Genomic DNA, 510,482 nt, shown 5'->3' with positions numbered 1-510,482 from the left:
GGGCTTCATAAATCACCAGGAGAAGCGAGCGGCTCAGAGACAGTTGTCTGCGTGAGCAAGCAGGGGGCAGCTGCTTATCCCCACCTTTCGGACTCAGTCTTACGCTCCCACTGCCATCGAGGAGTCTCACTGGGAGTGGATTTTCCCTGCTGTTTTATGGAGGATTGTTTTATTTATGGAGGCATTTCAGCAAGAGAAAAAATGTATGGGGGGAGTTCACGACCACCGGTGACTATCCCAAGTGCAGAGGTGCCACATACATTTTCTTTCTGATCAGAGAAAAATGTATGTGTGCTAAGGAAAGAATGACAATCATTATTTCCCTATTTTCAAGAAAAAAGGATGAGATGTCTGATTCACTGGACAATCCTGCAGGCGAAGTCAGATATTCATGTCCAGAAACTGACTATGCCAGCAGCTGGCTCTGTTGCTATGACCTGGGAAGTAAGAGGTGGAAGGTAAAGGGTGAAGGAGATGTGAGTTTTGCAGCTGAGTGAAGGCAATGCCTTTTTGCTCCTGGTGCAGAGCGCCGGAATCAGGGCGTTGCTGAAGCTCAGTTTGCCAGACTCATCTGTGCATCCTTGGATGGCAGAAAGTCCCTCCATCCAGTGGCCCCATTACTGAATCTTCTTATGTCAGAGTTGATGTATTAGAGGAGTTTACAGCTTGCGACACTGCTCTTGGAAATTGGAATTTAGGGGTGAACCTGTAAGTGGTCTCAAGGCACTTGTCAGATTTGAGTGCTTTTTGGCATGATTTATGCAAAAGGCTCCTTTCTGATACTTACAGACGCCAAACATTTCATCTTGCAGAAAACATGCTTGCAATAGCTAGGGTGAGTTTATGCCTGCTCTTTAAAGCGACCATTCTGGGGTAATAAGATGGGCTGCAAACCCAGTAAGAAACCTTTTTATAAGACTTGCCATTGGTTCAAATGGTTTCTACAATGATTTCTCCTTCCTTCCAGCATCCAAGCTGTTCTGACAGGCAACACTGATCCCATCCTACCCATCTGGAGGAATGCATTACACCACTTCTTACTCCAAACCCTTCCTTGAGACTAACTGAAGTTGCATTTCAAGTTGTCAAGTTGTCAACCTTCCTCTGTTTCTGTCATTTGGCCAGCTGGGTCTCCACGAGAGATTGTTACTACAAGGCTATTCAGGATTTCTCTGGACAGAGAGCAAATACAGACTGAAAAATTGAGACAGGAAAACAGGGGTACACTCATCTTCTGAAGACATCAATCACTGTGAACTCTCCCAGGCTACTCCAAGAGGCTTGGGATTCCCTTGCCAGAGATGAGTCACAAATAAATTACCAACGGCCCACAGAGAACAAAAGATTTGGCTAGCAACTGCAAGAGGATGGGTGCTCTCCAAGAATTAGTGGAAGTCTTGCTAACGCACATCTCTCGATGGATGGTGGAGCCTGATCTGCCTTCCTAGTTCTCATGAACAGCAGGAAATAAAAATGAAAATATATCAAAATTCACTATGTGGTGAGTTCTTCCTAGGACTTCTTGGCAGGTGGACTCTGATGCTTGATCTCACCAGGAAACATAGAAAGATTTCCATCTGAAACTGAAGTAGTGCTCCTCCCAACTTGAATGCATCAGCAAAAACAACCAATATTGAGCTTGGCTGGTACTGTGTACGGAGAAGAATTTCAACACATTAGAGTTAGCATTGCAACAGCAGCTAACTGAAATCTAACCATTTCCTCTATGGAATGTCAATATTATCCAATAAGGAAGATTCTTTCATGTTTTGATGGAATTATGCCATACGAAATTAAAAAAAAAAAATAAGAAAGAAAAAGAAAGGAAGAAAGAAAGAGGGGAAGAGAGGGAGAGAGGAAGGAAGGAAGGAAGGAAGGAAGGAAGGAAGGAAGGAAGGAAGGAAGGAAGGAAGGAAGGAAGGAAGGAAGGAAGGAAGGAAGGAAGGAAGGAAGGAAGGAAGGAAGGAAGGAAGGAAGGAAGAAGAGTGAAAAAAAAGAGAAAGAAAGAAATGAGAGAATGAGTAAAAGTAAGGGAGAAGGGAAGAGAGGAGGAAAGAAAGAAAGAAAGAAAGAAAGAAAGAAAGAAAGGAAGAGAGGAGGAAAGAAAGAAAGAAAGAAAGAAAGAAAGAAAGAAAGAAAGAAAGAAAGAAAGAAAGAAAGAAAGAAAGAAAGAAAGAAAGAAAGAAAGAAAGAAAGAGAGAAAGAGAAAGAAAAGTAAGAATTTGTTGCACGTGTTTAGGGTTAATGTAGAGGGCAAAACATAACACTGCGTGCATCCACATTGTTTCAGTCTATGAGTATGTCTGATTCTAATAGATGATAATGGATCAAATCCATTTTTTATTGTTTTTGTGAAAAACTGATCCTATTGCTCTGAACCTAATCACAAGGTGGAAGAAAATATATGTGAGACTACTAGTTTGACAACCTGCTTTTTTTTAAAAAAGGAGCCTTACTCTTTTCTCCTATCTTATGGTGGCCAACCGAATCTAAAGACTCAGAAGATTGCCTTTGTCCTATTATGTGCGTATTTTTCCATGAAAAGAAACTTCCCCTAACTTCAAACCTATCAAATGTGTAGCATCTGAAGGATGCTTCTTTAGGAGCCAGGCCAAAAAGTCAATAAAAATTTAATTATTTCTGTCGCATATGGGAGCACTTACAAGACTGAAAATGTGATACTGTGTATTGGTATCAGGAGGAAAACTGCAACTTAACTTTCATATTTTTCAGTCAAGACTGTATCCTCACCTCCCTATATATACTATAATTCCCCCCCCCCCCCCCCCCCAACAAACAAACAACAAACCAAACCAAACAAACAAACAAACAAAAAACAAAAAAAACTGGAGTAAACCCGAAGGTAACATCAGCTGCTGAAACTGCAATTAATCCTGGCAGTGTTTCTAAATCTAACATATAAACAGGTCAGTGACCAGGGAGTGATTACCTGTACCCTGCTTAGTAGTGCAGTGCTGAACTTCTGCAGGAAATAACATGTGTTTATCATTTATTTATACAGTCAACAGGAAAAAGAATATTTGTATTGATAAAATTCTTTCTGCCTGAAATGAGTTATCTTCTTTTGTACATTTTTGGGAAGAATGCAAAAAAATCCCAAACATTTTCCTGAAGCAACAGAAGGGAAATCCCAAATTCTGAAGTTAAAAATAACTCCAATATATCACTCATTAGTAATGTCAAGGAATGCTCTTTGTAAGGCCTGCTGTAATAGGATCAGCTCTGTGGGAGTCCTTCAATTCTTTTCATGGCATAATGGAGCAGGCTGCTACTGAGCTATTTTAGCATATCCCAAATTAGGTGTTAGATAAAGGAAAACTGAATCTTCTAGATGAAGGACACTGACATGGAATTGCCTGAGAAGACCTTTCTGTTACTGTTACATGTGGTTCCTTTAGCTGGACTTGCTGTCAGTCCATCTTGGCAGTAACAAAATGTGAGGTCACTCTTTCAGATAATACATTCCAGAATGAGCTGAAATAAAGCCACACATTCATGCCATCACTTAATTATTTCAATTAAGAAGAATAAGATACCTAAACCAATATACGTGTAAATTATACCCTATTTGTTTAAGTAACCCAAACATACCTATCCTTTCAGGCAATCTGTCTTTCTCCAACTCCTTGGACAGTCTCAACAACAAACTACTTGCCAATGTTTTCTCTGGGATGACTTTTTCATCCCTTTTTATGTGGAATAAAACTCTCCTGCCTTCCTTTTATCCTCTATCCCAGCACAAAACGACCCTTGAAGCAAAGTTCTAAAAAATATTTTTGAAGCATAGGCAGATTTATGTTGGTTGAGAATATATATACTTTTTTTGTCCAAACACACCTCTTGCTTCTAGCATTGATAAGTCCGTTATATCAGGCCCTCAGCAGTGTCTACATGGAGAGGACATTGGCAACTGTCTGAATATGAGGCAACAGCTTTCTATTCCATGGAGACTTTTACAATTATAGGTAGGGCAAGTAGAACATTTTGGCTTTACAGGGCCTCTGTTAGTCTCTAAAGTACAAAGAATGAGCTTTATTATTATTATTAATTTGGCCATGTAATATTTAACCCTTCCTTTCTCTGCACCGAAATTTGTCAGACAGGAGAACGTAGCTTGAAGTATTTATTGATTTAAATTTGCTATATTTTACCTAACTCGTGCATAACTTCACCATTGCTGAGTAAAGTAAGCATGCCAGATAAATGCCAATATCATCATTATACTTTGCATAAGGTTATGCATGCTTGTCTTATAAAAGCAAACTTTTAACATCAGCCAGGAATCATCCAGTCCAAATTTTCATGGTCTGTACTTCTTGCAGAAGATTAGCTATTTCATAGGAATTAGCAATACTTGCCCATCTTAAAGGATGATTAGATGTTTATTTCATTGATCTCTAGATATTCTAAGAATATCTAAATGCAGGGTGAAATAAATATATTAATATCTGCAAGAAATGGAAGACTTTTGACAAAGCAAAAACAGTTTCCACTCTAAGAAAAAGGATTCACAAGCTAGAATGAGATTCATGGAGTGAGTTCTATAGCATATGCTGCCAGTAATAATACGTCTTCCAGTCATAGCATAGAGTGAGTAATTTTTGCAAACTGTGATGTAGCAAGAGAAACTGCGACTTCTTTACCCTCTTTCCAGCAAAAGTAGAAGTATATAGTCAGTCTGATTTGGTCAGCAACATTGGAGCTAATTGTCCATGAAATTAATTTTAAATTAACTGTTAATTTTTAATTAATTTAGTCATTGCTCTTGGGAAATCTTCAGTAATTCAATGAAGTAATATTTTTGTAACTTCTACAGTGGACATTTTGCAAACTCATAGATATAGCACATTTTCCTTTTCTAATGCAGGCTGTAGATCTCACAGCTGTATTAACAGAAGAATGTCTCTCTCAGAAACTGTGGCTGAGAGATATGAGATGGTGTTTATTTGATATTCCATGCATGCTTTTTTTTTTTTTAATGTTTAAAACTTCTTCCCACCACTACTTTTAGGGTAAAAAACGATTGAATTGTGAAAAGATAGATCGTGATCTTAAGTGAATGTGCAGTTTTCTTAAATGCTTATGCACTGCACAGCTTTATTTAATAAGCTCCAAATGAAAGCTTCAGAGAACAGTGCAATCTCTTCCTTCGTTTGGTTTTGGTCCTGTGACAACCCTGGTGCATTTGCTTCTCCTGAGCATCAGGCAAGGTAAACTATTCCAGCATAAAGTTTCTCTTTCCCAAGTCAGAATAAAACAATTGGTTTTGGAAATCTGCTTTGTGAGTGATGCAACCAGATTTTTAAAGTGGTGCTGAGAACAAAGCTGGTATGAACAATTCTCAATATATCTGGCTGTCAGTACTGCCAAAGATCTCGCCTCCTGAAAACAATCTTGTTTTCTCAACACTTACTCTTCTTACTCAAATGTTCACAAGTAAGGAAATAGAGACTTTGCTATTTCCAACAAAATAAGCTCTTCCCTGGGGCTATGATAGTTTCTTTTCATTGCACCACCATGGTTTCATTGCACAAGCCTGGCTTTGAGATGTGGGTAGGAGGTCTGCCAAGGCCACCTGTCCCAAGTCAGCTTGCCGAGCCCTGGGGATGTGCAGAGAAATGACCAGCTGTCTGGGGAGGGGGCACAGAACAGATGGCAGTGAGCATATCACTGCTATAGGAGGGGCTCCACAGGTCTCGTAATCCTCATGTCTACGTGGTCTTCTGTCTCAGAAGGGTTTTAGGCTGACCCATACCAGTGTGTTCAAGTCCTATGAACAATGCAGCTACTAAAGGAAACTGGTCTGGGATTATGAAGCTAGCTGTTGTTCAGCCAAAGGCTGAACTCCTAAGCTTTGTGGATTTTATCTGACATTATCAGTGCACTCCTGACAACAGTCAACCTCATTAACATTTCTACTGCAATTTTAGGAGTCAACTCACCTCTCCTTCCCCTCCGTGGGAAAGGCTAAGTAAAAATAATCAACTACTAGTGGAAACAAAACATTTTTGACGCAGTATTTTTCTTCACTGCTTGCCAGTTTACAGACTTCTCATAACTGAAGATACGTTTATTACTCAGTCTTACGGGATGCTTATAAGGGAGTGGGGACATTGTTTCAAAGTGTTTGCTCATACTGCTAACTAACAGTAGACAAAAGGCTTTTTGTACTGATAGACAGAGGTGATGGGTACAAGTTGTGTTTATTTGCTACAAAGCTTCATAAATGTATTAATCATCAGCTCTGTACTGAACCCTTTTTTTTTTCTTTCTTTTTTCCCCTGTATGTAACATCAAAAGGGAGGTTTAAAGCTCCATAGCATTTTCTCAAGAACTCTATTCTTGACTATTTCTGTTTCTTGTTTTGTTTCGTGGTCACTAACCGCAGGAGAAATTTGTCTTTTTTACATATGCTGGAAATAATTTACTACCCTTAGAAATATTAAACCACAAAAAAAACCCTCTACATTAAAGTAACATTAAGGGTCTGTCTAAAACCCACAAAAAGCCAGGAAATTGAGAGTTAAAGCTGAAACTCTGATCTTATACTCCAGTCTTAATTTACCTCATAGGGTATAGGTACAGCTGGTGTCTCCAATGAGGAAGTGAATGTTGCATGGAGGAGTACTAGAGATTTCTGTAGCACCTAAATGCAACAGCCTGAGCGAAATATAACTTTGCAAAGGGTAAATTCAAGACCCCTTTTTATACTCAGGTTAGTTTAGTAGGATGAATGGACACATGAAGTCTCTCCACAGCCACTGCTAAACTTACTTCTATAGCTTTTTGGCTAACTTTTCTTCTTTAGCCTGCCCAAAACACCCATAGTTAGGGAGTTCTCCTAGACTTACAGACAGCCTGTTAGCTGAATGATGAGCACTCTGCACTACTACAGTTTACCTAGTAGCTCACAAGAAGATCTCAGAAATCAATGGATTGGTTTTGTTGTTGCCCCGTATGTTCTGTACTAGTTTCACCAAAATTTGTGAATTTCTCAAGCCCCAACACTCTAGAAGAACTACCCACTCAAAAATGCAATAGAATTGTCTGGACTGAAAAATCATGAAAGAAAAGGGTATTGAAAATATATAACACTCCTATGCTTTCATCCAGAAATAAGAGCAATTATCACACCATAGAATCAGAGTAATAGAATCATTTGAGCTGGAAGGGACTTTTAAAGCTCATCTAGTCCAACTCCCCTGCAATGAACAGGGACACATACAGCTAGAACAGGTTGCTCAAAGCCCTGTCCAGCTTGACCTTGTCTGTCTCCAGGGATGGGGCATCCACCACCCCTCTGAGCAAGAGCCATAAACAACAAGATCAGGGTCTGGGAGATAGTTGGAATGACATGCTACGAATTCATATCTGAATACTACCCTTGTTTTTTCTCACCAGGTGAGCGCCAATGGCATCCCATAGAAAGTGGGTAAAAGTGTACCAAGTCATACATTTAGGCATGTCCTTAGCTTTCTAGTTGGACAAAAGATTATTTATATATATATATATATATATATATATATATAACTCCACACCATTTCTGAGAAATCTTCAGTTTCCCAAGGGATTTTGTTTTTATTACAATCTGATCTGCCTTCTGGAATGTCCTGAAACAAGAGTCTGTAGAAACAGACAGTAGGTTCAAAAGAGAGTTAGGCAAATCATGGACAGTATATCAATAAATAGAAACCCAGGGAGTGGTATACCTCTCAGATCTCTGATGCAACAACTGTGTGTGCTGAAGAAGTATAAAGCAAATGGATGCCAGATTCATAGTTTTGTTGTCTCTGACATAAAACGTGGGCTGGATGGACCACTGCTCTTACCCAATAGGGTTTTACTTATGTTCTTATTATTCATTTGCTCAAAAACATGAGAAATGAATAATTTCATGCTTAACTCTTATTTATTTCTCTAATTTAATACATGAAAGGTCTTTTCTGCTTGATAGATGAAGCCTCTAGAAAATCGTTGAGTAAGAACTGTTGAGCATTGTTCTGCCTCAGGAGCTACGCCAGGAGGAAAAGAGCAAATGATCTGTACTTCTCTTATTCTGCTGAAGAAACACTTTCTTACTCAATCTACTTCTCATTTAGATCTAGGTACATCACAGTCCTGGTCCACAACAGCTTTTTTTTCTTCTTTACTAGCAAACAGATAAGGGGAGGAAGGGAGAGACAGTGGAGGTTTCTTCTCTTTCTTTGCCAGTAAGTCAGAAGAAAACTGAATCAGGAATCATAATCTGGACCCACTATGGAGTACTTTGAATATGTGTCTCTGAAAAACAACTTTATTCAAGATTAAAATCACCATTTCACTGTATAGTTCAGATCATCTGAAGATGAAGAAATGGTTGTAGGAATCTTGATAAAGTACCAGATTGTAGCCACCCTTTCTTTTCTGAGTTACAGAGAATAAAGTCTCATGTATGTAGAAGGCTGTTTCTAAGAAATACTGGAAAGGAAATATCAATATATAGCCAATGGAGACTCATTCTTCTTTTCAGTATCAACAAAGGCTATATCTAGATATTTAGGATTATAATCAGTTAACTCAGTGGCAAATGTTACGCTTTGAACACAACCTAGACCAGTGGGATATTATAGTGTTAATAATCTATCCATGGTCTATTTTGCAGTGAAGGAGAATTCTATTAATCAAGTGAGAAGTGTTGTAGAATTGATAGAGATCTAAGAATTAATAATGAAAATTCCAATCTTTTACAGCATTTATCTTGAATAGTTTATTTGTCATTACCCTTCACCAGCTCATCTGTGACAATCAAGTTGCTTGCAACCTTTTCATCATAGCAATGCAAAATTGCCAGATGTTGGACAGTAATTCTTAGCCTCATGCCTGCAGACTGCAGCTCTTAATAGAAGTCACCAGGACTGAGAAGATTTAGTTGCTGAGATCAGATGATGCTGGTACATAGAATTTAGCCAAACTGGAAACAATTGTAATACCCTATGCTGTCAATGACAATATTTCCATGCTCTCTCAAAGTAGAAGGCTGTTCGCTATTAAGGTAAAGGTATTTATATTTCTAATGTGAGGCTCATACTTTTTGCTACACACTGATAATGCAGAGTATGGTCTTACTAGTGCTTGACTTGTTCTCTTGGCATTATTTTCTGCTTTTTTTTTTTTTTTTTTTTTTTTTTTTTTTAAGGCTTTCAAGGGGCAATAATCCTAAATACCTCGCATGGAAACGATAAACTGCTTGTTGTGACTTTTCTTTGAACAAGTTCTCCTGCAGAGTATCATATTTAAGTAAATTGCCATCAAGTATAGCAAGCAACACAATCATTCACATTCAAACAGAACCTTTTGATCATATTCTACAATGCAATCAAGAAACACATGAGAATTCAAGTATGTACCGACCTCATTCAGTACTCACTAGGTGAGAGAGAAAGGAGGATTAATTGTGGATATCAACTAATTGGCTGATTCATCAGAATGTACAAATTTATATTGGTTATATGTAATACTGTTTATAATCATGAGAGGTTCATGTTCACAGTGTTCTGCAAATGTATGGTTACTCACAGCTGAAATATTGTTACCATTATTTCACCCCTCCCCTCTCCCCATTTTTTATCTACAAGGCACATTAAGATCACAATTGGGAATTGTTAATTGATAGGTTAATTGGAGAAACTTATAGACTCTATTGAATGTCAGACAATAATTTAACTTGTGGATTCAAGCAGGGCAACAGATGTGGAGGTGGAACCTCTCAAGGAATGCGTACAACGACAGAGAATTATCTCTGCCCTTATTTAAATTACAAATGGAACAACAATACAAAAAGGAAGTGAGATCTGACACTGTTTGATAATTGGCTGAAATAAAAAGATGCACCTTAGAAATCAAATGTTTGAGACAATATTTATTCTGAATTCAAATAAAAACTCTTAAGAGACTGCAGCTTTAACCTTGACTATTGTTAGCACCGTTCATATACAAGTAATTTTGTACACTCCTTCATCTCATCTTCTTCAGGTGCATTCTTTGAACTTTCCTGTAAGATAATTCTTTACTTCCTTTTAATTCTGATCTCCAAACTGCCTTTCTTCAGGGTTGATTTTTGTAAATAAACCAATTATTTTTTTCTTTCCTTTTATTTTTCTCTCAGTGTGTGGGAAGAACAATTGTGTCTCTATGATTACACAACTCTATTTTTCCTACTTCGTGCTTAGCATTTCCAGTTTACAAGCTATAGACGAAATTGTGAACTAGCAGGAGTCATTAGCAGGTCTCACACTGACTCCCAGAACTGGCAGTTTACTCAGGGCAGCAAGAAGCACTGAAATATTACATATGTGCTCTATCTTTTCCTTACTCTTGGTAGTAAGGAATGTTCCCAGTTTGGGAACATTGTGCTCTGAGCTTCCTCCTTCAGGGGATCCTTCAATGGGTATTGAAATACAGCTGCAAAGAAAACCACTCTTCTAAGAATCCTGGGCTGAAATACATCATCTTTTGAAATCTGCTGGAATTAGCATAACATAGCACTAGCTATGATTTAGTGAAGTTCCTTGCTAAATACATATCCACCATCTCTTTCTTCACTAGTTTTTTGCTTGTTCATGAACTTGCTCTGTTTAAGACTGCTCAAAGTGGAATATGCCTGGAGGGATAATAATCGTTGTCTGAAAACACCACAGACTTCATTTGCCACTTCCCTCTCTTGTTGAGGGAAGGAGGAATTGAGGTGGAATGATCCTCCCCTACTAGCCTGGCTCTTGTTTTCCATCCCTAAATGAGATTGGCCACACTAAGTCTGGGCATAAAAGAGGACAACTTCACAAAAGTGGTTCCAGGACTCCCTTCTAGCAATACATAATCAGCTCTAGCTGTGGGCATTACAACGGCTCTGCTTTAAAGAACCCGTATATAATCATTTTTTAGGATGACTGTGCATTCCTTTAACCACTGGGGAGTGAGAAGCATGTTGCAGAAAAATTGTCCATTTTTACAGTAGCTCATTTTATTATGTTTGATATGAGCATTTTTTTGGCGGGGAAGGAATACAGGGGACTATATTCAGGTTGCAGTCAGTCAGACAGTCCTAGCTGATACATCAGGTACAGATTTTCCTTCAGTTAGTTTTTGTTCACTTCTCCTTATCATACTCCTTTTACTCTCCATCCTCTCTCAACTGTACTTGGAAAAGGTCAAATACAACTTAAAAAAAAAATAATAGAGCAAAAACATGCAAGTAAATCAACTCTAATTTACAGCAATGAGACTATATACACCAGTTGTGCTGGTACATTTTAGGGAGCATTAACCCCTGAGGAAAAAGAGGAAGAACAGTTGCCTACAGGGCCAAGAACAGCTGTAGTAGCACACATTTCTAGCCTCCAGTTCAATAGGTTATAGAAGGTGCATCACAGCTACACTCGCACTCCCACTTTTTGTTTTTTTTTATTTTTTACTCCCACTAACTTCATGGGGAGCAGGAGCTGATCCTTGAATGATGCTAAATTCATATTAAACCCCGTTCTTGAACAGATGATCAAACTGTTTTCTTGGAAATAAATGCTATCAGATTTTATCTGAGATTTTAAACTGAATTTCTATAGATGAAAATTTGTGAGTCTGAAGAACAGCATGTTTCACATCATGTATGTATATATGACAGCTTAAGGAAAGGAGGACATAACTGTTGTGCATCCTATTGGGTGGCAAAGAAGGAAAAAGTTTAGGTCGTTCTGTTATCTAACAGAATTTTAAATGTTGTTGACCCTGTTGTGTGCTTGGCTCACACTTCTACAAATACATTAGATTTTAAGATTGGATACATTTAAAATTTTATACACATTTCCTTGGTTATGATTAGAAATATTTACTAATTTTTGGTTAAACATTTTGTTCCTCCTCTCCAACTAGAATATATATATGTACACATATATTATTAATTACTATTACATTTTTAGAACTTGAAGAAATCAAATCTCTATCTCCATTTTTCAGTCATGATGCAAAAATTTGTTTATTTCTTCTGAACTGAATGTAAGATCAGTTATGAATAGTCTACGTATTCTGCTCCTGTTAATGGTGAACATTCCAAATCCTTTGTGGTCTTGCTGCCTATATTTCCTTATGGATCAGAAAACCAAATAGGCATCAAAGGAATATTTATAAAACACCGGAACTGAATGTGTCTAATACATTCAAGAGTCCTTAAAATTGTGAACAGAATTCTTCTGCAGGAAAGAACTTTAAAGATTTAAACTGCCTTTAAATAGTCAACCATGAGACAGATGTCCAGAGACAATAAAAAATCTGTGGAATTAAGAAAAGGTGAATATCTTTGAATGTGAACCTTGAAGTACCTCTTCTCCAGAGACAAGAAATAACCTTGACCCTACTTTTTAAAAGTGGGATGAATGCAGCTTCTTGTATGCAGATGCTCTTTATATGCACAATTAGCACTCTTTGTGTTGATGTGACGGTCTGTAACACTGGCATTAGTCTCATGGTCTATAGAGGACAAAACTTTCCAGATACTTTAGGGCCAGGGTGCATTTTAAAGCAGGACAGGAGGCTGCTGAAAATACTAGAAAGATCTGGTGCCTCACTTTCTCCAGCCTGCCTGGGAAAGTGTTAAACGTCCCAGGATGCCAAGTATTAGACTTCTGTCTTAGATCTTACTTTTCTAAGCATTTCAGGTTCTGTGATGTTTCCCCAAAGAGTAGAACTAACTGGGGTAAAGCCTTGGATATTCTGCAGAGACAACTTTCAGTTGTCTGGACCTATACGAAACGAACGTCAAGAAATGAATGAAGTTTCTCAACTTTTCTTACTTTCCTTTGGTTGGTTTCACTTAGTTTTGTGAATGTCTTTCCTGAAGAGTTTTATTTGCATTACTGTAGCTAAAATCCTGCCACATTTTGATTACTTACCCTATTCTGAATCTCTGTAAGCATTCAGGATATCAATAAAACCTGCCCAAATATACCTAATTTAGAACATAGAGAATAACCAATCTTTCAATAAAAAAGATGGCTAGGACACAAAAGAATCTACTCATTCTAATGGATGTATGATATTCCCTGACCCTCACACCGCTAACTTCGGGTGTCTGCCACACACCTAGGATGCTTTTCCTCCACTGCTCATCCAAGAATAATATGCAATATCCTACCACTGTTGAGTGGAAGATGACAATAAATGTTTTCTTCCTGCAGTCCCCTTCTCCCTGCATCCTCTATCCTAGCTTCAGAGACAGGTGGAGGCAAAGAAATAATGACTAAAATACACAGAATGCATGAGACAGCAGAAATAGGCAACACTTTACTGAGCATGGCTCCAGAACTCATTTGAGATGGAATATGTAGAATGTTCTAAATAGCCAGAGGGAACAGAGGTCTTCATTTCCCTACACTGCATAAACAGAAGAGGAATAAGAAGGATACATGCCTCAAAAGTAAGAGGAGCAAGAGCCCTCGACGATACACTTGAACAGAGCAGACAGTGACAGAGTTTAAAAATTCTGAGTAAGGCAGTGCCCTTAGGAAGGAAAGAACCTCACAAATCCCCTATTCGTTAGCTATTGAAACTTGGCATCCTTCAAGGTTTTTCTCACACACCTTTCAGCTTTAATCCTCCCTGTACTACCTGCCACAGCTCCTCTTCATGTCTCATTCATCCTGCTCTCTTCTATTTTTTGCTGCAAGCCTTCCTTTAATTTCCTGATTTGAAGAGGAGAACATAAATATTGTTTTCCTTTCATCCTATGAATTTTTGCTGGGTTTAGATTGTTCTACCATTGCAATTAATGTTGTCTTTTGTTCAGACTTCTTCTAGCTCTCAAATAGATTCAAATGTGTGGGAACAGTAAGCAGAGTGTATTAACTATCCCTCTGAGATTCACAAGACCTATGGATGCTGGAAACTTCAGTCTGTGGTTTACTTTGTGTAGTCACAAGGTAAGATCCTCAACTCAATTTGTAGTGGGAAGCAGTTTTTTGTTTGTTTGTTTGTTTGTTTGTTTGCTTTTTCTGAAATCATTTTTATTTGTTTCCCCCAGGAATCTGCAGGATCAAGGGGCTAAATGAAATAAGCAATGTAATCTAAGCTGTTTTCAGGGCAGTCAGTGAGACTCTCTTCCCTTACTCAAGTCAGAGTAAGAAGAAATGGATCCTATCTTAAAATTCTTTGAGTTCACACAAGATTTCACAGTGTTCAGAGATGGATATAAAAACTTGAAGAAAAATAGAAATAATTTCTTAACTCTGAAACACTGCTGTAATATCCCTAGTCAATGTACTACACTGTTACCTTTGTGGTACAGAAAATTTTTTGGAGATGGAGGTAAAAGCCAAGCACACACTGAGAAGTTCACTTTTTATATTTTTTTTCTAAATCTGGAGCATCACTGGTGGTCAGCTGTGATATCATATATAAATCCACTGCATATAAAACTGAGAAAAGATTTTCAATATTATTTTCAGCAAAAGTGGTGACAGAAAACATTATGAATGCAATAAATAAAAAGAGGGAAATGCAAGCTTACACAGCAAGGCAGATTTACATTTTCCACAGTTCTTTGCCAGCTAACAAAAGTATATCTTTGACTCTGAGGTCCACTTTTATTGAAAGTTGCTGCAGGAACCTCACTCATGCATCTGGAGAAATTTGGAGGATACAATAACCTTCTCCTCCTCCTTGATATTAGAGATGCTAGAAACATTCCGGAGACTCTTCTCAAGAAAATTACTCTCTCAAATGAAGCAGATGTTGAAAAGGAACCATTTTACTTGGCAGCTAATATCCTTATAGTCCTTTCTAGAAAATCTGGATCCAACTGATAAATAATTAACTTTATATTATTTTTATCATATTATTTTATTAATCACTCAGTAGGATTATAGGTTTGTAAATCTTCATGTTTTTCTACCAAGTTAGTATGCTTTGATGAATACTTTTCTGTTTATTTTTAAGAAGTAAAAATCCTGATTAAAATTCCATTCCTTTCTCTCTTTAAAGTTCTTATCTCCAACCCTTCTCAAGTGCCTTTCTCCTTGGTATGCTCACAGTTGCTTTTACTGCTTTAACCTCCTCTCACTACTTTATATACATACTCACAGAAAAATGTTGAATTTTTCTTTGACCTTTAAAATCACTCTCCTGCTATTTCCCAAAAGATGTTTATCATCTTCAAAACAGGCTAGGTAAGAAGGATCATGGCCTCATCCTGCAGGGGATCCATCAATGGAAGACAACTGTGTTTTCTGAAAAAGTATGTATCTCCCACCCCAACTTGTGAGGAGCACCAACAGAAACCTGGAAACAGAGATGAGACCAAAATAAATGATGCTGATGAAGTTAAATAGGATCACAATTACTACTGCTGATTGCTGCCCACCTTGACATCACCTAACTGGTGTGAAGGAGGGTAGTCAGAAACTGAAACAGATGGCCCAACAGCTGAGCTCTATCTCTGTTCCATAGCAAGTAACAGTGTGATGAAGCAGCTGTCAGGACCTAACACCTAAATGTGACCTATGCATACATGCGTTTAAGAGTGCTGAAAACATCTCACAACTTTTCTTTCTGAAGTCCTGCTGGAGAAACTAGTGCTTTTCTAATCAGCCAAGGGATGTAACCTTCTGTGAGATCCCACCCCAAAATGCTTCAATTTGGCCTGTGTCATGAGTCTGGAGACTCTGTGTTGTGCGCCAGAGCAGAGAAGGCTTTGATCCGTTGCTTGCATGGGAAGAATTTGAATGTATTAAACTCTTAGTGGAAATGAAGTTTTCTTGGACCAGCCTGAAGGTTTGCTGGGCATAGCTTTTTCCCATGGGATTTTCTCTGATGTGAACCAGAACCATTTCAGCTCCGGCTCTAATGTACATTTCACTTCCTTCTGCACTTCAACTTTTACCACAATCACTTTCTTAGGCCCTAAAACTGTGTCTGTATTCCTGCTCACTGACCCATGGAGCAGTCTCACTGCATGGAGTATCCTTGAGGAAGAGCAGATCATACTCTTGTCCTGTGAGATACTTCTAATATGAGAAAACTTTAAATACCAATATCAAAGCTCTGTTGGGTGGCTTTGTAAGACACCAGTGTGCTTTTACATTCTTACTGCTAGAAGAGTTCATGCCAACCCTCTGTGTTGTTGTCAGATGCAATGTCCCAGCAAAAATCACTTCTTTCCATACAGTAAAACACAGAAGAAATATGCAGAATAGTTTCATATGAGTGGAAGAACTACAGTATAGAAACAACAAACTAGGACAGAAACACTTCACTGCTTTTTGTAGATGTCTTATATTAGAAAGCAAACACATGAGATGGACTCCAGAGATTGTGGCCAACTTTGAAACTTTTTTTTTTAATTGTTATTTAGCTTTAATCTTTTTAAGAAGAACCTTGGCTATTTTTGGTTTCTTCCCTTTGAAGGGACTTGATGGACCTCCAGGGATTCTTCTAAAAGTACAAAAAGTATCAGAATAGCTAAATTAAGACAACATCCACTACTGCGAAGTGGAAACACCAGGACAAAAGATTATCTCAACTTATGTAATAAGTAAATATCTTTCTAGTTAGATATAAGAATTTTTCTAAAGCTCTTTAACTTGTATTTGCAGCTAATCTCTGATTTGAGAAGAAATCTAAGATATTTTTTCCCTGGTACCAAGGAGAGTAAAAAAATTTGAGATGTCTTTGTCAAAGTTTAACCTCACAAAAAAAAAAAAAATTTCAGTATTTTCAGAGTCACTGGGGGATGTTGGAAGTGGGGGAGGAAGAATTTGGAAAGAAGAAAAAACTGTTTTTGGCTCTTAGGTTTCCCTGCGATTTAGATGAAAACAAAATCTTAGCTATTTTTCTGTATAACACAAAAATTATTTCTTCCTTTTAACACATTGCACACATACCAAGCTGCTTAGAAGGTGTATGAAGGGAGTATAGACAGTGAAGAGAGGTCAAGAAAACATCTAAAGGGATGAAAGTTGTCAAATGAACAAATTGCACATATTTTCCTCTATATGATGTGTGCATAGGCTAAGAAACCAAGAAAAGAAATAAAATTTTCCAGCATGTTTTGTTCCTCATATCTGGCTTCAAAGCCAGATTCAAGTGTTGGCCAAAGAAAGTACATAAATTCTGGGGCCTGTTCAATGGGAGTTAGTGATCCTTTTCAAATTCATAACTCCAACAGAAAACCATCAGTCATGAATGCACTCCATTTGGTAAAATGCATTATTTCCAACTCTAGTGAAGGAAACAAACAAACAAAAAACTCAGAGTCATGTTGTCACATGTTGTACCAATATGTGTAGATAAAACTATAGCAGAAGTGAAACAAACAGCAGTTCCATAGCTAAGGGGGGGTAACACACTAAGGTTATCTTAATTTGAGTCATTGCTTGGCTAGTGGCTCTTCATGGATTTGCATAAGTAAATTTAAAATATTCTGTTATATTTATTTTGGAAACCTACACTGAGCAAGATGAATTTTTCCAAAAGAAGTGAATTTGGGGAACTATTGTTTTCATCAGATAAAGTTTTTCTTGGCTAAACCAATGTAACACAGTAATCATGGTCACAGAGACTCCCACTGCCTAACCTGGTTAACACCATTGCTGCTGTATTTATTTAATTTAATTATTATTCCTACACTATGGAATTTTCATTAATGCTAGCAGAGAGAAAAATCACCTCTCACTGCCAGGGTCAACAGTCATTTCAAAGGACTTGGTCAGCTTCTGTGAATTAACGTTTGGCACACACTTAGGAGCGTTGTCTTTCTGCAGTTATCCTCACATTTCTGTAGAAATTTTTCTATAGAAATTTTCTTCTAAAACATCCTAGTACTTGAGGATATCACTCACATTGGAAACAAACCTGAAACTGAAAGGTTTAAAGAGGTGTGTGAAATAAAATTTAGTCAAATATGTCATGAAGATGGACCAAAAGTTAGCTATAGGAAAGGATATGAAGAATTCACAAGTCTCTCCATCCAGCTCACACATGTTTGAGGAACATAAATGCCTTAGTGATTTTGGAATGTTTCACTTCATGGAATAAATGGATTACAGACTGAATTAAGAAACAAAACGTTGAAGTGTGAAGTCACAGCCCTTGTGCTGATTTCTACTTGCTGAGAAGTCCACAGGGGCCATAAGCTTGCCATTCTTCACACCTGCCTGCTTTTGAACAGCCTCATGCATACTCGGTGGCATGCTGGACCATCAGGAGCACTTGGGTGAAGTAATCTCTTAATGGTCTAGATGTATCGTGTTCATCTGTTGGCTGAAGACTAATACAAAAAGCCAGACTCTCCCAAGGCTGATGCGTGCAGTTACTGAAGTCTAACTTCAGGGAGGCCAGGATTTGCTCTGGAGGAAAATGATCTTCAAAGCTTTCAGAGCTAAAATATTATATACAACTGAGAATCAGCCTCCCTAGTGATTCAGTTCCATGACAGTACATATATTCATAGCTGTGGTATGTACAGAGCTGGAGACAGACATATATGGAACACTATGGCACTCTAGGCTCATGTAAATTGGCATTTGGATGGGTAGCTAACCTAAACATAGCACGGCAATTTGGCAGATATACATCTAATCTAATTTATCTCGAAGTACAATACTACTTTGTGAAGTGAGTTCACTAAAGTAGTATCTTCTGATTCAACAAGCCCATTCTCTGTGGGTACTTGGTGGCTTAGCGGCTTACTTTAAGTACTAAAGTTCATTTTTATCTATCACACTCTTGACAGTCCTGTACTCTGAGAAAGATGATTCCATAGAAGTAGCACTCTGGGAAAAACCCTGAAACTCAGTAAATTCCAGATAAATTCTCAAGTGATCAGAATCTCCTCCACATGCATTGTTACCTCTGCAGGTTTCATTCCTTATGTGAAAACTGAGCTATTGCTTCTTATGAAAGATTTGTATATAGGAGAAAAAATGGTTAAGAACAAGAAACGTAATAAATTACACATATAAATTGCTCCTGCTCACTTCAATGATAGTTTTCCTTTAAGAAACTACTCCTCAGCAGGAATAAAATTATAACAGTTCAGCCTTTGGATAAAATACCTATTGAGCTGCATTCTGCTCAGCTCCGAGCAGAATTTTTAATTTAAAAATGCTGAAAGGAACAGAAAATGATGCTCTGTAATTCATAAATGTGTTTGCTACAAGTGACAGTGGTAAATATTTTCTAAGCCAAACTGAACTTTAAAAGCAACGAGCAGTACCGAAGACTGTGCATAACATAGACTGGTTCAATAATCAGAAAGGAAAAAGAAAATAATCTTCTTTTTAAAACAGAGACTATTTTCTGGAACGTCTCTGTGAATTGCCATTCCCTAAACTCTTCCCCCTGACATCATAGTACACTCCCCATTTTTATCTTTATTTTACATTTTCAAAACAGTTTCAAAGTGATTTCATTTGAGAAATAACATCTGACCAAACATACAGTGGCTGAAGTCTGCTGTTCAATATTTGCTTCAAAAAACTACTGAAGCTATCCAAAATACATTCTGGGGCAAAAAGGTGCACAAAAATATTAGCAAGAAAAAGCACAAATCTGGCTGGTGTGGGAATATTTTGTCATAAAGAGCACATGATAATTAGATCAGATAAAGAAAGCAGAGAGAAATCTCAGCCAATAATCATGCTAATACTGAAACTGCACTTCTGATGCAAGCAATAGTATGACAGAAACAGCAACAGAGAAATACAAGTATAGAAATATCAACAGCACTGTTGTTCAGCCAGATCTGTTACACTCCCATGGAGACTCATGTTTCACATGCTACTGATTCCTTTCCTACACACACTAAAAATGCTCACATACTACACACAAAGAGAAAATCAAGCACCTTCAGAAATAAGTCTGGCTTATTAGCATGTCAGTGAGAGCCATCCCAAGCAGTGGGGTATTGTTTCAATGATAAATTCCTGTGGTAGAGAGAGGCATCCTCAGAGCTAGGACATTTAAACTCTGAATCCTTAGGAGGTGTTAGTTGACAGTAATAACTAGAAAATTATTTCTATTTCAGTAGGTTTTGGTCAGGCTGCCCACATACTACATAAATGAACATTAATTCTAACTAAAATGTGTCTCCTTTAAAATCTATCTTCAAGTAAGGAATACCATGCAAGTTAAAGGGTCATATGGGTAGGAACTTCTTAAAATACACCCAAGAGCTAAGGGGGTTGTGTTTGTCATGGTGAAGCACGCCAGTACTGCACAGAACTGAAGAGATGATTGGATGCTGTGCCGTGCCAGTATTGCAGAAGGCAGCAGTGTGTGATTACACTCCCTTTTCAGATGCTTTTGTTCTGGTGTTTTCTTGGCTTACCTTATCTCTGTGATGTCACATACCTTTTTGAGGATCAGTTTGTATAGCTACTTTCCTCCTGACCCTTTTCATTGAATATGCTAATTTTTGAGGCAATTCTCTTTCCTCCTTAGCAGTAATTAAATAAACTCTCTACCCAAGGTTGAGCAAACTGTAAATTGAGAGAGAAAATTATCTGTGTCTTCTGCAAAACTAGGAATGGTAGCAATGGACAAGTCTGGCCCAATAGAAACAGATTTTGTATTCACACTCTTTTTACCATTTTCTTCATTTTAATTGTCTTAGAAAATATTTGTTTATCTCATTTTCTGGAACACATTAAAGAAGAATAAAAGCAAGAAAAAAAAATAGCTTCTGATCAGTTTAAGTTGATAGGTATTTCTTCTACCTGCTGATTTTTTGAAGATAAAAATACACACAGATCTCTTCAACTTATACCCACAGGCCTGCTTATTGCTTACAACCTATTCTCCCCTTGTATTAACTGTTATTTATACCAAGGCTTTGAAGGGAAAATGTAACTTTTCACTCATAGATCTTCTATCATCATCAGTATGGTGGACTAGGAATAAAGCATTCCACATTCTGGGTTGTTGGAGGAATAATTTTGGAGCAGCTTATGTAGTCATCCAGAGTGAAAGAAGAAATAGAGTCACAAACAAGTCAAAAAACAGGGCAGATCTCCTAGTCTTAATGGGTGGTAGTAGGAGGTGAAAGGAAGTAAAAGTGTTTTAGTTTATTGCAAGAAGAACTTTTCATATTAAACTGGAATGAAGACATGTACCAAACTGAAGCTGCAGGAACGTACATTCAGAATAAATTCTCATGAAAACCAAAACACAAACTCACTGAAGTCAATGGCAACATTCCCACTGACTTCAATGGGAGCAGGACTAATTAACATTAGTTACTAAGTAGCTAAATTTATTTAAATACAGATATAATAATCTCGCATATGTGGTGGCATCTCATCCGGTAATAATAAGAGCTAACTTTGGTATTTCCATTCTAGCAAAAGTACTAGACAGTCTACATAGCTCAAAACGTGCTTAAGTCATTAAAAAATGAGGATACCACACCCAGTTTATAAAGCACAGATTTTTAGTGAAGCCACCCTTGAAGTAACTCAGACTGATTTTCAGGGAGAGCACTGGTTGCTAGAAAGCCCAGATGTGAATTTAGAAGTGTTTTTGTTGCAAAATATATAGTATTTGAGAGCCTAAATACAACAGCTTGTCATTGTCAATTTCACACACAACTTGATTGCTGCTGGCTTTGAAAGATGCTTATGAACAATAGGAAAAGATTTACAGCTTTCAGTGAGGGATTTTGTTAAGATTTAAAGCTGCACTCAGTATCCCTATAAGGATGAACAACCTAGTCCCTCTCTTTTCTGACAGGCATTAGTGACAGTATGCGCCCAAACTTTCAGTTTTGACATATAAGTAGCCTAGTGGTGAATGACTCAAAGTGTTGACATGACAAAGAGTGCATAAAAGGGGATCTAGATTTGTTGGAGAATTGGGTGATAAGTAAATATAAAATTCAAGTAAAGAAAACGTCAGGTTCTGCACCTGGAATGAAGTAATGTTGGACAGACTGGGGGATAAGTGGCAGGAGAACTGATCAGCAAAAAGGGATCTGAAAGTGTTGGTGACAGCTGGCTCAGATTAAGCCAGAAGAGTGCTCTGGCAGCCAAAAGGACAAACTGCATTTTGGAATGCATTAAATACAGCAGAGTTGATCAAAAGAGATGATTATTTAGTAATAATGTATAATCATATTGAATATTATGTGCAGTTCTGGGCTCCATACTATGAAAAGGATATTAAGGTTCTTCAAAGCACATGTCCAAAGGAGGGTAACGATACTGGTAGCAGGGCTGAAAAGTACGTCCTATGAGGAGAGACTGAGGACACTTACATTGTTCTGTCTGGAGAAAAGGAGACCTCAATTATTTTCTGCAGCTGAGGAAGGGAAGCAGAGATGGAGGTGCTGAGCTCTTGTCCCTCATAAGCAATGATAAAACATGAGGGAAAGACACAAAGCCACTCTCAGGGAGGTTCAGAGTGGACATTAAGAAATACTTCCTTACTGTATGAGTGGTCAAACACTGGAACAATCTTCTTAGAGAAGGCATGGATGCCTCTTGACTGTCAGTGTTCAAGAGGTATTTAGATAATGTTTTTGCATTTGTTAGCTCTGAAGCAGTCTGGCATTTGGACTAGACGAACACTGAAAGCCCCTTCCAACAATCTATTCTGTTCTATCCTATCCTACTCTATCACAGTGTATTTTATTCTAAAGTTCTACACATAGAAAAGAACTTGGAAAAGTGGTCTTGTGCTACTGCTTCTTGAAAGGATGTTTAGAACTTCCTTGCACCCTGTGGAAGCCTCTCCGTTCTGGGTTTCAGGGTATTTTTTTCAGAAAGCTTTTAAATTTCTCATGCATTTCCCCAGTCAAAGTATAGATTAAAGTAATTTCAGTACTGCAATTTGAGGGATGCCATAACATTAAATTACACCCACTTAAATAATTACAACTCTTTAGCTACAAATGATAAAATAAACGTATCATGTTTAGTGTGTGTACTTCACATGCAGTCATACCAAAGTTTACATGTACAGCCTTTCCCAAAGCAGCAGAGAGAAAAAAAGCCCTTCTGGAAATCTTTACCATTACGTTAACATATTTGAATGTGGGAAACAATAATTCAAACGAGGCAAAGGTTATAGTAGAAAAATAAATGAAATCAAATGGGAATAAAAGCCATAGCTAAAAGGACAAGTTTCAATCAGTATGCTTTGTTCTCATTCTTAACCTCAATTAATTGTTGAGAAGAACATGAATGTTAAATTATATCCTCCGTTGGCTTTCTGGACCTCTCTTTGCATACTAGTCCTCCCAGGGCACGTGCAACAAACACAAATTTATTTTTAGTATCTTGATTTGAATGAGTTATAATACACACAGATAAGGGAGAAGAAGATGCCGAAATGGGATAAACAAGCAAAATAATTCTGAGGACAAAACAGACAAATGCTAAAACAAGGAGGGAAGATTTCTTCACATTTTATTATTTAGCACAAGGAAAGCAAATTATATTTCTAGTCTGGTAAGCGCTAACCAAAATGTCAGCAGGAATCCCACCTGTTGTTATTTCAATCCACAGTATAGGGAGCATTTTTTCCCGGCTGTTGTTGCCTCAGAAGCCCTGGCTGGTCTGCCTAGCTTGCTGCTGCTCACACCTTGTGAGTTCAAGCTTGCTCAGAGGCTGGTTACGTGCATCCTCACAAATAAGTCTCCTGTTCTCACCTGACTGCTTTACGGAACGCATTTCAAAATATTTTGGAAAAGAAAAGAGAACTCTGGATTAGTAATTGTTAGGTCCTTTAAGGTAGTTCACTGTTCTTGCATATAGGCATATTAGGAATGCATTGCAATCCAAACGCAACACTGAATTTGGATCTGAATTCCAATCAGACTAAAATCTAGTCATTTACATAAATATTAATATGCGATTGGTTTCAGGGATAGAACTTCTCTGCTGAAACTTAGGAGTAAAACTTGAGTCCACTTCCTCAGAACTGTCTTTTACTTTGAGCCTTCCAGTTTGGAGCGACACTCTGGTTTAGGAAACACACACCCAGGCCACTGACCAAAATCTATACTGTCCACAATACCCATTCTGTTAGATTTTCTCTTACTATGCCTCCAGGACTAGGCCATGTCAAAACTAAGCTGGAGAGATGTGCTTCTGCTTTTTCTCCCATGATTATATCCATAATGCTTTGGGAAAATCACAACTCTGTTCCTTGGCTGGAGGGGGATGATAACCCAAAGTGGCTGCGAGGAATCTGAACCCAGGGACAAAGAGAGCAGCTCCTCTTCATATCTAAAGTATGTACTACTTAAATGTTCATAATGAGAGTGCAAGAAGGCATGGCTGTGTAACCCAGTGTTTAGACACTGCCTTGGGATTCTGAGGTGCACTCTCACAGCATGCAGGGTATGGCTATGAACAGCAGCTGTGAATCTGACAGCACCACCAGATGTAGCCAGCAGCTGACAGGGCAATAGGAGATATATTCCATTCTGGGAATAACCACATGGTCATGTTTCCAAACATGAAACAATATCAATAACAACAAAGGTTAAATATTTCCCTTTGTTTCTCTCTCCCAAGGTTTTCTTCTTGTGAGATTGATCAAGAAAAGATACAGTAATTTGTTCTGGGGAAGAATGAAAGCAGGATTTGAAAAATTGGCATTTCCCATCTCCTGAATTCTGTCCAGATCTGTCTCATGCCTCAGTGATTGGGACTCTCTGTGGAAATGGGAATGACTGGACAAGGGAAAAAAATTGATGTATCTCTCAGATCAGACAGGCTGGGGATGAGAAAGTCTAAAATTACCAGAAGCACAAATACCAAGAAAAACTGTGGAGTCCTCAAATGGTAGGCCTACAGGGCAGAGAAAGAACATCATCACAAAAGCCTCCCTCTTGGCAGAGCATGAACAAGATCATGTCCTCTGAAAATGCCTACCCTGAGATCACAATGGAACTCAGTAGAGAGGAGCCAGAGAATTCAGCAAAAGGACTTATCAGCCAACAGGACTTGGGCACTGGTTGCTCACAGCAATAAGGAGCAGCCTAGTAGCAGCTTTGGGAATAGCAACAGCCCCTGTCCGCTAGAAGAAGGCAACTATAGCATCACCTACTGACCATCTCAAAGAAAACGATGTAAATTCTTATGGCATAATTCATGTACATTGTTAAAAATGGTAGCACTGCCTTATAAAATATCTACGTTTTACAACAGAATTCAGTGTCTTTTGTCTGATGCACTGTCCTCAGTGCATTTCACAGAGCCCTCCTTTACTTTGCTGAATACTGAGTAACAGGGTGGTCCTTACTCTTTTGTGACTGGTAGACTAAGGAGCAGTGTATAACCAAGATGTTGTAATCGTAATATAATCAAGAGAGTAAGGCAAAGCAGACAACGATAACAAAAAGAGAATAAGTAGAAGAGCTTACCCTTTGGCTGAGCTCACCAGAAGACACCAAAAGAGGGGATCTCCAGAAGAGATCCTTCCCCTCTGGTAGCCAGCTCTTAAATAGGTCTAGGAGGGATGCAGCCAGGCTCCACCCCTTCCAGCAGCACAGGTGAATTGCCTTCACCTGTGCTCCTCTGGCTGACTCATGGCTCACCTCAGGTGATCAATCAGAGGTTCAGGCCCTGACTCAGCAGTTCCCATACAAGCAGGGAGTGTTCATCACAAAATTTATGAATTCTAGTGCTAGCAAAGAGACATTGCTCCTTTATTTTAAAAGCTGGTCTGATTCTGTTTCTACAGGTAGCATTCCGAAATAATCACAGTAAAATAGTTATATTTTCAGGGTTGTAACTTCAGTCAGACTAAATCCATATTAAATATTGTAAAAAGGTATTTTGTATTTGTGTGGTTATATAGGCACAGCCAGATCTCCTGATTATTTGTTCCTAATATAATCTGGGAACATAGTCAGTATATACAGATATTATAGGTATGAACTCAATTAAAAGCAGAAGCAAAAGCCCAAGGAAATGAACAACAGCATCAGGAAAGAAAACATTATCGCTTATCTCAAATATCACTGCTATTCCTGTCAGTCTAGCATCCCTCATGTGCACATTAAACTTGGTCAAAAAGCCTGCAAAGCAAATTAATGTTGTATTGCAGCACTCCTGACAGCATCCCAGTTAACCCAGCTCAGCTTGCTGTGGGGCTATGTGACTCTTCATGCACTAGTTACATATATGATTTCTATAGGATAGAGAAAAAATTGCAGTTCCAATGTGATCACTGAGTCTCTTCTTCATCACCTTTGTGTGACCTAGTGCTCTCCCCTTAGTAAAAGTTGTGCCATTTGTGAATTAAATCATGGAATCACTCACCATATGGTATAGTCTCTCCTTGCAGCATATTCTCCTTGCAGCTTTAAGAGATAAGTCCCATTTTTCTTTGAACTCCTTTCCTAAAGGCATACATGACACGAGAAAATGGAAGATCTTCTACAATCAGGATAATTTTTCCTATATTGTGACCTTGCTTCTTCATTCTTTTTGAATGAAGGACAGGCACAAGAAAATGGAGCTCAGCAGGCACTGCCTGCTGTGATCTCACTTTAAACTTTCCTTCAAGTTACTCAGATACCACCTGGTGCTGGTATCATGGTTCATGATTTACTCTACGGTGCACCTGAAGTTTTTTTCTCGCCCTTTCCTGTTTATCCCTGAGATTCATAGCATGTGAGGCTGGGCTTAGATCTTCTGTAGGCTTGCATAGCACTCTCTCCAGCAGTTTCTTATTCTTTGAGGGGACTACCCATGTCCTAGAGCTTTTGAATCGTGTTCTGCTGTGAAGGCCCCAGTCAGCCAAACGGTGTTCATTACTTATTATGCTTGATATACACATGTATTTGCCTCTAACTTCATGCCTGCCTGTAGTCAAAGCATGTATTTTGAGTTTAGCACCTCACTTTCTAAAAGAGCTTTATAGGAAGTCATACTGCAAGGTTATAGCCTAAAAAAGGTAATGCCGTGACCTGTATCACACTGCATCCTTCATGAATTAAAAAGTAGTTAGATAGCTGTACACAGGAGGCTTAAACAAAATAAGTCTTAAAAAGTCCCTAATGTTACTCAAAGAAATTCTAAGTAGGCAGGTAATGGAAGTAATTTTGAGAACTAACAAAATGAGTTAGGACTTTGCTTTACATTCATTTGTGCACACAACCTGTGCCTGTTCTGATTGTCCATTTATTGATCTCCTAAGGTTACAATGGGACATATGTCTTTGGTAATAAGAATCATGACCCTGGGATAACCTCCAAAATCCTCTGAAACTTCAATAGCTTCAGTTGTTATCTCCTGCACGAGTGCAGTATTTATTAATATTTTTGTGTTTGCTGTTACCTTCAAATCACAACATTTTACACATTTAGCATGATAAAAAGAAAGGTCTAGTTTCTATGCCTGGATCTCTACACAACACAAACTGTTCTGTTTTGTAAAAGGTCATTGAAAAACAAAGAGCAAGTAAAAAACACACACACACAGAAAAAAACCCAAAAACAGAAGTAAACTACAGGATATGATTCATAAAAATCCCACGTCTCCTCTATATGCTCATAGTCTTCCATGAAAAAATAAAGTTTTTGTTCTGTAGCGATGTTCCAGTAAGTAATACACATGCCAGAGAACAAGCAAACTCAAACAATGAGCTAAAATTAGGGAGGCGGATTCAGCAGCTGAAGTCACACACACACACTTACTTTATAGTGTGAAGGCATCTGGAAGAAATATAGTCACATGGACTGCCCGGGTGCTGGTGTTAGGACTACAGCTCAGAAGACTCCTCTCTCAGCTACAAGATTTTTATGGGTGCTCAAACAACTCTTTTAATCCTGCCTGTGAAAAGAAGAAAAACTTTGCCTCCTTTGGTGGCTGTTGTGAGCATGAAATTCTGGGTGAATATAAGGGACTGGGTTTTTGTGATGAATGCCACTGAAAAAAAGACCTCTACAATCTGTTCAGTTTTTGAAAAGTACTAAATAAAGGTAATTCAGCTTGGCCATTTTGCTGTTCAGAATAAGTTTACTTACTACTGAAATGGAAGAGAGAAATAGCTGGCATGCAGTAGCACCATTCGTCAACACCTCAATATTAATAAAAATAGTACATTTTCCTGCATAAAATGATATCTTTTCCACACCTAAAAAACAAGTCTATTCAGTGAAATAGATGTTAACCACTATCAGTCCTCTCTAAATCTTTTCAGCTCAATCAGTAAAACATTTATTTTCCAATGAGTGATATGGTTAACCACATCAAGAAACAGCAAGATCTGCATAAGAGCCTGGGGAAATTCGGCTTGCAGCTAATATTCTTGCTTCCATATTGGGCCAAAGAAAGAGTTATGTACCTCCTACACAGGAGGAAATAATGAATAAATAATTGCCCAGATGTGGCTGCCACTACAAAGAGCATTCTGAAAGCCTTCTGACACAACATCAGATTGATATTCCTATTGCAGATACCTGCTCTAATGAGGACGTTGACACTGTAGACCAATGTAACATTTCTTCAGTATCTGATATTCCTGGAAATTCCAAAGATTTCATTGCAAGGTAATGTTCTACTCTGATGATATTGTGAAATATTAAACTGCACATTGTAAAGGATAACTAGGGTCCACGTACTCATTTTTAAAGCTTTTTTTATTTTATGTTTACAGATGGTGTTACAGCTGTTCTTAAGCAAGATACTCAACTTTTAGTACAAACCCAAATTTTCACTGCAGGCAGTGTCTTGGAGGGAAATGGAACTAGTTCCTTCTGGCTTAGATGCCAGATGCAAATTTGCTCTATGTCAGATATAGCAAGAGAAAATATACATCATTCATATTCATGTATAACGATTTTTAAGAGAGGATGAGAGGCAGCTGAGATGGAGAGAAATTCAGTACAGAACAAGTTTGAGTTTTGTATCTTAAGGACTGGTTGTTATTTTTCCTGCCATATGGTAGCTAGAACGGGGAATCATCTAACTTAACACTGCTCATGGACTACATTAACTATAACCAGACTGAAATAACTATAGATGTTCCAGAAAGTTGTTCAAGTAATCGTAACACAGAGAAAAATGTTATACCTTTACTGGTTGTGCTAGCCAGAACATCCAAAGTTGGAGAGCAGAATTTAAGTAAAATGAAAGATGAGAAAAACGGAGAAAAAATTTATACAGATAAACCCAGCTCTGTTTATACCTTTCATTACTAGAGTCCAGAGTCAGGTAGAACTGCATGTGGTTTGAGACTCAGTGTACTTGTCAAAGATAAAATGAGGTACTGTGAATACAGAAAGTGAACCTGCACTGAGTTGAAGGAACATAAATATTTGTAATGCATATTTTTGCTATGATTGATTGATTGATGGATATATGTTTTGATAAATTTAGTGCAGAATAATATTTAGTTAGATTAGACAATCAAAGAAAAAATATATTGAAATAATATAATGATCTCAAAATGTTGTTGCTTGTAAGTATACCACAAAATAAGTAATTTGGGCTCTTATCAGCAATGCTCTAATAACCCATTAATATAGTAGTCATAATGGGCTGGGTATTTTTCAATGATACGTGGGTAGAGAAGCCAAACCCAAAGAAGTATACAGTCTAAGAGCAGTATATAAGCTCAAGTTTGTAAAAATTCTGGACCCATACCCTTACTCAGTTTCTAATAACGTATAGAACTTCATTTGGGGTTTTCACAGAACCTGCTCCTTTTTATAGGCAAGCCTGGAGAAGGAAATAACAGGAATCCCGAAACTCTTTATTTTCCAATAACCCAAGAGGCTTGTATGAATAAGGTATTGTACCTCAGGTACCATGGTAGCAAAAAGAAAAAATAAAAGCCTTCTTTGTTAAAAAAAGTAGTATCTCAGTAGAATTCAGAATCCATAATTTTGACATAATCCTCCTCTCATTTAAAAGGGAAAAGGCAGAAATAAAGAATGTCCATATGCATCCCACTTTTATGACGGTGTTTAGCCTTTCTGACAAGGAACTTCCCAAATCTTGCTACTTCTTTTAGAGCTGCCAGTGGAAAGAAAGACTTTGCACAGGGAGGAGGATCTCCAGGGGAAGAAGTGAAAAAGAATGAGAGAAAGAATTTGCAAGAATTCACTCCCACCCACCTACATAAGATTCCTAGAAGTATTGTTAGCCCAAAGGTTTCCAAAAACTCACTCTGGTTCTTAAAGACAGGGTTTCTTATGTGCAGGTTGATATTATAGCAGAAATGGTGTCCATCTGAAACCTCTCACAAGGTTGGAATGTTAGAAGTAGTCCCAGGAGAGGGAGTTTAATGTACAAAATGCAGGTGTGGCAGCCAGAAAGACATGATGAATACAATTTATCACAGGGCTCTGCAATTTATCACAGTGGTATCACAGGAAACAATCAAAGCAGAGGAGCAGATAGATAGGCTGGATAGATTAAGCTCCCTTGGACATGCAACTTCTTTGAAAAATGCCACGGAAATTGCGTGCTACAAGTCCAAATTTTCAAACAGTTATTTTAGTGACTGGAATAGGGAGAAGACTTTCTGGGGTTGGGGTCCTCTTCCCCAGAAAGGAAAAAAATGTGTTATTCTGAAGAATGAACTGGAGCTAAAACAATTGGATGCTGTTTTGCTTTGTTCTGGTTTTAATCCACCTTTGAAGCCACTCTGGATATGTGCCAGAAAGCTGGGATTTGCATGTGCAAACCCAATACCTGTACTTCCAGCCACCTTCCTGCCTGCTTGATTTGCAGACTTGGGTGCATGACGTGCCATGCACAGGAGTGATTCCAGGGGCCCAAACCACTGTACTGCTTTTGATGCTCTGCATGTGTTCAAAGCATGTGCACGGTGAGGACAGCTTTTCCTTACTCTCTGCTTTTGCGGAGTGCCTTTCTAAAACAAGCTCTGTTGCGTCCATGTAACAAGTCTTGGTTTTACAGCAGCAGGGCTGGCGTGATACCATGGTCCACAGTGCTGCTGCAGCGATACTCCCCACCTCCCACAAAGTAGGGGCCTTATGGCTTTTGAAACAGCACACGTACTATTTAAATTGCTTCACTGGGAGGAGAATTATGTGTTCTGCAATGCCTCAGGACAATGAGCCAAAGGAACTATAGAATATGAGCTTGGTGTTAAAGCTATAGCACTGCAAAGCTCTGCTTTGTGTGGGTTTTAGCCTGCCATGTAACATTACTTTTACATTAACATTTGTGGTTCCTTTTTTATGCACACCAGCTTCCCCATGCTCCGCCCTCTGTAATTTAACAGTCAGATTCCTATGATCCAACCAGGGTGGCATGTTCAAAGCTCCACTTCTTTTCAGAGCTGATTAAAACAAGAAAAAAGCTGAGTATCATACAAACTTACTTCAAATAGCCTTTATTCACACTAGGACAAGACTAGAGCCAAAGAATTTTACAAAACACAAAACAAAAGGAGTTTTTACAACTCAGTTGAGAACTATTTCACACCAATCCAAGGCTCATATATATGTAATCAACAAATTTTTGGAGCACAGTATTACTTAACATTACTCATTGGATACTTTCAGATACAAAAATGTATCAGGAATAATAACAACAATCCACAGGTTCCTCTTACTCTGACAGAAATATATTAATATCAACCTTTACAAATTTTACCATTTGGATTGGTCCCACTGATACTTTATTCCTTAGAATCTCATCTGCCTGGAAAGACAAATTACAGATAAACTTTTAGTGCTCTGAGAAAAGGACTGTTTTTTATCATAGAAACAGATAGCTACAACAATTTTCAAAGAAAAAAAATAAATGGACATTTCAGCTGTGCATCCCTAGATGGAAGGCTTGGTGTTGTAAAATCCCACAGCAGTAAGTTTGGGTTGAAAATTCAGTTATGAATTCACTAGGTATTGCTTTATGCTTTCCTACTGCATCCTAACAGAATATTAAGCCAATCCATAAATATAAAATAACGGTAAATTAAGCAACAGGAAACAAGTGTATGAACTTGTTCACATAAGACATGATGTTTACACCGTTCTGAAGCCTGCTGAAGTCAGCAGGTAAATATCCATTGGTGCCAGTGCTCTTTCAGACAGATTTTTTCTAGAGGAACAACAAGGACTTCGTTTCAGAAATGGGGATGTGTGGCAGAGTTCAGATTCGTACCTGAACTTGGTTGTAGTTTGGTTGTGGTTGCGCAAAGCAAAGATTTCTTCACAAGCTATCTCCCAGCTCCTATCCACAGCCCGTTACAGAAGAAGCTCAGTGGCCTTTGAATAAAGGCATCCTACAGCTCTGACATTGCAAACATTCCTTCGGCCATTTGGACATACCAACAGCAAGGGGATGATGTGTGGATATTTTAACACAGAATCACTCTCACTGCACAGTAACAATGCCATCAGTTTCATACTCCATTTGCCTCTTGACCATCCATCCACACAGGAGCACGTATTCCTCATAAACTGCAGACCAAATCACAGTGTGCTAATTAACATCCTACCAAGAGTGTCTTAGATTACACAGAACAGTTTATACTTTGCTCTAAGCTCTTCTAATATACAGAAGCACAGAGCATGGCACTAGAGTACAGTAAAAGATAGTAGATGGGAGTTATAATTAATAATTGCTGGAATGTCCTCCTTGGTCTTTGCTCTCTGTGGTGTGTTACTTGCTAAAGACTAAAACTGAGCTAGTAACAAGATGTCATGGGACAAAAAACCTTTTGGATCAAGTGAAGATATTACATTGTTAAAATCAAAATGGGTCCCTTTTGAGGTTAGAGAGGAATGCAAGTTTCACAATTTCTTTTTTTAACAATCAGCAGACAGCCAGCTAAATCATTCTCATAAAATACCACTCCAGTTTGGATCTGTCACAAAAATGAAACATTTAATTGCTGCTAGGAGTGACAAGGATAAGTTATTCACATTCCCACACCAAGGGCAGGAGAATCTGCCAGGGAAGATGGGCCTCTTTTCTCTGGTTCTCATGTGCTATGAAGGCAAATTCAATTAAAGGGAAAAACTGAAGCAACACAACAATATAAATATTAAACTATAATTTAAAATCCAAATTCTTCCAGATTTTGGATGAAAAGTAAGTAGCAGAGGCTTGGTTTAAGAGAAATTCTCTCCTAGCAGGTTCCCCCTGCTTCATGCACATATTCTGTTTTACTTCCATATGGAGTCTGTAAAAAAAATGTACAATAGTTCACAAAGCTCTATTGTGACCTTTTAAAATAAAACAACCATGTGCCGTTACACTCTTGGAAAGGCTACTACTGAAAAAAAAGTATGGATATCCCCTCTTGTCATTCCTGCTATGAAATGTTTGCGAGGGGCAAAACCACAGTGTCTTCTTCTGGGCAACAGTCTGGGTTGTTGTTATTTAGGACTAAGTCTGTGTAGGGAAGTTCATGTCTGCATATGAGTGGGTGTGTTCATGGGACAGGGCATTTCCCAAAGGGCAAGCACTCACTGAGCACCTCCTTGCCTCTGCAAATTAATCGTAGTTGGTTGTCTCACAGCCATCAGTGCCTTTGGAAATGTTCCCTCTAATTCTTCATCCCAGACACATTGCCCCGAAAGTGTCCTGCTGTCTGTCTACACAAATTAAGCAGTCTCTACATTCTTGTTCTCTACAGGACCTCTGGTGTTGGCTGCAGCAAAACCTTTCTAATATTTAATCTCCAGTTATGAATCTCAGCTTTTCAGGGAGACTTCATTTAGACGAGACACCAAATTAAACATCATATACTGAAGAGACAGACTTTTTTTGCCACTTTCTTACATCTGGCAGGTTGTTGACTTTTTGCAAGTAAAGAAATATTCAACTTTGTTTACATAACAGCAATTTGTATTTTCTATTTATGTTGTGATATTTAAGATTATTTCATCATTTTATTTTCCTCAAATTCTCTTGCCTGAAATAAAGTGCTTATTTTTTACTGAAAGTAAAATTAAGAAGGAACATAAGAAAGAGACTAATGCTGTCATCTTTACTCTGGCCACATTTCTATGAACTTTGATTTTTTGCTAGGAATTTTGCCTGAAGAAGGATAATATAATGAAATAGCTCATTGCTGCAGATTATATTAAAGCCAAATGAGGGCACAGAAAGCTCCTACAAACAAAGCCAAAAAATGAAGAGCAAGAGATAGGCTTAGCAGTTCTGAAATTAACTGCCCAGGTAAAAACATTAAGCTGAATATATATATTTTTTCTCGATATCCTAAGTTGTACAATCTTTTAGTTTTCAGATTCTAATATGAATTTAATAACCTAACAGTATACAACATGTCTCAGTCAGCTCAACACACAGTCTTCAACACTGAGGGGAGAGTATAGAATGGAGTAGCACATCAATACTTGCTGCTGTAGCATTTCTGACTCAACAGATTGCTGACTTAGGAAAATCATGATCCAAAGCTGGAATACAGCCTCTGAACCCTCATACAGCAAGGCAAGGCTTTGCTGCAGGACATCCTGCAGTTCCCATGCCACCAGCACCACCAGAGGGTCACTCTGGCTCTGAGGGCTCTTTGCCATCTCTTCAGCTTCCCCTCCTCACTGGACAAAGGAATCATTATTTACCCCATCAGCTCATTTTTTAGAAGCAGTCTAAACTAAGATGTTGACATTTTGGCGGCCAGCTAGAAATATCTGGAATTTATTTTTCAGAGATGTCAATCTCCTTCACCTAAGCAGAGGTCCATGGCAGACAGGGGACTGTGACATTTCTTCGGAAATCCTAAGCCTCTGGATTTGAATATTACAAGCAGAGAAACAGGCAATTTGTACACCTTTTTGAAACCCAGGAAATCTGTTTTTTAATCCAGCTAAAACTCTGCTTTTTTAAGATTGTCAGTATGAATATTTCCCTGGAAATAAGACAAAAAGAACTGGGAAATATTATAACTGTAATCCATAGGGAGCTATTGATGGTAATAAAAACTACTGTGAGAAGAAAACAGCAGCAAGTGAAACTGCCCCCTTGGAAAGCCCAGGTCTGCTTGGAAGGAAGTGTTGATATTTACCATAAGCCTCGATCATTTCCCAGAGGGCTGCACGGTGCCTTGTAATGACATAATCAAAAAGAAATGGTGTTCTCAAAAAAACAAAAAAACAAAAAAACAAAAAAACCACCCAAAAAACCAAAAAACAACCCACCAAAGGAACACACATACACTCACACACAAAAAGCCCCACAGGTCCTGATTCATCTCCCACTGAAATCAAAGAGGATTTTGTTATTGCCTTCAGTGAGAACAGAGTTCTGGACACAATCTGTGTGCAGTTTATTTGCACATTTGCTTATCCAAATGATCCTGACTTTAGCCAATAGCACGTCTAGTTGTCTGTCAAGTAGTATGCCTGTATAAATGCATAAGTGTGAGTTTATAATGTGGTTTAATTCAAATTACTCTGGCATTTTAAAAGCTTTTTCAGCTACAAAGGACAGCTTTATCTGATTTCCACTCCAGAATATAGACTTTAATTGGTAAAGTTTGTGAATCGCATTTCAAACTGCAATTCATATTCCATTTCATGTAAGCTGAGGGCTCAAATGGATTTTGCATTTGTGGGGTTAATTCTAGAATGATCTTACTATGCATTCAATTAAAATTTTGCAGACATCATTTCAAAATGTGAAAAGCTTTACAAATTAGCCAACTCATCAGCTTGGCCCTTAGTTTCCTTGAAGAGAAACTTCTTTGAAGACCACAAGAAAACTGCAGTAAGTGGCAAGTAAGATTGCCATCACGTCTGCTAAAAAAACAGGGTGAACCCTGATTGCTTTAGTCATATGAACAGTCCCTTCAGAAGCCCAAAATCAAGCAAGGTGGCTTGCAGCAGGAGTTAATTTAGCCCGCTAGGTCCCTCTGTATTACTAAAATGAGCAAGATTTTGGCTTGTAAATGGTGGGTAGAATTTTATTTAACTTTCTTAGGGGCATATATCCACTTTAGAGTAAGCCTTTTGGAATAAAAGTTTACTTCGCATTATAGGAAATGACATTCCTTTTTTAGATTTCCCTTTTCAAAGCATGCCTTGGATTTCTAACTTGTAGCAGAAAGCTTTTGTATAAGTAATAAAAGTCTTTAAAATTAAAATGCTAATCGTAAACAAACCCAAATGCATGAAAGATATAGTTCAACTGCATAACAAAAGAGAATTATATAATTCTATTTGAATGAAATCTTTCATCTTTGATTTACAGGTTCGAGTCTGACTGTAAGTGAAACCATATTGTTCCATATCTTTCATATCATGGCCTTCACCAGAATCTTGTTTTAATTAAGGTTTCTTTCAGATTTCAGAATAAAAAGCATGACAGTCTTCACTTATGGCTTTAATATATCCTTTGAGTTTGAAAATGTATAAAAATGAACATCATTTGCTTTCAAAAGCCAAGCGAGCTGTCACATACTGCAAGCAAAATACTTCAAGGTATCTCCCAGGGTTCATTAGGTGAGAAAGTTGTAAACAAAATAAAAGTTGCTGTAGCACAATTTTGTTCATTTGAAATCATCTAACACACATGCCCTATCTCTTTCTCTAGCAGTAAGGCAACACGTGTAACAGTTTAAGCGTTCATTATCAGCTAAAGGCACGACTCTATGTTACGTTTGCAAACATGGAATTAAATAGCTAATGTCACATCGCAGGGAAGTCTTGCTGCACTTTGGGGATCTAACGTAAAACCAAAACCCTTTGAAACTCCTTAAGCAGTGTCAGCTCTCTCAGTGCAGGACTACATAAAAGAATCAGTTTGTATTCACAAGACAACCTGTAAAAAAACACCCCCAACAAACTCCACAGAAACACCTGAGCTTCAAATGAGCTGCACGCAGTTGCTTCAGATCGCTGTTCTTAGAGCCAGGATGCAGAAACATTTCAGAATAAAATGAAAACACATTTGGAAAGCCATCTATTTTTCAGAGACTACTTGATCTCTGCTGCACATCTGGTGAGAGCTACTGTCAACTATGGCGGGTACAGCACTCTTTTAAAGACAGAAGATCACTCATTTTAGGGAATCGTGAATGTGTTTTTATGATAGAAAAGGTTACATGAAATGGGGAGAGATGGCCAGGGGAAGGGAAAATAAAATGAAGCACCACCAAGCACAGTACTTTGGGGGGATTTATAGTACAATAAGAAGTGCTTTCCCTGTAACTAAAATCCCTCATTTCAGTTTACACACCTTTCTCTTGTTCTGCTAAGAACTCATTACAGGGGTTTAAAAAACGGCACATAAAATAAAGGTTTTTTTTTTTTTCTTTTCATTTTTTCATTACAGGAGCAAAGAAAACAATTTCTATTAACAGTTTAACACAGTATGAAAAAAATCACCCAGTAAAAAGTGTCAGAAAGTGATTCATGGAGTTTACCAAGTATTTTGCTGGCTGTTGCAACTCATATCTATAATCTATCGTGTAGAATTTTGTAATACTCTATTTCACAATCGATGGTGGTGAGCGGGTCGAACAGCATATAAAAAGCATGCTCTAGGCTCTTTCTCCCAAGCCTGTTTTACTGTAACTCTACAATTGTAGCGGTTACATTTAAGGAATCTTTAGGGCCCTTTCAAGTCCATCCAAAGAACAAGTGAAGCTGCTATTCAGAACTTTGTGCCCAGTGTTTATGTTCCATCTGATCCATGCCACCCAAGCAGCAGACAAGACATGTCTGAGGGTGCTTTGGGGGGATACACAATGATGTCACCCACAGGAAATATCAAGGAGGACTTGGCACTTCACAAGGCTGGCTCTTCTTCCATGGGCTCGCCAGCAGCTCTGTAAAAATAAACAGGCAATCAGAATACAGCATAAGAGTACACAATGACATTGTAGATTTTCATGCATAATCAAAGCTGATTTTTCAGCTCTCTCTCGTGTTTATTTGTGTTATTCAGTTATCCATAAATAGAGTTTCTTTCCTAGGAAGTATAAACAAATGTCAAGTGGAAAAACATTTTAGATCCAAGCAATCACTGAAAACATTCCTGTTTATATTAAAATATGTCAGAATATTTTATAACTTTTTCTCCAGAAATGTACATGCTTTGTGTCAACAGAATCAAATCATTTCATGAAAAAAATAGCCGTGATACTTCTATTTTACAAGCTCTTGTGACTGGAAATACATGCATTTGTTTTTCCCAAGTGAGCCCATACCATTACAAAACCCCAGTTTACCAGGAGCCAAGCAATCAGCAACATTTCTTGCAAAGTTTTTCCTCAATCCTTTGAGTTTTAATTCTGTGCTTTCATAAATGCATTGGCTGCTGCCTGCCTGCCTGCAACTTATGAGACCAAATTCTGAACTTGTCTAGCAGTCTTAGAGAGAGTATCCATTAATAATATCTCATCAGATTCTAAGTGCAACTTTTGTTTGAAACTTCCTGGGAAATATCCAACTTAAGCAAGATAAAGTCTTTAAAACATCTAGTAAGTAACAAATGGAGATAAATGCTGAGCTGGTGCACTGTGTCATAGCTTCTCATATCTAACTGTTTCTGAGCATTATGCTGCTAATTGTAAAATGGGGAACTTCAGAGACCATGGTGAGAACTCACTGTTGAAGGATGTAAGAATTTAGAAACAGACCATTTTTCATCAGTCTGGCTGAACACAGCCTAAAGAGTGAGTTTAAGACCTCCAAGAATTGCTTGAAATGAAGGGGGGCAAAAAGTAAATACAAATTAATAAATAGAACAGACATTTACCAGTTAAATCTGATAAGCTCACATAAAGATTGGCTTCAGTAAAAACCCCTCAGAAAATACAAGATCATGGGATCTCATGGAAAAAAAAAAAGTAATTAATGGGGGCTTGCATGGGCTTTGGTAGTTTATTTAGCAAGGAAGCCAGAGAATTTTGAATTAATCTGGAATTTATTAAAGTTTTTGTCAACAAAAAAACCCAGCAATGTCTCTTTAAAAGATTTTATGCAGGTCATTCCTTTATGATTTGAAATTATTATAGCTAGTATGTTAAAAAAATAAGTCAGATGAATAATATATGAAAAAGTAGACATTTTTCAGACTAATTGTTTTCCAAAGGGTTTGTGAACCCAAAAGATTATCCATCTATAAATCTCGAATCTGCTACTCCTCGCCATACAGTGGAGGATTTTTAATGTGAGCAATAAAAAAATGACCAAGATCATCACTATATTTTTATCCTTCCTTGCATTCTCCTGACTTGTGGTTTGGATGGCACAGACGAAATAGAGGTGGGATGGAGCCCAGCCTTCTAGTGAAGTATGGCATAGGAACATGTGCTGTGGGGAGACTCCACACTGCTGCTGTCTGTTGCCCTCATGCTAACCACATGGTCCCACTTTTTCCAGCAGAAGACCTGCTTCCCCTGTAGAATAATGCAAAAGTGCAGCAAGCCCTGTTAAACACCCAGGACCTGACAAGAGTTGCTGAGAAAAGAGCAATTTGAAAGCAGGTAGCAGTTAATATTTTAGATTCTGCTGTGCATGAATGAATGAATGAATGTATGAATGAATGAACAAATGAATGAGAAGAAAGCTTTCAGTAGATTTTAACTGGTGACTGGCAGAACAGGAAAGAGTGGAGCTCTGGAAAATTTCTGCAATTGGAAGTGGGAGCTTTTGTTATTTATAAGGAGCTAGGGAAGGAGTATGTGCAAGTCTACTTACATGTATTTGGCTTCTGATTCTGACATTCTCATGAATATCTCACAACCTTGAGACAATTGTGTTTAAACATTTAGCCCTGGGTAATTTTTCATTGATGAGGGCACTTCTGAAAACCAGGACTGACCTCATGCACTGTGCTCTAATAAACTCCTGTGTACTCCAAGAATATCCCAGTTGTCCTCAACAGCCAGAGCCTAAGCCCCAGTAGAAATATTTACATTCAAGTGCAAGACTCAAGGCCCTTTTTGGAAGTGGAGAAGAGGTTCAGATGTCCTGGCAAATCCAGCTGCTATCTCCCAGAGTGAGTATTCTCAGCCTTCTTCAGTCTGCTTTGATAATTTGTGTGTGTGCTTTTACTTCAGTTTATTAGCACAAGAGAAGTCACTGGATCTATCCAATGACTTGTCAGTAGAAACATACATGTTTACAGGACAACAGCTTAGGCTAGAGTTTTGTGAGAGATCAAGTAAAGTTTTCAGGCTCTTAGTACAGAAAGAAAAACATTGAAATCACATATGTTTGAGAGATGAATCAATGTGTACCCCTTCAGCTTAAATACAAAGTTCTCCCCGTGAAATTGAGGGAGCAGAGTCCGACAGGCCAAATTTATGTTACCTCAATTATGTCACTCTTAGTTGCACTAGTTCACTTAGTCTTCCTGTAGCTAGCAAGAAGTTGGCATAAAAAAATAAAACAGGAAAACAAAACAAAACAACCTAATCCATATTGTATGCTCTAATTCCTCAGAAATGTAACAGTGAGGTTGGATCTGATCCAGGCTGATTTGCACAGTTGGCAGATCCAAAATGGCACACATTAGGACTGTAATGAATGAAGAACCACGACTGTGATCTTTTGTAAACCTACACTGAAACTGCAGGTTTCTAGGAGCAGAGCTCTCTTGCATTCATTCTAATTATTTGAATGTACCATGAAGAGTGCTTGCCTACAAGATATCTATCTGCAGCTCACACTCTGGCAGAAGGAAATGGTCTCTGTGCAGTTATTGCTAAATGAAATGATCATATTAAAACAAATGAAGTCAATGAGACAGAGTTCTTCCATGTGGATAAAATCTGGCAAGACTTGAGACACTTTGAGTGCTATTGCTCTGTGGTAGTTCTGAGTAAATGGCAACCATATTATTTAATGAGAATTCTATTTAAAATAGATCAGATCTACACTTTAAAGAAAGCCAGTATAAGAATCTAGATGTGTTCTGTAAGTCATAAAAAAATTCTCTTACCTTAATTTATAAATTAGAATTTCAGAGATTCCTCAAAGATTCCTACACCATCACACGTAAACAAACAAAAAAAACCAAAAAAAATCAAGATAAGTCTCCAAGTCCCCAGAATTGCTGAAATTGCTGAACAAAAGATAGATTTTCTGATGGGGTATGGTTGTTTTATGCCATAATCTGTTTCTAATTTAACTCAGCTGTCTCAGGGAAGAGCATCGTAATTGAAAAGTGATCCTCTGGTAGCAAAGAATGGGGGAAAGGAGGTATGTTTCTATACCTTGAAGATGATTTGGCGAGTGCTTGAAGACATCATATTAAAGATCCCAAGTAAGTGTATATCCTAGTAAAAAATGGTCTCTATGGATCAAAGGAAAAGAGCCATGATAAAAAAGGCTTTGCAATTTAAGAGCCAACCAAGGTAAAAACATGTGAACTCCCAAAAGAGGATGTCGTGTCCAAATAAGGCAAATAAAATAGAAACTCTGGCAAGTTCAATGTAAACCCACAAAATGGGCAAAGGAGAATCTGAAGACTAACATGTTAAAGGCATAAAAACTAATAATGAAAAGATCTTTCAAATACATCAGAAGAAATGATCAAAGCATAAGAGGAACATCAAGAAAGGTAGATCACAAGAGCAAAATGAACTATTTATATCTCTGTTAACTAGAGAAGTGTCAGGTAGATTTTATTATTTGCAGATGAACTGTCTTAAACTGAATCAGCACAAGAACGAGCTGGTATATTAAACACTGCCAAATTGCTAAGAGCAGATTAAATTTGTCCACTGAGTTCTTAGGGAATGCAATCATGATGTTTCTAAATAAATAACTGTAGAGTACATTCTACTGGTTAAATCAGCATCCATGCCAGAGGTAAGAAATGCTGTCCTCCTTAGGGAGACTATAGGAGATACAGTATGTCTGCACTGGGGGGGGGGGGGGGGGGGGGGGGGGGAGAGATTGATAGCAACTATAATAAATCATAGAATTAGTAGGCATTTAGATAATAGTAATTTGGCTAAGAGTTAAGCCTTAACTGTTGCAGGGAAGTCAAACCTTACAAATTTATTACAAATTTCTGAAGGAACTGAAGGAAGAGGGATCAAGTGATACCCATGTACAAAGAAGGTCTTCCAATGATTTTATGCAAATGCTCTGAGGAACTTAGTTTATGAGAGAAGTCCCTGCCATAGATTAAAAATCCATCTCAAGGAGGAAATGGGTAATAACACTGGTGAATTTTCACCATAGAGAGTTGTTCCACAGCATTTCAAGACTTGGCAACGTACCAGTACGTTTAAGTGATAACATTTGTTGATGATGCAAAATTACTGATACTAGATAGTTCTAAAGCCCATAGTGCCAATTCTGAATGGAAAAGAAGGTAAACAGATGCAAAATAATACACAAAGCAGAGCGAGGACAGCTTTAATTGTTTATATACTGTGATGGCAATTACTGAGAACTTAGAATTAATGAGAGTAGAAGAGAGAAACAAAAGCAGCAAAAAATGCCCATCATTAATCTACTGTATATATCCATAGTGTGCTCAACATCTGGTGTCCTGAATTCTATTCTTAGTCCTTGTTCTTAAAAAGTACTACAAGAATTACAAAAAGGGGCAAGAAGAATAATCTGAAGTAAGATTTCTTTTTAATTCCAGGAAAAATAAAAGGTCTTGAGACAGTTAAAATATTTAAAACCAGAAATGTAGCAGAGAACGTGAGTAGGAAAAAAAATGCTTTCATTTCTAAATGCTCTAAACTGCGCCTGATGAAGCTGTGGGATTCACTGCATGAACATCAAAACTGTAAATTAGTTCAAAACTAGCTTTGAAAAATTTGTACTTGGATAAATATCCTGGAGGCTTTCACACAGATGGGTCACATACAGCCGTTGAGATTACAGATGATCAGGGAAAGTCTTGCTCTCAACTCCTCTGTTCCCTGTCCTTTCCTTCAGGCACTAGCCACCAGGTGGGTAAAATAAGGCTGCAGCTTCTCTGACTCCTGAGCCTGGCTTTGAGTTCAGATGCAATGGGGTATGGTCAGTAGGTGCAAGTTCTTCAGAAGTTTTTCTGGATGCTCATACAGTGAAATTCTGAGCAAAGCTCTATGAGCCAATGCACAGGCAGAGAATGTGACCCTAGTTGGTGGCTAGATGTACCTTCCAATCTAAGCAGTTCCACTGCTATAAAATACATTGCAATATGACTGAAAATGCAACCGACAGCTCAGAAACACTAAGGGAAATACCCAAAACTGATGCTTCATTTTCATTTCCATTTGAGTAAAATCTACGCTCAGCTGAATGAGGGCCATAAAGTTAAATCCTGATAAATGTCATTCTCAAGATTTACTCTTTGCTGCAAAAGTTGTAAGTGCTGGAGACTTCTCCCCACACCCATTTATTTTTCCATTTTAAGACAAGATATACAGAAGCTCCAGTATATCGTGGACAGCACTGTGCTGAGTATTTTCATAGCAAGGCTTCTGAAACAGATGTCTGGCCAAAGCAAAATTCTAATCAGCTAAATCTGTATCTCGCTTAGGGAATAAGCAGTTATCTATACACAAAAGTTATGGCAGTTGGAAATGCTTTATAGGGCATGCTGGTTCCTTTAATTGCGTCTGCATTTAAATCTGTGTTAGCATCATGCATGTTTTCTTTCCTATCCACAAAGTCTTTTTTTCTATATCTGTTCTCTCATGAAGGCTATAATCAAGTTTCAATTGAATCTGAAAGTGCAGAGTTGTGTTTGGTTAAATAAAACACCAAAAGCATAGCAGCTTTCACCATTTTCTTCATTTAGTCTCAGAGAAAATCAAATAAAAAAAAAATAATCTGCACTGTCACTTGAAGAAAAGAAGGAAGGAGAGAAGAAAGAAAGAGAAATACTTAATGCAGGCCTTAGCCAGGAGCATTTTATCCTTTATTCATCAGTGGTAAGTGAGTCAGATACGAGTTGGCCAGGAAAAGAGCTGCTTTACCCAAAATCTGAGTTTAAAACGAGTCATCTCACTCCAAACACCAACATATCCTCCAACATAACTGGCAAGAGTTTCCCACAAAGAGACTTTTGCTGCCACTCTCTTCATCTGCAGGCCTGGCCATCCAGAGCTGAAGTCAACAGGATGTCTATCATCAACTATGTGAAACAAGACCGGAATTATCAGCTTGGCAGAACATAGTGGTAATTAAGAGAAAGTAAACAGACTCCTGGCAGAATGAAGGAACCCTTCAGGCTTCCCTGTCAGCCATGACACTTTCTGTTCTGATCCTGCTCTGCCAGCCACTAACAATTTTCCCCCAGAAATACTCAGTGGAAAGGTCTTCAGACGGTGGCTGCAATCCACAATGGGGAAGAATGATGCAGAGAACATAAGAGCCCAGAGGGCTCTTCAAGTTCCTGCAGCTCTGTCATTTCTCATAGAGGGAGGTTGGAGAAGGAGCAAAGTATACTTGGTCTTTAATTATAATAAATGGAACAAATGTGATAAAATTGTAATTCATCACTGTGTTACACCAGCTTGTGTTCTTATACGCCTATGAATAGAATTATATGTTTTTGTTAAGTGAATTGAGTTATACTGGCATAAAACCAATGTGTGCAATATCAAATCAATCCCTGCATTCATAATCCCATGCAGAACTTTCATTCATGCTCAAAGTGCAGCTAGGTCCTCTCTGCAGCCCAGAAAACTGTGTCTGCATCTCTGAAATCAAATCTTCAAGGTTACCCTTTTTCATTCCATATTCATCTTTACATTCAGTAGGGAGAAAGCCAAGAAAACAACATCCTGAAGCCTCAGAAAAAGTAGCTGTCAATTTTGTTCCAGTGAGATGATGCTTATGGTGTCCTGTTGCTCCCTGATGGCAAGCTGGCTTTGGGTGACTTCTTTGTAGGTTACAAATGTGGAAACATAATCAGGGATGTATGCTTGTAAGGATTTATTTGCGCTGCTGAAAAACTTCAACAGCACCAAGGATATTTCAAACAAAGCCATTTTTCCACAGAACAATTCATCACAAAGGCTTCACCCCTATAAGAGCCCAGGACTGATGAAGTGTAATGAATCTGGCAGCCACATGAATTCCACTTGTGTACATTTCAGCACATCCGTTTTTTTTCCCACTTTCTCAGCTCTGCTCTGAGACGCTGTTTTCAGAATGGGAGGAAACTGCCACAGGTTATCAGTAGTTAGGCAATAAATACAATAATTAAGTCAAAGGGTTACTTTACTCAAGTCTTGTAAGATCAGTGATTGCTCTTGACAGCCGTAGATTTAAGTGAGTGGAGGATCATAACAAATACAGTTCTTGATTATTCTAAGCAATACAAAAATACACAAAATTAACCACGCCCTTTTTCATACAACTTAAGAATTTGCTGTGTTTGGCTGAATTAGTTCCAACCCTTTAATTAAAATTGCTTATATTTCAGAGCTCTGCATACACAAACAGGATCCCCAGCTTTCTTTCCTTGGCTAACAGAAACATCTCGTGACAGTCACAAATCTACATGACAAACCTTATTATTCCTTAGCTGATCACTGATTAATGCTCTCACAGATATAAAATTTGTCTCCTGTTCATCACTGGATTCTTCCTGAGTTTTTATGGATTCATTTGTAATAATCCACACCCAACAATAGATGTAGCATCCTTAAAACACAGTTGCAATAAGAAAGGCGACTAAGTAAACACCACAAACTTTACTGACTAGCTATGTCCCCAGTGTGTTCCTTTGAGCCACATCTGCAAATCTCTTGACAGATGAATGCTGTCACAGTAGTGGGAGATGTCCACTTCCAAATGCTCCAATAGGTTTGAGCTGATTCCGTGTTGCTCCCCACGGGTTCTCCCAGATGCCCATCAGACAAGTTTGGAATAAAATTCCCATGCAGACAGCAAGAACCAAACTAAACAAATAGCTGCCATGGCACAGGAGTCACAAGCCCTTTTGGCTCCAGTCCAACCACAGCTCTAGTCTGCTTCCATCTCCCTCCTTCCTCTCCTGCTATGCAGTTCCATTCTACAATGTGCAGGGAGCTGGTGAGTCTCCTTATAAGGCTTTTTTTTCTACTTTACTTCTCTTTCCTTTTTCCTCCGATGGAAACTGAACTGCTCCCTGCATTCTGGGTCTTCATCTGTTGGAGAAGGCCAGAAAAGTTTGTCCTCCAAAAGAGTAAATAGGAAACACCAAGAACTTCTGCAGAGGCTCTTCAAAACTCTGATGTCCCTTTGAACAAATACTGCTTTGTAACATAGTGCTCAGAAGCTTTTTTTCTTTTTTTTTTTTTTTTATCTTTAACTGGCAGAAAACTAGTAACATTTACTGTGTCATTTTCTCAGGCTGCGAAAATGAAAGCAATGTTCATTAACCTAAAAAAGCAGCTGGCAAGCTGGAAAAAGACAGCATTCTCTTTTTAGCCGGTACCTTCAGAACAGCAGGCAGAAAATGTTGGCCCTTGTCCTGGCCAGGATTGTTTTAAGTTTTATGCTGGCACTGTTCCATTGCTTCCAGGGAAGTAACTTTTAATGCCTATCTAATATCATTTAATAATGATTTAAGTCCGTCCTTATTACATTTATCTGAGCATAAGTTAGATGCCTTCCTAGAAAGTTAAAGCTAACCCAGTTTTGAATTTCTTCCAATGTGAAGAATACTGTTGATTATACTTGATCATGTCCATTTTATTCACACAGACAGTATAAATAGTGCACTTTTTATATAGTAAAGAGCTTTTAACATGGGGATGAAACAAAGTTGTTGTACTCTCATGAACCTTAGTAAAGAGATACGCGCACCAAAACATTTGTTAGCATAGAATACCTTTGTGTTTCCATCAGCCAAGTAGGAAGATCTTAAATTGAAGGAGGAAAAATTCCAGGTAGCTCAGTTAGCAGACAATCTGGAAACAACTCAGTCTAGCTGTCTTCTGCATCTCATGTGACTGGAGTGCAAAATCCTCGCTCTCTGCAATAATTGCATGGGCTTACCTGCTGCTTTCCTGAGGAAAGCACTGCTCAACATCCACTGAAAGGGAGGCCATAGCAGACACCGTTTCTGTCTCCTCCCTCTCTCGTTTCTGAGACTCAGCCAGAGCACAATCCACTGGCACAGAGTATGGCTCCACTGACTTCCAGTACTTGCCTAAGGAAAACACACATCATAATTTATGGGAATCTCAGCTAGCACGGTGGTACAAGCATAGTAATCACTTAGTTCAATGCCGAGTGATTATAATTTAAAATCACTGCAGTGTTAGCAGTGCAATTGAAGTATGTTTCTGAACCTACGAATGCCAAGTTGGAAAGTGCTTTCATTCCAAGGGCTGTGTCACACCCTTCCCCAGAAGGTAATAAATTGGAGGAGTAACATGCAGCCTAATGAACTCATGCTGTCAGACAAGCTATTGGCTTTATCTACCCAAGGTAAAGGGAGTTCAGGGCAGGGTTAATACCTAAATATTGCTTTGATATTGAAGATTGTTGATGCATACACAACAAATAGGACAAGAAAAATGAGCATGGTTGTATAAAGTGCTCACACAGCACAGTCTCAAAAAGGAAAATGTTAGAAATGCCAGCTTGGACTGAATCGATTCTGCCAGAACAATCAGGTTTGTTAGTCCTGGATGTTCTTTCTCCTCCAACCTCAGGGCGTATACTAGAACAATAATTTATTTAAAACTTTCATATACGAACTGGCTGCTGCTGGAAAGCTGCCAGATATCATAAGGAGTGGTTTCTAGTTTGCTGTGTAAAAAGGCAGCAGTGGATTAAAACCATGAGTAAACTCTGCTCTCAGACTACAACAGAAGATACAGTAAGGAGCTTCTCAACTGGCATCAACAAAGTTGGCAGGTGACATCACTGTCACAAAACTGGTCTGCTGCTGCACAGCTGTTAAGAAACAGAGGTCGATCAGTGGTAACCAGGTGGACAAGAAAGAATTTACATATGCATTTCTTACAGCTCAGTAATCCACACTTCACTCACTAATTTCCAGGTGGATGACACCTGGAAATGAGGAGCTTTGGGGAGGCTGGAAACTCCCATCAGTGCTTACTCAGTGTTTAGCAGAAGGCTTCCAGCAGCTGCTGCAGAGGTTGGGGCAGGGTACTTATCTGGGAATTAGAGGGAGGATTTCAGCAGCTGTGAAAGAGAGGGGATCAAGAAGAGGACTTTTCCAAGGGTTAAAAGGAGAGTTTTGGCAGCTGGGCAGTGGATTGAGGCAAGGTGCTTATCCGGAGGGTGGCCAGAGGCTCTGACACCTGGAGGCTGGGCTGGTGGTCATGGCTGGCTGGCTGGCCATGCTGCACACAGGCCAACTCACAACTCCCTCATGGATAGCACAGCTCTCCACACTACTTCAGGCTTCTCAAAAGATGAACTTTTTACTCCAGTGTGAAAGCAGCTGTCAATAAAACCTGAAAATGTCTTTATTCAAAAGTATCACTGCAAGATGAAAGCCCAAGCCAATCTGCAAGAACAACCAGCGAGCGTGGCCAGAGTGTTTCTTTGAACTCTAATAGTGTGCACATTTGAGTAGTTAGCAGAATCTTTAAATAACGGGGACCTTCTGGGGATAAAATGTAAAGTGTATTAAGTATCCTACAAAGTTGAGATTAAGTGTTAGAAGGTTGGCTTTGCTCCAGAAGCATGAAAGACACAGCTAAAAAGTTATGTACATAACGGTAGGCTCAATGATTGGAGCCTGGCAAATTTTATAAAAACAAGACAAAAATATTCTCTATTATTACTGTACTCAGAGACCAAATTCTCTGTTCATTAAAAAATATACTAAAAGCAAACAAAAAAAGTTATATGGGCATTCCACAGCATTCTCACAGATCATATGCGCAAAAGTCAGTCTTTGCAATATACACCCAATTCAAACCCTATAATTTACGAGCTAAATGTTCACAGAGTGGGTGGGGTTTTCGTTGCAGAAACAGATGTGCAAGAAAATCAAATCTGTTGGCATGGGAATAATACCTCCTCTTGCCTATAAAAGAAATGAACCCGTGTTCACTGCTGGAGTTTTCAAGGGCTCTTATTCATAAAATAAAATATTAGTAACTAGCTACCACTGCGTTGCTCTCCTGCAGCAACAATAAAACAGCATCAGTGAGGACTGCTCCATTGCATTCGTTCATTCACACACAGGTTCATACACCAGCCGCCCCCTGAATCTGGCCTTTCTTGTAACACCAAAACTCAGGGCCAAGTCAGGCATATTATCGGGCTCTTTGTGCCCATTTAACTGCCCTCCATTCCCAAGCGATCAGTGATATTTCTTGTTTCCCTATATTGAGCAATGTAATATAGAGGGGGTTTCAGCATTAGAGGGGCAGCAGAGCCCCTGGTAAGCAGGTGTCAGCATCTATGCTGCTGTGGAGGGTCTTGGAGAAGGGGAGTACACAGAAGCCCATTGTGGTTCATGGGAAGAAATTTTAAAGGAATCCCATTTAGGAATAACATCCAGGTAGTAGCAGGTACCTTGTGTGGAATTTTCTGGTGCTGATGAAAAAGCAACGGTAGATTTTTCTTTAAAATTACAAAGCTTACAAGCAGCTGTAGTAAGCAGAAAAATCTTTGCGTGCTTCTTTTATTAAACCACAACTCATATATATTCTGCACTAAGCATATATGGGGCTTGAGTATGTTCAATCCAAAAGAACTGCAGGCAAAGTCTTGCAAAATAGGCAAGCATAGCATGCATTTGCAAAGGAGCTTTCTTAAGAACTCTAGATATGCTGTAGATCGACAACTGGGTGAACTTAAAGCATCTGACCCAAACCTTAAAAATGCCATTTCTGCTGTGCTATATTGAAATGTGAATTTCTGCTGGTTCTGTTACACTCATTGAATATATTGCAGAGAACAGGGAAAAGAATGGAGCATGTTTCTGGTTTCATTCATACAAAACTTGAAGAGGAATCACTGCTTGCAAGAAGGAACAATGAAACCAACTCAGTCTTCTAGGTATGCTGTGGCTTTCAACATGCATATATGCTTAAGTCTCTCTCAAAGATTTGTAGGGGCACTGATTATTACCAGGAAATAATAAAAATGAATGATTCTGTCACTGCTAAAATCATTTGTAATTGCCTTTCATCAATAGGGTTGGACATGCGGTACTACGGTTTGCTTGAAAAATCCAGTTTGGAGATAATATTAAAGCTAGTGAACAGGACTGTTTAGAAATACTATATTACATGGGTGTGGGAATTACCATTTCCAACTATGTTACATTTCCAATAGGGCTTTAGATCACTGTCACACACACACACACACACATACAAAAAAAAAAAAAAAAAAAAAAAAAAAAGTTTATATAAATTCTGTTCCAGTTACAAAAGAATATATTTTGAGGTGCTCCTCCACAATTTTTCAGTGTAATTTTTTTAATTACATATCCTGCATGAATCTTCACTAACCTCCCTCAATATTCTTTTCCTTCCTTCAAGCACGTTTGTTTCTAATACTTGGTCTCTCTCAAAAAATGATGGATACATAACTTCTCAGGCAATAGGTGGAAAAAAAATCCCACATAAACAGCACTGTGTACAACTCCAAATCCTGAGCAGTCTGGCAGTTCATTGGACTGCCATGACTGAACTGGGTCTGCTCAAACCGAAGTTTGCTCTGAATAATCAGAATTAAGTCACTCTGCAGAGCTTTGGCTTGTGTTTTGAGATACACATCATATCTTTTAGGAAGAAGATTTTCTTCCTAAAAGACCATCATTTGTGTATAAGTATTGTTAGTAAGACACTTAGACACCATGTTTCTCTAGATCTAGTATTATTTTTTCCCCATTCATTCTATTTTTGTTGTTTGTTTCAGATTCATTTTTCATTAAATATATGTTCTTATTCCTAACAGAAATAGATGCTCTTTCCAGCTGTTCATAAGCTTTCTAGGTCTCTGTGTGTGGCTTTCTGTTCCTATTATCATTTGAAAATCAATATGATCTTGTGTAGGATGTGAATTTTCTTAACTTACAGGGAATTTTAAGAAAAACACGAATTCATGAGCTACTCTGAGAGATACCATTTAGCAAAAATGTCATACTGGAATTTATCAAATACAGATGATTTAATTGGAGCCTGTACATATTATGAGTGACTGCTAGATATGAAGGATTATAAATTATAAAGGATTATGAATTATAAACCCACAATGAATTTCACAGTCTCTTTACAACTAAATTTACATTTAGAAGTACTACATTATCAATGAATAATGCATGGTGTCCCCATCAAGAGCTGCATTTATTTTATAGAGATGACTCCCACTTACTTGTGATTAACCTAACATGAATCAAAACATTTGTTATCCATTTGTTATTGTTAAGGAGCCAGCAAACAGTAGAAGTCAGGAAGCTTCTGCAGCCTTGGTAAAATGGCAGAAAGCAGATTAGAGAAATTAAGGGAGTTCTGTTCAGAAGGATTAAGGTAACTGATGGCAAAGTGAAAAATTTTCCCTGAGGTCAGAGCAGTGCCCCAAAGCATCTGGTTAGTAAAGAGCAAGGCACAGAACTGAAGCAATCAAGTACTGTTTGAATCAGAAATAAAACAAAATCGCAATATATTTGCCAGCACTGTTCCAGAGATCATTGTCCATTTTGAGCTTCTAAATTTCATTTCAAATTCTGCCACGTACTGAAGTGAGTAACTTGAAAAGGGCTGCACAAACAAAATCTGAAAGGTCTGTTTGCTTGAGCTGTGATTTATGCGTCTGTTCCTGTCCCTCACTGACAAACATCTATTTCGTTTAACCTGCTCTGGAATGGGGAGATTTGGGAAAATGTAGAAATTGGAAAGCTCTAAATAATTTAAATGGTTTAATGCATCACGTATAAATACATAGCAGAAACAAAGACATGCCAAAGCAACAAAAACAAAGCGTGTGTGTGTATATATATATATGTAGATACATACAAACTAGATACAGCATGTGGGTTTGTACATACAAAACTTGTCTTCTCTTTTCTGTGAAACAATTGTTTAATGTCTGTGACATTAATTAATAACAAAAAACACCCAAACCCAACAACCCAATCTGAGAAACATACTTTGAATTTCAGTGGTCTTTTTTAAAGAAGCTATTGCATTCATATTGGGGATTTGGTGTACAATATCTTCCGGGAGAGGCTCCAGCTGCAAGAATAGAATAGAATAATATAAATTTTCAATAAGAAGCAGGGAAGCAAAACAAACTGAAACAAACTAATCCTCAGGAAAACCTTAGCCCAGGAACTGGTTAACATTTTGCTGGTTAGAGTTCTAAAAGTATAGCCATGATTTTGTTTTCTGTTTTCAGCCATGTAATTGAATTCCAAGGGGCTTTTCTATTGGCTGCAAGACTAATCTATGGAGTCTCTGAAGCAGGTGCATGTCTGTGTATTATTCATTAAAAAAAATGCTAGTTATTTGTGTAATTTTTGTAGGTTCCTCGCAAACCAAATTCCACTGCGTCTGTATATGCAGCTGGGTACTCCAAACAAAACCTTGCTGAAGCCACACTGAAACCAAAGTGTGCACTCCATTATCTTTATTTTTCTAGTGTTATTAAATCTAACCATCTTATACACTTTAAGATTTATATGGGAAATCCATGAAACAGCTACTTTTATTAGCTTTGAATTACTTTCAAATAAAGAAGTAGGTGAAAAATTATTGTGCAGACCAGCAGTACAAGTTCTCTAAGCACACTTGTTTTACAGACAACTTAATTTTAATCAGTCAATTTTAATTGTGCATTCTTCGGGTGGAGCTGCATCATAATAAATTAGCAGAAGGATGTGTTCAATTTCTGCAAGTAATTTCTTTCCTGCAATGAATACGAGTTACCCTTTACCACTTCTCATTGAGGAAAATTAGGTACCTAAATACCTTAAAAAAACTAATCCCTGGATACTTTTGACATATATTCAACCTTTTAAAACCAATTTGCCATAACAGTGCCCCACTCATTTCAAATCCCCATTTATAATCTGGAGATAACAGTATTTTTCTGTTTCACAGTGATACTTCACTGCACGGAACATACAGTACTTTTCTTCTTTTCATAGGACTTACATTAATCCTAATTTGGATTTCAGAGTTGTGAAGAATAGACATGTGATAGTAGTTAACATCAGAAATTACTATATCCTGACAATTCATAAGGATAACAACCAAGTGAGAACTACTTGTATTTTGATTTTTTTTTTTTTTTTTTGTCCACGCATTTTCTCCTAGAAAAGGGTAAACATAATTAGGACTATGCGTCCCTCCTTGTTCTGTAACAACTACATTTTCCTTGAACTGTGCTTAGAGACCATTCTGCTTCCTCATGCAGGCTGGCTTAGTCTGGCCTTGGAGGCGTGCTTCCTGCAGAGCCAGGAAGGAGAAGCCCCATCATGGTGAACAAGAGCCATATCAGAACCAACCTCTCTTCTTTAAAGCTAAGTAAGTTCAACCATCATTGATGGGAGACATCTGTGCTGCAGACAGAACTCCTTTATTAAGCATGCCTGGGCCTGCTTTAAACTAGGTCAAGTGTAGCCCACCCAAGTAGCTTCCTTGTGAAGTGAGTACTTCAGTAGCCATCACATATTGTTCCTGGGGTTGCTACTGCCGCATTGCTACCCACCAACTAGATAAAATCAGCTTTGACCCAAGCACACAAAGTGGGAAGCAAATGCAATGTAGACATCCCCTTAACAATGCTATTTTAAGGAAGTTCAACTACAAATTCCAGAAATTCTGGGAACCTACCTGTAAGATCAACCCTGAACGTCTGCCAGTAATAAAGACACTGTAAATAACTCCAGTGGTTAGGTGTCTTGATAGCTAAATGGAATAAGGCTGTTTGTGTCATTGTTTCCTTAGAATACCATGCGGGATTGCAGCTGGAAGATTTCCTTGTGGCTAGAAACAATAGTACTATGTTTTGTTTTCAAATAGAATAAATCACTCCATTCTGTGCAGTGAGCATGTATTCAGAAAAGTTCTGGTAGAACCTGAGTTGGCCCCAGTCCTTCTCAGTTACTGGAGAGGCCAGGCAGTAGAGGAAGATTGTTGCTATATAATATGTATCACGGATTAGAACCAAGAAAGCAATAACAATAAAAATCAGATTTACAGAAATATTTGCAATTCCTAAATCACAACTACTTCACAATATCCCTAGTTTACCCTGTTTGGTTATTTGAAGGTTCCTGGCGGAAAACTGCATTTATGAAAATGCCCAGCAGCAGCTCAAGCTTCACTGTTTTTAGAACATTATTTTCTTAATAATCTATAAATTGGGTTATGTAAGCAGATAGCACTTGCTTTTATCACTTGTTATCTTCTTTTTAAAGCAATCTATCATTTGGCCTAGAAAAAGACAAAGTTTTGAAGTTCCATTTGGTCATACTGGGTGCAGGAACACAGAAGAGTTGATGACAAATTTAAGGTTCTGTTTTGAAAATTTCATAATTTATGACCAATTAACTCCCTGAATAGTTAATAGCTCCAGGCTATAATTGTAAAAATATCGTTGAAGTACGAAATTGCCAGAATGTAAGATTTGAAACCTCTGTCTTATTTCCTTTTTGAGTACCCTGAGTTTCTTCACGCAGAACTCTTACACAAGACAGCAAGATCTAGATAACAACTAGAAAATATATCTTGCTACAGGAGAATGCTTTGTTATCTTCTTCACAGATTTTTTTAGGACACAAAACTTTGCCTCCATTTTTCCTAATATATCAATGAAATTTCTATTCATTAGTACAAAAGTAGAACATAGAAAATATTTGAACACCTAGACATATCAGACAAATATTAAAAATGGAAGATGGATTTCCAGAAGATAAAATATACTGATGAATCACTTAGCAGAAGATAAAAGGGTCAGATGTCCAACAATTATTATTCCAATTACTATTACATTTGGTAGTTCAACTAACAGATGACTAACTAACTAACTTAGTAACTAAGTGATGTGAATGTAATAATTTTCTCTGATCATTTCTTTAACTCCCCTTTCCACAACGCTTTCGTGTCGTATTCAAAACACACCCTCTGCTCCAGAGCTGTTCTATCTTCCTAACCGTTAGGGGTAAGCAGACAGAACTTGAATCTTCTTCCATATCAGGGAAATCTTAAGAGGTTCCAAAATAAGTTTATTATACTGTATATCCTATTCAGTTTAAATGCAATGCTGTTAAAAAACACTGTAGAAATAAAGCCAGTGGCTTAATGCAGATATTTCTATAGACTTTGAAATGATATGGTCTGCATTCAACAGACCAGATTCTGTTGGCAGCTATCCACTGGTTGGATACAACTGTAAAGACATAGAGGAAAATATCAGCAGTTAGACCCAATGGTGAATAAAAGAAGTTACTCTACACCTGGCATATATGGCACCACCATCTTCCTTCCTACACTTGTTGGCATTGAGATCATGTACTTTTTAATCTGGAGGCTAACAGAATGGAAGCTGAAAAGAGAGCTGGAAATACATATGTTGTCAGGAAAGACAACAGAGAAAAACAGCTTAAGTCAGTACAGAAATAACCAAATCGCTGGAGAGACAGTTTGGACCAGACACAGAGGGTCAAATTTTCAAAGTTTTTACATGGCTGAATTTGGCTTTTGTGCCCAAAGTAGCAGATGAAAGTAGAAACTGTATTAACTAATCATTTTCAAAGTAGGAAAAACAATGTAAATGAACAAAAGTCACTTGGGTTGCTAAAGTGTGCCAGAGACATATCAGCAAATGTCTGAAGAAGGAATTACAGATGGAAATTTCACATGCCCAGAAGGTGATCTGCAAAGATCCTTGGGAATGTGAGGAGAATCTGAAACTGCAGCAGTTTGTACAGAGCTGGAATATCCAGCAATATCTGCAATGTCTTAGTCCTGTCATGTTTTAGAGCATATAGGTTCGTTTCAGAGAAGACTGTTGCAGAGTACAGTTTAAAATAACTGACAAGTGAGGAAACTGCAAGGAAATGGTAAGGAGCATGGAGAGTCCTCACAAACACAGAGGAAGGGGAGAAGGCAGACAGGCTCCTCAGAGACACTGAGGCTGCAGAGGGAAGTGCTACAATCTCCATTTCCCAAGTTTACTGTACAAGAAGCATTCCAGCACCAAGACTGGGCTTTGTTATTCTTGCCATGATTACAGAGAACCAATCTCAAGGATCTAGTAGGTCCTCTATGTTCTTTTATTAATACTATTCTCAAAGTTTTGGAACCTTCTGATTTCATATATAAGCATTCAAGGTAAGTAATTTTGTGATCCATGGTTATAGTGCTGTACATAAATGACAGTCTTCACAAGGAAATAAATTCAAAAGCTCGAAGCATCATTAGTAGCTACCAGTCCCTAAAAAATAACGCCTTGCCTTGGAAATACGTAACTGCCAATTCAGAATATTCTGTCGCCTTGTCCAAACAGCATTGCCCATTTTCTGGACTTTGATGCCACCATGTTAATCTCTGGCATGCACGTTGCTCCATTTTCCTCTTTCTTCTAATGTTCTATTTGTGAGTCAGTTCCTGGTCTCTGTGCTTATGCAAGTAGCAGTTGACAGGTGCTAATTATTTTCTAGTATTAGAATAAAATTAACATTAAGGATGTAAGATCATGACCAAGTTTACCATGCAAGTTAAAACTGATCTCAGACTATATTCACTTACATTAATATTTCCTTTTTGAAGAGAGAAATGCTTACCTGTTCTGGCAAATAACCCTTTTTAACACAGCCCAGGCTCTCTTGGCAGAGTTTGTTGCCTAGCTGGCAAGCAGCTCCAGATTCACTCTGAATTCCATAAAGGAGAAAATGCCAACTTTTCATCATTGGCAGGAAAGATCCAGAGTACAAATTTCCACTTAAATTACCATCCCCTTCTAAATGCCAACTCAACAGATTGCAAGAAAGAAGCACATACTTCACACTATAGAAGAAAATTGTCTGGTATAAGACTTTAAGCATGCTTGGGAGCCAACCAATCACAATGTTTTGTCAAATTCTGTTTCAGACTGATATCCAAGCCAAAAGAATATTTAGTAGAAGATGTTAAATTTAGTCACTCAAAAATGTTTTTGCACTTGAGGCCAAATTCTGCCTTGGACGCCACAATCAATGAGAGTAGACATACATCCTCTGTGTGTCTTTGTTGCAGGGTCCTGCTGGGCAGAGCACACTCTGGACTGCACTTTTCCATTTCCTCTCTGCAAAGGAGAACATGACCCCATCTGTGACCAATTATCACTTGTTACAGACTACGGAAAAACTGCTGTACCATGTAGAGCTAAAAGACAAAACCTGTAGATAGATCAGAAGGACCACAATATTAGACTGACCTCTGAGTCCCACAGAAATATCCCACCTGGGTTTTTGACATCAGATGAGATGAGGGAAGAACTAAATCCTTAGTTTTTAACCCAAAGAGTTTTGCACTTGGAGGACTCCTTCCTCATTCTCTCTGGTTGCTGAGGAATTCCCCAGTTTAATGTAGTTGTTGTGGAAATGAGCTGCAGGTTTCAGGACACCAAGCTTAAGAATCGCTTATCCCTGACGGCTTTTTAAATGGAAGTAATGCCTCCTCAAAGTGATATGGAGGAAAGAAACCAGAACCTGTCTTTCATATAGGGAATAGCCTTTCCACCTGGCACCAAAAGGACTAGGGGAATATCTGGACAGTGAATTCAATTTTCACACACTTCCTGGGATAAAATATATATATTAGCACTTAATAAATTTCATAGCTGAAAAGATATACACATATATATTAAGGATATGTATTTGAAATAATATAACCTATCCATGAAAAGCTGCAGTATTGTTTAAAGATTGTCTTAATAAATGAGAGAACTGAATTTTAATTACAACACTGCATCTCATAAATATATAGCCTTAAAAGCAATGTCTCCTTTCTAATTTTCAGTATTCAGGAATTCAGTATTTCCTTTGTTTTGAAAGATGCTCATTTAATGGACATGTTCTTAAATCATGTTTCAAATTCTCAGGGACATTTTAAAGCAATGTATGTTCAGCCTGTCTTTTACCTTCCAAGGAATTCCATGTTTTCAAGGGAATCCAACTGGTTAATCTCTTCTCACCTCTTGGGAAGATTTCCTTCCAAGAAGACAACTCACACAGCTCCTAACTAGCTCTGAAAATAGTTAAAGTGGTTTTTTTCAAAGTAATCTCACCTGAGATCACCAGGACTTAATTTTTTAAAAGTATTTTTTTATGTAAAGCCCTCTACTAATAAATTCATTTTAACAAGTTTTTTCCTTTCCTCTATCATTTCTGTTTTGGTTTTCTAATTATTTATAGGGGCATTTAGTTGCCTAAACACAACTAAACCACATATAACCTTTTCCAGTACAGGGTGTTCTGCCTGATGTCTAGCTGCCGATCATAAAAGGCATAGGTCTCCTCTAAGTTCTGTGTTATTTCTATGAGTCCTATCAGATGTCCTGCATAACCTACAGTATCTAAAGGTACTAGGCACATCTGCTTAAGAAATATTAGGTTTAGAAATAATAAATCATCAATATAAGTATGTCCAATCAGAAGAAAAAAAGACAACAATAATCCCATTAACTATCTGTTGAATTTTGAAACTGCTATTCAGAAGTGCTTCTGGTGTGAAGTTCAGAAGTTCTCACCACACAGACATGGGGCTGATAGCTCATTTGAATTCTGAGGTCTTCCAAGAAAAAGAGACCTTTTAATAGGTTTTTTGGTTAGTCTTCAAAATCAACAATTATGTGCAAGATTTTCCTGTGCCATATTCAAATTTAAAAAAGATCAACATGATACTGTATTCTTTTTCTAGTGACTTGCATTTGTTAAGAGATGCATAAGAAGTTATCTTGATAAACAGATTACTATCCTACAGGTTACATACAACTAAGAAAAGTATGTCCAATTTGAGTGTCAAAATATTTTCCTTCTTGGTACTTATGGTCAAATTAGGAAAATAAGGGCTTGTTTGTAAGTTTAATTTTATGTTTACAAATCAAATCAGATCTTCATGAAAGTAGGAAGTTGCTGCTGTTAGTTTTACAATTTTTTTTTTTTTTTTTTGTATATGTGTGTGTGTACGTGTGTATATATGTTATTCTATGGTGGTATTCTGCTGGTAATAGAACATATGAAATGGTGAATTTCTGTATTGACAAGTCCTGGCCAAAACCTAAAAAAGCAAAGAAGAAGTTTTCAAAAACCCTGCAAAATGTTTATGAATTCTAATCCTCAGCATATGAATAAGTACATCTGACAAACTGCAGAATACCTTGCAAAGGCCCTTCTCAACCTTTTTAATTCAAGCTCAATTACATGTGTAGTATTTGGAAACCGAAGTTCATCTTGCCAAAGTTTTTAAACTAGGATTACACTACATACCATGATTTTTAAAAGTGAAGGGCAGACAATAAGTTATAATTACCCTGTTAATCACCTGTGAAGAGTTGTATGCAGGAAAGAATGTATCCTCAAATTACAGTGATTGGTTATTTGAAGAAAAGCATTTTTTTCTGTCCTTGGCTGAGTACAGCTTGCTGTGCAAGTTCATGAATAATATGCTGAAATCAAGCAATGTGTATGCTATGGGCCATGTGGTATAGATTTCCATAAATCTATAGATGTCAACGGACGTGCTGACTTCTAACTGCTAACTCAGTATCAGACTTCCTCATTAGTGTCTGCTCCTCGGCAACACCTTTACTTATTCTTTTAAGTAAGGATCAATATCTTATGCTAGTGTTAGTAATGACATCCACTCTGGAGTATTTTTGTCTTAGCAACCACAGCATATTTTCTCTTTGAAATTCTGCTGCAACAGACCATTCAATGAATTTCCCTGAGGACACATCTGTGAGTAACAGCACATGAGAATAATGCTTATTGCATGAGATGTTTCAAGTTATTAAGGATCATGCTCTTTTATAAGTGTATAATTAATGGTTGCGTGGTTATGTTTTTCTTCAATCTATTACAATTTTTTTTTACTTGAAATTTGCTTTGCAGTATTTTTCAACCAGATAGATTCATAACTTATCTAATTTCCCAGGCCTAGTTTACTCTAAAAGAAAATGGAAGAAATCTTCAATTCCAATACACTTATCCTATTCTTTTTTCTGATAGTCAGTGTTCTATCTATAATGTCTGGCCTGTGAAAGCAGAAATGGTAGCTGGGTGTGATATAGTGTTGAAACAAAACAAAGCACTTTTCATAAATGGGTAGCACCACCAAATGGTCATAACTGGATAGAGGGACACAGATATTCACAAAAGGAATATGCATCATAACATTAGAACTGTGTCATTAGCATTAGTCTCATAATGATCCAAATTTCAGGGAATGGGTTTAAAAGAGCTATGAAAAGCCACTGATGCCATGATGTCATCTTATATTATTACAAGTAAAGTCACAACAGGGAATAGGAAATCAGAGTGCCCTGGTAGAGCGCCTCATAGGAAAACCAAAGCTGCATTCACTAAGATTTTAAAATGCCTCAATCTTGGTTTGCAATCCTTCCAACAGTTAAATAAATAAGTAAATAAGAAACACTGAGCTGAGCATCCATTTAAACAGTATATATCACAAAACTGGGAAACACTTATTTTGGGACTTGTCAAACATAACAGAAGACAAAACCCAGACGAAAGCTTAATTTTTTTTTTTTTTGAGCGTGTCTACTTCTGTACATTTCTGAAAATACTTTTGAGAAAGTTATCTTTGTATTCATTCTACATATAATGTAAAAAATAATAAGCATAAAACTATCTTTCTTGATGAGTCATAATAATAAAAGGTTAGAAGGAACAGTTGGAAAAGCCTTCCATCCAATTTCCATCAGAAGACACATTACTTCATTTTATTCTCATAGGTATGAAGACTTGAAGTACAAGGAAATTAGCAGACCAGCTTTCAGTTTAGAACTAATACATTTGTTTGGATAAATTATTTAGCCATTGCTGTTTCTTTTGAGGAAAAATGGTAATACACTGAACTTTATAATGAGATCTCACAAAGTTCAGTTTCTGGTAAAAATTTTTCTTAAATGTTTTCTTCTGTAAATTCTGCAAGCTTACTGTCCTTCTCATCATATTTATAGAAGAAAAGATATTTTCCAGTGGACAATAGAACCTATTTTCATAAATGAGTGTTTATGTATTCATATCTCCGTAGTCTGACAGTCCATTTTGAAAAGATTTTTCATAATTTATAAAGTATTTTACAAATCTTGGACACTCCATTTAAACTGCATACAGACAGATCAAACTGAATCTTCATTTTTAACTTAAAAAATAATAACAAGTTTTTTTGAAATCTTGGTTACATTCTTATTAATGCTTTTATATGTCAAGAACCTTTGAAATTTATAGTTCTATATGCTAGTAAAGATGAAATGTCAAAATATTAAAAAAAAAAAAAAAAAAAAGTGCCATTGCAATATTCAACCCCTAAGATTACCAGGTACATTGCAATAGCCACTGTTTTCCCCCAAAAAATTGGTTAGAAGCTCTGATCTTTCTAGATGATACCAATGGCTACCAGTGACATGAAGCCTGGTATTCAGCACAGCAATACCAAATGCAATTTTGAAGTGTAAAATCTTACCTGGAACTGAGAATAATTTAGGTAAACATTAAATGATTTATATAACCATATTATTTAAAAATATTTATTTAAGCAAAGCATGCTTTTGGTTTATCTGAGATGTACTCTGAAACATTCAAATTGCATGTCTTTTAAATCCAATCAAAATAGGTCTGCTCTACAGTTGCTAAAAGAAAAGATAATATTTTCAGCAAACTCAGATCATTCTCTCCAACTATGATTTATGTTTTACCTCATTTCCTAAAAGGGCATTTATACAGGCTTCAGATGCATCACAGATGGCAGTAAGGTCATGTCCTCCCTCCAGTGCCAGCACAACACGTCCGTCCGCTAGCTTCAGCAATTGCTTGGTTAGGTGACCAAAACCTAGTATTCAAACACAGTGCAAATAATTAAAGCAGAACAAATATTACTGACATATTTCACATTTGCTGAGTAAGGCTACATGGAGTATGGGATATATTTATTTCAGTATCTTGTTTCTGTCTACAGCCCACACCAGATGCTTTGGAGTTAGGTATACAGAATTTTGCATGAGGCAGATGTGAGATAATGTTCACCATGCTGATCCTCAGTAGCTGGATACTAGCTGAAACATGAGATTTTCCTCTCATTAACAGATATCACCCTTGATTCTCCCCATTTGCACAACAATGTAAAATACACCCGTGTTATTTAGAAATGATCACTCATGGCACTGATAAGATATATAACATTTATAGTTAGACTATGATACTAAAATTAAAAGTTGTGCTTTTCAAACAAGATGAAATTTTTGTTTAGGGATCTCTTCTTCCTTTGTATTTGGACTTTGAGCCTAATATACAGCCAGGGATAGAAAAATGGTGGAAACATGTCACATCTTATCACCATTTTGAAGTACTTTTGGAAGCAGAAATAACATTGAATCACTTTCTTTGATTCAAGATTTTGGTATAAGCTGAAACTACCCAGAATGTTTTAGAATCTCTACCAGTACTGCTTGCTCCTGACTTATAATGTTCTAAGTAATTCTGCTTCATAATAAAAAAATGTGATACACTTTTTATGGTGATCTATAATTACATAAATACTAAAACATTTCAACTGTTATTCACATAATGTGTTGAATTTTTAATGACAAAAAATTCATGAAAAATATTAATTGGGAGAGAAGAGACATTTTAAATTTTGTGGTAGTTTCCCAGGACAGCTGTTGTTTTGATTAATCTCCTTTATGTGGGTAATGATAAGAATAGCTTTGAAACTACAGAAGTTATGTACTCCTTACATATTGTTCTTAACTTTTCTACTTAATCTGGTTCAGTTGCTCTACTGTTGGTCATCCTTACTTATTTCAGCGCATTTCATAGTCTTAAATAAAGCATTTAAATAGCACCTGTGGAAGGCTCAATAAAGGTAGGAAAAGCAAAATTTTTAATGCATTCTGGTGGAAAATGTCACCGAAAGTACAAAAATAAATACGGAAATTACAAGTATGTTATCTAAAGAAATTTTGCAAGACAGGTTTAATACTTGATCTGGCAAGCAAGAAAACATACAATTAGTTCTGAAGAAAAGAATAAGGAGATCTACTTGACACTTAATCTATAGATCACAGAACACTTGAGTTGAAATATTGTTTCCTTAATCCACTCCTCAATCTTCTATGCCCTTATATACCCTATATACCTTCTATAAGAACTGCAGTTTGTATTCTAGCAAAGTTACTACACTGTGGTTCAAATTACATACTGAGTTGAAAAACAAATAAAATCTTAACTCTCATTTAAACTCAACCTTTCCTCATGAAAAATAAAATGAAAACCTCTCTACAAAAGGCTGAATTTAGACAGGATAATAAAAGTGAAGGAAGGAGAGGAATGAGGATAACCTTTGATCTTTAGCCAATTTCTACTTTCTTTTACCTACAGGATTTATTTCTGTCTGCATGTTATACATATGATCTTCAGATTCATAAGAAGAGAGTTCCAGCAGCATAAAGTGAGTCTTACATACAGCATTTAAGGAAATGAAGAAGAATGAACAAGCACAGACTCCTCACATCCACAAACACTACAACTCACTCCTAGGCTCTGTGATGAAACTCAACAGTGCATTTACAACACCATTATCCTTCACATTACAGAACTTCTATGAAGAAAAAAAAGGACTTCCTTATTTTTTCCACACATTTTGAAAAAGTTGTATGAGTGCAACCACACCACAATTACTTGGACTATGTGTGGCAAAAAAATGCAAAGATTGTCTCAACGCCTTTTTCTTCTACTAGGCAACCGTATGTAATATATTTTGTAGACATCACAATGTTAGTTTGTCTGCTTGTTTTTTCTAGTATTGTTACAGTAATAATTACTGGCTGAATTGGTATCCATGCAATGAGCCATACAGAAAGTATCTTTCCCATCAGAGATCAAAGTAAGAAAATAAAGTATTGCCAAATTAAACCAACATGATGAGATCCTTCCTTTAGTGTAATTACCACAAGACAGTAAAGGTAAGTTGCTGGGAAAGAAAGAAATAACTTTAGCCAATAATTTTGCCTGAAACTGAATGAGTTATGGAAATTCTTAACAAAAAAACTTGGATCCTGTGTCACTGTAGCAACCTAGAAAAGATATTAACTTCCTCAAGGAAATCCCCTGGAGCGCAGAAGTAACAAAATGGAAAGAAAGGAATCCCAGTCAAGTAATGGTTTTAAGATGGACTATAGTTCATGCCAAATAATTAAGGAAAACAAGAAGAAAATAGTAACAAGCACCATGAAAAGAATCAGTCATCTCCCCTGATGTAAGGAGATCAAGCACATATTTGACATCCCACTGATCAACTCCAAGGCGAGAAAGGAGTCAGATAAACATTCTGAATCCTGGATCTTCCTATTTAAATGAATTTCTAGAAATGGTCAACAGCAGTTCTTGACCCTTCCACTGTGCCAGCTCACACAGGGGTTAGCTGCAATGCTGACCTTAACACACTATTTCACTTAGGTTAAAATATATTGTAAAACTATGCTTTTGTACTGATGCATGAGAATTATAGATTATTGGCATTTTATTAAAAAAAAAAAAAAAAGAAAAAGCAGAAAATATACAGTTATAAAAGGGAAAGCCATCTACATCAGTTCTTGAGTTCCAATTCAGGCTGCAGTGCTTATCTGCTCTTTGAGGTTGCAATGTGTTGGTGCAACTGTCTTTGAGTCATTTACACCATAAGTCTCCGACTGAATGACAGACATACATCACTCAGGACTTGAAAGAACTCTAGGAGTATCCATGACTATTTATGCCCATGAGAATGAGTACAGATGTTATGTATTATTAAAAAATAAATAAATAGTATTTCCAACGATTCAATTAGTCAGTTAGTGAGAAAAGATCATACATACAGACATTTTTTCAGAAGTTATTGTAAATGTGCTCAGTGAAATTTTACTTCAGAGAAATAGTACATTTAAGGTAATTCTCATACAATGCACTAGAAAGCTGTGAGCATGATTTTGTGCCAACAATTATTTTCAGATATATTTTTTACAATTTAAATAATATTGGCTTGCTTTGATTCTAGTAAAGGCAGTGATAATCCCCTGGTTGGTACAAGTAACATTAAAACTCCACTAGGTATTTCTGGAAACCTTATATGTTACCTGATTTGCTTTTTGCTGAAAATAAAATGTTGTGGATGAACAACTGTACTTTTAATAAAAAAATGAAGAACAGATTAAAACTAAAATTATTATAAGCTGCTATCTAAATATGAAGAGCACAAAATGCTGCTTGATCCTCTTGGAACTATGTAGTTGTGAGTACTATATGCAGAAGAACAAAAAGCCAAAAATATCATTTCACAAAGAAATTTTCTAATGCCTCAAAATTATGATAGCATATGAGAAATAACACTTTTGGTTTTCTTTCTGATTTTCTATTTACCAATATTATACAACTTTCAAAGAGTCAGATCTGTAAACACTTGCTGTTCACTCTTCATCTTGCACCCTGGATTCCATTAATTGTGCCAGCAGGCAACATTGAAAATGTGATTACAAACTGCATCAGTCTTGTAATATATTGTATACAAGTTATTATGAATAGTCATAAATTCAGGATAGCATAACTAAAGTATTTTGCTGCAGATTGAAAACTATGAATTTTACTTTCTAGTGGACAACTTGAACTTCTGTATTATTGGGCACTGTTATCCATTAGAAAATTACACAGTGTATAAGCTGTTATCTGCTGACCTTTAAAGCAAAAAAATAAACTTTTAAAACAAAAGCATAACACATATTAGTTAATTATACCCTTACCCCTCCTCCAATGTTATTTCTGGAGGAAATACAGCATTCAGCCTTGTGTTTGAATGTGTCCTATTGTGGCAAGGCAGAGAGAGAAAATTAATACTGTATTATATTAATGAACAAGCTGCCAGGCTGTTATTGAAGGACACAGTGTGCTGTTCACTTGAATTACCATTTAATTAAATAAGTCAGTTTTGAGTGGACTGTCTGATGTCTCAGTGTAACAGCAAGAGTCCTGTTTTTGTTGGATTTTTTTTGCGGCTTTGTTTTTGTTTTTGCTTTTGCTTTTGTAACAGACAACCTCCCCATGTGTTCCTTCTAGTTCTGCCAAACAGTGAAGAATGACACTGGTGACACTTCTGCCCCACTTAATCAAAGTGGCTGGAGCAGCTAGACTCTACCTAGACTTACTGAAAACCATGAAAAAAGTGTTAAAACCTACTACAAGAGAACCAGAAGGTATGTCAGTTTTCTATTTTTGTTTCTGAAGCACGTCTACTCTGACAACCTAAAACAAAAAGTGGTAATGAGTACATAAAATGCACTTAGTCCAGGCCAGTCCCCTTCAATGGAGTCATCAAACAACTCTGGTGTGTGCTATAGCTAGATGAAGAAAAGCTTACAAGTTAGACTTTGTGCGTGCAGCCTCACATTTTGAGAGACAGACATTTGAGAAGGAAGACAACTAGTGAATGTGATCCTTTTCACATCCTTTCCCCAGTAACCAGGGAAAGAGACCATATGGGAGGAGTCCACTCCCACTCAACTCTCCTTGTTTTCATAAACAATCACACACGCAACTCCGTTTACCCACCAGTGAGTGTGCAAACGCCCACTTAATGAGGACTAACTTGCCTCAGAAGAAGACAGAGCCCTTCCATCTCCCTGCCTTCACATAAGGAGAGCAGATGTCTCCCGCACAGCCCATACGCGTGACAGCAGTCTGAGCAGAGTAGAACCACGGTACTGTTAGAAGAACCAGGACACGTCAACAGCCAAAAGCTCTGTGCTTGTGGTGAAAGCCTCAGTGAGGCTCCTGCTGCAGCAAGGCCCCAGCAGCTCTTTTGGTTGCAGTGTCAGAAAAGTTATAATCCGACCCTAAATTATAGGCAGAGTTCTGGTGAACTCCTCTGGCTATTCAGAGCAGACTGGAGAGGAATACACCCAAAACACAAAAACTCCACAGTCTCTGTTCTGGACCTCCAAGCATGTATTTAACTATTATTTACCATCTAATCATGTCATTGCTCTCTAATTTACTTGAGAATGTGTTTTCCTCTCATTAAAACTGTTGCAATGATCGCTGCCAAAAGCCTACCCACCAGTGTTCTGCGCTCCTTCCCTGTGGTTCCTTCATGACTATTTGATTAATTTTCATTGATATTCTTCCAACAATAGCATCTAAAATTAACTGGGTCAGTTTTTACATAACTTCCTGAGTCATCAGGCTACGTGTCCTAAATAAATACATCCATACAGGAGTCAAATGATAATTTACCCTTCCAGCACTGGCAGGAGTTAGAACATCTTGCAAAGCTTGTCTTCTACGATAAGAAAACATGTTTTATTCTCAGATCTCAATTCAATACCTTTTATTCAATCAAAACCTCATTTGGATTATGTCTGAGTCTTGACTCTGTTGGCAGGATATGGCCCCAAGCGAGAGGAAATGCCAGATACGTACATTCTTATGAAAAACACTTTCCAAATGGCTGATATTTGGAATGCTAGTGCTAAGGTACCTGAATTTAAATGGCAAAGACCTGGCCTCCAGGCATTAGCAGCTGATTTCTTGCTTTTAATACCAGAGAAGGAAGCTCAATAACACTTCAAATTACATGTCTCAACCAGCCATTTAATTTAGATTAAATTAGACAGTAATTGTACGTTAAACAAATACCAATGGTCCCAGAAACACATTTTTTATGGATTAACAATTTATGTAATAGATGTTTTTATTGCAAGCCTGTTAGTTCTACAGTAATAAGGTTTTCATAATTAGCTGCTCTTGAGCTGCTACGCTGAACATAACTTATTAAATCTCTATTAAATACTTAAGGATACATAGGATGTTTCTCCAAGGGCCAAGTAATGCAAATTTTTCTCACTACAGGAAAAAGTTAGATTGCCAGTGCTCAGTAGGATGGTCTGGGCACCCATGTCTCCAAGTGGGTTACATAGTCCATTGTATTTGCTTAGTCTTCCAAGAAGGGAAGGAGGTATTTGTATACCTCTACCATACAATAGCAGCACTGACCATGTGATAAAATGTTCCTCAGAGAAAGCATTTGGAGGAAGATGCTCCTCCTGAATTCTTCTCCCAGCTTATTTGTATTAAAAAAATGAAAATATTTATTTTATACTTTTTATTATCAAGTAACAGGGATTCAGCATCCTCCAGGAAAGGTCATAGTGGTGTATAAAATAATGACTATGTTTTCAGACTTGTTGCAGTGTTGTCATGTGGATTCAGAGGGAAAAAATTCAACAACAGATTTCAGCTGCCAGAGTCAAAACAGGAGATTTTGAATATTCCAAAAACTGGCTGGATGTTTTTAGGTCTGTTCATACTAGGCATTTGCACTAATTCTTCCTTTATTCCATTTTCCTCATATATTTGTCATCTCTACCCTGTCTCACACCTGGCCCGTGTAATAATTTCTTCAGTGTTCTACCGCCCTCCCCCTTTTTTCATTTTGACAGCAAATCCTCAACTCAGTAAAGCTGGACAGGAAGCAAGATTATCCATCCCACAAAGTTTTCAATGTTTTTTCCAGGAACAGGAAAGAAAGCAGAAGCCAAGAGGGAAAATACAGAATACAGAACTGTAGACAACAAGGTGGCATGTCAGAACCTCAGCTTCAGATCTCAGAATCAGGCTGTTGCTTCATGCAGAAGGTGGGAGTCCCCTTCTTTGTGCAGTTTGGAAGTTCTTTATTCTTCTCTGAAACTATATTAAATATCCCTCAGAAGGTATTGTATATGGATAGCCTAAACAGACTGACAACTACAATTTTAAAATCTATCCCCCATACTGTGAAATCCGCTAAGCTGATAGTGTAACTGGTAGCACTGATATCATGACCATTTCTTCCAAATCTGATCAAGTTGCCCATCTTTCTGATATACAACATCTGTATCTGATGTTACTGATTTTACTGAAATTACTGATGATTATATCTCTAAACCTGAGTCCAGACTCAGTAAGAAATTGGCTTGAAAACATGACATATGATCAAAACATAAATAATTCAAAGTATGAGGAATTTGTTTCTAATCCACCATGGAATGAAAATCAGATATTACTATTGCCTATCCAATTAGACCAGTATGTTTGATTAAGTTTTGGGGAAGATAATTATAATGCTACTGCCTATAAATCAGTGCTATGTTTTAAAAATATATGGGGCAACACTTCTGCTGTTATAAATGAATATAGCTGAAATGTTGGCCCAGTGTTATGACTAAAAACAATCAGATGGAAATATCTAGCTTTCTATTTTTTTTAACTGATGAAAAGTCAAGTCAGTTAATTTTGAATTGATCCAAGAGACTTACACAAAGGATCTGGTTTAAAGTCCACCACTCAGAAGCTGTGAGCTGACTGCCATTATCTGAAGATGGTCTAAAAATTCTGCCAAGAAAAGCAGCATGGATTAAGATGTCTTTCCAACATACACAGTTTCTCTGAGTCTACAAATTAAGGCTCTCACTTCATTTGCAGTCATTTACTGATCCTGTCACATCAACACAGCACATTAAATTAAAGGTTAGTTGCTTGGCCAGTGTTAATCAGCATATACCATTATCTAAAGATCTGGCCTCCAGATGTGGATCATTCATCATTTCAAGATGAGGAATATTGATACAGTAAGTATATCAAGGATGAGTTCTTGTACATAAATAGACTTGATTTCCTGACTGGTTCAGCATCAAATCTCCTAGTGAACACAATGCTAGTATCAGAGGTCTAGTGCCTCTCAGGATTTGGATCACATTGTTTAATAAACATAATTTTATAATATCAGGAGGAAATAAGGCAGATCATTACTAAGGGATTACTGTACACCTCGAGTAGTTACTTTCCCTCTGGCCTTGTGCCTGTTAACCCCACCTGACATATGCTATAATCACCAAGAAATGCACTGCCTGTCACCACTTATTGAAAAGGTAATGTGTAAAACTCACTGAAGGAAATAGTATCGAAACTAGGTTTGAGTTCTGACTTCTTACAGCCTTCTGATTAATTGCAATTTCCAAACAAAATAAATAGAACAACTTTCTATTATGCCATTCTATTACAAGGACATGTAAGAATAAAGGATGTAACTTCAACCCATTTACAACAGACCTTCTGTTCCTTTTCATACTAATAGAAGGACACACAGATGCCTTGAAATAGCAGGTAAAAGCCCACAGGGTAAAAAAAAAAAAAGCATAGCTAGTATTTGGATGACATATGTGGCTCCACATAGCCTCCTTCCTGAATGGAAAAGTTATGTCAGATCCTGATCTCACATGCTATAAGACAGCAGACTTCACAAGAGCTGTAAGCCATAATCTACTAGGAGCACAAAACATAAACAAAAACAAAAAACATGGCACAGAATTATACGAGCCTCAAGTGGAGGCAGGACATTTTGATGCACAGAAGGTGAAAATATTTAGAGAATATTTTTATTTGTTGCTTCTCAGAATGAAGTATGTGACTCATACTCATCACAGATATGAAATATTTTTAAAGCATGAGAGTGAAAATGTTCCTTTTTTTTTAAAAAAAAAAGAAAGATATATATATATTGTAAATCTTAGGGCCAAATTCATATGTTGGGTGAACAAGATGGCTCCATGTACAATTAAGCATGTATTCTGGAGCAATATTTATAGAAATAGGAGTGATATCCTAGTTTCCCAGAAAACTTTCCTGCTACATACATGTATGAGAATAGAATCCTTTCTTAGAATCCCAGTCCTTCCAGCCTTAAAAAACTTCTCAGAAAAAGCCTTTCTGTGAGCTTCTGCAGATGAGCAGTGATCTACAAATTACTGCTTGAGAAACAATGCTCCAGAAACTCTCATGGAATTCTTCCCTCTGTGTTTGTATACTGATTCTTCAAGAAACTTCCAAACAATGAAATAAGCATGCAGGTACGTCCTCACAAACCATAAGGGAAGAGTGATTTCAGGCAGCTAAGCAGTCAGGGAGTACTAGTTTCTGGATTTTTGTAGAATCACTCGGGAATGAACCGATTCTGTAGAATCTATCTCTCCTGTTACCATAGCATGACAGCAGCACCAAGGGAAGCTGGCAGACCTTATCTCCATTGAACAACAGAGACATCGAGACAAACAATGGCATTTCTATGGAGTGCTCTGAGAGAAACCCAGTTAAATTATGTCAAGGTAATTTGAGGACTCCAGATGTTGTTGCAGCTGCATTATCAAAGTCATCTTTGCCACTCTTAAAAATGGGAAGTTCAAAGCAGGGCAAAAATCATTCAGTCAGTGTTAACAGACTGTTTCTAGAGCAAAACTGGAATTTTTTTCTTGAAGGCAAATAATATTTTGGCTTTTCTGAATGGAGACACTGAAATTCCACTACCAAATAGCTACTGTTTCTCTCAGCAGATTTTTAACTACTGCAAGTGAAATAACCTGCTGTCAGAACCCGAAGATCCCTAGTGGCACTAGAAACTTAGCAAACAACATATATCAATCTGCAACATCAGGATTGTATTTGTTCTTCCTTCTGACAAAGCTGAAAAGCCACACCAGCTGAAAGCTTGGGAAAAGTTATCCAAACATCACAGAACAGCAACTTAAAAACTTCTGTCAACAGAGGTGTTTGCTTCTCTACAGGTAAATAAAGATCTACAAGAAAAAATGTCAGAATTGGAAGAGCTCTTCTCATCCAATGTAACAGTCAGCAATTCATCAGAGAAGGATGCACTTTTTAATTGTCCTTGGTTTTGACCAAACTGCTGATTTCATTTCCTTAAATAAATGGTCATGAATCAAAATTCTAGTATCTTCCCAATGTTCTAGCCTGAATTATATAGCTGGTCATTACATTGGAGTGAATTTAGAGTGAATTAATTAATTCACAGTAACTATATCAGAGAAAGAAAAAGAGAAAACAAGAGAGACATGGAAGAAAATGATAAGAGTGTTTGCTAAGTCAGTAAAAAAGTCTATTATTAAATAAGACAAGTACTTTTTTGTGACTAAAAGAAAATATGGGCATATAAGTGAAACTACTAGATGTCTGAGTGGATGAACAAGAACAAAAACAAAATTGTATGTGAAAATTAAAGTGATCAAGGATTTAGATTTTCTTATAACCATCTGCAATTATCAGAAATTAAGAAAGAAAAAAAAAAAAAGAAAAAAGAGAGAGAATAGAGAAAGCTTACGTCTTCATATCTGCAAAGAATGCAGAACATTTCTGAATTCATCTCCAGAGATATACTTTCACATCCTTCAGACACAGAGGAAGATGAGGCAGTCCCACAGCTACTATTATCATGGAAATGATTCAGGTTTTGTCAGCAGCAATCTCTGAATTGCTCACTGACAAGCTACCTACTCAGTCAAGGTCTGGACATAGGCAGATGGCAGTGAATTGTAAATAAATTGTGTTCCACAAGACATTCTTGTATTTGTAGACAAAGGTGCTACTGATAACTCCCAAACCAAATAAGGTGAAGACATATTTAAATAAGTATGTATCTGATTACAAGCTAGTCTGTCATGGGGCAATCACATTTTTTGCCTTTTCAGACATAATGTCACATAGTCTCAGAAAAGAAACTTGAAGTAATCCAGTGACTATAATTAATTTATACCTTAGAAACTGGGAGCTGTATTTGGCCAACTATGTGTAAACATGATCTTGTTTTAAACACTGTAAAATAAGTTTAGAACTTGTGAATAAAATACACAATAAAGCTTAAATGTGTGCGTGGAGTTCCTCATTTTATCACTCTGAACAGAGATTGCATGTGTTTCCTGATATCACCTGGACTCAAAGAGTGTTACCCTTCTAACTTCTTAGCTACTTTTGTGTCATCCTAGACTATGAGTTACTCTAGTGGATCATCATGAATAAATTCCAACTCAAACTGCCTTTTTATATACATAAGTCACTCCTATTTTTTCTATGGAAACTACAACAAATTCAAAAAGCACAATAACACTGCTTGAGAGAGAAAATTCTCAGCTACAAAATACTACTTTTCAATGTAGCCACCACCATTAGCTGAGCATTTTTACCAATGATGAACAAATTCTTGCATGCCATGCTTGTAAAAAGCTGCATCAGTGGAAAAGAGTCGTTGTTTCACAGCTGCTATGATAAGATTGTTGCTTGGAAAATGTTGTCCATGCAGTCCATCTTCCATCAGCACAGATACATGGAAGTCAGAAGGTGTCATATTCAGTGGGAGAGACTATACAGTGGGTGTGGTAGGACAAGATTGGCAAGGTACTTCACAATCTTCAAATTGTTATGGGTCCTGATGTTACCATGTTGCTAGGAAAAGACTGTCTTCTTCTCTGGCCCAACTCTGGCAGTTTGAGCTCAGCAAGTATTGTGATGTAGTGGTCAGAGTTAGCAGTTTGTTCATGTTCCAGGGAGTTCAGAAATATCACACCTTTCTTACCCCAAAAGACAGTGCACATCATTTTATCCACTGAGGACTGTCTTGAACTTTTTCTTCAGTGTCAGAACTTTTCTTCATTCACATGTTGGCACTCCATGGTCTGCTGTTTTGGCTGAGTGGTGAACAACACATCTCGTCATTGGAAATGATGTAGTCCAGGAAACCAACATCTTCAAATTCATACTGGTTCAATAGATTCTGACGGATGTGTATGCAGGGTTCTTTGTTTTCCTCTGTGAGCATTTGTGGGACCCACCTGGTGCAAACTTTGCAATATTCCAAAGTTGCCATTATTTTTTCCAACATAGTGAAGCCAATTTTCAGCTCTGTATACAGTCCCTTGGTCATAATCTGTCAATTCACATGAGCAGATTGTGACGCTCTTCATTTTGTGGTGCAACTGCAGTTGCACAGCTGTCCAGAACATGGCTTGTCTTTCATTTCACTGCCACCACTGCTGAAACATACCACCCATCACTTCACTATGCTCACATCCACTGTTTGATTCCATAAGCATTCAGCAACCATTGATGAATGTCAGTGGGTGCCATTTTTTTTCCACATGGAGGAATTCATTTCCACACCTTTGCTTCATACGCTCTTCCACGTCGGATACCATTCTGTCAGACTGCCCCTCTGTTACCATCTGTTTCATGGTAACAAAATGTCACAGAATATTGGTGGAAGGTTCAACATCTACTGCCATATCACCAACATCTGCCACTGACATTGTGGGCCACTATAATAAAATAGGGGACGTTACTTTCGGAGCAGCCCTCGTCTATATGAGTCCTTACTGGCAAGGAAAAGCGTAGCTTCTGTGCCTTCCCAGATGGTGTGTGACTGTCTCAGCGCTAGCATGCACCTCACCCAGCCTGGAACAGCTCAAAGACAGCCTGAAAGGCTTTTGTTTTCTTTCCTTCATGCACATTGTAAACTCAAGCTGTAAAAGTTATACATTTATAGTAACACTTACAAGGACTTAGTTCTCAGCTACAAATAGAAAACATAGCAGAGGAAAAGTGCTTGCAGGTACAGAAGGAAAGAACTCATTTCCAAATCTAAGATGAGTTCTAATGGCAGTGGTTATTAACAAAACATTTCTCTAGCACTAAAATGCATACAATTCCACATGTGAGCTACACATTGTCTTACTCAGTGTGTAGTAAAAAGCTAAACGTACACATAGTGGGGCTGAAAAGTTGTGAGTGAGCAGGTGTGTGGTGATAGACAGAGAAGGATGTCAAAAATTTGTTTTATTTTTCATTCTGTCCTGTTTCAGTTGCCCATGAAGCAGGCAGGAGCAGTCCCCGTGATTCTTTAAGACCAGGATGATTTTATTTCTTGCATATGCTGCTGTGGGTCTTCCTCTATCCTCACCTGTCTGGAAACAGTCTGGAGAAATTTATTTCTGTGTGACTATTAACTGTTTTTTAGGACTACTACATTAGCACTGTCTGAATTGCCAACAGTGTTTTTTTTGTTGTTGTAATTTGAAATGCACCACCAATAAAGAATTGTCTCAGCAGTTGATTTTCCATCTTGGACAAACAGAAAAAGAAATTTTTTAAATAAACACAAATCTAGAGCTTGATAGTGCTATTTTTTTTTTTTTTTTGCATCAATTCCCTTCCAGAGTAGTGCTTCTGTTGTTTAAGCTTGTTATGTTGTTTTTTGTTTGTTTGTTTGTTTGTTTTTCTAGAAGAAGCCAAAAGGGGAAAATGATGCACACAAGAAAAGTAGGGGAAAATCTATTTCCTCTATTTTGTTGCTTGCATCATTTGTTTTCCATTGTTTTGGGGTTTTTCTTGCTTATTTGTTTTTTAGAATTAGACAGAAACTTTGAAGTTAGTGAACGTTTGTTGCTGATTTTGTATTATAGTCTGAATCTGGCCCTCATAATGAGGAAAGCAAAGGTCTAGGATAGTAGATGTTCACTTAATTAACAAACCTATCTTAAAGCATATGCAAAAGGGGTCTGTTGTGCAAGCAATCATAAATCTCACTTGAGCAATTGACCTTACAACCCAAATAATGTTCCTTTGTGCACCATTTTTATATGCAATTCCTAGATTTACTGTGGCAAAGAAAAAGTGTGTAAACAATTTCACCTGAGCCTAAATTGAGTAATTTGTTCATCCAGCAGCTGGATGAAGCTTTGTGCCAAACTGGTAAACCTCTTCTGGAAAGAGCCTCTTTCAGTGTGTCAGATTAAAAAATAATTCTTGATGCATTTTCACATGCTGCTGATATCTTGATTAAGAATTAAATGAGGAAAATGGAATAGAGAAGTTTTAGCAGTTCACTGGTCATCAGAGAATATAATACAAAAACGTAATTACACTTTGTCTCACTAAGGGTATTCCCTTTCCAGTCATCAAAGGATTGCTGCAAATAAAAAGTTCTGAGAACTTCTCCAAAAGGCAGAAAAGAAAATAAAGGCAACATAAATGTAAATTCTACTTCCTCCTTCACCAATTACCCAAATAATTCACATTTTCTTTTACTATCAACAAAAATTCAGGTCATATCTTAGTAACACAGAGCACACACCATTTCTGTAAGTGTGTTCTTGGTGATATCTATACTGAAACAATGACAAATCCCTTGGCCAGATTAAAAATTGCAAAGTCTTTATTACAGAATTTACAAAAATGAAAAAATGTTACCTATATAAAAACTATGAAAATCTCAAGGCAACCAACTCCAAATAAGTTGGCAAACTCTGAAGTCCAGTTGTAGGAGAGGCAAGTTTAGCACACAGTAAATATCCAAAGACCTGCAACTGACCCTGAAATATTGTTCAAATCTCCCTTAGGCTGAGAGGCATTTTTTTGCTGTCCATTTTTGGTACTCTGAGTCTACTTCTATGGGCTCCACAGCTATCTGAGGGATCTGCGCTATCAATTCAGGCACCAAGTTTAGATGGTTACATTTAGGATGGTGCTAAGGCCTTTCAAAAAGGCCCCAAATGTCTTAAATTCACTAGGAAGTTCACCCTGCTCTTTTATTATATGCAAATAAGGTCAATATGCATTATTAGAACTTATTAAAGTACCTGCTATCTTAATGTGAAATTGAACTTTTATATACAACTGAGTAGGAATAGTTAAGACAAAATGAAAAACAATAAACAAGCAGATCTCTCGATCACACCAACATCCAGGAATCTTTGTAAAGGACTGCCATTCATTGAGAAAATAAATCAAAGTCCATGATTATCTCTTAACTGAAAATAAAAAGAAACAGGAATGAATGAGTTTTAAAAGAAAGAAAGAAAAAAAAAGTTCACTAAAAAGAACAGCATTGCATTTGTATTTACCTGAGCCACTTGCCCCTTTTGCAACCTGATAAAACAAACGAGTGAATACAAATCAAAATGACTTGGCAGAACATCAAATGGCCATTGTAAAAGCAAATGCCAGAGGAAAAGGGATACCACAAAGGCCCCAGTCCTGCAATATTTTGAGGGCAGTTTTAACTGGTCTACACTGGCCAGACACTTTTGGAGTCAGACATGCCATAACGGAGGGAAAACAAAAGGATCAGGTCAAACAGCAGTAAAATAAAGTGGAATTCTAACTTGACCTGTTAAAAGTTCATACTTGGAAAAGAGAAAACTAAAAAATTGGCAGGCTTTCTTTTTTTTTTTTTCAAGAGAATCTATTCATTCTTCAGTCATCTCTGAGATAAAACAGGAAGACTATTCTTTCAAACCAGACACACAGCTTTGTTTTCATCGATTTACCCTGATTGTCAAGGAGCATTCCAGAAAACAGTAGATAAGCTGAAAATTTATGCAGTTCATATTCACTATCAAACAAATGACTGCTAAGTTTCATTTTCCCCCTTGCATCTGACAAAACTGCAAGACAGCCAAATACAGGTGTTCACTATATCCAGATGAAAATATTTTGTTTTCCTTTCTTTTTAATACAATATTTTGTCATTTAGTCTGCTGAAAGCATTATGGTTGGTAAAGTAAGATCAAGCAATAATTCTAAATTTTTAAATCCTTAAAAGCAATTTTTTGAGAAATATGGGAGTTTAGACAGCACATTTATTTAGTTTTAATTTTTGTGCCGTAATACATCAGGACTGAAGTCCTGATTTAGAACATATGCAGCTTGCCTTTGAAGTCCTGGCTGCTTTTTTAACAATGGCAAAGAAGATATAAAGAAATTAAACAGCACAAAAAAAAAAAAAAAAAAAAAAAATCATAAAATAGGGCTCTTGTGCTCTTGATTTATATATATTTTTTATGTTTGTTTAAAAAAAAAAAGCCTTTACTCTCAATAATCTATCATGTGAAGCTTTGCTCTGACATACTTTTATTCATCTAACCTTTTTCTTCTGTGTTGACCTTTCTTTTCTCCTTCCACTAAGTCTCTCAGTGTTGCTTTCTAATTGTGGACACTTTCAGTAGCAAAAACTAGTTTATTGGATTTTTTCTGAAAAATGAAAGAATATAAAATGCAAAGAGGATTCACAAAACTGAGATTTTTGAATGAAAACAATACGTATTCTAAAAAAAATATGGTTCCCACATGAAACAGTTTAATTCTGCTAGTGCTTATTGGACCTCCTCTTCCTTGCTGAGCATGTGCACTGGTATTTGTGGTCATTTTGGTTATGTTACGCAACAGTGACATTTTCCAATGCAGTGCATGAAAGCTGATAGTTGTCATTTCTCATTTTTTGTCCAATGTCTTTTAATGAATATAAGCCGGTTCCATATTTATTTATCCTGTGGCCAGCTTTTTCCTGTTTTTCTCTGCCTTTCAACTCTAAGACAAAACTGTTGAAGCAACAACAGAACACCACAACTGACTCCATACATTTTCCCCTTCTTAGATTCTTCAATTCTCTGAAAATTGTTGCATACGAGAGCAAGCTAAACATACTGGTATCACATGCTGCTGAGACCAGTGTCAATTGCACCCTGTTTTGAAACATACTGAAAGTAGAAAATTGATCTTCTAGAAAGATCAAGGCCTGAAAGTGTCCAGATGTTTAAAGCAGAACAGAAAAAGCATAATTCTTTATTGTCAGCCGAAAAACATACATAGCATGTGTGTGTAGAATATGTGATGGGCATTTATGATAGCTGAGGGGGTTGGAGAAGCAAGGGTTGACTTTGTCTGAGATGTTGCAGGAAGGTTAACAGATACATACTGAGGATTTGCTGGGGACATCCTCACGCTATTTCTTTCTTCCTTTACTATCACTGTCCTGTATCTACTTGACTTAAAACAACACTCATTCTACAATACTTTTTACTATTAATTGAAACAATGACTGAGCTGCACGTGAGGAGAAAATATTTTTAGTACAGCATTTTGCTCATGGATCTGTGCAGAGTAACAGAATCATTAAGACCTCTTACAAGCAAAACAGACATCCTGGGTTTACGTAAAAACAGTTTTTTCCAAAGAAGTGCACTGGTTAGCTCATAGCAAGACACTTCCCAGTGTCTTAGTTTCACAGCATCTCTCTTAAAAGCTGCTATTAAGATCATACGTTGAATTTTGACTGAAAAGAGAGGATCCTGCAGTTTATCCTATCTTTATTGAATTTTAGTACCAATTTTAGTAACTCAGCTTATGTTAACAGAATGCTTGATTATGGTTTCATCTAATTTCATACTTAACTCATTAACTTCACTCCATTTGAAGCAAATAATGCTTCAAAAGTCCTTTGACTTCAACATTCATCAGGGCCTTTGTACTCTTAATTTTAGCCAACGATAGGTTAGCTGCCTTGCCTCTGTAACTCCTCCAGGGTAACGACTGTACACTGGGGAGAAGAGAAGCTTCCTAGGAAGGTCTGTTGCAACAATTTTCAGTAAAGTTGAATTGTTCTTTAGAACTAAAAACTGCATTGATTGTCATGGACAAATTAGACTAGTAAAACGTATAGTGCTCAGAAAGCTAAGCTTTGTTTTTATTTATGATTCTGAAGGACTGTTTACATCAAGTAAAACTCAGTTTCATGTACAAAAAGTACTATGAATAGTGTGTGTTGTGTTCCTTGGTTCCTCTGTTAATACCTAACTAAAAATTGCTCTTGCTATAGATTTTGTAGTTTTCAAAGCTCTGCTTTCATTTTTTTTTATTTGAACAAGTTATAACACTAATGTAATAATGTAATATTAGTGTATTAATTACATAATCACTAGAAAATTAATGCACTAAATATAGTAATACTATAAAAATATATTTACAATAATCATTCATAGCTCAAGCCATAATGGATATTTTTATTCAGAAATCATAGAAATGATCCAGAAATTCTGGTTGTTCTACTTATAACATGGAAGAAGTCATTAGCACAGCAATAATCATTTTAGCTTGAAAGCCTATTCATCTATGAATACTTTTTAGAATATATCTAGATTCATAAACTTTTAAATTATGTATATGCAGATAGAGGATTTGTATGCCAAATGTGTTCCATTACTGCTAGTAATAATCCCTCAAAGTACAGTCCTCCTTCTGACACTAAATATTTGTTACCCTATCAACCCACTTCGCACCTTGCTTTGGCTAAGGTATAAATCATCAGGTCTTTTAAATGCTGCTCTGTACTTCGCTCACTCTCTTTGAGTGTTTTTATTCCACTGTCCTTTTCCCTTGAGTATATTGGTACTTTGCTAATAGCATGACAAAAAGATGCTAAATGGTATGTGTTTTCCAGGGTGGTTTTTAGAAAAAGAAAAAAAAAAAAAGAAAAAAAAGAAAAAAAAAGAAAGAAGAGGAATTTGGCCATTTGTCCAAGTGCTTTAGAAGTTAAACCACTTGGTCAAAAAAATGACTCCAGCTAGGAAGTCTGACAGTCAGTCTTGCCATCCTTACATCTGCAATTCCCCACGCTTAAATATAAGAATATGACCAGGAATGAACTTGCTGCTTTCAAGCCCTTTATTTCAGATTAGGAGTTGACTTATCTTCTAAAGCAGAGCCAACTAGTTTGGCATCAGTTTTCTTAAAATTAAGGAAACATTCAGAATAAACCAATGTATTTCCTAGATACACTGTGTCTTTCCCTACAGTTTTATTAAATTAAATACAGATAGGTACAGAGGAAGGACAGTACTAGCCAATGGACTAAATTTAGTTGCTGAGTGAAGATGACAAGAATGATGGCTAGATATTGAAGAAAAAAGCCCAGCTTCCTCAAGATAGAATGTTTGAGATCTGTTTAACAGTCTCTAAAAACTATAATAATCAGTAGTCAACTAAACCAAAACAGTGCTATTAAAAATACTGGGCTTAGATGTAACAATTTCAGATGTATATGTACACCATGCTAGAGATGGTTATACAAGAAAAGCAATTATGCTACAAGTACCCTAGGTAAAAGATACTGAGTTCCATTGAAATCAATTATAAAATTTTCACTGAGTGTAACGGAAGAAAATTAGACTAAGTTTTGAAAATTTTATAACAACGGAGAAAATTAGCAGCATTTTTATCTTCCTTTCTTTTTTCTACCATGACAGGAAGATTGCAATCAGGAAACTTTTTATGTTCTAAATTTTCCTCTCCTCTTTTTTTTTTTTCTTTTTTTTTTTTTTTTCCCATTCTCATCTTTATTACATCTAAGATAAAGTGCCAAATTTGACCAGGCAGATTTAATTCCCCATTCTTTTTTAAAAGCACCATGTAAAAACTTATCTTCATTAAGTGCCACTGGGAGTCCAGTGCCACATAACTAATGGGTGACTGCAGTAGCTTCATGTTCATGTGATGCTTTAAGTTCAAAGGGGACAAAGACATCCTGTTTGGTGTTTTGTTTCACTCAAGCTATTAAAACTGCTGAGACCCCCCTTAAGTGTTTTTAAAGTAATCATCTTAGTTCTCCATCAACAGCCTAAGCCACTATGAAAAACAGTGCTAGTTTAGATAATTTTCAAATTTGTAACATCATTTGGAAAAAAAAAAAGACAACAATCCTCAAGGAAATGGAAAGACCAAAATTCATCATGGATGTAACCATTTCAGATCTACTACTTTTTTTCCATATCCCTTCAACATCTCGGCTTTGTAATTCTGTTCAACTTTTGTGACCTCAGTGTTTTCCCTCAAAAGGTATGCTGGGAAATTCCTAGAAGCGTGCACTGTGTGTGGGAATATGTACACCCAAAAAAGGTCAGAAAGAAATAATTATACAGGTCAGTACATATACACAGTCTTCATGTGTTTTCTACAAAGTTACAATGCAGTTGACACCACTAGAAAAACAAGCTTTTTTTCACAAGTTCATATAAACATCACAGTTTTTATGATAACTCCTTTGATGTGGTGTACCTGCTAATTAAATTACAAGTTTTGAAATAACATCTTATCACTTGATCAATAAATTTTCCTTACTCTTTTTCCCAGGGCTTGATGAAGGTTTGAGAAGGTTACTTGTGCGACTGTTTGGCTGAATGAAAATCAGTTTAAACAGCACTTTATTCAACTTGCCAGTTACTTCTGTGGGGCTAAGATGCTTTGAAAGACATAGAGATGCTACAGTTCTTCAAGCTGATTTAAAAAAAAATCTTGAAAATTCCTGGTACACAGAGTACATGTTCAAATGTGATTACAAGGTAAAGCTGTTCCTCTAATACAGCTCCTATAGGAACTATAAAAAATGATTTCTTACCTGGAGTGAACTATAACTTTAAGCTGAATAAAGGGACACTGAAGATATTGGCCTTTTCAATAGAAATAAAATAGATAAAATAACAATTGGATTTTCTTTGTTACAAGTTGTTTTCTTTTTGCAAAAAACGAACAAACAAACAATCAAAAAAAACAAACCATGAATGAAACAAAAACTAATGCTCATTTTTCCAAGGCTTTTGAAGATCATCAAAACTAAGAAAAAAATCCCTATTTAAAATATACTAGTAAAGGATTTCTATTTAATTTTAAAATTGAGCACTGTCACAACCTACAAATATTCAGCAAATAAACTGTAAGCTGTACAGAACTCAACCACTGCTTAATAGCAGGAAAAAATGTAAATGAATCTACACAATATGCTTAAATTGCAATCAGAGATGAAAACACAAATTACAGAGAAATACACGTAAACATTTACCTTTTCATACAGCCCAAACACCTTGGAATTCACCTCCAATGTAAACAATCACATAGAAAAATAATTCTGAACTTATCATTTTTAAAACCCAGAAGTTTTACTGAATTATGAATTTTATTACTACATGTGTTTTGCTTTCTTTGGTTGCTGTTTTAAGAATGTTCACCTATCTCATCTGGGCACAAAACAGATTTGGAAAGTGGCTCTCACAACTAAACTGCACTTGAATAGATGCATTATCAGATACTGAAAAAAATCTTGGTTGTTATATAGCTAAAGAACCAGTATTTCTTTTACTAGCTTTTCCTTTACAGATTGGACTTTAATGAAAAGGGATGAAGCTGTGGATCAAAGGAAACAGAAATATTTAACTCGTGATGACAATTACTGCCATAAACAGAAACTTGGAAGTAGATACATTTTGATTAACTAGCAATATTTTGTTGTTCTGGATACGTAATTATTTTTAGTCTTCTCTTCCAAACTGAAAAATCAGGTCAGAGATCAGTCCCTTGGGCTATTTTATTGTATATTTAATAATACTCAATGATAGGAAAAAAAAAAAAAAAAAAAAAAAAAGAGGAAGATTCTTAAGGAAATAAATTACTACTAAATGCATTTCAAAGGGATTTATTTTACAGCAGAATTATTTTTTTTCTTTCCAAGATAATTCTAAAAAGCTTCCAGAAGTATCTAAATGATTTAAATTATGGACTTCTGACTTTAATTTGCATTTGAAGATATTTTTGCATGCGCCTTTGCACTATGTTAGTGCTTACAGTACAAGGGCTATCCCTGTAAACATTTACTATTTTAGTAAATTTTAATCAGGTTGACAGAGTGGTCAAAATTTGCATTTTCTTAGTGCACAAGCATTAGTAACTTGCAGCATCTGATTGCAGATTTCATAGTATTAAGTGTTTGGGTTATTGGTATTAGAATCATGAGACTGCAAGGGCATGAATGTTCTGTTGATAAATAAATGACTGGCAGGAAATAACTCAAAAATATGAAGTGCATTAAGGGAGCGGCCCAGGCCAGAAATAACTGAGTAGCATTTAAATGATTTAATGATAGCATTTAATGATACTCTATTTGGGTAATCTGTTAAGGTGTAAGCACCTTCTGAGCTGCTGCATGATATGTAACTTATTAAAACTACAGCCACAAGTTGATGTTTCAAGTTTAGTCTCATAGCCAAGCTTTCATTTCCCCTTAGTCACAAATAATGATCCTCTTTAATCATATTTCTTTTCTTCAAGTCAGTATCTTGACCTTCACTTTTTATATTTAATTTTATGCATTTACTTGATTAAAAAGAAAAACACAACATTAACTAAGGTTGGGGGGGTCAAAGCTAAAAATACCACAAAAATCTCTTCAAATCAGTGAATATTTGCTGATGCTGATGTTAGTCAGACCTGAAGTGTACTTGCTACTGGGACAGCGTGAAAAAGATGAGTTTGCAGACTGAAAAACAGATGGCCCCCTATCACCCCATGGGGCTAAACACACAAGAGCAAACTTCAGAGACGCCTTACCTTTACTCTGTCTGTCCCTATCAGGAGAGACTGTTATATTAAGGGTTATTGCCTCTCTAGCTCTCCCTGCGATTATCTTTTGAAGTCCATGGCCAAGAGGCCAGTGTGAGAATATCACCCCAGATAAGAGGTGTTTGCTCTGTGAAATATTCAGGACAGGAATCCATGGACCTCATGATAGTTCAGCAGGGAACCACAAACTCCAGCTAATATCTTCTAATCCCCTGTTGGTTTGAGAACTACCCACCATAAAAAGCATAACTGGCTGTTTATTTGTGCAGGCAAGAGATAACATCTTAAAGTTACAGTCTGCCTTAAGTAGTAGGGATGTGAAACCCAAAGAAATGAAACATCCAAGCTCATAATCAAAATTGTGTGTGCTCCCTTTTCTGCCTAATGAGATGTAAACATTTTGGCTAGTGTCTCTTTTGGAAGATATTAATCAAATATATTGGTTAGAAATCACAAAGTATAGTCCAGTCTGCAAATTACGTCTTCTTTTATAGCATTCTGAAGCTGTGAACAATATGTTAAAAATTTTCCCATGGCGCAACCAAGTAAATACTTGTGGCGCATTTCTATTTATTACAGAGAATAGTTAAATTCTAAGACATAAATCATGCTCTTCTACTAAAGGATTTACAAATTCCCAAAGACAAGCCTAATTCCCAATGCAACGATGCTATAAAAGATCAGACACTTTGTTATGGAGAAATCCACATTTGGAGATGTCTTTCAACAATTTCTCTCAGGACCCAATCCTGCAAAAAGCACATGCAAGTTGCTGAGCACTGAGTCAACCTCCATTAGTTTCAAAATAGCCCTAAAACCTTATATTTAATTTGTTGTTTTTAAATTGTAATTTAAGAAGTTAAATACTGCTTAAGCAAAAAAATAAAAGAAAAAAAAAAACTTTTACCTCCTGTTTCTTCTATGAAATGACAGCCTTTTGGTTTCAATTAAAAAAAGATTTCATCTGTTTAAGTTTCAAAATTGAGAGAAAACGTAACAAATTTTACTTCTATTGTACCCCTCACATCAGCTATTGCCTTTAGCCATACATTCTTTCATGCACTACTGTAGCATGAAAGAAAAAAAAAATGAGAGGTACGTGAAGAGATAAGGGAAGGTGACTGAAAAGCGAAAATAATTCTCAATGGTTCTGTAGATGTTTTTTTGTCCCATTGCAATCTATCCTCTTCCCTGCCCTTAGAAACCGCCTTAAATCAAGAAACTGGCACCTGATGCATTCTGCAGATGTATCAGCACTGTATATCTGGAACATAGTATACAGGTGGTTTTTCACTTGCACCACTTAGTTAACTATCCAGCAGGCACATCTTCTATTTGTGGGGCAGAGTGGGAATGGAAAATGGAAATATCTCCTGGCTGGTTTACAGAAGGAAAGGCTAAGTGAAAGAGCAGGCCATCAGCATTGATTCCTTAATGTTTTTAATTGTTCTCAGTTCTTTCTTAGGTAGTTCCTTTCTGAAAGGCTTACTAATTAACAGATAACGATTGAAAACACTGGGCAATAGCAAAAGAATCTTGAAGATATGCTTTGAAGATGACTGGCCTGAAGTTTGAAGCCGAGGATTTCTCTGGCTTCTCCAAATGAGGTGACATGTTCACTGATCCAATTCTATTTCTTTTGGTTGAAATTCATAGTTCAAACTATTGATACATGCTTAGTTGACCACATGTGAAGAATTCCTCAGTCTTAGTATTGTCAATTCAGCATTTTTATTTCTTTTTCTGTATTTCTCCAAGATTAATCCCTTATATGAACAGAAATCTAAAAAAAAAAAAAAAAAAAAAAAAAAAAAAAAAAAAAAAAAACAGAAACAAACAAACCTTACCCTCTTATATATTCACCACTGTGATTTACTATTCCGTGTTCTAGAGAGGATACTAAATTCATACAGTAAATCCTCATCTCTTCTAAATTTCCACAGGAACTAAAAGATTTTCATCCTCACAGAGCATAATTCTTAGAATTTTCTAAGTTTTTGCTTTTTTGCCCTTGTAAATGTAGTATAAATTTCAATAACATATGTAATCCTGAGCTCGCCAGCAGAGAATTTACTGAAATTTGCAGTACAAGATCAAACTTTGAGTACAAATAAAGGAGTAAATGCAGCACAATCTGATTTGTGAGGCTGAGCAATACAATGACAATATCTAAGACATATGAAATCAATACTAGGGAGTAAGAGGAAAAAAAAACTAACACAAACTGCTTTCCTTTTTCTCCCCCAAAATACAGTGAAAATAATTATGACTGAGGTTATGTCACCAATGAACATGTCATATATTTTAATGACTATTGCAATGTACAAGGAAATTTTCTGATATGAATCAGAGATTCCTCCATGGAAAACGTTATAACTGATCATTTCCCTATATCCACCTTTAAAGCTTTTAGCTGAGTCAACGACTCAAAATCTATCCTGCTGGATAACTATCTTATCTCCAGTTCTGCAAAGATAACCAAATTACGTTAACCAATCAAATATCTGAACCCAGAAGGATTCATTTGAGAAGGCAGCTGTGGCAACTGAGTTAATTTAACAGCTTTCGCAGCAAAAGGTATCATACCTTATCTTTTCCTTCCTCTACTGTCCTTGATCCCCTTCCATAGTTCTGGCTTACATTGCTCCCTCCATAAGCCAATTCACTTTAATAACCCCACAGAAATCCGTTCATTTATTTGGCTGATAAAGTTTTCTGTTAGGTTGATGAGTTAATTTGCATATGTTTACAGAGATATCTGACAAGTATCTGTGCCTATGGGAGATAAGTAATGGACAGTTCAGAAGGGAAAGAGGCATGTGACCCTACTTTTCTACAGCTGTGATCAGCACTTTGAAGCACTTAGTGCCAGCCTTTTCAGGATCATAGCTTCTTGTTCTAACAGTTGAATCAAAAAATACTTTCTTGCTTTTGAAGAGGAAAAAATGAGATGGCATCATAAAAGCCTGCAATCCTATCTTTAGCGACTTGAACTGTCTTTAAACAGCTACCAAATCAAAGCCACTATTCTGTTCAGTCAGTTGTCAATTTGCATGGACTTTTTTCTCCTTTAACATTTATATACTACATTAGCCGCTGTTGTCTCAGTCGGGACTCGTTTTCAGAGAGCCAAGTGTCAGGGAAGCCCTTCATACCAGAGATTCAACATCAGACGAGCGTGCAGTTCCTCCCCAAAGACGTTAACATTTATCCTATCCTAAATAACTCACAACTCTGAGTCCAACAGTGCAGTAGTTACAAAATTATTTGGGGACTGATTTAGAAATTAAGTGTTTCAGGGAAAATTACAATATACATTTACCATATAGAATCACCATTTATATTCAGACTGCTTGCAGCATAGAGATATTCAGAATAGCTATGTAGAATGTTTTAGAAATAGTGAGGTTTGTATACAAGAAACCTTTTTTCAGAAATATATCTTAAATACTTTAGACCCAGATCATTTCTGTTTGAATTTGGGATGTGCAGTTTTAGCCCTTTCTTTTGGTTTATTTCTAATATATGCATTGCACACCAAACATAATGAGAAGCTGAACAGAATTCCAATGCACAGTGGAACAATAGGGAAGATCCAAGAAAACACTTGTCATTAAACAGAAACTTTGCAAAGTCAAGCTTCTGATGTCAGAGTGTACCACAGCATACCTATTTTTAAGGACATTGTAAGGAGTCTATTTGTAAGTCTCATTTAAAGTATTCAGTGAGGACAATGCACATTGCTAGATCGTTTATTACAGAGATCAATTACCTCGTTATTTTAACTGAACACATTACTCCTGAACTGCCTGTCACCAGATGCTAGGTTGCTTTTACAGAGTTGTATGCCACATTGAGAGACCTTGTTATCAAAAATCATTACTCTTTCCCTTTGGGAAGCTGGAACAGAAATGTGAAGGGCAAAGCAGAAACCAAAAAGAGATACCCAAATTTAACCTGATTGCTCCTACTTATATTCTGAGAAGCACTGGCTCATGCCATAAGAGGATATTGCCCAACAGAAGACTTGAATTCCATGTGTAACTCAGGAACTCTTTTTATGCATTAAGTTCCACGACTGAAGGTGATGCATACCTTAGAAATAATTTGATGTTCAAAACATTGTTTCCTCTTCTGTGACTGATCAGATGGATTGCATTATGCTAACAGTGAAGTCCTCTATGCTCTGCCTGATGAGGAAGTCATGAGAAGGGACATTTGTTCATAGCTTTAGTGTTCTTTTGAATTGGTCCCACTTGACCGAAGTGTATAGCAGCATTATGTAGCTTTTGATAAATTAAGGGAGTTATTGTACTTTGCTTAAAGTCTTTGTAAGTTACAAATCAGCTCAGTCAGTTACATTCTAGACACTGCATCTACCTTGTATCATGAATTTGGCACAATACTAGACAGGTATGATTTATATCACGAATGCCTGCAGCAGTATCTTTTCCTAGTGCTAATTGCTGATCTTATTTTGCACTCTGGTGTCAAATAGCATCTTTAGACTAAGAGTAAAACAACAGGAAAACTCCAGTAAATCATTATTGCCCTTAACAAACATAAGTACCCTGAAAAATTCTTAAGTCTTGCCTGACACTTCTCTATTTATTTTATTCTTTTTACTGAATAGTTACCATTTAATGAGCAATTGGGCAGAATATTTACTTAATCAGTAAAGTGATAGCAGGGACTTTAATGCAGACATTATTCTTAGGGCTGCTTTATAAAACAAAGAGAAAGTACTTCACCTCAGGATAATATTACAGGGAGAACCTCTACAGTCAGCAGGGCAAAATTTGAAAGCAGTGCTTTCACAGGATCTAACTACCTCCAAACTTATGATCTGACCTGGAAGCTCTTTCTCAGACCCATACACCTCGCAGCGCTCAACTGGCACAACAATACAGTGCATTTTATCAGAGGTTGTAAGTAATTATAAAATAAAACACAAAATATATCATTCCTATATTTAGTACCTCCTCCAAAGGCTCAGAAGGACAAGATGGAAGAGCAGATTCTTATTCTTCAGGCACCTCCTTACTATTGTAAGTACAAAACCACTTCATCCCCTTTATTTCTTTGCCCTTTTTCTTATGTTTTATTGTCAGCACAATTTTTAATACTCAAGTACAAAAAAAAAAAAAAGAACTTTATACAGCTATGTTTTTACAGTATGTAACATATTGTACTGATACCTGTTATTTTATTAAAAATATAACTCAGTTCTGGTAATAAATAAATAATATAATAAGAAATAAGAAATAAGAAATAAGAAATATTAGGTCAGGAACTAAGGAAAGGTTTCCTCTTAGTTGATTATAGTTAACAGTGAAATTAAAGCACATTTATAGTACCTAGTCCAAACAAAGGCATCTGAATAACATCAATAGTTACTCTGGATATGAGAGCTGTGAAGAAGAGAGCTCTGCTGCTGCACACATCTGCACAACGGAGCTTGGGGAACCAGTGTAACCAAGCAACATGGAGGCAGCTGTGGCACCAAAAGTGCACTTGGCAATAAACCACTTTTTTCCTTTGTTTCAGTTAATTAAGTTGAGCTTGAGTCATAAGACAGGGTCACAGAAAGCAAAATCTGAGGTAAGTGGCTTGAATATCTTTGGCAACATGATCCAGGCCTATCATAATTTAAAGAAGCTCCTGAGCAGGATTTGGCTCCTATCACTGTCCAAGACCTTGGGTCAGCAGGACCAGCGTATGCCTCGCTTTCTTTGCTTTGCTTCCTCACGTTAGACTTTGTGCAGCTGTGGTATCCTTAAGGACATAGGCAGTTTGTTACCAAGGATATCTTCATCATAAAAAAGGTTTATTTGGAAAACAACTCCTTTTCAGACAATGTCCCCTTTTTGGGGAAGACCTTATTCTGGGAAAAGGGATTTTTCATTCAGAAATACACAATTTTCAGCTAATCTAAGTGGTCTAATAAAAGGTATTGTTTATAGAGCTAGTTTTCTTTTTTTCTTACTGAGATATTAGAAATGTAGCTGATACCAAATGTTTAAAAGCTTCCTGGCACCAGTAAGTTACATACTATGCTACTCTTAAGTATTTGAAGCCCATGTTTTTCTTAACAGATTATAAAATCCATCACTACATTTATGCACATAGATCAAGTTTATGTTTCAAGTTGTGTATGCATAATGCTGCCTTTCAAATGGATAAGGGATAAAAAGAAGCAACCAAAAGAAAACGTGCCTGTGAAATCCTCAAAGTTAGGGTTTAAATGAGTGCTTTAGTTTATGCTTATTCTCACTTCCACATTGCAGCAGACAGGTAAATGTTATTTAAATGAGTTTAGCGAGAACCTTTTTCTTCAGAAAAATCAACAAAGAAGGATTGCAAAGGCAGCTGGAAAAAAACATTTACTTGTGGAAAATAACTTAAAATGTGCAGAAAGGAAGGAAAGATTCGACTCCCCCAGTCTCTTTTAAAGATCTTTTTTCCCCAGTGGAAAAAACCTTTAGTGATTTAGTTACTTAATGAGACTAGAGATAAATTAAGTGAGTTATCTTTTAGCTCTGCTATTATCATTGATCTTAGCTGGCTTTTTTCCATGCTATTTTCTACTAGAGGAGCTGAAGGTCATCACACTGTGAGAAATCTTCCCTTGCCCATCAAATGCATTCATTAGAATCAGCTGCAAAAATATGCATTTGTTGCTGATATATTTAATAGTCAGAAATGGTAGCTGTTCAGTAAATCAGATCATACATCAGTATAGGAAAAAATTAAAATATTAGTTTAAAACAGTTTATAGTGTACACATTTCAAACTGCACAGATTAAGTAGACCAAATTTTTCTTTACATAATGGCCTGCTATACAGTTACTCCAAGGCTGTAGTTGATCTCATGTGTTATTTTCATCCTCTGGCTTTTACTTTATTACTTGGAAATGCTGATTGGTAAATACTTTTTAATTTTTTAGCTGTTACTGAAGACAGAACATAATTTCTATCAAAAATCCAGTGTCTCTCTACCTGTCTAACAAAGTTAGTAAATTTGATGTCAGTATCTCCCTATTTTTCATGTGTGAAATTTGTATTGGGACATCAGGAATCAGAAAATCCAAGGTATTAAGTGCATGGAAAATGCTGAAGATTGAATAATTGAATACTGGAGTTGGTCTAGATGGCCCTCAGAGGTCCCTTCCACCTCTAAGGATTCTATGATTTAAGAATTATTTTCAGATGAATCTTTACATTTACTTGCTTCTGCATAATTTTTAATTCTTACAGAGAAATATTTAAAAAATTGCATAAAAACCTATTTGTAGCTTTTAATATGGAGGTTTCTTTGGAGTTTAAATGACCTTTTTAAAATAAACTTCATTTTTCTACATACCACATATAGTATGTTATGTTCTACAAAGGCATGGAGGAATGCAGAGAATTTTGTTTTGGGGAAATAATAAATTCCTTTGGCTCTGTACAAAAGGCTTTATTCATCTCTCAGGTATATGATCATTTGAATCTCTCTTGGTGTTTCCCTTAACTTAAACAAGACTCACCTACTTTTTTCTACGTACAGACATATGTACCACTTATGGATGTGCAGCATATTAAAGATGTATTGTGACTCAGTTTCTAAAATGTTGGGGTGATAGTTCATGAATGAATTGAAATTAGCATTAATTCAAACATTGAACACTTTATTGTCATGTGAAATTCAGTCTATTCTAAGAAGAAAATATGAACGTTACTGCAATTTATATGAAAGTTGCTCAAACTTATGTGAGAACATCCCATCTTCAGGAATAATGTATGCCAGAGTATCCTGCTGGAGTATCATGGATACTTAAAGGATACTTAACATGCCATCTCCTGTGCTAAGTCCAAATAACTATTCAATGCTCATGAAATTGTGCGTCTGATGATGAATTATAGTTCAGATTTTTTTTTTTTTAAAGTAGGTAAATCTTTGAGCAATTTTTAACATCCATCTTACTAAAAATTGTAGTGCACAGAAAAGTGGTGCTCAAAAGTGCATACTACTCAAATATACTATGCTTTTCTTCTTGAATGGAGCCATTGCATTAAGATTAAAAACTGTTTAAAATCTCTGTACATCTTATTTGCAGTCAAAGGGGTATTACTGTTCCAACCCAGCTGTAATCTAGCACCTATGTGAGTATGTGCAGGAGGATCTTGCACTGCTCTATGCACATATTCACTTTCCACAGCATATCACCATGAATAGACATCCTCACTCTTCACCTACTTGTTGTGCATGACATTCAGAGAAACCTCTAGGTTGCACAGTTTAAATGCAAGCAAAAATGTTTGTGCCTGTTCCCTGGTCCTCCTGAAGTAGATACCAACTTCATTCAATGTATATAACAAAATACATAACAAGACCAAGAGGTCAGAAGGACAAAACTCCTCTGAGCTGAAGCCCATTTGTGTAGCATGCTAAACGACATTAGTTCTTATTACTCCAGACTTTTCACAAAGCATTTTGGATTAGCAACAGGGATCAATAGTTAATAACTAATTTAATGTTAATATGGTATGTCTTGAGATATGGCAAAGAAAATTATTCACAGTACTGTATCGGAAAATTTTGCATTGCTTCATGGGAGTACCTCTCTGCATAGCAAAGTCATACTGCACATTACTGTACAAGCATTATTACATTATCCAGCCATGCTCAGTGTCTCAGGTTCAGATCATTTCAGCCACAGTATTCAGTAAAGCTTGTGACTTGACTTTGGAGTACTATGTATGAGACATATCAGATAGACCTGTATTAAAACTGTATTGAACACACTTCTTTGAGGTATGAAATGGACATCCAAATATTGAGACCCAACAGAGCAGTCTTTTAGAAAAATTTGGCCTTCATGAGCACTGATGTAATTCAGAATTAGTGCCATCAAGCTGAAGAGATTACAATAACAAAACAGCAATATGAGATTGGATCTAGGCCTCCAATGCTTAAAATCTCCAGTATACATTTAAAAAGAAATAAGTATTTGGAAAATGGGGCCTATTGAAAAGCATGAAACCTCTAAAATGTTATTTGAATGCCAGAAAAGTAATACTTTAAAAAGCCAAGACAGAAACGCCAAAAGGAACAGAAAGGAGCAAGCCAGAAATGCTAACATGTTCATTTCTATCTCATCCGTGAGCTGGGTGAGGTCCTGCAGTGCCACAGTATTGCTGAGCACAGATGAACAGAATCCTCGCCCTCCACTGCACCTCTGTCATGTCACAGAATAGACATACGAATGTAACCTGGACTTCAAGTAAAGATTCTATTCAGAAAAAGTACTAACTCAAAAAAGTGCATCCTGAGATTATACCTACATTTAGCTGTGACTTTATAGCCACCCAGTGGAGGGTCGTGGCCTTCCACGGCATCAAATCCTGCTGATACCAGGACAATCTCTGGATCAAACTCATTGGCAGCTGGCATGATCACAGTCCTGTAGAGAGAAAAGAACAACTGGTTAAAAATTAAAAGAACTTCCATCTCCATGCTATACATTGCCACAACCTCAAGAATCCAACGTAGGATTTTGTGCATCAAAAACATTCTCTTTTAGTTAAGCCAATCATTGCCATCACCAAACAAAATCTGATGCGTCATATCATTTGATTCTTTTTTCTCTTCTACAGCTTAGGGTGGAAAAAAGGCAGGTACATGTGAAAGACTCTAACATTACACATACATCTGTGCCTGTTTTACCCTGCTGCCTATAAAAAGCTGCCTCTTCCAGGGAAGTGACTAATGGTTTACAGAGAGTGCTCAAAGCCTGAGTGGAAACCCGGACTGCTCCAGTTAGTGAGAACTTGGTGTAAATTTGAACTATAAATTTCTTTTGGGAAAATGTTTGCTTTCCAAACTTTTTTCTTCTTAACATTTTTAAATGTTTGTCGAGGTGGGGGGTGACTCTAGCAAAGGAAAAACATGAAATTCCCTTAATCAAATCCAGATTATGTTGTCAAGCCTTTCCAAGGTCAAGCATAACAGGAATGTGACAACCACAAACCAGTGACAGCAACCCCTGCTGGTGTCAGGAAGATAATTCAGCCCCTCTCAGTCACAAAGATTCCACTATTTTTAACCCCTTCCTTGACAAACTTCAGGAGGCATTTTCTTTGTCTTAGCTTTCCTCCAAATCCAAAGCACTGAAGCTGTGCTGAGGGAGAAGATATAGCCTTACACTCTGCCTTTGGAAATGCCTTTTTACATGCTGACATTCTGAAGGGAAGGCAAATGGGCAGCTTTTGCACCTATTGTGACAGGCTTTGAGCTTGTAATGTCTGTGTTAATTCAGAAAAGAAAAATAATGACTTCTCCTTCTGAAACTTATTAAGCCAAGGAAATCCCAATCAGTATACACAGTTCAAAATTTATAAATGAATTTTGCATCTGTGTCACATTATGTGTATTAGTTAAGATATTTATTTAAAAAACCTTAGGCCAAAGTTAATGCTGTTCTGCTGAAAAGGTTTTTTTGTGAAAGAAGCATTTTAGTAGTTTTCTTTGTTTTCAGTTCAGTTGTTGATCCATATTTTATGATTTTCTTCTGTTCTGATTTCCTCAAAGTTATTTTTAATACTAGGAAAGTGTTACTTTTACTTGTTGGCCAGAGGAAAGCAGAATTCAGAATAAATAAAAAGCTGTTACCAGGTCATACAGCACTTCAGTGAATTGTTTTGTATTAGAAAATAAATGTTAGGCCATTTCATTTTCCTGGCGATTTCAGTGAGCCCATAACTATGAATTTTCACAGGCCAAATGACACAAAACACATCACATATTAGTAGGTCTGTGCTGAAGTATGGATTCTGGCAACAGGTGTTACACTCCCAGAAGGACTCAGACCAATCTGAGAGAATAACAGTAAAGAAAAGTATTCTAAAAAGTGTAACCTAAGTAAAAACAAACAAACAAAAAACTATTTGATTCACAGAACATGAAAGGAAATATGATAGCAGTCCATGAATATATAAGTGCTTGCTGCAAGAGGAAAGAAAAAAACCTGTCCTGTATTTCTAGTATGGTTAGGATATGAAGACATAACAGCAGGAAAGCTGTAACTCAGACACGGGAAAAACCTTTCAAATATCAAGAGCAGATAATCTTCTCAAACTGTTTAAGAAGATTTAAACTGATATCTCTGAAGTTTTCAATAACAGGTAAGAGTAATATGTATTATGCCTGCTATAGGTTCAAACTCATATGGCCTTGAGGCAGGAGGTCGGATTACATCTCTTCTAGGTATTTTATTCTATATTTATATGCAACACACAGAGTACATTGCTTTAGATACTACAGTGACTAAACATTTCTGCAGGTCAAACTCCACATAGCTAGGGAGCAACATCAGGAAAAAGATCTCCCATGTAACCACATCTTATCTTTCTGTGTACGTACCTTCTGATACTCTAATTATATGTTCAGTGTCTGAAGCAACACATTCCCAAACTTCCCTAATTCTGAAACACATGTGGCACAAATCCTGATTACTGATGGGGACTATGGCTGATATGCAAACTTTACCTATCCCTATAGCATCATATATCTTACGTAGTGAAAGAAGAAGAGACCTTGTGGAAAACTTCCCTATCTGCAGCCATTTTATCTTTTGCCCTCCTACTCTTCATTCACATTTTGTCAAATTCAAGTCAGACCCTCTTTTTTCTTCTCTACGTCAAATAAAGTGGCAGCACAATGGGTACAGCACAGACAATGCTCATTAGTGTCTGAGGATGTAGCATGTTCAAAGCCAAAAGCAACTCTGGAAGCTCAGGTAACAGAGCACTAACTTAACAAGCTAAAGCAGAATGAGATTTTGGAGAGCTGAGTCATTTGCAATGTTGGGAAAACCTACAACACATCTACCACATTTTAAGGTCTTACTCTGAAGTACGAAGATGTCAGCATATTTTTCTAATTACTTGGGCTAAACAAATTAAACCATAGTTTCATTTTTTGCAAGCAACAAAAATATTTTAGTCAGTTTTCTGTCAAGACAAGATAATTTTTTGTTAGATAGATCTGTGACAAGGAAACTGCAAGATATGCTGGATAACACTAGCAAAATTATTAACTACTGAAAGCAAAGTCTTCCAGCACAAAGCACCAGGCTATTATCATAGTTATTAACAACATATTTAACAGTATTAAATATGTTGATAAACCTGCGCAGAAAGGAAATATAGTGATCTCAGTGATAGAACGGAGAAAGATTTAAGGATAATAATGAGAGGTGGCACATATAATTATTTATGTTACTACTTTCAGTATTAACCTCAGTTTACGTAACAAAATAAGACCTGAGAGGATTTTTTGTGCAATAAATAAAATCTTTTTTAAAATACACAGAAGTGTATGCTTAATTTCACCGGAAAAATAGCACCCTACTTTTGCTATAATACTCTTCCTCTTACAAATATGAGAAGAATTTACTACTGCTTTTCTGAAAACTACATACTAGAAGAGAATCACAGAGTCACCAAGGTTGGAAAAGATCTCCAAGATCATCTAGTCCAACTGTTCATCTCACCTCTGTGCCTCATAAGACTGGTGTTGTCACTTGTGTCTCTTCTATTCTCCATAACACTGAGGGATTTGGAATGCCAGAGCCTATCCAGATTATACATTTTTCTTGATTTTATATTGAACATAAAATCCAAGCACTTTTTCTTGAAGAAAAAAAAGATGATATAGAAAATTTAATCTGTTTCAAGCTTCAGTAGCAAGTGGGACTCTTTAAAACACCCCAAAATGTTTGCGACCTTTGTCACAGCAAACAGGATTGTTATTTGACCTCTTAAAAAGATGACAGCACTAAGTCCCTCAATTGCAGAGAGGACCAGATGGACATCTAGTCCCTAAATTTCTGCTCAAGTCTTCCTCTACACTAGCTAGCAGGCATTCAAGGTTTTTCATCTTTGGAATAATTACTTGAGATTTCTGCCTAGAAGAGAAGGGTAATGTTTGGGCAACATCACAGCATTTTGTTTTGGAATTTGTGTAGGTAGAATCTCTCTAACCTTTGAGAAGTTCTTCTTTATGGCATGTGTAAATTCTTGCACAAATGTGATAGATACTTTCCTATCCTATGAAGTGCCATAGGAAATCACAAGTTAAATGCATAAGTATTTAAATATGGACCGAATTTCACAAGGATAGAGGTAAAATCCTTTGGCATTTGCCATCTCTCAGCCTTCTGCCCCTTCATTACTCCTGAATAGCTGTCCTTGGAAAATCATTTTGAGGCTATCAATTGTTAAAAAATAGAAGACTACACTACACAGTGGACTCCTTTTCTTAACTTCAAAGCAACATGAAATTCATTTCTTCTCATGAAGATTTTTACCTCAGAAAAGTGAATATGATTAAACAGACAGGACACTGACACTTCTCTGCCTCTTGGGAATAGAGAATTATGAGTCTGCATCTTGCTCCTTTTCCATATAGGCTTTGGAGGGCACAGAAAAACGCTTAAAGCTGTTATCGTGCATCAAATGCCTTCTCGGGAGCTCAATAATCATAGCATTTATTTTTTTTTAATTGCTCAAGGAGAGAATCATCCGAATTAGATCATGGCAAAAAAAGCTCCTTAGAAAAAAAACAAACACAAAAAGCCATAGAACTAGTATTGTTCATACACTAATAGATGTTAATATTAACCTTCCCAAATTCCTCAGACCAGCCCTATGCTCAGAAGTCAGACTGCAGCTGGCAGGATTTGTTATGGTGTGAAGGGTCAAAACTCTGCTCATCAGAAATCCTTGCCAAGGGTACATAGCTATTCTGTACTCAGACCTAGGTAGAAACAATTATCTCATCCACAGCAGAAGCAAGAAATATGACTTGGCTTCTGGCCATAGGTCACCAGACAGGTACAGACTGAGGAATGGCAGGCTGTCAGCTTCTTGGTAGAAGCAGCCAGGCTGCAGGGGTTATCAGCAAACAGAAGTTAATGCTAGGATCCTCCTCCAAAGCAAGTAGTTTTTGTTAGAAAATAAGTGAATTTTTTCTTCCACTATGACTCACACTCTCCTCTACTCTCTTCTCCAAAGAAAATAGAGCACATAAAAGAGATATTTATTTTCTTGATCCTGAATCATATAGAAGCTTAAATATTTGGTATACTGTATTCACCTAATGATGACAGCAGAGTTACAGGGGCATCTTGCTTAGCTGACTGTTTCTTTCTTTTCTGTCACATTTTCATTAATAAACATGTCAAATTTGCAAAGCCTGAGCAGCTGCACTACAGAAGTTATTTATCCGTTCTAAACCTTGCAGATACAATGAAACTGTGTCCTCCAGCTCCAGGTAGCGCAGGTCCTCCTTTAAGCCTGACAGCACAGGCAACAGAGCATGTGCCTGAGAAACTGAAAAGATTCCTTTTTCTCCTACTAAAGAGATTTCCCCAAGGAATTAATACGTTCCATTTGGGTAGCCTGCTGTCCGTGGAGAAGCCAAGGGATGGTTTCCAGTTGGGTGTAGTTTCAGAGAAAACATCAAGCATGTGACCCTCCCCTCCCCACCAATATGAACATCAGATGCAAGACATTAAAGAGATTCTACCAAGGGACTCTGTTTACTTGATCTTGTTCCTTTTATCCTTCCATTCTATTTTTGTACGTTTACAGCACATGGTTAAGATGCTCCTAAACATTTGTTCTCCCAGAAGAGACTGCAGAAAAATACCCAGCCCAAAAATGACTTTTCAAGTACTACTGCAAAGAGCTGGAAATCTCCAAAGAAAGTTAAGTCGATGCAAATAGATACAATTCTTTTGCTGCGTTGGTAATTTAAAAAGGAAGCAAGCAAGAAAACCAGCCCAGGACAGCAATTTATATAACTGAGAAAGAAAATCCACAATGCTCTAAAACTGCACACTGGAATTGCGTAGTAAATTATTGGTTCTTTCCCTAAAATCCACGGTGTTTTCATCCAATTACCTCAAAGTACTTTCAGAACATTAAAAAATAGGATGGCCCAAAACTTTAGCCAGTATAAATCAGTGAGGCTGTTCCAGATTGCACAGTCCTTTAAAGCAAGCATTTCTTGTATCCCCTTCTCAAGTGGGTCAGCTAGAACTACGAGCTGGTAAAAGACTTGAATGAATTAGTTAGTAGTCCTTGGAAAAACTCAGACAGAAAAGGCAGAACTCTCTAAGTCCACTACTTTAACTACTGGCAAATGCTATGAAAGCACTCATCATGTTATATTAGATCTATATGATGAATAAAATATATACATAAAGTGATTGTAGAGTGGACGCTTTGCCATCAAATGGAGATCAAGTTTTTTGTCTGAAAAAAATTTAGACCTATGTGAAGTATTTAAGTTTCTTATCCTGCAAATAAAATGTAGTTCCAAACAATCACTACATTGTCTTACCTTAAAACTTCACAGTTTTACGTATTCTGTAGAACGTACTCTGATATGAGTAGATCAGAAAGAATTTAAAAGATCGCCCTGATAGGTTATGTGGAACTTATGGTATCTATTATTTTTATGTGTTGTTTGCACACATGTTTTAATGTAACACAATATCAAGAAATGGCAGTCCTCACAGAAAGCTACACAGTGTTTCTGTGTAACTATTGGAGATTCTTTTCTCCATCTGTAATATTGAATTTATAGTAGTGTATCTTCCTAAAATTTTGGCTGAACTTTTTAACATTTCTTTATGCCTGTCCTGCTGTCAGCCCAAGTTCATTGAGATCATAGCTGAAAACTTGCCCCCTAAATTCCTTTCTTGCTGCTATCCGATCTCTAGTTGTGTTCTGGACTTACCCTCCAAGGCACGTCAAATTTCCTCAGATTTTCTCCATCTTAGTTTCATCTTTTATATATTTCATATCTTTATAGACTTCCATATCTTTTCTTTTATTCTTATAAGTTTTCCTTTTATACCTTTTTACTATTTTATTCCTTCACTACTTTCTATAAGCACAGTTCTCAGTATAAACATTCTCATCCTCACTACTATTTATAGTTGCTTGATTTGCTTTCTGGGGATGCAAAATATCTTTGTACAATTAACAAACGTACAGTTAAAATAGTGGTATGGCATTTTAGGATAGCATTTTACAGGTTTATAATTTGAAAGTTAATTGCGGTGGAAAGAGACAAAAATGACACATTCACCTGTGTCCTAGGCTTACAATAGAAAATTCCAGAAGGAGGGATCTCCAACTAAAGAACCTTCCCCCGTGGCAGTCAGCCCTTAAATGAGGTCTAGGAGAGGTGCAGCCAGACTCCACCCCTTCCAGTCACACAGGTGAATTACCTTCACCCGTGCTTCCATGGTTGACTCAGTCCTCGCCTCAGGTGATCAATCAGTGGTTCAAGCTGTGACTCAACAGTTCCCATACAATCTTTTTTCTTTTATTTGTCAAGGGGCAAAAGTTACCACATCAATACAAAACATGGACACATATAATACATGCTCATTACAGGGGAATTTGTGCATAGCGTTTAATTTAATCACATGCTAAAGTATTTAAAGGGTCAAGGTCTTCCAGGAATTCCCCCAATTTAGAAATTTCAAATGTTAGAATTTTAGGAGTATCTAGGTGTCACTGAACGAATGGAAAGTTTCTGAAACACTGGTGAATTTATTTTTGGCTATTGAAGATAATATCAGAGAGCAAGATTACTATTTGTAGGTTCCTCAAAAAAAAAAAAAAAAAGAAAAAAAAATTAGGTTGGCATTCTGCATGCAAGAGTCCTAAATTGTATTACAACAGGAATTGCAATACTTTAGTCTGCTGATCTTCCTTTCTTTTTTTTAAATTTTTATTTAGAAGGAGCAGTTTCAGTATAATTACAAGGGCTCTTCCATGTTTGATCTATAGTATTCTTAAGTCAGTGTCTTTGAACTAATATAAAAAGAATCCAAATAAGAAACAAGTAAACAAGGAAACAAGTAAAAAACAAGAAAAGCATGAGGAAAATACTACTTCTTGTATTGGGGAATTCTCTTAAAAGTATTGCCAAACAAAATTATTCTTCTTCTAGACACACTGGAAAATGCACATACAAGCACACAGTATGTACGTTCATATCCACATTGATAACAGAGTAAAATCCAAACTTCAGAGGTGTTAGGTAAAGAGAGTGGCTAAATTGAGAAAAGTTTGTTCTAAAGCTCTGTGCCTAAGTCTCCCTAAATTATTATATGTTGAAAGGAGAGGTTTCCTTGGAAGGATCAAATTCTTCCAGCTGTCTAGTATGCAAATATAAAATGTTATATGGGCTTATAGGCCAAGACAGCACATGCAGAATATCTATTTATGGAACATTTTTACTCAGAAAAGTGACTGAATAAGAAATTTAGAGTCTTATTTGTGGAAATATTTGTCAAATAATGAAAAAGCTTACTATTTTTTAACTTATATTTCTTTTTTTAGATCACGGATAAAGCTACTTGCTAGAATGCCATCTTGTGCAACATAAATCAAACATATTTAACATATTCTAGCTGGTGGTTAAAAGACTAATGCGGCTTTGAGAAGCTATGCAACTGAAGATCACGCTTGAGAAAAGAGCAATACAGACTTCATTTACAAAGACAAAGCTTCAATATATAACGTAGCATGACTTTAAAAATATCACCAAAGCTGGAAAAATAAAATGTAACTATGGAATCCCACCATATAAATTCAGTAATTTCTCTACTAAAGCCATTCTAACAGATATGGAAAGTTGTAATAACATATGTCTACATACTGTCAAATTTTACTTTCAGGCAATATTTAAGGCAGTGTTTAGCTTTCATGATGTAACAGGTTTCTATCAGAAGAGACAATTTGGTGTCCTTTTGTTTTTACTTCATTCTTTCAAAAGGAAAGTTGATCTTCAGAATTTTTTCTGCCAGGAAGTTAATAATCCCATTTGAGAGTATTTTTAGTTCTCTGTTTTAAAATTAGTATGTCTGTAGCACTGAGCTTAGAAAACAGTACATTTCTATCAAGATTGAGAATGCTACAGTGTATGCTTTTTACTATAACAAAATATTGTTTTCAACTTTCTGATAAGTCTCTTCTTTCAACAGCATTTTATGATGAAAATCAGTGGACTCAGCCTAAAACTTTAACAAAATAATACTACTTATAGTGCTTCCAGTAAATCTTATTACATAGAAAAAAGATCCTTCCAAAGAAGAAAAAAACATTAAAATACTGGAAATAGCTACATTCAGACGTAAAAACTTGCCACAGTTTGTTGGATGTATAGAGTTCACAAACTAAATGGTAGCATGGTGTCCTCTCTTAGCAATTTACCGTGTTCCCAAAAAAGCTTATTAACTGGAGCATATTTTTCAGTGTCTTTTTAGAGTAGATAACAAATCCAAATTCCTTAGCCATCTAAAAACAGCACAAGAGGAACTTGTAGAATTTATTTTACTTACACTACTTAGGAAATGGTGAAATTGGGGAAAACAAGGAAAATATAGTATTCTAAGTAAATTAAAAAGCATAAGAGTTTTCATGAATCTGAGAAGAGAGCTCTGAAGTACTCACTTTTTCTATAGTTTTCATACTTTTTCTACCTGAACTTTTGGACTATTGCTCATGCTACAGATCAGCTTGCAGTGTCAGCAGTGCACTTTATGGCATTATTGTCATAGTACAAAAGTTTAAGACAGTTTTCAACTTGTGTAAAAGTGAGATGTGGGGAGAAACAGTGGGGTAAATCTAATACAGCATGCCTGGAGATATATAATAGAGGAATGACATATTTTTCATGGGATCAGTAATGCAAGTAGATAAAAGACACAAATCCCTTAGAAGAAATACTTTTACCACAACATTTTCTACATTTCTGGAAAGAGCAGTTTGCCCAGAAGTATTAAAGTTCTCTCTCCTTTTAAATGTAAAGATAACAAACATTTTCTAGAAATCATTACTCATCAAGATCAAAGCCATTTGTCAAAGCATAATCTTTTTGCATGCTGCATTCATAACATGGTTGTGGATACAAAGATGTACCCACATAATGTTGAATTCATCTTTTACTCAGAGGTGTCTATGTATTCTCTCTTTCATGTGTGCTCTTGCATCATCTTGTATTTCTTCTGTATATTCATTGCTATTTCTAATGTTATTTTCTGCATGTGTGGTTTACATAGAAATTTCAAAATTTTCTGGACAGCCACTATTTTTATATATTACATTGTCACTATTGAACTAATAATACTCAGATAATAGCTCATATGTCTAATCTGATTTTTTAGCTTGTCAGAGGTATTGTTTCAAACATACACAGATATATGTTACTTTCTCTTGTTTTTTCCTGATCAGCAACAGACACTAGTAGAAAAGAAACATATGGACATTTTCTTACACCCAAACCAAATTAGGAAGTGTCTCTGGACTAAAGCAGAAAGACAGTGAAGTAACAGACAGCAATAGCATCCAGCATTTCCATATTGATAACTAAAGATCTACTTGTCTCAGCTTGCAAGAACTTTGACACTGAAAATTAGGACCACATTAGCCCATCCCCTTACTCCAGTCTATATTTAAACAGACCAGCTGGACTTCATTCTGACAGCCAAAATCACAGCACCCTTTATATACCAAGGCTTTATATGATACAGAAGCATCAAGTCTTCTCACTTTCCCAAAGATGAATAACAGTTAATGGAACTCACAGTGATATAATTTTAAGAGATTTAGAGGAAATATTTACAGGTAATGTGAGGTAAATAAGAAGGGAACTTTTCTATATTCTTATATATGTATTATATTTACATTCCTATCATTTCCCTCAACTCCCCTCTCCCAAACACGCATACAAAATTGAAAGAAGGTATTTGTGGGAAAAGGGGACATTGCATCTAAAGCAATAATTCCTATGTACCACACAGTGTCAGAAACTACAACTTTTTCTGGTGCAGTTTCAGCTACAGTTTGGTTAGAAATGTGATCTAATGTTGGCTCTGGGCAGTTTGGAGGAATATTATCCTAACCTATATTGTTCTATCTCCTCTCTTCCCTTACTAACAACAACAACAAAAGATAAGTAAGTGTCTATGCTTAAGTATTAACTGAAGTGAATGCAATTAGAAAATCTTAACTCACAAAACCATCCCTGTCCAGGGAGTACCATTAGGTAGGATGGTATTTTAAAATATGAAATACTCTCTTGCAAAAGTTACACCAAAAACGTTAGAAGTGAAGTTAAAGAAAGGAGGAAACTGAGACTTAGGGAAATAGGAAGCCAAGAATGGCACAATGAGGACAAAGGGAACACTGATTCATATTTTGGTAAAATGAAAAATAAATAGTTGTTTATACTGAAATTCAAATGGAAATCTTTCATATAGAAAATAACTTGAAATAGTAAGGAAGCAGTGGCATAAATAGGTAGCTTGATAAAATAAGAAAGTAGCAAAGGAATCTATGTTAATCCAATATCTGAAACAGAAGATTTCATGGTTAAGAGATACAGTGCCAGCTTCAGGAAAAGTTCCAAAAAAGGAAAACAAGGATCAATATGTAAATTCTGGTAAACAAAAATGCTTTCCTGAACACACCTGGAAGAAGAAGGAAAAAAAGGGGAATATCTTAACTACTGAATAAATATATCACAGCTTCAAGTAGGAAAGAGTAGTGAGTAGTAAAGCACTTGGAATCTCAGACTGAGACACAAAACATGAAGATATATCATGATATATTTTACTTAAGCTTCTATTGACTTCAAGGAACCAACAATTCTCCTAATAGACTCTATCTGACATCTGCAAAAGAAATGTGGTATGCCTCGTGGTCCTCCATCAATCATACCTCTTTCAGTGATGCACGTGGAGGAAGCCCTTTATTTGTGCCAGGCAGTTCACAGCAGAAAGGCAATTCCACTCACCCTGAGAGAGTCATACTGATATAATACGAATCCATTTGCCAATACAATCACTTACACCAACCCTTCATGTTGCCAGGACCCCTGAGGAAGGTCAGAGGAAAAATCAAGATGAAGTTTGGGTTTTAGCAGAAGAGCATCTAAGTATTACATTTTGATGGGTTTTTTTGCCTTTCCCCCATGAACTTACGTCTCTGCATTTCTGCTTCAATACTGAACTACTCACACCTCTTTTAATCATTTTTTTATTCTATTTGGGGTGATAAATTGGAGAGTCTATTCAACAGCATGAAACAAAAAAGACTTTTTCTACCATATGTTACAGTAATAAAACAGAAAGCTGTTTCCCATTATTGGCTGGTCCATCCTCATGTAGTCAGTTGCCTTGGAAACTGAGATTGATTATAATTTCAAGAAAATGTAAGAATGAATTGAATCACCTAGTTCCTTTTTTCAATGTCTGTCTCAATTTACAATGTTGAAACTAGTAACAAAAACATCCCTAAGTATAGTTTTCACTTATACCTTTATTTTTGTTGCACTTATGTCTTGGAGTGACAGACAAAATAATATAACTTAGATTGGATGTATCAGAAAACAACAGGAAAATTTCAGAAAATATTGTAATAAATGTAAGTTAAAAGTACATTCAAACATACTTCATATTAAACAAATAAAATTAGAACCCTTTGGAATTTTGATGTATGGATAATACAATATCTAGTTATCATATAATCTAAATTTTTCATTTTGTCCAAAAATTTGAACTTTTCTTGAAGCCAAAATGTATTTGATAAAACATTCATTTTCCAAGTATTCAACAACCCCCCTTAGAAGTTCATATTCATTTATCTCCTAAGGATTCAACTTTCAATCAGCACTAGCATGCTTACTGAAAAAAAAGAGTTACTATTTATTTAGGAAATCCCTTTGTCATTTTGAATTCCTTATATAAAATTACCAACAGAACTTGTAAAATGCACAAATTACTAGTTTTAAAGCAACATTTTTTTCATCTTTGTGTTATCTTTGGATTATCAACAGTCCCAAAAACACTGAAAAGTTTTTTTTTTGCTGCTTGAGTTCTTCTCCCATTTGCCAACCTATATTTAAAAACAAGTAATTTTAAACCAGCTGAGAAATTTGGCACTGTGTTCCCATCTACTCTTTGTTAAAATTACTCTTCCAACATAAAATTGCCAAACCTGTCAAATGGAGCTGTGCAATTACAGTGATTAGGAGGAAGTTTTTATCATTGCTAATAAATGGGAGGTGATCCAATAGGTTTTTAAGTTGTGGCCTCTTCAAGAAAGGTTAGAAGACTGTTGGCACCTAAATAAAGAGAAATTGTCAGCCCTTCAGCAGGAACTGGTAAAGAAAAAGAATATATTAAAATCTGTAATTTTTATATTATATTTTCTGCAAGATAGTTCAGACTCCGGACAAAAAAAAAAAAGAAGCCTAGGTTAGTATAATGCTAAGTTCAGTTAGAAAATGTCTAAATTGTTATATAAATATCTAAATTGTTCTTCATTTTGCAGTTCTAATTTCAACACCTTCTGACTTTTGTAAATGAATAAAAAAATAAATTTCTAGAATTTTGTATTTTTCTTCTCATTTACTTGTCTTTTTTTTAATTCCTAAATCAACTCAATAAACTTGACAGACATTGCCTAAAAAAAGGGCATTTTTGACATTATTTATCCAGTATGACTTCAAAAAGACATTGCAGTAGCAAAATTTCAAATTTGTCATAGCCTTCAAAAAAAATAAAAGTTCGTAAATTCTTTATTTTACTTCTGTTTTAGCAAAAAATATGAGAGTTTGTATTGTGAATCTTGATATTTAACTCCAATCTCAAGCAACAATTGGTGTCCTGATAGCAGAAATACTGGTAACCTGTCAGTCCAAGTGAAACCCGCAGTCAGGAAGGAAACAGTTATCTTTGAGGAGTTCTGACTGTGGAATGAGGAAGGGTCAAGTCCTGCTTGCCATGATGAAAAACAAGCCAACTTTCACACCACCTAATTGCACTGCTTCCTTCACCAAAAAAGCAATGATAGAGATGAGGAGTATCAAAGAGCAAAGAGGACTGAAAAGTAAGCTAATCCTGCCAAGACTGATGTTTTCATATTCCCTCTGGCTCTTCTCCATTCTCTTTAAATTTCATTGAATCACCAAAGGAGAACTTTGACCTGGTCATGAAATAAAAATAAAACTAAAAAATCAGCGACTAAACCAACAAAGGAGAAGTACTCTTCAGCTTGCAATCTAAGAAGCACTCCTTTTAGCAGGATTGCTCACTGCTGGCATACACAGCTCAAGAATGGCTTAAAGATGTTCAGAAACTCCTGCAGTTCCAAAATATTAAAATACTAGAATTCATGTACAAACCATACAGACAAAAATCACTTAAATTTGAAAAGGGCATATGTTTTTTCATCAGCTATAGGGTACATGTGCATCTTCCATTTTGGCTCCATTTCTAACTGCAAGCGAAGCCAAATCCTCATACATAGTTGCTACAGAGTTGTGCTCTTTAACTGTTCAAAAATTATCCTCCAGTAAGTTGAAATATTCCATTCAATTTTTTAAAAAATTCCATTATCTATATGAATGCAACAAATGATTTATTATTAAGGGATCACAGAATAACTATTAGATAAGGGTAAAGTGAGAAAAAACGGTGTTCCAGGACATATGTATACAACTGTAAGTTCCACTGATGTTATCTCTGTGATCAATTTTAGGTTCTATACAACATAAAAGGAAATACGTACGAGCAAAGATTAGACCTCTGGTAGGGTGAAATTTGGCTTGTGTAAACGTAAATGTTTTGATGTTTGTTTCAATCTTTCTATTCAATGTCTGAGTACTATCAGAATATCCTGTAAAAGAATCTCTAATTCCAGGATGAAAAGAGTTTTACCTTAATCCTTTTAAAATCCTACTAAAGATTTGGTTTATTCTGAAGTCGGACTGAGAGTATAGGTTTCTTTTCTTATTTTATTCAGACAAGTTCCACCATGTCTTGAGCAAATCATTATAGTCTTGTCTTTCACACTTCATTGGCTTTTTGGTTTCCATCTGTTTTCTCTCATCTTTTCCTCCTATGTCTCATCTACATTCTCTTTCTACTCTGTTTTCTCTCATCTACTTGCTCATTACTATTAGACCAGCACTCTGTTTCGCCATTTACTTCCCAATTATCTCACTGAGGTGGAAAATGAATGAGACCTAAAAGCTCCACTCTGATAGACACCGGGGACTTTCTGAAGAATTGAACTTCTTTTATTTATTTATTTCTAAGGTGGTCCTTCACTGACCTAAGCACATTACTTTTCTGAATGTTGTCTAAGGTACAGTGTATTCTTAGTGTATTGTTATTACCTGTACACAGGTAAGCAGAATATCACAGTACATCACTAATTTCTGAAGGGAAGGTGTGAATGATTTATTGCTGCAAATTATTGTATCTGTTGAACAAAATTCATTGTGATGTTAATATACTCAATTTAATAAAGCTGCAGTGATACAGAGGTTGCTCCAAAAGTAATGCCTCACATTTCATTCCATGGAAACTACAACAGATACAAAGAACAAAATAGCACTAGTTGACAGAGAAAATTCTCAGCTACAAAACACTATTTTTTCAGCACAAGCACTGCCACTAGGTATGCATTTTCACCAACAATGAAGAGCTTGCATGCTGTGCTCGTAAAACCCACAGTTCTACAGCTGCTGAAACATCACTGTCTCCACTACAGAAATGCACCACCCACTGCTTCATTGTGCTCTTATTCACTGTTTGGTCTCCATAAATGTCCAGCAAGAATTGATGAATGTCAGTGTGTGCAATTTTTTTTCTGCATAGAGAAATTCAGTAACACACCTTTACTTCATACACACTTCCACGTCACATTCCATTCTGCCAGTCTGCCCCTCTGCTGCCATCTGTCAAACAGCAACAAAATGTAATGAAACACTGGTGGAAGGTACAACCTGTACTGCCATACCACCTACATCTACCTCCATTATTGTGACCAAGATAATAACATAGGAGGGATTACTTTTGGAGCAGCCCTTGTAGAAGCAAAAGTATGATTCTCACAAAAGGAAAAAAGACATTAATTTAAAATATTCTAGGATCAGGATCTAAATACCCATATTATTCACTGAAAATTGCTCAGCATAGCAGGATTAATTCTCTGCCTGCTGTGAACATATAATCAACCCATTGATTATTAGAATTAATCAATAATCCTTAAATTGTATTCAATAAGAAACTTCCTGCAAGAGTCAACTGAAACTTTTTTCTTTCTTAGTAAAGAACAGTTTTTCACAAATGCTCAAAAAAGTACAGTAAAGCACTGAACTTGCAGAAGCATGAGTGTGTACTTTCTCACGCACTCCTGGGGCTTTCAGAAGTTTCTCATATTTGCGCACTTTTCCTTGTGATCCCTTCAGCACAGTCCACCGTGAAAGACATCCAGAGTTGCAATGAGAAAGGAACTTTGACAAGGTCATCACCTCAGCATCTGGTCCATCATTTAAAGGGTACACAGGTGCATAATTCACAGGATTACCTACACATTTCTCTGTCTCAGACTTGGGAATACTGGCTGGACACTTAACTATCGTTTTTGGTGTTCAGTTGTGCTGCGTCCCTTTTCCTTAAGACAGTTCCCATTTTCAGGAAATGCACCTCTTACAAATAAGCATTCCTTAAGTTGGAAAGCCCTACTTATTGTATGAGACTTAGCATCTGTTGTGGTGCTAGCAGAGAACTGCATCACTTGAGGCTTTTATTCCTCAAACTCTGCCTGTCTTGTGCTGTCCAAAGGCCCATTTTCAAGCACTGGTGGGACAAACAGTAGATTCTTGCCCTTCCTTGTATCAGTGAATGAAAATTCACTGACGCAATCACTGCAAACTAGCATCCTATGGAGAAAACTTCTGGAAATCCCTTTGAGACTTCTACAACTTGTAGGACATACAAATGGGTTTAGAGAGGAAGCTTGTATGCTGTATCAATTACAGAATCTCTCTGGTTGTGGAAACTGTCAGAAACGGGAGAAAGAATTATCCTACTGCTTACAGCAATGCATTCTCTACTGAATAGAGAAACGGGTAAACGAGAGCAAAAATTGGCTAACTTGGATTTTAAGAAATAGTACTAGTAGTGTTGTTCCACACTCTGTGGCATACTGTACTCTAATTTTTAAAGCTAATATATAGCCCTAAAAGAGTAACAGTTGCTACTGAAATCAGCCCCTTTTACATTCAGAGATGCTCTATTTTGAAGGCTGGCACCTGTGCCACAGCCAAAGTAGTATTTATCTTGCAGTAAAATGCTGGAGTCATGAACTGAGTGATTCGGAACTGCTCTACTTATAAACAGATATTCAGGATAGCATTTTTGGAAGACAGCCACCAGAGTGTACTCTATTATAGAATAAATCAAACTGAAAAGATGCTCTCTGTCAAGCTGGAGATACTTCTAGAAAAGATCAATTGCAGAAACCATCACATTTATGTGACTATTTTTAAGCTTGTGTCACTGACAAAAGTATTTCATACACACTGTAAGATCCCAGGTGAGTTCCTCTAACATTTCGCACAGATCACAATACCACTGACTCTTAAATCTAGTGGAGAGGTCTCATTTTTTATAGTACAATGAAGTACAATTAAAGTATGATCTTCCTCTGACAGGTCTGAAATGATCTCCATCTCAGCTCCTTAGGGAATGTGTTGAAATTTAGCTATTTAAAAGATCTCTAGCCAACATTTCAACTGCTCCAAACACTCATAAATATTATCAGCTCTGAATTTCTGGAAAGGGTTACTGCTGAGAGGTAGTCTCTTTAGGAGTATATAGTACAACCTGACTAAAGTACAACCTCATCCATGACTATTATTATCATGCTTTTAGGTCTAAATGCAGCCAACAGTGTTGGCTATGGAAGGTGCAATACAAGGATATAACAAAAAATGTACAGCCGAAGTGGCAAACCTCCCACTTCATCAATAAATTGAAGTGGATAACCTTGTCTAGGGATATGACTGTACTGCGCACTGCTGCATGAAGCAAAGACATCTGTGCTAGATTTAAAATGAGACAGCTGGGATACCAAAAAACTTTTTGCCATAGAGGCACTGTTTCATACAGTCTGTTACATTCCCAACAAAAGGAAATTTATCTCAGTGCACAGTATTACCCTGAAACTTGGAGACAGATATGAACTAGTTACAGGGTATTTGTTTACATTTTGGCACAGTGTAGTAAAGGAAAAACCAATTAGCACGTGTAGTCCATGAGAATTACAGCTGCAGGCATTCCATGGGTAGCTTGAAGCTGGATTGAGCACATCTACTCCTCCTTTGCAGGTATGGAAGCGTAGGCATACTGCAAGACACTACCTTAGGACAACATCTTTAACTAGACTGGGATGAAATCCCAGTTAATTGAATTTTCCTAGAAGAATGTCCATAATCATAACCTATAATAGAGATTGATTTAACCAGGAATGGCACCCAAATGCAAATGTAGGGTTCTAAATGTGAGCTAAGGATCTACACTTTCACTATATTTCATGGAGACAGAGTATTCATCTCAGTTACCCGTGCAGAGGTATTCAGCAGCTTTTGGGATACACAGGAATCCTTCTTGGCCACCTGCTGACAATGTGAAAAGGAACAGATCTCACAGAAATCCTGTGCCAGAGCTGTCTGCCATAACAGTAAACATCAGTTCCTTGAACACCTCTCACATGGTACTGGACATGTGTTTTCAAAGCTGAATCAAGGTCCTAGTGAGTAGACATTGAAGACTAGAAAATTATTCAAATAAGCAGTGTATATCACTGCTTAAATGTAAGTACACAGCTCCCTCAGTTTAGCTGACTGAATCACTGTGGGTATTTGGGCATCTTGCTCATATGGAGATGCCAACATTGTAGATAAATGGTTGCATGTCTGATCTTGGCAACAAAATCCTCTCTGTTTGCATGCCAGCTTTTATTTGTAACGTAAAGTGAAGTAAGAAGCCATGAATCACAACTGCATTGATACTATTGAGTAAATCAAAAGCTCCTGCAGATAAATCATTTTAAGAACCTTTCCATTGATGCTATTCTCCAGCCAGTCTTGAGGTACTGGTGCAGACAAGGACAGACAGCAGAGGAGCTCAACCTTCTTCTTCCAAGTATAAAGTCATGCCTTTTCATATTCAAAGTAGAAAGGACATAAGGAAGTGAATCACAATTGGATAATCAAATTTTTCAACTAAGATCTCAAAATCTGAGACTGCCTCCCACATATTACTTTAAGGTACTAGTACAAATTGTTTCTACACAGCAGGCAGAATGTTCTGTTTCTTCTTAATGACTTGTACACTGCTGATTTTTCAGTGCAAAAATTATAGTCCAAACTGGGCAGCTAATATTATAATAGTTTATACCAATAATTATCTGAATTTTACAAAGATAACACATGGACAAGACAAGACTTAGCACTTTGTTTATTTCACAATTCTTGCATAACCTAACGTGGCATAAATAGTATGGAACTACAATTATACAATAGTTTCCATTAAATAAAAATGGCTTGGTTTTTAAGTATCAAAGGCACGAAATATTAGTCACTTTTAAAGATGACTAAGAGAAGTTTGATTGCAAATTCAAAACAATGGTATATGTTATAGTTAAAATAGAATTTTATTTCTGCTAAAAATATTTTAAGCTCAATTATAAATAGAATGCAAAGCGAAGGCTTTTAAATCTTTAAAGAAACATTAAATTTGTGTGTATGTTCCTGTGTTTTATTACAACACTATCAATCACCATAGTTATTTTGGAATACTGTACATATGAAGTAAATTAAAGCACCAGAGGCATTAGGAGAAAAAAATACAAGTAAAAGCACTCCCTTTCTTTTCATAATCCTAAATCTGACCTTGCTAACAAGCAGGTGCAAGACTTCACACTACAACTAAGAAGGATAAAGAAGTACGATATCCTCATTTTTCTTCTAATTGTCATTTTCTCAAATCATATTAAGCCCCATTTGTTTTATATGATATTCACAACGATCTCCTTTTATTCTTTTCAAGTTTATTGTGGTCACAGAAATAAAAGTACAATCCTTTGATCTCCCACATCACACACAAGTAATCTAAGAGAATATAGTATATACCATGATATGAGAAATGGATCCCAGCTGAATTCCTCAGCCAAAGAATTACATACCTATTGTGATCCTCTACAAAAGTCCTCTGCAGTTAACTATTCTCACTATTGTTAGTGATTACAGTAATGAAATGTCACAGTCAAAATCCACAGGTATATACTAGTTAGGTAATATCCTTATTAACTCTTCCATTGTTTGCTACCAGTGCAACTAACGGTTTGCATGAAAGCAATCTAGGATAACGTAAATACATAAACCATCAGCATCCAGTTAAATCTTTTTAGTGTCAGTTATCTTCCAGTTACCTTCTTATTATCAGAGAATTAAAAAAAATAACGTTATGAACAACAAAATACAGTGCTGCTGGAACATGTAATGATCACTTCATCTAAAAGTAACTTATTGAACCCTACTAGATCAAGTCACCTCTTCACGCTTTCTAAAATGACACATAGAAAGAATAATGAAAAGGAAAATTAAAATCTATTTTAAGAAAATGGCAATAGATTTACAAAATAATGATATTTAACAATCTTTTTTTTTTCTAAACCCTATTTTAAAAATGCAGAAATTTCACAGAACTAGTGAAAACAGTGGGGCCAAAGATGTAGTCTTGGCTCAGCCAGTGAATTGCTGTGTGGTCTCTATAGTATTTTGGAAATACATAACACAACACTATTACATCAGATAATGGATACTTTATGAATACTTTTCTTAGGATTTCTTATTTATTTTTGAATTGCATATTTACAAATGATTGTAACTAAACCAAAAGATGCAAACATGGCCCTCAGCTCTATATTAAAAATACACTTTTTAGTAATGAACATTCTACCACTTTAAAAACATTGTTGGAAGCAGTAAGAATAAGTGGCTTAGGCATCCAGGGAATTCTTTCCTGCAATAAAATGCTTCCTCAGTCACTATCCCCTGCATGACTTACAGCAAACACCCAAGCTTAACTGTATAATGTTTGCAGACAGATGTGCAAAGGTCAGATTAAATCACGAGTAGATTTCATATTCTTATTCCCTTTTTTTTTTTTTTAAGACATCATTAGCCATATGCGTAAGGCATGAATTAAATCACTAATAGATTATGTAGTCCCAATTCTCCCAGTCAATAAATCTTTTCCAAAATACCGTAATATCTTTATATCACTTTATATGCTCCCCTAAATCCCATTATTTCCACAAAATGTGGGAAATGTAGTTGAAAGTACACTCAGACACAGACTTACACCTATACCTTCTCAGTGGCACATCATTGCCCTGCTTCTTCCATTAAAAAAAAATCTTGATTTCTCAAAACAGCAAATTTTCTACATAGTTTTGTTAAGAGTTTCAGATAGCAAACTGTCTCTTAAGAAGCACAGTATCAAGAAGGAAGTTTTCATTTTTGATTTAGTTATTAAAAATGAGAGCAAACAAATTCTACAGTTAAATAAAGAGCAGAACATCTATCAATCTGGAAATATTGTTCACAGGAACTCTCACACTATGACACCTACACTACTATTTTCTCTCGAAACAACCATTTATATTAGAAGGGAAATCATTGTTTTCTGATAATTGCAATGAATTATGATTATTTCAAAAGGTATTTTGTCTTAGCCTAGTGCTAATAAAATGTGTGTCAATATACATATAACTAGCTCCCTGTGATGCTAGCTATGGGTTTAACAGGTAAAATTTCACAAAATATTGATAAAAAAACTAAAACCCACTGCTTTTCTTTAAAGTGTATAACCAATTCACCATTCTACTAACATAAAATGTGTTAAAATGACAGGGCATATGAAAGAGAAGAAAAACAAGAAACCTTCAGGCTTCTTAAATAGGAATCCTTTGTTTAAAAAATCTTCTGGCATACAGACGAAAAATGTGCATTATAGCACAGATATTATTCATAAAATAACATAAGGTGGAACTATCTCAAATTATAGCAGTCTTCTTTGTGAAACTGCTGTCTTAAGGAAAGGGCAGTATACTCTGCAGAAAGCATCTCTGTGACATTTCTAATTTTAATGAAGACACGTTCAAGCTATTAAGAAAAGCAGGACTATTAGCTTCTTAAAAACAACAACAATAAAAAAAAACACAGCACCACAAACAAGCAAAAAAAAAAAACAAAGCAACAAAGGAAATGAAAAGGAGACAGAAATGAAACTGATTTTTTTGGTCTTTTCTGATTTTCCTCCCAAGCTCATGGAAATACAGTTTGTGCATCTTGATCTGAACTTCACAGACTGATTCCCACCAGCAAGTAATATTCATCAGTATTTCTTTTATTATATATTAGTATTGGTAATACGGGATCAGGTGCAAACTGGGCAGTTAGTCTTGGGAGGCCCAATCCTGCAAACATTAATGCACATGTGTAGCTGCGCTGAGATTAGTAGCCCAACTGGTTAGGGAGCATGGAATTAATACATAAAAACATTCAGCCACATGCTAAGCATTTGTGGGATCTGTCCTAGGTTTCCCAACGGCAGAACTTCCTAGGAACTTCCGTGGTCTCAGACACTGACTCCTTACACCCAACAGACATCTCTTCCACTACAGTGTCCAGATCTGAAAATTCATTCATGCACATGGGTTCACCCAGTTTCTTTTTTTTCCAGCAGCACCACCAGCTGGAGCAGCTAAAGAGAGATTAGGACCAAACTCTGAAAGTAATTATCATGAAGAGAATAACTTAGAACTAACATTGCTAAAATACCTCAACTGTTGCTTGCCATTACAGTATTTCACAGGCGCCCTTCTATTTTTGCAGAGCACATTACAAGTTACCCTCAAGATATCAGGCTAGTTGCAAGGAGTAAGTTCTGTAGGGTGTCAGGTCTGCAAACACACTGTAGGGGTTTCCTCACTTATTCCCACTTCAAAGAAGCATTAAGAACAATTTCTCTTTATTACAGATTTTAACTAGATTCCTTTCCTCTGTGATGATTAATTAGGCGTTTGTTAAAATTTGCCTTCTTTTCCACCTCTAAGAATAAATGTCCCCTCCTGCTAATCAGACACAAACAAAATGTTTTGAAAAGTAATCACTTGCTAAAAAAAATGGAAATTGGGCTTCTGTGTTTTGAGGAATGTACACACATAGCACAGTGAAATTTAACACGGGTAAATGATCTGACTACCTCAAAGTGAAGTTTTTGCCTTCCTACAGTGGCCTTTCACCCTGCCCTTTCCTCCAATCTGAGGAGAGCTGATGTTGATGGAACATATAATGGCTCCTTTCCTGTGTAGTAAAGTCAGCAATAAAGCTCAGTAATTAAGGTGACCGGGGAGGCCCAGCCCAGCAGGCTAGTGGTGTGGCGAACACTTTCAGAACTTCAAACAATATCAAAGTCACTGAAAAATGGGCCTAGTTCAGGACTGGTTTGAATTAAGCCTCACTTCCACACGCACTTTTCAAATCCAAGCTCAAACAAGAAAGCCAAGGCCTTCTGGATTTCATTAGAGCCAATTATCTTATCTGTTTCATCTCAGGCCTGACCCTAAGGCTGGCAAACAGCTATTCAGTGCGTTTGTGTGGTTGTTTGAGAAAGCCTTCAGCCAGCCAATAGCCTGAGGAACTGCTAATTAAAACACAGTTGCCCCCTGCCTCTAGTGATTAAATATTTTCAAGCTTTTGTAAATAATTTTTCCATTCTTTGCCCCAAGCCTCAGAGGTCCAATACATGCAGTAATTTATTTAGTTTGTTAAAGAATAGTGCTGGAAATAAAACTATAATAGAAAGTCAGGAACGTCTTATATCTCGCTTAAACTCTGTAAGTGACATTCTACATTCTAGCCTTAATAATCTTGTTGTATTTGAAGTGTTGCAGTGTACAACAGCCTCTACATTTTGTTGATAATCATCATGTTTCCCCAGATGTCAACAAGATAGACATACTTATGGGCTCAATGAGATCATGGACACCGCAGCAGTGATACTGAGCAATATGTGTGTTCTTGAGCTAAACAAACAGGAGGAGGATCACACTTCCAAAGCCTGTTTGGAGGACTGAATCCTACCAGTACCATATCCATATGTCTCACTGAAACAAGAACAATTCCAGAATAAAGGACCACATTACATTGTTCTACATAAAATCGGTTCATTCACAAGGAAAGCAAAGAACTGCATATCTTTCTTCTGGTCTAGAGGTCTCAATCCCTCCATCTCCCCCTTTCAAGTCCTAGGAAGACACCCTCTCTATATCAGATCTGAGGACTTGAAGGGATAATGTCAGCCACCAGCTTGCATGACCCCCTGTGCCATATTCAGCCAATGTCCCCAGTGCTGGGTGCGTGTACCTCTCATGCAATGCGATACAGATTGCAGACAGCCTACCTCCCCTCTTATTTCTACCAATCAAAAACATCTCCCAAATCAATCTTTTAACTCTATAAATCTTACTATTATTCTTAATAATAACATACATTATACTGGAACTACTGTTGTGCGCAGTAACCTCATTGTATTAGACTGCAAATAAAGAACAAAAAGATGACTCCTGTGTAAGTGGCTCCTGACTATACATCCTGGAGAACTCAGCAGTGTACAAACTCAGCTACTGTTTGCATATAGGAAATATAGCACTGTTTCAGAGGAAAGGAAGGCTGAGATTCTAATCTGAAGAAGGTCTAGAGCAGAACTGTAGGACAGACAGCAATCTGTAAACTCAGTGGTTTTGAAGCAGAGATGGAGAAAGGAGAGGGTGACAGAGAGCTTAATAGTACTTCTATTTTTCAGTGAAACATGATTGTATCATCAGTGACAATACCCTCTTATGAGAGGAATTCAAATTTAAATAGATGAATAAGGGAAGAGAAAATAGGTGGGTGATAAATTGTAATTTTCAGATCCAGAGGGAACCTGTTTTCATAGAAAGCTGATCACAAATGGAGTGAAGCAGATGTTAACAAAGCATGGGGATTGAGAAGTCACTGTCACATAGGAATTGAAGCACTTGCAGAGGTTTAACAGTAGTTTATTACTCTGTAAACTTCTTAATTGGTAATAGGGAGGCACTCTCCTGTCAGATTAATAATGCATGATGAAATGTGTAACTTTTTCATGACATATATCTTTTTACTAAAATAGAATCATTTCATATGTGTGGATCCCTAATATTTTGCAGAGGGCAACCTTTTTCAGAGCATGGAAAAGAAAAAAACTTTTCAAATAGCTTGACAGTAAAGGCATTAACTTCTGATGTGATAAGGTCAGGTTCAAGTCCCTGGTTTGTAAGAACGAGGCAAGAAAAATTGTTCTTAATAATTCAGGGATGAGTTTTTTTCACTTAGAGTTTTTTGCTTCCTAGAGTGATATCCTCACCATGAGGCTAGATATGAACACAGTCATGAAAGGGTTTGAAACACACACTTAGCTGTTTTCTTGGAAGTTTTCAAATTGTTTTGCTTTTGTTCCAGTGTAAAAGAAAATTGCATGTCAAAACCATGGACAGTTGCTACTTACTGGAACTGCTGTCTTTAGTCAGCTCTACTCAGTATTTCACACCACACCCAGCAGAGGAGAAAGAAAGTAGCAAAGACCAGTGGATTTATTGATGGGGAAAAAAGGACCAAATAAGTTTCCTTTTTCTTTCAGTCCCCTATTTTATATTATCTGACACGAATGTACACTGTAGCATGACACAGAAAAAATACTAAACTGTTTCCCCAGCTATGCCTTCCCCAAGGCATAACTATTTTCAGCCCAGTCATAATGAATGCACTGTAATCTTTTTGGTTTAATTTTTTGTGAATTTTTAATACCTTTAGAATTTTAGTAATTTTATTTTGACACCCAATATACTATGACTAGAAAGACAGTGGTAAATGAGTCAGACAAACTTTAAAAGCTTTGTTTGTTTCAGGCCATGATAAATCATGAGTGTTTGCATATAATTTGAAAGATTTAATTACTCAGTCATGCTAAGTGTAGTCAAATTATCTAGGACCAGATCCTGTCACATTTATTGGTGAACAGCCTTTGGTTTCACAAACTTTCTATGATGACTCTTGCAAGAATTTACTGTTGAATATAAGCAACATTACATAATAGCCATTAATTAATTAATGCTGGTGTGCAGAGCAGACCCTGGAAGACCTAAAGTTAAGTATTTTTGATCACAAGACAAAGGCTTAACTTTCCTTTAAAAAAAAAAAAGAAATACAAACACATGCCAAACATGGTTACTTACTCCATGAATGAGATTTTTTTCTTATACTACTTGTAGGAGTTTGAAGTCTGATAGATTCCCTCACTCTGAGTAACAATCTACTCTTCACGAAGCTGTATTGATTTAATGGCATTACTGGTGGCTCAAGCAGTGCTAATACCACATAATCATGAGTCATAGGCCTCCCTGAACTTTTTCATTAGATATCTATTTTTAAGATATATGTGTTTTCGTAGTTTTAAACATCTCTTTTGCAAGATTAAGAACTCACTTAAAAAAGTAATAACATACTCAGAATTGGGGCTCCAGCAACAAACAGTAACATGAAACCCCATAAGATCTTGCAGCACTGAGCAGTGCTACTCAGCATAACTCAGGATTTCAAAATTTGTGTCTTGCTAGATTTTTCTATTTTACTGGCACTTTACATGCTAGAGTATGTGTTCTTGTTTTTTTTTTTTTATTATTATTATTATGAAAAAGACTTGCTCTTTAATTTAATTTCTTTACAAGCAAAGAGTAGCATAGGCACACAAAATCATTAGACATTAAAAATATATCCAAGGAGTTACTGATGCAAAAGTATGTGAACATCTATAAGCACAGACATGCCCCAGAGGTATCTACACAATCTTATACAGACACACCAAGTGTGTGAGCATGCACACAACCTCACAATCCAATTTATGTTTGAAAGAAGGAAAATAAAAACTCTGGTTTCTTTTTCTTGAAGAACTAAAAGAATAGTGGAGGTCTCATTAGCTAAGCTGGCTAAAGAAGACATGAATAACAACTGTGTAGCTGAAAGGCCTCTGTTTCTGCTGTTCTTGTAACAACACTTCTGTCTGATTCTGGATAATGGGCTTTTAATAAAAATACCCACCAAAGGAAAACAATTAAACAATACATAAAGCACCAGGGTGCAATCTAGTGGTTCTGTTATAGTCTGGAGCTGTTCCAGCAGAGAACATGTGGATATTTTTTACAGGCTATAGTGTAGTTCTCGAAAGTTATTATAAACCAACAAAATTTAAACTGAGGCTGGACATCTACACAATCACTCAGTGTTGCTGAGTGATTAGGACTTCTAATTCAGACCTAAGACTGATCTCTATTTCAAATACCACAGATATTTTGACTGTTAGAGTAAAAATATCTTCTCTCCCAGCTTTTTAATTTATTCCAGGATGTTTTTAGTGGTATTTCTCATCTTTTCATCAAAATATTTGACAATTCTTTATCCATGCACTTTTATTCTTTCATCTTTCTAACTTGACAAAAATTGGGAAACTTTTCTACTGCAGAAGAGATCAGGTACTTTTTGGCACTTTTAAACTACAGACCATGCACAGCTTAGGTTTTAATCAAAAAGTTTTTAACCTGAACCACATAAACCTGACACATTCCATATTTTATTATCCTTTCTCCTCCACCCCCTTTTCTGCCATGTCAATAAAGCTGTGCATCTGTAGAAAAGTAAGTTGGCACTAATTAATTTATGTAACAAAAGGTTTCATTTCTCTAGTTCCAGTGCATGAAAGGAGCATCACACGTAGTTTTTAAAATCCTGGTACAGTAGAGGTGAAAATGTAGAGGAGTTTGGTGAGAAGAAGTTAGATTTTCCAAATAAAAATAAAGAAGGAGGAAGAACAAAGGTTTGCAGGATATAAACAGTGCTGCCAGGATTAGTTTGCTGGTGAACTCTGAAGTATAACAAAATGTTGAAAAGCTGTTTATGCTTGAGTTTCAAGTGTTTTTAACTCTGCTTATCAATATCCTAAAGGAGACTTTCTCTATCAGTGCTAACCCTAGTACTAATACTACCAATACCACTACCAAAACCAATACCAATACTAATAAATACTAATAGAATACTAATCTGCATGCTCAGAACTTTTGTCAAGATAAAGATAACATTAAAATTTATCATTATACCCAAAAAAAGTCACAATGAAAAGCTTTTCCAATGCCACTGATCCATAGACTACTGGATATTTACACATGGAACTAATGTTCTAAGCAGATTTTTAAAATAATATTCCAAAAATCTTCAACCTTTTCCCAAATTCTTCAAATGGAACTGCTCAGGAAAAAGAAAACTGCCTTTTTTTTTTTTTTTTTGGTGTTTCATGCACCTTTCTTTGAATACTGCTCAGACATTTTATGTGACAGAATGGAAAAGAAAGTCCTCTGATTGATATACCCATCTTATAACAACATTTGGTAGAAGCTGACAAACTCAGAAATTTACAATTGACTGTAACTCTAACTTACAGCTCTGCAGAATGCTGTGGATGATAGCAAACTATCTACATACAGATACCATTACATACAATTTCTAGAACTTCCATAACTGTGTTCTATTCAACTATATTTTTCTGCATAAAGCTGTACTATACACATGAGAATGCAGGATTATGGTAAATTAGCACTTTTCATAACATCCATCTTCATTTGGGTAAATCATTACTTGCCTCTTGCAGATACGGCTGAGATTCTGCCTTCTTCTTTATGAAGTGTTGAACCTACTGCTGTCCACAAATAGACTAAAGATAACAATTTCTGGGGTAATTCTTGCCAGCTATTATAAAATATTGAGAAATAAAATTTTTATTTCCATTAGTTAATACAAACATGGCATTTTGCTAGTCTGAGCTGATTGCCAATGGAATTCTCTGATAACACAGTAGATTAAGGTTCTGAAGATCTTGGGTCTTTATAACTTCTGTTTTTTTTGTGACTCATGAGGCTGAGCAGCTAATTTATCTTTTTTGTTTCCTTTCCCACATTTTGTGTTTTTATCTCTTTTCACTACAAGTTCTAGAAAGAGAAACTGAATCTTAACATAGGCTTTAGACCATAATATAACCTTATCAGCAGTCTCTGGACATTGTAGTCATAGAAATGGCAGCATTAAGATATGAATATTTAGAATTATTGTCTCAAAATTGTTCTTAGTGGAATTCATTAAAATTTATAACAATATACCACTGTTCAATGAGTTACTATACATAAAGCTAGGTACCACTAGGAAAAATGTTGATTTTTAACTCCCACATTCTTTTGTTTTATTTATCAGAAATGAGAGTTCCTGTTCAGAGAACTAGAATATATTGCAGAGGGGGATGTAAAATAAAGCCATAATAATATTCAAAATAATATAAATCGATGGTTCGCCCTCATGTGGTACATTAAGCTTACTTCTAGAGTATAGAAGAGATGAGCAATTGCAATCATAAAAAACTAGATACATTTCTAAATAAAGAGAGATCGAAAACACAAGAAATGCTGACTTTTCAGAGAAGAGAAATAAGAAAGAATGTGAGGGGAATCCAAACATGTTTAAAATGATAGATGTGCATAGGCAAGAGCATACATTTCATCTACTCACATAGTACACAAACACATGTATTTTTAATGAAACTGGAAAACCAGAGATTTAAGATAAAAAAGGAATTTTTCTTTTCAGACACACATACATAAGACCAGGAAAGTCAATACCAAAAGATTAAGTGAATACAGAATCTTAACACATACAAAAGTGATTAAAGTTGTTATATCCAGTTCTGTGGCAAACAGAACTTTATAAAAGCAGATTTATGGGAAAATTGAAGTAATGTATACAAATATCTACTATCTGTACTTACATGAAACAGTATAGATAAAACACGCTAATATTCCTTTGAGTTTCCTTTTGGAGTGTATATATGAATTTGTGACTTTAACAGTAAGAAAAAAAATCAACAAAAAACAAAAATAGTATATGTTCAGAACAGAGTTAGTAAGGAGAATATATTTGAGAAAGAACAAAAATGTATTTACAATGTTTTTCACAATAAATATCAAAATAGAACATCACCAGATCAGGAAATACAAAACTAACACCCAAAAAAAGGTCATTATACATCCATGTAATTTCTGAAATAATTTTAATTATGCCCTGTAAGATTATAAGACTGAAACGAACATTTCTAAATACTTTTTATCAGGGGTTAGACCACAGTGATTTTTAAACATATTTACTTTCTACCAAAATAATTTATCTGACAGGAAGTGAAGATTTTCTGTATGCCCTTATTTTCCTTCATTTCTAGACTTCAACATAATTGGTTTCAAACGTGATTTTGATTTTGAATTCTCTTTTTTTAAAGAAATAATTATTTTGAAATACTTATAAATTTTGTGTTGTATTTACAATTAAACCTCCTCCTTAGTGTCACTTATGCCTTTTAAATTTGCTCACTGTATTAAATTAAAATCATACACATGACTGCCAATAATCAACCTCAAATATAATATTGTCATGAGCTATTTCTAAAGATTCCAAGAAACACACACACACATTTCATTTTATATAAGCTTTTATGACCAGGTTCACTGATATGCTGTGGCTGTTTTACGCTACTCTCGAGTAGAGCAAAACAGCCAGAGCATACTGGCTGGTTAAACTAAATTTACAACTCCTTTGTTGAATAAAAGCAGTACAAAGCAGTTGGAAGGCACACTCAGTTTCCTTCTGTCTCTTGCTTTTTCTTCACCCTTCTCAGCTCTCACATTTGTTTCCATTTCCTCCAGCATCTGCTAGATTTTGCTCTACACAAACAGATTTCTTCTGTCATCTGTAAACTCTGAGTGCATACATGCACATGCATGTGTGTACAACACAGACCTTCTGCCTCCTTTACTGAAAGCATATGGTATAACATGTAGCTTAAGAAAGCAATTATTTGAACATTAATATCTGAACATCCCTCTTGTTTTTTTCTATAGCTGCTGGCAGAAGAGTGTGGATTACACTCTCATAAAGTGAAGTGTAGAATCATCATCTCAATAAACAGCAACAATCTTGTATGTTTTCAAAGAGATTAAAACAAAATTCACTTAAATAGATGGAATTAAATGATGAAACATAACTCTCTAGAGCCAAAGGCCTTGAAAATATTGATAAGAAGCTGTTCATTTTTATTATCATAAGGAAAAAGAAGACATGAATATCCTTCAGGAAAAAAACATTCTTTTCAAGGAATTCTGAAGATAAAACAGTTGCTTCACTATGCTAAATATCAAACAAGACTTTTCTGGCAAAATTAAATAATGCACTTCTATTTGATTCTACAGAAACTTCTGCCTCTTACATTTTCTACTACCTTCTCATAGTTAACAAGAGTAAATACATTTTCTTATTAGAAACTGAACATAAATGAAATGAAATCCAACTTTATAAATAAAATCTTTAACACATCTAAAACCATTTAAATTTGAATTTACACACACACAAAAAAAGTTAGTTTAAAAGCACAAGAAGAACTCTCCATGTAGCACAGACAACTAAATGGCAGACTCAAACCAGTGTCCAGTTTCCTACTAGTGTCCCACAGAAGCCACCATATTTTGTTGAAGTAATTACTCTGTGATGTGGTTCTAACTCATCTTCAACTGTCTTGAATTTTTATACAACAATTGTTGTTTTTTTTTCCCCCAAAATGCAGAAATATTTTCTAGGATAGTTTGGAGGAAGACATTGAAGTGAAATCTCATTAAGTAACAACAGGATTTAATTCGAATAGATCTATCTAGTCATTTTTGCAGCTGAAAATTACAAATACTCAGCTACATGTATTTACTACATGTATTTATGTGTGTGCGTGTGTATAAATGCTCATACAGTTCAAGAAGTATATTCCTTAAGAAAAATTCCTGATGTCTAATACATCACATATAGAGCAATACCTCAGCAAATCTTTACAATACTCAATAAAGAAGTAATGAGTTATCTAGTATCATGGTTGCAGAAACTTCAAATAAGTGCTTAGTGCAATTCTAGGAAGATACAAGGATTCTGCTGGTTAGAAAGCAAAAGCTATGTGGACCTTCTTGGAAGCTCAGTTCCTAAGGACTCAAATAATTAAGCTTCCAAGTTGCTGGAAACCAGGAAGCCTCAACTGCTCGCTCTCCAGTTCAGCTCCGTCTGCCTGCAAACTTCCTGACATCTTCAATATGATGGAAAGGACCTCAGACAGCACACTGTCCTGCCTCTGCTAGGGACTTAATCTTGTATAAGTTTTCTGCCTGCTGGGGAGTTAATATGAAGAGATAACCACTCAATTTTGTCTCTTCATTTTCCTCTTCTCAAAAATGAGGATACCCAATGCTTTCCCCATCTCTTTGTTAAGAACATCTACATAATTCTGTCTCTAAAATAAATTTATTTAAAAAAATAACACGCTCATTTTCCTAACTACAAATTTCACTATATACTTCCATATAAATTGACCTGTTGCAGCTCCTGAACAGTTGACTTGCTGGCTTGTTTACTAGGCCTCATATTGGTTTTCTCCCAGACTCTACCTTCCATTCTGTCTATGGCATAAGATTGCACTGTGGAGTTCTCATTCCTGACTATAGTCTTGTAATTCTGTCCTGGCCAAATTCATAATGCATGTTACACCATCTATGGTATTTTGGATAATAGAAGGAATAGATTCTGTTTGAAAGATTGACTCATCATTAGTAATTGTAAATTTACCTATCACTACAAGCAAACCCAGAGAAAATGGGTATCTGGTTTATCTTGCATAATTTATAGTTATTTGTATTCATGCTACAAATTTCTTTTCTTCACTGATGCCATAATAGTCATAAAAAATCCATATCAAAAGCATTACAGATGGTACAAAGACCATCTTTGCTGAAAAGGAGCTTAGGACATAAGGAAACACTTCCTGTTGTTCAAGTACTTTTGGAAAAATGGAAGCATGGCAGCATGTATTGTAATTAGTCAACAGCATATATTTCTAGAAAAAAATTAAAAATAGCAGTTGACTATTTAACAATAAGCTCTTGCCCACATTAATTGGAATACTAATTGTGCATCTAAAATTATTTAAGTTTGAAATTATTTATAATAATTATTACTTATTATTATTAAAATTTAAAATATATTAAATTTTCCAACCATCAGCAATTCTTTAAAGGATAACTTTATTCTTACATTGAATTTATTTGCTTTTAAAAAGTATAATTAAGCACTTGTTTTAGTGGTATGCCTGCAAATGATTAGTCATTGTGTAGAAGTCTACATGTATTTTATTCTTCTGAATAGTGCTATTTTGCAAGGCAAAACATTTGCAGATTGAAATTCCTTTTAACTCTGAAGCAGACTAAAATGCTTAACAGTAGTATGAGCTGCTTCAAACTGCTCATAAGTGTGCCTTTTACTAGAACTGCAATGAATGTTTGAAAAGATTTTTAAAACCCAAGTATTTATTGTCAGGACAGAAGGGATTCCAGTTACAGTTGTAGTCATTTGTATGAGTCTTCTTAGACCATCATTCTCCACAGCGCTAACGTGGTCACATTACCTATATCATTATTGGCTTATGTTGCATCCAGACCAAGAAATCTGGGGTGATCATATCAGACATTAATATCAGATATTAATATCAGTTATTTGAACCATGTAGTCTTCTCAATTCCATAAAATCCCAACAAAGAATAATACACTGAAAGACAACAAAGATCTTGGAAAGAGCTTGAGGCAATGTTGAGGTATATAGGATTTTAAATTTGCCACTTTTTTTTTTTTTTTAAGTGCAGGCAAATGCTGTAAATAAAACTCATAAAGATTTTTTACCCACAATGATTGTGTGACACTGTGAATGTGCTGGGCCATTTCTGTGTCTGGGACTTTCAATTCAGGTATGCTGTTTATCAGATCCTTGGCATATTATTTTGTGGACAACACAGGAGTACTTCAGAAAATAAAGCAAAAGTGTGTTTTATACTTTTTGTGATGTATTTTGTAAAGAACAGAACTCAATCTACATAAGGCAAATGCATTTCTTCAAACTAAAATTCTTGGATGTGATCCGATATGGAAGTTGTCTCACTGGCTTTCCAGCCTGTCAGCTTTCACTAATTGAAATCTCTTGTCAGACATGTATCATTTATCCAATTATGAGAAGTGAGTGCTCACTAAACCCTTCCACTGAACTGATGAACAATGAAGGGAAATGATGTGTGTAAAACAGGACTACTGAAAGTCTAACAGAGCATGTTTGAAAGTTGTTCTATCTCCTCCAGTCCCATGAAAAAGACTAATGATGAATCACCTATGAGAGAATTAAATTTCATTTATAATGAGCTATTGAAAGCAAAGAGAAACATAGTGTGCAACATCTCCTACAACTCTTATTGAGATTTTCACTTTTAAGTAACGAGCTTTCCACTGGAATTCACAGAAAATACCAGTTGGGCAAGTTTGTGAGCATCACATGAGCATCATGATGAAAATTTTAATCTAACGAGGATCACTGGGCTTGGACCATACTTAGTAATGCTTTATACATGCTATACTTCCACATGACCATAATCAATATGAACAGTATTTTTCTTGTGTCTGGTATCACTGCTTACGTTTAAATTTTGTAGATAGAGAAGTTAGGAAGCTCAAAGTCATTTTAATGGCATAATATGATAATAAAATAGATGAGTGATCAAATCATTAGACCTTTATTTTTATTATTCTACGTGAGTGACCACTACAACTGAACAACCCATTTATTAATTTTACTAAGATTTCACACACTAGGTTATAGGTATTAAAACAATTTCACCATAGGTTTCACCATTCTCCTGTTTTTTTTAAATTATAGTCATTCATGTGTTTATGTTGTACCACCAGGTTTCAAACTGTAAAAGAAAAAGATACTGACCTGAATGCTGTGAGATATTCAACATCTCCCATGGGAGGATCCAAACCACCTGTCCAAGCAATATTTATATTAAAACCTTCACCTGGGCCACTTCCAACCTGAAAAAATAGGAAGAAAATGCCAAAAAAGAAGTAAAAAGGAGGAAAAGAAAGGAGGGAAAGAGAGGGAAAGGAGGCTGGAAAAAAAAAATCTGGTGTGCTTCAGAAACAAACATCAAACAAAACATCAGATCAGCCAGCCTTATTTGACAAGGACTGCTCTGGGTTATGCACTTGTTCTTCACTAGCCCCTGCTCCCAGTGGACAATTTGGTAATCTGGTGTAATTTTAAGAACCAGAGAAGGACAAGAAAATTAGGGGTAATCATGCAACGCAATTACCTGAAAGATACAAATAAAAATGGGGCTCCAAAGAAATAAACCTAACCTCATTTGGGGCTCCACTGCCAGGGAAGAAGTTGCCTTCATCATAGCGATGGAGGGAAACATACAGGATGCTGGGGTCAGCATAAAAAGCCTGCTGTGTACCGTTGCCATGGTGAACATCCTAAAGGAGAAAGAAAACAGATGACAAATGTAATAACGTCCAACTCAGTGTAGAGAGCTCAGTTCTGCTTTCTTTTACCCCCTCTCTCTCTGTTTCTCTCCTTCACCCTTCTTTTGTCTTTCCTTTTCCCCCTCCCTTCACCACCCCATACTTCCTGAACTTTCAGGCAAATTACTCTTTAATGCACTCATTTTTTAAACTGGCTTCTAAAAATCAGGAAACCATAGCGAGCATGCCCTGGAGACTCCAGATGAGCAGTCATTGAGAAATCCCAGTCCTTTTGTACAATTAGATATTTATACACCAGCTCTTTGTACTCCTTGCCTCAGTGATGGAATCTAGCATCCTGTTTTATGGAGGAATTTTATGACTTATTAACTGCCAACAGTTCATAACCCCTCAGGCTTAATTAACTAGCCTCATTGGCCTCTGAAGAAAGACTAATGTTTAAACTACAAACTAGTATTTTGCAGAAGGATCCATGGTTTACAGAGCTTTTTCACAATTCTTGACAGAACACTAAACATAAGTGTATTCATTGATTTGCCAAGTTCCACTATTGAGGTCAAGGGCTCTGCGACCAGCTGAGTAAATTGGCTTTCTTAAAACATTCAGTTCAGTTAGCAGTCCCTCAGCAGTTAGATCCACATCAAAAGAGATGCCAGATGCAGAAAGGACTTCATACTTCACTTTTACAAAATCATGACGGCAACAGTTGAAGACATAGGAATATGATCTCATTAGCTATTAAATTATCTGGCCGATAGGATGGTGCCTTCCACAATCAAGGAGTGACCTTGGCCAGTGTTCATACTTCGAACATTATAGAATGTCAGACAAAAATTCTGTCATTAAATAAAATACCAGAAAAAAATTCTGGCTGCGTATCTGTATACTAAAGAATCATAATATGGAATTTTCATATTTTTATTTTTTTTTTTCCACAGTTATACTATCATAACGTACATTCAGAAATGCAAAATTTTACACTAAACTTTTTTCTAAACTCTTGGGATTTTTAAGAAGCTGAAAAATTATATATATATTGTTCATTCTCTACCTTTAGTTAATCCATTTAAAATTTCTGACAAAGACAGAAAGGTTTGAAACAAATTAAGTATCAGAGAAACAACAGTCACATTTTCTCTAGGATGCCTGGACTTCAGAAAGAGTCAAGTCTAAACAGTCAAGAGCACAGCAAAAATTGTTAATTGCTTGTTCTCTTTGTCAGCTGATGTAGCTGACAGTTCTCACACATTGCTCAAGGTTCTCTGCATAGACTGAGTCTCATCCATACTGCATTAATCTTGACTTGGTCAGCTGTAGAACTTACTGGGATTAACATTGTGATGACTAGCTTTTCTCTCTTTTGAAAGTACTTGGGAAAAAACAAAAAAAAAAACAAAAAAAAAAAACCATGAGGATAAAGTCACAGCAAAACTGCGTGTTTGGGGTACAAGGCAGCACACATTGGTGTGATGGTGTTGGAGGATAGAAGGCAATCAGAATAGTATTAGCAGGCAAATGAAGTCAAATGTGGGTTGTAGCCAGAAACACATCCAGTTTTCATCTGGGACAGAATTAATTGGTCTATTCCAAAACAGACCCAGATCTTGCTAGCATATAAATGGGTATGGATGATATTAGGACCGGGAATCCAATAAGAATCTGAGGAACAGTGGTGGCAATATAGATATTTCTGCAGACATCATGCTTAAAAATGTGGGAGTACTTCATTTTGCGATTTTAATTAATCCTTTTCCAAGCATACTTAGAATATATTCTTGCTATAATACTTTTCAAACAAGAAAACAAATTAAATGGGCAGACAGAGCTTTAATATTACTATTAAAATCTCAGGGCTAGCTTTTTAGTCTAAACTTTAATTTCACTTAATTTTAATAAACTTTAAGTTCTCAAGAGCAGCAACTTCTCAGTTTAGACAATGAAATGCCTTGTTTAAGACCATGGATGTTATCGCGTAGGAAACATGTTCAAATTCTGCCCTTAGTAGATCAAAGGAGTTAGGATACATAGGTCAGTTCAAAAATTAAGATTTAGTCAAAAGATGAAATAAGGAAAGAAAACATGACAGAGAGACCTTTTATTTTTGTGTAGAAAAGAAATAAAGATTAAAAAATTTAAATTTAAGAATTTCTGTATGAACATATAGTGACCATGAAGACTATAGCCCATTTTTAACTAGAATTCTGTTTAATATGTCAGACTAAACATTACTTTTTAACACTTAAATTGTAATAACATGCATAGCTGCCAACCAGCATGGGGTCCTGATGTGCTAAGTCACTATCAAAATATAATCTCAAAGGTCAATTTCAAATCTAATATTTGCAACTCAATTATTTCTTTCAGATGCCCAAATTTTGTTGGTGAACATAGACATCATCATAAATGTTATTCAATCATTCAGTTTGGATTGAGAATTATCCATAGTTCTTATGTATATAAGAAGTTTTCCTTCTGAATTTTTGTGCATCATTGCAGTGACCACGGAGCAGGCTAGGATTGGGACTGCATCTGCTCCATGAATGAAGTAATCTGTATCAGCCATATATTTCTCTGCTTTCACCAGCTGAGATACTCTGGCCAATGGAATAGGGGCAGAGAGAGGCTGAACATTCCCTATCCACTTTTCTGCGTAAGCATAAGAAACCTCACAGGTAATCATTTGCACAGGTAATGATTTGCACATTTAACCTTCCTTTCCAAAACTGAAGTGGAATTCCTAAGTTCTTACTGGTTGCATAGGTCAAATTGAACTGATTTCTTTTCTTGACTATGTGAACATAACACTTACAGTAAAAACAAAACAAAACAAAAACAAGCAGAGAAACATTAACAAAATTCAAACTTTGAGTATTTCTTTTTTTAATATCAGTAATAAACACAGCTCATTTTTAGATAGCATTTTTAGCAGTAAAACTCAGTGAACTGTAAGATTCAAGTCAGCAAATGGATACAGTATAGTGAATTTTTTTTTTTTAAAACAAATATTGGTTTCTTGTAGGTTTTAAATATATTCCTAAGTGATAGTAGAATGATGATACATATTTTAAAAAGCATCCTAAGAATATCAAAATTACCCATATATTTACTTTACAATTCTTTTTTCCTCTTGCTACTCTTTCTCTCACACTGCCCTCTCTGGCTCTCTTCAGCAACCAGTATGGATGTTAACTGAACTAAAGTTCTAGATGGCTAGGCCACGACTTCACAATAAGATTTAATTAAGAGTGCAGATATGAACAAGATTTAGGCTATTAAGCGCTGCACTTCAAAAACCCTTTAACATATTTTGTCTTTAAATCTTTTATCACCTGCAAAAATTAATTAAGTGCAGATGTAACAGGTTAGGTTTTGATGCCAAGGTTCATTTCCTGTCTATGCTTTGTCAGACACCCTATTACACCTCCTCATGAACTATAAGAAAACAAAAATGGTGCTCATAAATCAGCATTCAACTTTCCTTGGGCTGTGCATTGGGCTGATCTTTTCAGTGCAAGGCAGAACTCCAATTCATTATTCATGAAAATAATATAGACAACATGCCAAATGTCATCTGCATTTAAATAATCCATTTGTTAAAACTATTAAGCATTGTGGAAGAATGCCTCCTATTAGAATACAAGACTAATCCTATGAAGTGGATTTTTAATCACATAGCCTTCCTTAAGGGAACCATCAAAAGCTGGCAAACATGAATTGCAAACTTCTTAGAAGGAATGACCTGTTGATTTGTTTAATTTGTTTAATGATATTGAACATACACAACAAGTTGAATCACTGCTAGCTGGGAGAAATGGCCAATTTTGTTACCAAAGCAACAGCATTCCTCAAAGCACATCAGACTATTTAAAATTTGTATTCTGTAGGGAGAAGTAAACTTGGGTTCTGTAGGGTTATTTTAACAGTGGAAGTATCAATTCATTTAAGGACCATAAAAGTTGCCCTGATCTGTGCCTTCTTCTCATTAAATTGCAGTTAACACCATTAAATTGAAACATAGATGTTTATGGTTTCAGTACTGCCATCCTGGCTTTAATGAGTTCCCAAAAATCAGAGGAAATGCACACCTTTATTACATGTAGGTATTAAAAGCAGGAAAGTCTGACAAATACAAATTCATTATCTTTTATCTACACGTGCAGAAAATGTGATGCTTGTCAAGAATACATACCAGATCTACAATCAATATCTTGCCTATATTTAGCTTGTCTCTCAAGTATTTGGCAGTAATTGCAATCGAATTAAAAAAGCAGAACCCCCTGTGGAATAGAGAAGAACAGAAATAAGAAAGCAAATCAGTCAGGAAAACTGCTATAAATAATGCTCAGAGCATTTTTAAAAAATGCTATATGATCTCTGAGGCCATAAATCTGCTTCTGGGAGTACCTAGAAAGCATTTTCAGTCATCTGCTAACAATTACAGATCTACAGAGACATGCACAACACAGGTGATTGCCAGTAACCTTAGTGCTCCAAGATGGGCAATATTCCCTGGTACTTACATGGCTGTTGATTCTTCAGCATGATGGCCTGGGGGCCTTACAACAGCAAAACCATTCTGTAAGAACAAGATAGGTTTTCAATTATCAGCTTAAAAAAAAAAAAAAAAAAAAAAAAAAAGCGTTTGACTCAGTGCAAAACAGGGCAGCAGACAGACTGGACTGAAATCTATTAGAGGCTCTTGAGCACTTTTTTCTATTCAATAACACTTTCACAGTAGTGCCAGAAATAATATGTTTGAGAATAGTGGTATATAAACTTATATAAATATGCACACAAGCACACACATACACACACACAAACATGACCTAGAGAGCAGGAAAAGGCAGGATCAGAAAGGTGTTGTTATCAAAGCTGCTGCCTAGAATTCAGATTTAAAAGGAAGCAAAGATAAACAATCTACTCTTGATATAAATTTGTATAATCTTACATTGCTCTAGATTGAGACTCTTTAAACTGAAAGTAGAATAGAAGTATGTATTTTAAAAGATTATTCATTGTTGACCCTACATTCCATATGGACAAAAATGATACATTCAGGCTCACACACATGCAACTCCTATCAGTAGAAAAAGAACAGCCATGAACATCCCATATTTCTGCATTGTATAAATTAAACTTGAGAACCTGCCAGGCTAACAAGTTTAACACTTCAAGTCAATTTCTAACACACAGTCTGAAATTGCAGAAAAACTTTCACAGATGGCAACACTAGGAACAGTGATGAAGGAATTTTTTGCCACTATAGCCACGTTAGATTAACGGGAGGATTTATCTCATCAAATTTCTCTTACAACGGACTCAAGAGTAACACCTTCAACAGATTTACTCTTTATTTCAACCTCCTCCAAATAGCTGGTCTCTCCTATTCACATATATATTTGACATCAAAATAGTTACAATTAACACATATACCAAAATAAAAAGCTAAAATCTGCACGTGATTGTACCAGCCAAACTTGTATTTTCAAATAGTCTCATGCAAATGCTATATGTGTGCTGAAGACTACAAGTCTGAACGCTACATTTTCAGGTAGGAAGGAATGGAAAGGACGGAATATTTCTGTATTCTAATCATCAGTATTATAATAGGACAGTTAGATATACTCAAGCAAGTTAAGTGTCAGTGTTTCAGTCTGTACTCATATGAAATGAATATAATTTCTGAACTTTCACTCACACAAGAGTACGTGTGAGTATCTGCACAATTATCTACCTATGTGACTTCACTGGCACTGCTTTATAAAAAGTTACTAACATGCTATCATTTCATTAATCTAAGCAGCCAGTTGCAAAGTTTTGCACAGCCTTGGCCAAACTTCTATCAGACTACAGCAAACTTAAACTACGGTGAAAACACAAGACATATGTAAAGAGTGGTTCTGCTGGTCACCACTGAACGAATCTGCAGGATTTTATGTCATGCCTTAGTTTGAATTAGATGTCCTCACTTCAAGAAGAAAAAGGCAAAGAAACTAAAGACAGAATAAATGTATATGTTCATATTTAGGCAAGCATTCCTGGAGGATAAATTGCCTATAGATCAAACACAGCATCAATAAAAAAGGCATAATGGATTGCATTAGTCTTCAGAATCAAACCAGCTTTATGCTCTTGGATAAAGCACTGATACCTCGATTGCTTCTTTGAATTTCCTTTTCACACAAAATATGACTTAGAGAATAATTCTATAAATAAATTTCTTCTAGGTTTATGGAAAGACAAAGTACATTTATGCAAGGTATGTACAGATGAATACAGGAAAGGGGCATTTCTGGAAAGAAAGCATCATGCTACCTGTATTTTGTTTTCTCAGTATTTGAGAGTTTGAAAAAAAAAATCCACACCAGGATTAAAGCTGCCCACAGCTCATTATTTGTAAGCTTATCAGCACTCCCAAGAGATCAATATAACTAAGATGATTATCTCTGGCAGGATTTCTTAGGGGAATATACAGAAAGAAAAAAAAATTACCCTTCTCCTTTTAACATGACAGTTACACTACAGGCTTCTCATTACTGTTTCCTTATTTTGACAAGATTGTTTGGAAATATTGTTTTGTTGTAGATAGCTAATTTTCTGCAATCAGATCTCTAGTTAGCTATCCCAGTTCTCCATAAACACCCAAGATATTTCCATTACTGTTGTGACCATTTATATGATGTTTTCTTGTGGCTTTTGTTATTTATTTATATAATATTGCTATAAGTTCAGTATTCACAAGAGAACAATATCTTATTGATATAGCACATAAAGTAATGAAAGTCTAACAAACACTGAGAACTAGTCAACACACAGTAACAGAATCTTTCAAGTAATTGTTGAAACACTTTGTTCCTTCTTTTTTCAAGCTGTTCATGAATTCATTATGTATTAGCACAGCAGAACATTAATTCATTTAGTTGGGCAATATTTAAATACCAGACAGTGAGATCAGGACAGTAGATGGAAAGACAAAAATTTGCTTTAAATATAGAAAGATGAACACAGAGGAGTATGTTGAAAATGAAGCCAATACACGAGTTCAAAGCATTTTTGTATAAAGCCTTATGTATAACAGGATACAGACACCTTTATAGGTAGACAGAACAATTAAATAGACTGATATAAACGTTAGAAACAGAATTCATGTCTATGTCATTATATACTTACCCTTAGTAAAATCTGAGGATAAAGAGTAAAGCCTAAACAGACACATGCCAAAATCTGTACATATTTGAAGAAGGAACAAAAGGAATCCTGTTGAAATTCAGTTTACATAGAAGACCTATTGCAGATAGACCAACTTAGATAAATCTTAAAAAAATCCTGAGAAAAAGTACTGCTCTTTCCCCACTGTCTTTTGTGACAGAGAGGTAGATGGATGTCTATTTTCCAATGGATAGAAGTATACATCCCCATATTTCAGCCTTGTTTCCTTTAGTGGTGCAGTTGTTTCTTTCCCGGATGGTGCTGTGTTAGAAATTTTCACTACATCATGCTTGGGTATCTACTATATCAATGCCTGAACCTTTCCCACATTAGTATTCAAAACATCACCACAACACAGTAGGTTACTTCAGAGTTTGAGACTTACCATCTACAGCAAAGTTCTTTCGGTATTTCTATGACAAAAGGAGATAGAAGTAAAGCTAGGGATCTTTTTCCCTGGGGCAACACACAGTGACTGTGTGGGCACTCTTCCCCTGTCTGGAAAGAGAGATCTTGGTCTGCCCAAATTCCAAGTGCACCAAAAGCCACCAACCAGGTTGGTAGTCTAGGCACTGCTGAAAAGCAGTACATACCAGCTCCAGCCTTATACTACTTTGGCCAGATGACCTCCAGAGGCATTTCCAGTCTCAATCATTGTGTGATTATCCTTAGCATTTCCCAGCCATGTACCTGTACAAGAAGCTGTCAGGAGAATAGGCAAGTGTAGTCCCTAGGGATGAGAAATTTCTTAGCAGAACATTGTTCCATACACTAGTTGACTGCAATTATATATGTTAAGGACAGCTTTCTCAGGAACCTCTGTTTATTTCATACAGAGATCAGATAACTAACTCAGAACAACACTAAAAGCTCTACATCCAAAATCAGATGTCAGAATCTCTTATTTTTACAAGTCTCAGTCCCTTAAAATACCTATCCCTTAGGTCTTAAAATTAACAGTGCTCAAAAATGGCATTCTTAGATATTCACTTGTTTTTAATGGAAAATTTTTATTTTTGCTATGCTCTATACATGGGGATTCTGTATTAACTAGGAAGTGATTTGGAATTTATCAGATGCAGATAAGCATTTGAGGAACAGGGAAGGAGTTTTCATTAGCTGATGATACGCATTTCCACGCAGAAGAATTTTTTTTCCTTCTAATCAGCAAATCATACCTTCTGCAGCAGGATTAACTGATGCCTTAAATTATCACTAAAGAAGATTATATTTTCCTGTTCTCTTTGCATTCACAAAAAAGCTCTTAATACAGTGAACAAACCTTCTTGAAAGATCACTATGAAATTACCACTCTCCTCACATAAAAAGCCAGAGAGGCCATCAGAGTGGAGCAAAGCTACTTGCCTTAAATATATTCTCACAGCAGCTCAGCAACAGAAAAAAGCAGAGGCAGATGAACCCTTCAGATCGTACCTCCACTGAGGGCCTGTCAATTGCCATATGCCCAGATCCAATGTCAGTGCACAAGAGATTTACAGATGCTCCTGGTCTTCTGATGCAGACCTAAGAGATGACTCCGTCCAAATGCTGGGCAGCACTGCCCTTTTGGATGATACTTCAAGGTCATCTGAGCTGCATTGGTAGTGGGAATTAGCAAGCAGGGGAAACCTACTCTGCATTACACAAGCTCTGTGCCTTACAGCTTCCTCCTGCAAAGGTTTCATAGCTTTAAGCACGGCTGTCCCTGGGTCTACAGGAAGCTGATGGGCAGTATTGCTGCTTTTGTATTTGTACAACTCCAGAATTCATGGAAATTCAGTAAATGGAATACGAGGAAAAGCTTTCCCAGGTAAAAGGTACACAGATGCTGTAGAACAAAATAAAAGCTGAATGCATTTTGATGTTTACTGCTTGCATACTGCCCAGTGTCCACAGTGTTTTTCAGGTATGCACAAAGACAGGATGTGGTTTTCAGGGACATGATTTAGCAGTGGGTTGTAAGGGCTAGGGTAGTATGGTTACGTTGAGGTTGGGACTTGATGATCTTAAGGTCTTTGCCAACCTGAGCAATTCTGTGATTCTGTACAGGTTAGGTTTTAGAATCAGGAGCAAATGACTGAAATTAACAGTTCATTTCTTTGTAGAAACTGGTTTAGTTATTATACATAAATGTATCCACTTCTCCTGTCAGAATTAGCATGCCTTATGTTTTTATATATATATATAAATATAAATAAATATAAAATTATATATTTTATATATATATAAAAACATAAGTCATGCTAATAAGGCATGCTAATATATTATATATATATATATATATATATATATAATATATAAAAACATAAGGCAATGCCTATATATATATATATATATGTATATATATATAGATAGATAGATAGATATAGTTACTGTAAAGCTAGAAGAAATCCTATTTCTCTAAATTTAAAAGGTGCTCCATGGAGTATACTTTACAAAGTGCAAACCCCGAACTGGCCTTAGTGCCATCTTTAACCTTGTTTCTGCTTCTGACTCAGTTAACTCCTAGAATAACAAACATCAGGCCTGCTTTCAGTCACAGCTGACAACAAAGAACCTCTTCAAGTGCTACCCTGAAGATGGTAACCATATTCTTACCAGGTTACTTCTGCTGTAACAAGACCCCAAACTACACCGTCCAGCAGGGAGAGTAAGAATAAGGGTGGTGAAAGAATGAGGCAATCCTCAGGTACCTCTTTAGGACAATTTTACAAGGTATTCATACTGCCAGAGCAGGAGCAAGTATCTGACCCTGGGGGTCTACGAATGCAGTGAACAAGAACCCGTGATTTAGCAGAGCAGCGTTAGCAGTATGTGTATTTGCCAAGAAAACAATAATGGACATAAGGGAATACCATTTTGTCTTGCAGAGGAAGCTAGTAGAAATCATGAACACAAAAATGAACGTTAAACAAAGAGTTCCCTGTCTGCATTTTTGAAGGTCCAAGAGAATAGTATTGGAGAATATACATGAAAAGCTAGTGCTCACAGACTAACATGTATGCAACTGTGACAGCCTCTTAAGCCAAAGCTAATGCTAACCACACTGGGAAAGGCAGACAAACATTTTTAAAAACAGAGTGGTCAGGGAGATAGGCTGCACACCACATATAACAAAAGTTGTACTGCTATATGAAATAATAATAGTCATTCAGACATAAATATAGCCATAATTGCTGGGAGATGGTTCCATATAACTTTGTAGCTCTGTAACTTGCAAAATCAAAGAAATAAAGTACTTTCTAAAAGACTTTATTGGTGGTTTTGACATCTTTTATCAATCATACCTCTAACATTAGCAAAATAAAACATTTACTATTTATTAGACATCAGACATTGTTAATAATATTGAGCCTAGGCAGCATGTAAAAAAAGCTTTCCTTTTGTGGCTGCTACACATTATTCATAAAGTCAGAGAGAGAGTGCTACAGGGCAGAGGGTGTGACAAGGAGATAGAAATGAAGGTAGGGCAGAGCCTGTATAAGGAGAGTTATCCTTGGGCTGCCTGAGCACAAGGCATTTCCCAGGAAAGGAGATTTCCTTAGGTAACCAGTAGAGTTATGTGGCATTTGTTGTTGTTCCAGGAGGCAGGGAAGATTTGCTGGCCTGAAATATTATGGGAGGAAGCACATTGTACGACCAGGAAGACATTTGTTTTCAGCCCATTCTGCTTGTTTTGTCTTTAGAATTTTTGTTCTAATAAATGCTGCACAGTTTCAAAAAAAGAATGATTATTTTTATCTAAATACTTTCAAGAGTAGAAAATTAAGAGTTGGGGGCAGCTGTACTAAAGTTGTCTTGCTTATTCACTAGATCAGCACAATTTTAGAATGATTTATCCAAAGCCTTATGGGACAAAGGCCTTGAAAAAGCACATTTGGAATTTCAGGTTCAATTTAGTTATCTGGGAATGACTCAGCAGATGACAGAAGAATCTCAGTAGCCAAACACATGATATTTATTTTGGTATTGATTCAACCTGATGTATCAGAACAAACCATCCCAGGAATATATCATATTATGGTTTGGAGGAAACTCATTTCAACTGCTTTCATTCTGTTAAATGATCCCTGACTACCAACAGGGCAACTCTATACATGGCTTGCTCTTCTATGCACACATATATGATAAGGAGGAGAAAGGGAGAAAGAGATTAATGGAAGCTGATGCCTTTCAAGGGGTTTGAACTACAGTGAAAAGAACCCCAACTCTGTTTAGGTAAGTTGTTGAACACCCTCCAAATTAGATGAACAAAACATTGCAGTTCTAAGAAGAGAAAATAGGCCTGGTACTTGCAGAAAATTCATAATACTTGCCTTGACTATAAGTTTGACTCATATGTGAATGCCCAGTGAATCCCTCAGTTGTTCTGTATACTTTCATAATTGATTTTGTAGTCTGCACACTCAACAAATACACAAATGACAGAGTGGCATGGTTAGGCTGATATTTTACAGGTTCTATAACTAGAAAAATTATTGCGATGAAAAGAAACAATCAAAAATAAATTAAATACTCACCTGTGTCCTAGGCACACAGGAGAGGAGAAGAAAAAAAAAAAAAAAAAAACCCTCCAAAGGGAGCAATCTCCAGAAAGAGAGCCTTTCCTAGTGGCAGTCAGCTCTTACATGGGTCTAGGAGAGGCGCAGCCAGGCTCCACCTTTCCGGTCACACAGCTGAATTGCCTTCACCTGTGCTCCCAGGGCTGACTCAGTGCTTGCCTGAGGTGATCAATCAGCAGTTCATGCTGTGATTCAACAATCCCCATATAGTAGTCTCACTCTTTTTCTTAGCTACACATCAGCAGAGACTGTGGAGTAAGCAAGGAAAAGTCCTTTCTTTCCTCAAATGGACTTTAAATGTCTTACACCAGTCAATACAGAGCAGTTTATGTTTGTTACTTTCTATAATCTTGGTTGAGAGGATGTTTCTCTCCAATATTGTAAGCCCTCCCTTTTTGTTTATTTAAATTTGACTGCATATGTATATCTACAAAATAAAATACTACTTCATTTTTATTTTAGGAAATTCTTATTAGTCTTCTAAAATATAGATAGCTAGATAGATAGATAGATACATCTAGCTGTAACAAACATTTGAGCTGCTTATACACAACTACACTGACAAATTTGACAGTTCTTACATCAAAACAGCAATTTTTAAATGAACTAATCAGTTTCTCGTTCCTGAGGCTGCTTTACTCGGACTCTGTACATGCTAGAAATTTTTACTCTAAGGTTGCCCAGTTTTGCCATGGCTGTTTCAGAGGAAGGCATTCATGTTGGCTCTCATTCTACAGTGCAGTGAGCAGAGAGATAATCCACTGCCTCTTCTGCTGCTGTTTGAAGCGTTGCCCTGTGCTAAGTTCCTGCTGTGCATTTTAAGTCTGATGTTGTGAACTGCAGGAGTGCTTCTCAGGGAACTCTGGGATTTCAGAACAAGTCTGTGTATCCTGTCTCATAATTTACTTTTCTTCTTAAGATGACAAAAAACTGACAGCGCGCCATCTGATAACAATCCATGGCAATAAACTTCCAGGGAAAAACTAACAGCACATTTCTCTGCTGCTGTCATCTTGCTGCTTACATGCTGCAGAGCTGTTACAGTTTACACACAATACTAGAAGGCATTTTTTGTCATCCAAAGATTCTGAAGATGTGTCAGATCTTTGCAGATTCCCATCGCAGCTTAATCCTCCCACTTAATGTTCCAGAAGGATGCCTCACATGCATATTTGCTGAATGAATGTGTACAGAAGCAGTCTCTTCACTTACTTCCCCTCAGATCTTCACAAGTATGCTAAAGAATTGGCATTTTCCTTGTACTAGAAATAGATGATCTGTGCAATATATGTATCTAGACAAAAAAATAGCAGCAAGGTGGAAAAGTAACATTTAAAGTTATCCTAGAAATATATTAGAACATCTGTGGAGCCAAAGTTTCACAGCTAACTAAAATTTCAACCTGGACACCATGTAGAAAGTTCCAGAATACACTGAAAAAAAATCCTTAATGCAATTTGCCATATGATGACAAATTAGTATTAAACTTAAAGTATTTATTTAGAAATTGTTGCAACTCCAGTAGCAACCAAGGTCTTGCAGTGGGTGCTGTTTGATTTGTTTCAGCTGTCCCTCACACAGATAAGAGGGACAGAGCATTCATACTGTGGAAAGACACCACAAAGGCACAGAGATAAGCAGTAAAGATTCTGCACCAGTCCTGCTTATGCCAACTACATCTTGGGCACATCTTTTAATTTTAATCAAAACTTGCTGTATATCATCTTAAATACTGTCATATGCCCTACAGTCACAAACTGTAAAAATTGGCTAAAAATTTTCATTAGTGCCATTGAGGGAGAATAATTTGCTATGAGCTGTGTTTTGGATGCAAATGAGTTAAGAAAGTTTAACGGGGATGAGATCCCTATAATCAAAGAAGGTACATAACAAGATCCCATACTGATATACCCCCTCCTGAAGGGATCTGAGATTTCAGTATTTAAATGGGTTTGGTGCAGCACCTGGCTAATGATTTTAGTATCTGAATAGAAAAGTTTAATAATTGTTTGATTGGATCAGGGATATATCACTGTGTTTCAACTGAATGCTCTTTTACATACATATATATTCTATTTATAAATACACATAAACATATGTGACCCTCATCTGATAAGTAGCTAATATATTTTGACTGAAATGAGACATGTAGAGGAAGCAAATTCCCAAGTTTCATTACATATTGGAGTTTTAAAAAATCATTGTATAATGCTAATTCTAAAATATTTATTTGTATCTTGTCTTGGGAAACAGGACTGAATCCATTAGTGTTTAAACTGGAAAGAATACAATCAGTTTCATTAAGGAGACATGTTAGCTCCAACAATGTTTATTGGGGCAAGACTATTCGGGCTGCATATGGTGTACCTTTAAATGGGGCTGTTAAAATACCAAATAAAATGTCAAAGTCCGTCAGGTCTGGAACTTTTATAAATTGTTTAGACTGGGGTTAATTTGGATTTCGTACATCATTCTTTGCAGATCGTACAGAAAGGAGATAGGGACAAGGAGGCAGCCTGAAAGAACAACGAAGGGCAGTCAGCATGGAGCTGCCACACGGAAGGTGTATTCTGGATCATTACTCTCCTGGTCAACAGCATCCCTCTTCCCCCACAACCTGCTCACACACTGATTGCCTCCCCCCACTCTGGGTGGTATCCTGATGTCATGCATGTGACTAAGTCATATTTAAAACAAATCACTTCAAAAGGCAGATCCACAGCAAATTGTCAGCTACATGCACACAAAAAGTAACTTCAGCTTGGGCTGTAGAACCCCGCACTCAGAAGAGAACAACGTTATTTGAGAGCATCAAGGGTAAATAGATCCTGGTGAGTCCCACCAGCATCTTCAAGTAGCCACTGGGTCTGCCACACCTTGGTGGCCATCCTCTCCATTCTCTTCCCGTGGCCCAGCAGAGCGGAGCAGGCAAACAAGGTCTGTCTTCAGCCCCCTGCCCTCCCTGCCTCCCACCCACCGCGTGGCCCGGACCTCACCTTCAGCTCCCTGGAGGCCACGCGGGCTGCCAGCTCGATGACGCAGCCCACTGCCATGCGTGCCGCCCCGGCCGAGTGCAGTTCGTTCCAAACGGTGTCACTGTCCACCTGAGCAAACAGCCAGCCCCAAGAGGAGGGCAGAGGAGAGAGGGAGAGGGAGAGGGAGAAGGAGAGCAAGAGAGAAAACAAACCCATGAGGGAGGGCTGGCAGCGTGACAGCCTATGTACAATAACATCAGTCTTCCATCCGGGCCAGTTGAAAGGCCTTCTGGACATGGCTTTGCTTATGCTTTTTCTCTGCACGGGCTTCTCCAATGGAAACACATTCCTGTCATGCCTCGCTGCCATTCCCTGTTTAGATTTCTTATTACAAACAGTGTTATGCTGGCCGGGTCTGGTCCTGCTCATCAGCCAGCAGATGCCCTGTGCTGAGTCCTCCCTCATGCTGGAGGGGACAGGGCTGCTGGTAAGAGACATGGCATCCCACTGCAATGGGCACCGCCATCCCAAAAAAGGGTGCCACCAGAAACTGGCTGGCGGCCTGGATCATTATGTGGTTTTAAAAGAAGCAGTAAGATCTCTCATCTTTCTGACCCAGGTAGGCATCATTTTTAAATGATTGAAATAACTGCTTATTAATTTTGCTAGTTATTCTTCCCATGGACAAAAAAATAAAATGGAATTCAAATGATATATTTCAAGTTCTGATGGATGGCTGAGTTTTGACTGAAAGGTTATAGGTCTCACTTAATAACAGTAAGTGTTGGTTAAAGCAGAAAAAATTCTCACTCATGCACACATGCTAAATAAGAAAGTGTCATTGTAAAACTTTACATGAATATTATGTAAAGATAAAACACTATAAAGATATTTCAAATACAAAATACAAAGAAAATCTTGTAAATACAGCTAAGCAGCTCTGCTCTGCAGCTTCAACGAGAGTCCCAACATTTTACTTATTAAATCTATTTTTAGTAACTATTGATATGCTAAATGAAATGTTGCATATCCTTTCTACGATATTATGCCAAGCTGACGTGATGGTGTGAAACAGTCTGAAAAAATTATCTAAAGAGGCAGCCAGACTTCCTTGATGCTCCATGAGAAGTGCATTTGGTTGTATCACACTGCACAAATTTATCATGAAAAGAAAAATGTTTAGGGATAGACAAAATATTGTGGCAGATGCTATTTGGACAACTTCCAATTACACTGAGACGTTTTCAGTTTGAACCATCAGCTTCTGTTCCTAATTTCCTTAAAAAGAAATATAGGAAAAGAAAAAAAAAAAAGGGGGGGAAATAAAAGAAGAAATTAAGAGCTTGAAAATGGATACAACTGTTCCTCAACTGTGGAGGTTCTGAGAAATTCTCTGATTAGTCATTTGAAACAGAAAGTAGTTTGATCTTCTCTATACTTGCCAAATGTTTTCACCATTACTGTTACAACAGTATTATATTTCAAGTGACTAAAACAATTTTATTTTTCAGTTTACTGGACCTGAGTTTTCTGTAATTTTGATCAATTTTGTGTGCACGCGCAGAACTAATGAAAATAGTTCCTGTTCACAGTAGGCCTGAATAAAAAGCATGGGCTTTATGCATTGCGAAGTTCAGAGTAACAATAATAAGAGCACATTATGTTCTCAACCGAGAATCTCAAAACATTGCACAATTAAGCATCATTAGCTTGATATCTGTTGATTTATTACGTTTGTTGTTATTAGAGTAAGGCAGGAATCAGTAGGTAACTCAGGAAAGTACAGCAAGAAATAAAGAAATCAAATAGTAAAAAAAATCATGCCATATTTAGAATTAGGTAGAACTCCAGGTTTTCTCTCTGATACTTTAAAGCAATTGTGAAATCAATTTTTATTTTTAAAACAAATAAGGAAATAAATAAGTAGAGGTCATTGGTTAAATCGATTTAATCAATCCATAATAAAGTTTGAAAAATACAGTGCAGTACTTTAAAATAAAGAAATATCAACAAGAGGTCTGGGAAGGAGTATTGTCTTGCCATTTTTATGGTTAACAAATTAAGGATAACATGAAGGAGTGGCTGACGAAAATGATTCAGTGGCAGTTGCTAGGTAAACCAGGGCACGAGCAAGAGCCTGCATCCTCAAAGGGACTATGATTCATTTCCAGGAAGGCCGATTAAGTTAAAAATGTAACCACAGCTTGAGAGTACCCACCCTTCAAGACAGTTGTCTGCTCTGACATGAGACGGCAATTTCTCCAACCTCTGAACACAGAGTATTGGCTGAGATATGGCATTTATCATGTTCTGCTTTCAGCTGAGTGTGAGGAGACTGAGCCAGGACAGTAAGGCCAAATATCTTCCACTGCACAATTTTGCTCAGACTATTGGAATCACTGCTAATTGTACCTGGACTGGATGGGCAACCAAAAAAAAACAAAAAACAGAATTTCCTGAGGAATTTTCAAAAATGACCACTTGAATGTGCACAGGAAATTTAGGATACTTTAGCTGATCTCTTGGGCGTGATGCATATAACAAAATGTAAACTTTCAAAGCCAAGCTATGAAGCTGCATATCTTAGTACAGGGTTATAATATTATAAGTTAAGTAACATACCGACATGAATATAACTAGACTGAAAATGTATATTATTATAAGCTTGGATGTCATATTCTGTTTCATGTTCATGCAAAATTCAGATTTCTGGATTGGAATGGATTTCTGAGGAGCATACTGTAAAGAACAGCTTATTTAAAAGTTCAGAAGAGCTTTCATCCTACAGCCAACACTTCAGCTGTCATGACTGGAAAATACCATCCCACTCCATTTTGCATCTCCATTAGTGCTACGTATTGCCTCAGATATTTCAGGAGCTTAAATAGAGATTTCCTTTTAACACCATTCAGTGTTTACTTTGTAACTTACTATTGAAATACAGTGATATACGTGGCCAACCCATTAAAATTACAGCTACTATCTGGCCTAATTGTCAAGCTGTATATGAAATATAGCTATGCAAAATCCGTCTAGACATGCCTTTCTTTATTCATGTGAGTTGAAATAATTGCATCTCATATGAGGAAAGGATATCAGATTAGTGATAGACCAGGTTTATCTAAAAGTCTATCTTGCTGCAAAATATGCATGACAAATGTGATTTTTCTAAATCACAATCTATTAAAAAATCAGATGAAATTCAATAGACACTTATTTTTGTTTTCTAAGTGCTTTGGTGTAGCCTAAGAATTTCGTAAAATATCTATCTCACTTTTGATTCTATGTTTTAGATATTGAAATAAAATGCAGAAAATTCAGCAATCGTGGCTTAATTCTAACAGAGAAACTAAACATTTTTTTCTGCTTAATTACATGGATTATTTTACGTTAAGAATCCTTTTAAAAATTAACAGGACAGGAAAATACTCTTAACATTGGGCCAAAATGAAAAAGAATGTTTTTTCAAAGCATCACATTGCCAGAAGAAAAGAATGAACAGGCCATACATTGTGTTATCAAAAACTCCATCACTACTGCAGCTCTTCCAATATGTATTGGGCATGATATCAGCAAGAGCCAGAAAACACAAGCCCTGTCTGAACACTAAACTTTTAAACACACATATGGGTTTACTTCACTCTTGGTTTCCTGAATGAGCAGTGCAGGGTGTAGGCTTTTTCAAGCACATCTAGTATAGCTCAATCATTGGCATGTGTAGCAAAGTTAATACTCTGTAAAGCTACAGATGATAGAAATTAAGCTACCTGTCCCTGAAGTGGATATGGAGGCATTAAAGAGGAAGTGAATGACTTAAGTGAAAAGAAATGTAGGTAACTTTTCCTGACTGAATGCAACTTGTGTTTCAAGCACAGTGTGCAGAAAATTTCCATCTCTCAAAATAAATAAATAAATAAATTAAAAAAAAATAAAAATAAAAATAAAATAACCAACCAAACAAAAAAACACCAAACTCTCCTAAAAACAAACAAACAAAAAAACCCAGCTAATTATGAATGTTTGAATGTTTTCTGCAAGAAGTATCAGTATGATAAATTGAAAACTGAAAACAATCTAAGAAACACCCAAGATGTTGAAGCAGGTAGAAAGCTTGCTCTGTGCTAGAATGTTTCATATTAAAACAGACTGACTGTAAAGTTTGGAAGTTACAACTCCTTACACACTGTTCACATTGTGTGAAGATGAAGAGGAAGGACATCAAAATACTTCTGAGGGAGCACACATAAGAACCTTTTAGAAATCCCCATACTGGCTAAAATTTGAAATGTTACACATCTTGCTATTTCTTTTATCTGGAACTTTAGAGAGGCAAAAAAACGTGGCATTAACAATTATACAACAGTCTTATAAATGTCTTTTGTTTTACCTGTCTTTTCCCCTGCTAGAAAAACTGCATTCCTCATTCTCTGTTTTAGTTGTTCTTCTTCCAGAAACCCCTCAGGATCAGTTTAATGGTCACTGCATCACAGTTCTGCTGACCAAGTTTGCTGATGACAGTCTGACAAACCCTGCAATTTTTCATGCCACGTCTTATTCATCTGTGAGAGTTATTTTTTTCTTTAAATAACTGACAGTAAACTCTGACTGTATCTTAAATACATCTTCTCTGATAACCAAGTGGTAATAGAATAAGCCAAAGCTATAACTCTGAGATAGATTCTGACACAGAATCTGAGAGATTGATTTCTCTATCACACACAATTTGTGATTTAACTCAAATACAGATTCCACAACGAAATTCTGATTTCATACCAAAAAGGAATTTAAAAATACATCTCTCACCATGTCCTCTATTCTCTGCACAGCTGTTGCTATTGTAGAAATGAAAACAAGTCCTCCAAGAGTTACCACATGTCCTTAGCAGAGATACACTCCTTATTCTCTAAAAATGGTTCAAAAATGCAGTCTGTCATCTACCTGCTTACTAAACTGTGACCAGTGAGAGCGGTGACTTTGTGCTACATGTACAGTGTCCTGCATAAAATAGGTAAAAAGCAGCACTTCTTCACAGTAGTTAAAAATGATTGCTTCTGTTTTCTTTAAAGAGTAGAAGTTGGGCTCAAATATTCTTAGATGGAATTTAATTCAATATGTATTTCTGTTGAAATATTTCGAGAGGAATATGGAAAAACTACTACTTAAAAAATGCTGTCCTTTGATATAAAAGGTTATAAAATAGGGAAGTAAATAAAATCCATGCAGATAATAACATTGTAGCTATTTAAATGAACTGGTTAAACCCTCTGAGAGAATAATATGGGAGACCCAGAACTATTCAGAGATACCAAAATTGAATAAAACCTGTGTATTGGAGAGCAAATTCATTTGTTTTCATTTTAAAAGAATTCATTCTCACAGTGTTTCACTCACGCCAGAGCAAACATGTTTCCATCTCTGATTTTTTAAATTTCTCTGGCATGAAAATAGAAATGAAATATTTTCCTAAAGTGTTGCAACCTCTTAAGTTTGTGTGTGGCATTTTACTCTTACTGCCAGCAGAGTCTGATGTTCTTGGAAAGATCCGATGCCACTGAATGCCAGCACATAAGCTTGGAACACTTTGCTTGTGACCATGAGAAGTGCAGCTTCCCAGGAGCCACACTCATAGCTCTCACTTCCCTCTCCTACTGATGTAGTAGTGCTCATTCATCACCTCTGTGATTTCCACTAAGAAGCAAAAGGTCCTCGATATGCTTCTCAGCTGCTGTTTCATCTCACCATGACTAAAGAAGCGAAGGTGTGCACATCATCTCCAAGGAATGATCTCTAATGAATGGCCTGTCAGCCACATCTCTCAGTAAGGAACAAAGAAGAAAAATTTTGTATGGCTGACGCCTCTTCCATAAATCCCACTTACAGGAACAGTGGGCTACTTTAGGAAAAATATGTACTGAGAGCTTCCTTTATTTTTACTGTTACTTCACAGCTGTATCATAGACTTGTTCTGTCAAAAGCTTTTCTAACTGCTTTAATCAAAACTGCTTGCCATAGAGAGTACTCAGGATATCAATTTTTCTCACTTTCTTGTCTCGTGATTTAAAAACAAATTGTGGAGGGGATGCAATCTTTAGACCATGCTGGTATGAATAGTTCATAGGATCTTCACAAACCATTGCTTGGAAAAAAAGGTGGAATTCATTTAGTTTGCATTGGCCTTTCTGCTATGTTTGAGTAATTCAGTAGAAGAATTTATCAGCAATAATATTCATGGAAAGTGACTTTTAAAAAGAATTTTAGAGGCTATTAAATCTGACCTCAAACCCTCTCTCAAGAAAAAGAAATGCTGAGTGTACCTGTACCTACTATATATACTATATATTGGATATATAGGATTTTCAAGTTTTACCTGCCAACAGTGATCTAATTTATAATGGTAACTATGTAAACTTATATATATAACCATATAAACTTATAAATCAAAACCCAATCTCTGAAAATACTAGCAAAACTTTTCTAAGCAGAAATTAAAAATTGAATTCCTTGGCTATTGGCATGGTTATTGATGGTGGTGCTTAGGCACAGTTAAAATACATGCACCACTCCTATTTCCGTACAACAATTCATCAGAATGTTTGCAAAAAGTCAAATAAATGTGTGATATTTGTATGAAAAATTTAATCCTTTGTATTCAAAATGAGAATAATAATGGAGATAAGCCAAACTAAAGCTAGAATACAATGATCTCTTCTGACAAAATAGTCTGATTTGGTCAGCCTCCTAAACCTCTGAAGCATTCAGAATCTCTGGTTCACACAGCACACATTAAAAACCCACAAAGATTTTAAAATCTTAGTGAAATGGTAATGTGTGGATCATTGGTAGGGGGACTGAAGGGAGGATAGCATGGATTAGATGTGGATTAGAACTTCTTTTTAGAAAAAGCTCATAAATAAAACACTTAGGTCCAGATTCAAGTCTCAGATACGTGGCATATATCACCAGATGCTTGTAAAAATGTTACGGCACTTACAGACCTAGCCCTGAGTACTCAATTAATTTAACTTGACATTCGTTTTAGTTTTTAATGGATTAGTGTGTGAAAATGATTGTGCAATTGCCATCTTATGTTTGATCTTGCAGTTTCCAGGGGGTTCGTGGGCAAATAGATAAAACAATGTATGACCATTTGTAATCAAATGTATACAATTACAGAAATATGTGCCAAATTCAAGCTTTATTTAAAAAAAACAAAAACAAAAACAAAACAACAACAAAAAAAAACTGGCCTGAGCACATTTAAGCAGTATATGATATTTCAGCTTTCTTCTTGGACATAGATTATCTTTCTGTCAAAGGACACCATGGAGCTCTGTTAGAACCTGATGATTATTCAGACAAGTAGCACGTGAACATTTCTTCTACAGAGAGCTTTTCTGTCTGTCTCGAGAGCTAAATCCTATCAATAAACACATTGTGCACTTTTTAAAGGCAAATGTGAATGATGTTTTATTTACCAAATTTCCAGCAAGTCTATGTGTACATGATTAACTCTGGAGAGATTGATTTTATATATTATATTGAATATAATGCTATTTCACTGTGTACACTTAACATACACATATAGATATGTACATACAAATAAGCTTAGCAAATTAGAGGGTTTTTGTTTTTGTTTTTTGGTTTTTGTTTTTGTTTGTTTTTTTTTTGGCATAATGCTGGCTTTGGCAACAGCAATTTTTAGGAAATGAACAAAATTAGATAAGATCTTTGAAGAATTGACCTGATGATAGTTCATTAGCTTCACATTGTTTTTCTTTGTTCTATGTTGTGTGCTATGTTCTATGTTTGTTTAAATTGAATCTGGTCTACTATCAAGGAAAAGTGATCTGTTAAAAAAAAATAACAACAACTAAGGAACCAAATCTTGTGCTTGACAAGATCAGCTTCAGTGCCAGAGTTGGCAGATTACCACTTCTGAGCTTCCACCCTTCCTTGCTGAAAGTTAAAGCCGATTGGGACATTTCTAAAATAGACGTGCCTGCAGCAATGTCAGAGAACTGTGTCTCTCAGTTGAACAGTTCCACCTCTCACTAATCTAAGCATTAAGTTCTGTGGCACAGGGCCATCTCTGTGCCACGAAAGGACGAAAATAGGACAAAGTCTGATTAAATTGTTTCCTTTAGTTATGGGCACCATATTGATATTCTAAATTCTGCCTATCCTCTCTGACAGAGATACTGATGCATATTCCAGATGAGCAGATTAAGTCTCTGCACTTCACTAACAAAAGAATATCTAATTATTTCCTCTTCTGATTAGTTCAGATCATGTTTATCCTTTTTTCTCTAGAAGTAATGTGTCTAAAATTAAAAACTTAGTTGCTTAACATCCCTGTCAATTGAAAGAATTGAGTTCCTCCAGCTAGTTCTTCACTTCTTAGGTAAACTGAGTCCTGCTCTAGTGTCATTCATGGTTTTCTAGTGGGTACGTATGTAAGCAAGGATGGACAGGCTGTTATTTTGAGGGCTTCAGTAATTTGTCTGAAATTATGTATATGTAGCCAAACTAGTGACCCTTCACAATCACATCTTAATATTCTCAATTGAAGTAAGTGGTTGTTATGAATTGTCAGAATTGACAGTGGATGTGCCACCTTAAAAAAAATGCCAGCAGAGCAGCCACGAGTACACTACACACTATTGCCCTGTCCTGTGGCCAGCCTAAATTCGTTTCTCTGGAACAGCAGTGGGTCACTCAGTACCCTGAATGCTCTGAGACGACAAACCTCCGGCCCTCATTGTATTTCCATACCAACTTGCACTGCACTTTGAAACTTGGGGTGGCATAAGGATGGCCTTTGTCCCTACATACTTTGATGTATTCTGCAGAAAACATCACACAATCAAAACTGTGTAACTTTGAGTCCAAGGAAACAGACTTATTTTTGGTTGATATCATAACGGGAATATGCCTATTTTGGTACAATCTGGGATACAGGCGAAGAACACACATTAATTGTAACATATATGTGGAGGTGATGTTTAATTTGAGTGCACAAACCATAGCGAGTCTTATTTTATTAAAGCCAGTTTTGGGTATGGATCTGAGGAGAAAACCTCAAATCACCCTGAAGTTAAAATATACAAAAAAGAGAGACAACACTACCACAAATACTTTCTTAATTTCTGTTTTGTGGTACCATGGTAATAGCACTAGGTTGATATAGTTAATACCTATGAGATGAATGAAAAGTTATAACATTTAAAGGCTGAGAAATCTTCCTGCACAGGCTGGAGAGATAGAAGGAAGAATGAGGAGAAGAAGAGAACAATTTGTTCCCTGGTTGACTTATTAAAGTTGTGCACTATTGAGGTCTTGCCTTCCTTCTTTCATTTCTTCCTGTGTAGTCAGGACAAAAAGCAGTACTCTACAACTACTGCAGCAAGGAATAACAGGAAGAAAATCACAGAATCACAGAATGGCCAGGGTTGGAAGGGACCTCAGGAATCACGAATCTCCAACCCCCCTGCCACAGGCAGGGCCACCTAACTCCCCATTTAATACTACACCAGGCTGCCCAGTGCCCCATCCAATCTGGCCTTGAACGCCTTCAGAGACAGGGCATCCACAACTTCTCTGGGCAAGCTGTTCCAGCACCTCACCAGTCTCATAGTAAAGAACTTCCCCCTGACATCCAACCTAAATCTTCCTTCCCTCAACTTAAAACCATTTCCCCTTGTCCTGCTATTATCTACCATTTCAAAGAATTGATTCCCCTCCTGTTTGTAGGCTCCCTTTAGGTATTGAAAGACTGCAATGAGGTCACCCCACAGCCTTCTTTTCTCCAGGCTGAACAAGCCCAGCTCCCTCAGCCTGTCTTCGTAGCGGAGGTGCTCCAGCCCCCTTTGTGGCCCTCCTCTGGACTCTCTCCAACAACTCTCTTTCTTTCATGTACTGGGGGCGCCAGACCTGGACACAGTACTCCAGATGGGGCCTCATAAGAGCAGAGCAGAGGGGCACAATCACCTCCCTGTCCCTTTTGGCCACCCCAAAATCAACATACATCATATTTAGAGAGATACTATGAATATTTTGTAGAATTTGGAAAAGAGAAGAGAGGTTTCATAGTTTTAAATTTCTTTTCTTAATAGTTACAGGCCAAATTATTTCCTAGTATGCAATAATTGACCTGTACTCCAGAAATGAAACAAGACCAGCTTATCCTAGCAGAAAACCTCTCCTCTTTTACTACAACAACATCAAAATTAAAGGAAATGCAATGGACTTTCTTAATATGTACAAGCCATTCTTAGCCACTCAGATAGCTCAGTATTTAGCTCATGAACAACACTGCTAAGCCTACTAAAGATTTATTCTGTAAAAGTGTAATTTATTACAGGGTGGTATTCTTCCCCATCTCCTCCTCTTGCAATTTAAAAATCTGACTTTACACATTACAGGTTTGGAGCAGTGTCTTTGAGGGGGAGGAGGGGGAGGATTGGACAACTGCCCAATTTCATATGATAAAAGTGAAATTCTCTTCTGTCTGCAGAGTAATCCCCAGGGAACAACGTATGAAACCCAAACTTAAATAAAATCATATCCTGTTTGCAAACATCATATTCCCTTTGCTACTCAGTAATCTGGACCCATAAACCCCAGCACAGCTTGAGAGCCCATTCCTCATCTAAACAAATGCCATAAGCCCCTTTATACTTTTACAACCATGTCAGAAAATAATATTGACTGCCAATAGTGATGTGATTGGAGTTGCCTCCTCTGAGCTGTAAAAGAAGCAGTCTGTTATCAATTTCTCTAAATGCATCAAGGGAATTATGGGTCGGTTCAGTTCCAAGTTATAAATGACAATTCAAAAGCCGCAGAAGTGTTTGAAGCTGGGAGCCGATGATGACATTATCATAAAAGACCGCTCTTCTTTGCTTTTGTGGGTTTTTTTTGCCGATCAACTAGGCAAAAAAATATGGCTGAGAAATGACTTCAAGATTTCTTCACACAGCAGCAGGTCAAACAGGCAGGAAAACAACCACTATTTTTAGTGACAGACTAAGGCAGAGATGAAACTTGCTCCCATTAAAAGTAGATTTCTGCTTCTTTTTTTGTCATTTTCGCAGCAGAAGACTAGGAATTGCAATAGATGGATGCACTGACCAAATGATCAGTTATATCTCTAGTGGCTGTTCACAGAAGAAAAATTATGACATTTTCTGATAATTTGCAGGACCAGAAAGTAATTTGTGATTGTTCTCCCCATTTGGCCATTTCACCTGCAATTTACCCACCTCCTGGAAACCTTTCCACATTCCAAACCTCTGACAAGCTACAAGAAAAATCTGTTATTATTAGAAACGTTGGCTGTAGAGCTAATAGTGTCTCTTTAGTGCAAGGAATCACACTGCCCAGTATTAGAACTCTTTAATAACAATTAAGCCTGTTGCAGTGTTGAAACTGAAAAAAAAAAAAAAAAAAACAGAATAAAAAACATTACTGCAAAAAGGAAGTCTCATACTTCAGCAGACGTGTTGCTAACTTTAGATAGTTCTCAGATGAAAAATGAACTGTCATTGAAAGAAAACCTGTTATGGGTAAATTTAGGAGGTCAGATATAGACTTCCTTTTTTCTATATATATTAGATCTGTTCACTTTTGCTGTCAGTATAAGTTATCTTTGGATTCTTGGATAGGGAGATATTTATTAGTTGTTCTGTCTCTTATTTGTACTTTTCTTTCCTTCTTCAGAAATCCTGGCATATACCAAGTAAAATTCAACAGTGACTCCAACGTCACTATCACTTGAAAATATATTCATAGAGGTGAAAATTCTTTACTGAATCAGTAGCTTTAAATGTATCAATGCAAACAATTCAGAATTGCAATGGAATAGCACTCCAAAATATCAGAACTTTTTTTTGGAAAAAAATCAAAATTCTTGATAAAGTTTTATTTTTCTGCAATTGCAAAATCCAAAAAAAAAAAAAAAAAAAAAAAAAAAAAAAGAGGATTCATCATCTTGGCAGCAATTTATTAGTGCTATTAGAACAGATAAAGATGACAACAAAATCAACAATATAGTGGAATTTAGGGTTGAAGAGGTTAGTTGCACCTTTAAGTCCTTTCAGGACAAGGCAAGCCATCCAAGTTCATGCCAATAATCTTTATTGCCCATTGGCTCATTATGCCTACGATGCCTATGAAGTCTTAAATTCTAATTCTTATTCCAAGAATAGTTCACATTTTGTCAACGTGATTCTTTCATGTGAAATATATAAGCTTTGTGAAAGAGGTGCTAGGACTTCACTTTATTAATGTATGATAGATAGATTATATACTTAGGCACATGGCCTTTGCTCCCTCCTGTGCTCTGTCTTATTGGCTCAGTGCTCCTTTCAACAGTGGTGCAGGTTTAGTGTGCTGTGAGGGTCCCCACCCAGAAACAATTTATGATCTCCTCAGTAATAACAACATTCCTTAAGAGATGGGAACTCTGATATTAAATACAACCTGGCAGGGAAGAGAAATAATCCTAGATGGGAACATCTCCTGTCTGAGTAGTTTAACCACACATCTATGTAATAATAGAAAGGCTGACTAATAAGAGTCAGCAAGGTTCCCATATCTCTGTGGGAGAATCAAGAGAATCAAGAGAATCAAGAGAATCAAGAGAAAGCTATAAAGTATTCTGCAAGACCTAAGGTCTTTTTCTTTTTTTTTTTTTTTTAATAGCCTTTCTCACTGTCTTATTTAGTAAACAAATAAACAAGCAAGGAAAAAAAAAACAACAAACACAGAAGATAAGAAAAAAATTAAATGATTCTATGCCTCCTCACAGTCTTTGCATGAACTATGGCTTTCATGCTGATTACTGCTTCATAACCCTCAACTAAGTTGAAAACCATTAAATAACAATGTTTCTTCTTTCTCTCTACCATCTTTTTTGAATGTAAATGTAGGAATTGCTTTCCAGGCAGTTTGAAGCAGCTCCCTTTCCCAGAGCTCATCTTAACCAACAGACAGCTAAATATCACTGAAAGAGAGCTCCTAATCTGATTATTTACCTTGAAAAAGGTCACAACCCATTTCTTTAAGAGGCCCACAGTAAGGCTGACAATAATAATACATAGAAAGGGAAACCAACTAGAAAAATATAAATAAAGGATCTATTTCTACAATAGCTTCTTTAATCCATTTTCCATGATTCTAAATCAGAAATAAAGCAAAGAGACTCAAAAAAGTACAGATAAATTTAAGTGTTTAAAGAGCTAATTTATGCTGAGCATTACTATCTTGTGTTTTCCTTACAGTGGGCAACACACTTTCATTACTAAAAGGATTTCAAAGGATTTCAAACTCCATTTCTATTTATGATATTTTAGTACTAACTCACCCATGTCTCAATAACATGTTTCGTGGAAAAATCTTTTATAGCTTTATTTTCAAAGCATACCCCAGTCCAACTGACTTTCCAAAGCCCTCAAAAAGAACTGTCAAGAAATTTTGCACCAGCTTTTCCTTGCTCAGAAGTCTCAATAAAATTCTTTCATAACATCATTCATCTCCTGTTTAATCCTCTCTAAACATCTTGATTACTGCAGTAACTGTGAAAAAATACCTTGATGACAATTAATTTCACCTTTTTTATAGATAAATTTGTGTACACAAGCATGTGTGCATGCATCTGTGTACACAGAAATGCACAGAGGCGCATGTGTACATGCATGTCTGCATGACTTCATGTAATGTTAGGTGATCCATACAAAGGAATGATCTCCAATTTTCAAGTATAGCAAGTTGCTAATCACCAAGTGCCAGATTTTGATTAGAATCTTTAGAAAGCCTAAATCCGCAATAAAGGAGTTTGATTGGGATCCTTTCATTCTCTGTAACTCACAGTACCTCAAACATTACTAAATACTGAAAACTCAAATGGAATTATTATTGTTGGGAGTTAACATCTTACAACATGTATTTTATTTGTCGAGTATCTCATTAATAAAAAAAAAAAAAAAAGAAACTATAAACAAGATTACTATGTCATGGAACTTATCCTTTGTGAAGGATAAAAGTAAATAAAATATTAGAAATTTGTATTGGAAGTTGAGGTATATCTCTGATTTCATTCCAGAGATTGTGGTTTTACTGAGAAAGAGCAAAAACATCCAAAAACCTAAAGCGTATAGTGTCACTCAGACAGCCCATCCATACATAATAATATCAGCATTTTGATTTCACTGACATTAGTAAATAATGCACCGAGCTGAACTAGATATGTGGAAAACTGCTGTGTAGGGGAAAAAAGAATGAAAGTGGGGGGAAAAAAAAAGAAAATTCATGGAACACCTGTACATGAAAAAGGATTTATCCTGCTATTATCTTCCCATGAATTTAGTATGAGCATGACACCAAGATCAGTAGAAATTCTCCATTCTAAATGCTTTCAATAATTTGGATTAATTGTTTGCCTACTGTTTCAACACATTATTATCTATAAATTTTTGCCCATTGAATACTAATACTCAACGCCTGTATTTCAGAATGAATTTGTTCTGGTAATCCGGTACTTTTTGTTTCTGCTCTCTGAGCAATGCAGAGCTATATTTACTTTTCAGCAATACATGAAGCAGCTTCATCAAATTTCATTTTGCTAGAAGAAATTGCACACGTTACTTTTCACAAAAATAGATCACACGCGAAAAAAAAAAATACACTTCCACAAAACATGTTCCTATCTGTTTCATATGCTGATAGCAATATATTTTACTCATGTCTTTGAAAATAGTAAGATAATGTCCAAGAATTCCTCTTTAGATTTATCAACCTCTTGTGACTTTGAATTGTTAGTAAAACAGTGCTGTGGAATCTATGAATTAATACATTTGTCATGTGCTGTCCTCTCTTGAAAGAAACAACAAAACATCTACTTACCCCAAGTCCTCCACAAGGCAGCAAGGAAAAGAGTTTTTGAGACACGTTTCCTATATATTGAAAAAAAAAAAAAAAGAAACAGTAAGTATCAATTATCAAAAAATCAGTTGAGTACTGGATCAGCAACCTCTACTGTAATTCACATTTCTGAATTTAAGCATCACAAAATGAAAATAAAGAACTCGATTAATACCTCAAAAGCAAATGAGCCATGGGACATTTAAATTACTTTTTTTTGCAACAGTGACAAATCCTAAGATTGGTAAGCAAGGGTTTCTAATGAGTGTATAGGTAATGAACTCAACTTCGCAGAAAATCACTCTGAACTAGGGCTAGTAGTCAACCTGGTATCTTTAGCTGCTGAAAAGATAAGCAGCTTGCCTATGCTACTCATCTCAGCTTATTACACAGCCTGTGGAGTGAGGTAGGCATCTCTCCCCAGCCTGGATGATTGTTGAGATGAATCGTACTTTAGAAGTGCCTGTTTCTTTTCACTGACAACAGAGGGAACGTCATTAAGCTTCACATGCAACTGATGACTATTTCTTAACTTCAGCTCTCCAAAAAGTTTATCCTTCGAAAACTGCTGTCTTCATCTTCTTAGCTATTCAGAAGTGGGTCTCATTTTTTTATATCCCATTAATGAATATTTTGTTATTTTTATTTTTATGTTTTAATATTTTAGAACATAACATGAAATATCTTTTTCATTATTTATGTCAGTAATACTCAGTGTATACATTCTACCAAAGGGAACATAATAGGTTTTAGAATCTAATTTCTAGCTTATTATGCTTTATAGATAATGTGATAAAGTTAATAATTATAATCACTTTTTATTTGTTCACATTTTCTTTTTTTGAACCACTAAACTCATTGTTTCTCTTGATAAGGACGATCTCAAAAAAGAATCTCAGGACTTGACTCCGTTCTTATTCAAGTATGTAATCTGATCCTAAGGCAGCTGTGGAAGAGAACGCAGACTTTTCTTCTGCCATATCACAGAACTGGTTTTGTGGCTTTGCCATATGGAGGAAGCGTTAGGCAGTGAATCACTCAAGTTACCAAGAGGAGCCACCCATTGTTATGGAAGGGGCAAACACTGCAGTTACTCATGTTTAGCAGGTGCCAATGAAATGTATAAAGACAATTATAAGCCATCATCTTTGAAGTATGGGAGACCAGACTGAAAGGTCTGAGATGAAGAAAGTGCTTTATGCTTTGAGTAAAATCCAAGATGCATTTTTAACAGAGTAGAGGCCTTTGATCAGTTTGCACAGTGTGCTAGAGAAGCGAAACAAAACCTCCTGTGGAGCTACCAGGGAAATGCAGGTGCAGCGGCTATGCAAAGTTCTCGTACTGCGAGTCCTAATGGCCTCAGACACACAAGGAAATGTTTACTGACAAAGACTGTCAGAGCTGAGGTATGGAAGGATTTTCCAGATTTCTTGCTAAGCAGATCCAGGGACCAATGTGAGCAGCAGTTTTTCACTTCTTGCTATGGGGAAGATCAAAAAGTCTTGAGCAGCTAACTAAAAAATTAGTGCTGTTAAAGTGACAGATGTTAATAGAAACACAGACTGAAATTCGAGATAAAAGGAGGTGTTTTTAGAATATTGAATGATTAGACTTTTTCTTAAATTCCATTGCATAAGAGAGAACAGATGAATTCTCATTTATCTCCATGCAGCAGGGCACATTGTACATGGTAAACACTATTAAAAACAACAAACACAAAGGGGAAACAGAAAAGCAGATGGTGAGGAAAGACACTAAAATCAATCAACGGATAGCATTAAATCAGAGAAAAACAATCATAAAGCCTTTTCAGTTCATCAAGAAATTTGCCAGGATACTAACTTCTTATTGCACAAGAGCAAAAAAGCCGAAGATGATAGAATTTTCAAAATAAGAAAAGCATCAAGAATTCATTAAAAGAACGTCGGGAAGATCTGCAGTAAGACAGAGAGAGGGAGAGACCATCACTTGGCTATCCTCTAAGAAAGAAAGGAGCTCACAACACTTGTCTGAAAATGAAAACCCTGAAGATGAATAGTGAGAACTGTGCTTGGAGTTGTTGCCTCAGCTGAATTTGATAAATAGTTGATATTTCCCAGTGTCACCCTTTCTTACTTAGGATACATCCAGCATAAAACAATAATAGAAAGAAGATATTGAGATACTTCAGTAGGTGAGGACAACTCCAAAAATAATATCTCTTCTTTTAGTATGTTGGCCACAGCATCAGAGGCAAATAGTGGTGCTATGGCACTAAGAAGATGAACCTTTCTACCAATGTTCTGTTACGTGTTGTTGCTCTGTGACAGATGGCAGCAGAGGGGCGGTCTGATAAAATGGCATCTGACTTAGAAAAGGGAATGAAGCAAAGGTGTGGAACTCAATTCCTCTGTGCTCAAAAAAAACATCACCTACTGACATTCTCCTATCCTCCTGAACATTTGTGGAGAGCAAACTGTGGAGGTGAGCACAGAGAGGTGGTGAATTTCAGCAGAGGTGACAGAGATGTGAAAAACAAGCCATGTTCTGGATGGCCATGCAGGCTTTGATGAGCATGGCATGCAAGGTCTTGCACATCACTGGAAGAAAATGCATAGCTAACAGTGATGAATATGTTGAAGAATAGTGTTTTGTAGCTGAGAATTCACTCTATCCAGTAGTTTTAGTGTGGTCTTTGTATCTGTTGTAGTTTTCATCAAAATAAATAGAAAGCATTGCTTTCAGAGTGACATGTAAAAGACAAATGGCTTTGTATCATGTCAGTATTTGCAGTCACAAGCAAATCACTTTACAAGAAAGATCTAGAGAAGATTCACCACAAAAATTCATAGGTAGAGCTAGAAATATTGTACTCAAAAATGTCAACCCATGAAGGTAGTAGGAGCTGGTTATTCAAACTGGGTGGCCAAGCAGGAAGCCCCTATAGAAGCCAAGAATACCACTTTTGAGATTTGCTATTCAGAGTCTGAATGAGAGTCTGATGAGCAAGAAAAATGATGGGAAAACGCTCCCTTTCTGGAAAAACAAAAACAAAAACACACACACACAAACACACACAAAGAAAAAACAAAACAAAAAAGCCACCACCCCCACCAACAAAAAAAAATCCACTAACAATGCGTCTACTTGTTAAAAGGCACCATTTAATAAAGAGCAATGTCAGTTTGAGGAATCTACTTGCTTCCAGAGTCATCCTTTAAGAACGAAGACATTTTTTCTAAGGAAGTAATTGCAATTGCAGAGATGCTCTATAAACGCATCTCTTAGCTGTACTTTAAATATTGCCTCGCTGTCAGGGATGTGTTGACAGGGTATTTCCCACTTTTAAAAACTTGTGATCATAGGAAACTTGATTTTTAGAAACACTTTATTAATTATGGTTGAGGAGGTAAAAAGCAATCAAACTGTTCTGCCCTTGAGGTCATTCAGAGAGGTATGAAAGATTGTATTCTGTCACATGAAACCATAATGTGATGTGACACACAGTCTCCATATTAGTTTCATTCACATCAAGAAGATGTAATGCAACATAACATGTTGTTTAACACACCACAGTGAAATATGATCAGTTAAAAGCTAAACTGCATGATAGTGTAAAAATTGAAGCAATCATTTGCAATAGCTGCTTTGGCAACCCCTGATTTGGAGAAATAAAGCCAGGAGTTCAAGACAGTTTATACTCTGAAAGCATGAAGAATATGTGAACAATATCTATGTGCACAATTCTCACTGACTTCAGTAGTTCACAGCTGTTTTACTTCACAGCCTTCCAGAACAGAGAGTTTTCCTTAACAGAGAAATCAGCACTTATTGACAAGTAGCACATTTCTAGTTCTAGTCATTCAATATATTTTGTTCCTTCAGGTGTTTTTTTTCTATTTACAAGAGACAGAAACTTCATGTGAGCAAGAAAAGACCTTAAGAAAATGCAAGTGTCCTCTTCTGAGCAGGGACAGGGAACAAATGTTTTTCTGAGGCTTAAAAGAAGAACGAAGTGTGACTCTGTCTTTTTTAGTGTGCAGAGGAGTAAGGGAAGGAAAACAAAACCCTTTTCATTAGAATGCAAAACCATAATCTGATGGAACAATTGCTGTAGGAAAAAAAATTCACTTTACTTGAAATGGGAAAGTTATGAGATGGTGTTGTTATTGATGACATTTTTGATGAGAAACATTTCCTTTAGATTTTTCTCCTTCACTACACATCATTTTGAATATTTGTACCATACCAAGATGTTAATTTTAATGTCAGCATTGTTTAGGTTCAACCACACTGAAATGGGGACAATGGGAGATGGAAGTCACACTGCATTTTGGAAAAATGTAAAAGAAAAGTAAGTTATTTTATATAGGAGAATGAAAGCTTAAATGGTTATAGTTTCCAGCCAAAAAACCAGGCACATGCAAAAGCATGTAGGAAGGGTGTATAATTGACCATTGTCTTCGTAAAAGGCCTTGCAAGAAGCAGCAAGAAAACATCCTACAGAGACAGAAAAGGGTATTCAGCAAAAGATACACTCAGGATATATGCTATGAGTGTGATCTCGATATAAACTCAGAGTAAATGTTTTGGACTGAGTGCCAGATGACAAAGGCAAAGAGTGTTGAGCAAAGAACTGTGAACAAATAAATGGATTTTGAGATTCAGTAAACAGAGCCTTCTGCATTCTGTATACATAGGTAGAAACACAGCAAGAGTACCTGGGTTCATTATTTTTTTTCCTCCATAACTGAAACTACACTACTACTGCATCCCATATAACAGTCCAAAATGGGAACAAGACTTCATATAAATGTATGTTATATTAAATAATGTAAAAATTAAAATGACATGAATTAAAATAAAAAAAAACTAAATGAAACGCTTGACTCTATCAAAATGGAACATTTTGACAATGTTGATGAACCCAAATCAAAATGTTTCCAATTCTTCATTTTGCAGGTATTTAGTGCTTATTTGTTTGTTTGTTTGTTTGTTTTTAGTGGGGATTTCCTACCTTAAAAATTCTAGCTTCTGATAATCTATCATGTTGTAATTATTTTTTAGCTTTGATCTTGTTTTGTCAAACATGTATAAACTTAGATGTTACTGCGATCAGTATATTTCTCCTATCTACATTTATGGCTCACTGAAGCCACAGTTCACCTTATGGAAGGAACTCTTTCCAAAGCAAAATAATTGCTATGTATTAATAAAACTAGAACAGCAATTTCTTGACGGCTAATGTTGTGGTTTTTTGGTTTAGTTTTATTACATTTAGGCAAATCTCCACATTTTAGGATATATGTATTAAAAATAGCAGAGAATGTGTTTCATCTTGTGTGCAAGGATAAAAAAGGCAGGATTTCATTCACAGATTATTTGCAAAATGCTCTATTTGTGTTTCCTTTCACATCATTGTAGCAGGTGTGAGAAGAGGCTCTGTTTCTTGCACTTGTCATGACAGTGCCCAGTTTAACCTTACTTCTCTACTATGAAAGCTTATGATGAGCATTCCCTGTTCCTGAAGTTATTTTATAAGAAAATCTTGACAGTTTTATGGCATTCTGTATATTCATAGGTCCATTTAATATTTTAATAAGTCTATTCCCCATTCTTCAGAAATATATGATATTCTGCATAATGGGAAGGCATTAAAATAAAGTTCATAGCACTTCATAACAAGACTCAGGCATGGTATCTGCACTTAGCATGGCTGAAGTCATTGAAATAAAGCAAATGAGAACAGCAAACAAGCAGTTCTGACAAGCAAGTGTATCTTAAACTCTCATTTTCAAAGCAGAGAACACAAGGAGATTGAAGACCATGTTCAAAATTGCCATCGATCTCTGATGGAGAACAAATTACAATAAAGGGTTAATGTTTTGACAATTTTGAAGCAAATGAGAAGAAACTTCTCTTTGTGCTTTCCAGCCTGCGCATTCTGCTAATCTATATTTGGCTTCCATTGTGACATTCTCCTTCCACATAGCAATGCATTTGGAAAAAGTGAATTTTTGTCACACTGCTTGCCAAGTATTTTAAACTGACACCAGCTATGACTAATGACAGTGCTGGAATGTGCTGTTCTCAGTAGAATAGAGGCCTGTACAGACCTAGGAGTTTCCTGGGGTCCAGCTTCTGTCTGTTCAGGGGGCTGGTGCCATACAGCAGTGAATGATGTTCAGAGTGAACCAGCTGTATTTCCTCCAGACTGGCTTTTCGACCTCGAATTCGCTGAAAGAAAACAGCAGAGGCCTACAATATTCCACTGACAATATTTAGGAAAAAAAAAAGAAAAAAGAAAAAAGTAAAGGTTTGAAATAACATTTAGTATGATTAATAATGGGTTGAAATTGTGTCATGCAGGAATGTGACACTGATTTGTTTATTAAAGTAATGCTATATGAAAAACAAATGCTTGTGTGGTTTATCACAAATGCTTAAGTTGTAGCAGAGTTAATAAAGGATTTCAAATACAAGAGAAAGAAAAGATCCTGACTCTTCTATATATTATTTTAAGAAATACAAACCAAAACAGAAGATATTTCTTAAATCAGACAGTTGACTAGAAAATGTCTTGTTTAAAGAACAAAACCTTATTCACACCTGTAAGCTGCAGATGTGTTCTGAATGCAGATTTATGTTTTTTTGTAATTACTGCAATTTATGCTGCTGGGAGAACATGATCACTTTGAAGACGGCCAGGGAGAGGAAGAAAATTAGCATTTACATTCTTAAGTAAAAATATTTCTCTGTATTTTTATTTTTAGAATGTATGTTTGATTTCTAAGGGTCATTTTTCTTGTTGCAGATACTGACCCGCTTACTTACTTTTGTTTTTATAAGTGAGACTTGTCTCTTTAACTGTTTCACCAGCTTGCAGTCTCCTCATTTAACAGTGTTAAAAAAAAAAAGGGTGGGACTATTTTTGTAAACCAATTGCGCACATTTAATCACTTTAAAAAAAGGGAGAAAAAGTAAGGCTAATTCTTTTTATTCGGTAGATCTGTTCCTTGTATGTATATGGAGTTACAGCCTGTCATAAAAATATTTACTTATCTGCCAGTGCAAGTGCCTTTGCAAACAACAACATGAAGCAGATTTTGTTCAGATTCAGGCGTAATAAACAGCACTGTCAACAAAGTTCTGGTCCCAAGATCATCTTTCCTGTTGATATTGGATAACAAAAAAGAGAAAGCAGACTATTTTTAAGGTCTTAGTCTCTGTTTGAAGAGCTGGTCATTTTGAACCAATGGGCAAAACCTGTCACAATCTAGAATGTGGATCTTTCTGACTGTCAAGGCCTACAAATAAATAGGTAAAGAAGTTACCTAAACAGACCATCTTATTTTTACTAGACTGATCAACCTTTTACAGAAATATTGCTCGCATCAATTTTTTTACAGGTTAAGCTGTCATTATATCCATCATACACTCATGCGTATCAGGAAGTACAAACATCTTTACTAGGAGAAGAAAGCAGTATTATAAACATTAAAGAAAGCACAGTAAGGAAGAAAGGAGTTGCCCAGGGACAGACAGAGGAATCATGCCCTGTTTATATAGAGTTAAGCAGCAGCAACTTTTTCTGACAAAGGAGGAAAAGTGCCCTAAATTTGGATGTAGATAACTGTGGAACAAGCTTCCATGCAGGGTTATAGTGGGAGCCCTATTCCTTGTAGTGTTAAAAGCTTGTCTGGACACAGCAGTGGAAAAAACATTTTAGGGAATGATCCAGGAACTAAATGACTTAATAAACTTTTTTCATCTCCAATTTATTCAGGCCTCTCCCAGTCTCATATGAGACTTTGTAGCAATGTATTCACATCCTCTGAACACACAGTTGCACAATCAAAATCATCACATTATGTTACTTCATGGAATCAGTGCACTCCGCAATAGTTCTTCTGAGTCAGATGAAGTCTTTTGCTTCACAAGTGAGGTGACTGGTAATATTTATTTATTCATCCATTTTCATTCAGTTCTGTCTTTCTAATAAGCTGCTTCAAAATCTGTATGCCCAGTTCCTCACAATAAAATAAGAAAGGAAGGCTGGTTTCTAGAACAACTGAAACAAATGTGAAAGAAAAGTAAAGTGGTATTTTGCAAAAGTCACATCAAAGAACCTTGAGGAAAATACTCACTGTCTGGTCATATATTTTCTGCAAGTTACACAAAAGCTCTGTAAGATACGTTTAAGACAGTTAATTGTCTGGGTCTTTTTAAAGTGCTCTTAAATGCCATATCACTCTAACTATAAAGAGACCCACAGCCACCCGTTATTCTTGTAGCATGGAGCTGCATGGTGTCGTATGGTTCTGCACTAACAGAGTAGGGTCTGGTAGTGACGTCTCCAAAATGAATTAGAGTAGAGAAGTATTTTGCTGAGGAGCTACCTATTATCCAATATTGACAGATTTTCTAGGAAGAAACAGATTGTGCAGAAATGGGCTCAGTGAAGAAATCAAACAGCACGAAACAGCCCTTTCCCAGCTACATATAACATGCATTTGTATAACTTTAGATGTACACTTTTATACTTGTCATTTTTATTTTATATCCTTCTTCATTTTCAGTGCCCGTGCTGTTATCAAAAGCTTAAAGTGTACCAAAAAGCAGAAAATAGGCATAAAAAAGCAACTGAAAAAGGTGTAATAGCACAGAACTTGTGGAACATATTTCATTTGGGGGAAGCTGAAAGGACTTCACTAGTCACACAACAGTAGCACAGGGCAACTCATCCTTTTCTAACATACGTGACAATTTGTGTGCTTTCTCCCCTGCCATACGCAGTTCCGTCATCAATGGAGACTTTTGCACATATCAGGTGGGCAAAAATGCACCTGAGTGCTGCAAAAGAACATTCCAGAAACAGAAAGTTATTTTCCCCAGAACAGGAAAATGCTTTTACCTCCCACAGAATTTAAGGTAAAAAGGACTGTCCAATCTGGTTTTGAGTTTAAAATGTACCATTAAAGTTTCACACAAATGACCTCTATTAACCTAGAGATTTTGGTTAGCCCTTCAGCAAAATGAACTCTTGCACAGCCAGAGATTCACAAAGACAAAGGTGACACCACTTGTTTCTCTCTGCTGAACTAACAGGAATTGTTGACTTAGCTTAAGCAATATTTCTCGCTCAGGTCTCTCAGTATGTGTCCATTGCCTCTACTGCAGCTATTCATATGGATATAGAATTTCTGTGAAATTTTCCCAGGCTATCCATTTTATAAACAAGGTCTTCAGACAAGGGCTTATTTTTCAGGAAATTCTCATCACTGTTCAATTCTCTCATATTTAAAAAGAAAAAACATACAGATAATACAGGTATTTTGCCAGTCAGTACATCTCTTTCTCTCCTTTTTGTGGGAACTCCAGTTGTATCTCTGACATTCGTGCATCTGTAGAGAGATGCAGTTATTATCTTCACGTGTTTTGATCTCCCAGTGCCTAGTCTGAATATGTTTTAAACAGTAGAGTTTGGCTCTTAAAGTGTCTTTATGGACTTTTCCTGGATTATTTATTCATTAATGGTAAGTTGAGGTTCAGAGGATATGATTTTTTTGAATATATTTTGATCATGTGATCTGGAAGAAACAATGGTTTTTAAAACCTTACATTCTTTCATGCTCTCCCTTTCAGTGCATGAGATACAGACAGCAGGAGGGGTAATGCCTACCATTACAGAAAACTAGCCAAACCAAGATCAAATTCCAGGTTGAAAAGGAAAATGTTCTGAACCACAGTCCCTACAGGAAGAAGAGGTGGGAGCATAAAGTGAGACCCTGTCTACATTCTTCTTTTCTTCTCCAAAAGCATACTGATCCGGGTAGTCCAGTGTCAGTCATTTGTGCATAAATTAAGGCCCCACAGGAGTTATGTAAATACTTCCTCTTCATAAAACAAGTGGAATGCAGACATCACTACCAAAACATTCAACCTTTCTTTTGTCCCAAAGGTAGGGCAGCTATGCATTACTCTTTATGAAGAGAAAATTGCATGACTTCAAGCACCATTCTGTCAGACTGTCCATCTGATGCTATCTGTCACACAGCCACAAAATGCAATGAAATACTGGCAGGAAAGTTCAGCTTCTACTGCCATACCACCAACATCTGCCTCTGATGCTTGGTACAACATAATGAAATAGGAGGCATTATTTTTGAAGTGCTAGGAAGAAGTGCTAGGAAACATTCACAGGCAGAGGAACACAATCCTATGTACTGCTATGTGTTAATGGGGTCCTTCACACCATTTTGGTTGAGCAGCAATGGGCACTATCCTAAAAAAATCCCAAACATGGCTTGGGCATCGACATAGGCATAAGAGTACACTCCTGGTAATGTGAATATGGGCTTTCCAATTCCATTTGGCCATAGTAGTGGAGAACAAATCCAGCCATACTTCATTTTGTAGTGCAGATACAGCTTCAAATACTCCAGTCAAATCTTCTTGTGATTTTACCAAGTTATATTTTATATAATCTATCTACGAGGACAATATGAGTGATTAATTTGCCCAGATTCATCTTTTGACTGTAATAAGCTGTCAGCCAGGTATGTCTGATTTCACATGTATTGATGGCAGGGGCTGTTTTTTCCCTGATAGAAGTAATACGGATGATACAGACATGGATTGCTCATTTATCTAAAGGTTCTTGCTAAATTAACAAAATATGGAGGTCCCCTTGACACTCTCCTCTGGCTAAGGATGCACATGTTGGAAGTGCAGAGATCTGAGCCACCCCTGACTGAGCTAGTTTTGATCCTGGAGCTCCTCGTCAGACAAAGAACAATACTGCAGTCTACCTGAACAATCCTTCAGAATCGGTGCGCCAGGCATTGTTCTTGGCAAAACTAGACCAGTGACCTTCCCTTACCCCAAACTCCTTCTGAAACTCATACAAAACATATATTGAGAAATTACATTAAGAAATACTAATGTCCATGAGGAGACATTCAGAAGTCAGTAAAGGAGACAGTGGAGTGCAAGTGTTGCTTTGGCTCTGCATTTTCAACGTGGTATATTCTAGAATGCAGCTTAACTGTAGTAATGCATTACTTCTTGAATAATGCAACTGCCTCTCTGTTGGTGATATGAGTCAGATATTTGTCTGAATGACTTTCCGAAAGAATCAAATTAACACGGAAGCAAATCATTTCAATTTTTCTGTATTTTAAAAGTGGATTTAAAGTCGAATTTGTCGTTGAGTAAATGCTAGAGAATTCAGTGAAGCAAAGAACAAATTGCACCATCAGATATAATCCTGTCTTTAGCTATGTAAGAGGATCAAGATAAACATCAGATCAATGCATGAGCTTCACACCAACATTCCTCAAAGTTTTATAACCAGTTTGCATTTTGATAATTCATTTCACATTCCAGTTTCATTTCTATGTACACAGTGGGAGTCAAAATAAGCTGAATGTCATTCAGCATGTGGATTTACTTCCTTTCTTCTCATTCAGGATTTTGGAAGACTCACTAGGTTGCATTTCAATTTTTGAAATGGCAGAAACCTTACAGAGAAACCTTACAGGGTGTATTGAACTGCATGCACTTCAGAATTATATTATTTCACCAATTAACAACTTTTCCAGAGCTACACAATTGGTTCTAGCAACATCTATTTATTGCTGAATAAAATAACACAAGGTGGCATGTTGCACTTTAAGAAGGCTGCTCCAAAAGTAATGCCTCCTATTTTATTATGTTGGTTCATGATGTTAGAGGCAGATGTTAGTCTTAGAGTAGCAGAGGTTGAACCTTCTCAGAAATATTCCAGTACATTTTATTACTGCATGACAGATAGTATAGAGGAACAATTTAACAGAATGGTGTATGACACGGATATGTGTATGAAGCAAAGTTGTGGAAGTGAATTCCTCCATGAGAAAAAAGATGGCATCCATTGACATTCACTGGTGTTTCCTGAAAGTTTATAGAGACCAAATAGTGGATATGAGCACAGTGAGGCAGTGGGTGGTGCATTTTAGCACTGGTAACAGTGACAGTGGGTCACCTTCGCTGGTGCAGATTTTTATGAGAGTTGCATGCAGGCTCCTGTTCACTGCCGGCAAAAATGCACAGCTAATGGCGAGGGCTATGTTGAAAAAAGTGTTTTGTAGCTGAAAATTTGGTCCAAATAGTGTTATTGTGGCCTTTTTATCTATTCTAGTTTCTACAGAAATAAATATGAAGCATTACTTTAAGAGTGACCCACATACTTACTTGCCCTCTCTTGACTTTTCTGTATGAGTCTGGAATCAATAAGGTATTTAGGCCTTCATTTAGTAAAGCATTCAACGGGGTGTTTAACTTACTTCTTAAGTATGTGATCCCATCAATGAAACCACTTATTTGATATTTGGCCTTAAGAACCTTGCTGAAAGAAAGTCTTTAAAATTTAAAAAATGATCCAAACTAAAAACAAAACAAACAAAAACAAACAAATAAACAAAAAAAACCAAACAAACAAACAAAAAAAACCCACGAAACCATTACCCTGTTAGAGTGCTGCCATCTAGTTAGATGAGTGTATACAACAAATCCATTTCCAGTGCCTGCAATATCTCACTGTCCAGTATGCTAGGCTACATGCAGAAAAATTACTAAAAAAAATAATAATAATAATAAAAAAAGGCTCTGTTGTACAAGTTCTTTTGCCTTTGTGAAAACCTAAATATATACTGAAATTAACTGACTGAGTCCCAACAATCCAGGGATCCTGCAAAACATAAAGCAGACTTGTTGAACTTTGTTGACTTATGCTGCAGTGCAGTAAGCACCTTCAGTTGTCACTGGCTTCTGCAGAAGTTGACAGTGCTGTACAACTCGTGGGAAGCAGTGAGTGGCAGGAAAAGCTGTTTTTCAGTAGCCCAGGTGATATGGGAATCTGAGAGCTCATATTTTATTTAAGCATGATATTTTAATATGTGATTTTGAAATGGAATAAAGCTCCACTGTTGCTTTGATATTATTTTCTGCAATATTTATTATATTGCACTTGTATGTATTGATTTTCGACTTGGTACCCATCATACTTCAGGCAAATGTGAATGCTTATGAAAACAGACTATAGCCTGAAATAAGACAAGGTGAAACATGCTTATGAAGTGATAGAAACTACATTTTAACAAGCAGTGCTCTGTACTACTTCAGAACAAAAAAAAAAACCTGTTAGCTGCTTGAAGAAATTAAAAGGTGCTCTACTGAAAGGTCTGTGTTTGTGGTTTGATTGTATCTTGCTAAATTCCTATATCAAGGTGAAGAACACAGGTGTAGCTGGATTTTATGTTCTGATGTATGCAGATAATGATATACATTGTGCAAAATTTTTGTTTTACACTTGGAAAGTGTGCTTTACCGAAATGCATTATTTTAATATAGTCAATTAAATCTAAATAATTCCTGTGTCAATTCACTCTATTCTTACAGAAGTAAGATAGATTTTGGATTTAACAAATATGCTGTTCACCTGAAAAAAAAGTCATGTATCTGGTCTTTATTTTTTATTACCTCACACTTGTTTAGCAGCCCAGTTTCTTGCAGCCTTGACCAGATGCTTTGGATCCTTCCAGCATGCTCAGGGTGATTAGCGTAGTTGCCACACATACACTGGTGCTTCAGCATCAGGCTGTCATACACAACACCTTCAGTGCAAAGACAACATAAAAAGAAACAGAGAGTAAAACAAATGCAGTCTCGTGTCATGTGTACTGTTGCATAATTGGATGTTATTTACCAGTAGAAGAAAGATGAAAATTCTGGATCTTTAAGTCCTCTTTTATTTCAAAGACTGAATTTTGACTTAGATCTACATCTTGTTATACCAAGAAAGTTAAAAAAAGATGCTCAAAAATTACACTAAAACATAAAAGTCAAAAAGAGAAAAAATGGAGTGGTGTCTTGTTATATCTTTTATGAATAGAAAAAATCGTGTTACTCTTTATCTCCTTTTCTTTAAGAGGTTGGTTAACCTCTGTATAACAAGAAAATGTTATATATTCATGACGGTCTAAGAAAAATCATTCAGAAAAGTCTTTTAAAATAAATTTAGTGATGAAAATGACCCTCTGTGTTCATGCTACTTAACTGATACAATGTATTAGTCCAGATCTCAAAGTACATCAGACGGAAATTTCAGAGCCGCAGCAGTGGCAGCCGGAGCCCTTTTTCTGTTCCATCCATTGCTCAATTAGGAGCAAATCCTATTGTTATACCACAGTGCAAGGTTTGTTTGGAATTTTCTATACTCGTTTCTCCCAGGAGAGAACAACCTTATAACACAGAGATATAAATATCACATTGCTCTGTAGCTGTGCACTTGAAGGGAGAGAGAAGTTCTAAAAACTAGGCTAAGGACTAAAGAAATCTTCAGTTTGCAAGGCTCTTAAACCAAGTTTGAGAACTGAAATATAATTTTATTTATTTACTCATTGTTTGCATATCCCACAGAAATGTCTGGAATCAGAAATATTTTTCTTACCCCTGTCAACCATTTTTATTTCAGAAACATTTTCTTCCTCTTATGTTTGAAAAGAACTCAAATTGACAACTTCTCCAAGCTGCAAAACTTTGTATTCAAAACCTCCTTCTATGCCAATAGAAGTATGCTATGCCAACACAGTTCTGGGGGAATTGTGTTAGCCTGCTACTGAAGAGTCAACCAGTGAAGAAAATACAATATTAATTATTGTATACATTAATATTAATGTACAGATTCAAGAACATGCTCAGTACCACCCCTATTTGGCAAAGAAGTTGAATGGATGTTAAGTGTTTAAAAACCCTGCTGAATGGGAATCTGTAACTTGGCTAATGCAAAGTTAAGGTTTTGAGATGATTCAGTTAGAAGCCAAATTTTTTAAATTATACTGCTCTAGGTAGGCTGACATATATGCCATATTACTTATCTCATGCCCTTTAGATCCAATACTTAGGGATCATGCTATTTAAGTCAAAATGAAGTTATGACAATTGTGTTTAGCACAAGGAGAACACAAAAATAATACCTACATGTAGCATGACTAGTTTTATGCTAAAAGATGATCCAACATGCAAAACAATACAATAGCAATAAATTCTAGTACAGATTTTTCAGCTTGTTTTCTTTAAAAGAAAAAAAAATGAACCAGGGAATCTGGAACAAATAAACTAATGCAGCTTAAAATCTTTGCTGGTATTGCCAAAAAAAGTTAATAATTTCCTTTCTCTGCAGTTATTTGCACTGCACAGTTTATAAATTTTGAAGCTCTATCATCAGCTCTTATAAGTTATTTGAAATAGCAAGTATGCATGCAAATAGATGCATGCTCGCATACTCATCTTTCCTTATCTTGGCGCCCAGAGTTTTAACTTCTAAAGTGTGTCGCACACCCAGACTGTAGAACTATTCAGTGGTCATTATACTGCTAGTTAAGAAAACATTCCCTTCCATCCCTCTGCCCAAGTGGGAAGGTAAATGGATGTGCAATAGGATTTTCAAAGCACTTGGCCAAAGTAGGCACTGACACCCAATGGACTTCAGTGAACATAAATGCTTCTAATTACTAACAAAAATAGTTTAGCAGTTGAAAGAATCACTTGTCTGCCTTTCTTTCAGCAATCATTTTATTCTGAGTATTCTGTACAAGCTTAGAGTTGCATAGTCCAAACTGATAAGAGACCAAGATAGAGATATATAGCTAGAGACAGAGTTACGTAGACAACAGAATATAAATATAAATGTAATCTTGATGTGCGTGAATTATTTTGTCCAATCAAATTTCAGTTTGGTCAAGTCAGCACTAAATGGCAAAAAACTTTTCAATAGTCAGTTATTGACACTAAAGAGTGCAAAAATTTATTTATAAACAGGGTTAACTTAAGAAAAGACTGAGATATGTTTTCATTTATTCCAAGCATCTAAATCAATTTAGGATGCGCAAGTAATTCAGATATGTTGCTGCTGGCTGTAGAGCACATGTGCTTGGTACAATAGATGTAGTAGAGTTTACTGCTAAAAATAGCCTGTAGGATTTCCCTAACAGGATTCAGCCAATAATCTCCCCACCCCCACAGAAGGAAAAGAGAGAAAGACAACTGTTTTCAATTGCAGACGGCTGTGAAATATTTATAAAAGATGGTTATTCTGTCTCTCCAGAACAAATGTCTACAGAGCCAGATTGCGCTCTCAGATTCCTTGTGTAAAGCTGAGCAGCTCCACTGAGACTGGTGGATTTATTCTGGATTTACACCAATATTACTGAGGTCAGAATGTGTCCCTGATGACAGTCTGAAATGGTGGCAACACGGAGCCATAGAATAATAGAAGACACCAGACAAAAGAAACTGAATTTGCATTAAGTCAGAAAAAGCAAAATCTCCCCACTATGGCTCCCTAATACTCATTCTTTTCTAAAATTCTTTATTTGGATCAACTTTAAATAACATTTTGAACAAAGGGGGGGAGATCAAGAGACTTAAAAATTGTTATCTAACAGCATGCTTTGAAGATGGTGAAATGTTCTGGAAAACAGCAGTAACAATGAGAAAACCCTGAAGAAATTAGTAACAAATAAAGCTGTGCTATGAAATATGATATCACACCATACCTCCAGAAGATTTGCAGACTTTTGAACAGGACACTGAAGCATATATGCAGTGAGCTTCCTTTTGTTGTCTTCTGTGAGTCTTTTAGAATGAGTTTACGATGTCTTGGGAACTCTATGAACCACATCAAGACAAGCAGTGGCCTGCCCTAATAATACTGTCTCTGCACAGCTGCCGTTTTGAGAAACTCATGGTAAGTGAATTAGCAGATTTCCTTCCATAAAGTCCAAATGTTTCTCACCCAACAAGTGAAATTCTTACATTAACTATATTTAAAATAAAAATTATCTTTTTCATCTCTGAATGCCACTTTGCTTCCACTCACTCACTTGCAGTGTTTTAAGGATGTCTCTTTATATATATATATATATATATATTTTTTTTTTCTAAGTGTATCATTGTTGCCTCAAGAAATACAAGCTTTTGGAGTATGACAAATTTTGATAACTATTGTGAACGAATTAGTACCTCTGGCAAAAGCCTGAATAAACAGTATATCTAAGTACTCGCTTCCCATTTCTTATGCAGAGAATAAGTGAAACTTGCTTATAAGCATATTGTAATATTACGCTGGGATTCAAACTTCTAAAAAGAAGCTAGTTTACCCAGAAGAAATTTTTGTCATCATTTTCTTCCCTTCACTGATGATTCTGAGTGTTCAAATCCCTCGATTTTGGAAAGCCTAGACCACACTGGTAGGAGATTCTCCCTTCATTATTGGACTGTCCAGATCTGACCAGAAAACTTTCTATTGTAGAGACTCCACATAACTGCTAGAGGATACCTGAGTTGAAGTCAGTATTACCTTCCAGTCAGAGTTGCAACTTTGCTTTTTCTATAGGGGAATGAACCTTGTAGTGTAGTCTGACTTGTCAAATGAAGACATGGAAAATTATTCTGCAGCTTTCCTACTTACTGGAGATTTTTCTTCAACTTATTGATGGCCTCTTTACAAAACAAGCAACAAGAACATGGAGAAAAAAGCCAGAGGATAGGGAAATGAAAGAAAAAGCTATAAATGACATAAAGACACAAAAAATGCACCTGTTACTATATAGCCAGAGCCAGTCAATGATAATAATGTACGACTGTGTGAATATTAACCTCGTGATTTATCAGCTGCACTGGTTGACTTGAAGCCAGCACAGCACCGTAAAACCAAGGAACAGTAAGGCTAAAACTGAATGTATTGCTGCAGGAGGTATTCAAGGCATTTAAATCTGTTGATCCTACATGAACAAACGCATTTGCCCTGCCTATTAGAAGTAGTCTTTAGGGAATCCTACCAGTTGTGTAGACATGCTGGCTGGGCTGGTCCACGGCTGGGTGAGGTAATGTGGAATCAGTGGGGGAAGATGGAGTCCTGGACACCAGCCGATGTTTATCTAATCCCGCCATGCCAACTGTAGCCATCTGAGCCTGGTAGATTTGCAACTGGTGGACACGCTGATGCGCCAGGAACTCCTGTTGCCAAGAAAACAGCACAGTAGAAAGAAACGTGAGATGGGATCAAGTAAGACACTGAGGGAAACATGTCAACAAATTAAGTTCATTAGGTCAGGGCTGTAATAAACAGTGTGGAGAAAAAAAGAAAAAGGCTCCTAAGACCTAGTCAATAAATCCATTCAACAGATGTTTTCACACTGACAGTGTGGGCTGCTGACTTAGCTGGAGAGGAGGTGATGGCAGGCAACCTGTCAGTTCTCCCTGACAGCTTCACATGCAGAGAGTTACAAAAGACCAAAGTTTCTCTAATATCTTGAATACATAACATAGTGTTAGAACATGCACTTTATGATCCTATACAAATAAATTAAAATCACATCTTCCCATAGCACTGAAAGCAAAGAGCAGTGTCCTTATTACTCAGTATCAAATTTGCTAAGCAACTATGAGTTCCCAGAGCTGTCTGGAAAACAGTAATAATTTGAACATCCATTTTCACAAATCACTTAGAAATTCAGAGATTGTTACATGAGATCCCACTTTGGGACCATCCTTTTTTTTTTGTCTACTGCTGGCAGTAGGCAGTGACAAAGACTTTAAAGAAAGATAGGCAAGAGTGAAAGATCGAGACAGAGTAGAAAAGTAAATTTCATCTTCTATCTTGCTTATCAACAGATGACAACTTTTGCTAGCACAACAAAGGCCAAAGCCATGGCCCTGCTGAAGTCAATAAGAACCTTGGTGTTCAATCACTCCACAGATCACGATTGTTTCCCCATTTGCCCATTTCTTTTTTTCTTCTATTTTTTGTTTTTGTGCATCTAATTCAAATTCTCAACTGAGAGTGAATTCAAGAAAGAGATTTCAAAACCACTTTGCCATACAAATTCAGTTGAAATTCACACTTGCATCTTAGAATTACAGACTTTATTTATTCTCATCCAGGTCTGGTATATATTGATAGATAGATCTATCTGTAAAGGTATAGATTGCTTTTTTTTTTCTTCTCTTCAAACTAGCATTGCTGAATGCTGCAAGTCAAGGCAGCAGATTTCTGTAGAAAACCAGGCAGGAGTAGTCCTGGCCCAGGTGCAGAAAGAATCCATAGCTTGTGGGAAATTAGAATGTCTGCCTTGCATGCAAGAAGGGAGGCCTTTATGAGAACGAGTGTACATTAGTAACATCTGAAATGAGGACAAATGCTTTAAAAAGTCAGCCTCAAAACCCACATTAATATCCAAGGTCACCACTTCAGTGAAAAGATGTAAGGTCATGAGAAGGGTAAATCACCTGAGACCTTGTCATAAATGACTAAATAAAGAAGAAAATATGAGTAGGCAGAAGAGACTTTACAAGAAGTTTCTTGGTTTGAGGTCATGAACCATTTCCCAATCTTTAAATACAGACCCAAGCTTTTTTTTTTTTTTTTTTTTTTTTAATGTATGAAGACAGGATGGCAGGATGGTGTTATACATTTCAACATTTCAGGAAATATCTGGAAGCATCTAAACAGGTCTATGTATTCCCTTTCCTTATAAGCATAACAAAACATTTAGGAATTCTTCCCTGAAATACCCAAGTGCCTTATTTTCTTTACTTAGTTTCACTAATGATTTTAATTGTGATAAATCTTCAGAGGGGATTAATTTTGTTCTCTGTGGTATGCACATCTTTGTGACCTTTGTTGAGGGTGCGCGTGACTGGAAAGCAGAAGAAAAGAATGCATGGACATTATTGTGTTAAATATTTTCCCAAAGGAGAACAGAAGTAGATAAATTCCTTTATGAGTATTTAGCATTACTGTTTACAGCGTTGATTGAGTGCTCAGTAGTGAAGGCACAAGCGGTACTTTGCTGTCTGTGGCAAAAGTACTCCCTACTCTCCAGGATCAACTGGTTGGTGAATCTGCGTTCTGGCAGTTTGCATTTAACGGTTTATCTAGTTCAGGTTTTATCCAAGGTTTTTGGCTAACTTCCCGATTAGGTTACATTTTACAGACAGCAGGCATTTATGCAGCACGTAATTTTTTTTTCCAGCAATCTGTATATTTATGCTGTGAATGTCTGTGATATTCTGTGTCACGTAGACAAGTGGATTAATACGAAGAGTAATGTGGATAATCAACATGCTTATCTGGTTCCCCTAAAACCCACCTGGCCTCTGGAAGGGATTAGTGCAACACAATGAATTCATCTTCAGGTTTTATGTGCTACAGCACTGCAAACACATGTCCATCTCCCCAGTAATATGACAAAAGTGCTATTTACACATCTGCAGGGTTAGTGATTTGTGCAAATATATTTGGAACATTTCTTAGGTAACCTGAGCCTTGTCTGCCCAGCATGGAGCCTGCTAGTTCCAGGTGTCCAAGATTAGTTCATTAATAGAGGCAAGCAATTAGGGTCTTGGCTGGAGCAAACCTGGGGCCATTCCTCACCTTCCCAAGAAACCAGCTCAGGCCTTCAGTAATTATCTTCGGGGGAGATTTTTAGAATCAGTATCTAAAGAGAAAATGACTATTTTGGATGTGTGGGATCTAAATATTGTTCTTCTTTTCATATTGCTGTAGGGATTATTGTTTAAGGTGAGCTGGAAGAAATCTGGGTTGGTGTGAATCCTCTTTATGTGTAGATACGACTTCTACGTTCTAGTATTTAATGATACAAATATTGAGAAGATTTGAATGAATGTTCTTGTTTTAACTGCCTATGAGAACTGGCGTCTTGCAAGTATATATATGGTTGGATCATTATGTGGTCTGTGTTTTAATACCCTTCAATTTAAAGAAGGAAAAAAAAAAAGTGGGATTCACTGATAACTTTTCTTGCTGGTCTGTTATTGAATTCAATTTGATACACTTGTATTTAACTTAATTATTCTAGAATTTCTACGCCTATATCATAATCCTAAGTATGGATATCCACATGTTTCTTGTCAGGGCTGGCTCTTTTCTTTTATTCTTTATGATACAGAACTTTCCTCTTCAAAACTTCAAAATTTACAATTCCCAATATCAAGTTTAATGCTTATAGTTTCCCATGTATTTGTAGCCAGCCTTACAGCTGTCTGTTCTTATACCTATAATGCATTCTGCTAAACTATACAATGTGTACTGTCAAGGAAATGTTAAAGATCATTCAAATGTTAGCCATCCTCTGCCATTCCTTTCCAATTCTGCGGGAGCTGGATGCATCCAAGGCATTGATATTTAGGCTGACCTGTGACTGCACCCACACAGACAGCCTCTAATTCATGTAAAGCTGAGCTCTGTGTGCTGCAAGATGCCCACAGTGGCAGCTTGTGGCTCAAACCAAAACATCATCACCCAAAGACTGATTCTTGAAGAAGTCCTGGGCACTTAGGAACTTCTCATGTGATTCACATGTAAGTTGTTGACAGAAATCATGGATTTTATGACAGTATTAATAGGATTAAACTATTACTTCCAGAAGTGAAGGAAAAAATGAAGAACACAAAGAATTCCTAAGGAAGCAGTATCAAGACGAGTTCTAGGTTAACAGAAATTGAAGCTCTTTTGATGGGGTAATTCTGTAAATACTGTTCTGCCTGCTCTCCTCAAATGAAACTGTGAGCAGTTGTGTTCAAGAGCTGAGGAAAAAATGGGTCATAAAATATTCTGAAAATATTTGTACATGTAAACTAGAAAGTGCAGAAATTATTTATTTCTATTTTGGTAGTCTAGATTCATAGAGATGTCCCTAAATATGAAGATGTTGAGGTCTTCTTTTAAATTGTTCTATCACTTACAGAAAACACGTGACCAAGAAACCCTACCAATGCTATTTTTGACAAAGCCGCATGTAAAGCCACAAACTTTAATAGTCTTTCAATAAAAGTGAAAAAAAAAAATCAGTATTATTATCTGAAATATATAGCCAACCACAAATTCAGTCAGCATTTCCATGAAAAAAAAAAAAAATAGCAAGTACAGACACTGACACACACATTGAAAATAAATAAATGAATTTAGGGCAAGTAGAAGAGTAGACAGGAAGAAATGGTGCAGAAGATAGTGTTGAGGCATCTGGATATATTAGTTCAGAAATTATCAAGGCTTTCACTGCAACAGAAAACTCAATTCTGTAGTCCAAAGAACTCTGTATTGACTACAAAATAATGAAACAGTGATGAAGTGCTATTAACTGAGTGTTGGGTGAGATACAGAACACCAGCATGAAGTCTGTATCCTGGATCTGCCTGGTGTCCTGGGCAGAAAAGGCCTGCCTTGGGCAACAGGTTGCTGCATACAGAAGAAACAACCCTATGGCTCATCTGCCTTCCTGAAGACTGTAAAAAGACTTATTTCAGCTGCTGCCAGGGTTGGGCTTAGTACATGGTGGCCATACAGCAGTGACTGCTTAGGGCATGATTGCCACGCAAAATGGCTTTGTTTTCCACCTCTGCAGAGTTATCTGCCCCTCAGTTGACATGCCACCCTTATAGGACAGGGGCATCTTTGTGCTGGCAAAGCAGATCGTTAAAATGGCAACGTTTTACCTTGTAGTTAAAGAGGAGGGGAAGAATGACTACTACTGATGGAGTGACAAAAAGGTGCTTCTGTATTGAGTCATATGCAGGGATGCATTCCTTGCCTTGAGTTATGTGACAAAACACATGGGCTAGGGCTGGGATCACAGCCAGGTTGTAGGATAGCAGCAGGGTCAGGAGCTCTACCTCTTACCCTTACTGCTGCTCTAGAAGGTAGATGGACTGCTGATCTGTGGTTTCAAAGAGAAATGGTCAAGTTTATGTCCTTATATAGGGAATTTCCAAAAAACTAAGCATCTGTATAAGTGAGGAATCAAAGTGACCACATGGACTGACAGACCTTCACTTACAATGGTGAAGTCACTACAGTGAAATATGTGTGATTCAGAGATGAGAGAGTGATACGAAATTTTGTCTGGGACTGGCAACAAGGTGGGCGCTGAAGACTGCTTCCCACCTTCTGCTGGTGGGAAATTCCAAAGGCCCAGATGAACTTCTGTTTTTTCTCTTGGTTCCCACTCCTGTGAGATCTGCCTTCCCCACTCCTGACATTGGCAGCTACTTGACTTCTGTCACTTCCGCTAAAGTGCTGACTCTGCCGTGTGTGCAGCACACATCCAAAGTAAATGCAGCACCTCCTAAAAAACTTGCACTCCTGGCTGAATTGTTTCTTCCCTTTTTGAATCTCCCAGAGATTTAAAATAAATACATAAATAATTGGGGTGTACAATGAAGGGGAGAAAGGAGTCTTCAGAATATCTCGCACCTTTCTTTCTTTTTTTCTTTTTTTTAAAAAAATCTCTTAGAAGATTCTTGTTACGTTATACTGCAATTACTTTACTATAAATAGCACAAGGCTTTCCCAAAATCATTTGGTACTTTGCATAAAAGAATGCAGAAGAGAACAGAAATAAATAACAATAGCAAAATATAGTCGCACACATCTTGCCCTAAATTTCAGTATTATCAATTGTTTGTTTATTTTTACACTGATGTGAAGAATAAATTGGCTTTATAATCTTAGTTCATGATTGTGTTACAACCATCCAGTTCTAGTGGCTTTCTAATAGTCATTCTGTTAAACTGCCAGCTGACAAAAATTAATTAATGAGAAAACATCTATCCAAACTGTTTCCAAATCTCTTCAGCATTACCAGCAAATGAACTTGGTGTTACTTTATGCAGATCATTTCACTTACTTCAGTTTTTCTGCTTTTCATTGGAACCATTTTTCTTAGCAGACCGTATGGTTTCTTTTTAAGTGAAATATCATTAGTTTGGCCTTCACAGAGAGAAATTGTTGCCTCCAGGCTAAATTCAGCAGCAGCCCTGCTGAGGATCTGTGTTTTCTACATTCTTATGCACCGGTTTTATAGGCAACTCTGCTGACTACAGGATTTACTGTAGAATAAATGGAAATTACTTTGGTCTAATATAACGAAAAAGCTTTGGAAAACCCTGCCCTTCATTATACAATCCATACACACTAATATGTTGATGTCTGTGTATATCACATCTGCATTTGAAGCCCCCTGTAGATTCCTTCTTTCTTGCATGGATGTATATCAGGTCAGAAAGTGATGTATCAACAGATGATGTAGTCAGCAAATAGAGGGAGAGCCATGGTGTTTTGTTCCCTCTCCATAGATCATCTCCTTAAATGCATCTAATGGAAAAACTCCAACAGGCATTTGTACTGACACTGCCCACGCCACAGATCTTCTGTACAATCCATCCATTTCTGCTGTCACTTGAGTGACAGCAGAGCTGTAACCTGATGAATACCAGGTTCCAGACTTCTGCGGGAGGATTTCTGCCTCTCTGAAGAGTTCAGAGAAAGAGATTACCAAACCTCACACCTTTCTTCAGTATGGTTAAAATATCTTTCTCCAACATGTTTGTAGAAACAACTACAGAGTTTCTTGAAAACATACACGAATTTGCAAATATCCTGAAGCATTTCAAAAATATTTTTATCTCTGCAATGCTTAGCTCATCGCCTCTTCAATTTTTGGCAGACAGAGTAATTTTGATATATAGTTAGACAGTGGCATAATTAAAGCTTTACAAAATGCAGGATTTGAATATAGGAAGGATGCTGGAGATGAAATAAGAGAAACTATAACAAAGTAATTTTTTCAGCTCTGTTTACTTAAAGGAGTATATTTATTCTGTAAATATAAAAAGCATTGTGTAAATGTCTATTTCTGCAATCACCAGGTACAGCTTGCTATGCTTTTATTTATATATATAGTAAGATCAACTTACAAGTAAATTGAAGAAAATCATCTTGAACACCTAAAGATTACTTCTAAATGTTTCTTGAAACCACTTTGCCACTAAATGCTTCTCAGTACTGGTTTTGTTGCTTTTAACAAGGATGAGAACTGCCAGAATGGGCAATTTGAAAATGAAGCAGAAACCTTTATGTTTGCTGATTTAAGAACAACCAGAGGATTAAAAAGAAATGTGGAACATAATATGTGCTAACACAGCATTAATTCTATAATGCAGACTACAGAATAAATTCTCCAATTTCTCATTCTTTCAGAAAATCTTGGCCCTCAAGTTTCAGAAAAACCATAATGCTTATTAAATTTCATGGGAATGATTATTTAATTTATTTGAACTTTAAGCTTGCTTTATCACAATTTACTTCAAGGATGTCCCATCTGTAAAAGAACTTAGGGGTTACACTGCTATCATAAGGAGATGTGTAGAGGACTGAATGGGATTAAAAAGGAGGAGAGCAGGGTAGTAATATTACAGAATTGAAAGGACCAAACATCCTAAGGTCCAATCTCTTATCTCGTTACACCATCATCTTTGTGCCAGTGCTCTCCATTTTCTTTATGGTTTTTAAAATTTGAAAACTATTTTGCTTGTATGTCTTCCACAGCCTTTTCTTTGCATTTATTCTTTTTCTACCAAAAGTGATCTTGTATGAACTTGAGTTTGTAGAATCCTCAGCTATCATAAGATGTTAGAAAACTGCAAGAGGTAGAAACCATGAGACTAAAAAGAAGACTAACTAGAGAAGAAAAATGAGGGGAGTAAGAATATTTGTCCCGGTGCAGCACTTCTGGGAGGGGGTTCATTGATTTGATCATGCTACAAAATAATCTCACCACTGTGTTAGCCAACATGATATTTTTCTCCAGTAAGAAGTCCTAAGCATAGAGAATTGAGTTGCAGGAAAATATTTCTGCATGCTAAAAGGAACAGAGGACCACACCCTGGTGTATACTAATCTGAGCCCTGTCACTCCTTAATCAGATCTCCTTCCTTTCTGAGACAAGAGAAAGCACAACAGAATAGATATATTTATTAATGTTCAGAACTGCCTAAATATGAAAGTCACTTTCTGCATTAAAAAATGGCTAATTTTTCAGGAGATGTCTGCTTATTTCTCAGAAGTACTATATCAGGTTTAAAGGCCAGCTAAGATAGCATTACTACAATTAGTAGTAGTAGATCAGCTCCATTGATGATTCAGTCCCTAAAGCCACACCCCCAAGCATGGCCCACAGCACCTCTTGCAGGGTGTCCGCATGACAGGTTGTGTTGGAGTCTGAGCAGGAAGAGCACAAGCAGACAGAAGTAGTAGATGGGCTAGCTGGGAAGATCAAATCCAGCATCTAGTGAGCTGTTTTGGTACAGCCAGAGAGCAGAGGGTTTCTACTAGTTCTAAAAAAGAACCTGACAGTGCAGAAGGTAATCTCCACTACTAAGTCAGAGTTATGTGAGTACATATACTCTTTTTTGGGGCTAGGTTGGCTTATTTATACAGATCTAAGTCTAGATAAAGAGAATTCAAGAAATTTATTCTGGGTTTTCATTGGGATATCTGAGAGAAAGGTTTTGCACTTCAATAGAAGCTTCTTAAAACAATGTCCACAAAGAGAAACAGTCATCTTGCAACCACATAATGCTTAGAATAAAATGTACTGGAAAACATTGCACACAATCAATACCCACAGCTTTAACTGCATCAAGTGAAACCTGGGAAGGGGAAGAGGGGGAATCTGGGAAACCAGTCAAAGCAAAATGTTAATTCTAATTGTTGTATTTAGTTGGCCTTGTCTTATGACAAGTTTGTTATTATGCAGATTTCCTACCTGCCACTTTCCATGGGAGGATTTTGCAAAGTGAAGTTATGCAGGCAATTCCCCTGCTTCTTACCTCTTTATTCCTAATTATGTTGGTCCTGTGTTCACTCAAGATAACATTATAGCTGTCCCCAAATACTTCAGATTTGGGGCCTCTGACAAATGAAATCATTTAGTGCCTGGAAATGTTTGTGCTGCAAGACTGTAGCTACTAATATGCTGAAAATAAAGCTGTACTTCCCTATTACCTGCCAATGGTTTATTCGTTTTTAAATCTTTTTGCTGGAATTTCTTAAGGTTTTTGGGTTTTTTTTTATAATCTTCAGATAGACATATAATGTAATGGCACACAAAATGCACTTTTTTCTTTTGGAATATATATGCTGTTACACTTGCATTTTCCTTACTCAGAAGATCTTTCTCTGTAATAATTTTTGTGCAAATACCTATAAATACATTCCTTGCATGATGCAATCCTGTTAAATGCTATCATGAAATTAATTTGTAATTTGCCTGCTATAAAGAGAGAATTTTATATGTGGGGAAACCAAGGCGTAGGAAAACTGTGAGTTATGAAACCAATTGAACTAGGATTAGATATCCCATTTTCCTAGTCCTTCCTGTAGCTATTACATCTGTAGTAACTGCATTACACCAATAATAATCTCAACTTCTGGTTGTTTTAATGGAGAAATAATGCAGGACTGTGGTTTTCAGTGTTTCTTCTTACAGCAGATAGCAGTGGAGGTAGAGTCAGAATTGTTTTGTGCTTGATTTGGAAAAGAGTAAGAGAAAAGTCAGAGCAATGAAAATTATAAAATATTACAGTTATAAGGCACTACAAGGTGACACATTGGAGAACTCCTGCTCCATATCTTTAAGGTAGAATTAAAAGGTTTCTGAACGGACTGGATGAGTGGAGGAAGGCTGATCACCTCTTTTACTCACATAGAAGCTTTTTGGCAAAGGACTCCTGGAAACTTCTAATCTGTTGAGTTTTGAGGGTCACTGCAGTCCTCAGCACATCCAGCCCTTTTCTTTCCAGCCTCTGGAAGGATTGAAGATATTCAGGAGGAAAGGCCATTTGTAATACCTGTAAATTCAACACACTTTTTCCTTACGAAAACTGTTAGATGAAGTTACATGAGCTAGTAGGGCTAAACTCTTTGAAATCAAAGTTTTGCCTCATATTCAATGATTGCTCACAGCAAGATTTATGTTTTACAGTCAAAATAACATACTGTCACTTGAAGATGAAGGTTGCACAAACTGACATCCAGAGGTCCCTTCCAGCCTAAACTATTCTATTATTTCACGTGGGATGAAGAGAAACCTGTGTTAATTCATGACTGACATCTATCAGAGGTTTGAAGGTACTGAGATTCTAGGACTGTTGAAAGTCTTTGCCCACAAGAAATGAAGAACTTCTGACACAGGAGCTAATTGTTGGATTCCTCTCAGCTTATATTAGGCATTCACATCACTGGCATCTATTTTTACCTTCAGGACTCTGGCCAAAGGACGGGAAACAAGCTATGAGTCTTCTTGTTGTAGGCAATGTGTTGAATGAACCATTCTCTAAAGCACAAGTTTTTTCTATGGGTTAAGGATAAAGCTTGAGATGACCATTGCACACATTTAATGCCTAAACCTGAACTGCGTCACCTAATCTTTACAATTTAATAGAACAAAGGGAGTGAGAAGTTCTGAGCTAGGGATCATGGCTGACTCCCTCTGGCTTCGTAAACTTTGTGTGCATGGTGCGTGTCCCCCCCTTAAGGGAAAAAGTGGTCAGAAGAGATTCTCCTTTCCATTTAATAAAGGGTTGCAGAGCCATACTGCTGGGAGAGAGGCACTGGAGGGTGAAAGCCCTGAGCAAAGTTTGGATCAAGTCGAGGATTTGTATCTCTGATGATGTTTTGTTTGCATTCTTTGAATTAAAATTTAATTTAAATAATTCAAATACAACATTCCGCAGAAATGGATTATGTCTTAATCTTCTCTCTTAAAAGACAAAGCAGGATTTTGAAATTTTATCTGTTATTGATCAGCTATATGAGCTTATAGCAGTCTTCTAACCTGAGACTTTGTGTCACCTTACATCATCTGGCTTTATCTATCCCAACTACAAAGTTTTCAAGCAGTTTTTCCTTTGCAACATGAGGGTTCAGTGCTCAGCACTAAGAGTGCCTGACTGCAGTTGTGGAGCTAAGGCCATAATACACTTGAAGTGTGTAAAGAACGTCCTGAAAATAAAAAATTCTCTTCTCCCCTAGAAAAGATAAAAAAAAAAGGAATAATAAAATGAAAAATATGTATATATGAGTTTCATTTAGGTTGTTTTATTGTGTGTATAGTGAGAAAAAGAATCCAGCTTTAATAGAGACAAATCATGCAAGCTAAATATCTTAGAATTTGGATCCAAACACTGACTGGCATGGCCTAGAAATGGTCAGAGCAACACAAGTGTAATTTTTGGACATTCATACAGAAGGTCCTGCTCCCTAGCTCTCCCTGCAATGATTATTTCTTTAAGAATTTTTGAACTTAGGACTTCACCTTTATTGTAACGCTAAGGCATCTGAACCTGTGGTTATTGTGGAAGGTTCTTGTTTACTGCTATATTCCACTATCTAATAGTACATACCCCCTTTATTTGCTGACTTAAAATAGCTGCAGTAATTAATTGCTGTGGAGTCACAATGTTTGTGGTAGCGTGATGGTGGGACAGAATCAGCTGAGAAAGCAGAGCTGACTGCGCACCAGTGGCAGCACCCACCCACCACTGCCCACAATAACCTTTTTGGGAAAAGTCACTTCCATCAGTCAGGCCACTACAGGGCACTGGCCGCAAGGCAGCAAAACACTGCTTGGAATAATTCTTTGCAGATGCCAGGAACCGGAAGTTTCAGGGAGAAAAATGAAAGCCATTCATTCTTCCAGTGACACAAGCCTTTGATACCAGAAAGTCATTTGGACAGAGAGCTCCAAGGTCAGGAAGGCACGTAAAGATTGGTGATTAGAGAAATATAATATCAGCAAAGTGTGGCAAGCTATTAAAAGAAACTGTAGCTTTTATGATTGAGCCGCTGGAGCTTCCCCAGGGCTATTTGTATTAGATATTGAGTTAAGCATAACTTACTTAGTCTCAGCATTCCAGAAAACATTTTGATGTCAGCTACTGAAAGAAAGTAAACACAAGGAGGAGGAAACAGTACTGATCCCAAACAGATAAAAATATTGTAATTTAATTTTGTGAACCCATGCATGGTGAAGCATTAAGAAGGAGGAATCTTTATAAGGTTGACTTAACTTAAAAGACTTGGTTGATAGAGGTGTTTAATCACTGTGCAGCCACAGGAGGGAGAGAGGAGAAACAGATGATTTATCACCTTGAGTATATGCTACACCCTGAAAAACCATGAACACAGTTTTCTGTAGATATTTTCGTCTAGAGCACATTTTGTGCACATGTGTGATTCTCGTCTAGCACTGTTGGCTTGTGTGTATGTTAGACCAAACTATTTGCTTATCTGGGCTGTTTGCCCAGTGGATGTTCTGAAGGCTGGTGACAGGGATTTGCCTGCAATTCTGAGCAACTCCCAGGAGTCTTGGAACTGTGATTCAGGAATGGCTGTGTGGCTCTGGATTGTTGATCGCTAAGTGAAGACTTCATCATCTAAGCTAGAGGCTGACTATCAACACAGATCTTATCTCATAACTCAGACACTCCAGTGCAGGAGTCGCATTTGTTTACTTTTGTAAGAAAAAGCCAATAAATCCATCAAGGAATTCTGCTTGCAAGTTCTCTATTCTCTCAGAATACCACTGCAGACCTAAAGAAATCACAGGTATAAATATAAGGTCAGGTGTGGTTTTCTTCGATTGCCAGAAACTACTGTTTATTTAAGAGTAGGGAAGTGGGAGAGCTTAAACCTCAAAGTCAAGTACAGCTAAACCTCCTAGCACACAGGGGAGAAACCCTGAGAACAGCTCCTTGGACAGAGGGTTGTTTTTCATGCTCTTTTTACTGTGCTTCAGTTATTAGATTTTTAAGATGTTCTTAGGTGTGGAGTATAACACATGTAGACTTAAGTAGTGCAAAAAAAAAAAAAAAAAAAATCAAGGAACATAGCAGAATTAGTGTAATGCTACATCTATTACTGTAGGTATTATCTGTCCAGAAACAATTTTTACTGCCTGCTATCGTGATCTGAATGGAGATATTAATATCACTTCATTTTGGGGGTTTCTCTTAACATAATTACAATTTACTGTCCTCATATTGTTACTAAACTAAAGCTTCTCTCTCAAATAGTAAAATTCTATGTTTCCATGCTCAGAATTGGAAAATTTTTAGCATAAGATGAAAAAAACTTCATTTCCCTTCTCTCCTTGATCTATATCATTTTCCCAATGTTCTCAATGCAAGAGTTATTCAGTACTACAGACATATCCTAGCTCTACATGTTACATATTAATGACTGGTTGTCCCAGACAGAGGATCATATTCCATTTAGAGTTAAAAATATTATGACTGCCAGTTAGCAAACACACCATGAAGGACTTAGCAACTAAGAATTTCTTCACATCTTCTTCTCCTTTAAACATATTAGTTAATGCGAAGATTTGCCATGGATTTTTCTTTTTTTATCTTGAAGGTTTTATATTCTTCTCCTAATTCTTCACATATTTAATAAGATGATTCCTTACTATAAACTCCCTCCCTTGTGATTTGAGAACTTTATTGCATTTTCAGATTGACTTTAAGAACTGAGTCAGTCTCAGGAATATAACTACTACATTTTGTGTGTAGTGTAGACAAATTTGAAACTAAGGAAAACTGAAATAAGAAGGAAGGAGATTTGTTTTGTTGGGGCCGTTGACAGCATGTCTTGAAGAGATTAATTCACAGCCCATGAAAAAGAAAGCAGAAAGGAGCTTTCCCCTCAAGCTAGACAGAAAAATACATAAATTTATAAGCAAAATTCATATTAGGCTATGACTATAGCTCCAAACAGAGCCAAATCAATTTGAGAAGAACATAGGAAATGCATTACTGCATCAGACCAGCCCATTGTGATGAATACTCTCTAAGACCACGGCAACAGGAGATGCTATTTAATGACAGCTTCCCAATTTTTTGCTTTGTAGATGTTAGAGAAGCATCCCTTCCTCTTTACTATCTGTTTATGACACCCATTACATTATACTTATATGGTATATTATATTATATCATTTTGTACTATGATCTCCTCAGTCTCCTGTGGCAGCTGATTCCAGAAGTTCACTACTTATGGTGCAAAGGAAAACTCTTGTCTGTTTTAAGCTAAGCTCCTTGTAATTTCAGAAAAAACTCCCACATCTGATGTTGCAGGATCTGAAAAAAAAACAATTCTTCACACCCTTTTGTGATGCCTTCATAATTTTGTAAACATCTCTCTAAAGCTAGATATTCTGTAGGAGAATTAGAGAAGATTACCCAGGAGAGTTTGTGCAATTATTAACCTTCCACAAACTACTTTTCCAACAAAGCTGCTTTAATTGATGTTTGTGCTGCAGTCAGGCTGGTGGGTTACCTGCTGAGTGGGGTGAGGACAGCTTCCTCCTAGTCCCAGCATGCCCCACATCTGCCCCCTGCTCTTGGGGCCAAAGAGAGCCTGGCAGCCAGTCAGGGAAATCTCATTATGTAGGTGGTATTCACTAAGGGAGTATTTGTGAGATTCATTTTAGTTTTATTTAAATGTTCTGGTTTCTACTGCCATGGACTTGCATGTATAAGAGCCACATTTACTTGATAGAGCTTTCCAAATGTTTTCTCTACATCTCTACACTCCAAACTCTAAATTCTTTCCTCCCTTCTCTTCATTTTGTTCTGATTATACTCATATAAGAGAGGATGATGCCTCCTTACACAAGCAATTGGTATGTTTGCACTTGTGCTTGCAAGCCCTATGCAATACAATTTGTAAGTATAATACAATACAGTAAGAGGAAAAAAAAACAAAATCCAAGATGGAGACAGGATCAAAGCTAGAGATTCAAAATTCATATTATGCAATACTAAATATATTGCAACTTTTTCTTTCTAATATTTTCAAGTAGGAAATAAATCTCTTTTCTGTTGAAAGATAGTTCTGCCTTTGAAGATAAAATAGCATTTACATAAATAGCAATGTCTTCTTTAATGTAGCTTTCATTATCTCCTACGTTCCCCCTTTCTCTTAAAGCCCAAGTGACTGATGTCAAGATCAAGGGAGTCAATCAATGTAGATACACTCCAGGACCCAGATAGGGCATAAATCACCCTTACTCCTAACCACAGTAGACACCCAACTGAAGGACAGAAGTTTACATATTCGTGATCCTTGTGGGGGAGGCTGAATTTCCCAGCCACTTACCTCATGAGAACCCCTCATTCATTAACCAATTGGGGTGCTTAGTATCAGTTATCAAATAGGCTAATCAAAGTTTGAGAGAAACCAGTTCCTGACCACTTCTTGCCCTCTGAGCACTCCAGGACCACATCCCACCCCTGGACTTTTATCTAATTAAAGTTAAAGAGGGGAAAATTAATCTGAGGAAGAAAATGAGATAACAGCCACCATAGCAGACCATCCCTGAGCCTAGTTTGGCTTTCATCTATTGCTACCTGACAATTAACTCTTCAGTGACACAGGAACCCCATTTTATGAGAGCAGGATCTGTCCCCTCACACTGTGATGGGCGCTGCTTTTTCATCATCAGTATTCCCTACTCCGCATTGCAGCTCCTCCTACATGCAGGGGCGTGGGTGCACTGGAAGGGTGAACCTTTATTCTTCTCTCAGGCCTGACTTAGTGCTGTTTTCACTTGCAGAATACAAAAGTGAAAACTATAATTTATTACAGTACTAGCAATTCAAGATGTTTTGCTTGGATCCTGCGCTTGCAATTGGTTACCAACATTCCAGCCTTTCTTGCTTTTGTTGGCTATTAGTTTATAACCCTCAATTTCATTCTTTAAATCTGTGTTCAAAAAGACATTTCACAACACAGGGTTGTTTTTTTGTTTGGTGTTTTTTTTTGTTCCCCCTCCACACCCCCCCCTCCCCCCAGAATAGAAGTGGAGTGTCAGTTTGAAAATTCACTGCAATGTTTTGGACTACTTGTACTCCAGCTTGGTGCTCTTTTGTTCTAATTTCTTAGCAACTTTTCTTAAGTTATCCAACTGTAAAATTCCTGAAGCCCAAAGGATCTTCCTTTACAACTGCTTGAATTTTTCAGCAGCTGAAACTTTTGTACTGTGAATATCAGAGATGAGTTGACTCCAGTAACATAGCAGCTGTTAGCAAAACTGCAGATGAAGAGACTTGCATTTTATGGGATACCTGGAAATCCTGGATAGGGACAATACATGATGCCACAGGAGGTGACAGCAAGCCCCAACATCACCCGCAGGGCACCACGCAGCATATGCAGGGCAGCCCCACCACATCACCTCCTATGGCACTACAGGCTTTGCTGTGCTGAGGGAAGAACAGCTCTCAGCGTTCTTCCTCAAAACACTCTCATGGTTTCAAGGCTGCCTTTGTATTTCCAGCATCTCTAGCAGGAAACATTGGATTATAAAGGCTGTGGGACAGGCACATATGGCCAAAATTAGAAGTGGTGAGGAAATCCCACTTACAGTCTACACTGTGCTGTAACTTGCACCTTGAGGCACTCAAGGTGGGTGTGTAAAAGTAGTCCCACTTGGACTCCTGTAGAGAGAATAAGAACTGGTTTAAGTTATGACATGTTTACATCACTTTGAAATGTGTCACTGTTACTGGCTGGTTTTGGGGTGTCATTAAATACCTTACACAACTAACTTTAATATTGTCAGTATGCAGTTCCTTAGCACTCAATAATGGGAATTCTGCAGCATGCTTAATTACTTGCAAATGGAAGTCGTAAAAGATAATAGGGTTCAAACCTTTTCATTTAAATCAAAAAGAAGACCCAAGCAAGCTTTTCTGTACTGATCTCTTTCATTCTTTGGGAAAATTTCTGTCCATATCAACATCTAAATTAATATCTAGCCTTTCCTTTAGCTACCTGAACTACCGTTTAGAACTACAACCTTTGCCTGCTTGGTTATGGGAAGGACACTGGTAGGACTTTTAAAGATAAGTGAGGCAACGAAAATGAGATTCAGTAATCTTCCTGTATTCTGAGGTATTTTACAACAGGGTGGGAAGCTTTCGCCTCCTCCATGACCCCACTGAGTGCAGCAGCAGTGAGGTGCCTGCAGAGCCCTCCTGCCCTCCAGTGCCAGTGTAGAGAGTCCGCAAGGACCCAGTTAGACTCAGGTATCAATTAATACCAGCTGCTTTGACTTGCAATGTGCCCACAACATACTAGGAACTGGAAAAATCCATAATCAGGAAATACGCTAGAGAGAATAACTCTACACTGGTAGGGGAATAGGCTGCAAACTGTAACAGGTCTTTTCAATCTCTAATTTCTACATATTTCATTTATATGGGGCACTGAAATCTTAAATTGTAGCAAGCTTTGGTCACTATCCACAAGAGACAGATTTGATCCAATGACCCAAAGGCGAAAGGTTCTGTGTTTGATTAGCAAACCCCTACCAGTGCAGTCCCTCTTGGAGGTACTTGCATCAATAACTAAGTAACACCAACCTTTACAAGCTGTACGGTAGCATTTTCATTCTCCTGATTCTGATTCATTACATGAGCAGAGGGAAATTCAAGCTTGCGTTAGAGATAAATATCAACATCTTGTTGTTAGATATTTAGGAGTAGAATTATTTTTGAAAGAGGGGGAGAAGGAAATCAGTGGATTATGACTGATCTGTGGTTTAGGTGTGTCTGAACAGCACTGCCCTAGCAGAACATATCAGGCACTACTCCACTGCTTTTCCCACCCTCTCCTGTGAATGGTTGCAGTAGAAAATTTTTTTCTCCTCCTTGCCGGCAATTTTACATCTTCTACTATATTACCCATATTACCCACTGGAATGTCCTTTGGAATTCCACCAAGCATCAAGAAGTTAAGAGGGGCCTGATCTTGATACCAGTGAAACTTGTAAGCAAGACAAAAGCATTTCTGCATGTACTGTTTGCTCATGTACAAAAATGTGTACAGTCTAAGATGACACTCTCTCCAGGTTCTATTAACAGTAAATATATGGAAATAAGCAAAAATTAATCACGTAAAATAGTAGTTGGAGGTCAGTATTCATATTGCAGGAGGTCTTGCTGTACTTTTTTTTTTCCCCTTTATTTCCTTTACCTGCAAGCCAAACACCACTAAGCCAGAAACCACCAAGCAGCACAGTCTCATAGTAACAAGATATTAATAGGCCATGGAAAAATCAACATATAATTTCATATTCTGGTACTTACTAGAGTCCCTGTATTTTTTGTAGTTCTGACCTAACAGTAACACAAGAAAAGGCGGTGGAATGACATACAAAAATATTTTGTGTATTTATTTTAATTTGTAATATATTTAAAACATGGATAGAAATTTCTTGTACGATTTGTGAGCTCCTTTTTGTTCTGGTTTGTGCATACATAAATACACAGCAATTTTCATTAGATATCAGAGAGCACACCTGCATTTAACTTGCATTGATCTATAAAGAAATCACACACATATATACAGGCAAGCAGGCATTGTTAGAATGGATACCTAAGCACATCAGTGGTTTTACTTCAACCTTAAGGTATGTTCATACACACTGCAATAGCCAGTGACCCGAACTGAATTGAAGCATGCTTAGTGTCTAACTGGTCCTTCTTTATTTCTGCATGCTCTGATGTTCTCTACCACAGGTTTTACTGTTGACCCTTCTTGTGCAGGTTCCCTTTGGCATCAGAGATCACCACATTTCCTATTGCCTTTGACATCTCCTCATCCTCACACACAGCACAGGACATTTTAAATGACAGTCTCTTTATGCCACAGTGCCAAATCCAGCAACAATAAATTAATTTACTGGTTAGAAACTGGACAAGAGCCCAATGAGTTTTCTCACCCTCTCTCCTTCTGGCAGCAGTATGCAGGCAGGTTAACAAGTTTCCAAGCAGTGTCAGCCACTACCTCTGAAGCTTGTACAGATCTGAAAGGCTCTTCACTGATCTCAGGAATGTTACAATAGCAGGAAAAAAAAATAAGTAAAAAAAAAAACAACAGTACAGACATAGCTACTCCAGAAACTTGCCTTCTAGCAACAAAAAGCAGGCTGGATTCAGCAAGCAGGATTTCTAGGATAAGATGCTACAAATAAAAGACCATTCTCACTGGCAAGCCAAGTGCTGTACTATGGGCAAAGGTAAAGTTTTTGGTCAGAGTAGAAATGTCAGAACGTTCGAAGAATTCTGGGAATTTGAAGGTATGCTGAGGAGCCTGAGGAAATGCTAAGGCTGGCAGGGCTGAACTGCAAGCTTGCTCTGAGGACTCCTTGGATCTTAAGGATGCTTTGCTCTTGTTTGTGTTCTGATCCCAAGATGAGATTAGACACTTGGGAAAACACTGTGTTAATCTACTCCACAGTGATTCAAGCTGATCACCAGCCCGCAGTGAAGTCCTGCTGAAAAGTTTTAAAGCTAGGCAACAATATAGGAAGCAGAGCCAAACCAACAGTGTTATTTCTAAGGCTCGGGGCTCTGTTCCAAAACTACTGTCTCGTCTACTCCTACAGCTTAGTCTTCAAAAGAGATCCGTTTAATACTAAAAATTACCACAATTTGGGGTCAATAATTTTTATTTTTATTTTTTTTCAAGTGATAAACCACAAAGTCCCCATGAATTGATGTACTTCATGTTACCATGGAGTTTGTCATCATTTTTTCCATCCACACAAGTACTTTGTTCTGTTCTCTCCTTGAAACTTGGAGGATTTGGGCTTCTCCCTCTCTCAAGATAGTTATCATTGGCCAGTGCATCAAACAACTTCTAGTGAACTCCAGCCACAGAACAAACACACCACCTACCAAACCAAAGGCACCCTATACAAATCACAGACACACTTGGCAGCCAGCTCCCCTCATACCATTATACCCAGAGCAAACTATAAATCTTTTGCCTTAGACAAAAGTTGTTACCTCACGAGTGTAAAAACTAGCTATTACAACAATTTTAGTAAAACGATCAGCTGCTAGAAAGGCATTGTGCTGTAGGTGTAAATCATTTCACTAGGTTCATTTCATACAGGTCTATTTTTTTATTTTTCCCAATTCAAGTGCTTCCTTCTATCAAGTTTGAAGTCATTTCTTTCTTGTACTCCTATCTGCTGCTCACTTTTTCCTCAGTGTTTGGCCTATATTTTTTCCTCATTCTCTTTCTTTGTTTTGTTTGTCTTTAAGAGTGTTTTCCTTTTGCCTGTGTGGTCTCCTTGTGAGCTCAGAAATGTGTATTTCCATTTGCAGGAATTATCACCATACGTGACTCTATGTCAAGAAGAATATCACCTTAGCTGCCTTTGCTAAAATGTAGATTTGAAAACAAAAGAGAAAATTCTTACCTCTGAATCTCAAAATATCACCAAGTTGTCTTAGGACTTTGCTTAACCCCAACTGGTTTTGTTTTCAGAATACATTAAAAGGAATTCCTGATGCTACAGAAGGTGTGGGGAAGTAATAACTCCTAACAACTCCTCAGTGGAAACTGCCTGAAGAGCTACACATGGGAGGGTACTTTTTGTTGCTTTTCCTTATTGGAAAAAGGATAAATGCTTTGAAACATTGTTTTGAATTATTCATTGGAATTTAGCGTAGGCTGTAAGAGGGTAGGTAGTTGTAGTAGAATAACTACAAATCCTGTGTTATTACAAAAACAAAAGTTTTAAGAAGGCAGTTAAAATGATAATCCAAACACACTGATTTTAGAATCTATTCATGGAGCTTTCACAGCAGTTGTCAAAAGGTGCACGTTTGTCCCAGGTAGGCATGAAGGCAGCTTCATACCAACAGCTCTGTCTGGCTGTCTGTTCCTTCAGTCATGCTTTGCACTACTACTAAGTGTGCGTAGCAGGTATGACCAAGCTGCATTCCTCCTAAAGCTCCACAGACCAGAGGAAGAGAGAAGACTAGCTCTGAAAGATAGCATTTTTTTTTTTTGTCACTGTATTTTTAGGTCCTTATCTCAGAAGGAGAGAACAAAGGTGATTTTCTTCTTTTCTTCTTCCCCCTCCCTCCCCCTTTTCTTTCCCCTCAAAAGCAATGCATAAGGATGCACAGTATGATTCTACATTGGTTACTCCAGAAGTAATGCCTCCTATTTATTCCTGTAGAAACTACAACAGTTGCCAAGAGCACAGTAATACTATTTGATAGAGAAAATTCCCAGCTACATAACACTGTCTGTCAGTATAGTCATCACCATTACCTGTGTATTTTCAGCTGCGATGAACAAGAGCCTGCATTCCATGATCATAAAAAGCTATACTAGTAGATGTGAACCACTGTTTCACAGCTGCTGTGACAGCATCATTGCTAAGAAAATGTTGCCCATGCAGGTCCACATTCATCAAACCAAAGAGATGGAAGTCAGAAGATGCAAAATCCATGCTACATGATGGGTATAACAAGACAGTCCTGCCAAGACTGGCAATGTGCTCCATGGTCTTCAAACTGGTATGGGGCCTGGTGATACTGTGCCGTCAGTCAGTCAGCATTACAATGTAGTGGTCAGAGTTTGTGGTTTGTATGGGTTCCAGCAAATCCAGAAAGATCACCTCTTATCCCAAAAAGGCAGTACACATCGCTTTACCCACTGAGGTCTGTGTCTTGAACTTTTTCTTCAGTGGGGCACTCACATGTCACCACTCCAAGGACTGCTGTTTTGACTCCAGCTTATAGTGGTGACACCACATGTGGTTACCACTAATTATACAATCCAGGAAACCATCACCTTCAGCCTTGTAGTGGTTCTGTAGGTCAGACAGCCTTGAAACAGAGGTTCTTTCTGTTCCTGTGTGAGAATTTGCAGGATCCACTTGGTTCAAACTTTGACATTCTAAAGGAGTCACTGTAATTACCAACGCGTTGAAATTGATAGTCAGCTCAGTGCACAGTTCCCTAGTAATTATCTTTGAATTTGTGTGGATGAGCTGATTGAGACACTCTCCATTTTGTGGTTTGACAGATACGGATGGCAGAATGTGGCTTGTCTATCATGTCACTGTTATCACTGCTGAAATGCACACCCACCATTTCACTGTGCTCACATTCACTGTTTGGTCTATATAAACATTTAGCAAGTGGAAATTAATGTCAAGGAGTGCAATTTTTTTCTGCATGAAGGAATTCAATGACACATCTTTGGCTCATACACACTCCCACAGCAGGTGCCATTGTGTCAGACTGCCCCTCTGCTGCCATCTGTCAGATGGCAAGAACATGTAATGGAATTTTAGTGGAAATGTTCAAACTCTATTACCATAAGACCAACATCCACCTCTGATGTTATGGGCCAACATAATGAAATAGGAGGCATTATTTTTGGAGCATCCTTGTTTAATAACACTTCGCAGAGAACAGAGATAAGGGTAGTATATGTAGCAACAGGATATATTTATTTCAATGTGTTATGGACTTTGGATTGAAAATACGCTGCTTTCTTGTCTTGCCTGCTTTTGTATGCTCCAGCTAAACTTCCTGGAGCTCATGCTTAGACACAAACGACAGAGCTTGCTCCTTTCCTAAACAGTTTTCAGAGAAAGCTAAGAGTATATTACTGACAAATTTTAGAAACCACAGGAAACCAACATAAAAGCAGCAATTTGCATAAATGTTCTGTCTAAAATGAAATACAAGAACACAAGATTGTTAGAGGAAATAGAAATTAAGTAATTCTGTAATTGCAAAAAAAGTAATTATACTTGTTAAAATTAATTACAAGACTGTATTGTGATACAGAAGGAAAATCTCTGGCTAACGTGTTATTTCCCAGTCTCTCTCTTGTTTTATATTGGAAATAAGATGTATTTTCTTTTCAGATCCCTTATCCTCAATAAATTAATCTGGTCAAACAGCACATGCACAGGGATAAAACTATACCTTTGATTTTGATTGTGCTGCTAATGGTTGCAATTTAAGTAGTCTTGATTCCAAACATGTTCCTGGGGACTTGGACACCTTAAACTGCTAAGAAATTCTCAGTTCTTACACGGACTCAGCTAAATTACTGACTGCAAATAGATAAACACGTCTCTTTTTGTTGACAAATGATGACTCAGAAGCATAATTTTTCAGATATGGTACATATATCTGGTGTATCATCGCACTTTTATAAGAACTATGGACTTAACACTTTTGTAAGCTGGAAGAATGAGTTCTGAATGGAACAGATTTTACACGTGTAATGCTGTAACGCTATAAAGTGACAGAAAGCACAGCAATAATAACAGAGCGTCCCAATCCTAAACTGCAGCGAGTGAGAACAAGCCAAAATGCAGCAACAACTATGGACAAAGAAACACAGGAAAGCAGGAAAACTGCTTAACTTTCAGAAACCCTCAGACAGGCAGGGATTTCCAAAAAGGGGCCTCCACTGCCAGCCCTTAAATGAGGTCTGGGAAGGGGTGGATCCTGGCTCCACCCCTTCTGGTCAATCAGAAGCAATATTGCATGCACCTGAGCTCCCCTGCGTTGGCCCTACATTCGCACCAGGTGCTTAATCACTAGTTCAGGCCATGACTCAGTATTTCTGCTATAACAGATTCCAAATGATTCCAGTAATTCCCAAATATTCAATAGTACTACAGGAAACATTAGCTACACTGTCACACAAATACAACAGAACTATCATAATTAAGGAAATTCTTGAAATCTTACAAATCAACAGTTGAATCTGCATCTCGGAGCAAAACCCAATACAACAAAAATAGCTTACTAGCAAAAGTACCCTGCTTCCTGCATATATACAGCATTGATTTCATATTTCAAAACTGCAAAGCTTTATCAATATTTTAGTCACAGCTCTTTGAAGAAAACAGAAAAAATAAAACTAAAATAATATGTCATAGTAGAATGTGAAACTTAAACAGATTGATGATGGCAACACATCCCATGATGGCAAGGAGTCTCATTGCTTTGCTTTCAGATTCCCTACAAAAGGAGCACAGAAGTAATGTGACAGAAAATGAGGATTTTCTTAATCCGTAGTATCACAGTCACTGGGGATCAAGATTTAAACCGATGCCTGAAATGCCATAATGTGATGGAAAGTACAACAGTAATAGCAGAGTGGCACAATCCCAGGATGCAGCAAGCGAAAACAAACCAAAGAACAAGTCATCTCTGCAGCTATAGAAACAAAAGAAGAAAAACCGCTTACCTTTAGAAGACCTCACGTAGGCAAAGATCTCCAGCAAGATACCCTTGCCTCCAGGGCCAACCTTCAAATGAGGTCTGCAAAAGGGTAGATCCTGGCTCCAGCCCTTCCAGTCACTCAGAAGCATTGCATGCACCTGAACTCCTCTGGATTGGCCCAGCCTTTCCACCAGGTGCTCAATCACTGGTTCAAGCTGTGACTCGCATTTCTGCTAGAGTGCCCAATGACAAAGATTTTTTTCCAGTTTACTAAACCAAAGGATAATCATTTTTCTTTTGTCTGCGTGTAGTACCTTATGGCACTACTAGGAGACAGGCAGATTTTAAAGCTGTTTTACTATGGCTGTATAAGATGCTCCTTCAATGAAGTATACCACAAACAGTATGTGTTACACTTATAGCATGCATATTGTAAATCATTCAGATGAATCATAACAGAGCAAGATGCCTGTTGACATAGATGAAAATGAAAGTACATCTGAAGGTGCTCTTTCTCCAACTGCATATCCTCACATCCCTGCGCATGATACTATATTTAGCTGCATAAATGTAGCTTTGGAAGATCTGTTTTTCAAGTAGTTTGGACCTTCTGGATTCTGAAAATCAGGCTTTCAGAAATGTGGGACTCTTTCCACACATCCTTCTGGAAAGTTCATTGTTCCTAATTTAAAAACCACAGCAGCAGCAGCAGCAGCAGCCACCTCATGGTTATGTATGACCATGCTTCTGTGTCTTTCTCCCTCTCCTCACAGTTTGTCATTTTTGGACTTGAATAGCACAGCCTGCTTTTTCCTAACTCCTCTCATGTTTTTTGTCTATGCTGTCTTTCCAGGATCACACACTACAGATGCCAACATCTCAGCCCTGTTTTCAGGGTGCTGGGGGTGGTAGGCAGGGAGGAGAGGCAAGGGGAATGTTCTCCACAAACTCCAACCTATTCAGTTTTTCTTGGAGTTCCTTCGGTTTCTTCTAAGTAGAGCTATCATCAGCTTGCTAAGTTACAGCACCCTAAAGGCTTGCATTGTGAGCTATAATTCAATTTTTTGTCTGTATATCATGCAAAGAAACATGCAAAGATCTGCCTGAACGAAATAGAAGGTCCATCAAAATATAGAAAGATGAAGGCAATTCCTGTACAATGTTTCTTTTTTATGTTCTTTTGAGAAGGGTGAAAATATATATGAACTGGTACAGAAGATCACAGCGTATGCTCGCACCTGTTCAGTAAGTGGGAAGTAGTGTCATCTAGTGGTTAACTCAAAGCTAAGTGGGAGCTGTAATTCAGTATATATACATTCTTCTATACTTCTATACATTCTTGTACTGTGTAACTTAAAGAAATCTTTTTTTCTTCGTGTCTCATTGATTCATCAAGAAAAAAGGAAAAAAGTAAAGCTGTGTATTTCTGATATTTCAGAAATATATAAGCTCTGCCATATCCTGTTCAGAAGGGCACTTTCCTTTCTTTTGTATCCTATCCCATCCCATACAACATATTCCTCTGAATGTCCAGACCATTCATAGACTTCATATAGAAGGGTGAATACATGCACTGCTGAAACTTACAGAAACTGAGTTAATTCAGCCTTCAAAAATGTAAGAACAGACTAGTCTTTTTACATATAATAATTCTTTATGAGTTGGAACTCAGTTCTATTCAAAGCTGGTTCTGATTCTTCCTTCTTACAATATGACTGCTAGAATTCATGTCCTCATGGAGTCTTAAGTACTCCTTAGTGCTGCTTGTGAGCTCAGGAAAACAAGGACTTGAGCACTCACAGCTGAAGGAAATGGTGGTGTTAAGCACGTACTTAAAGCTAAGTATGTGATTAATTTCTCTCTTCTCTCCAGATTTGGGGTTCATAACATGAACAGAGTACTGTAATCTGACTGTCTGCTTTTGATTTTGTTGTTTTTTTTTTCTTTTTGTCAAAAGACTTAAAGCTCTAATTTACAGCTATGTCTTAAATAAAAATCACTATAGGGTGTTAACATAAAAGCTAACTTGTACCTCAGTGCAATGTTATTGGCATGATTAGTTGCTATGGAATTTAAATGAGAGCTTCATCCATTACCATTTCATCTACTAAAATAAAACAAACTCAAATCTACCGAAACAGGCGAATGAAGGGCTAACCGTATTAGAATGAAGCAATTATAAACAGGACTTTTCCAGCTGCCCTTGCTAACAGGCAACTCTAAAATAACAGCAATGTATGTCTTAGGTTTCTAATTCTAAAGCCAATTTCTGACCAGAAGGCTTGAGTATTCTTTTTCATCTAATAAGGCCTGAAAGTGACAGTTCTTCGTCATACTTTTCAGCTCACCAAGGCCAAAATGTCATCTTCCCTTGTAAAACAAAAAATCAAAGCCAAATGGTTAAATGCAAAGTTTTGGTTAAACAAACAGTCAGTATTTCAGTGGTTTTATCTGTAGACTGCAGAGCAACTAAACAAAGCCAAGATATTGTCCATCTCTTTGACAGACAAAGAGCCTCAGAGGTCCAGAATGACATGCCCGGGGCTGGCACGTGATTAGAGTAATTAAATTAAATAGCAGGAAACATGTTTTCCATATGCCATTGCCCGGCCACACACAAACTGTAACAGTAAATCTTTTATATTGCATTGGTTCAAGGAAATGTATAGCCATCTTAAAAATGCACGATGCCCACAAAAATAAAGAGAATGTAGTAGCACACTCAACTGGCTCCCTGGCTTTAGTCATAGGCCTGAAATGCTGAACAAGTTCATTCCTTATTTATTTATTTGTAAAGGTGCAGCTCAAAATGCCCTGAGCATGTGAACATTCAGGAAGCATTACTGGGCTTACACTGGTGGCTAGTGCTGCTGCTCTGATTCAGAGGAAAAAAAAACAACATTCTCCCCATAAAGTTAAGAGAATCATGTTGGTTATGTTATGATGTGAGGTTTTAATATGCTTCTCCCAAGCTTTTGCAATAATCAGGCTCTCCAAATCTGTATCCAAAAAGGAATTTTTTTGAGTTCTGTTTTCCACAGCAATATGATTTCAAATTACTTTGTTTTCATGGGTGGTTCTTAAGAAAGTTAGTGTGTTTATCCATGTCATAATACAGTCAGAATTGCCAGTCAGCAACATCATCTGTCATCCCTGAATTTACTTGTTGCTGCCCCATTAAGATCAGCTAGAACTTATTCATCTCTTTCTGATTCATCTTTCAGCGGTTGATAATGCCAAATGAAATCATTGTTTTGTTTTGTTTTGTTTTGCTTTTTTTAATTATTTTGCACAATAAGGACAAGGTTGCAAATCAGTTTGGAAGGAACAATTAATCAGTGATGTCTCTGACTAAACATCTAGTCCTTGAGATTTTTAGGAGATGACACACAGGAGCGTTTAATATAAATAGAAAATTCTGTAAACTGTGAAATACTCTTTAATATAAACAGAATTACGAATTTAGGGAAAAGTATTTCAGAGCATAAAAAAAATTCTCCTTGAAATTAAACTACAGAAAAATGTATCTGGAAGCTTTTGGTCTAATAGGTAGTGGATAATTTCATAATCATTTTAGATATTTCATCTTCACTTCATCTATTTCCTTAACCCAGAATGCTCAGATAAAAAACAACAGAAACTTCAGTGCTCCTGATTTCAATTCACTGAAGTATTAAGTTTAATAACTAATAATAATACAATGTAATTGAAATAAAGTCTTCCAGGTGGAAAAATAAATGTAAATTTATGTTTTAAAAGTATGTAACAAAGATGATAACAAAGAGAATTGATGCTCTTGTCTCAGTCTTTACTTATTAAAATATTTCTCAAGCTATTGAAAGAAAATTCAAGATATAATAGGTATGGACAATAATCATGGAATTACAGAATTACAGAAATGGCCTGGGTTGAAAAGGACCGCAATCATCTAGTTTCAACCCCCATGCTATGTGCACAGTTGCCAACCACTAGACCAGGCTGCCTAGAGCCACATTCAGCCTGGAATAAGGAATTGAAACTTTTGTTCTTATATTCCTTTGAATACTTTCTTTAATAACTAATCTCCATTATTTGATCTGAAAATCCTGTGTTTCACCTCAGTGTTACACAATGTGTAACATTGAGAGGAATGTGAAAATTGACAAATTGTGTTTGCAGTAGCAATAATTGGGAGGTTCAAAAAAGGTTGAATTTCAAGTTAAATTGTTTTGTCTGACCTACCTATAAACCTACAAAATAGGTTAAAAAGAACAGTTAAAAGGCAGAGCAGTTAATCCCTTGTTACAGTGTTGTCTTCTGAGGACAAAAAGCTAGAGAAAGTTCTCTGAATAACCTACGCAGCAAATAAAAGCCTTTAGCCTCTGGCTGGTACCAGTATTCAGTGCTGGCATTCATTTTGCTGTCGGAAACACCAACAGAAACAGATTTGAAGTTCTCTGTACAAAGTCAATACCTTAAGAAAACTAAAATTCATGCAGAATGACAAAAGATCTGCACAAATGCAAATGGTGAGAACAAAAAAGTTCTAAAAAGACTGGAAAGGAAGATATGAAGAGATGGTCTGTTAAGCTTGGGAACCTTTCATACCCTAAGGCAAGCTATCTAAGAGGATTACAACCCTGAAGAACCCTGGTTATCACCTGTGCAGTGAGGTGGCTGAGTGGCAGAACCATGCTCTCTGATGATGTGTAGTGACTCTTAAACTTGTATTGTCAGTAGAAGAAAGCAATCTTAGGAACAACTATTCTCTGACTGCCTCTGTTCAGAGGGGATAGCATTTCCCAGCAGCACTTTACCCCCATATCTGCTAACTACCAACTGAAAATATCACAGTACCCTTCTTGATGGGTGCAAAAGGAAAAGACTAACTAACAAAAGCACTGGAGACTGATGCTCCACTATATTCTTTATGGAGAACTCAAGCAAAGCCTTCATAATCCCATAGTGTTGCTGCATTCTCATAACTGTAACTTTCACTTTTTTTTTCTTTTTTTTTTTTTTTTTTCCTCCAGAGGAAATACAGGCAATTTGAAGAGAAATACCTCCTCAGACTCCTGGATTCAAAGGTCACAGGCCAGACCATGAAAGGAGGCAGATTATGAACTGCTTTCTGCGTTAGAGCACCTATGTCTCAAAGGCGTTCAGGCTGAACTGCTCTTCCAGGACATTAACCAACAGAGCTTTATTAAGACTTAGCCAGCAGTGTACTGAGGAGCACATTTATTCATTTGTGTATTTTCAGAGAAGGAAACGAGGAAAACCTGCATGCGTGCACTTGCCTGGCTGTCAGAGAGAGCAACATTCAGAAGTCAAACATAAAGCATTTAAAGAAGCAGCTTCCCAAGACCACATAATCCACTTCAATAACAATAATAATAATAATAAACCCATTCTGTATGATACAGGAAATGATAAATTGCCCATTGGTATGAAAGTAACATCAACTGACTGTCAAAATGTGAAGCGATAATTACTGGGACCTAGACTTACAGCCTTTTGATTCATGTTAGTTATGTACCCCTAATTAAGTAATTTTGCTTCACATTGCCTCAGTGGTCTTCTTACATGCTGCTTTTGCTGACAAAAGGGAGCAGTAACAGAAGTAGCAAATTGCTATATTGTAAGTATTAGAAGAAGGAAAAGTGTGAAAAATGTTGAATCAAAAAATATAAGCACTGTCAAGATTATTCTATGTGGGTATCAATGAAATGAAAGAATGTTGTTTTGTAATGTCACATCGTGTTCACACACTTCAGTTCTCAATTTAAGTGATAAAATAAGTCTTACTGCACTCTGTAACTGAAGGTTTACAGCAGCAGAAACAAATGAAATTAACAGTCATCTCCTTGGCATTCATTAAGAAAGTGGATTCAATACTTTCTGAAAAATGTGATCATTTTCTACATCCAACTGGGAAGGGCAAATCACTTGTGGAATTTCACACAGAATTGTCAAATAAAGATAAATGAGTTATTCTTCCTGTAGCATTTAATAATGAACTGCATTTTTTAAGGACCACGCTTAAAAACTTAATAAAGATAGACAGACCCTTATGAGCAAAAAGAGAAAGCTGGCTAAATACTCAGAGACTTCATGTAGATGAATGAAAAATGTTCACAAAACAAATCCAACATCACTGCCCTCTCCTTCCAACCTCTCCAACCCTCCCCCAGTAGCCTAAGGCCAAAATTTGAATCAAGAAATCATAACGCCAGCCTGTGTTATTTCAGGGTTGTTTTGGGCCTGTGCAGTGACAGAAATGAGGAAAGTCATTACAGTACAAAGTTGGCCTTCTCTTACTGGCTGCATAGTTCAGCGATATGATGAAAGTAGCTAGGGAAGGGAAAAAGAGTGCATAGAAATAGTACAGGTAAAAAGACTTTCTGGGGCTTCATAGTACTGATCAAAGCCAAAAAATGCTGTAATTTGCCATCAGCTTAGAAGGACCAAGGAGTTTTAACAGTACATCTCCAACCAACCCTACTTATTTTTCACAGTTACAGTAGTCTATTACTCCAAGGCAACTATGCAAAGGTAAAACAAAACCCACAAAGGTGTCACAGCCAGATTCAAACCATCTCATTTAATCAGCTAAGACACTGCATTGTTTGTAAATAAATATCTGGTCTGCCAAAGCAGCTCTTAGTTACTAAGGTCCCCACGTAATCATCACGCAGAATCACACACTGATGAAGAATGATTTCAAGTTAGTAAGCTAGTGCCTTTAACTTTACGCTGCTAATGAAGTAACATTTGGGGTCTCCAATAGCTGTGTGTACCCACAAACAGCCTGGGAAGTTAGCCTGCATGGGCTCAGATGTATGAGGCCAGAATAAAATGTATGATGCTAGAAGAGCATGTCATCAGGGTTCAGCAAACCAAGACCAGAAAGCAGAACTGCATAGGAAATGTCCTTCCCAGATCTACTTGCATGGTTGAGTGTGGTAACATGGACAGGAAGCCTGAAGTGCTGCCATCCAGCCTTGTCACTGGCTGTGCCTCTTAGGCTGATTGTATTTACTCGCCTTTTGTTCTAATTCTTAATTAGGATGAATTAAAAGAGGAATAAAGAAAATGCAAAGCACAAAGTCTACCAAATGCAAAACACAGAGTCTATTAAAATGCAACAGAACAGTGGGATTTCACTAGAGCATTATAGAAGATAGATATAGAAGATATATATTTCTTCTGATTGCCTAAATAGTAGTTCAGCATATTTCTCCACTGAAAAAACCAGGTACAGAAGCACTGCTATGACCCAGATGATGGGAACTACATAAGGAAATCAGAAACTAAACAAATAAATGAAAAGCAAACAAACATCTCTTAAGTGGATAAGTAGGACATGCTGCTAGTGGCACAGAATACAATAAGGAAATTAACTTGGCTTAGCTAATTTTGGCTGCAAATTGTGTTTATAATGGGGAGAAATAAGTAAACATTTTTAGATTGATGTTTGGGGACTGACGTTTATAGATTGTACCTCAGAATGCCAGTGAAGACAAAAACGGGGTATAGTTCGCTTACATAACACAGAGAAGTCTTAGTGATCCTGATGACAATGAAGACAAAATGAAGGTAGTGCATGAATGAATTGCTGAAAGAAAAGATGAGTGGTGGTAGTGTCTGGAGTGCTCCTGATTTGCTGTGGCATTTGGCTCTTAATGCTATTTTTTTAACATCAGAAGATGAAAATAAGGCCAGTGTTACAGTATCTACATTCCAATAAGCGATTCCAATAAGTGTATTTTTTAAGCATATAAATATTCCAAAACATTTTGCCTCATTTGGTAGTAATTACGTCTAAATTGGCATCTATGCTGACTTTACTTTTTGGACAACAGGACAGATTATGTTATCTGCTGCTCGGAAAAAAAAAAAAAAAAAAAAAAAAGAATCATAGAATCATAGAATGGACTGGGTTGAAAAAGACCTCATCCAGTTTCAACCCCCCTGACATGGACAGGGTCACCAACTACGAGACCAAGCTGCCCAGGACAGACATGAATATTTATCATAGAAAAAAATAAGACCTGTGGATTGTATTACACTATGATTGTTTTTTTTGCATTATATGTGCTTTTATGCATGGTAAACAAATAATTCAGAAAAAAATGTAGTTGTAGCCTCCACACCAGGAATGCTGTAAAGCAAAAATGTTTAAGGCTGCTCTTCTAATTCCAACATAAGTATTTAAACAAATGGCATCTGAAGAAAATAACCAATGAAAGCATGATTTACTTACAGGCATAGGGTTCTAAATACATAATAATCAACTAAATAAGCAATAAAATGTTGTTCTGTTAATGTTACTTAAGATTTCCTAAGCTAAAACTTGACTTTTTTGTGTCTATGTGTGTATTACTGGCAAAACAATACTTTGCTGTTATATCACTAAAAATAACAACTTTTGATTTACAAAATATTTATTCTTACTAACTTATGTTGTTAAATAATTGTATTTTATTTAAAATTCTATCAATCAAAGCAGCTAAAATCTTTTGCTACTTAAATGGACAGTGAAAGGAGTTTGATGGCAACAATTTTCTGAACTCTTGGTAGTAATAACGCTCGTATTTTAGCAACAGAGACAGTTATGTAGTACAGACTGTTTCTTTCTGCAGATCTGAAGCAAATTTGGGGAAATATCACTAACCAGTGAAGCACTGAACATCTTTAAGGAAGTGCATAGGTGTTTCTTCACGGTAGAACTTCATTTTCTCCCTCAATTGCTTTAAACTCTGTGAAGTCTACAGATTCCCTCCTTCCAAATATATTTACAGATGGATTCTAGTTTTGCAAAGTTCTTGAGGAGTGTCAAAAAGGTCAGTATATGCTCAGGTTCAATACTTTTTGTGTTCTAAGAAGTTATTTCCATTCATCCACATTTGGGATATTTTTTATAATTTAGGAGCAAATAAAATGGGATTTACCTTTACCTTTTTAACATGACACTGTGAAGACATGTTCAAGACAAATGCTGTGATGGGAAAATGAGCATGCATCAATACTATTTTCACATTCACTAGAACTCATAATGGCTGATATAGGATAAAATGAAAGACTAAAAGGAAGACTTTGTGTAATCATTGTAAGAATAGTCTAATAAAAACCTTGCTCCTGAAAGCTTTAATTGTTTCAACAATGTGTAGCAAACATATTTGATTATACAAAGCAAAAGCACAATTGAGGTATCAACTTTACACAAAGTCAGATATCTGAAAGGGGATCTTTTAAAAAAAAAAACTTTATTTGAGAAAGGAAGAGACTTATATCAGAAGGCAAAAAAAGGGAACATACAAACAATATATTTACAACACAAAACAAGAGATCACCTCTGAGGGTGTAAATTCTAATAAATACAGTAGATTTAAAATGTAGGAGACAATTGTCAATTAGAAATGTGGGATTTTTTTAAACCCAGTTTTCCTTTTCACTGGTTCCAGGTAATTTCTCTATTTCAATTTTTTCCAAGTTTGAGAGATTCTGAAGTGAAAGTCTACTAATCTAGTGGGGTTTCTCACCTGCAGAACATTATAAAAATATCTTCTGTGCTTTGTGAATACATTGTTTTGGAAATGATATTGTACAAAAGTCTTCTCATTTGCAAGTTTCTCCCCAAATAAAATGTATTTTAAAAGATGCACTATCCCTTTTGATGAGGCTGAAGTTAGGCTTCAAGGAAAAGTACAGTTATATAGAATGGGAAAAATATGCAATTTCAGTTTTATATGCTTTTCATTGTGAATGCAAAGTGATTTTTCCATCCAAGACCAATATAAAGCACACATAAAAGTTGTCTACATTTTGTCAATTAATGCGTGTTTCCTATCTAAGTTGATCATTAAGTTGCAGGAGGCCTTTCGCTATACAGCAACTACTTAGTTGTTGATTTGAGATCTTTTAGGAAAAAGGATAATGTATCTTTATAGGTCGCAACATTTTATAAGAGCTTCAATAGTATTAGAGCATCATGTAAACAACATATGCTAATAACATGTCAGAACAATATCTACATTTGGCAAAACATCTATCTCTTTTGAAACAGGATACTGCACCTTAAAATACCTTAGCTTTAGAAATATAAATATTTTTTAATAGAAAAAAAACTGACAAGGATTCCAGGTCAGTTTGGGATTATCCATATTAAAGGGGATCTTAATACAATGAATCTTTAACTAGCTTAACAAAAGTAAACCTATAAAACAAGGTAAACATATCAAAAGGGAATATGAAGGAAATGTTTCACTGGAAAGCTTCCTTAACAATTTCCCTGCTCACTTTGTTATTTTCTTTGACAATAAATCAATTCATAGAGTGCCTTTAAAAACAGAGAGAACACTACCCCGTTCCCCCTGCCTTACATTCCTCAGCACATGAATCACTTGGGCTTCCTGTTTCCATAAGGCATTTCCTGCTCCCCCTCTCAGAATCACTTTTCTCGAGGAGAACAGCAGGGACCTGACAAAGTCTTGACTTAAATAAACAGTGCCTGCCATTGCATCCAGCATTGCTCCGTCTGATTTTGGAGCAACAAAAGGGACAGCAGCTCTCTGAAAGCACAGGCTGCACAAATGCACTTCATTCTGCAGCATTCGCAAAACACTGTCAGACAATTTGAAGTTTCCTTTTGCCAAGTTGGCATTATTTACACTGTCCTTATTTTAAGCTTTGTCCATGAGACCTAGTGGTAAAGGTTAAGCAATATTGTATGATTAGTCTTTCTTTAAAACAATAAGCAAGTGTTTGGATATCAGATAATAACGATAACACTTCTGTGCCTTTCCTTCAATACTGCAATATCTGATTGGAACCTAATGCTGCATTTTCCTTCTTGCCAGTATTTGCATCTGCTTAATTTAAGGGTGTCTTTGTGGACAGTATCATCAAATAAGACAGAATGAAAAATGAATTAAGCAGTGCAAAAATGAAAACAATGCAATTTTCAAACAGCGCCTTGCCTTGCATGTTTACATCCACCTGGTATACTTCTTTAACTTTGTACTCCAACCTAGGACCACTGATGTAGCAGTCAGTACCTGTCTATGGGGGAAAATTACCCTATTGTTTGTTAACAGTGTTCAAGACTACGGTATGATACATTATATACAGATAGCTGAAAGCAAAAGTCAGAGGATTCAAAATCAGAGAAGAATGTTTCATCAATCAGATCTGGAAACTAAGTCCAGCAGTAGCTGATCTCAACAAGCTAGGTGATAGGAGCTGTCTTGCACTAGAACTAAGCGATGTAATATAATCCTGGCCTAATACAAATTCTATCATCTAATACGCAAAGTTTTATGTATAGCAATTGTCTGCAACGGGTATTTGCTTCATTAGGGCCATAAGGATGAGCTCCGCTATGTTTTGAAGTGTGCATATGACACCTTTGCTTTTGTTAAATTCTTAGAATAGTAAATCAGGATTTGCTAGTGAATCAAAACACAACTGCTTGTCAAAGCCTAGAAAATGCATGTGATGTTCAGATAATAACCTTAATTACAAATCCTGGAGCTAAATCTTTGCCTATTACCTGTTGCACAAAAGCAGCTTGCTCCCCAGATTCCATTTGCTGGGTTTGAGTATCCTCATCACTGTCCGGTGGCTCCTCTTTGACCTTCACAGCCCCCGCCTGCTGTCCTATTCTGCCATCCTCACCAGCACTGCTGCTCTCAGCCCTAATGCTGGCCCCACTAGCGGGAGCTCGCTCCTCCTGCATCGAGTGGTCTCCATTCAGCTCTTCTTCAGCTTCCTCCAGGTGGCTGCCAGGCTGCTTTAGCTGCTCAATGGATTTGGAGAGCATCTGGAAAGAGATGGAGGAGGAATAGTTACTGACTGCTTTCACCAATGTAGAACATTGGGAAGTACTAGACACCAACAAAATTACAGCTTCTAGTGCAAACTCTGCATCACTAAAATATTAGTTTATGAAGAAAAAAAGAACCAAAATTCCTAAGTTAAAGGTCACTTGTTATGCTGCAATAGAAAATACTGTATTTGTAATGAGTGCTATATGGTAATACTTAAGTAAAAATTGGGTAGAATAATGAAAGCATCGTAACACATCTATTACATTGTTGCTGCTGGTAATCAAGAGCAATTAGCTTCCCTTCATACTCTTCAAACAAAAATGCAGAAATTTATTTAACTATATTACTGTTCATTTTTCCCAACCCAAAATAATAAAGGAGCTCTAAGAAATAAGTGAATTAGTAATCTGGTTAATATTTTGCTATAAGTAAATGAGGGAAAGTTCCTACAAGCTTATCCACTAATTACTGTATGCAGGCCCCAATAGACACAGAGGAGCAGTCACTGCTCCCTGGCACAGAGACTGCAAGGATGTCTGGCCCTGATTGAAAGACTGCAGCCCTTGTCATGCATGGTACAGGTTCTTTTGTCTCAGCAGTAATGATATAGTACAATCACTCAGAAAATGCTGGTTTTACACCATTAACCATTGTAAAGCTTTGCTGAGGCACCAGATGCCTGGGTGCTGCAATCAAACCTAGTTTACGCTTTCTCACTGAAGATTTTGCGTATGGATTTTTTTTTAGGGGTAATGGGAACAAAAATGCCTTACTAAAAAGAATTAAGTAAAAATTCCTTTTAATTGCTGTGGACACTGCGGAATCACAACATATGCATCCCTCATTCTGCAGGTGGTATGCTCTAAGCTGAGGAAACTTCAATACTGCAACCAGTGCAGAGCATCTCCTTTTAATAAGGAGAATCTGGAAAATTTCTCAGATCAGACTCAGTTGTTTCTTGGGGGATGATACTGACCAGGAAGGCTCTGAAGTGAGCTACATGTATTCAGACCAGGTACACTATTCTGTAACATCTGTGGGTGATCCCTCTCCACTCCTCTGGCATGAAGAAGAAGGAAAGCCTGGCTGCCTGGCCGGCGATCAAATACAACTAAAACATCTGTGTGACAGATAATCATATACAGCCACAAGAGTTGCTAATGCTGATCCATCTGTAAAACATTCCATGTGCCAGGTACTTGACATCAGGTGCACTATTCTGGAAAAGGAGTGCAGGTCCACAGAAAAGACACATATTTAACTCATTGCTGCTGCCCTTTTATGCTTTTCCACTTTAATGTCAGATGCTTTCTTCTTCTTGCTGCTATATGCACAGAACTTCAGTACCACTGAGCTTTCTGATGCAACATGTGATGTCCTACAGTATATAATCTATACATAGAATGCTTTAAATTCCTCTTGAGTGAAATCAGTGGGGAGATACAAGCATATGTTAAGGGGCTGTGAGACCAGCGTGGTTTTTGCATGCATTTCAGCTTGCAGTGTGCCTGTTTTGGGGCCTACTCCCTCACCCATGGAAATCAGTAGGAGATTTGCTCCAGACTGATGACAGGAAGAGCTAAACACATTAAATCTTCTAAAATTCTATGAGATTAAAGTGTTTATTTTCACAAGAGATTTTACAAAGTGCATAAATACTACCAGCTTTCATGCAAAATCTTATGAAGGGTATCCTTTATATTGTGACTTAATGGTGGAAATGAGAATGAAAGCAAGCCTCAGGCAAGGGGCTAGGAGGCACTACAGTTGTCCTCTCATAGGGCAGAGCATAACAACAATGAAAACCCGAAAACCTGAAAAAGCACTCCTGCTGCTCAGCCTGCTAAGCTACAGCAAGCCCATATCACTGTATCTCCATAACACCACCACACCTTGGTATTTGTTAGTGTGGTTCTTAAAGGCAGCTTGCCCCTGTTTTATTCCAGTAATTACATTAGTAATGGACGCTGTTCAATTCTCTTAAGACAGCAGCATCTTTTTTTATATACTTTTATCTCCTGGCCCTACTGCAGAAAATTACATATCTGGAGACACACAAAGATAGCAGATTACAGTCAATATTTCTATCTTATCTTCTTTATCTAAAGCTGGATTACACAGCAGAAAATAAACCCTGAATGAAGCACTGCCCAAGTCCTTTCACAATGCAGCTGGATACTTCTGCTTACACTTAACATTTAAATATTTCACTTTAAATCTCCACTTACCACTGTTTTTTCTGAATTTATCTGCAGATACAGTGAAGGAATTTCTCCTGTTTTTAATGCACATTTATCATTTTGAGAATGTGATTGTTTAATCTGATTTTTAGTAAGGCTACATTTAAAAATGATAACAAAGGAGTGGTTTACTTCATGAATAAATTAGTTGTACAGACTGGTCTTCTTAAACCAATATACATTCCAGCTATTGCTATTCCAACTAAAGTTACTAAAAAAAAAGGCTTACATGCTAATGTAACCTATATTTTTTTCCCTTTTATTTTCAGGAAATTAAACTGTAAGGATTGGCATGAGCCAAAGTAAATAGTGGCAGCAGGAGATGAAGCATTTATACACATCAACTCCATTGTATAACTGCAAGAGTCGGACAAACACAAAGTCCAAAAACAATCAAACCTGCTTGGCTGTACAGGAAAATGGATGATGAAGCACAAATAATCTGGACCCTGAAACAGACCACTTTATAGGGCCTCCAGTTGCAGCCACTGTCATTGTGTCTCTTTTGTAATAACAAGCTCCTGTAAAATGGATTTAAAATAAAATGTGCTTACAAAGAGACAAAGCACAAAACCCTGCTGCAGCCACCACATACATTTCTTTCCTTAATTAACTGATCCTTTCCTAAATACATGGCTGTTGTTTCTAGGAACTCATTTGCATGCTTATGGAAACATTTTTTCTCTTTCTGTGCCACGGCTCTCAGGTTACCCTGACCAGCTATGTAAGTTGTTAGCTGTGCTGAAATAACTTGGAAACTGCTTACTGTTTTCTCATTACTCATGTAGTACACTTCTAAGGGATGCATTTAGCTTTCAAGATCTTTCTTCTACATTATGGCTTAAACATTAGTTCTTATTAAAGGACAAAATGCTCTGAGCAGTTTTCAGTTACAAACATGTTTAATCACTGCTTTAGTCTTGTCCATATAATCCCCTACTATAAGTAATACTTAAAAGAAGCGATGTGTTTCTGCTCTCATCTTCTGAGGATGTAAGTCAAAAAGGTAAGCTGGAAAGCCAGACCTCAATTACAGTATGATTAATGAAACTAGGTTCATTTACTTAAGTTGAACTTGATCAAAACAGTCTTTCTTATTTCATTAAATATCAGAAGAGTGAATGATGAACCTTTGGTTAACTGCTCTTTTCAATATTCCTAACAAATAATCTTCCTAGTATTTTCCAACAATTAATCAATAGAAATAACCCACATTATTTTTCATTTTTATATTAATACACATTGGTCAATTTTGATAATCTTCTGTAGCACTAATGAACATTCACTCCTATACATTTTTTGTCATATAATTTTTACCTCGCAGTCTTGCCCGGTGAAAGATCTTTAAGTTGACTAACAGCCTGGAATGTTAAGGCACTTCTCATTTAATATTTAATGTTGTCAATACTGTTTCTGTACTTTAATGCACACTGCAAATGGCACAAAAACACATTATTTTAAGAACATTTGTAGGGTTCCCATACTGACCAAATGAAATCTTGGTCCCAATGAAGATGGTGCAAGTTTAGGTTCAGCAGAGGAATGATTTTATTCATCACACATAGAGAACAAAAAAGAAAAGAAACCACACACAAAAAAGCAGCATTTGAAGTCTGAGGGTTCTGTTTACATGCTGCTTACATTACAACTTCTGAGATTTTCTTAAACTCAGAGTTCACCTGTGGACTTTGCATTTACATTCATTACCTCAAAATCATATTTTTTTTCTTTTTTCCAGCAAGTGGAAGCACAAAAACTTTTTAGATAAAGAGATACAGAAATGGAATCAAGATTTCAGGATTTTTATCATAGCAGCAGTCTTTTGGTACCTGATTGCAATAATTTTAGCTAGAGGTTTCAGTCTTTGGTCTCCCTTTACTGAGCAGAATGGAGTTCTATAATGGTGATCAAAGGGTCTTACAAGGAAATAAGCTGCAAGTTGGATAGAAGCATATTAAAGCTGACAATGGCAAAGTCAAGCTCTCCTGAGACAAGCAGAGTTCAGGTTACTGCACATTCATTTTCATTTTTTTTTCCCCAGAAAGCTGGGATGCAAGTTTCTACCTACTTTTGGACATGATGTCAACTTATGCAACATGTTTTTAGGAGGTCAGCATACTAGATCCCTCAGGTATCCCATTTCCAACATCAAAAGCCTGGCATCTGACAGCTGAACAGAAATAATCCATAGGGGATCTTCTCTTTGTTATTAAGGACAGAGGCACACCTCTTGGCAATGATTTGTTTCTATTCAGAATGGAAATGATCCAGGGGGATCCTTTACCCCGACCTGTGTTAGATTTTGCCTGTTATACCCTCACAGCAGCAATGACTTGCAGTTGAAGTATATGAGCTTGTATAAAAGAAATCACTGATACATAGAAGATAAATAGAAGATCCATAGGGTGGGGAGAGACTGTTGCACTTGTCCTCTTTTTGTTGTTACCTAAGATCTGACCAAATCCATTTTTCAAGGATTGCTGACACATGCCACATCATCTCAGCTCAGAGAAATAACTTAAATAACAGATTCAGATTAAATATATCTTAACTCCTTAAGCATTCGAAGTCCTAAACACAAGGAGAAAATGAAAAAGAAATGGAAAATGAATAGAATATCTTAACTTCTTCTAAGCTCTTGATCAACTAGCATTTCATAGTCTTGTCAGCTAAAAATGGTCCTTGTATGTCTAATCAAACATTTTAAAAAAAATGTCTGAGTACTCCTCATTAAACAAAATATTTTTTCAAGACTGTAAGCAGGGAATATATACCTCTATGAGTTTTCATTGTAGGGCCTATGTACAGAATAGTGAGGGATAGAGAAGTGGAAAATAAATATATGTATTCACTCAATACATGCTCAAACTTGTTATAAGAAATGAGATGTTGAGTTGCTTTGCTATATGGCCTAGAATATCTCATTCTAAGAATCAGAGAACTCTGCTTGAGTTCAGGTTTGATTTTAAGAGCTCTAGAAATGTGTTAGGTTGGGTAATGAATAAATAACACCAACTGCAAATAAAGGCAAGGTTCAAGAATGAACAAAGTACAGTCTATCCTGCTGCAGGAGTTCAAAAACATTATGCAAGCACAGGTGCTCAATCTAAACCTTTAATTTAAAGACTTAAAGAATATAATTTTAAATTCAGTTCTTAATAGCCACTTCCTGATTTGATCATTTCTCACCACTTCTCTGACTACTTTAAATGCCAGTTTTTAGAAAATTACATTTATTTTAGGTAAGTAAGAAAGCACTTTGCTTTCTCTATTGCAGAGAACAGACGTGTGATTGGAGCATGGTCAATTTTAGGACTACACAGCAGATTGGATAAGGGAACAGTATAGTAGAAGAACCTTGCTACTGCAGACCATAAAAAGTCTGATAAACTACCCTCATCCACACATAATTCACTGCTTCTGTAGGTGCAGCATGATCCTACTCCTCCTCAGGTGTCTGCTGCTCTGATGAGAGACTGTGGTCCTGATGAAAGCTATCTGCTCTGGGAGTAGAGATGGAGGAAATTGAGCTAGCTGGAAGAAGGAAGTATGCTGTGATATTTCAAGGCAGTAAAAGGCCCTGGGATAAATTTCTAGTATCTACATATGTATATAGTCTACAGTGTAGACGATAAAAATTAGGTTTACTAGGCTTTAAGGGAAGGAATTGTATTGTCTCTTTACTGCAAATAACCACATGAAAATGGAAGCGTATTTCTAGTGTGTTTTGTTCTCAACATTTATTTTCACTGCAGTTTAACACAGGGAAAAAAAGAGTTACTAAAGCAGCATTATCTCATGCCAATTGAACTCTTTTTTAGTTCTTTTCCAGCCTAAATCTAGTGAGGTGCAATGCAGTTCTAGTCATATGTGACTAATATATATACGTGACTCAAGTTTAATTTTCACTTTCAAGACAAATAGATCTAGGTGCCACAGCATGTACCCCCAAATGCTATGGTAGAAAGTATGTCAGTAAGCATATGACCTGACAAAAACATGTCACTGTGTTCTTTGCTTTGTGAAGAATGCACGACCAGTGACTGACTAGATTGCAGTGAATACCCACAAACAGCACAAAGACTCAGTACTTCACTGGTAAAAATCCTTTTCAGACAACTGAGGGCAGGTGAAATATTTTCAAAACCTGAGGCTACAAGATATACATATGCCATCTTGATTAAACATATGGAATGCATACTCAAAGAAAAGCCAACTGGAGTCCTAGTTGAGTAATCAAAACACCCAAGCTGAGAGGGGTTAACATGCAAGGATCAGCACTGAACTTTGAAGTTTTCTGGTCTTCATTTTTCCTAATTAAGGCAAGATTTAATAACCAAACCACTGTACAAACTATGTACTTAAACTCTAGGTTTGTTTCTAATTTTGTTGGGAATTCTTAGTAGATTCCAAAGAATCAGTACCCCCTGGGAAGTTCACCCTGTAAGGTGGATTGATTTTTTTTCTTACTTTCTCATAGGTACAAAGATTGAATGTCCTGCTTTTCATCTTTTCTCCTTTGCAATTAGTTCTTTCGTATATTTTCTAAATAACTCTCAAGAAAAACAAGAAAAGTAAATATTTATGATTGCTACAACACTGATTTAGTCAAGCAGCTCGAGCAAACATTTTTGGGGAGATTATGTAGTAAGAGAAGAAAAAAGTTTTTCAGATAAAAGTATTTAATTACTTGCATATCTTCATTTTAGAGCAGGGAATGATATCACATCTGTTGCAGAAACATTTGCCCCAGAGAAGCCTATCTAGATACTGCTGTACTTTGTTTAATGGTGGCTGGTCCTTTTTTTCTTTCTTTCACTCAGAAAAATGTGTTACTCTTCAGGGAAACAGGCATAGTTGAACTCTGTATCTGATATGAGCCATAGCAAATCCTTCTCTTTCTCTATCACTGGTATTTTTATATTGCGATATAGATAACAAGCTTCTGCATTACTGCTAAATTTACAGAGAAGTTGATTTGATAAAAGCTGGTTAAAATTTCTTCAGATGATCAATACATTTTTAATAAAAACAAGATAAATTTGATCACTTGATTTACTTCAAATGAATCATATATTTACTCCACACAAAATTCCATTGTGAGTAAACCTAAACTATGATTCAGCAGCTGAATTGAATGATCTCTGAAACTGGAAATGGCAAATTAAAAAAAAAAGTTGGATAGCAGAAATACAGTATCTGTAAGACATCATTCGACAGTCAGCAGGAAAGCATTTGCAGTCTAAACCTAAAAGATTCTTTGATCCCTATTTCATTGAATTGTATTTTTATTGACGCCAGCAAGCATAAACAAATCTTGTACCACGTTTCAGAAAAATGAAAATTGAAGACCTATGCACATGTGTACAGAGTATGCATAAGCAAGGTACTCATGCAAGAGCTTGTTTATTCTCATCTACCACATGACCCCAGGATCTACACTTCACTATTATTTTTCAACATGTATATTCATTAAAAATTACTTTCTTTGGGACCTCACCTTATTCATGTGGATCTGTTGCTGGTACTGTTTCTGCTTCTCCAAAAACTGCTGATGTTGCTGTTGGATGACCAGCTGCGCCAAAGTGCTCTGAGGAAGAGGAGCTGACTGGGTTCGATTCAGAGGCCTGTGGCGAGGCAGTTTGTGGGCAGCTCTTATGCCAGGTGAGACTCTTTCTTTTGCTGCCAAAGGAGACTGGGGATGAAGAGGAACCGCTCCTGCAAAACCATGACATTTCACTCCAGTGTGAAGAAAAATAAACTACTAGTTCTAATAGAAGAGTAAGAAGAGGGGTGTATGCTGCAGAACTTTGCATCAATGCTGATGCAGTGGGAAGTGTACTATATGCCTAGCCATGCTAGGAAGTTCAGCAGCTGCAAAAGAATGTGATGAAGTAATCATTTTCTCTTTACTGTAATCACGGAATCCTTTGAGGCTAATGGAGCAGAATCACTGAAGTGGGAAAACAAACATGCTATCCTTTCTTTTCCCCCACCCTTCCTCTTTTTATAACATCTAGAATAGAAATGTCATTAAAAACATCTAAAATGATTATTGTGTTGAAACTTTGATTATTACCAGTTACAAGAAGTTTCTGTTGTCTCATCTGTTCTTTCAGTAACAGATGTTGCAAGAGAGCCTGGTGGCTGCTGTTTGGTTTTCCCTCCAAAGCAACATGAGGATGAGTTGAAGATGGGGGAATATTCCCCCCATACTGTCCAGCCAAGGCCACTCCTGGTCTGAGTGTCTGGGTCTCTCCCTTCTGCTTTTCTTTGAATGATGATGAAGCCTGTCAAGACACAATGACACTGGTAACTGCTTTTCACCATCTTGGCCACTGTTATCTCCACTTGATTAGATGGTCTTATATATACTTTCTGAATACAGAAGAAAAAGTTAAAATCTTTCTCTTGCATTTTGACTGTGAGATGAAAAGGGAGGAGGAACAAACACTGCAAGAAGGAGCAGCTAAGAAACTAAGCAACTAACTTTTTGGGGCTTACTTTATGCTTACTTTATACTCTGCCATCACCTTTCCCTGAAGAATAAACACCAAAGTAAACTTTACATCCAGTTTGCAACTACTTCTTCTGCTAAGAGAAAAAGACAATATTTGCATAAATCAACCCTTTTGTTTTTTCAAGTGCCAAAAGTAATATTTGGGGCCAGCTGACTATATCAAAAAGCTCACATCACTTGAGTGAGAAAATTAAATACATTTTCATTTCCTTTTTTAATGTTCTAAAATTACTTTGAAGTTAGATTTTATTTTACTTTATTGTTTGTGAAATAGCTATGAAATTTTTGACAACATGATCTGGAAAAGTAACTACTACTTTTCATGATCAATTCAATTTTTCCATCCCTTAAAAGCAATAATTTGCTTATAAATATCTCATGAAAGACTTCTAGAGAAATGATTTAAAGCCTACACAATTTTCCTTTCAAAGTTCTATGTCTGATTTTAAATGCTGCACTGCAGCAATATGCTATTGGTTAAGGGTACTAAAAAAAGCCATTAAATGGCAAGAAACTTTAACCTGAAACTACATTTAGCACTAGAATTGTGCAGTACTTATAACAAACCATAGTAGACTGTTTAAATACATATATTTTTTTACACACTGGAAATCTAGAATTTTTATATAAGTTACCAATTCATTTTCTGTAGAATATGAATTACTAAAATTTCTTCAAAATATATACAGTGATGTATAGAAATAACATATTATGATGATGATTTTTGCAGGAAATCAAGGAGGCTAAGTTTTGACCAGGATAAAAATTAAAAGTTCTTTTACTGAGCCTCAGTACTTTTTTGTTTTTTTTTTTTTACTTCTAGATTCCTGTAAATTTGGCTAATCTAATGATCCTTTAACATCCATCAACATGATTTCAATACGTTTTATCTCTTTTGTCATACATTTCACACCCTAATTTAACACTTAGCTCTAAATAGACTTGATTGCTGTGGATTGAACAAAGGATATATGAATGTAACTAGTCATCAAATGTTGCTTACGTATCTACAAATTTGATTTATATGATTAAGCCCCCCAAAGAAAAACAAACTTAGCTGCAGGAATGCTGGATTCTTCCTCTGCTATGCTTCAGCCCAGCTTAGATTTCCACTGGCATCTCATTATAGAATGTTACAGGTGCTGTGCTTTACCAGGTAGGAGGGATTATATAATTTGAACTTTTATGCTCAATGGTCTCCTTCAAGAACTTTTTATCATATCTGAAGTTTGTTATCATTCTTACAGATATAACTGCAATACATATGGCCCATACTTACCTAAACTTCACATCAGCTCTTATTTCAGATTAAGAATAAGAATTGCTTTCAAGTTCCCTTAAAATTTTAGATAGTGCCCAGTGCAAAGAAAGGTATGGCACCTACTCTGTTTCACTTATGCTCCAAAAAGGAGAAAAGGCAGAAAGCAGCTTTTCTCAGAGAAAAAGTAGGAAGAAAATGTAGGGGGCAAAAAAAAGTAGGAGCAAAATAAAGGTAGGAGAAAAAGTAGAAAGGCTTAAGATTGATCACTTACGCTGATTTGAGATTGTACAGCTGGAAGTCCCAAGGTAATGTTGGGCAAAGAAGGGGACGTGTACAGACTCAACAAGTTCACTGATTCATCCTGTATCAAAAGGCGTTGCTGTGAAACCAGATGCTGAAATAAAGAAGAAAAACAATATACATATAACCTCCAAGCTCTTTTTTAATCTTGGCAACTTCATGCCTATTATGCTGCTATATTTAAAGCCAGTTATGCGCTGTGGATTGACTTCCATCACAAGGAGGCTGAAGATAATAGGTACTGTCCTTGTAAAGAAAGTACTGATATTTTCTTTCTTAAGAAAACATCTGAAATACACCTAAGCTAATGCATTGGCTAATAAGTCAAATTTCTACTCAAATCCAAATGCTTGAGGATCCCTAGTTCATCTCTTCTCTCAGCAACTGCACTTTTACTACTTAAAAGATCATTGGGATTTTAGCCAGTGAATTATGGATTACATCTAGACAAATCAAAAGTGTCATGAATACAGATGTATTAGACCTCTACCATAGTTAATAACATTGTTGATATAAAATACGAAAAATGGCTCCTACCTGGACTATGCATTATTTACCCATATTGTGAAAGAAGACATTTCAAGCACATTATTAATTTCCATTGACATGGGAATTAGGGGTAGAAAGAAAGGCACATTAGCCCTTAAAAAATATACCTTGTCTATCTCTGCATGAACACAAAGAATAGAATCCCGTCATTCTCTGATGGTGGAATACCCCCTCACAACTTTTGTAATTCCTTTAAATTTAACACTTGTTTCAAATCCTCGTGATATAATTTCAAGGGACATGGAATTGCTGATATAGTTAATGTCAAGTAAAATCAGGCATACTCCAAAGATCACCCTCCATCTTTCCATTTTAGATTCATTGGGAAGAAATATAAAAAGTTACATTACTGCAATAGGAATATTTTTAATGCCCTTGTGTTTCTGCTTTAACAGTCTTGTTTTTCAACATGTGGTCTAGGATAGTTGCTTGACTTACGTTTTCTCTTTAACTCTTGCTTCCCTCCCAGAACTTTAACACAATGAGACCTACAAAGGTCTTATTAGACTTAGGAACTCTGGCATGATATGGTCCCCAAGGGAACAACATCCTTGAAAAAGAATACCCCGTGTAACAGTATGACACAGTGACTGCTTTCTTCCCAAACAAAAAGCATATGGGACTCCAATAATAGACCACCTCCAAGAGGGATACTGCACACTCGGGCTTTGACTAAAGTAAATATAATAACTTGTCAAGCATGTTGTGGGGAGCTGTAGATTTTCCCCTGGACAAACCTGGAATATCAATTAACTCTGTAAAATACTTTGTGCTAATACAATGCAACTACAGACCATCAATGAAAAGTGGTTAAGCACAAAAACACAGGATGTTATTGCAAAACATAACCTTCCTCATACAGTTTGTTTGGAGATATGACCTATCACTGAGACAAAAACAGAAAAGTCTATCTCTGTAATTTTCTTTTGGTACCTAGGGAATGTCAACAGATAGCATACGAAATAAAGAAGTTTCACTTGTACGTTACATTAATTCTTAGCTAACAGCGTCTTGCCTTGATAAGATCCACCTTTGACTCTCATTAAAGCCAAATAAATCAAGACAATGGAGATAGAACTGAGGAAGACTATGAAGATTTGACTGCAAATGGATGCTGTAGCAACTCTAATGTCAAATTTCTATTCATCCACTGCAGTATTTATGCAGAGCCATTGCAAAAATGCGTTTCCTTTTTGGTTTTCAGAATGTCGCTATTACTTCCTTATGATTTGAAGTAACAAATGTAACCATGACAGGGTTTATAACAGCAAAATGTATTCCCACATTAAGATCATGCATGACTGTTAAAGGAGGCAGCACAACCGATAAGTCGTGGTCCATAATGGGTTGGATTGAAATCTAAATTATGCCGAAGAGCAACTACTTTATTGCTCCTCCGTATATTTACTCACTGAATCTATGGATTCTGTTTCCTGATGTGCCTAAAATAGCCTTCCAACACAGTTATGCTTTTTCTTGAAATAGAAGTATGATAACTAAATGTAACAGCGAATAGTTATCACCAGGATTAGTTAATAAGTTATCACCTACATTTAGTTATCGTGCTCTATTTTGTTGCCAGGGCCTGCTGAGAAGTGGGAACACCTACTTCATATGCCCATTTATACATTAGAAGGGGAAGAGGAAATGGTTTGGCTTTAAATACTTGCAACTTGTTGAGATATAATCATAGAATCATAGAATGGCTCGGGTTGGATGGGCCTTAAAGATCATCCAGTTCCAATCTTCTGCTAGGAGTAGGGTTGCCACTCATAAGATCAGTTTGCCCAGGGCCACATCAAATCTGGTCTTGAGTGCCTCCAGGGAGGGGACACCCACAACTTCTTTGGGTAGCCTGTGTCAGTGCTTTACTCCCTTCTGATTAAAGAAATTCTTCCTAACATCTAGACTAACTCTTCTCTCTTTTATTTTTAAACCATGTAAAAACTCAGTCTCAGTCTTGTTTATTTATAAGCTCAAATATGTGTATATCTGCCATACATGTCATTTATGTCTTGTGTGTAAGGTGATATTCTAGGCAATTTTGCTCTCCAAATAGCAAATGAAAGAGAAATAAAATGACCAGAAGTTCAATGACATCAAGTAGAGACTCCCCATTACCTTCATTGGCTTTTGACCGGGGTGTGCATTCTTAAAATGAATTAGTTCACGTGACTATGGCAAACTGTCTCTCTGAACTCAAAGGACATGCTGTGCAGGGATCAGTCCTGCCTGCACCTCTCATGCAAGTAAGATTTAGCACAAGCACAGCAGGAGACCTGAAAGCATATGACACACCACAAGAGTCAAACAGCTAATGCGGTGAACCTTGATGCTGCTGGAGAAACCTGGGCCTAATACAAAAAACCACTTTATTTATAAGGTGCAATTAAGATCTTGAGTTTAAGTTTCACATAATGAAACCAATGTTTTAACAAATGTTACTGAAAGTACCATTAGGGGAACTGTGATAGCAAAATATTATCCGCCTAAGTGCATCAAACGCAGTACACCTTTGTACATTCAAAAATATATAAATGTCTGCCCAACAGACTGTACTCCAGAGGGTAAACCACATAGAAGTCTAATTGTTCAAATGGGTACGGCAAAACTACTTCAAAAATTTGTTTCATTACTGATAATGCTCTAATTTTGTCTATGTGCTGGAGTGTAATCATTTATGGTATTGACTCATGCTTTACTGGTAAATGGCTTCGTCATAGCAACCTGGTTTTCCTCAGCAAAAAGTTTTATTTGCTGCCACGAAAACCACAGCTATCCACCCACTCAGATACGAGCACAACACTTACTGCAAATGTCAGACCGATTATTATGAAACAACAGCAATGTGAGTCATTCAGGATTACAGCAAAACAAGTGATACTTTGGGTGATTTTGGAACGCATAGCCTGTTATTAGAAACTTCAGTACTTTGTGTATCTGATGAAAAATTGATTAGGTACATAGCCTTTGAGAGTTGGCAGCTAGTGCTAAACTAGCAAAGAGATATGTAGCAATTTGGTTGCTGTTGAACTACCAAAGAAAATCCCACTGAAATCAAAATGCACTGAAGTTGAGATTTATGGAAAAATTTTGAGCCCACAGGACCACAGTATTAACAGTCAAGTAACCAGAGAGGTAATGAAATCTCTGACTGTACCCAGAAATGGAAGTCAGTAGTTTCAGCTTCTTAGCCCACACCCAGCAAGCTAAGTGACTGACTCCAGCATACAGAAATTAAATTTAAAGGGAACTTTTTAGTCTCATTTGAAAATTTTTAATTGTATGGAATTAAAACAGTGGATATCTGGCATAGCAATTGTGACTGATACGTTCTATTAACAGAAACTAAAGTTTGGTATAGTCTTTCCAAATCTCCCCAGACAGAATGCCAGTCTGACTGGACTGAATGCTTTTCTGATGTTGGTTCAATGCTGTGGGCAAATGGCCAGAAACTAAAATATGCACCATAACTAACAAACACTGAATCAGTATTCCCTTTGAATTTTGTAGTATCCTCAAGTCAAGACAAAATCCAACTGAATATGACTTCCTGTTTAATACAGCATTAACAGTGATATACGACAAATTTCCTAAAAATGTATCATTTAATACAACTGAATTAGGATCTGATCTAATCCAAATGATGGATCTTGCTCTGCATCATTTAATTTTTTTTTTTGCAATCACATACAGAGGAGCTATGAGGCAAGACCACATGTTAGCCATCAATGCAATTTTTTTTTTTTCTTTTTGGTTACGGGCCAGAGAGAGGCTACTAATCAGTGTGCAGAGGTCACCCACCTGCCCTCTGGATCATAGTTCACACACACAATTAATTCATTATGGGGAAAAGTCACTGCTGGAGGTTGAACTGCCCATTCCAGGTTTTTTTGAGGTGAATGTCCTGCCACTGACCTAAAGAAATAGCTCCCTTAGCTAAAACTCTGTTAAATCACGTTTTCTTATGCAATTTTTTTTTCTAACATAAACAGTATAAACAAACAATTACAACATTTTGCTACAAAAGTAAAAATTGCTATAGATATAGGCACTGGATACAGAATATTTCTGAATTTCAATCTGTTTAGTTGCATTGATTTTTTGTACCTTTACAAAATTACCATGAAAAGCATGATTTATGTATGATATCTGTGGTAAATGAAGTTTATCAAAACTGATTTACCATCGGCGTTCCTGTCATTATAGGCACGTTTGAATGAAACAGAATAATGAGTAATTAAGATTCCTTTCATGTACAATTTAGCTTCACAATACAAGAATCAAAAGCTCCTCACACATTGGTTATATTGGTAAGCACTACACAGATAAGGAAACTGAGGTGCACTGAAATAGAAGGCAGATGTGAAAAAGGACTTAGTCACCTAACTCTGACTCTGTACTCAAATAAATGCACTCTGACAGCATCTGAACCTGGGAATGCCTCATTTCCTACATGTTAGTCACTGATGATGAAGTCGCTGTTTTGCTTGCAGAAATTCTTCATTAGTGTTCAGCATTGTGCACTTCTTCAAATTATCCTGAAAGGTAAGCCAGATCCCTATTTCCACCCACCCACAGCAATCTGAGATCCTGAAATATAGGTAAAGCTTTGCTTTTCTGTATCATCTGGTAAGAGGGCTGTACTGACACTGTGACATCACAGTGACTGTTCATTCCATGTTAACTTTTTTTTGTCTCATTAGTTCTCTGTGTCCTTCCTCTCCAGTTTATTTCCAAATGTCCTTCAACATAGATGCTTTCAAGTTTCTTCCACAGCTTCCTCCAACTGCTGTGGCAGTGCCACTGCTGCTTTTGTAACCAGAATCTCTTTATATGCTGGCCTCTTTTGTAGAACGTGCATCTCATTCATAACATATTCTGCTGTCAGCATGCAGCGTCCTGATATCCCCAATAATTATAACTGCTGCAATAATTCTGCTTGTAGGTATATGCAAAGTGAAGTTTCAAATCTTTCCAGTCTAGAAGTCTGAGCAACTATCTACCCAAGGAAAAGAAAGAGTCTTACCTCAGCTTGAATGCTAGATGGCAAAACCGAGGTTTCACTTTCTGTTATACTGCTGGTTGGACCATTGCTAGGGGAACTGGGACCTGATCCAGGGGAGCTGCTACTGACTGAGGATTCTAAAAAATAGAAGAAGCATACATGAATTCATGGTTTGCACCAGAAAGACAGCATAGAACTTCAATTAATTGTATATACTGTATGGCACAGGGTGGGATTTTTGGCTGTATCTACCGGTTATGAATGAGCTATTTACTTACACTGAAGATTTCTATTTCACTCTCAATTTCTTTTGTTTTTCCTTTTACAGTGCTAATGTAATATATTTTTGGTCTTTTCCCTTCTGATCTCTCTGCTTCACAAGGAGTGATTTAAATTAATTACTTTTACAAAAATGGTACGATAATTAGTATTAGGTAGAGATATCATTTGTAAAAAGTAAAAAGAAAAGATAGTCTTTTCTTTATAATTGTATAGAATCCTGCCTCTGTAAAAGATCAAAATGACAGAGATAGAAGGCTTACAAAGGTCACAATAATGTGTCATCAATTCATGAGGCCTACTGCCATTCTTTGACTACAGAAATAGTGCTGGACATGCCCGTGGCAGGCAAAGCTTTACACATGCAAGTACCATGACATGACAGAATATACGCCATTTTCACTGTATCTTTAGTACAGATATAAAAGAATATTGGCAGTATACAAACACCTTAAAACAGCATTTTAAAGTCTGTATGTTACATTGATTTAAAATGTCCTTAGTTCTGTTTAATAGAAAGGGCTGTGTGTTGTTGTACTGCATTATTATAATTCTTTACTGAGATAAACAAAAGTTCTGCACATGGTAACAACTAACGAGGTTAAAGATGATACAGTGTGGCATTAGCACAGATAAGACTGTCTCATGGGATACATTTCAAATGCAAATCTCCAAGAAGTTGAAATAATAAGTACCTAAATGTGGTAGTAAATACACTATGGTTACTTCTCTCTTTCTCAATTCATTTCCAAAAATACGTCCTCACTGTGACCATTGGTAAGGGGAGATTTCTTGGCAGTATTTTGGATGTACTGTTGTTTCCTGTTAGAGCTGACTTCAATTTATTGAAGTGAATCAGTGCCCAGCTATAATAGCTGGTCAGGTAAGATTCCTGCATTATTTCATTATTTTCTCACTAGTTTTCATAGAGCACTACAAAACCAATTTTTTTTCTTCTGTTTTTGAATAACTATAATAGCATTTTTATGTAAGTAATCATTTTCAGTTAAAAGAGATTTTAAAATAAAGGCAAAAAAAAGGCTTCAGCTGAAAGTTAGATTAGGGAAGCTTTGGTTATAAAGCTGCAGAATATTAACAGATATTAATAACTGAAGTGGTGATCTGTAATGCTCAGAATTATTGCCAGATCCTCTCCTCTCCTCTCCTCTCCTCTCCTCTCCTCTCCTCTCCTCTCCTCTCCTCTCCTCTCCTCTCCTCTCCTCTCCTCCTTTCTTTCTTTCAGCAAATAGAAATAATAAATCAGTTGTAAAAAAAAAATCTGACATGGAATTTATAGACAAATCACCTTATTTAGTTACTTTGATACATTCAAATATGTGTCTCGGTTTTACACCTGATAAGTTGTTAAAAGTTGTCATGAGAATTGCATTGATGGGAACACCAGAATGAATTCACTCATTTGTTTTATACTTCCATCTTGTTGTGACATAATTCTGATATTCCAAATAAATTCAGACAAGTATGACAGTTTAACTATTCACTGTACAAACATATGTAATATTACTTAAATAAGCAACAAAGGTACTCAATACAAATGTAAAGTCAAAGCAAGAAATACTGAATGCTGTAAATGTTCTTTTCTTTCAGATCAAAGAACAGGGCAACATGCTGCTCCTCAGCACTGAAATGAGGGGATTTCAAACTGTTTGGGAGCTGTGGTGTGATTCAACAAAATAATATACATAACATAAGTAACAACTCTACAATGACAAGCAGGTGGAAGAAAGTCTTAGAATCCACTATTCATTCAGCCTTTCACTCTTTTTAGTTCAAGGGCATAAATAATACTGAAAGAAAAACTACTTGAAAACAAAATTTTATTTGCATTTTTTCCCTTTAATCTCTTTATATTAAGAATGCTGTATTTTTACGTGCTAGCAGTTCCCCTTTAATTACCAAGAATTCTATCAGCTGTGGTCAAGTATATGCTACTATTAAAACATTTCAACTTTTCCTGCTGAAAAGAACAGCTTAGTGAGCCCTACTTTTCTTTGCTTATTTCATTACTTATACCACCAATAATTTATCATTTATTTGTTCTACTACTGACTGTTGTAAAGCATTGAAACAGATTGCAAATTATGGCTTTCAAATGGACAATAACTATTTAGTAAGTGGTAGAAATTACAATTTACACATGCACAACAATTTCTTTAATATTGTTTTCTTTTCAGCAGCAGAAAAAGAAATAGTAAATAAAAAATCCAATATACTATCTTAGGAAACATTTTATTCATGTCTGCAAGTAGTTGCAGTGAAGACAGAATTTCTCCCTTCTCCATTACCTGTCACCTCAAAGAGTCGCTTCTTGAACGAGCTGACAACATTTCCATCCTTCCTCCTCAGTAAAGGACTGCTTCGCCTTTCTGTTACCTTTTGTTTTAACCTTGAGCGTACCTTCAAATTGGGCTCTGAAGCTGGAAATGAAAAGAACAAAATCAATGTTTTTAAGACAAATTATTGCTTTGCCCAGATACCACTGGAATTCCCTACAGGACCTCATCTGATCCAAGTAGGGCTCAGAAGCAGTGATTTTATTGGCTATCGTCACCATTCATTCTGCTTCTCCTCATACAACTCTATCATAGACTACAGCCTAGGAATGAGAGGAAGGGCACTGAAAAGTTTTGAATGCCAGTACTCTTACTACTTTCAACTTCACCTCCATTTCACCTTCCTCTAATCCTCTTCCAAAGTAACAACTTCAAAATGAACTTGTATTGACGAGAATGACTCTGTTCCCCACCTGTCTTAACTCTAGCAGTAAACAGCAGAGAGGAGAAAACAGTATTTTTATGCTATTTCCTTAACATTAAAGTGAAATAGAGTTTTTAAAAATTGCAAAGTATACATTCAACATATAGTTTATAAAGTTAATGTTGGTTTGTTCTTTTCTCTGCCTCTAAACATTTCTGTTTCCTTATATAGTCTTTTATTCATGGGGCAGATACTAAGCTACTAGAGCAAAATATGCAATACTAGAGCAATATGCAAGAGTTAGAAATGAATTTTAGTTGTAACTCACTGAGTTAAATTCTTTCTCTCCCCAAGGAACTAACCACTATGGTTTTTTCTCATCCCATTTGAAATCTAAAGTTACCTGTTAATTACCATTAATATTGGTAATAATAATAGATGAATGAAACTTGCATTCTACATCATTTTTATCTCCCTTGAAGGTGAACACTTGGATGGAAATACAGCTTGGAACTTGGAACCTTATAACTGGATTATGGTCTGATGACAGAAATAGAAAATAGCCTCCACTGGTGCCTTTCGATTTCTATTAGAAATATAACTTATGACAAGACTTGCTGGCAGAACATTTCTTGGTCAGCAATTTTAGGCCCAGATCTTCAATGTTTTTTCAGTAACACACCAAACAACTAGATTTATTACAGTGTCCTAGAAACGTTTACACAGAAAAATATATGCTCTGAAAATGAAGAAGCAGGATTGATTCCCAGAAAACCTAGGATTATGTTTAATGCACCTTGGGCAAGTTCCACCTTTGTTTTCCATTTGGACACAATCTTTTCATGCTAAGGTCAGAGATGAAGCTCTACTTTGTTTTTTATTCTGTGATATTTTACCTTGATGCTGTATTAAGTCATTTATCTGTTCTTATAAGTAAACCCTCTATCAAGCAAACTACTAAGAGCTAGTGAAAGATAACTGTGGAACAGAATTTGTTTTTATTTCTCCTTCTGGAACTGAAGCTTGGCTAAGCAATATCTCAAAACAGAGAAAGCTGGAAACTGGGATCAATTCTCCCTCCTGCATACAGACCTGAACAAAGCTCCAAAGGAGCATGCATTAGCAGAAAAAAAATAATAAACGAAGGTTTCATTCAGTTCAGCATTTGTCCATTTGCCTGAGTGCTGCAGTGATCAGCTGTACCCTTTCTCCCTTCATCACACTCTGACACCCTTGCCAAGCTCCCCCTTTAAGCATCCTATGTCTTGAGTACATTTAAAGGTACGTGAGCTAAAAAACACTGGAAATCTTTAATGACAAAAAATATTAAAAAGAATTTTCAGTTTTACCTGTTACTATCATAATTAAGACAAATGGTTCTACTGACGGAGATGACTTGTTTGCTGAGGTACCTCTTGGTATGAAAACACAGAAATAGGATAAGATTATACAACACACTGTCATCACAGAGATCATTTAAGTATGAGGAAATTCAGAAGAAAAGGTGCTGACTCAGTTTGCACTTATGGTTATTTCTATTTATACTGCTCCATACTCTTTAAATTCAGAAAATAATTCCATACCCAAAACAGACTCATGATACAGATCCTCTGCAACATTTATTACCACAACATTTACTTCCGCATGAATGTTTCATGCTCACAGTGATTGTCTTTCTATTTTTTACCATATTCCCATCATAATTCTGCATGTGAATCAATCACAGAAACAGACAAAGCAGAATTTGTTATCGATGTCTGAATTTATGAGCTAGCTGAGAAGACATTGTACAAAAAACGAAGAATCATTTTTAAGTGGAAACCATCAATTTTAAAGTGAAAAAGCATGAGGAAGATTGGCTTCTAAATCATAAAATAAACCTCCCAAAAAAAGACAAAAACAGTGTTCGAGAACTGTTAGCTTCCATGACTGCTTTCTTGAATGTCTGCCATGACAGACCTCTAAGATGGTACTAGCTAGGACTTGATGGCTGGCAATAAGGACTTGTATTTTAGTGCACTAAATAAATTTAACCAGTTTGAGAAGGTCTGTTCCAAAGGACAAAGAGCATAACTGGAAAGTGTTTTTTTTATACCTGTCAGTGGCTGAGTAGTGTAGATGCCACTATCATAAAATCATGGAATGGCCAGGGTTGGAAGGGACCTCAAGGATCATCAAGCTCCAATCCCCCTGCCGCAGGCAGGACCACCAGCCTCCATATCTAATTCTAGACCAGGCTGCCCAGGGCCCCATTCAACCTGGCCTTGAACGCCTCCAGGGATGGGGCATCCACAACCTCTCTGGGCAGCCTTGGTAAAGAACTTCCCCCTGATATCCAACCTAAATCTTCACTCCTTCAACTTAAAACCATTTCCCATTGTCCTGACATTATCTACTCCTGTAAAGAGTCGGCTCCCCTCCTGTTTGTAGGCTCTCTTTAGGTACTGGAAGGCTGCAATGACGTCACCCCACAGCATTCTCTTTTCCAAACTGAACAAGCCCAGCTCTCTCAGCCTGTCTTCTTAGGAAGATGCTCCAGCCCTCTGATCTTTGTGGCCCTCCTCCTTCTCCAACAGCTCCCTGTATTTCTTGCACTGGGGACCCCAGACCTGTACACAGTACTCAGATGGGGCTTCATGGGGACAGAGTAGAGAGGGACAATCACCTCCCTCTCCCTGCTGGCCACCTGTCTTCTGATGGAGCCCAGGATACCATTTGCTTTCCAAGCTGCACACTGCTAGCTCCTGTTAAGTTTTTCATCCACCAACATCTCCACTGAAGCTGAAGCACAATTATTGCTGGCTTCAAGAGGTCTGGATCGCTACAGCAATCTTATGTTCTTCAGTGCACTCCTACATGAAGGCAATAGTAACAAACCTACAATGGTCAACACTTCTCTGATAGTCAAAAAGGCAAAAATAAGTATTTTAAGCTTCAAAGATACAGCAATGGATTAAAATTATAAATAGGCACATACACACTTAATGTTCATTTACTGGCCCGAAGCTTATATGAGAATACCTTTGAATGATTCTAATCCTTTAAATTCTGGAATGCAAATAAGTGAACAAAGTGAAAAATAATTTTTTTAAAAACAACTGTTGTTAATTTGTAACCTGAATATTTGCATGGCGCTTGAATAGCCTTAGTTGTGAATGCTGAAGAATTATAGTAATCAATTTGCTTTATGATTTAGATGAGTATTTGGTTTGATACTTCAACTCATAGTTCTTAGAACTGGTCTTCAGAGGGACATTGCTTTAAATAACTGTTCTGCATTAGCTATCCCACAAGTATTTCTGCTGCACATGGTTCAAATCTCTGCTCAGTATAATTAATCCAGTAGCAAATCTGACTATGCTCATCACTGAAAATCACTGTCAGTGTGGAACAGGAGCACCACTTGGGGAGCCAGTGCCAAATAACTCCTGAGGCTTAAACTTTACTCACCAGCTTGCTTCAGAACAGCTTCCTCAGGCAGGTACAAACTCTTAAGAATTAACCTTCTTTTTTCACCCATTAATATCACAAAATCATTGAAAAATCCTTCATGAAGTCTTGCAGCTGTTACTGCATGTGGCTACTTTTCTGCACATCACTAAGCATCCCACTAAGGTCCAATACTCCAGATTAAATTAATTCTAACTGATAAAGGATATGTCCTGTATCTCATCTTCCTGAGGTAATAGAACTGCTCTACACTGCTGAAGGTGCTGAGGTGAGGTTTGCTGTGTTAGATTCCTACAACTACAGGGAGCTGAAACATCTGACCAAGGAGCCAGAGTGCATGAAATAAGAGAAAAGAAGCACACAGCTGGGATCATGGCAGATGACGAAAACAGGGCTACGCTTTTTCATGGCAGTAAGATGATAGATTGGTCTACTCACCTAGAGCCAGTATACACCTGATATTGGCTGGTCATTATTAGCCGAGCCTCTTCAGTCTGCAAATCTTTGTGCTTCTACACAATTTAGCACTTTGGGACAAGCAATAATCTGTTCCCACATGGAAAATGGGAAAATATATTATTTGAAAGTATTTAATAGAAAAGAAAACAGTGATTTTCTTCAAAGGACATCAAAGTCCATGTTATGTATTTTGATGGGAATCAGTTGTCATCCATTTGACTGATTCAGTCAAATGGATTTTAAGAAAGATGAACCTGAGAATGACTTTGTTTATGCAACTGTGCAGGCTAATTTGGAATAACGAGTGCTACAGTAATATGGCTTATTCAGAGAATCAGCACTACTGCCTTAATGCCTCTTTTTAGTGCTTGCTGTTACTCTTTAATTGACTGTAAAGGGACAACAACAGAAGATCTTATAAGCAATCCAAGAATCAGTTACCTAACTCCTTTTAGGACTTGTAGTTATCTCAACAGAACAGAAAATGTTGATAATTCTTCTTAGATGAAGACAAAAGATAGCATCTTGTGATTTTTCTCATCTTTTATGGTGGCTTCATCTACTGAGAAAGAAGTAACTAACTGCACTGTTAAAACAGAAAATACACAGACTTCTATATGGATATACACTAATTTCATTACAACAACTATCATTGTTCAGGAGATAGGAAAGTATTCTCTCCTGAGTAACATGACATTGAAACACAAGCATTAGAGATATGAAAATGATTCATGAAGTCATTACATCACATACTCCACTTTGCTTAATACTAGCAATTTGTAGATACTAGCATTAAAGAATACAGCCTGGGGCAAAGTTGCTCCCAAATGAGCTGAGGTTTTCTTTTTTGACAGAGCTCTGCTTCAATCTGCTTCTTTTTATTAAATACACAGATATTTAAGAAGAAGGGATAAAAATCCATTCTATGCAAGGAGAGACTGCATATATATGAAGGGAATGTGAAAGATAATAATGCACTACTTTCTGATGGTTCCAGGAACACAGTGCTACTTTTGTATCAGAAAAGTGTGTGCCAACTCCAAATCAGCATTTAATGAACCCAGGCAGGAAATGGGGGATGGGAGAGAGTGCGTAGTGAGCAGGTCCCCATCTCCAGCAGAAAGCCATATATAGGAAACCTGAAGAACAGAAAGTGTGCTTTTGTCCAGGCTTCCAAAGGCTCTAAAGTGAAAGCATTTCCTTTTCTTGGCTGGTAGGCTGGCTTAAAAAAGCTGTGGGGCAGCTGAGGTAAATGATACTAAATTTGGCTACAACGATTTCTCTAACAGCAGAATCAGCAGCAAAATTTCACATTTTACTTGAGAAATATAAATTATTCCCTGTTGCTCAAGCTCCAACTGTTATCACTAAGATCATTTTGAAACAATAACACATACTTCTCTAAAGTATTTAAGCCAATAGAAAAAACTATGAAACAAAGACTTCATGATTATGAAGTAATTCTATCTTGTCACTGCTATTCTCTATTTCTGTATCTGTCCTTCTTTTTCCCACTGATGTTGTTATTTTTTGTATTATTCTAGTAGAGATTCACGCACAGACAAGCTTTATGTGCTTTCCAACACACGACCATGACAAGATTGTACCTGAGAAAGCTCGAAGTGTAAATTACAGGACAAATGGAATATGTATGGGTATAGATCTTTGGAGTTACAAGAGAAAATGATGAGATGACACTGGTTAGCATGATAGTATTATTGCTTTCATGCCAGTGGCTTAACCTTTGTCAAGCTTATTTCTAGTACTATGACAAATGAGAATTGCCTAGAAGACACTGAATGTGGATTGTTATATAAATCTGAGGTATATGTGGTGTCTTCCCTTGAAGAAGGAGGAGCAGAACGGAAGAAAACATATTGTGAAAACATGTTTATTTTGTGGGTTCAATGCATAGCACAAGTTTCCTTGTCTATGCTGTGGGCTTCCCTTCACCATGGTAATACACTTAAGAAAGTAGCCTGTGTATCCATGCCATGCCAGGACCCGGAGATCAAAGAAAACATCAAATCCCCCCTCACTACTGCTGTTTTTGATGAAAACAATCAGAAGAGGCATATGTAAGTTTCCAAGATCTTAGCCTCAAAGCAAGGTGTTAGGGAGAATTTTCCCAGTTTCCCAATCAGTGAGGCAGGCAGTATATTCCTAATGTCACCAGAAAGGATAAATGAGGAGATAATCTGGACTTCTTCATCAAAATATGAATGCAGGTAGAAAGCTAGAAATGCAAAGAACAGAGGTCAGGGACCAAACCTGCTTCCAGCTTCCCCAGCTGCTTTGTGGAGAGATGTGAATGAGTTTGTCCTTCTGGGAGGGGACTTGATGGTCTCCCAGTCATTCCTCTGCTACACACATTTCTAGCAGACACATAAATTTTCTCTGCTCTGCTTGGAAATTTGTACTTCTGGTCTGGCTTCCTGTAGGCAGCCACCTCCCCAGCACTGAATATATTAGAGCTGGGCAAGACAAGTAGATACTTTTTGGTTTTATACATGATTAATTTTTGCTGTAGAGAGCCACATTCCAGTGCAAGACAATACTAAACAATAAATGTACAAAACATTCTCTCCACTAGCTGACAGGCTGGAAGATACCAGAACATAATATAATTCTCTAGGCTCGTTGACTTTTAAATTCTGGTCATTTAAAAAATATATTTCTGAAAGAGTATTACATTAGATTTGTGAGACTAAAAAGTCATTTACATATCTGCTCTAAAGTTCTTCCAAGAACTACATGGACCTGACCGCTGGGTGGTCCCAACCAGGAGGGAGTTACCAGATACAGAGGTATAGGATGGAGACACTTTGTTTTTCTGGCTTGCATCACCTAATGTGTTTTCAGTCTATACAGAAACTGTTTCCTGTACAACCATGTGCTTTAAGGCGAATGTTGCTCATATGTGAAACCCTTTAGTCCTTTGCTTTATTTTACTTCTGTAAAAGGTAGAACACTTTATTTATTCAGACTAAGGAAAATATCCATTCCCCAAATAAAAAAACAGGTTTAGTGAAACACATGGTAAAACAGCTAATTAGATTAGAGAGGATCTCTTTAGCTCTCTTCAGGCTAAGGAAGCCAATTTAACAAGATTAGCAATTTTTCATTGATTTCCTAAAAAAGGTTCAAAAATGAAATATTCCCTGAAGCCATTTTGAATATTTAACTTTTCCCCATTATTCATTGCAGTCTGTATGAAAATATAAAATTTCTGATTATCCATGCAAACAAGTATTATTTTTCTAGGAATGCCTTACTAAGTTATGAGTAGGAATAACTTAGTGCTGTGTCCATTTAGCCAGAATTAGAAATCTTTACACTGTTCATGAAAGGCTGACCAATAAGAGATATTTCCTGTTGAGAACTGTTCTGCTTGTATCCTGTGAGGCAAAAGAAGTGAGGACTTAATACAATTCTTAATAATTTCTTTTCTTAGCAGAGAAGCACTATCTCCTTTCATTTGCATCAATTTGGGCTATATAATTGTTTCAATGAGATCTCCTGAGTCTTCATTACGTTTCAAGTAGAATGAAACTGCAGCATATTATTTCCGTACCAGGTCAATTTTAATCTTCTCCCATATGAAACAATACTCCTTTTACAACAATAAATAAGGGACTAAAAGATAAGTAATACTATGGTGTCTTGACACACAGACTAATAGAAAAATTATAATTTAAAATTAACTCTCATCTTTGCTGTCCATCTTCAAAGTCTGTAATTTTTTTTGCACTTTAATAGTAATTATGGTAGCCAAACTGTATCTTAGTTCTCAGGAGGTAGGAAAGAAGAAGAAGGTGAAGCAGGCCATTTGACAGAAGGCATCCCTCATTTGAATAACAAAAAACAAATTTAGTTGTGCATGACCAGTAGCCCTATTGGCTTCATTGATTATTCATGCCCCTACTTCTGACCATACACACCAGTCTGTTCTAGTTGCAAAGATGCAATGAGAATATAATACTATATTTTCTGTAAATACAGCAAATCTCCCTCTTCACCTTAAATCCTCCTTCAACATCCATTGAATCTTTAACTTTTTCCAAAGGAAAAGTTACTTTCTCTAGTGAATAAGTGTCAGATTTTTCAGGACCACAATGTAATCCCTAGACACATTATTTCATTTTTAAGAATAATTGAATTAGAAAATCACAGAATCCTAGAATTTTAGTGGTTGGAAAGAAATCTCAGATGTAGTAATTCAACCAATCTGCTAAAGTGTGTTCCCTACACTGGGTTGCACAGGAAAAAGTCCAGACACGTTTTGAATATCTCCAGAGAAGAAAATTCCCCAATTTCTCTGGGCAGCTTGTTCCAGTGGTCTGTAAAGTAAACAAACTTTTCTTCACGTTCATATGGTACTTCCTTTGCTCTAGTTTGTGCCCACTGCCACTTGTTCTGTTGCTGGACACTGATGAAAAGAGCCTTGCACCATCCACTTGATTCCTACCTTTAGAAAACTACAAGCACTAAGAAGATTCCCCTCAGTCTGCCATCCTAGGCTGAACAATCCCTGGGCTCTCAGCCTTTCATCAGAAGGGAGATGCTCCAGGCCCCTCATCATCCCTGGCCCTCTGCTGGACTCTCTCTGGAAATTCCCTTTCTTGATCTGAGGAGTTCAGAACTGGATACAGTACGACAGATGTGGCCTCCCAAGGTGAGAGTAGAAGGGGAGGATCACCTCCCTCAACCTACTGGCCATGCTATTTTTAATGGACTTTTTGGCCACAAAGGCACACTGCTAGCTCACGGTCAACCTGTTGTCCACCAAGATACCCAGGTCCTTCTGTTCTGAGCTCCTTTCCAGCAGGTCATCCCCTAACCTGTACTGGTGCTTCAGTTACTTCCTCCTTTGCATCTGTGCTTGTTGGACTCATAAGGACCCCTCTGCCAAACTCTCCAGCCAGTTCAGGTCTTGCTGAATGGCAGCACAGCTTCCTGGTGTATCAGTCACTCCTCTCAGATTGTTCACTATAAGGTTATTCCCCAAGCCTTATAGAAAAAAGGAATTGGTTAATAGGCTCACTAAATCCCAAAGGTTTTAATCTACAAAAATATCCAGCAGTGATAACTCACTGATGGTAGTTAGCACAACGAAGTATATTTTCAGTCCTTAAAAATTCATGATTAAGCGTGATTTCTTTCCCCTCAATTTTGAGAAGAGTAGATATTAGTAGATGATAGTGGGACAGGTCTGGTTTGCTGAAGCATACTACTTGGGGTTGCTCAAAAGCAAAACAGAATTTCAGCAGAGGGACTCTGTTACAATGGTACTGGATGCCAAGAAAACAGGAGCACCAAAATGCAGTATATACTATTTCCCTAACAGATAAGAACTCTGGGCAACATTGCTCTCAAGCACACCTAGGTATGAAGGCAAATGAAGCTGAATTTGGCCCTAAAGTTGTCTGGAGCTTAAAAGCCTGCTTGTCTAACTTTTGTAGGCAAGGCTGACTTTTTGAAAGGATGTCTCAAAAAAACCCCCCACTTGTTTAAAATCTTAATTAGAAATTGATATTATATCTTAACAACAAAACCAAATTAATATAAGTTTACTTTTTGATAGGTTCTTTATGCTCTGGGATACAATTCCAGTCTCCAACAACTTAATTAGCTAAATATACAATGTAACCTTCCATCTGGTAGAGTAATTTAACAGGAATAATTGTGCACCACCATAACTCAACGAGACACCGAGGAAAACCATTGAAATGCTATTTCCTTTCCTTTGGAAGAGAATTATGTACAATTTCAGCATGCTTTGCATTTCTAACAGTTAAAGCCAACAGGGAGGTATCACTCTCATTTATATTACTTTCCCATGAGAAAATCAAAAGCAAAGTACAAAGCTTATGCCGATCTTCATGAATGGCTCTGTAATACTTATCTGGCTTTAGCTTGAACATGTTATTTGGCAACTAAAACCTTTAATTAGAACTGTGGGTTTGAAGAGGTTTTTCAGTGAAAGTGTGTTTTGCAGGAGTTTGGAGAAGTGCAATCTTTACTGACCAACATATTCTACTTTGGATGATATGATACCACTTCTCTCTGTTTCTCTCTTTTTCCCATCTTTTAGACTTGTTTACTTTTCTGAAAATTTTCAACTGTCCCTGCCCTCAACACAGTAGAAGAAAAAATCGCTCATTCAAATCTAACTGAAGTTTGCTACTGACTTCAAAGAATTTCAGATATTATACGCAATATTTTGCAACTTACTTATCCAAACAGAAGAGACTTTGTGAAATAACATAACAATCACTTCACTTAAATCTCAACAGACATTGTGCTCTTAGAATCCTCCAGATTTTAGGATTGTTTTTTATTTAAGTTTCTTTAGGCTCAAAAGTAAAAAATGGTGGCTACTATCTAATTACTTACCTATAAAAATGATGCAAGCTACTTGTCAGTACTGATTTATAAAGTGTTTCTGAAAACACACAGTTTGTGTTACAAAATCTTTAGGTAAACACATGACAGAGAACTTTGCAAATCAATTTTGGCTACTCAAAGGGCAGCAAAAGGAAAATGAAGATAGCATTTAGAATAAGACTGTATAATTAGTCAAGCCATCAAGAAGATTCAGCTTCTAGCACAACAGAGTGATAATTGGCAGGACAGAAGGTGATATACATACAAGTAGTAAAATTTGGGCCGAAACAAAAATACAACAAAAAATCTTTATCTAGGTCATCATTGAATAAGATTAGTCACCCATGCACAACACCTTGGCTTCCTGGATTAAAAGTAAGTGTTAAAGAAAGGATACAGGAGGAACAATCAAGTGTTGATGGAAAGATGAAGATGGCCTTTGGTCATCACTGTAGTGATGACTCCTGTTAAATCCCAGTGCAGACCTTGGCATGCATACTAAAGCATACCGATGCAAGCTCTTTACTCTCAAACAGTGTCATTCATTTTTAGTTGGTCTTAATGTGCCTCAGAATATTTTCCACGTAGCTGGAATTAGAGTGACATGGCACTGCTTCCTGTGCACCCCGTAGGAAGTTACAGAATGCAGTCAGACTTGGGATAGCTACAGCATGGCATGGTGGTTACAGTGGTGTTACACTTCCCAACAGCTGGTGGTTTCCAGATACTGTATCTGGAAAAATCTGTTAGCAACAGTTTCTTCAGACTCACTCTTATGCCCTCTCTATGTACTGATAATGAACTTTGGAAGGCTACAGAAGTCTGATGACTATATGGGAACAGAAATCATAAAAGAAGGGCTGGAAAGGAGGATATGTCTTTCTATTTTCCTGTTCTGCAGTAAGTGCTGGTGACTTTCTTCAGTCAAATCACCTAGTCTGAATTTACCAAGACTGTTTAGGAGGCAGGAATGTTTAGCATCTCTGAAAAACAGGATAAAATCAGAAAAAAAAAAAAAGAAAAAGAAAAAAAAAAGAAATAAAATTTGCCTTCTTTCCCTGCCTCAATAAGCAAAGTGCCTCTCCCATTTGCTGTGCTTGCTCATAAACAGAGAGAAAAATAATGACTCTCTACTGAGACTGACTTCTTCATTTTGGCAGACACAATAATTGAGGGTTTGTGATTCTCTAAGCCTTTCTTTTTTTCACTGAAGACCAAAAGAAATCCAGCTTTTTCGTATACTATTACTTCACAGGAGAATGTTTTCCTAGAAAATGCAAACAGAAATGGAATTTGGTGACATGAAAGGGAAAGGGAAAAAAACTTTCACACACAAAATGTTTTTCTTCTCAGTTTCAACCACTCCAGCAAATTACTGAGTCACTAAGTGCAGAAAGAATGATGTTCAAATTAATGTTCAAATTAATTTTTTTTAAAAATTGCATCTACTGAGTTCTTATTCAGGAATCTTTCACTCTAATTACATGAGAGCTATGCTGTTATTCTACTGCCTAATCAGGTTAACATAATGTCATTTTTACAAAGTTGTTTTCATGACTATGCAGTACAGCCTTCTTCCTTTCTTTCATCACAACATTAAACTATCCTTCATCTCCTCTTTTTTTCCTGTGTGAAATTACACAATTTCCCCCTTGCAAACTAAAACTTTGTACTATCTGCTACTTAAGAAAAAAAAAACTGTGTTACATTTCCATTGAGCATATTTCCAGTTTCTGGTAAGCAAGTCACAAACATCTTCTTAAATAGTGCTACTGTGAGTGATACTCATATATCTAAGCAAAAATGCAAACTGTAAGCTTATAAAGTCCACGAGCAAAGAAAGATTCAACTGGCATAAAACCAAAATAAATTGGTTTGGGATTGACATTCCCATTCTGCAATGACTGTGCTAAATTCATGAAAGAAAAAACACTTTATATTTGATATGCTGATAATCCCAGAAATCTCTTCAAAACTCAAAGCATGAAGCAAAATGTAGAAATTCCACCACTAGGAATATTTTTGAAAAGCACATATCTTTGAGATATTTAGAGAGCTCTGCAGCAACACCTCACACAGAAAATGAAATGCTACAGAGTGAAGACAGTGCAAACATTATGGGCAGTTGCCAGAATTTCTGTGTTCATTTTAACAAAGTGGAAAAAAAAAAAAAAAAAAAAAAGGAAAAGCTTTCCTTGAGAACCTTTTGCCTATCAAACCTATGTGACTTGCTACACTTCTGTCAGCTTTACAGCAATCTCTTCAAACAGATAATATTTTCCCAGATCAATAGACCACTGAATTATGGAGATCAGCAATCAAAAGTTCTCCATATTAAATGATCATGTTTTAAAAAGTGCACAGCTCCCATCAGAGCTCTTACAGCAGTCAGTATGAATTTCAAAAGTGTTTAGTAATGGGGAGGAATTTTCAAACCTCTCTGGGCAATTTAGACACATTAGTATCATTGGAAGTTAATGAGCCATGTGCTGCTCAAGACTTTTGGGTGTTTTGCAGAAAGCTCACACATTACAACAGGTATCCATGGTGAAATCTTGGGCATTTTTAAAATTTGCTCTTAGTCTATTTCGGCCAAATTCTATTCTCAGCTACAGATGTATAGCTTCTCCTTATGGTATATTTATCTGTCCAGTGAAGCAATAACTCCCCTTGCTCTGCTCTTTTTGAAAGTCTGTCAACACACAGCATCTGAATGCAGCTGTGCAAAGAGCTGCATCTCCTGGCCTCTAGTCCCTAGGACAGCCCCAGTGCTCCATGCAGCTAAACTGTGCAAAGCCTACTGCTAGCAAGTTCTGCTGCATCTTGTAAGGGAAGGAATAATCCACATGCCTGAGAGGTACTGAATAATTACAGCCAGTGCACTGGTACACTAAGTCTGGTACCTCACTGTAAGCATACAGACAGCACAGCTGTTAAGCACTACCCTAGTTACCTATGTAGCCAGATGTCAGAAGAATAAAAATTGGACAGAATATTTTCTCCTTAGCCACAGTCCTCCACATTAATTTTTAAAAGTTTAACAAGGAGTTGATACATCAGGACTGGGCTATATAGATTACTGAGAAAGTAAGCAAGAAAGTCTCAGGACTTGCAATGCCTGTGTAACGCTCGGAGTTCTCTGGTAGGGAAGAACATATCAGGACATCATGAGGGAATCACACTTTTTGCTTCACATTAAATCTGATCTTAGAGTAACAGATTCAACCAGAATTGTCTTTAACGAGCATTACATTAAAGCTGAAATGAAAGATACCTCTGTATTCCATATTATGCTTACGGCAAATAAAATTGAGAAGCAAACCAAAACTGCGATTAAAGCCTATAAAAGGTATTCCCTTCTGGAGGCTGAAAGGAATGTTAGATTCACTTTCATATGAATTGCTGACTTCATGCAGGTTCAGCAGCACAGAAAGTTTACCAGGAGCCAGTGGCAATAAGCGTTCATAGCCCTAAGGAAAGGAAAAGAGGTTCACCCCTTATGGCAAAGGTCAGATTTCTGCAGGCTTATAGCTTGCCCGTAGATATGAGTGTTCGTGGGACATCTTTGTCTAGATTTGTCCCTTGAGGATGACACCGGCTCCACAATGTCCCCTCTGCCTGGAGGATGGCCCTATTACCACTCAGATAAGTTTAGGGTCATTTGACTTGTGTCAGTCTGGTTCCTGTTGCTTTTACTCTCAACCTGATGAGCAATCATTGGAACCTTTGTGGGGATGTAGCTGAAGGCTGGAATTACAAATCCAGGACAGGCAGAGACTGAACATGTAAACAGGATATTTAACAGTTGCTATTTTCATGGATGCAGAGAGCTATTGAGTACACTCCCTTGCTAACACACAGCGTGCTTTACACTTCATTTCTATATGCTTATCAGAATCACTATGTAAATTTCATAAAAGCAGTCACGTTAATGATTATATTAGTATTTGCCTATATGTTCTGCAGATATCTTTTCAGAGAGTCATCATGTCCTTTGTCCAGCTTTGTAACTGATGCATTGCATGCCCAAATATTTGGAATAACATATAGAAAACATCTGGATTTAATTATATTATAGTCCTCTTATGCAGACAATGGGAATTGAATTAAGGAATATTTTGAAACCCCCACAGAGATATAAAAGTATTAGCAGCTGCACGAGAACTTTACTATTACAGTGTTTGAAAATGTTTTGTTTTACAGATCAACAGTCTGACACATCATAAATATCAATCACAACATTTAAGATACATAAACGTGGAAGAAAAATTAAAACTTGCTTTCAAAAACTTAGATAAATTCATAGCATTTAGAAGATGTAGAATGTATTCTTTTGTTTAAAAAATGAAAATGTATAGCCTAATGGCACGGGAAATGTATGTTGTACAGTGGAATTAAGAAGAGAACCAAGTACAGGTTTATTGCAACTGAACAGCCTGAGCAAGATTTCATGGAATCTTGTTATACTGCCACCATATTTTTCAATGATCACTTTGAATAACTCAGACAGAATAAATCAGCATTTTGCTTTTCATTCTTACAAAAATATTTGGGGACATAATACGTGCTTAGAGAATCTACTCTAAAGTGTTAGATGCAGACTGGATTTTCTTTCAGAATGTATAGTGCTTCCAAATGCCACTTCTTTTCAAGTCAGTACCAGTTTTGCACTTAGTTTTCAATCTCCCAGTGGCTAAATTACATTCAAAGGCTGTTAGCACAGTAGGGGGTCAGACTTTCCCTCTGAATGTAACTATATCACTCAACAGCAGACTCATGCAATAAGAGACCTAATGTTTTCTTTTCTTTTTCTTTTTTCCTCTCCTAGTGTCTCCCTGCATTCCTGGATACCGGTCACTGCACCAAAGACCTGAGGTAACAGCCACATGGACTCCACCATCATCCTTCTAGCTTTATGGTGCAGAAAAAGACAAGTCTACAGTTCACCTGCTGTCAAGAAAAAAAGGTTTATTTGCTAAACCCTCTGAAACAGTCTGAAATGTTCAAATGAACATTTTATTGTAAATTTGACATTCTCGTGAGTAAAAAGCATATGCAAACATATGCATGTATGCACATTCATAGAGATATGCATATAGCCTTTTTCAACCAGTCACAAAATTCAACATTAACCCAATTTTTTCTCTTTTCATGAATTCTCTTCACAGCATCCTGAAAAAATGTGCCTTCAGGCAGCATATCATCTGAAGTAGATACTATATCTACCATGCAAAAGAGAGAGAGAGAGCTATTAAACCCAGAAGTAATACTGAGATAAAGACAATACCACAAAAGATCCATGAAATTACAGTTTGTTTAGAAACTAAGTTCATCAGGACTGAAGCTTGCACAAGCTGTTAGGAGTGGGAAATAATGACTCTTGATACCATGTGGTCAAGCCAACCTTGTAAAGATACAGTCAGGATCTTTGAGATTACTCTTAGTAACATCCTGAACAGGCTTTGCGGATTATGATATATGCCTTGTTGGTGGACAGCCTGGTTAAAATAAAGGGTGAAAGAAATCTCAGTAAGGGGATTGAATGAACTACTCTAACTCACCTGTTTTACGGAGTGGAAAATCATCCTTGGCATCCTGTGATCCTGGTAAAGTGTATTTGTATGGCGGCGAGGCCCCACTCAGGGGTGGAGAGCTTTGATCCAGTGAGGTATGGTGGGCAGCCCTGCAGCAGACACAGAGAGGTCACAAATTAGCAGGCACTGAGGTGACCAGCAGTAACTATCTACACGTGTTGTACACATGTCTCAGCTGTGTTTATGTTCTTGCTCCTCTAAGTGTGCACAAACCACAGGCTCATGTAACAAATTTCTTACTTTTACAGTAAGTTATGGAACTCCTCGGGATTCCCAAGAATGTACTATTTGCACTCATTATAAAAGTCACATAGGATAAGAGTCATGTTGACCTACAGACAGGATCTGTCACCAGTTTGGAAAACTGACCATTTCAGATTGTTGTATTTTAATGTGAACCAGCTGAGGCACAGCAAAAGCCATTTAAAGTCCTGTTTATTACGTACAAATAGATATACATTGACCCAGCCTTTTCCAACAAAAAGACAGGGGGACTTCTGTGGGGTGGGATGGTGGTGGTGTTATATGAAATGAATCAAAAATATTGAGATATTACTATCTCTTGAAAAAAATGTAAACCATTTAGACAGGAAAGTTAAAACTTGCATTCAAGTTCATTTTATAAGTTTTCTGGGCATACAACTCTGCAGAACACAACACGTCAGCAGAGGAGTTCTAAACTGAAGAGCACTTTCTGACAAATGCTGAATGAAGGAAAGAGTATGGGCAGATTTTTCTGAACATGTAAATAGTACATTGCAAAGCAATTGCATCGTTTGGCTCAATGACAGGTTTTTTTTGTTTGGTTGATATTTTTGTTTAGAGGAGGAGAGGGGAAAAGAGGGAAACTTTTGTACTTTGTGCTTGTCTAAACATCATTTTACTTACAGAGCCTCTCCCTTTCTTTTAAATGTTTAATCGTGTAATGCTGTGTTTTTTGTCAAAGAGAAGCACTAACACGAACGTTTCCCTCATGTAGCAGAAGACATCTCCCTGTAGAATGCATAATTCTCATACATCTGAAGACCAGAATAAGTTCAGACCATTAGTTCAGAACTCATGCGTACTCAAGAGAATTTTACACATTATTTGGAAATTATTTACTTCTAGAAGAAACAATGTAATTGTGTATTAAATCATGTTATCACAGTGCTCTGATCAGCTAGAGGAGAAGCTCAGATGGAAGTGCTTCAGTAATGCTTTTTAAAAAGAACAAGTACTAGGTTAAAATCTAGTGTACCATATGCATTTCTGTTTGTCTGACCTGTAAAGATTAGTTTGGGGATAATATTGAAATTCTTTTAGAAATGCATCCGAAGTTCTTTTCTTCTTCTTCTTTTTTTTTTTTTTTAATTGACTTTTAAAAACGTGTCTGTTGTAATAAAGAATTTAAAAATATATTAAGTAGTTAAAAATAAAGAAAAAAAAAAGGGGGAGTAATCACTGTAAGCTCTTGGAACAGTAATATATCCATAAAAGAATCTGAAAAAATCACTTGTCTCAGTGCCTAAGCATATTCTTATCAATGTCAAGCCATCATCAGAATGTTGTTTTGAATCAGAGGTTTCTTACTCTATCAGAGTAAAAAATGTTAACAGATCCATTATATTTGTGATTTACTTACAGGATATAAATAACTTCACTGGAAAACAGGATCTCTTCAAGAAGAAACAAGCTGTGATTGATTCAAAATCCGAGTAAGTCAAGCACAAATTGTTCTAAGTGTAAAAACTGAACAGACTTGGAAAATGGCAAGTGTAGTTGGAAAATTTGTGATGGCATCAAGAGATTAAGCAGTTGAAATAAAAGGTTTATATAAATTTCAGACACCATTCTGCTGTATACCTTTCATGTCATTACTGTTTACCAAGTACTCTTCAGCTCAGCTAGATATATTACACACATATATCATGTATATATTTTTTGCTAACTTCTTGCTTGTTCTTCCATCTTGTTCTGGAGTTAGACTCCCAACATCCCCACTGAAGAAGCATTCTGTCTACTGTTAGGAGATACCTCGATAAGGCAAGGAAACAGCTGAACACTGAACATACGTGTACCAGAGCTTGGGGTGGCGGCTCACGGAATGATTCTTTCCATTTGCTGGAGAGTCTTTTGTTGCTGATTTACTTAACAGGAACTCCTGAAGTTTTTGCTTCACTTCTGTACTGGCTACTGCCCCTAAGACAAAAAAAAAAAAAAAAAAAAAATCAAACACATCTCATCTTTATTTATTTTATTTTTAAGAAAACAAAAAACAAAACAACAACAAAAAACAGGAAAAAAACAATCTATGTCCTTACTGCTGAGAGAGTTGTAAACTATAAAAAGAATTGGTGGAAATCAGTCAAAAGGAAATATCGTTTGGATTGTTTGCTTGTAGAAAACTAAAGTTGGCCACAAACCAGAAAATCAATGAAGTCATGAAGAATATTACATCAGTAGATGAGGCCATTTATCCAGAGCCAGATATATCCAAAGAATTTAAATCATTTCCTAATAATACCCAAATCCAAAAACAATGAAAAAACTAAAAAGCAATTGACAAAAGGTCATTTTGAAGTAGCAGTGAAGAATGTTTGCTCTTTCTGTAAACTGATGGTAGGGCAGTGCATGTCAGTGTCAAGTAAACTGATTCCCTCTTCCAACATGGGGAATGCTTTCTTACTCATAGCCATAATATTCCTTGTAAATAGAACATAAAAGAAAAAAAAAAAATCTTTCAGTTTTCCCCAAACAGTGATAGAGAAGGAAGAGAAGTGATTCTCTCAAAGTAGCCATACTCAGGAATACTGATACTCTAAGTATTTGGTTACCCAACAGCATAGTTAGACAGTGAGCACGTCTCCCTGTGACCTGATTCCCATAAAGCACTTCTATTACCCCTCAGCTTCAGACCCTAACGGCAGCCTTAGTACTTTCCTTCCCTCCTTTACTCATTAAGCAGATCAGTAGCAGCATATGCTAGGGCTGGGGGTCATAAGTGCTGCTTGGCTTGGTGCAATGTAACGAGCAAGCCAAATGGAGAAAGGCACCATTGAGCTGCTCATCTTTGGTGTGAGAACAAAGTCAAACTGTTTATATGAATGCTGATTTTCATATCCCTTACAGGATCCTTTTTTGCTTGGAGTTTCTGTTACCCTTCTCCTTCTGGGTGGTTTAAATAATTTATTAATGTTACAGAGAGCAAGTAACCCATCTAGATTAGGATGAAAAGGTTAAAGGAACAACCTCAGACTGTTAATGCGCTACCAGAAAACATTGACAAAGGAATTCCATAGACAAAGGAATGGAGGTATTCCTCAGTTTCCCCCAAAGAATGTAAAACTAACATCATCACGGCAATATGATGCTTTTATGATTCAATGTTTACCAAAGTAAAGGAAGCCCTACGGACACTAAATTATAAAGTCTACAGTATGGCAAACTATTGAACTGATACAGTTTTCCAAGAAAAAAAAAGCAGGTGTATATGTTTCCCATGAGTACTATGTACAACTCTTTTCTTGTTTGGTCTTTATTTAGTTAGAATCTTGCTCAATTAGAAGGGCAGATACCAATATCTACATGTGGCAGTTTCATTTTAAATACCTTCACAATGTATCTTCATGACCTGACTTTTAAGCTGACCTGACTGAAGTGAATTATTTGTATCTGTCTCCCTCTAGTGAGCATCAAATTCAAACAGTATCTTTTGTCATTTATCTCAGAGCTATATATGAGCTAGAAATAACTTCCTGTTGGGTCTCATGAAAAGGTATATGAAGAAAAATAAGGCAGTTTCAAGAAGTGCTGTCTTTGTAACTAAGAAAAAAGTATTTAGATGTCTCAGGTGAAGATACTCATAAACACTTCATAATATTTTCAGTCTTGAAAAAATGCTCAAATAACCTCACTATTAACATAGATTGCTGGTTGGTAGTGATATCTGTATTAGGAAATAAGCTTTTCAGAGAGAAATTCAAGTGAAGATTTAGGCTTTCAAACTCCCTCCTATTTCATAAAAAGAGACACGTATCTACAAGTCTGTCAGAATATGCTTTCCTGCAGTTCTCCAAATCTGCACACAAAACAGCAGAGTTGTTTTGTGCAACAGGTGGTTCTGCCTTTCTGCAAGCACAGCTTCAACTGCCACAGACTTGCTTCAGGTCTCTTCAGTTGGGAGAAGATAAAGGGGAATATATTAATTTTGTATTAGAATTCAGGGTACATTAGCACTTACTTTCTCGGACTCTTTCTTTGCCTCTGAGGGGAGGAAGCTGTTGTTCCCTGCGATGCCTCTCCAGTTCCTGCTCTTGTCTCTGTTGCTCCAGTTTCTGCTCTTTTTCGAGAAGTTCTTGCTGCTGTTTAATGGCTAGGAGTTCCTGTTGTAACTTGCACAAAACAAAAAGACATGAGAATGTGCAGCTTGCAGTGTTTTGTAGGTCAGTCCTGGTCAAAACAACTCCCTTGAATAACAGAGCACTAGTGCTTTTTTTTGTGCTTACTCTTATTTTTATCTCTTAACTGCCTTTCCCCAGACTTTTTATCAGCACAGTGCATCACCAGCTGTCACTAAAATGAACTCTAACATCAAGTAGCAGCTGACTGCTGTGCTTTCTTTTCTTTCTGTTTTGCCAAAAATGCATGAATACTGCATAATAGTCTTTGCCAAAGTATTACCAAACTGTGGCTGCTGTACTCAGTTGCATTTGTCAGCTTCAGCCAGCAGAAGCTTCGCAAAGTAGTATAATGACAAGTAGATCAGAAAGAAAAATTAAAATTAAATGGAAGAACATAAATTCCGAGCCAAAATCCATTAGAGCAATCCTACCATAACATATGTAACCCCATACATATATTTATTTGTTTGTTTGTTTAAATGTCATGTGAGGCAGATCACAGAAGAGTGAAAATATTTGTAGGCCCTACCTTTGTTTAAAATGCAAATATTACATACTTGTCCACTGATTTGTGGGCACAAATTCAGATTGCAGCCAAATAAATAAGTCTTTTCATGTGCTCAGAATTGTGCACACAGAGAAGACAGCCATATTGTAGTCTGGCTGAAAAAATAACACTGTGAAATTGGTATTTTGACTTTCAGTGCATTTAGCAGCTTCATCAGCTTGGAGAGTCTAATAATACTACCTTGGTTTGCTAGGTACAACTTGCTGGTAATGTTTTTTTCTTGAAAAGGCTTATATCACCCAGACACATAGGAGTAAGCACTCACTGTCCATCTCTCAGACACAGCAAATCTTTTATGAACACGCTCTTTTCAGGTCTGCCTAAACATACACGGTTTGCAATAAACCGAAGGATAAATGAGAAATGTTGCTACCTTTATGTGCTCCTGGAGCTGGGCCTGGTGCTGGCGGGTCAGGTTTTCATGCTGTTTCTGAAACTCTGCAATCAGCAGTTGTTTCTGAATTTGCTGCTGCTGCTGGATCAGAAGTAGCTCCTGCTGTAGCTGCTTTTCACGCATAATTGGGTCCACCATGGGAACCATCATCCTGAGATCAGTTCGTAAGTCTAATGGTGAGATAGGCTCTAATCCCACAGGAACCTCTGACTTCACATCCACTGAGAAAAGAAAACAACAAAACATATCTACATTTAAATATAATCAGAGAAATAGAATAGAGATGACTCTTACTGATGAAAAAAAGACAGTTTCACTCATAGACTCCCTCAGTTTACAGAGCCAACAAGAATGCAAACTATACTGTATGCAACCTTCTGATATTTCTACTAGCAACCTGAGATTTTCCAAATTATTTTATTATTCTGTTTCTGTTCTCTGCAATAATATTTCCAGATTAATATTCTGCTAAATAGATCAACAAGCAATCAAGGTCTAAAACCATGTCACAGCCTTGGGAAGCAGTATTTATTGAGAACCTCATAGGTACTACGACAGCTTAACCACAAACACTTGAGGCATTTCTTCAAGTGAGATGAAGGCAGTAGTTCTCACTGGGTTGCAAGAGATTTCCCTAAAAAGTGAAAGCTAGGACGTAGATTATCCAAGGATTGTGTTATGCATAAATAGCTATTGCATATATCTGGCTTTGTAGCAAACACACAGGAATGAGTCACATGAAATAGGAAAATAATTAGACATAAAAGATGAGAAGTTACGATAAAGCTTCATCAAAAAGTGACCACTGTCTTTGGAATGGATTAGGCCTAATACCCTCTGTATAACTTTCAAGAAAATCAAAACACATTATTTCAATTTGCTGCCATAATGGTATATACTTATAATCTAGTATTAAAGTAGTTACTGCAGAATCTTGTAGTTTTTCATCTCCTGATTTAAATAGAAGGGACTAAAAAGCAGAACAAAAAAGAGAGACCTGATGATTTTCACCATGGTACTTCTAAAGTCCAGCTTTTCATATTAAATGACAAGACAGAACATAACTCTACCTGTTGAAATAGAATAAAAACTAACTAATATCATTTTTACAACAGGAAAATAGCACAGGGCCTGCGATAGCACTTAGCAGTTCTGATTCCACCCACTAGAGGACAGTGGAATACAAACACATTAACGAATTCCTACTATTATATTAGAAAAATAAGATTATTAACTGAAAACAAGCATGCTTTCAGGAAACAAACAGGGAATACGCTGTATATGTATTTTCTACTTTTATTCCTGTTGAAACTGCATTTATTTCCAAGGAGAAAACCAAAATGAGATGGTGAAGAAGTCTAGCAAATAGGAACAGTAGAGCTGCAGAGAAAATTGTAGATGGACAGAACTGAATTCTATTTGCACCACAACATCTACCAGCACAAAATATACAACAGATATTTAAAAAAAAAAGTGAAAAGAAAAAAAAAAAAAAAGTGAGGCACTGAATCTGTTTCACTGACCACATTATTTTCTTTCTTTTCTTGTCAACATTCTGCAAACATAACATTTCCTGCGTTTGTTTTTGCATTTATTTTTTTTTTAAATCCTAGTAACTGTTATTATAAACCTCAGAGCATAATTTGCCTCCTTAACCCGCTATCCCAACAGAATGATTGTGTATAAGTGCTTGCTTTTGTTCTGAGATTAATCGCTAAATTATAAAAAATCACCTTTAACTTACAAAAACTGCTCTTGATTATAAATAATTGCCTCAGACCAAGAGAAATGGACAGGCAAAAGCCCTGCCTTTCATCCCACTTATTCAGCAGCAATCCACATTCCATTTGTCTAGACTAAATATAGCTGCGTTTATACAAGAAATCAATAGTGCTTGCAGAGAGCAGAGCAAAGACATGAATATTTCATCCAACTCTGAGAGAAACGGCAATCAGCAAGCTGACAGAGCTTTGCAGGCTGGCTGCCCCTCTGGATAAGTCTCCAGCACTGGACAATGGCTCGTTGCCTGCAAGTCACAATCTTATCACAGACTCTCTGCTATTTTTAACATTAATTGCATTGTAGGTGACAAAGGCTTATCATGTTTAAAGTGGAGAGATGGATTTTCTTACAGTTCTGTGACAGGATAATAAGCCTTGCTAAGAGCAATAATAGTAACTGGAGCCCTGCAAACCTTGCAGGGTTTGATTTGCAACAGTGTTTGCAAACTGAATCCTGCAGTTTATTTTGCAGATACTGGCTGCAAAACAACCCCTAGAAGTCTGTGTGGAGATTCAGTCTGATTACACCTCCTACCTCTGATGAGCATCCCACTTCTTCATTTTGAGAGCGCTTCTCTAAACAGTGAGGGTAAGTCTCCTTATTTTTCCAATAATGAAAACTTCCTTCCACAATTAGTAAAATGGAGAGCTGAAATCAGTTTGGTAAGAAACATATTTTCAAGAATTTTTACAGACCCAAATAATAAATCTAACCCCGGAACACCTACTTCATCAGGTTCAACTTTACCTCATTCAGAAACACAGGGGAAAATAAACATTAAAGTATTTCTTGAACCCACAGAAATCAATACTTACTCTTTCATTTTAAAGTCAATGTTTACTGACAAATAAAGACAAACAGTTATTTCCTGTTGTAAATATTGCTAACAGTAAGGTTACCTCCAATACTACCACTAACTGCTGACATAGCTATTATCTTTTATGTGTAATTACTGTTTCAAAACTGTAAGAGTTAATAGTTACATTGAAAACAGTTAACCTCCTCAACCAAATTATTCCACACACATAACTATAAAATCACCAAACCAAACACTGAGCTACTGTCTGTTACACAAACCTGATGCCACATGCCCTTTACATTCTTATTACTTGTTATCAGCTAACAAGGAAGTGACCAAGAGTTCGAACAAGGTGTGTGAAAAAGTGTGTAATGGAGCACAAAATCAGAACCAGTCTATTTAAAAACTTTGACTTTCAATTGGAGCATCTTCTCCTCGCCACCCACTAACTAACTCTAAAAAGGCCAAAGGTGATGCAGGATGTTTATTCTCATTAGGTTGCTTTATGTTTTAACCCCCTTGACACAAAGAGATATGTATTTTTGCAGTAGAAAAATGAATGCCCTAATCAGCACACAAACTTCCAAACATCAATGAAGCAGTGGGAAGCAGGACTTCCAACAGTAGGTTTCATCAAGCTACTAGCCAGTGAAGGAAAAGGATGGATAATGAAAGAACATATGAGTCTGAGTTTCCTAAAGGTTATCTCCACTCAGAGGAACCCTGTTTTGCAGTACTTCTGGTGCCCAACAGAGAAAAGCTGTAGCAGGTATGATTCAGGGTGGGACCCTGCCCTGTGCTCCTTGAGCTGTGGTCTGGACATCCCTTCTCGACATCCCTGATGACTGCAGGGCACACCCAGAGAGTCCTCCCTACAAATAACTGAAATTGAACTCCCTGAGCTCAAGTTAGCTGTGGTGAATACCACAGGAAGCTGCAGAATATTAACTAAAAATGTTATTGAAAGCTCAGTGATTCCAGGAAACATACTAACATTTTAGTAGAAAAATATTTTATTTTCAGCTACAACAAATTGCTAAAGGCATATGTATTTGTTTTTCATATAAAATCTCAAGAGCCTTTCTCTTGAAATGTAACAACAAACACAGTCTCAGGAGAACATCCATATCAATTATGTTCCATAGCTGCACTGCCTGCAGTGCTTTTGACATTCTGTGGAAAGAAAATAAGGTACTTGCAAAATGGCATGCTTGTTGAGTATATTTAAAGGCTTGTAGCGCAAATGAAAAGAGGTAAAAGAGCTTAGTTGTTTCTTAGTTACTTAGTTACCCTAGTGTGTTGATTTTTGAAAACATGTCTGAAAATGGGAATCACTGAAAAACTTTCACTAGGAGACAGAATTTCAAGCTGGTTTTCAGTGACTAATTTCTGCACGCTGGTATATTAGAATATACAAGTCTTACGAACCGCAAACATTAAAGGAAAATATCAGCAAATAATATAGCCTGCTTTCTTACCATCATCTCCCAAGAGGGGCAACCTTCTTTTTTTTATTAGCAGTTACCCTTCGTGGCAGACATTTATGTCACTTTTAAAAACAGGAATTTAAAGAAGGGCCGCTGCCATCAGCTGAAGTGTTGCCATTCTTAATTTGAGATGTACCGAAGAATTCTCGTCCACTTGTTTACGAGAACATGTGCAGGGCATTTATGGTTCTTATGTTAGGGAAACTGTGCTAATTTGTTGAGACTGTGGAGATTCACATTAACCCTCTCACAGCAGAACTTCTCATGCCGTCAATAGTGCTTTTAGACCAGGAGAGGGACAGAGGAGCAGCAAAGAAAGTCAGCTTGGCTCTTGCTTTTGCTTGTCCATCTAGGGCAGTGTTTTACTCGAGAAGCAGTTAAAGCTTAAGGAGTGACCAAGGACAACTACTAAAGTTGCAATGCTAAACGAGAATCACATCTGGCAAGAGACCCCCAGCTGGAAATTTCAGTACTTGTCAGTAAAAGTATATTCCTGAAAACAGACAAACAACAACTAAAGTTTTGAAGAATAATCCTGTCAGGAAATGGGCACTCCTCATCCCAAGTATCCAGTGAAGTGTTACAAAGAAAGAAGAGAATAGGAGAGCTGTTTAAACCGGAGCTACTCTTTTGAACTCTCTTCTTTAAAATAACCCCTCTTGAAATGATTATTAGGTTTTACAGTGCTTTGCATAGTTTTCATGTTTTTCATGAAAACAACCTTACTGTACACCTTAGTGTAAAAGAGACTGCCTCCATTTTTACCTCTTCATTCAGAGAAAGTGAAGAAAACTTCCCTTTCAGTATTAGTCATCAGTAAATCACAACATATTCAAAGAAGTAAAGAAGTTACAGAAAATACTTCTAAATAGGGGAAAGAGTAGAAGATCCATCAAAAATGAACATCACATTTACTTTCCAGTTTATACCTAGAATTTATGTGCCACCTTATTCAAGACCTGAAAAGCACTGATATCTGAAAAGCCATAATGATGTCTAAAAAGGATGGAAAAGGACTGAAAAGATGAAATACTGCAGGAGGCTGGAAGTTTCAGAATTAAGGAATAAAAGGTAGGAGGGAAATTTTGGCAATTGGATAAGAGAAAAGAGAATGGGGCAGAAAAAGAATGGCCAGTCAGTGAAACACCAATAACACAGCAGAGATGGGGCACAAGGAAAGGAGTTAAAATTTCTGGGCTAACTGGGGCAGGGCTTTCTTCACAGTGAAACAGCATTACAGGAACATTGCTCACTGTAATCTAAGAGGAGTCCTGGCATACTGATAAGGATCTGCTTGCCCTCAAAGGCAGTGTAAACAAAAACAGAGCAATGTGTCAGCTATGGGGATGCTTGGAAATTAAGTGAACAACATGGTTTTGAATAGTCGTGACTAAAGAGGATGGAGTCTGGCATGAAAACTTCTAGAGCAATTGCTCAACAAACCAAGACAAATTTCCTAATTTGGAGCTTACTCCGCAAAGGAGAGATTTTCATAACCTTAAGGTGGAAGCTGGGCCTCTCTACAAGACCTGCACTTTAGAAGTTGACATTTTAAGAATAACCAGTACAGAATCAGATGTACAAGTCAGATGATCAATAAGCTGTGAAGGGTTAGGATACCTCTCATGGGATGCTTTTATCATTTCACCTCTGGTGGCTAAAATCTTGTCCCTCAGTTCTCAGCTGGTATAATCTGTCATCCCTCTGTTGACTTCAATACAGGCGAAACTTCTTTATGCCACACGAGAAGGTTGATCCAGATTCTCTCTCATGACTATAGTGGTGAAAGAAGATGGGCTTGAAAGTATCGTATTTTAATATCTTCAATGAGACAAAAGAAACCAAATTGTGGATGGTAGTTGGATTCTGTAATAAAACTTTTCCTTCAATATTTAAAATTGACGGAAATTTTTTCTCCTCCAATTATGCAAAAGGATGCACCCAAGTAGCAAACAGTGTCCTTCAGATTTCACTCAATTCAAACATTTATATATTCAAATTTTATATATATTAAATATTTTTGGTTAATTACAATTCTTCAATTATAGCCTGGATTTTGGTTGTCACGGGCAAGAGAAAAAACAAGACAGCAAATAAAAATGAAAGATGCTTTTCAAAGGCAGCACAATGATTTTTTGGACAGCAAAGTACTCTGCTGCAATCTGTACTTTTAAAACTTCCTCTCTTAGAAAAAAAAAAAAAAAACACAAGAAATTAAAACTCATTTCAGATCACAGAAAATAATTTCTACTTATTTTCTTGGATTATACTTAAAAAGTCAGTAATTATTTTAACAATACTATCACAGAAGTATAAATGAACTGTCAAACTTGATGAGGCACTCAACTGACTTTATGGTATTAAGGAGAAGTGTAATAAATTAGACTATAAACGTATTCTCTTTTGTTCTATAAAAGGGATTTTATCATGATTATACCTTTTCCCTATTTATTTTAAGTGTTTGCATACATGTCATAATGAGAAGTAAAATAAATGCAAACAGTGATCTGTGCTTTGATTTACCATTCTCTTATTTCCCCAGGGCCTGGAAAGGAAGCTCGAACAACCACAGACTTCTAAAATATCAGTGAGAGGCCTTGAAACACCAACACTGAAGTTATAGCTAGCTGGCTTTGGTGAAAAAAAATCAAAGGCTTTATTATACTGATTTACAAAAATCAGATTCCTTCTCTGCAAATATGCCTTTGAGTCAAACAGTCATAACAAACACAAACATAAAAGCCATCTAATTTGCTGTAATGAAGAAGTTTTAAAATGTTAGCATTTGCTCTTTCTTTTACAGTGAACACATGAGCAAAAGTTCTACTTATTAGCTTGCCAGGATTCACGCAAGTAGCAGGCCAACCACTTCTGTCAGAGGAATAAAAGCAAATGTGCCCAGTAAGTCACATTAGAATGTGAAACACTTTTAAACTCAAACCTGGGATGATCTGTTATCAAGAAATTCAAGCTGATCTATATTTGGCTTTTGGGTTACTTTACATTTCAGCTAGAGAGTTCTTATACATGTGTTCTCTACACCCATCAGCACACAGGCATATCTTCACTTTCCAGAAAATGCCTTTTTGATATAAGGAACTCTGGATACTTCTGCTGCAGACAATATAGAAACACGACAAAGACAAATGTGTGTATAGTTAAAAAAATAGAATTTCTACACATCTTTCTTCTCAGTTCCACAGCGTATGACATACCACTAGTATTACTATAATGCACGTAAGACTACCTATATTATTAACACTATAATAATGATGATACTTCAGTGTTAATAATTCTGTTGGTATACAGTATCAAGTTAGTCTATTTGGGCACACAGTGCCCACTCTGTGACAAAAAAAAAAAAAAAAAAAGAGAGAAGAATATAAAATAGCACTAATTTAGCAGTTCATCTTCTATGCATGGATCAGTATTGCCCCTAAAAAGATCATAATAAAGATGACAATTAAGGTTTGATTTGGTGGTAACACTGTGTGACAGTTGCCGAATTCATTAGGTACAAACCATCTCCAAATCGATAAATGCCAGCTTATCTGCTGGTCAATTCACTAAACTCTTACAATTAGTTAATTAATGCAAATGGAACCATGTGTGATATAAAACCGTGGGTGTGCACTCGCTTAAATATACTGTTCTTGCATCATACCCTGAAATGCTCAGAAAATGCAAAGAGCAGACAAACTATTACTCTCACCTCCCTTTTAAAAACAGATATAATGCTAAATGTCACATACAAATTAATAAAAGGCAACATACTTTTGTGTCAGTATTATTACACATTAGAAGACAGTGTACAGAGCAGGAAGCTGAGGATGACTGAGAGGGCTCCACAGGGTTTTCCAGAGACCTGCTTTTTCTGATACCCCATTCAGAGATATTATAATGCTGCAGCAAGAGGTACCAAATACATCCAGAATGTAGATGTCCATTCACTATGCTTTCATCTGTTCTCTGTTTGTGAATACTGTAGGTGAGTTGGTGGTTATGCAGAATCTACAACAGTTGAATAATCCCCAACAGTGGGGATGTCACTACTCTAGTCCTAAATGGGTGATACAAAGAAAGATGAGAGGGCAAAAAGTTCTCCCTTAAATATCAAAGATACCATTCGGGTATGCCAGCAGTTATATCTTTAGCATCATTGGACAGTGTGCTCAAGCCAATTAGGCTGTGGGTAGAGCTCTGCTGAACAAGTATCCACAAATAGTTTTGCTGTTTCAGGTGCGTGACAGCCAGTGCTCAGACTGACACCATTGGAAGCCAAGCTCTGGTGCAAATCTTCCAAGGGACTACTGGCAATTCTTGCTGGCAACTCTACTGGTATTTTAGGGAAAAAAATGAATGAACCAAAAATAACCAGGAAGCATTTTTTCCCCCACTTTCTAGCCTTTTTTTTTTTTTTTTCTTCTTCTTCAATTGAATAGCTAACATGTGGCTGTAGCTCATTAAGCTTATGATGTCTCTAGAAGTCATTTTTCAAGGGAAATCAGAAATGACTTTCTATTATTCCAGTGTTATTAATTAGTGTTTATGGATCATCCTGATCTTTGATACAAATGTGGCTAAACACGGTTTCAAATCCAAGCACAGAAAATTGGGACTGAACTGAAATCTCCCACTGAGGAGGGGAAAAGTCCAACAAAGAATAACAATAGCTTTTAAAGGAACTTTTTAGTGGGAGATTAAGGGAAACAACAGTCAGGGGCTGGTAATATACTACAACTTACTATGTCAGCTCAGAAACATAGTTCACATACGTTCAATACAAAATTAACGTGTTTAATTAACAAGATGTTTATTAGCGAAGAAATGTTTTGGTTTTTTTTTTCCTGTGTATTTATTCCTGTTCTGCTCTCCTTCATACCACCTTGCCTTGGACTATAGCATAGTCTGGGGAATCTGTTCTCCTTTGCTAATAGGTAGCTCCCAGTACATCTGCATAGTGACTAAAATAAAGTACATAAGTACTATTAGATCATTAGTTTGTACTTGTTGGAATACTGATATCTCAGGTCAGAGATTAAAGCATGCATAGAGAAAAAGCCATGGGAAAAGCATGGAAAAAGAGAAGAAATTATCATAATGGTGATTCAATGCAAATCAGGTAGAGTTTACTAGACTGCAGAAGTGAATTAGGAGTGGCAGAATACGAAAAGGGACAGAAACAATGGCAATGCAGATGAGGAGAATATTATGCAGCTACTGAGCCACAGAGTTGGATGGATTAAGATGTCAACAGGCAGACAGTGGGCTGCTGTAATGACAGTAAGGGGGAGTTCCTGAGGAAGATCCAATTATCTTGATGAAAGAGCTGTGAGTATTTCAAAGGCCTTGATTTAATCTGTTGTTTTTTTGTCGGGTTGTTGTTTGTTTGTTTGTTTTTCTGCAGAAAGAGTACATCTTTCAAAAAACAACCTTGAGTACCATGAAGATGGCCTCATTTCCCCATTACACAGGGCAGGCACTCTCGTAAAAGAGATTACATAAAGAATACAAAAAGCATTATGAACTCACAATCAAGGAAATTCCAGTCTTCTAGGATGCTTACTTTTTTTTCCCCCTTCTCATTAATGCAAAGAGAGTTTTCGTTTTGTAGTGAATAGATTCAAACAATAACCATCTGCAGAAAATAACAGTAATAAAAAAAGTATCTCTCTCATATTCTGCTATTTGGGATTTGGGGGAATTACTTGAAAAAAGGAGACAGACATCTCAAGTTCACAGTTGTAACCTAGGTATTACACAACTCCTCAATTTTGTAATAAAAGGCTATCCTGGACAAAATAAACACACATAAATACATATATTCAGATTTTTACTTCTAAGATCAAATGATGTTCTTGAGCTAATTTCAAACTAGAGATATAACATCTAGTTCATGAAATTATAGAATCACGGAATGGCCAGAGTTGGAAGGGACCTCAAGGATCATGAATTTCCAATCCCCTTGCCACATGCAGGGCCACCAACCTCCCCATTTAATACTAGTCCAGGCTGCCCAGGGCCCCATCCAACTTGGCCTTGAACACCTCCAGGGATGGGACATCTACAACTTCTCTGTGCAACCTGTTCCAGAACCTCACCACTCTCATAGTAAAGAAAAGTAATTCTGTGACACACATAATAATATCATTATTACACCACTTATCTCAATTTCTCCTATTTTGACTCATGTCATTGCAGTAAATTATTTTAACCCTACAATCTCCATACAATTGTTTACTTCAGTTTGACTATCTACTTGGGTTCCTAGGAACCATGAGATGTAGATATCTGCTATGACTTCAAAAGATCTCAGATGGCAACAGCAACTTACCACGAGCACTGAAATACATATAACAGAATGATAACACTATTTTAAAAATAACAATATACTAAAAATAAAATTTAAAAATGTATTCATGGGTTGTACTCTTCAGACTAAATAGAACTCTGGAAAACATCCCCCAAAATGTAAAGGCCTAATTTCAACCACCGGGGGGGGAAAATCTTGTTTATCAGGTCAATCAGAAAGCTAGCATGAACTGAGAAAGCAGTGTGAAATAAGTAATTACTAACAAATACCATGTTTATATCCAGGTATATGTGGATACCAAACACAACAAAAACATAGCTTAACTGAGATGCTGTTTATTGATATAATAAAATTAATCTTTTTGCTTTAAATGTTCATTAACAAAATTCCTATTAGTATCCTTTCCCTGGATGACTTTTTAGATTAATTATATTTTAAGAATTCATAGAATAACAGAATCATAGAATTGCTCAGGTTGGAAAAGACCTTAAAGATCATCAAGTCCAACCACAACCTGACCATAGTACCCTAAATCTAACAACCCTCTGCTAAATCATGTCCTACTTCCAAACGGTTTTTAAACATATCCAGGGGTGGTGACTCAACAACTTCCATGGGGAGTCAATTCCAGTGCTTAACAGCCCTTTCTGTAAAGAAGTTTTTCCTGATATCCAACCTAATACTAATAATTTACATCATTGGAATGATACATTATACTTCTATCCAACTTAATATTATTTCTTTATTTGACTTCAAGCCACTACCATGCTTTTAAGTTGATTTCAGACAAACGCTGGCTGAACTCAAAACTGCAAAAAGAGAAAGCTCTGTCCATCTAATTTACAGTTAATTTACCTCAATCAACAAGTAGAGTTAGGAACACATGATGGTGACCATTGGAAAGAAACCGAAATGTAGAGTAGACTGTCATGTCAGTCTATCATCTGTTAAACAATTGTCTTTGTAATTTTTGAGCAGTGGAAAAGAAAACAATAGGAATTACTTGTATAATACTGTTATTTTAGTTGAATACATTTTCCATTATTATTATTCTATATAAATATTGAATAAAGGTTCCACATTTTGTAATACTCAAAAAAATAATGCAACAGAAGACAGCTAAGAAATACATCTCTACTTTCTTTTAAAAAAAATCCACAACAGCAACAGAAAAATTCCATACATTTTTGATGCAATGTAGCAAGCACATTTCAGAAAAACTGGAAATCCAAAAATTATTTCCCCTTTTTTTTTTCTATATATCAATAGGTCTATTTCTTACTAGTGGGTTGGCTGCTTTTCTCTTCATCTCAACTCATTTGACAAGCAGAAGGCCAGTCAGGTGGGCATTCCTTCAACCTCAAATAAGAGATTTTTTCCCAAAAAAGTTTTTCCAGAAATTAAATTTCACACTAAGAAGTTAAAAAAAATCCATGGGAACCTTACTCAAATTTTAAATGCAAATTTTAGAAATTTGCAGATCAGGTGTGGAACATGCACACTAGAATGACTGCTTAAGTGGTGTCAAGCATTCAAAACTACTCTTCAAGAAACACTTTGGGTCCTTTGAGAATCTCAGACTAAATCATTTAAATAGAACTTAGCCATATTGAAACCCTCAGCCCTCCACACTTAGTAAATTAATCATTCAGAGTAGAAGTTCCCTCTCAACAGAATTAAGGTAAAAAAAAACTTGGCACATTGCACTACGAAGTACATTTAGTTCTGTTGATTGAGCCTTTGAATCTGGCTGTAAACGACTTCATGAACTGAGAGTTTGCAATGCAAAAAGCAACGTGAAAAGAACTGTTCTGCTTTTGCACTTTAAGCAGAAATTTGTGTGATTAGTGAGAGAGGATTCACAACATGGTATGGAACTACTGCATGTTAAGGACTGGGAGAAGGGAGCACAATTAAAGTTTTGCCACTGAAAACTTGCCATGCCAATGGCATGACAAATCACTGAGAGAGCGTGGTACCAAACAGAACTCAAAAACGTTGAGTGTCGTAAGAAAGAAACTAGAGTGCACTGCAGAAGGATTGCTGAAGTTTCAAGAGTGTCTTAGCTGGAGCAGCAGTGCTCTTTACTAGGTTCTTCTGTTCAATCTCATTTATTTTCTTCCTCAGTAATGTGCATATGGTCCTTCCATCTTTCTTTTACTTCCATGTCCATATCTGATACATTTTGGAAATTACTTCTTTTCCTTTCTGCATTTGACAAATCAAGTATTTAAAAGATTAGAAACTTCAGTTTTAAAGGAAGTACTTTCTTTTCTGAATATTGTACTCTACAAAGCAATTTTTAAAATTACAAAATAGACCAAGAATACAAGTAAATAACACAGGCCCATAAACATTACGGCAAAGCATTTTCAGCTCTCTGAGCTAAACAACAAGCCTGACACACTCCTACTCATAGTTTAAAAAGTCTTCCTGACTGCAGTCATCTGCTTAATTTTTAGTTTTCTTCTCTCTTTGAAACAAAATGTTACAAGTGTTATCAGATAGTGATTTTCAGTGGTTTTAGTTTATTGAAGAAACTACAGTGATATTATTATATCAAAATTAAGAATAAAATGCAAATAATTTTATAATAATTCTGCATCCAGAAAGTACAGCTTCACTTTCTACAGCTTTTTATACTTATGTCATACACACTCATATGAATTACACTGATAAGAAATGGGAATTTATTTTTGCTAATGAGTTAGTATCTGATGGTAAATATCCAAACAAATTTTTACACTGTAATGGAGTTCCCTGTTGCCAACTCCAGCTCAGCACACTCTGCTGACTGTAAAGTTCAATTGATCAAATGAACACTAAGACATGGTAGTATATCCATAAAGCAAAATGTCATAGGGACTGAAGCTAAAGAACATATTGCATGAAGCTGACTTCCCTCTAGCCAATGTCATAAAACACCATTTCCTAGAATTACCACAGAATGTACACAATTACCAGCTCCTTCTTGTTGTGGACAGAAAAGCCCTTCAGAAAGTAAAGGAATAATGGTGTTTGGACATGGCATAAATATTTGGAGAATTACCAGGAGTCAGCCTACCTGAAGCATAGGAGGTTTGGAGGTGTCAGTGATTTTATACATACCAAGTACATGAATGTACTCTGACAATCTGACAGTTTAGAGCTATGCACTTGACAAAACAGCACAATACCCAATACTATCACTTTTCACTTTCTCCACAACTCAGCATACCAAACTGACAAACTGTCTAGATCTTGGTTCAGAAAGAACTCACTTATGCATCCATAAAATTCAATTTCATTTCCAATTATAACTACATCTTCCATAGAGAAAAAAGAATTATGTAAACTGACAGTCAATAGAAAGGGAAAAGGGTTACTTAAGGATTTGCCTTAAATGTCATTTGAATACAGGTGAAACAAATCCCATGTCAAAGACCATAAAAACTTAGCAGACGGTCTTTCTTGAAATATGAGAACTGATCACCTATCACTCTACAAGCCTCTTAATTCACCCATTTCCAGAAGTTGCACTTTCTTTTATGGGCTTTTGCTAGCTTGCTTCATTTCACCTTACAGGTCATTCTAGTAAAGAGAAGGCTTCAGACTGGGATAAAGTTGATGAGAGCCCACTAGTAATTATAAGGACTCTGACCTCAGACAGTACCACACTGTATTATCAGCCACCTCTACAGAGTCATGGAAATCCAATGCCATAGTGCTTGCTGCATGTCTTCTAGTCAAAATGTTGAACAACTGCGGATCCCAAACTCTTTGATCAAGGAGCGTTAGTTATCAACAGTGACATATATGACCTAATAGATACGACATAATTTTGCTCAAACACATTCATAACGACAGCATATTATTTTGGCATAAGTTGAAGATCTCCCCCAATACTATTGCATGGGACTGCCCTTTCCATCAACAGTGGTAAACTATTACAGAGAACAGTTTACAAGAAAATCATTAGGAATCATTTGAGATATTTTTATTGAATCACCTCATCTTATTTTTGCTGCCAGTCAAATTGAGCTTATTGAAAAATTTTTTGACTAGAAAATATATCCACCAATTGGATATTCAGCTTTTCAAATCCATATACAAACCAAAGGATGCATGTACATAACCAGATATACAATTTAATATCAGAATAAATTGAATACAAAAAACAATATTTAAAATTCCTTCTGCCACTAAAACCCCCAAGTAGACCCACTGAAACAGCATCCCATGACTATCACCAAATGATGTCCTTTCAGAATGACCTGAAAATGAAATCTAGTTAAAGACCCCAAACTTCCAGAATTGAATGAAAATTCTTAGTAGTAATCTTAAACATTTCAAATACCCTGAGAAAGTACTTTGTGTGCAAACTACATGAAAGAATCTTCAGAATTTAATCAGTTCCTCAAAAACAACTGCCCACATTGAAATGATTTAGAGCACTGCACAGAAACTGGTGCTTGTTTCAGTTATTTCTGAATGGGATATCAAAATGATATTCATCTTTTTTAAATCTGCTTTGTGCCTTTCTAGTGAGGACCTGCTGACCACTTTTCTCTCAAATAAAAGAGAGAGACTAGATGGAAAATTACCCACCAAACCATCCATGCCTTTAAATAAAGCCCTCTCTGAAATCTTACCATGCATCTTCTCCACTTGTGTTTGTTCAGTTCCATACGTTTCTGAGTTCAAAACACTGCTACAATGCTGATACTACCCCGATAATGTCAGGCAGGCTCACATGATACATGCTTCCATGCAACCAAAACTTAAAACTCTGCCAGAGTTTCCAATTTTCGTATCAAGCTGGTTCAAATGGTTATCAAACAGCCTTCTACAATATCTCTTCTGCAGAAAATGCCATTTTCCCTATTATCGTTATTACATTATTACAAAGACAGAGAAAAAATAACTTATCTGCAAAGCAAAAGCCATTCTGACCTGAGAAGTATGTCTTTTTCTGAAATAAACGTTGCTTGGTTCTAAGAATTCACACAATTCATTTCCTTCACTCTTCCTTGACAATAGCTATTTAGAAGAGAACTATTTATTCCCCAGCACATCTCACAGTTCCTGTTTCTAAATGAGAATCATATTAACAAAGGGTAGAAAGACACAAACATGTCTCAAAAAAGCAAGTCTGATTTCTATAACGTTCACTGAAAAAAAACCACTTTCAAAGACCAACATTAATGCAGCCTTTCAAGAGCCACTGATCTTGTCAAGTGTCAAAAGATGTTCAAGATAAAATGAATAATTAGAAATAACTGTATTACCTTATAAATCACTTCTAAATTACCATTAATAAAAAATGTCAGAATCGACCTTCTTCCAACAACAGCAAAATCATTCCTAACTTTATCATGATAGATTATTGTATCTTCCCCTTCATCTACTACCACCACATTAGATTAAAAATGCTCCTTGCTTCTTTTAATATAATGGACTTCATGGCAAAATAGTTTTAAGATGCTATATTGTATTTCCAAAAAAAAAAAAAAAAGAAAAAAAAAGCCAGTGAAGGGAATCCACTTCCCAGAAATCCACTCAGTGCATAATTATTACTCTTGCCTCATTATGAAAACTATTTTCTGCTCTGCTAAATCACTAATGTTCTTCATACAGCAATATTTACATTTATAACAAAAATTTAGTTCAAATAAATATAAATCTTCTGAAAGAATACAGTGGCACAAACAGGGAATAAAAAAACAGAAAGGAAAAAAAGAAAAAAAAAGGAAAGGAACTGAAGGAAAAAAAATTAAAATTAAATGGGTTACGAAGTGAAATGCAGTGGACTCTCTCTGTGTTTTGAACAGATCCTGTATATTTTGCTTCCTTCCTATGCTCTTCATAAGCACTTCATCATCACCTCCAGGGACTACTTTTGGCTGTGCAATCTTTGCTGGCACCTCCCACTGTGAAACTTCACTGGTTGTGGCCATTGAACTCATGGTGTATGTTGGCATGGACATGCAGAGTGGTTTTGTTTTTATCCCTTTCCTGTGGTTTCTTTTTCCACAGTAGGCTACCCAATATTCCACAGCATGGTCTGAAGCAGTATAAATTTCCTGCTAAATAACTGTGGTTCCAGTCCTCAGCCTGACCTTAGGCACCAGGGACAGAACCGCAGTCTCCTCAGTACAGAAATATCAACATACTACTGCAGTTGCTGAGTAAAATGATTAATGCATCAAAATACCTGTATTTTCCAGCAGAGTATGTTCTTAATGATTTTCTTAGCCTTACGAATCTAAAGCTTGCACCACCATAAAGGAATACAATAAAAACACAAACCAACTGTAGGTTTCTTATTGAAGCATTCTTTAGCCATAATATAAACTCAATCACATCTTTTTATGCCATTAAAACAACTTGCTTTAAAATAAAAGTATGCAAAATATATCCCTTAAAATGAAAATCTTGAATTTTTAAAATGTGTATGTAATAAGTATACATATAATTTTGTATTCTATTTTTTTGAAAAACTTCCTTCTTGTATTTTACTATTAAAACATGCTATACTCACAACTAAGTCAACAGCTACAGAAATACTGGCACCACTGCTATCCTAAAACAACCAAGCCACCAAGAAAGAACAATTGAAGGAAAGGGTACTAGCAGCTTACTCAATTTTATTTACTGAAAACTTTTAGATGCAAAATCCAGTGCACAACTGATATACTCAACTTTATTTGCTATTTGCATTTGAATTGCATATACATATTTTTATGTATGAATAGCTGGACTAAGCATTGTCTACTATAAGTCTGTGTCAAGGGCTGCAAACCAAAGAATCACTTGATCATACCAGAACAGAGTATTTCTTCTTGCATAATGTTCTTGTTAGTGATTAGAATGGCGACCTAAAGAAAAATGGCTCAAGTACATTCATTACTCCTAAATGTGAGACCTTAAAATCAACCCTGAGGCTGTTAAGCCTCTTCACACCATAAACCAGTTCCCCTCTTCCTCCTTGCAGGACATGCCAGCCCTCCCTACCAGATCTGCTCTAATAATGTTGTCTCTGAAGACAAGTATGAGCTCCCTGTTCTAATTTTAAGACAGGAGGCAAGAGACTTGATAAGTTTCACTAAGTATGCGTGGTGTGAGCCACAATGTCAGCCATGTGAGATATACCGAGTGAGAGCCCAGAATGCCTCACTAAACCCATCTGCATTATCGGGACCTGTCACTGAGCACGTGCACTGCAAAACAGCCAGGAGCTGTGGAAGCAGACAGTGCATGGAGTTGTTTCTTCAGGGGTGAATATGACTCCTACGTCACTCACTTTGCTAGTAAAACATAACACTGCATTTAATACAATTAAGCCAATTAACACCATATGAACCATATGAAAATGTATCGAGTTGGGTAGCCTAGTGCCTGGGGAACGGCTGTCATTCAGCAATGATAAAACCACTCTTCTATTGAGCAGAACTCTTACAGCACAGTAGCACCACTTGAGATCAAAAAATAGCACATGATAACTGGTGTTGACAACCCCCAGCAGCAACCTCACAGCCATTTCACTGACCGTTTCTGCAGGCTGTGAAAGACAAAGCCACCAACCCAAAGCTAACAGTCCTCAGCTAGTTTCAATCTAAGTAAAGAAAACCATCTGGCAAGAATTCTCTGTCATTCAATGACTGGGCTGTTAAATGGCTCTTAGTCTTTCTAAGGCTTTTTTAGGGTCCCTCCAAACACTGTTTTGCTTACCTGGCCTCAGAGCAACAGCACATGTGGTAACACAGGGGAACAGCTCAAAATTCTTCCCTTGCAATCCACACGGGATGCACACTAGAAGGCAATGAGTTGGAGTAAAAGGGATGAAGTGTGAGGAATGGCTGCGATTTACTGTGGCAGGCTAACGGAATAGGACTCCAAACTGCTCATGGCTTGTGGCTTTAATGAACTCCTGTGTTGAGGTGGATTTTGAAGTTTGGGTAAACTGGACTGAAATAACCTATGTATACCAGATACTTATCTACACTGATGTGTCAGTATTCTTTTTCTGATCTGATAGCTACACATTTAAGAGACAATGAGCTTTAATCCTCTCTTCAGCTTAAAGATGTAAAGTAAAATGACAAGTAAATATATGTTGCTTTCGCTTGATATTCCTAGATTTTGCTCACTTCTTTTTGGCCAACTTCATTTGGCCATTAGCCCTTACTGGAGTACTCACCAGTACAATGCTCATCATCTTAGAGCAACAGCCATCTCACAGTATTTTGCAGATCTATTATTCTGTTAGCAGAAGTGAAATGAATTTTCATACAGTAGATCATTTCTTACGAGAGAAAACCTTCAGCGGATGAAGAGGCATTGAGGGAAGTCATGCGTTTAACCCCATCTCATACAAAAATGGGTTGGGACTTCAGTAAAACAGATGTGCAAAGATCTGCAAATTTTTATAGTATTTATGGAGATGAAAGCATCTGAAAGAAAACCTGTGCCTTTTCTGTTAATTCTTAACCCTTCTCCTGTACCCTTTGACCGATGCTCTCAGCAAAAAAAACTCTGCTTAGAGTCTGCTAATGCTTTCCAGACTATGGTAGGCTCCTAAAAGCAACTCTACTCTGTGCTCAGAAAGGAAGACAGGCACATACCACATGTGCATGCTGCAGTTGCTTTCTTCACTTTCTCTCTCTTCCTCTCTCTCTCCACAAAGACAGAACAGGGGAACATATTTATTCTCACTGAATACCTCACATAGGTATTTTGCAATCTCTGTCTTATATAGCATATACAGGGGCTGCTCCAAAAGCCTTCTATTTTATTATGTTGGCCCAGGATATCAGAGGCAGATGTTAGTGGTATGGCAATAACACCAGCCAACATTTTATGACAATTTGTTGCCGTGCGACAGATGGCAGCAGAGGGGCAGTTTGACAGAATGACACCTTACATGGAAGTACAGACGAAGCAAATGTGTGGAACTGAACTTCTCCATGGGAAAAAATGACACCCAACAACATTCATCAACACTTACTGAACATTTCTGGAGCTCAAACAGTGCATGTAAGCCCAGTGAGGCAGTGGGTGATGTGTTTCAGTAGAAAGACAGCAACAGTGGGTCACCTCCACTGGTGCAGGTTGTTATGAGCATGACACGCAGGCTCTTGGTCATCACTGGTGGAAATGCATAGCTAATTGTAGTGACTGTGTTGAAAAATAGCATTTTATAACTGAGAATTTGCTCTGTCAAATAGCGTTATTGTGCTCTTCGTATATGTTGTAGTAGGAGGCATAACTTTTGGAGTGATCTACATATATTTGCACATAACCAAACTATAATCTGGCTAATCAGACTGGAAATTTCTCTGCAATTGCATCTTAATATTTGGATTGATAAACAGTAATTTGTGGCCTCTGGAAATGATTTTATGAAATGTCTGTCTAGATTTTCAACTGCAGCTTTCAATTACCAGTTTAATCTACTAATGTGATACCTCAGTAGGTCTTGTATCTGTTCCTTAGTCAGAAATGCTATAATGGAATGTCACATATATACAAGTCTGCTCTACTGCCAGTATTCTTTCTGAAAACCACCATGTGGTTTACTTTTCAGATCATACTAATTAATCTTTCAATGAAACATTAAACTACTATGGTTTGTTTTGTTAGAAGAATTCAGAGAAGTTTGTGTGCAACTTAATGTCATATCCATTGCAAAGTCATTTTAAATCTAAAAAAAAATACTCTGCAATCTGAATATCCTGCTGCATGGCATATTTAATTTATAAGCACTTTCCTCTGTAAACGGTGTTTTCCCAGCACATTTTTGCTTGCAGTTGTGATGGTCAACTACAGAACAGTCAGTTCTACTGTGAAAGTAGAGAGCAGATATCATTTGCTCAGATAGGTATGCAAAAAACAGCAGAAGCTACAAACAGTTCTGAGCACAACTTATCTTTGTGGAAAATGACAAAAGACACATTTTTTCCTGTTAATAGTAACTGTGTGTGACAAACAACTTCACGATTATTTTAATAACGTACTGCAAAATCTGGAGAGATACACAGGAGAGATAAATGGATGTTATCTGCACTTCTGACTGTGACCATTTCAATAGTGGTTCTATAAATATTGTACATAAGCAGCTATAAAGAGAAAGACTTAAAAATAGGTCATAGGCATTAGGAGCAGATTATACAGTACAGGTAGGAAACAATGATTTCTGGAACAAGTACAGATTGTGTCTATGTTCAAAATGGGAAAGTCTCCATCAACACAAATGAGCTGCTGTCAGTACTGAACAAATTCATATCATTTCAGGGCACAGCATGCATTTTTGACACAGTTTTGTTGTCTTCTGTGACATATTTCTATATTTCAAGGGAGTAAAAAGTCAGAAAGCAAAATCATGTTTAATGTGGGTTGTGTGTGAATAGCAGCACTGTGAGGTGTGCCCAGAATAAGATGAGATCACATATCCATCACCACTGGAGGCATTGGGTAAGAGAATACAAAGAATTCCACAGACAAAAAAAATAAGAGAAAAATAGTAACAGTTCCCAGACAACACGGTCAGACCTCAAACAAGTCATATACATAACACTTCTAAGACTAATTTCCCCAAGGAAGTATAGCTTACAAGTCAGTGGTGAAGAGCCAAGCGTAGCTGGTTGTTCATGAGAACCTCAGCTGCACAGCACTTGTTCATCTACCCAGAGTGGACAGTACACCAGATAAATGACAGCCACCTCACTTCCCAAAGAAGACTAGATGCTTTCCTAAAAGGCATGAAAAAAGAATCATCCTGGTTGTCTGCAACCATTCTTCTGTCCTTGTCCTTGTTTTCCCTTTCTCTTTAAAGAAAATGCAAAAAAGGAGAGCACGACACCAAATTAGCAACTTGAAAGTAATCACATATTTGCCCCACTTTTGGCAGGTGAAAGATGAAAGTTTGTTTTTCTGCCAGTTAACTTATCACTCATAATGTTTGATATATTTAATATCAAGAAAAAATTCATATATCAAACCCTTGTTGTTTTCAGCCACATAATTTTGAATTAACAGCTTGTCCTTTGTAGCTGGCAACTTATTCCTCATTCCTTCCACTTTTGCTTTCTGGGGAAGGAATGGAAGAAACAAGTCAACAATCTGTACAAAGCATTTGCCACCATGAAAGTATCCATAGACAGATTTAAAGAAGAGAAAATAAAGCACAAATTAAAACTGAAAAAATAGCATTACTCAGTTCCCCTCTGTTTTTTGGTGTTATTTTCCTTCTTTCCTTCCTTTTCCTTCCTTCCTTTTCCTTCCTTCATTTTCCTTCCTTCCTTTTCCTTCCTTCATTTTCCTTCCTTCCTTCCTTCCTTGTTTGTTTGTTTGTAAGGAAGAATATACAAGGGGAATATGCAGAAAACCAAGAAATTACTGTTCTGTGGAAAACCAAATCTTACACAGACTCATTTGTAGCCAAAATGATTAACAAACAGTTGAAATCAGACTGCGCCAAGGTAAGTTTAGGTTGGACGTTAGGAAACACTTCCTTACAGAAAGAATGGTTAAACAATGGAATAGGCTCCCCAGGGAGGCGGTTGAGTCCCCATCTCTGGATGAGTTTAAGAGCCATTTGGATGTGGTGCTCAGAGATATGATTTAGCAGAGGGTTGTTAGAGTTGGGGTACTATGGTTAGGCTACGGTTGGACTTGATGATCCTTGAGGTTCCTTCCAACCTGAGCAATTCTGATTCTATGCAGACATGCCCTTAAGACACATTTCTTAAAGGAGCAGAAAGATTCCTCATATTACCTTTTAGCCACTAGCCACGATGCCATGGTCATGGTCTTTGGCAGGAAACTATGCGGTGGAATGCAGAAACCATAAGCATTACCAGAGATCAATTGCCAGTTGAAAAATGTTCCAGAGACAATCTATTCTTTTAAAGGTATTTGTTCATTCATACAGAATACAACTGATACCCTTTAAAAGCTTCTTCCCAAAGAGACTTCCTAGACAGCTATAAAAACTCCATGTGATTCAATACATTGTCTAATTTGGCTGTATGTTTAAGTACTCAACTTGGCTAATCGTGTCTGTATTGTTTTGTAAGAAGTCAACAGGTCTACAGAATTAAAGAAAAAAATGTTAATCAATTGCATAGAATAGAAAAAAGTAGTTTTACAGCTGTTAGTCTACATCAAATACTGAATCATAAATGTTTTTTGTTTTTTTTTTCCATAGGGCTGTTCTCCAGCTCCCAGATACACTCCATGCACTCAGCCAACACAGTCTCAGTGTTCCAGTTTATACTGTCAGGTTTGTCCCTTTCCTACCCGAGAAAAGAAGGAAGAATAACTGAGCACAGGAATGACAGATGTCCCATCAGCACTTGGATCCAGGTCCAGATTCAGCCCACAGCAGCTAAGTATTACACTGCTGAGATCTGAAACAGAGAGCACTCAGTGCAGAGGAAATTTTCAGATTTTCTACACAGCTCTACTACTTTCATCACACAAAGACTGTGATTTTATCAAGGGCATTATATTGCCTAATAAGTCTTTGGATAAGTAGATGATCTAAAATCAAAGAATAGAATACGTGATCTTGGAGGGCTCAGAATAACTGAGTGGAAAATATAATTCAGATGTCACAGAGATTTTGATTTGGCAGAGATGGAGCTTACAAAACACACTGAAAGTTCAGTGAAACCCCTTTGATGGAGGAAATGAATTGCACATTAAGGCAAAATGTAAACATCCAAAGCATAGATTATTTTTTGAGAATTTGGTAATAGATATATGGAGGTAAATGTTTTTAATCAAGATGAAAATCTGACTTTTATGATTCTTGTCATGGAAAATACTTTAATTCACTCCTTTAGGCAAATCTTTTACAGTAGCTGAAAAAAAAATAAAAAACAACAAAAAAAAAAACACAACAATTTTATGTGTTACAAAGAAACAATCAAATATGTTTGAAATCTCTGTGTGCATTCTCCATTTATAAATAATTTATTTTGGATCTAATTAGGAAGACAACTAAATCCTTCAAAAATCCTCAGCTGATTTTGTTCTTTCAAAAGCAAGCATTAACACAAAAAATATGGAGGATTCCACTTGTAATGCAAGTGAAGCAATGCTGCACTTAAAAACAGATAGGCTCTCTGTGGATATATCAGTTGATACAAGGCACTTGAATTTATGAAATCTTCTCACACAATCCTGTTTCTAAGAATGAAATGCTTGGCAGTGTAGGATGCCAAGTTCTCATTTTTCTAGTGAGAATTTAGCTGGCATACATCTTTAGGGTTGGCCTATATCAGCTGAAAGTTAGCAGCATCAGTCCTTCTCATTGCAAGAAGTTCACAAGTGGGAGAAAGCTTTTCAGCAGATATTGGTAAATCCTTCCTCTTCCCACTGAGAGGAAGTCTTGCAGTTCTACAGACTGGAGATCTCATGAAAAAATAAAAATTTGGGGGGAGCCCTTTACTCTTCAATCCTATAAAATCCACTGAAGAATACTGTCTTAGTTGAAATGAGTAACCGTCTCCTACAAATAGAATTTAGTGAGAGTTTGCCTACCTAGGAGAGACAATATGTTGGGCTTTCCTTCATGCTACTAGGCATGGAATACACTTCACAAATTTCCTAAGTAAAATTATTTTAAATATAGTCATATAAATCTAACTTAACAGAAATCCTAAATATTTTATTTTTCTGAAAACAGTTAATTTGATCTTGGCCTGTTCCTCCCTGAAGTGAAACCCTCCTTTACTCAATTACTGAATACACATAAAAATTAAGGCATATTTATCATTTGTTTTAACTTATGACATCAGTGAATGCCTAGTTGTCTCAAGCCAGATAACAGTCAGCTGTGCTGACTGAAATGGAAACCCTGGCAACCTGTGCCACCTTTAACATTTCACTAGATAAAATAAAACCAGATTTCACAATCTCTGCACTTCCCAGCACTGTAAAAGGGACTGTGAAATCACTGGTGCTGCCGTGTTATTTCTGAACAATCATAAGTGAATTCAGAGTTGTATGCTACAGTTCTCTTTGTACTTAGAGTAAATGCTAGCCTTTCAACTGCTTTCTGAAGCAGCTTTCCTTTTTATTCTTTGGAACTCCTGGGGCATAGTGACCAAGGAAAGTATTTGTCTTTCACACCTACATTTAAGATCAGCAAACGCCATTAAATCATGAAAAAATTGCATCTGTTATGTTCTTAAGAAAGCTAGATGTCATTCCAACACCAAGTACGGTTAGTACCCAAAGTATTAAGGCCACTTGAATCCCAGCAACCTTGTTCTGAAATCACTCTGCATACAAAAAGAGACAAAGGCCCTCATAGTCTCAAGTTTGAGAGATTCTTTCAAGGAGATTTTGTAAAGTACTGCAAGTCAAATCCATTCCACTCTTCTTTGACCAGAGTAGAAAAGGCAGCTCCACTGGTTCACTGTGGAACAGTCCAGGCTTTCTGAATAGCAGACTTTATTCAGTCGCATCTATTCTACTACCTGTAAATAACTGTGTATGTAAAGGAGATAAGCAAACTGATTGCTAAATTGAAGACTGTAAATAATCTGGCTGGGGTGGTGATTCCATCCCTTCCGTCTGATGGATGCATCTCATTCTTTAGCAATTCAGCCTTGCAAAACAATGCATCCTGGAGTGATCAGATCCAGACACAGAGTAAATACAACCTTCATTATTTTTAATTTTATTTAAAGCTTAATTTTTATCTCACTCCTCTGCCATATTATGGTCAAAATATACTAATTGAAATAGGCAAGGAAAATACTCCCCATGCTCTTTGCCAGTCTGAGACCGAGTGAGTCTACAGAAGGTATATCACCATGTTGCTACACTTCTTTTATTGCACATTCTGGATTTTTTCAAAGACATTGGAGAGCCATTTTACAGAGCTCAATAACAAGGACAATATATTTTGACTGGCATCAACAATCTAGTTAAATTCAAATCCCCTAGAGACAAGAATCTGAAGATGATGACCAGTCCTCTGAGCTAATCATGAATTCTTCTAAAATGAATTGCTTAATTCTGCCTTTGACTCATTTGCATTGCCCACTTCTTTCACCATTCTCAGCAGTGTTTTACATTCTAAGCAATCTCTCCTACAGAAATTCTTCCTGAATGCCTTATTGACTAGACAGCACACCTGTATAAATTTAGTCCAATCCTCTGCATTAGTTATGATCTTAAACTGCTGACTGGTAGAGATCCTATTGCTTCCCTTTCAGCATGGTATATGCCGGGTATCTCTTTAAGTTCTGTTTAGCCTCCTTTCTTTTAAGCTATGTAGGCCGTTCATATCCTTTGTACTACAAATAGAACTGATACAGTTAATTGAAGGCATCCCTGCTGCTGAATATAGTGTGCTAGTCTGGTAGACTGAAACTTCAGAGGAAGTTCCTCTAGCACAGAATGAAAGGCTACTTTAATTTCCTCTGACCCTGTTATGGGCCAAAACTTTCTGATAGAAAGGATTTTTTTTAATATACAAAGGAAGAAGCAGCTTTACCCTTTCAGCAATATTTTACAATTCTAGTGCTCACATAGAGCAGAAGCTACAGATCTTACTGGCATGTAAAAACTAGCATGCACATACCCAAGGAGAATACAGAAAATGGATACCTACATGCTACATGCCTACATATAGAAAAGAAATTTCTACAATCTTCCATTTCCATCGGGACAATTACAAGTTGGTATAGTTACAACTCTTTTGTGAAAGCTCAGATTACACTGGAAACATTGCAGCACAATATTCATTTCAAAACTGGAAAAAACAGCAGCAGTTTTATTCCTTCTTCATCTATCAGCCCAAACAACAATATGAAATACAGTTTATTCTTTTCTAAGGAAAGTTCCAGTGAATGTGCTTCATACATAACTGATCCAATAACTTAAAAAGCTGCAGAAACAGATGCAACTTACCTTAAAACACTTATGCTATTTTTCTTGAAAAGTGTGTTTTAATACTGCTTGGAAGTCCTACGATGCATTTTTAAGCAAGAGGGCATTCAGAAGCCTGTGATTTTGATAGAATTGTTTCTATTTTAAACTGTACCCTATTTAGAATTTCCAGGGCTGTAATATTTTGCTCCTAAGTAATAGTAAGCTTGGAGGTCTTGACCCCATCTTCTCAATTGCTTTTGCTAATTTAACAGAAATGGTTTTAGGGTTTGGACTGTAAATATCTAGCTTTTTATGATTCTGGATTATTTACTTTTTCTCCTATCATTTAATATGACCATGTTTCTGGAAATAGTTTTTTTCCAGGTCATTAAACTGTAAAGTACAGCAGTGGTTTTCAGTAATTCTTTTTTTTTTTTTTTTTTTTTTTTTGGGGGGGGGGGGGGGGGCGGGGAGGGGGAAGAATTATACATGACCAAGTTTTTTTCATTTACGAATACATTTTCTCTGAATTTCTATTAATTATTTTCCTAAGAAACTTCCTAAGAATTATAGCATATACAGCATCTTATTGGTGAGTCTGAGGTTAACAAATGTGACCCATTTTATGTAAGCAAGCCTCAAAAAGTACCAAATCTATTCCAACGTGAGCTTGCCTCTGCAGGTGTGAGCTGACATTTTTGAGAGATGAGGGGAAACCCAACCACCTATAGCACAGTGCAAATGAATGACCGCCAAGTGTTCCCCATACACTATGCTCTTTTCCTATTGGTGTCATGCAAAGTTGGGTCACAATGTGAGGACTTAAAACAAACAAACAAAGCACAAACAACACTCTATAGGTCATCTTGCTCCATCCAACAGCATGTAGAGCAGAGACGTTCTAAAGCAAAGCTCTTATTTCAGAAGACATACGTATCCATTTCTGAGAGTTTTTTCTTTCTTTCTGGATAGCCAGATACAAGTAGCTGCATAACACCTTGAAGCTGGAGGGATTTGTTGCCTATCACCCTGCAGCACCAGTATTAGCTCGGGCATCTTGGGCTGAGGAAAGCAGACCCAAGAAACAGCTGGAGAAAAAAAATCAAGATGCTCCTGACTATTTCCACAGGGCCTTGACACCAGGTTTGGGGGTGGAAATGTTTTGTTTTAATAGGGCTGAATATGAGACACATCTTCATATGTTGCTCAACACTGAGGATACTGTTGATAAACAGGATGATTACTGCACTAAAAGGACATTTATAGAAAAATTAGCACAGATGGGGTGAAATTATAAATATGTTGTCTGGACATCTGTGTCATTTATAGAGAATAGACTAAAGAGACTGGTAATTACCCATATTTAGTGGAGCAAATAAGGAAAGCTTATTCACTATGTAAATAATATACTATGCCTTTGGCTCCTCTCCAGAAAAACTATATAGGCAACAATCTTCAGGCTTACACTGAATACAAGATGATTCTTATATGGGTACAAAGTTGCACTGGCATTCTCCCATAGTGAACCTAGAAGAGGAGTATCAGTTGATCACTTGATTAGCTATTTTCTGCATATTATTTATGCTCATCAGAGCCTTTAAATATTACTAAGAAAGTAGTAAAGTAAAAAAAGTTACCAAAATTCCATCATGCGAAAAGAAACTGCAGAGAAGAGTCAAAGGATCTCGAGATGACATTAGTTATCCTATATGCATTATACAACTCTTTTCAATTCATTGGTGCTGCTCTCTGCATTTTTTACAAGGATAGTCATGATTTTTTTCTGGTGTTATCTACTCTCTTGAATTTTCTGCTACAGTATAGCTCCACAATATTCAGAAGATGCTAGAAAGACTTCCCTAGGATTTTTAAATTACTGTCAAGAGATTGGTTTAGGATATACTTTCAGTCAACAAACATTTTATTTATCCTTTATGGTGATGTAACTTCTGAGCATAACTGTTTTTTCTCAGAAATGGCAATAAGAAAAATGAGAGGTGGAGTTTATTTCAAACATAGCTCTCTCCCTCGAGACATCAGTTTTCCTACGGATGCTGTGTGGCATCCATTATATTTAAAATAGTTTGTGCTCCTCTAATTGGATTCCAGATGATTATTTTTGCCAGAAAAACAAAGGTTTTCTATGTTCTTAAAATAATTAGACCTGATTGCAAATCAAATTATCCAATTTCAAAGGCTTGTTTCCCTCTCTGAAATGCTTATTACAGACAGACTACAGATGACTAAGCCTTGTGTCATCCTGTGGCTTTATTAGGAGAATGTTCTAAGTCCTTCACTTTCTCTGTAATCAGAACTATAATTTCTTCAGGTTATTTTAAGACCAAGTTATAGCTAGAGCAGGAAACTCCATTTTATTCTGAGCTCCAGACATGTCGACACAGCAAAGCAGGGCTGCAGCTTTATAGGCTATCTCCTTACATAAAGCCCCACACCAGTATTAAATTCAAGTTCTCTACGAGATGCACCATGCTGACTACTATCAGATAGCCCTCTATTCATGGAATGAAGAGCGGCACAAATGTTTGTTTTGATAATCTGTTTATAAGCTGTCCTTGTAGAAACAATATAGGCTTCCTTCTCTCTCTCATTCATTTTTAAATGGATAAAGAAAAGCAATCTTGTACCTAAATGAAAGAGAAGACGTAACATAACAAATATATCCCCTCAAACTACGTAAGAGAAGCTCAGACCATGTGTTTTCATTTAGCTCTTCAGCTCTGTTAGTGGCATTTGTTTCAGTAAAAGTCCCAGTAATTTATAGAATTCATTCTACTGAGGCAGACTGCTCCTAATTCTGCTAAGGCACTTAATCATGCTGTAAGCTGTGATACCCATAGTGTAAAGAAGGTGCAACCCCCCTTGAAGGCTATCTACCTTTAAAATGTAAAGACATCTAACAAAAGCTTTAAGAAAACATAAAATGAGCTTTAGAAAATGAATGTGTGATGAAACATAAAAGCAAATTAGCGGTGACACTGCAGCCATGAGGTTTTCTTGAGGCTGTGGAAAAAATAGAACATGGTTAGTACTCCACTACTTTTTCAACAGCCTAAAGTGGGCCTCACAGCTAAAATGTCATCTCACATTTGATTTTCTATTGCCAGACTGTGACTTAATTAACTCTTTGTTGTCCACGTGCTTTATGGAACTCGATGGAATATCATTCCTGCTCGTTGATGATTTCACATGATCATCACAAGAGCTCGGTGTTAACCTTTATCTCCATCCACACTGCATTATTTTCTTTATTCACTTCCCCTTTGCTATTTTTCCCCTATTCCTTTTCTTCCAATGTAATCTATCTACAAAATCTTGTTTTCTATTCTTATCTTTGATATTTTTCATGCTCCCTTTCCATTCTGCACCATACATTAAAACTACACAGAAAGAAACTTATGCTAACAAGAGAACTGCTTAGTGCTCCAGAAATAAAATACTATTCTGGAAAAAGACTTCCCAGTGGGAATCCAACTATGCTTTTTTCCCTTCTACCTAGCTTTCATATCTATAGCTTATTACCACTGAGTGAAGGAACACAGTTGAAATGCATTATTATCACTACTACTATTGTTGCAGTTGTTATTAATTCATAGTACTGTCTGTCCATAAAGCTTTAGACTAATAACTAGATTATGTCCCTGGTAGGAGATCACCTGAACATGGAAGAGAGGGAAAACAGAAAAATTGAGCTTCCTGTACTCTGTTTCCCTTCCCCTTCCTTTGGAGCTTAGAAGCTGTGGACACTATAAGGAATCATCACTGCAATTCCTGTTATGAGTTCAAATCAGTGCTCACAGTTCAAATACTTCTTTTAAACTACATAAATCAGGAGTTTACAAAATGAAAAATTTTAAATGTAATAACAACAGGTGCAAAGTTATGAAGGAATTCCACAAATCACAAATGGTTCCAACTCCAGCTTGCTAAATAAGATCTACATCAGTATCTTAACTCTACTTTAAAAATGTAGCATGCTCCATAAATGAAGCTGGCCTATGTAAAGCTATGAGATATCCTTCACAAGTTAGTCCAAGTATCAAGAAGGCAATTTAGTACATGGATTGCAAAATTACTTATCTTTGTACTTAATTTACATATGTGCTTGCCTATTGTATTTGTTCCAGGCTTGTTATATGCAATAGCCATTCTTATCACACTCCCATTATGGGAATCCCTACGTCAGTGCATATGCTTTAAGGATCAAATACAAAGAAAGAGCCAAGGCTCACTCACATCTCAGCAAATGATATATTTGGTTAATAAAAAATCTACATTTGGTTAAAAATTATTGTATGTGAGCACAGAATCGGCAAGAGCAAATTTAATCCAGTAACTTCACTGCATGGATCATTTTAATTCAGAAAGTGCAGCAGCTCTGAACAGTAACCACATCAGATAAAGTTCTGCTACTAAGCAAATGGAATCAGTAGTCCCTGACCCAAGTATTGCCAATAACAAACATTTAATTGAGTTTCGACTGACTCAAGCTTATTCAAAGGGGCACATTCCTCCCTCCAGGTAAGCAATGTGTAAGACCAAAGCTTCAATGTCCTGCTTGAGAAGATAATTATAGAAGGCAAAAAAAAAAAAAAAAAAAAAAAAAATTGGCCAGTTTTGCTTCCTAAACAGAAAGCAAGGACACAAAGCAGAAATATTTCAAAAGAAACAAAATCAGAATACATCTGTCTTTATCCTTACTCCTCCTCAATACCTTCACACACACACATGCAATGTGCCAGCTGCTCTAAAGCCCAACTTCACCACACAGCTCAGGGAAAGATAAGCAGTAAGATGTCAGTTTGGCATATTTCAGAGGAGCATCAAGGCCTTCTGAGCTCCTCCAGCCTCCTTCACTGGAAAAGAACACTGTGTAAGAAGAAAACATCAAGAGGCTTCATCTTTCATTAGCCAGTGATTCCAAATAAGATGTACAAACAGTATCGATACTCTCTGTTTAAAATGGAAACAATTGCTAAACAATTAAAAATAAATAAATAAATAAATAAATAAATAAATAAAAATTCTTCTTCCCGTCAATACTGCAGTGATGATACCAATAGCGAGCCACTGTTGTTCAGTTTTCCTGGCTGTTAACCACATGAACCTGGTATGATTTAGAACACAATCAGGTTTGCATCTGAAACCATGCTGATTACTTGGTGAGAAGCTGACAGTAAATAATTTCCGCATTAATGTTTGGAGTTTTCACCAACAGGTTCCCAGAAGAACATTTCATCTTCCTTTTCCTCATTTCCTCCGTTCCTCATTCCATATCAGAATTACCTTGTTCCTTACAGCTCTGTCAGGTTATTGGAATCAGCTGGTGAGATTTAACACTTAATCTGCTGCTTTCCAGAGCTGTCCTAACTTAGTAAGGCACTGAGAAGTGCCACAAGGATACTGAAGTTCTGTAGTTCCATGGTCACTGCCCAAAACACTGGAAAGGACAAGTTTCTGTTACCTTTAGGTACCAGATTTGAAATAAGTATGTGGGCATTATGTACACTCAAAGGCATTTTAATGAAAATGCAAAGTGTTTCCCAAATGGCAAACTATAATAAATGATTTTATCTCCTTTTTACAATCTCTAAGTGCTCTCTAGAATAACTATTTGACTTATAACCTCCTGCACAAGCAGCTTTATTTTACCATACCCCTAGTTCCCAATTTTGCAATCTTTATAGCCTTTATAGTTTTTATGCAAAATTTATGCAAAACAATAGAAAACATGTTGATTAATAAAGAAGGATAATATTTGTTCCTAGATTTTTTCTGAAATTGTTAAGAACCAATAAAATAAAATCGTGAACCAATAAAACAATGGCTCACAAGTTGTCGAAAAGCAGCTGGAAACAAAGAAGAGCCACTAAAGACAGTCCAAAAAGAATACATAGCATTTCTTAGAAATATTATCCTATGTACTTGGTTTGTATCAGCTACTTATTGTTAGCAAGTCTTACTTGATCAGGCTTCAGTAAAATTCAAAGAAATGATATGCTGGAAGAAAATGTTACAACTCCCAGAAACCATATCTAACATATTCATGAAGCAGAGCGGAAGGTTCAGCTAATTATTCCTGTAGTGAATCTCACTTCACCCTGGATTTAGATAAATCATCTTTTGCCTCACATAAAAGTTTGACTTTTTGAAGATTATTTCAACATTTTTTATGTTAATTGACTGTAGCAATAGAATTTTACTCGCAACACAATTTTAAGTCCCATGTTCTGCCTTAAATAATAGCATATAAAGTAAGGGCTGAAACCTCAAGCCCTTATCTGCTTAAAGAGGGCAATTCATAGACATTTGGTATTTTTTATGCTGTGTGCTCTAGTTCCCATCCATAGCACAGAGCTCACACACTTCACAAAAGTAATCATGTGAATATATTAATATTTAAAGAAAGTTGCATAATGTGACCTCCTGAAGAAATCAATAATACTGCATGCTGAGTAGGATACAAATGGAGTGAATTTTATAATCACTGCAGTTGGGCAGGCACAGAACAATGAATTTAGAGAATTTATCTTTCATTCATTCATTAGATAAAGCAGAGGCCCAGTATGAAGAAAATGTGATGCACTCCCTATTTGTATTGGCCTCCTGCCCTATTATCTCTTCTCAGGTTTTCTACTCACTGTTTGTTACCTCCTTCCTAAATGGTCCTGCTCCCACTTCTCAGTCAGTCTCACTGTTCCCACTTTGCCCTGGCTCCTTGGCTGATCAGTTATTTCCTCCCCACTCACAATTTGTTTTTCTCCCCTCTATCTGATGCTTCTGGTTTCCAACTGCTGTTTCATCAAAATCTACTCCCTACCACATCTACAGTTGGAGAAAGAATGGGTTCAGGGTAGACCAGACTCCCGCCTTCATTCAGGTACCCGCACTTGGATGTGGGCTGCTTTTAGCTGCCCAGTGATGAGTAAGCAAAAAGATCAGTAAAAAGGATAAGAATACAACATGCTAACTGGAGACAGAACACTTGAACATTTTATCAGGAATACAACAGTAAAACTTGATCTGCAATTTAAATTTGGCCAACAAAAAAGATTTGCACAAAGTTGCCTTTCAGCTACAAATATCATATGCCAAGTTCCTGATTTAAGGCACAGAAAGCAACAGAATTTCTCATTGTAGAATACGGAAGACTGATGGAACTTTTCAAGGGCAGAACAGTTTATTTCTGTTCAGTCCTTTCCTCAAGAATGGTTGAAATGTTTTGCCCAACAATAATGAGAGTGAGGGAAAGCCATATTTTAGCAGACAGCTGAATGACACCTTTAAAAGTCTCATAAATAATTACTGTCATTCTAAATCATAAATGTTAGTAGCACGTCACATTAGTATGAAAATCTCAGATTGTTTACAAGTCAATCTCATCATTTTTGACCATATCTTCAACGCTATTCTGTTCTAATGTGGTACAAATGACTAGCTTTCATTCACAAAGCAAAACAACACACTGATACATCGTCGGCTATAAGAATAAAAGTTATTGATGATGAAAGAAGACTTATCAGTTATTTGCTATTAACAGATGGCTAAAAATACAACTTAACAGATGTAACTCGTGGCATCTGGTAATGTTGTTCTCCTTGCTGTCCTAACTCACATTTTCCCATGGTTGTTGAAAAGCTTGGGCAACAATTCCAGGTGACTGACAGCTCGTCCACCCAATTTAAGGCACCACATAAAACTGAGTCCTGCTGTTTTCTAAATAATCAAATAAATTCACCTACAAGTTCTTTGTAACCGTGAAAGTAGAAACTTATTTCTTTCCCTACCAGATGTACTTCCTCAAAATATGTTCCTGGTTAAAGGGATACAATTTTTACAAACTTTTCAAAGACTAAAATCAGTTTAAGAGGACAATGAACATCCAACCAAGTCAGCAATGACACTCAGAAAATTCCATATTTATTTATTAATATTTATTACGAATTGACCAATATTACTTTATTATGAATTTTAAATGTTCTTACTCTCACAAGGTATAAATAGATTTCTACAGAATCAGTATATTTTAGTGCAGTATCTAAAACAAGATGTAAATCAGATCTTTTAATAAAAGCTTTTCTGTTATGAGTTGCAGCAGAGATAAAGCCTCTTTTAAGGAAGAAAATTTCATCATTTAGGACTACTATTTTCTGTTCAAGCAAAGATCTGATGCCTTTTTCTATGAAACCAGAAAGTACAGGACTCATAATTTTACTATTGTAACTATTCTTAGCATGCAACTACTACAAATTGCTCATATAGTCCATACATTTCACCTTTAGATGCACTTTTCTTGACCTGACATTTTCAGAATCAGTGAACAAAAGGTGTTCTATACAACAGAATTATGGAGTGAGGTTCACATACAGTGCATAACACTTCAGATTGATGAGGAATTTATGGGTCTCTAAACATGCAGTACTAACTAGGCAGAACTACTTTATTCATAACCTTACTCATTAAGAATTTACTCAGAGACTAAGAATGCTAAAAAAAAAATTGTGGCCCCTTAAGCCACAATGAGCCTTGGGCTCTTCCCAATAGCATGATAACTGCATAGCAATAAAACAGGGACAACAGCTTTTATTTACTTCTCAGCTTACCTGTGGCAAAGTAACTTCAGCAGCATGGAGCTCAGCATAGCCTAAGAGCCTATATAATTTCTTTACTTCTCAAGCAGTAAGAGCTGCAGTATAGACATAAGTGCCAAAAGGTGTGTAAGAATATGGAATTTTTCACAGGCTTCAGGCTCAATCAGGCATGGCAGCCCTGAAGCAGGCCTCAGTTCTACCAAAAAAATATTTCCTGAGAGACTGAAAAACATTTTCATACAATTTTCTTCTTTCTAGAACAAGTAAGAATACTAAATTTTATACTTTTCTTTAAAGTCAGTGAAAGTACATAAACCTTCACAGAGGCATATTTACTTTTACCCTATGTTCAAGCAAATTAAATTTCAAATCAGAGAGTAACTTTCTCCCATATATTTTTCTTTGTATAAATGCAGCCATCTTAAAGAAGATGGCAATTTAATCCCAGACTTGACCAGCAGCCAATAGACATAACTTAAGATCACTAATTCTGGAAAAGCAGTTATTTGTAAGATTTTGGACCAGTTGTATATCTATTCATATCACTGTGAATAACTGATCAACATCTTTCATTCTTTAGATATAAAGTCATGAAATGAAGCATGTTGGAATTGGTCCCCAGATTCTACATAGTTTTCTAAAGCTTTTGCAGCTTCCTTGGGCTACTGATAGCCCTCTCATGAGGACTGGTTTCATAGCACCAAGACAGAGTCCTAGTTTCCCAAAGATGTTATTATGAAATCCATAGCTTTGCATGAATAGAAAAAGAACAAGGAAAAATGCCAATAGAAATGAAAATTAAGAAAAAGTTGACTCGCACTTCTTTAACTTTGGGAAAAGTCGATGTGAAACAAGGATACTGTCAGTCAGGAAGGTGAAATGAATAAGCAAAGTGATAAGGACTTTTACAGGGGAAGACAGATGCCTCTTGGCAGAAAAATACATGAAAATATTTATGGACAGCTCTTTCAGAAAATAACAGCCATTAAGCACTGAAATGTGCCACTATCCATGCCAAATACCTCAACATCTCATCTTACTCCATTTTCACTTATTGAAAACTTCATGAGCGCAGGATTTTGTTTTTATTCTTTGATCTAAAAAGTCACAGTAAGCATGCAAATACCAGCTTATTATTCTTGGGAAATTAACAATTAATGTTTTAAATTAGATTCGAATTTCCAGCATGCCACAAGGTTTTCTGTTTTCTTTTAATGCATAGGGGTCTTATACCTAACATATATACATTTTACACATACATGATATCCTCCAGGCCAAAGAATCCCAAACCAGATTATGAAAATTTTTACAGAGTCCATTTGTGTGTACAGAGACCACAGTGTAGCCACTAGGTTGTTTGACATCCTCAGCTTTTTCTGCCAAAGCTAAGAAGTCAATGAACAGGAGTTAGTAAGCTTTGGTATATCCTAGATGGGTCATCCCAAGAAGAGACATGAGAAAGCAGAAGAAAAGGTTGTAGCAAGTTAGGTGAAGAAACAGAAAATAAGAAATACTATGCTTTATATAGGACACAAGCATACAGCTGCAAACATAAAATTTACAGAAATTAAACTTGAACTCAGATTTCCTAGTAGTCAAATCTCCAAAAGGCTGGAGCTTTCCCAAACTGCACGCGTTTCTTCTGAGTGAAATTAGCAATACTCAGTAAATAGTCAATATTTTGATATCAAGAATTAAGATTTTAAATCAGTGGAGTGAAATGAGGCAAGTTACTCCAAGAGGTAGCCAGGGATGATAAGCAGCTACTGCTGATTTCCAAAACTGCCACAGCACGCTTCTAAGACCTTACCTCAAACACAAGAGGGCTAGACAGTTTATTTCAACAGCACATCACCAAACTGCCTGCCCTGGGGGCACTCCTTGTTCCAAAAGGAACTGAGAAAGATATATTCTTCCAGAGTTGCCATCTGATGGAAGAGGAAACATGGCTTTGAGAGTGCACCCAAGAAGGGATGAAAAAAGAGGTGGCAAGTGTAAAATCAAATTTCTACCACCGCTGCCCTCCACTACTGCACTACTGCATTTTCATTTTTCTGTATTACCCACATGATGCAATATTTTTGATTATTTTATTAAGAGAGATTTTTAAAAGCTGAAAAAATGTCAAGCTAAGTGATATCGAAAAAATGGGTACAGAAAAGAACCAAATACTAACCAAACATGATGCAAATAGCTGAGAGATTAAAGGCTCATATTCTGAGCTATTTATAGAATGGATTGAATCCACTACTGATTAGAAATCTCAGGCTCAGGTGTGTCCAGAAGCCTCTGAGTGAAGAGTTGTGATGAGGCTGGAGTGAACAAAGTAATGAGCATGAAATTTTGGGCAGAAATGAGCATTAATTACGTTCTTTTCCCTGTTTAAATACACATGCACTCCACAAAGCCACACAAGCCAGTTTTACATGATCTGGTCAATATTAACTGGAACAATATTTACTACAGATGTTGCTTATAAAACCTAAAGTCAGAAGAATGTCTCTCCAAAATATCACTGCCTAATAAATTACATGCTGGGCAAATGAAAACAATACAGTTGCCAGAATGTTTCCATGCTGCAACATTTGCATTGTCATAAAGCAACATTTTATCACATTGCTGTCACAGTGAGTGAAAAGCACTAGTACTTGAAAAGTCATTCATGTCCTCAAAGTGCTGCGTCACTTGTAAAGGTACAAACATCTCTGTACAATTTTTCACCTTTATCCAGTTGATTTATCTCTCTGCTACATGCACACAAACATAAATGCATCACTTGTTTGAAGAACCCTGAGGTGAGGACATTAGAAAATACAACAGGTTAAAAAAAGATGTCTGCACCACTGAGTATAACACTGTGAATTTTGTTATCTACATCACAACTCCATCTACAAGTAATTTTGATCTGTAGCCAAATAGCTGCAGTTGGTCCTTTGGGTACGCCTCAGCCTCCTCCTAACTTAGTTATTTACGTCTCTGCTAGCAACAGCTCTTACAGCTAGAAAATATTGTAACACATAACTTAAACTTCCTTTTCTTTGCTTCAGGCTGTTATTCCATGTTTTACCATCTTTTGAGAACAAATAATTCCCTTCCTTCATTTATACTGTTACCTTGAAGTTATTTATAGCTTGTGCCCATGTCCCTCGAGCTCTCCCTGCTATAGACTATAAATATAGCTCCCTTAATCCCTCCTCATATGTTTTATCCTCTACTATTTGTACCAGAATTGTAATCTTTGTATTTTCTCTCCATTTTAAATTCTTTGGACTGCAACTGCACACTGTATTGTAAATGAGTGGTGAAGCCAAAATCTTTTGTTCCTTTTAAATATGATCTTACATCACTATAATTGTGAACACATTAGCCCAGGTTGAAATGCATAAACTATTCTAATTGCTTTCATCTCTTTATTTTTAAACCAAGTTGCATTGAATTTACAATTTCATATGCTTTGTCTGAGTTTACTGATTAATTTCACAAAACAGAGCAAACATTATTTTAGCCAAAAGACAGCAATGTATACGGTTTCAAAAGAAGAAAGGGAAAGGGATATTCTTTCCCCGTATGTTCTCTCAGAGACTATATCCTCTTTTAATAGCAACAACAGAGCCAATTTTTGTTTAAATTTTAATCTCACAGACATTCAGGGAATAAATCAAGTCTGATGCAGACTGTGTAGGATGCAGTTATGAGCTGTGAATTTTAATTGCATGCATTTTGAGACTTGAAAGGGTAACAAATTCTTTCAAAGGGTTAACAAAATGGGGATCAAAATAATGGCCCAATCTTCAGTGGGGCTGCGACACTTGGAACCAGTTAAGGATATGTTCCACAGACTCAAATGGGCTTTCAAATGTCCTTCATAAGGTGTGCCACAGGAGTTTGTGCTGTTAGCTTCTCTAGGCTTTGCATGAAGTTACAAGAATTCTCTCAATGATCAGAAACAGTTTCAAAGATAAAAAGCAGAAGGGAAATAAATACTCTTTTTTGAATTAGGAGAAGGTTGATAGTGCACTGAGGCAATAGTAATTGCCCTTTTAATAGAGGTCTGGAAAGAAGAATAATGGAAAAAAGATTGATGGGGTTAAAACTGCAGATGGCACAAATCTCTTTAGGATATTTCATGGAAGGTTTTGAGGAATGCCAGAGGTCCTTATAAACCATTGTGATTGGGAAGCAAAATAGAAGGGTTCGTTCATTCTTTCAGATGTGCGCAGTAATTTCTGCTGGGAGGCACGAGTGGAATATACCTTAGAACTACTTTATTAACCTTAATATAACCTCCAAAATAGATGGCTGTCACTGTAGACAGCTTGGCAGAAACATGAAGTCAATATAAATCAAGATTCAAAACTGAAAACAGGAGGTACAGAATCTAGGATAAAAGTTTTCATATTTCTCAATGAGGCTTTGTCATCAAGAATTTACAGTTTGGTTATCCTATCTCAAAAAGAGCCAAGTCAGAAACAGGAAAAGGCTAATTGGATTTAAAATGATTAAGAGTTTGGAAGGACTTCCACAAGAAGAAAGTCTGATTTGCACTTCTATAGTTTTTTTTTTCTTTTTTTTTCTTTTTTTTTTTGCACGGAACACCACTATTTATATCTACTTCAGCATCCATCCATCTGTACTAAAAGAGGACAACCACATTATAAACGAGCATATTTGCATAACTATGGGCCTTCTGGGGAGTGCAAGTAAGGGTTAGATAATAATAAAGTAGATTCAGTGAAGAAAAGTAAGATTAATCTATGCAGCCTTTCTCTTTTTCAAAAACTAACTACTGTCTTCTGGAATGATTTTATAATTGCATTTACAATCACAAAGTTCAAACATCTGAAAACGTTATCTAACAAGAAAGCTGAGTTTTCTTTTCTCTACTGATATTTTAGACAATCAGTTGGAAGTTCTGACAGCTGGATGCAAGACAATATTTCCTACCTGAATGTTATTAATCCCTGATGTTTCTGGGTTTACACTCTGTTGTCTGCTTATGACAATCTGTGGCTGTCCCCAGTTCAGGATCACAGACCTTCACAGCAGCAGCAATGAAATCTGCTTTCAGATTGCTTACCTTAGGTGTGATTGTGAAGATTAGAATCATTTAGAAGAGTTCTGATCCAAAGGATGCAGTGCAGTTGAGCTACAAACAGTACAGCAACAGGCATGAGAATCAAACTGTGCTTCAAACTCAAAATTATATTCAGTAAGAAATGAACAGCAAAAACTGCAATAACTCTAAGGTCCTTTTGACCTGTGCTTGCTAGCATGCCAGCATCATTTAGAGATACTGTATGGTTTTGGCTTACGTAAATCCCAGTATCAAATGCTTCTGTAAGTAGCAACAAGGGAGTAGCTTCACAGGAAAAAAATTTTTCCTCCCATAGCTTGAATTCTACTGATTTCCAGGTTGTCTTGGAAGGATAAGTGCATATAGGAGCATTCTTAGGTTACAAAAATAAAAGAGAATAGGGGTTATCAGTGGGAGAATGTCTGGCAAAACATTTTCTCCACAGAGGGAGGATTAGAGAAAGAATGAAGCAGAAATTGCATCCAAGAGCCATGTAAGCTTTGCTGGAGCAAACTGTTTACATGGTACTGAACCGGCGCTGACGTGGTTTGGGGTGCAGATTGCTACAGCTTCCATAACATCTCATTTTGCTGCAGGTTGCTGTAGCCAGCATAGGTATTTTCTTCTTGATTATGAGCGATGCACACTTGTCAGATTTTTTCTTTTTATTCTAACACACGAAATTAGCCCAGCGGATGAGAAGTGCGGGCTGCTTCACAGGAACAGTATTAACATACATTCTACTCAATGGTAAAGTACTATGTAGTTAAACCGGAGTTTTATAAGGTGTTAATTAGGCGTGAAACATTAGTCCTTGTCCTTTAAATGCTGAGAGAAGTTTCTCATGGAAGTATGGCTGAAGTTCTGCTTCCTCCCTCCCTCCATGGCCCTCCAACATCAAGGATAATTCACAGCAATACAGCAACGTACTTCATAGAGGCAACAACACAAATGAGTCTTAAGAATCAGCTACTGAAGTACTTGGTGCCTTCAGCCCTTCGCAGCTTGCAAGATTCTGTGAGATAGAAGTCCACCTTTTGTGATGCAAAGTGCGCAGAGTGAGGAACAGCACTTGGCCTTAGACATGCATTCAAGCTCACCCCAACTAATCCATGAAACTCAACACATCCTAAAATTTTTGTCAAATTTTAATATATATTAAGAGTTGGAAAACAGAATAGGATCAGTGATAAATCTATATATACATCTGATTTAAATTTATATATTAATAAATATATTAATTTTATTAATAATAAATTTTATTAATAAATAATTAATAAAATAATAAATTTATATATCAGTGACAGGAGAGATGCATTCTCTCTTACACGAAGTTTCAGAACTCTAGCCTACGGGCATTTTTAAAAAAATATTTCCATTTATGGCCATTCATTTTCTGAACAAAATAGCTGTGTCAGTATTTATATCCTTACTCGTACTCGCATCATTATTACTTAATTCATCCACAGTAGCATTCCTTGTTTATTTCTTTGTTTTTAGTCCTTTGATGTTGCCATCTATAATTTCTCTTCTTTCCCGAGTAAATTCTTCAGCTGCCCCATTATCCATATATTCATTGGAATGAGTGGGAAAAAAAAAACAACAAAAACACCAGAAAATATGCACAGAGCTGAGAAAGCTGCCAATCAGGGCAACCAGAAAAGGCAAAGCCAAGGATGGTGCAAGTGTCAGGCCAATGGTAATTCACTGCAAAGCACAGATGAGATTGCTCTGCAGGTTCTGTAGGAAAGCTGAGCTGTACTTGGGGGATGGGAGTTAGAGATGGTGGGATGGAACAGAATCTGTAGCATGTGCATAAATAGACTGCGTCCCACAACTCTCCCTCTCCCAAACAATTTATTCATTCTCAGAAAACAAACAAAAAAAACCCAAACAAATAAACGAGCAAAAAAAAAACCAAAAACCAGAAAAACAGTCTTTAGGATTGTTTGGAAAATCCCCGAATACTGGTTTATTATGTGACTGTGTAGAGTAAAGCACTCCTATATTGTTTTTAACAGCTTCTGCTGATTCTAAAGACAATGCTATTTCTCCATGTCTTCTTTCTAGTGTTTTTTTTTCTCTTTTCTTGACAGAAGCTTCTCTCATTTCTATCAAATGTGACTACTTTCTTAACTGCTTTCAGCCATATTTTTCCTACTACTTTCATTGTCATGGCATGTGCTCCAGTCTCCCTCATTTCTATCTCCTACATGGTTCCCTTGCATCTCCATTCTTTCTCCATCCTCCCTCATAAAGCATTTTAATACAGGAAATGCCTGTATAATCTCTCACTATTCCTCCATTTATAACACTCTCTGATATTTCCACCAAATCACTTTACCTCATGCCAATCCTTCCTTCATACAACTTGAAGAAACACAGGTAAGACTTATTGTTTCCAATAGAAATCCTTCAATGATAATTGATAGTAGTATCAATTCTTCAAATAAACAAAAGAATAAAACTTCATTCTTCTGAATTAGATCCTGCAGGAAAATCAGTAACAGCAAATAAAAGGATGGAAACTTCTTGACATGTGCAAGGGAATGAGTAGATCTGTCTTCTGAGCCTGGAACACTGCTGAGCACATGCACATGGGCTGATGAGCATCTACTGGATTCCCAAGGTAAAATGCTCTCTCGAATTCAAGTCCCAACAGATTTCAGCAACTGCTGTGCAAGGATTTTTTGGATGAGAATTCTGATACATCTTTTAATAAATACCTTCATGTAGAAGTATATATATTCATATAAACACGCTGATAATTTTCTTTTTGCTATTTCCTATGCTGTTACGTGCATCAAAATACTACTAATTTTGTCACTATTCATCTCAACATGAAATCATCCCACAAAACAGGGGTTTTATTTCATACTTCTTGGTGCGATCCTCACGAGGGAATTCTTTTATGCATTTTATATCTTCAAAACCAGAACCAAATAAGAATATATAAAAATTTAACAGTCCAGGAGTTTTATCTCAGTCATATCCATAGCAAAAACATGACAAAGGTAGGGAAAAATACGTGTTTTTCAGTAATCATGTCAATTTACAGATCAAACAAGTGGATGAACAGAATAAAGATTTCATGTTCTCCAAAAGGAGGGGTGATGTGAACAGGTAAGTATAAGGCAACCCCTACCACATCTTACTGCAGTTAGGAGTAGGAGGAATAAACATCAGAAAGACTCCATAGGAGACAAAGCACTAGCAGCCTGTGTTCCCTATTCCTCTTCAAAATGTTACTCTGCAAAGCCAACAGGGTTTTGGCCTTGGGCACCAAGACAGAAAAATTTGGATTAAGAACAAAACAATGGGAGGAAATTATTACATTAACATTAAGCTTTCTCTTTATTCCATTCCAGATTTCACAGAAACTGAATAGCTGTTATTCCTCATTGTGGCACACATACCTTCAACCACAGGGATCGCAAAAGAGAAAAATCATCTCTGACTGTAAAAACATGGTTTATAAAAATGGCATTTTAAAATAATTCATTTCTTTTTCTCTCCTGTCTCTCTTTGATGATACCCAGTTTCATTACCAGAAGGAATGTGTTACCATTAGCATGGAGCATCCTGCATTTCGAGCACAGTCATCAACAAAGGGTTTGAATTCTTGGAGCTCTTGTCATATTTGTACACTCCAGAAGCAGGAAGGAGTTTGCAACCAGGAGACACAAAGCTAATAAAGCATATGTGTTGGCTGTGCTCAGATTATATAAAATGCCAGAGTACCTTTAGAGTAATGTACAGAACTGCAAGTCTGACAAAACTACAGGAGCTGTTTATTATGCAACAGGAGAGTTAAACTAGCACTGTACCTCAACCACATAAAGGTTTCTGCTGCCTTTGCATGTTTTTTACACCAAAAACATTTTGAAGCAGATCCTGATCATATTCAGAATGTTCACAAAGAGAAATATAACACTTATTTAGAGGAGAAAGGTGAAAAAGAAAAAATGGAGTTCATTAATCTATTAACATTTCACTGTTTTAGAAATGGCCAGCTTCATCTATACTCAAAGGCTGCACCAACACCTAGCTGACAATCTGCCACTTTCTTATTTGTCTTGCTTTTTATCAAACTGTTACTGAAAACTTGCTTCTAGTTACAGCCACTGAGATCGCAGCAAACTTCCTGAGGGGAGGATGTGCTTTACCATGTTTTTGAATGACAACTCTGCTTCAGGATTAAGGTTTTCTAGCAGATACACTTGTGAAGCAGCCATGAAGAATGGTTTGCTAAAAATGTGTCATTTTGCCAAAGCTTCCTGTTATGTCCGTGAAATGCATTTAGAAGGCTAATTAAACAGCAGGCACTGCTTTTACGTAACAAAACGAGAAGGGTCCATTTCGGAGGAGCTGTGTGCATATGTGACATGTTCACGCTGAACATGGAGCTTGACAGTGCCAGCCCCTAAAAATAGATCCTGGATATCCTTGTTCTCATCACCAGCCACAAGCCTGTCCCCTGCACGGCTAGGCAGCAATCCTGCCCCCTGCTACCTCCTCAGAGGATCAGAACACTACCCCAGGTACCTCTTTTTAGTAGAAGTGGAGGAGATAAAAAGGATGTTGGATCTGCTACATTTGAAACAATATCCTTGCCCCTTTGCAGGCAGCTATCATGTTGTTTTGGCAGCAGGAAGGAATCTGTGGTTTTTCTTGAATGTTGCTCTTCTTTATTTAAACTACCAGAAATAAAGCAAAAATGACAGAATGCTCTGTCTATAAATAATCATTCCGGTGTACAGTTATATTAGGAGGTAACTCAGATGGCATGATAACGCCTAACAGGCTAATCTTAGACCTGTAATGCCATAAGATGAAAATAACTAGGCTAAGAATAACTGACCCAGAGGAGTCAGCCTGTGAAAGAAGATCCACAGAACGGGGCATTTCAGATTTTCATGCATGCACAACAGTATCTGCCAGCCAGTTTTCATAGAATATTTTGGATTGCATTCATCATATAAAAATAAAACAGTAGTTCAGAAAAGGTAAAATGCAATCTCACTTGAAATCCTGCCCATCATCTACATCAAAACATGAAGTCACTGTGTATATATGCATATATGCAAATATACACAGGAGAAGTGATGAATGTTTGCAGACCAGCCAGCTAAGCATTCTGCTTTCTCATAGCTTCTGCATCCTCTGCAAAGGCTGTGCAAAAGAAATGGGCTGGGCAGTTGTTATAGAAATAAAAGTCTGATTATAGCTCTGGTAGTAGGAGAAGTTACAAATGTTCCTCAGATCGGATGCTAATTTTAATGAGGGGAATAACTTCTGTACACAGTTTTACATGAGGAAAGACCAGCTGAAAACACATGCTTTTGAGCAAGGGGCAAAGCAGTGTATGTAAGAAAGGTGAACAGCTAAAACAATAAACAACTAAAGTAAAAAAAAAGTCTTCTATAAGTGATTTAGCTCAACGCTCAGAGAGAGAAGAGCTGCTGTTCTAGTGCCAGAGCTAGCGAACCTTTGTAGTACAGGCAGTGTCTAATGATATCAGGAAAGAAGGCGAAAGAGGTTTTAAAAATAAAAGCAGAACAATTTTACTTGTTTTCCAGCTTTAATGGCTTGCTATTCTTTTAAATCATTTACTTTGAAACTCCTGTTCCAGTCCTTTTCCACAATTTATAAATATACCTTTCAAAACGTTAGATGCAAAGGTAACCATCACATGATTCTAGAAGTTGGGACATAAGGGAGAAAAACTTTTTTAAAAAGGCAATATGACAGCAACAGAGGACACACAAAATTGGCAACATTGGTCTGTATTCAGTGTCTTCCCAAATAACACATACAAGAAAAAACAGTTTAATTTCACCTTACCACATTTTTTGTTCAACTGAATTCATAATCAGTGCCTTGTCCAGCACATGTGATTGAGCAATACCTTCACCAAAAGTCACTGAAACCCATCACCAGGCAAGGTCTACACTGCTCTTCTCATAGCCTTGATTGTTAAGGCTAAGCCGTGCTCTCCGATGACAAAGAATCCAAATACTTCAGCTCCTATGAAGAACTAGCTCTTTTTCTGCCTGGCTTTTGAGAGGTACTGAAAACAGCCTCTCCTGACTGCTGCCTAGAACTTCCCTGAATTGAGCTGTTTCACACCATTTTTTCATTACTCAAAGAGAATCATAAAGTAAAACATCGTTCTCCGTTATCCTTCCTCACTTCAAAGAATTATTGCCTGAGATAACACATATGTAAGACAAGTTTTATCTGTAAGTATAAAACTCCCGGATTCAAAAATGCACATATTCCAAGATTTTCGATTTTCATGTGCCTCAAAAAAACCAAACCAAAACAAAAACCAACCTTTAAATGAATTTACTTGTTGCAATCTCTCCATGAGACCAGTTGAGCAGGTGACAGTTTTGTTTGGCCAGAAATAAAAGGCCAACAAATATCAAATAATATTCCCTGATGGCAATATAAATACAGATATACAAACATGCATGTGTGGTTATGCCATCACACCACAGATGCAACGCATAGGATAAATTTTGTACAACATGGCTTACTGAGGGAAGACAGCTAAAAAGGACCTACCAACTCACATATAACATGATGCTCACAAGCACCAATTCTGCCATTTATATTCAAGAGACACAGCTTGAATTTTCTGGTCAGTGCAGAGAATAAAATACCACAACTACATTAACTTACTCCATTTGTGAAATCACTATCTTGCAAGTGTGTAGCTTGACTGAGTCACAGAATGGTTTAGGTTGGAATGGACCCCAAGCATCATCAAGTTCCAATCCTCCTGCCACAGGCAGGGCCACCAACCTCCAGGTCTGGTACTAGGCCAGGTTGCCCAGGGCCCCATCCATCCTGGTCCTGAGCACCTCCAGGGACAGTCAATCAAATTAATCATTCTGAATTGTTATATTCCCTTTAGAACCATTTTGTTCCAAAGATTTCTGAGCCTGACAGGTATTATTTTCCCCATTTCACAGAAGAGGAAGCTGACGTCAGCAGGATTATATAACTCACTCAGGTCACCTGTCAGCTACTGACAAGCCAAGGCTTTAAGCTCAAGATCTCCTTGAACTCTTGATTTTTCAACACTGCTGCTTTGGGCAAGAGGCAGACCATGTCTTACCCAATAAAAGTTGAGGTGGAATTTAGAAAGGCCAATGCAAGGGTACATTCACAAAATACGGTGAAAGAAGCAACCATACCCTTTGGAAAAACATCACGGTATGTTTAATCACCAGAGGTCAATAATGTTGGCATTACTCCTTAAAGTCACAGATCTGCAGATGCTGTGGCTGGGTAGGTCGCTTATTCTCCTTCATGCAAGTGAAATATGTTTGATTAATGTAGCACTGAATTAGTAATTTATTTGTTACATGTGAATGATTCCTGCCAAGGAATCATTCCTGCTGGACCAAAGGCTTTTTTTTCAAGGGGTTATAGTTTATGAATCATATTGTGGTAGAATGGGAGACCTGAATGCTAGAACCTGTTATGGCATTGCACGTATGGCAGTTGTGACTTTGGGGGTAAAATTAAAGAAATATCATAGGTAAATAATACTATCTAAATAAGAAACTTAGACTCAAGTTGTTTTTTATTTGATTTTTTTTTTTTTAATCTTGAAACAAAAATAATTATGGTATCAAATAAGAATGCATAAGCATCATTTTCTCAAATAAAGATGCATGGTACATACTGCTGCATTTCAGAGCAACAGTACCATATGGGAATATCTAGTTCAGTCTTCTCAAGATAGCTGAAACAGCTCTCTGCAATAAGGTGTAGGTGTTTGCAAATTACACAGCTTCTTGAGTCAGTGCCTATCTAGATTGCTCCATTCATAATTAGACTTTTGATTGGTAACTATCCAGATAATCTCATTCATAGTATGATTTACAAGCAGGGATGGAGACAGACAGGCAAAGCAGTAATTGAGGGAATACCAGAAGAACTGCTTTCACATGACAGAAGCATTTGGTATGCCTGCTATTGTCAGAAATACCTTAGACATTTTGTTTTGCAAAAATGTTTCCAGTGGCCACTGCGTAGGTCTTCTTTGGGGATGACTCCAGTCTATTTAAATTTAGAGTTGTGTAATACATGCACCTGGGAAATAGCAAAGTTAAACACCCACTGACAACATAAGTTGTGCTTATTCCAAGACTTCAAGAATATTAAAAATGCATGTTGTAAATGTGCAGGTATCAGTGTTTTTTTTTTTTTCTGAAACATGCACAACTTTTTAATCTGTGCAGTGCATGAAGTGAAGATAACTTTTAAGTAAGGAGTGAGTGCTCTCAGCAAAATTCAGGTGACTGGTTTTAGTTACTACAAACACTAGACCACGTAGTTATGATCTGGTTACTCCTTTCTCCTCTGTATGCATGCAGCATAGAGACAGTGCATCAAAAGTTATCAAGACTGATTCTGTAAGACTCTGATCTCAAAGGAACTGAAGGTAACTGACAGCAACACCAGACTTTGTGGTCTCATCAGACATGAATTAAACTACAGACTCTGTACAGCATCAACTACTTGTGGTCTCACTGTGTATCTCAAAAGCCAACAGAAACACTGTAGAACATTTTGTGCTTTACAGAGTATATATTTAAACATCTTTTACCTCGACAATTTTCTTGACTGTGTTAAAAAAAAAAACAAAAAAACAAACAAACAAACAAAAAAACAACAACAAAAAAAAACCAACACTATTTTACTTGGTGCTACAGAGGAAATTATATATGTTATAGAGGCCTAAGGTAATATCAGCTAAAAATCAAATGTTACAAGACATTCTTGTCTTCACCAAGGAAAAACTCAGAGCTATAAACACATAGAAAATTACCTCCTTTTCTTGTGTTTGAAATGAGAAAATTGATATTACATGAACAACGTTACTTGGTGGTTACAAGTTAGCACAGTGGACTTAAAAAAGGATAGATTTGCACTTGCATACAGATAATTTCAACTTGAGACACTATTTAAAAAAAAACAAACAATAGAAGGGAAGGTGAAGCAGTGAGTCTTATCTCTCTGACCAGTATAAAAGCACTGGACACTTGCTGAGCTGCTCAGGAAACGCAATCATTCTTGAACAGTAAGTCAACATAAAAGTTTGCAGAACTGCAACACTTTCAGAGAAATTCTGCTTTTTTTCCACTTTCATAGCTAGAACTTCATTGCCCATATTTGTAAACAACTCTTTCACCTGATTCCTGTCCTTGACAAAGGAGCTGCAATTGGTGTTCAAAATGTATTTTAAGGAGATAAAGAAACCATGAATTCTTTGAGACATCCATAAAGAAACAAATCAACCCAGCAGCTTTATAAAGAAAGAGAAAAATCCCCAATGTTAAACATCACAAGTTTGAAGTGCTCATTCCCTTTACATATTTACAATTAATTCAATGTGCACTTAATACCTCTTCAATTTCTCACTCTTTCATTCTTTCATCTCCTTAGTTATTATGACATTTTATGACTTTCTGTACTGAGTAATACTAATAATAAAGTTTAAAAACATTAAATACTTTCCTAACAAGAAAAATGTTGCCATTTGACACAATCATTCACAGTTTAATATCTGAAACCATAAGCCTGCTCTTCAGTTGTATTTAATAAAGAAACAGTAGAAGTTTAAGTTCTCCATCTGTAAAGCAGGAAAATAAAATTTTTTTTAGAAGAAGCAAAGAAACATGAGCTCAACAGGTGTACCAAAACAGGGAATATCTGAAGAGATCTGTGATCTACATGTGTATTTGTGCTTACAAGGTGGGAAACACTGCAAATTTTGCTAAAAATAGATATGAAAAAAGGAAGAAAAAAAGGGCAATAAACTAAGACTATCATACATCTAAAAATTCACATTACATTCTACTTACAGGCTGTCTATAAAGACAACTTTACGAAAAACAAAGTGAGAAACCTAGGATTGAAAAGATATAGAGCAGCTAATCCACAGTAGAATAAAAAGTAACCTGAAATTTTGACTTTTTTAGCCTCTTCAAAATGAAGCTTCATCTGAATGGCTACAATTATTTTGGCTTAATTCATCATTAAGACATTACCCTCATGTCTCAAACACAGCTAACAGAGAAATCAGAAAATCCAAGGAGCGATTCAAATACATGCAGAAACATCCAGTGTTCCATAAGATCAGCTTTGAAATACCTTCATTAAAAATGCATCCAATTTACATTTCAGTGACTCATTACCTGACTATTGCCAGGTTCCAAAATATTTTCTAAATAGCAAGATAAGCCATGCATATTGAAGAGACTGTCTTGCTTTACGAGCATTCTTGTTAAAGTAACCTCACAATGAAAACAGAACAGGATTAATATAAAAATCTCTCTGCATGTAAACCTGAGGAAAGGAAACTCACAAGAAGACCAAATCCTGTTTACAAAAACACATAGGAAAAGAACTGTGATGGGCTGTAATGGCAGCTTTCTGATACAGGCTGCTGCTGAAATTCTCTCTGTGAATAAGCTCATACTACAAGCCCCATTTTGCACTCACAAAACAAAATAAATGGAAAAAAAAAACAACAACAAAATGCCAACTATATTTCAGTTGTTAGCATTTTGCTCTTGCTGGAAAGCAGCAGGCTGAAGGAGACAAACTCCCCACAAACGCGATAGTTAGTATCTAACATACTGTGATAAGAGAGAATTATTTAACAACTTACATAAAGCCCACAAAAATACATCAGTTCTTTAAAGGAGGGGTGTTTTCTTGCTGTGATGGGCTGTATTTTCTCAGTAAGTCACAGTGTAGGCAGGCAAGGCTGAGGTGCTGAGCTGTCTCTTACCTGAGCTGATCATACTGTGCATTCTTTGCTGAGCCAAGAGCTGTTCACGTCCAGAAACCCCATCTGAGGAAAAACACGATTCACTCTCGTAAATTGTCTGCAGCATATTCCAACCAGTCTGCACTTCAGCTACATGAGAGATTCATCACGGCACTTGCACAGGGGAGTCAGCCACGACCCTCTGCCGTCCTACCTCCTCCAGCCGGACTCGTCAGACAGTACACTTCAGTAATTAGCAATGTTTAAGCATTTGTACAAGTATCTATTAGGAGAGAAAAGGCAAAATCCACTTTACACAGCAGTGAGAGGGCAAGAAGCGCCTGCTGGGCTGTGCACCTCAGAGTTTCACCAGTTGTGCTCTGGGAGCCAACAGCAGGTGGATGAAGAATCAAAGAAGTATCTCGGTGCTTTCTGGCAGTGTGTGTGGGGAGACACAGCTTCGCACTAAGCACAAGCACCCAACGGGAACCGATCCCCGGGGTCCGGCTGCGATCCCCCCGCCGCGCTGCTGTCCCGCAGCCGTTCCCAGGTCCCGCTGCTGGAGTTGGCCTGGGCAGTGACAACTCATTTGCATTTGAATCAACAACAGCGTGGCCCAGAGGCGGCAGAAATAGAACAATGGCTGGCCTGAGCCAAAAATAGGTCAAGCGCAGCCGGGTGATTGGAGCCTGCATTAATGCATTTAAAAATACCACAGCAAACACAGCTGTCCAGTCGCTGTCTTTCAAACTGCAATCCTCCCTCGTCCTCGAGCGTAATTAACCCTTTCCTGCTGCTAAGCCTATTTCTGTGAGGAGGAGCGCGGGTGGGTGGGCGAGCAACAGGGCACAAGCACTCCTCGCGCCCTGCCCTCCCCTCCCTTCCTTTCTCCTCCCCTCCCCCGGCAGCATTTGCTGAGAAGCAAGAAAAACAAAAAAAAAAATGTTTCTAAAATAGCACTGATGCTCTCGCTCGCAACGTGGTTTCTGCCGCGCCCACGCACAGCAGTCCCGCGGGGCTATTTCGGCAGCCCTTGTCCTGGGTGCTGGGACCGTGGCCTGCTGGGCTGGGCGAGCCAGGCAGGCGGGCTGGGGGAGAGAGGCAGGCGCAGGGCATGCTAAGGGGAGCCGGGTGGGTGCTCCTGGCTATAAGCGGCGTTTCCATATTTAGCACGCCTGGTATAATGCTTATAGTAAGGCACCAGTTGTGGCACAGCATATTCGACATGCCTGCCTACTATGCACCATTCTGTCGGCTTACTTAAAATGTGGACAGGGGCTGAGCAGCTCCCGCTTATCTTTAGCAGCATTAGGCAATTTGAACATCTTTCTCCCTTTGATGAGGTGATGTAGTTTCAGAATGGCAGCGTTTGCAGATCAGACTAAAAACACCATGCTGCTCTATGTCTTGGCAGGCTTTTCATATGCTATATTAGTTTCATTTTTTAAAGACATTTCAAAAGTTGCACATCTTGTTTTCTGATTATTGCCTCTATATGCAGATCAGCAAAGTTTCATTTCACTGTTACAAACAATACTTGACCCGCTTTGCCATACAGTGCTTACTACACAGGTCACCAGAGCCTGTCACTACCTACCTATATCCTTGCACTCTGGCCACACACATGCCAAAATTCTGTGCCCCCTCCTCTGGGGAAGTGAGAGTGGCAACAGGAGCAGGATTACTCACTGGGATCAGGAAGTCAATGCAAAGGTTGTCTCAGAGATTTCCAGAAATCCACCAAGTCCTGAACTACCTCAAGCACTTCTTGTTCTCAAAGACACAAGAGTGCTATGTAACACTTGAAGCTCAGTTCTGCCTTTCAGCCAAGAATTGCCTGTCTGCTGCTTAACTCACACAAGAGAATGCAGCAAAGGGCAATATTTTTTCTTCTTTACTTGTCACAGTTCTGCTTATCAAAGAAAAGATGCTCAGTGACAAAATACTGTGACATTGTTATAATATTTGGAGACTTTTACGGCATCTGGGAGGTCCATAGTTCCAGTGTTCTGCCTTTTTTGCAACCACTTTATTTCTCTGCATGCAAAATAAGCTAGTCCTGCCAGAGGATAGGATCTGTACCTTGGACAAATGGAGAAAGACTGCAGCAGCTGACAATGGGATTTTCCCTACAGGATCCGTAAGTTATCACCTAGCACTGATCAATGTTCATCTTTCCTCATCTTTCCTCCTCACAGAGTTTAACACATGCTAAAGTGGAAGGGTGCTGTCATTTGAAAGGCAAAGGGTACAAAAGTACTTCTGTGGATGCAGGAGGGCTCTGCAGGCACCGTAAACCCTGCTCTGCAAAGGGGAAAGGATAAAGGTGGTAGCAGCAAGTAGGGTGTTACAATGCAAGCCAGTAGTTGCATAGCATGCATATCAGGTTATATTGAGAGCTGGCAACTTGATAACATGAACATTTAAAGTAATGCTCATAATGCTCTCAGAGCCAGTGCTAGAAAGCTCACTTGGACAGAGACTACTCAATAATCAACAACTCCAGTTCATTCCCAGGAAAGCTGTTCACTCTTCTTCATCCATGGTGCTCCAGGGGTTCCAAATCCTGGAGCTGCTCCCCAGAGAGCTCCAGGAGACCTGCCTAGAATCCTGCAATCCCATTCATGCTGGAGATGCTTCAGCCTCTAATCACGTTAGGAAAATGATAACCTGAACTGAGGGCTGAGAATGTAAATGTTCTTTTATCTCTTGAAAATAAGAATATCTAAATGTTTTATGCATAGGGCAGAAGATGTCTAATGAGTGCAAGGGGGAGAACCAACAGAAATAGAAACTTTATCTAACACAGAAAAAGCTTTTTATAGATGAAGGTAAACTAAAAAAAAAAAAAAAAAGGAATTGCTTTATGCCCTTGAGCCAACCAGAACATGACCCTATTTAGTGATTCAGTATCACAAAATAATCAAGTCTTGTATTACTGGGAAACACCACACAAGTAAGTAAAAAGCAAGCCATGACACAGAAAATTCTGGAGTGTGGGAGACTGGCGTTAGGTATCTATATGTGTTTCTAAGTTCCTGTATATGTGGTTGTATTTATTTAGATATCATTCACAGCTCTCACCTACTGACTTTAAATACTTCACTGACTAAAAAAAAGTAAACTATTTTCAAGAGTAGAAAATGTACATTCAGACATTTAGCTGCAAGAATTCTTAATTTTGGCATGTGTATTTTAAAATAACAGACATGACTTACACTATTAGCTAATCCACAGACCACGAAGTATTGTATTGTTTTATCTTTGAGATTATAGATAAAAATTATATCTAAAAATTTCCCTTATGAAGTCAGTCACCTTACCCCTGACATTTACAGTCTGAATACTGAAATGCTTCATTGTATTATGGGCCCACTTACGAAAATCTCTGGTACATGCTTGCTTTAAAACACTTGTGTAAATCCATCCTTTTTCAACATATTTAAGCACAAATTCTATGGATTGCAATAGAATTTAAACATGAAGCAAGCATTTTGCTGTGTCAGCCCAGTCAGCAATTGTATGATCGCATGGCTTTAAATAGCTCCTTTAGAGTCCCACAGGAGAAGGAAAAAGGGTTTGTGCCTAGACAAAACTTGTTTTTTATTTTTGAAGCTATGCTTGTTATAAGGTACAGTTCATATAAGAAAACAAGGGATTATTATTATTATTATTATTATTATTTTCAAATGCACTTCCTAAACTTGGAGAACTTTAATGACACTAAAGGGAAGAGTAAACTGTTAATGTGATTGCACTGCTGAGGTGACTCTAAATGTAATCAGCACCTTTACGGAAAATGTAAGGCATGTTAGTAGCACTGAGATCTCATTACAGGAGGTTCACAATATCTCTCTCTTGTTTTCCTTCTGAGTTGTTAAAAATAAATAAATGTAAGGAAATTATACTGGAAAACAGCATTACTGCAACATTAAGACTGAGAAATTAAGTGCTCAAATTAGAAGGAGCTAGGATTTCTACTCCATTATTAACTCAGCACCATTATAATTAAGCAGCACTTTTCTGCTCCTACTTTCCTCGTTAAGTACAAACAATACATTACTGTTTGTTTTTAGCATACCTCATTTATCACTCACATTCTTTTGAAGCACAGCCTTCATTAATGTTCTTACTGCAGTTTCAACTTTGGCAGTTTTCTTATTTATAAAGGAATTCTTACATTTATTCTTCTGCTGAGTTGTTTCATTGTAGCGTATAATTATTATGTACAAAATTAAGTAGAGAGATGCTATCTGTTTTTAGTTGCACACTTAAGTTGGGATATTGCAACTCTTAGAGATGTCCCATAAAGTTGTCCTTTAGTCCCCTTTTCATTAGGCAAATATTCAAGGAAAAAGCATCAAGTAATACCATGCACTGATATAAAATAATGCATGACCAAGTGCTAACTAAATTAAGCTTGTATGGGTAATATGAAATCCGGCCTACTTCAGTACTGAAATTTTGATTTCTAATCCCTGCAACCAAAACAGTTCCTAACTATTATTTGTGTATCTAATTATCAGGAAGCAAATAGCAGAAGCAGATGTTTTGGGAGCAGAAAGAAACCAGTGGAGCTGATCAAGCACCCTGTTTTAACTGCTGCCTGGAAATAAAGGACCACATTCTGAGCCCTGGGAGAGCAAAGATGAATCATTCAATCCACATGGTCTGGTTGGAAAGTTGCAATGCAAGGATGTCTGCAGTAAGTTTCCTGTATAGCAAGTCTTTGGTGTTGCCTGTGCAGGAATGCATGTCGCTTTTTCTTCACAGCACCCTGAATCCACCTGAGGAGCATTTTTCAGCTGAGGAGAAAACGGTGGTTCTAAGCACCTTAAGATCAATTCAACCTTCAAAGGAATTTCCTGGGACAAAGAAAGGCATATCTGTAGCTTCGGGAGATTTTGTGGCAAACAATGGGAGAATAGAACTTCATAAAGTTTTGAGAATAAGAAATGCTGCCCTAGGTAAATGCATGGGTGCCTGCCGTCTCTCCTTACGACAATAGAGAGCCGCTCAGCTTTCACATGTAAATGAGCTAAGGGCTTTTGGAACTAGCTCTCCTTTGTGCTGATTACCTGTCACTTTTTCTCCTCTTAAAATATGCCTTTCCATTCACATAAATAAGTCTACTGAAAATTAAGACCTAGATTCCGAACAAGACCTCAAGCAACATGCGCTTGATTATAAGCACAAGGCTAAAGTTAAGCACAAGCTTAAGTGCTTCATAAATTCAAGCATACTCTCTTGAATCACAAAGCTCAAATAATTAAAAAAAAAAAAACACAAAACACAGAGATAAAAATAAGTGATATTTAAGATAGGAAATACATACATAGTTCAGTCATTCTACTAACACTGTTATTTGTTGGAATGAAAACCTAAAATTTTTGTGGTAAAATTAAGGTAAATTGCATACAGACAATACAAGCCACACAGCCAAAAGCAATGCCAAGTATTGATAAATAAATCCTTCAGACCAGCAAAGCACTGTGCTTCTTCTATGCCATGAATGAGGCAAGTAGATATATATATACAATATGAGATTTACCAGGTCTGCTATGTTTATGCCCAGCTTTGTTAGGCGTGTGTATGTGCGCTGAGTCTGACATGTAGCTGCTCTGGACACACACTTGAATAGATAGACATAAAGCAGCCCTGGAGCACCTAACCTGTAACAGACTGCAATACATTCCGTGTACTTCACGCACTTCAAGCTTCTTGCACATATACTGAGCAAATAATCTGTGCCTACGCTGAGCATTTTGAACAGGTCAGCTCAACAGAACTGAGCACTGAGAATTATTCTTGAAGAAAAGACTGAAGCTCCTATCGTTCAAGAACCAGGATGAACAATATCTCTAGCCCATAATACATGCATGAGTTTAAGTGCTTTTTTGGTTTTAAGCCAAGAAATGTAGGCCATGATTACCATTTAGTGAACTGCACTGTGAAAACCAGTGACTATGGCAAAGAACTTAGGGTCAGAGCAGAAGACAGCCAACTGAATATGACCTCCTAGGATTACACCGTGATCAAAAAGGCTAATAAAATAATTGGATATATAAACTCACTCTAATTTCTTGCAGTACAGATAGTGAAGAGTATTGACAAACTGAGCATGGATAGATTTGTGACCAGAATGATATTTATAAAATGATTAGAAAGCCGAAACTCTAAGACCTAGGATACTATGTCCATTTGGGTAATCAAATGTTCTTTATTTAAGAACCAAGTGTTTAGGAAAAATCTAGGCTAAAAGTGGACACTCATTTTAAAAATGTTTTAAAAGCACAGCCGAACACATACATGAATTCTATAGTGGCTGTGACACTGGAAAGAAACTTCTAGAGCTGGGGATCACAGGGGTGCCTACTTTGAATTAGTATAAATTATTGCTTAAGTGATAGGATTTATAAGAACTAAATAGAGTAATTTTTCCTACATCCAAAAGTTTTTCTTTTAAATCACAGTTTCCTATAAAACCGAGGTCCTTCCCTTCCCTTCCCTTCCCTTCCCTTCCCTTCCCTTCCCTTCCCTTCCCTTCCCTTCCCTTCCCTTCCCTTCCCTTCCCTTCCCTTCCCTTCCCTTCCCTCCCCTCCCCTCCCCTTCCCTCCCCTCCCCTCCCCTCCCCTCCCCTCCCCTCCCCTCCCCTCCCCTCCCCTCCCCTCTCCTCTCCTCTCCTCTCCTCTCCTCTCCTCTCCTCTCCTCTCCTCTCCTCTCCTCTCCTCTCCTCTCCTCTCCTCTCCTCTCCTCTCCTCTCCTCTCCTCTCCTCTCCTCTCCTCTCCTCTCCTCTCCTCTCCTCTCCTCTCCTCTCCTCTCCTCCATAGCCAGGCTGCTATGATCTCCTTCCTGTACCAGCTAACACAGCCTTCACCTCGGAGCCCTGATGCACATGGAGGTGATGCAGTGTTACATGCACAAGCATGCCTGTGAGAGCCGTAACAAACTGACTGCTACTCTGCTAGGAAAAGGTCACGTCTCATGCTGGTCAATAATGCTGTTATGAAACCACACGCAGCTCTTCTGGTTAGTCAGATCAGGACAAAGCTAAGCCCAGTTCTGGTTCTCTCCTGCATTTGCCAGATCTTTCAATGACCCCAGATCCAGTTTTGGTCTAACTTTCCTCCTCGTTGCTAATTCTGATTAGGAACAGATCTGCAGTGTATATTTTACCAAAACATTATTGATACACCAGTTTGGGAGCTGTTTGTACCGTGCCAGTGAATTTGGGGCAGTGCTGAAAGGATTAAATTGTGACTTTAATGGATGAACTGTAATTGTTTTGCCTGACTTCAGTGGAACCAGGATTTCTCCCGAGAAGGAATATGACCCTCATTTTGTCATGAAATCAACAAATGCACAAGCTGTAAAACAGAATATAAAGTACAATTGAAAGAAAGGTTAATAATTCTGAAAGGAAAAATACAACACATTTAAACTGAATACAACTTCTTCCAACTAAATAAAATCTTTTGAAAATCTTAATGCAGCTACGTACTGTAATTGAAAATACCTTATAATAAACTATGATTCTGCCAAAACCCGTAACAAGCCTGAGTATTTTTCCAGGTTTTATGAAGAAACTTACCCAACTGGTTGTTGCTAAGGCCAAAATCACTCTATAGTCGGTTTCTATCCATGTTTCAAGTTCATCTAGCTATATAGTACAACCCACAATTTGTCAGGCAGTCTGTCCTATAGAAAGGATGAAACAGACAGAGGAAGCGTACAGCAAGTGCTCTGCAAGCTCGCTGCTTGGCAGGCAGATGTGGGCAGCTGCAGCTGCTGCTTCCATGCATCCCTCATCTGCCTCTCTGGCTTCAGCTTGGGAGCGAGTGCTAATGCTCTGTAGGACAAAGGGATGAAACTGGTTCCAAGCTCCACAATTTTCTGGGAAACAGAACTGTTCACAAAAAGCTGCCAAATAAAACTAGGTCTCCAACCACTGTGCAGTAGCTAAAAAAAAAAAGCACAGGACAGAACTAATTATTTCCACTGAAGGCATGAGGCATTTGGGACAATACACTGAATCCATGCTCAGACAACATTCCCATTATAATCAATACCGATAGATGTGCTTAAATCTTGCAAGAATCTGAGAAGCTGAAGCTCACGTATTTCACTTCAATCTACTGGAAAAGTGTAGTCCAAAAATGAATGAATTAATAAAAAGATAGCTTGCTGGAATCTCATCGCCATCAGCAGAGGCAGCAGAATATTCAAGAGGAACTTAAGCTTCTGTGTGGTCAGAATGTAGAATCAAACTTGGATTTGAAGCCTTTCTAAAAATAGCATAGCTATATGAACGTCATGAAGCAGCACTTCACATCCTGTCGGTTGCTCTCAAAAGAGAAGGATGGCAAGATATTTGATAAAGGCAGGAAAAACAAAGCTTTTCAATCGATGGATCAGAGATTCTAAACTCTCACAAGTCTCTATTCATGTAAGCAATCAGTCACAGATAAACTGGCCTGTCTGTGCCATGATCGTACTTCATTTCTAAGCCTCTTTTTAAAACAGGTGAACAAAGCAAACTGCTAAGAACATTTCCTCGCTGTTTGTAATTTTTTTTATATTATTTTTAATGTAAAATTAATGCAGATAAGTCGTTACCATTAGCCTATAAAAAAAGTGAGTACACTGTCTGCAGCCCACACAAGCATATTGTAAAAAAAGTGACAATTCTGGCTAAAAGAAACAACAAACAAAAGCTAAACTCTTCAAAGGAGTTGGCATTGCATGCGGACTATGTTCAGAAGAAGAAAACAAACAAAGAAAACAAACAAATGAAGCATCTGGCTTCTTAGTCTGTCTTTAGTTTTAATAGTATTCTCCAGGTCCTATCGTTACCTCTGCCAGAATTCCAGTGGAAAACAAAAGCTAAAAACAGTGTAACTTGGACAACTACAATGTGCACACACTATTTGCAAATGTTCTACTTGCCGTGAGTAAGGAAGCTCTCTATGTCTCAGAAGCAGATAAAAATAACTAAAATAACTAAAAAATAACTAAAATAACTAGAAAATAACTAAAGCTACCAGTCTGCTTGTGTACAATCTGATAAATGAGTGCAGTAAATTTGGGCACTGCCTTAATCAAAAATAGATGTACTGTAACAATAATGCTGAAAAAATCCATATAAGTAAATCATCAGTGTGATGAAACAGGCTTATATTTGGTCAAACTTCTCCCTTTTTAATTGCCACTAGGCAGCTAAAGTAAAAGAAGCATCGTTATGCTTTATTATATTAATTTGATCACCATTCTAAAAAAAGACCTTCCTCCATTTTGTACTATACAAAAATAATTAAGGAATAATTTATTTTAAGTGATACAGCAGAGCCAGTCTTATTTAGATGGCTTCAAAAAAAAAGCTACTATGAGCTATCTAATCACAGTTCCTTCAATCAGTATTTACAGGTGAATAAACTTGTTTTTTTCTGAAGATGCCTGACGTATAGATCTTGTGTATGTATACAGAAAGATAAACAGTTATACAACATACTTTAAGCCACTGGTATCACACATTACAGCTAAAATATAAACATGAATGTACACTGACACAAGCAGGAGATTAAAGCTGAAAAGTATATAAACAAGTATCTAGCTCAAAACATGTGATGATCGAGTATTCTATTGACTTGGGAACTAAATCATTACATTTACTTTTGCTAATTTAGTGTCCTCTCAGATGCAGCAAAAAGCCTCCAGCAATTCAGATATGCAGCATGTCATTCTGGGACCCATCAGAAAATGAATGAGTTGGAGAGTTGAGCAACTAGCTATATTTGCAAAGGGAAATCTCCAAGGCATACATACCAACAAGAATTTCAGATTAGAAACATTCTAGGATGATTGCCAACAGAAATATCTCATCCAGTCACTCTTTTACAGTACCGTGGCTTCCATCTAGAGCTGTTTTTTGTTTTGTTTTGCTTTTTGTCTGCCAAGTCATTCAGCCCTGCACCAGCAACCAATAGGTTTGGTAACTGCTTCCATTTCTCGAGCAATTTTTTGGCACTCATTTGCTTTATGATGCTTCATCTTCTGCTCCAAAGATCATGAGCTTATTACAGGATGCTAAGGGCTTTTTGTGTGTCCTGTGAGAGGAGAAGGGAGGTATTGAGATAGTCACCTGACCTTTGATATCTACTTATGCTGTACAGTCACCTGCAGCCATGAAAGTCTGCACTGAATGATCTTTGTGCAGCACAGGAATCAGAGCAGCTATTTCTCCAGGACAGATGCTCTTATTTCAGAAACTGTGTGCTATTAAGCAAGCCATTAAGGGGAAGTCTAAATCAAATCAGCTTCTGCAGTATCACTGCACTGCTGATCAGTAGAAGAATGATGTTTGTCTAGATGGACAGAAGCTTCTCTGGCAACATCATGATAAGAACATCCCTACATGATCCTGTTTCCTCTCTTATCCTTGTCCAGCACAACAAGGTTTTATGTTTATTTACTCTCTCATTCTAAACAAAACCAGGTCAGTTTTCCAATACAGCCCCAAAATCACAAGAAATAAAAGAAATAAAAGCAAGACCCCACAGGCACAAATGAAAAAAGCAAGATCTTTTTATCACCATCACTTCCTCCTTCTCATCAAGCCACAAGCAACAGTGACAGGAGTTCAAAGTATTTCTGACAGCACTATACTATCTGAAAGTTCAATCCATAAGAGGCTTTGCATCTTAAATTGATAATTCATAGGACATTGATAATTCACAGAACATCTATACTTCCAAGCAGATATATATAAGATATAAATGACCACCCAAACTCAGCGTAATTTAAAGACAGGCACAAAACCAACAGCAGATGTGGGGAAGAAGTTCATAAAAAAGGCTTAAGTAGTTTCTGACAAATTTTAGTTGTGATGGTACAAATCTAAAATACATTATTTTACTAAGTAATAAAGGTCTCCTTTGAAATCAACAGCATACTTCAATTAGATTCTATACAGTACAAACTCTCCGTTTTCTCATCATGGAATATTCTGTTAAGTAATGTTTTCAGCTTCTACATTTGCTCCTGTCTTTACTATACATAAAACTTCAGACTAAATTAAGGCTAACTTAAAGCTTAGCCTTGACTCCCCAATTCAGCTAACAGTCTCCTCCCCAAATAGCTCACATGGAAATATCCCCCAGTAGTTCACATTTTTGCTGTTCTATAGAAGGCAGCACTCAGTCAGAGTACACTACTGTGCACCAAGAGGACAAAATAGCACCAAAGTTCTAGACTGTGCTGGTGTCATTGGAAAGGCTGATAAACAATTTGTATTACTTGACCAATCTATATTGCTAAGCTTTGTATTTATTTTTGTCACCTATGCAAGAGCAAAATGAAACAATAATGCTTATAATTTGCTTTTCTGCTTGACGCACAGACTTGCAGTGAACTGATTTGGGCCATATTTGCAATTAATAAAGCAGTTTTAAAATATTAATTTTGGATACAAAATATGGTATTATTCTATCCAGTCTGCAAGAGCAGTGAATCCTTGTTCTGTTTGGAAGTACAGTGTCACTGCATGATTTCTTAAAGAATAGAACTAACCAGCCTGAACGTGCTTCATGCTATTCACCATCATGTGGAGCTAATAATCTATTTCTGACATAGGCGATCTGTTTCCAAATTTGACAAGGTTACATTAGTCTCTTTACCTGAAGCAATGTAATTCTTCACTGGCAGAAACTAAGACCTGCAGCAGTCTTAGTTTGCAGAAATGACAAGGGAATTTGCATTTCATTCACATATATTAAGGAAATACTAAGTACATAAAATAGCCTAGTGATTTTTTTTTGTTTGACTTGTTGTTGCCTATAGTTTTCTATTTTTCCTATGGTAACACTGATAAAAATGTTGTGAAGTTTTGTATATCTATGCATTTATTGTACATGTGATAAGAGCTCAGGAAAGATGGTTAATGAATATTTTAAAAACAATAAGTTTTAGCTGTTTGTTGGGGCACTCAGGATTTAGACTTCCTGAGCTGAAACCTCCAGACACAGCTTTGCAATGATTTGAGACTCCTCACACAGTTGGTGTTCCAGGTCCCCAACTGGCAACAAGGGAACAAACAGCAATGCATTCTACATTACTGCCCAGGGAACGAGTCTTTTCAGGGTGCTCAAGCATTGCAGAAGAAGAAATTTCCATTTCTCAGGCCAAATTATTTTTGTTTAAATACTTCTACAGCACCCTGTCAGTTAGAAACTGGAAACCTGCATTCTTCCACAGGGAGCTGGCAAGGGTCTACTTACAACTGATGACTGACAATGCCTTTTAAAGCCTCTAATTTTTCAGATAGCTGATCATTACCATAATAAAATTGCACATGACTTTCCAAAACGACATGAGGAGCTGATTTTTTCCTCAAACACAAAAGGCTCTTGCTTTCTTCCATACTTACAACAGCTTTTTGGTTTTACTTTTATTTGGCTAACTTGTCCTTCTTCTCAGAAGATTTGAAGCAATTTTGTAAACAGAACATTGCAGCTTGCAAAAAATCTCGGCTAAAGAAATAAATTTCTCCTCTCTCTCTCTCTAGGTTCCCAGGTTTACAACTTAGAGATATTTCCATTCACAAAGCATAACAAGACAGCTTAGCAACAGTTGTGGCAAGCAAGCTATCACAGTAATGTACACACTAAATGTCTGATATGAAAGCAAAAATTGTTTACTTTAGCTCAAAATAATAGCTTAAAAAAAAACCCACACACTTTTGGAGAAACATTTCTGTATTTGAATTGATAAATTAATGAGATCAGTAGCAGGACTTGTCTTCTCCATTCAGCTGAAGCTACGCTCAAACACCTGCTCCATTTATTTCATCCCCAGCACAGAGCTGGCCCAGGCTGTTCGTTCACAGGCTATTTTTGGCATGAGGATATTTGAACAATGATTGACCAGGATAAGCTGCCTCTGCTCTACTAAACATTAAACTAGCCAGTCCTCTTTGTACCTCTTCCATGGTTCTGGAAACCTCAGTTGCAAAGAAAAAAAGGGAAAATATTTCTCTCTCTTGGATTTGGCTTTTTAAACATATGAGAAAAAACAGTCTTTGTATTTTTGGAGGGCCCATATTTACAAATGTTATCCACTCCTTTGGTGTTTATTACTCCCACCAAAAAGGATGGTATTTTTGAAGAGCAAATTAGTAACTGATGACCGTTTTTTCTGTATGTTTCCTATATTGCTGTTATCCTCTCTTCAGTTAGTGCAGATGTCTGACTTTCCAGCTCTCCTCTTTTAACTCCATCTTTCATTCGCTACTGAAATATTGACTCTCTCCATGGTTCACTTACAAAAAGATCAGACAAAACATAGTTTTGAGGTTTTTTCCTGTGCTATTCTCTTCAAATACCCGGCTGCTCTTCTTCGAAAAGCTAGCTTAAAACTCTCCTTCAGCCATTACAATTGAGCTGATATGCTCAGACAACCACTGACATTACCAGGCAATATTCTTTTCTTCCACATCTGAATTTCTATGGAAATTACACTAAGTATTTCCACCCAGGCAAGGAAATCATTTGGAAAAGGCCTCTTTGTTGTGCTGATATATGTAAAATACCCTCCAGGAGATAAACTAAGAGGCTACAGCTTTGTGCAGTAATTGTACTCCTGCTATGATTGCTACCACCTCAGAGATACTTTCCTCTTTTTCTGGGGTCCCTGAGACAGAATCTCCGCCTGCCTGCTCCTGCAAGAAAAGCTCTTCCAGTGACCTGCGACATGCTAAGAAAACACCCCACAATCATTAAAAGTCACATTTATTCCAAACTCATTAATTCAGACTTCATTTCACAGGGTTTTAACTGCTATAATCTTGGTGTGCTGAACTCAGAAAGGAAATGCAAAGCACTTCTCAAAGAACAGCTAACTCAAGTGTTTATCAGGTCTTCCTTTCTTTTCACGCATAAATAAATGTCTCTCTCTTTTATTGTTTTCTCTCCTTTTTGCTTTCTACAATTTCTATAAAGAGCCCTCCACAATCTCTCTTCCCAGAAGCTTCTGATCACTAATTCTCGGTTTTAATCTTCTTCTGCCTATATTTATCTCCGTATTTCACAACTTAGTCTCTTCTCTTTGATCCTGTAATACACATCATGCCCTGCAATTTCTTTATTACCTTTATTCACAACCTGAGCATTCTTCATCAAATACAATTCAAAATTCATTCCTTACCACTTCTTTTCTTATTGTATTTGCAGACTTTCATCTTTCCTTGGTCCAGATAGATGCTTCAGAATTGTTTTCCTAACTACTGACATTTTGTCCTTTCAGTTCCCATATTCAAAGAGTACTTCAATCGCAGCCACTTCTGCCATGTCTTATTCCATTTCTTGGAGAGGGTGTCAGTGGTTATAAGCATTTTAAAATCATCTCATATCATTGTTTAAGTTTTGTTGCTGCTAGTATCAGGTCTCTTACATCCTGATAGCGTCTAGTTCTTTATATGACAGCAGAAGGAGGTGGACACTTTCCTGTTTTACCACCTATTCAAGTAACAGAGGCAACTTTTGACTTCAACTTTTTTGTTTTATATCTCAGTGTAATGTCAGTGAATATACAACAGTTAGAAGCAGCTTCATTTTCCGATTATAAAGACTCAGCATTTCAAATCTGATAAAAGGACACTGACAACACACTATGAGGCGTTGATACTTAACATTCATTTGTAATTATCTCTCTAGAGCCATTTTTTTCCTTTATTACTGTGAAGAAAGAGAGGTATGAAACCCTATTTTTGACCAACATTAAATAAAAAAAGATAGGCTTTTTATTTTGTGAGAGAAAACACCATTTTCCCACAGTGCAGCATAACTGGAGTTGCATCCTGAATAGAAATGGAGAAGGAGTGGGGAAGTGAGGTGGTGGCAGAAGACGGATAGTTACTATGGAACTTGGAAGCTTGCTAAAAAACAAACACAGAAAAATGGCAATTTGGGAAAAACCACATTGTTTTTCAGTCTGAGACTGACCAAGATACAATGACTTAAAAGAATATGATCAACTTCACCAAACAAAAGAGCTTGCAGAGCATACAGCAAAGCTTTGCAAATATGTCTAGGATCTATTTAAAAAGCCAAACAAAACAAAAACATAGAGATGTCCAAATTTCGAGTATTTCTTCAGCTTTCTATGGATACTTTCCTCTGCTTGCCTTAAAACAGCGTAAGGCAGTAGCTTAGTAACATTGCTCATTCATCCACTTCTGCATACCTTTTGGCTATCACCTGGCCAGCATCTGTGAAGTCACAACCACACTTTAATCAGTCCTGTTTGGCCCTCAGTCTTTACCATGTTGTACAGACCACATACATTTCAGCCACATACTTCCTGCTTTGACACTTTTGTGTGCTCAAAGTCAGCTACTAATTTTCACTTTTCATTTCAAATGTACCACATTCACGTGTAGAGAAGACGGGGAATGGGAGAAATTTTCATATTCCTTATGTTAAGAACAATGCACATGGATGGTGCTACGGAAACAACAGAAAACTATTTTGAAGCATATTACAGACTTGTTTGGCCTTAAATCAAATATGACTGAACCAATTTCATAAAATGTGTTGCCTTTGTGTCTGCAAGATTGGCACCAGTCCTCCTTTATTAGTTGAATATTGATAAATATTATCAAGCATTATGCCAAACAGTAGGAAACTAAGCTACTGAAAAAGAAGATATCATGGCAGCAGAGAAATATTAAAAATAGCTCCTGTCAGTGACTCAGTCTGTTTTCATGATGGAACAAACTTTCTAGAAGTAACAATAACAAAAGTGAGGTCTGTCATTCTACCAAGACATTCCACCCTGATGTTTACAGGTGCCTTTACCAATTAAGCAAAAAATAGCAAAGAAATTACTAGGTTATATTAAAAGAAAAACTTAAAATAACCATTGTGAGCTAATGTTAGAGGTATTCCATGAACTAGGTTAGGTCACACCTACAACATATTACAGTCTTCAGCTCTGACATCTCTTCTACAAGCTCTATAAATACAGGTAGAGATGTTGAAAAGAGCATCAGCAGTAAAACCTCCATCAAGCCAGGCATTGATTTTTTCCATTACTTGTTTTCCATATTTGATAAATATTAAAGAAATACTATATCAATTTTCTGCAACTTTAATTGCAGAAGTTTTTGGCCTGATTTCTTTCTTTTTGTGTGTGTGTGTGAATAAAACAACAGCATTCCTGCAAAATCACCTCATCATTTGTTGCTTTTATATTAAATACATGGCTAAAGATACAACTGTTGTTCTAACCCCTTTCTTGCAAACATGGTCACATCATAAAAGACGGTGTCAAACCTAAAATTAGAAACAAGTCTCAACTGTGATGATTTTAACCGTGAGCCTAACCTTGAGAAATGCTGAGTGCCTTCCAAGAGGTACAGGAAAATGGATTCAAGGTTTCTCAGCAGCATACAGATTTTGAATAGCAAATCAAAAGACAATAAAAAAGGAGGTGTAAGGAGGAAAAAAAAAGAAAGAGAAATAAAGATGGATTTAAAATAGGTACTGCAGGAAAATAGAGTGGCATGGTCACTGATATCCATTTATATGTTATACTGACTGTTTTCATAAAGGCACTCTATAATTTCTAAGGTTTAATTCAAAATCTAAGCTGGTAGTTGACAGGACTAAATTCTTCAAATTATATTAAGCCCGGCAGGTTTGTGGGCCATTTGACCACAGAAAAAATAACAACATTTTAAATTTCTTTATATCACCTGAGAGGTTCAATGAGTCCGCTAGCTATTTCTAAATTATTATTTAGAATTATTATTTAAAATTATTATAATGTGGAAAAAAATGACATTAGAATGTGAAAAAATAACAAAGCCAAAACTATGAAACCAACAATGCTCCCTAGTTCCAACTACATTGAAATTTATTGAATGACATTTCAGATTCTTCTCTGTTGTCTTTCAACTTCATTGTTATGGAAAAAGAACCTGCAGAAGAGAAACTTCAGTACATAGATTTCTATTGCAGCTCAGAAGTGATATAGACTAAAGAAGGTGAAGAATTGAATTTCAGTTTCCATAGTGTTCAAAAAGCGAAGATGTAAACTCTTCACAGTTGTCCCCTTTCCTCACCTGCAATCTCACTTGAACGATAAAGACTTGATTTAGTATCTGTCTAATCCACAGAAAATTGCCTACTGCCAGTTACAAGTGATAAGCTCCAAAAATAGCATAAAATTGATCTCACAGGGAAAAATGGATTGATTAGGAGAGGGGAAAAAAAAAATCACTGAACAGGGATAAAAAAAGCTTATTTACTTCCTTTGAAAGGTTACAAATTAAAATCCACATAATGCTTAGCAATGAAATATGACTTTAATAGAAATGTTTTGTTTTTTTTTTATTTCCCACCTAGAGATAACAGTTAACAGTGTGATTGCTTGCAGAATTATTGCTTCAATAAAATTCTTCCTCCATAAATTCATTTTATACATAAAGGTTCATTGTCTATGATTGTTTTCAAAGCTTATCTAACCACTGAAGACCAGTTTCATCGTACTAAATTCAGCACTGTGTCTTGGTAACTTATTACAACTAACTGAAAAGCATTCGTGCACCTGGTTTAATAGCGCTGCGACATGCCAAATTCCCACAAAGGATTTGATAGGGAAAGCTTACATCTGGGTACGGACAGCTGGTTGTATTAGGTATAATTGCTTCCTTACTATAGGAACACACACATCAGCCACAATGCTCCTTTTTTATATGAAACAATGCATTTCTCAAAAATCCGTTATTTTCTTAAAAAGATATTCATAATTTTCTGCAGGTTGCCTCAAGCCACAGAGAAACATCAACATCTACATGAGTGTCCTGGAAAATTTTTTATTATTAGGCATGGACTTAGTACTGAACTAATGATTTCAATCTTTAAATCCCTGATGTAATCAGTTATTTATGCAATCTAAAATTAACCTAATGGGCGTATTTTAGTCTTCTTGACTAAACAGATTTTTATTTCCTTTTTTTTAAATTTGGTATAAAATGTCTCTACACTGTTTTTTGTAATTGAAACCATATTGGTTTACAAGCATTAAGCCACTTCATTTTGTATTTTCTTAGCTCTAATAACAGTGCAACAAGAGTCTGATTTTCCTTTAATGGAGAAAACATATGAAGGTGTCATGTCCCTTAAACACTTGTGGTTTAGTGGTTCCTTTGCCTGTGTAACAGCATTACCAGCAATGAGTGCCAGGCTCCTTACAAAGGCCAGTCTGGCACTCAATTATCGAGCGGCCAAAATAACTGCAAGTAGTCTCATCCTACTGGGAACTGTGATACTCACTCAGGTGAAAGGCCTGCAGACTTCAATTAAAGGTTGGCCACCTGATGGATAGTTAGAACTGTAGGTGTATAAGCAATGTGAGGTAGAAGACAAGAAGTTGCCCATAACCAATAACCAATTTTCAGGGTCAAGTGTTCAGTACCAGGTGGATTCTTGAGGACGAGAAAGAGGCAGAGAGCTGAAGAGTGTCAGATTGCAGAACTGAGCTTTTTTCACAGTGTTAAAATGCAGCCCCTAGCTCCATAAAAGACTTACCATTCCCCAGCCACACACAAGAACCCTAAAATGAAGCAGTGGATTCTTGGTCTGCTTGCTATTTGGCACATCCATTTTCCTGTCTATGGCATGTTTATAATTGACAGAGTCGATAAAGATCTCTTTTGTTCTGGTTAGTCTCTGTTTTTACCTTTTATAGAAATAAGCAATTTAATTGTTTGATGAATTAAAATAATTCAATGCTCTACTAGTAGTAAACTGTTGAATTTCATGCCTTCCTCTATTCCTAGCAATAGTATGAATCAAATATTCTATTTCTAGCATTTCTTGTAAGCACTGTTTATTTTCTCAGTCTTGTGTAGCAAGCAGAATAGCAACATGTGTAAGGTAGGAGCTGGCATTCCACTGTTTCATCTGCTGATGCAAAAAGCCATCTTTCTTGGAGTTAATCTAAGATTTTACCACCCATAAAAGTGTCCCACTGGAGCTTACACATATCAGCTGCTCCACTGCAAGGAAATCCCTTGTTGATGAATACCATACAAGGATATTATAAATCCTTAAATATAAAAAGTTATGGCTTTTGCAAACACAGAAGCATAAGTTCCAATACAGCAGAACCTTGCAAAAGAAGATATAATTACAAATAGTAATTGCCTGACCTGAACTGTCAGGTCCTGACCCAATGCAGCAACACTACTGCAAAAAGCAGCCAGATTTCTGTTTTTTCTCTTATTTTCAACACTGTATTGAAGTTAAGGGATGAGAACTAAGTAGCAGTACTCCTTTGGAGGCCACACAGAGTTCATGTGGAAAACACTAGACTCAATACTGACAAATCTCACCTAGTTAGGAAAGCTTGAGAACAAAATGCTCACATTGAGCCCAAAATAAAATTACTTACAGGATTGCAAGTTATAGTCCGTTAAATACAGAAATGCAATAAATCCCAACCCCACCCTGAGAGCAGAAAGAACAGCCTGCAAAATGACCAGTAATAATAACTTCAAACACAGGAGGTTCACAATGTCTATCAGTAGCCTTGGTAGGCCCAGTTAGTGTTCAGGTTGTAACAGCACACAGAGAAGATAAGGCCATGGCAGCAAAGTGAAATGAAATCTTTGCAAGCACAGTGAACATGGGCTCACTTACAAAGAGCAGTAAGTGGTGAAGTGGTAAAGCCTTCTGATGCTAGCAGGCAATTAAGGATAGTTAAAACCAGAGCTAAGTATGTGGAACTGCAAAAGAAATTGAAAGGGTGATAAAATGGACAACTCAAGGCAGGTAAAGGGAAAGTGACATGCACAAAGAAAAGCAAACCTCGCTTCACATAGAATTCACATCGTAAAATCACAACTACACAGGAATGAAATCTTAGATTTGCATCTGAACATCTGACATCTGAATGAAGAACTACTAAGTGAGAACTCATCAGGTTGGGTAAAAAAGGTGATTTAGTATGGATATGATAAAGTTCTGCAAAATAGAGAGTAACACAGAGACAGTATATGGGGACTAATTGTTCACTGTATTCAAGTAAAAGAGCTAGATACCTTCAAAAGAAACTCATAAAACATTACTTGAAAGGAAATAAAACAATGCAATTGTTCCCACACTAGATATCAGACCCATGGAACTCCTTGAAAAAGGATGTTACAGATGCAAAATAATTTCCCAACAGCTAGATGTAAGATTACTGAAGAGAAATACATGCTCATCTCAGACATCTGTTCACAGCTAGTCCTGGAGACAGGACACAGTTCTCCATAGTGTGTATCACAAGAGCATAGTAAGGAACATCTCTGCAGTGTCATAGCAGGACACTTTCCAACACCATTTTCAAGAGCATACTCATCAAAACAGCATTCTGTCTCATCTCTTCACTCAGATAAATGAATTATATTCAAAGGTCTTCAGCCAAAGCCATCCTATGTCTGTTAAAAGAACCTTGTTGGAAAAACAGATGGATTTTATTGTTCTTGTATTTAGTAAAAAAATATGCAGAATTCTTATCTGCCTCATAAACCCTATTTTTGTGTATCTGTCTGAAAATGACCACTAAAGCAAAGACTCAGACACATCATAGACTAAGGCAGATATTCTCAGCCTCCGTCCATCTCAGAGATATTTTGCAGCACCTCACAAAAATAGATAAATTATCAGAAACTCTCCACTGCCACTTGACATATTTCCTCAACATTCCCTGGTAGGCTTCTAAACAGGTCTCCATACAAAAGCTCATAAAGCCAGGGAAATTGGCACATGAACATAAAATCTGAAATTGATGCAAAATTCAGAACATTGTGGAAGTGCTGGCCTAATGCATAGAGCACAATCACACAAACACTCTCAGTCCAGACATATGGATGGAAAGATGAGTCTCCCTCTGCTGCAAAAAGGCATCAGGATTGCTAAAACAGGATATCTGTGTACCATTTATATATGAGAGAGTATGGAATAAATCAGCATAGAATGTGAAAAAAAAGTGCAAACTTCTTGGGAAGAGGCACTGTACAAATGGTCATGGAGAGCTATAAGCAAATAGAGGTTTCAGCTTTATTGTAGTAAAAATGACATTCTATACCAAAAATTTGATATTCCTGTAATATAACGAAGTAATTTGTTGGACTGGTATAGAACAGTAGTACTGAACTACTGAATTTATGGTAGTAAAGTTACAGCATGCTTTCTAATATTCTGAGGAGATCCGAGGGCAAATTATAGCAGATAAACCATTCCTTTTCATTCTGTTTGTATTAATGAGTAATTAAAAAAGAACTATGTCCTATATGCATCTCAAAATAATCAAATGTAAGAAATACATAGGTAAACAAAACTCCTCTGTATTACTGATTGAATCCACAGTGGAGACAAAGGTAATTTCCCCAGGAAGTCCCATCACAAATAAACTCCAAGCAAAATAGCATCATCTGTCTATTGTCTTTTGCCCTAGGGAAATGGAACATCATGTGGTATGGAGCTTCTCATTCAAGCCTATCACAGATGTTACTGCTATTTTTCTCTAAATATATGAATTCAGCAATGAGAACATTAAAAATTTAACTTTTTACATACACATATCTATGCATAAATACATATATAAAAATGAAAATGAAATGCTTATAAAACTTGTTTTATATATGTGTGTGTAAATATACAACAAATATATATATATATTATGTAATGTAATTTTGTACCACAAGGTTCAAATGCAAGATTGGCAAAACACTGACATGAACATGACAAACATCACCTAAAAAAACTAACACACACACACCAAAAAAAGGGAAGTATCTTCTAAAGATACTCAAACAATACATAATTATTCAGCTACTGGCTTCTGAGCTTACTGCATTCTGAGGACTGACTGACGACTTTTCTTCTGGGTTGGCAGTATAGCCGTGCTGTCTCTCATGCATTTCCTTAACTGGACCATGAAGTCAGAGCTGAGCAACGTAAGATACTCTCATAGTTTTCCAGGAATGAAGCATGAGGGCTGGCAAAACAAGCATGATTTCCTGCTGTACAGCACTGACTTTCACCACCAGGTAATGCTAAATGAAATAATGTTTGTTTGTTTTTGTTTCGTTTTCTTTGTTTGGTTTGTTTTTTTCAAAGCAACAAGACAAATAGCACACAGACTTTTTTTTCTGCTCATCAGAGAATGCAGAATGTTTTGATTAAAAAAAAAAAAAAAAAACAGCAACCCACTTTGAAATACCAAGCTCTTGTCCTCTAAAAAGAATGTAGGTACAACCACATTCACCTGCTTAATGACCTAGCAGCTGATTAAAAAGGACCACCTGCTATCTAGCAGTAGAGTTCAGGCACCTGCTGGCTCAGCTGAGAGCACACATTACACATTGCCACCACCTAACTTCATTTGCTCATGAAAAGATTTGTGCTGCATACAAATTTTCTTGTCATGGTCCATCCAATACAGAGCACTATCTAGGCTTGTTGGCAAATAAAAGTTCCCCATCTCAGGCTTCTTTAGCCAGGGGCCATCTGTACGGATATGTCTGCATGTATGAACACATAGCTACGTACATACACATATTTACTTTTGAGTTTCTTCTTTAATTTGCAACTGTTAAATACACTCAGGAACATCAAAGTCTTTCACATATCACAGATGAAAATTCACGTATAGCTTTACTTTTAATATAATACTTAGCTGCATTAAAAAGAGAATTCTTTGAATTCATCTCAAGATAATTTAAGACTGATACTCATATATACAGATTATTAGAGTCAACTTCCATGGAGATATTCAAAGCCTGCTGTAGCTGACCTTGCTTGCAACATTCAGGTTGAAGAAGTATCCCACAGGTGTCTCCCTACCTCAAGATTCTGTGAATCTATTATTATCACAAAAAATAGAAAAAAATAAAACTTCTTTGGAGAAATCAGAGCTTAAAGAGAACAAGATGAGCAACATTTCATATGTAATCATCTTGTTCTCACAGAGATTTGCCATATTCTGTGGTGCACCGCATGTGTGAGCTGGCCACTGGAATATTTCTCAGAGGCAGCCTTAGATCAGCATTTACCAGTTCTGTGGGTTCTTCTTTCATTAACTGATTTTGTAAAGTAGCTTATCATGGCAGGCCAAGCACAGATAAGTTTATTTCAGTTTTAAAGCAGCCTGTTTTGCTTCATTTAAACACCTAGGTCATAAATTCATGCCATGAATGGACTGCCTGCTGCAGAACTAGCCCTGTTGTTTCAATATGCCTACACTACAGTCCAGCAGCTAGAGTCCCCTGCCTGCAAAACTCTGCCAGCAGAAGATATTTTACATTCCTCTTTATTTATTTTGTGTGTGTGTGTATGTGTGTCTCCAATGGAGAAGTTGCACAAGCTGTTATTCTGGCAAAGTTTTGGAAATAATAAGCCCTAGCTGGAAAACAGCCAGCATCTGGCTAGGACAGTAAGGCCTTCAAGAAACACCATTGCTGGTAGAGAAAAAAGAAAAAGTCATCAGTGAAACCAAAACAATCTCAGTTTAAACCAAACAATCTTTCTAAGGCTTAAATCAGTCTTACTTTGTGTTTAAGTACAGTCTTTCCTAACTTAAAAATGATTTGATGAAAAAAATTTACATGCATAATTATTTTCTTTGATCTGAGTGGAATCCTCTGTGGCTCAACCCTGTTACAATTTATAATAATCTGAGCTTCCTGTATTATTTCTGCAATGTATAACCGCACACACACACACAAAAAAAAAAAAAAGAGAAAAAAGAGTTTGGTGTTTTTCTGAACTAATGCTGAGTACCTGCTTTCACAACTCACATGCAATACAAACACGTATAAAAGATACGCCAATAGTTTGTCAGTGTGAAGTGGAACTTAACTATTTGGGGAAAAATATCAAATATTTGGGAATTTTTTTTCAAATTGCTTTTGATCTTCTAATCAAATTTCCATTTTAGAGAGAGAAAAAGATTATTAAAAAATGTATTTCTTTCTAAATATTACATGGCAAATATTTATTGCAGTTATGCTAAAAGCCTGAAAATTACTTTGATTTATTTACTTTACAGCATAACATCACTGAGGGATAAATTATACTCTGCTGCCAGGACTAAGGATCCATGCAAATTGGTTAAAGGGAGACAGACAGGACAGAAGATGGAATTAGACTGAAAACATCACTACTGTGGTCATGCCACTTGTCCTCCCATTTTCAGTGGTTGGAATTGGTCACTGTCATTGCGTCAGTGAGCTATGCAAATTCCTGGCACTGTTATGCATCAGGTATCTTGACTTGGCTGCAGAATCACCACAGCTGAGGGACCTGGGGCTGCACTCCAGCCCCAACTCAGACCTGGCAGCGGACGCATCTATTCAGATTCCACTTGTTGGGGTTACAGTCTTTGGATTCCACTTGGAGGCCAATGCACATGCTGCAGCACCAAAGATAGCAAAGCTGTCTTCATTACAGCAGCAGACTGCCAGGGGCTGGCAGGGATAGCACATCCCACAGCCTAAACCCAAGCCTTTCATGCTCCTTGGTGTCCAGAATGAGCAGCCTGTTCTGCAGGTAGTTTGAGATGTAAAGATCTGCAGCTCCATCAGCAAGCTGATTGCTAGAGCTTCATGTGCTCTCAATTAAAGTGTAAAAGACGTCAATTGATGAGTTCAAGTTCCAGCACATGACCTCGCCACATGAAACAACTCATAAGACAGCATGTGTATTTTTAGAACAAAAATTTTGGAAACATTCAGCATTGGTCTTATTTTGTCCCCACCAATTTCAGTTTTACTCTTTTAGAGATTCTACTGTCATAATACTACCTCCATAATGTTACTTATAACAGGACCTTGGTAGAAACCCACATGTACTTATGCTGAGGTACCTTTAATGTTTGTTTGTTTGTTTTAAATAATAATGTATGTAAACTTAAATAACTTTATATTTTAATAAAATCTACAGTTAAGAATGAACTATTTTTCCTTCCTTTCCTCTTTGATCTCTTCTTCTACAAATGCAGATATAAGTATAATTGAATTTGGAAGGTCGTGCTGTCATGTCAGTTTACACAAAGTGGAAACTAGCTTCAAAATATATCACATGATTAATCAAGATACAGTCTTCACTTTCTAAGGAATCATGAACTTTTCAGCAGCAAAATCAGCATCTGAATTGGTAGCTAATCATATCAATCATATAAATAAGTGAACTAAGAAAAAAAATAACATGTCAAAAACCCAATTATAATAGCCTCTGGTTGTCTAAAATCTGTGTGGATAACAATGAAGTATTAAGTGGATAGTAAAGCAACTTACGGTAATTCGATTTAGACTGCTACTTAAAGAAAGTTGTGACTCAACACTTAATAACTAATTTTACCTTCCGTGATTAGTGAAAGCTGATTAGTATTAAGTATGTTGTCTGCTGGTTCTGACATGATTATTGTCTTTAGAAAAAAAAAAAAAAAAAACCTTATTAATTTTGCTACAGGTACACATTTCTCTTCAACAAATTTGCTCAGCAATACAGTAAGCATTCCATCATTCATATGTTACTAAACTCTCCTATAACCTGCAAAACTCAAGTGATTCTGTGTACAATCCAGGAGCAAAAGAAGAACTTAATCATATTAAATTCACTTCCTTCCCCAAACTGGGTGTTATTCCATTCTATTCAGTGAAGCTTCCTATTTTACTATAGCTTTTTGTTGTCCCCAACAGAATCAGAAAGGTAGAGTTGCTCAGGTGTCTCTTCTTACAGCAGGACAGACTTTCTCAAGGATAAACATACCAACTTTGTTGTGAAGTTAAGGCGTAAAGAAATCACCAGTGAAACATTGTTGTTGCATTGCGAAAGGATCACAGGAGATCAAGAACTATTTACTTCTAGTGGAGAGAAAGCTCAACAAAAAAGGGGAGGTACTTGGGAAGATTCACAGAAGCTGTAAATTCACCCCCATCTCCAACATATGTTCCCTTCTAGAAAATATAATGAAAGTAATTGTTGCAGTATTACAGATCTCTTCCTTCTATGCATTCCCTTCCTTCAAGTCTCCTCAGACTGAGCTTCAGTGAATTTAGCCCGAGTACACAACCTGTGTGTTCACACCTACACCTCTGCTGTTCTTTGCACAGCCGAGAGAGATGTAGTTCTCTCTCATTCAGGTAAACATGTAGTATATTGAAAAACCTCTCTGTTAGAGGAAAAATCCAGCTGCTTCAGCATTCTCTATATTTACCGAGGGCTGCATATGGCTTACTGTTTTATGTACCGTTTTCTTACTCATCTAGAGATTTCTACAGCTGTTTTTTAGAGTGGATTACACAGGTGACTTCCATCCAAACTGAGTCTCTTGATAATGTATATGGATTGTGTCAGTTTTATTATTTTGGGTTTACAGTGATGTAAATGGTAACAGAGACTGGCCTTGGCTCTTACCTACAAACTTCAGAACCCTTGATGTATATTCTTATTTTATGATGTATTTCAGTTACAGAACAGGACTGTGCCTATAGGTTGCTTTCCCCTCAGGCACTAATGCTAAAATCAATGACTAAATTTACAAGGGAAAAAAAAAAAAGAAAAAAAAAGACCTTTGTAATCTTTTCAGATCCCAAATGGGCAGCTTCTATTAGAGCATGCTTTATTTTTACAAATCAAGGTCCAAGAACCATGACGGGCATGTGAGCCCCTATAAACTATACACACTGGTTTCACTTCAGTGAAAACAAGTGAAGTGAAACTGGCAGGTTTTCTGAAGTTCAAATAGAACTTATTTTCTTATACTAATTTAACTGATTACCTGATATCTTGACCTCTTCAAAGTCTATCTTCTCTGCCATCTACTGGAGCCTTGCTATATAAACTATGGCATAACCTACTACAACATATAAAATCTGCCACAAGGAAAACATTATGATTTAATATAAACTGCATGAATAATCTGATTATCAAGAATATTACTGTAAAAAAGTAAGCAAGCTCTGATCCTGGAAACAGCAGTTAGGTGAGCATCCCAAGTCAAATAAATAATATTACTTCAGGCTTTTCAAATAAATATAAAGAAAAAGCTATTGGTCCGAACTCTAGTTTCTCTCTCAATATATTGCCAGTTATCTCACTGTAGTTCATAAAGTTACCCAAGAAGTATCCATTTGTAATTGAGTCCAGACTGTTGCATTTTTTTCTGTTTTTAAAACAAGTGTCAAAAATAAGTTTCAGAGTATGAGCTGCATATTACCCATATGTTCTGCAGACTCTTGTAAAAGAATCTGTATGCACTGGTGTAATGTGGAAAATGCATTCTGAACCATAAATTTCAGGACCATTTTTACAGGCATAATGCAGATTGTGCTAAAACAAAACAAACCTCTCCTTTACTGAATGCACCAAGGTGTCATTCCTGGTGTCCAGCCAGGCTCACTTCGAAACTGTCATTGGCAACACTAAGAAAGGCAAAAAGTGGACAAAACTTCTGCATAGGCCACTTGACCTCTTCAACTTCAGCACAACACATCCCCCAGAGCAAAGTTACCCTTAGGAAGCAGAACTGTGGGAAGGCAGTTCTTGGCTCAGAGCTGAGACTACACCATCCCTGATACAGCAAAGAACCTCCCTACTGCTCTTGGTCTTTTTTGAGAAGCAATGCCAGATATTTTTTTTTTAAGACATTTCAGAAATTATCAACAAAGAGGGGCTTCAGCCCATTCATCTCCCAATAGTTTTCACAGAGTATGAGGATAGCTCTAATTAAATCATGGTTATCCCCATTTCAGAACAGAGACAGAGACCAGAAAGAAACTGCAGGTCAGGTTACCTAATTGGTTCACTAACCTGTATTTATCTCCTCACAGTTGTAGAAGAACTTGCTCATATTCCTACACAGCTCTTTGCCTCCTGCATTTTCAAGGTGTAGGGAAGCAAAGTTGCAGCTCAAACAGATAAGCAGCTGTTTTGTTTTTTTTGTTTGGTAAAAATCTGGGTGGGAAAAATGGTTTTGTTTGTGCAAAATTCTTGTGACTAACACCTCCAGCATCTTAGAATCTACACTTCCACAGTCTTAGAAATCACTATTGAAGCTTGCCAGAAAAGATATCACTCAACCAGAGAGAGGTCTTTTACTGTTCCCACCTAATAAAAATTTTGTTGAATTACAGGTTTGAAAAGCACAGTTTGAATATTGTGCAAGAAAAAAGACTTTCTGGGGATTAATAAGAAAAATTTTTCTTGATCATATAACTAAGATAGACCCACTTTAAGCAGGGTATTGGATCAGATGACCTGTAGAGGTCCCTTCTAAGCTATATTTTTCATTGTTTCTGTGATCTGAAAAAAGGCAAGCCATCTGAGACTGAGCTTACTATTTGGCAATGCCAGAAACTTCTGCCAGAAATGTGAACCAGACCATGGGAATGTCTGCTGGCTACTGGCTGTCAACTGGTAAAACCAGTAAATTAATGTCCTCGAGGGGTTTAACCCTGTTGGGGTCTAGGTAGTCTAAAGCAATGGCATTGTGCCAGACTATTTTTCTTTTCCAAATTCAACATTATGCATGCTTAGCTTGGAGACTGTTTATCCAACAGGCAAAATACTATCAATTATTTTATTAGCAAAATCTTACCTTCTCCCAGGGTAGTAGTTCCTGCCCAACACACTATGCCATTTGGGGTTTCCAAACCATTTTGAAACAGTACTAACATATCTACCATCCCTATTCATCAGTTCTAATATACCAAACAAAAATTGCCCATGATTATACAAATCTAGTGATGGGAAAATTCTCATACTGTAATCAGGAAATCTAATTATTCTAACCAAAAGTGAGGACTGTGAGTGGAGCATGATCCAGACGTTGCTCTTAAATACTGGGGGATGCTGTAGAATGGCATGCAGAAAGGGCATGATAGGAAGAGATGATGAGAGAGCAGCAGTTTTAAAATACATAATGAGAAGATAGCATGGCCATAAAGGGTAGGGCCATGAGTGGCATTTACCCACAACTCAAGACACGCAGAAGAATGCTGTCACTCAAGAGTCACAAACAACAGTGAAACTCCTGAAAAAGATTAGTCTTGCTTGCATCCCATGGTTAATTTGCAAATAGGACATAACATAAATGGATTACTGCCTTGTTGGGTTTGTTTGTTCATTTGTTTGACAGGGTTAGCACGTTTGGTGCGAATGAGGAAAAATAAATGCAAGAAGAGTCTGCCTTTTGATAACAGAAGTCCCTGAGACCTGAAATGTTTCCTTTTACTGGCACACGGTTTCTGTGTGTCCATGGACCAGTCATTTAGTGAGAAGTAACTGCAAAATAAATTTGAACTGGAACTGAGAGACAATCAGGTGAACACAACTTATTTTCTTTTAAAACACAGTATTTTGCTACTGCTCTTTTTCCTATGCAACTGACTGACCAGCTGCTACAGGAGACTCCTGGAAGAAGGCATCTACAGGCTAATATCACACAGCCTTCACATAAGACACCTTTCCTTCCTGCAAATGCTTAATGGCATATTCAGATTGCATGCTTGGATTCTGCTGTTCTGCTCTCTGAGAGCCATGTTTGCTGTTTCACAGCAGCCTTTGTCTAACTGCAGTAGACTAGGAGAATGGTCCTCTCTATAAGGCACAGGCAACCAAATTGGCTGCCAGTTCCCTTTCCTCCAGTGTGAAACCATGACACCAAGTGGAACAAAACACTAACACAGCATGCAGTAGCCTCTATTGAGGCAACGATGCTCACCAGCTCTACTGCTTGTTGCCAACTGCTCCTCAGAGAATGGTACCACCAGCATCTCTCCTCCATCCCAGCACAGAGAGGGAGCTTGCCCTCTCCTCCCTTAGAAGAAATGCTAGGTGGTTTAAGCTAGCTGTTTGCACAGTCATTAACACACAGCAAGAAGGGAGCAGCCAGCAGCACTGCCTTTGAGCTGTTAATTGGCCTGGTTTCTGTTTGGATTATTATCCACACTGTTTGCGGGAAAGAAGCTTGTGTTTCCCTGGCTGCTATTCCATGAAAAGGCACAATGTCACTCTTCTCCAGTGGCCATGCTTTGAAAGAACACCAGCTTCTGGTCAGTTCTGTGCAAGGCAGAGCCTGAGCACTCACCATTATGCTCCGAAATGCCTAGCGAACACAGGCAGACTTCTGTTCTCGTGATTTTTCACCATAAAGCCACGAGCAGCTCTTCACAGGGCTTTCTGCTCTGCAGGGAACCTGTTCTCTGTGTCTCACTGTGACAGGTGAGCTCCTGTACCCTGCATCCTGCTGCAGGAGCCCTGAGCTGGTGTAGCAACAATCTTCGGTTGCATGGGACCCTTCTGGGACATGGCTTTTAAGTCAAATTTATCCTAGATGTCTCTCGTGTTTTCTGTTTCCAAAGATAACAACTTGAAGGACTGGTGTGGTGTAAAGGATTGTATCTGATACAGAGAGCTATGATATTATTAAGTACTCTGAGAAAAATCAGTTTTAACACTGAGTAGTTATATTGCTATTTTAGCTTGTAAGTCTGTGTCTAAACAGTACAACGCTGTGCAATTCAGAGATACCCAGTCTTAATATAGCACAACCACAGTGCTTCACTCAGGCTAATTTGGGAAGCATGGTGCAGAACATCTTACTGCACAGCTTCTGGGAGCCTGCCTAGTTCAACCAGAACTTGCTGAAATAACTCAGCATGGCAGGGGCCTGAGATTGATTTTTCTAGCTGTAACTTAAAAATAACACCAACTCATCTTTTAAAGACATTCTGAAAACAAATTCATCTGTCAAACGCTTAGATAAAACGGATACACATGATTGAAAAATCCTACAGGTCATACATAATTCTGTATTCAGTGCAGGACCAGAAGGCAATGGTAAATAAAGTTAGAGCTTTAATATACAAAGAAAGAATAAGACATATTTACAAAGCAACCTAGACAGCTGGAGCATCTATCAAGTATTATCAAGCAAGCTAGATCCAGTAGGAAAAAATAAAAAGAGCAGTAATGAAAGTTGAACAGCTATGCCTCAGACAAAAGGAGGAAAATGAAGGATATGTGGACAGTGAAATTATTGCTCAATGCTTTTGTTTTAGCATTCCATTATTCCACTTCTCTTTCTCACTTTTTTTACCCCCAGTTTCACAACGGTATCTCACTCTCACTCACACACACACACACACACATATTATAAAATACACAAAAAATATGTTGTATGTTGTCTAATTAAGCATATCCCTTTCCACCTAAGCAGAAAAAACAAGAATGCCGTCCTTCTTACAATTTTATAGTGCATTCTATTTTTAAATGTGTTGATACATCGGGCTTCTAAAATTAAACTGAAACAATTCTCTCTTTTCCTGGGATATTACAGTCTTATATATAAGTACTAGTTCTTTATTCTTCTACAGCATTACCTCTGGCTCTGAAACAGTTACACAGAGGTGGTTATCTACAGATCAAGAAAACACAAACCTCCCTCCCACCTCTCCTAGCACAGGGGTCAGAGAGTCCTCACCTGGTACTAGATTTAACATGACAGGTGATAATGTAGAAGTAAAAATAACTTGTCAGTATTCCCTTCACCAGCAGACAATTACTAGTTTAAACATGGGGATGATCTGTTCTCAATTACAGAAGATTTAAATACAAGAGAATGCAAACATATGCGTAAGTACACACCAACAGATGAATGTATACATGCATATGCATGCACCCACACTTTATTTAGAAAAGATTATTTTGGTCAGAAATCCATGTTAAAGTTGGGGCCAGCATCAGCTTTAATTAAAATCAGCTCAGTAAACCTGATACTGGATTTCCAGTACTAAATGGAGGTTTACAGGGCTTTAATTAGGATATAAAGGCTCTGCTCCCAGTAGAACAGGTCCTCAGTAAGCCCCTCTGCTGTTCCATTATCCCTAGCCCAGCATGCGTCATTAGGTGCCTCTGTCTGCTTTAGCCTTATTAATGTGTTTAAGTGCATACATCAGTGAATTAGCACAAACTGCTCTAAGGTTTCAAGATGAGAGTCAGTCATTTCCATCACATCAGCTTTACCTCTTGCCTTGCAGAAAAATAAATACTGCAAACCAACCCTGCTCATTTCCTATGTAAGCTGCTCCAGATACTTGGCAGGTTTCATAACAATATACGGCATTTCAACAGGTTTATAAAGCAAATAGGAATATATCCTTTTTGAAGACACCTGTAGACTGCAGTCAACCATGTGGGCTGTGATTCACAGGACAGACCTACTCTCAGGGTTGTTCAAGTATAGTTCTAAAGGGAAAATACAAGAGGAATCCTTTAAAGAACTGCTGTTATTTAATTTATTTTTGGTAGTATCTGCTGTAATCACCACATAATACAGCACTAACATCACTAATTTTGGTTCCCGATGGAAGCCAGTTTTTAACCCATCCAAAAAATGTTTGATTAGTCACTGAGCTAATTAGCCTGAGATGGGTTCTACACTGCTACATATAGTTCACTACATCAGTCCTAAATCGGTTACTTAGTTGTTTCAAAAGGGTGCATAGCACTTTATCTCTTAGTACACATAACAAAGACTATTTTGAGAGACTGTATGAGTCAGCCAAGCATTACATGCTGTACATAACTCCATCGCTTCTGAGGGAGGATGGAAAGCAAATTGCATTTCCCTCATTGCTATGGAGAAAAGTATTGTACCTGCTCTCTTTCACTGTTCAAGCTTCTAGTAAATCACTGTCTTTCCCTCATTCCACATTTTGTTCCATTTGAGACTAGGGGTATGACCAATAGGATGAAATAATCCTCCTCAGTTACTAAAATGAAGGTCACCAACATGGCTAGGACATGTAGAGAAAATCCTCAATGGCACTTTTCTTATCTATATTTGTACTTCCTTTGTCAGAAACAAGCAACCACATGGAAGCTTGGCAGTAAGAAATCTGTCTTTTTAATCTGGGAGAAAGCAGCTTACTAGTTAATACACCTGCTTTTAATTTGTCAATTGATCAACTATGAGTTGATTAAATAGAACATGTTGAATACTGTTCAGATTTGATGTATCTTGGATAGCTTTTTAATATAAATGGTATTGATATGAATAAATATATAAGTATATGTCTTCACAGCCACGATTGTCATGCTGTGATGATTCGGAGTGACAGTTAACTCTGAAAATGAAAACCATCTGCAGAGGTATCCCAGTGAGACCTGCTGATCCTGGAAACAAGACAGGATGGTTGGTTTAGGATAATATGAAAATCTAGTGTCGCAAAGGTACTGTTTTGCATTTCTACTTATGACAGAAGTTATAGTTTGTGGCACAAATTCTAGTACCTTATTCTGTATATTATGTGCTGTCTTACATATCTGGCACATAGGAAGACTTCAGGTTCGTAGGTAATTAGTTCTATTTTAGCTCACGATTATTTTATACACTACCCAATTAAATGCTACAAATAGAAATCAAAATCATTAAAATGTATTCCAGAATGTGCAGTAGAATTTTTAAAAAAAGAATGCATTACGATTGTTTCCTTACTGCTATTGTCTCTACTATCACTAAAACTTAATTCTTTTATGCTGCGATATACATTTTGCAAATAACAGGTCAGAGCCTAAAACTAAAAAGAAAATACAGATAAAGGCTAAAATAAATACTTTAAGCACTTAAGGTTAGAAACACTTTTTCAAGGCCACTTAGCAAAGAGGAGGAAATGCAAATAAAATTCAGTGATTCACATTTTCAGTCTCCTGTTCTAATCACTGGTAATAGGATCTTCCTCAGCTGCTGTTCAGAAAGTTGCCCACGTAATATATCTATGCATAATTAGACAAAAAAAGCAGCTATAACTTTGAAGGATCATTAACAACTGAGCTCACAAAGACAGCAAACAACAACAAAAAACATAAGCAAGATTTTTTTTTTATTTCATTAGTACTTGATCAGAAGTCTGTTCTGGTAAGAACCCAAACTGAGCACAGATTTAAATATCCATCAGGAAGCTCTGGCGCTTCCTGCCAATTGAGCTTTGCCTTTCGTGAATTCAGAAAGGAGCACTACAAGTATTCAGACAGGAAAAAAGAACCATAGCTAAAATGTTCCTCTAGTTAGCATTAATGCTTTGAAGTGTGGTTTGAGCACTTGATATATTAAAGGAAGGCAAATGTTCTGTTTATTGGTGTGAAGTAGTCGAGAAAAATGTTATGAACATTTAATTATTACCAAGAATCTAGAAAATCTAAGACATTAATTTTAACTATTCAATTACCTATTAACAAAAATCTGTTAGGATGCTGTTGTCAGTTGTTCGCTCTTGTTAACTCTCCGGCATGGTGATAAAACTTGGGCAATGAATGTAATTGTACCAGGGATCAAAGAGCTGAGCTCCTACTGAGAAACAAGTGTATACACTGCCAATATTTCATCATTCAGAGTCACTTTCCCTCCTCTACCTAATATGAAAGCTATAAAAACAAAACAAAAAAACCCCTCAAACTGTTATTGTTAGAGCCAAAAACTAATTAGTCATTGCTTCCCAACGTGTTATGTGAAAAGTCTCTAGAAATAATGGGCTGCATTCTCAAATTTTATAGGTTTACTGAGTCTAGTGTTCTCTGGTATTTCCTGCTTCCCTTACTAGGAAAGACTGAATCAAGTTTACAAGTCATCTTGAATAACACACAACCTTTCAACGAAGGCAATAATTCGTAGATTCATAAACTATACTCTTGACAAAAAGACAAGAGTAAAAAGTAAAGGGAATAGCAAGACTTTTTGCTGTTGTTTTTAAAACTAAAATTCCAAGTATCTTAAAACTCGCAGCACAATAAGATTTTCTATTTCTGTGAGGTTAGGTGATGCATTTTTATTTTTCCAGTGAACACATCTGAGTTTGAAAGCAGCATGGGATTCCAATGGAAAATAAATATATATTTAAATGCAAATAAGTCTAAAATACTATTTCTATATGCTAATGCACACATATAGCATTTGAAGGTTGCTAATTATATGGAGAACTATGGACAGCTTTCTGCCTTCCCTTGTGATAAATATTTTTTAGCCAAAGATTTATACAAAATCTTCAGTGCCATCCATGAAACTGTTATATAAGATGATTTTCCAAGCTATGAGTGTTTGAACAGCACTCCAAACAAGAAAAGAAATTTCTTTCTTTCTTGCTAGCTCTAGTGGCTGGGTTCTAAGTTGAGGGAGGGAAGATTTAGGTTGGATGTCAAGGGGAAGTTCTTTAGTATGAGAGTGGTGAGGTGCTGGACCAGGCTGCCTAGAGAGGTTGTGGATGCCCCATCACTAGAGGTGTTCAAGGCCAGATCGGATGGGGTACTGGGCAGTCTGGTCTAGTACTAAATGGGGAGGTTGGTGGCCCTGCATGTGGCAGGGGGGTGCGGGATTCATGATTCTTGAAGTGTCTTCCAACCCTGGGCATTCTGTGATTCTGTGAAATATGACAGTCAGCAAGAGTTCTACAGTTGAGGTTGCCAAGAGTTGTCAAGTTTCTCCATCCCTGTAGGCTTTCAAGGTCAGGCTGACCAGGGTCTGAGCAACCTGATCGAGCTGTGCATGTTCCTGTTCATTGCAGGGAATGTGGACAAGATGTCCCTTGCAACTTGAAAGATTCTGATTCTATGACTTCAACTCCTTAGAGCATTTGATTGTCCTAAACATTAATTCCCTTGTTTCCATTTTATAACATAGCTGAAAGAACCTCCAGAAGAACTGTGAACAACACTGTGAACACCAATTTAGTGATGACTAAAAGAGAAAAAAAAATTGTCTTCAAGAAAAACAGTTTGTAAATCAGTACCAGAGCTGATCAACAGTCTCAAGCCAAAACTGCTTGAGATCTATCAGCATCACATCCCAACTGTGTACACCTGTTTTTAAGCGTTTTACTTTCCCTTACCTTTATTTCACATAGAATTTATGAAAAGAAAAGAAAAAAAGCTAGTTAAGAATTTAGATAATATTTAGTCATTCTTTTTGATGCAAAATATGATAAAGCTCTGACTATATTCATGTGTCAGCTTATTTGTCAGGTTGATAGTATTGTTCTAGTTTTCATTACATTAGCAAAAGTTACAGATTCTCAACTGCATTCAAAGAAAAAATGCCTTTGATTTACTTAATAAAGAAGATGGGTACAACTGTATGTACTTGCATAACTGCCATCCATACAGTTCAGAGAATAACAAACTTATTATGCATAAATCATTAGCATAACTTCTTTTCCTTAACTTGTAGTGTGTTGCACTTACACAGGCTTACATCTGAACCCAGCTCTACTGAAGTTTAAGGGACTCTAGTGCAATACAGAAATTTAGGCTGCGTGTTTTGTATTTCTATTAGATGCTTTTGTATTCCCTGATTAACTGTCCAATTTTGAGTTAAACCAGATTTTCTGCAGTGAACCCCTGCATTGAAAAGACATGCTTACCCTCAAATTTAAGCTCCAGTGTTACTTTCATCAAATTAATCTTGTCCTTAAGTCACAATTAGAATCAGTTTTGTCTCACCTTATTATACATAGTATTTTATGCAGCTGGCACTGTTAAAGAAGTTCATAAAAACAAGAGAATTTACCCCTGGCTGACAAGCCTTTCTTCAAAAATATACATATCTGCATGCAAATGAGGGGCATTTCTTGAGCTCCTCACATCTTGCACATGGCCCTGCAAAGACCAAATCCCACAGATGTTGAAGTGCTTGGTCCCTGAGCTTCTCATCACAGGTGCCTCCATTTGGTAATCTGGTACAATACATGCAGTCTTATAATATATGTGACAAAAAGTGAAAAAGCCATAAAATGCCTGTGTGTTGTTTTCAGAATACAGAGCCTCTGGGTTTTAAATGTTCATAAAAAATATCAAAATATTTTTAGAAACAAAATCCAAGATACCTGTTTTGAATAAACTGCTGTGTTCTGAGGTAACTGGATTGTAAAAAAAAATATAAGCATTAATAAAAATGTTCCAATAGCTTAAATCTGTTGTAATTTAGTAAATTACAGTACACCCACCCAGTAGTCTTGTGCTATAAAGTTATTTTGGACTTTATACCAATGTATTTCTAGCAGCAAATCTCCACTGCAGACCATTTATTTGACCTCTGTCTAGCACAGATCATGTTATAATACTGAAATTCTTTGTGCTCCTAAAAATAGCAATGCACCAATTCTGAAATGATTAATGACAGTTAAGACTGTTGTAGAAAAATAAAATAGTGTATACATCATCCATCTACTGAAATCTGTAAGATTATTTTTCCTGTTCTTGGGTGAGGATATTCAATTTCATAAGAACTCTGCCCTTCCAAGACTGTCAGAATGTCAATGGCTTTATACAACATTTGTTCTAGCATTTAATATAATACATAACTGCCTAGAGGTACAAAAATACAGGCAGTGCTTTAAGAGTGGTTTCGTGAAGGTATAAAGAGGATTGTCAGACATGAGCTTATTGTGAAAGTCTTCAACTCAGAAGATTCTGGACTGTGATTTGTGTCTTTTTTTCTCAACACAGTTCAATCTTGTTAAGGATTCTGCCTTGCTAGTGTGGATGCTTGGAATGTCTTTGCTTTCTTCATATAATGCCTATGCTTATTAATGAATTGCACAAAATTAAAACACTCATCCCCAGAGTTGGTGTCCAGAGATCTCTTATATAGGTAAGAAGGAAAAATATTATTTTTTATTATTTTTGTCAGAAAATAAAGGCTATAAAAACATATCATAGGACAATTGCTACACTTTTTAAGAGCACAGAACAACTACAGGGATGTTACCAGAGATTTACACATAAATATGATATAATAAAAGGATGAACCTAATGTTGGCCATAGAACTCCACCAGGATTTGCAGAAAGGCAGCTAAAGAGGACACCCAATGACTGCCAGTTTCAATTGACCAGTGAATAAAGCATAATGGAGTAGTTGTTTAATTTTTAGATGGACAACTCTCACTCACTGCAAGAGAGAGTAGAAGAGACAAAAAACGCTGCTGTCTGACATTATTTTTTTCCTCTGACCACTATTTGAAAATTTAATTGTTCACTGAGAACAGGATGGAATAAGCTAATCTAAATTCATAGCATTGAGATGCAAAACAACAACAGAACAACAGTCTTGTCTCCATGGGTAGGAGGAAACAGGAGTGTTAAGAACATGATGCTGAAAATGTAAACGGCAAAACAAATCAGGGAAACAAGCCAGAATCATTGATGTGTGGTAGCACATCAGGCTCTCCTTCATCACAGATTTGCTTACTGTTCAATGCTAGTAATGTGCAGATGTCATTACACTTGCCTAAGAGCATTTTGAAGGGCTGATTTTACATAGTATTAAAATTATAATAATGCTGCTGCAGGGAATCTGAAGGACAACAAGCTGAAAGCTATTAATTAAAGTACGAGAGCGGAATTCATTCACTCTGTATTTCACACAGTCATTCAGCATTCAAGGAGCAAATTTTACTGCTCAAATAATCAAATTTATAAGGATCTTATATTTTTTACTTCCATTTCAACACTATTTATACCTGAAATTCTGAGAACTTCTTTTGCAGACCTTATGGTTTCAGCTTACATTAAATGAAATTGAGCGTACATTGAACTCATTTCTTCTAGTAGATCCTGGATTTTATAAGAAATAAGTAGTTTTGAAGGAGAAGAAAATGAAGTCTTAAATGAAATCTAGCGAAACTTGAACAAATAATACAGATATCACATTCACCTATAAATAACTGAACATTACTGTTAGCGTGAAAACAGATTTAAAACAATGAAATTGCATCAGTAATTATTTAATTAAGCTAGACAGGCTTTAGGTGCGTCTACATGGCTTTTATTGGAGCAATTTAGAATTTATTTAATTAAACTCTTGCAACTTTTGAAATACTGAGATGCAATTCCTCTTAGAAACACTGCTGCCAGCAAGCACCTTTAATGCATATAAGCAGTGCCTCTGAGTGCTATTCATGGAAGTGTTTTCTGGAATGAGGCCCTATGGAATAAATGTAAAAGTAGTCCTCTATTTTCTAGTATTAAATATAGCTGAGGAGTGCGTAGGTTCTGAATAGCCATTTTATTCTTTCTGTGTCTGAAAGCCACTGCTTTGTTGGTGGCATGCTTTGAAATTTCTGGAATCCATTCATTTAATAGTGGGAATTGTTCTCAATTCCATGTCATGAAAAGTACAAAATTTCTTACTGAAGGAAAAAGAACATCTGGAGTGAAAAAATGTATATCTTTGAGGAACATCCTTGCCATTTGCCTTTTTTTTTTTATGATGGTAATTCTGAATTTTGTAATAGCCTCACCATTGCTCAGAATTATGCAATTTTGTACTAAGATCTTGGTTTTCTAGTTCAAATCTTTGTAGCTTTTAAAATTATATTTCATGCACTTGTTTTTCTGAAGTTTGGTGAAGACCACAGAGTAAGAAATAATCTTTTGTGCAAATTCTTCATGTTAATGCATGATAAATCATTTTTGTTCCTGTACAGTGACACCTCATAGACAGGTTTTATGCCATCTCTAAACTTTTTTAAACTGACATTGAATTTAAAATAACTAAGCAACATTAAATGATACAATTCCAAATGTAGGAGACAAAGCTATTTAATAAATGTAAACACTCTTTTTTGTTTGTTTTCAAAGGGCAGGTGGAGACATATAAGTTTAAGTCCTTACCATATTTGTAATAATAAAACCTTTAAAAAGCAGAGAAAAGTCAAAACCTTTGCTATAGCCAAAATATGATGCTATCTAGCTGAATAACTGCCACAAAAACCCCATAGAATAATATTAATACACCCCCCACTCTCCTTCTTGGTCTGAAATCTCACTATACTAAAGTGATAAGAAGAGAGAACGTCATAGCAAGTCTTTCTATGAAGGTTTTCGGTTTTGTTTTTTGTTTTTTCTTTTTTTACAAAAAAAGATTCAAATAATTCTTGCATGCTTATACCATAGAATTTTTCTGTTTATGTTCTAGCAATAACAAACCTGCTGCCAACTCCTGCTGATCTTCACTTCCATACAATCTATGTTATAAAAACCATGTGCTCTGTAAATTTTTAGAAAGGCTTTGCAAGGCAGGTTTGTTTTGAGTCTGTACAGGTCATTATCTTACTGCATACTGCCTTGAAAACTGTAAGTTTTACAGTAGCAAAATTATAAATAAAACTAATTGAATATATGCTAAGGCGTATTAATACATTAAAATTCTTTGCAGAACCAAAAATATATGGAGAAATCATTCTTGAAGAAAAGAATCCTAGCATTAACAATGAAGTACTTTATTAATTATTCAGACTTCTCAAGCATTGGATTGCACTGTAATATCGCAGAAGCCAATAAGGTTTTCAGAAACTGCAGCCATCAGAACAGAAGATTTGTGAAAAATCTTGCACTCATTTAGAGCTCCAGTTCTGCTGATGAATTAACATATGTCTTAAACATTTTGTCCTTCTGGAGATTACATATTTCCATGACCATGAATTATGTGCATGTACTTATAAAAATGCTTCATCCACAAGTTCTGGTAACTGTCACTATCATTATATTTTGTTAAATTTATCAGTGGAGGGAGTTATATTGGGCTAGTGACCAAATATAAAACTGGCACTCAGCCTACCCATATGACAGTAGCTTAATTCAAAGATAATTTGGTTGTAGTCTCTGTTATTATGACTGGTACTGCATACCCTAAGAAGAAAATTGGACCCTATGCACACAAAAACTATAATAAAATGAAATTATACTAAGACAGGGGTAGAGGGAGTGGAGGAGATTAAATATACTAATTACTCTCATAATTATTCTATTATTCTTTAAACAAGTGCTATAGAGTGGAGAGTTCAAAGTTGAGTCAACAAGAAATTCAAAAGTACCGAAGAACAACAAAACAGAGCTTTCACACAGGCTTAATTGTATCATGGATAGGAGGCCTAACAGAGATACAGAATTTGAGGAAGTCAGAAAGCTCGGACACCTCAATTTCTTTATTTTCTATTTAATATTTCCATTAAAGTTCTAAGTATTTTTGATTTCATTCTTGAATCGCCATGCATCACATTTCAGGTTCCCACATAGCTGTTTTAAATCTATAATCATCATTAGAATCTCAGAACAGCCCAAATTTCATAGCTGCCCAGGGAGGGGATAAATCTTACCAGTAAGAAAATTCCAGAGACAGTGTCTCTAGAGTGAGTAGAAAAGTGAATTCATGCACAGAAGTGTGCCTACTTCACAAGCAGAATCATCCTACATTCCCCAAAAGAGGCTGTGCAGTCCCAGTCCTAACACAACAGAGTAAAAATGAACTAAAATACAACCTTAAACTTCTTTAGGCTTCAGCAGTAATCACCTACCTTTCTTCTGAAGTCTCTGGCAAACATTAGAAAGACACCTCCGGCCATTGTAAACTATTCCAAGAATCACAGAATCATAGAATGGCCCGGGTTGAAAAGGACCACAGTGATCACCTAGTTTCAACCTCTCTGCTATGTGTTGGTTCACAAGCACTAGAAATCCATGGCTTTCTGTTGGTTTTGATATAAGTATCAAAATGATTATTAGAAAAATTAAAAGCAAGTCTCTCACAAAAAAAGAAAAAGGTGAGATATTTCTCACTAAATATCTATGATATGTAATAGGCGAAATATCTTTACTTATCTTACATAACAATGTAATCTACCGCCTGTATTGGATGAGATGGACATACGAGTGGAAAAATATTTACTTGAAGTACTCAAATATTTTTGTTTTAGTCACTAAATCATTACATTTGACTGTCATTATTTTATAAATAAGAAAATATATACTAAATGAATTAAACACTCTGCAACAGACACAAAACTCTAAATGGGATATAATCATGTATTAACCAACACTATGACTGACGGACTGAACCTGGCCCAGACCAACCTGCTGTAGCATTCATTGTCGCATTTCATTGTAGTTGAAACATGCAGCAATCCTACCCTTTCAATTCCTATGCTTGATCACGTCAGAACTAAGGAAAATGACCAAAACATTGACAGCATTTTGTGCAAAACGACAAGCTTAAGCTCAGAATGAATAAGCACATTTAATACCACACTGTTTTTGTTAAACCAAAGGAGGCACCACAGAGGCTAATTATTTTTGCTGTTCTTATCCATAAGCATTACATTTTTCAGTCTTCACAGAGAAAATCTTTAGGTAATGAGATCCATAAAGATTCTTTAATCAGCTTATATTGTGAAAAAGTATTAAGGTCTCCACTTTCACAACAGGCACATGAAATATATAGTTTTATGATATATTACTAGCACAGGAACTCACCTCCCCCTTTCCCCTAAACCACCTGCAATTTTTAATAGTCATGTATTGCCAGGGTACCAGAAACCCATAAAAGTTTAACCTGCCAATTAACAACTAGGTAAAGTTCCAGCCTTGTACAATATTTTGATTGCTTCCAAGAGCTTTCCATAAAATACAGAAAATATTTCTACAAAATTGCTAGCCAGAGTTTTGATCTGATCTGTTACAGAAATTAGTAGTAGGAGAAAAATATAAATGTATTGTACACAAAGAAATAATTTTTATACATGGCAGTAGACCCTCCAAAGTCAAATCTAGGTAAAAACCACTTATTGGTTAAGGGAAGGGAGAAAAAAGGAGATGAGGCTTTTGTTCTACTACTTCCTTTCAAATAGGACATATAAAGCAAGAACAGAATTTAGCTATTTGATATATGTTAACCAAGGTGTGAAGTATGCTGCAATAGTTTTCGTGTCATTTCATGATATCAGAGCAATGAAATAATGAGATCAAAAAACATTATCTTGGTTGTCAGTAGTTCTTTAAAAACTAACTGAGAATTTATAAGCTTCCAAACTATTTTCTGGAATAAATCAATGCAATTGAAAAATAGTTAGATTTATGTATATCTGAAAAGGGAGTTAAAACTGGGCTAGATGTCTTGGCTCTGGTGTGACTTTTAGTAGATCTAGTAAGTAATAAGGGTATTATTAGAGAGATGGGAAAATATTAGGAGAGGCCCATGGAATATTGCATTTAAACTATTCTTAATTATTCAAAACTTTGTTAACATAACAGCAGAGTACCCAGCAAAGGCAGCTGAGGACACAGAGTAGCAGATGAATGGTGTTCAAAGATGTATCAAAGTATAAATTATTTTGGTACTCACTGCAAGAAAGATATTGAGACCCTGAAGCATATTCAGAGAAGGGTAAGGAAGCTGGTGAGGGTCTGGAGCACAAGTCTTATGAGGAGGGGCTGAGGGAACTGGGATTATTTATGGTGGAGAAGAGTAGGCTCAGGGGAAACCTTGTTGCTCCCTATAACTACCTGATGGGAGGTTATGCTGAGGTGGGGGTCAGCCTCTTCTCCTGTGTAATTAGCCACAGAACTAGAGGGAATGGCCTCAAGTTGTGCCAGGACAGATTCAGGCTGGATGTCGGGGAAAAACTTCTTCTCTGTAAGAGAGGTCAGGTGCTGGAACAGGCTGCACAGGGAGGTGGTGGAATCACCATCCCTGGAGGTGGTCAAGAAACATTTAGGTGTTGCACTAAGGGATATTGTTTAGTGGGAAATATTGGTGATAAGTGGACAGTTGGACTGGATGATCTTGCAGGTCTTTTCCAACCTTTTTGATACTATGATTCTATTGATAGTCACGAGTCCTAAATTCTGACCAACATTCAAGGCTTGGACAAACAAGCCAAGTAGCAAAAAATATATCCACTTCTGTGAGCTAAGCTTTAATTATAAAGCAAAAAAAGTTCTCATGTATACCAGCAGTAGTACCCACCAGCTGTAACAGGTACCGAGATATATGCATCAAATTAACAAGAAATAAGTTTTTGAAGGCTTCATACAATTTTGCAGATGAATATAGTATCTCCTAAACATGAAAAATATAATGAGAAAGTATGTCAATGTCCATCTGAAAGTATAAGAAACTGTTAACAAAAGATGTTGAGCAGAAAAAAATACATCCCCACTGCTGACGGTGGGGGATGTAGAAGAAGTAGCATGAAACATGAGGAAAAAAATCAGAGCTAGTAGGAGGTGCTTGGAATGGTAAGACTGAAATTCTGCGGAATAAAACAAACAGATTACATGTAGAGAGGTGCAATCTCACATGGATGAGAGCACATGAGAAAAAGAGAGAAGAGTAAGACAAGAAGTTATAAATTGCTTAGGGAGTAAGACAGAGGACTTGAATTAAAAAGGGAGATTTGCAGGAATGGAATGAAACTTGATGATAGGTAGAAAATAATTTGGTTTGACATGACATCTTTCTGCTACAGGTGTCTAATATAGTCAGTGCAACTACAGGATTACAACTGAACACATGACTGCATTCAAAAGGGCCTCCAAGATGCTGCTGCAGATACACATTGCTTTCAGGTCAAAAATTATTTGAATCCAGGGTGACAAACTCACCAATATAATGCAAATTGAGTGTACACCATTTCTAGGAGCAAAAGGAATAGCCCTAAACAAGTCCTGGAAACACTCTGAATGCAGGTACCTTTCTAGTGCTCCAGCCCACTTGATGAAGAGAAAGATGTATTGCATTTATAAGAATTTTTCTTTTCTATCAACATTTCCGACAAAAAACATTGTGTTACGATAAAACACTACCCAGCAACTGATTTGTGCTCCCTTACCTGATCACAGACTGACTGAAAAAAGTAGCTGTGGCATCTGTGACACACTCAGAGCTGTGGCATCTTCTAGCACATTTAATAATACAGAAAAAAATAATCTAGCTTCTGTTTGGTCAATCAGTTTAACTGCTGGGTGTCTATTTTTGTGAGATTAACAATAAAATCAAAATTTGTAGGGATTGAGGGAGAAAGGATGTGATTATACTGCTGAAAAGAAAAACAACCCAAACTTTTTCAGATACAGACCATAAACCCTAACTGGAAACATTCAGATTTCACACTATTCTTACCTGCTCTCATTTTCATTTCATTATTACAAAGGAAATGAAATCAAAATCATTTACATGCACAGTCTGAAACAATATTTGATAACAAAAAAAAGTAAAGATATGATGCTCCGGTAATATCTAATTATCATTCACTTATATTCTAACATGAGATACATACTTTATTACTAGTCATCAATTCAATTCACATTCAAATAAAAAAATCAGTTTGCATTCACATTTTAGAGCAATTACATTTTAAGAAGAATCTCAAACTCTGAGCTTCTCAGGAACAGGTTATCAGAAGAATAGTGAAAAGGAGCAAACAATACCATTTGTTTCTGGCTCTCTAGATATTCGATAAAACATTTAATTCATAACTACTGTGTTTGTTCAAGTCATTTTAGGCAACTTTTGACAAGTTTCATGGCCTTGCCATACATTATTATATTTTGTCCATAAGCGCCATAATTTTATATGCAAAGTACTATTTTTATCATTATTATTATCACTATACAGTGTTACTATGTAACATATGCTTGATTAAAAGTCCTCTTGAGTTTTATCTCAACAATTCCAATGCTTCCCAAGTGATAGTTGTCAAATAATAGAATTTTTTCTACATTATTATCAATTAGATAAGACGAGCATTGCTTAAGAAGCACAACAATAAGAAGCACAAAAAACCCCACAACATCCATTTCTCTATTTCTTCTTTATAAATTATAGAAGATGAGAACATAATGCTCAAACTTGATATCCTTATTTTATCAGGAAGGTATCATGAATCTTAGACTGATTACTAGGTGAGAAAACTGTCTCCATGAATTCTGCTTTGATTTGTGGGAGTTCTTTGTCCCACTACAGTATTTACAAGAAAAACAGCTCTCATACCACTGCAAACTAAGAAAGCAAGACCAATCTGTCCCTAGTATGAGGCACTCTGGGTGACCCATTTGCACAGTCCACACTTATCTCTTTCTTCTGTTTTGCAGAAGATAGCAATTCTCCTGTTTTGTTATCTATAACTTAGGCCATTCATTCAATTTTACGTTCCTGAAGGAAAATGAATTATTTGGCTTAACCATAGTGTTCTACTCACTGCCAGTTGAAGAACTGCATAAATTAGTTCTGCCACACACCAGTGACCTGCCTAGTCATTTTTCAGCTTCATAAACAAGTCAAAGAGAAAGGAAATCTATTTTTTATTAACCAGCTTCTAAAACTAAGTCATTTATGCTTCAGTGTGCTGAGACCCCTAGTCAAAAGAAAAGAAAGCCAACTGCAATAAGTTTACCAGTAGGTTGCTTTATTAAAATCTATAAGGTGAAATTTTTCAACGCAATCAAATCACCATAAAATATGTTATGTATTTATGATAAATTAAACTGTTATTACACTCCTTTTCACTATAACATCACCCTTGGGAGGAAGGGATATTGTAGATTCCAAATAGGTGTTATTGTAAGGTACTGTTTTACTTTAGGTTAAGTTGCATTTTCCATTATAAAACCCCATTTCCAGGGGGTTTATTACTCAGCCATAAAAATATGCTTGGGGCTGAAATATGGTATGCAAAGACAGCTCAGCAGCATTTTTTTTCAATGAATACTTAAAAAAAAAAAAAAAAAAAAAAAAAACTCAGTTTAGCCATTTTTAAATTGCAAAACTGCCAAACGTTCAAAAAAAAACAACTCCATACCTGCAAAGATTTGAGTCTGGCCCTGAAGTACTGAGCCCCCAAAGCCAAAAGTCATCTTTTCATTGTGCATCATAAGTGAACTGCTCTGCCTGACAAAGCCCAGTATTCCCCCAGCAAAGCAGAGCCAATGATAACAGTAGAGTGGCTTAAGAATTGCAGCAGTGTTCAAAGGATGTTTTCCATACTCTTTCAGGAATATTTGAGTTTTTTCTCAAATCTTTATCCCTTTATGCACATCTTTTTCAAAACTGCAATGAAACTAAAAGAATGTTCTCATTTGGTTCGCTAAGAAGAAATGCAAGATGCTCCACTTAAACAAGCAAAAATAATTACTCTGTCACGGCATTTTTTAAAGGTATCAGTAGTGATGACATCAAAACTTCAAAAATATTCCAATGAATTTGCCTTCATTCACTTTGCACTATTAAGTTTAAGGTGACATAGGAATGGATGCCCTGAGTCAGACTACAGGTTTATTTAGTCCTGTATCCAGTCTCATTCAGCAACTCATAAGCTGGTACCCAGAGAAAAAGCACAGAACAAATGTTCTGTTTTTTCAGTCTCCAGCTACTTTCAGCTCAACAACATCTTGAGTAGGATGTGCTCTCTGAGGTATTTAAAATATTACAAGATTAAAAAAACAAAACAAAACAAAAAACATGGTGTCACTGTATAAGAAAGTTCTGCAGATATCTCTGGAGATTTTTTTTACTTTTAGTACAAAACACTAATCATTTATAGTGACTCAATCTTCAGTATATGAGGGTTACTCCAAAAGTAATGCCTCCTATTTTTTTTACATTGGCCCATAACGTCAAAGGCAGATGTTGGTGGTATGGCAGTAGATGTTGAATCTTCCCACCAATATTCTGTTACATGTTGTTGCTGTGTTACAGATGGCAGCAGAGGGGTAGTCTGACCGAATGGTGTCTGACATGGACGTCTGTATGATGCAAAGGTGTGTAACTGAATTCTTCCCTGTGGAAAAAATGGCACAAACTGACATTCACTGAGGTTTGCTGAATGTTTCTTGAGACACAACAGTGGCTGTGAGCACAGTGAGGTGGTGGGTGGTGAGTTTCAGCAGTGGCAAAAATAGTGGGTTACCTCCACTGGTGCAGATTTTTATGAGCACCAAATACAGGCTCTTATTCATCACTGGTGACAATGCATAGTTAATGGTGACACCTATATTGAAAGATGATATTTTGTAGCTGAGAATTTGCTCTACCAAATAGTGTTATTGTGCTATCTGTTGTATTTTCCACAGAGATAAATAGAAGTCATTACTTTTGGAGCGATCTAAGTACAATCAGATACACCTGCACACAGGTGTGTGGCTACATATGCACAGCAACTCAAATGAACTTAAACAACTCTGATTAAGAAGGCAAGAAATACCAAATTAATCTTCACGGCACAACTTTCATTTTAAGGTCTTTGTACACAGGTGCTGTAACCGAATCTCTAACCGTACCTTTGCATGCTATGTTTTCCTACGGAATTCAGGACACATTTGCTCATGGCAGTTGTTGTTTTCTTTCTGAGAAGGAGGTTTTGTCTCTTCAATACAGTTAACACAAGCAGTGTGACCTTTGCACCCAGAGCGCACTGCTGTCAGCACAGTGATTTCTGCCGTGCTACCTTGGAGGCCTGTGACAGAGGCTTTTCCATCTGCATCATCCTGAAAGCCCCACGTGGGTGTGTGCACCCACGAGGCCCCAAAGCAACTTCAACTGATGAAGAGCAGGTTTCCCAAGGAGGATGTGTTGCCATCTCTTGCAATTATCTGATATTTGCTGACAGCAAATGTGGTTGCACATAGCCAGTTTGTGCTCTGATCCTGGCTGTGAACAATGTTTCTGCCTATTTTACTCTACTTGAACCTCTGATTTTGTGCTCTGTTTTGTCTTTGTTCCAGTTTTCTTTAGTAAGCTTCCTATCTCCTTCCTGAGCCTCCTCATTCAGCCAGCCCCAAGTTTTAACCCTGCAGTTTTCCATCACAGCAGCAGTGCCCTTGCCAAGGCAACCCAGTTACACTCGCACCCTGTAGTTCCCCTCTTTCAAACACTTTGCCACTTCCAACTGCATCAACTTCTTTCTGTTCAGAGAAGCCTGGTAACCTACCCTGCATCAGGCTCTTTTTCCAAACAGTTGCAATGTGCTCTCAAACAACACAAAAAATCCGAATTTTTCTCTTTTTTTTTTTTTCTTTTTTTTTTTTCCTACTAGCAAACCACTACAGTCAGTTCTGATCTGGGCCTCAGCCTATTTTTCTTCTTCATCAGCCCATATCCTTGTCCCCAGGGGAATGGCAGACACTTAAGCCAGCAAAACAAAGGTGTCATGCACAGAAGTCACATACAGCTTTTATATACCAAAGTTTAAGATGCCTTTAGTAAAGTAAACTTTTAAATATAGACAAATTGTAAAGGGACAGCTTATATCAGTTAAAAATTATATTTACATTTGTCAGTGCATCAGGTACAGGTTTCAAATTCACTAAGTGTCACCACAGACAAAACCTTTTTCTCCCCATTTCTAAGCGTACATTACCCACAGTGACAGTGGAACATAGCCTGTGTTGATATAACCAGAGCTCTATTTCAGTGAGCAAATCTTTCCCACCCTACAACACACAAACACATACCTGTCATCTGGAGTCCAAACATGATGGTAATATAAGTTTTTAAAGATTACAAGACCCCTTGTGAACGGTTAAGTGGAGATTATTTAAAAGACTTAAATACACAGAAACCTGACACACTCTTTTTTAATGAGAAGGCAGACTGGTGTTTATTTAGGTTTTGAAATCTAGTCTAAATTAGGTCTTAGGAAAGAAAAAAGTAGCCTAGGTTTCAATTAACAGGTTGTCTTCCTCTTATCAAGGGACAATTTGAGCATTAGAGAAAGTACTTCTTGCTTTGTAAGAAGTAAAAATATAGCATAAGCACTTCCTCATACTACATAAATTGTTTTGAATTCTATGGTTCATCACCAGTACTAAAAAATCACAGATACGATAGAGTTTTAAGTCTATCAACATAAAGTAAGATTGGATCTTGCTATCAGACATCTTTCAGTATTGCCTAGCTTATCAGCAATAGTTTGGAAGAATTATCATACAATCAAGAATACAGAGGTTCTGCACAGAGATGGTTCAGCATAAGGAGAGTGTCAGTCGCAAGCAATAGAGGAGAGAGTGACACCACTTAGTAATATCAGTATTGCATTTGGAACCGTTTTGGATGCAGCTATGCAAATCAGTGACTGAGTCTGTCACTTTACATGTATTGGGATGTATTTATGACAAAAATGTTGTGGGGAATGTCTATTTTATTTAAAACTAACCAAATTGACTTTTAATAAAGAAATTCTTAAAATTCAAGAAAAAGACTTGAAGACCACTGTTTCAAAATCTTCATTCGTAATGATGTTAAAATTAACTTCTCACAGATTGAGGTACCACACTGCATCAGAATAAAATAATAATTGGTGCTTGCCAGGATAAAATAAACCACCATATTATGAATAAGAATGAGGAACATTTAAAAATGAGTTTAATACTAGGTATACAATACTTACAACAGTGATTTGCTATTCAGGTTATTGCCTAAGTCAAAAAAAGTAACAGACTGCTACTGATGAGAACTTACAACAGCATGGAGGATATTTTACCTCATGCATTTCACTTGTGCAGCTTGTTGGACTCTGCATGGAAAGCCCTTCTCATGGGTAGAACTTGTCATTTGATAGATCAGTCTGTACAGTTCAACCAAAACCCTAAATAACTTGCTGCCTTGCCCCACCTATTCACAGCTCGCTGGAAATTCCCCAGCACATTCTCGAGTGTGTGAACTTCCCCAGGCAGCTGCTGTCACTACGGGGCTAACAGTAAGTGACTTGGGGGACCACTGAGCTGGACCTGGTGCCCTGCTCTGCAAGTGGCCAGTGGTGATCACCTGTCCAGCTGGTGTCCTCTGGCCTCACTCAATAGTCACAATACCAGACTGGGCACCGTTCCACACCTTCCCATCACTCAATGTTTTGTCAAAAACACTGAAACAGCTAACTGGCCTTTCAATATCACAGGAAGTACTAATGCACAGTCAAAGAAAAGACTGAAATACTGAAAACAGAAACTGTGTAGTCAGTAAAAATAAAAGACATTTTAAAAGAACACCTGAATATAATATGTTGAATGTACTGTATTTTCTCATTTGCTTTAGAACCTCAATTTTTAAAGGAGACTTCTGGAAAACATACGTTGAAATGCTATAGAACTCAACGAATTCACAGCAGAAAGGTCTCAGACTACATAAGGATTATAGTTATTGCCATAAATTTTGATTAAACGCTTACAAGGCAGTTGAAATATTAGAGACAGGGTCTTTCTGCTCCATAGGGTGCACAGATAGAGTGTAAAATCCTCTAGAAATAATGGGGATTGTGGGTTTAAAGTATGATTATTTATTGTTAAATCGATTTATTATGGCAGTCGTTAGGGGCCCAGCTGAGATGGGAACATCATCAAGCAAGACACTGGCAAAACAGAGTGGGAGGAAAAGAACAACTGCCTAATAGAGATAAAACTGATATGAAGACTAAAAAAGAAGAGAAGCACCATATTAGCTCTATGATGTAAAAAAAAAGAACTGCAACATTGAAATGAAGTGACACGTCTAAAGAAACACTGGCTATGGTGGGCAGAGGGACACTTAGGCCAAGGGCAGTCCAAATCTTAAACCACTATCAGTGAAAGGGAGCATGGAAACAGAAATTTGTGTTCCTGCTTTAATTGGCATATTGCAGCATACTGCACCTTACTCAATCTCATTTAACCATACATAATATTACAGTGTCACAGTCAGCAAGGTGCTGTTTCAGAAAAGGGTTTTTGCAGCTACTGAAAAGCTTCCCTACTGGTAAAGTTTGTAGATTATCAGAATACATGAAATGAAGTCCAAATTCCAAATGCAAACTACTATGAAAGCAAGAGAGTAGGAGTGAATTTAAGATAATTTGTCCAGTCCAGACCGCAACTGCATGCTTTCTGAATCAGAACATTGTGCAGGACTGAGGCTGATGATAAACTCATAACTGGTTCCACTAACTATCCTACAAAACCCAGCAAGCTGAAACAAGTGAAACAAGCTTTCAGAAGGATGTTCCTCTCTCCTGTAACTCTCAATTGTGCACATACCATGAACTGGTTAAACTAAATATAAATTTAATAAGTTTGCTCTGTAGTTACTCGCTTGCGTAGGTACAGCTTGTGTACTCTGGAAAATTAAGCTTGTAAGTTATGAGTCCATCTAGATATTTATGTAAGTGAAATTACCAGGATTTGCAAAGATGTAACAGCTCTTTATATACCTCTGTGCACTGAACAGAGAAGATTTCCTCTGGAAATCTTGGTTTGCATTTATGCATTTAAAAACTAATCTAATAAATGTATACAAGCTTCTGCAGGCTACTGAGAAACAGCATATCTCCATCTTGCATGCCTGAGTTCACAATGCAAACAACACAATTTTAAAGCAGAAAAAAACGAAGCATGTAAGAATGCATTTACAGAAATAAAAGGGAAAATAAACATTGTTTTGAGCAGACATACTGACCCCATCGCATCAAATACAGAAACACCATCTGAACAAAGAACAGTGAAATTGTATATAGTGGGAAAAATTAAGCAACCTAACAGGATGCAACCAGCTCACTCTAGATTTACAGATATAACAATGTGTGTGTCAATATAGGTATGCATGGAGAACTCTGTTACACTTAGAATTTTTTTTTACATCTACCTGGTGTCAAATCAAAAAGAAACAGTCTCCTAGGGAGGAAAAATAATAGCAGTAATAATAATCATTGTTCAGCTGAGTATCCGTGAAATCCCTGAAAGTGACCCAAATTCATTTCAAATACTTGGCTTTTTTTTCTGTTTTAAACAGTGAGGGGAACTAGCACCTGGATCCCATGGCCTCTTTAATACTACCATGTCTGTATTAAAAATGTTTTTAGGAATCCTTGAGTACATTTCCAGCATATCAGAAATAAAGACTGTCAAATACTCTTATTAGTCAGTTGGAAAAGCCAAAGCGGCCCAGCAGGAGGGAGAAATGTTATACTGATATGATTATGAGTCACTGCATTTTTGGTAAAATCAGGACCATTTGTTTGAAAATATGCTGTCCCAAAATGTTTTCTAATTTGAAAAATGCTTCTTTCTTTTTCTTTTTTTTTCTTGGCCCTAGTCTAGCATGGTGCCTATAGCATCCAAAACAGAAGGCTCCAGAATGTCTACCACGAGGAAATATACTGGCTTGCCTTATTTTTAAACATCAATACAATTGGCAACTATGAGGACATGAATGACATGGTTTTCAAGTTTGTGGGCCAGACAAAGAAGGATCAAAAGATTATCTACAATAAAGAGTCAACCTTTCAAACTGAGGAAATAAGAACAGAAAAGGCTCTGTATGCAGACCAAATCTTTTCAACAGTCCAAGGAAGGGGAGAGGAGGAATTCTTCTCTACCAGCTGCCTCTGCAGGGGTTGGGCTGCAGTCCCAAAGTGTATTTCATGATCAGAGCTTGTTTCATGTAACTTCTGTGTCTGGCTGGGGAAAAAAAGTACGCAACTGGGCAGATGACCTCAAATGGCTTGAAAATAAATCTAAGACAAATATTTATATTTTTTTAAATGTAGGTAAAAATACGTAATCTCAAGTGTCTACACGTCGAACATCTAACTGGGGAGCTAACAGTGATTCTCGCCCTCACGAAGGCACAGCACACTGAGGTGCATCAGCACCCTGAAACAAGTCTCACTGGTTTGATTGTGCCACGAGCAGTCTATGACTGCATTAAGCTAACTTCAGCAACACTCCTGAAAATTATTCAGTCTCTCTTTACTTAATGGCATGAATCCAGTGAGGTACATCTGCATTCAGAAGCACCCCTTAGCTATTCTTCCAGATCTGCCTTCAACTCCTAGGATACACAAGAAAGACCATGGTAGAACAAGAGATGATCAGGAGTTTTAAATTAAAAGTTCTGAACACTGATGTTGCTTGGCCTTTTTCTCCCAGTTTCCAGGTCTTCAGAAAAGACATTACATTCTTCTTTGTGGTGAAGATCCTACAAACCCACAGAAATTGCCAGGAACAAGCAGATGGGACAAAACCACAGAAGATGTCTACTGGTAAGTTACAGACCACAGTCTGGAGAACTCAAAAAGCACCAATTATTACAGCTCTGAAAGACACTCCTGACTCCCTTACTGACACCCAGGGAAGAAAGAATTCTGTCATTCTGGCCAGTGTGGGAGGGGAAGAAGTGCTTCAGTCATACCATCCAGCAGAGAACGGGAAAAGGGAAAAACACAACCTGAACCAGGGCGGGAGCTGAAAGGAATTCTGCAGCCAAATCAAACACTTCCCAAATGCTGAAACAGAGCACGAGTCTAAATACAGACGAACCCTGCTGGTTTTAAGATCTGCATAATGAAGATTATCAAGGTATCTCTGCAGGGTTACATACCATTTTCAAATACACTGCACAAGCTTTTAAAAAGCCCTGGTAATTCTAGCATAATTGCATGCTATTTGATTTCTCCTTCCCAAGGATTAAGTTGTTCCTGTTTGGAGCTGAGTACCAAATATTCTTGTTTGTGCTTCCTCATTTCTCCTTTTCTGCACACAAATGAATATTTTCTGAACACAGGAACTGGAAAAGCTGGTCTTTTCACTCAAGCATGTAAACAGCCAGTTCTCTAGGGTAAAATAATAACAGAAAACAATATTAACGTGGTGGACTGAACTTCAACCAACAGCTCCCCCTGTCAGCGAATGCAAAGAGGATCAAGAAAAGCAGAAAGTAAAGTTGCTTTGGATTCAAAGGCACAGTGATAGAAAGGATGAATTTTCCAGTGAAAGCAAGAAACGTTTAGTACTAGAACAGAGACTCCTGCTTACAGTTTGTGATGACAAGGAATCTGGTAACACAGACAATGTCTCAACAGAGTGAATCTTCTCCACAAGTCATTGAAAAAGTACTGCAATCAACTCTAATGTAATACTCAACCTACACAATAATGGCTTTTGTATTCTGTTTCATAAAATTATAGGTAAATTTAAGTGTGGCTACATCTGAAGGACAACCTTTACCTTCTGCAGTAGGTGACAGCATACATCTGAAAGCAGAACGCGACCAAGTCTTCTGCTAAAGTCTCTAACTCGTAGAAGCACAAAGGTTCAAAGGGACATGGGGACATCTCTAATTTAACCTCCCACTCTGCAGGTTCATCATCAAATTTGGGCCACATTGTTTAGGGCTAGGTCTCATTGCACACTGAAAACCAGCTAGGGTGGATCTCCACAAATGTTTGCTTGATTACCCTCAGAGAGACTTTTTTCTTTATATTCAATTGGAACTTTTCCTAAGTCAATTCATAAGAACCTTTTCTTGCTTTCTTGCTGAACATCTCAGTAAAAAGCCCAGCTCAGTCTTCATAGTAATCTCCTCTTACATGTAGCAGAAAGCTGTCATTCCCACTTTTATACATACCTTTCTGAACACCATTTAAGCAGCAGCATGTCTCAGGAGCAACTTACAGCAGCAGTTTTGTTGTGGTTTTTTTTTTTTGCCTACAATGCTTACATTGCTCATGTTCCGCTACGCACAGAGAATGAACTCATTTATCATGAGGACTCATCACACAGACACCTTCATAGTCTGATTTGGCTCATGAACGTTACACAGCAGATAGATAAATCTACCTATCCCTGTGCAAACAGTCTAGCCAGCATACCAACAGAGCACTACTGAAAGCATTTCAACTACTCATTTACGCACTGATTCTCAGCAGTTTTTAACATCCTGAAATGCTAAGCAGCTTCAAATAGCTATTTACTTTTTTTTTCCCTTTCATTTTCTTTAAATAAAAAAAAAACCAACACACAAACAAACAACTCAAATGTTTAATCAAAATTCCTCTGCTTTCAACCAAATGTTTTCCTTACCCACCCACACATGGTTATTTCCCTCAACTGAGGATAACGTTAATAATATAGTGTAACAGCACCAAGCCCAGAACATGTTTTTCACATTGTAAAATGTGAGATTCTCAAACTTCCCAGAGAAAAAAAAAAAAACAGTTATAATGCTTAGAAAGATCCACTACACTGATCCTAAAAGTTGTGATACACTTAGGATTCAGAAATCTATTTCAGTACATTTAGGATTATGTTTATGACACTCTCTAAGCCCAACCTTTGAACCAAGGTACTTATACCTTATATAAGCACAAAAAATAATACCTCTAATACCATTTAAAGCCCTCTAAAATGTTTATTGGTTTTCCTAATACTTGGTGAGCATATAAAATACTCAGCTGAGAAATGAGGTGACTTATGGCTTTTAATAGCTCTCCAGAAGGAAAAAAAAACCTGTATAATTTGTTTGTTGCTTATCATCTTGTAAGAAGCCATATCTATTCTGTTTTCAAACAGGTGAACCCTGTACTGCAAAGCATGCAGATTCTGGATGCACTCTTATTGATGCATATTCTTGCACATGGTGGCTTTACCCAACCAGGAATAACACAAAATTTGAGTCCTAAAAAAAATAACAATTTACAAGTTCCCATCTATGTTCAGGGTGCCACCACATAAAGTACATCCATCTCCTTGCAGCAACAGCACAAAAACAAAGTTCAGCTTTGTGCTCTCAGAGAAAATGAGCAGTTGAATAGATCTCATTTATGCAATTTTAAGTGCAGTAAAAAAACTTCTTCGTTATGGACAGTGCCTCACTGACAAATGTCCCAGTGTTGAACTTAACAGACACAAACGACACTGCCACAAATGTTCAAACGCAGTGCTTCATACCAACATTTCTGATTACTGTGTGAATCTTTACCAAATCATGAGTTAGCCATATTAGGAACAGATCATAAGCATCTGCAAGTATTTATTTGGCCAGGTATCTGGAAACAGATGGAATTTACAATTTCTTTTAGAAAACTCCATCATGGGGAGAAACAGTTGACAACATTTTCCTATTCTGATCAGACACTCCTTTATTCTCCTTGCTCTCAAAATTTTTAAACAAAAAGCAAGGTTACACACCTGCCATTTGCATTATGTTGTATTTTACTTTCATAAAATCCATGTAGAATTAAATGGAAGAAATAACATTTTTATATACATATATGTTATGTGTGTGCAGTGTTGTTTACAGAAGAAAGTCCACATGCTTATTCAGGCATCTCAGGAATGCTGTACAAAACCCTGTGCACAGTCTCAAGCACTCAGTCTACAGGAAAGGAAACCCATGTTTGCTTTTATAATAGTAAATCAACTTGACAGACATGACAAAACTCTTTCTTACTGCTCACCTGCTAGTTGCTTTTCTACATTAAACATGTAGAAAAGAATCAGTTTTTAACCATATCATTTTATTTGTAACCTTTGCCTTCCAAACAATACATTTGAACGAGGCACAGCACAAGCATTCAAAATCTTACAGTTAGCAGCACCTCTACAAGCCCACACATTTAAATGGTGGGTGATTCCCTTTGAGGTCTGGACAATGGAAGTCTCCATGGGCAGGCTTGTGAGCATCCAGCTCTGCTGTGGCCACCACATCAGGTAGCAGAAGCTGAGTGATGCTAGTCCCACACCCCAGCGCCTGGCCTGGAGCTCACAGCCACACAGATTGGCTGGAAACATCTCGGTACAGGCACAAAGACTGCAAGTGAAATGAGCAGTGATGCACTTACAGCCAACAAGCACCCTGTCCCCTCTCTTCCTATGCTTCTTCCCTCCTGACCCACATTCATCCCTGCCTAGGGATGAAGTGATCATCCTTAGGGATTAGTCTAGTTTGGCAATGGGGTGGATTTTTAATTAGAGGGATTACTAATACTAAAGATAGATATATCTACAACATAAATACTCCCCAACCCACAGGAACTCCACATCCCAGCGGGTCAGTGAAGTCACTAGGACTGCACAAAGATGTAGCAAAGCCGTATCAGAGAAGGAAACAATGACATGTTTATTAATCATTTGGGTTTCGACAAAACTCTTCTCATACACAAGAGATATTTTAATGAACATCATGAACTTAGCATTTCTGCTATATGCTCCTCACGATGAAGACTTGGCACTTGCACCAGCCTACTTACTGTGATCATGTCACAAGTGGACTAAAGTGGAAGTGCAAAAAAAAATATAATCTATACAGGCCTTCATTTTAATGAAATTAAGATATCTGCTTAAATACTTAATTGCAATGGGGCAATCTAGTCTAATAAACACTGAATGCAGTGTTATGTTGAGGATCTAATTCGATATGCACAGCAGCCAGAGAAGGCTTTCACTTAGAAGAGCTGCAGCACCCAGGCAGAACAAAGAACTCTGCAGCATCAAGTCTGCTAAAACTTTCCAGTTTTTGTGACTCAAAGGTTTTGAGTTAATATCAGATTTGTAATTCTTAAGCATGATTTTCATTCTAAGAATAAGAGGGAACCCCATAAGTGTCACAAATTGCGGAGTGGTTTTCATAATTTAAAAATAAAAATAAATTCCCTCCCAAAACGTGGCCCAGAGATCTCAGCAGAAAACACTAACAGCAGCAAAAGGAATAAATCCCTTCACAGTTTAAAAGTTAGCTTGAAAGCCTCCCAGTCCTAAAGTACAACTAATGTATTTTTGAACTTTCTCAGCAGCTGTAGATAACTGTAATTTCAATGAACAGTTGTGGAATGTTAATGATCAGTAAGAGAGATTTACTTGAACAATTCAAGGTTTGGGAGTGGTACTAAACGCATCCCTTTCAGAACTAATTTTGTGTCAGTGACTTAGATTACTGAAATGTCAATCATTGTACCCTAGTTCTTGCTCACATTTCAGTTCTAAGAATTCTAGAGTGACACAAAACTGACATTTCAAATTCTGCAGCAGCAGCTTATTTCCTAAGTAACCATGTAATGCAATGACTTGCTCAAAAAAATAACAAGCAAAAAAGTCTGACAGCAAAAGAAACACAAACTACAAATTTCAGAGCCAAATTCAGTCTCGTCATGAAATTCCTCAATGACTATTGGAACCTCAATATCATGTAAAGCATATGTTCCAGTCCAACTATATTCTTGAAGACAATGTCATCTGTCAACATCTGTATAGTTTGAAACTCCCAGTCTGATACACCATTATCCTTCCTAAGTAAATCTAGCTCTGTCTCTCTTAATGTTTTTCCTTAGGCAAAAAAAAAAAAAAAAAAAAAAAAAAAAAAAGAATGTAATTATTAGGATTTGAGCAATTTAGTTATATATTACGGAGAAATTGATCTAAAACTGTTGGTTCCACTCCACACCTTGAATAAACACAAGTTATAATAAATATGAGCTATAATAAACATAATGCCAAGATTAGAAAAGAATACAAAAGCCTTCAGTTTTCTTACTCAATTGTTTTGGTTTACACTTACTTGTAACAAGGATTTCCAAAGCCTTAATGTTACATTTAGAGTAAATGAAGTACTTCCATGCTCTTATGCACAATTTTATATTGCATCCTAAAGAAAAATAATTCTGACTTTCAATGCCACCTGTCAATTGTGAGCTTACTGAGATTGCAAGAATTTTATCTGAATGCAGATTGTCACCCGAGTTTAAACTGGAAGCATTGCTTCTACTACATCTGTGAATTTCAGCATGTCCAGCTGGATTACTAAGTATTACCTGCATTTCCAAATTCACACTGCTATTGATATCAGCTATACAGAAATCCTTAATCCAAAGGAAAAATAACAATGTCCTATTTCTGTAATACCAAAAACAAAGTGTGGGTAAAAGGAGTAGATAATTGAATCAGAAAACACGTTAGGCATCAGTAAGAAAATACATAGATGTATTTTCAGTTTTGGGCACAGGTAATCCTACTGATTCATACAGAACTACTAATTTCTCAAGATTTAACGCTTGTCTCCGTAAATCGCTGAATACTGACTAATGGACATCTGAACTGAAGAAGCAGCATCCTCATTTCTAAGAAAGCAAAGTAGTCACGTGTGTTTAATTAGACTGTTATATTTGTTCCTGTGCATGACTTCAGAGAAAAAAAAAATCAGAACTGCAGCAGCTTCCCAAACAAATCTGATTCCTTACAAATGCACTGAGCTTATTTATTTCTCCTAATAAATTTTCCAGGCATCTTTATACAAAATATATATTAAAGGGCACAGAGCTATGGCTGATACTGATGAAAAAAAATTAGAAATAAATCAAAAATACAAAGCATCACATGAGAATAGGCAAAGTTCATTGCACGTGGAGAACAGGAATATTTTACATAACTTGAAGGAATTCAGTAGGGACTGCCTCTTTGGAGAGTAAGGAAAAGATCAGAGATTAAATTAAAGATAGCCATTTGAAAAAGACAGGCTGAAAGGCTGAAATCATCTCTTTCCACAGCAGTGAGCTGTGTGTGACTCAGACTTTCTACAGCTCCCAGTGTAATCCTTCCTGTGCCTCAAGCTCCTGAGGGTCCCTGAGCCTTAATATCATTCTCTGCTTCCTTACATATGTGTGGCTCTCACACGTTTGCACAGCAACACAATACTAGCATTACTCCAATGCAAAAACATCCAAGTAGAAAAGTGTTTAAGTCTTGAGCTGTACTAACTTAAAATGTAACACAACAAAACATTTCAGTAAGTAAAGTCTCTGCAATAACTGTTCATCATCACACATTAAGTTTACATTTAGCATAATAATATTCATTACAATGAATAAGTTGATTTGTCAATAATGCAGTTCAACAAGATTCCTTTATTCACTATTAATGTGAAGGTTATTTCAGTGTGCTTCCAAAAGCATTAATGCACAACGTTAATCTGAAATCCATACCTCAGTTATTTTCCTGAAGCAACTGGCAAGGTTTGTTTAGGAAATTTCATGCCAAGCTTCAGAAGTGTGCACTCTAACCTTCTTCAACACATAATTCAAGGTAAACACTTTCTTCATGACAGATGTTTCCAGAGATCAAGGAACAGAGCAAAGACAGGGGGTGACACAGAGCACAAGTTCTGGACCATTAAGATGAATGGACAGATTAGCTGGAAAATTCATAATGACACGTTGGGCTGGCTGGAATGGCTCTGTTTATGTAATTACAACTTTGTTACTTCAATAATAGGGAGAATTTCACATCAGCACTCTGTAGGAGCGCTTGTGTAGTGTTTCAACATGTCTGTCCCTCACTGCCAAGCAGGGCGATTCACCTGACGTTCCCTGAAGGGCTTCAAAATGTCACCTACCAGAGGACAAATGGTTCATTAAGCAAACTGTCTGAGGCCAAACACAATTTTTATGCAAAACGTTGCAAGCAATATCCAGTATATTGCCAGCACTGGCTACATGAAATTCAAACAGAGTAGCTCCCAGGGAACGCTCTCACACGCAGCAGCGCAGGCAGCCCCTCAGCCCACATGTCTGATTTACTGACAGACTGCAAGACAAAACGCTTTGCTGGCTTCAAAAAAAGAGCTCCTTCCAGTATATATTAGAGAGAAAAACAGAGTGCTAGTCTGCGTTCTCTTTGCCTTGAAAAGAAAAATCAAAGCAGCCTCATGTATAAGAAAGCCCACTACACTGAACCCTACTTCTCAATTAAATTATCAATATGAGAGTGGCAAAACGGGCTCACTCCGGATACCAGGATCAAGGAAAAGAAAAATCACTCCAATTTGCACACCGTGCTCTGCGTTGCTCATTAGGAAATCCAGAACAGTTTGCTCAGAAAAAAATTGAGATATAATTCTGAAGTTAAGAATACCCAAGGCCGAGATTTGCTGAGTACAGATTGCTGCAGGACTCCTGTATGTAGAATAAGCTGGAATTTCTCATTGATTTTCCCTGTTCATCTTCACCTTCTAAAATGGTGAATAATGTACTGACAGAGATTGTCCTATGAAACAGAACACATATCCACACCTTAATCATTACCTCTGTTTCTATGTCACAGTCACATAATTTCCCTACAGCCAGCCCAGCGTTAGCTCATGTTGAAAGGTAATATGTGCACAATATGTGCAGAAAATGTTAGGAATGCTAGAGAAAATGCCTTAGAACAACATTTACTGATTCTCATATTCCTGCATTTACAAATGATGATCCGACTCCCCATATAGTCATAAACTCCATGAATCTATGGAAAATGAGGAATTGAACACAAATACCCCAAGTATTAGCATTAATCTAAGCCAAAATAATTATAAGCATGTTTTCAGCCTGCTTCAGAAGGCTTCTCCAGATGCACTTCCAAGCTTGGTAGTGGCTGTTCCTGTAGATGATACCATTATAAACGATGTTATGTGATGTATTATGTCATGCAGAGACACTGACCACAGCCATTCACACCCAGATTGTTACATCAGCTACTTGATAGTTAATAGACTTCACGGTACTTCAGGACATATCTGCATTAGTAATTTTACTGCACAACACAGGGAGTTAAATACTCTTAACAGATCATAGTCCAGCTCCAAGTCAGAATACAGATAGCTGAATTTTTTTTTCAAACTGAAAAGCCCTAAAAAAGTTTTTCTGAACTCCCATACAGCTTAAGAAGCATCAGAGTTCGCCCTGCGCTTTCCTTTGGGTCTGAGGATGCTTCTCAGTACCCCAAAGACTTCTCCTTATGTGAATTACATTTTGTCTGATCTAAGCCATGTAATGCTTCAATTGAGGCTGAGCCACCGTCTGCCTCAAAACTAGGCAGAACAGCACTCACTCTGGGTTAGATATGCTCTCTACATAACAGATCACAACAAAATTAGGCTTCAGTCAAAAATGCAGTCATAATGGCTGATTCCATCTGTGGGAAAGTCCATTTCAACAGAAAGCAGGAAAACTAAGTCACTTTGCATCTTCAGTGTATAATTTCTGCTTTCCAGGAATGTCCCTTTATTCAGGCTGTTGGCCAGTCAGGGGCACAACAAAAAAATGGCTAACTGGCTTCAGCTTCATGGCAACAGGTTCTCATGTCTACCCTCATTATTCTCATTTTTAGTATGAAGCTCAAAACCAGGCAGAGTTACAGCCTTTTTTTTTTATAGTTTTTTCTATTTTTTTTCTTTCCCTTTTTTTTCCTCGTCCCTCTTCTCTCCCCATTTTTTTGTTGTTGTTGTTTTGTTGGCTTTTTTTGCCTTTTTTTTTTTTTTTAATGAATTACAGCATTCATTTAAATATTTCAGTTGTACCATACCTCTTCTGAGCATGTGTTAGGATTCTGGGCACTGGAACATTGGTTGCTATAAAATCTTAACACTCAAAGAAGCTGATAAATATAGCTTGCACTGTGATTACACTGAAACAGTTTGTTCTAGTCATACGGGACTCTTGACTTGACATTCCAATTAAAAAAAGAAAGCGACAGAAAAAAAACCTTTCAGTGCCACACTTTGGTATTAAGTCAAGCACACACAGAATTCTCTTTTTCTAAGATGAAGCAATTAGAAGACACAATGTTTTATCTATGGCAGTTCCTTTTACTGCCTATAATTTCATTCTATTTGCAGATTAAATTAGACAAAAGCTTCCCAAATCCATGAAAACAAACTCTTCGTCATTTCAGTGCCTATATAACCCCAGCATCAAGCTATTATTTATGCCTGTTAGTATTTTCAAAAAGGAAAAACAAATCTTGAAAATGAAAAAGACCAGCACCTCTCACAAACAATAAAATTGCTTCTAGGAAAACTGACAAAGCTCAGCTTTATGCACAGCAAATACCAAAGCACTTCTCATAACAAACTTTTCCATAACACTCTCAATTTTATTGTATTTTTCTAATAGGAACAATCATTCCCCTTTGTTGGTGTTGAGAAACAGGTATTTGGCCTGGTGAATGTTACTCCGCAGAGCTGGGCAGCCCAGCCTCCAATTGGATTACCCCAGCAGCTCAACACATCAGCCCACTCTCTCACAGAGTGTATCCATCACTCTGGAAGAGCCGCATATCCTGGACAGGCAGGAACGCAGAGACGGTAAGCGCTGAGGCAGTGCTCAGAGCAAACAGCTGGGGAAGGAATGGCTCTTTCAAGAGGCAAGTTGGCTAGGAGCTCTCCTTGTAAAGGACTGGCACACAGAACAATCCTCTCTCTGCATCGCAAAAGAAATGGCACATGAAAATCCCTACGTTAAAACATAGGCAATAAAAACTCCTGGAGGCAGTATATCTTTTAGTATCCTGGGCAAACTCTACTGCCCTAATAACAAACAAAACTCAGTGACAAAACTAAAAGAATGGAACACCTTAAAAGCTCTACATTATTACAAACGTGGAGATCTATGACCTCGTTTTGGTTGCTGCCAGGTAGGCTAAGCCAGAAACAACACATGATTTCCTTTTCCCAGTTGATGGAATCTGAGTTAAGAGTTTGCAAAAGGTACGACAGGAAGAGCCTCCTCCTTGAACTTACAGACACAGTTTAGATTTGCTGCTTTTTCACCCACACACATACACACACACAAAAATGCTGTGGGGCACAAATTCAATATTTAGTGGCTCTGACAATATATATATGGTCAGTAATGCCATGTTCTCCCAGGCCAGCCTACCAATTCCCAGGCCTCCCATGCAGAGCATCGAGGACAAGGCCAATCCATTATATTTTCCATTATGCTATGAACAATCTGGTCTCTACCACCCAGGTAGTCTAAATGATCATAAGTTCAGATCTCTGTGCATTTATTTGCTTTTAATTAGGGCTCTGTAGCATATAGTACTGCAATAAGAACTTAGTGAAATGAAAGCAATAATGGGATTTATTCGCCTTAGTTTGTCATTTACACCATTTGAAAGTGAATATAAAAGCAGCTATTACCTTTCTTATCCTTTTTTTCTGATGTAAATGCATGAAACTGTTTCAGGTTAACAAAAAACTAGCTTGTAAAGATGCTATGAATATTTTTTCTGAAAGCACATAATGCTGAACTTTTAATTCCATCTCCTTCCCTCCCATCCCCAGTTCATTATTCCCATTCAAGGAGATAGGAACCCACACAAACTTTTCAACCAATTATTACCTTTTGCCTCCACGATCAATTGATTCTACAAGAATATCTACTCTCAATTCTTACTCTTGAGAGGGAATGACCATTAACTGCTAAATTTACTTATAAAAAATATTTTTGTCTACATCACCTACTCAATACCACCATAGTTCTCAAGGTAGCTTTTATGCCTCCTCTTTCACTGCTGCTCCCTTAAGGGACCACATTGTGAGACTGCTATTAAGGAGAAGATGTAGCTCCAGTAGCTATCAAAGACTACTTTACTTTAGTTGTTTATTACTAGAAACACAGTACCACCAAATGGCTGGAAAAATCATTCAGAAGAATGTCAGCAGGTAGCAATGCCATCAAACATCTGTTCATACCAAACTGCAGAATACAGCTCAGTGTAAACGTGCTCTAATGTGTTTGAATGTGTTCAAAACTTACATTTTAGGGAAATTTTTTTTGTACATGGATGAAGCCCTGCAAAATGCCTTAAAAATCTATTAAGGAGCCAGGAATTCTTGTGGTTTCATTTCAACTCTGCTACTGACTTGTTGTGTGGTCTTGAAAAAGGCACTTATCCTTTCTCTGGATTTTATTTCTTGCATATGGCAATATTAATATGCAGTGGAAACTAAGACTGTATCATATGTGAAGTTGAAAAAACAAGTTAACATACGCGGAGAAAAAAAAAAAAACTTGAATACATTCATCATCATAAATTCCATTTTAGCAGAGATCACTGTTTCTCGGCAGATGAAAACATTACTGTGAATAACACAGGGTGTGACAGCAAAAACCAGTAGCTACTCTGTGTTAAAACCTGCACACACATGCTCACCCCCACTGGTGTCTTTCCCACCCAGGAAGGGTGCATGCCACCAGAAATCACCATGGCATAGCAGACATGTTGCAAGATGATGCACCTTGCAATGCATTTATTCCCTGGTACCTATTCATACTCTCACTTCTCATCACCCAGCCCTTCATCAAGGAGGCAGCCCTTTGGATGAGGAAGAGCATATTGTGTTTCAACATCTTTACATCCAGCAAACTGGTAGAATTCCACTGGGGCCAGCAAAGAATTTCTGACTTTGTAGAGTAGAAAAGTATGAATGCAACAACTCCAATTTCTCATCTCTTCATTCTACTGTAGATCTAGTTAAAAATATCCACTGAAGACACAACAATTTTTCAATATCAACAAAACTCAGTCCAACATGCCAACACTGCAACTAGGTTTCCCACCCTTGATTCTGAAAAAAAATGCAACTGCGAGGAGCTACAACAGTAAGTGACTTAAAGCCTATGGACAAGTAACATCATCTATATACAGCATCTACTACATGGCTGCCTCAGAGAGCATAAGTGACGCGTCACATGCTGAGGCTCAGCAGAACGGCTTCTGAACATGAATCCTACCAGATCTGCTGAGCAAAGGACTTAGGGATCCTCCTAAACTAAAAGCCTTGCAGACCTTCTCCTGGGAAAAACAAAGATGATTTTGCTATAATGCAAAATATCGGACTTCAAAAAAAGTTCCTGCTTGGTTCTGGGATGAAATGAATACATTTAAAAGAAAAACAAGAAACTCAGCCCCAAGCTGCCAAGTAGTTGCACAGCTGGACACTTTGGTGTCAGCACCAGAGCAGGGCTGCAGCTGCTGCAGGGAAAGACAGGCTGCGGAATGCTCCAGGAAGTCAGTTCTCTTCTAGATTACATCAATCTTCTTAACCAAAGCTTTGTTTTAAGTCAATGAAATCAATTTTTTGCAGTAAAAAGTTTCTTTATTGGATCCATTTAGAGCTTCCAAAGCCCTAAAGAAAAATTCTCATATCTTGCAAGTGAGAGAGGGGGCAAAAAGTTGTGAAAACCACAGAGGGAATCACCACAGCCTTTAGATACATATTACATAATAAGGAAATTATTTTCTCTATATTGTGCTACAGCAAAATTCATACAGAGGGCTCGATCTGAAGTATGTTTGTTTCCCAGCGAGAATTCTCTTTAACCTGCAAAGGTCAGGGATGGGCTCTAAGCTCATTAGATTATACTGGAATATGAGCCTAAGGGAAAAAGCTTCTCTTACTTCCCATTATAATTCTTTCACGCATAGATAACCAGCTATTTTTATAGAAATTGTGAAAAACAATCATATCTGAGATGTCATAATTTACCTTAAGGCCCATGAAGCCTCGAACAGCAGTGTAACAAATTTTTAAGGTAGCGGGAAGGACAAATCATATTTCACACTGGCAATTCCAAAGAGATTGATTTTATTCTGCCTAAAATAACCCTGTAGTTCCCAGGAAAGCCAGCTGTGCAAAAAGACTCATTGCGTTATAATTTCCAAAAGAAGAATAGCATTCACACCTCATTTTAGAGAAAATCTAAAACTAGAGTTTCATTATTTTTTCCTACAGGATTTTGCAGCCATTAGAAACCTCTCCATTAAAGCATAAATATGAAAGAAGATGTTTTCTGGTGCCGTTAGGAAAGTCTGTCGCCAAAGATGTATATTACACTGAGGAGAGTTCATGGCATGTATAACAAATGGTTCTCAAGGGAAATCACACTGTTTAGCACCACGTTTTCACACCAAATTCATACTCATTATGTTGTGAAAAAGCACTCCAGGAACATTTTATCATTAGCTAATATTTTAAAGATGATGATAACGCTGCAGTTATAACACAAAGAAAATACATGTCTCTAATGCATCCAAACACTTTGGTTTGACTGTTTCAAAGCTGGGTGTGTGCACTTGGCCTGTCTCATCTGTGGCTAAAACATCTGTCTGGGAAAGACACAGCGTCTTAGCACCTGCTGTTCAAAGCAATTCCCTAAAACCTCAGTGGCTTTCTCAGCCACTGTTGCAGAGATGTTATGAGAATGTATTTGAGTTTGTCTGAGACAGACCCATAAGGTTTCAGCAGTCTTTATCACAAAAGTGTTCTGTAAATACTAGCATCTTCCCTGAACACGCCAATGTGTTTCTATCTGTAATTTGCTTTAAATATCATGGGGCATCCGATGCAGATGCCGTGTGGCTTATTCTAAGATCTTAGAGTATGACAAACAGTAGGAAAATTGAAACCACCTCTGGCAGTCCTCTCATGAAAAAGCAGCTGGTTGTGGCCAATGCAAACAGTAAAACAGATGCCACAGGATGCTTCATTTACTTACAGAATTAGTGATCTGCACGTGTGCCATGAACTGAGAGTATTGCCTTGAGATTTCACGTCACTGAAGTCTGAATAATAAAAATTCAGTATTTATGTAAAATTAGATACGTAGGTGAAAATGCCATTATGCAGGCTAACTTACTTTCTATTGCATCATCCAGTAGAATAGACAATTTTTTATTTTTATTTTTTTCCTTTTTAACAGACAGGTAAGCTTTTGCGTACAAAAGGGTGAGAAATGCAAACATCAATTTAATTTATAAGGGTGACTTGCAGTTACTGCTCAAATGACAGTCTGGGCACATTATTTCTCACATTTAATTTCTGTCTGGCTTCAGAAAAAGAGCTGCAATGTGCAGCAAAAGCAATATAGTCAGTCACCTTACTGCACTGTGAGTATATCATGAGTAGTAGGTTAAAGTTTGATGACATCTTGCCGGCTGTAACACGTTATCAAAATTAATAAAATCAAGTTTATGCCAAGGTCACTTTATTTTAAGCCAGTGTTTAAATGACAAAGTTTCATTTCATTCTCCTTGAAACAGTACATCGCAACTGAGATTTTTCAGCAGGAGAATTTCGCTGTGCAAACTTGGCTCATTCCGAAACACTACAAAGAACCATCAGCTCCTGAAGCAGATCTGACCTAACCCCATGCATCCAGCCCCAAATTTGTTCTCAAGCTGCTGAATGACACTCCTTTCCCCCGCTTGCCAACAGCATGAAGTAAAGTTTCATAAACAGCAAAGTGTGTTAATTCAAACAAAATACAGGACAGCACTTCTTTTTAGGCAGTAAAGCCCCGTCTGCATATTTTAGCTGTTGCATAATTGTTACCTTTAGCTCATAAACTGCAAGGTCAGTTCCAGGCCAAGATTAGGTGTTTAACGCATGGAACTACGAAATGCTGCTGTAACTAGCACACTTTATAAATCACAACCTTTTGTTCTCGTTTGGGCTTTTTCTTTTTTTTTTTTTTTTTTTTCCTTTACTATCTCATTTTTAATCCAGCTTTATAAGATGTGCATTTATACAGCATATTCAACTAAAAGTATAATTCATATGCTTGGAATGCAAAAGCTACTATTTCTATCCTTCAAATTCTACTGTTTCCTCTCTAATATCCACATCAAAAGTTCAAAGTTTGTTTGCTGAAGAGCAAAAACCCAGCCACTAAAACAAGGCTGTGTTTATTCAGGGCTATTATCAAGCACTTGATGTCTGCAGAGAACTTTAGTTACAGAAATTATTTCAAATAGTCCTCTCATACTAAAAACAATGACAGAGTTTGCAAAAGAACTCCCACAAAATACAATTTAATTTGTACTGCTCTCCTGTTAATCTGCATCACAGCACCAGAAGTGAATTGTTGGAGCAGCTTTTGTTGTGTTTTGTTTTCTTTTTTATCATAACATGGTTATTTTATTTTGCATATGACAGAAGCACAATGTAAACTGTCCAGAAAGACGTACCAAGATAATTAGAAGAATACTGCAAAACTAAAAGGGAGTCCAATGGGTAAATAATTCCTCACTCCTCTGCTGAGCTGAGCCACAACACATAGGTAATGCTGAGTGGTTCTCCACTGCCCCTTTGTGCATACCACTGATACCCAAGATACAGCAAATAATGTCATCAATTTCCTCCAATTACCTTCCAAAGGATTAATTTGTGCCCAGGGAATAAAAGGTTGCGACAGTAGCTTTTGGATCACTCAGCAACAGGACCTAGCTTTTACAACAAGACTCAGAAGCTCAAGGCAGAAGGGAAAAAGCCAATTACTTAGCATTCTTTAATTCTTTGTGCTAAAATGAGAGTATATCATGATTTATGGCTTAACAGCACATATATTTTGCTCAGGAGAAAAGCCTTTCATAACCTGCTCATTGTTACAGCACTCAGGCATTATGAGAGTTGAGTCCACTCGTGAGCACGGTGTCTTGCTGAAAGCCATTTGGAGGCCTCTCAATTAAAAACAGTTCTGTGCACTGCACTTGTATTCTCAAATTGTAGGGCAAAATGCTAATTACCAAATTTAAAAAAAAAAGAAAAATAAAAATAAAGGAATAATGACAAAATTAGTTATTATTTGCTTTTTACAATGGGTTTGTTTATGTTAATAGAGCACTCTTTTCCTGATTTTTTAAATAAAGAGTTGGCCTGCAACTATATCTGCTATAACATATGAAGGTCAGTATGGCTACAGGAGAAACCCAATATGCTGTGACAAATCCAATAACCATCAGAGTATCTGGTTCATAGAAATAAAGCATTTCTTCAAACATTCTGCTGATTTGCTAAGGTACAGGGAGACGTTTTGCTGACTGCATAGTTTGGCATTCCCAGAAGGAGACATGTCAGACAGCAACATTCTCACCAAATTTGCTTACAGGATGACACTTGTGAAGTAAGGAGTGTGTGGACAGGGTGCAGGGATCAGAGCTATGAGATGAGAAAGGAGCAGTGGACGAAGCTGTTTTCCATCCTCTTCTACTACTTGTAGGAAGAAAAAATGCAAGAAGTGAGATTGTCCCTTATGTGTAGAATAAGCAGAAAATATAAACATGTAGAAATCATAATTTTTCAGCAAAACAGACAAAAGTGTGCTCAAACCTCAATGTAATAAAATAGGAAGAAAAACCACTACCCTATCGTAAGGAAAAAACTTAATTTACTCTAGAAAATAGTTTCAACTCCTTGTAAAAGTGTGTGACTGCAGTTGTAAGGAAAGACTTCGAGCTCCCTCTAGAGGTTTCTACCTGCCTCTTTACAAACACCTGTTTTTTTTTAAACGTTCTCTATGTCCAGTTGCACAGAATTTGCATTGCTGTTATTACAAATAGCATTGAAACAACATTTTCTTTTGTTTGGATTTAGAATTACTGCCTTTCCTTGGATTTGGATCCTATCAAATATCACAAGGATAGGAACAAAGGTCTCGGCTGTAAATCCTGTGCTACAGATTGTGAACTAGTGACATCTCAAATGGAGTTTACGCACCGACTGCACATCAGGATTAATGGCCCTAAATTAAGGCAAACTAACTGCTGCTAATCTGATATAACATGCTTATTATAACATACTTCTGCTTTCTACATATATGCAAAGTAAGGTAACAAAGCCTGAAAATATTTGTGACTCTTCCCATTTCTTCAGACCAAGCAGGCCATCCTCCTTTGCCTCTCACAGAGCCGTGCAGCCTCAGGGTGCTCTGGGGATGTGCTCCCAGACCCTTCAAACACCTGTGTGTCAGTGCTGCCTCATTTCCCTGAAAGGTCTGGATCACTGCTTTGAATCTGCAATGTCAATCACTTTGGTTTGTGCACAGCATCAGCAAAATAGGAAGCACTTCCAGAACAAGTTTAAAGATTGCTGAGCAAAACAAGCAGCAAAAATAGCCCAGCTAACAAGTGCGGTAAGAATAACAGCAACGCTGGGTATCAGCAACTCCACCCAGTCGTACTGCCAAACGTTTGTAGCTTGCTTAATTCTGATCTGATCAGAATTCCCATACAGAATTCCATTCTCAGAAGCTGCACAGCACAGGCCAAGCGGCAGCACGGCAACAACAAAGCCATTGCATGCATGCCCGCTTCACTCCGGGAGATTAGCGGGGGGTCAGGCTCCCATGGCCGCACCTGCAAAGCTCAACACTATGACATTAGCTAATATCCTACATAAATCATATTCCTTCTGTTTTAAAAGCAAATAAATAGCTGTGCATGTGTCCTTTGACCTTCATTGCTGGGAAACCTATGCAGTTCATCTTTATGGCAACAGAGTGCATTCAGCGAGCCGCTGCTGGCAGGGCGCCCTTCTGCTGCTTAAGTAGAAATGAACTTCAAAACAGTTATACTCCTATAATGATATTTTGTTTTAATCCTTAAGAAGTGTAAGGGCATCTAAGAAATGTGAAATAAGGAAATACTTAATATATGCTGGACTATGTACACAGACTACATGGTGAGAAATATGGTAATAAATTCCTCAAGAGATTTATGGTACAATACCGAAAAAGAAATAGTCCCAACCAGCTCAGGAGACATACGACACTTTGATCTTTTTCCATAATATGAGGACAAAGATAATTTAATCTCTCCCTGACACCGATTCTATAGTCTACTAAAACTGTTAAATTCAGCTTTAGTTCCCAATTACAGATTCAGTCTACATACAAAACACTCTAAAAAAAAAGTTATTTTTTCTTTCTCAGAGACTTGTAAATACTAAATTCATAGATATGTTTGTGCAACAATCACATTTTTACTATATGAAATAATGTTTACCAGAAATACTATTGGTTGTGGGGGAGACGAGACTGGACAGGGCTCTTTCATTTGTATTTTTCTGCCTTGTGTTGCTTTATTTTTTGGAGGGGGGGGACAAGGAAGAGAAGAAGGGATTCATATTTTTTGTTCTGTTTTCTTCTTTTTGTGTGTATGGGGGAGAAAAACCCAACACATACAAAAGTCATCAATATTTACAGAAGAAATAACTCACTGTTATTTGTTAGTGGTTGGCGACGCTGCACATAGCAGGGGGGTTGAAACTAGATGATCATTGTGGTCCTTTTCAACCCAGGCCTTTTTATCATTCTATGATTTGTAGTACAATGACAGGGTTTAGTGCCATTGCTAACTCAGGAGAGGTTTAAAACTTTTCAGATAGCAAAACACTGCTCCTCTCACTTATAAGCAGACGCAGACACTCAGAAATCAGTCAGAAAGTAGGATAGCACACTAACAGCAGTTTTAGGAAAGCTCTAGAACTGGTTATACGAAAATAATAAAAGCAGAGCCCAAATTAAGAAAACAAAATTAGAAAAAAAAGTATGTGACATTTCTTTCCATGTCTAAGTGAAATGCCTAACCTGCTTGGGTACACTGGAAAAGCAGGAGGGTTAACAACACGTGCATCCTCAGTTACAAAGAGATTCCCATACTTCAGGTAGGAAGAGAAAAAAAAAATTTCCAGTGTTTGTAATAATTCTATTGATGTGTAATAAGCACTTCATATGCTTTGATGAAAATGTGCTTCTCGTATAACCAGAATGCTGATGGCAGTATGATTTATAAAAGAAAAAGCATTGTATTAAGCAGTAGGAACAAATTACTTCAGAATTAGAAACAAAAAAGGCTGCTTTGAAAGTTTCATTCTGGCTTCTTTTCAAACTCACAAAAATCTATGCTAAGTAAGTAACAACTGTCATTTACTGTTTCTACATTAAAAAGAAAAAAACACAACTGAATAAGTTATATACTTAGGTTGCTCCAAAAGTAATGCTTCCTATTTATTTCCATGGAAACTACAACAGATGCAAAGCGCTATTTTTCACCATTTGTTGTGCATTTTTTGCCATCCATGAACAAGAGCCTGCATGCTTATAAAAATCTGCACCAATGGAGGTAACCACTGTTGCTGTTGTCACTGCTGAAATGCACCACTTATTGCCTCTTTGAGCTCACAGCCACTGGTTGATCTCCATAAACAGGCATACATTGATGAATGTCAATAGGTGCCATATTTCTCATGAAGAAATTCAGTAACGCACTTTTACTTCATCCACACTTCCATGTCAGATGCCATTCTGTCACATGGAAACAAAACTGAACAGAATATTGGTGGGAAAGTTCAGCCTCTACTGCTATACCACCAACATCCACCTCTGATGTTGTGAGCCAACATAATAAAATAGGAGGCATTACTTTCAGAGCAGCCCTAATAAATACATAAATGAAAGTGCATAAAAGGCAGAAAGTACCACTGAGGTAAGTGTAACATTACTGAAATTAATTTCAAAGTCAGTGCATTTGGCCAACAAGTCATAGTGAACAATTAGAACCCGGCATCCTTAGGAAAACAAAGCCATGAAACATGATTAGAACAAAATAGATCCAAGTTTCTTTGGTGCACTGGATTTGATTGCTCTTTGAAGTTAAATAACTCATGCTGTGCCCCAAGCCCACTACCTCGGTGCAGAGCAGCCCCACACAGGTCTCACAGGAGGGGCTGGGCTGGGCCCTCCCTGCATGTGGTGCAGTGTGATATAGGGAGCCAGCCAATTTAAGGTTATGGGCTTCTTTCTTTCTTTCTACTTTTCTTCTTTTTCTCTACATGATTTCCTTTAAATTATATCAAAAGCAAAGACTTGATACAAACAGCCAGTTTAGCACAATGCAAAGTGCAATGATATCTGATAACCTGAAAATCTCAAGCTAGCTTCAGGCGTGAGTAGGCTTTAATCAGAATTTGGCAACCGAAACACATTTTCAGCAGCCTATGTGAATCAGCTCAGATGGTGAGTTCAGCAATAAAAGCAGAAACAGCAAGAGACACTCAAAGGTTCTCTGAGGCAAAAGCGGTGGGACTGGGGACTGGAGTTTTGCAAAATCTGAAGGAATTACCTGACTCCAATTAGTTAGAAGGAGAGGTGAGAAAGGGGGAGAGGTTATTCCCCAGACAAGATTTCTTATTTAGAACTTAGTTTACTAAGTAAAGCACGTACTCAGACTAAATTTAGATAACTAAAAAAATTAAACAAGGAGACAGAAAGCATTAGATGACTCCTTGGCCCTTATGTACAAATCAATTTTAATTCAGTACTGCTTAGGGACAGGGTTTACATCAACTCCTTTGGTTCAAGACCACAGATTTGATGGATATGGCCTTCTGCTTGTTCAGCTGTAGGAAAGAGAAATGCAATCCAGGTTGATGGGGATAAAGAGGAAACAGAAGTCCATAATCTGGAGCTTAAGAAATTTATGACATCCACTGCAGAGAAAAACTTGAAAAAAGAAAATAGGAATAAAAATAAGCAGCATTACAATTCCTAAACTCATACAAATCAATTAAATGATCATCAATATGAAAAGAGAACGGAAGTAAAACAAACAAAAAAAAAAACAACGAAAATACCAGAAAAACCTACCAGAAACAGTACAGATTGTGTACTGCATTTTTATATCTTTAGAATTTAATTAAGAATACTCCCATCCATCTCTGCCACAAAAAGAAGACTCCCAGACCTCTCTACCACACACATTCTGTGCATTCACATAGGCATTTATTTGGCAAACATGATAATCTGAAAGTATAATAAACAATTCCAAAGTATTTCACTCTTTTTTTTTTTTTTTTTTTTTCCTTCTAAATGGTAGAGAATTGGTTTGAACTTTGAGGAAGCTGCGTCTTCTGTCTGTATCTCACCCCAGCTGCAGCACTCACGACAATGCAAAGGACACAAAAGGCTGCTCTGAGGAGAAGCACTGACTTTATCTGCAAACACTCGACCCAGGATAAAGGCCAGCAGAGGGACCTGTGGGGCGGCTCAGTGCCGCAGTCCCAGCAATTCCTGAGCCAGGCTCAGATGGATGCCAGCAGCCCCAGCTGCTGCTTCCCCACTTCCTTCCAGCAGCACCCCAGAAATCAAGGTAAACAAAGCAGCAGAAAGCTGTGTCCTGTCAGTTGAGCCAAAGCAGTAACTAATCAGAGCACGCTGTTCGGACATCCTGGTAAGCATCAGGAAGATGAATTGCAGTGCTTTCTTATTTTGTTACAAGAAAAGACAATAATCCAAACTTCTAGCTCCAATACTAGGCCTGTCACTGCCTCATGAAAACTCAGTTGTAAGGCATTAGGTAACCGTTTTGCTCCTGTTCTCACTTTGGATCACTAAAAGTTATTATAGGCCTTAATTTTACAGTCAGAACCACTATGTGTTTTACAAATCAGGATCAACACTGCCTCCTTTATTTGCAAAACATATCAAAGAAATGCACAGCTCATTACTTAGCAAACATAACCACAATGCCATAGGCCAGAACTGTTGGTTAACATCTGCCATTCCTCTGTTCTTTAACAAGAAAGCATGATAAGCATCTTGTCACCAAAACAAAACCCGATGCACTCACTAAATGCAATGCTTTACCCTGCTGGCTGTGCACAGAATGCTTCACACAGAGCCTCTGAACACCAGGCCACCCAGCAACACTCCTCAGCAAGTTCAATAAGATACTGCATTACTGGGGCACAATAGAGGAAACTCTGACATGTGCAAACAGGATATGCAGCAAAGAAACGACAGCAATGACAGCTACTGCATGATTTTTGACCTGTTCTAACTGACAACCATCAGAAATTTCAGCTGAAGATCTGCCCCAGCAATACCACTGCAAGACCACTAACCACTCCTGTCTGGATCTCTGCTCAGTGTAAATTGGATAAAGCAAATTTAGACAAGATACGATCCATGTGTCTTTGACATGAAACTAAAGAAAGTTCCAGACATCTGCCTCAACAGGATTTTGTTCAAAAAACACTCCTACGTACCAGTTATAAATATACAGAAGGTTATATATTTATGCTAGAAACATATATTTGATGAAGATGACCTTCTCTTGCAGAATGAAACTGGAAAAGTTTGTTGGTGGGATTGTGAAGTATGGCAGTAAGAAAGGGTGCAGACAGCATTTTGCTAGATCAGGGCTTCTGTTCAAAGGAAAGACTACAACAGTGCAAACAAATTGGGAGGCTCTGGCTCCCTTTTCACTTGTACATTTAATACATCAATGAATTGCACCGTCTGGAAGTAAAGCAATGCAGTTTAGCTATCTTGTGCCTGTACTTACACCATGCTCATCAGCTGCCCACATACATATGGTATGGAAATGCTGAGCAGCCTCAAGCACAGGGTCCCTCCTGCCCGACTGGATCAGAGCAGGCCCACGCGAGGCCGGCTCCAGGCGGGAGGTGGCAGCACGGCCCAGGCACTGCATCAGGGACAGCTGGAAGTGAGCATGGCTGCAGTGCTCAGTGCAGAAGCAAGGAAAAATTTATTTCTCTCTCCTTGTTTTCCCTTCTAAAAATATCATTGTTTCCTTCCTCTTCTTTTCTTTCTGACTGATAGGTTCCTCTGAAATCTGTGACACGACCCTTCAGACTGCCTGTGTAGTATTGGGAATCCTCTATAGCCATGGCTAGATGTAGCTCTGGCATAAATAGAGTCTGCATAGAGACAGATTTTAGCAACACTAAGACAAACACCATGATATTTGCCAGAGATCTATTCAAACAAATAACAAGTGAAGAAAGATGAGAAACAGAATGGCACGTGATCATTGGGATAAGGGAGAAGTCCTTTGCGGAGAACAATATTTTGTTTTACTCCATTTTGTTTAGCATACAGAAATCTTTGTTGATGCACTTATTTAAAGAAATGGCTGAAGATGGGAAGAAAGAAAAAGAAAGCTAAGGGCAGAGAGGGATTTAGACTGGGATACAAGAGGGGGAAGGCAGGAGGAGAGGAAGCTTAGGAGCATGGTTGGAAATCAGTTTAGAAAGGATCTTCTAAAGTGTCTGGAAAGAAAAGATATGTTTAAAGAAAAACAGAGGAATGAAAGGAGAAGACTTTTAAAGACGTTAATACCTTGGCAAAAGAGAAAAACTTAAATGGAAATAAAAGAAGGGAATAAACATCTGCATGGCTTGGCAAGTTCTTCTCCTGTAAATATTCTCCCAAACCAATAACAAGACATCATACATTCTGTGTCCATCATATCTTTGTTTTCCTTCCTGAAACAGTGCCCACCACCCCATGTCCCAACACAGAATCCAGAATCCTGAGCCCACAGGCAAATACGCTGAAACGTAAGGTATCGTTAACACAAACTTCCCTAATATATTACAACCATGCTAGGAGTTACTTTGCAAATGAATCTAATGGATATCAGAACAGTCTTCAGAAAAATTCAAATCTTTTTCTTCCTTTTCTTTTTCATCCAGTAAGCCTTTATAAACAAAGCAAGATGAGATATGCTAAGATCTAATCTCCAGAGTAGTCACTTTGGAAGGAATTAAAATTTCAATTGGTTATGAAAAGCTCCTAAAAGAAAAAAAAAGTATCTATGAATTTTCTCAGGAGCGGAGAAATAAGACAGTTGTTTCATTTACTACATCAAAAAGAAACTCTATACTTGATTACAGTGCACTGTGATCTTAAGCTAACCAAGAGAGATCTTAGCAGTAAACATCATCTTACTTTTAAGAAGCTTAAGAAACACCATCACCAAAATACTTGACTTAGTCTATCAAAATAAGTGGAATAACATATGCATACTAAACTCATGCTGTAAGAAGGGCTTATCAGAAAACTGTTTTTAAACATTTAAAATCAAAGCATACTTCTGGGATGGACATTTGCTAAGTTTCACCTTCAGACCATCTGTGTAGATGCTGTTATGGAAGAGAAAAAGGAAAATCTCTTTTTGTCATTTTGTAGATTTTAGGTGATAATGATGAGCCTAGAAAATCATTTCAGCGCTACAGATTTTTTTCAGCACCATATCAATACTAACCTAAGGCACCATCTGTAGGTTTCTCTCTGTTTTTGATGATTTTACTGAAGGTTGAAGAAAAGTCATTTCCCAGTCAGTCCCCTATATAACTATGTGCAACATATTGAAGTATTTTATCCTCAGTCAGCCCTTGAAGATTTGGGATAAATTGCTAATTTCTCAGATCAGTCTTAACTTGCATACCTATATATCTCAAATAAGAATCAAGAAGCAGAGTTTCTTTGACATTTTAGCAAGTTCAGTGTGAGCCTGACATGTTACTGACAGATTTTAGTGCTGCATGCCTTTTTTTTTTTTTTTCCAAAGCATGGCCCATGATATTTCTCAGTAAATTGTATATTTCACTTTTATGCTTAAGCATCATTTTTATTCTTGATGAACAAAACATGAAGTGCTTGTTGTAATTAGTCTGTACTCAGCAGGTTTCATTGTTAGAAAATAGATCATAGAAAAGATGGAGCTTCATTTATTTTGAGCTATGGAATTTAAGCTATAATTGCCTAATTAGATTTCAAAGCCCACTGAACAGGCACGATCAAACAGCATTTGAAAATTTTTACAGGCTTAGAAGTGACCCCAATAAGAGATGCCCACATCTTTAGTGATGAACAATTAGTAAATACAAAACTTTAGAAGTTTTAATAAACACGGAGTGAACATTGTGGTCAACTACAACAGCTGTTGTGATTTTAGAATTTATGACAGTATACTTTCTACATGCCAACAAGCAATTCCTAGAATACAGACCAGATTTTCTAAATTGAAAAAAAAAAAAAAAAAAAAAAGGAGGATGTTGTTTTCGCATTCTTTTTCAATAAAATCTTCTAAATCAAAAGTCAATCCCCACAATCCCCACTATTGAATGGAGCATGCTCTCTCTGGTTTTACTTCACACATACATTTCAGAAGTGAAGTACAAGTCCAAGAACTGACTCAACAAAGGGAGTTATTGCTTTAACAGTTAATTTGACTGGCAAATAGACCTGAATGGGAAATACAGTGATCCATACCTCTGCTCTTATTTCAGAGCATGGATAAATTGAATGAATGGCAGATGGTACAACATATCATGTGTCTCAAAAACAGCAATGTGGTAAAGAAGAAAAAGAAATAGAGAAAGATAAAGGGGAAGAGGAATGAAGAGAAGGAAGAACCACAGTCAAGCTGTCAAGTATCCTTGTGTGAGGTGAAACATACCCGATGGCCCTGGGGAATGAACAAGGCTCTGTGCTGCATAGGAAGGAAAATGAAATACATCTGCTCTTGTCAATATGACTCAGCAGAAAATTCCTTCCTGTCCCAAAAAGCAAGCCATGAGCTAACCTGAACAAGCATGCATGATGTGTCCCTCAGCCAAGTCTTGGTCTTTGTTTATTTGCCTTCACAAAGCAAATCAGTACAGCCACTTTCCTTGGCCACGTTTTGGGCCTCACACCACCAGCTCCAAGCTAAAGCACAGCCCAGCACGTAGCCCACACACTGACCTCTGGAAATGCAGTTCAAATCCCTGCCCATCAGCAACGCAGCCTGAGGCTGTCCCACAGCAACTTGGGCATGTGACTGCCCAAGTCAGAGCACAGAACAAGCAAAAAACACAAGTAGGCAACAGCCTTTATAACCCAAATGGAGGAAATGCAAGTGCAAGATGACTGCCAGCTTCATCCACCACCAAACACACACAGGGCAAGGAACGATAGCAGGTGGGCAGCAGGCTCTACATCACTCTTTGAACCATGGGGATTTACTGTTTATCCCTTTTCTCCTTTTTTTCCATCTATTTTTAACTGGTGGAAGGAACTCCAGCCTGAAGCCCAGCAAGAGAAGCTAGAAAAGTAAAAAACTTTGCAGTTACCTTGGCCTGAAGGCACTCATTTTTTTCTCTTCTTTATGTTTCTTACTTTAACAACTAAGATGCAACTCAACTCATTCTGAATACAAGAAGGTACCTTGTTGTCCACTATTCATCTTGAATAGTGCTACCACGGAAATCAAGGCAATGGCATATAATTGACAGTGACCCCACACATCTCATTCAAAATCCCACACTGACCCTGCTGCCCTTACAAAAGGAGAGACACGATGTCCTTTCAGCAACATGGCTTCCTGCATCTTCTTTTCAATGAAATACTTGTCGAGAAGGGAGAAAGCAACATTGAAGAAGATACTGCCCATCTTTACACGCACCTACTGCTGCTTCGGCTTACAGGAAGCAACAGGAGAGCGCCTTCTATGCTCTGCTATGATTTTCAGTAGCACAGTATTTTCTTCAGAAGGTAAGAGAAGATGAAGAAATTCAGAAAAGGAAAAGCCTGATACCTTACAAAATGGCAAACAGGGCTAGAGACAAAAATTAGTTTTAACTACACACAGAGGACATGAATTATCAGACTTACTCTTTTACTTTTTAATCTCATTCCTACTAAGAGCCTCCACAGGCTATTTATAGTTAAAACTAGATGTGTGTGGTGTCAACGTCCTCTACAGTAACTCCACTAATTATTTAATTGCTAAAAAAATTTTTTGTCATTATGCTTAACATCTGAAATTGATAACAAAAGCACAGGATAATTAGATGTGGATATTTAAACCAAATGGAAATCACGCATTTATTGCACACTTGGTTGCCTGTCTAAAATTAGGTAACTAATCTGAATATGAATGATGAAAAATAACAACAATGAAAAACAATTAAAAAACAATAGAGATAAATGCAGTGAGTTTTCCCTTTTTAGCCATAAGTACCATTTCTATTCCTGATTATAAAAGCAGCCTGATCTGATTTTCCGTTCAGTTAATGAGTGCAGGCTGACAGCAGAACACATCATTAATTGATCAGCAGAAAATATTTCATTTCTTTCAGTTTATGTTTAAGCTTTGATCTTAATTTCTCTTGTGATTTCTGCCAGGATTGTTTGTCATACTTTAGCAAAATCCATGATCCACATAGGAGATGCTAAGCTTATACCCAGGCATTAGTTTATGAATAATCTTCCTATATCTAATTTACATAATTTTATTGTTTAGTGGATTCTTCCCATGTAGATATATCACTGCCAGTGCAATTGTGCTTTAAGTGGTGTCAACAGAGTTTCCTTCTGAGAGTTATAGTTTGCACATAAAAGTCTACTCTGAACTAAAATACAGCATATATCACACAAGACAATGCCTCAGAGGAAATTCATTTCACCGAATGTCAGGAAGAAAATCAGTTTGGCATATTTACCTATAGGAATGCAAAACAAAAGTAGAAGATGGAGATTTCTCTAGCATTTCTTATAGGTTCAGAACCTGTTGTTCTGTTTATTTTTTAGGGTGGTGATGTGTGCAAAATTCTGCCTTTGGGTTTGGAATGCTTCAGAATTAACAATTGAAATTGACAATCAATACTGTGTTAGTTTTCAGTGTTAAACTGAACTTACCAGCAGAAGACATCATCATGTTGTTTCGTGTTTTTTTTTTAATAATTGAGCTATTTTAACGGTTTTTGTCCATGCTAAAAGCTTACTATCTTTCAGAGCTGCCTGTGCACAGACCACCCATTAATGAGAATGTAAGATATAAAATATTATTAGTGTCATGGGAATGCTTTCTTACCTAATTTACCAACACTATACCTGAGAAACCTACAGATTCTGCTTAGCTATTATTATTATCTGCTACCCCTTTCAGAATTACCTACATATGACTCAGACTTCAAAAATATTTCTTCAGTACCAGGGAAACTGGCATCCAATACACTGAGCACTTGTTATACACTCCCACTTATTAAAACATCTAAACTCTCGGACTGATCTGGATTAAGGCCAGTTCTTGGCCTCTGCGCTCTGAGAAGATGGAGCTGCCAGTGAAAGGTGCACAAGGTTTTAATAAAGAGGAAAGATGCCCACCAACACTCCTTGAGAACCAATCATCCTCACATTCCTGCCACATCTTAACATCACATCCAGATATGCTTATGCTCCTCAGGCCCACATAACTACATCAAACCTTGCGTGGAGCTGAAGCAGCCAAGCCCAAGGAAAGGTCAATATGCTTAGAGCCTTCATGTTTAGCTTAGACTAAATAAAATACTAACTAACTCTCCAACAGCCTTGAGTGTGCAAAATTATATTTTGCTTCTGTTTTCCATAGGCTTTGAATTAGCACTTTATCTAAAGCAAAAGAGAACCTAAATGTTCTGTAATTACAATTTTTATTTTTATTTTTTTTTTTCAGCAAAAGAAGTGAGAAATCTGAAAGAAATAAGTGATGTAAATAGTCCAGTTACAATTGCCATTTGCACATTTAGAACATATAAGTAAAATCTTAGGAAGATACAACTGTTTCCATTATAGTCTTAGGGTTTGTCCATAAGGCATTCTATAGACAAGCCCCTGTCATGCCCCACTTGGGAACTGCTTACTGTGATGTCAAGCCTGAGATAGTAACTGTGACTTTTCAAGATAGCATATTCCTTCAAATCTGGCAAGTAAATTTGCCAGCTCTGAGATTTTAAACGTAGTACCCAAATCCTTTGCAAACAGCCTTCACACTAGCAAAAACTTTTGAAAGATGTTGTTTTAAAGGTAGCCTAACATTAAAGGTTGGAGAAACATAATACAGAGTTATTTAAAAGTAAAATTTGAGTTTATATAGCATAAGAAAGGAAGAGCTGTAAAGAAAGAAATTCATCATCTCATCCCTCTGAGGCCAGCTGAATGGAATTTATCTGATCCTTTGAGGAATGAGTAATTGCATGTACGTTGACAGCACAATTTAGTAAAAAATAAAAAAATAAAATAAAAGATTTGAGTAGTAAATACATTTTCTGTCTATTCACGGCTGATGCCAAACTTTTAAATTAACATTGCACGACTCTCTTCCACTGTATTACCTTTTGCCAATATTACCAAAATTTTTTAATGTTTGTTTGCATGCTTTGGTGCGTTGCAGTTTATTGACAAGTTATTCCTCACAAAGGATTCATTCTTCCTTTTGTTTGTACAAGTAGGGCTTCCACCTGGATGGTGGAATTTTAATTCTTCATACTATTTGTTGGAAACAAAAGAGACAAAAACAACACAGTGTAACACTCCTCTGGCTCTCAAGAGATACCTCTCTGTGTAGAGAGAACAACTCCATATTGTGGCTTCATACAACACAACCATATGTCTCCTTTGTTAATCTAATGTTACAATAGACATCCAGACAACTGAGGGCTACATTTTGTGCTGTCACTTTCTTATACACACTTTAATTAAATTCTCAAATGAACCCATGCAAATAGACAGACAAAAAAGTATTCATGGATAAACTGTACTGTACTTGTGATTTAACAGCAAAACATTCTTGGCACATATGGACTTCAAAGGACTTATCTACTGGTATTTACACCAACTGTTCTTAGGCCAAGGAGACAAAGGAAGAGCTCTTTCTTTTTATTTTTCATGTTTTCATTTTCCCTCCATTCTGAAAAGCTAACAAGACACAGGAAGGTCTTAGGCCAGAAAGATTAAAATCAAATACCCAGGGAAAAATTCTCAAGAACTGAATGGCACAAAGGAATTGTCATTTTCTGGGTAGTCAGTTATACGTTAGCACCACAGCAGGTTGCAGGTTTATATATTTCTTCCTGAATATATTGTTTATCCCCTGTTACCATAACTAAAAAGTTCCCTAGAGCCTGTCAAAAACGGAGGACCAAGATGTGAATGCCTTTATGTACTCAATTCTAAAAATTGCATGTATAAAACAAAATCCAGATAACAGATTTAAACTGACGAAGTCTAAAGCTTTGAATATTAGCATGAATTGCAGAGAGCTATGACACACACTGCTTTGCAAGAGAGAGGTCAACTAAAGTTTTTAGGCAAGAAGGAAATCTGAAAACCATTTAAAAATAAGAACTAAAATGCAACAAGGCATAACTTCATAAATTATGGCAGTACACCTGGGCACAAATCAGAGAAAATAACCAAAATACATAAGTTATTGTGACTCTTGTATTTGCTTTTTTTTAATGGTTACACTGACATCAGAAGCAAGAGTCCAGTGTAGCCCTACAATACAATAAATTAGTTAGATATTAAAGCTACAATAACACCTACATTTCCAGTTTGGCCTTAGGAAGAGAACTAATTCTAGAGGTTTTATGGAAGCAATTTGATATGCTTTGACTATAAAATGCATGAAAATTGAGCATATCATCTGAGTATTACTAATGCTCTATAATGTATTTTAAAATTGAACTTAAAAATTTTTATTTTAAAATTTAATTTTCTATCAGTAGTTAAAACGCTCAGATTAAGTTACAAAATTCACTGTTATTCCTACTGATATTCCTATTATTACAAATAACTTTAAAATCAAGATGAAAATATTTCCTCTTAACAATGTTTTGGGTTTTTTCCCTCTGTTTTGAAGTGATTGCACCAACAACATAAAGGTGATTAACTCTGCTGAGTTAATTTAAGCTAGTTGAAATGTACAGCAATGAAAAGCCTGTTTTTCAGAAAAGATTAATAATCTCTGGGAAAGTAACAGTTAGCAGTTTTCTGAGGTAAATAAGGAACTGTATATTTCTGCATAATGCAGAAATGAAAAAGGAAACTTGCTATGGCTTCATCACATTTTATAGTACAGCACATTTGCTGAAGTCAGAGATTAACTGTGATCAAGTCCCAAACTTTCCATCTTTCTAAAAGAAATTAATAAATAAAAATAATGGAAAAAAAGCACGTCAAGATGACTATTCCAGTCTTCATTTCCTAACCCAAATTTGGTTTACTGTTCTAATATTCTACTCTTCCACTTAACAGATCTCTATCAACTTCTATCTCACTTCTGAATCTCCTAATACCCTTTTTTTCTATTATCAGGCAGACTCTCATGACTTACCACATATTTTCGCAGTACCCATTAGAGGCAGCAGTGCATGAAGTAGCATTCGTTCTTCCTAGAACACGCTTGTATTTTGACAGTACTGAGTGCTTATAAATTACAACTTCTAAATCTAGTAAATACATTTAAGAAAATTCTAGTCGGTCTTTCAGCTAAAAAAGCATTCAAACAGATCTGGAATAAAAATGTGATTTTTTTAAACACTTCTTTAATGTGGTACAACACAAACGGAGTCTGTCACATTACAAGTCCCAAGGCACTTCACAACTTGCAGCAAAGCTGACAAACTATCTAGTTGGATATGACACAGAAAACAGATTCTTTAACTATTATCTCTTAACATAGTGAATATCAAAACATGGAATAAAGCAAATTCAAGAACATAGCAGCTATTGAAACTGAGATTCAGACGACTTATGAATTCAGGGTTAGAAGTTGGCACAAGTCTCCTTTTGAGGCAGAATTCATTTACGCAAAGACAACATTCCAAACTGTCTTTTGTTCTATGAACTGATTGCTTACAGAATACTGTTAAAATCCATGTGCTATGTAAAAAGACAATTCTAACAGTAGAAGCTGTGTACCAAATGCATCCAGAAACTAATACATTTCCATAGGGATAGCTCTCTGAGCAGCAAAAGTATCTTTTCTTTTTTTTTAAATCTAGTCTATGCATATGCCCATAAAAGCTTGGAATATTATTCAACATCTATAGCCTAAATTTCTTCGGAGAGGGCCATCTTTTTGTTTCAGCATTCTTTGTAAGATCATCACCAAAATCACTGTTTGTTCTCCATAAGAATTCAACAGCAATTGATGAATGTCAATTGGCGCCATTTTTTCCTGCAGGGAGGAATTCAGTTCCATCCCTTAGCTTCGTCCCAAATTCTATGTCATATGCCATTCTGTCAGACTGCCCCTCTCCTGTTGTATGTCACACAGCAACAAAATGTAACAATTAAGCAATAACAAGTACTGTAGCTCTGCTGTTTCTTGAAGGTAGTGATAGACAGAAACACGAAGCATTGCATTTTTCTTTTTGTTTCTGTAATTTCAGAGTTGTGCAAAACAAGCATCCTATACAGAATAGGACTCCTCTTTATTCTGCACTGCAGCAAATGTTAGTAAACAGAAATGTTGAGAACATGTCAATTCCATCTCTTACAGGCCCATGTGGTCCAGAGGTGTTTATAAAGCTCCTTGTTAGGAAACCAAGCATTTCTGCATTCAGTTAATGCTGTGCATAATCAGCTTGTGACTGAATGCGGTGCATAATCAGCTTGTGACCGAAACTTTTAGGTACAACTGGAATACAGCTAACAACCCCACCTGCATAGTTGTTTAATTATACTGAACTGTCTATAATTAGGCAGAAAAGTGGCTGGAGAATTACCACTGAGACAGCTCTTAAAATGCTTAGCCTAGTCAGGTGAAATTTCTGAAGTTTCTTGTTATGACAAAATACTGATAGCAACACATTGGTGGTGGGGGGAAAGAAACAATGTTCACAATGAATGTAAAGGTAATTACTGCATTGGACTACCTAATGCGTCAGAACAGCTATAAAACGAACTATGAAGAATAAAATACGCCCCAAAAATAAACTTTTTGATGAAGAACTGATATTCAGTTGTGAGAACATACTGAAACAATACCAGTATTAATAACTGAAGGCCATTTTCAGACTTTATTTTTTCTTTTGCAAACAGGAAAGAATATTGACAAGTTCGAATGTGCAACACTCACAACTTCTGCAGTAGCATTTAGTGTTTGTTTCTGAGGAAGACACAGACCAGTATGAAGAAAGAAGGCTCAAGTCTTTAGGAATCGATCCCACCAGTGCTTGATAAATGAATAAATTCTTTCTCCTTTATCTGCTTTCCCCATACCAATCTTTCACTCCAATAATAAAGCATGTAAATTATATATGTTATGTATATACACACACTTTTTTTTTTTTCTAGTTCTAAAAAGCATCCTGGTCCCATTCACACCACTGCATTGGGATAATTTACCCTATGGCAATGTTAAATTAACAGTTAGACTGGGGCCCACTCTCTCCTTATCTGAGAATGGTGCCAAGATGGCACTATTTAGAGTAGAACAGCCAAAGGGAAAGAGCTGCCAAAGTTTGGACTACTCCTGATATGTCAGGCAAGGACCCAGAACTCATGTCGTACTAAGAAGAGAGTGGTCACCTTCTGCAATCAATAGTTCATGAACATTTGATTTCTCTCTGCAGTTGCTGTCCCTGCCCAGTCACCCTAGCACAGCCACCTAATTCTGCCACAGACCTGTCCTTGGGACATGGCCCTGCTCAGCCAACCTGGGGCTGGGTCTGACCACAGTGCTCCCGCCTGGGCCTGATCCTGAGTCTGCACATCCCTCACTGGCAGACCCTCACCTGGCCTTTTGTCTTCTTCAGCCATGGTTCCAAACATTATACATTTTAAGAGCAGATCTCAACCACTTGTTAAATGAAGAAAATATCTAATGTAACCAATTCTACCAAAGGACACAGAACACAAGCAGGAAGTTGCTTAAAAAGAAAAGCAATCTGATTAATGTGGGTGACTATTTTTGTTTGTTTTGGTGAAAAGGCAGTCTTTTAGTTCAGAAAAGCACAATACAGAATATACAGCAAAAGCTACAAAGATCTTCATTAGTCAAGATCACTGAACATGTTTACATGTGAGGAAGTGGTAATCTGAGAGCCTGAACATCTTAAGTAATCTCTTACAAAATCTTATACCTACAGTCCTAACTCTGAGGCTGAATGCCTTCTAAAAGGCCAATAGTCTCACTGCAGTTCTTACGTTGTTTAGATAGTAAAAAGCTTCCTAGTAACCCTAAATCACATTGGTTCAGAATCAGAATCCACACATTTCCAAATTAAAAATAAATTGAGAAACATTTTTTCTTAAGGAAGCTGAGACTGCATTTTGCTACCTTATGCACTAACACTGCAGAGACTCCCAGGAGAACCTTCTATTCACTAGTTCCCAGGTGCAATTGGCCTGGCTTATTTTAGCACCTTGCAGCAAGCAAAGCTGTGAAGTGATAACTAGGCTACAATGTGGCCTTCTGACAGAGAAGTATTTATTTAGCAGAGCCTTGTACCATCTACTTTCCACAGGCAGGAAGCAGTTTCTCTCTGCCACAGAAAGTACCACAAATAGACACAGGCTTCTTGCCTCTTTTGACCTTGTTTTCACTACGTGGTTTAGTACAGCTGTCACCTGGATAAAGATATGTAATGTTCACAGACACCAGCGAAATGCCACACATGCAGAGGGCTTTGCTTCAAGGAACGCTAAAGCAAATGAAAGTTTATTCACCCCACTGCATTTTTTCTGAATTTGTTTCAGAGGTTATATCACATACATTCCATAATATGACATACACAGAGAAAAAAATAAAATCAGAAGCTTTGATAATCTGTGGAGTCTCTTGATATTATCTTTTCATATTCTTTTATAACAACTTGAGATAAAATTTTTTGGACATATCTGTCAACAGCGTTGGCTACCAGTTTTGGATTCTAATATACTGCATGGAGAGCTTCCCCACTCCCACCAGGCAACTGCCCCTTGAGTCATTTTACTTAGAAAAAAACAACAGTGCAGTTTAAGATTCATAAAGTGATGCTTCCTGAAGTTTCCCAGCATAGTCTGCCCCTTTTGCTGGCTCTGGTTCATAAGCTGTAAGCTAATACAGCAAAACATAATTCCCTTCAAGTCAGTTTTCTGTCAGAGAAGAAAGAAACCCTGTCCAGCATAGACTCCTCAAAATATTGCTTACGAATAGAGAAAACTTGTAGATTGGTTAAAGGTGAAGACACAGTTTCGGTTTGTTCAGTTGAGGTGCCCCTTTTTTTTTTTTCAGTAACCAGGAAAAGACAGCCTGGCTAAAAGGCTCCCACGGACATGGCAGTGGTACTGGCTACCCAGAGCAAGCCAGGAAGCATCAAGGCCCTACGCCTTCCTGGACTACTTAAATAACAACCTATAAATTGTTATTTGCTATCTAAATTATAGATATCATCTTGACCCAGATGAGCAACTGGCACAACTCTAAGCCCATTAAAAGCCAACAGGAATCTTGTAACTCACCATACAACTAACTTCATGCTGGCATCAGTTAACATATGAACAGATTTTGTGGTTAAGATGAATTGATATTGGAAGTAGTACAAAGATCTAATTCAGAAACTGAAATACAGGCTCTGCTGAAATAAAGCCTCTTCAGAAATTAAAAAAAAAAAAAAAAGAAGAAAAAAAAGAAGAAAAAAAAGAAGAAAAAAAAGAAGAAAAAAAAGTGTGTCCAAAGCTACACAGAAGCTGGCTACTTGAGAAGTAAAGGAAGCAGGACCTACATCAGGCACGTGCCTATTTGGGGCTCCATATCGGGATCTTCATTATTTCTTCCTCTGGGAGGAAAGCGAACAGATCTGCACGTGTTCACAGCCCAGCTGGGGTCTGCTGGCACTGCATAGCTACTGCTGTTGTATAGTCCTTGCACTGTAAGGGATGATATCAAAAGTGAACTTAAGAGCTCTACGTTCCACATAATTCATTTCCTACATTCATTCATTTATATCTGTAGCAATATGCCCAGCCATATCAAAATTGCACAGATGGTGAGAAATGATTCCCTTTACCCAAACTGGCAAGTGCATCAGAAATTCTTATCCACTAAACATTCAAAAGAATTAAAAACGAGGAATACTCACATTCTCTGGCTTACATAAAACAAAATTGTAATGGATAGATCACAAGTATAAAACATGATAGTTAGAATTATGGTTCTATTTTAAGATATTATTAAGATATTACTAGCTAATAAAAATGTCAGTACAGTTATTTTAAACATAGTAAGTAGGCTTCTTAATAATTAAAGCATCCTCCTTGTGCTCTTTCTACGTAGTTGTTTCAACCTCATAATACACTTAAAACTCAGAATGCTGAAGAAAGAGTGAGAACAACCTCCTGTAATACATGACACATTTTTATCATTACGAGGAGTCCATTTCATTCATATATTGAAAATATTGGTCAGATTAATAACCCTGAAAGCACACAGATCTTACAGTATTATGCTTCAAAAAGAAAATAATATTCGTTAATGAGTGCTTTCAAATTCATCCATAAAGATACTGTATTTAAGCCATTTAAATAAAAAGTGTTATCCTCATTATTTACTGTTCGTTATTTTTGCGGTTGACTTGTACATGCTGACAAGCCCATAGGATACACATCCTCTTCCCATAGATTCATGCTAAGAAATATTCTACTTGGAGACAGCTTGTGGCACAAATGATGACACTGATAGAAAAACCTGAAGGAAGGTTATAAGACATCAATTTCTACTTATGAATAATTAGCATAAATATTTGTCTTCTGAAGGATAAGCACCCACAACTACACAAAAGATTATTTAATCCACTTTTTCCATCTTTCATATATGAATTCATATTTAAGATCTTGTTGCATATTCAGTATTTGAAAAATCTAGAGAAAAATACGTTTAAGATTAGAGTCCAGTCCTGCGAAGACAGTGCATCCTTTAAAAAATGTTAAATCACAGAATAAAAATTTCTATTATAATCATTTTTTCAATTTAGACAATCAAAGTTCAAAAACTGTCAGAGCAACTGTTTCACTACCTTGCAGAATGCTGACTAACATAGGCACAGCTTAATGTTTGGAAGAAAAAAACTGCAAATAATATGAGAAAATACACTTGCACTTAAAGAAATATTGTTGCTATACCATGTGTGCATATGCATATATACATAAACACAAAGAAAAGTCAATTTTATTTCCTCTGCAGTCTTCTATGTTCTAGTGACAATATGCATCTTATCTCCAGCATCATTTGGGCTTTAAATATGACTATGTTTAAAAGACCTGTATTCCTTCACATTCAGAAATCTATCTCATTTAGAAAGGATCAAAAATAAAAAGCTTTCCATTCTACTGCACGGTCTTTTAGGAAATCCAGCCTTTCCGTTGCATAAATCTATGCCTATCATAGCTTCAATTAAACTAATATGCTGTAGTTAAGATCATTTGGATTTCATCCTATCTGTAAGTAAAACATCTACCTTTTGAAGTGTAAAATATAAGATACGTAGTATATATAAAACTATATATTTTATATTTTTATATTAAAGAATCTGTTGTGATAACTAAAACATGCACGACAGCAAGACTTCTAGGGTAATATCTTGCTATCTTGCTCAATCCACAAATTCACAAATACAGTGGCATTGCATAAAACAGTGAGTACCATGGAGTCTTAAAGTTGTGCACACTGATCTATGCTTTTTCAAAATATTCATTCTCTTTCTAAATTATCCTAAAAGAATGAATTATGCCTACAACACAATGAGCATATCAAGTCTCAGTTCCAGTTTTTTCCAGTATGAAAAAAGTCTGAACATGGTATTTTCAAAGATAATGTTATCTCTAAGTCTTCCCTGTTTTTTATTACTTTAAAATACTTTTCTGACATTGAAATGATTTCTCCCATCTGTCAAAATATTGCCAGCAGAAAAAAGCTGGTAGTAATTTGTCAAAATATTTAATTGCAGAAACTATCTTAAAATCAAGCCCAACTCCTTGAGCTACTTAGAATAAGCTGTCAAAGAGACAAAATGTTTTCAGAAGAGCTTGAAGGATTTTCCTATATTCATGATAAAAGTGTTCAAGCAAAAACTAATGCAAAGAAGTAAAATGTATAGACAGTAAAAACTGAGTTTACCACATATCATTTGTATAATGGAACAGAATAGGTGCTTCAGATAAATTGTACGTACCAATAAGCAAACTCTTCCTTATTTATTTCCTCTTAGCAAAAAGAAAATCCAAAGAAAAACACTATTCCAACAGCAATCCACAAGGAAAAAGTAAAAATCAGAAATTCACTCTTACACGACAAAGGAAGCAGCCAGCATGCTTTCAAACTGATTCTTTTCCTGCAATTGCAGCTTTAACTTTTCCCAGGCTGCATGAGGTCCAAGTACACACAATGAGCACAGAGACCCATCTTCTCAGACAATACTGACCACAAAGGTGCCTGATTTGAAACTGGAGGAGTCAAAGACTTTTACAGGTTTGAGAAAATATTTCAAAAAAGTCAAAGAAAGTACTTGTCTTTAGCTTTAAAATATTGGCTTCAAACACATACCAGGAGTGTCAGCAGTAAACACCTAGCATGGCAATTTTTATTCCACACAGCTAGTGTGAAAAGGACATAAGTGAAAAACGAATTTCAAAATGATAAGTGCTAGGTAATCTTATAACTAGAAGTACTGCCATTTCTTCCATCTGTCATGGAGACAGTACATGGGTAATTATGAGAAAGAAATGAATCAGTGCAATGGTCAAAATGAAAATTGCAACAAAACTTTGCACTATCTCAGGTCTTCTCTCAGTATTTTTGCATGTTGCTCTATATTTTTAAGAGGCAGTTATCACATGAATTCACTAGACAACACCTCACGACTGTCAGGCAAGAAGCCTTACTGGGATTTTAGAACTGGAATGTGGAATAAAATTTGCCATGCTAGGTGTTTACTGCAGACAATCCTGGTATGGATTTGAAGCCAATATTTTAGCAAAGCTAAAGACAAGTACTTTCTTTGACTTTTTTGAAATATTTTCTCAAACCTGTAAAAGGTTCCTTACCCAATTCACTTTAGACCAGTTGAAACATTTTAAAAGAAAGTCAGAGAAATGCAGATTCATTATTGTGAGCTTTGTCTCTTCCATATCTCACAGCACCTGTGACAAGCACGAACACAAGACTCAAACACATTGCTCTCTTTGCAAGCCAAGAGGGCTCTCCCTTGCTGGAAATGGCATCAATCCTCTATGACTTGTTTTAGTAATTTTTTTAAGCCTAGACTATTTCTTCTCCAAATAGCGAGTCATTTCTGAGTTAGGAAATATCATCCATTAAACAAAGACAGAACAAAAGCCTTAAACCAGGACCCATCTGACTACCACTACATTATTCCACAATCTGATCACCTGGGTAATCCAGGTGCCCACCTGAGCCTGCACTACTCATCTCCAGCTGTGATGAATATGGAATTGCACAGCTTGCCACACACTCACATGAGGAACACCTGGTCCCCACAGCTCCAGCAGCAGGTGGCCAAATCCAGTTTTAAGCCACATGGCCACTTCTCCAGTCATGCACAAAATTGCAGATTTGGAAGTTACTCCAAATGGCCACTTCTCCAGTCATGCACAAAATTGCAGATTTGGAAGTTAGTCCATGCAATTTAATGGCACCTCAAGTGCCTTTCCAAGCTATAGCAGCCTCCTCAGGTTGTTTCATGTTTAGGATTATATAGAAGTCCTTCTTATCAGGTCCTCTTTAAAACACTTCCATCTGTATGCCTCATTACAGTTCACCTCATCACTAAACTGAAGTTTGAAAAACTCCACGAATAATTGTTTTTTTCTTTGTAAAAGATAAGGAAATCTTCAGCTGTATCTTTAAGTCCAGATTTTCCAAAAGCATCTACCTTGTGTCAGAGGGGCAGAGTAGGTGTAAATATCATCCACTGAACCTTCACACAGAGGGCTGTCAGCCATTTCATACAACATGAGAATTCACGTGCAACCTTCTTCTCTTTAAAGGTAGAGATTTTATAACTTTCCCTATATTATCCTACATAGCAGACTCAGAAGTGTCTAGCAAGCTCCTGTAAAAGCACTTGAAGGGTATGAACTAAAAAAGCTGGATTCTCAGATCTGACATTGAGAAACATGAGTAAGAAACAATTTTCTATTTATTGGCACTATCAAAACATTTCCTAGCATGACACAACTTAAAAGTTACTGCTCCTCATAAGGGCATCTAATACTGTGCATCTCTACGCACACTGTTTTTTGCTGTTTTTATTTTGTTTAGGGAGGAGGGAGTTGTGGGGTTTTGCAGTTGTTTTTAGATTTAATGGAGAGTGGGTTGTCTAAAGCAGTCAAAACAAAGTTTAGCTTATTCTCATGAAACTGTTACTCTGTGAACCCCATAGGGACAGCAGCACATGCTCCAAAGTGTTGTCAGTTTCAAGTAATAACTGCAAAAAGATGGAATCTGTAGTACACAGTATAAGGTCCATGGAAGCGGGAATTGCCTTTGAGCTCTAGAACCCTCATTTTAGGCGAGCCTTATCTCAGTATATCACTATAAAAGAAATAATACCGGTCTTACTACAAAACTACAATGTGCATATTATAACATATTTTCAAAGAAACAATTAGCTGAAGCTAATCTATTTTTATAACTTACAACAAATACCATTTGTCTTTTAAACCTGTTCACCCTCCCACAGGTTGCCTAATGCAACCTAAGAGGCTGCTACATTTCCTTTGCTGGCTCCTTTACTTTGTTACACAGTGCCTACCAGGACCCCAAGTCATTTTCTGCAAAACTGTAGTTGGTCCCAACCTGCATTGCTATGTGGAGTTATGCCTCCCCAGGCTCCCAGGTTCAACAAAGACAAATGCCAAGTCCTGCATGAGATTCCTGGTAGCCAATTTCTCTAAACTGTCAAGGTGCTTAGCGAAGCTGTTAAGCAGTACTAGCAACAGTTACCGACTCCTAGAGACTCCACTAGTGACCAGCCTACAGCTGGACCTCAGAGCTGAGGGTCACAACCTTTTAAGACTGGCAGTTCAGCCAGTTTTCAGCCTACCTCAACATCCACTTACCTGTCTGTATTTTACTACTTTGTCTATGAGAACACTACAGACACAATTCTGAAAACCTAGTTAAAGTTAAGGTAAACAAAATCCACTACTGTTCCCTCACCCATTTTGCTAGGCATTTCATTACAGAGGGTATCAAGTTGGTCAAGAGTGATTCTCCTTTATAAGTATACCATATCAAACCCCAATTATCTCCTCATCCATTGTATGCTTGGAAACAATTTCCATGATTATTTGCTCCATCTCTTTCCCAGGCATCAAAGTGACACTGATGGGTCGACAGCTCTTCATACTCACCTCCTTGTCTTGCCTGAAGACAGAAATGACATTTCTTCCAGTATTGAGGACCCTCTTCCAAATATCTCTGCCTTTCAAAGATAATCAAGAGCGGACTCACAATGCCATCAGTCAGCTCCCTCAGCACTCACTGGGGCATCCCATCAGCTACCACAGGTTAATTTGTGTGTCCATTTTCAATGTTCCCTGCTTCCTTTCTACTGAGTGTCAGTTTTCAATGGGAAAGTCCAGACTTTCCCACTAGATCAGAGGACTGGGATTCCTGAAAGTCAGCCATATCAGTAAAGAGAGAGGAACAGAATGCATCGAGTATCTTGGCCATTTCCACGTCCTATGTCACTAGATCCCCTGCAACATTCAGTTGTAAACTCAAAATTTTTGTTCTTCCTTTTGCTGCTGGTATACCCGCAGAAGTTCTTCTCTCTCTCCTTGCTTTCATTTTAATGTCTCTTGACTCAACTCTACACGTTCTTTGCTTCTCCAAATCCAATACATCTGGAACTCCCCCATTCATCTGTTCCTGCCTTGACCTCCTGTATGCTTCCTATTTATGCCTGAATTTTTTTCCCCCAGCTCTTGTACACACCAGGATGGACAGCTCCTGGGCTTGGATGAAGAAACACCTGAAAAAACAAATGTCTCTTCTTTACCTCTCTTCTCTCCAGAACTATATCTACCTCAGTTGTGGTATAGTTCGGTATCAAGGCTGCATCTCCTTGCATACCTTAAATCATTAATTCCCATGTTGGTCCAGGAACTCCCTGAGTAGTCATCTACAGAAATTAGATAAAGCACTTATTTGCAACTAGAATTGAAAATACATCTGCACTTGACTAATTGCTGAGGAAACTGGCCTTGTGGGAATTTTGCAGTTCTAATGATTCCCCCAGGCAGATCCTGCTGTGCCTCGATAAAGTCACCTGCTTCAAGGATAGATTCACATCTTGAGTGGAGTCTTTGGCCATTCCAAAGAGACATCCACACAGTTCCTGCAGTAGAATTAACCAAACTGTACATAGATAAGACACTTGCAAACAATAATTTGTTTCTGAAGATGCAGAAGTGGTAACATACAACAATCTTTGTAGTTTATTAGGTTATTTAGGAGATTATTCATACATAGCTTAAGTTATTCCACAGAAGTGGATTGTTCATATGCTTGAGAGGTCACACAGAACCAGGTGTCAGTTAGGTTGCAAGCATTCAGTGAAACTCTGGGTTGGGGAGACTCACTCAGTCCAACTAAAGACACTGCTGTTCCAAGTACTCCACAGTCAGACCAGCAACTGAAAGCACTACTCAAGATATCTGATTGCTACAGGAGCCGGAGTAATATCCACTTTGAGACACTCCAGTACTGACTTTGTTTCTTACCACCATACAAGCCTGTGACCTGAAAAAGCTATCATAAGCCACAAAGCCTTCAAAATTTATGATTTCTGCTTATTTATCAGTATTTCTACTTTGTAGGCACTTGAAACATCAAAAAGGAAACAAAATACAATTTTTATTGTTACCATAAGCTACAGATGCAGTCAGTAAGCCGCAGCAAAAAAATTAATGCTATCAAAATTTGCATATTTAATCAATGAATTACATTCCTGCTTCAAAAGAAATATTTCTCTATGCATTACACATTTATACTGCTATGCCATTACGACGATCTGAAAACTGAATATGACAAGATATGCATACCAACTACTTTAAACATACAATTTAGAGGCATACACTCATAATTAAACACCATTTTGCAATGTAGAGACATAAGCAGATCATTGCCCTTATTAAAAAAACCTAACAGAGAGCCACCTACTTGGCATCTGTGTTGAGATAAGAATAACATCTTGATAGATATGGAACTAAATAAAGAGAACCTAACTAGAGAAACACAGGGATTACACAAATACGTATATAAAAAACACACGGTTTTGCAAACAATGCCATTTAATTTATGACTATATCTATTCAGCTTTTTCCTTTCTCTGCTGACAGTACTGACAAAAAAAAAGTTCTATAATAAGTAGATTTCTAATCATTCAAGGTATTTTTAAAAATAGCAAAGTACACAGGCAGATTTCAAACTGTCTTTCCTAGACAGTTCATTTCACTTTCAAAAGTTCTAAGCTATTCAAAAGCCCTCCATACAAAGTTTAGCTCTCCATTTCCTACTAATCTGAGTAATAAATTGATTTACAGAAGAATTGAGGACAGTTTTATTGTCATAATACATTCTTGATCATTTCAGTAATTTCAGTGCAGTGACTTTGCATCAATTTCATTCTTCTTTTACAGATCTGAGCTCAAAGAAATGATAGGCAGAAATACAAAAAAAAAAAAAAAAAAAAAAAAAAAAAGCATGTTTGGCTGCTGTTGCTTTTTCTTTTTTTTTTTTTTTTTTTTAATGTAAGATTAGATATATAATGAGAAACTGCAGGAGAATAAAAACTACTGCTCACACACCAAACTCAGAAATACCCAAATCTGATGCAGTCAATGTACAGAAAATCTTCAAGTAAATTCCAGCTTCTTTACCCAATTTTTCTCCGGTAAGGCCTATTACTTAGACATATATTATGGAAGATGAATGTCAAATGTCACATTTATTATATTAAACAACTGTAATTCAGCATTGCATTTCTTATCTACATTCATACATGAAGATGAGTGAGGGAAAAAGAGGACAAGCAAACAAAAACCTCCTTTCCCTGCAGACTTACAGTCATTCTCTGTGAGGAAGACAGCTCTCACAAGGACTGACAGTATGCATCCCAAACATTTTCTGACTGCTAGTCCAAGAAGCAAATTTAAGGGAAAAAAATTGCAAAATATATCCTAGGCACAATCAGTTTAAAAAGCCTTGTAAAAAAAAAAAAACAAAAAAAAAAACATGAAAGATAGCATTCAAAAATATCACCAGAACATGATCTAGAAACCTTCAAATATATTAATTCATCACACACAAATACACGGCTATACCAGCAGTACAAATAGATTTTGAGTTTTCTGATTCAAGAATAAAAAAAACACACAGAACACAAACCACACACAAAACAAACAAAAAAGCCACACCATGGAAAGTATAGTATAGTGATGGAAAAAGTTTGCACTGAAGATGTAAGAATATACTCAAGTTGATGTCAAAAAGAAAGAACCCTTAGGCAGCAAAACAGACTGGCATACAGGGCAGTGGCCACATCTCAGCTCAGTTTAGCACCAAGCATGAAGCACAGGACTGCCTGCAATGCCTGATGTATTCAGAACTCTTACTGGTGATTGGTTGAGAGTTGGGAACCATTACTTTAAGCAGGCCAAAGACTTAAGTAGTATTATTGTTCTATGAATACAGCGTTTTAATTTACTTCATTAATTTTGCCTTATTCCATCTACCAATTCTTCAGCCTTGCTTTGCTATTAGATGTGATTATCATTCACCAAAAATCACACCGCATTGCTACCAGGCTGTTTGACACCTGAATTCAGAACAGGGGATTGAAACTTCTAAAACCACAAAGCCGTGAAGGTTACATTTAATTATAGGAGGCAAAGTCAAGAATTTATTCCATAAATCCTTACGACTCTTTACATGATCTATGCACAAACTGGGATTTATCCATCCTTATCTCACGCAGATTAGGGTGGTGACAGACAGGTCTTTCCCATCAATGCTCTCATCTTTAAGCCCAATGTAAAGCAATGCAGAAAATTTTTATAAGACATTATTCCTTGTCAGTCCTGAAATTCAAATGTAAAAAGTATCAATTCTTTGCTCTTGAAATATATTTTAATGAAGAACTGTCTTCAATACAACTACTATTATGAATGAAGTAACTAGGAAATCCATCAACAGCTCACAAAACAAGCAGCATATTATCGCATTCTGTCCATCATATTAAAAAATGTTCATAATTGTGGGAACACAGAAAGTGAACAGAAACAGTTGAGTACTTTCCAATCCACCCTGCTCCCACTGGATGGCTACTGTTAAATTGTGTCCTGCTTGCTTGCATGTCTTTCTTAACTAGAAATTACTTCTGCCTTCTGAAGACAAGGCTGTTTATACCTTGCTAACTATGTAGCGTTTTCCAAAACTCTAAAAATGAAAAACAAGAAAAAGCTTATTACATACTAAGCAACTTGCTTGGGTCTGTTTGTTCCATCTTGCAAGGGAGGAATTATTCTTAATCAATCAAGGAAGAAAAGAATTTGTATGCAAACAGAATTAAGCTATTGCTAAAGCATGCCAATTGAATGTGGATTCATTAAACAGATAGCTGAATCCAAGGACTAAATTAGGCACAGAGAATAGAAGGGAAAATATCTATATCTTGAAATGTGATAAGGTTCATTTGCACTCCTAGATGAGATTACTTTTCTCCACAATACATTACACAAAGGCATTTCCAAAACTGAGGGAGTATATTACATGGTCCTAATCAGAACTTTTTTCCCCTAAGTAGGTCACAAACATTGAAATAAAATCTGGAAATCTTGCACACTGTTAAAAATAAAAAATAAAAAAAATAAAAATAAAAAAAAGTCCCCTGAAATCAGTACAGCCAAGGAGCTAATCACTTTCTGAAATATAAAAACCCTTCTGCATAAACATTAAATGTAGCAGTTTAGAATTCACAGTCATACACCTGCGGCTGTTCTTTCACTGTCATTTTAATTCAGCTTTTAATAACCAACTGAATTTTAATTAGAAGAATGACTTTATTTGCATACGTAGTTGTTAAACTTCATAAAGATGGACTTGTTTAACATTTAATTTTTTCTGACATCAAAACATTGCCAACAAAAAAATAGGCATATTTAGACTTTAGGAATATGTTCTTAGAAGAAAGGGAAGAAATCAGAGTAAATTTTTTTCCTGTTCTTATTTGCAATAAAAACAGTATATCTTTGAATAGCTTTGATTAAGAATGACACATCACAGGGAAAGACAGAGAAGGTACAAGCACTTCTGAAATAGGAATTTCCTTCCTACCAGACTTCAGAGAAGACAATACTGACTTAACTTTCCAGGCAAACAGCAGTTGTATGTTGTCCTACATGTATTGTACTGCATATAATTACAAATTCCCAAACAAACTAAAAACCTCTTTACTAGAGTGTTTCTCGCTATTATTCCACAGCCTAATTACAGACAGTCCATTATTATCTTCATGCCTTCTTTCAAAATTCAGAGTCAAAGTATGTACGTGTTTGTGGTTGGGTACAGGAGGAAAGAGTTGCCATGGATTTAAATGCAAATATCTCTTCGAAGGCAGTAAAATGCTGACTGCCTCCTAGGATAATTGTTTAACTGCAATTAGGATAGCAGCTAGCTGCTAAGAAATACTTTGGCCTACCTTGGGCATTGTACCAACAGAGCTCACAGAAATCTCAGGATGCAGAGAAAATAAACTTCCAGCTGTTATAGCATGGAAACAGTAAACTCACACCTGTATAAAAAAGATGTACAGACTTTGTGAAGTTACAGCTATGAGGGCAGCATTCAGATTGTGAATTTTGCTACAGTACAACTGTGTGGAAGAGTGACTTGAAGCAGCTGTGTCAATTCTCAAACAGCTGAATTATTGAAACATAACATTTATTTTCATAAAAATTGGTTGGAAAAAAGTAGGTAACTTGCTAGAAATACACTGCTGTACTGAGGGCTTGAATACAGAGCCAAAGCAACTTCCTGAACTATAAGAGATTCAGAAAGCTGCAGCTTTACTACCAGAGAAAGCAGCTTAATCATCTAAGCTATATCCAAATTGTTGCAAATTGTGTTTCAGAAAGTGCTTCATAACAATGAAAAGGAAAGTATTTTTTAATTGTTTGTGGGTTAGGTTTTGTTTCATCACAAAATAAGAATTTTGGAGAAGCTACAGCTACGCATATAGCCTGCATCCCTGTTACGTTAATTCTTTGCAAATAAGACAGTGGATATCCAAGACCCTCAGAAAATCATATAAAACCAAAGAGAATCTACAATGCTACCTTGCAGAAGAAACAGATTAACGCAGTTCAGTGTGCTGGAAGCAACAGGATTTTTAGGAAATGAGCAGATACAATCTACGTACACAACACAATACAGCTGTCCAAGTCCAGGTTTGGTTTACTTTCCTCAAATACTTAGCCTGGGCACTGGAGCAGGCTCCCCAAGACAGGAGACATGGCACTGAACTTGCCAGAGTTCAAGAAACATCTGGGCAACATTCGCAAACATGCGATCTGATATTTGGGTGGTCCTGTGTGGAGCCAGGAGTTGGATTCAGTGATCTTGCCCCTTCCAACACAGGATATTCTATGATTCTATGATAATCTGCAGGCTATACATGATGATTTGCAATGTATCTAAGAGTCACACAGTAATAACAGAGAATCAAATTCTGGAATGATTCTGTAAGTTAAATAGAGGGGGGAAAATTACTACTGAAGAATTCAAAGCAGTAGAAATGCTATTGTGAAATAGTCCTTCTACACGTTTGTTCTGGTCTACAAATATGTGCTCAAGCATGATAATTACCCGAAGTTAATTAGGAAATAATTAATCTAAGGCAGAACTCTTCTCAGCAGACACACTCCAAGTTTTCTCTTGCCTTCATGGAAAATAAAACAAGAATTAGAAAAAAAATTCTCCTAACTTCATCTCCACATTAAACATCTAAGACATGCATGACATCAGAGAGAGAGGGGTTTGATTGTAAACAATAAATATTCACCAAGGAAATACTGCATGGCATTTTTCAGACATACACACGCAATACTCTATCATACATACTCATTCTTTTCCAATAATATGCTAATATCCTTCTGGGATGCACAGTAGGGGCCTGCGGTAGTCTTAGACCACTTACTCCCTCTTCCTTTTTCCATCTTCAGTTTCACCACAATGTCTTTTGGCCAAATTTTAGCTGTTTTTCCCCAATTTGGCAAATTTCCCTTGCTTGTTATGCCATAATGAACAACTTTCTTAGTGAACTACAATCCCAAACAATATATGTGAAATCCAAGGAAACAGTCTTTGCATCTGGTGGATACAAAGATAAGAGTAGTCTATTGTGACTCCAGTGCCCCTGTGAAGCAGGATTGTAGAGAAAAACTGGCTGTCCACACATCAAGCAAAGCTGAACTGGAAAGTTTTAGAACTAGAATTCACTGATCCTTTTTGCTAAACCAGTATGCTGATCCCTAATGCTAAACTAGTCTATATCAATGCTAAACCAGCCTATACCACTAATGTAGCAAAACAACATATTATATCCTGCAATTTTTGTCTTATTTTTACAGAATGCACGGAATTGAAAAATAGATCCTATATGAAACAAAAGAAAACTTGTGAGTCATACATTTTTTTAATATATAAATAGCAGCATTAACAATTTCTTACATGACAAACTATAAAAGGTTAATGAAAATCTACCAGGATGAAGCCAAAAATAACTATAGAAAAGAAAAGAAAAGAAAAGAAAAGAAAAGAAAAGAAAAGAAAAGAAAAGAAAAGAAAAGAAAAGAAAAGAAAAGAAAAGAAAAGAAAAGAAAAGAAAAGAAAAGAAAAGAAAAGAAAAGAAAAGAAAAGAAAAGAAAAGAAAAGAAAAGAAAAGAAAAGAAAAGAAAAGAAAAGAAAAGAAAAGAAAAGAAAAGAAAAGAAAAGAAAAGAAAAGAAAAGAAAAGAAAAGAAAAGAAAAGAAAAGAAAAGAAAAGAAAAGAAAAGAAAAGAAAAGAAAAGAAAAGAAAAGAAAAGAAAAGAAAAGAAAAGAAAAGAAAAGAAAAGAGAGCTCTAGTAAAAGGTTTGGTCAGGGTATCAAATTTATGAGCATAATTTTTAAAATATAACAGCACTGAGGAGTGGCCAGATTGTTAGCAATTGTCCACATATGCTATTCTATTGCTGTACCAAATCCAACTGTAAATATTCTCAATATGTTGTATACTCTCCTCCTTCTTCTTTCAGTCACAGCTTGCAATGATTATCAGTCTTATCAGAATAGCTGACAAAGAAGTATTAGAAAATGACTTAACATTAGGATATAAGAAGCATCACTCTGATCAGACACTCAGTTAGGACAAATGTTTTCCAGCCTCCATTTAAATATTCTCAAGTGGTTATTTGATAATCTTAACTCTGCTCCTGACATAATTTGTTGATACTATTAACATTATTTTTGTTTGAATTTACTTTCCACAACACTTGGTAGAAAACTGAATCAACAAAATCCTTAGATCATCCATACTCAGCACTGAACAACATTACTTAAAATTTTATATTAACCTTTGAAACTTGTACTGCCAAACCCGAGCCAACGTTATTTGAGTTCTAAAGGAAAAAACTTTAAAAACAATTACTTTTTGCTTAATATTTTCCTCTCCACACCAAAGAGCTAGGAATTTATTTTTAGCCTGGTTTCCTAAGGAAATGAAACTTATCCGTTAGGTCCTCATCACAATAACTTCTGAATTCACAGACTACCACGCTGACAATCCAAAACACATTAGGTTCCCAAAAATGGCATCTGGGAGAGGAAAGAAGTTTACTTAATACTCCCTCTGCGGTTTTTACAGCAGGTAGAGTAGACGGGAGCTTCCCCTAACCCACAGAAAATCAGGCAGCTCCATTTCTGTCACTTGGGAGCCCAGGTGGAGTAGGAAGGATCAGTCTCTTTGCTCCAGAGGCCTCTTTGAAAGGTGGGATAACTACTTTTCCACTGATTGCATCTTAGACGAAATTTCTCACTTTCTGTAAGAAATCTTGCCATAGAGGCATCAAAACTTAAAAAACAAATAAACAAAAAAAAACCAAAAACAAACAACAACACCACCACCACCAACAAAACAGGGCAGATTTGAGGACCAAATACTGTAATACAGTGAACTTTGTTACTGAAGTGAATGAAGGAAGCACTAAAATACCACAGGAGGATCCCACATAGCTGGGCAGCTGAGCTGAAGGATAATTGACTTCAACATACAGCAGAAGAGCAATATTTGAAGTTAAAATCAAAATGAGCTTGTTTTGTATGCCACTTGAAGAAGAAATGTCTTGATAGCTGCACCTGTTTTGCTCAGATGAGTGATATGAGTGGCTTCAGAAAACAATACATCGCAGACATTACATCCCTGTAGATTGTGCACTATCGGTAAGGTATTTTTTCCTCCCCTTACAAGACTTTCTGGATGTTTTGCTTAATGGTTCTCCAAAAATATTGATATTGACAGTGAGATCTGTGAAAGCCTTTGTATTACAGTAAGCTCACATTCTAGGTCAAGAGTGGCAGGTAGACTCAAGGATGCTCTCAGCTGAATCTTCAGAGAATGTTTCTGCATCCAATTTCATTCTGCATCCGTTTCCGCTACAAGATCCAAATTGAATTATTTCTAATGATTTGCAGCAAGAAAATGTAAATAGAAGTGTAGTAATTTCAAAAACTTAGTTTTTATTAACCCTGTGAAATTCCCAACATGTTTGACTTAATGTTTTTTGTCTTTAAAGATTGAACATATAAAGGTGGTAAGAAAACACAGAAGACATTTTGAACATACATGTAGAAATTGTAAAGCATTAATATGAACAGAAAGTTTGCAATAAGGTAATGTTCACTCAACTGCTTACATTATATCTCAAAAGAAGAATTTAAAGTGTGCTGGCAGCTTTTTAAATGATGCTTTCCCTAAGAAAAACACTTTTAATTGTGTTTTGCTATCGTTGCGATGAGTTTGTGGTTCTTTTATTTGCTTGTTTGATTCAGTGGGAGAAGTGCCATCAGAAAGCTGATAACACATTTCAGGTAACTGTATTGAGAAAGTAAACACACCGACAACGCAAGTTAGTGCATCCTGCTAAACAGTGGGATAAAATTACAAGATTACAAACTGATACGTCCTTCCTTAGTTTTCAAGTACGTTTAGCCACATCACAGACAGACTACAGATAAGACAAGAAGAAACAACTACTGAACAGTATTTGTTCAGTACTGAAGAGTACTAAACAGGCAAAATAAACACAGATATCTGCCCTAGTGCAATAGTCAGATATTTAGAATTTTTAACTTTAATAATTATTAGTAATAAGACCTGAAATAGAAATAAAGAAGGAAGAATTTTCCAACTACTAAGTAGTAACAGCAACCAATATAGATGGCTTCAGCTCACGAAGAACTGTGCAGATTTAGTACTTGAGATGGAAGCTCATTCTACAACTCAATGAAAAAGTCACTGAAGAAACTTCTCTGAACTTACAGGCTTGCACTGTTCTTTCATTTGTTACCATTACTTCAGTACTTAGTAATTTAGCAAGGAAATACACCCTTCTGATCCTGCGTGAAGAAAATTTGCTTATAAGGCAGGACTGCACAATTTTTTTATTTTTACTTCTTTTATTTTATTTTATTTTTTTTACTGAGAGCAACACATTGTATTTTTTATGATTATGAAAAATAGAAAGCAGTACATCTTATAAATTTTAATCATTAAGGATCAATTCCAATTCAGGTTTCAATTTAGCTCTTAAAGGAAAGGAACTTACCAGTTAGAGCATACACCGTCTCATTTATGTAACTCATGGTGGTTTAGAAAGCTAGCAAGGCTTTTCTAATATTAAAAGCAACAATGAAGGGAAGTGGTTAGTCAACTAGTTGGTTTTGTTATTCCCTCCCACTTCTTATAGCAGTCCATAACTGTGGGCTCATAAGTCTGTTCACCAACCCAGTTCCTCCCTTCAGTTATTTGAAAAAGAAAAAATAGAAAGATTAGACAGAAATCTTCCTAACAGCAGCTTTTTCTTATTGTTGTTTTGAAATGAAGCTGATAAACTGCAAACCATTCTGCATTAGTGAGGATGAAAGAATAAATTAGTTGCATATATCATTATCCAAGTTATGTAACGGAATCGATCCAGATCTTGGTACTCTTCCAAAATGCAACATCAAACCAAAGGTTCAGACCCAGACAGGTCAGTATTCTGAATTAAGATCAACTCTTTCAACCTGCAGTTAGCATTACTGCAGGGAGCATCACTGTGTCCTACACTTGCAGCTGCCAGAAGGCAGAGGTCACCTCCCATTGGCATCCAGTGTTCTCCCCAGGTTCCTACCGAATCTCACAGCTCCCTCCTCCCTCAGCAACCACTTGCTGATTACACTGATAGCTCATCAGTGACAGAATTTTACTTGTTAAATCTAAGGTTGGAAAGCAGACACATCAACTTCTCAAAGCAATGCTTCCCTAGAAGGGCAGTGGGTGCAATTCTCATGTTTTAACCACTGAGCAGACATTTATACATCTATACATGAAAACTGGATGCTGCCTAACAACACAGTATTTTCATAGGGTAAAAGAGGCGAAGAGTAATGAGACAGAAAACAACCGAAAAGGACACAAATGCATTTGAATTAGTATATTCAATTTTTGTCTTAAAGCTACATTTCCACATGAAAATTTCACATTTGAAATGAAGAAGCACACAGAACAGGTAACAGCTTCATTCTTTGGAATTTATTTCAAATTCCAATTTCATTGCTGAGCCACAATTCCTTTTTTTCTAAAATGTGAAGCTTAACACCACTTGTAAAAGTAACTCTGAAAGAATTACCATAACATCAACTCCTTTAAACACAATGAAAGAATTTCTACTTTTAGCATCAGTATTCGGAAAAAAAAAAAAACACACACAAAAAAAAAAAAAAACCCAAAAAAAACACATTTTCCTTTGTTTTTGTGCATGACAATAATGTAAAACAGCTAGAGAGCTAAAGACAAATGGGTTAAAGCTAAGCCACAGAAATAGCCCTGGTTTATTTTTATATTTTGTGGTCTTGTGTTTTACTCTAAGCCTTCCTTTAGCATTTCTAAAGCACTTCAAAGACTGAGTGTCTAACAGCTCAGTTTTCAGGGGTTTCATCTACTTGAGATAAATCATAAACTAGATAAAAGTCCAGCTTTCCTCCTTATCTTAGAACACACTGAAATTTGGCACCTGAGCAGAGCCAAGGGAACTGCACCCCATGGTCACGCGCCTCAGCCAGCAGCCTACACAAGCTCCCTGTTTTTCCTGCAGGGGTGACCCCATAACCATCCAGCACAGATACTGACATACTTCACTTGTCTCTTACATTACCTTTCTCCTGCACACATGTAGGGATTACCCATCCAGCAAAATGGGGAACACTCAACAACTGCCTGTCACAGCAGGACAATTACCATAGCATTCGTGTTTCATCTTGCCTGTAACAGCATTCAGCTGGATACTGACAAGCACCATTTGCTGTAGCTTGAAAAAGACCTTACAAATATTTAAGAAATTAATAGTACTATTTATTTACTTAACAAGCTCCGTGGAACTATTTTTCCTCTCCTACAAGGAGAATGAAGCAGGATATAGCAAGAACAAGACTCTCCAGAGCCTGGAGAAAACTTGTGGCAGTTACGAAAAGGACACTGCCCAGGAGGAGTAAGAATATGGGCCAGGAGATGCTACCTGGTTTTGAGACAACTTTCTGCTATAGTAAGTAATTATTTCATGTTCAGAAACAAGACAGAATGTAGATGCAAAGGGTCTCCCCATCTCCTTGTTAAGAGACTGTTCAAGAATTTCCTCTTCTTGATAGTAAAAATCATGTGTGGAAATTTCAACATGTGCTTACTCACAGCTGGTTTCTTAGCATCTTCAGTTAACACTAAGGATGTCATCCTTTGGCTTAAGAACAGCTTCTCTCACCCTTCTAATGGCTGCACTGATGCAAAGAAATCTAAGCCTGATTTGGAGCAGTTTTGAGCGCTTTCCACTGCACTCATTCAGGGAAGTTGAGGAGTAAGTACTGTGTCTTTAGCTAGGTTCCACAGGCCCAAGAAAATGTCTTCCCTTAAGGCTTTTTAAACATTCTTTTTCATTTCTGAAAGAATTACTACACCACCTCATTCAAAATCAAAGTTACTTTCATATTTTTAGCATGTATTGCAATATCCATGTGCCATATTCATTTTGTGAAATGATCATTAAATCATTAACCATGCAATCCATTTTCCTCTTTGTGCCCTAAAATATTTATCATTTTTTTCAAGTTCACTGAAGAGATTTATCCTCTTTTTCTTCACTTTACAGAGCTTCCAGAGCTTCTTTCAACCCAGTTCTCCACAATAAGTTCTTTAAAAATTCAAATTGTATGATTTTTTTGGTTTTTTTTTTTTTGTGTGTGTGTGTGCTTTAAAAAAAAAAACAAAAAAAAAAAAAACCAAAAACAAAAAAAAAAAAACCTTTTCTATCTCCTCTATCCAGGATTGCCTTGTTATTTTCCAAGTGTTTGCCACACCTACTGCACAGGCATTCATCTTCAAGTCAAATAATTAATAATGCTACTTCATCTACCTAAAAAGCTTAAAAATAATAATAACACTGTGCAAGGTGACACATGGACAAGGTGGTTTGTTTGTTTTGGAAAAAAAAAAAAGAAAAAAAAAAAAGAATGTGACTGTTAGGCACCTATACTAATCAGAATCAGCACAGCCTCAACAACTCCGTACTTCCATTTTCTACTACTGCAAACACTACATTCATAAAAGGATTACCTTCTTTGAATGATGCCAGCCCATTTGAGCATCTTTATATTTTTCCCTGGTTTTACAACTGCAAATGTTCTAGAAATTTCAATTGTGATGTATGGCAATGCTAACTATTGTCAGTTCTGGAATAGAACTCTGATTAACCAAGGGACAAGACTGCTAGCTGGTGCAGATTTGTGCTCCTTTACTGACTTCAGCAGAAGTATGCTGATTCAGCATTATCAATAAAATCGATAAAAATTATCAATGAATCAAGCTGATTCATCAATTATCAATAAAGGAAAAGGAAGATGAGCTTATATAGGTGTTCCACCCAACTCACTAGCCAGTATAATATTTGGTAATATTTTGTAATATTAATCCTCCCAACTTAAGTCTAACTAGCATAGGTAGGGTAGAATTGCACATAACAGTTCACTTGCAAGGGACTTTCAGAGATCTTCCATTCCAACTGCTCAACCACTTCAGGGCTGACCAAATATTAAAGCATGTCACTGAGGGCATTTCCAAAATCCTGTTGAAAACTGACAGGTGAAGAGCATCACTTCTCAAGGAAACCTATCCATTAGTTCTGCAATTACGTTTTTCCACCTAAGTTTTTTCATAAATCCCCCTATGGCAATGAGGTTGGGCTGGATTATTTTTCAAGGTCACTTCCAACCCAAAGCATCCTCTGATTCTATAATTATGGCCTACCTGCCTTATCATAACATCCTACCTGCACACATTTGAGACACGTTTATTCAGACAAGCCTATCCATAGCCAACAGTCCTGTAAATACAAAAGGGCAGCAGTGCTTTATGCGTGCTAACCCTACAATAAAAAAAAAAAAAACTACACCTAAAACTGCCTCTCAAAAGTAGCTCTCAGACAGTTCTCCACTTACTAAATGAATAAGTTGTCATTCAAGCATCCATGAAAAGCTTTCAACATTTTTTTTTCCAAAAATCCACTAACCTGGGATTGTTAGAACACATAAGAAAAGTAAAACTGCCAATCCTATCAGTATGCCTCTGTACCTGCTTGCGTCTTTCTACAACACAAAATAAGGCAGCTACTTAAACAGCAAGAACAAAGCTAAACTACCAGTGCTGTGGATTTCATCACAGAAAGAGGACACTTCTTCTCTAGAAAAAAATCCATACATAGCAGATTGGGAAAGGATTTGTTCTGAGCACTGAAATCTCGATGTTCATTTGCTAACTAGCTTACTGAGAATGAGTATGCTTAAAAAAAAGATAACAGTTACTCTACTGGAGGTAGTGCAGTAACACTTCAGTAGTTACAATATATATAATACCTATTCCACACAGCAAACATGCTAGATATCTGAGCATGCCACGCATTTTGGTATAGTTAACTATGTGTTACTGTTACTGCTAGTATTTATTCTACTGCTCCATTCATTACACTTTACATGTGCAAACACTTCGGTGTTTCCTCACATTTCTACTAGGTTAATATCACCACAGCGCGAAAAATAGATTTTTTTTTTCATTTTGAAAAACGAAACATGATAACATAGAAAAAGTTTTGGTTTACATGTTAAGTATTTTTACTGCAGTATAACTATTAACTACGTAAATATAAAGCTACTTTCTAAAAAAATCATCCTTGTTCAGTTGAGGAATCATTACAGCTCTCTTTTCTATCTGAAATAAATATCTAAACTGCTCAAATCCCCATTTAGACCAGCTGTCACGTATTGGTGAAATTCCTTGAGGAAGTGTAACTTTTACATATTTGGACAGTTTGTTTCATTTCCCTAAGCTATTTCTTTGCCTAAAGGGTGGGGAAAATAAAAATACATAGGAAAAAAAACAACCAGCAGAATCTGAAAAAGGCGTTCATGAGAACAAAACAAAAATGGAGTCCTTTGCAAAATTGACCTTCAACTACTAAACAAAGTTACAGTCCACATAACAGACTGCAAAAAATTCCCAATTCAGTTTTGCAATGCCCACTGCTTCAATCACAATGTGTATGAAGGATGCACAGAACTCTAAATTCTAGGATTTTTTTATTATTATTTAAAAAAAAAAAAAAACCAAACCTGTTCCAGTCTTCCTGTTTCCAAGTCTGGGCAGCACAGAATTATTCACATTGCAGCAGAAACAACCCCACCTGCACACTAATGTTGAGGATTTTCTAACATCCAAAGGATCCAGAGCTCTAATAAGACTAAATAAGCACTAATTTAGAGAAGAACTATCCTTATTTTGTTTCAGGTTAAACAAGCAGCCAATTTACTTCAGAAAGATAATACACGATTTTCAGAGCACAGAAAACGAACTTATTTTGTGTCTTGATCCCTGTTAGAATGGGCACTTCGAGCTGTTCCAGGATGGAGCCACTCCAAGATGGTTTTAGCATTATCCTCTCAAGGAGCGACAGCCACAAACAAGTGCCTCTCTATCTTATGTTTTTTTGTGTTCCACCACCAGAAGAGAAAACATTTTGTAGGTATTTGTTCTTAGATCACATATTTTCAGTGCACCAAAAGACTCTGAGGATGACAGAAATTCTAAAGCTATTTTAGGATAAGCTCACTTTTTCACATAACATTTTCTCTTACAGTTCAGCATTCCATTATCTTTGACTCCACGATCTGGGCCATTTTCCACTGTCAGTTTTAAATAAATAACAGATGACCAAAGCAACCTGTGTCAAGCTGCCACAAAAGACTGCATATTTGAAATAAATCTCTTGAACACTCTTGAATACACTGTTCATTTTAAAACATACCATTTTTGCAGATTAAGGTTGTTACAAACACTTGTCAAAACACACGCAGATCACGACACGAGCCCAAAGCACTGTGCTTTTCTTTCAAACATGCAACGATGCTTCATTTGCAAAATGTTTATGCAGTGAAAATCATCGCATTTACATCCATCCACAGGTATTTGGGTGTGAAACAGTAATATCACCTTTAGCAACATTTCTACTAACATCTCTGTGTTCTACTACATTTGCACGCATTTTGTATTCCATAATAGGTTCTAGACACTTCCTTTATTCTCAGCACGAAAGGAGACAAATGAAGCATTAAAGGCTGTTTATGATCCCATTGCTAAAAATGACTGTCACAGGATGCTAGAAGTGAAAAAACTTGAAACAAGATTAGATCAGACAGGATGAGATCCTTTGCCCTTTTATTCTGCACATTTCAGAGTAAGTAGCAGCAATGGAAATACGCCAAAATACCAAAACGTGCTAGTTAAATGGGATATAATTTCTCACTCAAGACTAAACAATTTAAGGTAGATTAAAAAAAAAAACAAAACAACTCAGGTTGACTTTCAGAACCTTTCTGAAATTTGCTTTAGCTTCTAGATGACATACTGAAAATATAAAAGAAAAGGATAATATATTACAGATTTGGTACGCTACTTACTTGCAGCAACACTTTAAAAAACTCAAGTGATTTTCTGCATTCACCTTCAGTTGCTGTTAAGGTTTCAATTTTTAACTTATGCATTCCAGATACACCACTCCAATGTTTTAAAGAATCTAAAAATAGATCCTCAAATGTGAGTCACAAGAATTAAACAAAAGCAAAAACCCCTGGACAGTTTGAAGAGCGTTAATGTCGCGTATCAGGAAAGTCTACATTTGCAGGAGGGAAAACTGGTGCGCATGATAACAGACTCCAATTCTTATTTTAGTGTGGGTGGGAAGAGAGATAAAGGAGAAGTGTTGCAGCACAGATTCTACAACTACTCTTCACCATGTTTTCAACATATGGCATTGATGTACAATGCTACAAAGGAGGAGCATTTTGGATGCATCTTCTTTGAAATCACAATTGAAAAAAAAAAAAAACAAAAAAAAAAACAAAAAAAGCCATACTAGCAACATCTCTATAGAGCAAACAACAAAGAAAACAGTTATCAAAGAAAAGGATTTTCCACCTTTCCTCTAAATAGTCAGAGATCATACTCCATAATACTCCATAACCACTCATTTAAGCCAAAAGAACTCAACAGAACAACTCCGTAACTGCCTGGATTTCTCAACTGGCTGGAGCAGATAGTGATAGTTTTGTCTTTTTGCCAATAATTAACTTATTAATTTTCTGGGCTGTATCTGAAATTTGTACTAGTGTGAAATCCAGACATCCTCTGAATACTTATTTTGATAGAAAATAAAACTGAGCATACAGCACAGCCAGAATCCAAGCATGTACCAAAAGAATATATGGAACAGAACCTGGATATATAGAACAAAAATCACCGATTTGCTGTTTGTTTTCTTTTTATTTCATCTTTTATAATTAGAAGACAACTCCTGATGCCAAATAGACAGTCATGCATTAAAATATCAACCATTTAAAGACTACCCTATCTCCCATGCTTCATTTCTTTGGCTCTAGCTACAGAGATCACTATGAGCTCCTAGGAACCTAGCCTCCCTTCTCAGGGACTCATAAATACAAGAGCTCAAGTTACTATATTTATTTTGTCTTTCATACTTTCAGCGTCATAGGGAAAACATCTGAAAAAAACAAAGATGGAAAATCTCTTGCTGTTCTTCTTCTTCTTTTCTCCTAATTTCTCAGTAATTTTCTATACCACTGCTGGAGTTGTCCCTTATTCCTTGTTTCTCTCAGCAACATAGGTAGTTCATAAAGACATTAATCAGATCAGGATGGTTAACCAGAGACAGAGAGAAAAGATTAAATAAAAACAAAAAGCCACTATTCAGAAATTACATGCCTAATGCTAGCTGAATTCTTCAAGCTCCCTTTGGCTTTTTCTCCTAGATTTTGTATTTATCTTTTTTCTTGTATTTGTCTTCCTTTTCTGAAAGAGAAGTCCTGCAGAAACCTGTCCTTCTTATAGAAAGCAAATAACAGCAAGTGGCGTTTTGATTAGTTTGAAGTGCAAGTGGTTCAGAAAAAAAGAAGAAAAAAGTTTACTCAAAAATGAAAGAAGAACCAATTTTTGCTTTGCAAAGACTGTCACGTGGTCTAATGTTTTGAAATTTAACTAAAATACTTTTCAGGAGGTTACATAACTACTCTCAAAGCTTTCAAAGAGCTTTACATTGACCATGTAGAAATTGAGGAAAGGAGCAGCTCCACACAGATTTTACTTGGCTTTGTTTTAGGTTCTAGTTATCTAAATCTAATTCTGACTTAATCTTCTAATCTCTTATTTCCTTTTTCAGTCTAATTTTTATGCTCTTCCATGAAATAGAGTGATATAAAGGAAAATCCAAATCCTCACAGCAGTACCTCAAATTTGGTTTGTTTTTCTACTTAAAAAAAAAAAAAAAAACCATCAACTTCGCAATTCCCTGATGAAACAGCCTCTCCTCTCACATAACTAGCAATAATACTAGAGGGAAGGGCCTCAAGTTGTACTAGGGGAGGTTCTGGTTGGGTTTCTCCTTCAAAAGAGTGTTCAGGAGCTGAAATGGGCTGCCCAAGGAAGTGGGTGAGTACCATCCCCAGAGGTGTTCAAAAAATGTTTAGACATTGTATTAGAAGACATGGTTTAGTGAGGAAGTAGTGTTGGTAGGTAGATGTTGGACTAAACGATCTTTGAGGCTTCTTCCAACCTTCGTGACCCCTATGATCCTATGAAGCACTGAGAATTTTAAACTGTATTTTAAAAGTGTTTGTACAGGAATTGGTTGCCTGTGCCTAAGCACACACTTAAATGCTTTCTCAAGTAACCTGAGAATGTGTTCAAATGTTTTCTTAATGTTTAACAGAAGATATCTGCATTTGGTTGCCAGTAAGAAGAAAAGGTCATGCAGTTATTGCTGTATGGTACCCTATACATCAGTGTGCAGTCTAATGTAAGGAGTGCCCATTAACTGTACTAACTGTACTGCTACAGAATATAAAATGTGCACCTTTAAGGCAATACAGCAATTTATCAGATATGATGCTTCTTTAAATAACTGTGATAGAAGAATGAGCTTTAAGCAACTTTTAATGGCTGCATCTACATAAGGCTGCATGGCATTATGCCACAGATCTTTCTCATCTTAAATTTATATTTAGATCTGTAATTTCTTTTATCTGTATACCAATTTCTCATTGTTACAGTACATATGCTCTTCCTCAAAATAACTTGCTATTTTTATGCTATTACTCAGCTGCATACTTCCACAAAGCTGCAAGTGTTACTTCAGATAAATTCAGAGGTTTTTTGGCTAGTTTCCATGTTACTTTAGTGACAGAAAAGAGTATCTAATGAAGCATGCTCTAGTACTTCTTCACAAAGAATGAATCTGCTTTGAGTGAGTGCAGCAAAACCAGTTGTTTATCAGTCCCGATCAACTGATGGAACAGCAGCAGTGAAAAAGGAGAAAGTCTTGCATGTTTTCCCCCATTAGAAGTCCTTCAAATTGGAATGGTATCATGTTTTATGTCCTAGTAAATAATGGCTTTTTTTCCTGTCTATTGTAAATACTTCTGAATGAAAAACAGTAGTTGGCCAAGTTGCATGATTATGTCATTGAAGAGTACCTGAAAAAGAAGGCCTAACATTCAGAACATGAGATTTGTAAACAATTTTGTTTGGTAAGAATTTTTCCAAATCATTGATTCCAGCACACACTCAGTGACAATCTATATTCCTCTGTAAGCTTATCTTTAAGCATGCTACAGAAATTATGACCTGATCGATCTACATGTTTTCAATAAGTGGCCATTAAATAACCAGAAAGTTTTTCTTTGTTTGGGGATGTACTGAGAGGAAATGTATTGCTTTTAAGAATGCCTTAAAGCTACATCAAGAGATGCTATGGATACAAGAATTCCAAAAACTGTTTGCTTCGTGACACAGTGACTGCCTCTGGCACTGCTTGCACAGATTCAGTCCATTGGAGCCCAACCTCTTAGGGTAGATTCTGGACATCAAATAATTCATGAAGTTTTATTAATTCCTCTTAAGTGCACCTTCACACTTTTTAAATTCAGTGTTTTTATTAACCTATATTCCTTACAGTCATAGAATGGCTTGAGTTGGAAAGGACTTCAAGGATCATCAAGCTCCAACTCCCTGCTGCATGCAGAGCCACAAACCTCCATATCTAATACTAGTCCAGGCTGCCCAGGGCCCCATCCAACTTGTCCTTGAACACCTCCAGGGATGCCCTGAGAGATAATTATTACCCAAGAAAACGTTACCCTAACCTGTTTGTGATCGTAAGTTAAGCTGTTGGGGCCGAAACGAGTTCCTGGAATCATAGAATCTTTTGACTTGAAATGGACCCTTAAAGGTCATCAGATTGTTCAATGCCCCCTCCAGCCTGACCTTGAATGCCTCCAAAGATAGCACATCCACTTTCTGCGTGGGCAATATTAATATAATATTAATATTAATATATTCCAATGCTTCACCATTACTGCAAAAATTCCCTCCTATCTAATCTAAATCTCTCCTGTTACTTTGAAACCATTTCCCCTTGGCCTATTGCAACAGACCCTGATAGTCTATCCTCTCCCTTCTTAAAGCCCTTCATTAGACACAGAAAGGCCACTGTAACATCTCCCCAGAGACTTCTCAAGGCCAAACAGCCCCAGCTCTCTCAGCCTGTCCTTATAGAGGAGGCACTCCATTCCTTGGATCATTTTAGTGGACCTCCTTTGCATCTGCTTCAACAGGTCCACACATCTCCTGTACTGAGGACTCCATATCTGAACACAATACTCTGGGTGAGTTCTCACCTGAGTGCATAGCAGAGATTTCTACTCGTATTGTCCTCTCAACGTTACCTATCCTCTAAGTCCCATTTGCAGTTTTCTGCATTTGTTTCATGGCTCCTAAGTCTGATACACAGATGCTGAGGAGGAAGTTGGGCCTGCTCATCCCAAAGTCTCAAAATGTATTGCCTTTTGGTTTTCAATTTTCCATGCCCTACTGCATTCCACATGCTACTGTGAATGAAATTACCCAGTTTACATAAACTAGTGGAACAAAAGCAAACATGTAGCTGGCATGCTGCTTTAGTCATCAGAAATCCTCTTACTTACCAAGATAAACTCTACTTCTACCCCCACAGTTTATCTGCTTGAGAGGCTGATTACTGCCTCAACCCACAGTCCAGCTGGGTCATCATCACTTAATCATTATCATTAACCCCCCTACAGCCACACAAATCTTCAGCATTCTATGCTGCTCCGTACCAAGCTACTCACATTTGGAAGCTAGCAGGTTCTGTATTGAGAGAAGCATAAATAAAATCACAAACTGAAGAATAAAACCAATTCTGCTGAAGATACATTTTTCTACTTTAATATTGTTGGCTAGCAGAATAATTTTTTTATATGTATTAGATGCTAATGGAGAGTTGGAAATCAAAAAAAATAACACGTAACAGAAACAGTTGATCATTAGATGATGTATAAGAGTATTCACAAGCAGATGTCTAGGGAGAAGTACAAATAGGACATAGATGATACTCTTTCTGATGATACTCTTTCTTTCTGCATCTGTCATTCATCCTTAATTATTAAGCAGGCCCATATTACCAGCAAACTTTCATGTATTACAACTCATTCTCTTCTTAACAATAAACTGCCAAATAGCAGAGGTCCCAGCAGAGACCCTTACAGGATTCTCACATATTTACCACATCCAACCATTTATTTCCACATATTTCCCACCTTCATCCAGTTTCTCACCCTATCCATCTCACTAATAAACAATTTTCCCTCATATAGCAATTCAGGCCAGATTTCCTTAAAAACCTTCAATGTTATATTTTCACAACAAAAATCTTGAGAAGCCAGAGACCATGCTGTCCAAACTCCCCTCATTCACAGGGCTGCTGAACCCTTGAGAAAGGTTTAAGCCTTTATTAAAGTGAGGTCATTTTTTTTTTTTTTTTTTTTTTTTGTCATGGTTGCATCTTTTTTTAGCTAGGTGCCCTCTATTCTGGTCTTCCTTACAGTCTCTGGTGACTTGTACAATATAAAAAAGACTTTTCTGTGCTTCATAGAGTCACTTCTTCGTTGAGCTGAAGCTGTACCAGTCCACAAAGCTCACTGCTGGATTTATTTGTGCTAATTGAAAACCTGAAGACTGGTCAACAACATACTGCAAAATACCTCAGAGACAAGTTGTTTCATGCATTTAAATCATCAGAAAATGAAACAAGAATTATTTGAATCACTATTCAAGTTAAATGCCTGGAATTGCATTATCCGACTTCTCCTAGCTGATTCCCAGTCAACTTGTCCAGCTTTGTTGGACCTCTAAAATTCTGAAAACCTCAGAAAAATTTCTGGATTCTTATACATCACGACTTTAAGCTTTTTTAGTTTACTTCAGGTTTGACATGTTATTCAAAGAAACCATTCTTTGGATGAGAATTTGGATATAGTAATCTGTCTAAAATACAGGCAATTCTTATGTCACATTGCATCTTTCACACCATTAAAAAAAAAAATCACAGTGATTCTATATATTTCAAAAGAAAAAGTAATTTAAAAGAAATACTTTAGGCATTAATATTTCTTATTAAGGAAAGCACATTTCTCACAGTTCACAATGAAATAACACAGGAACTTGTCAATTACAAAATTCAGTAGATGCTGGAACGGTACCCATTTAAAATGCAAAGAGGGTTTGAATAACACAAACTTACTGGTGAAATGTGAATGTCTTCAAGTGCATATTTTTACATTTCAAGCTAGATTCTGTTTTCCAGTTACAAGAGAGGTAATTTTTGTACATTCATACTCAGGCTGCTGCCATATAATCCTGATCACTGTTGCTAGCTTGTGTAAGTCTTGCTTTTTTTTTTTGCAAGGGTATCAACAAGATATGGTATAGAAACAAAATCCAGAATTTTGGGCTGTCATTAGGAATATTATTAAACTCAACAAACATAATAAGTCATTATATTTCTTCAAGCACCCAGGAGATGTTCTGAATACATGTATAAGAAGTATTAAACAGTTTAAACGTAGAAGTGTAAATTCTCCAGTATACTAAAATAGAATATATAATACATAAAAGATACAGAAACTCAAGTGCAATTAAGCCACTTTCAGAAAAGTTACTTTAATTTGTTCAGGTTTGTATAGCAAAGAAGGCAATTATAGTATCTTCTAGTAGGACAGAAACCTCACAGAACAATAGCAGATAAAAAAAAGCTCACCCCTTCCAATGACCAGTGACAGCCCAACAGCCCAAGAGGAATGTAATCACTATCCAGAAAGATAATACTCCCTTAGCTCCTAATCCTTAAATGAGGGTGAGGAGGGATGATCTTCTAGTCACTCATGTGCGTTGCTTGCACCTGAGCTCCCTGGGTTAGCCATGCCTTCTCACTTGGTGCTGAACCATTGGCTCAGGCTGTGAGCTGGCAATTCCTCTGCAAAGATAAATCTTTTGAACGCATACATAGCACAGGAGATTTGAATAAGACTTAAATATAATTGTTATGAAATGGGGGAATTGATATAGTGTGGCACCTTGGAAAAGAGATATTCTAAGCATACGGATATTAAATAAGCACTGACAAGGGTCAGTATAACATGGAACACGCACAATGCCTACATCTTTCAACACATGCATGGCATAAACAATTCAAATAACTGTAAAGCAGACGTTCAAGAGCAAGATTAACAAGGTCTTAAACAGATTTTAAAATTGAGATATCAACATTAATACAGATGACAAAATTACTTTGTGTTCACATCACAGAATCGCAGAATTGTAGGGGTTGGAATAGAGGGGGCAAAACGAAAGGATACAACAGAAGCAGTTTGCAAATGTCATGGTTCCAGTGTAACTCTCAAAGACACATTCCCAAGAAAGTGCAAATAGCTCTAAAGAATTTGGAAAATCATGTTCAATAGAAGCAAGTAGAGGAAGACTATCCAATGAAGCCCTCCTTGGGAAATGGGAAAGTAGTAGCTGGACCACACATTGTCCCAGTGAAAAAGGCACCTCAGGGCAAGCCCAGATATTCCCAGGTCTGGACTGTGCCTATTAAGAGAGTAAGAATGCTTTTTCCTGAGCACTTTGGTTTGAATTCCTCTTGACAAAACATAGAAAAACTCTGCAGTTCTTGGTATTTACTGACTGTTCTACAATTTATTCAGATTATGAATTACAAATAACCAATTTAAGTGACTTGGGACAGTTTCATACTCAAAGTACTACACAGTGTAATTTTACTGGTTTCAGTATGACATTACTGTGAATTTCCTTATGCAATAAAAACCAAACTTGGACAAATAAATGTTTATGCTTAGTGCAACATTCCGAGTTTAAACGGGAAAAAAACAACCATGTACAACAATACTTTTAGAAATTTCATCCTAAATTAACAAGATTTTCTCAAAAGCAAAATATGTTAAAATAATCCAGACTTCCTTTCAAAGAAGAGTGGTCATACCAGCTCAACTCTATTATGGATATTCATTCAGGATTAAATTAATTCCATGCAGCTTAGTTCACATCCAAAGTAAATTAAGATAAATTAAATTATGGCAACTGTAATTTTGAATGCATGCTGAACAAGAATTTTATACAATTTAGCTAATCCACTTCAATTTATAATTCTAGTTACTGCAGATTAATTTTTTGAGTGTCCTTTTGTAAACAAGCACAATGATCTTATAAATGGTATCCAGAAGGACTTGGATGAGTTTAAGAGCATACTCCATACTTACATAAGACCACTTATAAAAAGTATTAGCTTTTACAGCTTTTGTTTTGTTTTTCCTTGCTTAGTTCTATTTTTAAAAAGCATATTTGCATCTAAATTATTAGGTTTGAAATAAAGAATTTCTCTTTTCTGGTGGTGATATTAAAACAGGGACAAAGGTGTATTTTTAGATTAATACTAAAAGAAATCTCAGAGGGAGATTTCCAGCTAAATCCAGTAACAATCATAATAATCAGACACTTCTGCATTCATTTCTATTTTTATAAAGGAAATTATTTTCTGAAACAACACAATTTTTTTTTTTATCTGAAAAGTAATGCACTTTGTGAAATTATTTTTGCTATTTTCAGTGTTTATCTACCTTATCTATACATAGACATAAGCCAGTCCCAGACATAACAAAGCAATATGTGTAATTTCGTTTCACATACGAACTCAAGCAGGTGGTAAAAGAGTCTAAAATTGCCCACTTCTCACAGAAAATTCTAGGCCCGTGTTGCTTGTAATAATTCTCAGGCTGCACACAGCGTGAAGGAAGGAGGAACATGATTGCCACCTAAATACAAAGGTCTATGGACATCAGGCAGCTGACAAACAGTATGCTGAAGCCATGTTTGAAGGATCAGTGTGAGGCTGTTCTATACTGGAACAAAGAATCCTGAGTGGATAACCACTTGAAGCTATTGAGTATTTCTCAGTAAGCAAATCTATAATTTCTTAAATTTGGAAATGAGTTCATTTGATTCATTTAATAAGAAATCTTGCAAAAACACAAAGCTAGGGCAACGCTACCTCCCACTAGTGCCCCACCTGTGTATCATCAAGGCCTTTTCACAAGGCTGATCCCCAAAAGGCCATGCATCATGCCACTCTTCAGTCAAGATATACCAGATTAGTAAATATTTAAACTAGTATATAGCCTAATACTTAAACTACTGGTATGATTTAACTGCTGTAATATCCTAAAGCGCATCCAGAGAAGGTATATCAGGTGTTAAAATGCTCAGGGATTTCCAGCAGAAACAAGCCCTGAATGAAGAGCAATGAGGGAAAGCAGTCTCTTGTCCTAGCATGACTTTCTGTTGAGTGCATCTCCTACATCTTTCTGTGGTCCACCCTAGACATGGATTTATACAAAAACTAAATACGTTTCAAACAGCTGAGAATCAGCATAATCCCAAGTTATTTCAAATTTTTAATTTTATTTATTATTTTTTTTTTTAAGCACAAAAGAAGTATGCTAAAAACCACGAGAACAAGTAAATTTTGTGCTGGAATGTCTTTTACATATGGCACATGAAAAGAAAGTTGAACCTTAAAAACATTGCATTCACCAAATAAAAAGTCAATTATTTGCTTTAAATTGGGTGACAGTACTAGATAGGCAATGAATTATTTCTCTTTTCTAGTAGATTCCTAATAGAGGAAATGCTAAAATCTCAACCTAAGAGCTCAAGGGATCTCATTCCCCCTTCCTCATTCTCCCATTTCAGAGTCAGTCATATTTATCCTATGGTAAATAAGACTATGAACCATTTCTAGGTCACAGACAAAATATTAAAGTGAGGGAGCATGATGCAATCAAATCAGAGGGGTTTTTTTTCCTACAGTTGGGATGATCTAAATCCAGACATTCATCAGTTTAAGACTGTGTGTCATGTATACAGCTACTTAAAAATTCATCTGCACAGCTTTCTCTCTTCTCTTGTCAAAAACTAGTAAATTCCTATAATTTGATTTCAACCTAAAACATCTTAGAACCTGACTACAAGTATTACTATTTTAAGATCCACTTGTACATTGAATTTGCAGTCATGCTCAGGCATGGACAGATCTTCAAGTTCTTAAATCACTGCTTGTTTCAGCCAATGATCAAATAGACCAAGCAAGTGCAATTTTAAAAAAGTAAATAAATCTAAATTAACGCATTTTAAAAGCACTTCTGAAAGCTATTTTCATTCTGAAATACTTTCAAAAAGCCTGTAACCTAAAATTCTGCCTGACATCATTTAGTATAAAAAATTACAGGCCAGAAAAAGACTGATAAATCTATTTCCCACAGTTTAAAAAAAAAAATAATAGCCTCATGACTCATGAGCATGACAGGTGCAAAAGAATTAAATGGCAAGGAAAGAAAGCCACACAAACAATTTCAGACAGCTTTGCATTGCAGATATACTTAAATATAAATATTTAGGAAAAAATAAAAGATTCCTACCCAACCATCTCTAAGCAAGCTCAGGTAGGTACTGCTCCCTTCAGAAGTAGGCTGGAATTCTCACATGGCTTCTCATAAAAGATTTAACTTTATACAGTGATGACAATCTGTATGATAGGCACAGAAGTTGAGAAATCCTGGGAGGTCAGATGGAGAGAAGTTCTTACTGAACATAAAGAAAAAGGCATGGAAGAACAGGCATCCCGTTCAGAAAATGTAAGTACGCATTTAATTAAAGCAAAGAGGGCCAAGGCTGAGGAAAAAATAATAATGACAAACAAAAACATCAAAATCTCAGTCCAGTTATCATGGAAAATGCAAAACAAATGGGTGGTGGACAAATAAGAAGACTTTTTATCACTCATATGCCTGCTTCATGTCAGCTGTATATGATTTCTATCAGCTTCCAGTGAAGTAAGCACCTTAACCAACACTCGTTTTCAGAGGTGTTTCTCTATGCCAAAATTCAGTTCTGGATCTTCTGTATTTTTTGATTTTATGTTTTTATCTGCTACAAAAACTGATCACAGCTTTTTAGGATTGTATAGTTTGGCTTTGTTAAAACATTTCATAAAAGAGGCTGCATCTTGAAATACATTCCATTTCCTTCACCCAGGTTTTCACATAAACACTAGCCTAGTTTGATAATTGCTATTCTACACGACAACTTAGATGCACATGGATAGAATTATCTAGAGGCTGTGCTCATTTCACACTGTGCTCCCCCAGAAGTAGACTTGTAGACTTTGTAAATAGAGCAAAGATGCTATTGCATGGTGAAATAGTCACATTCAAGCCCTTTCATGCCAAGCAGAGTTCCCTCTCCCACACTGTTCCACATCAGATAAAATGGACTTGAGCTTCAGATTCTCACTTCCTAGACTGCTGACTTGTCCAATGACAGGTCCCCAGAAGCAGGACCACATATCATTACGATGCACTTACATTTTGTATAGTACTTTACTCCTACAAACTTACTCCATAAATTCCATCAATCATTACACCACCAACTTCATTTCAGCTATTCTCACCCTAATTTCAGTGGGATTATTCCCCAGTGTAAAAGAGTTGTTGTACAAAGATGTATATCATGATCTAGTTCCTACCAAATACAGCCATGAGCATTTATTGTGCATGCCTCTGAATGCGGCATTATGTAACCTTCCCTTGGCTTACCCGTCTGGAGAAATATTAAAATAAATTAACATTTTACTGGTTCTCTAATTGGAAGTGTCTGTTTGAAACAAATATGTTTATCAAACAGTTTGACTGGGAAAATACATTACTGTAGCTGTAGTTACCCAAATTACATGCTGTCTAAAGCAAAAAGGGCAAAAGCCATCTGGCTCATATAACTTACATTTTCTAGACAGCTTGCAGCTGGTTCTGATTAAGCAGCATCTCAGTACTCCCAGAGTTCTATTTTTATCTCCACAGGTTTATTTTTAGGGCTCACACATCCCAGGCACATGATGTTTACATTAATAAGTGAACAACCGCCTACAGTTAAGAAAAGCTTTGTGCAATTCTTGTGGCAAAGTCACTGCACAACATGGAAGGATGGATAGATGAATAAAACATCATGTGAACTAATTAAAGAGTCCTTGCCCACCTCCAATCTCTCCACAGGACTGCAGAAAGCATCTCTACAGAGCTTGAGTGGCAGGAAGGAGAAGAAAGTGCTAGACAACAGGCTGATTTGCTACAGAAATAGCATTCTTCTCGCATGTCCTAGTAGTAGAGCACATATATCCAACTGCTCCATAAGAAAATTTCTTTTCCCAATAGAATCTATAGATGGCCAGGACAGCTTATCTCTGCATGCTGTGCAACCAAATGTATTAGGTAGTGTAAATATTGTCCCCACCATCTTAGAACATTAATATTGAACAAGAAAACATGCATGATTTAGAGTGACTGTAAGCGCCTTCTAAAGCTCTGCAGATGTCAAAACCATGAATACTGCAAGCCTAGAAGGCACTGGAAAGCCTATTTGCAGATATACATGCACAGAAATGCATATGCAATTTACACACGATTTTTTAATTCTAATATACCAGGTCTTTCCTGTACAATTAAACCCTGTCATGAGGATATTAAAAGTACACATGAGAAAGGTTCAAGGGAGAACATAGATCATTTTTCAGTTGATCAGTTGAGAGTTTCCTATATTGCTGAAAGAACTATATTACTAAATTGCCTTGTACAGACAAAACTGCACCCACAGGACAGGTGTCTCCCTGCCCTCTGCAAGTCTATAAGTACTCCTGAATAGTTGATTGATATCAAAACATTATTCGTCATCTGTCACAACTTCCTTAGATGCTAATGGAGAGCACATATAACTTTCTTGCATTTTCAGCTAGGGAGAGCAAATAGAGTCCTCAAGTGTACCCAAGCAAAATGAATATTCTAATATAACAGTTTGAGAAGGTAAAACAATGATGAAGTCACAGAAATAACATGAGGGAAAAGTTACGTAGTCATTTCATACAGAGATGTTATGTTTTGAGAAAAAGCTGAACAGAATATACAAAGCACTCAGAGGCCATTTCAAGATTACCCCATCATAGCTTACATTTACTTGAAAACATGTCCACAAAAGCTTGTCTAAGGCAAATTCTGAATGTTTTGATGCAAAAAAAATAAATGAGATTTACCAGTATCTCAGACATCTTTTGAGCAATACAGAAGAGCTGTCAGCATCCACAGCAGCTTCTGAGAGCTGAGTCAGGAATATCTAAATGAGCTGTATTCACTTGACCTCACTAAAGATACATTTCAAGGCTAGAGGAACAACTGCAAGTACCCTAGGGGAAGCTGTGAAAAATATCTGATGCCTGTTTTCTTCATGTAGCCTAGAGAGCCTTTATTGCAGAGTACTGCTTCAAAATGCTGCTGCCTCAAAGTGCAGACTAGTTGTATTTTATTTCTTTCTTCATTTTAAAGCAGAGGATCTGCTCAGCTTCTGTTAAATAGCTTCTGTTGAAATACATTGCTGGCATCATTATTCAGACTCAACTCCCTCTGTTCTTAATGAGAAGATCCCAATTAAGTGGAAATAGCACATAGGCTGCATGTTATAACAAGACAAAGGATTGCTAATGCTGCTTCAGAGTTAGAAAGCTGACTATTGAAACGATTAACATCATTTTGCACCTCTGATTAGGACATTATGTGATTCACAGAACAGTGAGAATACACAATAATTAACAAGTCTGCATACTTACAGAAAACATCTTTTTCCTCTACCATGCCCCAGATAAGTAAACCTTCATAAATTTTCCATTCCCGTCACTTTCCATTGACCAGCATAGCAAGAATCAAAATAAAGACAATGTGAAACATCCATATATGTTTCACATAGACATTTAGTTTTGAAGAAATATCTAATTTCTGCAGAGAACAGATGTAGCTGAATACATTAGTATGTAGAGGAGGACAGATGTGAGCATCTGTCATCTTCTTCATTTGTGCTGTGGCCAAGTCCTACAAGCCAAATGGGGAGGGACATGAAACCTGGCTTATACATAATCTAGACACTTGAGAATGACTATATCTGCAAATTAGGAGCTATTAAGCAGTGAGAGATTAACAAACTCTGACACACTCCTGCATAAGATAACTTTTCCTTTGGTTTTTATTGCCCACATACAGTTTCTGGGTAGAAACAACTTAAGTATCAAGGTCAGACACACCACTGCACTGGAGCAACTCTATCAAGAAATCACATTTCTTTGCCTAAAGAATCCTTTAGAGGAAGTTTCATGGATCAACTGTTATGATGTAATTTCAGAAAGAAGAAAGCTGTCTCAGAAGGACTACATATAAAGAATATTTGTGCAGTTTAAAGTAAAACCAAAAAAATCAATATACAACAACTGCAGATAAAAGAAAATTGGCAGAGTTACAAACATTATAGAAAAACATATTAGAATTCTAATTATCCTAATACAGGAGGTGCAGAATCATAAATAAATAGGATGAAATACAAAGGAAAATAAAAAAGTAATATATTTTGGGTAGAAATGAAAAAATAAACACAGTAACAATCAAACAAAACTCAGAAATATAAAGCAACATAGAAGACTGGATAATAGTAACCCTGATCCCACTTCTACGATATATTTCACTAAAATTTATAGTAGCCAACAGTAAAAAGTTATTCAAAGAACAGGTAACTCTCCAAAATACCATTAAGAGTGGAAGGTGGAGATGCAAAGTAAAGATTTCTGGCTTTTTTTGTTTGTTTTTGTTTTTTCCAATATCACTAACTAGAAGAAGATACCCATTTTTAGGTGGCAGATGGAGAATCTAAGAGATAAAACTGAAAAATACTACAAGACTTAGTATTATCTATATCAAAAGATTAAATAAATGAATCCATCAAAGAGGAGACTGAAAAGAAACACTAGCAAACCCTAGGGAACCCATGCTGAAGATACGGAGACAAAAAGGGTAGTAGCAATCACTAGTTCTCAAATCTGCAGACTGATCAGTAGTTAAATATAATTTGTGACAAAGGACATTGGTTAGGAATTGAGAAATACCAATACGACTTGCTGCTCTGTTTTCATAGAAACTGTCTGTGAGTTGAGCAAAAAAATCCCTAACATTCCAGATTCACTGAAATGAGTTTTTGCCACATAATCTTAGGTTGCCCTCCTTTCTAGAAGCCAAAATTCCCAGGCAGAAGCCAGTACCTCCAGCACACCACATCACAGCCTCAGAGATTACAGTTCTCTCCAGAATTAGGTTTTGCCCTAGGACTCCTGACAGCTGCCCAGCTAAAACATTTCTGTCAGGTTTCCTCACAGCTTAGCACACAGACAGAATAGGCATTATCTAGGAATTATGTGATTTCAAAATCCTTTCCCTATCTGACATGAGCAACAGTTGAAAATAAGATATTTATTTTATTGATCTTTTTCAGACCACAGTAAACTTTGAAAAAAATAATCTTAAGAGTTTACAAATCTTGTATGCCTAAACTGCAGTGTATGAAGGAAAAGAAATCCGTGTTTCCAGATATAATCACACATAGAATCAGGTCATCAAGATCCTGCAATCCATACTACCATCAATTTTTAAGACAGGTGTTTGCCTAGCATCCACAGGGATGATCAAGGGTTTTTAAAGTGTCTTGACATAATTTCAAACCACAAGTTCCGTTCATTCAGCAGAGCCTGGATCCAACCCACAAGTCACACAGCACAAAATACTGTCTTAAGTTTGGTCCCTTTAGACCTTCAGATTCGATATGCTACAAAGCAGTACTTAACTTCTAGATTAACATATTTCACAAACTATAACATTTCGGAGTTTGTAATGAAAATTTGAAATCATCACCAGCTTCAAAATTAAGATGCTAAAAAATAGTCCTGCTTTTTATGAGTTTCCCAATCTGAAAATTACCTGTTATAAGTGTTTTAATTATCACTACAGAAGCACTTATTCTGCAGAAACACATCTGGGCTGCTAAAGACAAAATTAGGATGTGGTGTGTGGGTAGAAGAAAAATTAAAAGTTGGTAAACACACCTTTTTTAAAGTGTTCAATATCATCAATATCTAAGCAGCTAATTTAACAAATGAAGAAATTAAAAGGAAGTTTGAAGACTTCATATTTGTATTTCTGTATAATACATCATTTTATATTTTAGGAACAGATCACTAAAAAAAAAGTTTACATTATAAATTATTGCATGATCTTTCACAGAATCATCAGGTTGTAAGAGAAATTAAGCCCATCCATTTCCAACCCCTTCTGCCATGGACAGGGCTGCCGCCCACTAGATAAGGTTGACCAGAGTCCCATTCAACCTGGCCTCAAACATCTCCAGGAATAGGGCATTTCATTTCATCAAAACAAGTTTCACATGGTTCTAACTGCCTTCTGATGCATAAATCCTAATAAATAGTAAAATACTCCAGATGCTGAAGTGGCACTCTTTATATAATAATCTATACTCCAGATGCTAAAGTGGCACTCTTTATGACCGACAACGTGAACTTGTTGGTCATCTCAGCTGAATCCAGTGGGCCTTCAAGCTCAAGGCAGAATTGGCTTCTTTTAATATACAAAGACCAGAAATGGCCAATAAGTTGAAGATATGAAGTTCTTGGTGTTTTCCCTCCAGCTTTACCTAGTCCTAAGTAATCTTGCAGTACTGGAGACTTACCATGCTTCTGCTTAAAGATTACTTGTAAGCAATTCTTTTAAAGGCAGTACATAATTTCATCTTGCATCTTTCTTCTTTTCCTTGCCAATATCACTGTTTGTGTGGCTACGTAGTAAACCATAATAAGAAACCAATCCAGGCTAAAAACAGTACTTTTTTTCCCCCCCTTGGGAACAGATGAGCCTGGATCAGCTCCCAGATCTGGTTCACTCTATGGCCACACAAATAAATATACCTGGAACAACTGAACAGTCAATGAAAAGAGGAAGAACCAGAAGTGCTTATTCTAGTCCACCACTGAACAAGGCCATTCTCAAAATGCAATCTCCCCTTAGTGGCTTCCTGACTTGCACAGTTCCCCTGTTCAATCTCCCACTGCTGGTTGCTCTCATGCATTCCCATGCTGACATTTCTCCATCTCCCTTCCCACACACTGACAGACACACAGCAGTGACTCCTGACACCAAACCATTTAGTACTCACTGAAGTGAATCAGCAACCTGATGAGTGAGATCATTCAGAAGCAAAATAAGTTTGCAGCTGTGCAGAGAACCCTGAGCACCTCCTACACTACTTGCATTGTCAAATATAAGAGTTTTAAGGGCTTTCCAAGCTAAGAGAGATATTTAAAAAATGATTTTGTTGTTTATCTAGGTACTATAAAAACAATTCCCTAAATCTTACAGTTCTGATGGCATTTTCTGAGCCTTCTGTGTGTGTCAGACTTAGCAGCCCATGGACAAAAGAGCAGTTTCCCATGATGGCTTTGCTTAGCTTCTAGCCTAGAAGTGGCCACGAGTCCAAATCCACCTGCCTATCCGTAGGTCTGCAGCTGCTCAGACATCACAGCGGCAAGGCCCAGTACAGCATTCAGATCCCAACATCACAGTATGGGACTTGAACACTTCCTGGAATTAATGTGGCATAGTCATTTTCTTTAGTTGATCCTTTAGGTTTGAGACGCTATTTCCATCCTCTTCTCAAAGCAAACGTATGTACTTAGGGAAAGCCTCACAGTTTAGGTTGAAGAGTTTACATCAAGTGCAGCCAAGCTTTAATAAAGCAAAGCAAGATGCTTTCATTGTGCAAGTTGCGTGCTACCACAAAACAGCTTAGAGTTACAGGCAGCAAAGCAGAAGCAAAGAATTATTTCCTGATTTTCCAGATTTACTTAGAGAAATGGCAGACTTCTCTTCAGTAAGAGCACATAAATACTTTTTCATATATTTTGTAACAACTAAAGCAACTTCTGGACAGCTTTCATGATTAATAGATTGTAAAGATATGCCACACAAAGACTTAGATCCCTATTGTTAACTTGCATGTTCCAATGGTTAATTTGCAAGACTGAAAAAAAGAAGCCTAATTGCTAACCTGAATTTGTCTAGTTTCATCTTCAGCCAACAGATATCATAAAAGTTCCTCTATAAGATTAAATATATTATGTATCTAAAATCTTTGGCAAATGAGTAGTCATACATATTTATTTATTTTTTTTTTACATCACATAGTCTCTCAACCTTCTGAAAAGAAGGCAGACTGAGTTCTTTCTTTCAGTAAGTTACGTTTTCTAGACTCAGCATTATTTTTGAAAAATCTTTTTCAAAGCCCTTTTGGAAATGTTGCTATCAGAATTAGAACCAGCACTCTAAGAATAGCTTTGTACGCTTAGTCTAAAGGGAGACTCAAGGAAAAGTTTAGCTTGACTCTGACCAGCTCTTCTTAACACTGAAAAGGAAACTAAGACATATTCATTGCTGTTCAGTCAAAGCTTCTCTCTGTCCCCAGTGCCAGATTTGGCCACCATAGCAAAAGCATTACCTAGCACTCAGCTCCCAAGCCATAGGGCTGGCAACACTCTTACAAGATATTTACAGGCTCCTTTTAATGAATGTTCTACAGTTTTCCTCTTACACATCCTTGCTTCCTTTATTTGATGAAAATGCTTATTTTTCAAAAGAAGCAACTTCATCAAATGGACCCATATAACCTTAAAAAACATTTATTCCAACATAACTGATCTTAGCATTAACAGTATTAATGTTTTTCTCTAGATAATTGATAAAAGTAGTGAATAATGTTAAAGTAATAATAAATTTCTAGAGAAATTTCCTAGGAAAATCTTCAGAGAATGAAAATTTTCCCTATGCACGATGCTTTCTGAGATCCGTTAGACAGTTTTTATTTCATTTACTGCTGTAATGATTTTGGATAGTGCGATTTTCAACAGATTGTCACATACTACAGAAGCCTAATTATATTCCTCAACAATTATCTTACATCAAGCAAGCTTTCTACCACCAAAAATATTAACCATTTGTTTGAAAAGCTGTAGCTTTTATTTCATCAGAATCACGTTAGCTGACACGAGTTACAATACCACATTTCATTCTCTATGGAATGCAATCTGCTGATTTGCCTTTCCTGAGGTCACTCAAAATAAAAACATATGTTTACCTTTATGTATATCTACAGGTATTTAAAACAAAATATGTTCCTAGATTTTATAGCATTCAAAAATTTGCTTATACAATTACAATATTCTTGAATTATCTCCTGGTTCATGGACTCTTACTAGACACTAGTGTAACCTTTCACTGGATTTTAATATTAAATCAGCAGCAGTAATACCAATTTGAAGCATTTTTGTATTTAGTCTACAGGAAGCATTTTTTATATTTAGTCTATGAGGAAAATGACTTATGAAAAAGTAGAGAAAAGCAGAACAAAAAAAAAACAGAGGGAGCGAGCAATTCCTCAAGGGGAAGAAACAATATCTATTAAAGAAAATCAGAATTAAGACAAAAAAAAGTGATGTAACAGCAGAAACTGGCAATATTCAGTGCCCAGCTCCTCTCTGTTCCCCCAGAATTTATTGAGGAAATTGAAATCGCTTTCAGATTGACTGCAGCAACAAGCAGCTCTTAAAAATACGAAAGACCTGAAAAAAATAAGTAATATTGAAGAGCAAAAGGAATGAAAAAATATTTCCAAAATATTAAACATCAAAAATATGACTGTGGTTTTAATTCCATAATTACAGGTACAGTAAAAAAAACCCTGGTTTTACCTAGTTGTAAATGGGTAAGTTCCACAGATTTTGAATCTGTTCTCTTTAGCAGTGAGCCAACAATGGCATATTTTTGAAAACCAGCAAGATCCCAGGGATGCTGAGAAGCTCTCTCATCCTAATCAATGGACAGCTTTCCATAATATAACGCCTTCTATTTAGCAATAGTTTGCAATAGCTACAAAGCTGCTCATCAGTTTGGATTTCCAGGTACTTTTTCTATATCATCTATGAATATCCTCTATCAACATCACTCGCCCATCTTCCCCAACAGAGATGATTCTACCTGAAGTAATTCCATGAACTAGTGAAGAATTTTTGGTTTTGTTTTTAATAGAACTGGTTCAACTTTAATATTCTAATGTTATTTTTAATTTCACAGTGACAAGCATAGAACAAAATCTGAACGATCAGGATGACAGGGGGGCAGAATGGGATCACCCTGAACTTTTCTCTGGGTACAAGACAAAAACCCAGCATTTTCACATCCCCATGACCTTTACAGAAATATTTATGGACTACTATTCCTAATAGGTCTTGTTTTTCTTTTAAAAGATCTGGGTAAGAAATGCTGTATTGAAGTAATTTTAAATGATCTGTTCAGAAAAGAAGCAAGGGTTAGAATCCTTGGGAACTGAACTGGTATTTATGTAACAGGAAAAAAAAATCCCCAACCACACAACCATGTTAATAGGAGATACATTTCAAAACATTAGGCAGTCAGAGATAAATGAGTCCAAAATACATCCATGAGTAATAATTCACCACTTGGGTATTATTTAGTATTATAGAAAAACAGAAAAACAAGTCTCACTTAAAACAACAGTTCAGCTATTCCATGTAAGAGCAAATAAACTTATATTTTTTTTCTGTCTAAAGCTTTTTCTAAATACAGACCAGTAGAGAACATGCAGTAGCAACAGGATGTAAACATTTCCTTAATGATCTTACAATTTATAACAAGCAAAGCAAACAACAAAACATCAGCATCTTCCCTGTTGGGATTCAGCATTTACTTCCTAGCCCTGCAGATTAGAAAGAGCCAAGTCCCTCCAGGTTCAGAGAGTTGAGATCAATTTAACAAGTTGCAGTGTTATTGCAAGTCAATGTTGCTACACAGGAGACCTATTCATTGCACCATCATACAACTTAAGGAAATACTTATGTGCATTGGTGCTGCAAACAAATCCTATATAAAGGGATTTCTCAGATACTATTTCAATAAAACATGCGTAATTTTTCTAGTTCCACATCAGGTCTTTCAATGGCCTTTCTGACATTTTAACTATCAAGGGAAAGCAATTCTAAATAAATATTTCCTCTACTTCTACACCACAGCACAAAGCTTCTGCTAATAGAAATACCTCAAGGACTTAGAGATCCCATTGGAAAATACAGAAAAGTATAGCACGATGCACAATACTTTAAGCCTCCTATAGCATTTCAAGCTTTCTCACTGACAAAACAAACCATCCTTGAAATGGCTAAATTCAGCTACAGAGTTGCACTGCTTTACCAATTTGCAACTTGCTTTTTGTTTGTTTTCCTTTTGTTTGTTTTTTTAAGGTATGCTGTTTACACAGAAGAACATATGAATGTACATATATAAGCTTCATACATAAGCTTTTTAAATGTGGGCCAGATAAACTCTAAAATAAAAAGCAGAAATACCATTCTACAGCCATGACAAAAAATACTGATGTTACAAAAACCTTAGGGACAATTCAAGTGATACAGAAGGCACAGAGACTGACTTTTATATGAAGTAGCATCCCAGTATTGAACGATAGAAAATGTGTTTTTGAATAGTCTATACTAAATGGGAATGTTTACAGCTTCTCACCAAGAAATTACATTAAACTGCTCTAACTACTGGCTGCGGCAGAATATGGCAATCTATTGCCTGAAGAGGCACAAGATTTTCAGGGGGAAAAAAAGCAAGAGCATAAAAACATATACTTTAACACTATTCAACACATCTCCAGCAGGCTTTTATCATTAAAACTGCTGCCCATGTCAGTGCCAATCCAATTAATAATTCTTTGGGGGTACGAGGCACTCTTCATCCACTACTACAGAATCTTAGAAGTAAAATGAGTGGATTCAATAAGAGCATTCAGTAATTTTAAATCTTCTAAAACATTAACAATCAAGTGTTAAGCATTCACACAAACGGGAGGACATTCCTATCAGTATAATCTCTTTCACTTTATTACAGTGACTACTCTTGTAGCAGAAGTTTGAGTTACCATGTGTAAGGGATCTGCTGAGTCACAGCCTGAACCTCTGATTGATCACCAGAGGTGAGCAATGAGTCAGCCGCAGGAGCTCAGGTGAAGGCAATTCTCCTGTGCTGCCGGAAGGGGTGGAGCCTGGCTGCACCTCTCCCAGACCCATTTAAGAGCTGACTGCCAGTAGGGAAGGATCTCTTCTGGAGATCTGCTCTGCTGCCATTTTGTAAGTGAGCCCAGGATATGGGTAAGCATTCTATCTAGTCTCTTTTTGTTATCATTATCTGCTTTGCCAAACTCTCTTGTTATAATTATGAAATAAAGATCTTAATATTCATTGATTATACACCATGAAAAGGTGACAAAACACAACAGAAAACACATCTCGAAATCCTTCGAGTAGGAGAGAGAAGAAATACTGAAATAAGCTCATCCTGACTGGTACACAGCATTTACCCTTAGCAGGGCACAAGACCGGAGTTCAGATAAAACTTGCCTCATTTCAAGCTTTTAACAAAGGCCACTATTCACTCTAGAAGCCCTTCGTAGTCAAAAACAGGTGGGGAGAGAAAGAAGCAACTCATCTTGTAAATGTGCTTCTATATCCACGTACTAGTCTACAAACACTAGAAAGCATTAAGACATGAAGCAACACCACTAACTCCTGCATCAACAGAAGATGATTATTTCCCAAAATCCATGTCATGCAAAAGACAGGGACTAAGGAAAAGAAAAATGTGGATTCTGCTAGTGATATTGCCCTTGAATTTCATAACCCTGTGTGTGCAACAGGTGTTTTGACATGGTTGGTGAAATAATGAAGTTTCCACAGATAAACACTGGCAATGGCAGAAATGTTGGCCTCTTCCTTAAAACTAATAAATAACTAAATCCAAGTGCTCTCACAGCTCCAAGAGGAGCAAGCCTGCAATTTGAACTACTAAAAGGCTTATACGCAAGCTATAAAGCCACAAATTTTCCCATTAGATAGGAAGAACTCCAGCATGGCACAGTAAAACAGTTCTCTTATAAAGCAAAGACCTGACTATCAGGTTGGCCACGCAAACTTTATTTTATTTTAAAAATTCTAATTATTCCTTTGCTCGTCTTTCCATTGAACAATAAAATAACATTCCAACATCTCACTACAGTTCAGGAACAGAAGTCCATAAGTATGTTCAAGTTCTGTGATCATGCAGTTGTTAGCAGCATACAAGAGCTCAGAGAGATAATAGAATTAAGTCCTTCATCCTCAAAATCTGCTCTGAAAAGTGTGCAGGTAGAAAATGGACAACGTACTGAAGACTATTAAGTAGATTTTCATTAAGAGACTACAGAGCATTTTGTGTGTTGAACAAATAACAGATCCTTCTGAGAAATAATATGTCAACATACAATTCACACTGTATGATACTGCATACATTTTAGGAAGACTAATTAAAGTTTTCCAGGCAAACATAATAATGGCATTTTCTGACTACTTGACTTTTTATTAAATCTCTCAAATACTTTTTATACATTGAAATTAAGCTACTAGATACAGATACGCTGAATTTGGTAGTCTTATTCTCTTTAGCAGATCTGAGATTTCATTCCCCCTGCCGTCTGTCAACCTCTAATGTGATTTCCCAAAGGTGCTAGAACTTCTCCAGCAAGATAACACAGCGATAAGTATTTTAAATGAAATCCTGGCTCTGTACATTTTACTGCATTGTTCATATGTGAGGACATCAGTGTAGTGCTATAGGCAACAAACAGTGAGCCTGCTTCCCTTCTAAATCAGAAAGTAAGTTCAGTGGTCAGGATGTACATATAAAATGTATATAAACCATTCTATCTCTTAAAATCTGTACATAAGCTAAAAGATGTGCTGCATAGCTAATAGCTCTCAGAAAAGCAGAGAATATCAATTTAGAAAAATGAAAATTAGAACAGATGTATACAGTAGATGCATGTTTCACATCTCCAAATAGGAAAGCATGAAGACTCAGTTTGTACCAGAAGTTAGAAGCGATGAAAGTCACTTCAGTTATACACTGTGCAAGCTTCCTGACAAGTTCTTTTAAAAATCTGAAGTTCTCAAAAGCGCTAACAGAACACATAACAATTTTTCATTCAAAGTAGGCAACTCACCGTGTTCTTCAAGCTGTTGCTCAGTGTTTCAGCTGTTTCCTAACCAACTACTTCCCATCAGCAGGAGAGAGAAATCCACGATCACTAGTTCTGAAATTATTTCAATATATTTCTACTTTCCAGAAGAATGCTCTAAATATGGCCAATGGAACAGAAGTGCTAACACTTGCGTGATATTCATTAAGAAATCTGTGAACTTAAGATATTCCTATCTTATGGTTCCTGCTATGAGATCAGCACACTTTGCTTTGCCTTCCCCTTTCACGCCAATCAGTGGCTTAATTTTCCACAGATGCTTTTGTGTGTCAAAGATACTTAACTTGTTTTCACACTGAACTAATTAAAACAAGGAAAACTGAACATAATATACACTGAAGCAATACCAAAATTGTTGGTGGAACTCAGTTGGGATGTCGGGTAACTGAGGATAGTGAGTCTGGGAAGAGTAGACTCTAAGGACTACCTTTAAAGACATTTAGGCATCCAATTTCTTTTGAAATATTTCTAAAATGCCTAGATTCCTTTACAAGTAACCTTGTTATATTGAATGCTTCTCCTTTATTGGATTTAGAAAGACAGCAGACATGAATGCAACATTTATGTTTTCATAGTAATGAGATTACTGGAAAATTTACTACTTTTTTTTTTAATGAAAACCAGCTTCATTTTGGCTACAGGCTTCTGCATACCATTTACTGCAAGAAAAGATACATTGGAAAGAGATCAAATTGAATGGTGTATCTTGGAACTTGAACTGTACATTTAGGAAAGTATAAAATAATTTTTTACTAGTTACTTGAATACAGATAAAATAAAGAAATGCCTCTATACTGCCTACCCCATGACGATTTATAATTCACTGCATGTACTGAATCACACTGCAACAAAAAAGCATGAAACCCAGCTGTTTTACTCAATGTAAGAGCAATTACTGCCATATTTCAACTCTACAGACAACAATTCTCCAAGAAACCTCAATGAATTATATTTCTATGAGATAGGGCATCTAGCACATAAACAGAGCTTACTGTTACAGCATTTTCCCTGATGCTTTTATAAGCTGTTTGTACAAAAGCAAAGCAGTTATAAAATAAGCCACCTGTAAAGGGTTATTTTATCAACAGTACTAGGAATAGATACATGGAGTGTGGGTGAATGAAGTGTGAACCATATGCAACATTGCACAGATTTGAACTGGGGACTCTCACTTCTCAATAGGGCTCAAGTCAATGCATGTTCCATATGCAGCATTCTTTCTTTGGAAGTTTGAACACAGGCTATAAGGCTATAGGTACTAATATTTCACTATCTACTGCAGATTTACCTGCAGTAGCTCATTTTCCAGGCAGGAGATGAAGCACATCCAGAAACCCCTGTTAGGCAGCCATAAAGGAAGAAGCTCTGCAGTGTGGGCAAATACAACTTTAGAGCTAAAAACAACAGAATGCCATCTGCATTCTTTCTTTAAAAAAAGAAGTTGTGCAAATATAAATGTAATCACTAAACACAAGTATTAAAAATTAAAACATTTTAAAATAGTTATTCATGTCCAGATGTGATTATTCAATTTCTTTATAAGGTTTACAAAAATATTTAGAAAGCACTGGCTTAAAATTCTGATAAGACGCTCCCCGAAAAATAGCCTTTTTCACCTGCATAGCCTCTATCTTATTTTTTAAGATAGTCACATCTTATGAATTGTAGCTGGCATATCAGTCACTTGCCAAATCCATTTCATCACCACAAAGTTCTGTACATCCTAACACAGGACAGTATTCTTCAGGAGTGGGATGCAAAAAAAAAAAAAAAAAAAAAAAAGAAAGAAGCAGACTGACCTGGTTGTGTTGTGGAGCTCATTGCTGTTGATGGAATGATAACTTGTTGATGGTGTAAAGTCAAACTGGCAGATGTTGTAGAGACTTTGAGGTTCTGTCTGAAATGGGGTGGGTCTGTGGAAAGTAAAGAAAAAAAAAGTCTATATTTGATCTATACATTAACAACATGCTATTTTAAGAGATGTCAATCACAATTACACAGAATATCCAAAAATCCTTATCAAGACTAAATGTTCTTTCTGTCACATCAATTTTTACTCTGAATTCAAAAATCAAAGGACCACTGAAAACATGATTAAAACTGAAAATCCTTAAGCTTCAGGGCAGACTAGATAAATTTCTATTAACGGTCCTTTTATAGCCACAACACAGTGTGAGAAAGAAAAGACTGAACACATCATTTATCTTTCCAGCAAGATTAGGGAATTTTAAGAACTGTTTGAAAGAGTTTGAAAGACTTGAAGAAGAGAAAAAGGGGTCATATCCTTACAGCTAAGAAGTGGCTAATTCATAGTTTTACTTCAGACTTTTGCAGTCAGCCTTGAAATGTGAGCATGCAGAAGCAGAGCCATATTCAAAAGCCTTTCTGGAAGATGTACTGTTTCCTTTATCTCTAATATTTACATAGTTTAGAATAGAACTCACTGAAATAATTAGCATAGTTTAATGGATCTTCCACTACTAGCTAATGACATCTCTGACACTACCAAGACAGCTCCTAATAGCGTGGGCTGCTCGGGAGCCAGGCAAGGAAGTTTTTGCAATTTTGTTGTATCTTTTCACAGCCCAATTGCACTCTCAGCTCAAAGCAGAAGCAAAGGTAATAATATTCCTCTAATATTCCCATCTGCTGAAAGTTTTAAGCTGCAAAGAGGAGGCCATCAGGAAATGAAAATATATTTCCATTCAAGCAGGATATAAACAGCATAATGGGAAAGAAGAGAAGGTTGTAGTGTATTACAATGACTGCAACTACCCTATTCAGCCACAGTTCCTGAAGTATTTAAGTAGCCAAAGATATTCTTAGTGCTGAATATTTTAGCAGCTTTTGTCACTTTTTTAAACCACCAACTGCACATTTAGTTTCAAGCTGAGCTCAGCCAAATTTCAGCTAGTGACTTATATTTTAACCAATTACAATCATTAAAGTATAGCTTAACTATCATTTGAGAAAGGGAAGGTCACACTTAGACATGTAACTTCTGCATTTATATCCACTAAAGTAGCCTGCACAAACAGGCATGCTATTTGGACACAGCCAGTGTTCCAGCAGACAGCATCCGGAGAACTAAGATTCATTATACTTCATGGAAATCCTGAGTACTTTTCTTTGCTTACCTTGTGCATCAAGTTTTTTGAAACATTCGATGTAACTGCTATTAAACTGAACAGACTCCAGTGTTAATCTAATCCAAAAGCTCTATTTGTGCATCTTTATGCTGACTGATGCAAGCAGTTACTTTCCCATCTAGCTTCAGGAAATTTCAATGAGTACAAGTGCACAATTCAGGCTAGTGGAGTTTTAAGATTATTATTTAATTTCATTTTAGCAGCCACAAAGATAATGAAGAAGATTTTCCAGGAATCCAACATACATTTATTCAGCATCCAGCCTCAGTTGCTGATTCTTTGGTATCTCATAGAAGGTAATGGATATTAACACTTAACTGACCTTTAACAGAATGAATTTTCAGTAGAGATTTAAATTAAACATTACAGAAAAGTCTGAACATTGCAATTTGCCAGTACTCTGATAAAAACACTTTTATGATCACAAAAGCTAAAACTATTATTTCTTTTGACTTCAATTCACATATATCTTCCTATCTTATTTTTTGAACTAGTACAACCACTAGTACAACATGCCATCAGCTCAGAATTTTCTCAAACAGCTACGCTTTCATTTCATGTCAAATCTTCACTTCTTCCCCTCAGTAAAAATAATTGCATGTAATTTTTGATTCCTATGCAAGGCAGTATACTTGGCATGTTTCTTTCACTGCAAATAGTGATGCTCCACATTCCTTCAACACAGTAGCAGTGCCTATACCAAACTACTGCATTAGGGACACCAGTTTTGCTAAAACTCTATAGAGTAAGGGAAGTTAAACAAGTTAGACATACACAAACCCATGTGAGCTGACGGTTGAGATACTCTGATGAGTGCCAATGGAGATAGCTAATGTCAATTCAAGACCACTCAGACTACCTTGAAAAGTCTTGGCACCAAGGAAGGTTCATAAAGACCAGAAATAAATGCTATTCCTGTCTTAACGTAGGGCAACGAGGAGAACATGGAGAGCTACAGACTAGTCATACTCTGCTCTATTCCTGGGAAGATGATGCAGTAAATAATCTTGGAAATAATTTCTAAATACCTGAAGGATAAGTTAATGATGGGAAGTAGTCAAAATGTATTTAAGAAAGAGAACCATGCCTGGCTAACCTAACGGCCAGCTGATTTGTTGAGTAGTGGACATGATTTATCTTGAAATTAACAAGGCTTTCAGCACCATCTCCTGTGACATCCTCAGATGAACTGGTGAAACACAGACAGGTAATTAGGTAGGCTGAAAACTGGCTGAGATGCCAGGCACAAAAGGTTGCGATCTGCAGCCCAAAGTCCAGCGCTGACTCTGGTGAAGTACACCAGGAGGGATAGCAGCGTCTAGCTCAAGGCTTTGTAGTGCCAGTGTCACATGAAAATATTAGAGTGAGAAAACATTGCTAATACTGAAGACACTGGAATGTCCTTCTCATAAGGTGAGGCAGAGAGAGAGACAGTTGCTTAGAAAGGAGAGGAGAAAACTCAGGGAGAGCCTACCAGTGTGCATGGATGCCTGATGGACTAAGAAGCAAAGGTAGAGCCAAGCTTTTTTAGTGATGCAAAGTGACAGAAGAAAAGATACTGTGCACAAACTGAAGTATGGCAATTTCCATCTAAACATTAGAAAACACTTTTTCCACTGTTAGTGAGGCCAAACACCTCTTAACAGGCTGCCAAAAGTCTGTGGAGTCTCTATTCTTGGAGATATTCAAAGTCTGATTGTAGACTACGTGGGGCAGCCTGCTCTATCTGACCCAGCCTTAAGGAGGGTGATGGACTGGCTGTCTCCAGAGATCCATTCCAGAGTCCATCCTCAGCTACTCTGAGACTTAATGATCAGCAAGCTAAGGATTTTTCCCTTCCAAAATCATCACAGAGAGCATCAGAACTGAGTAATCATTGAAGCTAAACCTTCTAAGAATAACACCCATGTAATAAAACATTCCTCTGGGATCTCCATAAAAAGATTTCTGTTAACTAATTTTGTGAATTCAACTGCACTGGTAATCTTATATTTTATGAAGTGATGTTGGCATCCTGCCTGATACTCTATTTCCATATATTTCTTGGAAATGCAAAAGTTTCATTAAGCCAAGTGTTATTGCTCAGGTTCAGTTTTAACAACTCCTTACAACTATGATGGAAGACTCATATTATCAGACTTTACATTTAGAACCATGAAAAACTCGCATCATCATGTACAGAATTACACCATAACACAGAGACTCTCTTTTAAATGCGCTTCTACTTATAAGCTGATATGCTTCGTTTCTTTCCTTTAACTAAGGAAATGTCATACAGTATGACCTGCAGTGCCATACATTAGCACTGAATCAAAGGAAAAAAAAAAAAAAAAAAAAAAAAAAAGAGTAGCTCTGGCCACTGTAGATTAAAATTTTATGTGTAAAATACAAAATCATGAAGATAAAGCGATTGCAGGGCTCATTATATATTATCTCCAACTCTTAAGGCAATCCACTTTCACTGGACAGTAACTCATCTCTTACTCGTTAGCCAAGTTATCACAGAATCATCCAGATTGGAAAAGATCTTCGAGACCAAGTCCAGTCTTCAACTCAACCTACCAAGTCCCATTACTAAATCATGTCCCTTAGTGTCACAACTTCACCATAGCCCAGCATACAGCAAATTACTTTCTACCTTCCGGTGTATCACTGGAGGTGATGCAATGCATCAGTGACTTATGTTTGTGATCCTGAATGAGCAAAACTCAGGAACAATGATGCTGCTCCTTGTACTTCAAAAGAAATTCAGTGGTTCATGTACTCCAAGGGATAGTTGCAGCTTTGAAAACGTTACAGAAAAGCAGGGTGAAACAGAATTTAGATTTTCATGCCCAGTGGCCACCATAAAGCTTATGTTTCCCATTACCATAAACAGATACAACACTTTTAAAAAGAAATAAGCAAATCAATTAATGCCATTCCTATTAACTGTCATCTTTCACTCTGCTATTCTGAGACTGCATTCACAGACTACCTTTTTTTTTTTTCCTTATCTCGTGCCTATATTTCAAAATTCCTTAGAGAACTGAGTTTCTGAAATAGGATATAGTGAACACAAATTAAGAGGATTCAGATAAAATAGATATTTCTACTTCCATTTCCCTCTTACCTAAGATGAATGTTTCATGTGCACTTCTGAAATGATTCCATAGGCACATAGTTTTCAAAACTACTTCCCAGAGGTGTCTCTAGGATTTTCTCTTCCAAGAGAATTCTCTACAAAAATTCAAATTATGTCTACTTGTAAAGGCTTTTAGAAAGTCATTATGCAGAGATTTTGAAAATAAAAAATATAGAATGCTACACTTCATTAAGTTATGAACAGTTTCCCTGATCACATCTCGTTGATTCTCTACTGAATATACTGTTTTAAAATAGCTCTGTTACTTTTTGACAAAGTTTTTCTCTCTTATTGCTGTAGGTCATTCGCCTCAAGGAAAGGAACTGTAGTAACTTCTCACAACAGCTTGTGTGTAGAAACTAAGCATCAGCTTATCAGAATAAATACAAATGCTGTTATCCACTGAGCAGTTGGGCAAAATGCATGATTAAAAAAAAAACCTGAAAGTTAAAAAAACCCAACAAAATAACAACTGATCTCTACAGTGCACAACGGTTAGAAAAAAAAGATCTCTTTCAAAGAACTTTTCAAAAAAAACTTGAATGAGTATTTCTAGTACATGTAATGAAAATTAGATGCTAAAAAATAGTAACCAAGCTACAGATCTTATTCAAAAACACTGCATGGCAGTATTACGACTAGACAATAAACTACAGTGGACATATACTAAATTCACCAATGTAAGCTAACTCCAAAGTAGCAACATACAACCCTTTTAACTTTACGTGAACCATCTGAGTATGATTAGAAAACTGGCATATGGAAAAGGAGAAAAATAGGACCACAAATGTTTAGAATTCACACCAACATCTTAACACAAAAAAGACATCACCTCAAAAATGCAAATCAGTTATTAATGCTATGTGCCTCTTTATTGCATTTTTACCACATTTGGTTTACAAATATAAGAATAAGGTAAGCTAGAACCATGGCATAATGCAGCATAACACTCTTAGGCAGTAGCCTTTATATGCCAAACAGTGCAAACTTCCTGGCAGCATTATCAAAGTCAACTACAAGAGCTACTGGAATATGTAACTGCATTCAGAGGGAATTTAGGGCTTCCATAGACCAAGCCTTCAGTATTCTATGCTCAGTTCAGGATTAAGTATCTCACAAGAAGCCATTCAGGCACCTTATTCTTAGTTCGGTACCCACTTATCTTTTGAAGTCAATAGCAGTTTTGCACTATATATAACACCAAATCTGTCAATAAGGAACTACTCCATCCACAAGATCTGGGCTGTTGCACTATTCTAGTTCCCCGCTAAAATCATTTTTTATTCTGCCAAGCAGATTTTTGTTTTTCGTTTTTTACTGAGCCTGTTAGTAATCCCCAGACATGCTACCATATAACTAACTTTAGTACAGAATGGCACTGGGTGGCAGGAGGTGCACCGTGTTGTGCAACTCGGATGATGTGGTCAATTCATTTCCCATCCAAGAAGAACACTGGCTAGGTGTTGTTGTGTCTCAGTATACCAGTGGCACACCTGCAAGGACACCAACTGCCCCTCCGACACATTTAAGTTGGGTTGCCTCTACTGGATGCAGAGCCAAGAAATTTACATTATTTCTTTTGAAAAGTTACATCATCATGCTTTTCCAGTCAGTCATACACAACATCACAATTTCATAGCTCACATATTGTGAGAATACTACTTATGTAATTCTACACAGGAAATGTCAGACTGCTAAGACAGCAAATCCTTCTCTCTGAAGCCCTCTCAAGCAAAAGAGCCATCTAGCCATTTGGTCAGTCTCTTTTGCATTCACCACCTACTGCACAGATGAAATAAATAAGATTTCTGAACAGCAAGATATGATGATGCCTTCCATCAGAAAACAGTCTTAGGCTTCAATCATCAGGATTAAATGATGCGCTTTCAAGCAGCTGCTTGAACTTCTGCAGTGCCAATTATGACTTCTCAGTGAAGCCACTAGGAAATACAATCTATCTGAAAACATCTTTTTTGTCAGCTTCATCAGACTTTTGAACTGGTTCACCATGCAGCTGCAGAAATGTTTCTGCTGCAGCTTAGGCTATCCTGCTTCCCTCCTCCACATTGCTCCCTCAGCTCCTTCACTTTCCAAGCACTAGCATAAAGTCACCTGGATAGGATGTGTAGTGTCCATCACTGGAGATATTCAAAACCCATGTGGACATGGTCCTAACCAGTTTATTCCAGTTGAACATGCTTTCTGCTCTGCCATTGAATCAGATGATCTGACACACACAGACCATCTCTGGTAGGGAATTCTATGCTGGTATGGTCTACTGCCCCAAATACTAGGGTGCGGAAAAACATGAGATAGACATAGCTAAAGGAAAGCATTCAACCTTTATGTACATACAATTTTTTTTTTTTTCCAAAAAGCTGTATTTAATAAGCTACTGCAAGAAATTATAGAGCATAAAATATCAGAATAAAATCTCAAATTCTAGATTTCTTTTATCCTACTCCTCCAACACTACCAGGACCAATTATCCAGATAGAGCTGAGGTACCTAATAGAGTAATGCTTTGAATCAGACTGTAAGAAGATTTTTAAGTTTGCCTTTGAAAAACTTTTAAGACGACTTCCGTAGAGCAAAGGCAGATCTTAATGAGAGCAGGAGTACAGAGACTTGCACAAGCAGCGTGAGCTGCACGCTGCTTATTTACACTATACTTCAGGGGGTATTTGATGCAAGACTTCAATAATCAATAATTTATTACCAAACTTCATCAATAATTTATTCACATAACGATGATTCAAAAAAATTCTTTAAAAATACATGAGATTTAAATTTGATTTTTAACTATGGAAATTATTAATTATTGGTTACAGTAGAATATAGGAAAGAAAGAAGATCATGGCCTGTTTATTCTATGTTTGCGTACACACAAAATAAACCATAAGCTTCCTCTTCTAGTTAACTAGGATAAATTAAAAAGAAAAAAGTAATGAATTTCATGGAGCTAAAGAAAGAATTCCACAGAAGCTGTGTAGCAAGAATATGAACCTTTCACTAAAGCTGACGCTTTAAAAACTCTTATTTTGGACATCCTTCAATGATTGGTTTCTCTACAGTAGAGTTTTGCTTTTCTTCACAAAACAAACTTATGATTAAAACTGATGTTAGTTAAGAGTACGGTTGAGCAGAGGCTAAGTGACACTAACTTTGATTAACACTTCTGCATTGTCAGCAGTGGAATACAAGACTTCCACATCTGTTAAGTGTTAACAGATTGTATAATCAGTGAATATACAGATGTTATAATTATGAAATAAACAGGAGAGTTTGGCTAAGCAGGTTATTATACCAAAAAGAAAATAGATAGAGCGCTTACTCTTGTCCTGGACTCGCTGTAAAACTCCACAGGAGGAATCTCCTGAAAGAAAACCTTCCCCACTGGCAGTCAGCTCTTAAATGGGTCTGGGAGAGGTGCAGCCAGGCTCCACCCCTTCTGGCAGCACAGCTGAATTGCCTTCACCTGTGCTCCCAGGGCTGACTCAGTGCTCACCTCAGGTGATCAATCAGAGGTTCAGGCCGTGATTCAGCAGTTCCCATACACAGACAATCTGTTAATCTGTTAACTGGTTTCTGCCAGTGTTATTTTCATGTAGGATCAGCTTTCTATGATTGATCAATCATAGATCAATAATCAATGTGAAAAAAAAATTAAAAATTGAAAATAAAATCAAGAATTATCTTTGCTGATTTCTAAGTTGATAATATAGAGGAACTTGCCAGACACAACATAAGAGAACTACTGGTGCACCTGTCTGATGAACTGAAATCATAAACCAGAACTCAGGAGAAAATTCTGACCTCTGCTGCAAACATATGTAATGGGAAAACCTAAATACATTCATAATTATCACGGAAGCTAAGTCTTCTTCAGAGGGGTTAAAGAAAGTCCTGCCCTACCCTTCCTCTCCCCTCTGAGGAAAAGAACCCCAATCAAAATGCTCCATTTTGCCCATCAGATAATTTGAGTATGAACAACTGTAAGAAATTTAAAGCAAATATTTCTGTACATTCAATTATTCACGCAAAACTTACAAGTGTACCAATTCCTGATACATGTATCAGTTTCAATAGGAATGTTTAAAAATTGTATCTAGTGACAAGCTACAAGTAAATATCAGGAAAACTTTGTATCCATTCTCTTTTGCATTTAGTTACAAGCATTAAAAAGAAAAAAATAGCTTCTTTCCAAGTGACTCAGTTTCCCTGCTTGTCACAATTCCAACTACAGCATGTATTTTAGTTTGAAAGATTTCACATGCAGTCATTTAAGTTTCAGCTAGCTCCATCAGCCCTAAAACTTGATTTTGAACTGCAGATTTAATATACTTGAGGCCTCAAGAAAAATCACACCTGAAACCGAAGAGTCCCATAAAGACTCATTCAAACAAGAGCAACCCTGTCTGCATGAAAACAGTTTGAATTAAAAACTGAAATTTTGGCAAACACATCAGTAGGTGCACTGTATAACACTACTGCTGTCATTAGTTTAAATAATAAATAGATAAATAAAAATTCTAAACAAGTTTTTCTAACATTAAAAGCTTGTGGTTTTTATTTCCTATTCTGTCATAAAGAGCAGCCTGAATATCCATAGAACAGACCACATCTCCTGACAAACATACTAAATTCAGGTGTTGCCCCTCAGCTTGTGAATTTTTTTATTAACTTTATTCCTTTTTATCTTTTAGGAATTAACAGGTGGAGGATGTCAAGCAGTCAAACAAATAATTCATTTTATGCTTCAGTGAGATTGTACTCCACTTGCTGTTGCATCTAAGTGAGAAAAAAAAATAGCTAAAGGAGGAGTAATCACCTTATTAAAAATAATAATGACTATGATAACTGGTAGGTGACACAGAACTTAACCAAATTTATCACATGCCAATTTTTTTGGTGTTGTTACTCACAAGCATTACACAATGCAACAATTTTAAATATTGCTGTGCAGTCTTAAAAGGCCAAAAGCATCTGAAAGTGAAGAGATATGTCATATGTCAAAAAAAGGATTTCCAGGTTGCAGAGGCAATTCTAAATCAAAGCATCACCTGTCAAACTAATGTAAACAAAGCTAATGTCAAACAAAATAGGACATTCCTTAAGCCTTTGGGACTCAAATGAAAGTGCACAGACACAGAGACAGGAAGGGGATACAATAGGTGGCGGAGAGGGAAACAGCCTGATTTCTAGCACACATTTTGGGATGGACAAAACAAGGCAAACAAATTTTCTTATGCAACATTCACAGACATGGGATGTTCCGTTTGTAAGAAAAAGAAATCCAAAACTGCAGTCATCAACAGTTATTCCAAACTTGTATATTGCTCCATTCTGAACTAACTGGAATTAAGATAGAAACCAGAGATGCAATGTTTATGAGTGTGCCAGAAAGGAAGAGTCTTTTAGGGAATTACAAGATATTCAACACAGAATTTAACAGCCCAGTTTTCAGAAAACTCAAGTTTTAAATTAATATGAACATAATTTTTTACCATCCTCCTCGCTATAAAAAAATTACATATATATCCAAATGAACAATTGCTCGCCCTTTAGGTGCAAGTCACCTTGGTCACTGCATTTCTGTAGAAAGGGAGAAGTTATTGAAACTGGTCACAGATTCTTTTTCCATGACAGACAGGAAGCACAAGAAAAAAATAATTAAAATTGTAGCATTATATTTGGATCTAGTGCCAAGCCCTTGCAGCAAGTAACACCAGATGCACAAACAGAAATAGTTTTTATGTTCTTGGACTGGCAAAGGCCCAACAACCTGTCCGCAGCACATGGCAGCTCATCCAGTGGCAGATTTCCTGCTGCAGCCTCCTGACAGCAGGCACTTCTCTCACCTACCACACTGCAAATAAAGATAGAAATGAGTTTCAAGAGAAGTTTCATTACACTCAAGGATACTACACATACCTTACAATGCACTTGAAGAGCAAATAAGCATCACAATGAAATATTTTTCAGTATATCTGTCTGGTTTTCTTCAAGTTGAGATTTTTTCTTTTTTTAAATAACATGGTAATAAAACCCCTCCCAACACATGGACAACTTCCTATTCAGAATTATCTACACAAAGTTACAGCAAATTAAAACCTAACGCGAATTTGAAATCAGAACAGCAAAAAATTGTCCTACTTAAAGGAAAATGCCTGATCTAATTACTCACAGAGCAATGCACATTAAATAGACATAGAAACCTTAAGTAAAGTTACAGATATTAATACTGAAGGAGTTCCTTACTTGACATCAGCTATACTTTAACGGCAATATACAATTTGAGCTTAAAACTAGCAATTATAGAACAGCATTGTCCCACAGCTGGAAGAAGCTGCTTTCCTCATGAATGCAAACATCCCTAACCATAAACCTGTGGCTAAAGCTCCTGCGTAAAACCGGATGAGGTCTCTCGACAAACGACTTTGGTGACGTCATCTCCTCTTGGAAGCCGTTCACATTCCAAGGGAGCCAAATGGGAGGTCACGTCAGGCTCTGAAAACAACAGCTAGGCCAGAGTGGCATAGAACTTCTTTTCATGGATCTCTGGTCTAAGGACTGAGCAAAACCAAGAGGCACTAGGATTCGGGACTACAGATGTTTCTGATTAACACAGCAATCAGAAAATTGAAGAAAATATATGATCTAGTTAACTGACTGAAAATAAAACCAAAAGAAAATGAGTAACCTTCTATTTACTCACTTATTGGAGTGTTCAGCTATTTCAGTGCTAGCCAATGACCTGCCTTCACGGTAAAATGTAGAACTCTTTTCATGGAATGGATTCTACCTTGGGCAAATAATTTCAGTTCACATTTATTGTGTTTCTAATTTGAAGAAGCCAGAAGAAAGATGAATTGATGCTTCTGCTAGAAAAATTAAAGTTGCTACATATGGTGTGAAGTTCAACACTGGTGAAAGAGCTACTTGGGGGAAATTGAAAGAAACCTTATCAGTGAGTTGTAGCACTTCTAACACTACCACAAAGAACTCCATAAACAACAACAGGGTAAGTACACAATAGAAGCTATGCTGCCAGAGGTCAACAGCATGCACACTTTTCAGGTCTGCAGATGCTTCAGTCATCCACATATTTTAATAGTATTTTAGCCATTTGATCACCTTACAAAGTTAGTTTTGTGGGTATTCTTCCCCTCCTTTTTCCTTCTTCTACTCCCTAGAAAGGTAGAAGAGATCACTGGCAAAGCTTTCTAAGGCTGACAAACTTCATTTTCAACATCACTTTTTTTTTCCTCCTCCCTCCTTCCTTCTCCTTTTTGGTATAAGCAGGAAGAAATCCTGTTTCCCAGAGGCAGGTAGAGAGATCTGCAGAGAAAGAGAAAAAATAATTCTGAAGCTCAGAAACAGAGCAGGAAACAGAAGAGGGCTTGGAAGAGGTTATAAGAATTCACTAAGCTGCCAGAAAACATCCTGAATGACAGTTCTGAGTTCTATCCCAAGATTTGCCTTCAGCTAAAATAGTCAATTGTGATAAAGGGACAAGGAAAAGAAGCAGCAAGTGAAAGTACAGCAGCATTCAAAATATGCAGAATTTTCCTTCAGAAACAAATGGAACCATCAGCAGAGGAGAAAAACAAGGGGGAAAAAGGGAGGTGCAAGCAACTCATGTAATAGGCAAGCCACACAATCCAGTTTCGTGTATTTTTTTGATGTTTAAATAGATCAAGACAACAAACATCTACATTTTGGCAAGAGTAATGCATGCTCGGGGAAATGAAAAATATATATTAATGCAATAATAAAAATCTGATCCTGCTAAAATTTAATGGTACAACGTGCTACTATTTCAACTTCATTGTCTTGAGCTCTTGGACCATGAAAAAAAAAGTAGTATCTATTGTCTTTGTTAATTTTTCATGTTTTTTTTTTAATTATTATTTTTCTTCTTACTTAGATAACATTAAAAAAAAAAAAAAAAAAAAAAAAAAAAAAATCAACATATGCAGGCAAGATAATCAACATGCCAAGACTTGGGAAAACATTCATTGGCTTTGCTTCTTCTTCCTAGTCTCATGACTGACTTCAGCAGGGAAAAGCAACGGATACTGATAAAAATACATAAAAAGGCTTTTTCATGATGCAATTCACACAGCAAAAGAATAAAGTCAGAGGAACAAAATTAAGGGGCATTTTCCAATGGTGCAGTAACTTTTCCAAGGAATATTTGCTTCCACTGTCTGTGAAAAAAAAAAACACTTCTTTTCTCAGGAAGGAGAGACTTCAGTTACCTATGTTTAGGCACAGAACTCATAATTAAACGTGGGCACCTGCCAAAAAAAATGCATTACAGACTACAGCAGCTTTGATGAAAAATATGCACTATTACTGTTCCTCTGCCACAGTAAAACCTCAGTTAAGAGAGAGAGAGAGAAGCATTTAAAGCTACAACTCTGCTTTCTCAAAATGAGACGTCAGTCCCACAATAAACATAGTATAGAGCTGTAGAATTTATTCCACTGATGGAAATATTATTTGCACTACTATAGTTTAGGAAGTTAGAGTAGGAAACAAACTGTTTCACTTGATTCTATGACAATGCATATTTTTAAACCACACTCCTCAGAGTACATTTTACACCTTACCCTCTATAAAACCACAGTACTGTAATAATACATGCATCCCCTCTGTTTGTGAAAGAGAAAAAACTGACAGCAACTCCAGATTTTTCAGAACTCACCAAGTTCTCCATTCTAAATCACAGTTTATGCAAAAGTGATTCTAATCTTCGCTCCAACAGTTGTGTTTAAATTAATGGATGCATAGCTGTCTACATCCTACTTCACATTTCCAGAGCAAGACTTGAACCCTATCAACACACACTGCCATAAACTAACCACCACAAAAGGCTCATTACCATTAATAACTTTGTTAAAAACTGTATACATGTTCCTTCACCTCCTGGCAAAAGAAAGCTCAAAAAACCTTCAACAGTGCTGGCCACCTCCTTCCTTTCCTTATCTCTTGTCCTGGCAAAAGATAGGGAGACCATTTTCAGTGCCTGTACAAAAGCAGGAGCTGTGACAGTAGCTCTGCAGGACCGTGAAGCATTGTCCAGTGAACATCTGCACCAACCTACTTCTTTCACATGTTTATTTCTCTTTACTGTTCTCATACAGATAACAGAGTACGTGGATATCAGTAATAAAGCCAAGAAGCTGTGTCTGTGTAAACTTTACAGTGCATTTTATTAAAAAAAGCAAATAAAAGAACTGCTCTAAGGACTCATGTCAGACATGCTGCTACCTGTGTGAGTGGCCCATGATTTAACGGGCACTGGTCACCTCTTCTTCCATGGTACCAGTTGAAATAACCAGGTGAAGCTGAGAGGTAGAAGAATGCAAGCATAAGAAACATAGAATCATAGATTTGCTCAGGTTGGAAAAGCTCTTAAAGATCATCAAATCCAACCACAGTCATACTACCCTGACTCTAACGACTGCTAAATCATGTCCCTGAGCACCACATCCAAGTGGTTTTTAAACACATTCAGGGACACAAAGGAAACTTTCCTTCAACACGTCTAGTAGACTTGCATCTACCATCTTACAAATAAATAAATAAATAGAAAGTTGGCAGCTGCCAAGAAGCGAATTAAATTTCTTTTTGATTTGCACAGACTTGTGGAATAATTTGTTTCAGAAAAAGTAACATTTAGATTTTCCTTCCCGGATTGAAGGAGATACTGCACAGCTCCATTCCTCCATCCCTTTAAAGACAGTCTGTACTGAAGAGGTAACACATACAACACAGCTCTTTCTTTCAGACACTTTTACCACTAAACACTTCTTACACACAACGAATGAGTTAAAATTTGCTCTGAGCTTCATTTTGGAAAGTGTCCTGTGGTTTGGGTCTATCTGAAGTGCTACATTTCCTAGCCTATCATTACATCAAGTCAATACCTCATTAAGCTGGGGAGTGGAAAAGCAACTCAAGATTTGAAGTTAAAGAAAGCTACATATAGGGGTTTTACTTTAAAAAGTAAGGGTTACAGAGAATGGCAGCCTTCAGTCTTCAATAACTTAGCGACCTCACATGGCTTTCAAGTATTCAGCAATAATCCATTTATTCTTTGTTCAAACAAAAAACAAAAAGTCTTTCTAATATCATGTCAAGTTTTCTATGTAAAAGCTCTCCTGAGATTAAGACCCAGTGGAATTTTGGCTGTTTCAATTCACATTTTAGGGAGTTTTTCTTAGCCATCTCTCCTCCTGTAGCACTGTCTCCTCTCCATTTCACCCACTATAAAAGTATAGTGCTTCTTTGATATTCAGTCCTTTCTGTTTATCCCATATGTCCTAGTTTCTTGTCATTAACATGACTACCTGTTGCAGTCGCAGCTCTTTCCCAGACTTCAACTCTTCTAAAAAAGTCACTTAGAAGATCTTGATTTTTACCTAAGCAATTCACTATCAGTCCTAATGTACTCCAGACACTACTTATAAACAGTAAATCTCAATTTTTGTGAGCCTTTGCTGGTTGAGCTTTTGCTTCCACCAAGTTCTTTTCTATGAACCTGAAATTGGATCTGAAATCTGAAAGTTAAAGACAAGGCAAGTACTTTCAAAAATACTATCAAAATCATTCTACAGATAGGGAAAGCTCAGGTCTGGAAAGGTTTTAAAGGTCAGAATCTTCAAGGCTGGGCTGTAAGTTCTGATGACAAAGGTTACCTGTTCACAAGGACTCTGTTTTTTACTACTTGATAAAGTATTTCATTTACATTTAGGAACAAAATGTGGGTATGAGAAGCTGACTCAGTTTTCACATTTTCACAAATATTTCAGTTAATCAAGTTATTACTTTTTATTTACAGTACTTGTAAAATGAATTTAAATAAAACTTTGTTTATACTTTTATTGCTATCTTGAACTCAAAAATTCATGTCTGGCCATTTCTATCAGAATTATATACATCTTTTAATTGAGTTCATCTTAATTGGAAATAGTAATAAGGATTGTCTTTCCTCATAACTTGCTTACATTCACTCCTTGTTTACCCTTAGTAAGTTGACAAGGGTCACATAGAAGACTTACTGAGCCTAAGCAATGCAGGTAGTTCTTCATAACTACATATTTCTGAAGTTCTATATGCTACCAGGATTATTAAGTGGAGTATCTGACTAAAGAATAGCTTATCTTTGAGGTCCTTCCACTGGCCACAGCTGTTTCTTCAGAAGTCAGAGCTATTAGTAATGCTCCATGAAGTAGCTAATACCTTGTTAACTGCTATGAACAGTTCTAAAACCTCTGTCAACATCTTTTCTTCCAGTGATCCAACTTGCTCTGTTTGAGATCACCACATCATCACTTTAACACTGGATTTCCCAAACAGGAGAGCCTAACACCCGAAGCACAAATAGTACAACAGGTCTAAACAAACAAACAAACAAAAGTACTCTGGTTCTCTTGTTCAGACACACTAAATCCACTTTTCAAACATTACAACTTCATTACATAATTCTCACAAGCTCCAATCATTTGGAGCACAGTGAGTTAAGCTCTCTCACTTTATATTGCATTTTCTCATACCTCTCACATCCTCTTCTGTACACACTGCTCACTATGTTGGCTTACTTTAATTCTTCAGAGGACTTTGCCTAACACTATTTCAAACTTGACTGGTTTTGGAGAGGATCAGCGTGCTTGTCACAGGTTATTCTATTCACAGTGCTGTGGTCTTTATCTGCCTCTTGAGGCTTATTACCTACATTTATGCAACCGTGAGTACATTCACAAAGTGCACTCTTGGTAAGATTTAAAGTCCTAATCTAACGAGGACAAGCTTTGTTCCAAGTCATCCAAATAATCATCAATGGAATTAATAATGAATATGAAGTTAGATGGATACCTAACTCTTACTTGCTCCCCTCAAAGAGAACAGCAAAACCACAGAAACAGGGGAAAAAAAAAATATTAGAAAAAAAAATTCTGACTTGATTACAGTGTAATATTTGACCCCAATTTTGCCTTTATGTACCTCTAAGAAGGCACAAAAATGTAATTGCTGACATACTTATGTTACATTATAAAAGCAAGAACAAGTTCAATACCTCAAATGGACTAATTAACTACACTGGGAAAGGAATTGAGTCAGTCTCTAAAATGATACCATACTTAAATATAATTACTTCTTGCTAGTGCTTAAAAACATGGTTTGTAAGCTGACTGTTACAAGTAACTTCTTTAGATGCATAATGAACAGTTGAAGGACTTATTCAGCACATAAATCTGAATTGGTTACTATCATCATTATTAACAACCTGCATCTGCATGTCAAGGTAGTGTCACACTCATAATCCTTTGAATTATCATTAACATTAGAAGCAAGAAAACAAAAATTTCTGATTCAGGCTCTCAACAAGCTAAAATGATCAAGGTAAGTTCCTACGCTGTGATGTGTATTTAAAACATACATGAGGATAAAATGGAGTCTCTTCATCAAAGCTAGCCTGAACTAGTAACACTGTGAAGTTAAACAGTTTCCTATTTACCTGATCTGATAACAAAGTAATTCTCCCACTAAGTACCTAAAATAATGGTTACAATTTAACCAGACTCTTCCAGCCTGTCACAGCCTCCCTGAAACACTGACTCTGAAACATCTATCAGAGCATCAGAAAAACACCTCCCACTACTTAACATTTTCACCCACTTCTTAGACTCATTCACCCAGAACAGATCCCAAGCTAGCTACCAATAGCTTAGTCCTACTACACACATCAACTTTATTTGTCCAGCTCATCAACTTAATTTGAACTTAATTTGTTCCCCCTCTAATCAATTTAATTTGTGCATTATGCCCTACTTCCCAGGTGCCAATATTACCACCGATTTTCTGTGTCAACTGTCCTTCTAAGTTTACAGATTTCCTCACATCTAAACTATTTCTCTGATCTCATTACAAAGCCCTCAAAACTACCTAGCTTGCTTACATCTTTGCTTACACAGCCCTGGTGTTACCAACAATCCATTAACCTCAACTAATATTTAATTATTTTCCTCCTCAGATTTAGCTTTAATATCTTTCTATAATTCCTATAATTCCTTAGGGTTACATTCCCACTCCCAGATGAAATACATCCAACTTAATTGAGTGTCCCAGGGGTTCACCCAGCACTAGTTTCAACCTGTATTTCTTTTATCAGATTGGATTAGGCTGTGACTTTTCCTGGTTATCTGTGTCATACTATGTCTATCTGTGGCATCTGCATCTCTATACTCTTCCTGTTTCTTTTCAGATCTCAGTCTACAAACTTACTTTCATTTGTTAATCATATAACAGTGATTGTTCTATTTAGTTTTGCTCCCCGGCCATTAATCCATTTAGTCTGATTTTTAAGGTTCTCTTTTCAACATTGCCCATTGATGTCACTAAATACTATGATTTCTGTTCCTTCATTGGTGTTTTTCTACAGTGACTACAGCACTTCCACTGTTGATGAAATACGAGTTATGTCAAAGAGACCCTTCATCTCATATGAGTCATATTCACCACTGAAAATCAAAGAGAAAGCATTAAACCAAAGGAATACTCACAAAATAAATCTAAGAGCTTTGCTATCTAGGTAATGAATGTACCATCATTGTTTTCTTCAAAAGGCCTTTCTGTATTGGCAAAAAAAAAAAAAAAAAAAAAAAAAAAAAAAAAAAATTCTCAGGATGTGCATTGTTGCTTTGAGCTAAAATCTAAGCTTTCTATCAGGATTCTTAGAGAAAATGTATTTAACCTCCCTACATATATATATATATATATATATATAATTTTTTTTTTTTTAAGTGGTGGGAGGTTGGGACAAGTGTTACAGCACCATAATCAAGACAAGCCAAGTAGAAAAAAGAACAGAGCAAACATCTTTACAGTACTACTTCTACAGCACATGGAAGCCTACTATCTGTCACGGGTACTTTGAAAAGTGTCAGTCCTTGGTTTCACTTGAAGAATGAAGAATGTGAGTCTATGAAGTTCTGCAGGACTAACTTCCAAATTATGCAATCTAAATTTGAAAGAAACAAACTTCAAAGTATCAAACTAGATTTAACAAACATGTATTTTCGAAACAGCAGACCACAGTATGGATTTACATTGACTATATTTGCTTACAATAGTAAGCAAAACTTACTATTACATTCCATAGTAGATGAACATGTGAAAACAGTTAATATGAACCAATGAATGCAGCTGAAGAGTATTAAGTAGTCTAGAAGCCTGAGCCTGACCCATGCCTTGGGCCCTTGCTTATCTACGCCAATTTTACAAGGTGAACCAAGGTGTTTATTCACATTATAACCTGTCTTCATAGCTACATAGATTGCTCAGAAAGTAGTGCCTCCTCTTTATTTCCATGGAAACTACAACAGATTGAAAGAACACAGTAATGCCACTTGATAGAGTAAATTCTCAGCTATAAAATGCTATTTTTCAGCATAGGAACCACCAGTGCATTCTCAGTGGTGATGAATAAGAGCCTGCATGACACATTCGTAAAAATCTGCATCTGAGGAGGTGAGCCACTAATGCTGTCATCACTGCTGAAACTCACCACCTCACTGTGCTCACAGCCACTGGTTGGTTTCCATCAACTTTCAACAAGCATCAAAAAATGTCAGTCAGTGCCATTTTTTCTGCATGCAAGAATCCAATTCCACACTTTTTCTTCATCCGCACTTCCATGTCAGATGCCATTCTGTCAGACTGCCACTCTGCTGCCATCCATCGCACAGCAACAAATCGGAATAGAATATTGATGCAGAGGTTCAACCTCTACTGCCATACCACCAAAATCTGCCTATGGCATTGTAGGCCAACATAATAAAGTAGGAAGAACTACTTTTGAAGCAGCCCTCATACATTTCATGTTCCATCTAACTTACATGAGATCAGATGGAAGGATCCACAAATGCCACAGGAGAAACAACAAATTGTTAGAATCATTCTAAACAGAGAAAATAAACGACTTCTTCAAGGGACAGCACTATATTTCCCCCTAGATGTAGAGAGGAGACACATTGCTATTAAAAGTTCTTCACTAATGTCTTTTTGATACAAGACTAGCTTCAGAAATGTTCAGCTATGGAAGCAATATGTCGGTATCATTTAACAAACATCTTTCCAGGAAAATTACATAAACCAACAAACAAGCAGAGGTTTGTCATCATATTGCCAAACCATCATATCTCACCTTTCTCTTAGCGTTCCTCTACTAAATGTTACTCCCAAAAATCTGGAATTGCCATTTCATTTCTAAAGGAAATACTTTGGCTCAAGTCAGGGAGATACAGAATTTATAGCACTAAGGAGATCTGGGAACATTTGAAAGGCTACATGTAGATGTATAAATGTGCTACCAGCAAAATGTCGTGTCCATATGCCAGGCCTGTGAACAATGTCAGGTTCTCCAGGAAAGGGAAACATTCTAGTTTTCAGTTTTTAAAAGTTCAAGAGCTTCCTTTAATATAAAAAAATGTTGACACCCTCCTACCTTTCAAGCCATGCCTGCTCCTTCCATGAAGCTCAATGTAAAACACTTAGAGGTTGCCATCGATGCTAGTAATGTGTTCTACAGACATCTTCACTGCAGTACCAGCATGATTTCCAGATATAATCTCCTTTGTCTCAAGGCCTTCTCCCAGGCCCACACCAGAGACATAGCTGAGAAACAAACTGCAAACCCTCAAGTACCTCAAACAGGTTCCTTAGATCTCACCAATTTCCCTTAAGGTAGTGAGGAAGAACTAGATTAAGTTTGTATCTATAGCTCCTAATTTTGTCACTGAAGCAGAAAATAAGCTCAAGGACAATGATGAATAGGTTCTGCCTAGAGAAAATGTTCTTCTACGTATCTGCAGATCAACTTGCCCAAGTAACGACAGGGAAGCTGACACCTCAAGAACATAGAATTGTCCTTTCCAACTCATAATACCAAAACTTGCTCTTACACAAAAACAGCAGGAGCTCTAGACCAAATACATTTAAGAGTGACCCAATTTCATTCAGTAAGAGAAAAAGCCAGATGTAGTGGGCTATATAACCTATGCAATTGCCAAACTCCAGAGGTAGTGGGTAATTCAGACTTACTTTGCCACTTGTATCAGACAGGAGGAGAGATTTTATATCCTCTAATGGCAAGATGAGAGGGAAATGACAACTTGCAACTTCAATATGAATCCCTGACCTGAAATCCCAAGTAAATCCTTGACTGCCATTCTGGAAACTCCAGTTCTCCCAGCATTCTTGTTCTCTACTGGTACTGCCTGTCTGCAGCTCAGTTGACACCAAACTACTTGAGAAATGCAAAACAGGAAAACTTCTTACATAGCAAGACCTCCGGATTTCAGACCAAACACAGCTGTCACACTTCCAGCATTGCTATGTCAGCTCTCTCCTGGATATGACTGGGACAGATGATCAAATGAAGCAGCCTTGCCATAAACAGTCAGAGCAAATGACTGCTAGTCTCAAGTGCCCACTCCAGTCTGAAGGAGGGAGACTTGAATCAAGAGTGTCTTGATCCACTTATCATTTAGTTTAGAAACAGACAAAACAAAAATGCAGCATCAATACATCGGTTTACTACAGTCTTTTCTCTCTTGCCTCAAGGGTTCCTATGTAGGATGAATTTCACAGTCTGCCAGATCCCAGCTGAGCCCAGACACATGCTTCATCCCCTGTATCTCAAACACAGCAGATATTTAGGTCCACACTCACAGCCATGAACAAGCAGATGATCAGAATCAAATGAGGCAGAAACATACCCCACAGGCACCTATGGCTATGCTAGGAGCACCATGTGCTGAAGACACTTGAGAAGACACTCATTCACTCTCGCTGAGTTCTGTGTTTAGCTTGTCAAGAACTGTGTGCTGTGACCAAGTCAACATTCATATATTAAACACTAATACGATCCTGCTTAACTTCTGCTGCTTTCAGACTGTCACGACTGTACTGCTCTGGTTGTCACCATCTCCCTGCCTACAAGCAGACATTCCCCAGACCAGTAGCAAGAGCTTCATGAGGGCTGCACAAGAAGCAATAGAAGTTGCAAGCACAGCTGAATGGTTGCTGTTTATATGCCTTGTGACAGAAGAACACGTGGATTATCTGGATGGTTTCTGTGATTCAGATGCTGAGCATGGCAGGACTTGTCCCAGGAAAAGTTAAGCTCTTTTTTTTCCTTTTCATTCCACAAAGAGTTGTCTTTCTTGATTCTGAGTCACTAAGATGCCTATACTCCAAAATTCAATAGTGTTCAAGCAAGGAAGTGGGAGAAAATTAGGACAGGAGTTGTCCATCCTGGTTGTCTAGGGCTGTTAGAGAACTGCCAGTTACAAGCTATGAAACAGATTGGGATGCAATGGAGACTCGAAAAAGTTGCAGGAAAGAATACAGGGAATTAAATGCTCTTACAATAGAAAGCACTGTCAACTTTAAGAATAATTTATAAAAACAAAGAACAAGTCAATATTATCTCCATGCATGCCTTTTAAGTGTGCATAGATAACACCTCTGTGATTGTGCAGGACTATACAGTGACTAGGTCAGCTGAGTACCTGAGAAGAGGCAATGCATACAGACACCTTATTATGTCTCTGTACTCTACATACTTCTTTATGGATTGTAATAATAAAGCACGGAGAAATTAGAGCAGATATCTTCAAGTTCTCTGTTTTAAGAACTGCAGGAACTGACTACCATCTCTGCTTTCTCTTTTCTTCTTATTTTCTATACTGCATGAAGAAAAGCCCTTCTCTGAGGCATTCCTGAATAAGCCAGAACCCAGCAAAGAGCTTGAAAATATTCTGGATTGTCCTGTATATTTATGAAGGACAGAAATGACAATGACAAACAGGGAGAAGTTTGGGCATTCCATGGGACTGAAGGCTGAATCCACACCTTCAGGAGTTTCAGGACACATCCTACTCCTCCTTGTCCACACTGAATGCCCCAATTGTTAGGCAAAATTTTCAGAGGCAGAAAAATATGTTTCTTCATGGCTTTTTTGTAAAATGGAATAATGGCATTTCTGGAAAAAAAAAAAAAAAAGTGCATATCCCAGTGCAGAACTCTGAGAATGGAAAATTACACACACTGCTGAATATTTCAGCACCTTGCATGCTTGAGAATGCTCAGATATCTAGATGAGCCTACAGAGAGATGCACGCAATAGTTTAAAATGCAGATCTGAACATCTAAAGGGCATAAAGTTGCACATAGGGAAATCAGTCCTTTAATCAAGAAAATTTTTTCACAACTAAATTCAGACTCATAGTTTTGAGCACCAAACTTTTCTCCAGGCAGGGAAATGAATCCCAGCCTTCATAAACAATCACAGATGAAATTCTGCATGCTTAGACACAAACACAGCATTGTGCTTTATCTAAATAGTATTTATGCCAACTGCACAGAATAATTAGAGGGTTATTGACATTTGAATAAAATTATAAAGAAACAAACATTCTTTCAACAAGAATCACACAGAAAACATCCTCTTTCATTACTGCAATAGCAGATTCATATTAACTGCATTTAACTTTATTGTAGAGAGGAATGTAAAGTTTAGCTCTTTTTCATATAAGTGAGACATCAGTTTTTCATAGCTCATTGTTCAAACAAAATCAGGTATTGAATGCGTCCTTCAGCTCCTTTATTTGAGTTATTCAGTTGACTCCAATTCAGTATCCAGTGCTTATGTACTCAGAAACGTACCTTCTGCACTTTAATATCTTCTGCATGTTAGTAATATGACAAAAGGGGAAATACAGCCCGTTCTGTAACAAAATGGTAGATTTTACAGTCTTTCACAGAATGAAAGGCTGTTCTATCAATACCTTTTTTTTTTTGTTTCAATAATTATGCATCAGATGATGCATTATTCTATTATATATATATATATATATATAAAATATATAGAAATGACAGCAATTAAGGGAAATGATGTGTTCAGACACCATGGGGAAAAGATAATCCCAACATCTCACTCCAGAAGTATAGAAGGCCATTCTGAGGATGAGTAAATGGAAGCAGGGTCAGAAATGATACTCGTTTATTAACTACAAAGTCAGTCAGCATTTCTCACATGCTCTGTGTACAGACTGCATAAAAATGCAGTGAAATTCTGAAAGCAGTTCTTTTGCTACTTTGCAACCTGGAGAAAAAGGGTTTCATTTGTCAAATGCCCACAACAACCTGCCATGTGTACCAGCACACTGCATTTACACATAATAAGAATACAGTGAAGCATGCTGAAATCCAATACAATTATTTCGAAGTAATTGACAAAAGACAGCAAAGGTGAATCATCAAGAATTATTTTGATACATTTTTGTGGGTCGTCCACTGCTTTGGTGGACTGCCTAAATTAAATCATTTAGCTAATAGTTAAATTAGCACTAAGCATCGCTTACCTGCTGCTAGCTGCAAGCCCATCGTTCATGCTCCCTGCTGTTTCTGCTGGTGGGAAAGAAATGATGATACTACAGCCTTTCACACTGGAAGCACTGGAAAGTCTTAAATCAGTATATACCTTGCAGAGAGCTTTCAGCAAGCTCTCTATGCTGTCTTACCTTTTCTGCCCAATACAAAAACACCAGAGGGGAAAATTTTATGTACAAACAAAGCTGACATCCTAACCTCATTATAGTCAATGACAGAACATCTCATCTGTAAGTAAAATCCTTGCCTTTGCAGTGAAATTCCTAACACTGTTAACAGCAGTGATCTCAACAAATCATTTTTAAGATGCACCTTCGTTTTAAGGTGCGTTTACCTAGATATTGATGATACACATAAGCAAAGGGAAAAAGACTTTTATCAGATCTTAGACATGCTAGAAGACATCACAGCAACAGGCCTGGTAATTCAGAAGCCATGAGCACATCACTGAAGTGTACTAAAAACCTAGGGTAACACCAATTCTTCACATTAATCCTGTAGTTTTTCAGTAGATTTTGATGAAAGCTTCCCAACACAAAAAGCAATACTAACTAAATTGTAACAAATAGCATTCTCATATCAGGACTCTAACTTCTTTCTTTCGTAGAAAAAAAAAAAAGATATGGTCAGATAGAGTAGGAGACAAGGTATATGTGATAACATAAACATGGATCCTTTACACTCTTCTAAGCAAGTATGCGTAAGAAATCTCGATTCATTGAGAGCAGCTGAACGCTCTCTTTGACACATACATCATTCATCCACCTTTTTTAAGAGATCAATATGTAACCAGTAGAACTTACACCTCTAACAGGTTTTGCTCAGCTTTTCCTCATCATATTATGTCCAACAGTACTCTCTCTGTGTCAAGTGCATCTATCTTCCAGCAAGGAACGAGCATGCGTAAGAGGTACTGATTGCTGGGCAGCTACGAATGACTATCTGAAAAGTAAATCTAGACATATCATTTATAAATGACAATTCCTTTCTCTGGCTTGGTCTTAGCTCAGATTCCTCACCAACTATTGACTGTCAGTTCTGTGGCCTAGAGTTTCAGGACTGCAAATTGTCATGTCTTCTTGCTGTCAGTGAGACTGAACAACAGCTTTTCTCCCCTCCCTACCTACTCTAATCTGTATGGCAAGGACAACTGGGCCAAAAAAAGAGCTCTTATGGCAACATCCAGCCAGATCCCTGGTACTGTAAAGACCAAAGCGACTTCTGATATTCAGATATTTACAGTACAGAGAAAGTAACTATTTCAATATCTAGAATGGGTTGCTGAATTATACAATGCTCATGTTTTTGCTGCTTAGAGTTTGCAGTGACAGAGTATCACTCCCAGATGGTATGTTCTCTCTTAAAACATTTTAGGGGGGACTTGGGAAGATCACACCAGCTGTAGTCTGAAAATTAAGAAATTCTCTCCTGCTCGTTCTATTAACTTCTGCTCAATATAACAAAACACGGTATTCTAATGTCAGTTCCTGCTCCTTAAGAGACCAAAACAATAGATTCTATGTGTTGGAATACTGAAAAGCAAGGAAAAACTTTCTTGCAGTTTCTGCACTCTTTTCATATGCTGATCATGACTGCAGCAGCTCTTAACTTGCCTTCAGTTATGTTCGTAACAATAGAAATATGTTAAAATACAAATCTTAAACATACATGCAGTTTTAGCCACCGAATACTGTCTTGTTTCAACTCAGTGTTCTTCCCATTTATACCATATTCACAGAGAAGATAGAGAGTATATATCTATATCCCAAATAAAACTGCTTTTACTTCAATCTTAAATATCAAATTCCACTTAACTAAAAGTATGGCTTATTAATCAGTGCTGGTTATATTGTCCACCAAAATCAGAAACATGAAAGATTAAAGTAGTAATTGTACCTATTTTATATTGTCAATATATCTATTTCTAAGCTCTGTATGAACATCTGAATAGGTGTGCCTATAAATCATGCAACATGTCAATAAATCTTATATTTTAAACACAAATTACAGTTACTTTGTGCACGCTGTTTGTTTTCCATTTGAAATTTAGTGTTTCAATGTTTTCCCTTGGAAATCTTACATTCATGCTTGTAGTTCACTCACCTCTTGTCAAAGCAAGGTTTCAGTTCAATAGTTAGGCACCCTGGAGATCTAGTGATAACTGTCAAAAACTCAAATAATTAGAATTTTGCATAATTAAAACCCTAGACACAGGTTGTTTATGTCATTTGCTTTGTATGCTTCTACAAAGGGAGTACTTCAATCCACGTAAGTCATGTTAAAACAAAATTCCAAAGTCACGTTACTACAAGAAAATAACACTATTCAAGAACTTATCTGATAAGAACCGTAAATTAAACTTTGTTTCTACCATGCAAAATACAAGAGAACATTCTTCAAAACATATAATAGATCTTTTTAATTTTATAATCTCAAGACAGTAGAGTTCTGCTCAATGCTTTATCTGTGCATTTTCAGATCCTGTGCTTAGTATTTGGTACTTTTACCAACACAATGTTTGAGAATCATCTCTTTTCAAGCAATAGACCTCATCTGGGATACTACTCCTGATTTACTACTCCCAGTAAAAGGAAAGACGCTTCTTCTCGAGTCCTTCAGAAGCCACTAGAACAGCCAAGGCTGGAGAACTCGCCCCATAAGAAGATGTTGAGAGAAATGTTTCAGCCTGCAGAAGAGACCTAAGAACTGCCTGCCAGAAAAAGGTAACCAAGAAGATGCAACTGGGCTCTTCACAGATGCACGTGATGGAATGACAAGAGACAATGCTTATAAGTTGAAAATGGGATGTTCTAACTCAGGATAAACAAATAAAAAAAAACACCATGAATTTAATTAAGCATTGAGTTAGACAGGCTGTGGAATATCCCTCCCGAATTCAGTGCAGATCCTGGTTCCAGTGAGAGGCTGAACAACAGAGCTCCCAAGGTCACTTCTAACTGAATGTTTCTCCAATTCAGTGTTTCAAAAAGCTTCAAAAAGTAACAGAAAATGAAACCTCCATTTTGACCGGTATAGATTCTAGTATACATCAGTTAAGCTTCTTCAAAAAGAAAATATTAACGCTGTTGAAGAAGATGCTAATGAGAGTTCACATGGCCACAGACTATCACTCTGATCTCATTCAATGAGGCAATATAAACTCAATTGAAAAGGATACAAAGAAGGATTCAAATATATTTAAGGAATAGAAACTCAGGTTGTCAAAATGAAAGCAAAGATTTGTAATTTCTGTTTGACCAAAAAAGTAAGACAAGGAAAGCTACTTGATAATTTGTATTTAAACAGGTACAAATTGATCTTATATCAATTATACTAAATTATATAAATATAATAGGTAATAATAAGTATAATAGGTAATAATAAGTATATATAATATAAATATATAATATATACTAAGCCCACATACATAGACTTCTCACCACAGGTATGTAAGCATTTTCACACCTCTTCTTGATGTCAGCTGTAAACTGTGCAAATACATCATACAACAGTTCCAATAACAGAAGTTTCTTCAGGGGAAAAAAAAAAAAAAAAAGAGAGAGAGAGAGAGAGAGAAGACAAGACAGAAAAGGCAAAGGGAAAAGCAAAAGCTGGTGGCTCTTGCACCAGTGGGAATCACTTCCAGGGGAAACTTGACAATAGTAGTTTTGCAGGGACAAAGCCATGAGAAGAGCACGAAGATTATAGTGAAAAAGAGTGCCATAGCAGCTTCTGTGAAAACTTACAGGGCCCCACGTGATAAGCAGAATGCAGAGCTATCCATGGAAGACTCAGCAAATAGTTAAGGCACGTATAACATCATGCAGCACACCACCTCCCTCGCAGATAAGTTACAGCTCAAGTCCCTTTCTATCTTGGTATAAATAAAATAAAGCTCATTTATTTTTCAATATTGATGGTTTCTCCGGTAGAACAGGCACTATCTTTAAGGTACTCTGAATAAGGCTTTACAGGTTGAAATAGCACAGAAACAAAAGCTTGATTTGCTCAGCACAACAAACTGGACTTGCTCACACTTGCTCAGTCTCAACTAGATGTGGGACTTAAGGGCCCAGAACCATCCCTTCCAGAGAAAGCACACACTCTGAACCCTGAACAGAATTTAACTTCAAAGACTGAATCCTTCAGAGTGGAAATCAAATGGTGAGATATGGAATCCAGCATCCTCTGCTCCAAAACTAAACTGAGAACAAAATAAGTGCTGTAAGCCATCATCTTCTGAGTTAACTTCTGAGTTACCTTTGCTGAAGACTCTCATTTCCTTGAACAAAAACCGGTTTAGTTACGCAACAGCTGTAAAGCCAAACTGTCCTTATAGTCATTACGTATGATAAGGAAACTTCAACAATATATCATGATTTGTGGGGGATAAACACTAATATTTATATTTAAAAATAGAACCAAGAATTACTGGAAAATAAGGATAAATATTTGCATCCTGCTATCTGCCCAATTCATAACACACTGCTAACACATAACACAGTTAATGCTAAAGATAAGCGAACATCTGAGCTTGAAGGTTGTATAACAAAACTTCACAGTTCCTTTTCCTTCCAAAGAAATTTCTGAATTGCAAAATTTCAGTTTGCCAATCTTGACCGTGTGAGAATGTATGAACTGTATGACCTAAGCAAGTGAAGACCTGTGATCTGTGCAGCCCAACTCCTGGTTCCCAGATACCCAGCAGCAGATGAGTAAGGAACAGTGGGGCAACCAAGTGGCAGTACCTCCTTGGAATACCCTGAAGTCTTTGGGATATATATGCAGGTCGGGGACATTTTGATCTAGAACTGCTATCGTGCTTTCTAGCCCTTGGCTCATTTCTTCCATCTATGAATTTTTTTAGTTTTTAAACTCACGTTAACATTTTACATTGGCATATTTCTCTATCAAGGAGTTACAAAACTATATAGTACATAAAAATGGATAAATATCAGAAAGTTTTGATATGTCTCACCAGGGTTAGATCAGACCTTGGGGTGGAAAGGATTTTAAGGTGGATTTGAGGTATTAAAACATTTCTGTACAGAAATTAAGCACTATTTCATTTCCATTTAGAGTTGCTTCAAGTTGACAACATAGTGTAACATGAATTTATTTCATAGTATGTAATAAGTCAACACTAGCTGACATAGTTCAAAGTACACGATATATACTAACTCCACAGAAGCTACATCTAATAAGAGATAAACTCTTTGGTCGCATATGATTATTCTCATCCAAATACTCAAAACCAAGTGAATAAATGAAAGGTGACTTTGTCAATATGTTAGCTCTAAAAATGACTTGCACATCAATTCCAGTAAACAGTCTAACCTTATTTGATTCAGCAACCCAACATTGTCTGAGAAAACATTTACTCCTTTGAAAATCATTACTAAAAGGTCAAAGCATGACAAATATCTTTTATCATGGAATAGTCCAACGTTTTGTCCTTAAGTGTGGTTTATCTTTTTTTATTATTATTATTTTTTTAACTCTTTGAATGTAATATGCACCTTCCTATCTAAACACAGAAATAGAAAACATTTTCTTGCACAGACCTAGAGAGACTGGAAAGCTCTGATAAATACTGATTCTTCTAATTTGAGTTCCTATTGAAATTCATCTATATAGTATGCATATAAGGAATATCATATAATTCTCAGGACATCAGGTCCAAACCTCTTCTCTAAAAAGGAAAAATCCCTCACTCATGAGAGGAAAGCAGCTCACTAAGCCCCATGATTCAGCTATGATCAGGCTGTAAATCAGAGGCACTTTTCTCTGCAGTTTGTGTACATGTACCCAAAACAACTTTACATTAGCTGGTTTGAATCCTGATGAATAAAAAACAATGACAGTGCAGGATGTCTGGTCAACATGTGCTTAACTTAATTAGTCATTTTGGACATCACTCTGCTACATTCAAACTCTCTTTGGTCATTTTCATTAGTTCTAATGGTTCATATACATCAGGATTTGATTATTTTCAAAACTACATTTCTCGTAATGAACACTACGTGAACAAGATGAAACTATATCAGCAATATTTAGGCCACTCTCAACATTCATGGTAATTTGTACCAAGATTCATGTCATTTTGGGAATGGAAAAACTCGAATTTGGTCAACATTTTCTGTATTATATTATATTTTCTGCAAATTATATTTTTAACAGCAGCTTCAATAGAAATATCTAGGGCAGCAAGTCAACTGAAAACTGTTTTCCACCTTAAATATTTGTAGAAAGTAGATAGGTTTTATAAATGAAACTACTGTTACACTTTTTCATAATAGAAGATATACCATTTTGTCACGAAGAAAATAAGATCTAATAGGAACAACTGCACCAAATTAAACATGTAATGGGACACACTTCACTTCTTTTTTCAAAAAGTGCTCTCAGCACAGGAAGGCAGTGCCAAACAGAAGACACCCAGCAGCTTACAGATGACTACTCCTGTTTCAGCACGTAGGCTGCTCTTCATTCATGGAAAAAAGGGTTCACAGAAAACCAAACACTACTTGTTCAAAAACCGGCAATTTAACGTCAGGTTGAAGATACTTGTGTGTATTAAGCACAGATTTTGATACCAAAATAAAAAGCAATCTGACACTTTTGAGAGCAGTGTTTGGGTAGGCTTAACTAACTGCGGTGCTGCACTGGCACGAACTTGGTGGCCACATACAATGGCGTGGTTTTTTCTTTTAGGAATTCTCAACTGACAATGCCATTTTCATATAAAACGGAGCTATTTTAATATTTATAGGAGGAAGCTGGCACAATCATTAGGTAAATATGACTGTAGCATTCCTCTCGGTCCATTACATGTTTTTTTCCTACATTTTGGATCAGAGTTCTGCCAACGTAATGAAAAAGAGGTGTCAAAATAGTGCATTATTATATCATTGCCTGTGGAAAATTATGTATAGTTGAGACCTATATATTTCATACGCATAATGACACAACACAAGTAGTATGTGGGGATGGAACCGCCTTCCAAGAACGCTCCGGTATTATGGCAGAGAACAAGCCTGTGTTTCTCTCTGAACAAAGTAGGCGTTTTGGGTACAAAACACGGGCTGGGGCCATACGTGGGCTGGGGCCACTGCCACAGGAATGCATTGGACATGAGAGAAAAATCTAGAAACAATAAAGGAAAAGATAAAGCACCCAGATCTGAAACTGTTGGGGAGCAGTGAGAGGGTAGAGGGAGAGGAGAGATGGGAGAGGAAAATAGGAGAGGGCATCTAAACAACCGTAATGCTGAAACAGCTTCTGCTCACTGAGTTCTGACCAAAGCTCACAGGCCTTTATAAGCTTGCAGACTGCATCCTGAGGAACTGTCACAAAACTACACTTCTGTCACAGAAAACAAAATGTCACAGAACTAAAGCTGACAACGTTGGAAGACAGATATGTTTAGAATTCCCTGCTTTCTGTGCTTGTACTTATCCCGTGCTGTTTATGACAAACATTCTCAGCAGCTTTCGCACTAGAAAAGAACACTCACGCGTTTCCACGTGTCAGAAGGGCTCCACAATTTGCTTCCGTACTTCAGCATCAACGCTAGGCTTGTTTTAAACACTCCTTCCCTACTTAATTTTCATGCAGTTTGTGGATGCTCTGAGACCTCCTCAGAGCACTTAAAAAAACAAAAGGCAGCAGCCTTTCTAAGACGAGTACACATTTTGTAAGCAGCATCTCTCTTTTCCCCATTATAACGACAAGCACGAGCGATCAGGTCCAAACAGCCGTACCTTCACCCCGAACCACCCCACGCTGCTGCCCTGGAAGTCCCCCTGCAGGAAGGCAACGCGCTGCTCCGCCACCCTCTGAAACCGCCGCTCGGAGAAGCACGGCTGACACCGCCGCGCTGCCCCGGGCGGCAGCCCCGCTCCCACCTGCCCGCGGCCCCGAGGAGCAGCGCAGAGAACTCCCGCTTCAGGCACGTTGCAGCTAAAGGAAACTTGCCGGAGAAGGCTGCCCGCGGGCGCCCACCTCCGCAGCCTGCAGCTGCACGGGATGCCAGCACAGCGCAACTTCCCCAACCTGCCACGAGCAGCGGGACGCGGCGGGGCCGGGAGCCGGGCAGAGCCGGGAGCGGAGCTGGGCAGCCACCCGGTGCCACTCACCTTCCCGCGCCGCCTCCTTATCTCTTTGCTCTCGGGCTGTAACTTCCAGTCCTTCCCCCTGCTGCCATCTTCCGCGGGAGCGGACGGGGAGTAGGCGGCGAGGAAAAGTTGGCGGCGGCGAGGTCAGGGGGCCATCGGGGCGGCGAGGAGGGGAGGGCAGGGCAAGGCAGGGTGCGGCGAGCAGCCGGCGGGGCGAGCCCGAGTCCGAGCCGTGCAGAGTGCGGCCGGGCGGGCGGGGCGCCGCGCCGGGGCGGCGGCAGCTGACGAGGGGCTGAGCGCTGCGCTCGCAGCCCGTGGCGACACGAGGAGGATTTACTAAAAATAGCCGCCCGGCAGCGGGAGGAGGCGGGGGGGGCGGCCGCCGGGCTGCAACGCGCTCCTCGCCGCCGCCGCTGGGGGGGCCAGCGGGCTGGGCCGCGGCGGACGGGCAGCGCCTAGGCCGGGCGGCGCCCGCGAGGCGAATGGGGCACCGCAGCCGACTGGGCGCTGCGCGGCGCGAGCGGGCGGGGTCGGCAGCGCCTGGCTGTGGGGTCGGGCGGACCCCGCCTGGGCTCCGCTTCCCGCTCAGCACCGGGACAGTCCCGGCCAGGGAAGGGGCTCGCGCTCCGGCCTGAGAAGGCAGTGCCAGCCGTCGCAGGGCTGAACCTGGCCCCCGCGGGGCTTCCGTTCCGACTGCTGCCGGGCTGGTTGCGGGAGTGTCACACGGTGGCACTTTCCAGTGGTGACATCTCAGCATCTCTAGGAGGAGGTGCACCTGTGGGTCGTCTCTCCAATAAGGAAAGGTGTGCTGGAGTACCGTGAGGTGGTGTCACCCACTACGACCACCGCGCTTCTGGCATTTCCCACTGGGAGAAACCACAGACTACAGGGTTTTGCTCCTTTGGGCCATCATAGCCCAAGGTTATTGTGAATTTCTGCAGCTCTATTTAGCAGTGTTCCACATTCACATCTTTTTGCTAGTTTTAACATTCTCGAGGTCTTCTTTCTGAGCCCACGTTAGGCTTCTCCTCTGGGAATGCTTGATAGCCTCCATAATTCCCTTTTCCTAATGCTATTTTATTGGGCGTTTGAAGCACTTAAGTCCATGGAATGTTTTAAAGGCGTTTGTTTCAGTTTGTAGATGTTAAGAAAAAAATCTTCACAGAAAGAATTGGGAGGTATTGGAGCAGGCTGCCTTGGGAGGTGGTGGAGTCACTGTCCCTGGAGGTGTTCAAGAAGAGGGTAGATGTGGCACTGACAGGCATGGTTAGTGAGCATGCTGTGGATGGGTCTTCAGAATTTGTATTTGCTAATTTTCTGCTTACTGTTGCCCAGACTTCACAGTGTTTTACTCAGTGCTTTCTATTTTTTTATGTCTTGACTCTTCTTATACTTTCCACTATATTGTTTTCAAATGTTAGGTTTATATGTAACTCATGTAGTACCATGTGACAGGTCCAAGTCCAAACTGGCCAATGAAATCACACCATGCTAACATGAATCACACCACGCTGTAACAAATTGATGCTCTTCAATCTGATACAACTTTCTGTCTCATTACATTCTCTTGTCCTCTGTATACTCAAAGGAAGCATCAGTACTGTAATTATATTCTATAAGAGTAGTCACTTTTCTAATGCTTCCTTGGAAACTCATGAACTTACTCTCGGAAGTGAGAGTGTCTTGGAGGCACCTTCAAGTTTTGGTTACTGCTATGCTTGCCCTACTCATTTCCATTCTGAGCTAAAAAATAAAATGAAATGTTGCATGGTAATCATCAGGCAGACTTTATCTTGCTTTTGTTAGATTCAGCATTCCTATTCCATTCCTACATTATCAACTCCTAATCTTACTGACCGAAAATGATTTATATGCCTGGCTGATTTGCTGGAGTGGATATGTGTAGTTGTTCTTCCAAACACAGTGTTCCCCATTTTATCACTGTCTTTCTGAGTTATTGCAAACATTTACTGAAAGTCATGGGGGTCAGAAAAGAATGTGGCGGGCCTGCGTTATAATTTATAAGTTTAATTTGTAAAAGCCCAAGGTGAGCTGCTCAATCCCTTAAAAGATTTTCATCCCTAAAAGAAAACTCGCAACATCCTTGTAGCAGCATCCCTGCACATTGTGAACTGGTGTCTGCCAGCCATTAGAGCTCTGATGTCCATCATATACACTCCAATTTACAGTAACTGGGGTTTGGATGGAATAAAGCCTGTATATTTGTCACACAGAAGATGAGTAAGGTCATTTTTGGAAGGGCTGCAGAGGGTTTTGGAAACCACACAGAAACAGAAAAAATGTCTTTCCTGTGGTCCTCATGAGATCACAATACTTTTATAAGGGACAGTGAGAGAAAGGCCATAATGAAAATTTCATGCTTCCTCTTACATTCAATCTTATGTTCTCTCCAACTGTTTCCTCACCAGAAAAGGCTGAAGGACCCATAAGGGGAAAATAGCAAGTTTTTATTCAATTAGAAGCACTGTAAAAAATTGTAAACAATGGAAAAGCCAATGCATACAAAATTTTGTACCTCTCAGTAAATTATTTCTCACAATGACACATTTTAGTAGTATGGAAAGTATCTGAAATTCCTTTACATCACTGGGAACCACCTTGGGTATTAAAAAGCCACTGAGGTATAGCACAAATGGAGGAGTGCTTAAAACAAGTTGAGAGCTGACAAAAGCAGTAACATGCTGAACAAATCACAGGCTCTGTCCACACAATTTCCTCTCCATAATACCACAAGGAAATGTGTGGGATACTCTGTACTCTGCAACCACTAAAATTAAGACAATATTCAGCTATTCCAATCCAATTCATAATTCATCACTCCACTGAAAGCAAAACCCCGATTTTAATAAACGAACAGAAAAAGATCTGTAACATTTAACAAGACCAAACTGCACTCCCAGTGCATGAGTGCTTGCTGATGTAGATCTAAATAGGCAGTAATGCATGCCCATGAAAATATATGTTGAGGAAAGAACAAAAGCTAAATCTGATGCATTCTTTGCTGTTGTATACCAGCTCTTTCTTGAAATGGTTAGTCTTCATGTATTTCTACTCCTTGACTGTCAGACAGTAGAACCTTTTCTTCAACAGTCAAGACATTTGGTTATTCTTCCCTGGTGCAATCTTGCAATGCACCTGTACTTCTAGTCACATTCAGAGCAGACTAACAGTATGTACGTTGAAGAGATGATTCTTAAATTCATTGTGAAGATCAAAGAGGCAGCCACTTACTTTTTGAGCAAGATGAATTAGCACACCAAAACTTAGCTGATGTCTATTCTTTATAAGTTCACATCCAGTTTTAAATTGAACTTGTGGCTCTGCTTTTTATCCTTAAAGTCCTGAGAAGTTCAAGTCATGTTGCACTCCTCTGTAGAAATCAATACCTGCTGCCTCTCACCTGGCCCTTTTTTGAGCTACATCTTTTCAGTCACTTTTTTTTTTTTTTTTTTTTTGAGGGATCTAGATTTCTAAAAAGGAAACTCAACAGGTGCCTCACATTTTGTAAGGAATATCCATGCACCACGTACATAAAAATTGCAGTCACTTCTAACCATTGTGCAGTTCTCCATATATTCTTTGCAGCTGTAGTCATTGCTTACAGAACCACAGAATTGTAGGGGATGATCTCTAGAGATCATCGAGAGCACCCCCCTGCCAAAGCAGGTTCCCTAAACCAGGTTGCACAGGTAGGTGTCCAGGCGAGACTTGAACATCTCCAGAGACTGGACGCAGTGCTCCAGATGAGCTCTTACCAGGGCAGAGTAGAGGGGGAGGATCACCTCCCTTGACCTGCTGGCCATGTTCTTTTTTAATGCACCCCAGAAGGCCATTGGCCCTCTTGGCCACAAGGGCACACTGCTGGCTCATGGCCAACCTGTCGTCCACCAGGACACCCAGGTCCCTCTCTGCAGAGCTCCTCTCCAGCAGGTCATCCCCCAGCCTGTATCAGTGCATGCAATTATTCCTCCCTGGGTGCAAGACTCTACACTTGCTTTTGTTGAACCTCATCTGGTTTCTTACTGCCCAGCTCTCAAGCTTGTCCAGGTATTTTGCTTACAAAAGTATCTGCTTTTGCAATTATTTGTATTTTACAAAAAGAATTACATTGCTTGTTTCTCCATGATTTTAAGATTTGCTTTTGTTCTCCAATAAAAAAAAAAAACAGAAATTTTGCTAGAGTCTAATTTACTGGTGATGTCTGTTAGTCTGAGAACTAGTTAAAAAGTCGTCTTCTGAGTAAGACTGTTTGCCTTTTAGCAAGTATTTTGTTTAGTGGCTCAGGAAGATGAAAATTGCATGCATTTCAGATTGGATGCAATTGTCAATTTTGTTTACAGAAAAAGAACAGTGGTTTGGCTGATCAGAGAGTTTTACTTGATTTGTAAATAACCACTCAACTGCTGCAGAAGTGTGCAATCTGAACAAACCAGCATCAGTGCCAACATTTTAAATATAACAGATTTTTTTTGTATTGATATTGAAAAGAATAGTGTTATGCATACTTAAATGTCTCATGAAAATGTATTTCTTGCACAATAGAGAGAATTGAATGTGTGATTAGTTGTTTCAGTGTGGGAACTTTCAGGAATGTATACACATACCTACATTTGATAGTTTTATTAAGGTGGTTAAAATGAAACATGTTATTACCCCTTTTTTTAGGGCCAGTGGTTAGCCAGTATTTGGAAGTGTGTGGGTTGTTTCTCAGAAACACGACAGAGTCAAGTATTTTTTGATCCAGACCTATTTGCATGCAGAGAATGTAAACAAATCTTGTCTCCTTGAACACAGTAAGTATGACATGAATGACAGGACCCAGCCATTTGTTCAGAATGCCAAGCCCTTGCATTGCCTACGCAGAGCAGTGCTGTGCCCCCAAAGCACTTCTTTCAATCACATTAAATAAAGGTTTTTAAGTGACCCCTGAATGAATGAACTGCATAGCTCTTTTTGTATAAAAAGAAGATCCAAGTGTCTGTTTTGGCTTGGGTATCTGTTCAGAGATTTCCTGGTATCATTAAACTGACCAGTGCTGAACCCTTGCTTTGCTTTTCAATGCTGTTCTTCATTTTTGATCCTGAACCCTCTACTATTCTGACCCTAAGCATTTTCTGACTCTGTTACAATTTTGCATGCTTTTTGTCCGGACCTTTTTATTCCATTCTTTCTGCTGCTGAGATGCTCTATTTTCTAAACTTTGTGTTGAAAATATACATACCATTATTTTGATGCAAATAACTTATGGGATGTTCTAACCCTGGCCACACCTCTTCCTCATTCTGAAATGATCTTCTCTGAAGTCCTCTGATGACAGAATCCAGCCATTGTCTTTACCCTCAGCCTTATTCCCACCAAGAAGCAATTTGTATCACTCTGTTCCCTGTCTGCATAACCCCCATGTTCTTCTCTTCTTGACTTTCTGATGTCCTTGCTTCTTCCTGGCATGCGATGTACCCTTCCACCAAAGGAGTGCTGCTGGATTCACATCTCATTCTACAAAGCTGAGTTTTGGAGTCCAAGCACCTATTTCAGCCTTGCAGTGTTGATTCACAGTTTGGAAGGTGGTTTCTATTCTTTCATCCATTACTAAGCTAGGAGACATTAAATTAGTCCTTTACCCTGAATAGAAAATGGATTTTATCCAAACAAGGATAGATCATAACTATATAAAGAGCTGCCCACAGATCGTAAATATATCTAGCTTACAAAATTCCAGTATGCATCAGTCTTTGTAAAAGTACTTAATATTAAAAAATAAAAAAATAAAAATAAGTCTGGTCTTTGCACTTGGTATGTCTCATTTGACAATTCATGAGCATTGTTGGAAGAGAAATGTTGTTGTACATGAATTTCTTTAGTTCCTGACTGAGCTGCTCTTTCAGAACACAAGCTGTATTTAAGCTGAGAAGAGAAACTCTGAGGAACACACTGACATTAAACCTGACCAGATCATGCTTCTTTCGGTGGACAATTGCATCTGTTCTTGTCATGAGCTTACTACAATTAACTGCATTAGCAGATTTAATAGATAATACTGAAGGAAAGAGCGAGCCTGAAATTATACAGACCTTTCTTACTATAATGATTCATTAGGTAGAATTTGTTTCAGCTTTTTGCTTAATCATTATTTTTATATTATCCCACGCTCTATAGTGATGACACAGAGTTGTGATGGAGAACAGGCAGGAGTTACTACCGTAAGCCTGTGTCAAGCTTTGTTCAGGCTGCCTGAGCACAACGGTGATTCAGTGATGATCAAGCACATCAAACATCTGAATGTGAATATCTGAGCAAGTCTTTTGCCATTCTGGGTGAGGAGAACAAAACAATTTGATGATATTATTATTCCTTCCTATGATTGCATGCCTTTTGTTCTGAAACATCAGTACTGTTTATATTTCCAGAGATCCTATAGCTCAGGATGAAAGCAATGTGAATCAGGATGCTCATAGAAAGAGAGCTTTTCCCGCACAGTTATCAGCCGTGAAGACAGATTATTGTTGATGCGGTCTTGGCTCTTCTAGCTGGAGAAGGTGAAATGTGCAATAGACTTGGCTGATTGTTGCAGTCACCTTGAAGGACTTCACTGTTAAACGTTTCCTCATAGATCACAGAATCATAGGATCATTAATGTTAAAATGACCTCTAAGATCATCTAGTCCAGCTGTCAATCCATCCCCACTATGCCCACTAACCATGTCCCACATCTCCATAGTTCTTGAGCAAATCCTGAGATGGTGACTTCACCACCTCCCTGGGCAGCCTGTTCCAATACATCACCACTCTTTCTGAGAAGAAAATTTTCCTAACATACAACCTGAACCTCTAATCACAGAGATAGAAATCAGGATAGTTTTGTAATAGCATCTGATATTAACATTAAAATATGTATTTTATATTATCACAACTTCCGTAACTATGGAATGGAAGGCTATTAGTTAAATAAAAATGCCCAATCACTGCTGGACAGGTGATGATGAAAGAGAGAGTCTTAGTGCTCTTCATCTCTTATGAAATTTTGCAAGTGCAGTATGTAGTTTCCTCTCACAGGTATTGCTGTCAAGCTGCGTAGATACCCTTTCAGTTTAAGGTAGAGCTGCAGGCAGCCTGCTGTTATCAGTTGCTATCTAGTGATAACCTTGTCAGCTCCTTTTTGGTATTCACATATTATCAACCAAATAACACTGGTTTCTGAAAATGACCAGTTCCATTTACATTTCATAATGTGTTGAAAGGAAAAACGTTTGTGACTGAGTATGAGAAGGAAGGAGCTGTCAACCCTGTTTTGTGATTACTGCCCACAAATGTTCTCACATTTTACTTCAAAAAAGTGTTCTGACAAAAATATTAGCACTAATAGTACAGCATGCATATGTTCTCATCATATAAATAGTGCAACTTCATCGCATGAGTTAGCTGAGGGCTCTATCCAATGACATTAATGAAATTTGAGGTTGCTCAGCACCTCGCAGCAGGTACTTGGTGCGCTCAAGGAAGGCAATGTGTTGACCTGGCAGCCACATCAGGTGTGAAGAACCACCAGTTTATGCGAAACCCAACAGGAGGCACAGAGTCTCAGTGCCTAGAGCATCAAGGCTCTCTTTCCCCAACAAACATCAAAAAATGTTTCTTGCTCTACCATGCTGTATCAGCATCCTCCAACAGACACATCCTACAAACAGCAATCTGTATCAGCAGCCTGCTTTCTTTCACACAAGGAGTGGAACTGATTTTCCACAACTTAGCAGGCTGCATTACCCTAGGTTCCCTCTTAAGGCAATAAAGAGAAATACTGTTCATCCAGTTGCAGGTGCCTAAAATGAGACGAGATGAAGCCTACCCAAGGTGTCTGCTGTTTTTCATTCATTCCCTATGAGGTTTCTTATTGTTTGAAGTCTTGTAGGGGAATTATTATCAGTCTAGTAGTCAAGAAATAGATCTTCTCACATACAGAAGTAAAGGAGACTGTAAAGGAGAGACATATCTACTCTAATGTGAAATCTGGATTGTTGAAATTAATATCCAATTAAAAATACACCTGCCATTATGGCAGCATGTTATGTACATAAAGACTATCAAATGGAGGCATTTTCTAGAATTTCAGTGTTTTTCAATTTTAACACTTGAATGTGATCTCCTGACAAACCTGAGAGTGGACAAAATTATTTCAATGAAAAGGGGTGTCTTTTAATTTTCTGTGTCCTCTATTCTATATCATTCTTTTATTTTTTGTTGTTTTACACGGTTACTATTTCTCAGCTAAAGGAATTCAGGAAATGCTGCTGACAAGAGGCCCACATTTAGCTGTTATCAACCTACCATTTTTTTTGCACCGTTATTTTGCATAGATGAATACTTTCATAGGGGTCACACATCTTTGCTCTACTACATGAATGCCTGATTTTGAAGAATTCATGCTCTGTACTGTACCCTGAAGAGAAAAATGTACTTACTCACTGAATACCACCTATTCTGTAGGGCTGAAATAGTCACAGGTTTGGAGGTTTTGTTATTCCTTTTTTGCTAATGATTATATTAAAAGGAATATTTATGAATTGTGCAATGTAGATCTTACAAGATCTGTAGTATTTGTCGTATGCCTGAAGATCTGTTACATATCATATACACATAACATAAGTTTATTGTGTATAGATGTGTATGTATTATATTTATATATTAAGCACATGCACATTCCAGGTTACAGTTGAGAGCTGGGGTGCTTGTCTGTATTAAATGAGAAATTTTATCTCAAATCACTGCAATGTTTCCTGGAAAAAAGGAATTTAAGAATATAATAAAGTTCACCTGTACATAACCTCTCAAACTCCTCCTTCTCCACTGAATTACAATAGTAGAATTATAGAAGCAGAAAATAAAGAGAATCTGTTCTTTCAATATTTCTGTCCTTTGCATGTAAGGCAGAGGAACTATCATCTTAGCTCTAAATCTTCTCTTCATTTACTGTAGTTACTAGAGAATAATCAGGTCTTTTTGGAAATAAGATTAAAAAGTAACATTAGATTTGTCTGTTAAAGAACTCAATTTACCCACACAACTATTTGTGTAAGGTTGTTTAAATGAAAAAAAAAAAAAAAAAAAAAAGTGTGTTTTGTCGACAAGGAATACAACTGTGCAACTTAAGCAGTCATTCCAAATAAACTTCAGAAAATCTTATACTCACCTGAGAGGTTATATATTAAGTGGGGATTTCTTGATTGGAAAGAAAATCATCAATAATAACCCCCGTAAAAACTAAGCAGAATATACCAGGTCTGCTTACGACTGCTGGCTGAAAAAACAGTGATCACTTTGACAACCATAAGTTCCAATTAAGCTGTGCTTTTTTGTGGTTGTTTTGTGTCTGTTTGTTTTTCCCTGTTGTTCTGTCTAAAATCAAACTTCCCAAATACATTCTCCTGTGTTTTCTCTATCGCTCTTTCTTGCACCAAGGTGACCTAGCATCTTGATAAGTTTAAGATGTAACTCTATCCCAGAACACTGCGAAGATAAGGAATGGCTGTTATACTTTCATCCAGAGCCTGAAGAAAACTAGCAAGCTACTCTTCAAGATCTGATTGCATAACAAGCATGAGTATCTACAACCACCCTAATTATTTTTGGGCCCACTCTGTGGGCAGTGATGCAGAAGATTCCATTTACCACCAATTACAGATAGCTTTTAATGGGAGACTGAGCAGCTGAAATAAAAGTATCCCTCAGATCTCAGTGGTGGGCAGCTAGATGGTGAAGAATTGCACAGCTATTTCGTCAGTGTTGGATACTGCTCTTGATTACAACAAATCCATCAGAATGTTGGTGCATAGAATTAAGTATACAAATCTACATCAACACATTTTTCCTCTTGATTTCATTGAAATACAACAAGTTTAGATCAGACATCTTTTGCTCTTAGTTTCGCAATGCAACCCATGTGGATTTTGCTGGAAGTAGATGTGATTGCTGGAGATGTGATCCCTCATTCTGATGATGTTTCACCATTCAGATTCCTTTACCCAAGGGACAGAATCACAGAATCACAGAATCACAGAATTGTAGGGGTTGGAAGGGACCTCCAGAGATCATCGAGTCCAACCCCCCTGCCAAAGCAGGTTCCCACGGGACGGCAATTTTCAGATCAAGTGAGGTGGGAATTGAGTCCTGGGAAGAAGGGCAGTAAATCCTGGCAGTGTCCTGGCAATATAAGAGGGCTTCCATATATCCATGCCTTCACTTAACTAAGAACTGACATCAGGGAATGAAGCAGAGGGGTTAAACTTCTGCTTCTCTTTGCAAAAATTCCTTTATAATCTAAGAGGACTTTGTCCCCATCTTGACACTAACAGCAGAAATAGTGACAGAATATCATTACAGCCTCAAAGGCAGTGTTATTATCTATGACCTGGAGCTCTTTTTTGGAGTGAGAATTTGGAGGTCAAGATTTTAAGCAGGTAGAGTATAGGTATACCTATTACTGTGCAAGTTAAAAAAAAGGTCTATCTGACCTGAAGGAGAGCCGTTGAGAAACCTTAGAGTTCCTCTATTTAAAGATGAATGTTTTGTCATTGCACTTCAATTTTTCTCAAATTCAGTCATTAGTTCCACTGTGAACATTTCCCAAAAATATGTTATTTTTTCCTTATGGAGAGTATCTTTTTTCCTTCAATTAGAAGTGACAGTCCTAAAGATTCGTTTTATGATACTAAAGAGGACTGAAATTGTGGGTACTTTTAAATTTCTGTGTTCTTCTCACAACCAGAGTTACTATATAAAGCTGTAAAACTAGATGATGCGTTCCCATCACAGACTGATTATTTGAAGGCTGTCTTCTAAAGTCACCAATTTTTTTATATGACTCTCCCTTGAAGTTCAAAATACTCCAAAATACTTCTCAAATAGGCAAACTTTTTGTAATGTTTTATTACCAGAACGTCTTCAGTGGTCAAGAGATTGAGGAGAGAGACTGTTAGAGACTGGGTAGAATTTATTCACACACAATTAAGTCAATTTCTGAAATCAAGAACAGACATAAGAATTTATCCGTTAGGAAGTGAGCAAATAACAGATTGTGGCTATGTTGCATTTTATCAACTTGCAAGTAAATTAAGGCTGCGTATCTTATAATCTTTTGTCCTTGGTTTTTTGTGTTTTTTTTTTTTGTACAAGCAATTGGAAGGGAAGATATAGAGCTGTTTATGAAAAGCTCTGAGATGCAAGATGCTGGTCCCTGTCTTGAAACACTATTTGGATAGAGTATAAATGAACCAAGTGAGTCTGCTGGTTTCCCAAATGAGGCAATGAATGCTGATAGAAACAGTACATTTATTTTCACATTTGTGAAATAGCAAGTTTTATTTGGATGCATGTCATTAACGCTAAGTGAATGGTCTGAAGCCAGACAGAAAGAGGAGAGCTACTCCATTCAGAATTCAAGGGCTTAGGCTGTTTTACTCAAGACTGACTTTCACAAATATTTCTGAGTATTTTATGATCACAAGTTCATGTATCTGCTAGTTACATAACACTGTCACTCTTACTAAAATAGAAAGTACAAAAACTTCAGTTCTGCAAAAGGTAGAGCTGCCCACAGTGTTCCAGTTTACGGGCTCAGTTCTCCAACACAGCGAGCACTTTGGTCCCAGTCCAGCAAGCTCAAGTATCTGCCTAGCAGCATGCACATGAATAACTCTGCTGCGCTAAACTGCTACTATAGCTAAATAGAGGAGCCACAAGGTCCTGATATCATAGATCTCTTCTCTACATTCTCGTTGAAATGCTGGCATTACATAACTCTCTGGATTTTCATACACCACCATTCATAAAAATTAGTCTATAGCCTGCTGTATTCAAGTGTGGGAGGACTACAAAATGGGCAAACGGATTTTTTTCTTCTTACCAGTTTCTTCCAGGAGCTTGAAAGACTTATTAGAATTTGGGGAGAGAGCTACAGCAGATATAGCTTCCCTCTCTCCACTAGCTGCATACAGAGTAGCACATGCTGTACATTGCCCATCTGGGAGATGCTGCCAAGCCCTTTCCCACCTCTATTGAGCTCTGCAGAAAGGGTGAATGCAAAGCTTGTCAGTGTCTGTACTGGTTGGCAGAGTGAGGCTGGTGCAGTCAGAAATGCTTATGCTGCACTCAGAAATGTGACATTTAGGCTGCTGCAGCACACTCTCCAAAAAAGTTCTGTCTGACCGTGTCAGGACTCTTCTCCATGGCAGCATGACTTCATTTCTATCTCTTCTCCTCATGCAATTTATGCTGTTAACATCAGGAGCACTTTAAAATCCATGTCAGGCTTAGCTTTAATGACATCTGTACAGACTGTCATCGCATGAATTGTACTTTGTGATACACATTATTATTCTTAATATTTCGTCAACATTTTTTGTGAATCATGATGAATGTGGGCTACTGCATTATCCCTTTTTCTGTGAACATTATGAAGCTGCTCCCTTCAATCATTATTGTTACCATCTACGTTATTTGCTTTCTTACTATCTATCCATCCATGTATAATATGACACATTTCCATCTGCAATCTCAATACGAAAACGTGAAGAGCTTTAAAAATTTCATGCATCTCTAGAGCACTGAAGGTTACTTTTTACCTAAAACAATGTTCAGATGGCTGTCATGGGGAAAGTTAAAGTGAAATGTCAAAAGCTGTAAGGATGAAAAGCTGCACATGGCAGATACAAGATTCAGCGCACGGTAACTCCCTCTTAATAAACAAGCAAAGATCTATTGGAAGGAAAATTTCCTTGCATTTGAAATTTAACTGCCAACCATCCACATCCTACACGTAACTGTCATAAAGGATGTCTAAATCTGTCCTCGTTTATAACATGTGTTGTGACAAGATTTGACAGACTCTGAAAGAGCTATAATTGCTACCTAAACATCCAGCATTTTGTCAACTGCGATCATGTTTAGGGAAAGCATTTATTTCGCTTAAAAAAAAAAACACAGCATTTTTTTCTTTCTGAATGAGATGACAGATTTGTTTTTCTTTTCTCATTAGAGGTTGCAAGTCAGATTTAAGGATCTTTTTTTTTTTTTTTTCATTACTCCTTTTTACTTGTCACTAATTTTCCAGTGACAGAAGTTGAAACTTTTCAAATTAAAAGAATAATGATTAGCAGGTGGAAACCAACAGCAACCGAACAGAAATTCTGTGAGCACATCTACAGAGATATTGACACCATTGAAAAGTCTTGAACATCAAGCTGGTTTTGAAAGACATGCTTCTGAATATCACAACAGGAACCAAGGTGAAAATGAGGAGCAAATATCCCAGTATTTGCCGATTTTGTTACTCTCAGTGTTACGTCGACTTCGTCCTCTGCCTATAGGCCTTCTAACACACATGCAAACATTGGTGCAACATGGAGACAAGAGCTGTTGCTCTAAGAGCAAGGGAAGCTTTGGATGAGGGAAATGAGATGCCTCTGGACTTCAACAGCTCCGCAGTTCAGATTGCAACTAAAGCAGAACTTCTCATTCCCTGGGTGGCTCAGGAGCATCCTAAACCTCATCAGGCCAAAGAGTTCACCTTAATTGCTTTCTTGAAACACTAAGTATTAAAAGTCACCACTACTACATCAGAAGCATTGTTTTCATCTCTCTGGCAGCATACACGGTACTTCTGTGTTTATTTACCACAAACAATCCAGCAATCAAATCTGATTCACAGGAATGCTCACAAGTAGTAAGCAGCAAGCTGTGCTTTGGAGAGCTTTTATGCCAGAATTGGCACTTTTTCCACATGCAGTTGGTGTCACAGTGACACTATAGCAAGAAAGCATACAAAGGGATATCCCCAGACCCTAGATCTAAACTTGCATGCCTGGCCTTCCCTTGCCATGTGTGCCAGTGCTTAGAAATGCATACCCAAGGCTTGACTGTGCTGTGCTGAGATGGGGCTGTACGGATGCTCAGGGCAAGCTGTCTCTGTTGGCTGGAGGGGTCAGCAAACGCACGGAACCTTCCTCCTCCCTGGTGCTTGAATTGGAGTGTGCTAGGAAACCAAAATACAAAGAATTGCTGCTTTGTTCTTGTTTTCACACTTGTCTCAGTTTATAAGTACTTTGCTCCAAAATGTATGCCTCCTAATTATTTCCAAAGAAACTACAACAGACACAAAGAGAACTATAACATAAATGTAACTGTGCAAATTCTTAGCTATAAAACATCATTTTTCACCATAGTCACTACCTTTAATCGTGCATTTTCAACAGCTTTGAATAAGGGCCTGCATGCTGCTCTCATAAAAATCTGCACCAGCAGAGGTGACTCACTGTCATTGCCTCCACAGCACACCTCTATGTACTGCCTCAGTGAGCACATATCCGCAGTTTGGTCTCCATAAAAATTCAGCAAACATCAATGAATGTCAATGGGTGCCATTTTTTCTGCCTGGAGGGATTCAGTGACACACCTTTGCTTCATATGCACTCCCATGTCAGATGCCATTCTGTCAGACTGCCCCTCTGCTGCCATCTATCACATAACAACAACATGCAGAGGAGTATTGGTGGGAAGGTTTAATCTCTATTGTCATACCACCAACATCTGCCTCTAATATCATAGTGCAATATTATAAAACATGAAGCATTATTTCCTGAGCAGTGCTTGTATATTCCTTATTAATTTTTTTTCTACATTCTTGTTCCTGTGTCGCAGACAATGAAGCATAACTGAATTCCGCCCTTAGGTGGCTGAAGTGCTCAGTGGAAACTGGAAGAGAAAACTTCGGCAATACAGGACCAATGAACATGCTGACAATGTGCTCAGATATCCAGCAGCTTCAGGTGTGTGTAACTGGAGGCAGAAGAATGCTTCAGTTATTTGCCAACTAGTAACACCTTCCAGAAGAACAGTGGGTTCATTATCTGGCTATTGAGCTGTGCTACGCAGTTTTTAATCATCCTGAATGACCTAAAAAACGAACCTGGTAAAGTGAAACACTAGCCTAAGAGGAGGAGTGAAAGAGCTTTGGATGGGAGTGAGAACAAGGAGCTTAGAACATATACAGAAATGTTGAAATTCTGGGAATGAGGGTTGGGAGCTCTCTACAGGGCAGCGAACAGAAGGAGGCAGAAGAGTTCAGGGAATCTTTAGAAAAGATGGGAATAGAAAATGGCACACTGAGACCTTAAGAGGATGCAAAGAGTCCCTGATAAATGCTCAGCACCTACTGCAACTAGAAAGGGACCAACAGAGCCCTTTTCATCTTAGGATTCAATAATTCAGATTTTATGATCATAAGTACTGTCCATAAGTATATACAAGGAGAAGTGATAAAAAATATTTTCTGTATTCTAAACAGGCTTCTGTAGAAGAGAAGGAAAGAATATTTCTGCTCTTTACTGGTAAACAACAGTTTTAAAATGACTTTGAGTTCCCCTGTAATGGGAAAGAAATCTGGGAGATGACAGTCTGCAGGAGGACTTCTTGTGAGGTTCTTTCTGAGACCAACTCTCAGGTGGCTCTGCTGGAGCATGCTGTTAATACTCTAAATCATACTTCCAGCCCTTCCAGGTACTTTGGCATTTTTCCTGGGATACCTGTGTCTGGTGAGCTGAGTACAGAGAAGGAGAAAGTCTTCGGTGTGTAAAACTCTGGAGCCGGGTCAAGGGGCACTGTTAAAAGATACTCTGCCTGTCCTAAAATAATATCCTAACAGCTCCTAAATAAAAGCTTTTGAACTGCTAATGGGAACTTCCATCAAAAGAAGCCTTACAAAAAAATACACGGAAAATTCCATTCCTTACTCCAGGGAAGATTTAATGGCTACAGCCTTCACACTGACAAGGTAACTGTGTTCCAATACTGATGTTTATGTTCTTTTTATTCCACTGTAAGAGACTTCAGTAATCACTATTTGAATTTAGCTTTCTGGATCAGAAACGCTTTATGGCATTTCTTTGGAGTGTACCTTTTTCCTCACACTGAACAGCAAGCATTTGGTTTTAAGAATAAGAGTAAAATAGCTGTTTTTATGTTTAAATGGATGGAGTAGTGTGGCTCTGAATGCTAATCAGCTGCAGGTAAAGAAAGTTTGCTAAATGTGCTAGCTGGAGCTAAAAATAACCAGCTGACCTGCCTCCATCACTGCAACCTTGCAGAACTTGTTTCTCCTTGTGTGATGGAAGAACAGGTGATATAGTCACGTACTCTAAGGCAGAAAGAGGTCATTTTGCTTATTTGGAAATTGGTTTGACGCTAGGACATATTTATGTACCTGATGTGGGAAACCTGCTTTGTGAAACAGCCTTTGCTCATAAAGATCATTCAAATATAAGAGTCAGGAATTCTCCAATTGTTTTTGTAGCAAAACACCACTGTGCTGTTAGATGTGCTTAGCATTCCTGTATGTTGCTATGGTACAAAGATGCTAACATTAAGCAAAATGGTGGCAGCAGGCTAATGGCCGTCAGAGCAGCACCCAGGCCTTGACACAGCTGTCTGCTAGGAGGTCCATAGGAAAGCGTTCTGACAGTTGTCAGCAGCCTCAGCTAAATGGCCCTGCAAGAAAGCTTCTTCATGCAAGAGAAAAGCTGGCCTTGATGGAAAGGGAAATAGAAAGACTTGCTCTCTAACACTCACAAAGATGTGGCAGAAAAGTAAAAGAATTAGCATATATAAAAGAGACATTGATAAGATTTTCAGATTCAAACACGTACATTAGAATGAGCCAGTAATAGATTAACAAAGAAGAAATTACATTTAAACGTGAAAAAGCCTATCTGAACTCCCTACATTCCTCAAGTATGTTTGCCCCAGATTCAGTCCCTCATTATAGGATGACCTAGCTGATATTTTCAGAAGTTTTACCTTCTGTTCACCAATTCTACTGTAGGGAACACAGCTGCAGTTATTCATTCCTATATACAAAAATGACTAAGTCAGTTGTACAAATGCATGGCAACAGATTTGTGTTTAATTCTTCTTGGACTTGGTCTCTGAGGTGGAAGTGTACATGTCATTGAAACAGTGTTATGGACACAGAAGTACAATTTGTCTTTATCACATGTTCAGGTCTTTACATGAAAATTAATAAATTTGGAAGTGAACATTTTCATACCATTTGTCAACAAAATGAAGTAGAATACAGATTCTTTTCCATAAAATAGGTGCCGGATTTTAGGAAGTCAAAGACACGATCTTGAAAACAGAGTTTCAAAAACCTCAATGTTCTTAAGTTAAATCATCTGTATCTTGTCATTGCTGGGAGAAGTCTTGCATTAGTGTTGCTCTCAGAAACCTCTAAATATGGTTACACAACCTCCCACCTAATCGACAACTTACTAAACCCTCCACCTAGCATGGACTTGTCTAGTGGAAGCTTTACTCTGATGCCTTGCAGGAGGGCCTGTGCAGTAAGATGTGTGACTGCAGCCTACAAGAGGCCATCGCCATACACCTATCAGAAACACCTCAAAAGCACCGTCTGACTGCATAGTGACTGCATGGTGAGCTTCTGGAAACTTTCAGCAAATTCTGTGCGTTCCCAGTTTACGAAGCATAACCTCTACAGCTTAGCTTCTTCTATACTGCCACCACTCCATTTACATACTAATTCCTTCTCTTCATGAAGACAGAACACAATTAGTTTTCCAGTTGTAACACGATCCACCCACCGGGTTACACAAAGCGAGAAAGAGATGATGGTAAAACAATGTGAATAATCGCACGCTGTTTTAAATTGAAAAACTGAAACTCAAACTGTGCTTTGAAGGATGAATTTAAAAAAAAAAAAAAAAAACAACAAAGCATGTAAATTAAATGACCATAGATACAAGAATATCATCTTCTAGCTGTACTTTTGACTTCAGTATGTTTCTATAGGAAATACAGAAATATACAGAAAATATATAGAAAAATCCCAGTTCCCATTTTCATAATGTTTTGGATTCAGTCAGGTAAAATCTTAAAACTCTTTCAGGTATTTAATATTCCACATATCAAACATTATAGAGCATATTAATTATAGATACAACTAATTAAGCCTGTCATCATCAGTGTATCCTCTGCAAAAGCACAAACACACTGTACTTAGATCAGAAAGAGATAGACTGTCCAGGCACATTTGTGAAGAGGAGGTCCTCCTCCCTGTCCTTCAGGTAGACACACATTTCACAGAGGCATCTTCCTTACATTTTAAGCCCTGTAATTCTTGTTCAGACACAAGTACACATGGAGAACAATGCATTTCTTTCTTTTATGTGAGTCTTCTACATCTTCATAGAGTTCAGCATCCAATGATTTCTGAACTTCCCTATTCTTTGCAGGTTTTAATAATTCCCACATAGGAGGCCTTGATCCAGTTTAGTTAAGAATTATATTCACTAGAAGTCAAACATCTTGAACAGAGAGACTGTGGAATCCCTAAAAGAAAAAAAAAAATCCCCTGTAAATAGAAATCCCTCTTCATCTTTCTCTAGATATTCACCTGCTTCACATAAAACTGCACCTTTTGATTAAATATTACAGGCTTATTTAGCATTTCTTTACTCTTCCAAAGATAAAGGATTAAAGCTACTAGCATTTTCATTTCAAAATTTTAAGGGCAAATGACAACCCTGACCTCACAGTGAGCATGCCCTGTTCTCCTTGATCCAGTCAGACTCCACAGTGATTTCCTCTTGCCAAAGACATTTGAGATTTCTTAGAAGGAATCTGGTACACAGATCTGTTAAAGTGTGAACTCTCTGAGGAAAGAAATAACATAATTCCCAGACTCTCACTGGAGCTTCCTGCAAACGTTAAAGAGATTTAATGTAAGAAAATAAGGTGGTGGAGACATCGTGGTTCAATTTTTAAATTATTTGGAAGAGAAAAGCACCTGCCTTTGGAAGTTCCAGGGTCAGATACAATAGTGTTTCTCACACGATGTGGAGCTTCACATGCTTTGAATTATTTCTGTGAAGAGAAACATTTTTAAAATGCTGCAAACATGTAATCTGATGACTAATTAGTCATGCAACACAGCACAGCTCTTCCACAGTTCATCTTCATCAGTAATATTAATCACTGCAGAAAGATACATTAAGGATGACCGGATGTTAAAACAAAGAATGCAAAATAATGAACCAGAGCAGCATCTGATAATCTGTGGAACTTTCCAATTTATAATTCTGAGAGTGATAATTCTGAGAGTGGGTTTCTGCATCAACTTTACGCAAGTCTGTTTCCCCTTTAATCAGTCTCTGATCATGGTGATGTTTACTTTGCATTAATTTTATCTGCCTTTGGAAGTAATGTAACTCCAATAAGAGCCAATTAGTTTTGCACCATCAAGAAGGACAATGAATTGTGACTTAGTAAAACAAAGACAAAATTAACCATTTGCCTAAATGATGCCATTCATTGTTGTTTTCTCATAAGACCTGTTCTGTTATGTTCAGCTCTGTGAACAAGATAGCTCAGGGTATGCAAGTTTACCTAAAGTAAAGCATGTTCTGAAACAAACACTACACTTGTGTAGCACCAGTGTCCAGTAATTCCATGCTCATTTTCCACAAGCCATTGGATCTATGTACAGATTGTGTTTCATGCACATAAATAAGTGATGCAGTGAAAAATAAGCTAGCATTTCAGTTCTTGTGGCGAAAGCTTTTTATCTAAGAAATCAGTTTGCTTGGAGATGCTTTTTCTACACAAGTGTAACACTGCCTTTTGCAGAGGAGTAAGTCAAATTGCATGCTGGAATGAAGCAAACCTGAACCAATGGACAGAAAATTTTCAGACATTTTTGTATAATGTTTATGGAGGACTCTAGTACGCAAGCATCTTCTCAGAATTATAACCATAGCTGTAATACAGGTAAGATGTTATTCATATTTTCAGGAAAAAGGACTATGCATTTGAGAGGTTAATTTAGGGTAGTGTCATATTTACAAGCTGCACTGGGGGAGGGATACTGCAAAACATAGAATTCCTAGCAAGTTATGGGAGTACGTTTCAATGGTTTTTTTAATACAGGAAATGGAGAAGACAGTTGAAGGAAAATTCTTCCAAATGTCATTAGGACTAATAAGAATACTAAGGCTTGTGTCCTTGTTAAATTGGATGGAAAAGATGAAATTGAAGAGTTCTTATTCCCTAGAAGTGAAGAATGGAAACTAACAACAATGCATATCTCCCCATATACACAGAGATGTGGCTGATAAAATCATAGTGACCTGAGGAAATGTAAAGAAAGAAAGAAAGAAAGAAAGATCAGACTGAAGATTAAATATAGGTAAGCATCTAAGGAAAAAAGAAAAAAATTAAAACAAATTGTTCCTCAGATAAATTATATTAAACCCCAATATAAGCACACATACACGTTACCCCAAAGCAGAGGAAATACGATAAAGGAAGAAAATGTAGTAGTCAAAATCATGAATTCTTTGATAAATTAAAAAATCTCAGAGGTATACTGTGTAACAAAGGGAGAAAGTGGAAATCAGGTTTCTTTGTAATTATCTAATATTAAAGTGCATGGATACACAGGGCAGAAACTAGGAACATAAAATATAGACAAATAAAAAGAGAAAGCAAAGGTTACAAGAACTAATTTTATAAGCAGCAATAAGACGATGAGCAAGCACCACAGTATTATTATGGTGAGAAGTTGAAAGTGCTTAAAGCCTTTTTTAATTAAATGTTTTTAGTAAAACAACTAACTGATAGAGGCCTAGACATTAATACCACCAGCAGAGCAGTACATTTCTATTTCAAAGAATGAAGAGAACTGATACTTTAATGCAAAAAAATTCAGATTAGCTCAATCTGATGAACTTCATCATCAAATACATAAAGACCTGATCAACATAACTGCAGAATTAAACATGTATATTTAGAAATGCATGAAAAATAGCATACTTCCTGGGAGACTGGAAAAAGTGTACATGATATCTACGTTTAAAAAATAATAATGGAAAAGGCTGATAAACTCTAGAACTTAATTTAACCTCACTGCTCAGAATAATTATGATATAAAGTGGAAGAGTAAACTTTAGATCCAGAACCGTACTTTTAAAACCACACAAAAATCCAGAACAAAAATCCCCACAAAATTATCTATAACTGAATATTTTATAAACAACTGCTATAAAACCAATCTGTTTTCCTTTATAACAGGCATCACTGCTTTAATGGGAAAGGAAACCAGATTCCTTAATCTTGAAGTAACAAAGTTACTGCTCAGTATAACTACACATTGCTCTGTATAATTTTATATGGAAACAGGGAAAACTTGGCCCAGGTGGAACTGCCATAAACTGGTGCAAACTGGGCAATACACCTAAAGATGTATTTTTCCCTGGCAAAAGAGACATAAATGTAAAGGTTCCTGTCTTTTGTTCTAGTCAGTGTTCTGTGCAGCTTTGATGTTTGAATAGAGTTATACTGAAAGCTATTATACCTGAGGAAAAGACAGACTTAGAAGGAGTCTGAAGGTGAAGGTCAGAATTCACAGATGTTGACAAATTACTAAGCAAGTCTAGAAAAAAAAAGGGGGGGGGGGGGGGGGGGGGGCAGGGAGGGGAATACAATAGTGAAAGTGAAAATATGGTGCTTGGGTGAGAGAAGTACAAAAATACACAAAGTTTAGGTAACACTACTTTGGGAGAAGAGCTAAGAGATATACACTATGAAAGGAATGAGTTAGCAGATTCACACTGCTATGAAAAGCCAAATATCACATTGAAATCAATTAACAGCAGAGGCTGAACGAGAACTGGCACAACATTCCTACTCTGCTCTGATAGATTGATTATATTATTTCCCCAGGATGCATCTATTCCTCTTCATAATACTACCAGGTGCTCTGCTATAATGTTTGCTTATTTCAACAGAATAATTTCCCTGTAAATCTTTGCAACTGTGTTTTAAGGCTGAAATTGTCAGAAAGGCCTAAAAATTACCAGCTACTACTGAGCACAAAAATGTTCGAATGCTGATGATTATCAAGAAGTTCCCAGAAGAAAAAAAGAATTGCTTTTGAAACAGAATAAAAATATTTCAATAACTAATACTTGCTTTACAGCAGTTTTTTTTTCCTCAATTAATGCTACTTGTGACATATTCTTTAACCAAATTCACAGTTCAATTTTCTCTTCTGGGAATCTGTTTTTGTGTAAGAATAGCAACTATACATTCAATCAAGTTTTTTTTTTGTTTTTTTTTGTTTTTTTTTTTTTTTTAACTTAAAGCAGATGTTTCCCTGATAAATCCCATTACTTCTCTCTTTATTTTCTGTATTCGTAACAAGAGTTTGGAAATGCCCAAGTCCATCATTATTAGAAGAGCTGATGTCTCTAACGTTTAGAACAAGTTATGTTCCAGAAAATATTTTGGAATTAAACTTCTTCATAATTTCCTTGGATTTTAACATATTAGAAACTCTCGTCTCTTCAAAATTGTTCCAAGATCCTAATAGCTTAAGCAGCTAAAGAAAATACAAAGTTTGCAACAATTATTAAATATAACTAACTCATTAGAAATAGTAGCTTAAAAAACACTCACACACACACAAAAAAAAAAAAAAAAATCCACAAAACTATCATGAGGTTTTGACATAAAATATTTTTATCTAATAGGCAGATTAGTTCTACTACAGTTCCTTATCTCCATAATATAGAGCAGAGGAGTCCATGCAATGGATATCCTACACTAACAGCAGTGAACTGAGTGGAAGATAACTGTTTCATTGCATAGTCACAGAATCACAGCAGGACATGGGTTGGAAAGGACCCCAAAGATCACTCATCTCCATCCCCCCTGCTGCAGGAAGGGCCACTGACCTTTAGAACTCATACTAGACCAGGTTGCCCAGGGCCCCATCCAACCTGGTCTTGAACAATAGTCTTTCCATACTGAAGTTTCAGCAGATAAAATTGCGTCAGGTTATCAACTTCAGTACGTGTTCCAGAAGAAATACTGTTTTAATTATTTGTTTTTCTAAATTTCCATCAGAACCATGGAGAATGAATCTGCTCAAAAAATGAAGTTTTTTATTAGTACATCCGGAAATCTATTTGAGGATGTGTACCTTGGGAGGAATCCTGCAGTACAGGAAAAGGTAAGTACAGAATAAGAAGATAAGAGACCTGAGCTAACTTTACATACCGCCTATTTCTGAGTATCAATGGCATACTCCTAACATGTGCTTATATAGCAGTGTGAAGTTAAGGACATCCTGTGTTAACATAACGACATGTGGGGGGAAATGCACGATAGAGGAAAAACAGAGTATTTAAAGTAATGAGGTAGTTATTAAAAAAATAATAACTTTTCTATGGAGATTCGTGCCTACTCTGAAAACAAAATTCACTCTGATTTTCATGTTAGCGAATGTACTGCATCTTAAGTTGTTGAACCAGTAGAGTTTTGCACTGCTTTGATGAATCACAATAGTGATAGAAAAACAAAAATGTTGTCATTAATATTAATGCTTAGAATGGTTATAAACTGCAACTGGGGTGCTTTAAAGTGAGACTGCATCAAACTAACATAATTTTGGGTCCCCTATTGTCTTCATAGTGCACAGAAATCTAGCCTATGATAAACCACTTTGCATCCATGCTTTCTGACATGAGCAGAAAGTTTAAAGGACATTATTATGTAGTCACATGCCTGCCAAAACTGAAGAGACAGCACTTCGAACTTGCACTCAGTGGTGTGAATTGGCCCATAGTCTTTCTTAGAGCATATCTTCTGGAGGAAAAAGATGAGATGACAATGCATATACCTGTGTGAGAGGGCATTCATCTAAGGGAGATAATTGAATTGAGGATAAGAGATGGAAGAAGTCTTAGTAATGAATCCCTCCTGAGCCAGAAGCCTGTGAGTTCAGGATTTAGGAATTTTCAAGACAGAAATAAAAGAACAAAACCATAGAGGTCAGTGAACTCAGAAGTGTTACATACCATATGAAGGTCTTCAAAAAGCACTGAAACTGAACTTACCAACCCTGAGATGCCTCCCATTTTGTAATGACACCAATGCAAGAGCCTCTGTGATTGAGCTTAACATTCTTAATGTCAGACAGTTTAGTTGGTTATAATGAAAATAATAGGATTTGGAAGAGAAAAAAATGGATAGCACATAAAGCATTAATGGCAAAAGCAGACTGTACAGCCTGCCTTGATTTGAATTGTATCAAGTGAAGAAAAAGGCAGGAAAGCAGAGCTTGTTACGATGAGTTTTTGGAAGGACCTCATCTTGTGGAGGATGTCTTTTCCTTTAACTGTCTTCTTTGAGAAACATTTCATTTACTTGCATTCTAAAGAACTTAAGTACTGACACAGTTTGCTCACTCTTCAGGTGTGTCTGCACAATGTTATCTCCTGGAGGGCAATGTATCACATGGATCTCAGTTACTTTTGTATCAGTAAAGCTTACCACATCGTGGTCTACAGTTTCACTCTGGATAGTAAGACATGTACCCACCTGCTGTAGGGGAAAGAACTTCCAGAGTGATTAGCTAATAAGAATATTCTGTAATGGACTGAATTCCATAGGAAATTTTTGGGAGAATAAAGCGTATTCCACAGATCTACCAGAATGCAGGCATCAAATCCCAATTGTACAGAATTTAGCAAAGGCAGATATATAGCTGATAGTTACAGAAACACCAAAGATTAGGTAAGATTTTAGGTTCTTTCTGGTGTGAGTGCTCCACTAGTTCATTTAGGTTTAAGTACAGCTCTACTAGGCCTTTTCAAAAGGAGAATTCATTAAAATGAAAGCATACATTACTGTACAAAGTCATTAGAGAATGTCCTTATTTAAAGCACTTAGATTACATGCCTGAGATATAAGGTTTGTAATGGCTATCCACAGAGTTTCTTAGATAAAGTGAGAAAAGTACTTACCCTTAGAAGCCTCAGGTGCAAAAGGATCTCCAAAGAGATACCCCTGCCTCCACCTACCAACCCTTAAATGAGGTCTGGGAAGGGATGGATCCTGGCTTCGCCCCTTCCAGTCACTCAGGTGCATTGCTGGGCTCTGGGTTGGTCCTGCCTTCCCACCAGGTGCTCAATCACTGGTTCAAGACATGACTTAGTATTTCCATTATGTACGAGCAAAAACCATGTTGTATAAGAGAAGTAGATGCAATTGCAATGGGGACTGTGACACAGTTTTTTGGGCTCTCAGCTAACTCTTAAATATTTTATCACTTCTGAAAGCAGCATTTAACTTTCAAATATTTTGCTGTTTTTAGTAATATTAAACATCATTCAAAGTGAACCAAGTCTGAACAAGTCCCACAAGTAGCCTATAATTTGTGGGAAGTGTGAGGCAAGTGTCTCTCAATTTTTTTGTGGCACTACAATGTCAGTTGAAATGCTTCATTTCTATAAACACAGAATACAGAAGTCCTTTCCAACTTAGGAACTATCATGTATATCTTGATATTCAGAGAAGTCTGCCTGAAAATGTTGACATTCCACATTTTATGTAAATACTTTTTCTTTAAATTAGATACCATCAGATTAAAAAACTTTTTGCTAGTCTGTCTACAAGTGAAGTGATGCTGGTGTTTTGCCAGTCATGCAACAGAGCTCTGCTTATCTTCGTATAATAGTCTGAGTATTCAGATATGATACAGAGTCCTAGTAATCAAACACCTAAAATTATCCACACTCATCTAGGCTCACAGGAAACATCAACTGAGATCTTTAGCATCAACAAGTAAAAACACTCCAGCAGGTGGGAAACATCGCACAAGGAGAATAGTTAACACGACAATGACATTTAAGTCTAACCTGGGGACATTTTCCAATTAACTCTAAACCAAACAGCTAGCATATGGTACCCCTGCACATGGATTAGCTGGAGCACACACATCTGTTACCACCTCACTTACAGGTGCTGCAGTTAGTGAGCCTGATCCGGACACAGCTGGTGCCACTGAACTTTTTTCACTGTCATTGATAACAGCAGGATAGGTTTTCTTGTTACCGAATCAACAAAAGGCAACATAAAAAAGCACATACAGTTTCCTTTTTTGTATATTTAACTCCTTCTCTAGTCTCTCCTTTTTAAGTATGCTCCTCAACCTAACATTGAATGTTTTCTTTTAGCTCAGTTTCTTGTCTTTCTAAGCTCTGTACTATTTATTTCTTCTTTTTCCCTCAGGTATTTAGATTGTTCCCTTTGGTGAACCGTAACGAGATTTTGCCTGTGTATATGTAATTTCTGTGAAAGTAATGGTTGATAATCACACACAAAAGAATTGTCCAAGCTGATATATATATTTTCCTCTTACAAATACTTAGTGTTTGACAACACACCATGCTGTATTCAGTTCCCTCCCTCAGTAGCAAAGAAGGTCTAAAGCACTCACTGACTTTTTCTTTCTTTCTCCATTTCCTGTCTAGAAGAGAATATCAGACCATCTGAGATGATCTTAGTTGTGCCACAAAACACTTTGTGTCCACTTTGCTTACGTTTTATGTCAGTTCATGTCTTATTCATCTTGCTTAGCAGACAGATCATAGCCTAGTCCATCCACAGTAACTGCTGGAGATTTGTTTCTGACAGATTATGCCTTTCCTGTGTACCTTCTTACCTGTCTGTATTTCTCCTATTGAACTTTTCCAGCGTGCATCATTTTACAAAGGAGGTCTGTAGTGAAATTCTCAGCTTTACATTTTAGATTTTCCAACTGAAAAAAAATATGGTTCAAACAGTGGTCCTGGTTCTTGCTGCCTGTCAAATGTTTATGCCTCGAGTGTCAAGGTGCATCACGCGAGACATCAGAATTCTGTCGAGGTATATGCCTGTTAATAAGGGTAGCATTTTTTCCTTGTAAGTAACGCCCAATAGTGCCCACTGACTCTAGCAATTACAAGGTATTTTGTCAGTTTCAAAAATAACTTCCTGCCAATGTGAAGGATGTGCCTTCCTCTCCCTTGGCTTTCTGTAATGCAACAGTCATCGTCCTACAAAATGAACCTCTTGGCAGAGATTTGAATAACCCAGTCTGACTCCTACCTCCTGCTCAAAGCAGAGCAGCTGGGACTAGAATCTCCCAGAGCTCTTCCCTTCCAACCTCAACATTATGGTGTCATGATTCTCCTCTTAACATGAAAATGTCCTCTCTAAAATCATCAGCCCACCAGTGCTTCTACAAAACCAGATTGGTGGCAAGCCTCTGAGACTGAATTTAAGCATACCAAGCTATGTTAAAGGCTGTGGAGCTCAGTATAGAATATTCTTAGCTTTGTAGAGGCCTTCAATGATTTAATTCAACTGTGCAGCCTAAACTCCTTAAAAATCTAACTTCAATCAGTAATATCTGCAGTAAACTCAGGCTCCAGAAAAAAACTGAGTATAGCTTTCATCTACTACATCGGAGTATTAGCATTTCTTACCGGGAATACCCTGAAGACTCTGCCTGTTAAATGACGAATGCTCACAATTGCCCCTCACAGTCAAAAAGGCAAAGAGCAAAATTGAAACATCCAAAATTGTGCTGAAAACCTATTATCTTTTTCAATTCTAGTGACTGAGGAATTTGCCAATAACTTTTCAGAGTGCTTTCTTTTTGAATCACTCCTACATACTCTAACAGTTATCTACTTTTCCACATAGTATGGGTGTCAAGCTGCAATAAAATGGATCTGATCAGAGATCTGATCTGTTCCTGGAGAACTACACTGGTTTAACTGCACACGGGACAAACAAAGCGTTGCTACACCACTGCTTGTTGGTTCTTCTTTCACCACTATTTAATTCTGGTGTCTTATTGATTTTGAAAGATGCTGGGGAGGTCATATCCTTAAAGAAGTAGTTTTACACAGTTCAGCAAGTGCAAATAGAAAAAGTTAGCTTGCTGTGAATGCACAGTGCTGGTGCAAATGTCTTGCAGAAGGCAAAAGGGTTGCATTGCAACAGCAAAAGTCTCAGCATAAGGCTGCAAAAAAAGCTGTGAGCTGCTCAGGAGCAGCAACCAACATCAAGTACTTGATATGGCAACAATAAGAATATTGGAGACAAATTATTAAGTAGCTACCAACTGGTTTGATGCCACATTTGGTAAAAGAAGCTTCAGAAAGTTTTTAGGATCAGGATCAGGCCATTCCCAATTATCTCAGATTCAGTGATAATCGCAATCAGTTGGAAGCTAAAATTTGTGAGTCATACCCTCTAAAACTCAGACACTCAATGATCTGGTTCTAGGAAAGTATACATAAAAATCAGAATAGCTGTTATCATAGTCTGACTTGCTTTTTCTTTCAATATTTATAATGTTGCATTTAGAAAAGCTTGCTAATCAATATGCTGCTGCTAAGCCTACTTAAAAAAAAAAAAGATGGAATAAACTGCCACCTAGAGTTAAAACTTTGATGTTAATGTTGGTGATATTTATAGAAAGCTTTAGTATTTCAATATTCAGGACCTAAACAGCACCTGTCAGTACAGTATTTGAATGCTGACAAAATAGGTAGAGATATGTCACAGATTACAAGCGGGATGTGATGATGCACATGATTTCTTGACAGATATCAATCAATTTAAAATCTGTAAGGAACTGGAGATCATTATTAGCATGTTATTCTCACCCCATTTGACAGGAATATACTGAATATTAACAGAGATAAATAGAATGAACGAGTATAATAAAAATAAGGAACTATTTTTTATTTCTTGACAGTATTTCAGTCGATTGGGACTGCATACACACATATAATAAGCTTCTACAATTGCATTAGCTGGTTCATGTTATCTAGTATATATTTTATAATACCTATTGCCCCCCACATACTGACTTGAATTTTGACGTATATGAACCGAACTGTTGTATTAAATAACATAAGCTGAAAAAACTACATTATCCTGATCTCTACATAGAGCCATTGTGAGAGTTGAGGACAGCAGTTAGTTTTATACACGGTCACTGTACAAACAACATAGGCTGCTGAATCCCACAGGTCCCTAGATTCTCCAAACATGACTTTCTATAGCACTTTACACATAATTTATATGAACAAATTAACTCCTTGTTGGAGATACAAGTACATCATAGAGGTGTACAAGTCTAAGACAGAAAGCAAGAAAGAACTAAGAAAAACTCCCCTTACGCCTACCCCCTTTAATGTAAGACAGGGTTATTACATACTGTATGAGAACTGTTGAGTTACAGCCTGAACCACTGATGGATCACCTGCGGAAAGAACCAAGTCAGCCCTGGGAGCACAGGTGAAGATAATTCAGCTGTGTGACCAGAAGGGGTGGGAGCCTGGCTGCACCTCTCCTAGACCCCATTTAAGGGCTGACTGCCACTAGGGAAGCATCTCTATTTGGAGATCCATCCCTTATGGAGTTTTCCCCTCTGAGCCCAGTTCCTTAAGGATGGGTGAGGATTTCTTTCCTGTTGTCCCTTTTGCCATCCATTCTTGTCTCATCTTTCCACTATGCTAATCTTTCTGACTTTTTTTTTTTTTTTTTTTTTTTTTTTTTAAAGACTGGTTTGCAGTGGAGAGAGGTAATAGGAATAAGAGAAAAATCCATAACAAACAAGAAATCATTATTTCTTCCCTCAACAGCAATTTGTTTGTTAGTTAGAAGTAGTGCTCCAAAGTAATGCCTCCTATTTTATTGTGTTGCCCTATGACATCAGAAGTGGATGTTGGTGGTGTGGCGGTAGCGATTGAACCATCCCAGTGATGTCCTACTGGCTTTTCTTTTGTGTCACTGCCACTACTGCTGAAACATGCTACCCACCAGCTTATTGTGCTCACATCCACTGTTTGGTCCCCATAAACACTCAGCAAGTATCGATGAATGTCAGTGGATGTCACTTTTTCTTTATGAATGAATAAAATGGCACACCTTCGTTTCATCTGCACTTCCATATCAGGTGCTATTCTGTCAGACCGCCCCTCTACTGCCATCTGTTGCACAGGAACAAAATGTAATGGGATGTTGGTGGGATGGTTCCTCTAATGTAGGCCATATTCTAGATGGCCATGCACAGCAGTCACAACCAAAAAAGGAGAGCTTCTTGATTGGCTCATCTGTGCAAATCTGTGGATTCCAAACAGGAAACTGTTTATACAGCTGAATATCAGCTTCAATGTGTTGGAAATTATGGTAGCAACATTGGAATATCACAAAGTTTACACTACACAGGTCCCACGAATGATCACACACAGGAACTGAAAAAAACATGTCAGCATGTATGTCAGAAATTATTGAATTAATACAAGGCTGAAGATGATAGTTTCCTGGATCAAATAATTACTGGTGATGAGATGTGATGTCACCAGTATGAGTTGGATTCAAAAGCAGTCCATGAAGTGGTGACATGTGAGTTCTCCAACAAAGAAAACATTCAAGACACAAGCCTTCAATGGGTAAAGGGATGAACACTGTCTTTTGGATATAGGAAAAGAGTAATATTTCTAGATTTCCTGGAACCCAGACAAACCATCAACTCTCACCTGTGCATCACAACACTGACTAACTAAGCTGATGGCTCAAACTTCCAGAATCAGGACAGAGAAGACAACCTTTCCATTGCTATATGATAATCACAGAATCACAGAATCACAGAATCACCCGGGTTGGAAGGGACCCCAAGGATCATGTAGTTCCAACCCCCCTGCCTAGCAGGGCCACCAACATACATATTCAGATCAGGTTGCCCAGGACCCCGTCCAACCTGGCCTTAAACACGTCCAAGGACGGGGCATCCACAACCTCCCTGGGCAGCCCGTTCCAGGGCCTAACCAGATGCCTAATGCCAGACTAATGCCAGACTCCATGCCAATTTGAAGACTGAGAAGCATGTTGCCAGTCTTAGTTGGACTTTCCTACCAAATCCAAATCCAAATACATATTTGGCACTTTATGACTTCCATGTATTTGGGCCAATGAAAGATAGACTGCATGGGCAACATTTTCCTAGCAATGATACTGTCATAGCAGCTGTGAAACAGTGGGTCACCTCTGCTGGTGCAGAGCATGGCATGCATGCAGTTGTTCATTCCTCTTGAAAATTCATAGTTAACGTTGCTGGCTATGGAAAAAAAAACAAAAACAAACAAACAAAAAAAAAAAAGACAGTGTTCTGTAGCTGAGAATTTGCTCTATCAAATAGCATTACTGTGCTCTTTATATCTGTTGTAGTTTCATGGAAATAAATGGAAGGTATTACTTTCAGAGCAACATAATATCATTTCTCTGTATGAAGTTTTACTTTCTTGAATCTCCTCCATGATTGTCTTTGGATCTCAAAAATACCAAGTTGAGCAAGTGCTCTTGTGAAAGTGTGCTGGCATGCAATTTTATCCTATCTGACTGGAACAGAAATTATCAATATTTTATTAGCTTCAGTAAGAATACTTTTTTTTTTTTTTTTTTTAAGAATGAATCTCTTAGGGATTAATTTTATACTCAGACTTACTGAATTTGGCCTTCTAGTCACCATGCAAGTTGATGTTCAAGAATCATTTACGTTAGTGAAAACATTTTCCTCATATAAAAGAATGTCTATTGTACTGCTATATAAGACACTGATTTTTTTCAAAGAAAAAATACAAAACATTCATTCAGAAGCTTTCATGTTAGTACTGCAGAACCATCCAACAGCCTTGCTCTAAATTTCCAGTAGGTATAAGCTACACAGACTGGATAATATTATCCCTTTCTCAAATACTTTTTTTTTTTCTCCAGCTTCTCCTGAAGCGTGCTAAGCTTTTTTGGCTGTTTGTACTATTCTCCTTAACACCTATAATCCTGACCAGAATTATATTCTTCCTTCCAACAGCAAAACTTAAACCAAAGGGAGTTTCTTTTTTATATAGTTGGATAGATAGTCACTACTTTAAAGTAGGCTCATTTGTGCATATCCACTATGCAGCCACTATATTTGGAAATACTGTCTCTCTCCTCTGTAATAGCTTACAGTAGAACTTACTGCCACCTATAAACTCTATTTCATACAGCTTCTGACTGTTATAATCATGTTAGTTCCCATTATAAAGCTGTTATGCAGCATTATGTCTGTCACCAGCACTGTGTAAGCCCTTGCAGAAAACATGCTCTTACTGTTGCTACATCCATGGTCGTGGCTTGTGAAGAATTGACATCATCAATATTAAAGCAGTAAAAAAAAAAGTATACAGAGTTCACTACAAGTCATCAGATGTTAAAAAAGTTGTATCTACTTTCACAGCTGAAGTATTGAGTTCCCATTGTACAGGAAAACTGTGCAGGTCAGTTTACATCAAATAAGTATTGTTTATCAAGCTGTAGTTACACAGTAAAAGTAAATGGCTTCCCTACCTTAAGCCTACTCTGCTTTTAAGCTTTTCCTGCCTTCCTCATATGCCTTCCTTTCCTTTCAGTCCTTTTAGTTTTGTATTAACCTGGTAACAGTGAACAGATGCAGACACATGCCAGCAGATAATCTTTCTCACACTGGGAATGTTTCCTGGGCTTCATTATCAATAGTATTTTCAGTATCGTTAGTATAATTTTTAGTATCAGTAGTATTTTTAGATATTATTAGAAGGAATATTCCTTGTCTCTGGTTGATTAAAGGATCCTATTCTTCCTTCTGAGTATACCCTGTATATATTCAGAATTCTATCATAGATCAGTATTATATGAAAGGAACGCTGCATGTAATATTTTCTGAAAGCTTATGAATACATGATTCGTGTTAGAAGTACGATTATCTTTGTAGATAGTCTACATGGGGTTCAAGCTCATGCCTTACTCAGTTACACCACAGCAGTCAGTCCTGAAGGCTCCAGATTCCTAGGACAACTAGGTTGAACACCTGGACTATCCACAAATGCATGATTCTTCCCTCAAAGCTGGTCTGCATTAAGATCTCAACTGCAGAATTACTTTCATCTGCAGTATTAGCAGGTGTGTTTCTTCAAGTACTTGTACACTTCTATACTTAACTCCAGTGACAGACAGCTATCAAAGTACTCAAAAGGACAGTAGAAAAGCATATTTTTTCTTCAGACAACTGAATCCCTATCATTTTTTTCTCTGGTAATCTTTGTTTAAAACAAAACAACGAAAAACTAGCAGAAGTTGGGTTCCAATTCTACCAGTAGCCTAGGCAGACTTTGGTCAATAAGCAACCTGAGCACTTTTAAGATGTAAAATGTCTTGCAAATTCTAATGACTCAGTTCCAAATGTGGGGAAACAAAACCTATGCCCTTCTCAGTCTGTGAGATTTTGAAATTGAGTCCCATTTGGGAAAAGAAATGGTGAAAAATCCCTGCCTTTTCTTGCCAAATACAATCCATGCTTTGCTGCGTATTTAGCTATCAGATATGGACAAAATGGCATTAAACATTTCTTGCAAGTCATATCTAAGGAATAAAAGGGAAATAAAATAAAAAATACCAACAAAACTACCATTATCTTAAGTTTGACAGCTGTCAAAGTTGTAAGCTGAGTTGATCCACAAGGTATACACTTTGCCAACTTCATCTAGGAAGAATGATATCATGCATGTGACATTTGAGACAACGCTGCACTGAACAGAAATGTTTGTTCACTGACTATGTCTTTGGCCGCAGAAATTCATTTATTGCAATTTGGAAGTCTAATTGCAGAGCTAAACTATAAGCAGCAGTTAACCTGCTCTTATGTCAGGTGTCGCTGAATGGCTCAAAGACAAAGACTACAATGAAGGAAACAAAATCTGAATACATATATATAGCCACACATTCCTTTGAAATCTTCAGAAATTCTAACACTTTCAGTGCATGTTTCAAAGACAGATAGAAATTAGTATTAGCTTGGACAGAATCCTTGCTTAAGGACAGAAGTTCTTATATGTAACTTTATAAACAAAGTCAAGCTTTTTTTCTCCAGGCACCAATGAGTGAAGTATTCCTGACTTTACCAGGTCAATACAGCACTCCTGAGCTGCCCTGGCCTGGGGGAGGAGAGGCGTGGAGTGAAGAGACCCAGATGGCAGAGGGAAGGCTGGGCAGCTTGCTCCAGGGCAGCAGTCCTGCTGATGCACAGCACCCAGTAGTGCTAGCAAAGGCCATAGGCCTGTCTGGGTTGGAGAATGGAACCAAGCCATTGAGGACAGTGTTTAGCAGTAATTAAGATAGTTTTCTTAGAAACAGAGCAATCATGTTTCCCAGCCCTTGCCTGGCATTTCACAGGTTCAGAATTGCTGTACACAAAGCAAACAGTTAAAAGACTATTACATGGAGTTACACCATTCTCTGGAGAGCGGATGTGTAAAACACCTTTTAAATTATCATTCTTGGACATTCAGCTGCAGTTCTCAGCTGTTCCCCAGGAAAGCATTCCTCTCAGGTCTTAAAAGTCCTTTTCCAGATCTTTTAACCTTTAAGTTTCACACTAGAGTGATCCATCTGTGACATCTTTGACATCTACAGAGCCCTTCTACGGAAGTAGAGCTCCACCCTCTGTCACATCAATGATTCATAGAATCACAGATTGTCTCAGATTGGAGGGGACCTTAAAGACCATCTAGTTCCAACTCCTCTGCTGTGGGCAGGGTTTCTACCCTCCAGATCAAGCTGCCCAGGGCTCCATCCAACCTGACCTCGAACTCTTACATAGTTGGGGTATCTACAGCTTATCTGGGCAGCCTGCACAGCCTGCACCAGTGCCCCACCACCCTCCAAGTAAATTAGGCTCAGCAATTTCATTTGATTTCCCAAAGTGGTAAATTCATCTTATGTTCTAGCACATTCCACAATAAAAGTTTACACTGTGTTCTCCAGCACTTCTTGCAGAACATAAAAAGATCAGTACTACCAATCATAGCCCCAGTATAAAACCAACTTCATCCATCAGTGGGTGACAAAACACCCAAGACATTTTAAAATACAAGGAATCATCCAGTACCCTTGATTTTTCCAGCAAGCCATGGTCTTGATTGCTTCACTCACATTGCTTCCTTCTCCCCACAGCTGCTGTGGTAATTTAGATCATGCAATAGATTTGTCACACACTTCTACAGAGAGAAGTGGTTTTATTAGCTCTAATCTGAAGTGTCAAGCAAGAGAACTTCAAGAGAAATGGGTTGGTAGCATGCAGAGAGAACTGTTGATTTTGGCATAACTCTGCATCTAGTACAGTTAATGGTAAAGGAGTTAAATTTCAAGTAAGAGATAGAACAACATTATGCCACATTTTTCTTTTAGTGTTATACACACTTAATGAAGTCAGCAGGCCAAAATGAACACTTGTTGTTTCTAGCATACAGAAGTTGTACATTATGCAATCACTCCACTGCTTTCCAGTTTGTTCAATATATAGTAATAGGCTTGAAAAAAGAAACAGCATATTAAACCGATACTGAAATAAATATATGAGTAATCGTTACTAAGTAAGGAAAGAAAAGTTACTGGCTAAGTCTACTAAGATTTCTATGTGTATCAGCAACTTCTTAGATAAGCAGAAAACTCACAATGCTCTTCCCAAATTAGAAGCATGCCCCCTCTTCCTATTTTTAAGTGGCATAATGAAACCTAAGAGGAAAGTTTAACACCTTTTCCTTTTATAGATGGACTTTGTATTCTAAGAAAGAAAAAATGCAAGCCAGGAAGTTACAGTCAGCAGAGTGAGCCATAAAAAGTTAAGAAGCAGTGATAGCAGGGCTATTCAATGAGCCAGGGAGCTGAGGATGAGCACAGCACAAGCAGTACTTCACCCACAAGGCATGGTCCAACCAATTCACTACAAGGCAGGCAGAGCAAAAACGGGAGGAAAAAAAATAAAACATCTCAACAAATAGAACTGAAAACAAGTGCACTTGCAACATAACTCAGGCAAAGAGATTTAATGGCCTGAGCTAGAACTTGAATGGAGGGCCTGGACCAGCAGCAGCTATGTAGGTAAAGGTTCCAGGTGAGAGCTCTCCTGGCAATTACAGCCTCTTATTGCACTCAAGGCCTAGATATGGAGTATGTCTGCATTCACCAGGAGAACTGCCCTGGTTAAAGAATTACAGTTATCTCGCTGAAAAAGGTAACTCAAAAATATTGCCTTGAAAGGCAACTGATGGGATTAAAGAACCAAAAGTCGTTTGATATCTTCTCGGGAAGAAAACAATTCTAAAAAGACAATTGAATGTAGATATTTATTTGTAAACATTCGCAAGACTAGCCAGGCAAATACTGTGTCACTTCTTCCCTGTAAGGTATTATCTGCCTTGCAGCAGAGAATGCAATGTTCAGCCAAACAGACCTTGTATGAAACAATCCTCTTGAAAACATTTTGTCCCAAAGTTTATAATGATAGTTCTATTTTGTTATTGTTGTCTGTTTGATAGCAACTGTAATAGCTACACTTTCTGAATTTTAAATTATGCTGTAAAGGTAAGCATCTGTTACTAGCTTCTGCAGAATTTTATTTTTAATTTTTAGTCAGTTTTTAAGCTAAGCATGAATGTAGAGCCATCCCTACTCTGGAAGATAAAAAGTATCAGTTAGGTCTACTAGGTTTATATGGGGAAGTGAAAGAAGACAACATGATTAAGAAAGGAAATTCAGATGGATTGTTATAAAGTTGGCAAAATGACAAATCTTAAGGTATTTCTGCACTAATGTTAGAAGGTTGGGAGAGCTGTAGAAACTGCTACAGATTTTCATGAATAAACATAATTATAATTGGATTGACAGAGGCATGTAGAATAAATTTCACAATTGAAATGCTCACTGCTGACACCCCACACTCAAAATCCAAGGACTGCATTACCGTGGAAATGGAGAGCCTATTGTATTACAGCTTTGCAGCTATACATAAAGGGTCATCCCTGAATACTTATCTGGGGAATATGATCTGACTTCACATTGGAAATATTGATTCAGAAACTTGTTCTTCTTCTGCATTTGTTGGTCTCCTACTTTCATACTAATTCAGAATCATGTAAGTAGTCCAGTATGACTTTGTGAGCTACACACTATGCTGAAATGCAAGGGCTTTAAATAAAAGATGCACAGAATTACTTGTGCTTTCTCACAAAGTCGCATGAGAAAATGCAGAAGAAAATCAAAAGGAAATTTGAATTTTTTAAACTTGATTTTGGCTCATTTTTTGTGCATGTCCTTTCCTCAGAAAATGAGGGTTGTGACATTGTTCTGTTCCCCTTCCCGTAGCTTGCAATCTAGTAACAGCAACTGCAGAAAAGGCACTGAGGCTTCACAGTCAGTGTATGTCCTCAAGTTTAGTGGAAAAAAATGACACCCAGAGAAGAGGGACATTACTAATGGTACTTTCAAAGACAAAAATAAAATAAAAGACATGAAGAACATTAAGTTTAGTTTTATGGACAGGCCCTACAATGCTTTATTTTGAAATCTCATACGTTTAGTGAAATAGCAAGAAGCTGTACCTTCAATAAAGCCTCTTTTTGCCATAGTGAATTTTAGCCATGGATTTAAGTAGATGCATATTCAGTTATAACACTGAAGTTTTTACGTCTTTATGATCACATTTTGGAACATAT

The 510,482-nt window shown here is 37.1% G+C and overlaps 1 protein-coding gene and 1 long non-coding RNA gene across 16 annotated transcripts; both read right to left on the bottom strand.

Annotated features, from left to right (window-relative positions):
- Positions 1-31,341: 31,341 nt before the first annotated feature.
- HDAC9 (histone deacetylase 9) lies at positions 31,342-473,246 on the bottom strand. 15 transcript variants are annotated; one of them, XM_048952240.1, is made up of 27 exons: positions 473,008-473,246; positions 440,929-441,042; positions 302,909-302,971; positions 252,138-252,379; positions 251,037-251,187; positions 248,869-248,995; positions 246,782-246,903; positions 230,513-230,644; positions 227,949-228,064; positions 222,342-222,464; positions 220,369-220,579; positions 219,790-220,007; positions 211,773-212,042; positions 176,155-176,332; positions 171,794-171,927; positions 164,389-164,509; positions 158,276-158,325; positions 143,396-143,503; positions 133,149-133,204; positions 132,818-132,905; positions 128,500-128,619; positions 128,075-128,172; positions 93,456-93,574; positions 61,760-61,893; positions 51,981-52,065; positions 46,895-47,048; positions 31,343-37,770 (listed from the first exon to the last, which is right to left on the bottom strand). In XM_048952240.1, exons 2-27 carry the CDS (start codon positions 440,948-440,950, stop codon positions 37,731-37,733), a joined length of 3,282 nt encoding a protein of 1,093 aa, XP_048808197.1. In that variant the 5' UTR covers positions 440,951-441,042; positions 473,008-473,246; the 3' UTR covers positions 31,343-37,730. The 15 variants fall into 15 exon arrangements, 14 of the variants coding, with proteins under 14 accessions (XP_048808192.1, XP_048808188.1, XP_048808190.1 ...); XM_048952241.1 differs by lacking the exon at positions 302,909-302,971; XM_048952232.1 differs by lacking the exons at positions 440,929-441,042; positions 473,008-473,246 and adding an exon at positions 408,585-408,613.
- A 16,500-nt stretch (positions 473,247-489,746) lies between these two features.
- Positions 489,747-498,446, bottom strand: LOC125696308 (uncharacterized). The gene is made up of 4 exons (XR_007378271.1): positions 497,880-498,446; positions 491,861-491,937; positions 491,603-491,767; positions 489,747-491,403 (listed from the first exon to the last, which is right to left on the bottom strand). It is a non-coding gene; the product is annotated as an uncharacterized LOC125696308 (long non-coding RNA).
- Between the last annotated feature and the right edge of the window lie 12,036 nt (positions 498,447-510,482).

The sequence above is a fragment of the Lagopus muta genome, chromosome 7 (assembly GCF_023343835.1).
Source record: "Lagopus muta isolate bLagMut1 chromosome 7, bLagMut1 primary, whole genome shotgun sequence".
Taxonomy (NCBI): domain Eukaryota; kingdom Metazoa; phylum Chordata; class Aves; order Galliformes; family Phasianidae; genus Lagopus; species Lagopus muta.
The sequence above is the reverse complement of the archived record's forward strand: the minus strand, read 5'-3'. Positions and strand labels throughout refer to the sequence as shown.

Coding starts and splice junctions, on each gene's coding strand:
- HDAC9 (XM_048952230.1), bottom strand. CDS start 303,014: ATGCTGCAGACAATTTACGAGAGTGAATCGTGTTTTTCCTCAGATGGG. Junction 220,008..220,368: donor ACAGAAACTTCTTGTAACTG/GTAATAATCAAA, acceptor ATGGTTTTGCAG/GAGCGGTTCCTCTTCATCCC. Junction 128,620..132,817: donor AGATATTGATTGTAGATCTG/GTATGTATTCTT, acceptor TTTCTCCTTTAG/GATGTTCACCATGGCAACGG.